Consider the following 575,172-nt stretch of genomic DNA (forward strand, 5'->3'; position numbering starts at 1 on the left):
TACCACTGCCTGACATTATACATTTCCATTTACTCATATGCTTACTGTGTGCCACCCTATCACAACGTAAACTCCATGCAAGCAGGGACTTTGTCATTTCTGTGCTCTGCTGCATCCCCTGAGAACACTGGAACTCAGTGAGTAGACCTTAACAAATAAGCAAATTAAATACTCATTATCACTCTGTAACCTAAGTAGTATTATCCCCTTTTAACAGAGGAACTGGGGCTCTAAGAGTTCAGGGCATCTCAGTAACAGAGATGAAAATGAATCCTTGTTTGTTTAAATAATCAGGCCAGAGTTTTGTTTGCTATGCCATTAAGTTATGCAAAGAAAAAAATGGCATAATGCTAACAAACCCAACTGCTAGTTTTTACTCTCATAGTAGTCCTCTGAGAGCCTAACAGCTCCCATTACATATCAGGAATAACAAGCTCGTGTTATCCAGTGTGGAACTCAGAGTCAGAGGAAGGTTTTCTGGAACCTAGAAATTACACTTTGGGGAGGGGTCCTATTTAAGAAAAATAATACAAGACCACAGATGCGAAAATAAGCTCAGGGCCTTAAGACAGGCCTCACCAGCGAGAGGCCCTGATGTTTGACCCTAGCTTCTGGGTGTGTCCCTCGTGCACAGGTAAAAGCGTTGGGGCTATCCCGGACCCCGAAGCAGGGATCACAGGTGGTTCCAAAGCTGCTGGCACTGTGGAAAGGCAGGCAGCACCACCCTGGGTTGGTTGTCATCTCTTAAGGAAGCCCCTTTACCTTCCTGCCTCAGTTTCTCCCTTAGAAAGTGGTGTCAATACGCCGGGACAACATTAAAGGTGAATAGAGTCCGTGGCCACGTCTGGGTGGGGGGTGTTTTAAAGGATGCCTAGGGGCTTTGCTGACCTCAAACGTCAGGCACAGTCTGGATCTCTCCCAGAGACTCAGAGGGCCAGTCCGCTTTCTGAGAGGACACACACCGCGCCAGCAGCGGACGCAGTGAAGACCTTCGAGTTCCCAGAGCCCGGCTTTGGTTCAGCTCTGCCAGGAACTAGCTGTGACTTGAGCATATCACAATTTCCACATCTGTCCGCCCTGCTCTCCACCCATCCAAACGCACCCGGGGGAGCCGAGGCTCAGCCATCTACACACCGCTCCTAGTCTACGTAAGGCGTTCCGTTATCGTTTACGGGGTGGGGTCGGTCGTCAGCCCGGGAGTCTCGCAAGGAGGGAGAAAGGGAACACGAGGAAGTGGGGCCCGAAGCTCCAGGGCAGTCTGGAAAGCACGCTGCAGGCCTGCCGCGCGTGGCGGCGGAGGCGGGCAAAGCCGCCTCCAGGCCAGAAGCAGGCGTCCGGCGCGCTCACCTCGCGGCCGTTCACGTAGCCGACCAGCTCCGCCGCGGGGTCCATGCTGGCGGGGTTTGGCCTGGCGGGGCCCGCGGAGGGGCCGCCGGCCCGGCTGCTGGAGCCCACGGGGCAGTCGAACCCAAGGGAGAAAGACCCGGGGAAGACCGACAGTTCCGTGCGCCTCGCGAGGAAAACTCGGCCGATTAACAGGACGCCACGCGAGCGCTCCGCCCGCTGCGAAATCGGTGGCGGGCCCGTCCCCTCCACGCCCGGGCGCTGCGCGACCACGCCCGCCCTCCGCCTCTCAGCACGTGCTGCAGCTCCTGCGGCGTCTCTTTGGTAGTCCTTCGCTGTTAACACGTTTTAAGTGGCGTTCCAGCCAGAAGTGAAGTCCGCAACAGTCGGTTTTCTTGTGCCACTGCTCCCGCCACGCTCCCAGCGCGCCTGGTGCAGTTCTAAAGAAACAATCCCAATGCAGCTTTGCAGGAAAGGAACTTAAGGACAAAACGAAGGTTTTGTAACTTTATCTCAGTTTCGGAAATAATTATTCAAGTTTATTTTTAAAATTAAGAGCTCCCTTGATTTGGGGATAGGCTTTTTTTTTTTTTTTAAGCTCTATCACTCTTCACAGTTTATCTAGTAAATAACCACAAAGTGTATCTGGTAAATATGAACATCTTGGAAGCTTTTTTTTAAAATGCAACTTGGAAAATACCTAAAAGCGTCAACATAAAATCACCTGTAAGCCTATAATTTAGAATTTACCAGTATAATCTTTACAGTTTTGAAATCTGCCTATAACTCCTTTTAAAAACTCAGAACCAAACTAGGTATTTTCCAGACTTGTTTTCATCTCATATACCTGGGACACTTTCCCATGTCATTTTATTGATGTGAACGCAAAATTTTCTGAACACTTCCAAAGTTTGTACATAAAAGTGAAGAGTACAACTAGCATCCCCATATAACTCACTGAGCTCTAACAATAGAAGAAGGGTTCAACATTTTGCAATATTCACTTTCTGTGGAGTATTTTAAAGCCATTATTTTATCCCTATGTGCTTTAGTATACATTTTTTAAAAAGACATTTTCTTACTCCAATTGCCATTTTTATACCTAACAAATTATTTCCTTAATATCCTCAAATTTCCCAGTGTCTTCTTACACTTGCTTTCTCTGAATCAAACAAGGGCCATTCAGTGTATTTGTTGTCTCTTCAGTTTGTTTTAATCTAGAACAGACTCCTCCCCCACTCCCCCACTTTTAAAGTGTTAATTTATTTGAGAGAGAGAGAGAGAGAGAGAGAGAACACAGGGGAGGGGCAGAGAGAGGGGGATACAGAGAATCCAAAGTAGGCTCCACACTGTCAATGCAGAGCCTGATGCAGGGCTCAAACTAACTGCAAGATCATGACTTGAGCGGATGTCAGAAACTTAACCTACTGAGCCACCCAGGTGCCCTGCCCCACTCCCCCTTTTTAATGTTATTAACATGTCCATCCAGTCAATTGTCCTATAGAATGAACCACACTTTATAATGGCTGATTGCTTCTTTTGGTGTTATTTGTTCTTCCATCCTACTCATTACCTATACTGTGCCTATGGATCTAGAACCTTGATTAAATTCTAGTTCAGTTATGGGGTGGTGGTGAGGGGGAATAAGAATACTTCATAGGTGGTGCCATCCACTTTACATTGCAACATATCAGGAGGCTTAGGATGTTTGGTTGTCTCATTCTTAATGATGCTAAAATTGATCAGTGGGTTCAGTGTGTTCTCTCTTCGTGAATTTCTCCATCAACATCTCACCTCATGGTTTCACCATCCATTGCTGACCACTGTCTGAAGCAGTTATTTTATTAGGAGGTTGCAAAATAGTAATCATCCTAATTCTAACATTCTTCCACATTCTTCAGCTGCGATTCTTTTGAAGAGAAGAACTATCCCTCTCCACTATGGCTATTGACTATGCACACACAAAATATATCTTTATTACTTTCTCTTACAAATTTTCAGAGCATCCAATGGTTTTTTTTTTTTTTTTGAGTTATCATTATGAATTTGTGACTTTTTGTAGAATGTGTTTTAATCAGTAATAGTCTTTTACTAATGTTCAGTTTGTCCCATCTTAGGGCAATGGAAACACCTTCAAATTCGAACTCGTGTCGTTTTGATATGGTCACATTCATTTTTAATAATGTCCTTGTTTTTTGGAACAAGACATCCCAGGCTCACCTTGTTTATATTCTGTCCCAGACTTGGAATCAGCCATTTCTCCAAAGACCCCTAGTTTCTCTGATGGGAAATAGTATTTAGAAACCACAATCTAGATGCTAGAAGTACTCATTGTTAGTCAGTTATCACTGTTTCTAGATATTTTTAGTGGACAGAGCTAGAAAATATATACTTTTTAAAAGAGTGCAAAAAGCATGAGTTCACACTAATATTTCTAATTAAAATTTAAGATTGCAGAGTTTGATTCTGGAACCAAAGATTCTAAACTTCTGAAAGATTCTGAAATCTAATTGTTTTAATCTGTCCTTAGATGTTTCATAATAGCCACATTGATATTTTAGCAGCAGTGAGACTAGTAAATGAAAGTTTGATTTCATTATAGTTCTTTTTATTCTTAGAGTGTACTCTTAATAAAGATACAAATTCAAAATGCCTTTTGTAAGATTGGGTATCTCTGTCACCAACCTTTTAGTTATTTTCATTCATTTCAGTTGGTTTTTGAGTGATGTTACTTAGGTTGTTTCTTTTTTCCATTTTTGTTATTACAAACCATACCATAGTGAAATTTTAGTATTTTTTCAAGAGAATTTTACTATAGTTTCCTAAAAATGAGACTACTTGGTTGTATAATTGTATATAACTACATAATTTTGCTGGATATTGTCAAAATCTTTTCTATAAAGTTCGTGTCATTTTGCATTCCCTCCCTCAATGTACCACAGGAACTAGCTGAATAATAAAAGGAAGAGGCTGGAATTATTAGAATCTAGAACCTAGGAGACTGAGAGGGTACTGCTCAGCCACTGTTTAATACCTCAGGAGCTAGGAAAGGTCTTCTAGGAGTAGGAACTCAGATCTCAAAGATGGCTCATGGCACAGGTGGCCAGAATACCTCGAGCCTGAGGGAGTCTCCCTGAGAAGCTAGGCCTGAGGCCTGTGAAAAGTCACAGCCCAAGTAGTGTCGGTACCTCCAAGGTGGTATAATGAGGTTGGTATGCTAAACCAACTGGTGTCAAACAAACTGCTGCCCCCGAATGAATCACCATTGCTGAGATAATGCTGAGAGGAAAAACAAGCAAATAAGGAGGAAGAAACAAGTCCTTTTTCCTTCTTTCTGATTTTGTTTCTATCACCCCTTTTTGACAGAAGCTAAAATAAGTCAGCTAGCAAAGAAAAAATGTAATTTGTACAGTTCCAGCATCACTTAGCAAGTTACAAGAGAGGTGGGCTTGGAGGTAAGAGACGACAGCTGGAACATACTAAAAATTGAGTTTTATTCCATGAAAACAAGAATGTTTCAGGATCAACAAATTAGTGAATATAGTTTGTCATATTAATATACCTAAGGAGAATAATCATATACCCATTTTTGTGCTAATTATTAACCTACTATGTTTTAGCTTCAAATCCATGTCTCACTCCAGTTTGTTAAGGCCAGGTCTTTGCAAACCACATTTTTCCTTTGCCAGGCTCCCTTTCAGCCTCTGGCAATAGGAGATAGAAGCAAACTGTTAAGTATGGAGGAGGAAAAAGTTTGCTGGTTCCTGTTTGCTTCTTGTTCCCATCAGTATCATCACAGAAACGGCGCACCCTGGGCAACAACTGACTTCAGAAGCAACAGATGGCCTCAGTCTGCAACTTTTCCACACTATCAGACCAGTTTGTCACAGTCATTCAGAGAAACAGCACCAACTTGTTGCATACCTTCCCTAGAGTCCTGAAACTCTTCCTTCAAGCCTTTAAGTTTCAATAATTCTATCCTTTTCTCTTTGTTCCCCCAACCCCAAAAGGTACCTCCCCCCTAGTTACTTCCTCTGACACTTCAGTGGTCCCTTTTGCCTTTTCAGTTCTTGTTTAGTTCTCTAGTATAGGGCTAACAATTTATAAAATGATTGTGGTTTCTATCTCTTGGCTGGACCCTAACTCACAATTTCTATCAATTCCAAAAGTCACTTGACAAAAGACTCAACACTCATTTGTGATTTTTAAAGAAAGCACTCAATAAAATAATTGATAAATACTTTAATGTGATTATAAATTATATATAACAAGCTCAAAACCCAGCATCTTACTTAATAGGGTAATATCAGAGGCATTCCCATGAAAATCAGGAAGAAGACAAGGATAATTATTCTCACTACCATTAACATTTTACTTAAGGTGGCAGCCATGCAATTAAACCAAGGAAAGGCATAAGATTTGGAAGGAGAAAAAAAAGAGGTAAAGAGCTTAGTTTTCAGTCTGGAAAATACTATAAACAGAGTTTAGTAATTAACATGCAGAAATAAATAATCAAGGTATATGCAAATAATAATTAGAAGAGAATCAAAGGGAAGATCCTATTTATATTACCAAGAGAAAGACAAAATAACTAGGCATAAATTTATTACGAAATATGTAAAAGCTCTAGGAGGGAAATCTCCAAACTCCCCCTAAAGTCTACAGACCACGGTAGCAGGGAATAAAAAGACACAAAAGAACAGACTATAAGAACAGAAAATTGAGAAATAAATTTAAGTGCACATGAAAATACAACATAAAAAAGAATGGCATTTCAAACCAGTAGTGGAAAACATGGACTTTCTAATTTTTTTTTTTTTTTAACATTTATTATTATTGAGAGACAGAGACAGAGCACAAGCGTGGGAGGGGCAGAGAGAGGGGGAGACACAGAATCCCAACCAGGCTTCAGGCTCTGAGCTGTCAGCACAGAACCCGACGTGGGGCTTGAACCCACGAGCAGTGAGATCACGACCTGAGCCGAAGTCGGATGCTGAACCGACTGAGCCACCCAGGTGCCCTGAAAACATGGACCTTCTAATTAATGGGGGAGTCATTTGGAAAAAGGTAGAAACTGCATTCATATCTCATATAACAGGAAAAAATCCCCATGGATCAGAAATTTGAATGTAAAATCAAAATGAAACCGTGGGTACATGTCTTTATAATCTGGAAGTAGGAGAATTGTTTCTTACTGTGACCAAATTCCACCAGCAATAAAAGTCTCATAGAAGGGAGAAAAAATAGAAAGAAACAATAGGAACAAAAATATAAGACTGGAGACTAACTCTAGGAGGTCCAAAGTCTTCAAGTAATAGTACATGAAAGAGAACAAAGACTGCCGGGTGCCAAGCTCTTAAACACTGTGTAAACCGTTCCTTTAATAAGGCCTCCATTCAAACCACATTGTTGGTGTTATGAGTAAGTTCTGTGAGATTTTATACTCCTACAGCAATTCCTCAAAGTTTGATCCTAGGATAGTCTGCTCTAGAATTATCTGAAATGTTTGTTAAAAATGTAGGTTTCTAAGTCCACCCTTTTAGTTGTCAGATATTATGTAAGCAAGCTTTTCTATCTAGGCAGAATAGAATTTGACTAGTCATTTGAATACACTAAGCTATGTTCACTGATCTCGGATATGAATAGGATTTATTACTTTGTACTACTGGTGTAGTAAGCAATCTTTAAAATAAAGTTATAAGGGGCACCTGGGTGGCTCAGTAAGTTGAGCATCTGACTTTTGATTTCAGCTCAGGTCATGATCCCAGCCAGGGTTGTGGGATTGAGCCCCATGTTGGGCTCTATGCTGAGTGTGGAGTCTGCTTAAGATTTTTTTCTCTTTCTCTCTCTCCCCTTCTGTCCCTCTCCCCAGCTCGTGCTGTCTCTCTAAAAAATAAAATAAAATAAAATAAAATAAAATAAAATAAAATAAAATAAAATAAAATAAAATAAAATAAAATAAAAAATAAAATAAATAAAATAAAATAAAATAAAAGTTATAAAAACCAAATTTAAAAGAACCTGAAAGGTTAAGCCCCTCAGCCAAGTCATCAGATTACATATAATGGAAATAATTCAGAAATCAACACCTAACAGGTAATTCTGAAAGTATAAGAATGAAGCGTGACAGAAAACTGGCCAGGGCAGAAGGCAACTTTTAAAATCTTCTGTGTGTTCACATGTATTGGATGGTTTAAAAACAAAACAAGATAGCTTGGTAAGCAACAAGATAACCAATGAAAAAAATTTTCACAACACATTTTATTTGGCTAAAAGGTTAACAGCTTTTGCTTAGTTAATGGCTGTTCGGTTGAAAGAGGCTTACACCAACAGGAAGATAAGTTATAGGCTGACCAAAATGATTATAGAAGTTGAACATTACAAAATAGATACTTTATGCACATACATCTAAACATAAGAATGAATAAATTAACAATCATGAAAAGGTGGGGGTAAAAAAAGCTTTCATCATGCATTTCATCTTCTTGATCCTTGTTTTGACTTGTTATGGTTTGAGAATTCAAAAAAACCCCAGATTCCATAAATTCACGTCATCTTCTCATCTTCCTGCAAAGTAGAAAAAAAGGAAGATAAACAATACTAACAACACAAAGCTAATACTTTTGCTGTGAAGCATGGAGAAAAAAATGGCTACATCATATAATTTGGAATACTCTACGATTGTGGGAATTATAAAATAGGGGTTAAGAAAAATTGACTAGCTTAGATTTTACACATTACATACTTTACTATATATTTCTTTTTTATTATTAACTTTGGCATACATAAAAGAGAATATGAAAATGTATAACTTAAAAACAATCAAATAAATGTTGATGTACCTACCACTCAGGTTAAGAACTGAAATGTTACCACACCTCAGAAGCTTCCAGTGTGCCCCTTTCTGATCACATCCCCGTCGTCCCCCAAGAAGTAACCACTGCCCTGAACTGTGTTTATCTCCTGCTTGTTCTTCTTTAGTTAACTTGTTTTTTTTCAACACCTTTATTCATTTCCAAGTCTCTCCTTCACTGAAACATTAAACAGTCTTATTTTATATTCTGTATCTAATCCTGCTATCAGTTGCTTCTGCTGGCACCTTGTTCCCTTGCATGTGTAGGGTTTACTATGAGGTAACTGCTCATTTCCCTCAGAACTTTATCTGTGGAAAATTTGTTGATGACTGAGATGAAGGAGAGCCCTAGAAAATATTTGTATTTGCTTCTGACAGACAAAGGGGGCACTACAAGTCATTGACTAATACTAAATCCTCAGCTTGAGGTTTTCTGTGACTTCCAGATACTGTGATTTCCAGCTGCAATGCAGGAGAGTTTGATTTTGGTTACAAATTCTCAGAAGATTTTTTTTCTCCTCAGCTCAGTACCAGAGTTATTTCCTGGGGCTTAAAAAAGCTGGTGGTAAGGTTGTTTTTAGTTTGCTCTCCTACTGAGAGTAGCTTAACTTTATTGAAGGTGATCTACTATTAGACTCTTCATTTTAACTAAACCTGAGGATATGCCTTCTGTCCTCAGCCCCATAAGGCTATGTGAATCCAACACTTAGGTTCACTTAATTAGAGAAATGCCTTTGGGCAAAAGCCAGTTTCAGAGTCCACCTACCTCTCTGGGTTCCTGCTCTCATTTAGTTTCTGATATGAACTTTCTTTTCTTCTAGCTAACAGATTTGTTCAAGGGTTTTGTTTGTTTTGTTTTTTTAATATTTTACCTAGTAATTTTATTTTTAGGTTGACCATGCACCTGGTTGGTCACATTATAAGAAGTAGGGTTGTATTTATTCTTTACATTATATATATGTTTTTTAGATAAGATGTACATGCACGGGTCCAAATTACAAAGTATAAATGGTAGATATAAAGTAGGTCTCTTTCTCTCCTTTGTACTCCTCTCCAGAGCCAATGATACCACTGCCTTAGGTAATTAGATAGAATTTAATAATTCTTTCAAAAGAGTTACCTATTCTAAATATAGCAAAATGCTGTAATGAAATAGTATTCTATTTTAATTTAGATGTACTGGGCATACAGATTATTTGGTTAATGGTTTAGCTGGTAAGTGTTTTAAAAGCAAATATCACAATAAACATTTAGTATAAATACTAAGAATGATGACAACCCAGCTGCCTTTTATTTTCTTTTTGGATTGGGCATGGCATCCAGCAGGTATATATCACAGCTTCTGATAGGCTCCCAGTGAGGACAGATCCTGAATGAAACTGCTTCAATGTATTATGGAGTGATCATCATAAGCATTGAGGACAGGCGAGGCAGAAGTTATCAGGAAGGTAATACAAATACATTTTTTAAAGTCTTTATCTTTTAAGTCCCAAAGCATTGAATAAGTGAGGAGATAGAAAATCTAAGCAATGTAGGGGTAAATCTTAACGAATATACATCAAACGAATATACTTCAAACTCTATACTCTGATAATAGAGAATACATATTCTTTTTCAAGTACTCACAGCACAGTTACAAAAGCAAATCCAATACCACATTATGAAAAACATATACCATGACCAAGTGAGATTTATTCCAGGAATGCAAGTTTGGTTCAATATTAGAAAACCTATTATCATACACCATGTTAATAAATCTAAGGAAATAAAGCATACTATTTTTTCATAGATACTGAAAAAGTCCTTGACACAATGCAACACTCACCCATGACTAAAACATTCAGTAGACATTGAGGGACATTTTCTTAATATCATAAATTATATATATATATATATATATATATATATACACCTTCATCCTAAAGCCATTATCTCATTTAATGGAGAGACAACAGAGGTATTTCTTTTTTTTTTTTTTTTTTCAACGTTTATTTATTTTTGGGACAGAGAGAGACAGAGCATGAATGGGGGAGGGGCAGAGAGAGAGAGGGAGACACAGAATTGGAAACAGGCTCCAGGCTCTGAGCCATCAGCCCAGAGCCTGACGCGGGGCTCGAACTCACGGACCGCGAGATTGTGACCTGGCTGAAGTCGGACGCTTAACCGACTGCGCCACCCAGGCGCCCCAACAGAGGTATTTCCACTCAAGTCAGGAACAAGCAAGAATGCCCACTATTCCTGTTACTATGTCAAACTATACTTGAGGTATTAGCCAATGCCATTAAATAAGAGAAATCAATCAGAGGCATATGAATGGGTAAAGAAGTAAAATTAACTCTATTCTCAGATGATTTCATAGTACTCCTCAAGTATTCCTCTTCCACTGAGTTTTACTTGAGAGAATCAATGGGATACAGAATAAAGGAAATTTAGTTAAGTAGCAAGTTATACACTTACACAGAATTCAACACCTTTCATACTCACAAACAATAAATACTGAGCATGATTATATATGTCTAAGTTATATGTCCATTTATAATAGCAACAAAGAAGACTACCTACAAATCAACTTAACAAGAAATGTGTAAAACCTGTATGAGGAACATTTTTAAACACTTCTAAAGGTTATACAAGAAGACTTGAATAAATAGAAAAGACATCTGTTCTTACACAGCACAACTCAATAGAAAGATTGAGTTCTCCCTAAATTAAGGTAAAAATTCAATGCAATCCCAATAAAAATACCAGCAAGCCAGACCAATCGTTTTTAACTCAGGACAATTTTGCTCCCTAGGTGACATTTTGCAACATGTAGAAATATTTTTGATTAATTTAAATGGACGGGTACTACTGACATTTACTGGGTGGAAGGCAGGGATACTGCTAAATATCTTACAGTACACAGAACAGCCTCCCACAACAAAGAAATATCTAGCTCAAAATGTCAATAGTGCTGAGGTTGAGAAACCCTGAGCTTGCCAAGCAAATACTAAAGTCTAAAGTTCTATGTAAAAATAAGCATGTAATAACACCCAAGGAAACAATGAAAAACTATGAGAAGGCAGTAGCCTTACCAGACATTAAAACATCATATAAAGCCTCTATAGTAGACAGGTAGATCACTGCAGTAGAATAAAAAGTCCAGCATTAAGCCCCCATCAAATACATACAGAAATTTAAAATGTGACATGTTTGACATCTCAAATCTTTAGGGATAAGGATGTATTTTTTAATAAATGAATGGTGCCAGTACAGACGGGTAGCCTTCAGAAAAAAGACAAAATTAGATCCATATCTTACATCTCATGCTAGAAAACAAATTCTAAATGGACTAGGGTTTTATGTAAGAAATGAAACAATATAAATACTAGAAGAAAATATGGATGAATTCCCCTTTAATCATGGTAGAGGGAAAGACTTTCTAACTATGACTTAAAATTCAAAAAGAATGAAAGAAAAGATTGACAAAAATGACTACATAAAAATTTAAAATGTTTACATGATTAAAAATATAAAGTAAAAAAATAAATGATAAACTAAAAAAAAAATACTGGCTACACATACCACAAGGGCTAATATCCCTAATACATAAAGAATTCTTAATAACTGAGGGACAAAAGACCAGAAACACAATGAAAAAACAAAAAAGTTACGAACAGACTAAAAGATTATATAATGACCCCCAAGCATGAGAAAAGCATTTAAATTCACTTACAGAGAAAGGCAAATAAAACAACACCAAGATACCATTTCTCGCTTATCAGAGTGGCAAAAATTTTTAAATATGACAATATATTACATATGATTACAATGTGGGGCAACAGTGCCATAGGCTGCAGCTGGTAATGCAAATTGGTACTAGCTTCTGGAAGGAAGTGTGGCAAGACCTAACAAAACTACATGTGTTCATTTTTCACCCCTGCAATCCCACTTTTAGGAATTTACCTTGAAGATATACTTCCAACAATATGAAAAGATATATGCACAGATTATTCAATGTAGTATTACTTATAATGGCAAAATATTGAAAACAACCTAAATGTGCTATAAAGGAATGTTACTGCATGACTATAGTATATCTATACACAATTAAGTATTATACAGTTGTAAAAAAAGGATAAGGAAAATCTCTACAAATTGACAGGGAATGATTTTCAGAATACACTGTTAAATGAAAAACAGCAAAGCCCAACAGAGTAGCTATAGTATGCTACCTTTATGTAAGAAAAAGGGGAATATAAATGGATCTATATTTCTTTAGGAAGGATAAGCCAGAAACTAAAGAAACTGGTTACCCCTAGGAGGAGGTATATAGAAAAAATAGGATAGAAAGAGAGGGTAATGGGAATAGGGTAGATGAGATAAAGTAGTTGACATTCTCTGCGTATACCATTTTTTTCTCTCTTTTTTTATATCCATTCATTTATTCTGGTTTATACTCAACCACCTGAGCCACCAAGGCACACTTCTGCATACACATTTTGAATAGCTTTGATTTGTATAAACCAAATATTTCACATACCTCAAGGTAAACAACAAAACCTACCAAGAAACAGAAGAAAATGGAATACCAACAATAACAAATGTACCTAAATAAATTACAAGTGAATAACATAACTACTTTGGAAAGGTGTTATGGTAAGGAAAAGAACTAAACCATGACAAAAAGAACCAAATCTAAGTGTTATAATCTAGTTAGTAAATATGTTTCTCACAGGGATAGGAGTCAGCAATTCTGAAACTACTTTATGTGTATGCTACAAATGAAAAAATAAGGAAATGTATTATAGATAATGAAAGCCATGCTTCTTGCTGATGAAGAAATCATGAATAAGCAAAGCTAAAATGAACCCTGTGGTGTTGAACTGGAATCAGAGATAACAATATAAACTCATTGTTTTTACTACATATACAAATAGAAAAATATGAAAGTGTGTATACGTAGGGATTAGCATACATACATACATTTCCTAGCTCTGTCTGCTGAGAGGGCCTAACAGCAATGACCCCTGTGGTAACCAGCCTCTAAGAAGATCCCTCCCAACACACTCATAATGATGTTCATGCCCTTGGGTTAACTCCCTCTCTTTAAGGAACTGTGACTCGCATTTAACCAATATGGCAAAGGTGATGGGATGTCTCACTTCTAAGATGACATTTCACCATATAATACTCTGTTTGCTAAAGGATTTGCTCTACAGACTCTAGTTAGTTTTGAAATAAGGAACCATTTTGGGAGGCCATTTGGCAAGGAGCTGAGAGTGGCCTCTAGGAGTTGAGGACAGCCTCCAGCCAGCAGCATGAAGCTGGGGCCCTCTGTCCCATAACTACAAGGAAATAAATTTTGCCAACAATCTGTGTGACCTTGAAAGCAGATTCTCCCACAGTGGAGCTTCCAGATGAGAACCATCTTGGAAAACATCTTAATTACAGCTTTGTGAGACATTAAGTAGAGCACCCAATTAAGCCAGTCCAGCTTCCTGGTCCACAGAAACTGAGAGTAATAAATGTATGTTGTTTTAGGCTACTAGGTTTATGGTAACACTGTTATGCAGTAATATAGCCAACTAATGCAACACAATATAAATATTAAAAGTACCCAGTGCCCAGATCATGGTTTCTAAATAAAATTCTTCAATCAAAGGAAACAGGATCTTTGAAAACGTGTCTGATTTGGGAGTTGGGGTAGGAAAAACACTAAGATGACCCTCGAACATCTTGTGTCAGAAAGGAAGGAAGCGCTCAAAATATAGTATGGTCTTGTTAAAAGAACACAGAAGGAAGCCACCATAAAGGAAATCCTAATAGCCAAGCTGGAATTATCTGAGCAATAAAATAACTATTGATAGTATTAGATTTTAACTTACAGAATAAGCATCCATGAGTCAACAGTGATATAAATAAATGAGAGAGAAAGAACAGCTTTTCCTTACAGAATTCCAATAAATGTAGAAGGAAAGAGGGAGACAGAAAACCACTATTAGGAAGAAATAGAACTGTTGTAGGCAAGATCCATCAATGGATGCTAAAATTAGTGGGTGAAAGTTTGAGGAAAAACAGGATGCACAGATTCAAAGCAACTTCTCCAATGTTCATCACCGACAAAGGAAAAGATAGTAACTTTATAGTGGAAAAAAAAAAAAAAACAACCCAGCAGACACCTCCTCAATCAAGTGATCAAGGTTAACAATACGGAGACAAACTGACACGATGAACCCCCTTCATATGATGCAATGAGGACACACCATCTCTGCAGAATTCTTGCCCAAAATGCAAAACTGCATTGTAATCATGAGAAAACAAAAGACAAACCAAACTAAGGGATATTCTACAAAATAACTGACCACTAGTCTTCAAATTGTCAAAGTCATAAAAGGAAAAGGAAGGAATAAGGAACTGTCATAGGCTGGAGGAGGCTAAGGAAAAACAACAACTATATGCAAGGTAAGATCCTGGATTCTAAAACAGCAAAGGATGATAATGGACAACTATCGTTTACAGTTGACAATAATGTGCCAATGCTAATTTTCTAATTTAGATCATTGTACTGTGTTAAAATTAAGCAAAGCTGGGTGAGGAAGCTCTATGCTATTTTTATAACTCTTTGATAAACCTAAAATTAGTTCAAAATAAAAAAGTGTAACTTGCAACTCAGTAACAAAAAAGATAACCCAATTGAAAAAAAGGGAGAAAGATCTGAATACATTTTTCTTTGAAGAAGATATACAAATGGCCAATAAACACATGAAAAGATGCTCAACATCATTATTCATCAGAGAAATACAAATCAAAACTATTATATGCCACTACTTTACACTCATTATTATGGTTAGAATCATCAAAAAACAAATAACAAGTGTGCAGGCAAGGAAATTGAGAAATCAGAATCCTCATACATCGCTGGTGATAATGTGAATAAAATGGTGCAGCAGCTTTGCAAAACAGTCAGCAGTCTTCAAATGATTAAACAGAGTTATCATATGAGCCAGGAATTCCATAACTAGGCATATACCCAAGAGAAACCAAAACATATGTAGACACAAAAACTTGCAAATGATCTTTATAGCAAGATTATTGATAATAACCAAAAGATGGAAACAAACAAATGTCTATCAAGAGACAAGTGAATAAATAAAATGTGTTATTATCTATATGATAGATTATTATTCAGTCCTAGAAAGAAATGAAATACTGATACATGCTATGACAATGGATAAAACCTGAAAACATTATGCCAAATGTAAGAAGCCAGTCACAAAGACCACATATTATGATTCCACTCATATGAAACATTCATAAGAGGGAAATCTACTGAGATAGGAAGTAGGTGAATGGTCACCTAGGGCTGGGGGGTATGGGAATATTGGGTAATGGCATGGGGTTTCTTTTTGAGATGAAGAAATGTTCTAAAATTGTGGTAATGGTATGCATATCTGTGAATATACTACAAAAACACTTAAGTATATACTTTTTTTAAAGTTTATTTATTTCGAGAAAGAGAGGGAGAGCGCACATGAGCATTGGGGAGGGGCAGAGAGAGAGGGAGAGAGAGAACACCAAGCAGGTTCTGTGCTATCAACACAAAGCCAGACATGGGGCTGGATCCCACAAACCATGAGATCAAGAGGCAGACGCTTAACCAAGTGAGCCACCCAGGTAGCCCTGAAGTATACACTTTAAATGTTGATATGGATGGTGTGTGAAATATAACTCGATAAAGTAGTTTTATTTAAAAAACGCTTTGATCCTTTACTTCACTTTTGTTTCTCTTCTACCATAACTCCTTTGTATTGCTACCATGTGCTGGTTGTCTTAAAATACCTGTCAGAACCATCAACAGTTTTCATTTATAAAAGAAGCAAACACTGAAACAATGCAAAGGACAAGAACATTTAAGACTACTTTTCTCTTTTTGAAAATATGATCCCAAATATGATCAGGTTCTGCAAAACAAGCTACTTCATTTACCCTTCTTTTTTTTTTTTATTTTTTTTAACGTTTATTTATTTTTGAGACAGAGAGAGACAGAGCATGAACGGGGGAGGGTCAGAGAGAGGGAGACACAGAATCGGAAACAGGCTCCAGGCTCCAAGCTGTCAGCATAGAGCCCGACGCGGGGCTCGAACTCACAGACCGCGAGATCGTGACCTGAGCCGAAGTCGGCCGCTCAACCGACTGAGCCACCCAGGGGCCCCTTCATTTACCCTTTTCAAAAAAATGAGGGGCGCCTGGATGGTTCAGTTGGTTAAGTGTCAGACTTGATTTTGGCTCAGGTAATGATCTCACAGTTTGTTGAGTTTGAGCCCCACATCGGGCTCTGTGCTGAGAGCGCAGAGTCTGCTTGGGATTCTCTCTCCCTCTCTCTCTGCCCCTCCCCTGTTCATTCTCTCTCTCTCTCCAAAATAAACAAACATTTAAAAAAAAAATTTTAGGGGCGCCTGGGTGCCGCAGTCGGTTAAGCGTCCGACTTCAGCCAGGTCACGATCTCGCAGTCCGTGAGTTCGAGCCCCGCGTCAGGCTCTGGGCCGATGGCTCGGAGCCTGGAGCCTGCTTCCGATTCTGTGTCTCCCTCTCTCTCTGCCCCTCCCCCGTTCATGCTCTGTCTCTCTCTGTCCCAAAAATAAATAAAAAACGTTGAAAAAAAAATTTAAAAAAAAAATTTAAGTGAGATTTTCAATAAAATACACGTACAAGGCATCTGGACATTTTTTGAGATAATTAAGGGAATTTGAATAGGGATTGGTAATTAGATGACAATAAGAGATTGTTAATAATTCATATTGATAATTGATGTGATCATGGTTTTCTAGTTTTGTTAAGAAGTTTGTTAAGAAGTTCCTTTTTTTAAGAGAGATATATATAGAAGTGCTTTTGGAATAAATGACCCAATATTAGGGATTTGCTTTAAAAATACTATAACAGGGGTGCCTGGGTGTCTCAGTTGGTTAAGCATCCAACTTCAGCTCAGGCTCAGCCATGATCTCATGGCTTGAGCCCTACATTTGGCTCTGTGCTGACAGCTCAGAGCCTGGAGCCTGCTTTGGATTCTGTGTCTTCCTCTCTCTGCCCCAACTTGTGCTCACTCGTTCTCCCTCTCTCTCAAAAACAAATAAAAACATTAAAAAAAAAAATACAACAAAAAAGGACAGACGAAATAAATAAGGCAAAATATTGATAACTATTGAAGCTGAGTAATGTATAAATAGGAGGAGTACTTGTTCTCTTTGTTGGGGAAATTTGATATTTTAAAAATTTTTTTTTAACGTTTATTTATTTTTGAGACAGAGAGAGACAGAGCATGAACGGGGGAGGGTCAGAGAAAGGGAGACACAGAATCTGAACAGGCTCCAGGGTCTGAGCTATCAACACAGAGCCTGACGCGGGGCTCAAACTCACGGACTGTGAGATCATGACCTGAGCTGAAGTCGGATGCTTTACTGACTGAGCCACCCAGGCACCCCGGAAACTTGATATTTTTAAAAAGAAAGAAGACTATTAGTCTTTAAGGCCAAAGAACAAATAAAGCCACTTTCAATTTTTCTAGGGAACAAGGTAGAAAACTAATGAAGATAACAGACATGGAAATAGTGCTATGCAAATCATAGACAGCAGTTTTTTACAAAGCCTGTTCAAAGAATAAAAGAAGATATTTCTTCAAATCTCATCTAGATCATTACTGTGGTTGTTATATATCAAAAATCTACTGATATTCAGAAGTGTTCAAATACAATTCAGGCAGGAATTTCTTTTAAAGCATATATTTTATATTATCATACTGAAATCACTTTAATATCACTGAAATACTTACCTTTTGAGATTTGGCTCTTTTAAATAGAGAGGAGTACACCTTCTTCTTCGGCTTGGTAGCTCTAAAGATGGATTTTCTGACTTATTTTCAGCGTTAGCAGTGTTATTTGAAATAAAACTGGTATTTGTCAAGTCCTGCAGTGTTCTACCACCTGAAAAGAATATTATTTTCACTATAAGCATAGAGAGAGAGATACGGGATATCTCCCATATAGAAATAGATATGGGATATTTGTGGTTTGCAAATAGCTGACAGCAAATTTTTAAACTTAACAATTACTAAGTTGTAATTTTAAATATTATAATAGTAGCACTGAAATTATTTATAAATCAGGTGTTTTTTCCAGCAATGAGAGGAAAAGAGATTTAATATTTTAAACAAAGTATCAAACTATATTTTATCCTGAAGCCACATATAGGCTGATAAAAATTTTTCACAAGTCACAAGTCTTTTTTTTTTTTTTTTTTTAATTTTTTTTTTCAAAGTTTATTTATTTTTTTTGGGACAGAGAGAGAGCATGAACGGGGGAGGGGCAGAGAGAGAGGGAGACACAGAATCGGAAACAGGCTCCAGGCTCCGAGCCATCAGCCCAGAGCCTGACGCGGGGTTCGAACTCATGGACCTCGAGATCGCGACCTGGCTGAAGTCGGACGCTTAACCGACTGCGCCACCCAGGCGCCCCTACAAGTCACAAGTCTTGATTCACAGAATCATACAAATTACTACACATTCATTCAACATTTGTTATCAATTGTTTACTCTGTGAAAGGCACCACGAGGAATATAGAGATGAAAGATGACTCACCAGTCCTCTATAATGGCCTGCAACTCAAACTTTTGCACTTCATCTGCTTCAATATTCCTTCTACCTGGAATAGCTTTATACACCAAAATCCTGGTGTTCTCAAACTTTAGAAGATATCTGCACCCCCATGTTCAGAGAGGCATTATTTACAATAGCCAAGATATGTCCATTGATGGATGAATGGATAAAGAAGTTGGGTGTGTGCATGTATGTGTGTGCATATACACACACACACACACACACACACACACACACACACACAAATATATAGAACATATATATACACGCTATGAATATTTTTCACCCATAAAAAATGAGGAAATCCTACCATTTGAAACAATACCAAAAAAAAAAAAAATACAGAAGGATCTTGAAGGCATTATGCTAAGTGAAATAAGTCACACACACAAAACAAATACTGTATATTGTTTCTATAGATCAGCTACACAGTTAAATATTATTTTAAACTCCATAAAAATATCAGGACATACTTTATTGGTTAAATGAAAAAAGAAAATACACTTTTAAAACTTGATCACTTCAGCTTTTGACCTACCTATTTCTGATTTTTGTGTTCTCTGGTTGACTTTGAATTTCATCCCTTTCATCTTCTCATGTACATCATCTGTTACTTGAAAGATTGGTGAGCTCTCCAGGGCAAAACTTTCTTTTATTATCAGATTTTTACTAGAAGAAATACTTAGAGGTACTGAATCCCCAGGAACACTGTTAAAGGAAGAATCTTGTATGTTAGGTGAATATACCTGAGACAAAGATTCAAATGCCTTTGTGTAAAAGTCTGGCTTCATTTTGACAACTTTCTCATTTTCCAAAATTTTTTCCTCATTAGCCTGTTCAGATTCAACTGATATTCCCCGATCAGTGTCAGATATTACCTGCATTACTTCATGGTTATCTGAAGAAGGATAGATGAAGATCTTCCTTTTCTTTGATTTAGATGCCGTTTTGTTAACTTTTCTAACCTGGCACTCTCCTTCTTTTATCACTTTCACAAAGGGAATGTTTTTCTTTTTTTCATTCAGAGTTGTAGTTCTTTCCTTTGGATTCTGCTGCTTACCAGGATCAGAATCTGCTTCATTAGTAATAGATTTTAAACCTGATTCTGAGACAGATGTCTGTAAAGAATCTGCTAACTGCAAAATAGATTTTTTACCTTTGGCCAAAATCGTTGTCTTTCCTGAAGATTCTTTCCCATGCTTTTTAACTAGTTTGTAAAGATTTGAAATTTGATCACAGTTTTCCTTTTCATGGCTATCAATTTCCATAGAGTACCCACTGATAATACCTTGGCATTCAAGTATTTGTTTAGATTTATTTACTTGAAAATCCAGACCATTTATATAGCTTTCTTGATCATGCACATCTTTATCATTATCCCCATATATGGGGCACCTTTCAGAAATTATTTCTGTCTTCTGATTTACTTTCTGTCTAAGTTTCTTATTTATTTTTGATTCATTCTGTTGAGCAGGTCGCATATCAGTGACATGCTTTTTCAAATCCAACACATTCTGTGTCTCATAATCATACAAATTTCCATTATTTTGTGTGGAAAGATAAGCTGTTTGTAATTCACTTGTGACTTCTAGGTTTTCATAAATAGTTTCTTTATCTGTTTGGGATACGGAAAAGAAGTTACCTTCTTCTGGGTCATGCACGCCTTTTTTTTTAAACTCATTTACTCGGTTCATTTCTAAAATTATTTCTGTCTTCCGATTTACTTTCTGTCTGAGCCTCTTATTTATTTTTGATTCATTTTGCTTTGCAAGTGGCATATCGGTAACATGTTTTTTCACCCCCAAAATGTTTTGAGTCTCATGACATAGGTTCCTATTACCTTCAGTGGAAGGATCAGCTATCTGAAATTCATTTAAGTCTTCTGGGTTTTCAGGGATGGTTTCTTTTTCCTTTTGGGTTAGAGAAAGTAAGTTATCTTTTTCTGGGTCATGTATGTCTTTGTCATTATTCTCATATACTTGGTTGATTTCAGAAATTATTTCTGTCTTCCGACACACCTTTTGCCTAAGTTTCTTATCTATTTTTGATTCATTTTGACAAGTAGGTTGCATATCATGGATATGCTTTTTCACTCCTAGAACATTTTGAGTCTCATAATCGTATAGTTTTCTACTATCTTTGGTAGAAAGGGCAGGTGTTTGGAACTCACTTGGGTCTTTTAGATTTTCAGGGATGATTTCTTTATCTTTCTGGGTTAGGAAGAAAGAATTACCCTTTTCTGGGCAATACACATTTTTGCCATTATCTAAATGATTCATTTCAGAAATTATTTCTGTCTTCCGATTTACTTTCTGCCTGAGATTCTTATTAACTTTTGATTCATTTTGCTGAACAGGGTACACATTAGTGATCTGCTTTTGCATATCCAACACATTTTGGATCTCACAATCATACAGGTTTCCATTATCAATGGTGGTAACAACAGGTTTTTGAAACTCATCTGAAACTTCTAGGTTTCCAGACATGGTTTCTTTATCCTCTTGGGTTTGGAAGGAAAAGTTACCTTTTTCTGGGCCATACACATCTTTACCACTATCCCCATATACTTGGTTTGATTCAGAAATTATTTCTGTCCTCCGATTTACTTTCTGCCTAAGCTTCTCATTTATTTTTGATTGATGTTGCTGAGTAGGTTGCTTATCAGTGACATGCTTTCTCAAATACGACATATTCTGGGTCTTATAATCACATAAACTTCCATTATCTTTGGTGGAAAGATCGGCTGTTTGAAATTCACTTGTGACTTCTAGGTTTTCAGAAGTGGTTTCATTACTTTTTTGGTTTGGGAATAAGTTACCTTTTTCTAACTTATGAATCACAAATGTCTGTCTAGAAGCTTTACTTTTATGATAAGCTACAGAACTCTGACCCATATCAAATTTACTCTCCTGCTGGAATTTATCTGAACTTTGGGAGAAAGAGTTGGTTTCCTCTTGTTCATTTGTTACATGTATTCTCTTCTTTTTTTTATTATGCTGTATACTTTCCCTGTCATCTTGATCAAAGCCATTATGAAGGGTTACTTCCTTCAGTATGTTCAACTGAGTCAGCTGCTCAGCACTGAAAATAAAATTTGGATCTTCTGAATTCCCTTTGCCATCCACGACAACTGATTTTTTTTCTGGTCCATTTTCAATCTTTTCCTCAATATCAATATCTGAACTATTTTTAAATTGTCTCTTAGATCTTTCTCTCTTTTTTTCAGAACTTGAATCTTTCACTTTTCTGAAAGTTTTTATTTCACAATCATTTGATTTTTTATCACTTCTATTTTTAGCGCCTGTTGAAACTGTAACAATTTTGCTTACTTCACCAGCAGTTAAATCCATGTCAGCATCATATACAGTTTTCTGCAACTGATAGTCATCACTACCCTGAAATGGATTCATGTACTCTGCAGCTGGTTCACTTGTAGACTCAGATGAGTCAGGAAGGCACTGTATGTTTCTCTGCATTTTGATATTTGTTTCATTAGTACAATCATTTATCTCATGCCAATTAAATTCTCGACTTGAAATCTGTTGTTGACCTAAATCCATCACATGAAGACTGTCAGTAGAAGGATTATTTGATTCCCAAGATGATACACGTTTTTTCCTTTCAGTTATATTACTAGGAGATGGTTTCTCCTTTCTGTGGCTGATTGACTGGGCATTTCTAATCTCACTCATTAGAGAATTCTTGGAACTTTGGTCTGAGTGGAAATGATTTTCTATAAAATAAGAGGAAAGAAAATTCAGAAATAAGTAATGGCAAGGAATTTGTTATTTTAAACAAATTAGATTAAATATCAAACTGTTTCACAGAGAGGATTTCTGACAATATGTTCTGTTCAGATACTATAAAGAATCTACACTAATGAAAATAAAGTAGAAATGATCAGAGTATTCACAAGTCATTACATTTGTATCTATGGAAAATATATACTTAGAATTCACTCTATCTTGGCCCCAATAGTACTGGGGAATATAGCTGATAACAGAGCCATTAGCATGTATTTCTAAAATGGGAGGAGGCCAGCAAATGAACCCAAATAAAAGTGATAACTCTGATAAGGATTACTATCAAAAGGCTATCAGCAGGCAGCTAATATTTATATAAATATTTATATGAAAATTTATGTGTGTGTATATATATATATACACACACACACACACACACACACACACACACACACACATCAATTTTTATAAAGGAAAAACAATTCTAAGTTCTAAATGAAATATACCTATGGTTCTATAATCCAATCTGTAAATCTATGACAAATACATAAGCCAGACTCCACTGAAGGATTATTATTTTAGAAATAACCACATAAATAAAACATAAGTGTCATCATTTTCTCTGGCTCAACCATTTTCCAGGCCCAAGTTTTTGTTTTGACTATGATCTTGAAAAAGTCACTAAATCTATCTAGACCTACAGTTTTATTGTCTATGAAAAGGAGAGATGAAACTAAATAAATATATGGTATCTTTCAATTCATAAGCTAATAAGATACCAAGAAAAGCTCTTCAGGATGATTCATTTCTAAATATTGCTTGCAGAATAACAGTATTAGGCCACTGTGGATCTGACATTTGTCAGCATGTTTCCTTAAAAATTAAATTTTTCACCAGCAGTTTTAAATGGTAGAAGTTAGCATATCTATAACATAAGAGGGTCCAACTTATTAACTGCATATACACCTTGGGCCTCAAGAAAAAAAATCTGATGAATGTAACTTTTTAATACTGATATTCAAAATTAATACTGATATTCATCTTTGGGAAGCATAGCAATAGAAGAAATATGTCTGAATCATCTAAACCACACATATGATGATTATTTTCTTTAAGAAATAACAATTCCAAGTTATACTGACTTGATAAAGATTGTCTTGTTGATACTGAAAAGGGAATATCAGGTGATGTCTTTGCTATAATATTGTCATCATATTGTATTTTCTCTTTATCATCATCATCATCATCATCATCTTTTGAAGTTAATGGAACCCTAAAGGCAAGTGGAAATGAATGAAGAATTTTGTATTTTATAAACATTATTTAGAAAATTACATGGATAGTTCTTTTTTATATTCTATTTATTTAAGATCCAACCATAAACCCACTCTGGTATCTCTCTGTGTTCAATGAAGACAACTATAGGTAGGAAAGAGATAGTTTCTAATAGTATAGAACAGGAATGTTTCTTACTCCCAGAGCCCCAGCGGCCTCAAAAAGAAATAATTGATATAATCACTGGTTGGCCATTTAGGATAATACTAATTAAATGAATAAAGTTCAGACATACTTACAAATACTCAATCATACGTAATATTTGTTTTCTTACAATTAATTTTATGGAATACCCAACCCAAAACTCTTTCTCTAGTTTCAAAGAAGTACAATTATATGTAAAGTTATGTGTGAACTAAAGTTAGCTATGTTTCCAAAAGGCATCCATGTAAACTAGAGCCATATTCCTAGAGTAGTTAGTTAAATGTAGTTGGGGGTGGAGGGAAGACAGTAACCTACAGAAATAATTTGATAAACTGACCTTGAGTTCAAAGAATGAGGATTAATATCCTCCAACAATAAAGACTTTGCCTTGAATGCCAAACAAATCACAGATATTTAAAAATTATTGACAATAATAAGAATAAATATTGACAAATATTTGTTAAAAATTTAAAAGCAACAAATAGAATAGCCATTGGGAAGTAATTTCTATGCCACTTGAAAAAACAAGTCAACAAAAATAAACAGAGAGGAGAGAGGTTCTGCTTCTGGTAATGGCTGAATAGCTATTTTTAAGTCAACTCTATCAAACATAATGACTATAAATTCTGGATAAAATATTTTTAAAAAATGGGGTGCCTGGGTGGCTCAGTCAGTTAAGTGTCTGACTCTTCATCTTGGCTCAGGTCATGATCTCACAGTTGGTGAGTTTAAGCCGTGATTTGGGCTTGTCAGCTCAGATCCTGCTTGGGATTCTGTCTTCCACTCTTTGCCCCTCCCTCTCTTTCTCTCTCTCAAAAATAAACATTTTAAAAATATGTACATTTTTAAAAACAACCTGAAGTAACTGGAAAGTAAACAAAAAGCACTTAAAAAAAGATGAGCTTACAACCTCAGCCAGTGCCACATTTTTAAAAAGTTAGAAGTCTACATTCTTATTGATTCAAGGTCAAAATTAGGGATAATTGTGACAGCTGCAAAATGTGTGTGATGGGGGAAATAACAGATGAGATAGAGAGGGGAAGGCCAAATTTTGTGTGTAAACTGCCCCCCCTCAATCTCTGGCTGACCCATAAATCACAAATATGTGAAGAAGATTGCAACCAACCCCGCTAAGGATAAACGAACTGAAATGAGATTTCATATGTTGCCCCTCACAGGGAAATAATAAATTTGAGTTCAGACAAGGCAACTGCCTAAAATAAAAACATCAAACTTGTTGGAGGAAAACACCTGAATCCAGACTTTCTACAACACAGGATTTACAATATCCAGGATACAATCCAATATTATTCAAAATATAAAGCAACAGGAAAAAGTATTCAAATTCAAGAGAAAAAGATAACCGACAGAATGATCCTGATATAAAATGATCATGAAAATATGCTCATTATGCAAATATTCTCAGTATCATTAATCATTAGGGAAATCCAAATCAAAACCACAATGAAATACCACTTCATACCCACTACAATGGCTGTAATCAAAAGGACTGGTAATAACAAGTGTTGGTGAGGATGTAAAGAAATTGGGTTCCTAATACTTTGCTGATAGAAATGTAAAACAATGCAGCAGCTTTGGCAAACAGTTTGGTGGTTCCTCCAAAAGTTAAACATACAGTTATTATAGGACTCAGCAATTCTACTTGTAGGCATAAGCTGAAAACTATGTCCACACAAAAACTTTTGTATGAATAGTCATAGTACCATTGCTCATAATAGCCAAAAAGTAACAACAGCACAAATGTTCATTAACTGATGAATGGGTAAACAAAATATGGTAGATGCAAATAACTGAAAATTATTCTGTCATAAAAATGAATGAAGTACTAATACATGCTACAACATGGATGAAACTTGAAAATAGTATGCTAAGTGAAGGAGGCCAGACACAAAAGGCCACATATTGTGTGATTCCATTGATATGAAATGTCCAAAACAGGCAAATCCATAGAGACAGACAAAAAACAGATTAGTGGTTGCCAGGGGCTGGAGAAGAGGAGAATGGGAAGTGACTGTTGATGGATACAGGCTTTCTTTCTGATGTAATGAAAATATTCTGGAATTACACAGTGGTGAGGATTGCAAATTTTGTGAATATATTAAAATCCCCTGTGGGGCGCCTGGGGGCTCAGTTGGTTAAGCATCCAACTCTTGATTTGGCTCAGGTTACGATCTCCCAGTCATAAGATCAAGCCCCACGTTAGGCTTTGTGTGGAGTGTGGAGCTGGCTTAAGATTCTGTCTCTCCCCTGTGCTTGCTCTCTAAATCAATCAATCAACCAATCAATCAATCAATCAGTCAAATCCACTGTACTATACACTTTAAAAGGGTGTATTTCCAGTTATGGAAAACTTTGTTATGTGAATTATATCTCAATTTTAAAAAATAAGTAGAAGAAAGGAAATAATAAAGAGCAGATACTTGGGGCACCAGGGTGGCTCAGTCAGTTAAGCATCCAACTTCAGCTCAGGTCGTGATCTTCTGGTCTGTGAGTTGGAGCCCTGCATTGGGGCTCTGTGCTGACAGCTCAGAGACTGGAGCCTGCTTTGGATTCTGTGTCTCCCTCTCTCTCTCTGCCCCTCCCCCACTCAGATTCTGTCTCTCCAAAAATAAATATACATTTAAATAAATAAATAAATAAATAAATAAATAAATAAATAAATGAAGGGGCAGACACCAGTGAAGTATGAAATGGAAGAAAAACTAAAAAGAAATATTTAAAAAATCAGAAGCTGGGTTTTTTGTTTTTTTTTTTTAATTTTTTTTTTCAACGTTTATTTACTTTTGGGACAGAGAGAGACAGAGCATGAACGGGGGAGGGGCAGAGAGAGAGGGAGACACAGAATCGGAAGCAGGCTCTAGGCTCTGAGCCATCAGCCCAGAGCCCGACGCGGGGCTCGAACTCACGGACCGCGAGATCGTGACCTGGCTGAAGTCGGACGCTTAACCGACTGCGCCACCCAGGCGCCCCAGAAGCTGGGTTTTTAAGGGATCAATAAAACTGACAACACTATGGCTAGCTTGATAAATTAAAAAAAAAAGAGAGAGATATAAATTACCAATAACGGGAATGAGAGAAAGAACCTCACTACAGTCCTCACAGACAATTAAAAGTTTAATAAGGGCGGGGTACCTGGGTGGCTCAGTTGGTTAAGCACCTGACTTCGGCTCAGGTCGCGATGTCCTGGTTTGTGAATTTGAGCCCCGTGTCAGGCTCTGTGCTAACAGTTCAGAGAGTGGAGCCTGCTTCAGATTCTGTGTCTCCCTCTCTCTCTGCCCCTCCCCCACTCACGCTCTGTCTCTCAAAATGAATAAACGTTAAAAACGTTTTAAAAAACGTATAATAAGGGCATTTTATAAACAACTTTATAACAAAAAACTTGACTGCCTAGATAAAATGGATGATTTTCTGGAAAAACAAACATTTTCTAAATTGACTTAAAAAGAACTAGAAAATCTGAAAAGCTCCATATTTATTTAAGAAATCAAATTAATAAATTAAAAACTCGGGGCGCCTGGGTGGCTCAGTCGGTTAAGCGTCCGACTTCAGCTCAGGTCACGATCTCGCGGTCGGTGAGTTCGAGCCCCGCGTCGGGCTCTGGGCTGATGGCTCAGAGCCTGGAGCCTGCTTCCGATTCTGTGTCTCCCTCTCTCTCTGCCCCTCCCCCGTTCATGCTCTGTCTCTCTCTGTCTCAAAAATAAATAAAACGTTAAAAAAAAAATTTTTTTTTTTAAATAAATTAATTAAAAACTCACATCCAAATTACCTATCTTATTAATTCTTTCAAACACTTACTGGAGAGATACCAGTTTTACAAACTCAAAAAATGAAGAGGGAATATTTCTTCATTTTACAAAGCCAGCACAACACTTATCAAAACCCATCAAAATTACAGTAAGAAGTTTATAGACCAATATCCCTTATAAATACAGATAAAAAAATTAACGAAAATGTTAGCAAATCATATCCATCAATATATAGGAAGAATAATACACCATGACCAAGTGGAATTTGTGACATAAAAATTTGGTTTAACGCAAATAAACTGAAGTCACCACATTAACAGAAAGGAAAAATATATCTCAATTTTTAAAAAGTAAAATAAAGGAAATAATAAAGAGCAGACACCAATGAAATATGAAATGGAAGAAAAACTGAGAAAAAACATTGATGAAACCAGATATAAAGGAGAAAAGTCATGATTCTCTCCAGATAGAAAAAAAATTTTTTGACAAAATACAAATTCATTATAAAAACAATGAGCAAACCAGAATAAAAAGGAATGTCTTTCCCTCCAGACGGCTAATAGACACATGAAAAAATGCTCAACATCATTCATCATCAGGGAAATACAAATCAAAACCACAATGAGATACCATCTCATACCTGTCGGAATGGCTAAGATTAACAACTTGGGCAACAACACTGCTGGTGGGAATGCAAACTGGTGCAGCCACTCTGGAAAACAGCATGGAGGTTCCTCAAAAAATTAAAAATAGACCCTATGACCCACCAATTGCACTACTAGGTATTTATCCAAAGGATACAGGAGTGTTGATTCGGAGGGGCACATGCATCCCAATGTTTATAGCAGCACTATTGACAACAACCAAAGTATGGAAAGAGCCCAAATGTCCATTTAATGATCAATGGATAAAGAAGATGTGATATTTATATACAATGGAATATTACTTGGGGTTCAAAAAAATGAAATCTTGCCATTTGCAACAACATAGATGGAACTAGAATGTATTATGCTAAGCAAAATAAGCCAGTCAGAGAGACAAATATCATATGATTTCACTTATATGTGGAATTTTAAATACAAAACAGATGAACATAAGGGAAGGAAAGAAAAATAGTATAAAAAGAGAGGGAGACAAACCATAAGAGACTCTTAAATACAGAGAACAAACTGAGGGTTACTGGCGGGTGTTGGGTTAGGAGACGAGCTAAATGGGTGAGGGGCTTTAAGGAAGACACTTGTTGGGATGAGCAGTGGGTGTTATATGTAAGGGATGAATCACTAAATTCTATTTCTGAAATCATTATTACACTATATATTAACCAACTTGGATTTAAATTAAAAATAAATTTAAAAAATAGCCCTGTTAATTCAGAAAGAAAAAAAAAAGGAATGTCTTTCTTCAACTTGCAAAAAAGGTGCTACCTTTTCAAAAGAAAAGCCAGAAGCCACAGACAATAAAATAACATCTTTAAATCACTAAAAATGATTCCCAACCTAATATTTTTAAATTGCAAACATACTCTTCAAAAATGAAGATGAAATAAAAAGTTTCCAGAAAAACAAAAGCTGAATGAATGCATTGCCAGGAACTGCATTAAAAGAAAGAATAAAGAATTTCTTTCAGCAGAAGGAATATTATCTTAAAAGGAAATATCAAAATGAAAGAAGCTTATTTGTAAATTTTATCTCAGTAAAGCTGGAGGAAAAAGTTGTGAGTGGGCAATTAAAAAAATACAGGAAGCAATATGAAAAAATTGAACAGTTAAATATGTAGATCATTTAAATGAATCTCGACTACACAAAAAAATGAAAGTAGCAATTTGTGGGATTAAAATATATAGAAAATGAAAATACATAAGATTTACATAAAGGTAGGACACAGAAATGTGGAGCTTAAGCATTCTAAGGTGCTAACATTATTGAGAAAGTGGTAAAGTAATAATTTGTATTAGAGAGTTAAAACAATATAAGGATGAATGCTGCTATCACTAGAGTAATCATAAAGGAACAGTAGATGATAACAAATTAATAGTTAACAAATGTAAATAACAAAAAATATTTTATTTCAAAAGAAATCAAGAAAGGAGAGAAAAGGGAACATAAAACAGGTTGCTCAAGTAGAAAATAACTAGGGCTGCCTGGGTGGCTCAGTGGGTTAAGTGTCCAACTCTTGATTTTAGCTCAGATCGTAATCTCATGGTTTGTAGGATCCAGCCCCACATCTGGCTTTGCACTGACAGCACAGAGCCTGCTTGGGATTCTCTCTCTGCTCCTGCCCCACTCACACTCTCTTGGTCTCTCTCAAAATAAATAAACAAACTTAAAAAAAATAAAATAGGGGTGCCTGGGTGGCTCAGTCGGTTAAGCATCTGACTTCGGCTCAGGTCCTGATCTCACTACTCGTGAGTTCAAGCCCCACGTCGGGCTCTGTGCTGACAGCTCAGAGAACTGGAGCCTGCTTCAGGTACTGTGTCTCCCCCTCTCTCTGCTCCTCCCATGCTCATTCTCTGTCTCTCAAAAATAAATGTTTAAAAAATTAAAAAATAAAATAACTAGATGACAGATATAAATCCAATTATATCAGCAATTATATTAAATGTAAACATATTAAACATTCTAATTAAAAGAGATGTTAAACTGAATTTTTTTAAAAAAATGAAATTATATGCATTTTTTTTAAGTTTATTCATTTTTGAGAGAGAGAGACAGAGTATGAGCAGGGGAGGGGTAGAGAGAGAGGGAGACACAGAATCCGAAGTAGGCTCCAGGCTCTGAGCTGTCAACACAGAGCCTGATGCGGGGCTCAAACTCACAAACTGTGAGATCATGACCTGAGCTGAAGTCGGACGCTCAACTGACTGCACCACCCAGGCGCCCTGTAATTATATGCATTTTAAATATAACAGAATTTGAAAGTAAAATTATAGAAAAAGATATACAGTAAAACTTTGGTTTGAGAGCATAATTTGTTCCAGAAACATGCTTGTGTAATCCAAAGCACTTGAATATCAAAGCAAATTTCAAGAGCCATTGGTTCAGTTGTGATTATGTGACATTTGGTGTCACATACTACTCATATTGCAAGACATCGCTCATTTATAAGTTAAAATTTATTGGAAATGCTTGTTCATCTTGCGGAACACTCACAGAACAAGTTACTTGCAATCCAAAGTTCTACTGTACAGAGAAATGTTCTATCGGCTAAGTACACTTAAAAAAAAAAATGTTTATTTATTTATTTTTGAGTGAGAGAGAGAGACAGAGTGTGAGTGGAGAAGGGGCACAAAGAGAGGAAGAATCTGAATCAGGCTCCAGACTCTGAGCTGTCAGCACAGAGCCCAATGTGGGGCTTAAACCCTTGAACCAAGAGATCATGACCTGAGCCGAAGTTGGATGCTTAACCAAGTCACCCAGGTGTCTCTGAGACAAGTAGATTTTAAAGCAAGAGTCATTTCTGGAAATAATTCATATTGACAAAACAAGTCATCAGGTAAACAAATCAATTCTAAACTTACATGCATCTACTAACAGCTTTAAAGTACATAAAGCAAAAATTGACTAAGCTAAAAGGAGAAACAGATGAATTCATAATCATAGATGTAGACTTTAATGCACTTCTCTCAGTAGCTGATAGAATAGGTAACAGAAGCAAGAAAGATGTGGAATTTTTGGACAATATAATCAGTAAACTTGATAAAACTGACATATATAAAATACCGCATCCAACAACCACAAAATACATTCTTTTTATGTGCACCCAAAATATTTACCAAATTAGACCAAGTTGTGTCTTAATTCAAGTCTTAATAAATTTCAAAAGACTAAAATCATTTATCTATGTTCTGTAACTACAATGGAAACTGGCTAGAAATCAACAATAAAAAGTAATTTGAAAAAACATCCAGGTGATTGGAAATTTGGTATGCTTGTTAATGACCCATGGATAAAACTATATATCAGAACAGAAAAAAAAAATATTTTGAATTGAGTGATAATAAGGATATGGCCTATCAAAAACTGTGCAGTGCAGCTAAAGCTATACTTACAGAAAAACAACCTTAAATGCATATTTTTTAAAAGAAAGTCTGAAAATTAATAATCTAAACTAGCTCAAGAAATAAATAAGAATAGTAATAATCACAGTGTTAATTTGAAAAGAAGCAAAACAGAAAGGCAAGACATGATAAGGAGCAGACTAAATTCAACAGGAAACAAATATACTAAAAAGAAACATCAACGTAGCCCAAAAGACAATTCATTTTGTAAAGATGAATAAAACTGATAAATCCCTAAAGCAAAATAAATCAAGAAAAAAATTGAGAAAAGTCAATATTAAAGAAAAGGAGAACATCAGTACATATCCTACAAACATTAAACATGTAACTAGAGCTGTTATCAACAACTATACGCCAATAATTTGATATTTTAGATTAAAGGGACAAACTGGAAAACACAAACCTGACACAAGAAAAAATAGAAAACCTGAATATTCCTTTATCTATGAAAGGCCCAGATAACTTCTCCTAAATATTTAAAGAAAAAAATTTACACAAATACTTTTAGAAAATAAAAAATAGGGGCGCCTGGGTGGCGCAGTCGGTTAAGCGTCCGACTTCAGCCAGGTCACGATCTCGCGGTCCGTGAGTTCGAGCCCCGCGTCGGGCTCTGGGCTGATGGCTCAGAGCCTGGAGCCTGTTTCTGATTCTGTGTCTCCCTCTCTCTCTGCCCCTCCCCCGTTCATGCTCTGTCTCTCTCTGTCCCAAAAAATAAATAAACGTTGAAAAAAAAATTTTTTTTTAAAAAAAGAAAATAAAAAATAAATGTACTTATCAGCTCATTTACTGTGACCAGCATAGTATGAATACTAGGACCTCAAGTTATTACAATAAAGAAATATTATAAATTATCTTTATTATTAACGTATGAGGAAAAATCCTTTAAAAAGTTACCAAGTAAAATTTACTGACATATCAAAAGAATATATCATCAGGAGCAGTTCATTCCACAATTGTAATCATGATTTAACATTCAAATATCAATGCTTAAAATTCATTACATTAATAGAAAAAATATTAAAAATCATTACATTAATAGAAAAAAAAGAAAAAAATAACATATTCTTGACAGTGACATAAAAAGCATTTGATAAAATTAAAAAGCCATTCATGAAAACCAGGAGCACAAAGGAATTATTTATTCTGTTAAGGAGAACCTACAAAAACCCAAAAGCAAACATATTAAATAATGGGAACACAGTAAGAATCTCCATTATTATTACTTTTATTCATTAATGAACAAAAAGTAGTCACTACGATAAGGTAAGAAAAAAATTAAAGGTGTACAAACTAAAGCAGAGAAGGGGAAACTGTCCCTATTACAATATATATAATATATAATAAAGTTATACTCATAGAAAATGGAAAAAAACCCTACAGATAAACTATTAAAATTAATAGCAAGGTCACTGGAAACAAGGTTGATATTCAAAAATTAACTGTGCTTCTATATACTAGCATCAAGAAGAATATTAAAGTTAAAAACAAGAACATTCAGGGGTGCCTGGGTGGCTCAGTTGGTTGACCGCCCAACTTTGGTTCAGATCATGATCTCACAGTTTGTGAGTGTGAGTCCTGCATCAGGCTCACTGCTATCAGGGCAGAGCCCGCTTCGGATCCTCTGTTCCCCCCACCTCTGCCCTTCCCCTGCTCACACTGTCTTTCCTAAAAACAAATAAACATTTATAAATAAATAAATAAAACCAATAACATTCAGAATAGCACTAAAGATCAGATAAGTAGGAAAAAATCTAAGACATGCAATAACTACTCAAAAAAGTATAAAACTATGAGAGAATATACATAATATCTAAATAAACAATGATATACCATGTTCATTGACAGAACATTCAATTTTATAAAATGTCAATTTTCCCCAAACTGAACTATATTCTATATAATCCCAATCAAAATTCCAAAACTGAAAGAGAGAGCATGTGTGTGTATAAACTGATAAGCTGATTCTAAAATTCACTTGGAAATGCAAAGGGGTCAAAAGAGCCAAGATAATGTTCAAGAACAAAAACCTAAATAAAGAAAATGGATACTCACACTATCAAACATCAAGACTTATTACAAAGCTAGTAATTAAGATGATGTGATATTGACAAAACTCATATAATAGAATATTGAGTTCAGAAACAGACCCATACACACCCAGTCATCTGATTTATGATACAGATAATACTGCAGTGAAGTGGGGAAAGGGTGGTCTTTTCATTAAATGATACAAGGTCAACAGGATTTACACATGAAAAAAATGACCCTTCCCTCACATCATACCCAAAATTCTAGGTAGACTGAAGATCTAAACATGAAAGGAAGGGCGCCTGGGTGGCTCAGTTGGTTAAGCATCTAACTTCATTAAGCTCAGGTCATGATCTCACAGTTCGTGAGTTCGAGTCCTGCATTGGGTGAGCTGAAGCCCTGCCTCGGGTGAGTGCGAGGTCTGCTTCTTTCTCTTTTTCTCTCTCTGCTCCTTGAAGGATTCTCTCTCTCTCCTTCTCTCTTTGCCCTTGCTCCCTTGTGTCCACTCTCTCTCAAAAAATTTAAAAAGAAAAATTAAAGGGAAGTTAATAAAGCTTGCTATTTACTTATTTGTTTATTTTCTTCCCATTATAATTAAGCTTTTAAAAGAAAACATAAGGGAATGTCTCATGACCTTCCAATTGGTAACGATTTTCTTGAAAGGCCACAGAAAGTAGTAACCATGAGGGGCAAAACAGAGACATATAAAGCAGATTCTTATAAATAACTTCTGTTCATCTAAAGACACCATTAAGAGAATGACAAGGCAAGCCAGAGTAAAAGATATTTGTAATTTACACACAATGTATAGAAACTGCAAATCTTAAAAAAGAAAGAAAGAAAGAAAGAAAGAAAGAAAGAAAGAAAGAAAAAGACAATCTAATAGAAAATAAACATATAAACAGGTGCTTAACTTCATTGTTTATCAAGGAAATGAATGATTAATTATTATGGCTCAGTATGGCTAAACTGAAAAAGATGATAACAAGTGTTGATGGAGATACAGAACAGGAATTCTTATACATTATTAGGAATGTAAATTGGTATAATCCCTTTAGAAAACTGTTTGGCAGGTTCTCCTAAAGCCAAATATATGTAAAACCCAGTAATTCTACTTCTAGCTATATACCCAACAGAAATCTGTATGTGCATCCATTAAAAGGCTTATATACGACAGCGCTGTTTGTAACAAACAGGCCAAAACAAAAACAAAGTAAATGCTCATCATCATAAGGATGAATAAATGATGGGATAATCATCCAACATTACACAGCAGTGAGAATGCCTGATCTACAAGTACATACAACAATACAGATGAATCTCACAAACATAATGCTCAACAAAAATAAGCCAGAGATAAAAATACATGTTTTATGATTTCACTATAAGAAGTTTCAAATGAGCAAAAATTGTTCAATCTGTGATGTTAGAAGTCAGGATAATGTTCATACTTGGGTGGGTGGTGAGTAGTGACTAGAAAGGATCACAGAGCAGGCGTCTGAAGTACTGGCTATGTTCTGTTTCTTGGTCTGGATACTAATTATACAACAGTGTTTACTTATGAAAATTCACCACGGCTCTAAGATTTTACAACTTTTCTAATATTTCTAATATCTATATTATACTCCAATTTCTACTAAAAAATGAAATTTTTTATAGCGCAAGAGGACACTTAATTGGAAAATGTGTGCATAATGACAGCCAAGATATTCTTAAAAAACAAAAAACTAAAGGAACTACAAGAGAGTAAAATGTATCTATTTTAAAACTACAGCAATTAGGGGTGCCTGAGTGGCTCAGCTGGTTATGGGACCGACTCCTGATTTTAGTCCAGGTCATGATCTTGTGGTTCATGAGTTTGAGCCCCATGTTGGGCTCCTCTGCTATCAGTGTGAAGCCTGCTTGGGATTCATATTCTCTCTCTCTCTCTCTCTCTCTCTCTCTCTCTCTCTCTCTCTTCCCTTCCATTGCTCCTCCCCCACCCTCAAAAAATAAACATAAAGAATAGAGAGTGACACAGTAGATACAGAATTTTTTACTATTTTTTACTATGTTACAGATAGCATTTCAATATGTAAGTGCATTTACTTGTGCATTTAAATAAAAGCATTAAACCTGTAAATGACATAACAAAGAATTCTGTCTCTAACAGACAAGAGAATTTTATTCAATGCCATCAATTCAGAAAAGTCATTTTATCTCTCTGGACTTCAGAAATTGTCTTTAAAATGACAGGTTTGAAATAAGCTGTTTACTATGATTTATAATCAAATTAATCAAGAAGTGGTAATTTTGGTTAGGAAATAGCAATGATGAAAGTTAATTTTAAAGCTTGGAGCAGTATTCAAGATAATAAAGATAGAAATAGTTACCAGATTTACCCAGCATAAAACACGAGGCCAGTGGGGACTTAAGGAAAAAGAAAGAAAAGAACTAACGAGTAGCAGATACTACAGATGCACATAATTACTGAATTTATGGGTAAGCTTCCTTGGAGCCCTGGAGATAAAACCTGTACCAAGAAACTACAGATCATCTCATTCCTACCTTAATAGGCAACTATAGGTTGATGAAACCCAAAATATTGTACAACATACACAAACACAATGTGCTACATAAAAATCTAAACACTCTGGGGGCGCCTGGGTGGCTCTGTTGGTTAAACGTCCAACTTCAGCTCAGGTCATGATCTCCCGGTTTGTGAGTTCAAGCCCCGTGTCAGGCTCTGTGCTAACAGCTCAGAGCCTGGAGCCTGCTTCTGACTTTGTGTCTTCTCCTCTCTCTGCCCCTCCCACGCTCATGCTCTGTCTCTCTCTGTCTCTCAATGATAAATACGTTAAAAAATGATAAACATTAAAAAAAATTAAAAAAAAAAAATCTAAACACTCTGAACCAGTATAATTCAAACCCATGTAACTAAAGGTTCACCTTTGGCTCTTTCTTCTCTACAGTCTATGGGAAAGCTGAATATTATTTCAAAGTTTAAAACTGAACTCTATTCGATTATGCTTTCAATTTCTTTCACTGGTACAATGTTAACAAGTATTTCATTATTTATTTTTAAATGTTTTTCTATGTTTCAAGGAAGAAGACCCAAATAAAAACTGTTCAAAGTTTTATCTAGGTAGAGGTGTGCAAGTATTTAACCAAGTTTGAAGCAATTACCTTGCAAATGGAAGTCGCATCAACTTGTACTGTTTACTAGTCCGTTTCTTCTTGCTACTTGGCAGTAGAAAGGGACTCTGGTGAAACTATTTTTGAAATAAAGAATAAAGAAAAGGAAAAGGAAAAGGAAAAAAATTTCTAATCTCATTAAATGTTTGTTATTGAAGCACCAAATTATACAAGTATACCAATAGCAATAGAACAATTCTTGCATTAGCCTTTGATAGCTGAATGAGAATAATGTGATAAGATTAAACATAGTTCATCCTTTATCATGCCATCCAAAGATAATCATTACTACGATTTTGGTATATAAATTCCCAAATAAATTGTCTTCTGTGCATATGAATAAATATACCTGTGTATAGCTATATAATATCTTGACATAAATATGCAATATACTCATGCCACATATGCATTGTGTAATATATGATTGCACTTTATAATTCATATTTCTTAATGGTCTTTTACATTTAAAGTCTGGGTGATTTTAATATATCTTTAAAAATTTTTTTTTTTTTTTAACATTTATTTATTTTTGGGACAGAGAGAGACAGAGCATGAACGGGCAAGGGGCAGAGAGAGAGGGAGACACAGAATCGGAAACAGGCTCCAGGCTCTGAGCCATCAGCCCAGAGCCCGACGCGGGGCTGGAACTCACGGACCGTGAGATCGTGACCTGGCTGAAGTCGGACGCTTAACCGACTGCGCCACCCAGGCGCCCCTTAATATATCTTTTAAATTTTTGCTTATCTATAGTATTTTCTAAATTTTCTCAGACATTTTTTGAACAGGTTTTATTTATTTAATAAAGATCATAAAATTAAGCAACACACAACTATGTTTTATTATGGTGCTAACCTGTAATAGAAACAAGGGTATAACCAAATCAACAAACTAACTTTGATAATCACATGGAAATGCAAAGAACCCAGAATAGCTGAAACAACTTTGAAAAAGAAGCAGTTGGAGGGCTATAATTGACATAGTATAGTATTAGCATAAAGACAGACAAAAAGATCAGTGAAATATAAGAGTCCAGAAATAGACCCACACATATTTGGTCAATTAATTTTTGAAAAAGGTACAAAAGCCAAATGAGGAGCCTAGACTTCCATACTCATCAGGCTATCACAAGGCAACTGTCCTCCAAACTGTATTGTCAGAAAAGGCCAAGAAGAGAGGTGGGACATCCCAGGGGTAATGAGGATACCCCTTGTACCAGCAATGTCAGTGGAGAACACATTGGGACTCTGGACATCCATTCTTACTTGCTAATAACAAGGAGCCCTTTTCCTCTACTCTAGGGTGGGGATAGAAGAGGTCTAGTAGAAAGTCAACTTTTTCACCACTCTTCAATAATAACAACCTCCCCTTTTATGATTCCCCCAATCCTGCTGTCAGTGGAGGCCATGAAGTCATGAGGCACCCTACTCTGTCCCAGCCAGGGTGGTGTCAGCCTGAAGTCCTAGCTCCATCCATCAGTAAGGAGACACCCTCTTCACCAGGGTGACAACAGAAGCTGAGTGGGGAACCTAAACTTTGACCCCTCCAACTTGGCAGTAGGTGGCACATCCCTTTATCACTGGCATTATGATACTATCAAATGGTGCCTGTCAAAACAGAATGTTTAAATAAGATCTGGAGTTTCTTAATACAATACCCAAATGGCCAAGATTTTTTTTTTTCTTGAGAGAGTATGAGCAGAGGAGGGGCAGAGAGGGAGAGAGAGAGAATCCTAAGCAGGTCCTACACTGTCAGCGTGGAGCATGATGCAGAGCTGGAACCCATGATCCCGTGAGACCATGACCTGAGCCAAAACCAAGAGTCAGATGCTTACCCGACTGAGCCACCTAGGCATCTCCCAAGATATTTTAATATAAAATAACTCATTGCACCAAGAATTAGGAAAAGGGCTAAATTTGAAAATTATAAATTTGAAAATGAAAAGACAATCAACAGACAGCAACAACAAGATAATAATACAGCACCAACATTAAGATGCTGGAATTACCTAACAAGGATTTTAAAGCAACCATCATAAAAATGTTTCAATAAACAATGACAAACATGCTTAAAACAAATGAAAAAAATAGAAAATCTTGCAAAGAAACAGAAAATCTCAGCAAATAAAAAGAAGATATAAATAGAAACAAAAATACAATAACCAAAATAAAATAAGTTAAAAACTCAATAGACTCAAAAACAGAGGGGGAAAAACCTGCGAACTTGAACAGAAAGCAACAGAAAGCATCCAATGTGAGCAAGAGAGAAGCAACTGAAAATAATTAAGAGGTTCAGGGATTTATGGGACTATAACAAAAGATATAACACTCATGTCACTGAAGTCCCAAAAGGAGATAAAGAGGGCAGATCTGAAAAAGTTTGAGAGATAACGGCTGAAAATGTCCCAAACTTGGCAAAAGTAATCAACCCACATATTTAAGCCAAGTGAATCGTCAAAAGGCTGCAACTTTAAGAAATCCATGCAAGGATACATCATAGTCATATTTCTCAAAACTAAAGATAAAAATCTTCAGAGCACTGTGAAAAAATGGCACCTTCCTACAGAGTTATTAAAGAATGAAAAAAAAAAAATAAGCATCTGACTCAGGTAAAGAAGTAACTATAAAATAAACCACAGGAAAAGGGAAGAAAGGACTTACTACTGAAGATAAAAGCAAAAATTAGTAAGTTTGAAACAACAAAATAAAATTAAAAGTTGAAAATTAAACCCCAAAGATTACTATTTTAAAAAAGAAAAAAAAAAATAAATGAAAAAAAACACAAGCACCTAAACTAGTAGGGGAAAAAAAAAAAAGGAAAAGCCCAAATACACAAAATTAGTCAACTGGGAAAATATAACACAGACAAAATTAAAAAATAACAGACTACTTTGGTCAACTCTGTGCAAATCAATTTGAAAACATGTCTGAGATAATAATTCTAAGGAAATATAACTGAATAAAACCAACCACAAAAGAAAGAAATTTTCCTAAGCAAACTAATATCCACAGAAGAAATAAAGTTAACAAAGTGTGACCATTCCTACCAAGAAAGACCCAGGTCCAGATGGTTCCACAGAATTCTATGAAGCATTTAAAGAAAAAATAATTCTAATACTGTATCATCTTTCCAGATCAGAGGAAAAGGAAAACATCCAAATTCCAGTTCATATATATTTTTATCAATGCCTGAAGACTGTATAAAAAGAAAATCTCACTTGTGAATTAACAATAAAAAAATTCCTAAACAAAGCACTGGCAAAAAGAATTTAGCAGCACATTGTAAGAATAATAAATCATTTTTGAAATTTATTCTAGAATTACAAAATTAGGAAAGCTACTAAAATAAATTATCATAATACACCTAAAAAGAGAGACCATATGATTATCACCATAGATGCTAAAAAAAGTATTTTACATTGTTTATCATTTTTTTATTTAAAAAGCTAAGTGGGGGCACCAGGATGGCTCAGTCAATTAAGCAACCGACTCCTGATTTCAGCTCAGGTCATGATCTCAACAGTTTGTGAAATCGAGAGCTGCCTCAGGCTCCACACGGACAGCACAGAGCCTGCTTGGTATTCTCTCTCTCCCTCTGTCCCTCTCCCTCTCCCTCTCCCTCTCTCTCTCTCTCTCTCTCTCCTCTGCTTGCATGCATGCACTCTCTCTCTCTCAAAATAAACAAACTTAAAATAAAAAGCTAAATAACATATAAGACAAATATGTACATTACCCTTAAAAAAAGGATCATTGTTTTTTTTTTAAAAATATTTTACTTTTTAATTTTTTTTAATGTTTATTTATTTTGAGAGAGACAGCATGATTGGGGGAAGGGCAGAGAGAGAGGGAGAGAGAGGATCCATGTGCTGTCAGCACAGAGCCTGTCATGGGCTCAATCCCAAAAACCAAGAGATCATGACCTGAGCTGAAATTAAGAGTCAGCAGCTTAACTGACTGAGCCACCCAGAGCCACAAAAACAGGATCATTCTCAATGAGGAAACACTATCCAACATTTTATTAAAATTTATTGCTTTCTAGTATGTTCTAGACATTGTTGTTATATAGACAGAAATTCTATACTCAAGAATCTTATGTTCTGGTAAGGTGAGTAATAAAATTAATGAGTAAAATTATGTCATATAGTGTTAAGTTCTAAAGAGAAAAATTAAAGCAGAGAAGCAGAGTATAAAATGTAGGGGCAGGGATGGGGAAGGATTCAAATTTATATAAGGTTGCCAGGGAAGGCTTGACTGAAGTCACTCTTGAGTCAAGATTTGCAGGAAGTAGGGAGTAGGCCATATGAAAGAAGAACAAGACCAAGGGCCCAGAGGTGGCAGCTTGCCTGTGTTTGAAGAGTGGGAGGAGGCCTGCAGATTGAAGATGTTAAAGAGCGGAAGGAGGAGAGTAGTCAATGAGGTGAGAGAAAGAACACAAGTTTCAGTATTCAGACAATAATAGGCAAATAGATCACATGGGAAGCCACTGGAGAGTTTTCAGCAGAGACTTCTGTTTTAACAGTATTAATCTGGCTGCTACGCTGGGAAGAGAATATAGAGGCAAGGCAGAAGCAAGAAGCCCACGTTGGGATGCCACTCCAAGAACTTGGGAAGAGAAAACGGGGGCTTGGATGGGTGGTGAAAGTGAGGGTTGTGAGAAGTGGTTAAGACTCTGGACTGAGCTTTAAGCAGCACTAAAACCATTTGCTAAGGGATCAGGTACGGGATGTGAGGAAAAAACAGGAAAACAGAATTGCAGTTACCTGAAATGAAGACCCCCAAAAGGAACTGGTTTGGTGGCAAGTGCAAAATTTAAGATACCTCTTAGACATCCAAATAGAAATGCGAAATAAGTAGTGGACTAGGTATTGTCTGGAGTTCAGAGGAGACGGGGAGGCTGCAGACGCAAATTTGGGAGTCATCAGCATTTAACAATAATCAAATCCGTGAGAATGGATGAATCATTTAGGGAACAAATGTAGATAGAAGAAGCCCAAGAACTGAGTTCTGGGGCACCCAAAATTTAGCAGTCAGGAAAATAAAGAGGAAACAGCAAACAGACTAAAAAAGAATAATCAGAAAGGTAGGAAGAAACATAGGAGAATATAGTGTTGTAAAAGTCACATGAAGGTCAATGTAAGGACCAAGAACTATCAAGAGGTTTTGGTAACATGGAGGTCAATTTCCAGAAAAGCACTTTTAGTGGAGTGGTGATGAAACTCCAATCGGTGTGGGTTCAAGAGAAACTGGAGACAGTGTGAACAATTCTCTCAGAGTTTTGCTATAAAGGAGAAAAATGAGAAAGTAGCTGGGGGTGGGGAGTTATTTGGAGTAAGAGGTTTCATTTTGTTTTGTTTTATTTTTTAAAGACGGGAGATAACATTTTTGCTTCTAATAGGAATAATCCAGAAGAGAGGGAAAAAATTAATAATGCAAGAGGAAAGGGCATTCTACACTAATGTGAAGCCAAGCAAAAGACAACCCAAGTATCCAACATAGTGTTGGATAGTGTTAACAGGAACCTAGTTAAATAGATTAGAGGTCCACTCTGGATCTATCCTAAATAGCACTGGAAAAGAATGAGGAAGCATTTCTTGTAATCATATGGCAAGATCTTCAAGATAGGTCACATTAAAAAAAAGTAAGGCATAGGACAATTAGGGATAGTATATTATCTTTTGTGTAAGAAAGAAAATTAAGAAAATATTTATATGTTTTGTTTTAATATAAAGAAACAAAGCAGTTACATGTAGGTAGTGTGGGGAGATGAAAGGAGGAAGAATAAAGTGGCTGAAAGCAGAACAGAAGCTTATATGAGATTTCATTCTATATACTTCATTATATTGTTCTGATATTAGAACATCTATAGTCCCCATCATTCTCTTCCCCAAATAAAAAGGAACTACAAAACTCAAAACTTGATATGCAAAAGTTAGTCTGTTAAATAGCAAGTCTAAGAAAGTAGATCCCAAAGTTATATGCTGTCCCTTCATCATCAAGCTCCTCCATTTAGTGTTTTTACCTTCTTCTAAATCCAGATGCTGATCTCAGCCTTGAGTTCTCCAAAGAGAGCCACACAAAAAGCATCGGGAATAAAGTTGACTTTACTAAATATTTTTTAAAGAACTAGTGGAAGGAAGGAGCTTTGTATCACATAATTCACAAGTAGTTAAGCAATGCTTTTAGGGCTATCTATTCTCCAAAGTTCCTCCAGATCTTGCTAATTAATTAGCTTCTTTCCCTTACTCTCTAAGTCAATTCCTGTACTAACTTTAGACTCCCCACTGCTATATCTGATTCTGATCTTAGTAATTTATTCAAGGCAACTTGATTCAGCCCTGCAAGCTGATCAGCAAAACAGAGCCCCCTCCCTGAGTTTGCCTACCCACCCACCCACCCAGTGAAAAGCATCTCTTCTCCTTAGAGGATACTAAATGTATAAGGTATACCTCTGCTCACTGGTTGTACTAGGTATCAAATTTATAATGCTAAGAGCTACATCTCCTGTGAACATTATTTCACTGGGACATGTACACAAATCTTTTCTGTATCCAAATGTGGATGAAGTTAGGAGATAAAAGTACACATTCTTTGGCTAGCTTTTATAAAGCTTCTGACAAAGGAGCTAACCACTGATCACAAAGGTTGAAAGAGTTCCTATTTTCTTACCAGAAAGACTATGTATTTAAAAGCCTTATAAATGACTAAAAATAAGTTTTTAAAAGGAGAGATTTGCAGAAAATTAGAAAACACAGGAAGATGCACACACAATAATAAAAAAGTAATGACAGCTAACATTTATTGCATTCTTCCTATTGTGAGGACACATGCTAACCACATTTAACTCTCACACTAATTCTTCATAGATGTACTACCATTAGCCACACTAGGCACAAGAGGACACTAAGATTCAGAATTAAATGCCAAAGTCACAGGACCAGGAAGTTAACAGAGTTGGGAGCTAAATATAGGCAATTCCATTTAAAAGCTGCCCTATACGCCTGGGTGGCTCAGTCAGTTGGGCGTCCGACTTCAGCTCAGGTCACGATCTTGCGGTCGGTGAGTTCGAGCCCCGCGTCGGGCTCTGGGCTGATGGCTCAGAGCCTGGAGCCTGCTTCGATTCTGTGTCTCCCTCTCTCTCTGCCCCTCCCCCGTTCATGCTCTGTCTCTCTCTGTCTCAAAAATAAACGTTAAAAAAAATTAAAAAAATAAATAAAAGGTGCCCTATAAAGCACTAAACTCCATTACTATCAAGAATTTACCTACAATTGGGACTTCACTAACCTTTCTTCAGTTTATTTATTATGTATATTTTGCCTTCTCATTAGATACTACTTTACAACAATTATGTTTCCTATTTAGATAATTGAGTTAACTTCACTAATATTTGGCTTTCCTCCCTTCCTAATTTTACTACTGATTTTATTTTTGTGATAGATTACAAGACATATTTAACTATCAATATTAATGCTTTATCTGCTATATGTTTAATTTTCCCAGTCTGCCATTGGCTTTTTATTTTTATGATTTTTAGCCTTCTAAGAATGTTCTTTGAGAAAATCCACCAATAGTTTCCTTTATGCCTTCTTCTTGCTTTGTTTCTAGGTATAGAAAGGCCTCTCCTATTTAAAATGAATATATTTGTATTTCTTATTTTATATGATTTCTTTTTTTACATTTAAATCCATCTAGAATTTAGAGAATGGTATATAGTAGGATCTGCCTCTATTTTTTTCCCCCAAAATAGTTGTTCAATTGTGCCCATCTTTTTTTTTAAATAATACAAATCCTTTTCTAATTTGAAATACTATTTTTTCTAACAATGTCTTTTTTAGCTGTTTTTTAGTTGTTCAGGGGCCATTATGTTCCACTGAGCTGTCTAATCCTATGTTACTTCTAATCAAAACCTAATTTTTATGTAAAAATTTCAATAAACCAATTATGCCATATGATAATGTGCTGTTAGCCAGTTAAAATTGGTGTTATCATTTCTTTGCACAAAGTTTAAATTAGTTTAATGCTACTTAATCTTAATTATGCTTAGTAATGCTTAAAAAATTACACTACTTACATATAAACTCTACTTACCTCAGAAAGAGTGCTCATTTCAATTGCAGTTATCAAGTTATTGTTCATGAGTGCTTCTATTTCTATAAGTTTCTTATTCTGTGTTAAAATAAAGACACTTTTAATCAATTAAGATTTGGAGCTTATTATACCATACATGTATGGATGTCATCAGTTGAGAAGACTTAGAAAATAACTGAGATCACACTGAAATAAAAAGGTACTACATGCTATAGTTCACACACACACACACCTTGAATGCTTCTGAGTTCTCAATTATAAATTTTCCTACGAACATTTCTCTTTCTTCTCACAGTAATAATACATCCTACAGCAAGTTAACATAGTTTATCAGGGAATTGAACACTCATGAATAGTAGATCAATTTTTCCATTTTAAATTAATTTCTGCTCATTTTGGTGTTAGATCTATAAATTGCAGCCTAGCTAACCATTGGCTCTTACTGACCTGTCCGTGGACAGAGTTGGAAATTGGAAGGGAAAACAATGACTACAATCTTCATTCTATTTGGTGTGTAGCCAGTGAAATGCTGGGATTAAAGAGAATACAAACACTCTGGGAACTCCCCTCCTTTCATTGGAGGAATTATGCCCATCGTTGTAATGCACCAAGTTTTGCTAATGATAAACAACCAAATAATGATCAAGGTATTATACTGGTTTGCAGGGCTGTAAGTGACATTTAGAATGTAGAGTTAAAGACACCTATTTTATTACCCATTAAGTTTGTCCACTAACATGGCATATTCTTTCAAAAATTTTTTACAATAATTAGATATTTGAAAAACACTTTCAGAGCTTCTTTAATAACACAGTTAAGATTTTAGTTATAATTTAGAATTCAAACACAATATAGTATTCATACCAAATTATTTAGTTTTAGGCGAAGAAATGCATTCTCAAAATTCAGTTTCTCCACTTCTTTTTGCAATAGCGTTTTTTCAGTTGTAACCCTTCGAGAATTTTCTTTTTCTCTACTAAGAGCTTGAGCTAATGCCCTGTTGTTGTGCTTTAAAGAAATTTTGAAAATGGAAGAATTATCTGTAAAAAAAATTTTTAAGTTAATATTGAACTTATATCTTAAGTTTTCATATCCTTATAAAACTGTTTTAGGCAACATATATTTCACTTATAAGTCTTAACTAAAGGCTGGAAAACAACAGAATGACAATATTAAAAAAAAATGTATACAGACCAGAAATAAAAGCCAGACAGAAGATGAAGAACAAAAGAACTGTAAGGAATGCAGAATGTTGTAAATAGAGTTAGGGATAAAGGATGTCTAGGATAGATGCAGGATCCTAGATAATTAGACCAGTCATAAAAACTAAATCTTGATACTTGCTGCCCTACCTTCCTTCCTACTTTGACTAGGAGGTAGAATGGAGAAGCTGATTCCAAAGCTCTAACTGGAGATGTCCCATAGATATTAGGGTAGCCATTAAAATCTCAAAGCCAGTTTCTGTGGCTCCAGAATGGAACACATCAGTTAATGCTTCCAAAGCCCATTTTTCAAAATTTTGAGTGAAAGGGACCATAATGAGTGTAAAGTTGGACAGACCATCTAAACCCTGTGGGATTTTCTATTGCTACCCTAAATATCCAATTCTTATTTCTTGGCATTTACTGCAGTCTAAACTCGATGCCTTCTCTTTACAAGCACTATGTAAATATAATTTAAATCAGAAATGCTTCTGTGTTGTTAGCAGAGAAATTTAATCGTGAATTCCTTGGTAAAGCTCACCTTAAATATAGTGTGTTCCCTTAGTACACATAAACCATACTTACATTTTCATAATTTAGATTTAAATGCTACTATTCAACAACATATCCCACTGAATGGAAGTTTAGTATCTATAAAATAAGTTTATAAAAGAAATAACATATTTTAAATATTCAAGCATTGTTTGGGCATCAAAAAAAGGGTCCAAAAAAGTACTTTATCTTTTGCATAAAGAAAGTAGCTTCACACAGCCACCTTTGACACAGAAAACAGACTAGAACGAAAACAGACTAGAACCAGTTTAAGACTTCCAGAGCTAAAGGATAATATTTTCCTGTCGCACTCCTCAAACTCCGGATGTTCCTTCATAATAGTGAGTGTGCAATGGTCCTGCCAAAGAGAATAGCAAACAGCCACTACACAAGGTGGTCTAATATACCACATGATTCTAGAGACCTGGGTAGGAGCAACATTAAGATTTAAAGATACTCAGGAGGTTCAGCTATTTCAGAGGGCACACACAATTACCCTTCAAACATGTTATATCTACAGGAAACCTTCTCTACTCCTGCTGAGATGGATAGGAAACACTGAGATAAGTTTCAGAAGTCATGGAAATTTATATTGGCAGTTTTTCCCACTTTTTTTTTTTCCCTTCTGACCTCTTAGTTCCAGAATCCATGAAACCTATCTCCAAAATGTTCAATACCATCATGAGCTTTGGCTATATAAAATCACCCATGACGACACTCTACCTGGGCCAATCATTCTAGATTACCCATCATCCAATTGCTACAGCATACTAGAACAATCTGTCACTTGTTTTTTAGCTCTTTTCCTGAAATGTCACATTGGTATTTTCTTTGCAGTGTAGGAGGTAGCTGCCTTAGGCTACCCTGGCCTCACTGCTGAAAATTCTGCTGTCACCACTGAGGGTAAATCATCATATCCATTAAACAAATAAGAGTTGAAGGAGACAGAAAGGATTGAATGGACAAAAAGTATCACTTAACAAAAATTGTCATTTTAGTCATTTTCTATACATGATAAAATGAAGTGCCAAATACTGTATCAATTCTCCAAGGGAAAGTAAAAATGTGAGCATACTTTAAAACCAACAGCACTTACTTAGTATTTTTGTTTTGATTTTTGAAGCAAGAGAAACATTCAACTTCCCAGTCTTTGAAATTCTGTCTTTCACATGTCTCTTAATTCCTGAGGTAAAAAGTGAGCTAGTTTCCATCACTGGGTTCTCCATCACTGAAGTAAAAACAAGAAAGAAAGAAATCAGAGCAATGATTAATAAAAGAAAAAAGGGTATCTGATACATTCCAGAAGGTAATAATCATGACTTATATGGTATAATTTGTTTGTATGTAAGTATTTACAGGGGTGCCTGGGTGGCTCAGTCAGTTAAGCATCCAACTTCGTTTCAGGTCTGATCTCACTCTTCGTGAGTTTGAGCCCCGTATTGGGCTCTGTGCTAACAGCTCAGAGCCTGGAGCCTGCTTCGGATTCTGTGTCTCCCTCTCTCTCTGACCTTCTCCCACTCACATTCTGTGTGTCTCTCTCTCAAAAATAAATAAACATTAAAAAAAAAAAGTATTTACAAAACGCTTTGTATGAAATCTGAAAGTATGCAAGTAGCCAGGAGTGGTTTAAAGTGGTATCCAAAAAAGGTAAATGACTATTTTTTCATTCAAATCTATATTATTATGTCTACATACCAGGAGCTAGGTTAGGCACAGCAGACAGAAAACAGGATACGGTTGTATAGGAATGTCAGTCATGGAATGTAGAGTCCACCGTAGGTACAGATCCTATTTTGACAATGTAAGAAGTGTAACCTTAGAGAATGCACAGAACAGATATACCTAATCTTATGGGAGAGGAGGCATGCTAGCTAGTTTGGAGGACTAGGCAGGATATGTTGAGTGTGTCTATTTGTCCATTACAGTTATGGTCTATTAGACCTTAAAGTCTAAAAGTGGAAAGAAGAAGATAATCACATTATACTATGAGAAGAATAACTAATAAAATATACCATGCATAAAAGTAATTAACTCTGCCTGGGCAGAGGAAAATGATCAGAAAAGGTTTTACTGAGAAGGGACAGTTGACGTTGAGCTATGTACTTAGACAAGACTAACCTTTCAAAGTTCCCATTCCCTCCCCAAGCTTCTTTGTCTCTATCTTCAGAGATCAAGAAGAAACGCCATTACCTGCACTTGCCTAACTTCCAATACTCAACCTTTCCACCACTACCTGACTTAAATCCACAGGACTAATCTCACTATGCTCTTTATGTCAATCACAGAATCTCTGGACTCCCAGGTCACTGTCATCTCCCTATCTCCCTCATCCTAATCCTCCTCTAGCTCTGTGGTAGGCTAAAAAATGGTCTCCCAAAGATACCGGGTCTTAATCCTTACATTCTAAGCCTTATGTGGAAAAAGGGTTTTTATAGACGTGATTAAGTTGAGGATCTTGTGATAGGGAGGTTATTCTGGATTATACCTAGTTAGGCCTCCAAATAGCCTCACTGTTGTCCATACAGGAGAGAGGAAGAGATTGAGTGATGCGGCCAGAAGCCAAGGATTGCTGGCAGGCACTAGAAGCTGAAACAGGCAAGGAACAGATTCTCCCCTGGAGCCTCCAGGGGGACTACAGCCCTGCGAACACCAGAATTTCAGCTCAGCGACACTGAGTTTGGACTTTTGGCCTCCAGAACTGTGAGAAAACAAATTTCTGCTGTTTAAAGCCACCTGGTTTGTGGTCATTTGTTACAACAGCCACAGAAAATGAACAGTCTTCATATCTCACCCCTGCCCTACCTTGTGAAGGTCTCTGGAACTCACAATCCGTCACTATCAAAACCTCTAACTTCAGTCCCTCCTCTAAATGGTCCCTTTATCTTCTTGAACCAGCTGCTCCCAGGAAGATGCAGATTCCCCTCCCCGTCAGGAGGTGGCCATTTTCTCCCTTTCACCTCCTAAAGGATGCACTACATTCATGCTTGTAGACCATTTGTTCTCTCTCCTCCCTAAAAATCCCCAGCCTTGAATATAATGTCATCAGACTCTATAACCCTTTACATCCTGATGGTATAGCCAACCTCTGGGTCACTCCTCTTTATTGGCTGCTAATTTCATATCCTGGCTCACTATTACTCTCTCTGAGAACACTGAAGCAACCTGTAGAGAACTCTGTCAAAACTCTCATTACAACTACCTACCCATTATCATCTGTATCTTTGCCCTTGTCTTCTCTCCATTATGATGGATGAACCATCTATCTTCTAAGGTCAGTCCTGCTTTGCTTAGATAAGGATCCATGCACTGGTCTTCATGCTATCCTGCCTCCTCAAAGACATAACTCCATAATTCTCTCCTCTTCATTGTCATTTTTTCCCACTGGATCATTCTCATCAACATACAAACATACTGCTATTTCCTTCATCTTAAAAAACCTTCCCTTGTTCCCACTTCGTCCTCAGACTACTCCTCCATTTCTCTGAAGCTCTTTATAGCAAAACTCCTTGAAAGAACTGTCTGTACTCAGTTTCCAATTCTCTCCTAAACCTATGTCACTCAGACTTTCACTATGACTACACCAAAAGTGCTCATCTTGAAGTACCATCACACTGCTAAATCTAATGGTCAATTTTCAGTCCTCATCTAACTTGATCCTGCAGCAGCATTTGATATGGTTATTTATCTTTCCTCCTCGAAAAGTATCTTTCCTTGGCTGCCAGCATACCAAACTTCTGGGTTTTTTCCTCTACCTAATTAGCTGTTTCTTTTCTCTTTTACAAATGTTCCAAACTTGTAACAGATTTTCTCCTTGGATCTCCTCTGGGTATCTATACTCACTCCTTTGGTGATTTGATAGTCATGGCTAAAATACCACCTAGAAAATGCCAAGAACTCTAAACTTTATGATCTCAGTTTGGATCTCTTTCCTGAACCTCCCTGGATTCACAATTCTGCTTAAACAATTATAACAGGGCATATCAAACTTAACCTGCTCATACCTGCTTCAGTCAGAGCCTTCTCTATTTCAGTTAATGGCAACTCCATCCTTCTAGTTGCTCTGGCCAAAAATCTCTCTCCTATCCCAATCAACCTTCACGGTACATTAGGAACCTGACCACTTCTCAGCACTTCCACTACTATCAGCCCAGATCAAGGCACGGACTCATCTTACTTGAATTATTGCAACAGCCTCTTATCCCCCTATTCCCACTGCTGCCCTCACTACAGCGCATTTTTTAGTCTAGACAATCTAAAAAACTCCCTGATGGTCCCATTTCTCTCAGAATAAAAGCTGAAGGGCTTCAATGGTCAAGAAGTCCCTTCAACATCTGCTCTTCTTTCCATTTCTCCAATTTGAACTTTCTTCTGTTCACTAGTCCATTTCTTCCAGGTCACACTGGCTACCAAGCTCTAATTGCTCCTGGCAGATGGTAGGCATCCTTCAGCCTCAAGTCCACTGTACTGGTCATTCTTTCTACTCAGAAAGCTCTTCCTCCAGATATATAAAAGGCTCATTCACTCTCCTCCAAGTCTTTGCTCAAGTGTCACCTTCTCACTGAGGCCATTCAAAACTGTAGCTCCTTCTCTTGGCATGTCTGATCATTCTTACCCTTTTCTATTTTTTTCCATAGCATTTAAAGCACTATCTAATACTCTACAGAATTTACTTACTTCCTGTTTTCCCCAACTAGAATTTAAGTTCCAGAAGGTCATAGATTTTTCTCTGTTTTATTCACTGATATATTACATGGCCCATCTAACAGGGCCTGGAAAATAACATGAACACAACAAATATTTGTTCAATGAACAAATAAGTCTTAAAAACAAAGAATTTGTCAGGTATCAAGATTAGAAAGGGTATTCCAGAAGAAGGGATGGCAAGTGTAAATGCATAAACATGGAACATTTAAAAAGATACAAGCGATCTCTTGATGCTGGAATGTTATTACCCTAGTTCTGTTTCTCTTTATCGCAAGTTCCCTTAATTTCTTTATGTTTATTTCTGACAGAGTGAGAGAGAGACAGAGCATGAGTGGGGGAGGGGCAGAGAGAGAGGGAGACACAGAATCTGAAACAGGCTCCAGGCTCTGAGCTGTCAGCACAGAGCCCGAAGCAAGGCACGAACTCACAGACCGCAGGATCATGACCTGAGCCGAAGTCGGACGCTCAACTGACTGAACCACCCAGGCGCCCCTATCGCAAGTTCCTTTAAAAGAGTTGTCTATACTTGCAGTCTCCAATTCATCCCTTGCCATTCCCTCTTGATCTACTCCACTCAAGTTGTTGCTCTCATCACTACCGTATGGAAATTGATAATTGAAGTCACTAAATTGCAGCATTGCTAAATCAGATATAGTAGTCAAGATACAGTTCTCAATTGATCTAATTTTAATCACAGTATTTAATATCAGGTCATTCTCTCTGAAATACTTTCTTTAGGAATCTTCTAAAAAACATTCTCCTTGGTTTTTCCCTTCTCACTGACCACTTCTTCTAAGTCTCTTCTGTTGGTTATTCTTCATCTCCCTAACCTCTTACCATTGGAGTGCCCCAAATCTCAATCCTTGGGTCACATCTCTTTTCTATGTACATAAACTACTGTGAGAGTATCATCTAGTGTTCTGGCTTTTAAATCTAAATGCCAATGGCTTACAAATTTATATCCCTGATCAACTCCAGACTTATTTATCCAACTGCCTACTCCTCATCTCCAACTTGGATGTCTAATATGTATCTCAAAAAAAAAAAAAAATCTTAAGTTTATTTATTCTAAGAGAGAGAGAGAGAAAGATGCAGGAAGGACAGAGAGAGAGGGAGAGAGAGACAGAGACAGAGACAGAGAGAGAGAGAGAGAGAGAGAGAGAATCTCAAGCAGGCTCTGCACCATCAGTACAGAGTGATGTGGGGCGGCTTACAAATGTATATCCCTGATCAACTCCAGACTTACTTATCCAACTGCCTACTCCTCATCTCCAACTTGGATGTCTAATACGTATCTCAAAAAAAAAAATCTTAAGTTTATTTATTCTGAGAGAGAGAGAAAGATGCAGGAAGGACAGAGAGAGAGGGAGAGGTGCAAGCAGGCTCTGCACCATCAGTCCAGAGTGATGCAGGGCTTGAACTCACCAACTGTGAGATCATGACCTAAGCAGAAACTAAGAGTCAGAAGCTTAGCTGACTGAGCCACCCAAGCACGTCTGCAGTGCAAATTTAACATGTCCTAAACTCAACACACCCAAACCTGCTCCACTGTGTCTCCTCCATCTCATTTAATGGAAACTCCATCTCCACCTGCTCAGCTCAGAAACATCTTTCTCTCACATCCCACATCCACTCGATCATCAGTCATGCTGGCCTGACCTTCACAACATGTTCACATGGGCCACCTATTGCTATCACTCTGATCCAAGTGGCCATTCTCTCTCATGTACATTATTGCTGTAACTACCTAAATGGTGTTCGTGTTTCCACCTTCCTTCCTACTATCTATTCTCAACCTAGTAACCAAAATCATCCCTTTACACTTAATTCATGTCACTCCTCTGTTAAAAACCCTCCAGTGGTTCCCATATCACTGGAGTAGAGTCATAATCCTTGCAATGGCCTGTAAAGTACTACACAGTTTAACACTTCCCCCCTGCCTCCCCAATTCCCCATCCACTACCTCTCTGACCTCTTCATCACTCTTCCTTCACTCACTAAGCTCCAGCCATTGGCTACCGTGGCATACTCCCAATGCAGAATCTTTATATTCCTGTTTTTTTCTTCTTAGTGTCAACTCTTCCTCCATATAATCATGAGGTTTACTCACTTTCTTCAAGTCTTTACTAATATGTCACTTTCTTAGCCTTCCCAGACCAAATATTTAAAATTACTCACCTGATCCCATTTCACTATCCTATTATATATTTTCTCCATTAACTTATCAGTGTCTAATATAAGACCACATAATTTCCTTATTTAATTTACTGTCTTCTACTAAAATCTGTTCCATGAAGGCACGGATTTTTGTCAAGTTTGTTTGCTGCTGTACCCTTAGAGCCAAAAGAGTGCCTGGCACATAGCAGCTACTGGTTAAACATTTGTTGAAGAAACAACTATGGATAAATGGAAAAAGTGTCAAATACTAAAACTGACCAATGCTGGAATGAGTCTCCTTTGAAAGTGTTGGGCAGATGTTGGGTGATGTCAAGTAAATAATGGGAATATGGTTTTAGAAGAATTTTCTGCAATGGGAAAGAAGTTTAAAGTATTCTAAAAATTTTGTCAAAAAAGAAAAAAGGTAAAATCAAAGATCACTATCTATTACATAGATAGAACACAGGCACATACAGAAATTCCACAGATAAATGGTTGCCTCTTACACCTGTGAAGAGACACTGGCATAGATATCTAGTCCATCTCCAAAAAAATCCAGTCAGGAAGACCAAATCTCATTTTACTAATTAGGAAACCACCGCTGAATTGTCCTCCCCAATAAGTTGGCCCCTGGTTCCCTAACTTAATAAATGGCACTATCAATCACCCACCCACATGCTCATGCCAGAAATCAGAGTCTTCCTTTTAACACTGCCCTGTCACCCTCCACATTAACAACCTCACCAAGTAACACTTTAGGAACCAAGGCCAGGCCACTGGAGTACCATTCAAGGATGACTTACGATACAGAGATTGAGGTATTTTAAATACCAGTTGGGACTGTGTTGGGAGTCTCAGTTCTAACTTTTCATAGCTATGTTATTTTAATGTCTCTAAGTTTCAACTTTCAGGCTTATAAAGTAATAGTAAGTACATCTAATTGTAGGGACTAAATGAGCCGATGTATGTACAGTGCCTAGTACAGGACTTGGCACATAGCACTCACTAATACGACCTATTTATTATTATTCTGTAGCTCCTGTCTGGCCATTATCTCGGCTAACTCTATATCAGAAATATTAAATTCCACATCCAGTTCTGAATCGGATTCTTCATCTAGAAAAATCATAGTCACTATTCCTTACCGAAGTCCTACCTGTAAATCAAGACGCAGTTCAAGTTCTAAGTTTTTCCCAGTCTTCCATCACCCCTTCGCCTTCAGCCAGCCTTCCTTCCAAATGATCACTCCAAAGGAGAGGGATCATTTAAGAACCTGGGTAAGCAGTCTCCAGCAGGTATTTGCTGAAGGTTCACAATGACCTAGATAATGCTCTAAAAAGCAGGAGTAGTGCAGTCACAAAGACTGAAATCTCTTCCTTCAAGGAGCTGACCTTCTAACTGGCCGCTCGTACCTCTCACCCAGCCGGGCACAAAATCAAAGAGACAAGATGTAGCCACTCAGATCCAAACCGGAGAGTTCCCCATAGAGGCCCAGAGAGCGCGGCCTCAGTTCGCGATACCAGAGGGCGGAGGGTGGGCGGGACCACGGGCCGCGCACGGCTCCCTTGACGGTAGGCTCAAGAGAGCAGCGCTGAGAGTTTCGGCTGGGAAAGGCACGGATCTCCCCAAGCAAAGGGGCGGCCGCGCCGAGGTCTCTGACTTACCGCCCTTTCACCATGGGGGCGACGACCACCCAGCCTGAGAAGATCAGCGCCAGCGGCTACGGCTCTGGTTTAAACTCCGCAGCCGTTAGCGGTTGCCACATCAGCCAATCAGATCCCCAGGAGGCCGCGCAAAGGAGCGCGGTTACCAGGAAGTGGGAGGTGAAGGGGCGGTACCTCGAGCTGAGAGCCAGAGGGGGCGTTTCCAGGCAAGGCAGGGGCTATTCAACGAAGGTGAAAGTGGCAGCTTGGACCATGGGCGGGGCTGGGGGTGGTGGTGGCGGGTGGCTGTTGTTCTGTCTTTTGATGCATTGACCGAAAAGGAAACGTTCCTTTAACAAAAATGCCTTTATTAGAGGTCTAAAAGGAGTAACAGTCATCTTTGCATTATGATGCCAGGACCTTTATTTAGTTTTTCACTTAAAAGCACTCCCTATTTTTCTTTCAACTTGCTGAAGGAAAAGTGGCAATGAAATTTCTTTGAACATTTAGGTCTTAAACAAATGGTTTGATTCAACTAAATATACAAGAATGGCATTTTCCGTTAACACCCAACTACATTAAAACATATATTATTCACTTTGTGTTCCAAGTCAGTTTTCCTTTCACGAGTGACTTTATAATATATAGAAAAACCTGGGAAAACTACACTGAGAATAAAATATCCTCTTTGTATGTCGTTAGACAGAAACTGAAAATAGCTTACTAAATATAGATTTTAATAATTGGTTATAGAATGATGCAGTCAACTTCATATTCCTGTCATTTTTTTGTCCATTTGGGGACATTTGAGAATCACAGATTTCCACTTTACCTTAGAAAATCTAGAAGAATTATGTCAAACATGATTCTGAGTTAGATCTTTTAGTTTAATATCTTTAAAGATTGGTGTCCAAAGAGATCTGGCTACATGAATCTTGTATAAGTAGAAGAGTATTTATTGATTGGCCAGCTGCGAAAATTACAGTTTATAGTTCAGTAAAAACTTCAATATAAGTGGTTCAGTATGTAATATACTGGTTTTAGAAATTTCTGGTTTATCTACGGATTAACTAGCACAGTATCTTGTTTACCCAGCCTGACACATTAAATGCTCAATATATGTTACATGATTTTTAAATGAACCATGACATGGCTCTGCCATTTAGTGCCTATTTAATCTTGGCCAAGTCACATAATCTCTTTAAGCTTCTGTTTCTTCATTTGTAATATGGAGGTTAATAACAACATCCAATATATTTTTATGATGGTTCCAATCAGCAGATCATTTTGTTCAAATACATTAATATTTTAAAAAACTAAATACACTTACATTGCTTTTTTCTTGTCTTATTTTGTAGCTACTACTTCAAAACCAAAACAAATAGAAAAGGGAGAGTAGTCAGAGGTAAAAGAGATGTTCCAAACTTTTTCAAGACGTGAATACCAAAACCTATTTTTTAAAAAAAGTGATAATTAACTTATTTTGGGCAGTTGAAAGAATTTAACAAACCAATGCTTTGTAAATTGTAAAAATCTCTTGAAAATGTAAATTCTTTTCATTCACAATCATAAACTTAAAAGGTATAATTAATTGAACTGAATTTACCTTGATTTCAGCCTGCTTTTAGGTCATTTGCCTCTTGGTAGAATGGATAGAGGCAGAAACCCTGAACTAGGAGTATGAAGAGACAGTTAGTTGTACCTTGAACACACATTAGCTATGTGTTCTTTGTTGTAGTCTCCTTATCTGTAAAATAAACCAGTTAAATTAAATGATCTCTTGGTCCTATTATGATACTCTTATCATACCTGCACAAGGTACTGGTTTTGCTCCTCTTCCTCCATTTTCCTTTACTCCTACACCCATTAATTGCCTGATTTTTTTTTACCTAAGGGTAGATTCCAGTCAATTAAAATTTGATTGCCCTGGCCCCCCCCCCCTCGCCAATCATCTAAGAAAAACAGTCCCTGTCTAGGAGCTGAGTAGAAGACACATATTGCAAATCAATAAACCAATAAAACAAAATAGAAATGGTGTACTTACTTTTATTAAACCATCTGAATGCATAATGTATATCAATCTGGCAGGTTGAATTGCACCAAGAAAAACTAACCCAGGCTGACAGAAGCAGAAAAGGGCATTGGGTGGTTTAAAGCACTTCTGGAGAGGATAGAGAAGTGGACTTGAAAACAGGAACAAGAGGGTCTTGGCAACAAAGACCCAGCACAGCTTGTGAGGATACTGTTGAATTTACATAGCCAGCAGTGGCCCTACATGCTACCACTGGGACCTCCACCACTGCCACCTTTAGAGAAACTGGGCATGACCCTAATATAGGTCCCCCATCCCTGCTGCCTGGTGCCACTAGCTCCTGTTGGTAGGCCTGCATTGAGTGTGTCTCACTGGTAAAGCCTGGATCATAAGCTACAAAGTCTAGCTGGAAGGGAGTTCTGAACATTCAGCCGGGGTCTGGCTTTTTTAGCTTCTTAGTAAGAGGCCACCTCTACCTCCCATTTAGTCTCAGGAAGGGCTTTTGAGCTGGGCAGCCAAAAGAATGGTAAAGGTTCTTTCATCATTTTATGCTACTGTATTATAATAATAATTTCTATTTTCTTCAATGAAAAGACTTCCTGCTGTGCCAGGTTAGGAATAGGTACTAATCATAACAGCAGCAGATAACATTTATCTAGCATTTTCCATGTCCTAGGCACTGTGTCAAGCCCTTTATATGCCTTTTCAATTCTCACAGTGATCCTATGTGGTAGGTACTATTATTTCCTTTTTATGGTTGAGAAAACTGAGGCACAAAAAAATTTAAGTAAATTCTGCAAAGTTTAGTATGTGATACAGGCAGTCTGGCCGGGGCCATGTTGAGATAGTGGAAGAAATGGCTGGTCACTGTCATTTCAGTTTCAAGGCATGACATTCATCATGTAAATTTACTTATGTTACCTGCTTGCCAGCTTTCTCTTTTTCTTCAGTTTATTTATTTATTTTTAGTCCTTTTTGCATTTGGCATTATGCTAGAGGTGAAAATAGATGAGGCAAATCCTGTTTCCTTAAGGGATAAGGCAGACAAGCAAACAATCCATTCCCATACATTATAAGTAGAGATTTAAGATGATTCAACATGGTCTCTCTGGTTTCGGCAAGGGCAGGGAATATGTAACAGGGGAACTAAGCAATCTTATCTCTGACCTAAGTTTATGTATGTGTGGCAGGGAGGCTTCTCTGGGGGAGGGATAAAATAATCAGGGGTCTTGGTCTAACTGGCTGTCTGGCTGGATGACCTCCAGCCAGAGGACTCTTTCATCACCTCTACCCTAATCCACACGCTGGGCTGTACTGAGACAGGGGTTGAGTCTACTTCCCAATCTCTAGCCTGTGCCTCCACAGGATTTTCCAAAGAGGTTCAAGCATCTCTTTACTCAAGATTTCCTGTGATAAAATCCAAACCATACACACTGGAGGCTTGGGGAGGGCTTGAAAAGTCAGCTGTCATAATCACTAGCTTCACTAACAGATTTACATTAACATGCACTATCCAACAGTGCAGGGCCCTGAAGCCCAAAACTCCAGAGTTCTCTCCACATGGACATTCCCCTGGCTGCTGGAGTGGGTCCCAAGAGACCTCCATCTGTACCCTTCCTCAACATACCCAGTTTTTGTTCTACTCCTCACTACAAATGCAAAAGAATAGCAGTCATGGACAATAATGAATTCAGCTGTTTGAAGTCCCTTCAGGATATCTAAGGTAGAAATGTCCAGCAGGCACACAGATATAAAATATGGAACTCAAAAGAGATATCTGGATTTGGGAGTCAGCAATGGACAGTAATAGGAATTGCTGGAGGTGATTAAATTATGGGGGGAGGGTATGTAGAAGCACAAGGAGGGTGGAAGGCAGAACCCTGGTGATCATCAACATGGAGGAAAGATGAAAGGGTATCCAGGGAAGCAGTGAGGGGCAGGAGGAGACAAAAGCTTCATGCAGGCCAAGGGAAGAGCTCATTTCAAAGAGGGGACAGGCAACCTTGCCTTATACCACAGGAAGATGTGAGCAAGAATGACCCTGGGGGTTAACAGTCAAGAAGTCATTCATTTCCCAGCAAAGATGAGGGCAGACAATTCTTTGTGGATAAAAAGAGAAGTGACAAAAGCAGAAGGGGAATCCAGGGTGGAAGGAGGATCTGCAGTCTTTTTATAGGCTGGAGGGAGGAGCTGGTAGAGAGGGAAAGTGAATGACATAGGTGGCTAGGGGTGGAGCAGACTTATGTGGATCCAGAGGTTGGAAGAAGAGCTAAGCCATAGGCTGAAGGGTTACCTCTTCCTCTGAGGCAGGAAGAAGAGGTTAAATCCCAGATGTTGTAGACATAGGTGAGTTTGAACACAAAAGTGCTCGGTAAACTTTCAAATTCATACAAATGTAGGACTATGAGCTTTCATTTTATTTAAAACATTTGGTTCCTTGGGGTGCCTGGGTGGCTTAGTCAGTTAAGGATCCGACTCTTGATTTCAGCTTAGGTCATGATCTCATGGTCATGGGATTGAGCCTCACATTGGACTCCATGCTGAGAGGGCAGAACCTGCTTGGGATTCTCTTTTTCCCTCTCTCTGCCCCTCTCCAGCTCTCTCTCTCAAAATAAATAAACATTAAAAAAAAAACAAACATTTGCTTCTTTTGGAAAAAAACCATCTCAACATTTAAAAAATTTTTTCTCCTATAGTTTCTCTAACAGAATGAAAGGAAATAGTTTGTACCTAAAACTCCCCACTGTTATATCAACCCATACACAAAGGTAGGGCCTCTTAAGATACAGTTAGTCTTAAAAAGAAAAATAAAAAGTACTGGTTTCAAACTGACTGAAGCACTACAGAATTTAAGAGGGAAAAGATAAATACAACTGCAGATTCCTCCCAGAGTGAAAATTTAGACAATTAACATAAATAAGCTCCCCCAAAATATGCTCAGCAAATCAAATTTTATTCAGCCAAGGCAGGCATCAGTAAGTAGCTAAATATTTATCATAATAGTTGGTTGTAGAAAACTTTGCTATGTTCACCCTAAATGCAAATATGAAGTACTTTTCTCAGTAAACGGACTAGTAATTTTTTTCACTCACAAAATATCATGTATTTTCTCCATCATCTTAATTTTATTTAGATCACATACATGGTTTTCTTAAGGTCATATTTGCCATTTTTGTAAGTAATGAATTATACAGAAAGTGGTAGAAATTATTTAGAAAAAAGGAAAAACAGCTAATGGGTTCTATGAGGTTACACTGATGGAAGGTTCATGCTGTCAGAGAATTTTAGAGACCAGTACATCTGACTTATCATTGTAGCAATACAAGGTGGTCCATGCTGATTGCCACAACAGTAGCAGAGAGAGTGATTCCTGTTTGGTTGTAGATTTAGGAGGCCAGCATAGAGGACAGTTCATGTGACCTAGGTGTTGTGGTAGGCTGAAAAGGGATATTGACTTCCTAATCCCTGGAACTTGTGAAAATTACTTCATATGGCAAAATCATGGATATTACCTTAATTTGAAAAAAGAGTCTTTGAAGGTTTAATTATGCTAAAGCTTTTGAGATGAGGAAAGTATCCTGGATTATCCAGGTGGGCTCTAAATGTCATCACAAGTGTTCTCATGAGAGAGAGGCTGAGAGAAATTTGACATATAGACTCACAAGAGAAGGTTGGAGGGGTGCCTGGGTGGCTCAGTCAGTTGGGTGTCTGACTTCAGCTCAGGTCATGATCTCACCGTTAGTGGGTTCGTGCCCTGCATCCAGCTCTGTGCTGACAGCTGAGAGCCTGGAGCCTGCTTTGGATTCTGTGTCTCCCTCTCTCTCCGCCCCTCCCCCGCTCATGCCCTGTCTCTCAAAAATAAATAAACATTTAAAAAATTAAAAAAAAAAAAAAAAAGAGAGGGATGCAGTCACACATTGAGGAACATCAACAGTCACCAGCAGCTGGAAAAGGCGAGGATCAAATTCCTCCTAGAGACTTCAGAGGGAGAGCAGCCATGCTAACACTTGGATTGCGGGTTTCTGGCCACCAGAATTGTCAGAGAATAAATTTCTGTTCTAAGCCACCCAGGTCATGGGAAACTATTGCAGTAGCCTCAGGAAACCAATAAAGGGGCTGTGAAGAATGTGTAGGGTTTTACCAGATGAGAATTTCAATGTATGGAAAGGGGCATTTTATGTTGAGAGAAGGGCAAGATAAAGGGAATAAAATGTAAAAGTGAGTAAATTATCTGATAAATAGTTCAGTTCAAATACAATGTAAATATAAAGGACTAGGTAGAAATGGAGGGATGGTGTAATTATTTGGCAATGAGGACACAGGTGAGTTTTTGAGCAGAAAAGGGACATAATCAAGGCTATGCATTATATATATAGCCATATCTATCTATATATCTATATCTATATCTACATCTATACCTATCTATCATCTCTCTCTCTATATATATATATATAGAGAGAGAGAGAGCAGCTTGCAGAAAGACTTCTGGTCTTGCTAGAATAATTTATAGACAGCTCACATAAACTCTACTTAGCTCCCAACATGGAATTGTATTTATATTTTTTTACTTTTTATTTTGAAATAAATTTATTTATATATTAATTATAATACTTTTTATTTTGAAAGACTGTACAGACTCCTTTAATCTGGAAAAGTTACAAAGCTTTTTTTTTTTGGTTTTTCATGATCTTGACATTTTTTAAAGAGTAGAGGCACACTAAATTACAATGTTCCTCTATTTGGATTGTCTGAAATTTCCTCAGGATTAAATTCAGATTTTCATTTTGGGTAGAAGTAATGTTGAAGTCTTCTCAGTATATCCCCCTCAGGAGCACATAATGTTGGTTTGTACTATTAACTGGTGATTTCAACTTTGATCACGTGATTAAGGTGATGTCTGCCAGGTTTCTCCACTGTAAAATCCCTTTATAATTAATAAGAATTATAACTTATGATTATAATTTTTTATAATTAATAAGAATCTTGTGAGGAGATATGTTGTGTGTAATTATTCTTCTAATCAAAATTTCCAGTCATTAGTTTTTAACATCTATTGATGTATCTTTCCTAAATCAATTATTTCTATGATAGTTGTCAAATGGTGATTTTTTTCTAATTTTATCATTTTTTTTTTACATTTATTGGTTGGCAAGAGCTTTCTTCTCCACCCCTATCTATCAGTATGGACTCATCTATCAGTATCTCTCACCATCTGTCAGTATCTATCAGTATCGACTCATGAATTCTTATTTTATTCAATAGATTATAATCTATTATTGTCATAATAAATTTTGATGAGCAAATTGTCCCACATTTGGCAAGTAACAGCCCCTTAAAGATGATTCCTGTGTCCCTTTGATAGTCCCCATCACTCATTGAACAACTTTCTGGAATAGCAGGATATTTCCAGCTCATTTTGTAGTTTCTCAGTCCCAGCCCTGGGAATTACTCAATCAGCAATTTCACCAAGAAGTTTTGGTTCCTTTTACTAAAGAATGGCAGAATGGGTTTAGAAACCAAAACTTGGGCACTTGGTGGGACCATTGCTACTGGGGTGTCATTAGTTCCAGGCTCTCTTAGGGGACAGAGCTTGAAAATCTATGTACCTTTATATATCCATACATACATGTATACAAACATCCATATTTCTATATTTACCATTTGTTTGTATCCATCCTCTTATCTGTCTTAAAAACCATGCATTCACACTGATACTTCCAATTCCAATAAAAATAATGGGGTTCCTTCTACTATTTTCCTTTTCAATGGAAAATCTGAGACAGTAAATACTGAGACAGTGAGAAATCTGGTTCCTATTACCTACAATATATTTACTTTTTTTGTCAGTCTTAGAATACACAGAAAGTAACTTTCTGACCCATAATTCTGTGAAAATTTGACTAACTAGAGTTGACTATTTGTTTACCATTTTTTTTTTAACCTCTTGCTTAAGGTTATGCAGTCAAATACTGTGACCTAAATTTTCTTGGATTCATTAATTTTCTCCCCTCTATTCAAGGTGACTACATTATTCATTTGAATTATGGTTAGGTTTACTTATGTCTATTTGTATATAGTTTTAGTTTTTTCCCCTATCTTTAGATACGTGCATGTTTATACTCATATATGCATTTTAGTAGGTGAACCATTAACTAGTTTTAGAAGTCAGAACTTTATGAACACATGTATTCAAAAGTATCACTCTTCCTTTCTTCTATCCCTTTCTCACTCCTACTTCCTTGCAGCCTGCATTAGTTTCTTATGGCTGCTGTAACAAATCACCAGAAATTTCGTAGTTTAAAACAACAGAAGTTGATTTTCTGATAGTTCCAGAGGCCAGAATTCTGAGTCAAGCCTTATGGGGCTAACCTGAGTATGTCAGCAAGGGTGTGCTCCCTCTGAAGCTCCAGGGAGAATTTTTCCTTGCCTTTTTCATCCTCCAGAGCTGCATTCCTTACATTCCTCCACTCTGGGGACCTTCTTCCTTTGTTCAAAACCCAGTAGCATCACCTCTTGTGACTCTGCTTTCCTCTGTTTCCATCACACAGCCTTCTGTTCTACCTGTAGTCCAATCTCCTTCTGTCTGCCTCTTACAAAGATACTTATGATTACGTGTAGGACCCACCCTGAAAATCCCAGATAATCTCTCCATCTGAAGGTATTTAATTTAATAACATCTACAAAGACAGTTTTTCCACATAAAGTAACATTCACAGTTTCCAGGGATTAGCATCTGGAAAATTTTGGTGGCTATTATAAGCCGATTATAGATAACTAATCTTAATAGTTTTTTGTTTGTTAATGATTCCTATGCTTTTATTTGTACAAATGATTAGATACATGTAGGTTTTCTCATTTCCTATTTTTACACAAAAAGTGACATACTGTAAAAAATCTTACATTTCATCTTCTTTGCTTAACAAAATTTTCTAGAAATCACTCTACATTAGTTCATAGAAAATGACCTCATTCTTTTCTATAACTTCATAGTACTCCATCCTATGGATCCATCCACACACTCTCCTATGTATAGAAATTTAATTTTTTTTCTGATATTTTGCAAGTACAATACTGCAATCACTAGCTTTGTGCTTAGAATATTCACACTGTTGGTGGTATACCATCAGGGTAGATTTAACTTTCATTTCACGTATGAGTGAGTTTAGGTATCTTTTCATATTTTTGAGAAATATGTGAAAAATGGTGTGTGCATGTAAATCATCTCACAGTTAGGAATTTCTCTATTTTTAATTTTTTTTTTCAACGTTTATTTATTTTTGGGACAGAGAGAGACAGAGCATGAACGGGGGAGGGGCAGAGGGAGAGGGAGACACAGAATCGGAAACAGGCTCCAGGCTCTGAGCCATCAGCCCAGAGCCTGACATGGGGCTCCAACTCCCGGACCACGGGATCGTGACCTGGCTGAAGTCGGACGCTCAACCGACTGCGCCACCCAGGCGCCCCAGGAATTTCTCTATTTTTTGTTCAAAAAAATGTTTAAACACAGTCAAATCTATCAATTTTATTTTTTATTGCATCTGAATTTTTAGTTGTAATTAGAAAATCTTTTCCTACATGCAGGTTGTAGAGAAAACCATACATTATTTCTTCTAGTACTTATATGACTTCATCTTTGACATTTATATCCCTGGTGCTTTTGGAGTTTATTCTTATAGTGTGAGACTTGCTTTTTTTTTTTTTTTTAACGTTTCTTTATTATTGAGAGACAGAGAGAGACAGAGCATGAGCACGGGAGGGGCAGAGAGAAGGGAGACACAGAATCGGAAGCAGGCTCCATGCTCTGAGCTGTCTGCACAGAGCTGGATGCAGGGCTCCAGGGCTCAATCATGACCTGAGCTGAAGTCAGATGCTTAACCGACTGAGTCACCCAGGTGCCCCATGAGACTGGCTTTTAATTTTATCTTTCTCCAAATAGCAAACCAATTATCCCACCAGTATTTGTTAAAATGTCCACCTTTTCCCAAGTGATTTGAGATAACACATTTATCACATTAAATTTCCATATGTATTTGGATCTATTTCTGTAATTTCTATTTTATTCTACTGGTCTATTTGTCAATTCATGCACCAGTACCATGAAAAGATAAAAAACCATGCTTATAGTATATTTTGATATACGCCACTCTCCTCTCATAAACTTTTCTTTTTCAGTGTTTTCCAGGCTATTTTTGCATGTCTATTTTTCCAAGCGAATTTTAATATCAACTTAACTGGCTCCATACAAATCCTGTTGGTAATATTGCTGGTATTTGTTAAATTTATAAATGAACTTAGAGAAAACTAGTTATCTTTATGACATTATGGAATGTCTTTCAGTTTTTTCAAGCCCATTTTTGTATCTTTCAGGGGTGTTTTAAAGTTTTTCTTGTATGAAGTTTGCACATTTCTTGATAACTTTATTCTGAAATATTTTATCTTCTTTGTTACTATTGTATTCTCTATTTTCAGGGTATAGAATAAATATATCCATAAGATCTACTTTATTGCTTATGCTATTTACATATCTATTTTCCTTACTTATTTTTTGTTTACTTCATATGTACTAGAAGTGGTGTATTTAAGTTTTCTACAAATAGTGTATTTCTGTCAATGTTTCTTTGCATGCTCCATGATTTTTGCTTTATAAATGTATTGCTGAGTTGTTTGGTGAATAGGATGCATAACTGTTATATATTCATTGTGAATGTGACATTAAAACATGTCCTTCTTTGTCTTATTTAATGTATTTTGACTTAAATTCTACTTTGATAGCAGGATCACAACTTCCACTTTCTTATTGTTTCCACTTACCTAGTAAACCTCTACCTATTCCTTTAGTTTTATACTTTCTGAATCATTTTGATTTAGACATGTTTCTTATTTTCATCTGCTTTCTTTCTTTTTTTTTTTTTTTAGATTTTTTAAACGTTTATTTATTTTTGAGACAGAGAGCGACAGAGCATGAATGGTGGAGGGTCAGAGAGAGAGGGAGACACAGAATCTGAAACAGGCTCCAGGCTCTGAGCTGTCAGCACAGAGCCTGATGCGGGGCTTGAACTCTCAGACCATGGGATCGTGACCTGAGCTGAAGTCGGCCGCCCAACCGACTGAGCCACCCAGGCACCCCACATCTGCTTTCTTTGTGAATCAAATTGAAAATCTTTGTTTTTTATTTTTATTTTTTTTCAATATATGAAATTTATTGTCAAATTGGTTTCCATACAACAACCAGTGCTTATCCCAAAAGGTGCCCTCCTCAATACCCATCACCCACCCTCCGCTCCCTCCCACCCCCCGTCAACCCTCAGTTTGTTCTCAGTTTTTAAGAGTCTCTTATGCTTTGGCTCTCTTCCACTCTAACCTCTTTTTTTTTTTTTTCCTTCCCTTCCCCCATGGGTTTCTGTTAAGTTTCTCAGGATCCACATAAGAGTGAAACCATATGTTATCTGTCTTTCTCTGTATGGCTTATTTCACTTAGCATCACACTCTCCAGTTCCATCCACGTTGCTACAAAAGGCCATATTTCATTCTTTCTCATTGCCACGTAGTATTCCATTGTGTATATAAACCACAATTTCTTTATCCATTCATCAGTTGATGGACATTTAGGCTCTTTCCATAATTTGGCTATTGTTGAGAGTGCTGCTATAAACATTGGGGTACAAGTGCCCCTATGCATCAGTACTCCTGTATCCCTTGGGTAAATTCCTAGCAGTGCTATTGCTGGGTCATAGGGTAGGTCTATTTTTAATTTTCTGAGGAACCTCCACACTGCTTTCCAGAGTGGCTGCACCAATTTGCATTCCCACCAACAGTGCAAGAGGGTTCCCGTTTCTCCACATCATCTCCAGCATCTATAGTCTCCTGATTTGTTCATTTTGGCCACTCTGACTGGCGTGAGGTGATACCTGAGTGTGGTTTTGATTTGTATTTCCCTCATAAGGAGCGACGCTGAACATCTTTTCATGTGCCTGTTGGCCATCCGATGTCTTCTTTAGAGAAGTGTCTATTCATGTTTTCTGCCCATTTCTTCACTGGGTTATTTGTTTTTCGGGTGTGGAGTTTGGTGAGCTCTTGATAGATTTTGGATACTAGCCCTTTGTCCGATATGTCATTTGCGAATATCTTTTCCCATTCCGTTGGTTGCCTTTTAGTTTTGTTGGTTGTTTCCTTTGCTGTGCAGAAGCTTTTTATCTTCATAAGGTCCCAGTAATTCACTTTTGCTTTTAATTCCCTTGCCTTTGGGGATGTGTCGAGTAAGAGATTGCTACGGCTGAGGTCAGAGAGGTCTTTTCCTGCTTTCTCCTCTAAGGTTTTGATGGTTTCCTGTCTCACATTTAGGTCCTTTATCCATTTTGAGTTTATTTTTGTGAATGGTGTGAGAAAGTGGTCTAGTTTCAACCTTCTGCATGTTGCTGTCCAGTTCTCCCAGCACCATTTGTTAACGAGACTGTCTTTTTTCCATTGGATGTTCTTTCCTGCTTTGTCAAAGATGAGTTGGCCATACATTTGTGGGTCTAGTTCTGGGGTTTCTATTCTATTCCATTGGTCTATGTGTCTGTTTTTGTGCCAATACCATGCTGTCTTGATGATGACAGCTTTGTAGTAGAGGCTAAAGTCTGGGACTGTGATGCCTCCTGCTTTGGTCTTCTTCTTCAAAATTCCTTTGGCTATTCGGGGCCTTTTGTGGTTCCATATGAATTTTAGGATTGCTTGTTCTAGTTTCGAGAAGAATGCTGGTGCAATTTTGATTGGGATTGCATTGAATGTGTAGATAGCTTTGGGTAGTATTGACATTTTGACAATATTTATTTTTCCAATCCATGAGCAGGGAATGTCTTTCCATTTCTTTAAATCTTCTTCAATTTCCTTCATAAGCTTTCTATAGTTTTCAGCATACAGATCCTTTACATCTTTGGTTAGATTTATTCCTAGGTATTTTATGCTTCTTGGTGCAATTGTGAATGGGATCAGTTTCTTTATTTGTCTTTCTGTTGCTTCATTGTTAGTGTATAAGAATGCAACTGATTTCTGTACATTGATTTTGTATCCTGCAACTTTGCTGAATTCATGGATCAGTTCTAGCAGACTTTTGGTGGAGTCTATCGGATTTTCCATGTATAGTATCATGTCATCTGCAAAAAGCGAAAGCTTGACTTCATCTTTGCCAATTTTGATGTCTTTGATTTCCTTTTGTTGTCTGATTGCTGATGCTAGAACTTCCAGCACTATGTTAAACAACAGCGGTGAGAGTGGGCATCCCTGTCGTGTTCCTGATCTCAGGGAAAAAGCTCTCAGTTTTTCCCCGTTGAGGATGATGTTAGCCGTGGGCTTTTCATAAATGGCTTTTATGATCTTTAAGTATGTTCCTTCTATCCCGACTTTCTCAAGGGTTTTTATTAAGAAAGGGTGCTGGATTTTGTCAAAGGCCTTTTCTGCATCGATTGACAGGATCATATGGTTCTTCTCTTTTTTTTTGTTAATGTGATGTATCACGTTGATTGATTTGCGAATGTTGAACCAGCCCTGCATCCCAGGAATGAATCCCACTTGATCATGGTGAATAATTCTTTTTATATGCTGTTGAATTCGATTTGCTAGTATCTTATTGAGAATTTTTGCATCCATAGTCATCAGGGATATTGGCCTGTAGTTCTCTTTTTTTACTGGGTCTCTGTCTGGTTTAGGAATCAAAGTAATACTGGCTTCATAGAATGAGTCTGGAAGTTTTCCTTCCCTTTCTATTTCTTGGAATAGCTTGAGAAGGATAGGTATTATCTCTGCTTTAAACGTCTGGTAGAACTCCCCTGGGAAGCCATCTGGTCCTGGACTCTTATTTGTTGGGAGATTTTTGATAACCGATTCAATTTCTTCGCTGGTTATGGGTCTGTTCAAGCTTTCTATTTCCTCCTGATTGAGTTTTGGAAGAGTGTGGGTGTTCAGGAATTTGTCCATTTCTTCCAGGTTGTCCAATTTGTTGGCATATAAGTTTTCATAGTATTCCCTGATAATTGTTTGTATCTCTGAGGGATTGGTTGTAATAATTCCATTTTCATTCATGATTTTATCTATCTGGGTCATCTCCCTTTTCTTTTTGAGAAGCCTGGCTAGAGGTTTGTCAATTTTGTTTATTTTTTCAAAAAACCAACTCTTGGTTTCGTTGATCTGCTCTACAGTTTTTTTAGATTCTGTATTGTTTATTTCTGCTCTGATCTTTATTATTTCTCTTCTTCTGCTGGGCTTAGGCTGCCTTTGCTGTTCTGCCTCTAGTTCCTTTAGGTGTGCTGTTAGATTTTGTATTTGGGATTTTTCTTGTTTCTTGAGATAGGCCTGGATTGCAATGTATTTTCCACTCAGGACTGCCTTCGCTGCGTCCCAAAGCGTTTGGATTGTTGTATTTTCATTTTTGTTTGTTTCCATATATTTTGTAATTTCTTCTCTAATTGCCTGGTTGACCCACTCATTCGTTAGGAGGGTGTTCTTTAACCTCCATGCTTTTGGAGGTTTTCCAGACTTTTTCCTGTGGTTGATTTCAAGCTTCATAGCATTGTGGTCTGAAAGTATGCATGGTATAATTTCAATTCTTGTAAACTTATGAAGGGCTGTTTTGTGACCCAGTATATGATCTATCTTGGAGAATGTTCCATGTGCACTCGAGAAGAAAGTATATTCTGTTGCTTTGGGATGCAGAGTTCTAAATATATCTGTCAAGTCCATCTGATCCAATGTCTCATTCAGGGCCCTTGTTTCTTTATTGACCGTGTGTCTAGATGATCTATCCATTTCTGTAAGTGGGGTGTTAAAGTCCCCTGCAATTACCACATTCTTATCAACAAAGTTGCTTATGTTTATGAGTAATTGTTTTATGTATTTGGGGGCTCTGGTATTTGGCGCATAGACATTTTTAATTGTTAGCTCTTCCTGATGGATAGACCCTGTAATTATTATATAATGCCCTTCTTCATCTCTTGTTACAGCCTTTAATTCAAAGTCTAGTTTGTCTGATATAAGTATGGCTACTCCAGCTTTCTTTTGGCTTCCAGTAGCATGATAAATAGTTCTCCATCCCCTCACTCTCAATCTAAAGGTGTCCTCAGGTCTAAAATGAGTCTCTTGTAGACAGCAAATAGATGGGTCTTGTTTTTTAATCCATTCTGATACCCTATGTCTTTTGGTTGGCGCATTTAATCCATTTACATTCAGTGTTATTATAGAAAGATACGGGTTTAGAGTCATTGTGATGTCTGTATGTTTTATGCTTGTAGTGATGTCTCTGGTACTTTGTCTCACAGGATCCCCCTTAGGATCTCTTGTAGGGCTTGTTTAGTGGTGACAAATTCCTTCAGTTTTTGTTTGTTTGGGAAGACCTTTATCTCTCCTTCTATTCTAAATGACAGACTTGCTGGATAAAGGATTCTCGGCTGCATATTTTTTCTGTTTAGCACACTGAAGATATCGTGCCAATTCTTTCTGGCCTGCCAAGTTTCTTTTTCAACGTTTATTTATTTTTTTGGGACAGAGAGAGACAGAGCATGAACAGGGAGGGGCAGAGAGAGAGGGAGACACAGAATCGGAAACAGGCTCCAGGCTCTGAGCCATCAGCCCAGAGCCCGACGCGGGGCTCGAACTCACAGACCGCGAGATCGTGACCTGGCTGAAGTCGGACGCTTAACCGACTGCGCCACCCAGGCGCCCCATGGCCTGCCAAGTTTCAAAAGAGAGATCAGTCATAAGTCTTATAGGTCTCCCTTTATATGTGAGGGCACGTTTACCCCTTGCTGCTTTCAGAATTTTCTCTTTATCCTTGTATTTTGCCAGTTTCACTATGATATGTCGTGCAGAAGATCGATTCAAGTTACGTCTGAAGGGAGTTCTCTGTGCCTCTTGGATTTCAATGCCTTTTTCCTTCCCCAGTTCAGGGAAGTTCTCAGCTATAATTTCTTCAAGTACCCCTTCAGCACCTTTCCCTCTCTCTTCCTCCTCTGGGATACCAATTATGCGTATATTATTTCTTTTTAGTGTATCACTTAATTCTCTAATTTTCCCCTCATACTCCTGGATTTTTTTATCTCTCTTTTTCTCAGCTTCTTCTTTTTCCATAACTTTATCTTCTAGTTCAGCTATTCTCTCCTCTGCCTCTTCAATCCGAGCTGTCGTCGTTTCCATTTTGTTTTGCATTTCGTTTAAAGCGCTTTTCAGCTCCTCGTGACTGTTCCTTAGTCCCTTGATCTCTGTAGCAAGAGATTCTCTGCTGTCCTCTATACTGTTTTCAAGCCCAGCGATTAATTTTATGACTATTATTCTAAATTCACTTTCTGTTATGTTATTTAAGTCCTTTTTGATCAGCTCATTAGCAGTTGTTATTTCCTGGAGATTCTTCTGAGGGGAATTCTTCCGTTTAGTCATTTTGGATAGTCCCTGGAGTGGTGCGGACCTGCAGGGCACTTCCCCTGTGCTGTGGTGTGTAACTGGAGTTGGTGGGCGGGGCCGCAGTCAGACCTGATGTCTGCCCCCAGCCCACCGCTGGGGCCACAGTCAGACTGGTGTGTGCCTTCTCTTCCCCTCTCCTAGGGGCGGGATTCACTGTGGGGTGGCGTGGCTCGTCTGGGCTACTTGCACCCTGCCAGGCTTGTGGTGCTGGGGATCTGGCCTATTAGCTGGGGTGGGTAGGCAAGGTGCACGGCGTCAGGGGGGGCAGGCTTGGCTCGCTTCTCCTTAGGTGATCCACTTCAGGAGGGGCCCTGTGGCAGTGGGAGGGAGTCAGATCCGCTGCCGAAGCGCAGAGTTGGGTGTTTGCGCGGAGCGAGCAAGTTCCCTGGCAGGAACTGGTTTCCTTTGGGATTTTGGCTGGGGGATGGGCGGGGGAGATGGCTCTGGCAACCGCCTTTGTTCCCCACCAAACGGAGCTCTGTCATCAGGGGGCTCAGCAGCTCTCCCTCCCTTTGTCCTCCAGCCTTCCTGCTTTCTGAGCAGAGCTGTTAACTTATGACCTCCGGGACGCTAAGTCGCGCTTGCTGTCGGAACACAGTCCATCAGGCCCCTCTGCTTTTGCCAGCGAGACTCGGGGGGCTCTGCTTGGCCGGTGAGCCGCCCCTCCGCCCCGGCTCCCTCCCGCCAGCCCGTGGAGTGTGCACCGCCTCGCTGCCCTTCCTACCCTCTTCCGTGGGCCTCTCATCTGCGCTTGGCTCCGGAGACTCCATTCTGCTAATCCTCTGGCGGTTTTTTGGGTTATTTAGGCAGGTGTAGGTGGAATCTAAGTGATCAGCAGGACGCACGGTGAGCCCAGCGTCCTCCTACGCCGCCATCTTCTATACACACCTAGAGTTCCCTTTTTAAATGCTCCCTTCATTTCTCTCATCCTGTTTTCTTTTTCTTTTTCTTTTTTTTTTTTTAACTGAAACTTGTCTGTTCCTAGAGACTGCTTCCTCTACAGCCTCTCAAGTAGTGACTGCTTTTCCTTCCACTCCCTGCATACGTCAAGGCTAGGAGGTGGGGTTGGTGTCTTTTTTTCTCCCATTACTGTTAAAAAACATTTTTTTCCTCCATCCTTTCTCTAAGTTCTAGCTAATCTGAACTCTGTGCCACCTGGATATAGTATCTGTCCTTGTCTCCTCAATGTAGTCTTCTAAAGTTCTTCTAATCATCCATTATTGATGATATTAGCTTGTGTTTAATCTTCTTTCTTTCTACTCTTGTTGATTTTACTACTTATGGGGATAACTCATCTAATAATAATAATATTTTAAACTCCTTACTTCCATTAGCTGTTCTTCTACCTCACTCACCTGAAACCTTGGCATTACAGTCATTGTAATAATAATACCTCTGAAACACTGAAATCAAGTATGATACTTTCTGGCAAAACAGGGGTGTCCACTCTCACTACTTTCATTCAACACAGTACTGGAAGTCCTAGCTACAGCAATCAGACATTCAAAAGACTTCCAAATTGGTGAGGAAGAAGTAAAACTGTCACTATTCACAGCTGACATGACACCATATATATAGAAAACCCTAAAGACCTCACCAAAAAATTATTAGAATTGATAAATGAAGTCAGAAAAGTTGTAAGATACAAAGTTAATATACAGAAATCTATTGTGTTTCTATACACAATAAAGTAGAAGAAAGAGAAATTAAGAAAACAATACCATTTATAATTGTATCAACAAGAACAAAATACTTAGAAATAAATTTAACCAAGGAAGTAAAAGGCCCATGCTCTGAAAACTATAAGACACTTGTGAAAGAAATTGAAGACAAAACAAATAAATGGAAAGATATGCCATGTTCATGGATTCAAAGAGTATCATTACAGTGTCCATACTACCCAAAGCAATCTACAAATTCAATGCAATTCCTATAAAAATACCAATAGCATTTTTCACAGAACTAGAATAACACTAAAATTTGTATGGAACGACAAAAGGCCATGAAAATCCAAAGCTATTTCTCAGGCTTCTTGAGAAAGAACAAAGCTGGAGGTATCGCAATCCCAGATTTCAAGATATACTACAAAGCTTTAGTAACCAAAGCAGTATGGTACTGGCACAAAAATAGACATATAGATCAATAGAAGGAATAGGGAACCTAAAAATAAACCCATGTCTATATGGTCAATTAATCTTCAACAAAGGAGACAAGAATATGTTTTTACATATGTTTACAATGGTAAAAAGACAGTCTCTTCAGTAAATGGGAAAATGGGAAAACTGTACAGCTACATGCAAGGAATGAAAAAGAACCACTTTCTTACACCATACACAAAAATAAACTCAAAATGGATTAAAAACCTAAATGGGAGACCTGAAATCATAAAACTCCTAAAAGAAAACATAGGCAGTAATCTCTTGGACAACCGCCTTAAAAATATATTTATGGATATGTCTCCGCAAGGAAGGGAAACAAAGGTAAAAATAAACTATTGGGACTATACCAAAATCAAAGTTTTGTGCTGCAAAGGAAACCATTAACAAAGTAAAAGGGCAACCTAGTTAATGGGAGAAGGTATTTGCAAATGATATATCTGATATCCAAAATATATAAAGAACTGACACTACTCAAAACCAAAAAACACTACAATTAAAAGACGGTCAAAGGATTAAATAAACATTTTTCCAAAGAAGACATACAGATGGCCAACAGATAAATGAAAATATGCTCAACATCTTTGTATGTATATGTGTGCATATATATATATATATATATGTATATATGTACACACTCATATATATATATATGCACACATATATGTAATTATATATACGTATATATATAAACACACATACATACACACATATAATGGAACATTACTCAGCCATAAAAATGAAATCTTGCCAGTTGTGACAACATGGATGGATCTAGAGGGTATTATTACGCTAGGTGAAATAAGTCAGACAGAGAAGGAAAAATACCATATGATTTCACTTATATGTGGTGGAATCTAAAAGCAAAAACAAAAAAAAATGAACAAAACATACTCAAATTCAGAGAACAAACTGGTGGCTGCCAGAGGGAAGAAGGGTGGAGGGATGGGCAAAGTAGAGGAAGGACACTAAGAAGCACAAACTTCCAGTATAAACCAAATAAGTTGAAGAAATGGAAAGTACAGCATAGGGAATATAGTAAATAATACTGTAGTAACATTGTATGATGACAGATGGTGACTATACTGATCTTGGTGAGCATCAATAATATATAGAATTATCTAATCAATATGCTGTACACCTGAAATGTAACACTGTATGTCAATTATACATATGTCAAATAAAGTTTAGTATGTAAACCTAAGTAAAATAAAATAAGTATAATATGATATTCTCTGACCACTGCCCCCAATTCTTCCAGCTCACTTACTCTAGTACTCCTATTTAAATAATTCCTTAACTTCATGGAGCTCTCCAATCCATTAACCTCACTACTTTTTTCACTATCCGTCACCAACTCTAGATAGTTATTTCTCTCCTTACCCAGTTTAGAGTCCATTGTCCATCAGGGGAATCAATCACTTACAAACATCCTCAACTCTTTTGCCCCTCTCTCCTTGTATTATATTTCAACCCTAGCTGAGTCCCATTAGCATTCTCTAAAATGAAGCTGTTGAATGTTGCTGGATAAAAGTCACATAACTGGAATGATCATCCATGTTAGAATGATTATAATCTTCAAATAGGCTCTCATTCCTTCTTGGCAATCGTTATCATATTTCCATAGAAAGTCTGATTTTTAAATTTCTCAAAATAAATAATTCATACTTTATCCTTTCTCAAACCTCATCCATACCTCATCTTCTTTACTGTCAGCCTCTGACCTTGCTTTAGACTTAACAGAGAAAGTAGAAACCATTCAATCAGAATTTCCTCATTTAACCACTGTGAGATTTACCAGTTCATAGGAACTTTATCTTCTCTGTTTTATCTCCTCTCTGCTCTTATCTAACAGAAAGTCCTCCACCTGTGGAATATTATTCAGCCACGAAAAAGAATGAAATCTTACCATTTGCAATGGCATGGATGGAGCTAGAGAATATTATGCTAAGCTCAGTAAGTCAGTCAGAGAAAGACAAATATAATAGGACTTCACTCATGTGTGGAATTTAAGAAACAAAACAAATGAGCAAAGCGGAAAGACAGAGTGAGCAAGAAATAGACTCTTAACTGTGACGAACTGATGGTTATCAGAGGGGAGGTGGGTGGGTGATGGGTGAAATAGGTGATGGGAATTAAGGAGTGCACCTGTTATGATGAGCACAGGTGTTGTATGGAACTGTTGAATCACTATATCATATACCTGAAACAAATATAACACTGTATGTTAACTAACTGGAATTAAAATAATTTTTTTAAAAAGGAAATTACTCCACTTGTGCCGCTCCAAGTACCCTTTTGTCTTCTAAAGTATCATATTCCTTCAGTGGTCCCCTCTTTCCCCTGCACCACCAATCTCTACCTATCCATTGCATCACTCCCACCAGCATAACTTGCTATAGTAACTCTCATCCTAGCTTCTTTCCCTGACCCCGCATCCCACCTTAACTACAGCCCCACTTCTCTCATTCTCTCCACCATACGTCTTCTCTATAGCCAATTTCCTATCTCACATTCACCCTTCAACCCACTTTTATCTGGGCTTGCATCTTCATCACAGCATTGAAACTGCTTTTGTCAACGTCACCAAGAATGTGTATACTACCAAATCTAATGGACTCTTGACCTCGTAACAGCATTTGACAGAAATGACATTTTCTTCTCTGCCGTTCCATATTCTTCTCCCCTCTGGATTTTCCTTCTAAACCTGAACTCTAAGTATTGGAGACAGTGCTCCATCCTATATCTCATTTACCTGTTCTTTGAATAGGCGATTTTATCCAGTCCCATGGCTTTAAATGCCGATGCCTTCCAAATTCACACCTTTAGCACAGAACTTCACTCCTGAGCTCCAGATTTATTCAGTTGCTATGTAATCTATTTACTTGGATGTCTAGTAAACATCTCAATCATTAAAGTCCTAATTACAGTTTCTGATCGCTCCCATAAATCACCATTTCAGTAAATGGTACCATCATTCAGTTGGTCAAGCCAACAATTTAGAAGTGATCCTATATTTTCCCTTTCCCATATGTGGCAGCCATGAAAACACATCTCTCAGATCTGATTACAGGGAGCATTACTGACTGATGGCCCCAGTTGCCGTGCTCTGAAATCTATCACCATGATCCAGGCTACACATCCCACCGACTGCTCCAGCCAGTGACTGAGTGAGACAGGGTCACTAAGACAGTCCCCTTCCCAGGAGACATAGGACTCCTCTGATGGGGGACATTGGCTTGAGGACTCCCCATTGGCTTTCTTGAAAGATTCTTAGAATTGCATCATATCTACAACTTTTCCTACCCATTTTTCCCTGTCTTCCATGAGAGTTGAATCAGCATCCAGTCTAAAGGTTTTCCCAGTCCCCTTCAGAGCCCTCCCTGTTTTTCCCTCACAGATGTCTTCCCCAGTAAGTCTTCTGCATGTCTAATCTGACCTTACAGTCTGTTCCTCAAAGAACCTGAACACACCATAGTTGAACTATCAGCAATTTTATGTTATTTCTGTTTCCTAAATATATATCTTGCAGCCATCTACTTTTCTCTATTGCCATCATCACTGAGTAGAAGCTATGCCATTTCTCCCCTGGATTATTGCAACGGTCACCTGGTCTCATCTTATGCCTCTCCAATCCATTCTCATCACAGTAACAAGAGTGATTTTTTTTTTTTTAACAGTAAATCAAGCATGCCATTTCCCTGCTTAAAACCTTTCAATGGCTTTCCATTATGCCTAGGGTAAAATTTAAACTCCCACAACCACCATAAGTACTTTAAAACCTGGCTCCTGCCTATCTTTTTAGCTTCATCTCATATCACCTTCCTCCTTGTCCTCATGCTCACCAAGCTCCAGCCACACTAGTGTCCTTTCTCTTCTTACAAATTGTCAAATCCTTTCCTGCCTTTCCTGCCTTTTTTGCTTGCTCTCTCTTTTTTATAAATTACTTTTCCCCCCATCTCTTCAGAGGGCAGGCTCATTCTCATCCTTAGTGCTCAACTTGAATGTCCCCTCATCAGCATCCAGGGCCTTCTCCACCCCAGCCATCATCTCCACCAAACATTATCCTATTTCCTCTTAAGTAGTTACCACTATCTGTAACTATTTAGCTTAGTGTCTGTTTCTCCCGCTTGAACAGGAGTAGGCAAAGTATGGCCCATAGGCAGCCAATTGTTTCTGCATGGCCCATGATCTAAGAATGGTTTTTACATATTTAAGTGTTTGAAAAAACATTTTTTAAGTTTTTAAATTTATTTGGGGGGGGGGGGTGCATGCACACAAGCTGAGGAGGGGCAGAGAGGGAGAGAAAGAGAATTCCAAACAGGTTCTGCACAAACCACGTAGAGCCTGACATGAGGCTCAAACTCTAACTCACAAACGGTGAGATTGTGACCTGAGGTGAAATCAAGAATCAAACGCTAAACCAACTAAGCCACTCAGGCACCCCTGAAAAAAATTTTTTAAAGAATATTTCACAACACATGAAAATTATGTGAAATTCAAACTTCTGTGTCCACAACTAAAGTTGGAATACAGCCACCCTCATTTATATACTATCTATAACTGCTTTAACACTGCAACAGCAAAGTTGAGTAGGTGTTTATGGCTCACAGAGCCTAATTTACAGAAAAAGTTTTCTTTATTTAAGTAATCTCTACCCCTAACATGGGGCTGGAACTCCCAACCCTGAGATCATTAGTCACATGCTTTAGGAGGGAGCTAGCCCGGTGCTCCCAGAAGCAATGTTCTGACCCTGGCACTAAAATGCAAGTGCCATGGGGCATTGGTTGTCTTGTTCAGTCCATCACTCCTAGTGTGTGGTCCAGGCTAATGCTCAATTTATAGGATGAATCAACCTTACCACTCTCCAGGGACTATTACTATCTGAGGGAGTAGGTGGGCTTACTGGCTTATGTCCTTCTAAGACCCAGAGGAACTGGGAACCAATTATTATTGGCTCTAGAAAAGTACCTTGAAAACAGGACTGTGTTTTATTCATCTTGAAATACCTAGTAAAGTCTTTTGCACAAGGTAGGGTGCTGCTGGAATCTGGAAGAACTCTTTTGGGGTTGTTGTTAAGATAAAATTTTGGGGTTGTTGTCAAGTAAAGGGCTCAGCATAATGTCAGGTGTACGTAAGTGTTCACTAAATGTTTGCTCCTGCCTCAATTTTCCTTGCTGTGATGGGAATAAAAGTGTGGGGTAGTACACAGACTCAAACAAGAATGTTCTTATGTGAGACGGCTTTGTTTTTTGTTTGTTTTTTTTTTTTCATTTATTTATTCTCGATGGACAGAGGGAGGCAGAGCGTGAGCATGGAGGGGCAGAGAGAGGCACAGAATCAGAAGCAGGCTCCAGGTTCTGAGTTGTCAGCACAGAGCCCGATCTGGGGCTAGAACCCACGAACCATGAGATCCTGACCTGAGCCTAAGTCAGATGCTTAACCGACTGAGTCACCCAGGCGCCCCCGTGTGAGGCAGCTTTGTAAACTACAAACACAACCCGAATGGACTTACCCAAGTGCAGGCAGAATTTTACTAAATCTTGGCAGTGAGCAGCCCAGTTTGGAGCGAAGGGCCTTCACCTGGGAGTCGGAAGACATAATTCTTCCTAACTCTTACCACTTAACTGACCCTGAACAATCGCAACTTCAGTGTCGTTTCTTTTCTTCATGTGTAAAAGCAGCCTCCAAACGGACACCACGTTCCTCAGGGGTCCAGCCGGCCTCTCTCTTCCAGGTCTTGCCCTTCCCTGCAGGCGCTAAGACCCTTCCAATCGGCTCTGCGCGCCCACAGGCTGAGGAGGCCGGAGGGGCGGGACCAGACTGGGGGCGGGGCCTGGAGTCTCCGGGGCGGGGCCTCCCTCGTTCCGGCTGCAGCCACCGCCCAGCCGGGCCGCACGGGGGCGACGCTGGGGCCGCGCTGCTCCAAGAGTTGCTGAGCAGCAGAAGAGGCCCTCACTTCCGCGTCGGTCCCCGCGGCGTCCGGCGGCCGCGCCGAGGGCCGGGCTGGCCGCAGGTCAGTCGGGGAGGCCGCCAACCCGGCCCCGCCCGTGCAGAGGACCAGGGCGCCGGGTGGGCCGCGGGCCCGGGAGGCGGCGGGGCGCCCCAAGTAAGGGCCGGATCGCGCCAATAACACGGGCGCCCCGGGCTGCAGGCTCAGGCTTCGGGCCGATTCGGGGACCCCGGGCCGCGGGGACACCGGCGGGGCTATCGGGTGTCCCAGCCCCTCCCCTTTCGTCCCGCGTCGTGGGAGGAGAGCGAGTCCTTTGAGCAGAGTTTATTAAAGTGGGGTCCGTGGGCGGATCCCCGACCCCATCTGACTTTCTGAACCAGACTCTGTGTTGTGGCCTGGGAATCTGAATATACATCAAGCGTCTCTGATGGTTTTGATGCAGGTGGTCACAGAACCGCACTTTGGGGGCACTTCCTCAGAGGGCAGGGCATTTCCGACACAGCAGGGAGTCTAAGTGGGTGCATTGAGGATGGGCCATTGACTGGCCTTGAAATGGTGTTGGATGGTCCTCTGCTTTAGGAGAAACTGACTGAGGCAGGGGTATCTCTTAAATCCTTGCACTAGGGTGCTGCTATGTTCCTGTTGCCACCACTGGAGTCTTCAGATGGACAGATGCTTAGTGAGTAAAGTGCCCGGTCAGCAGCCTTAGGGATGAAACAGTGCTGAAATAGACAGTGTAGGGTGCAGCAGAAAACTTGGAGCCAGTCCTGCTGACCTGGGGCCGACTCCGCCACTTACCAGCAGGGCAGTCCTAGTGTGGACCCTGCTCACATCACTATTTCTTTCTCCAGTGTCCTCATCTGTCAATAGAGACAGTAATTCCTATCCAATAGGGCTTTTGTGTGAATTAGGTAGTGTCTACCAAGTGTCTCCTGCAGTAACTGTCACATAATAAGCATTGAGCAAATGGAAATTATTGATAGTGATATAGATTCTGTCTTCCTAGAGCTATAGTCTCCCAAACCAGGGATTAAATAGGTGAGAAAAACGTGGAGAGAGGTACACAGTATATTTGGTGGACTGTGCACAGATTCTCACTGGGGGATGCTTGGGAAGGTCATGCAACCTGTGAGATTTGCCTGTGACTTTGAAGAATAGCTGGATTCCAGGGAGCTGGTAACTGGGGCAGCATGAGCCAGTTCCATCCCGTGCTTCAGAGGTGGTTCTCTCACATGGGTCATTGCAGGGCTGCTCCTGGGACTTCGAGGCAGCAAAAGAAGTCATGTTGCTAAGTGTTTTCTGAAGGCTAAACTGTTGATCCATAAGAGTTTCTGTTTACTGACCATGTTTGACACATATTGTTTTTGTCAGACACCGATGGTCTCCTTTTCCCATCTCATTGGAGACTGGCTAAATTAGAGCATCTACAAAAGGATCCTAGTTGATCGCATAGTAAAAGTGAGTTGCCATGAATACAGTTGAGTCTCTTGGTGGCTATTTTGCATTTGCAGTGAAATGCGCAGTCACATCAGGAGTACCTTTTTATCACAGTATTGTTTTAGGTTCCAGAGAAACACCACAGTCACTTGTGGTTCGTCCATCTCCAGAATAGATTAAGAAATCAAGTCCTTAAAACTTCCCTAAAGCTTCATTCAGCCATTTTGGAATGAAGAAGCCAGATGATTTAGAGCTGTTATTTGTTGCTCTTTTGGACCAGTCTGGCTACTGGTATACAGAATTCTGATCTCAGTTGATAAATTATATATTCCTTAGTTACCTAATCTAGGAACTACAATTAGCATTGTTAATAATTTCTGCTTATATTTCCTTAAATCTACAGAGCCAATATCAATCCTTCAGTATATGCCTTATGGTAAAATTTATATCGTTATAGATAAAATTTATATTGTTATTGAGTACTTACTCTGAGCCAGAGACTGTTCTATGTGCTTTTTATATGTCCTGTTACTCCTCTGATAGTCCTTTGAGGTAGGCCCATCCCTGGCTCCATTTTATAGATGAGGAAATAGGCAGAAGAAGCTAAGTATTTGCCCAAGGTCCCTAGTTAGTGGTAGAGCCTAGTAGCCTAATTCCATGCTACATGCTGACCCCCTCTGCAGTCTAGATAGCTCCCTCAGACTTATTATAGTTTAAAAAGATATGTGAATATCAAAGAACATGAGCAAACCTCACCTTTGCTTTATATGGGACAGACAATGCATTTTCTTGTTAAATTCTTTAAACAGTCATTTCAATAGCTATGATTTGGTTGGTAATAGTTCATCATTTAAAAATACTCTGAACCAAAGTTTTCCAGCTTCTCGGCATATCTCAAACTTCTTTCATGTTATATAAAGTCCTCCAATATTGTTAGTGCTGAGCACCTTATTTTAAATCACATTAAGATGTATTTATTTTATTATCTATTTGGTGTATTATTGGAAATGTGATTGTCCTTTGTTTTTACAGAGGTGGACCAGGACCACCATTATTTTGCAGTTTCTGAAAGCGTTTCAAAGCAAAAATTTAGGTGTTGATGGGAGCAATGGAAGGTCACAAGGCAGAAGAAAAGGTGGTAGATATTCTTCGACTGAATGTGGGTGGCTGTATTTACACAGCCAGACGTGAGTCCTTGTGCCGCTTTAAAGACTCGATGCTGGCATCCATGTTCAGTGGTCGTTTTCCTCTAAAAACAGACGAATCAGGTAAATAACTAAAGTCCATAAAGCATGATCATGAATATTCATTAATAGTCTAGTTTAAATTCCCTTTGGTTTTCCTAATTACAATGGAATGTATTAGACTAGTGTAGTAATTATTGAGATCATTAGAGTTGTATGGAGATTTATTAAACACATGAAGAAGTTAAATACCAGTTTCCAGAATCTGTGATGCTGTCACTAAAAGTTGACAAAAAAATCAATGTGTGTTAAGGCCTACCATCACCTAAATATGGGGATTGATTATACTTTGAAAGTTGTTACGTTCGTGCAACTCCATGGGTAACGATATTGCGGCTTCTGTGTTCTTCAGTTAAAACATTTAGTCTCTGGAGAAAGCAGCTGCCCTCATAGTTCACAGGGCAGTCACTGTAGTGTAGAATTAGTGTTAAACTGGCCACCCAGTCTAGCTGCGTAGCCTTGTGTGGGCTGATGTGGACTCCTGCAAAAACGTCAGTGCAGTGTACCAGCAGTCACCTAGTGGTAGAGGACGGAAAATTGGTCTTCCAGAAGAAACTGTAAAACACAAGGGTAGGGATCTGGGGCTGCTGCTCTTCTTGCTTGGAGTGCTCTGGTATTTGCTTAACCTACTCCCGTTTGTAAAGAAATCTCAACAGTGCAAATAAGTCTTTTTTGCACATCTTTGGTGTTCTGGAGCTCAGAGAACCCACTCTTGCTTCTGTGTCAGAAGAGGGGGTTCAGGGGATCTTGAGCAAGAGTCACTGTTAGTAACCCTGGGTCTTGAGAGATTGCTTTGCCGGCTGGATGGCAGTTGAAAGAATGGAAAACACTGATGGCTGGTGCCCACGTGGGCAGGAAGGTTGTTGGCAAAAAGATAGCAAGCAGGGATTGAGTTTTTCCTCTGCCCCCAAGTTTCACCTCCTTAATCCCTTCTTTTCTAAGCTAACCAAGGGAGAAAAGGAATTATTGAGTAGCCTCACGCAGAAGTGTTTTTAAAAATTCTGCTAAATTGTCTAAGAAAGCCTTCTGTCATAAAGTAGTACCAGCATAACATTTCTTTTTTAAAGTTTAGGTTCTCACAGTACAAAGGGACTAACCTATTAAGGCTAAACATACAGTGTGCCTGGAGCTAGGAACCCCGGGTTTACATGTCATTGACACTACAAGTTGACTAACATACAAATATGACATAAATGAGCATGTCCTCATTAGGGAGGAACTCCATACATCTTTCCTGGCCGGGGAGGACTGAGCTTAGGGGTAAAGTTACATTTCAGCAGCAGTCGGATCTCCATGGCTTTTGAGTGGCCATAGCAGGAATATGGTCATTGCATCTAAAATTCCCCCATGGAGCTCAGAATACATTTTCCTATATGGTAGGTGAGAATACAGAGGATCACCAAATATGGCTAAACCCATTTGAACACTAGTTATTAACTTTCTTGTGAGAAAGAAACATTTCTAATTGTAGAGGTCTGCAGTCTGATTTTAGTTTGACATGTTGAAACTTTATGGTCATATGTATCTATGCAGTGATTTTTGAACTGGATGTTTTCTAGGGGCTTGTGTTATTGACCGTGATGGACATCTATTTAAATATCTCTTGGATTATCTTCATGGAGAAGTTCACATTCCCACAGATGAGCAAACCCGTGTTGCTCTGCAGGAAGAGGCTGATTATTTTGGCATCCCATATCCATACAGCCTGTCTGACCACTTGGCCAATGAAATGGAGACATATTCTTTAAGGTCAAATATAGAACTTAAAAAGGTCTTGGCATTTTCTTAAGTTTTAAAAAAGTACATACGTATACATATATATATGTTTTTATACACAAAGCAATGTGTGTTATTTTGCATAGCCTGTGTTGCCATGAAAACCAAACATGAAAAGTTACTTTTTCTAATTTTGAAGACACATTTCTTAATTACTAATCTTTTGAAGGCCCAAATTCTATGTTCTAGGAAAGTGTATTACATTGCCACTCAAAGGTTTATAGTTTTTTTATTTCTCATTGGAGATTTAATACCTTTTGATGGCTTTTTAAAATTTTTTTTTTTCAACGTTTATTTATTTTTGGGACAGAGAGAGACAGAGCATGAATGGGGGAGGGGCAGAGAGAGAGGGAGACACAGAATCAGAAACAGGCTCCAGGCTCTGAGCCATCAGCCCAGAGCCTGAAGTGGGGCTCGAACTCACGGACCGCGAGATCGTGACCTGGCTGAAGTCGGATGCCCAACCGACTGCGCCACCCAGGTGCCCCATGATGGCTTTTTTAATAGAAATATTCTGCTCTTTAGGTTCTTTGTAAATAAAGAGCAATATTGTAGTATGTAAGAGTATAGTGGTATTTTATTTACTGAAATGACTTTTTAAAGAATGGTCACAAAAATAAAAGATTGTAGAAAATCTACCTGATTTAATAAGTGTAGCAGTTTGTTACTAAATTAAAACATTGGTTTGATTAATTCACTTTGAGATCAGTAAATATTTTTAAAAGATATTTCTCCTTTAAATCACATTTTAAAGATCTTTACATGAAAGATCTTGAAAAACTTCATTACCTATTTTTGTCTTACTGATAAGTATTATATTTGCTTTTAGTACCTTTGGGCATCTAAGAAAATTTTTTTCCCTAGATGATTAATAGTAGTGAAAACTGACCTGAATTGGGTTTGATTTGGGTATCAGTTTAGGAGAGCAAGCTGATTGATTTGGTTCCAGATCGTCTTCAGGAATTTGCATGGTTGTATGGGTTCTGCTACTGAAGTTATATAGAAATTGAGTTGTCAAACAGTTCTAGGGTGCTGTTTGCCACATCTGCAGAATGGGGCTAAGAAATCCTGACTGGAAAGCTGGAGTGGGTTGACATTCATCTTCTGAAGTCTCAACTGTAGTCTTTTGATTTCTGATTTGTACGCAAAGAGGACATAGCATGTGTACATTGACTGTGTCAGCCAACACATATTTATCTCAAATGTTTTTGGTATATAGAGCACTGCTCTTGGACTGTGTGGGACACAAAGAAATATGACATACAGTTAGACAGCAATATTAAATGAAAATGTAAGACATGTTAGAGTCCTATTTTCATTCACTGAGTCAGTAAATATTAGGCATTTCCTTTGTGTCAGGCACTATTCCAGGCACTTGGGATACAACACAAAACAGACAAAAGTGCCTGTCCTCAGGGCCCTCACAGGAATAATGCTGTTTCTCTCAGGGAAGGCCCCTGGGCACTTGGCTGGGTGAAGAGCTCCAGCTCTGTTTCCCTTAGCACCTCCTAGGCTCACATGGTTATAGTTATCCTATGTGCTGATGGCTTATTGACTGTCTTTAAATTTCCTAGAAGTTTATTTATTTATTTTGAGAGAGATAGAGATAGAGAGAGACAGAGTGAGAGAGAGCACACTCTGAGGAGGGGCAGAGAGAGAGAGGGAAAGAGAGAACCCCAAGCAGGCTCTGCACTACCAGCGCAAATCCTGACATGGGGCTCAATCTCACAAACCATGAGTCATGACCCAAGCTAAAATCAAGAGTCGGATGCCCAACTGATTAAGCCACCCAGGTGCCCCAACTGTCTGTCTTTTACATTAGCTATAAAACTCTAGAAGGTCTGGGACCCTGTCTTTTGCTCATCATTATATCTATAGGACCTTAGTGCTCAACCACGTTAGTAACTTCTTAATATTCAAGAGAATGAATGAATAGGTAGATAAACGCCAAAGGAGTTCTTAGAGTTTGCACTGATTTGTATATCTTTCAGTGGAAAAGAACAAGTTAATCTGGTTAATTCATGATTGGATTTGGAGTAAAAAAAAAAATTAACTATGGGGCTTAGTCAGTAGAAGATGAAAGGAATATTGAGTCAAATGGGAAACTGGGGGGAAAATAAAAGGAAAAGAAAAAGGTCTGACTCTTAATCATATGAAGATTTTAAAATTAAAAGTAATGTTGATAGTGAGGCTAAAGGAGGAGGAAAGAAAATACAGCTTCCATGTGGAAGAGGATTCTCTAGATGAAAAGGTGTTGGGTTTTTGGGTGGTGCTTTTTGTGATTTACCCCACCCTCATGCCAAATTCAACAAAAGCATGTTTGGTTTTTCAAGGTGTAAAGACCAGGCTGAAATTTATCATCTTTTTATTTCCCTTATGACCAACTGAAATTGCAGCTTTACATGAAAGTAATAGAACCAAATTCATTTCTACTTTACTCCAGAATTAAATTCAAATTTTGTATATTTTTTTTGCTCCAGGCTTTAACAGACTTCTGTGATTCATATGGTTTAGTTTGCAATAAGCCAACAGTTTGGGTTCTCCACTATCTTAACACATCTGGTGCAAGCTGTGAGAGTAGAATTATTGGTGTATATTCCACAAAAACTGATGGAACAGATGCTATTGATAAGCAGCTGGGAGGAAGAATTCACAGTAAAAGCATTTTTAAAAGGTATGCCCATATTTAAATATGAAAGGGAACAGAATAAAGTTTTGGTCTCTTGTAAGAGGTGTTACTGAATGGAATATGTGGTTGACTAGAAAAGATCTTCATTCAACACTTGGCAACACACAGAGTGAGCTCTTATAGCTGTTGAGACAAGCCTGCTTCAAGGAGATTGTAATTAAGACCACTTCACATATATGTAAACTATGGGACATCCACAGTGGTCTACTACATTGCCTCTCACCTGGGAGTGGGCATCAAAGTCCCCTAACAGGCCATGTCTGGCTGTCCTCCCCTAGACCATAGTCCAGGAACAGAAGCACTGCCTAGAAGTCAGCAGCCCTGCTGAGTGGCACAGGACTGGCATGTGCCTCGGTGTCCTGTTCTGAGAAATGAAGGACTTCCCTGGTCCCTATCAGCCTTAAATCCGATGACTTGAATGTAAAATTCTTAAGGGTTATTCTCTTAATATTTTTTTTGTAAACTGACTTAACACAGCGGTCAATTCACATTACAGTTGTTTTTTTTGTTTGTTTGTTTTTCGAATTCTCTGGGTGGTTGGATTGGGTCAGATATTAGTGACTAATGAATGATCACATGAACTTGCTTTTTTAGGTGACTAAATATGTCATCATTTTCTGAATTCTTTACAGGATGGTTATATAAGATATATGAGTGCCTGGAACAGTGCTATGAAAGTTTTAGTCAAAGTTGAATCTTTTAAAATTTTCCTGGAGTTAGGTAATTTTTCTTAGAAAACCTATTTCTAAAGATTTGTTGATTTGTCTGTACAGTCTATATTGTGGAATTAACAAGTACTTTACCACATTAAAAAGAGATTGAATATAGGTTAGTATATGAGTATAGTATATTATACTCATAGATATAATCTATAGTATATTATTATCTATATATGTCCTTAAGAGTTGCAGAAGAACAACTATTCAATGCCAACATATTTTTTCCCTTAATTAACAAGTATTTGGTAGTATATCGAGTATTAGCTGTATATACATACACACACACATACATTCATACTTCGTATGTTTTCATCATCTTTTGCAATATTTCTAGAGAGGCGGGGAATAATGTTCAGTACATTTGGAGCTATTATTCAGTAGCTGAATTGAAGAAAATGATGGATGCCTTTGATGCCTGGGAAGGAAAAGGTATAGTACAATTCTTTTATTTCATGGCAGAAGGTAGACTTTCCCATAATAAGACAAAGTGAGTTCAATTGCTGCATTTTTCTTTTTTGAGAAAGTATTTCTTTGTAAGGTCAAGACATTTGTCACTTCAAAGTATGTTGATTGAGACAATTTACTTAAAAATCTTTAGACCCCATGAGTTGCTAGATATTACTAATAGTTTATAATCCAGTAACCTAAAAAATAGTTCATAATTTCAGCATCTGTTAGTTATGCTTATTTAGTTCAATTCAACAGGAATTTATTTAGCATCCACTTTGTACCTAGCATTGTCCTTACTTTGAAATTTGACCATTTTTACCAAGCTTCTTATATCATTTGATAATAATAATGCTGTTTAATATTCAATGTGATAAGTAGTTTACATTCAGTAACTCTTAGTCTTAAAACAATTCTGGATGTTGTTTACCATTTTATCGATGAGAAAACTGAGTCTTAGGCCATGCCACTTGCTTATGGATCACAGAACGTTAGCTGTTCTATGCCTAAGTTTTTTTCCTTATTTTACAACTATGTGTATTGAATGTCTATTAGGTGCAAATACTCTAAGTTCTAAAATTGGGTCCGCAAATAAATAAGACACATGTTGGTCCTCAAATAGTCCTAAAAGCTGGTAGAGACAGACATTGCAAGTCACAAAAGATTGCATACAAGGACAGGAGGGGGGTTTAAAAAAACTTCATCACCTGCTTCTCTTCAGGTAGGGTGCTAGTACCAACCTTTCTTTCCTCAACTTTGCACCTCTCATGTTTCCTCTTCCCCCCCCCCTCCCCCGCCCCGATTACACCCCTCAGGCAGATAGAAAAAAGTGCTATTCTCTTTAAGCTTTTTATCTTAGATTTAATTGACTTTGAGACACTTAGGCTTAAGTTGAGGAACAAACCCCCTGGTGTTCTCTGTGTCTCCTATTGTGCCTCTGGACTGGCAGACTGCCCAGAAGGCTTTGGGAGAGCCCTGGCTGGTCTTCTTTCTCCACTGACTCAGGAAGCTGAAGTGAAGAGCTGGGATCACTGACTTACAGAGTGTGAGACTGATTTTAACTTTTTAATAAGCAGGTAATGAAGTATCATGGGTATTTAACACAGTTCTGGAAGGCCTACGGAAAGCCATTAGACAAGAAACAGAAGTGAGAGAAAGAAATATTGGAAGGAAGGAGATAGTTATTTGTGGAGAGTGTGTCTTTTTAGAAAACCCAAAGGAATCAACTAAAGGTATCTTATAAGTGATGAGTTTAGTATACCAAACCAGCTGGATACAATGTAAGTAAACACAAAGATCAGCTTACTTATGATAGATTAGTTAGAAATCATAGGGGAAAATCCCATTTACAATGGCAATAAACAACAAAATAACTAGGATGACCTATCAAGAAATACTTGAGTCTTTTATGAAGAAAACTACTAAAATATATTCATCCATTCATCAATTCATCCATCCATCTATAAAAAAAGAAGACATGAAGAGTATTGTAAGACCTACCATGTTCCCAAACAGGAAATCTATTCAGATAGATTTTATAATATTCATTATAAAGATATCAGTTTTTCTCAGATCAAATTATAGGTTTAACACAATCCCTACCAACACATCAGTGGAACCCTTTGGCCATCTTGAGGAAATGATTCTAATATTCCTTGAAAGAATAAAGCAGTGAAATAGCCAAGAACATTTTGGAGAGCAGAAGTCATCAGAGGAATGAATCTATGTGATAGTAAAAATACTATATATAGATTTGTGATAGTAAGAACCATATGTTTCTGGTACAAGAATAAATGCAACGATCAGGAGTAAACCCCAATGAAATTATAAGAATAAAAATTCTATGTGATAAGGAGTATTAAATATCAATGAAAAAAGATGGATGATTTAATATGAAATTGAGAAATATGCTTAGGAGAAAACAGAATTTTAACCTCATGTCACTTATCAAAATAATCCCAGGTGAATTTATGGATGAAAAATGAAGCTATAATAAACTATAATGAAAGTTAAACAAATAACTGATTTCTTAAAAGGGAAATAAATCATAAAAGACAAAGATGAATAAATCATAAAAGACAAAGATGAATAAAAATGATTACATAATATTTAATATAATTTTAAAACAAAAAAGTGTAAAAAAATTAAAAGGCTAATAAAAACTTGGATAAAAATATTACATTAACTGGACAAAGAATATCCTTAAAATAGAGAGGATTTAAATTGACTAGAAAACCAACTCAATGCCTATTATAAATAAATGTGCAAGGTTCATGACCACAAAATTTTCAGGAAAGGAAATCAGCACGTGGAAGGAGGTTCAAACTCATTATTTATCAGTGAAATATGTATTAAATGAGAACTATTTTTTACATACCAGATTAGTAAAGATCTCATGCATTTTTGGCAGGAGTAACAATTAATACTACTGTGTTGGGAAGTAATTTATCATTACATATTGATAGCATCAGAACTGTTCATATTCTTTGACCTGATAATTCTACTTCTAGATATGACCAAATGCAGATAAAGGTTTATGAACAAAGTGTTCAATTAAGCATTATTTATAATAGAGAAAAAATAAAAACAATATAAATGTCTATGATAGAAGGTTAAATACATATTGGCACATCTATGGGAAACTGATGAGCAATAGCTATTAAAATTATTTTGAATAATTTTTTACATACATGAATGCCCATGATACAATAAGAAATTATCAAAAGCAGGAAAAAAAATTAAATGTAAAGTGTATTCAGTAATGTGCATATCTATGAATGAGAAAAAGACTGGAATCAGATTCACTGAAGTGTCATGAATCATGATTCCTAGTTTTAGGATTAGAAGTGATCTTGATTTTTTTTTAATATATACTTTTCTATATTATCCAAATTTTATACAATGAAAGTGAATTATTTTATAGGAAGGCAAAAATAAAAGTTTTAAAAAGAAACTGTGGCATATCTATATATTGGAATACTACACAGCAATAAAAAGAAATGATCATTAATGCATATATCAACATGGATGAATCTTCAAAATATCAATGCTAGAGAAACCAGACACAGAAGGGTATATACTGTTATGATCCCATTTGTATGACACCCCTGAAATGGTAAAACTATGGAATGGAGGGGAAGGCATCAATAGCAAAAGGGTACATGGGAAATTTGGGGGTGATAGAAATGTTCTATGTCTTGATTGTGGCTATAATTATGACTGTATACATTTATCAAAACTCATTGAAGTGAGTACTTTAAAAGGGTGAATTTTATTTTATGTAAATTATCTCAATAAACCTGAGTTAAAAATAAACAAACAAACCTTAATGGATGGGATTTGGGAATGTTTTTGTAGCAGCAGTATGTTTGGGAGCATGATCAAGCAGTTCCAGAAAATTATTGTCTTAAAATTAGGTCCATAGGCTCTGTGAGTATTGGATATATCTGTTACATATACTAATTTATATGCCCAGCTTGCTAAGTTGGTTAATATTTATTACTAAACCTTTAATGATTAAAAAACAAGACACCAGGGGTGCCTGGATGGCTCAGTCAGCTGAGCATCTGACTTGCTTTCAGCTCAGGTCATGGTCCCAGGATCATGGGATCAAGCCCCAAATCAGATTCTGTCCTGAGCATGAAGCCTGCTTAAGATTCTCTCTCTCTCCCTCTGCCCCTTTCCCCTGCTCGTGCTCTCACTCTCTTTCTCTCGAAACAAAACAAAAACAAAAAACCACATACCTACGACACCATATCCATTCTTGGAATTTCAAAGTTATTTTTAAAAAAATGTGAACCAATTTTTATTCAACATTTTTAAGCCTTTTTTAATGCATCTACATATAATTTTTTATGATTCTTTAAAAATTGGGGTGAAATTCACATAATATAGAATTAAAGTATAGACTTCAGTGGCATTTACTACATTAACAATGTTGTATAACCACCATCTCTGTCTAGTTCCAAAACATTTTCATCATCCCACAAGGAAACCCAGTACCTGTTAAGCAGTTACTCCCCATTCCCTTCTCTCCTCAGCCCCTGGCAACCACCAGTCTGCTTTCTGTTTCATTGCATTAGCCTGTTCTGGATATTTCATGTAACTGGAATCATACAATATATGACGTATTGTGTCTGGCTTTTTAACTCAGGATAACATTTTTGAGGTTCATAAAAATACATTTCAAACTTTCATTGAGAAACTTCTCAGATTTAAAAGTTAAAATGAGTTTGACCACAATCTTGGCCTAACACACTACCCTAACAGTGATAGTTCATATTCATATAGTGGTCAAAGGAAATTTATAGTAGTTCACAAAATTTACCTGATTTGATGAGTGCTGCAATCCAATGATGTTGACATGGCAAGTGTTAAGACCGTCATTGTCCAATCCTTGCACTGCTGTCAACACTAGAATTTATAAAATAAAGGCACCAAACATGTGTTAAGCGCTTAGTCTGTTATAGGCCCTATACTAAGCATTTTGCACTTATTTACTCGTTTAATCATCACAACAAACCTATGAAGTATATACTGTTATTGTAATTTTACAGATGAGAAAACTTAGACACGGAAAGTTAAGTAACTTTCGCAAGGTCGCATGATTAGTGAGTGATAGAAGTGGGATTCAGACCCAGGCAGTCTTGGCTCCAGAGCCTGTGCCTTTAACTCATCTGCCCAGAACCCATATAATGATCTACTAATTATCAGTAGTAGATCTGGGGCTGGTAGCCAGAAATTCCCTAGACCTGGGTTATGAGTTATCCCACTATTGCCTTGTTTCTTCATGGGAACACTTCCTGCATACACCTGCTTTCTTCAAATGGGAGGCATGAATCTCAAACTCTTTCTGCTTAGTCTTACACAAAAGTGTTGCTGAACCTTTTGCAGTGGACAGTGGCTCTCTTAATTATGCCTTTTGATCTTCCAGGTGTTAGCTACTGGCGGGTGCCTCATGAGCTGATAGAATGTTGGACTCTGGAAGAGCGGCCTTTACTTGGAAGCCTGCGTCACATGGCCCCAATTCGAAAGAGGTTATTTGTGTTCTGTTGATATTGTTTTTTGTTTAAATCTGTGACCTGTATTTTTACTGCCTTTACTGGGGAAATGAATAATGGTTCTTGATCTTACTAAGTTTATTAGTCACCTAGGTGAATATTCTGCATTACCATCAAAATATAAATCTTGATAAATTCAAAGTTTCCAAAACTATGTAAAAACTGGAAATAATTCTCTAAAACTGAGTTACAGTATGTTCTTTTTGGGAGAATGTGATTTTAAGAATACTAGTGGACATAGCAAGAATGCTGTGGTAAGTATTTTTCCCTACAGAAGTAAAATCCTAGGCTTTATTGGCAGTAGCCAAAAAAATTATTTGTTAGACTTAATATTTGAAATTTCCTGTGACTTATTCTGAATTCCTTTCTCCTTCCTATTACCACCAATAGTATTTTTATTTAATGGTATTTTCTTGTATTTTCTGAAATTATTATCAAATTCAGTCCACATCTGTGGTTTTGACTGTACTTTAAATACATTTAAAATCATACTTATTTTTCATTATCTGGGTATCATTCATGGTTTTTAGATGTTCTGATTTCTTGATCATCTGTTGTGAATTTGATTCAGTGCCCCTATAGAATCTGTGACTGCTTTTTTTTTTTTTTTTCCTTTTGGATCTTTCATAGAAATGCAGAGAATTTTCTTCAGTTTTTAATAGTTAATTATCTCTGGTTAAAACATCTTTTTTTTTCTTAAAGTCCCTCATTTTATTATCAATATTTATTTTGCTTTTTGAACTTACAGTTAGCAAATACTGTTTGGGTCCAGAGCAGTGGTTCTCAACTGAGGGCAGTTTTGTCCCACAGGGGATATTTGACAATGTTTAGAGACACTGTGGGGTGGGGGATGCTACTAGCATCTAGTAAGTAGAGGCCAGGGATGCTGCTAAACATCCTACAATGCATTGAGCAGCCTCTACAACAAAGATATATCCAACCAAAAATGGCAATAGAGCTAAGTTGGAGAAATCTTGGTCAAGACTCTAGTAGAAGATGTGGGCAGAAAACAAAGCAAGCAGGGATGGTTTTATGGAGATTCTCCTCTGTGTTAATTATTCTTTCCTCTGGGGTTTATTAAGCATTATTTTTGATTCATGGATAGGATAATGATAATGATAACTTAGAAACAATTGTGAGGTCCTGAAGAATCATTTGCTTCACCTGAGAAAATTTAGTTATGTTCAGTAGAGTTTTAGGGTTGAATATATTATATTTGCATTCTTTATTACATGTCAGTTTTCAAATCGCCATGTCATTATGATCCTATTTCCAAGATCAAAATTCATTATGTTATATTTATTTGCCTGTGAAAATATACCCACACTGATAAAAGGGAGAAAAATTGGAGGATTGCCATTATACTTCCTGTTCCTGCAAGGTGAAACTGATGCAAACAGTGGCAGGAGCAGGCAGGATTTCGACAGTGGTTGTTTGACAGTTTTAAGGTAATTTCCTTAAACCTTAATATCATTCTGGCTCTTTACAGATATTGAACCATCCTTGCATCCCTGGAATAAATCCCACTTGATCATGGTATATGATCCTTTTAATGTATTGTTGAATATGGTTTACTAATATTTTGTTGAGTATTATTGCATTTATGTTCACCAGCGATATTGGCCTGTAATTTTCTTTTCTTGTGGCATTCTTGTCTGGTTTTAGTATCAGGGTTATCCTGGTCTCATAAAAATAATTTGGACGCATTCCCTCCTCTTCTGTTGTGTGGAAGAGTTTGAGAAGGATTGGTATCAAATCTTCTTCAAATGTTTGGTAGAATTTACTAGTGAAACCTTCTGGTCCTGGACTTTTGTTTACTGGGAGGTGTTTTGCTTTGTTTTATTGTTTTTTAAGTTTATTTATTTATTTTGAGAGAGAGAGCATGACTGGGGGAGGAAAAGAGTGAGTGGGAGAGAGAGAGAGAGACAGACAGAGAGAGAGAGAGAGAGAGAGAGAGAGAGAGAAAGAGAGATTCCCAAGCAGGCTCCATGCTTGTCAACACAGAGCCCAACATGGGGCTCAAACCCATGAACTGTGAGATCATGACCTGAGCTGAAATCAAGAGTTGGATGCTTAACTGACTGAGTCACCCAGGAGTCCCTGTTTTTTTTTTTTTTTTTTTTTTGTTTTAAGTAAGTTCTAGGCCCTACATGGAGCTTGAACTCACAATCCCAAGATCAGGAGTTGCATGTTCCACTGACTGAGCCAGCCAGCTGCCCCAGGAGCTTTCTCATTACTGATTCAATCTCCTTACTAATAATTGGTCTGTTCAGATTGTCGATTTCATCATGAGTCAGTCTTGGTAGGTTGTATATTTCTAGGAATTAAAAAAAATTTATTTGTCCTTTTTTTTTAATTGAAGTATAGTTGACATACAATGTTATATTAGTTTCACGTGTACAACAGAATGAATTAACGATTTTATATATTATGCAGTGCTCACTATAAGTGTAGTAACATCATACAGTGTTACTATAATGTTATTGATTATATTCCCTATGCTGTGCTTCATCCCCATGACTTATTTTATAACTAGAAGTTCGTAACTCTTGATCCCTTAGGAATTTATCCGTCTGGTCTAGTTTGTTGGTGTGTAATTAGTCACAGTAAGCTCTTACGATCCTTTGTATTTCCGTGGTATTAGTTGTAACACCTCTTCGTTTCTGATTTTATTTGAGTCCTCTCTCCTTTTTCTTAGTGAGTTTTCTTAGTGAGTTTTCTTAAAGGTTTGTCAATTTTGTTTATCTTTTTAGAACTGGCTCTTAGTTTCATTGATCTTTTCTATTGTCTTTATAGTCTCTATTTCATTTACTTCTGTTCTAACTGTTCTAATCTTTTATTTATTTTTTAACATTTATTTATCTTTGAGAGACAGAGAGAGACAGAGCACAAATGGGGGAGAGGCAGAGAGAGAGGGAGACACAGAATCCGAAGCAGGCTCCAGACTCTGAGCTGTTAGCACAAAGCCCGATGTGGGGCTCGAACCCACAAACCGTGAGATCATGACATGAGCTGAAGTTGCACACTTAATTGACTGAGCCACCCAGGTGCCAGCCTGCTCCAATCTTTATTTCTTTCCTTCTACTAATGATGTGTAGTTGTCACTCAGCTATTCTTTAGGTTGTTTGTTTTTTTTTTTTTTTTTATGAGGAAATTGTTCCATATGTAGCTGTAGACTCAGTGTATTTGTGGGAGGAGATAAATTCAAGATTTTCCTACATCACCATCATGAACAGAAACCTATCATATGGTTTTGATATCGTATTGAAAATCATATGATCCTCTCAATAGATGCAGAAAAAGCATTTGACAAAATTCAACAATTTATGACAAAAACTCTCAGCAAAGTGGGTATAGAGGGACTGCACTTCAACATAATAAAGTCCATATATGACAAGCCCACACCTAGCATCATACTGTATGGTGAAAAGCTGATAGCTTTTCCTCTAAGGTCAAGAACAAGACAAGGATACCCACTTTCATCACTTATATTCAACATAGTATTGGAAGCCCTAGCTAGAGCATTTAGGCAAGAAAAAGAAATAAAGGGAATCCAAATTAGAAAGGAAGTAACAGGCGCCTGGGTGGCACAGTTGGTTAAGCATCCAACTCTTGATTTTGGCTCAGGTCATGATCTTATGTTTTGTGAGCTTGAGTCCCGCATTAGGCTCTGATTGGCTCCACTTGAGATTCTCTCTCTGCCCATCCCTTGCTCATGCTCTTTTTCTCAAAAATAAATAAATAAACATTAACAAAAAAAAAAGGAAGTAGAACTGTCACTATTTTCAGGTAGCATGATATATATAGAAAAAATTACATCAAAACTGCTAGAATTAATAAAGAAATTCAGTAAATTTGCAGGATACAAAATTAATATACAAAAATCATTTATATACACTAATGAACTATCAGAAAGAGAAATTCAGAAAACAATCCCATTTACAACTGCACCAAAAAGAATAAAATATCTAGGAATAAATTTAACCAAGGAGGTGAAAAACCTATGTATTGAAAACTATAAGACATTAATGAAAGAAATTGAAGAGAACATAAATAAATGGAAAAATATTTTGTCTTCATGGACTGGAAGAATTAACATTATAAAAATATCCATACTACCCAAAGAATTCTATAGATTCAATGCAATCCCTATCAAAATTCGAATGGCATTTTTTATAGAAATAGAGCAAACAATCCTCAAATTTGTATGGAACCAGAAAAGATCCTGAATAACCAAAGCAATCTTGAAAAAGAAGAACAAAGCTGGAAAACTCATGGTCCATGATTTCAAACTAGCATAGTCCCCCCTTACCCACAGGGGATACATTCCAAGACTTCCAGTGGATGCCTGAAACTGTATAGTACTGAACTTTGTATGTACTATGTTTTTTCCAACACATACATACCTGTGGTAAAATTTATTTTTTTAAATTAGGCACAGTAAGAGAGTAATAACAGTAACTCAATAAAATAGAACAATTGTAACAATATACATAATAAATATACGTGAATGTGGTCTTTCAAAATATTGTACTATACTCACCCTTCTTCTTGAGATGATGTAAGATGATAAAATCCCTGTGATGAGATGAAGTGACGTGAATGATACAGACATTATGACATAGCATTAGGCTACTACTGATCTTCTGATGATAGAAGAAGGATCATCTGCTTCCAGGCGATGGTCATCTGTGGGTAACTTAAACTGCAGAAAGTGAAACTGTGGGGGAGGGGGGGCTACTGTATATTACAAAACTGTAATAATTAAAACAGTATGGTTCTGGCATAAAAACAGACACATAGACCAATGGAACAGAATAGAAAGCCCAGAAATAAACCCACACATATATGGTCAAGTAATGTACACAAAAGCAGCCAAGAATATATAGTGGGGAAGGGACAGTCTCTTTTGGTGTTGGGAAAACTGGATATCCACATGCAAAAGAATGAAACTTTTGCGTGGATCCCTATCTTGCACCATACACAAAAATTAACTCAAAATGGACGAAAACAGAGGCAGTAAGTTCCTTGACATAGGTCTTGGCAATGATTTTTTGTATCTGACACAAAAAGCAAAAGCAACAAAGGCAAAAATAAGTGGGACTACATCAAACTAAGACTTCTGCACAGCAAAGGAAACCATCAAAATCAAAAGACTATCTATTGAGTGGGAGAAAATATTTGCAAATAATATTATCTGATAAGGAACTAATGTCCAAAATATATAAAGAACTCATACAACTCAAAAGCAAAAAATAAAATAAAATACAATTTTAAAAAAGGGCAGAAAATCTGAATAGACATCATTCTGAAGAAGACATACGGATGACCAAGGTACATGAAAAGATGCTCAACGTCAATAATCATCAAGGAAATGTGAATCAAACCCACAATGAGATATCACCTTAGACCACCTTAGATCACCTTAGAATGGCTATTATAAAAAAGACAGGAAATAACAAATGTTGGCAAGGATGTGGAGAAAAGGGAACCCTTCTGCTCTTATGGTGGGAATGTAAACTGGTGCAGCCACTATGGAAAATAGTTGGAGGTTCTTCAAAAACTTAAAGGTAGAACTACCCTATGATCCAGCAATTTCACTTCTGGACATTTATCCAAAGAAAATGCAAAGAGTAACTTGAATACTTCATTGCAGTATTGTTTATAATATGGAAAAACCTAAGTGTCAATTGATGGATGAATGGATAAAGAAGATGTGGTATATATATATAAAGGAGTATTACTCATCTATAAAGCATGAAATCTTGCCATTTGTGACAACATGGATGGACCTCCATGGCATTATGTTAAGTGAAAGAAGTCAAAGGAAGACAAATATCATGTGATCTTTGTTTTTTCATAAATGAAAGTAAAATGAAGTAAATAAATGAGGTAAAAAAAAATTCAAGCTGGTAGATACAGAGAACTGATTGGTGATTGCCAGAGGCAGGCGTGGGGGAGGGGGAGAAATGGGTAAACTAGTTTTTTGGGTTTTTTTTTAAATTTAAATAAGTTGAATTTTTTTTAATTAAAAAAAAACATTGTCTTCCATTTAGACTTTTTATAATGAATAGCAAACTCAATTCAGGAATCTTTTAAGTTTTGTCTAATACTTCTTAAATTGAAAAAGCATCTAACTATACCATGGGTTTGACCATTCTAGCAGTTCCCAAAATGCATTTCACAGAATGCTAATTTTACTGGGTGCCAAAGGCTGCATTACAGATGCATATTGGGAAATACGGATGCAACAAAATTAAATAGGTGTCTTTACTTTAGACCTCAGAACCTTTATTAACTTTCAAGAGGAGAGTAAAATATGCAACAGCATTTCTCAAAGAGTTTATGAAACAGTAAATTTTCTCAGTAAATCAACTGTTGTTCGGGGGGGGAGGGGCGGGAACCCCTAACTTGAGATCATCCTGGTTATCATCTGGATCACTGTGAGGATTCTTAGGAACCAAATGATATACTATATAATTCTAATGTAACATTCCAAATCTTAATTTGTCGTTGGTATTAACATGGTGATTTTATTTTATTTTAGAAAACATTATGGTGATTTTAAGAGTTCATATTCAAGTAGAAACAATCTTTTGTAAACTTGGTAATTTACTTATTGACCTTGGTGGGAGACGAGATGAAGTACCTGATCCCTCTAAACCTCTTGACTCAAATTCTTGATGAAAACGGTTTTCCTCACCCTGAAGATAAACTTGCGGACGTTTTCAGGAGTTACCAAACCTGTAAATGCTGACATTGACATGCTTCTGTATCCACAGGCGATTGATAGCTTTCAATGAAGAAGAAGAAGAAGTGAACTGTAAGACTGGTCCTAAACCAGTCCGATTTCTGGGCCCTTCCACCAGCACCCAAATTAAAGTCAAGAACTCGGCGTCGGTCCGAGTGTCTCCGGCCAGCGCCCTCCACTCTTCAGGCGGAAAGGCAGCGCAGCGTTCTGCGTCGCCAAAGGCCCCGTCGTCGGTGGGCACCGTGCTGCCAGGCCAGCCCCAGGCTTCCCGTGGGGCCAGGAGCGCTGCCGAAAACGGAGCCGCACACCCACCTCCGGCCAAGGTCCTGCTCTCAGACAAGAAAGCCACCCCGCCGCGAGTGATAAAACTGAAGCGAACTCCACTGTGCGCCGCCGGGCCTTCCCCGCCAGCCGGAGGAGCACCGCAACCCGCGGAATCCCCAGCGCCGCCCCCGGAAGACCCTGACGCGCACGCGCGGACTGAAAACGGGCGGGGCCAGGCTGATTGACAGAAAAGTGGGTTCCTGACCTCCAGCTCGCCTCTCCGAGCGCCCGACCCGTGTGGTGCAAATAAGTGGCGCTGTTCTTGGTGCCCTAGAGGTGAAAGCTTATGCTGGTCTTTAGGATCGTTATGGGAAAAATGAAGTGAGTCAAGTAGGAATGGAGGAAGGAAGCTTTAAGTGGTTGAGCCTATCTTTACTTTTCATTTTCCTTACTTTGACATGGTTTGTCTACTGATAGTTTGAATTTCAGGGTGGTTTTGTTGGGTTTTTGGGTTTTTTTTTTTTTTTTTTTGATGGTTAATCCGTATTAAGGCAACAAAACAGCACAGTACAATAAAACAGTACAGCAGAACCATCACTAGAGAAGTCTACTTTGTTGCTGAGTAATTACAGACTTTAGGCTCTTTTGTAATGTTACTCATTGCTGCCCAGGGCCAAGAGTGGGATTAGTATTCCCGTCTGCTGAAACAGAGTAAGAGAGGGTGGCGTTAATGCTTCCATGCGCTGTGTCCCAGCCAAGAGAGATTTGAGAGAAAATGTGCACCAAGGTGACCCCCCCCCACCCCCCACAGGTTACTTTCAGTCTCAAAAGCCGTCATGAAAAGATATGAGGAGGAAAAAAAGAGTAATTGAAGATCACACTTTGACTCAAAGTATTTTCTTTCCTAGATTGGTTTTTTTCTTTGTCTTTTCTGGTAGCAGATTTATTTATACATCACAAGATATCTTGGAATGAGAACCATATAACATGTCTTCAGAATGAATTGTTAAAATGTTTTAATTTGAATAAGTGAAGTTTTGAAAGTACTTTGAAAAAGAAGTTAAACATTAACTTTTAACTAAAGTTACTATTTGTTTCTCAGGAATGACCACTGAAGAGTCATTCTGACCATATAATATGATTTTTATGCATAAAATTCCCATTTAACTTGAACTTAATATTTTTAAACAATCTTTTAATTAATCCTCTATTTTTTCACAACTATTCAGTTGTATATGTTTACTTTTACATGTTACGTTTTATAATTGGATCCCATATTTCTGCCTTCAGTAAGCAGTATGCCTACAGTGTATTAAAAATAAGTCCATAAAGCAGGGTACTTTTTACTCAATGCTTATCATTGTACTTGCATTACTTTGAAAGAGTGAATATACTCAAAACATTACTTTTTACAAAATAAAGTAGAACTTTTCCATAAAAAGTAACATTTTCTGTGACTATACTTTTTTTTAAGTCCTAGAGCCCATTGGTAGCATGAGAGCTTGTTTGTTTATGTAGGTTATCTATTTCTGGTTTCCAAATTTCTTTATTCCCTAGATAATGTATGAAATAATTAAACAAATTTTGTATATCTATTCAAATACCAGCAGCCTTTTAAAATAGGTGTTTTATCTGGCCAGAAAAAAATGAATATATAACTGATGGTTCATGAACTACATTTCCCTGTAGAATATAAAAAATACTTAGTCACCTTGAAAAATACTATTAGAAAGACTCTAAGCATTCTGAAAATCAAAGATCATAGTGAATTTTGAGAACTTCCATTTAGGACATTACTAGTATTGCTTGATCTCGGATATCTTGAATTACTGATTCATATAAGAATATTTTATACCAAGGTACCAATAGATTTGCTTGATGGAGGGTTGCCACAAACCTTCAATCTGTAAAAAAAAAAAATGCAGTATCTATGAAGCACAATAAAGCAAAGTGCAATTAAAAGAGGTTTGCCTGTACTCATGGGTGTTTCTGCGAATAGCCTTCTTTTCTTTGCCTCTAACAGTTTAAAGGAAGTCTATTTAGCACATCTAGTCTTTGTAAGAAGGGGGTTTTTGGAACAGCTACTAGGCCATGGTGCAGCCAAGGTGGAAAGAGACAAATGGTTCCTGATGGACCATGGGTAGCAAGAGTCAAAGTCAAATTCAGAATGCTCAAGTAATTTGAAAATTACTTTAGTTGGGGTGGTTCCCTGGGGACTAGGTACTTTTGCATGAAATCACATTTCTCCAGATTCTGTAGACACAAAGGAGTAACTCATCATAACCCTCTGGTCTTCCAGGAAAATAAAAAATAAGAAAAGAGAAAGTATGCTTTATAAATAATAGTTCAGTGTCATTACTTTGGAAATGTAGGTTTGTGCAGTTGTTGGGTCAGAGGAGACAAGAAATTCTTATGGTGAGTAGGACCTTTAGTACTGCTCGTATCAAAAAGATATATGATTATGCCCTTCTAGGCAATCTGTGTTGAAAACTGGTTTGTCCTGATTAAAACTGGTTAGTTATATCATGGAAAGCCCTAAGTCTGGCATTTTATATTTTATATTTTTAAATAATAATTTTTTGCTTCAATGTTGCCTTATAAGGCAATACATTGTAATATTTTATAAAGTATTTTCATATACTTTGTTTTATTGTGTTCATTTTGCCTTTTAGTTTCAGCACAACAATATAATGAAGGTAGTCTTTCCCAATTCTTTAAAGATCAAGAAAATGAGGTTGAACAAAATAAGAGCTGTACAATAATGACACCCCCCATAACATCCCCCCATATTGGCCCCTGAATGACACAACATCACTGAACAAAGGAAAAGCTAGAGGGAGGAAGTAGACTAAAATTGTGAATTTGTTTAATATTTAAAGTTGTTGAGCAGTTAGGTATTAAACTATTGGATAACATATCTGTTTCCTACTAGAGAGGGGACTCCATTGCCTCTATATGTGTAATGCCTGGTATGTGGTAGTCCTTCAGTAAATTTCTAAACAGTTAAGGCAATTCTCAGCTTCCTCCCCCACGCCCCAATTATTTTTTTTTAAAATGTGCCTGGTGGCAATCTTCAGGGGGTGTGGAAACTGATTTCCAACCTTGCAGAGTTGATACAGTCAGAACAAAAGAGGTGGTAGTGGAGGTTCCCTAGTAGGGTGATTACTGCTAATGACCAAAATTACCATTAGTAATGACCATAACAGTTAGATAACTTGTCAAGTTGTTTAAAGTAATCCAGAGCAATAGATCACGAGATCTCAGAGAGGTTGGTGCCAACACTGCCTGACTTCTGAGAAAGGAAAAAAGCAGTCTGGCCTCTCCCCTCCTGCTTTATTGCTTCTGCTAGAATTGCTGATGCAATTTCTTTTTCATTCACAGACTGAGTCCTATTCCAGTGCTAACGCTGAAAAAATTGTTGACTCACTTCCCAGTCTGTGGTTAAATACAGTATAATTATTATCCAGCTATTCCTTGATTTTTAAAGAAGGAATTAACATGCAAGAATATTTGACTTTATCTGAGAAATTGTGCATAGAAGGTTTTTTTATTTAAATAGCATTTTGAATGTGCACAAAGACTTGTGGTAATAAATTGTACTGTAAAGGGGAGAATGCTAACATTTGTATGAATATAAGTGTACCTTAAAAGAGATTGCCCCTTAAGGGCACACAGGTGGCCCAGTTGGTTAGGCTTTTGACAACTGATCTCAGCTCAGGTCTTGATCTCAGGGTGGTGAGTTCGAGGCCCCACGCTGGGAACCATGTTCAGCCCCCTGTTTGACCTCATTCTCTGTGTGAAGCCTACTTAAGGAAAAAAAAAAAAAAGAATTGCCTTATACCTGCAATCCCTTTGGATAGCTTTAATTTATATTTGGTAGGATGTTGGTTAGATACTAAGTGGAAAGTATGAATTGGATAAAATGAAGGGAAAGAACTTCTATAGCAAATGGAAAGTATTCAAATTATTTACATATGTGTATTCCTAAGTTAACTAGGAACTTTCTAATGATGGAAAATACTGTCATTTTCCCATATGCGGAAACAGCCTTGAAAACTGTCAACAAGTTGCTGATTCCTCAGTGAAGAGTGGCTGAGTGATTCTTTGTTGAGGGCTGCAGTTAGTATGCATGATTTCAAGCCAAAAAAGGAAACATCATGAATAGCTAACAGAAAAAAATTGGTTTCCAGCTGTTTTCAGAATTTCCTATTCATGGAATTTGGTTGGTGGTGCAGCCTCAAAGGGGCCATTTTCACTTACAGTTCTGTCAGCCTCATGAGATACACATGGCTTACACATTCTTACACATTGTTACAGAAAAGCTAATTTTTCTTTGTTCACATGTGTTGTCTTGGACAGCCTGTATACATTTCATATTTGATAGCTAGACGGTTCCTGATGTAGGCTCTGGCTAAGACAAATAGAACTTTATAGTAACTGTCAGTCAGTATTCTTCCCTACTTGTTTATTTAACAACTTTTCATGCTGTATTGTTGCTTCTCATACTTTTCGTTTCCTTCCTTTACCCCGAAGCCCTCATTACCTTAGTAAAAATTTTTCCCAGCTACGGAAATGAACTGGGGGCCTGAAGCCTTGAAGAGAAACTTGTTTTAGACAGAGAGCATGTTACGGAAAGAAAAAGGGAGTATATTTGCTAGGTGGGAAAAGGCAACTATTGCTTCTGTCTGCCAAGATTTCTTAAAACTTTGGACATTCTGCTTCAATAGCAGCTCTTTCAAGAACTCAGCCCTTAACTTCTCGGTTTGGAAGATGTGGGAACTCAACTTCTATGTAGATGACGGGAATAGGCCAAGGGCTTCAGAAGCTATATATTTAGACTTCAGCTGTAGGTTATACAGTCTGGATTTGGTAAGCTAGGCTGAACCAATCAAGAACCCAGCATAGCTAGGGGAACAAGGCAACATGTGCCTGCTCATCAGCTCTGTTTCTCTTTCCTTCCTCCAAACCCCTTGTACCCTCCAGATGAGGGTTTTTCTTTTTCTTTCTTTCTTTTTTTTTTTCAGATGAGGGTTTTTCTACATTGACACTATTTGACATTTTGGATAATTATTTCTTGTGGGTGACTGTACTGTGCACTGTAAGATGTCAAGCAGCATCCCTGGCCAGGGATCCCTGCCCTAGTTGTTATAACCAAAATGTCTCCAGACTTTTCCAAGTGTCTCCTAGGGGTTGGGGATGGGCACAAGATTGACTACCTCTAGTTGAGAACCATTGCTTCAGTTTGGTGGCTTAACCTGAGCAAAATAATCACTTCTCCTAACCGGGGCCCATGGTATATTGAGGAAACATCACAGCTGTCCATCTCAAGCAGGAATGGAGCCGTGAGAATTAAAGGATGTCTCAGGCCCGCCAATTAAAAATGTATCCTATTAGCCCCCAGTTACATTTTTGATTTTGGTATTGTAGGAGCCAAGGGCAGCCTGCCCCAAGATGGACCACTTGGCGTGAAGATTATTTTGAGCTTGAAAGCAATCAAAACCCAGCAGATTCAGGAAAAGCTCCTTTTTTCCCCCATCAAGGACCTAAACAGAATTTAGATAGAGGACTTGTTCCAAGAAGAGAGCACTCACCAGAGATAACTATAGAATAATATGAACTAGATATCCTAGACAGAGAGGAACCTAGCAAGGCCTCTGATCAAAGTTCCCTATGTCCCATTATTTCTGAGTGGCCCAGCAAACATTTATTTACCAAACATTTACTTTTTTTCATCTTTCTGTGAATTGCATTCCTTCCCTTTGAAGTTCCAGACCCCTGCCCACTTCTCCTTAGTTCAGGATACATGTATACCTCATTTTGCCTGACTGGGGAATTTCATGTCTGTGTGGATTCCCCATATGTATGAAAATAAGATTTATTTTCTCCTGTTAATCTGCCTCATGTCAGTTTGATTCTTAGTCTAGCTAGAAGGACTTTGAAGGGCAGGGAAATTCTTTTTCCCTGATGTATAATACTAAAAACACTTGTTTGCTGTTCTGAGCAAGCAACTACCTAAGAAAAACGAAGACGTACTCCCCTAAGCCCTATATACTGACATATTTAGTACACCACTCTAGAATGTAGGTATATTATTATTATCATCCCCAGTTTATAGAGGAGGAAACTGAAGCACCAAGAGGTTTGGTAAGCCACCTAGCGGCTAGTAGGAGGCTAAGGCAGGATTCCCATGAATGCTATCTTCCTGGAGTACAGGCTCTTAAGCACTATGGTGGGCCTCCTATGGAAGCTTGCTGCTCCATTTCTGAAGATGAGTGGGACAGGACTTCTGCATGCTGTTTAGTCTTCTGTATGCTGCATAGCTATTATTTATCAAATCCTCGGCTAGTGCTTTCTAAGATTATGCCAGTTATCAACTCTTTTGCCTCTTGGTTCTGTAGGGGTGGCCTGCCCTTGGGCCCTACAGTTCTAAATCCACTCCTTATTGCCTTGCTTGTGATCCAGGAGCTGGACCCTATAAGCAGTTCTCTTTAGCCATCTCGCTTTGTCACTGGAGGGACACCACAGGAGTGAGGAAGGGGCTTTTTCTTCGCTCATTGAGCATCCCTGTGTTCTTGCTCCTGTGGTGCTTAGTTGGGGTGTGGGACCCCCCAGAAGCCCTCACCCTCAGTTTTGGCAGTAGCTTCCAGTCCAGCCTACCCCCGCTGGCTCCCCAGATAATTCAACAGTATCCCTGCTGGTACCCCAGCCAGATTCTTAGTGAGTTCAGTGGCACCCCTGCAGGGGGACCCCTGGCAGAGTGGCCAGCACCTCCTCTGGAGCTCCTCTCTGGCTCTCCAGTGTCCCATAGGTGGCTTCTTGCTGCCAGCATCTCAGTGAACTTCTTGACCCTCAGTGGACCACAGGTACACCCTCCTCTAGAGGATCAGAATCTCAGCCTATGGGGCCAGGGTGAGTAGGGGTGGGTGGCTCTCCCAAACTTGTTTTTTCCTTGGACAGTCTGCCTCAACTCCAGTGGTAACTGTCCCTGTGTCTGCTATTCCTGTACTCTTTAGTAGCTAATCCCTCGTTACTAATTATTTCTTCTCTCATTCATAAACACCTACACACACACATAAACACACATAAAAAAGAACATATATATAAAGTTTCCCTATATAAATTTATAAAGCTTTCCCATTGTAATTACTTGGTGGTTACCTGACCCATACAAAGTGCCAGGAATTATTCCAGGTGGTTTGCAAAGATTAACTCGTTCAGTCTTTACAAAAAACCTCCAAGGTATGTATGGTTATCAGCCCATGGAGAAACTGAGGCAATGAGATGTTCAGAAACACGCCCAAGTTTACACAGCTGGGAAGTGGTGAGGCCTGGATGTGAGTCAAGCTAGTCTGCCACAAAGGTCAAAACTTTAGTAGCTCTGTTCTCTTCCCATCTTCTTTAGAATTGACTTATTGGATTATTTTGGATTTAGACTCCACAATGTTCTAGGCATATTGGAGTTGACCACTCTTTCCTATCTGTTCTCTTGTATTTATTGAGTTCCTACTGTGTGTTAGGCATTGGCAGAGGGGTAATAACATTATTGGCCAGGTTGTTACACAGTGATACTAATTTATAGAAAGTGTATGTTCTCACAAGAGACTAGGAACTGGTAAATCTAATTCAAACTTAAGCACCTGAAGTTAAAAATAGGTATTTTCTGTTTTTGATGGGAGGCACCTTTTACACTCATTTTCTGTAGAAATTCTTTGGTCATTGTTGCACTTACAGTGCTGAAATAATTATTTTTATGTGTGAGAAATCTACATATTTTCTCAAGCAAAGAAACAAATTTGCTTAGAACCTATTTATTCCCTAAAAACTGTGTATGGCAATGTCACCTGTGAGATTTGAACTTACTGGTAGCACCAAAAGCTGTGAGAAGAAGCAGAGTTCACAAGCAAGGGGTCCTGTGAAAATCAATCACCAAAAATAATTTATAAGAACCTGAATGATGAAAGCAACCTTGTGTGCTTCTTGGACAGCACGACTGGGTCCAGACCAGAGTGCCCTTTGCCTAGGGGGCTGCTGTAATGGGATTAAACACTGGTTTGGGCTGATTTCCTCCAAGGACCAGGGAGTTCTTTGAAACTAAGAACAGACAGAAAACTTCCTTAGGATTTATAAAGCCTTGTTAGAAAAAACAAAAGGATGAAAAAAAGTTCCTTCTAATAGCTTGCAATGAATAGTATTAAAATCGTGCTTCAAATTCTGAGGTAACAAGAATCCCTGGCATTTAGCAACTCTTCATATTTTTTCTCACCAAATTAGAGCAGTTAGGATGGCTCAGTACTTTCAGGGAGCAGCATATTAGCCAGATGAATGATTTGGATGGTGATGATGAGTTTGCTGAAGAAATGTGGGAGCAGGTAACTGGTTATTTCTCTTTTGTTTCACTTTTTTGGTGCCTGGGATAACTCTGGAGTCCTAGCCCACCTGTGCCTGCATTTAGGTATGGCCTCTGGATGCTCTCGTTAGCGTGTCTGTAGAGAAGTGAAAATCTTACCATCTCTAGACACAAGAGGGCACTCTAAACAGGCAGGGTAGGATACAAGGTAGAAAGGGAGAGAGGGAAAACTCTCAGGCAATTGAATTTAGGTTTTGAATTTAGGCACCCCTACCTCTAGTCTTTAATCAGTTCTCCCAACTCCACTGACCCTTCCCCTACCCCAGTTGCCCTAGGAAAAGAACTGATCAGGTCCTAGATTCCCTCTTCTCATGATTAAATTGAAATTGAGGCTCAAATCTAGGCTTTCAGAATCACAAGTTCCAAATCTCTTACTTTGGCAAAAATCTGCAGGTCGCTTTTGGTCTGGCAACTTTTCCCATTAACCTCATTTGATGTTGCTTCCCTAGGAATATTTAATTAGAATCTCTTTTTCTGATGCCAGCAGAATTGAACTACTTGTGAACTGAGCTTTAATTTGGATATGTTGTATTTCTAGTTTCTTCCCTCAAACTGTCATAATGTCTTTTATTGAGGATGAATTTTGTATGACTTCTGTTGAACTTTCTAAGTGTTGCTGCATTCAGCACCCCTAGGATAGGCTCAACAGGACAGAGCTGGAGTCTGCAAAGATTCTCAAATGGAATGGAAATTTGGAATGTAATGGGAACCCAACAGGGAGGTTTGAATTTCACAGATGGGGTCTTGGTACAATGTAGGTGAGTTTTGAAGTTATTCAATCTTCATGGGTATTAAAATGTTTTAACCTCTACTAAAGAAATGTTTAAGAGTGAAGAATCTATTTTTCTGGCTATTGTGCATTAAGCAGAGACAGGAGAGTGCTTCTGCCTGTGGATTTTTTTTTAAAGGAGTTTAAAACATTTTAAAAGAATGGCAGAATGCGACAGGATCACAATGGTTCCACCTGAGCAGACATAATATAGTATTTAAATGGCCTGACAGTGACACTACAATATTGAAATTACCATTTCAAACATACAAATTAGTAAATGCTCACATGCCCAGGGTCTCATAAGAAAGGCAAAATCTAGGAAAAAAACCATAATTAGGTCTGAACACTTTTTAGCATTCTGTTTTATTTCTTTTCTGTGAGCTGGGGGCATTTGCAATGTGCTTACGAATGTGTTTGAGCTGTCTTAACCCTGAGAGCAGTCAGTCAAGGCTGAGAGTGGTAGGGGCCAAGGCTCACAAAGGCAGGTACACTCCTGACCTGGAAAATGTAGTGTTTTCCTGCTGCAAGAATTATTTGACTCATCTTTAAAGCGGTCACATATTAAACTGACATTTTTTCAGTGGCAGGCCAAATCTTGCTACACAAAATTTGTGCAAAGTCCTTCTGTCTTGTAAAATATAAATTCAGGGCCTCAGATGGAGTAAACAGGGATTGCAGTCCTGAACATTTATCTTTCTTATTTGAACGAACACCTCTTCCTTCCTTCCTTCCTGGAATGTGACTTAACATTTAAAATTCCTATTAAATCTCTAGGTACATCCAGAGACTTCAGAAAGCTCTCTGCGGAGAAGGCAAACATCCTCCTGTACTTGGTTGCGTGGCTCAGGGCCGCTGCTCAGGGCCGCTCTGTGGAGGGGAGCCACTGAACCTGGGCCGCCAGAAAAAATGTTAACGCTGAGCTCAAAATAAGCATTTGCACTTGAAAGAACCCAACCAATCTGTAGGACACAAAGAAGTTGGACGGAAGAAGTGCCCTTATTGAAGTGCCCTGCAAAGATAGGGGACGTGGGGTTCTGTGGGGCTTCGGCCCTCCAGTGTCCATTCTCTCTTCCTGAGGAAACAGTAGCCCTTCCCACACAGCCCCTGTGTTTCTGCGGGGCTGGACTCCCATTAGTCTATGCTAATAAGTATATCTTATTTGCTGCCCTCTCCCCCAGTCTGGTGATTGATTGGTGTAGCGACAAGCCTACCTGCAATCTGGGCCAATGATTTTCAAGACCCTTGCAGGGACTTCTGATAAGGATACTTGCTCCCCATGCATGCTATCTGCAGAGCATCTCTTTTCTTCTAGACAGTGTAGGGCATGGACTTGAAACTTAGAAGCAAGGCAGCTATTTGCCACCACTCTGAACACACTGTCAGCCTATGGAGGAAGGAGAGCGGAGGTAATCAAGAGAAATGAGCTGGAGCCCTGATCAAATTGGACCCAAGGCATAGTTTGTTGCTGGACTTTTCAGTCACTGAACCAATAAATTGTCTTTATTGTTTAAGCTAGGCTGAGCTGAGGTTTATGTCACTTGCAACCAAGGTTTCCAAACTACCACATTGTGTGTAAGATGACTGGGGTGCATATCCACTTATATGCGGGCAATGTACTGGCAGGGGCCATTGTGAGGCATTATTTTTTTTTTCTGAAAAAAGACTTGTCCGAAGAGAAAGAGTATTGTGGAGAGATCTGTGCCACAACCTCTAAAGTTTTCCTGAAAGTACTACATTTAATAATAAAGTAGGCATCAATAAAAAAAAAAGCAAGCCAGGTGTCAAATGCAGCATATTTTAATTTGTTTCAAATAAAGCAATATATGTATATATATATTTTTTTCAGAAAAACACCAGATGTTAAATTCTACAAAAGCGCATGTGTCTTCAGCAGATCATGTTTGTCTGATCGGTAAGGATTTTTTTTTTTCCAACATTAACTCTCTAAAGACAATCAATGGACTGACATCACTGCTACAACACAGGTTGCTACTGAGCCTCTGATCTTTAGCCACATCTTGATTTTCCTAACAAATGAGTAAATACTGCCTGGCTAAAATGCTGCAATGTCTTGGTGAGAAAAAGCATCAACAGATCAAGCAAAGCCATGAAATGTTATGAAAGCAAGCTAGAGCTGATTATTAGAATTAGTAAAAATGATTAAGAGAGGATGACACAACCATATAGGGTTTGTATATTCTGATTGACTCTCTTTTGGCAGCGAATTGGGTCAGCACCTCGGGCAGGGAACCAAAACTGAGTGAAAACTGCTTTTTTCTCTCCTAGCTCAGGCCACCAACGTTACAGCTGGGACTGAGAGGACCGCGGCATCTGTGGAAACTTCTATTCTTGTAGGGCAGAGATTGCACTGTGAAACCCTAGTGACATTACCCCGGAAAGGCCTGGCCTCCGAGTTGTCTACAGCGTGCTGCCTTCGCCGGGGCTTTTCTGAATGGGCCGGGGCCTCAGGGGTCTTTGTTCCCAAGGGGGCTTCTTGGTTTTTGGCGCCACCTTTGTTTTTGGGACGGAAGCCATTGTGCGGCTGTCTTCTGTGTTCATGGCGGTTGTTGCCCTTCATCATCAAATCAGCTTCATTACCACTGCCCTGGGGCTTGGCAGACCCATTTAGCCGGTTGTTATGGTACTGTGGATTAAATCTTCGTCTTTGGCTAGAAGATCCATTCTACCAAAAGAAGAAAAGAGATAGGTATTAGGTGCCAACAAACCGCAGATACCATCAGGGAAACCAAATTTCTAAGCCACAGGTAAGCTTTTTTTTACATCCTAGAAGACAATGACAAGATGAAAATGAGGTCAAGCTGATAAAAGCTTAAAAGAACAGTGGACAGTCTTGCAAGTGGAACTCCAATTACTGATGTTGGAAGAGAGGTTTCAGAGTATAAGACAGACAAATCAAGAACCAGGATAAAGAAATCCCATAAAATATGCTTAAAATATAATGTAATGAATGTAACACAGAGGCAGGATAATGATGATTCTCTACCGTGAAAATTTCTTGGACCTTCTAAATAGACTAGAAATATGAATTCTCATTACAATGTATGAGGAAAAATGTAAAATTCTGTTTAAAATTCGGTTTGTAATTTTTCTTGTCTAAAGCAGTTTTTCTATTTTATCATCTTGAAACAAATATCATAGTTTAGAAATATTATCTTGGGTAAGTATAAGGATGAGGTGTATCGGGTAGATCCTGGCAGGATATAGAAGTAACATGTATTTTCATGGAGGTAATTAGTTCTTCTAAACCTTATATAGTTCTTAGCCAAAGAGTTTCGAAACATCATACTGGAAAATTGGCAGCCTTCAACAAATCAGCAACCAAGAATATAAATGGAAGAGTAGAAAGGAAGCAATGGTTAGCTTGTCTGTCTCTGTACAAGGGAAAGATTTCTGAACTCTATGAGGTCAGTTACAGCCAACATTTATTGAGGGCTTAAAGTGTTCCAGGCATCAAGCAAGGTACCATCTCATTTATCATCACACTGACCCTTTAAGACAGTTGCTATTATTTGCTTCATTTTATGGATGAGGATAATGAATTTGAAGGACTTGCCCAAGGTCTACAGTTAGAAAGTGGTGGAGCTATTCCCATTTCACATACTGTTTCCTGACAAGATTCATAAATAGGTTGTTCCATGAATACGGGCCTTGGATGAAAATCAAATCTCTACTATTAAAATGTGTAATTTTATGACTTACAAATTTATACAGTTCTACATTTGTGCTTTGTGATGGGATGGTATAGGTTTATGGCAGATCCACCCCTAATAATTCAAGGCCCAGGCCAAGAGCACAAAGGCAAGCCCATGTACCACGAGTGAATATTGTCTCTTCCTCCCTCTGACTCCTTCCAACATTGTGAGTGGGCCTTGCACACACAAATGTGGACACTTCAGCCTGCACACTTAAGATTTGTCCTCACACCCATGAACAATCATCCTTTGGACCTAGGAGTGTGCATACTGGTAGTATGGTCTGCCCTCAAGGTGATATATCCAGGGAAGTGGTCCAAAAAAAAATCCTGAGAGCAGGCTTGGTGCCATTTGGGAATAGAATTCCAGGATCTTGAGTACTTGGGAGAATACAGATTCTGAGTAGTGACATCTCTTTGGTCTTGCTCCATAGGGATGGCCGTGGCTGGGAGAAAGCACAGGGCCTGGTACAAGGGCCTTTCTTCCCTGGGTCTACAGGGCTCTGGCTTGTGTATATGTTTCCATTTAAATGAGCCTTTGCCTGAAATGCTTTGCTGAAAATGATAACAGTGAGCTGAAAAAGTATCTATGCGGCTAGCATTTAATCTGGCTGCTTTTGTTTTTAAAGAAGTGAAAGGGAAGCCCAGACTAAATTTTAGACTTAATTTTAGTATGGGGTTTAATAATGACCAAAGAACAAAAGCTGTGAACAAAAGCTATGAAGATGTGAAATATGAAATGCTCCTTGTCGAAGTGCTGTTTTAGAGTTGGTGAAGATACCTGGGGCCAGAGAAATGTCTGTCAGTGTAATTAATGAGAATTCTAAAAGACCTAGACCACAAAATCCAACAGGGCACTTGTTAGAAAACCAGCATTTGGGAATGCTTTAAAAAAGTCTCTTTATTTGAGCTCTCTTTCTTAGAATTCATGAAAGGTGTCTTTATAGCATGCCCAACGTCTGTTATCATCAAATTCCATTTCCTGTTCATTCTCCTATGATAAGAGGGAAATCACTTCTCAAGCATATAGTGGAGAAGCAAAGGAATGAAGGAAGACTGACCTTTGGACACTTACATTTTTAGGTGTTACGGCAGATGAGAATTAATAAGGTCATTTTGAAATGTATTCTCTTTACCAAAAGCCCAAGAGAGAGAAATTTGAGTTAACTTTGGCCTCTTACTGATAAACTACACATCAATGGGAATTAAAGAATCTTCAAAACCAAATGTCAGATTCCCTCCCTCCAGTAGCGTCAGTGGCCAGGTACAGAGTCTTGTTCCCACGTCTGTGTGAGTCCCCTTTGCACACGGGCCAGTGACCAGGGCTTGGGGGTGGTGGCCCCAAAAGCACAGGAAGAGCTGGCTCATTCAGGTGGACTCTCCTAATGCCACAGTGTACGAAGGACACTTCCTCCACCTAGGAAAGTGCCTGTGAAATGTGGCTGGATGGACCAGGGGAGTTCTGCGAGGCCAGTGGCTGATGGAGACCTCCGAGGTCAGGCAGGTGGTTTCTGCCCGGCACCTTGCACCAGGGTCTGCCTGCCCAGAGCGGCTTACCTGCTTATTAGTTGGCACGGCCTGGTGAGAGCTGTCGGCAGCACTGGGAAGATTGCTCGCCATTTTTGGGTTTGCTGCTTTACCCTCTGAGGCCTTGTTGTGATTGGATGATTTTCGGGTAAAGTTGCTCTGTTTTCCAGAGGTTGCTGCATGGGCGTTCAGCAGCGGCAGCAGGGAGCTGCAGGGAGTTCTTGAGGAATAGTTGTTCTTTGGGTGTGTAACTGCAACAAGAAAGCGTGTGGTGTTATGGGCTATGCCATGAACACTCCTGCCTTAGTAACCGGTTAAAAGATGGGAAAAAGTGGCAGAAGCTTCATAAAAACATTCCTTTTTTTTTTTTTTTAAAGCTGTTATTTGAAAGGGCACTTTTGTGTTTGTGAGGCCAGTGAAGCTCTTCAGTGAGAATCACTGAACTGTCATTACAGCATAATCATCCAAGTTGGGAAACATTTGTAGGAAATAAGACATATCTGAGCAACGTTAATATTATTCCTTAGGTTAAGCACCACAAAAGGAAGAGAGACAATGAAATCTTGGAAGTATCCTCCCATGCCTGTCCACAAGTGTATTTTGCCTCTTGACTGCCCCATTACCAAACCCATTCTTTTTTTTTTTTTTTTTTCCAACGTTTATTTATTTTTGGGACAGAGAGAGACAGAGCACGAACAGGGGAGGGGCAGAGAGAGAGGGAGACACAGAATCGGAAACAGGCTCCAGGCTCTGAGCCATCAGCCCAGAGCCCGACGCGGGGCTCGAACTCACGGAACGCGAGATCGTGACCTGGCTGAAGTCGGACGCTTAACTGACTGCGCCACCCAGGCGCCCCCATTACCAAACCCATTCTTTGCCCTCCTTGTCAGACCCCTAGACCAGTGGGTGCTGCAGAGATGCAGAAAAACCAGGAGGCACGTGGACACCTGGCTCATCAGAGCCATGATGTCCTGTTGGGTGTCAGGAATTTTGTCAGCCTGGGTCATGCATATTTTGCGACAACAGGGCCAGACCTACCAGCCCCAAACATGCCCTAAAGCATCTTGCATATTCCATGAGAGCCACATTATCTGGCCTTTTCTCAACCCCATTTGCTACAGCTCCACTGCAAATCTGCACCAGTTCCAATGCTAAAGTCAATGCAGACTAATCAGACAGATTCCCAGCAGGCTCAGGCAGGTCTGCTCAATGTTTATTATCACCATTCCCGTTGGTTTTGAAAGAGGTGGTTTTTGATGGGATGATTTCTATGTGATTATGCTGAATCAGGGCTGGAGGGAATCACTCAAGGATAAAGTTATGACCTCCCTCTCACAGTTCACCAGAATTTGACTGCCATGCTGGACAGTAAGACCTTTGAATCTTAAAATTGTCACCAATTTTTAAAAGTAATTTTCTCTGCTACCCTTGTTGGATCAGATTTAATCCTAGGGTTCTTCCAGAGGATTAGCAGTGACTAGTAGGGATCATAGAACATTAGAAATGGAAAGGACAGGGATGCATCATTTATCCCCCAAATAAGGGATAAATAGTCCCCTTATTTATAGGTAAGGTGTGACAGCACGTTGGGGGCTGTCCGAACATGACCAGGGGGTTTCAGTGGCTCTTGTGCTCACTAGACCAGTTTCACGGGGGTCATTCTTTCCTACAGCTCAGGGACAACTATATCTGGTTCATTAGCTGTGGGTTTCCAATATGCTGTCAACAAAGCTGATCTGGAAAGAGCCTTTAGAAGACTATTGTCTGCAACAGGGGAGGCTGACTTTCATGTGGACCCTTGGAATTTGGTAACGGATGGCTCCTCCCACTAGATGGCACTGGACGTGCTCTGGAGGAAAGCAGGCAAGCTGAGCTGCCCACCCCTCTTCAGTCACTTGGCATCAGGGTCTTGCTCATCACCAGGCTGAAATGGAAAGTAGCTTGGGCAGTTAAATTGCCAACTGTGGAGCAGACTGTCTGCGTTTTTAGAGATGGGGCAAAAGCTGGGGGTAGAGAATGATAAATGGGTAGATTTTTATATATGGGAGAGAACATGTATTAAAAAAAGGAAAATAATTTAAAGGAAATGCAATAAGGGGGCACTTGGCTGGCTCAGTTGGTACAGCATATGACTCTTGATCTTGGGGTTGTGAGTTTGAGCCCCATGTTGGGTGTAGAGATTATTTAAAAATAAAATCTTTAAAAAAAAAAAAAGAAATGCAGTCAGAAAATCAAATAACTGCCAAAGATATGTGAACAAGGATGCTTACAGCAGTGTTACTTTAATGGTGAAAATTTGGGAGCAACCTAAATGTCCAAAATCAGGGGACTGTTCACATCAATTATATTTATATAAATTATGAGTTAAATATATTGACATGGAAAAGTCTCAGCCATATGTTATAAAATGGTAAAAGCATCTCATATTACTATATATTATGTAGTATAGTATAAATTGTAACATGTAGTATAATTATAGATGTAATATATAACTTATACAAATTAAACATGTGCATAAAAAGTGCAAAAGCTACATAGAAGTAATGTCAAGTTCTCTTTAACATAGTTCTCTAATTTTAGATCAAGCTTTAGATCAAGAAAAAAAGCACTTTCGACTCTGAAAAAAAAAATGCAGCCAAATCTCAAATTTTCAGCTGACTCTGAGGTTGTGGGTATTCCATGTCCCTCACTAGTCCTTCTTTCCCCCTTGTGCCTGTCCTTAAAGCCATTTCACTATTCATTCCCACCTCCCCTGGTGGGTGGGCTGGAGTAGGAGAAAAAAAAAGATCAGCCAATTTTGTTGCACATTAACTGCTCTAATTAAGGCTTAATAGCGAACAAGACTAAAGCTAATGGCTGAAGCGAAGTCTTTCATTATCTTCAGACTTCACTCAGCACAGAGAGCTGACCAGGGGAGAGGCTCCCAGCACTGCTGAGCAGAGCACATATGACAGCTGGGCCCTTTACGACAAGAGCCGATTGTTCCCAGACTTGTTAGGGAGACTGGCTCTCAATGTAACAGGTCTCCGTGGAACCAGACTATTTGAAATCAGAGAGGCAGTTTATCTGGCAGTGCTTAAGAAAAGTTTGCAAAAGATATAGACTAGTGGACCTGTTCTGTTCTGCTTAATAAATCCTGGGGATTTACTGATGGGCAGTGGCATTTGAAGACTCTACGTTCAAATCTTGACATTTCTAGTGACTTGTGTCATGACCTTAGATCATTAAATCTCTTTAGACCTTGCTTTAACCCCGCTGGGGGACCGCACACCTGACATTTCCAATATCAACTCCAAACAGCACCAAGCTTACTCACACAGAATTATTTAGCAAGTATGCAAAACTCACTTTCTCCGCAGAGCATGATTTGGGCCTTTAGCTGTTCAATGTCACAGGAGAATCGGGCAGCTTTCCCGAGCTCTTCATCATATTTACGCTCACTGACAAAGTGCTGGAGGAAAGAGAAGTAAAACAGGAGCCCCACAGTTACAGAAATGACTGAGGCACACTGCAGATTCATTCACTCTGCTCTTCGGCTACCACTGATGGTGTTAACCAGGAAGGCAGTCATGCCGGTTCTGTCACCGTGTGGCTCCATTAATCAGGCTTGGTTTGACCGGTCTGGAGCATGATCACCTTCTTGTTCTGGGAATAGGTGAGGATCCTGTCTTTCCCCTGCCTAGACTTGGAGAAAACCGTGATCAGGCAAAATGTGTGTCTGGACTCATGTATTTAACCTTTAGCACCCCTTGCGCTCCTTCTGGCATGTTTTGTCCTGTTACTAATTTTGGGGCTACATTCTGTCAGTCTTCCTAAGTTGGCCAATGGCTTGCTCAGGTATTATCCCTGGAGAGAAGACATGTCATCCTTCCCTGTTGTGATAGGGAGCCAGGAACCAGGAAGCGCAAAAAGCCTTTAGTAACTAGAAAACATTATCTTGAATGGTAGAATTTCAAGATTTCAATGTCTTCAATGGTAGAATTTCCCACTTCCTGTTAAAGGAAGTGGGAAAGAGATTATTTTTCAATTCATTTAAAATTTAGATCTGTGTGTAGATGTCAGAGTGAGAAATACAGAAATAACTATGACTCAGTCCCTCCTGAATTTGCCAGGGAGTTTACCACATGGCAAGGGAAACAGATACCACTAAACATAATATAAGGTAGAATGTGGAAGGTGCTTTAAGAATATAAAAGAGGAAGAATTATTTCCTACAGAGGGGAACAGAGAAAGAGTCATGTAAGGGGGAGCATTTGTGCTGGAACATTAAAAAAAATTACCGATCACTTACCAGACATGGGCCAAATTCTTAACAGATAATCTCATTTTCATCTGATCACATTATTACAAAGTCAGTACTATTATTATCTCTATTTTATATAAGGGGAATCAAGGTTCTAGGAATCTAAGAGAAAAGTAGTTTACCCAAGGTCACACGAGCTGGACTGTTTGACTCCAAAGCCTGTGCCATTATCCATTTTATGATGAGTGGGATTTTGGTAGGCAGAAATGAAACTTGGAAAATAAGTAAATTTCAATAGACTAGGAAACTGGCAACTTCATATTCTTCACCTGATGCTCTAACAAGGGATGAGAGCTCGAAGTTGGAATATATATACTGGAGTCCAGTTGTGGATTTTATTCTGATGGGAAGGGTGGACCAAACTGGGGGAGAACAGATCTGCTCTGGGGTGTAACTCTGGTCTTAGGGTGGATGACCAGGCTGGAGGGAGACAGCAGAGGGAGAGAGACTAGTTAGGAAGAAGTTGCAATTGACTGGTTGCAAGCAACAACGACCAGAAGAGCAGATGAGGAAGGAAAGGCCACTAGGACTTCACAGGACCCTCGGAGGAAGTCCTTATCCCCACAGGGCTCCCCTTCATGCTTCACCAGGGCAGAAGGGACTCAATAGTCACTTGCCACTTTCCACCATGCCCGACCAGGTTTTGCCTGGATAAGCAGACAATCTTATGTAAAACCTAGTAGCAGCTGAGTCCTCAAGGTACTCGAGACTCTCGAAGGTGGTTAGAAGCCAAGTGCATGTATACATGTATGTATGTTTAGTATACTGGGGAAAGAGAAGAGGAGAAGGGAAAATGTATAAATTGTAATTTCCTGGTTTGTTATAGATACTTGTTTTCACCTTTCTGGTAACCATTTTTTTCTGGTTACCGTACCCCAGTGCAGTTTCAGAGATCCGCAGTATTGGCAGGTCTGTCAATCAAGGCATCCCTTGGCCAAATGGTGTATGTGATCCAAGTGGAGGCCAATCAGAATCTCTTTCTTTGGGATGCGAATCGGGTGGGGTGGCACAAAGGGTGATGACATCTGAAGGTGACGCACTCTAATGGTGCCCTGAAGAGTGTCTGGTAATTATTGCTGCCTGTATTACCCAGGTGGCTGCCTGGGTTTCTGCCTAAGTGTAGCCTGGAGTCTTCAGATCACACTTTGGTGAGCTGCACTCATATTCTTTCAAATTCCACTTGTTCTTGAGGTTAGCCAGGGTCAGCTTCTATTGCTTGCAACTGTAGAAATCCAATAAATACATATTTGTGGTGGTATTCTCAATAAAAGGGCAAGTGAGCTAGAAAAGGATACAGAAAAGAAGTCTCTGTATATTGTGTGTGATTTAGAATCCTTACTGTTACACTCAGTTCATACTCACTGTGTACTCACACGTGTGTTTATATACATACACCTAAATTACATATGGTGAAAATAATACCCCCCATTCCAGCTATAATTCATGGTTGAATAGATTTTATTTGGGTCAGTCTCCACTGCCTAAGAAAATAGCTCGTACTTCTCTGTAATAATATATCCCTTCAAACCATAGCATACTTAAATACAGTGATTAAGTTGGTTCTTCGCCCTTCTGAATGCTCTAGTTCAACACTGTGAAAGAGAGCTGGGTATATGATGTTAGGTCCTCAGAGAGCAGCACTCTATGGATGCAAAACAAACATAATGGGGATCAGATCTCTGGCTCAGAGTTCAGGCTGGGATATTTTAGAACTGACCTTAATTTCTGCCCTGAGTTCAGCCAGCTGCATCTCTGCCATCTGACTGGCTAGATCTGTCAGTCTCTTTAGTTCCTCTGCTTTCTTCTGACGAGCAGTCAGGATTTCCACTGCCAAATAAGAAAGAATACTATGTTAGGGCCAGAGACCTAAACATATTAAGTGACCTAATTTCTTGGTATCAGTTCTCTCTCAACACACTGATCACTCTGTTGGACCATGGCTATGTTTTCTGAGTTGGTCACCGAGGTGGGTTTGCTCCTGGTGCTCATGACCAATCACCCATTTCTGTACGTCCTTATCTGCCAATCCCCAAATCAAACACGGTCCCTTCTGATTCACTGTACACCCACAGTCTTCTTTGTTTTCTTCACTGGCGTCTGATCTCACTTACTTAATTTGGACTTTCAAATTTGTGCATTACTCAGAACAACTATCACCAAGAAAAAGACACTTAGTAAAATCCTATCTGAATGGTATTGCAAAGAAAAGGAGTCCACTAAACAAAAACCATTCTTTGTGTCCACTATTAAATTCTAACATTATCAGACCTTTAACACTCCTTTAGAGCAACTAGGTTTATTATTGGAATACGACATAGAAGTTTTACTTTACTGGCTTTATGTGAGCTAAAAAATGCTTCTGCTTTTGATACTCTGCAGATCTGTTTTCATTTTTGCAGTCAGAGAGAAGTTCCAGACCAGAGAGTGTCTTGTCTTTGTTTTAAGTGTCCCCCATGGAAAAATTTCAAGGTTAAGTAAAAGCCTGCTTGAACTGGATTTGTGTATACTCTTTAGCATCTGCACATGCAGAGAAGACACCAGGGAGTTTTCTGGTGCCATATTTCACACATCTGTCAGATGACCTAAAGGTTCAAGTAAACGTAGTAGTCCACAGGTGAACGTGTGTTTGTGTGTGTGTGTGTGTGTGTGTGTGTGTGCGTGTATGTGTTTCTCAAAAGATCACAGAGCTCAAAAGCAATGCATACAAACACATAGGGTGAGATTTAAATATGAAATTTCATCTTCCAATAGATAACTTGAAGTTCTTGAATTTAAATCACATATGAATTGCCTTCATTTCTTTTGGACAAGCATTTTGAGTTACAAGAAAAAAGAAGTCCATTCAACTAAGATGATATCCATGTTGGATTCACATTACTTCTTGGTTGAACAAAGGCCAACTGCTTTATTAGACCAGATTTATAGCACACCTGCGGAGCCAAACAATACAATTTCTGATTGTAAGAGTTCTTAATTTATAAATGTCAAAAAGTCACTTTAAAAACTCCCAAAAAAGTTCAGAAGCAATCAAGAGTTAAGATCTCCTGCAAACTATAAACTATTCCACAAACAGAGAAACATTGTCTTTCTATGCTGATACCAATGTTGAGAAGTCAATAAAATAAGTAATCTGTAACTCATAAAGCCTAATTGTTTGCCAAACTACTCTAATCATGCTTTGATTTTTTACCAGGACTCTCCCTGCTTCCCATTTACAATACCATGTAGCTGAGCAGAGGCTGATCTGTGCCTGTAGTCTTTCAAAATACAGAGGAGCTAGTGTAAAATGTGTCCCTACGATGGCTGTGAAAAGAATTTCCATCTGAACACAGATGATGTATTACTGAATGATGTCTCAGTTACCCAGTCAGACCAGAGGTCACAAAAAGGTGGCCTACTAACACTTTGGGCCATAGTGTACCTGTGTATTATTTGGTCCACACATTACTTTTACAAATTAATTGTCCACATTTGAAAATTAGGAGATTCCACTTGGAACCTGGATTTCTGGCTTCCCTTAAAATATTGGCATTTCTGGCCAAAGTTGGCCAGCATTGCCATGTGGCAACCGTTGGCTACCCCTGAGTTGTTGCTGCCCATTATAGATGGAGCATGGCGCCCAGCATGCCATGGTCACCCTCTGCCCTGCTCATTAAGGTTACCAGCCTGGCCCCTGTAGGCGTCTCCAATCATGGCAGAGGCTGCACTTTACGGTTGTGTCCATGCCGACTCGGACCTGGTACAAAGTGGGTGCCCACTATGTATGTTTGCTGAATGGAGGACTGAATGAATGAATCAATCCATTATTCAAAAGGAATATGCAAAGAAGGAGAGAAGTTCCTTTTCTAGAAGGGCCACTTATATTCAGCACTTATACCTTTGGCTGATTATTTACTTGTCTGCCATTATAATTCACCACAGGAATGGGACTAAGGTCTGGAGTATGAAAAGACGATTCTCGAGCGGGAAGATGAAACAAAGTATTTTGCTCTTGCAAAGATAAAAAATTCTGAAGGCCTAGACTTGATGAGCAGATAGTGAAGGGGTCAGCAGACCATGACTACACAATTAAACAGATCTGACTTTTCTTAATGGATCATTTGTGGGACCGGTGACAATTAGGGATAATTGTACTTTTTGAGAAAAACTTGGGCCTTCACACAAAAGATTTTGTAGAAATAGATATAAATGGGCCCTAAAATAGGAATGCAGGTGCAAGATCACCAATAAACTCTGAGTTTACCCTCATGCAAATGTGCATGGAAATGAATATTTTGCATCAGCAAGTGTTGGGATGAGTTTTACATATAGTCTCATTAACATTTCAAAGCATTCCATTATGAAAAAGGCTTAAAACTTGAGATCTAAAGCCAGAATTCTGTGGGGACACCAACATTTTCACCTCAAAAACATCAACCACAGAAACAAAAAGCAAAAACAAAGACAGATCAGATCCTAAGATTCATTGATCCCCAAATTTAAAATAGAATAATAAGTTATATTTTGCAAGCACCATCCTTTTGGAAATCTGTAGAGGGAGACAGTTTCATAAAGCTTTAATTTTCACTGCATTCATGACTTCATTAATATTATTTAGGTGCTTTTATAAACAGTATCTGGTATGCTGAAATCCATTTTCTCAATAGGATTTATAAATTCCTTCAAGTTTTTGCAACACATTGGAAGCTTGCTCTTGTTGCTTGAACCATGGAAAATTTTCGGGCTTCTCAAATAATATTCCTTAGCAGAGGGTGGACTTGAAATAGGCACAAAGCTTTCAAGCACAAAGATTCTTTGGAACCCTTTTTATTATTGGGAATCCTGCATTTTTACCTCATAATATATCTGTGTTTCTGTTAATATAAAGTAATGTTTTCTTCCCAGATCGGCAATCAATTTGATATCCCAAGAACACACCTATTTTGGCCTTCAACAAAATTACCCTCAAACAAATTTCAAAAAAATTTCACTCAAAGTCCGAGACCACAGCACTGCAACATGCTTTGTTTCTTCATCTGTAAATGTCATGATCATATATACCTTGTAAGGCTGTTGTGGAGCTAAATGACATCACTGACGTGACATGTTCAGTATCATACACTAAAAGATGCTAACCTCAAATGTGATTAATAAAGTGAGATATAGTCATCTAGAATATACGTCCTCTTTTTGCAATTACTAATATTGGATCCGACAGCCTACACTAACTAATTACAGTAATTCATTTAACAAATATTATGAAGTACCTACAGTCTTTTCAGCACTGTGTTAGATGCCATGACAGATAGAGGGGCTTATGTCATAATTGAGGAAATAAGGTTTATAACATGTGCAGCAAATAGAAAATATGGAAAGTACTTGAGATCATAGATGAGCAAGCTCAAGATGGTGGTTGTAAAGACAGTTCAGTTCTTAGTGGAGGGAAATTCAGTGGTTCCTTTTGCCTGTGGAGAAGACATATAGTTGACACAGGCATGTCACCTGAGAGATGCTGCATAACCCCTTTGGCTTCCATTTTCTGGCTGTCACATGAGAAGGCTGGACAAACTTCTTTACCAGTAAGTGCTTTTCCCTTTTTGTACTGTGTCAGGCACTGTGCTAAGTGCCTGGCATATATTTCTCATTTTATCTTTATAATAACTATTTGAGATACATACTATTCTTATTCCCCCTTTTCTGATAAGTAACCTTGGACTCTGAGAAGTTAACAAAATGGTACAAGGTCACACAGCCAATAAACAGGTGGAACCTGGATTTGAACTCAGTTCTGCTTGCCTCCAATGCATGCAAAATGGCTTCCCCACATTCTGGGCAGTTCTAAAACCAGAGCTATGGCATCAATTACTGAAGTTAGGCAAACCCTGCCAACCGTCTTGCCATTTCAGCTAGGCTGAAACTCTTTATGTGCAGGTCCCAAAGTTTACTGTTTGCTGCTTAACACAGTTTCTGACAGTACATAACACATACAAAGCACATAGTACATGTTTATTGATTGAATGAACTTGAAAAACAAGGATGCTCTCCTGAGATACTCCAAATCCCATAGGTCTTGGCACCTAATATTATTGTCTCAAGGAGATAGAATGAACATGTGAAATCTGTGGTCTTTCGTTAACCTGTTAGAAAGTGACGTGCTAGTAACTTTGCATTTTGGTACTAGAGAAACATTTGTGTCTGTGCTGGCTGTGAATATTTTTATCAATAGTACATGAAACTTAAAAGAAAAAATAAGCTATACCTGAGAAACAGGGAAAATCCCAAATCATGTAGTAATCAACTTTTACTGAAGAAATCAACAGATTTCATAAGAGTAAAATAATTTCACAATCAAAGGGATTGCATAACTACCTAAATATTCCACAGCTGAACCCTGGATCACATTTAGTTTTATTTAATAAAACTTGTTGCATTTTAGATTCTAACATATTACTTAAGATTATTTTTAAAAGACTGTGTAACAAACACACTGATAGCTATTTTCCATAAAAAGTGACTACTGAATTATGACCAAGGGCCAGGCAAGAAAAATACAAAAAGAATGAAGAATCTGTTCTGATCCTTCATTCTGATAAAAAGAAAGGCATTGCAGTCAAAGGGGAAGGAATTTAGCTGAAACCAGGTTGGGGTACAGACTGCCATTCATTCAATTAACAAGATAAAATTTGGGTAAGGATGAAAAACTTTAAATGCCCAGGAGATAAGAACTATAAAACTAAATCCCAGCTGAAAAATATGGTTTTAGCACTCCCATTAACAACTTCAGGCTGAATTCGATAATTAAAAAGGGCTCGGCAACTCCACTTCCGGCTTGGTGTTGAATCTGACTGAGCCATCTTGTCTCAGTTAAAATTTCCAGCCCATGAACCTCAGCCTATTTGAGATAGTCCTGTCCTACTGGCTGTTGAGTTACCTTACAACAGTGGAAAATTCAGAATTAGAAACAAGTATAAAGATAAAACAAATCAAACTGAAGGTATACTGATATTTTGTGTTAAATTTAGGAGTTTTGCAATGATCAAGATCATCTGTTTATTGTTTAAACAGTTACATTATTACATTAAACCATCCCCATTTGTGATTTTGATTTAAAACACATAACTGATTTTCTTTTGAGGTATTAATCTGGCAGGTGTCAGCCGATTTGACTAAGTTTGTAAACAGAAGCGGGAGGGTTTTAAGAAAACTTCATTTAGTATAATTCTAAGTTTGAATTATTAATCTTATAAGAGCTGCTTAAAAGCTTCGAATATGTTGCTCTTAGGTTTGTGAGTTTGCCTTGTCAGGCATCTGAAGTGCTTGAAAAAAATCAGATGGATTAAATTTATAAATGTACTTCAAAATGTTTGAGGGAATTTAAGTAAACTTCAAATGGACTAAATTTTTTAGGGGAATTTAGTTTGTTAAACTTGTGTTAGTTGAACCTAAGAAAGGACAAGTGAAAAGGACTGTATAAGTAACATAGCAACATGTGTGAATTGCTGGGGTGTCTGGGTGGCCCAGTTGGTTGAGCATCTGACTGGCTCAGGTCATGATCTCATGGTTGGTGGGTTCCAGCCCTGAGTCAGAACCCTGTGACAGCTCAGAGCCTGGACCCCGCTTTGGATTCTGTGTCTCCGTCTCTCTCTCAAAAATAAACACTAAAAAAAAAAAAAAAAGATGTGTGAGTTGTGAAAGCTTAAAAACTTATGTTTTAAAATTTAATTTTAAATTCAATGTCATGTTAAACCTGATTAAAACTATCAGTAGTCCTTTATACGCACAAAATTTTAAATAGCTAACAGCTATTATTTGCCAAGTGCCTTATTCTGCTGTGCGCTCAGTGGTGCTACTCCTCTGACTTTGTTCCACATGAGGTTCCTGAGGTTTCCAGGGGCTAAGTGACTTGCCTAAGGTTACAGAGCTCATTAATCAGTGTGAGTTTTAGGACCCCACTCAGAATCCATATCAGTGTCAGTCGACCTATGGATTGCTTCTGGCTGGGAGGCTCCTGACCAAACAACCACGTATCTACTTACTGGCTTCTTCTTTAACTTTATCCATTTCTGCCATTAATGAAACTTCTTTGTCAATGATGCTGGGGGGGAAGGGGGAGGGAAACAAAAACAAAAGCAAAGAATGCTTAATCAAAGATAAACTTTTAATAAGCGCTGGAAGCAAAAGAAAAATTATTTTCATTAAACAAAAGACAAAATTATCATAAATATTTCTATGTTACAATGCCAGCAGCACACTCTGCCTTTTCCAAAAATGAGGCAACACGGAAGGGATGCTCTCAAGTATTTCATAGTGACATCTGCTGATTAAATCATTGTCAGCAAATCTAAAAAAAAAAAAAAGCCTTTTCAGACTTTCAGAATTGTGCTGCTTTGAATTTAAATTTGGGAGTATTTTTGCCCTATGAATTCCAAAGTTCCACAACAATGTAATGAGTATTTGAAAAGCTGCCATTCAGGTTATCAAGGGCGGTAGTTCTCAAATGTCTCTGTGCGTGGCTCCTCCAGATTCTGGCTGGGAGGCAGGGAGGTGAGCCCATCTCTGATTCAGATGGTCTTGGGACCTACTTTGGGAAATATCATCTGGGTCTACCCATCCACATGTTCAAAGAGTCTATGCCTTATCATTCCCCCAAAGAAGCATTTCAACTTCAAATTACTTCCCCCTCCCCACCCCACTGTATTATTTTTTGGTTAGTTCTTTGAAAAAAGTATTACCTGCATAAAGTAAATAATTATCTGTCTAGAAGTTTGTTTCTCTTCCATCCTGACTCCCAGTTCCCTTCACAACAGCAACACATATGAGACTTCCTTTATATAGTTGATTCTTGAACAACATGGGTTTGAACTATGTAGGTGCACTTATATGTGGATTTTTTTGAGGGGGGGGAATACAGTACATTACCATAAATGTATTTTCCTTATGATTTTCTTAATAACATTTTCTCTTCTCTAGCTTACTTTATTGTAAGAACACAGTATACGATACATACAACATACAAGATGTGTGTTAATTGACCCTTTATGTTATTGGTAAGGCCTCTGGTCAATGGTTGGCTGAAAGTTAAATTTTCAAGGAGTCAAAAGTTACATGCAATATTTTGATTATGCATGGGGGGAGCACCCCAACCCCCCCCCCCCGCATTGTTCAAGAGTCAACAGCATATCCTTCCATAAGGATATATCCTTATGTATATATAAGCATAGATGTGAGATGTTCTTAAATTTTCATTTCCATCATAAATATTTCAATACATATCTCAAAAAGATAAGGACTTTTTGGGACTATAACCATAGTATTACCATAATATCTAAAAATATTAACAATAATTTAATGTTATCAGATATCTACTCAGTGTTCAAATCTCCCTAATTGTCCTATACAGATTTTTTATCAGTTTGACCAGGATCTAAATAAGTTCCGAGCACTGCAATTGGCTGATTGTCTATTAAATCTGTTTTAATCTATAGATTCCCTCCCATCTCTTTTTTTTCTTCTTTGCAACTCATTTGTTGAATACACCAGGTTGTTTGTCCTGCTACACTATCCACAGTCTGAATTTTGCTGACTACATCTCCATGGGTATTTAACCCATTCTTTTAATTTTCCTATGAATTTGTGATGAGATACAGAAATTTGATTAGATTCAGATTTGTTTTTTCTTCTAAGAATACCTTGTTATCTGCTTCTATTGGCAGACACAGAATGACACAACACAGTTATAAATATTCCTCTTGAAAAAAAAACCAAACCTGAATGTATTTGGATTCCTCCATCTCACAACAAGTTGATAGGAAATACAAAGGACATCTCCATTTTTATATTAGCCATTGATGATCGTTGCCTAGATCAATAGGGTTTTAAAAAGGGGATATTCAAATTCTGTCACTCCTTCATTTATTTACTGGAAGGCTTTCACAAAGAGAAACTTTCTCTTATCAGCTATTTGGGTTATCATGCCGTTTAAGTAGGTAAGGCAGGGTAAATGCTGGTGTATCAGTTTTCAAAACGATAGTTGGTTCCTTAGCATCCCCCCAAAGTAACCAATGAGGTTTTTTTTTTTTGCTTGTTTGTATAGTTTGATTATGAACTCATAATTAACATGCTTTAATACACTGCAGTTATCTCCATAATTATTATCTGTTTCAACAGATGTACTTTTTTCCCCATCGGGTGTACTTTTAAAATTTAAAGTGATTTGAAAATTTATTTCCTCTTAAGAGTAATCTTCTGTAATCTCTGTCAAGGTAAGAAGGGATATATCTATAGGAGTTCTGGGGCTCTTCATCCAGATGATGTAACCTGAACACCTGGAGAGCAAGGACAGTATGCCGAGAAGCTCAGCTCTTTCCAACCAGGAAATCCTCATGGAAAGAACTGACGTGTAGAGTGAATGGCACATTCTCCAGAGCTGGGCTCTAAGCCTAATCCATCAAGTATGGATATCAACTATCCCCATGAAGCATATGGCTTAAGGTCACTGGATATGATCACTTTGGTGTAGCCAGCACATCAGGATACTTGTACCTTATTTATTGACATTAAATAGGTATGATGTCAATGCGCTTTAAATACAGGGAATACAAAAGAAGGAAGTCTTTATCCTGTCTCTGTCCCAGCTTATTCAGTTCCCTTCCTTGGAGGTCTCCACCATTACCATCACTAGCTTCTTGAATTTCTTTCCAAAGGCCATCTATTCATAAACCAGCGTTTATTAATCATATGAAATGCTGAGTTAGGCCAAAAGGCTTATGCTCCTGTGATTATAAGGTATATTTAGCTTCTCTGTCAAGTTCACATGTAGCCAATACAGGCCAAGCAATTTGTTGTTTTTGTTTTTAACAACCCTCTCAGAGAGGGCTGTTCTGTATTAGTTTAGGGAAAAGAAGGCTAATGGATGAGCTATTAGGGAGATAAGAGGAGAACCTAGAAATCTGGACTCAGGAGCCCCAATTACAATGCGATTAAGCTACTCTGCCTAAGAAAATGTTTTGAATTTCCAGCCCCTACAGAAAGAGAGGCAGAAGAGAGAGGGAGAAGAGTCATCAAGAAGGCTGGGAATTGTACAGAGTGAAGGCCCTGGGAGAAATCACCAGTAGTGGGATGGGCAAGAGAACTTCCGGGAGCCAGAAGTCTAAGGTGTGCACTGTGAGGACTGTGATATGAGCCTCCCTGGGGACTGCCCGATCTTCACTGTGCTTGGTGCGGCCGGTCTGAATGTGCGCAAGTGAACACACACATGGTCAGCTGAGGAGGTGGCTGGGTTCCACGTTTGGGTCAATTTGATGCTGAACAGACGGGAAGGCAGACTGAGGGTGAGAATGTGGAGCCCACTCTCAACCCTGGAACCGGCACAGATCTTAGAGAGGGCTTTTGACTTCCACTGGACGTGAATAGGAGTCCAGGACCACTTCTTAGGAACTTAGGAGCAGGGACACTCCAGCTGAAGGATGGGCTACAGGTCATGTGAGCCCTGCAGGTAGCTTGTGCTCCATTCTCTTAAGCAATGGAGTGTAGCAGGATTGCACAGGTTTGGGACGGCAGTGCAGGAATGTGCCACAAAGAGCACTAGAAACCACACACACTGCACAAGTATTTGCTGAGTGCCTGCCATGTGCCAGCGAGGGTGTTGAGGCAGGGAATGCTGCTGTGGATGAAGCCCCCTGCCATCCCTGTGGAGCCTACAGTCTTTTGGGGAAAGCTGAGACGAAGGGGAGAGGACCTGCCAAATTTACTGGGGAAAAGCAAAAAGCAGACGGTCAGGGAAGAAAATGACGGCAAGAAGAAATTCCTCCACCCGAAACCAATGTCCTAATTAGAGTCTGTGGGATCTGAGGGCACACAAGGTACACATAACTAAAGGACATACATGCACCCAATACAAGACTGGGTGTCCTTAGCCTTCCCACGGGTGGGGGAGGAGCACAGCACGGGGAGTGCCCTGGCAGGGTCCCACAGTCCTCCCACGCATTCAGTCCCGGAACAAGGCCGAGACCCGGGAACCCTGCAGCCTGTGTGTGCGTGTTGGGAGGAGAGAATGGTGGAGGAACGGGCCTTTGCTAATTTCTTTACTAGCTACAAGATCATGGTAAATTCTTGTTGATTAAATTTGTTAACATAATTATGTGCCCAGAGGGTTTACGAGATGGACATTTTGGGTATAACACATATCCCCAGGTCTAACGCATAACAAAGCTGGATATTCATACAGTGGTTAGTTTGGGCCTTCTGGGGCCCAACAGGAGGAATGAAGGTTTTCACAATAAATTGTTAATCTGCTTAATGCCCACTTGAGGGTGTGATAAAGCTGTGAGGTTGGCATCAAACCATGCTTCCATTCCTCTGGGTATTTCAACAAAAGATTGTCCTCAAGCGTCTTAGTAATTCAAGCATTGCTACGTATGACTGCTTTCAAACCTCATGTGCAGAAAGGCAAGCCAGGAATCTCTGCTGAGTCAGGACCCTGCTCAGAACCCATGAACTGAATGCAAACCAGGATTAGGTGCCAGACTGAAGCAGCTCCCTCCAAACCTCCCTCAAGAATCTCAGTAAGATACACCTGAGGGTTTCTTGGGCTTTCACTTCCAAGGCAGCAGGATTGCGGAAGGGAAGTAGATACAGAGGGTGAAGAGGATTTCATAGTAAAGGCCAGTCTGTTCCCTAGCAGGCTGTCAGACAGTGAGGAGCCAGCATTACATCAAGCTGAGAACCAGATCGAAGGAAGGGTATGAAAGACTGTGTCTAAAAAATTCCAAATGCCCTCAGGACCTGAGGTCACATCCAGCTTCATGAGCACTTTCATCAGTGCCCTGCATGAGTCCTACTGGATCTTCTTAGAGGTCCTAGGACAGATACATACACTGGGTGCACCTGATGAGAAACACTGCAGGCCGGTAAGGACAGAGGGTAGTACCAGATATGCAGGTAATCTGGAGTACCAGACATGGAGGGCAGGAGGGAGGGTCTTGAGAGAAATGACATCAGAGAGTTGAAGAGTCACAGAGAAATCAAAGGCAGTGTCACAGACCACATTCCTACTGAGGAACAGAAAGGGCACATGTTTGCTTTTTAGGTATACCTGTGCAGACAAGACGTCAGCCCTGAGTTGCCTTAAAAGGAGAGCTGATCATAACTGACACATCCTTAGTGCTTACTGTGTGGCAGCACAACAAGTAGAGCACTAACACTTTACTGGAATGACCTTGTTTAAGCTTCATGAAATCCCAGAACGTATGAGCTCTGTTCTCTTCTCACCACAGGGCCTTGGCACATGCCCTTCCGTCTTTTGGAAGACAACCCTCCTCCCCGACCCTGCCTTTCTTCACCTCATTAACTGTGAGTCTTCCTTCAGGTCTCCACTAAAATTATCACTTTTTCAGGGAAGCTCTGAGTTTAAAAAACTTCTACTTTATGGTCTTAGACAACTGTGGGTTGCTTGACAAGAAACTACTCAATAGTAATAATAGCCAAATTATGGAAATAGCCCAGATGTCCATCGACTGATGAATGGATTAAGAGGATGTGGTGCGTGCATGCACACACACACACACACACACACACACACACACACACACTGGCATATTACTCAGCCATTAAAAGAATCTTACCATTTGCAGTGATGTGGAGGGAGACAGGATTATGCTAAGCAAAATAAAAGAAAGCTAAATACCATATGCTTTCACTCATATGTGGAATTTAAGAAACAAAACAGATGAACACGGGGGGAAAGAAAAAAAAAAGAGGGAAGCAAACCATAAGAGACTTTTAACTATAGAGAACAAACCAAGAGTTACTGGAGGAAAGGTGGGTGGGGGGATGGGCATTAAGAAGGGCAGTTGTTGTGCTGGATATTGTATGTAAGCGATGAATCACTAAATTCTACTCCTGAAAGTCGTATTACAGTATATGTTAACTAAATAGAATTTAAATAAAAACTTGAAACATTAAAAAAAGAGAAACTGCTCAATAGTGATAAATGGGAAGGAAGACAACATATTCATTTTTTTCCTGTGGGATAGCAATAATGAAACTTTTTAATTGGTATACTGTAGTGCTTGCATATAAATCATGTTTAAGCAAAAATTTATATAATTTTTGTCACTGATGGAATCTAATCATTTGAGACATAAGCTTATGAATAAAAGTGCAATGATAATCACCAAACCACACAGGGTTTGGCTCAGAATCAAAACAGGTAGTTGATGATTCTGTATGCAAATTAGGGTGGTAATAAATTATTGAAATTTGTGCTTTCCCCCACTAATCATCTGGTTTTGAACATTTTTGCTTTGGAACTGTAATCCTCTGTACTTGACAGAAATACAGAACTCTTGAGCCTTTCACTGACCACTAAACTTCTTTAAACGGTTGGATAAAGTCCTCTGGAGGGCACCAGACTTAAGACACATTGAACATGTTTTACATAAACTGAGCTCACATAAAACCTATGCTGACCTCACATGTTTCAGATGTGCCCTTTATCCTTCCAAAAACACATCTTCTCATTTTATCTAAACTGTCTGGATAGTAAAATTTTATTCTGTTGCCATAAAAAAGCTTTTATTATTAAAGCAATAAGGTGTAAGGAGGAGATTACCATGGCAAAGCCTTTATGGTTTATTATATAGTTAATCACAGAGATAAAGTGTCATTTTATAAAAATGTTTCCACTGTCTTGATTCTTTTCTGTAGAGGACTTATAATAACAATAATAAAAAGAATCAGAGAGGCACTTCAGCAAGAAGAGATTTATTATTTTCTGCTCTGTGAAAGGCTCTTCTCTAAATCCAGAGGCTAAGACACCGACTAACGAAACGGCTTCCTTTGGAAGCTGGGTGCACCACGTTGAGTCCAGTGCTCTTCGTCAATAAAGATGCTGTGATGGGGAGGCAGCCACAGGACTGTCAGTGGCTGATAAGCTGGAGAGCAGAACCTGCTGGTGGGTACGGGGGAACGAAAGCAGGATCTCAAAGGGAATTTCAAGACATCAATCTGCAACAGCAGCCAGACTCCATGTTAAAGAGTTAAAACTAGACCACAGCTCATCGCCATGAGTTTGCCTCAGGGAGGCTGTGGTGAGAGAAACGGCCCAGACCATCTGATCCCTGACTATCTGGCTTCAGGACCTTCTTGTGGATGAAGTGCTTACCTCCTAAGCTGCCAAGCAGAATAAAGCGGGAGGAGCGGAGGGGCAGGATGAGAATCCTGCAGAAGAGCTTCCTGTCCACCCCCCCCCCCCCCCCCCGCCCAGTACAGAGAACGGGAATGTGGGAACTGCTGGGGGGAAAGAAGGTGATGTTTCAACCTTTCTGGCCTGTACCAAAGAGCATAAAGTGGGCAAATGAGTGATAAAGTCAGAAAGCCAGACTTTGTATATAATTTCTCTCTTTCACTGAAGAGAAAGAGTAATGTAAAATCACACCCCCCCCCCCACTGTGGGCTGTGCCCCTTCCTACTGCATCAGGAGTAGGAACTGTGAATGCCCAGAGGAATGCCAGCTGAGCTCCCGGCAGCCTCGTAGTGCCTGGTGGCTGCCACGTGGGCCTTCAGCTGCGGAGCTAGCGCTGATGGAAGAGGCTGCCTGTCCTGCCCGTGACTTCCCCTCTCCTGGGTCAGAGGACTGTGCCCACCAGGTGCCACCTTTATTAAACATTTAAGGTGCGCTACACTGTTACCATGGGTACCATTTCCAGTCCAACTCCCCAAGTACTAGCAGGAATTCTTGGACCCAGGGTTTCAGCTCACCCATTTCTCAACTACTGCTGTTGTCAACAGAGCTCCTGTCCTGGCTTGGTAGCCACAAATGCCGTGAGACTATGTGTGGCTTCCTAGGGTCAGAGGACTGGCACCTCTACCACTTACAACAGGTGCCTGCAAACAGCACCCGTGACCTTGTATGCTGCCAACTCCCTGTTCCTCCTCTGTTCTGCTTCCTGAAGGGTAGCAGAGTATGCCCTCCACCCCCAAATATGGCACTTTGATGTACTGATGATTGTGAGCTGCAGGCACTTGAAAAACAGCCGGTGCAGGGAGATGTTGTCTCTGAACTCCCCTCATCTGCCTGAAGGTGGAGCCTCCAAAGGAACTCAGTTGTCATAAATCCCCTCCTGGGGAGTTTTGCCAACCAGGTAAGATTGCTGACTCCTGTCTCGGGAGAGGAGCCTAGAAGTCAACACCACACTCAGACACACTTTGTCACAAATGATCATACCTTCTGTCTGTTCTTCTAAGGGCCCACTCATCTTTTCTAAGAATCACTTACTCTCCCCTGAAAGGCCTATATCCCCCTCTCCCCTTTCCCTGTTAGCATGGTATTTAGTTCTGAATTCTAAGCCACCGTGGGAGCTCCTTGCTTCCTCCTGGGTATCTCCTCTGTATACATGAGGTGCACATGTTAACAAACTTGTTTGTTTTTCTCTTATTAATCTTTTATTACAGGGGTCTTGGCCGAGAACAAAAAGGGTAGAGGGAAGATTATGTTTCCTGCCCTATATCCCCATCTTGTCCCCTCTCCTGTGCCCTGGAGGCTGGTCACTGGTATCGTCACTCACCCAGTTTCTGTGACTCCTTTTCCTTCTCTTCCCACGTGATCACGTCCTCTAAAGTCTACCCCAGAAATGTCTCCCCCACCCTACTCCTTGCCCACTGTGGCCGCTTACACTCCAGGCTCAGTACTAAGTAGCTGGTTATGTTGCATTCTTCAGTTGTACAGGAATCCTGGGGTCTGTCACATTCTACTCGGTACCTTTTTACGTTTAGATTTTACAACAAGTGGCATTCTTTTTGAAAACTGGGATTCTTCTTTTCTGAATGCAGCCATGGTGACAAACTGATCTTTCTAAAGACTTCCTGAATCCCACACTTTTATTTGGCAAACATAACAAAACCCAACATACATGTCTACAGCATGTAGAGTAAGCTGAGACAGCCCTCTGGAAAGCTGCTTAGTCATTGGGACTATCAGGGAAATAAAGCAGCGCATGGTGCCTCTGAGCATGAATCACACTTAAAATATAAAGCAGTTAAAATCCCTCTGGCTGTCAATGAATGCAGTAACTGCACTCAGTTTGCCAATCAGGCTGAACTTGTTTTAGTTCTGTTTCTTTTATCAGAGGTAATATTATCTGTTAATGTTAATATCTCTTAGCTTTGTATTTTATATTGGGATCCTACAATGACTTAAATCACGGTCAATGAATATTTCATCACACTGTGTGAGGTGCACTTGTGGAATGAGACACGTGCAGATTTTAGCATAAGGAATGACTTCTAATACTTATAAAATCCAGGGTTCCTCAAAAAGCAAATAGCTAATTGAAAAAAAAAACAGGGATTCTTTTTCTTCTCGGGATTTTAAAAATGATATCAGAGTTGCAAAATCCTATAAATTGTACAAATTCTGCAATACCCCACGTTCAGCTGAAAAATCTACACTCCTTATATACCTCCATTTAGAGTTTTACATATGATTTCATTTAATAATATAATTTATCTTTACTAATTATTTCTTAAAAATTTTTAATGTTTATTTATGAGAGAGAGAGAGAGAGAGAGACAGACAGACAGACAGAGGTGAGTGGTGGAGGGGAAGAGAGAGGGAGACAGAGCTGTCAGCACAGAGCCTGACGTGGGGCTTGAACTTACAAACCGCAAAATCATGACTTAAGCTGCAGCTGGATGCTTAACCGACTGAGCCACCCAGGCGCCCCCTTTTTATTTTTACATTTGTTTATTTTTGAGACACAGAGAGAGACAGAGCACAAGTGAGAGAGGGGCAGAGAAAGAAGGAGACACAGAATCCAAAGCAGGCTCCAGGCTCTGAGCTGTCAGCACAGAACCTGATGCGGGGCTCAAACTCACAAACCGTGAGATCACAACCTGAGCCGAAGTCGGATGCTTCACTGACTGAGCCACCCAGGCACCCCCTTAATATAATTTTTTAATGTTTATTTATTTTTGAGAGAGACATAGAGTGCAGGTGGGGGAGGGGCACAGAGAGAGGGAGACACAGAATCCAAAGCAGACCCCAGGCTCTGACCTGTCAGCACAGAGCCCGACGCGGGGCTCGAACTCACGGACCGTGAGATCGTGACCTGGCTGAAGTCGGACGCTTAACCGACTGCGCCACCCAGGCGCCCCACAAAAAGCAAACTTTTATCTGTGGATGTTAACTGTCTTATCGCACAAGGGTGCCATTTAAGGAACAGAGTTAACATTCTTCACATTTTAATTTCATTTTACATGCTCATTTAAAAAGCTGGAAAATATAGAAAGCAGGATAAAATAAAACACATTTCAAAATAAAACAAAATGAGGCAAAATATCTCTTCGTTTCATACCCAAAATAGAGTCAACCACTCAGAACACTGTTGCATTTCTTTCCAATCTGGGGGGTTGGGAGGGGAGGCATCTATGCAGAAGCCATCAGTGTTGTTGAACACAACTAAGAGGAACAGAAACTGGAAGAGACTGATGTGGCACAAGGAGTCACAGCAATGCTGGTCCACATCCAGCCCAAGGCCCCAGCCTGGCGGAGATGGCTCCTGGCCTCCCGATGGGCTCTTGAGTGAGAAGGGGACCTGGGCACCTGATGCTCTTCACCGCCCAGCACCTCCAGCCTCACATGCCAGCACCTGCCCTGGTTTTCTGGCTTCCCAAGTGGGGGTAACAAATGAAATGTTAAACTTCATATACTTTACTCTTCATTTTAGAAAGTAGACTTTCCTCATTTCTAGTATACAGATTAAACAGTGGCATACATATGTGACTTACAAATAAGTTTTCTGGTTCGAGAGGGATATGCTCATAGTTCATTTATTAATGGAATGAGACCCAGAGAATGTGCTCCTCCCAGAGAGTGCACCGGGGTCTCTCATGCTTGTGGTTCCTTGTGTTGTTTCTTCTGCATGGAATCCTCTCTCCCTTCTCAGTCTGGCAAATTCCTAGCCTTACTTCAAGTGCCAGCTCCAGCATTACCTCTGTGGTGGACCCTTTCCCTGCCAGCCAGAAACTCTACCCCATGCGTGCTTCCCAACAGTTTTCGCCACACTGCACCACACAGCTTGCTTCTGTACACTCTCATTAGACTTTGGACCTTTTTTGTAAAGACATCATCTTCTATCCCTCAGTATTACTAGCAGTGTTTCTTCAAGTGTGGTCCTGAGGCCAGGTACACTGGCACCCACTGCACTCATTAGATGCAGATGCCTGAGCTCCACCTGCACCCACAGAAGCAGAGCCGCTAGGAATGGGGCCCAGGTGCCCCCTGTGCGTTCCAAAGTTTGAGAAACACCAGCTCGCGACACATTCATCTCCCTACTGGATGGGTGAATGAAGAAAGGGGAAGAGAAAGCAGAGAGAAGGCAGGGCAAGGTGTGAAAGGGGGAACGAGGGTTGATCTGGTGGCCATTCAGAATCAGGGGTCAAAAGGCTTTTGCCTTACTTCTCTCTTCATCAAGCAATGAACAGTAAAAACTTGTGTTGAGATATCCATATCTCATAGCTGGGATCCACTGCATGCTAAACAGAAAAGTGGAGGACAACTTCTTCCCATTGTCTTGGTACAGAGAGAAATAAATTTACTAAATGCTTATCTGGAAGGGAAGAGAACCAACCTATATGGGTCAGGCTACAGATTTATCAGAATAATCTGAGAAATGCATACATTGTACATGAATCTTGTACACAAATCTTCATAAAACCTCTAGATAGTGACAGTAGTACCCCATTTTGTAGCTGAGTAGAAGTTAAGAAACTCAACCATCTTCAGGGTTAGAATATGTGGAGATGAGATTAAAACGCTATTTTAACTCTATACTCCATGCCTCCTAATTACGTGGTTAATAAGCCTTGGAAAATGTGACTTTTGTTATAATATGGCTTACTAAGAACCAAAAGTTTACAGTCACTGAAAGAACAATGTAACTGACATATAAGCAATTCTGTTACATGACTTCAGGCACAGCCTGTTCTGTGATTTCTTGCTGTCCTAGGTGACAAATTGCCCAGAATGATTCCTTAGTCTCACCCTCAGAGATTACAGTCTTACTCTATATCCGTGTAATAAACAGAAATAAGTTCTAAGATCCATTCTGAAGTTGTGATCTAGGATATCCCACTTTGAAAACTATACTGTATTTTATATCTATACTAATATACATGAACAAATTTGTCTTATTTTCCTAGTGAAAATAGATGATACTATAGAGTGAAACACACACACACACACACACACACACACACACAACACATACTTCCCATATGGGATTGTACAGAGAGAACAATTTGCTTAATTCCTTTTTCAATTTCTATTCTGTGGTGAAAACTAACCCTGTATTCGGGAGCACGTTTCCAGGTGGGTATGATTCGTAGCCTTCCTTTGCTGAAAAGATTCAGAAATCTTTTCAGATTTCAAGCTGAAATCTCAATCAACTTCTTGTCCTCCAGCTCTTATTGTGGGTCTGTTATTTCACAGAGAAGGCTGCGGTGAAAGGGAAGCTGACCTCCACTGCCGAGTGTGTGACGAACATAAGGAATGGAGGTAATCACACACGCAGCTCAGAAAGACTATCAATACAGGGTGCTATTTACGCTGGTTTCCTGGGGACCATCCCCAACTGAAAAGGCCAGTCCTGTACTTTTTTTTAATTTATCAACCTGCTCTTCCTTCATGTCGACTGATTCACTCAGTCCTTGCAGTGGCCCTGGGGAAACATCTAATGCAGAGGAAAACCTCGGGGAGGAGAGAAAATAGGAAAAAAGAAGCGTTCACCTCCAAAGAGTGAGCTACACCTATTTAGAATGACACATATTCACAAACGACGCAAGATTTGAAATACAGTGTACCACAGGGACTTGCCTTAGTCACAAAGTCACAAGAACCTTGAGTTTCTCCGTGGTTTATGGTATTTACCCTTTTCACAATTTCAGAATGGATGCCGGAGCTTATTTCTGTTTATTGGACTGGTGCAGAGTAAGGAAAAGGAGTCATTCTGGGCAATTTGTCAGCTAGGACAGCAACAAAAACCATACATATGGCTCTCCTGAGGCATAAATATATTTATTAGCCTCTTCCATCATTGCCTCTTGATATCCTTTGCAGGTGTATGTTTATCTCCATACTGTGAGTTCTTTTAATATGCTAGCATAACATCGAATATTGGGTGTGGGGAGGAGGAACAGGCTTGTTTAATTTCCGTTGTATAGTTCTTTGTACAAGTCGCAAGCAGGTGGGCACTTAGAAAAATCATCTGATGAGAAGGAAAGAGATTAGTCAGAAAATCTTTGTTGGTATGGGTTTTGATCAATGGGAAGATTATATTTATTTCCAAAGCAGAAAGGACATAGAGACTTTTTTTTATTAAATTTCTTTAAAAAACCATAAAAAATACAACGCAGAGTCCTGACTTTGTCTTCATTACACGTCTAAGGAGTTGGCAAAATCTAGCAATCATTTAACACATTGCTGGTATTTTAACAGGGAAGCAAAGTCTGTAAATCATTACATCACAATGGCTGAAAAGGTTCCCAACGTCAGCTCTCCTACAGGGAATCCTATTACAAACATCCCCTGTTGAATGGCCTGGAGAAAAGGACAACACTCTCTTCCAGAACTCTTGGGCTCCGCGGTGCAAGAGGAATGCGTACCACTTCAGCCATGGTTTTAAAATGGAGTCTCTACCCCTTATCCACGCTTACGTCAATATCTTCCATGTGACTGAACTCAAAAACCAAGTCTGCTTGTTGTCACAGCATCTGTTCTGTGGTACAGTTCTGATTCTAGAACCTGCCTCACCTAATACATATTTTTCCTACCCTCACCCATCGAGGTATACGTAGCGCCGGCCGCAACTTCCATGATTCTCCTAATTAAACAGTCACCAAGTGTTTGCTCAACCACAACTGCACCATAAGGCACAAAGAGACCTGTTTTCATTCAGCTTAAATAGCTCAAGGGCTGGCACACTTGAGGATGTCACTGGCATTACAGTAGCTGGACACAGGCCACGTATGCCCAGGAGCACCAAGTAATACTGTTGGCTGGCTGAAGCCAGAGAAAAATAATAATCCTTTAAACAGACACTTAATGAAACAATTCCCTACTGTATTTATCTTCACGTACCTCAGATCTTCATCCTAATCCTCGGCTCCCCCACCCCCCACCCTGCGGTATTGGTTTTATTGCAAAATGAGAAAAAGACTCAGGTAGAGACAGAATGGCTAATGAAAGGGACTGCCTGTTGTTAGCTGCAACCTTTGGTTCTTAATTTTTCCATTCTCTCCTAAGGACTGAGTTGAATTCTCTAATGCAAAATAGACAAAAAGCAAAGCCCTCAATTTTCTACACTTCAACATAATTGTTTTTTCTGGTCTTAAGGAAACAAAAATGTAATTTAACCTGTAAAATGTATAGTTAGAAAGCTTACATTTAAAATTTCCTTGGAAAGAAGAGGACACTATGGTTATGTTTTTTTGGGTATGGAAATGACTGGAAAGGAAATTTCCTCTCTCAGGTTTCCAGCAGTGGGTTAGGAGGGCAACTGAGAGAGGGGCAGATAGACACTCAGAGGTGCAGCAAAGGGGAGGAACCCCGGTCCCTCCTTCAAGGAGCCACAGCAGGGCCTGTAGAAGGACTGATGGACTCTTCCTCTCACTCTCCTCTTGCCTGGGCTTTCCCAGTGTTATTGATGTCTTGGGACAGATAATTCTTTGTTATGGGTGCTGGGAGGGGAGGGCTGTTCTGTGCATTGTAGGATATTTAGCGGTATCCAGATGCCAGTAGCACTCCCTTCCTGCAGTTGTGACAGCCAAAATGATTTCCAGACGTGCCAACGGTCTCCTGGGGGGCAAACGCATCCAGCTGAGAATAGTGCGCTAGCCCCAGATGTACCACTCCCTCTGTATGACTCTCAACCAGTGGTTTTCAACCACAGAGGCACAGAAGAATCACCCGCAGTTCTTTAAAAAAAAAAAAACAGCAACAGCCTATTCCGGAGTCCCCGTCAGACCAGTGGCATCCACATCTCTGGTGGTGGCACCTAGGCGAAGGGTGACCACAGTGCTCTCAGAGCTTTTAATTATAGTGTAAACACATATACTTCGGTATGGAGAGAAGTAAATATTAATTTACAAGCATGATCTTTCAGTCAATGCTCGGTTATTCACAAAGAGAACGTCCTGGGGAAACCAGGCTCTTAGCATTAAATGGGAAGCCAGGTATTGACCAAAGATCAGCTAAAAGTTTGGGGAATGTGGTGGTGGGGGAGGGGGATGGTGGGGACAACCAGCCCGGGACTGCTGGAGGAAAGAATCCTGCTATGTGTAAACCTTCAAGGGAAGAAAATTGGTCTTATTTGGACTCAAACTGAAGCAGTTCCAAGGTGGTATGTGCCAATATTTTTACATTATTCAGGCACCCAAGGAGCAGCAAACTGGGAGTATATGGCACATTGTTGCATTGCTTGTTCTTAAAGTCTCCACTGGCAATTTCCCCTTCAGGAGCCCTTGGAAAAAGGACATGATGTTTCAAATGTCACAGTGATGCTATCTGGTCCATATGCGGGGCCGCCCAGCTGACCACCCTGTGGTCTATGTGTGGTCTTGCACGGCTACCAGCGAAGCTTCCACAGCAGATGAGAAGCCCCCTTTGTGGAGTGGAATTTGAGGGATGACGGAAGCAGACACACTTAATCTCAGAATGGCTTTTTCTTCCGCCTGAAATTCTCACTTTTATAGGGTTATTCTCTCGGCTGATGGAGAAGTCTCAAGAGACTCTGGTTAACACTTGCGAGCATAAAAATATGTCACTGTGGGAAGGAGGACCCATGGTCATCAAAAGGATGAGCTTATCAGTGACACAACAGTGAGTTTCAACCGTTAATATGGAAAAAAGGAACGCGATACGGGGACCCCATTACAAGTTCATCTGGTAGCCAGTGGTGTGGGGAGGAGCCCCCGGCCTGTGAGGAGCTGCAGGAGGTTCACCTGTCTTTGCTGGGAGGGAGGACACTCACAGTGGAGAGAAAGCAGGCGAAGAAAGAGGAAGGCAAGGGCTGGGGGGCCAGGGCTGGAACTGGCCTACTCCAAATTCTGCTTAAGTATGACTTGGCGCCACTTCAGGAAAAAATAAACATGAGGTGTAAGAACACTGTACAGGAATCATGCTTTGATTTCCCTTTCCTGTATGGAAGCAAAGCAGCCTAAAAATATTGTCCCTTCCAGCCTCCATTCCCTATGGCCCTGTTACCCCATCCCCAGCACACGTTCTACCCTCTGGCTCATCACCATCTTCCATTTCCTTTTAGGAGTGCTTTTAATTAGATGTTAAATTGACAATAGCACCTAGCAATTTTTACAGCTCTATTCTGGAATACTTTCTCCCCCCGCATATGGCACAGCTATCAAGTATTATTCTCCTGCCTTGATGTTTTTTGAAGTTAATGTTTATTGTTCATTTTAAGCCTTCACCATCAACTTGGACACGCACACACACAAATTTGTGATGAGAAACTAGGCTAGTTTGCACACAAACCAATTAAATCTGGCAGCTATGATTCCAAAGGACGAATATTTTCCAGTTGTGGTGGGGGGCCAATCATATAGAAAGGAAACCAGCTGTTTCATGTTAGTTCCTGATGTGACTTTTCATAGACACTCATGTTGCAAAATTTATTTTCTGTTAAGACAGTGTGGGATCACCGTGTCATCTTTGCTGCCCTCTCAAATCCCCGATTCTTTCTGGGAAAAGAGAATGATCCACATAATGGTCATTTAGCCCTATGTAACTGTGTCCTGGCCAAATGCCCACTTTGATATTATAATTTAGCTACTTAATGGTTTTCTTCAATAACTGCACTGAAAAAGTATTCTTCACAGCCAGACTGGGAAGGACAAGCATTTGGTTCATCTCGTTCTGATGTGTGCCCGCTGGGTACTGAGCACGTGCAAGCAGGTACTTTTTCCCAGCCCCCCAAAATCACCATTCCCATGAATCCCGGCAGGCTTTGGGGAATCTGATCAGGCAGGATTCATCTCCTGAATCTGGGCAGCAAAGCGAATGTTCAGAATTTCTTACCTGAGAATTTCTTTTTATTTCTAAACTACACACAATGCCTGCTGAATGCTTCGGTGAGAGCACCGGATGGCCCGGAGTAAGGACAGAAGGACCACAAGTGTGATGTCGCTGCGTACCAGGTGAGTTAACATCTGTCCCTGAACCAGCATTCATTTTGGAACTCTCTGAAAGACTTGTCCCACATTTTCCAAATCTGGATGTGCCTTACAATGTGATCCTGAGGTTTAAATGTGAACAGCACTGCATTCGCAAGTCTCTCTAATGCCTGGGGTCCATGATTTCACCACCAATAGGAAAGCTGCATTTTTTAAAACATGTAAGCTGCCTTCTTCAATTCTGTGATCCGCTATTTTTTTTTTAAGAGTGCCAAAATCCCTAAAATTCATCCCTTTTTCCCCCTCAGAAAACAAAAGGGAGTTATTCAAGTAAATCACCATGTTGGCTGGGCTGCAGGCTAACTTGGAACAGAGGTAAAGTTTTTCCATTTGGTAGAAATGTATGTTAATGGCCTATTAAAAAGAATTACTTTTGTTTTATTTTTAAGTTAATATATATGTAATTATTTGGGGATCATTTTATTAAAGGTTAGATAACAACAAGTGCTGCTGTTTACTAATTTTGTAGCAACAGCATGTAAAAAAATGGTTAATCTATATTTGTTCGTCTTCAGTTTGGAGGAAATGTGCCATTTGTTAAGAGGTGACTTTTAAGCAGCAGTACTGCTTGGTAGAGCTCATTCAGGAGTGATCTTTACCCATCAGTTTAAAACAAAATGTGAATTACAAGCAGAGAAAAGATACACAACTTCTCTGGGTGCTGACTTTCCTGGCCCCACACTTTCAGATCTCGAGGAGTGAAACAGTCAAAGAGTCTGTTATAAATCTCGAGATGTCTCGTGACCCATGTGGTATTCATTTTACTAAGGAAATAAAAAAAAGTACTCAGAGCAGCTGGAGGAGAGAGGTAATTTGAGGTCACTGCTACACTTTGTCAATTAGTGTGAGTCACTCAGATGGAAGGTATACAGAGGCCTCAGAAGAAGAGTTTACTCTAAAATGCCACACAAAAGAGTAAGACAGAGTGGTCTTCTCTGAATAGTTAACTAATGCCTCCAGAGACTAGCAAACTACGACCCCCACAAGCCAAATCTGGCCCACTGCCTTTCGTGCCGTAACAGTAGAGCTGAGTAGTTGCACAGAGACTTTGCAGACTGTAAAGCTTTAGATATTTACTAGCTGGCCCTTTATAGATAAAGTTTGCTGACTCTGGCTCTAGAAAACAGGCCTGGAAGTTGAGTGCACTTATGTATATTAGGGTAATTTAAGGATAGATTAAAAAAAGTCATAGAACTGTAAAATTTAAAAACCAACCATCATAATAACACCTTTCATTTGTATAGCATCTTTATGTTCTCTAAGTACTTTCAAACATAATCTTGGAGTTTACTTTGAACAATTACTTGGTTTATTGTCTGATCAAACAGAGAAGAGTTCCACTAAGGTCGAGATGACGTGACTGGGTGGAGGGTAAGTGATTCCTCACTGAATGATAACCGAAGGAGAAGGTTTTCTTTCAAGTTTCTGGTATCTTATGCACATGGGGATCTTATACATAGCAGATGGTTTAAAATTCAAGAATTTTAGATTGTGTTAAGCGTAATCCTTGGTTTTACACAACTATAATCTGCTAAAAAGCACATCTATGTCAAAGAAAGGACTTGGAAAGGAAAACCATGCAGAAGATGTGACCAAATTCTAGAATCATGGGAGGCCAATGAGATACAGAGAACACATGTGAGCCTGGGCACTGCGGACATGTTTTTCTGTTTTTAGCACCCTGATTTTCCTCTGGGGAACTCTCCAGTGATTTTCAACTCTCAGTTCATGGGGTTCAGGTGGGGCTCACCCCACCACTAACTCTGTGGTAGGCACAGGACCCAGCCTAGCTAGTGGGAAGACCCTGTCCCTCTTGCCACAGTGACTAGTTTAGGGACAGAAGATTGACCCAACCCACCCAGTGCAAATTAGCCCTTGGATTTCTGTTGGAACACTAGAGCAAAAGCTCTCTCTCAGATCACAGGAACTAAGGATTATGTAAGGTTGGAGCTGCTTGGGGGTCATCTTTGCTACCACATGGAGAGATCATACCTAAGAATCAAGCCAAGGATAAGCAGAACCAGGAGACTGTAGGAGACACTGAGAGAGGAAAGGAGGGTGAGAAGGGGAAAGGGAGAAAGGTAGAGAGAAACTGAATTCTCATAACATAATTTGGGCTTAGAACCAAATTCACCTAAAAGAATCTTGTGGATTTCTCATGTACATCATCAGCCAAACAATTCTCCTTTGTCATTAACTAGTGTGACTTGGGTTTCCATCACTGGAAACTGAAAAAGTCTTGACTGATACACTAAGAAGTTTTCCCACTTATAATAACTTAACCTTTACCAGGAGATATTTCATTGCAGCTGTGGACATGAGCAAACATAGATGGCTCAAAGAGATGCCTTCTTTCAGCGTCAGTTGCAGAGCAGGGCAGGGCAGGACCAAAGCCACACCAGAGTACCATTTCTTAATTCCAGCCTTCAAGACACCCCAGAATGGGATTCTATCACTCAGCTTGCCTAAGATGTTTCTGAGTTTTGTTAAGGGAGTCTTTCTTATTTTGTAATGATAAAGCTGGAAAATATTTGTTCTCAGTATCACTCATTGGCCTCCCAGGGATTTGTCAAAAATATCGTTTGTTGAGGTTGTGTTCTACATCATTCATATACTTTGGGGCCAACTTCAGACTCCAATGAATTATGTGTATCAGGTTTCTTTTTATTCAAACACTTTCCCTTCATTTTTATTCCCAAGATATATGCCTCTGCCTATAGGACTTAAAAAAAATTCACTGAGGAGTTGTTCTGTGATGTTTATGCATTAAATAAACAATGTTTTCCATCAGATGCTTTTACCTGTAGGAACAGCTCAAGTGCCACAAGTTTATAGTTTCTAAGTCGAATTACTTACCAGTTGTGTAATTCAGCAAAGGCAGCTTTGATCTTCTTCACTGAACTATCCACTTCTTCCTTGATCATGACACGATATCTAGTTAGAGACACAGTGCAGCGTTGCAAATCCTTCACCGATTTCTCAATGTTTGGGCCTACAAGTAATGTCATGAAAAAAATGTTAAATTGTCTTTTTACTTGTGAGCTAAATAGCAACAGTGACAAAAGCAGCTAACTCACCCCACCCCCTAATAAGAGATTTATCTTTTGTTTCTCAATGAAAAAAAAAAGTTCTGTCAAGAAGATGTTTATATGTTTATAACCCAGAGTTTTAAAAATCCACAGTGGGGATATGTATGGCCCCTGAGACTGCTGTGATTTTACCAGTGGGTTCTGTGGGTGGGCCATTCTGGGCATACGTGTCTCCTCTGTGCTTTGGAAAGAGGCTCTGATCATCATGTTCTATCACGAACTGCAGTTTCTTAGAATCTGATATGTCTAAAGACCATTTGTGCTGCTGGCTCTCACCACTCTGTGTGGTTAGAAGCCAGCAGGGCTTTTGGATGAGGAAAATGACATGGAGATTGGGAGAGGTACAAATGAGCTAGAGAGAGGACGGAGCATTGGTGCCAGGTACGCTGGCTCTGGCCCATCAGTCCTGAGCCAACCCTGTAATTAGAGCAACAGCACTGAAAGCTGCTCTGGAGGCGCCAATCTTGCCTGACTTCCTGAAACCGTCACCAAGGTATACAGATAGTACAGTGCGAATAGGCGGACTGTACTTATCCCAACAAGGCCATGTTTCTTAGAAGAAAGAAATCTCCCTCCAGAAAAGTAAGGAAGTATATCAAACCAAAGCCAAGGAAATCAGATACAACTAAGGCTGAATGAGAAGAATATTATTTAATCTGCTGGGAATCAGAAAGGAAGTGATTTATCCCCTTTCATTTTTAATGCCAGTTATGTATAAAGTATAGCAAAGCTCAAAAAATAATAAAATATAGCGTGTCAGATATAAAACCCTCTTTCGGTGTTACATTGTCTGAAGGTTCTAACACAGAACTGAATTTACATGAAGAAGGTCATCTAAAGAAGACATCATCAGCTTCTGGATTCATCTTCATTCAATGCAAGTTAAGAACGTGTGTGTCTGGGAAACATTCAGCATTCAAGTTACTAAAAGAGCTCCTGCATTAACATTTGCTTCCTAAGACATTGGGGTAGAGAGTATTTGTGGTGCAAATTTATCCATGCCTACAAAGAGAAGAATGACCACAGAGAGGCAGAGAAAGGGGATGTAATTCCTCTTAAACACTCGAGACCTTTGATTTATATGGGAGGAATCACATCTACTTTTCAATCTATGTTGGTCACAGAAAGAAAGGCAATTTCATGTGCATCTCTCTTCACTAAGCAGCATCTTTTGGAAAGTTCTATCATTCTGGCACTTCTCTGTGTGTGTAAAATAGGTTGAATCATTTGTGCAAAAGAAATCACTTTACCTCTTTTCTTTGCCAACTCATCTGGCTTTATTTCAAGATGAGCTGCAGGGGTATTGGACTTAACAGGAGATGTTTTTGCCTTAGGCTTGCTTGGGTTACAAGGCTGCTCAGCTGACCACTGTAGGCCATCTGACCCCTCTGGTGTTCCATGTATAGGTTTGGGGTTCCCATCTAAGGACAGTTTCTGTTGCAGTGGTCTGTTGCCTTCTGTAAGAAAACACCAAATAATGACTGTGAAGTGATAAGCTAAAAACACTGATGAGAAAGTGATGGGGGGGGGGGGTGCCAAGATTTTCATTTTGTTTACATGTTGGCAACAATGTCCTTCATTGCAAGCAGTGAGGAAACTGTTTTAATAGAATCTCTAGAAGATTTGAGGATGTACTAGAAAATAGAGCCTTGCACTTGGGAGTTGGTAGACCTGGGGTGGGTGTTTTGGCTCTGGTAATTACTTGCACAGTGACCCTGGGCCAAGCCACTTAACATCTCTGAGCCTTGGTTTCTTCACTCATAACAAAGGTTATTTATTAGGAGATGAGAAGATTTTTTTTTCCCCATTCAGTAAAGGTATAGGCATCTTTAAGTATGATTTCATATGGAGGCTATAAAAATGCAGCCCTCCTATCTCCAAGCGCTACATTAATGTCTTGTAGTATTTTATTCTGAATTAATGAAGGCAGAAGAGTGATTGGAGATAGGGCAAGAATGAAGTGACAACAGGTACTATAACCATTTCACTTAATTTATGGAGGGATTAAATTGGGAAACATCATAATATCTCAACTATATTTAAAATCTAGGGAGTCAAATTCTCTCTGGAGCTTTAATAGATGTAGCAATAAATTAGCAGCACATTGCTTTCAGCATCTTTTAAAGGTAGGTTTCTATTAGTTATTGCTGGAGTGAATTAAATGGCACCTTAGTGGCCTGAGAAGGAAATGTATCACCCTTAACATCTTACTCACAACCAGAGAAAGCTATGGGTGTAAAAAAAGGGAAGCCAGCATGTTTTGAAGGCTAGGTTCTTAGAGAAAGCTGAGTGTAGTAGAAAGAGTGCAGGTTTAGACCCAGGAGACCAATGTTCTGAGCTTCCCTATGTCCTGCATGAGCCTGTAGGAATGACTTCACTTTTCTGGCTGACTGTGGCTCACTTTCAAACAGCGCACAACGTCATCTCTATGAATCCCAGCCCCTTTCACCCTGCCTCACTTCTCTCTGCTCTCATGTTGCCTCTTAAAAACTTACTGCCTTGTATTTTAACACAAGGCTTATGTGTCTGACCTTCATCCTTGCCTTGAGGAGGCTAGGACTCCCTTGAAGTCAAATACTGAAATCGGATTCATTTCTGAAGCCTAGTACTGTGTCTGGCTCAATAGCTATCTGTAAAATTGTGACTGAATTAAAGTACTCTTAAAATGATTTCATAGGAAAACAAAAACAAAGAACAAAGAACATTTTTCCTAACATTTGTCACAAACATTATAGAGACTGTACTCAGAAAGTGCAAAAGAATATGATCTGGGTCTTAGTCAATTTGATTTTAGACATTAGCCTATTTAAGACAAGTGTAAATTTGACTTTACTTGAATCCATCATTCATAATCTATATATCAAGAAAGCACAGCATACATTTTATGGTCTGAATGATGAATACTCTTTAAAGGTAAATTACATTACACAATGAAATGTTCAGCAAAGGCAGTGAACAAGTTAAATACTGAAAACACCATTTCCTCCAGCAATGATTTAAATGGTAAACAGATTTAAATGGTACTTAATGGTAGTAAACAGATTTAAACAGATTTAAATGGTAGTATACAATTTTATCTTTATGTATACTAAAGGAGAACTTCTGTATAGGGCAGTGGTTGTCAAGATTTAGTGTGTGTGAGTTCTCCCTCAGTGCTTGTTACAAATGCAAATTCCTGGACAACACATCCAGGGATTCTGATTCAGCAGTGGGCCCATGATTCTACTTGCCAGGTGATTCTGTTGGGGTGAAGGTGGATGGCACCACCCACCTGGAGAAACTCTACTGGAAAAGATGGAAAACTAATTTTTTGATGAGTCTGTAAATGTTTTGTTAAAATTGTGATAAAGGACAGGCTGGCTCCAATTCATTCCCTCTCTAAATCATAGAGAAGATTCAGCCTTGGTGAAATAGTATAAATTGAGAATCTAAAATACAGCTTATTGTGCATAGTGTAGTAAATTAGTCTTATTCTTGAAAATAAGGGGATTTGTATTATAGCTTAATGGAAATAATGACCTTAGAATGAAGGGAAAAAAATTATTCTGTTGGATGCTTTAGAATTTTAAATGGAAGGCAAGCATGCAAATGAGCATGAGTTCAGTGACCTAGAGCTGAAAATATTTTGTTTGTGTCTCAGAGAACTGGTATGTGGGCTACTGCTTCGTTTCATCATTCATGCAACAAATACCCATTGAGAAATCTGAGTAGCAGGTTTTTTTTAGGGTCCTGAAAAGCTGTCTCATTATTGGTGGAAATCACTGAACACTGGGAAGATCTGAAATTCTCAAAGATGACTTGGATATATTTGCACGTTGGCTGTACAGATCTGTCTCCAAATATAGTAAAGCTCTGGGGCTCTTTCACATAAAAGCTGGTGGTGAGTTACTCAGCTATAACAGAATTAGGTTCATCTTAACCACGAATCCTGACATTTCTAGCAACAGAATAATGGGGGTTCTTTCCTGGATACAGTGATTTCCCTCTAACATTATGGCCAGAAGTACCATCGGTTCTTTATCTTTCTGGAATCTACTTGTAAACTTCACCAGCCTGTAGCTTACCAAGAGTTGATTCCTATCCCTGTCCAACAAGGTAGTCACTAGCTATATGTGGTTACTGAACACTTGAAATGTGGCTTGCCTAAATTGAGATGTGCTGAATTAAAAATATTTCTTGGATAATTTAAAAAATATTGACCATGTCAAAATAATAACATTTTGTGTATATTAAATTACATAAAATATATTACCCAATCTAATTAACCAGTTTCTTTTTACTTTTTTAATGTGGCTGCTAGAAATTTAAAAATTACATCTGTAGCTCACATTATATTTCTACTGAGGAGCATTAATTTAAATCAGAAGGAGCGTGAGATTATTGGTCTAAAATCTGCAATCACTATTAATTCTACGCTAAGAGAGTATTGATTTTAGTGAAACCTTAAAATATCCTCTGCAATTTCTACATGAGATAAGTGGTGATAGAGTGATATATGTCTAGTTCATCACTACATGCTTGGTGCATAGTAGGTACCATGATGAATACTGAAAAAAATGAATGAATGAATCAGCATTACTTTGGTACTTTCCATGCCTGGGACCCTTCTAGTTAGAGGGAGCCTAGTTTGATATGTGTCCCTGGCTGTGACTTTATCCAATATTCATCAAATACTTGAACCCAAGTAGTTACATCTTAGAAAGAAACGTTATTTCTGGAAACACCCAATCTGCCCAGATTTCAATAAATATTATATACAATTTAATTTTTATATATTTTAGTTTAATCTTAAGAATGGCTCTTAGAAGCTTTAATGTTTTTGAATTTAACTATCACCTGAGCCTTCCCTTTGTTAAAGATATTTATCAAATCCTAACACACATGGTGTATATCTTCCTGAGTATCATTCTGGTTTCTGATTCAATCTAACTCAACAGACATATATGGAGGGCCCACTACGTGCTAGCACTGGCTTATTCATAGGAGATAAACAAGACACAGTCTCTCTGCCTTTAACAACTAATATGTAAAATGTGAAAATGTAGCCTAAGACCATAGCATAGTAAACCTGAGTTCACCTTTCCCCACTGAATTATGTTGGTACCTTCGCTGAAAATCAATTGACTATATATGTGTAGTCTATTTTTGGACCACATTCTATTCCATGGATGTAGTTGTCTATACTTACCCCTAACACCACATTTCCTGTTTACTGTAGCTATATAATGAGTCTTAATATCAGGTCATATATGCCCTCCAACTTTGCTCTTCTTTTTCAAGATTGTTTTGGCTATCTTAGGACCTTTGCTTTTCAATGCAGATTTAAGAATCAGTTTATTTCAGGGCACGTGGGTGGCTCAGTTAAGCTTCTGGCTCTTGATTTCAGGTCATGAACTCATGGTTTGTGGGCTCAAGTCCTGCATTGGTCTCCATGCTGACAGCATGGAACCTGCTTGGGATTCTCTCTCTCTCTTTCTCTCTCTGCCCCTCCCCTGCTTGAGCTCTCTCTCTCTCTCTCTCTCTCAAAATAAATAAACTTAAAAAGAATCAGCTTACTTCTACAAAAACAATCAGTATCTTTCTACAAGAAATCGGATGGGATTTTGATTGGGCTTGAGTTGAATCTACAAATCAATTTGTAGATAATCAGTATCTTAACAATATTGCATCTTTTGATCTTTTAACATGATACATCATACCATTTATTTAGCTTTTCTTTAACTGGTCTCAGCATTGTTTTTCAGTTTTTAGTGTCTTGAGCAACTTTAGTTAAATTTACTCATAGGTATTTTATGTATCTTAGGTTATTGTATAGTATTTTTAAAAATTTCATTTCCCAATTGTTGGCTGCTAGAATGCAAAAATACAACTGAGTTTTTATATATTGAACTTTATACCTCGATACTTTGTTAATTTCCTTATTAGTTTTTTTTGTAGATTTCTTAAAATTTTCTTTATAGGCAATAATAATGACATCCTTAAATGCAGTTTAACTTCTTTCTTTCCAAAGGTTAGGAATCCTAGGTTAGTGCAATGTAGAATTGCAGTCCTTGCATTGCTCTGATCTTAGGGAAACTGCATTCAACATTTTATTATTAAATATGATATTAACTGTAGGGCAGATTTTTCATATGCTTATTGGGAAATTCTCTTATATTCCTAGTTTTCTGGGAGTTTTTATTATTTTGCCAAGTGATTTTGTTTCACTAATTGAGATGACCATATTGCTTTTCTCTTTTGTTTTGTTAACACAGAAAATTACATTAATTGGTTTTTAAATGTTAAGCCAACGTTGCATTCCTGGGAAAAAGCACACTTGGTCATAGTGTACTATCTTTTTTATATATTGCTTACTTTAATGCGCTAATACTTTGTTGAAGATTTTGCTTCTTTATTCATGAGCAATATTGTTCTGCTTCTAATCTTTTTCTTCGTTATAGGTCACATTTGATTGCTTCTTGTGTGGATTTATTTTACACAACAAAACATAAACTGTGGTGGTTGTTTTTTTGCTAACAGTACCAAAGAAAACAAATCTTCCTCTTGGGAGAAATACAGGACTTGGATTCAAAGATTTTTCATAATATATGTATAGACATGTATGTGTTCAGACTTGGAAGTTTCTGAAAACTCTTTTTTCTTGTTAGACTTTACTTTTCAGTGAAAGTTTTATGTACTTATAAGTAGGCTGAAAGAAGTATACATAGAATTCAGATCTAAGTTTAAGAAATGTATAACCATAAGAGTAGGTCTAAAGAAATTATTTTAAGCCACTGAGTTAAGATCTTCCTAATACACAGTAAAACACATTGTCTGATGATGATTAACATTGTAAAGTATTGTGAAGTAGTTCTACTTAGAAAAAATTGATAAAAAGACACAGTACAATTTAGTTGTTATAAAATTATGCCTAAAATTTCTAATGTCTGTGTTGCTTAAAGCATATTACATTCACTTAAAAGTAGTTAAGTGAATATGTTAGTGTTTTATGATAACTGATAATAATAATAATAATAATAAATTAGTTCTTTGATCATAATCTTAGTGTTTTTAAATATTCACAAAGAACAATGCAAATGGAAATTAAATATTTTAAAATGTTCCATTGCCCAATTGTCAGTTTTACAAATGAAAACAATGAGATTAGTCCAATCTTTGTGGACAGCAATATATTAAGAATTACAAAAATATTCATACTCTTTGACCCCAATAATTCCACTTCTAAGAAAATATGCCAATTAAATAATCATGGTTGTTTATAAAGATTTATATAGAAGAAGTATTCACTATAGCATTATTTATAATAGTCATAAACAAATGGAAACAATCCATAGGGACAATAGTTTGGGAATTAAAAAGAAATATGTCAAATTCATAAGAACACAATGTAGCCATTAAAATAATGTCTTTAAAGAATATATAATGGTATGAGGTAATGTCTGTAATGTCATGCTAAGGAAAAAGAATACAAAAGTTCACATACTACATAATGTGATCTTTGGCTTAAAAAATCCTATATATCTGTGCAGTTAAGAAATTATGAAATGAAATTTAACAGTGGTTGTTTCTGGTTTTTTTTTTCTTAAACCTTACTGCATTTTTAAAATTTCTTCATTAGTATAAATTTCTTTTAAAATCAGAAATACACATCCTCAAAGGCAAGGGAATTAAAAGCAAAAATGAACTACTGGGACCTTATGAAGATAGAAAGCTTCTGCACAGCAAAGGAAACAACCAACAAAACTAAAAGGCAACCCACGGAATGGGAAAAGATATTTGTAAATGACATATCGGACTAAGGGCTAGTATCCAAAATCTATAAAGAGCTCACCAAACTCCACACCCAGAAAACAAACAATCCAGTGAAGAAATGGGCAGAAAACATGAATAGACACTTCTCTAAAGAAGACATCCAGATGGCCAACAGGCACATGAAAAGATGCTCAACGTCGCTCCTCATCAGGGAAATACAAATCAAAACCACACTCAGATATCACCTCACGCCAGTCAGAGTGGCCAAAATGAACAAATCAGGAGACTATAGATGCTGGAGAGGATGTGGAGAAACAGGAACCCTCTTGCACTGTTGGTGGGAATGCAAATTGGTGCAGCCGCTCTGGAAAGCAGTGTGGAGGTTCCTCAGAAAATTAAAAATAGACATACCCTATGACCCAGCAATAGCACTGCTAGGAATTTACCCAAGGGATACAGGAGTACTGATGCATAGGGGCACTTGTACCCCAATGTTTATAGCAGCACTCTCAACAATACCCAAATGATGGAAAGAGCCTAAATGTCTATCAACTGATGAATGGATAAAGAAATTGTGGTTTATATATACAATGGAGTACTATGTGGCAAAATGAAATATGGCCCTCTGTAGCAACGTGGATGGAACTGGAGAGTGTGATGCTAAGTGAAATAAGCCATACAGAGAAAGACAGATACCATATGGTTTCACTCTTATGTGGATCCTGAGAAACTTAACAGGAACCCATGGGGGAGGGGAAGGAAAAAAAAAAAGAGGTTAGAGTGGAAGAGAGCCAAAGCATAAGAGACTCTTAAAAACTGAGAACAAACTGAGGGTTGGTGGGGGATGGGAGGGAGGGGAGGGTGGGTGATGGGTATTGAGGAGGGCACCTTTTGGGATGAGCACTGGGTGTTGTATGGAAACCAATTTGACAATAAACTTCATATATTGAAAAAAAAATAAAATCAGAAATACAAAATCCCTAATTATCTTTAGAAAGCAGCATAGCCACTTTACTAAATTTAACCTGTACTTTACATATTCTATCACTAATAATTCAGTGAAGACCATGAGAAAGGCTTGTTTGTCTGAGTGCCTATTGTGTCCGGTGTCTGTTTCAGGCACCAGAACAAGAATGGTGATCAAAGACAGATGTGGCCCCCATCTTTCCAGAACTTGCAGGATATTAGGAAGACATATAAATCACACCAGCACACAGACAAATGTAGAATTACAACGATGGTAAGTGTTATGAAAGAAAAGTACATAGCATTCTGCAATCTGTAATTGGTATATTTGATGTAGGGACAGCAAGGAGTAACTCCCCAAGAGATAGATCCTGTGAGCTCATCAGGTAAGAAGGCAGGAAAGTGCACTCCACGCAGAGACAGCATTTAAGGCAGGAGAAAGCCCTGTGTGCCAGTTATCAAGTTATTTTCTCTTGGCTCAAATCCACCCTTCTTTGCCTTACTTTGGGATACAGGAGCTGGCCCCTGCAAATGATTCTCTTTTGCCAGCTCACAGAATGTTAGCTTTATCAGTGGAGGGCAATAAAGTGACCACGCAGGGCTAAGAGGACAGGAATACACTTCTCTTCTAGTTCCGGTTCTTTGTTGTTATGCTTATTCATCACAGGAGGTGGGGGCCAAGCAGAAGGGCTCCAGCTGCAGTCATGCCATGGTCCCTGGATCCCCTGCACTGGCAGTGGCTTCAAGCAGTTCCAGTCTATCTACACCCTCTGGCAATGGTAAAGTTCTTTTACAGAACAGCTCAGTCCATGCCCTGTGACAGTTTTTGTTTGTCTGTTTGTTTGGTTTTTAGTGTAGTTGTTTTGCTGCCACAAGGTTGCATGTTCCACATGCTTTCAATGAGGTCACAATCTCAATCGTGGATTGGAGGGCTCTCTTTATTGTCCAGCCTTTCTAGAGACAGTAACTACTCTCCTGCCATGTCTAGAACCCTTAGAATCCTCATTTATTCCTTTCAGTAGCTAATCACCTCTTCGTGTTTCTAGTGTTTTAGTTAGTAATTCCCTGTATTACATTCCTCCCATTCAAATAAACTGTGTGGTTTTGGTCTCTGGACTTGAACCTGACTGGACACACACAAGTCTATATGAGGGACTGAGAGGGGACCAGGAGGGTTGGAGTAGAGACAGCAAGAAGGAGCAGGCCATTCAGTGAGGTTGGAGCATCACTTAGGGGCCAGACCACGCTGGGCCTGTAGGCCATGGTAAGACTTTTGGTTCTTAAGAGTTCAGATTTGTGTTTTGAAAAGATTTCAGGATATAGAATGACTTAGAGGGGAACAATCTAAAAGCTAGGACATTAATCGGTGGACTCATACAGCAACATAGGCAAGAGAGGATGATGGCTTTGGTGGGGAGGCACAGGTAGAGACTGTGAGAAATAGATGGGTTCTAGGAACATTTGGAAAAGAAAATCGACAGGACTTGATGGATTGGATGAGGAGACGATGTCAGGACTGATGTCTAGATTCCTGGCTTTCACATTGGATAGATAGTTCACTAAGATCAGGAACACTAAAAGAAAGCTAAGACTGGAAGGGAGATCATGAGTTTGCTTTAAGCATATTGTCGAAGTGCTTTGAACTGTTGAAGTGAAAGTGTCAAGTAAGAGTCTGGAACACAGAGAGGAGCCTGGCCTGGGAAGAGGAATTTGTGAGCCAGCTTACATAATTAAAACCTGGGCATGGTTGAAATGATCTAAGAAGACAGTACTGGGTCTTATAGGAGAAAGGACTTGGAACAAACCAAGTCTTGACAAGCTGTACCAATTAACAGCCTACATAGAGAAGAATGACCCTCAAAGGAAAAAATGGAGCAATGAAGATGGAGGGGAAATCAGGAGGGTGTCATGTCAGAGGAACTGAAAAGAAAAAATAGAGTCCTTAAGGATCGTGTGATCAACAGCACTGAATGTTACAGACAGAAAAAGATAAAGTACAGATTGGAAAATGCGTGCTAAATTTAATCCACTGAGGCCATTGATAATCATCGTGGGAGCAATTTCTTTGGAGTGATGGGGCTGTAAGCCATACTGAATAAGATGATAAGTGAGAGACAGAGGTGAAGAGATGACGGTGAGTAAAGATAATTCTTTTAGATGTTACAGAATAACGGTCTAGTGATAAAGCCCCAAGAAAACTCTCTTCACATTACAGTGACAACGCACCTGGATTTGCATGGTCCGTCATTCTTCTGTCACTGCATGACAGGATAATTAACAGAGAGTCAGAGGAACCAACAACTTTGAAACAGAGACCCAAACAGACAGGCTTATTTCAAAGACATAATGTCTGTTGGTTCTGCCTCTTTGTAAGTTCTTTATCAAAGACAGATAGACTTTATTATTTCAAGTCCTATTAAACTTGATCAGATCGGTGGGCATAAAGCTGGTAACTTTCAGATTGGAAGCAGACCTTTTAGTTTTATTTACATTACCTTTCAAGGTCTCATTTGTTACTAATACCTTTACAGGTTTATTTATATTAAAAGATAATAGATAAGAAAGTCAATGAATTAAGCTGCCCAATGACACAAGGTGGACAATTTGCCTTAATTTGTTTCACTGACTTATTTCACTGCAAAACAGAGTCAATTCTCATTATATTTTGATAGAACCATTTAAATCTTTGTTCAAAAATTTAAAAAACAATTTTTTTTGGAAGGCCTTTTGTTCTTTGCAAGGAGTGCATTCCATTTAATTAAGTCTCTTTGTTACTGAAATCGCCATAACAAGGTATGGGTGGGAAGTTATGAAGATATCAGCTCTTCAGAGAGAGTAGTTTTGTGTTTTTGCTGCAGGGTTGCAGCAAAAGTAGTTTTCAAATGAGAAGGAGAAGGGAGAGGCTGTGGATTTCACTCTACCCAGGTGACAGAAAAATACCCGAGGGGTTGTGTGTTTCCTATGCCCTCCTGTCACTACACCCCATGTCTGTGTCTGTCTCTTTCTGCTTTGTCACACCCAGAGAAAGGAAGCAGAGGTCTTGGTCATGGAAAATGCAGTTGAAGGCCTCCCCTAACGTTCCCCAAACAGTTCTGACATGGTGCTGCTGAGGGTGTGAAACTGAGGGTGTGACTGCACAGCGCACAACCATGAACAGGAGCTAACGCTGAGTATTTAGATGCTAAAATAATCATTAATGAGGAGTGAGAATAGCAATTACTGTGCTTCAAATGTAAACTTTCAAAATGCAAGTTCATTGGACACTACTTAGTATTGGCTACCTAGATTAAGAAAGTATTGTATCTTTAATTTTAAAAAAAAGTAAAAAAGCCCATGGTTATGGCTCTGCAAGGGTTTCAGCTAAAGTCCTTAATTAAGGTTTAAATAAAACATTGGCTGCTCGGACCACTGTAACCTGGTGTGAGAGAACCTGCTCTGAGGCCTCTGGGTCTCAGCTCCCATGTCTCCTCTTCAATCACTCACGGGACATGACAGCCTTATTTCAGGTTGCTACACACGTGATCTTGACCCCTGCCCTGATCTCTCTCCTACTCACTGCCTTCGCAACACTTACTATCATCTAGAATTCTCATGGTAACTTAGCTGTATTCTGATTTATTATGCATCTCTTCACCTCACCTTCCAAAACGTATGCAAACTTCATGAGGGCAGAAGTTTTGCTGTCTTGTTTGCTTCGTCTAGAATTCCTGGCTCATGTCAGGATGCTTAAAAATGTTTACTAGACACATAAATGATCTGAGGGTTGACTCTGTGCTGGATGCTGTGCTAATCACTTTAGACACCTCACTTACTGCATACCACAGTCTTGTTAAGTGGAGTCATATTTTCTATTTTGCAGGTGAGGACACGGAGACACAGAGTGGCTAACTTGTCCCGGGTCACACACCTAGTAAGCGATGAGGCCAAGACTTGAATCCAAACACCTCTAACGCTAAAGCCTGGTTCTTAGCTACAATATTATATTGCTTCCATTGGAGGGCTGGCACTGCCGAATCCTGGAATATACACATTTGGCTTTACTATTAAAGTTCCAGGCAAGCTGCTTTTATCTTGTTGATCTTTTCTAATCCTCTGGTCCAATATAGGGGCTTAGAGAAGCAGGGGAGATAATCTTGAGGCTAGGACTGACAGTAGCATTAAAAAAATCTGCTTGGAAATCCTATAGGAAACCGCATACCATAAAAATACTGTGAAACAGTCTGGAGAGGTGTGTGTGTGTGTGGTGGTGTGGGGTGTTAACAAGACGCACAAATGAGGGACAAGCAGCGAACATTCTAAAATAACGGGATCCTTTCTCTCATGTTTGGTTCCGCTCACTTTGAGAATGAGAAAGCAGTTCTGTGCCAGTGCCATGCCCAAATAGACAATGTGTATTGTCAAGGCAAAATGACTGGGCTGCTCCTGTTCTGTGATACAGAGCAGATTGTGAAGTCCGGTTTGTGCAGGTCAGTGAACACAGCATGGAGCTTTCTGTTTGAGACAGGTAACGAATAACACAAGAGCTGGCTTCCCAGGATGCTTCACAAGACCAGGGGACATAAAGGAAGCCTGCTGGCCGTCAGGGGAGCTGAAGCCAAGAAAAGCCCCGCCTCAAAGTTTCTCTCAATGCAGTCAGTTGGTGGCCTGTAATCCGGCTCCTTTCCTATTCAGTGGGAATTGTGTCCAGTGAGAGAAAGCCACATAGGAATTTGAATTCTTATTCTGACCTATCCGGTGATAACCACCTAAACATTTCAGTAATACACGCCTTAAGAAAAGTAGAGCAGGAAGAATATTTAGGAAAATTGAACCCTAAAGTCATAATGTGCTTTAGACATTTAGATGGACTTTAGGAATAAAAATGATCCTTGGCATTACTTGTGGTAAAAATAAATCTTAATCTATTCCTTGTCTGACTTTGTACTTGGACACAGAATGATCATGATTGGATTATGTAAAAGATCTAATTTGAGCTGTTATTAAAAATTCTGAAATACAGAAAAAAAAAAAAAAAACAACTACTCCAAGGCTTAAAGAAGTAATTTTGTACTAAGTTTAAATCAAACTCCCAAACTTCTAAGCTACATGCTGACAGGCAGCATTGTCCCACTCGACAGTGCTATATTTACAGCCTGCAATGATGATGCGTTTGGTGGTTATTTTTCACGTAGGAAGTCACACTAACACCCCTGAACCACCTGCATATATCTTAAAGCTAACTTCTCCCCTACCAGAAAGTGATTCTGTTTAAAATTTTTGAAAAAGAGAAATCTTGAATGTCAAGGTGTTATAAAAAGATAAAATGTGTGTTCCACATGTTCACAGCCTGCTGCCCAGCTGGGCATTCAGGGCAAGCTTTCTTGAGCCAGTTTCATTATTGGAAAGATTGATAAATGCTCCACTGCAAGCAGACTGGAGATTTCTTTTACACTCATACTTTGAACCCACTCAAGTACAGAATATCATTATATGGCTTTTTTAGGATTACCTTTTCCTAATTTTTCAATTATACATCATTTAGGAGTTATGGAGCCCACGGTTTCAGCAGAGACTCTCTGAATGCATGCATTAAATTACAGGCTTTTGCAAACTAAAAAGAGTTACCCCAGGGGTGCGGGTTATCTTCTCAACCTGAGGGGCTCTAGCTTCCTCGGCAATAAAGTGAGGAGATGGGGTTCAAGGATCACTGCCATCCTTTCCAGTGCCAAGGCTCTACATTCAAAATGGGGTACAGAATGTCCAAGACCTAACACTCATCTGTGAAATACCTGTTAGGGGTCTCGGGGTTTCCAATGGATTGGATGAGCATTTCAAGGCCATTTCACAGTTTTGGCACCACATTCCTGATGAACTTTCATTATCTTTGGGAAGGAAAACCTAACTAGTGACAAACTCATTTTTAAATTTATGAGTGAGCTGCTGCTGATGTTAATGGTCAACCAGGAGGATTACCTTCCTTTTGCAAAATCATCTAATAATCTTCCATGATCATCATTCAGTCCTTAACAGGAAAACTTACGTGAAGTATAGATTTGAAGTGAACCAGTAACATTAACAAATAATACTGACATACTTCAATGCCTTCATGCTAAACTTACAAAACTGAAAGGATATTGGGATGGCTCTTTGTGCAATGAAGGATTCTTCACACAAAGTTTCATGTTAGAGTTTACAAAAACCTCCTTGTACAGAGAACTCCTCCAGTGGGTACTTAACTTTCAAGGCAGCTATCCACTGTGAAGTGAAGCGCTTCAATATTGAATTTGCTATAATGTCATATACTTGATAGAGTTACCGAAATTGTTTTAGAAAGAAGGTATAAATTATAAGTAAATGAACAAATATATGTGCTAGGCTTTTAGTCTGTGATTGATATCAAAACAGCAACTTGAGTAATTAGATTTTGAAAGTAATTCGTGTGAAAGCAATAACAAGCAAAGTTGGGAATCTGCCACTCAATTATTTAATTTCTTTCCCCTGCCCTTACTATAAATCAAAACATTCTCAAAACTGTAGGCGTAGTAAAAACTGAATTAAAAAATTCCTGGAAAATTTAGATTCTAAAGGGAAATAGGCTATTTTTTTTTTAAATTTTTAAGTTTATTTATTTTGAGAGAGAGAGTCAACACAAGTAGGGTAGGGACAGAGAGAGGGAGACAGAGAATCTCAAGCAGGCTCCACACCATCAGCATGGAGCCTGACATGGGGCTCGAACTCATGAAACTGTGAGATCATGACCTGAGCCGAAATCAAGAGTTGGACACTTTATCAACTGAGCCACCCAGGCGCCCCTGTTGGGTTGGTTTTAAGGAAGCATTGCACAGTAAGGATGATCTGAATTATGACACTCACTATTAAGAGAGTTGGTAGGTAATGTGTTTATGGAAGAAAAAAAAATTAGTGCTTCGTGAGCAAGTTGCAAACTCACTAGTGTGCTGTGTAGCATGTCAGTTATTTAATGTATTGCTTCCTCAGTGGAGCCCTGATTTGGGACATGTCACCAGGAGATGTTCTGTTTGCATCATCTTCTATTGGACTGAATTGTTCCTAGGCAGGGCCTGTCTTACTCAGAGACTGCAGACATACAAGAGTATGGAGTCAAGTTTTCTCCACTTCTTTTCAACCTTCCAAATCCCCTCTCCTCATTCAAATTTATGGGTCCTTCAATAACTACTACTCCCACAAAACTTCCCCGGATCACTCAGTTGGATGTAGCACCTGTCTTCCCTAAACTGTAAACCCAGCCTTCTCTTCAAGAATAAATAATAGGATGTGATTCCCTCAGGGCCTCAACCATACCATACCCTTCTCTGAATTTACTGTGGCCTGAGAGCACAGTGCTTTGCGTGTAGGAAGAATTTAAAGAGTCACTGAGTCAATAAAAGCAGGATTTTGTAACTAGAAGGACTTCAGGAATTATCTGGTCCTCACTGGGAGAATCTACCACCGCTTCGAAGGCATTTTGAAAAACTGATGGGGCATTTTTAAAATTTGTGTGTGGGAGAGGGGCCTACACCTATAGCCAGGTGACTTACAATCACAGGCATCCTGCACAACAAAGAATCATCCTGTGTCCTGAACTTTCTCATGTCCTGTTGGACGCTTTACATATAAACACAAGTATTTTTTAATATAATTTTCCTACAGATTTCCAGGATTTACTTGGATTTCTGGGATTTAATACTGGGTAAATTAAGAAAAGATTGTATTTTATGGTGTTCGGAACCAATCAAAAGTTTTGCACCATTTGGGAAAATCACATGGCCAACGACACCTGTAGTCACGGTATCTAACAACTAGCACCCCTGCATCAGCCTGCATTTGTAGTAGCTGTTTTCCTAGCGATGCTGTGTCTATATACAAACATTCTCATTCAGCTCTTACATCACAGGTGAAATACAAAAAAAACCACTGTGTACAATATCTTGTTGGCCACTGTTCTCTTTTAAGTGCAAAGCGATTCATTATAAGTGGGTGTGTATATCAGACCATTTTATCAGGTTTTCTATTTTTTAGTGGTTCCTGATTTCTCACATTTTTTGCTTTATTGAAATCCTGTTTCTAGATAGATTATATAGATTATATTATCTATGAATTTTATTTTAGGATTTGTTATCAAATGGAGCATTCAGTAAGACGGTATTGAGGGCCACTGATCTAGTACATTGTAGTACAGTTTCCTTATTTTACAGAAAGGAAATGGGACACTAGAGATGAAATGATACACCCAACGTCATACACTTGATTAAAAAGTAGCCTTTGGTGGACTGATTAAGATATAGCTATAGCACAAATAATTAATATTCCAGATTCTAACACCCTGGAAGGTTAGGTTCTGTCACATAATATAAAATACCAAAAGTTAAAATAATTTGATCTACCCTTTAATAACATTTGCTCTTGTCATCAATTATTTCTCCCTTATCCCAGGAAAAGGTGTCTTGAAAGAAAATTTCTTTTAACTGGAATTTCTGTTTTCCCGATGATGCTAATACAGATTAGAACTATGTTCCTTGGAAAAAATAATCCTCTGACTTAGTGCGGGGCTAAGCTGAGTTTTATTCTTTGGCCCTGCAACATCCTCCCCACCCCCTTCCTATGGGAAGATGTCGGCATCCCTGCACGATGCAGAACAACCCTTCTCTTTCAACAATATCAACAGTAAAAACAATCAACTCAGTGGGTTCCCTCTGCATCCTTTTCTTCCGTGCCTTCCTAAGCAACTCTGTACGAGAATTACTGACCTGTGACCCCACGAAGGGACTTTGAAGGTTCCTCGAGTATCGAGATCTTTTTCTCACGAGGGATAAGGACTGGTTTTTCACTGGCAGAATCGGTGGATGAGTTGTCCTTCTCACAGCCATTTATGTGGCCATTTTGTATCTGGGGCGGTGGTGGCTGCAGGGGCCCTGCTTCCGGCCTCTCTGCCTTGTCTTTAGCATCTTTGTTGCCTTGATGCTGCTTAGACTTGCTTCTTTTTCTTTTATTGTTCTAGAATGAGAAACAAATGAGAAGATAATATTATTCAGCTCAGACCCTTTAGATACAAAGTGAACCTAGACATCAAAATGAAGTATGTTATCTTGTTTGCTTTCTGGCCCTTTAGAATGGGCGAAAACACCTACATTTTTATTAACCGCCCACATTAATGTAAGTATCTTCTTTCTCACAGTAAGTTGTGTAAACTTTTACCTCATAAACATAGTGAGCAAATAAAAGTTCCCTTAAAAGGAAAAAAATAGCAGGGAATGGCCTAAAAGTTGAAATATTATTGGAGCAAATTGAAGCCATATATATATATGAACGGTAATGTAGTAAAATCTTGTGAGAACTGCTTTCAAACAACTTGAATTCAGATATTGTGCCACTGGAGAAGAGCTCACATTTCTTAAATTGGTGATGTGGTGGTGGGAGACAAGGGTTCTGATCCTCCGGGGAGGATAGGAGGTTGAGGAGGAGAATCAGTAGGAAAAGGGCAGGCAAGTCCTTGCAAGATGAAGAAGTAGAAGGCAGGTCCCCAAAGTCCAGGTTGGGTCTGCCGAGATAGATACCAATCAACCAGGAGATTCCTGGCATGGCTGCCACTGTCCACGGAGTGCAAGGCAGCCACAGGACACATAATCATCCCCATGAGAATTTAAGCTGGCACAGACAACTGCTATAAAGCCATGCCAAACCGATCTGGGTCCACCTGGATTTGGACTGTGCAGCTGGAATCCTGGACGACCTCTCGGCTATGAGGCGAACAGCATTACATGGTTTCACTTTATTTACTTTGAAATAACACCACCCTGCATTTTAGACCATTAAAATGTTTTTGGACCCCAATTATCACAATATGGCAGGGTTTTACAGTACCTCTCCTAAGATGCCCTAATGGATGATACATAATAATATACAGGAAATTAAGAAGATGTTCCCAATTATGTTGCACGCTTTACTTGACTTTGGTTTTGTACCTTCGGGGTACTCAATGTATTTAACATTCAGGACGGCGCAGACCTTGGCCAAGCAGAACAGATGCCTGACCCATTAGAGCAGACCCTGTCCCACCCACTTGCTGCAGCAGTGAGTGCCAGTGGAACATCAGCCTGGCTTTGTTCTTCAACACATTTGAACAGAAAAAATAAAAAGAAACTGTTTCCTTTTAATTCTCCTCCTCATTCCCTTTCTTTCCCATTGAAACCACAATCATTCCCCCAGTAGTGCTCCTCTGGCTGAGAGAAGCCATTCCTTGGGTGAAGGGAAGGGCTGGCGGCACAGGTTCCCATGCAAGCTGCATGTCTGCTGGGCTGGGGAGACCATTTTCCCACTGAACCTCTAAGGTGGAGGCTCAGTGAGCTGGGTCTGCAGTTGTTCCTCTGCTCCTTTTCTCACATCAGAGAAATCTGATACCCAAACTGCACATCTGAGATTTTTCCACGGACATGTCAATATTGCCTTTCAATCACTTGCAAACCATTTTCAGCTCACACAGAAGTCAGAGAAACCATGAGTAGAGATAAGCAGAGATTGTCAAAAAGGGTGACACACAGGGGTTAAAAAAAAATTTCCCAATTCCTCCTATTCCACAAGAAACTAAAGAGAGAACAGAGGGCGAAGGGTAATTTCAGTAATCTCAGTCATCTCAGGATTTTATGGAAGTAATGCTGCCTTTTGTTTTCTCAAAACCTGTTCTGTGGGCCTGTGATCTTCCCTCATGGGGAAGGGCAGACTGGAGTATTATATTGTGGGATACCCAAAACACAAGGCCTGGCTGGGAAATTATGGGTACGGATGGGGCAGTTCCTTTGAAAACAGAATCAGACTAAAACAGGTTGCAGGCCAAGAACAAGACCGGTGCACTTTGTAGGAGCTAGTGAGCTCCATATATGTACACAAGATTAGGCAGGCATGTTCTGGAGACAGAGTGCCATGTGCACACAGGCGCACCTCACGTGTGCCCAGAAGTCAAACCCTTTGTGACTAGCCAAGAAAGGAAAATAATTCGAAGAGGGCAGAGTAAAATCTCCTTCCCTCTGTTCTCAAAGAGTGGTTTGCCAGGGTTATCAAGAAGGAAGAAAATTGGTCCCTTTCTTACTATGGCTTTAAGGTATTTTTTTGTTCCTTTGTTAAAGATCTAGTTTAGAACTCAGCAAAACAAAACAAAACAAAACAAAAAAAAACAACTCAGGGCAGCTTTGGACAGATTCTTTCAGTTGGAAAAACATGTGAAAATATATTTAGAGCTTTTCAAGTATCTTTAAAACACTCCCTAATTTTTTCCTTTGTGCTACGGAATATGTTCAGGCAAGTTAACGTCTTGAATCCTTTGAATTCTCCGGCTGGGTTCCCCTTAATACTTAAAAAGAAAAACTCTGGGACTTCTAAAGCACACCTGGTGGTTAAAAACACTCCAACAGAAAACAAGGGCATTAGTAGTGAGGGTGGCTGGTAATTGAAGAGAGTCTTGAATTTGCAAGTTTTCTCGGTCTACATACCAACATATTTGAAAGAAGCATAAAATTGGTAACCTTGTTTAAATGGTAACAACCATGGATGTTTTGATTGGAGATGTGATTAATTTACAATCAGTATTAATCTTACCTTCTTTTTTCCTGTCATATTCCATTCTTTTAGAACTTGAACTGCACTGCCTAGACAAAGACAAAGAACCTTCAACACGTATTCACATAATAAAACACCACACAAAATTCATCTCTGTCTTTCCATCCTGGTAGCAATTTTTTTTTTGTGGCTTTTTCATTTGTTTTGATACATCCTACCTTAATAAAAATGCCAGTTTCATTTTTTATTTCCAGACTTTCATTTAATTCACTGCATGATCTTGGTTTTATCAAAGTATTAAGCCCCACTACATGAAGCTTACCTTTTTATCATTATGTTGTCTTAGAGAAAATGAAATATATCTTGAGAATGTTCTGTTAGCTTCATTGCCATAGGTGGAATTAAAATTGTTCTGTTTGATATATGAATCAAAATACCTATAATCTTCCAGACCAAACATGGGATTTTGAATATTATTAACCAAGTGCGTCAAAGCTTTTTGCTTGGCCACTCCTGCTCTTTTTCTGCCCCCACTCATTATGTTTGCAACTTGAACTTGAGCAGCGTGATAAGGAGGGCAGATTATCTGAGGTTGGTTTTGCTCTCGTCACTGTGCATAAGGATGGGATGTGCTCTTTGCGAGGCTTCTACTTTGAAACAAAAGAAATTCATCGACTGACATATTAATCTCAGGTTTTCTCCATGCTATTCACATACATATGTGGCCTTGCACAGACTCAGAGGAAAAGTCTAACCTGATTAAGCTGTAAAATATTTTAAAAGACATGCATACTGTTAGTCAGCTATGATAACTGTTTTCCACGTGGTGTAACGAAGTTCTTCCCTCATTCCAACTGGGCTGGGGGTAATTTCAACAATACGTTATTGGTAATGAGTACATCATTTGTTTTCCTATAAATAGGTAATTCTAAAAGAGTAGCTCTTAAATGTATTCTTTTAACAATTTTAAGCCTTTTCATACAATCTCATTATACTAATAGTTCTGTACAATGAGTGTGTTGGCTAAATAGAGATAAACTTCAGGCCGGTCTTTATAACAAATTTCAAATTAGTAGGGTCCCAATTATTGAGTCCACTGTCACTGTTAGATAAGCAGAAGGCCATATTGCTTTGACAAATGTTTAGACAGGCTAATTATTCCTATCTATTCAAAGTTTCCAATTCAATGCCCCTCTTAGGCTTTCTGAGTTACATGTACTTGAAATAATAGCACCGCACTTAAAAGTAAGTTATAATTCAGACTTTTTATTAACTGAGCTGGTCTTTCTCTCATTTTCCCAGAGAATTAATGTTTCACAGTATTCTCCTTTTGAAGAACTTTAGAAAGTCACTTTTATTAGGCTTTTTTCTTAGCCGATCCAGTGGCTAATAATCATTAGGGTAGTTTTTACTTACAGCTAAACTTCAGTTTTCTAAATAAAATAAAATTTAAAAGCACCGTTAAATAATGTTCTTTCTAATCAGAGAAAGGAGGTGAGTTGCTTATGGCTTTACAATTATTCCTCTAATTTTCACATTTTGACATAAATTCTATTTGCAATTTGGACAATGAGCTTTTCGAGAGCAATTCTGAAGAAGAAATACTCATGTTCACAGAGAATTTTGAAAGTGTTATTATTAAATTTTAATTATACTGAAACTGCTTGAAGCTTTTGAAGCCACTCAGAAATAGTGCTTTTAATATGCCTCATAAGTGATTCCTAACAAATATTTTCGAACTTCAGTGGTTTTTAAACAAGTTTTCCAACTGGTCCCCAACCAAAGTGATATGAGATTTCTCAGCAATCAATGGGTTTTTTCAATGAGATCTCAACACTGACAACGAGGTGACAATTTCAAGGACAAGCAAGGTGCTCTATTTAAATACAAACGGATTTGATGACAGTCTATCAGTTACTGAGCATCTGTGCATTTCATCAGGGTCACTTTGTAATGAAAACTTTCATGATGGGGAATGTGGGGGCTTCAATCCAAGTGAGGGTGGGGAAGAATGGGGATAATAACCTTTTTCCTGTCCTAAAGCTTTTTTCCATGTGAATGACGTTGGCAAGTGAATCTTGAGAGTTTATCTGCGCCAGTATGTGCAGATTTCCAAAATTTTTTTCTTGAGACAAATTGCACCAAATGCTGCGAATTAGATCAAGATCAGATTTTCTACTATTTTTTTCTTATGACTAAAAACTCTGTATCTGCCCGTCCATGAGACAGAGAGAAACAGAAAGGTTGCTCATTATGGGTCTGCTTGCAGGTCTATTTTGAATGACAATCATTTTTTAAATCAGTTAGGACCCTAAATCTTGAGATTAGTTGAGAGAATTTAGATTTAGAGTGTGGCCTGGTTTCAAGACCTGGCCTGAAATGCAACCATACTTGTAGAACTTTAGGAAAATTATTCCAATCCTAGGAAAATAAGTAAATCAAACCATCCTTAACAAAGAAAGTATAAATAGGATATAACTGAGAAATGTGCTGACAGGTGTTCCCTGACCCGATTTATCAGATTATATTTAGCCAGTCCATATTTACAACATAGAAACTAATACCAGGACAGAACCCATATGGTAACTGAGGACAAGTACGAGACCTCTGTCCATAAGTGGAAATTGTTCAAATAGGAGGGGAGAATTTCCCCATAATATACAGGAAATATAAGGTAGTAGGTTACAAATTTATAAGATAAACATATTCCTAAGACTTTGGATTCTATGATATCACTCGCAATTGCTTGTCTAAAGAAAATTCTGTTTTAGATAGCAAAAAGGATCTAGAGGTAGATGAGCAGAATTGATATTCTGATTAATTAGGCAATCTCAAAATCATAGACTAAGGCTACTAAGGAATAAACCAGTACTGGGGCACCTATGTGGCTCAGTTGGTTAAGCATCTGACTTCAGCTCAGGTCATGATCTCATGGTTCATGAGTTTGAGCCCTACATCGGGCTCTGCTGTCAGCGCTGAGCTAGTTTCTGATCCTCTGTCTCCACCCCCCCCCCCATCTTTTTCTGCCCCTCCCCGGCACAGGGGTGTGAGCATGCTGTCTCGAAAATAAATAAACATTAAAAAAAAAAAAAGAATAAACCAGTCCTCTCAGACTATGTAAGCATCGAGTTCAAGGACTGCAGCTAAGTACAGCTATGCTGAAGAGTTGAGGAGGCTTTCCAGATCAGGAAGGAAGTGCATTACCCTCCATTCACAAGGACACCATCAAATAAAGGGCATGTTTAATAACAAATTGGAAAGACTGGTGGACAATGGAATTAGCATCATTATAATAGGTGTCTTTCAGAAACTAGGTACAATCTTTTTTTTTACACGAGGGAGAAAGAAATCCCAAATTCTGCTCTTATTGAGTATATGGATGTGTTTTTAAAGCTTAGCATATTTTTATGAGAATTACATTGTTGGTAGCTAACTGACATTCAATGCATTTGAGGAAAAACACAGAACATATAGAATATTTAGTTCTAACAGGTTCAGGGGTCATGTATGCTTACCATCCACGAAGGCTTGAACTGCTTTATCTACATTAAAGTCAAACTGTTGTAGCACCAGCACGATTTCATTATTGCTTTTGTTGGGAACAACTGAGCGAACTGCATAGATCTATGAGGAAAAAGAAAAGAAAAAGAAAGGTAAACACTTTAAATATTGTCCATACTGGATAGACTATAACTGTTAGAAGGCCTTGAAAAGCCAACTAATCTATCTTGCCATCAAGCAGACTCAAGCATTTCAGACCAGCAAAAGTTCATCCTGCTAATCACCTTGATACCCTTTTTATTTATGTATACATGTCCACCAAGAGCTCCTTGTTAGGACTGTGGTAGTAAGTGTGAAAAGCCAATTCTGGTTTTTCACCCTCAACCTATCCCCAAGACTAAGGATGCATACAAGAGGTGTTTGCAGTGAAGACACAGATCGTTTTCTGTCTCAAGCTCTCCTCTACACTGGCTCAGGGGGCATCTTTGGAAAACTTACAGAAATAGCCCCATGCCTCAGCTTCTCTTATCTGCACAGTGCAAGCAGTCATCTCAAAGCTCACACAAGTGTGTTGTAAAACTCCATTAATGCTTACAAAGACATAAAAGTGTGGGGCATTGTACTTTTGAAATGGCAATCTTAGCCATAATACAGAATGTTCCCAAACACATTTCTAAAAATCAAACATTTAAAACATCCTAAAAGTAAATACATATATGAAAGCTAAGGATTTTAATAGGTTAAGCTAAGCTGATAATAAATTTTTAATGACCTATATGTATTTCTTAGTTAAATTTAGCATGTATTCTTTACTAATAGAATTCATTGACCTCTATCTCACAGAACTTGGAATTACTACACTATGCTCTACTTATCTGAGCAAAACCTAACTCACCCAGCTTTCTATCAAGGGGATTACTGTAGCTGCTACTGATAGATTCTAGAGTCCTCATGGTGCAAAGGTAAGTGGTAGCCATAATGATGATCATGAAAGCACAGCACAATCTTTGTGTGTTTTTATCAATGGTTAAATTATGGCTAATTGAGTTTTAGAGTTACATGCAGTTTACTGTAATCAGATTCATGGACTACAGATTATATGGGTACGATATGTGTAATGTGACTCTCCTAACCAGAACATTTAGTTAAGTATAGTTAAATATAGCCTAGTTCCTAATTATGTCAGAAAATAGGCAGCCTATCTCATATAGATCTGTACATGAGAGTACTTAGATTATAATGAGAAAACAGCACAAGCTGGAAGTACATAACTTACAGAGGTTTGACACTATTGATCAGAAAGCTGGTTTTGAATCTTGATGTTCATAAACATGTGGGTTTAACCAAGGACTCTAATGTAATATATGAATTTGTATGTATGTGTCTCAAGATTCCTTTGCTTTTTTTTTCTATTCTCACCTTTTATAGTTCTTACTTTTTTAGATTCTATATTAAAACACTTATTTCTTCAGATATAGGTTCCTTCTCACCTTTTCTCTTTCCCCTCTCTAAAAATCCACTCAGTGAACATTTTTTGAATGCCTATTGTGTGACAAAAGCACCAAACTTCCTGGAACTTACAGACTAGAGGGGGATGTACGTGTTGATCAAATGATCACATAAATAAATATATATGTATACATTGTGATTAATGCCATTCAATCATATGACAAGGAGACTTGACCTTATATAGGTATGTTAACATCTGAAGGACAAGTGAGAAGAGATGGGTAGGAAGTAAGAGGAAAGACATTTTAGGTAGAGGGAACAGTATGAATGTGGAGTAAGGCACAGAGGGAGGCAGAACTGAGGCTTTTAGAATATAAGCCAGGACCAGTGGTGGGCAGGGACTAAATCATGCACGGACTACGAGGCCATGCAAAGGCCATGTGAGGATCTCTCAACTATCCTGTCTTTTGTTAAGTTGTACTTTCTTATTCATTCATCATGTTAGAAAGACAGCTTTCTCTCTATCTCTATCTCTATTATTGTGTAAGTTAAGATGTACAAGGTGTTGATTTGGTACATTTATATACTGAGAAATGATTATCACCATACCATTAGCTAATACCTCCATTCCATTACATAATTACCATTTCTTTTTTGTGGTGAGGACGTTTAGGATCTACCCTCAACAACCTTCAAGTACAGCATATAGCATTATTAGCTATAATCACCATATTGTATGTTAGATCCCCAGAACTTGTTATTCTCATAACTGGAAGTTTGTACTCTTTGACCAATACATCCCCATTTCCCCTTTTTTTTAAAGAGAAGCTGAGAGAAAAACAAGAACAAAAACACCTGCATTTAGCCAGGAAAATCACTAACAATGTGTGTCCAACAACAGATACAATTGGCTTAATAGTTACCAGTGCATTGGAGTTACATATAAACATTACATGTTACCCTTCTAATGTAGTTCTTTTAAATAAAATTCTAACATTTCAAGCTACTATGGTTGGTTAGTGTTATACAAAAATCTTGAGGTGCCTGGGTGGCTCAGTTGGTTAAGAGCCTGACTCTTGATTTCACCTCAGGTCATGATTTCACGGTTTATGGGACCGAGGTCCCCCCTCCCCAGTCAGGCTCTGCACTTACAGCTTGGAACATGCTTGAGATACTCTCTCTCTCTCTCTCTCTCTCTCTCTCTCTCTCTCTCTCTCTCCCCCTCCCTCTCTCTCTCTCTCTGAAAATAAATAAACTTTAAAAAATAAAAATAAAAATAAATAAAATTTCTGAGGTACCTGGGTGGCTCAGTTGGTTAAGCATCCGACATCGGCTCAGATCATGATCTCACAGTTTGTAGGTTTGAGCCCGCAGCAGGCTCTGTGCTGACAACTCAGAGCCTGGAGCCTGCTTCAGATTCTGTGTCTCCCTCTCTCTCTTCCCCCCACTCTTGTGCTGTCGCTGTCTCTCTCTCTCTCTCTCTCTCTCTCTCTCTCTCTCTCTCTCTCCTCTCTCTCTCAAAATTAAACATTAACAAAACCTTAAAAATTACATTATTATTTTATCAGCCATACCCTTCTAAATAATGCAATGATTAGTTATTAATTACATTAACTGCATTATAATTACATTAGACCAAAGATTTCTTTTTTAAAAATATAGTTTATTGTCAAATTGGTTTCCATACAACACCCAGTGCTCATCCCAACAAGTGTCCTCCTCCTTGCCCATCACCCACTTTCCTCTCTTCCCCACTCTCCATGTAGTTTGTTCTCAGTCCTTAGGAGTCTCTTATGGTTTGCCTCCCTCCCTCTCTGTAACTTTTTTTTCCCCCATGTAGACCAAAGTTTTCGATCCACCTGCACAGTTGTGTGATCAGTAAAGACCCAGAATTATGGAACAAACATAAAATAACTGTTCTCCCTGCTTCCAGTCTCTCCTCTGCAAAACATATTTTACTATATTAAAGTAAAACATAATATATAAACCACAGCATATAGGGACAGTTTCTTTTTAGACGTTTATACAACACTTGCCTATTCCTCTTTAAAAGGAAAAAAAAATAAAACCACGGTCAGATACAGAAAACATCTATCCTTGTCATTTTATATATTCTAGCTCCGAACATATCCTAAGAAAATTGTCAATAACTGAGTTCTGATACTAAATCTAACTATGAATATTGCACACAATTCTCAGAGGAAGATACTTAAGATAGGAATGTCAAGTTTTAAAGAAATGGGAAAAAAGAATCTCTGCCTATTCTTAGGTATTCCATAGTAATGTTGAATTCTAGTTGTATTTCTGGGCCAAGCTCTGTGTCTGCTTTAATCCCAGGGCTTGGCTAATGTGAAGGGAGTATTGTTTTTCCACCCTCTTATTTATAAATGCACTACGTCTACTTTCCAATGAAAATGTCTTTGAGAAAGATGGAGAAATTCTGCGTGCTTATACGTGCACATAAAAATACAGGAACCTCACAGGGTCCCTATTCATGACGCAGCAGAGTTATAAAGGGTCTAAGCATTTAAATCTAAAAAAGATCTCATTATGATGTAGCTTTAAAAATAAGGAGTGGATGACAAAGGCAGTGTTATAGTGAGGTTGTACTGAAAGGCTGCCTTTGCATTTGGAAATGAAGCTCCTGGAGGAATGGATCAATCAATGCGTGACTAATGGTAGTTTGCATACGGGGAACTCATAAAATTCACGCCTGCAGTGACTGTTTCGCAGAGGCTGTTTCTGGGGCTGCTTCAGACATACAGCCTTTACTCCACTGCCACAGCCCAAGCTGGTGTGCCTGCTGCTGCAGCTTCACGTCGAAGCCCACTGTTTGAAGCTGCACTTGACTGCATCCCTCCAGGGTTCTCACGCTCCGAGCAGAGCGGTCCAGGAGGGGTGGAGAAGGCGGCAGTGCAGGCTGCTGGGCGACCGTCGGGACCTCTAGGTAGCGGTTCATTTAGCAACAGCTTTACCTTTCTCAAATCGTTCCCTTGTTTGGCTTCTACTAATTTAAATCCGGTTTGGCAAATTCAGTTTGCAATTGAGAAATCCGCCTTTTGCATCTCAGAAGTTGTTTTGATTTTACCTTCAGCGGTTTAATCTCTCCTGCCTTCCTCTCTCTGGGGCTTTCTATCTGGCCGGGCAGGCTTTGCCCCATTCTGCCTCAGGCCCGCCCTGCTGGCGTTTCGCCTGCGCTGAGCAGCCAGGCAGAGTGGCTTTCACAGACGCTGCTCAGTTTCAGTTTCCCACATTAACCTCCCTCCCCTGGACTGGCGCTGTCTGCTTTAAGAGCAGTTAGCAGATTTCCTCATTCACACTGTGCATTTTTTGAACCTGTCTGTGATGACTCCTTAGAAATTCTTCTTGGCTTACTGATGAGTCACTTAGACTGTGACTGAGTTTCAAAAACGGTTCTCTGACCAAAGTTTTCAATCCACCTACACAGCTGTGTGATCAGTAGAGACCCAGTATTATCAAATAAACATAAAATAACTGCTCTCTCTGCTTCCGGCGTCTCCTCTGCAAATTCATTCCGAGGTTCCTGCCAGACTGCACTTCCTAAAGTATAATCATGGCCATTCTACTCCCTTTCTTGAGAAGAAAGCTAAATCTCTACAATTGAGCATTCATGGCCATCAGCAGCTCCAGCCTGCCCTTCCCAACGCCCCTCACACTCTGCCCAGTGTTGGCTCCCCACCCCCACCCCTGTGAGCTTTGTCCTTGACAGGAGAGGTGTCTGCTTGTCCGAATCTTAGAGTCCAGCTGAAGTGCCATGTATTCCGTGGGGTCCTTCTCCACTAGCCCTGCCAGAAGTCACCCTGCCTCCTTACAATTCCCACAGCTCTTATCAGCAGGTGTCTCTTTACACTTAGCGCCTTCTACCCTACATGCTGAGTGTGTACGTGCCGTGCTTACTAGATGGTAAGCGGCATGAGGGCAAGAGTCCTCCGCTCAGACACCTCTGCATAGTCAACATGCCCACCCCGCCTGACTGATCATGTGCATGTGTAGGTATTTAACAACTATTTGCTGAGTGAGACGATGCCAACTTGTAGCTGTATCTAGCTGCTGTTTGGGGTCCAAGGCCTATTCTGCGAGCAGGTTTGGGCCATCCTATCACTCTGCGGTTGCCATCCACAATAATATGGGTGTGGAGGTCAGGTGACTGTGATGTGACCTAAACATTATATGGGTAGGAGAATGTGTATATATCCTCTAAATTTCAATAACAGAGATGGGAGGAATATTTATGAGATCTGATCATGTTAGGTACCGTATTTTGTGAAATTTTAAAAATATAAAATAGCATAGTAAGTGCCTATCATTCCAAAGGTCAGCCCAGCAGACAGATGTTGGTTGAGCCCCCACTAAGTGACAGGCACAGAGAACACAGAGGGGAACAGATACAGTTCCTGCCCTGAAGGGGACAGTGGAGCAGTGGAGCCAGAACTGTTTGCACCTGAAAGTGTATAGTAACCCTGTGCTGTCTTTATGAACAAGGTACTGTGGTACTCCAGAGAAAGAGCCAGTAAAGTTTGCCTGGAGAAGGCAGATTACAGAGGAGACAGCTAAATGTCTTAGGAGCTTTGAATTGAAACCAACCTATATTCTAATCTTGGCCCTGCTCCATCCTAGCTCTAGGACTCTGGATGAACTGTTTAAACTGTCAAAACTTGGTTTTGCAGCAGTAAAATTAGGATATGACCTGCTAGAGTCTCAGTAAAAATGAAAAGAGATGATGCATGTTAAGTGTTGGATATAGAATTTGGCACATATTAGCTGCTCAATAAATTTTAAAAAGAAAAGGGTTGGCACATTTACACTGGGCCATGAAGGAGAAGGGTCCCTCTAGGTGTAAAAGTCGGCACATCTTTGAAATGGACAGAATATGTGGCTAGGGTGCTGGTGAAAATTTATTTGTATACCTCTCTCCTTAAGAACCTTCCTGTACAGCCTCACTGAGCAGTCAGCAGACCCGAGGCTCTCCCTCACCTGCAAGCTGATGTACCATAAGGAAGCCCATCACTGCTTCCCCTCTTCTGGCCTGCTCATTCTTTATTTACTCACCAAATGCTTTCTGTGATCAAGTACCATACTAGTGGCTGGATATAGCACTAACGAAACAGATACTGTCATTACAAACCCATAGAGGAAAAGAGCAGTGAATATATAAATTTAAAATGTGTATTACTGCAACTCACACTAAGTGAGTGATATGTAGGAAGCAATCAGAATGTAGTGACAAAGATCACTGAGGTCAGGAAGTAACCTGGCAGAAAAGCCAAGTGGGCTAATCAGAGTCTCTGCCTTGGGAGTCTGGACTTTTTCATACAAAGGGAGAGAAGAAAATAGGGATGAAGAGGGGCTGTTCTGGAGCTGCCTCACTTCCTGCCTTGCCTGCTTCTTTAGCTCTTCTTGAAGTCCCATAAGACCCTACCCCAGACCTTTATAATAACTTCTTTTACATGCACTAGTTTGAGAGGGTTTCATTTTCTACAATAAGCAGCAAGTGCTAGACACAACACTAGCAGCTAGGGCTGGAAATAAAAATAATAAAGCCAAATAATCAACTCAATTGGCAAAAGGGAGAAACAGACGACTTTACAGGTAAATCCAGTTAGAATGTGAAGGACAGAACGGAGAAGGCCCATGAGCCTTGTTCACATACCTCTTCTAGCAACTTGTGTTGGCATAATTACTTATGTGACTATTTGTCCCACTGGGACATGAGCCCCTGAGTGAGAGAGATCACATTTACATATCTACTGGGTCTAGAACAATGGGTGGCATCAGAAGATGATCGATGAATGTACAACTGAATGAACTAAAGGAAGTAGGAAGCCTAGTAATACGGCCACTGAAATATTACAGTTTTATTTGTCCATTTTCCCCCTAGTGCATTTCTGAAATTCAGTGTAAAGTATTACAGGATTAAAAAGTATTCCAGCCCAAAGTGAACGGCGTGCCTCCTAGGTACCAGGAGGATGGTATATGGCTGTATACCATGTATGTGGTGTACATGGCTGGTCCTAGCCCTGAGGAGCCTGCAGTGTTGTCGCTCCATCCCACCCCCTACCCTAAGGACAGCAGTCAAACAGCCAGCAACCTCCTTTGCACACCAGTGAGAACCAGAGTTATTTATGGGTTTGCCATTCTTGCAACTTTGAAAGGAATTTTATAATCAGCTTTGGTCACATTTCTCAAATGCTGAGCTGTTCAGAGATGCCTTAAACACAGCTCATCTGTGTATGTTTTGCTTCACTTGCTGGACCACTAATATCCACACACTAATGAAGGCAGTTCTCTCAAGAATCTTCTTGAGGAAGAAAATACTCTTTGTAGACCAGTATCCCGGCATCATGGATAATGCTATAATTTAATTGCCTTTTCTAACATCTACTTTCTGCCAGCGGGAAAAAAAATATGCATGAGGTGTTGTCATGTTCTACTTGGCTGACTTTTTGGGAATTAACACCAGGGGTACAAATCAAAATTAACTTTTTTTTTTTCTTTTTGGCAGGAAACCAGGATTAGAAGGAATAATGAAGATTTGAAGGTGGAAAAAAATGAGGTGTGCCTTCTCAAACTTTAAAGTACATTCACATCATCTAGGAATCTGATCAGAATGCAGAATCTGATTCAGATGCTTGGGGTGGAGCCCAAAATTCTGCATTTCTAATAAGCTCCCAGGGGATATACATGCTGCTTGTCCGCAGATGTGGTTGGCATAATAATGGCCCCCAAAGACATACATGCCCCCAGTCCCCTGGAACCTATGAATATGTTAGGTTACACACAAATTAAGATTGCATAGAATTAAGGTTGTTAGCTGACTTTGAAATGGGGAGATTATCCCGGATTATCTCAGTGGGCCCACTATAACCACAGCATCTTTCTAAGTGGAAGGAGGAAGAAAGTCAATGTCGGAGTATGCAATGTGAGAAAGACCTGACCAGCCACTGCTAAGTCCGAAGATGAAAGGGGGCCATGACCAAGGAGTGCAGGCAGCTTCCAGAAGCTGGAAAAGGAAAGAAAACAAATTCTGCACCTACAGCCTCCAGAGAGGAACAAGCCCTTGCCAACATCTTGATTCTAGCCCAATAAGAACCATCTGGATTTCCAATTCAATCAATGTAAGATAATCAATTCATGTTATTTAAAGATACTAAATTTGTGGTGATTTGCTACAACAAAGGGAAACTAGTACAATGGGCCACAATTTGAGGAGTGAAGGTCTACACCGTTCTTCTTCTTAAAATGGAGATGTCTTTCCCTTGCTCACCAACTAATCTCTTTTAAAAAAAATACACCATCCTGTTCCCCCATCACACACACATATTTTGAGGGAATTCTAACTATTCATTCAAGCCAGATTTTGTGAGGTAAAGTGACATGAATCTGACACAATCTTTGCCTCCAGGAACTGACAAAACAGTGGGAAAATAAGGCAAAATCATAAATAACAACTAGTTCAAGGATCATTTTGACAAAGAAATCATCTGATTTCACGTGTTCTCTCTCCTCTCCTTCACTACCCCCAACAGGTTCCCTTTGCTTTTCACCTGGACTCTGGAAAAAGCTTTCTGATTGGATTCTCTGGCTTGCTTTCTCCTCTCTCCAATCCATCTTAAAACAATCACTGTACAATTAATCTCCCCAAAATGGTTGAGTGTGCTAATCTGACCAAGGGAAGGAGCCAGCAATGAGAAAGGATTTGAGCAGAGGAAAGACAGGAGGTGAATTCTGAAACAAAGTCCTGGAGGAAATGAAGGAAAACGGTATCAGAATCCATGTGGAAAAACAAGGTTTGGAAAGGAGTGGAGATTCTTCTCTCTCATTCTCAAATTCTAAGAAAGCGAAGATATAATGGAAATTTGAGATCGTGAAGAGGAAAATGTAAGGAGACTATTTCCTAAGTGAGAGTGTTAGAGCTTGCTTCAGGGCTTAAAAAGTGGGAACAGGCTTAGAGCTGCCTTATGGGAAGGTGATGGGAGTGGCCTCTATACATGGAAGAATGCTGAGCAGGAGTGAGCAACCACGAATGTTGGATAGTGCAGATTTGTCATGATTTTCCCTAGACCGTTCAGTAAGCCCAGAGCAGAGAAAAGGAATGATTCAAGGTTATAAACTCTAAGGAACACACTAGGACATCCTAGAGCTCAGGGATATGGGGCATGAGAATCATAAATGTAGCCGATCAAGGCATCTGTGGTCTATGAAGAGGGATGATGGACTGGGAGTAGGGAGAGGCTGAGGGATGAAAGATCCTGTTGAGAACCCAGAGCAGATGTCAAAGAGAGCAAGAGGCTGAGAAAGGTCATTATAAAAAGGATGTGGCCAGAGAGAGGATGTTAGATACTTCCAGTCCGTGGTCCTCGTCTTCCAGAGTGTAAATATAATCCTTTTCCTAAAGACCAGCCCTTCACTTTTTTCAAGGAACCAAAAGTATGCCCCAGAATTCCATCTGTTATGGAGTAAATGTATGTTCTTCAGCAGTTTTTTTTTTTTTTTAAATCAGCTGTGCTTCCCAAGCTTTTACCACATTGGCCAAGCTCCTCTAAGTGTATCTGACTGAAATGTGCTTCTATAAAAGAAGCTTATTGTTCCTGAAGTGGTTGGATCTGAGCAGAGGACTGTGGGACCTGCACCTGTCCTGGTTGGGCTCCATTTATCCATTAAAGGAATCTAAGATGGCACTAACACTTTTAGGAGCCACACCAATTACTGGCTGAGATGGAGCTTACTTTGCTGCTAACACACCCTAGGTTGTTTCTGTGACCAGTGTCCCCTGTTCCATACTTGTGCACCAACTAGAATGCAAGTGTAGGATTTTGCATTCACCTTTGTTAAATTTCAATCTGTAAATTCTGACCTATCCCTCAAGCCAGCTGTTAGCCTTTAGAACCTTGCTTTCGCCACCAAAATCAGGGAGTGCATTAGCCATTCCTTCTGACCTTGCATCATTTTTTAAATTAGTTGAGATCTTGTATATCTTATCCAAATTGATTTGAATTCAGATGGGCCAGAGCCAAGTACAGAAGCCAGAGTATTACTACAAGAACTTCCTTCGGAGCTAATATTTACCTCCTAATCCATGTTCATTTGTTTATTCATTCAGTAAGTCACAATGTACAGACTATGCTAAAAGCTGGACTGTAGGTGGTGACAGATAACACTCCTTGACCAGCTTTGGAGTTTATAGTGTAGGAAGGCAGATGGTTGATGAATGCTACAGAAGGGGAAATAAAGATGCTTTGGGTGCTGATAACAGGAGAACCTATCCCTAGAGTCAGGGAAACCCCCACCTGAGAACTGAGGATGAAGGGTGATTAAGACCCAGAGGGGTCAGCGGGGAAGAGATAGGAGTGTTCCAAGAAAAGCACACAACATCTGTTAATGGACAGGACAGAGTGACTAGGAGCACGTTCAAAGCAATGATGGTCCAGGATTGTGGGAGCATTAAAGGTTCAAAGGAAGGGGATTTTGGATGAAGCTGGATTGAAAGGCATGGGGCAAAGATGTGCAGGGCCCTGCAGGCCATCTTCTAATTTTGAGCCTTATTCTGAGGGCAAGCCATCGAAGGGTTTTACTCAGAAGAGGAGAGTGGTATTTGCATATTTGAGAAGGTCACTGTGGTCTCTATGTGGATTAGCAGGAGGAGGTCAAGTGGATGGCAGGATTCTAATGCAGTGTCCAGGGAACAGAAAATAGACAAAGATGGGGCAGTTTAAAGAATGACTCACTTACAAATTAGTTGGGAGGAAGTGACTGATTTGTGTGTAAGGAGATGCGAAGAACGAGGAGGACAAAGGAATATGGATGACCCAGGTTTCTGACTTGAACATTTATGTGGATAGCGGTGTCATCTGAGAGATGAGGAGCCATGGTAGAGATGGAGCACTATTCTTGAGGTATCCACATATCCAGATACTTAGAGAGCAGCTGGACCTCTGAATCTGCAGCTCCAAGGAAGAACTGAGCCAAGAAAACAGATTTGGGCACTGTCAGCATCAAATATTGGTTCTCAGCCCTGACTGCAAACTGAAATTACCTGGTGAATTTTAAAAATATTCCTACACCCAGGCCCCATCTCCAACAATTAAATCTGGGCCTGGTCATTGATTATTTTTTTGTTTTCTTAGTGATTTTAATGTCTATCCAGACTCTGAGAACCATGAATGAGAGATATGGGAAGTCATAGATAGGGTGGGGCAGTGTGGAAGAAAAAGAAAGTGGCATGGGACAGACCTCCTTTTAGGTATAACTGCTCACCTACCAACTCATTTACCTGAATGCACTATCTAGCCGCCCACACCTCCATTATTTACGCAACATTATAACTTCAAAAATATCAGTTCTAGTTTAGGACAGTTTTACTTTTAGAGAGGGCATTCCAGTTATCTACTGCTTCATAAAAAGTCACCCCAAAACTTTGTGGTTTAAAAACAGCAACCTGTAATTTTTCAACATTTTTGTGGGTCACGAATCTGGGAGGAGTTCAGCTGAGTGGGTCCGGCTTGGGGTCTCGTGTATGTAGATGGAGGAGCTAGTAGAGTCAGGCAGAGGAATGCAGGTACAGGTGGGGTCTGGCTGGGCATCTCTCTGTATTTATGTATCTCAGCAATTCTCCGTGTGGCCTCTCCTTGTGGGCTAGTCTGGGCTTCCCCACGGCATGGTGGGCTTAGAACAGTTAGATTGTTTCTACGGCAGCCCAGGGGACCAGCACGGGTGTCCCAACTAGTAAAAAAAAAAAAAAAAAGGCTGAACCACCTAGCTTCAGAAGTCACATAGTGTTACCTCCTTTTTACTGTCCTGGTCAGCTAGTTCCAAAAACCTACCTAATTTTAAGGGGAGGGGCACAGACCCCACTTCTCAATGGGAGAAATATTGTTATAGCTATTGGAGAATACAATCTACTCAAAAGGTTGAAAACAACAGCCACCACCCAGATTTCTTTCCATCAATTCTAGATCTATACCTTGCAAAGTCACTGTACATTTGAGGGAAGAAAAAGCAAATTAATTTAACTGTTGTTATAATACTAAATGAAAATTGGTATCTTAAAGTTATACAACTTCTCTAATTTCTAGAAATAACCTGATGACTTGTAGACCAAGAGATACTCACATGGACTTTTCTCCCATCTAAAGAAATAGTCAAATTAAAATCAGATAACCAAATGTCTTAAATCTTTTAATTTAGTCCATGATAAATTTTTCATTGTAGAATTCTGACCTTTAATCTGGCACTTGTAAGTTTAAAAAATATGTATCAAATGGCTGCTATTAGCAGCACTGGCCCCTGTAATCCACATGGAGACAAGGAATGAGCTTCATACACATTTCATTTTATCCATTTAGCTAGCATGGATTCAGTGTCTCCCTGCATGTTTACTGTACTTGTGCTTGATCCCTCATATTTTCCCAGAACTGCCAGTTAGATTTGCACAAAACTTAGGGCAGGGTGAGCCCCTGAGCCCACTGGAAGCCTGTTTTCAGCCAGCCTGTTACACCCACACCGTGTTAGGACTTGGGTAAATATTCTGTCTAGTTATTTTCTCTGATGAATTCCACATTTGGACTTATTAGTGAGGACACAAAAAAAGGGGGGCAATGTTATTTTTACAGGGAATTTTGGTTTTGAGATTTTAATCAGAATAGAAAAGTAAGGTGCTTTTAATTGATCTTCTGCTTCTAATTTAGAATATTCAGTAAAAATCATTCCTCCCTTTCTTTGGAATTTAAGCTCTCCACTTTGGGGGAAAAAGGTAATTAATGAAGTCTACTTTCCCCATGGATTTTTTTCCCTCTGCTCATTCACAGAACTTTTCACATAAAGAGTACCACGGAGATATAAGTCACTATTACCAGTTAATCAATACCAGAATGAAAAAGTTAATGACCCATTAGTCAATACCAGAATAGAGGAGTTAAATGAATCTCTAAATTATATCAACTTTGGATATTTCTTCATTGTGGCATGAAGTAAGGAGACTATCTGAACGCCACAGAAACCAGGAACACTCACTTTGGGGGAAGTGTACTTGTTCACCTACATACTATGTTTTAATTCCAATGGGTTTGACCAAGTCAAAACACACAGGCTGGTTTCAACATCAGTAAAAATTATCATCTGACTGATTAGATTTTGTTTTCCCCATAATTTAATGAGTTTCACTTGCTTTTCCTCTAAAAGCAGTAGAAAGTTAAAACTTGTTTGCACATTCAGCCTTAGTTGAAGAGCTGAAATTACAATCTCAGCCAATAAAAAAGCCAAACGGGAACAAATGTCCACTGATGGATAAGTGGATAAAGAAATGTGGTATGTACTGCAATGGAATAGTAGTAGCCTTAAAAAAGAAGGAAATCCTCTCATATGTGACAACAGGGAAGAATTTTGAGGACACTATGCTGAGGGAAATAAGTCAGACACATGACGAATATGGCATGACTCCACCATATGACGTATCTAAACAGTCAAACTCCTATAGAAGCAGAGAGTAACAACAAGGGTGGCCAGAGTCTGGGGGAAAAGAAAATGAGAAGTTGCTGTCAACAGGTATAAAGTTTCAGTTATGCAAGACGATTAAGTTCGAGGGATGTGCTGTGTGACACTGTGTCTACAGTCAACAATAACACATTGTATGCTTAAAGAGAGTAGATCTCATGTGAAGTGTTCTTACCACAATAAGAGAAACATTGTTAACTTTAAGTTACATAACTGATCCCCATCATCATTTCAATACATTTTTACTGGTAATTATCTTCAAGGATTGAGAAGCAGAGTTCTGAAGGGTCTGTAGACAGTGTGACATTAGAAATGCCCTACTAGTGAACAACAAATGGAGCATAGGGCTGGTTTAATCAAATTCCTTTATTTTACAAGAAAGCAGGTACAGAGAGGTTATGTCCCACTTTTGAATTGAGGCAGCTAATTTGTATCACAGCTAAGACTGCCTCCATGGTCTCTGATCCACGAGACAGTCCCCTTTTCCAGTCTTATAAGACACCTATAAGGTGGGAAGGACCATGAATTCACCCAACGTTAGAGTTGGAGAGGGTTTTGGAAATCCTCTACATGAATTCTCTCATTTGGCAGATAAAGAAACTGAAGTCCAGAGAGGTTACACAGTCTACCAAAGGACACACAGTTTTTTCAGTAGAATGAACATGTTAGAAATAGACTACATTTTTAATAGAAAATGGGACCCACAAATCATCATTGGTCCAAGAAGTTAAGAACCCCTATACTAGTGGCAATATGGCTCAGCTTGCTAAGGGAAGGAGGATTCTGGAGTTTGCATTTTAATTTACTAATTAACAATGGTTCTCAAACTTTCTATTAATTCTTTTCAATGAACATATAAATCTCATGCTTTTCTCTTATACGATTGAATTTCAAAATAGGTATTTCAATTTCAGTTTTTACTATAAATGTTTGCTATATGCTCAAATATTGTGGTACCATGGAAATCTCTCTCTGCGGGAAGCGGAGCTGAACCCAAGCCACGCTCTGCACAGGATGCTCCCAGCCAGTGACTGTGATGGTACATGGTGGTGGAAGATCATTCCCAAAGGATACAGGACCCTTCCAGCCGACAGCTTTGGCCTCAGGACTCCCCTTCCGCGGAAACATCCTTCAAACCACACTCCAAGCTCAGACTCTTCCTACCCGACTTTCCCTTCATCTCTCTCTTCTTTCAAAGACACCAGACCTGCACGCAGTGTGTAGACTCTCTCTGCTTGCTCATGCTTCCTCTCTCTTTTTATAAGCACTCCCTCCCTTCTCCTACCTCTAAGAAATCTCTTGCTCCTCTAATCATCTGGCATCTACCTCTTGGAGGACTCAAACAAACACAAACAGGCTTTTTCTAATTACTCCTGTCTTTCCCCACTGACATTCTAATGCTTGCCCCAAACCAGGGAGACATCGTCCACTCTTTCCTCCCTTCTTCCTCATGGCTGAGGACCTCCATTACAGAATCTTGGCTCAGTTATTTAGCTCTATATTGGTTAACAAATATTTTAGGGGCATAAAGTCTATGATACTGTTATTACAGGAGTCATTGGGTACACAACTAAATTAAAAGTCCATTTGTGTTTATAAGGAGCATGTAATCAAGTTGTAGAGAAATGATGTACAGAGAAAGAGAAGCTTTAATAATAACACAAGCAGCACACTTTTGAGTGCTGAATCTATCTAATCTCATCTAATCTAATCTAACGTATCTGGATAGATTTTTAGTGCTCAAGGTCAGAAGAGAGAAAACCATTGTAGCCTTGTCATTTTTAAAAAAATCTGTACCAACTGGATAATTTAATATGAAGGATCATTGTGAGAAACAGCTAGAGTACTGGTGAAGTGCCCATAAATTCCAAGAGATTGCCAACAGAGGTAACTTCTTCCCTGCTGCCCAAAGTCTTAATTTTTGGTATGTTCTTGTATATTTTAGCATTAACCATCTCTGTTTACATATACCTCTCAGCCATAGTGCAAAAGGGGTTCCTTTTCTAGCAAAAGGCTGGAAGCAGGGGGGCAGGAGAAGCCGAACAGAAACACTGTGAATTCCAATCATGTAACCTAGAAAAAGCAATGTGATGCTAATCCTGCAATAGTAAATTTCTTCTTATCCCCTGAAACTGATGCTGACATTTCCATTTATTCATTCAGTTCCTTTAGACTCCCTGTCAAATCTCTTCTAGTTGCCAAGCAACAATAACAGCAGTTCTGTACATAAGCATTAGGCAATAACTATTGTCAATGTTTCTCCTTCCTTTGAAAGGGAAATTTAATGACCCTTTCCTATGAGAAAATGATGACAAGAACCTGTCTGTGGTGAAACTTGGAAGCTGTTTGTGTGGTTTGTGTTTTTGCTGTTCGAATTCAAGGACTGGGCTCAACTGATTTAAACACTCCTACAAAATTATGAAATTAAGATTTGCCTCAAAGCTTGTGTGATTTGGTCTTTAAAAACAACTGTGTATCATACACCTGAAACTAATATAATACTGTATGTTAACTACACTGGAATTAAAAAAAAACAAACACAACAGTGTATCATTAAAACTATTCCACATCCTATGAAATGAGTTCTCTGTTAAATGAAGTTAATATTTCACAGATGCTCTGATCCTGCTAAAATTTCTTTAATCAAATGCTTGGGTTTTTCTGATCATACTCCACTCCACATAAAGCCTTGAACTATATTTTAGTACTTTGTGAAAACACAGATCAAGATAGTTATAGGGAAAAAAAAGATAAAATGAGACATCTGCCCATCTGTTGAGGACAGACTCTAGGACACACAGTCTACCTCAGTCATCTGTAGAAATGTTGAGATGACACCTCTCTGTCCCCACAGTGGACTAGAGGCTCTTCTATTCTTCCTTCTTCATTTTAATGACTCTCTATGATTACTGTTTACAACCCAATTTACCTCTATAACTTTACCAGCTCTAAAAGCTATTTACAATAAGTGGTATATCCCAACAAGTATATTCTAGACTAAGCTATTCCCCATTTCCATATCATTCTGTTTTCTAGCCTCACTTATTTTTTGTGAAGCTTAGCAATAGCTATAAAAGTTTGAAAAAGTCAAGTCCAGTTTTATGTTCTTTTTCTCATTTGGGATTTTTATTTATTTAATTTTTTCTAATCTCAATTCTATGTGAGTTTATATTTTGAGTTCCAGACAAAAATTCTAATTAGAGCTCCTCTTCCATTTTTTAAGTTGTAAAATAAACAGATGAACTCCCCAAGATCTTTTATAGTTTACATGATTCAGAGCTCATAAAGCTCAATTTGTATTTGCTGACTTTGTTAAGTGGTATTATTACCATGTCCAATCTACAGATTAGGAAACTGAGGCCCAGAAAAGTTAGGTGACTTGCTCCAGACTGCTCAGTTAGTAACTGGGGGGCTAATAATCTCTGCCTCTGTCTCCAAACTCCACAACCTTACCTCACTCGAGATCACTTCCCAAGCATACATGGTTCCCTAAAGTTGCATAGGGATCACTCTTTGTTGGAATTAGATATCAGTTCATAACTGGAAAGTCAGCAAATATTTTGTAACCCCATTTTACAAGCAAGGATCCCCTCTGCTTTCCATCACCAAATTGTACTGCAGAATTGTATTCTATTTAAACTGATTTATAATAATGCATGAAAATATCTGACTAAAAAGTTTGCCTATGTCAGTTCTAATAATTTTTCTTAGTTGACAATTACATATAAAATTTTATATGTCAATTTAGCTTGAAAATCTAGTGTTTTGTATGAGAAATAATATAATAGTAACAACTGAGCCCTATATCCTTAACTCATCCATGAGTTTCTAGTGTTGAACTTCCTAAAAAATATGTCATTTAGAAAAGAGTTGTAAAAAGTGACTATATCCCAAATAATAAGTTCCCTGATTAGTGTAAAGATTTTGTTCTGGGTATCTTTCCTTAACAAAGTGAGATATGGGGATTGTTTTTTTCTTCCTTTGGGTTCTTGGGTTCTTCTTTTTTTGTTATTTCTTTTTTTTTCTTTTTTTGGTACATCAGGATATGACGAGTTTTACTCACCAAAGGACCTCATTTGTTATGAGGACACCTTCCTGAAGCCACCTGTATTTGACAACCATCTTATGAAGATGCTGCTTTTTTGCAGAACTACAGGTAGTCAGTCAACCTAAGCAACCCTACTTTCTGTTTTTAGAAGCAATTTAAAACTTGCTTTATTTAATAGCAAAGAGAGTACTAACATAAGATGACAATTCCATTAGCCTATATTTCAGTTTTCAAGAAGGCCTGAGATTTTGCAAAATATCATGAATGGGAAATGTAGTCTCTAAAGAACTTAACCATTCAAGTAGGCATGTTCATTCATTCATTAGTCATTCATTTGTCTAACTGTATTTGGGGGTCAACTCTGTGTCAAATCCAAGAATATGAAGATAAGAGGGGCCCAATCCCTGCCCCCAAGGAGCACATAGTCTCATGGCGAGAAGACAGAGCTAACCATTGCAATCTGCATAGTGGTTGTGGAGCAGAATGCAGAGAGCCCTGCTGAAGCTAAAAGGAGAAGGGCAAAGAATTCAGGTAGGGCAGGAGGAAAGAGAGAGGAGATATTCCTCTGAAAGGGCTCCTGAAATGGAAGTGAATGAGGGCCAGGTGTCTGAGGAGGAGATGGAAACGACTTTTGCTAAGGCCTACAGGCAAGGAACATTGGAGGTCAGGATGGTGGCAGTGAAGGGGGTCTGTGGGGAAGTGCCAATAAGTAAGGTGCAAAAGAAGACAGGGTCAGATCTCAGAGGATGTACGTCACACTAAGGAGACTGAACTTTGATGGGAACGCAAGCTGGTGCAGCCACTCTGGAAAACAGTATGAGGTTCCTCAAAAAACTAAAAAGAGAACTACCCTATGACCCAACAATTGCACTACTAGGTATTTATCCAAGGGATACAGGCGTGCTGTCTCTAAGGGACATGTGTACCCCAACGTTTATAGCAGCACTATCAACAATAGCCAAAGTATGGAAAGAGCCCAAATGTCCATCAACGGATGAATGGATAAAGAAGATGTGGTATATATATACAATGGAGTATGACTTGGCATTCAAAAAGAATGAAATTTTGCCATTTGCAACTACGTGGATGGAACTAGAAGGTATTATGCTAAGTGAAATTAGCCAGAGGACAAAAATCATATGACTTCACTCATATGAGGACTTTAAGAGACAAAACACATGAACATAAGGGAAGGGAAACAAAAATAATATAAAAACAAGGAGAGGGACAAAACAGAAGAGACTCATAAATATGGAGAACAAACTGAGGCTTGCTGGAGGGGTTGTGGGAGGGGGGATGGGCTAATGGGTAAGGGGCATTAAGGAATCTACTCCTGAAATCATTGTTGCACTTTATGCTAACTAACTTGGATGTAAATTAAAAAATTAAATTAAAAAAAAAGGAGACTGAACTTTAAGCCCAATGGCATTTCCAACTTAAATCGTTACAGTTATAATCCAATAATAGAAAGATATTTTAAAATAAAACAGCCACAGAGAGTGTCAACTATAAATTTCAGTTGTCTTGGATATTACACCTTAAGCTGTTATTTTCTCCTTTGGACTAAAAGCTGCCTGAGGACAGAAATGATTGCCTCAAAAGTACCTTCTCCTTTTCAATTCATCCAACAGTGGATCCACTAGAGGTAACTGATGAACTCATTTCATCACAAGGATTTTATTAAGTATTAATTTCCCACAGTGCTCCACTAGGTATTGTATAAAAATACTCCATACACCTGTTCTCAGGTCTCTGAAAGCTTATAATTTAAGACAAAACAGTTGTTATTATTCTTAATTTTCAGAACTAAAATGTCATTGCCCTGTGTGACAGATTGAGAAACAAACTAATCATAAAAAGGCCATAAAAGCTAATAACTAAAGGAAATAAATGCACTAAAATAAATCAACGTAAAATTATAAATGATCACAGAATTTTCAGTTGTTATTATGATTTATTTTATTGAGTTGAGAGATCTATTAACCTTTTGCTATAGGAAGACGGAAAGTACTAATTGAGTTGGAGGGGCCCTACTCTCATTGTCATGCAGATTAATAACATTTACAACTTAAACATCACCCTCTTTCAAAACAATGCCAACGTTTTGATAAGTTACTGAACTGCAACAGTAACAACACCATCTACTTTTAATCTTCATGTGCGTATGTGACATTGATCATGACAAGTGGATTGGTGTGGCGTCTAAGCCAATGCAGGGAGCATTCACACAGAACCTCTGTGGTTGGGGTGCTGACAGATCGGCCTCCTTCCCTTACTGGCTGGATGTCACCTCTGTTTTGAATAAGACACTTTTTCGGCTGAGCCTACAGTATCGCTCTATCCAACTAGCCATGTTTTGCAAAGAATCAATTACCATGACTCTGATTCTTTAAAGTGCTTTTCCTTTCCATAACCCAACTTTAGAAGCTGTTCAATCGTCCATCAACAGGCATTCAGAAGAGGGCTAACCTTTGGTCGGTACTCTGGTGTCAGACCCAACTTCTCAAACAGGGAAACAAATAGTCTCACCCAAGATTAAGACTATGAGTCAGTAAGAATGTGAAGCCATGATATAAAAGGGGCACGTCGTTCTGCTATTGTTTGTTCAATACTCAATAAGTAAAAACAATTTTGTATTAAAATAATATATGCAATATATTACAGAATACAATGGCTAAAAATTTGCATTGATATCTAAGGTAACCCATGAGACTCCAAACAAATTATGTATTGTGGAAAATGGTTTTGACCATGTCCTTGGAGACCTGGGGTCACAAGTTTGTTCTCCTGCGCTGAGGGTATTTTGGTGGAAAACTGTGGGAAGCAGTAATGTAGTGGAAAGAGGACAGGCTTTAGAACCAGACACAGCACAGTCTGAACCCCTGCTCCTCCACATTTCCTGAGAGTCTGACTTCGACCAAGTCACGTCACCTTAAGCCCCCTTGTCCTCAGAATGTTATTTAATATGAAGATCTGTAAAATAGGTAGCACAGTAGTGGACAGAGCTAGGGTGAGCTCTAAAAAATACCACATAAGTCACACTCCTGCTTAAAAGCTTTCAGCAGTTACTTTTGTCCTTTGAATAAAGCCCTACATGGCTCTCTCTCAGGTTCTAAACCTTTTGGGGCACAGATTCCCTTTGGCAGTCTGGTGAAACCTATGGGGTCTTAGAATGTTTTAAATAAAATACATATAAGTATAAAGGCAACCACCATTCATATTGAAATAAAGTTAAAATTTAAAAAACGTATGCTACAGTAATATATGTGCTACTCTATTAACAACAAATCGCACAATGTGGCGGCCGTTTCAATAGCTATCGTAATTTTGAAGTAGTGAGGAACAAACATCTCAGGGTTGTCTGCAGCAAATGTAATTTGATATGAAGAGATCTGTGGTTTCTAGTTGTGAAAGTCACAGATACTCCTGCTGCAACTGTGGGTTTTCTCCTTTCCCTGCATTCATAATCAAAGGAGATGCTAAATTTCATTTAGATGTGAGTGAAGATGAAAATGTGTTTTTTCTCATGCAAGTTTGTGGAGCCCTGGATTCCACCCGTGGATCTTACGGAGGGCCAGGAACACAGATGAAGAGCCAATATCCCACCAACACTGGTTCCTGCTGTGCTCACTTATCTCATCTCCCCTTCCCATCCCTTTGCCCATTACTTTCTGGCAACAGGGAGCACTTGATCTTCAAACACATTCCATTGAGCCCACCTCAGGGCTTTTGCCTTTCTGGAATCTGCCCTCAGGTCTCTGCATGGTGCTTCTTTCTTGTTGTCTTCATCTCAGCTCAAGAATCACCTCCTCTGAGAGGGCTGCCCTGACCAACCCCATCTAAAGTACCCCCTCCCACAGCCACCCTCATCATTACACTATCTGAAATTATATGTTCTCTATTGACTCTCTGTTTCTCTGTCCTAAAGAGCAAGCTCCATGGGAGCAGGAACCTCCTCTACATGTTCAGCGCCATCATTCCAGCATCCAGAACAGTGGCACAAAGTAGCAGTGCAACACATCTTTGCCAAATGAAAGAAAAAACGTGGAGACTCCATTAGTGCTACTTCTCTCATCCTTCACACTATGTTTTAGGTACTGTGAGGATACAAGGAGATAAAAGACAAACTCTGGCCTTCAAGTAGTTTATGGTCTAGTGGAGGTGGGAGGTAGCCCTGTGGAAGGTGGAGAGGACTTCTCACTCTGCTGTACAACCATGGACATATCTCTTCTAGGGCCTCAGTCTCTACAGTGCCAGATAAATGGCTTGGACAAATTTATCTCCGTGGTCTCATACCATGGTCTCATATGGTTCATGATCATGACGAGCTAACAGTGCAAGGTAGCATATATAGGAAGTGAGGGGTTTTGACCCTAAGGGGAGGAAACTTCACAGAGGTGGACAAGACTTGGAAGGGCTTTGAAGTGTAATCAGCCTCCAACAAATAACGAGAAGGGGGATTTTCAGAGTCATGAACTTCCAGCTGAAAGAAACTTTATAGGTTATCCAGCAGGACCACTAGGTAATGCTATGGACATCTCTGTATGAGGCCATTTCTGGAGATGTAACATAATACCCCAGCCCTCAGATGTAACCCAGAATGTGGCTGAGAGTATGAGCTGTAGAATGGCACTACCCGGGTTCAAATCCCAGCTTTGTAGCTTACTAGCTATGTAAATTGAGGCTAACTGCTTAACTTTTCTGTGTCTCAGTTCTCCCCTCTGTTAATAACAACAGTATTAACTTCACGGGGTTATGGTCAAAATTAAATGAGAAAATGAACATAATATGCGTTAACACATATTTACTAAATGTTCCTTATGATTCTTCCTGTTGAATGTTTTTTTAAAAATATTTTTTAAATTTATTTTTGAGAGACCGAGAGCGAATGGGGGAGGGGCAGGGAGATGGAGACACAGAATCTGAAGCAGGTTCCAGGCTCTGAGCTGTCAGCACGTAGCCCAATGTGGGCCTCGAACTCACGAACTGTGAGATCATGACCTGAGCCGAAGTCAGATGCTCAACCGACTGAGCCATCCAGGTGCCCCTGCTGAATGGTTTGCTAGCATGTCAAACTTACTATGTATCCCCCAAAACCACTTTTCTCTTCTTCCACTGCAATTGAATTTTTACTAGCTGGAGACTACATTATCCAGTTTGTGAAGTTTCTATAAGCCAATACAGAAATATATCGTACCTTTTCCTTGACATTCACATGAGTATTGAGTTCAGCCATCTTGCTTCTAGTGGAATAAGCCCTGTAAAGAAGGAAGAAAAGATTAAGTCTAAAGTTTTAAAATTGATTTCTCAATGTGTTATTTTAATGCTCTCTCCCATGCTGAAATGCTCTCGTTCAGCCATAATCATAAATACCATTTTAGAATGTAAAAATGCTTTCAAGCTAAGCATTTGTCTTAGATATGTTCTAAAAGCATATTATAACTCTAGAAGACAATGTAAAATCTTTTATTCATACTATATTGACACGAAAAATGACAAAGATAGATGGGTGTGTACCCAAACTGTGTTTTTTTATTAAGTAAAAGAAAGGTAGTCAAAAATAGTGAGAGGAGGAAAAGCATACCTATTTTAACTAAGCATTGTCATCCCAGTCCTTGCTGTCCCAAAGCTTTTATTAGCCGCTAGTTAATTTAACAAACATTTATTGAGTCTTTCCTGCATATACATAACTATACCAAAGCACTCGAGGAAGAAACAGGAGAAATGATTCCAGATTTAAACATAAACACTGGACATAACAGTTTTTAAACTGGCTTTTTCACTTATCAATATATGAACAGCCTTCCAGATCAATGCATATATAACCCTTCACCATAATTTTAATGACCATAAATTCATGATCTCTATCAAATGGAGTCTTAAAATTGCCCATAATCTTTGTTTCCCTAAATTCTTTAGGCTTTCTACTGCTGGTGTCTAATCTTTTTTGTGAAGTGACCCACTCAGAGAAGATCTATATTCTTAATAAGAAGCAGTGGTGTTTTCTTTCTTCTCATCTGGTCTAAACCTTTCATGATTATTACGGAAGACAGATCTTAAGTCTTTAATAGTTTCAATCTCTTTTTGAAATAGAACATGAATGACTTAAATGGCCAAACAGATTGGTTCAAAAATTAGCAGCAGGACAGGCCAAGTTATCGATATACTTCCTCTTTGCATGTTTTACACTTTTTGTCAATCAAAAACCCCTGAAACTCTTTCTTATATTCTTTTTGACTTATGCTACAATGAGTGCATCTAGAGTTGATACATTTCAGGGATAACTTCCAAAAATTCTCTGATTTCTCCTCATCATTTTCTTTTAAACCTAGGTCTTAAATAAAACATAAATTCAGATCTATTACATTTTGTTGATTCAGGATGAAAGCTTAGCAATATGTAAACTTTATTACCCTTCAAATAGGAATCCACATATATTATTATGCATTATCAGACATTATAAACAATAGGATTTCATTCTTGTAAGTTTCCAAATGCTAATGCCACTAACACATGCATTTGGGCACACTAACAGGCTAGACCCTACGTACTCAATCCCCAGTAAGACAGCTCCTTCCCAAATGCTCTGCAAAGAGTGTCTGTCCCATTGAATACTCCCAGTTAAATAACTGTCCCAAATGGTAAATTCTTTTTTTAATATTTGTTTATTTATTTTGAGAGAGAGAGAGGCAGAGAGAAAGAGAGAGAGAGAACCCTAAGCAGGCTCTGTGCTGTCAGCACAGAGTCCAATGCAGGGCTCAAACTCAGAAACCATGAGATCATACACGAACTGAGCCAAAATCATGAGGTGGATGCTCAACCGACTGAGACACCCAGGTGTCCTGCCCCCACCCCCCCACCCTGCAAATGGTAAATTCTGTATTCTCTGACTTGGCATATGGGAGAAAGCGAATAGCTGGCAAACAATACCTGAATTTCATTCTCATTTATTCCTGCTCCTAAGAGTTGCTAGGAAAAGAGAACGGGATTATTTTCTGATGATCTATAACAGTGAAGACAGATGGCATATGAGGTACAAGGACAAATAATCAGGAGTTTTTGTTGGTAAGCCATAGATGAAAGTGGAACCTTTGATCAGTCATCACAACACCTGCAAAATGGTCTACAATCATATTTGAAAACATCTGGATGGTTGATTTTCTTATTCAAATGGGAGTTTAGGCATGTAAACACGAACAGTACATATATGGATTTTTCTGCATGGGACATTGTATGCCTGCCTGTATGTGTATGTAAGAGAGAGAGACATTGTAAGAGGGAACAAGGATGGGGGAGGGAGGGGAATATATAGATTATACCTATGGAACTATGAAGGATCAAAGGTGACAGCTGGATTTGGTACTATTTGTTAGGATAGATCTGTGAGCCACAATTCCTTTCATTAGACTAGACTAGCTAAATCTTCTGGACACATCTAATCTTGCCATTATAGATGTGTGAAATCTGATAGAAAAAAGTGTTGTGTTTTTGTTTTGCTTTGATGTCTAGGATTTGGGTGTGAAGCATTTTCTAAAGCTGGAGTGTTATAATCCACAGAGAATCAGGGACGAATTTCATTGAGGACAGAAAATTTCTGAGATCTGAGGAAGTGGCAAGACTGAATGGTGATCTGTATTTGTAGATGAAATACACACACACACACACACACACACACACACATATTTCTTTGGCAATTCCCTTTCTCTTTGACCTCAAAGTCTAACTCAAGAAGACTCTTCTTTGGTAGTGGTGCCAGTAAGATTAATTACAACATTTTTGTGTGCGTGTGTGTGGAAGGAAAAGCTGGCTCCGAGGGTGGAATGGGGCTATTACAGGTTTCTCAGACGGAAAGAGAAGATAATTACAGGGACCGTTCTTTGCTCATTTTACTCCCTTAATTTTTTTCACCTGTGTGGAGCACTGCCTCTAGGCTCTCCCTTCCAGGTGGATTGCAATGCTCTCTCTACATCAAGGCTTTCTGCTGGCTGGTGTATAACAGAGAGATTGGGGAATCAGCTACAGTTCCGGTTATGGAAACTAGATGGAGGATTTTAATCTAAATAAAACTTAAAGAATTAAGAGTTTAAATGGCTAGACAGTCAAACAGTTCTATTGATAAGGAAAAACGTTAGGGCAAGGTTGATTATCAGTGTGCTGAAGGTCCTTGTTAAATGTCCACACCCTCGGTTTGGCACTACCTCTGGATTATTGTGAAGCACACCTCACACTGGCATGGCATCATATGCCCATTACCCTTCCAGAGCCGACTCCCTCTCCGCTCTGAAAATGATACTATGCTGTGCCCCTATTCTGTTGGGATACTGTGTTTTGCTACGAACTCTTTCTGGACAGTCAGATCAATTTCATCCGAATCTTAATTGTTTCATTTAGATAGTTAAGATCTTTTCCTCCACTACACATATTGTCATCTCCTCCAAAGTAACAAAACAAGCCCAGAGACTGACAACTTGAAATCCCAGCCCTTATAGTTGCAGACCCCTGAGTTAATCTGAGAATCCTTTAATGCTGTGAGTGATAGGTGTTTGGGACCAACACACCTCACATCACACATGGTGACAAACTTGGTAGCTTATCACTACTGGACACAACTGATGACCATATCCTAACTTACTTTGATCAAAAGAGCTTTTAAATCCTGGTTTCTAATTCCTACTATCACTTAAAAGTGTTCTCAGAACTGACTAGTGACTAAAGCCTAATCATTCAAATCTGTAAATACATGTTCCATACATATCAATCAATCAATATAAAATTAAAATAACCAGAAATTCTTGATATTGATGTAACATTTCAATAGCTTGATGTTGCTTGAAATTTTTTTCCTTAAAGTTGTACTTTAGCTTTTAGTAATAACATTACAAACATACATAGATGCCATCTAAGTTTTATATACATCCCAGAGAAATATGTAACAAATAGTTATATATTATACATTATATTAGTTATATATTACATATACAAATAGTACTATATATATATATATATATATATATATACTATTTGTACTATATATATATATATATTCCAATATATATATTCCAGTATATATATATATATATATATATATATATTCCAATATATATATTCCAGTATATATTTGTACTATATATATATATATATATTCCAAAGTCAAAACTTATTAGGAAAAGATATCAACCCCAAAGAAAAGAATTTCACAATTTATCACCAATATATCATCTATATACTTCTCCAGTGTAAAATTAATAACCCACAAATATGGTTACCAATCACTTCATGTGCAAAGTTATATCAAACTGTACTACTCATTATGCAAGATCTTACTTAATATACATTAATGACAGTCAGAAAAATCTATTAGTATATAACAAAGATAAATATTCTTTATGAAAAATAAACCTGAATAGCAAATATGTTTCAGCATTTCTAATTAATACAATTCAGTGAAATTTAATATATGTGACAATCTAATCAACTACCAAACTCTGAGTTTAAAAAATGTATGTATTTATAATGTTCACACAATCATATTCAACATAAAAAGTGAAAACAAGTTATTGAAATGCCAAATTGCTTTCTGACTCCGTTTCCCTCATGTTTTACTGGGTAGACAGTAATAAAGTTTCACTTTTGTTTCTCTAAAACCTATTACTGCTCTTAGAGTCACTTTCTTTTTCCCAGGTATGACATCACTTTTCTTGAATTGGATTCAGGGAACCAGAGGTGATATGTAAGAAAAATTTTAAAATAACGATTTTAACAATTTTTTTCAAGATCATTTATGCAAAGTTCTCCCATGATCTATAAAAGTATAAAGGTCACAATGCATAATTAGAGCTGTTCACAGAGTATTTCATAAATCATCATAATACAGCTGAAGGGGATAGGTTAAGTGTCAGACATCCTGACAATAAGGTGCAGAGTAGGTAAATGAGCAAGTTGATAGAAGATGGGGATCGACTGGCTTTCTGGCTGATCATGAGAATCACCTGGAGAGCTTTTAGAAACAGAGACTCTTGGGCCCCAATGCCAAGTGGTATGGGGGGTTTGAGGCCTGAAAAAAGCAACCCCCCCAGGTCATTTTCATGCAAAGCCAGATTTGACTGTGGCTAGACTGCACTGGAATGTGCTGGGGCTATAAAATATATCCCAGATTTCAAAGACTTACTACAAAAAAGTAATGTAAACTGTCTCAATACTTTTTATACCTATTACGTGTTGAAATGATAATATTGGACATACTGGGTTACATCAAATGCAACATAAAAATTAATTTTACCCATTTCTTTTTACCATTTAAAAAAATTTTTAAAAATATTTTTTAAGTTTTATTTATTTATTTTTGAGAGAGAGTGAGTAGGGGAGGGGCAGAGAGAGAGGGAGAGAGAGAGAGAATCCCAAGCAGGCTCTGCGCTGTCAGCACCGAGCCCGATGTAGGGCTCGAACTCACACACTGTGAGATCATGACCTGAGCCGAAACTAAGAGTTGGATTCTTAACCGACTGAGCCACCCAGATGCCCCTCTTTATACCTTTTTAAAGGTGACTACTGGAGAATTGTAAATGGCCTATGCGGCTTACATTATATCCCTACTGGAAAGTGCAGTCCTGGAGCAGCTGTGCTGAAAGTTTGATTCCCAGAAGAGCAGTATCATCGGCATGTAGGAACTTGGTAGAAATGCAAATTCTCTGTCTCTTGCTATAGACAGAATGAATCAGAAGCTCTGGGGCAGGCGCACAGCAATCAGCATTTAGCCCTCCCCATCCCCACCCCTACCCCCCCCCCCCCACTTACCACCCCCCACCCCCCATCCTCACAGCAGGGCATTCAGATGCACACAAACTAAGCTCTGAGAGCCACTACTCCAGAGTCTCCATCCTGGGAATATTAAGAAAGGGCCTCTTCCTTGATCTCAATCACTACACACAACAAACAGATTCTTATAGAAGCCTAGAGAGATAAATGCGGGCCCAGTTTCCCACAAATTACATTAAAGAATGATCTTTCCACCAACATACTATTAATAATAATTAACACACTTACGGGGTAGTTATAATGCGGGGCACACTAAGTACTCAACACATTTTTTTTCAGTTAATGCTCCCCCTATAATGTAAAAACGATGATTATCCCCCATTTCACACATGTGAAAGCTGAGGCATAGGAATTCAGTAATTAAGCCAGAGTGGCAGGGCCAGGATTCAAACCCAGGCACTGACTCTGGAGTCCACTTAGAGCACCTCAAAGTCATCATAAACAAGTTATGGGGCGCAGTGTATATGAATTGCAGCAAGAATTCTGCAAGGAGAATGGAACCCATCCCAGGCTTTGGCTTCTCAGGCCAGGCAGGCATGTGATATATGCCTTGTTATCTATGCAGGGCATACAAACTGCAGAGCAAAACTGCTAAACTCACACAGGAATGGACAGGAATATACTTGTTATAAAGAGATGGCTGTTTTCCTGCGGCTTCCTACCTCAGACAAGAGTGTAGAAAGCTGCATTTAGCGGGCCCTGAGCCAACAAAGTGTTTCCTTGGCTCTCCAGTGCTGCTCAGGGGCTCCATGACATTCCAGGGCCTAATGTTTTAACTGCTTCTTCTTTCTAAATTAAAGTAGTTACAGTGTCTATGTATGTGACTTCGGTACAGCCTAGACAGTGTTGTGATCATGTGGGTAGCTCCTGAGACATTTTCTCATGGCTGCCTCAGAGAGAAGAATCAGGACTGATCTTGTGAGCTGGAAGTCAATCCCTTGATGCGATTGGCGGAAGCAGCAAAAAGCTTCTCAGTCAAAACAGAGTGTCCAACGGTCTCCCAGAGTGCCAGTTCCTAACCTGTATAAACTTAACAGACATCTGCATTTTTACTCGGTTTATTACAGCACGCTATTACCTCTGGAAGAAGGTGCACTGTAACAGATTAACTTATTTTACTGCACTGCCGTCAACTGGCCCTCAGCAGAGAGCAGTGCTCTGAGAGAATGACAAACAGGTCAGGTAAGTTTTCAATAGGTCTGTCTATATGGGGCACCACATCCTTATGGACATCTGAAGAAAGGTTCTAGATCATCACAGTATATAGCATGAGGGCCTCAGGTCTCCAGCTGTAGAACAAGAGGCTGGAGTTATAAGGGAAGTGAAATAATTTTACCTATGCCCTTCTGAGTTCTTACCTGAGACCCTCTATAATAAAAGGCAGATTAACAAGGGAAAAACAAACAGAAGTTTATTAACATGTGCACTCACGTATAGAAGGGAGGTACGCAGGGGAAAGTGAGGCGTTCTCACCGTGGCTTAGAATTCAGAATTAAATACCATGTTAACAGGGAAAGGGCGGGGGGATAGGCCTCTCAGAGGACAGCAAATGATTTTGAGGAAAGACGAGAGATCTGATAGTTTGCAACCAATGTGTTTAGGCATGACAGGAGTCAACAGTCTAACTTGGTTCACAAAACTGCCAGAGGGAAGTTCAGAGATAGCCTCTCCCTGCCTTTGTTGTTTTTCAAATGCCGAGAGCTCACAATAATCAATAGGTCAAGGTGGCATATTTTGGTAGTACGTCCTGAACTCCTACAATCACATTTTGGGGTGGCATATTCTCTACCCTTCCGAGTAGGACCTCCGTGGCCCTTTTCAGCTCTCAGACCTTGCAAGTCTGTAAGGGCCCTGGGAGTGAAGGGAGCACTTAGCAGCTAAGGCAGCAGAAAGCTAAAAATCCACCTGAAAAAAAAAAAAAAGCATGGGGGCTGTCTCCAATGTACTAGGCTGTCTTCCTGTAAAGATCACCTTTAAACTGGTCACGGACTAACTGTCCAGTCCCCCAAGCATGACCAGGGGTACTTGCATGCCAGCTGAAGAGGGAAATAGTGTTCCTTCTATGAAACTGGGGCTTTGCTTAAATTTAACATTACATAGGTTCTCTGTTGCTTGACTTTCCTGTTGCCTGAGCCCTCTCTTCTGTTTTGTGCCCTCTTCCCTTTCCCTCAGTCCTTTGCTGCCCCTTATCTGGTGCTGTAATTACTGAGGTCTCTTATATTCCAAGTGCTTCAGCTCTTTCTTCTGTGGTTTAATTCCCACAGTTTAATAAAAGTTCTTGTGCAGTGCCTTGTTCCTTAGAGGAAAGCTGCCTTAATTATTAGGAATGAGGACACATAAACAATGAAACAGAGAATGGTGATTAAAATATGAATTTCATATAAAGATACTTACCTAGACTTTTTTTGTTTAATTTTGCTAATTCGGAGGGGGAAAAAACCCCTCAAGGTTGCATTTTTATTCAAAGACACTTCAATGTACTAAACTCACTGTTAGAACAACTTTGCTGAAAAGCATTTTAAGGGCAAATGTCAGAAAAAATTTCACATTTAAAAGCCCAGGCTCTGCCTCTTTTGAAAGGCAGGGTTAGCCTTTGGTTTAGAAATGTCGCTGCCTACGAAGTTCTTTGTGGGGGGAAGAAAGAAAATTGAATGTTTTATTTAAACAGGTCATTAACAGTCAATACTTATTTGAAAAGGCCTGCTTCCAGAGGCAGATAAAAGCTTCCAATCACTTAGAATATCACTTGAGCGCATCTAGGGCAAGATGTGCTGATGCAAGTTTCAGACCTCTATGGGAGAACGTCTTCACTCAACAGCCCCACAGCGGGGGTAGGAGGGCAGAGTCATCCCAATTGTGCGCCCTTGTATATGCTGCACACCCAGAGCCAGCAGAGAAGAGCACAAAGCACACTTTATGGCCGGCCCAGCTTTGAATTTTTCCATTTTAGTACTGGCAAAGGCGTATGAATGAAGATTAACCATTTTTGCATAAAGTGCCAAACCACCTCTCCATGCCAGCAGAGTGTAAATGGAAGCAAAAGAGCAAAGGGCAGCTAAACTGAATGCGGCAGATCTCAGGCACTGCAAGCACACGGGGTGGGTGTGTGGCAGGCTTTATTAGCATTCAGCTGTGGCAAGATTTTCCTATTTAATTTGAAATGATTTCATTTCATAGGTCTTTGACAGCTTGAGAATATAAATAAATGCCTTTTTCTAAAAGTGACCCAACGCTGGCTCCTGGAAGGCTCTGCTTCTGATCGAGGGGCTTTCAAGCAAACACGTGTTTCCATAGAGATATGGGTGACCCGGGCCTGGTGCGAGTACCTACTTGTACCAGCAGTTCAATTATGTTTCAAGATGCAGTGATGTCAGCTCAAGTCTTTAAAACATGCCCATTCTCAGAGAAGCCTCAGGAAAGGTGAAGTGACTGGCATTATGAGGTTCAGAAGAAGAAATTCTATCCTCTCCAAGCACGCCATAATAGTTTCTCTTTCTGCAGATTACGCTAGTTTGCCCCCCATACCCCTACTGCCCCTTGAACGAATCTCTAATCCCAGAGGGGTATGGACAAAAAACCAAGCAAGTTCTTCGCACACCTGAGCACCAAGTGCCTTACACAGACTCCCCAAATGCTGAAAAAGAACACGCTTTCCCTCTCTTCCCTTGCTCCCAGTTCTTCAACTAGCCATGGGCAATCCCTACAGAGAGGGCAATGCTTTTTCTTATTATCTGACAAACATACACTAAACACCTTGGATGTACCTGGCTCTATGGGGAATGCTGTCAGTGGTTACAAAGTAACACTTACTGAACTCTTACTGTGTACCCGACACAGCACTAAGCACTTTTCATATATTAACCCATTTAATTCTCATAATAACTCTATGGAGTATACTATCCTCATTTTATTAAAAAAAAGAAATGGAGTGACAGAGAGTAAGCTACTTACTCAAGTCACACTGCTAATAAGTGCCTGAGCTGAGCTCTCAGCTTGGACCTCCTGATTCCTTCTATTACTGGATGGAGACAGATGTATACACAAAAACACAGACAAGAGCCAGATGAGGAGGTGGTGAAGGAAATCAGAGTGTGGACTCAGGAAATCAGAGTTGGAATTGAGCTGGCTTAAGGTTCTGGGCAGGGCTCAGAATCAGGACTGTGGTCTGCTCAGCCTGCAAGTCTCCTGGCAGAGACCAGGCATAGCGGAGGGCTGGAGGCATGCTTGCAGTCAGCAGGGGCTGTATACTTTCTTAAAACTTTTCATAGCAACTTTATAAGGAAAACATAGATATTCATCTCCCAAGAAAACATGCATTATGGTTCTGCAATATAACTCCAGAATGGCAAAGAGAAGTCCTAACTAAACTTGGCAAAGAAAGGCTACACGTTCAAAGCCAACTCGGGAAAGCTGGCTTATTTGTCACGGAATAAACACCGGTAGAGAAACCATCATCTTTTCAGTGCAGAGTCTGGTTTCAGAAACCTCTGTTCCAAGGAGCTCACAATATTCCTAATTCATTAAGTCAGAACTCTTTTAGGAAACATTTAATGATTTTCTCAGAGGGGCAGAGAAAGGTTTTTCCTGTCTTGAAATGGCACTGGCACTGACTGAGTAAAGACAGTAGAAGATGTCTACCTTACATATACTGGCATTTGGTGGGAAAGGAATACTAGGAAACTGAGGCAGTGCCTCAATATCCAGCAGGAGAGACCCCACCAGCAGCCAGCCCCTCTAACACAATGACACCAACCCCACCCCCACCCCCAAACTCCTGGACATAATTACTCCTGAGACTTTCCAACAAAATCAACCTCAACTCACTTTTTAAGGCTTCCTGGTGTGTTCTAAATCAGCTCCCAGCGCAAAGCCCAAGTTTCTGGCTTTGTCAACACGCAGATAAGCCCTGTTCCCCAACTGGCCCACCTTTATCAACACATTTTTGCCATGACCAGTACGTCATCGCAGTAGTGATGCAGGTGGAGTCAGAAACAGGGTAGGTAGCCGGATCCCGGGTGTGGCTGAGTAACTGGCAGTAGGCTGGTGGCCTCAGCCACCTGAGGCTCAGAAGGACTCACCCTCTGAGAAACGGCTTGTTCCCTTTTTGTAAAACCGGCCAGTGCTTTTGCCTTCGGGTCCCTGTTAGTGAATGCCCAGTTCTTCATTCTTCTTATCTTAGGGAAGGCGTAACTATAAGACTAAACTCGCAACCTTTACACTGACTGCCCCAGAGGCTAAGAGACAGTACAGGCTGGGACTCCAGTCATCATTCCAAAGGTCAGTTTCTGGGTATGGTCATCTGCTAAAGGCTTCTAATCTTCCTGTGACACTAGCGCAGCATATGAATCAATTAGCAAACATTCCTGGCACTATACCCGGAGGCTTGCTCTCTCCCCTCCTCCTTCTAAAACCTGTTCCTGGTGTTAGGGGTGCCTGGGTGGCTCAGTCAGTTAAATGTCAGACTCTTGATTTCGGCTCAGGTCATGATCTCCCAGTTTCTGAGATCGAGTCCCACGTCTGGCTCTGGGCTGACAGCGTGGAGCCTGCTTGGGATTCTCTCTCTGTGTCACAATAAATAAACAAACTTAAAAAAATAAATAAATAAAACCTGTTCTTGGTTCTATACCTAACTGGAAGCATCTGTTGGCTAATTCTGCACTAAATGAATAATGTACTACCATGTCCACATGTATATACATTTTACGAGGGGTCATGCTCTTGCTCAGAGGAATGAAGTTCTCATGGTGAACATTCAGCCTTTACCAGTGAAAAGCTAATGTGAGGCGCATGAGGGTGGGAATAACCATGGGTGGGGGGCTGGAGGGCAGAATGGGCAAGGCTTTCTTAACTGTTACACCTGTTTTGCCTGCAGGCAAGTTAGTCCTATATATGTTACCTCTGTTTGCTGGTTTGATTTTTAAAAACCCAGCCTGTAAGTTCAACATGTTGTCAGAAAGGTGCTGTTTCTCTTTAGGGTCAGGCCTGTCTTGGTCCCCGCCATGTCAGTAACCACCCACAGGCAAAGTCACCAGGGAGCCCCACCCCCACCCCCAGCTGGCCCTGTGGCAGAGTGGCAGAGGCATGCACATGAATTATGGTGCTTTTTACAACGTGCATAGCATCTTGGGCCCTTAACTGATTGCAGAGAGGAAACTGCCTATTTTCTGCTATTCAGCTTCTTCCTTATCTTCTTATGCTAGAAAACAAATAATTACAATTTACCAAGTTTGAAACTCAATTCTGCCTCTTACTAGTTTTGGGATTTGGGCAGATTGCTCCATGTCTCTATGCCTCTGTTTCCTCATCGGTAAAATGAGGATAATAATAATAAGTACCTCACTGGGTGGCAATGAGGAGGAAACGAGTTCCTATTTGTAAAAGTGATTAAAACAGTGCTTGGCACACACAGAATAAATAGAAATAGAGAAATAATCTCACTAGATTCCTCCATAGCCTGTGTGGTTGCTTTCCTATAATCCTCATTCTACAGATGAGAAACTAAGCCTTAAGAGGTCACGGTCATGCATCTAGCCAGTGAGGGAGCTGGCCCTTGAAACACAACCTTCCAAAGACAAATTGCCCTTATATGTCTACACTTTCCCTAACCTCCATCTCGGACACTGCCACCTTACAGGATGGGGGAAGCTCTAGAGGGGAGTGGGTGGCAGGCTAAGGCCCGAATGCAGCATTACTAAGAAGGATGCAAACTCTCAGGGCTATGTCCACAGGGTCATTTGTTTTTCATGTTCTTTTTCACGAATACCTCTTCCCCTAGGATGGATTGGAAACTCATGCCAGGTCACAGTTTCTGGCCATGGGGATAGCCAGATGTGATCAGTGCTCTGGTGACCAAATTCATAGCTAAGGTACTTGTCTTCAGAGGACAATAAACAATTACAATATAGAAAGAGCAAAGTTCAAATAAAGCCTTAGAGCTAATTAGAGAACAACTTAAAAATTACTAAATCTCCTTTTATACATTCTGATTTCAGGTTAATTGTATTAAGATGGATAAAAAAGAGAGAATTAATATGATTTTAATGCCCTTGGGTTTATTCTAATGCAATCACAGATAATAAAAACTCATTTTGACCATTTTATGATATGCTAAAAATTCTACAGGTCATATTTACTATCTTAGTAAATTTTCTTTCAATTTCTAACTGTAATAAAAAATAGAAATCTGTCACTTGAAATATGCTGTAATGGGAAAATTAGTAAAGTCCTTTAAAGCATTTCAAATGTACAAGATATTAATAGATTTAATGAATTACAAAAAGAACCCTTCCCTCTAACAAGCCTATCTCTGATAAATTACACTTCTTTCTCTTTTCCAAAATACCTAAGAGAATGCCTTTGATAAGTAAATGTTCAGGAAAGACGTGGAAAAAAGAGGAATAAATGTCCTCTCATTCTGTTTTTCCCTTCTTGGTTGCAGTGAATCTTTACTAATTCATTCCCTAGTTCTCAACACCTAGGACTGGGTTATCACTTTAAACGCCACCATTAAACCCAGCTTTGTCAAATGTTGTTCTAGTCATGTCACTTTACACACACTCCAATTCACTCCTAATCCTCCTCCCCTTGTATTACCAAACCTGCAATGTGTTGGTCATTCTCACAGCCAAGGTCCCATCATGAGCACTTAAGCCCTCCACATCTTCCCATATCGAACCCCATATATCCCAACTCTTTAACCAGGTGACTTCCCCAACGTCTGTTACTTATTTTACCTCTTCTTCATGCAGAGTCTTGTATTTGGGGTAACCAGGGCACCAAACTGGCCCACTAGTTCCCCTCTATCAAAACCTATATACACTCTGTCCAAAAGAGAAGACTGAAATTGAACCCTTTCTATGGAATATGAGAAAACAAAAAATAGTTGCTTTTCTTTTTGCTTTTTTTTTTTTAATTTTTTTTTCAACGTTTATTTATTTTTGGGACAGAGAGAGACAGAGCATGAACGGGGGAGGGGCAGAGAGAAAGGGAGACACAGAATTGGAAACAGGCTCCAGGCTCTGAGCCATCAGCTCAGAGCCCGACACGGGGCTCGAACTCACGGACCGCAAGATCGTGACCTGGCTGAAGTCGGACGCTTAACCGACTGCGCCACCCAGGCGCCCCAAATAGTTGCTTTTCAACCCAATGCTAAATACACTGAACCACTACCCTTACCATTTATATATCCCTGTTAACTCTACCCATAGATACAGATTTTTTTTTTTTTTTGGCTGTGGACAGTAAGGGCTCTTTGTAACCCTTTCCCATGGCCTGCCTGTTTACTCCTTTAGTTTACAGCATGAAGCTGTAAGAGGGGAGCAGACAGACACTGCACCATCTCTCCCTGCACTAAGCTCTAGCCTGCCCTGCAGCTCAACTCACATTGGGGGAAGTTGGGAAAGCACCAAATGCTTACAATGGTCTACAGGCCTCAGCAATATGTAGCTTAATCTCTTCCAAATCATTTTTATAAAGATTGAATCAAAACTGGTTTTTTGTACAGTAGTTCAAATATTGTACAGGCCTCTCAAATAAATATAATACATTATTTCCCTTTGGAAGACTTTCTGTTAGTCATCCAATCTACCTTAAAGCAATTTTCAGGTATAAATGTATTAGGTTTTGATCACTTGTTTGATGAAAAAGATCCCTCTCTCACAGCCTTGATTCCACTTATACCCATTCTTGGCAGTCTGATAGAGACAAGCAATTAGTGTTGTTTGATTTTTTAATAATGCTAAAAATTTCATCATCCAGCCTCAGAACATATCCTTTGAGTGAGTTCCCCATGGGCTGGACACTGCATGTAGAGGGGCATCCACACGTGTGTGTAATATGGGAAATGGTACTCGATGCCTATTCTTGAGGAGTGCATGTTATGGGGCATCGGTTCTCTTGGTCAGAACCAAGAGAACTAAGAATGCCAGTAATGGAATCTTAAATCATTCTGAAATGATTAATCATGTTTATTAAAGGGGCTTCTAGAGGGGAAGACAGCTTTAATTTAGGTCGGTATATTAGAGCTCCTGAGGCGAGGTGCTCTTTGGTACTACTTTAAGGAAGTAGTGGCAATTAATGGGAATAGCCTTTTAGGTAAGAAGAAAAGCAAAACTGAAACCTCTCCGGCAGAAACAAGTAAGTCACATGTGAGGCCAGAAAGAAAGCCTACCTCCATAGTGCAGAGAAGTCAATTGATAAATATTTATTGGGGGCCCACTATGTATCTTGGCTAGATGCAATGTGTTCAGCTTATTGTAATGCAGTATAATTTTAAGATTGGCTCTGAAGAGAGATAAGATTAGCAGGCAGTAAGCGATTAGATGACAACAGAAAGCAGTATGTGAAAGGTGTTATATGGTGTGGTTTCAGCTGTATGCTTGTTGTGTTCATAATGCTGCAAAGAGATAATGTCCTTGTTTTGTTTTCCTTTTAGCAAATGGGAGAGTTCCTTCTCATCCCCATCCCACCCCAATTCTCTGACCCATTCCTCTGTCATTTTGGTTATGGGTTCTGAAACTAGACCCAATTTTCTCTATTATTTTTGAAATGCTGAATTGAAACTTGACTTTAAAAAAAAATTATTTCAACTTGAAGCAAATTAATTCTTTGTCCTTTTAGTTTTGCAAAAATATACTCTTTAATCTGACTAATATTAAATATACACTCCAAAACAAATAAAAGCTATGTAGCTGAGTTTCATTTCGCTCCAGGAAAGCAACTCATAAATTACATTGAAGATTTCATTTGGTTTTATTTTTACCTGGTTTTGCATCCTGGGAGATAACCAACTTAACCAAACTCAGTCTTGAAAAAGAGATAACCAGATGCTGAAAAGACACTCTTGTTTGTTTTACTAAGTGGTTCTTTTAAAAATATGAGTAAGTATTAAAGAGAGAAAATGTCTTTGGAAATTAATCTACTTAAAAAAAATCTATTTCTGAACGGCTGCCAGCCAGACTTCAGTTGGTTTCATTTTTCATTTCAAGCTTTCTAACAATATATGACTAGACAGAATGAGACCACTCTAGATATCTCATGGAAAACATAGGGTAAGGACTGAGGAAAGACTACAAAGACTAAATAATGCTTAGAGTTTTAGTTTAAGTTTTTAAAAATCCTGAAGCTATGCTGCATTATGGGAAGAAAATAAATTTAGCTGTGACAAAGCATTCTCCTTCTTCAAACCTTTGAATAATCAATCAGCTTCTTGCTTTACAAAGGCTTCCCATATCTGATAACGCTGCCATGCCTTTAGCAAGAGCTATCATATGAGGAGCTCATTCATTCATTCAACAAATGCTTAGTGAGCACCTTCTTTTGCCAGGCACTGTCCTAGGTGCTGAGGAATACAACAGCAAACAAAATAGACTCCTCAAGCACCAGGCTGGATTTTATCCCTTTATGTCTATTTCACCAAGTCCTCACAATGCTCCTGCAAAGTAAGTATCATTATCTTCATTTCTTGGATGGGGGAAGTAGGCATACAGAAGTTAAGGCCTAGGTCCCAGAACCAGTCAATAGCAAGGCAGGAACTCAAAACCTCTGAAACTGATTCCCAAGCTTGTGCTTATTCTATTAGACTACTGTCATTATTTTGGTTCAATGCAAATAAAGGAAAACAATTAAAAAACTATATTTAATGGGCTCACTCCACTTGGGAAATCTTTGTATTCACAAGAATTAGAATCAGAAATGTAAAGCTGGCTTGGCAAAAAAGTCAAATGGGACAAAAAAGTTATCAATGGGAAGAACAATGTTTTGTCTGTGTTTTAACTTTTGTTCTCCACTTCTCAGGGAGGACAAATCTTAAGAGTAGTGTGCCTCCTGTCACAGAATTTGTTCAAGCAGAGGCTGGTTGACTACTTAGTGGGATGCCGGAGAGGGGATTCACTTATAATTCAGGAAAATAGGGGACCTCTGAGTCCCTTGATTCTCCCCCTGGAGAATCTCTCCAGGATTCCAAAAGGGGAGACAAACTAGTTTTGTAATCTTTCCTCAGTCTTTCCTCTAAGTTTCCCATGAAGCATCTAGAATGGTTTCATTCTTAGTCACGTATTGTCTGAAAGCTTGAAATGAACACTGAAACCAAGTTAGGTCTAGCTGACACTTGCTAGGCATGCTCCCAGAAGTGATAGCTTCCCTTTGGGTTCTTTGTGCCCAGGAGTTTAAAATGGTCACGGAAAAGGCCTGCTTGCAGACAAGACTGGAAATGCTTCCAAATATATGGCTCTGTTGGAAAATAATATATGACTTACCATTAAGGCAAAATCTAAAGAAAATTGTCACCAGAAAGGCATGAATACCTTCTGCGTAACTTAGTTTTTTTGTTTGATTTGGTTCATAACTCAACCTGACTCCCATGGAACGCATCTCCAGGTCTCAACTTACTCACAGTCCTGCAAGCTGGAACAGCTTCAACACTCACCATCCATCCCTCACTACTTATTTCACAAAGAAAGGTCTAGTAATTGTCCATGTTTCCAGAATCTGCAGTTATAAGGGATTCAGAGTTCTCCTGTCTTCCTAACCTGTAAATGAACCTCCTTTCCAATATCCTCAATAAGTGGCCATCCAACATCTTCTCAAATTCCCTGATGGAGATTCAATGCCTCTTAACATAGCTTCTTCTGCATGAGGCTAGTTGTGAGTAAATCCTTAGGTAAAACTGAGTCAATCGCCTTCCTATAACTTCCCATGCAATGCTTTCCTAGTCATGCTTTCAGTTAACCCATAAATCTAACCACTCTTCCCCAAGTGTCACATTTGTCCTAAGTATGCTTTCTCTATACTAGTACACAATCATTCACAGAATCACAGGATGTTAGACTTGGAAAGGACTTCATAAATCTCTAAACTATTTTATGGACAAAACATTTTGTATTGTCAGACCTTTAGAACTTTGAGAGTACACTCATTCTTCATGTGACATAGTGTTGAGTATTCTCACTCTGATATATATGATATCTATACCATATATATTGTTATGTTATATCTATCATGTACCAAAATATTATATACCAGTATGTATATATATTGATTCTATGGTTTTATTATTATTATTTTTTAAGTTTTTTAATGTTTATTTATTTTTGAGACAGAGAGAGACAGAGCATGAGCAGGGGAGGGGGAGAGAGAGAGAGGGAGGCACAGAATCTGAGGCAGGCTCCAGGCTCTGAGCCATCAGTACAGACCCTGATGTGGGGCTCAAACTCATCAACTGCAAGATCATGACCTGAGCTGAAGTCGGATGCTCAACCGACTGAGTCACCCAGGTGCCCCTATTATTTTTTTAATGCAACCTAAGATTGCATTTTATTGACAATCACATCACACTGTACATTGGTCATAATGAGCCTATATTAATGAAACCCCTAAGACATGCTCATTCAATCAATTAGTAAGTCTCATTTCCTCAGTCTTTACTTTTACAGATGATTTTTTTGGAACTTAAGTGCATGAGGTTATATTTACTTCAAATTAATTTTATCTTATCAATTCAGCCAATTTTACAGTCTACTAGAATTTTTTTGGACACCAAATCTACACCTTGCCACTTCAGCTATACATTTCACTTTGGTCATTAACAAGCTTGAAGGATATCATTGATATAACTATGCCATTAAGTAAACAGTCTGGGCTTGAATCTCAGTGCTGACACCTAAGAAATGTGTGACCTTGAGGAAGTTACTTAAACTCTCTGTGCTGCAGATTACTCATTTATAAAGTGGAGATAAGGGGGAACCTGGGTGGCTCAGTCAGTTAAGCATCTGACTCTTCATTTCAACTCAGGTCATGATCTCGTGGTTCATTGAGTTCAAGCCCCACATTGGGCTCGGTGCTAACAGTGCAGAGCCTGCTTGGGATTCTCTCTCCCTGTCTCTCTGCTCCTCCCCCACCTGGGCTCCCTTTCTCTCAAAATAAATAAATAAACTTTAAAAAATATATAAAGTGGTGATAAAAGTATTGACTGCATTGGATTATTGTAAGGATTAAATAAACTGATGCATGCAGAGTAACTGAACAGTATTTCACACCTAAGAATCTAATAGGTGTCTGTTATTTTTTTTAAATACTTTATTTTTTATTTTTTAATATAATTTGTTAAATTGGCTTCCATACAACACCCAGTGCTCATCCCAACAAGTGCCCTCCTCAATGCCCATCATCCACTTTCCCCCTCCCCCACCCCCCCATCAACCCTCAGTTTGTTTTCTGTTTTTAAGAGGTGTCTTTTATTTCTATTATTTTTATCAAATTCATCATCATTGAAGTCATTGCTAAAGAAAAATCTAGAATAAAACAGACATAAAGGTCTATAGATCCCTCTCTGTGATAACATGGACCTATTCTTTAGCACTCTTTGGATTTGGTTATGCAAGCCTACTTGTGAATTCATTTAAGTACTGTTATTCCATTTATATTTCTCTATTAAATCCACAATGAAATCTTGAGATATTGTGAAAACTGGCTGGATCATATTTCTATATTACCATAACTACCACATTTTCTTCATCTTGCATTCCAATTACTTTATTGACCAGGAGTATCATTTAGTCTCCCTGGACTTCTTGCTGGTGACTAATAATAATCACTTTCTTTTCTGAATATTCTAAAAAATTTCAGAATAAATTCTAAGATTTTGCTGAGATGTTACGTTTTCTCTTTTTGCTAATCTATAGGCATTTGGGGCTTTATCTGTTTGCTGACATTCCCTGAAGATGGCTGGCTGGAGTGGGAGAGTCACAGATGTGATGTTCTCAGTCCCATAGCTGCAATCTGGGCCAGGAGACCCCAATCCGTGAGGAAGGGCTTAGGATCTGGTATAATGCTACGGTGGGCCTCAATTCCCTCATCCACATTTTGTTCTACCCTTATCAGGTGGGAAATCATGATCCTTGATTAAAAGCCAAGAAAAAGAAGAGATGTACAGTCCTTTGTTTTGCCCATCAGAGGTCCTGTACTTTTCTTGTTCTTTTTTCTCCAAAAGTAAAACAAAATTCTATGGTAAAAAGTACAACTAAAAATAATATTCCACTCTTGACAGAAATTGTAACCATGTCATTATCAAAAATGAGAATAACACACTTGACATCATGAGCATTCCAGTGTTCTATGTCTACTTTACTTTATGACTTTAATTTTTTGTAGGATTGTTCCTTGTGAGCTTTTTTAAGTCTCTTTTGTTGTTTTAGTTTTTTTTTTTTTTTTTAACATAATTCAGCTCACTCTGGACTTTAGGCTTCTTGACACCAATCTAATGGGATTATCTCTCTCTTTGGTATTTGTTCTTGGTTATTTGCCTGTCCTTGCATTCTTCTTTAAATAATCTTTTATATTTTGAGTTAATCTGAGCATGCCCTTTGCAGCCATAGCCATCTCTCTTCCTCATTGTTTTTGAACATTCAAACCTCTAGTTGCAATTGTTCAAAACATTGTAGACTATTAGACTTGACAAATGTGTGTGTGTGTGTGTGTGTGTGTGTGTGTGTGTGTGTGTTTGTGCATTAGCTTTGATAATTTGGGAAATACTCATGATTATAAGAATTTCATTACTGTTTATTGCTTAACTCATATATACAATAAAATGTGCATGTGTGTGTGTCAGAGAGAGAGAGAGAGAGAGAGAGAGAGAGAGATTTATTGGGTATCAACTATGTACCATGTTCTGTCCTATTTACTAGGATATAAAGATAAACATTATAGATACACTCCTGCCCTCTTGAAGCCTGAAGTTTTGCAACAAATAGAAGTGACTGGGGGCACCTGGGTGGCTCAGTCAGTTGAGCGTCCGACTTCAGCTCGGGTCATGATCTCACAGTCTGTGAGTTCGAGCCCCGCGTCAGGCCCTGTGCTGACAGCTCAGAGCCCGGAGCCTGTTTCAGATTCTGTGTCTCCCTCTCTCTCTGACCCTCCCCCGTTCATGCTCTGTCCCTCTCTGTCTCAAAAAAAAAAAAAAAGTGACTGAAAAGGCAATCCTGATCTAGCATGACACTGAGAGCACATAGCAAGAGCACCAATTTCATTTGAAGAATTGAGTTTCTCATCCCTTTAGTCTAGAGTTTCAGGCCATTTCTTCGCTGAAATGTGAAATTTCCCTCCTAAAATCTGTGGTATGCATCTGGCTATATCCATCACCTGGTCCTTGGTTATCACAAAAGCTAAAATGACATGGTCACAATTTTCCAAATGTTGAGCACACAGTAGACACTCAAATATTATTGAATAAATGAATAAAGTTTCCTTCTACTTCTATTTTACCAACCAATCTCTTGGTGAAAATCAGATCCAAAATAGCAGTTCTTTTCATTTCCTTTATCCTCTTAGAGAAGAAAATGAGGTAAATTGGTATCTGGAACCCTGTTTTCCTTTAAACACAAATAAGACTTCTATTTTTTTAAGTTTATTTATTTTGAGAGAGGGGTGGGGGGACAGAGAGAGAGAGGGAAAGCACAAGCAGGGGAGGGGCAAGAGAGAGAGAGAGAGAGAGACAGAGAGACAGAGACAGAGAGAGAGAGAGACAGAGAGAGAGAGAGAATCCCAAGCAGGTTCCACACTGTCAGCATGGAGCCCAATGTGGGGCTCAAACTCACGAACCATGAGATCATGACCTGAGCTGAAACCAAGAGTCAGACGTTTAACTGACTGAGCCATCCAGGTACCCCTAAACATGACTAAGACTTCTAGCAGATGCCCAAATAGTTTAAGTTTTTCGTCACTCCTATTTACTATTTTTGTGTTACTTTTGTATGCTGTATCAGAAGTAAATTACACCCATGCTTATAGGGCTGAGTGGTTTCAGTTCATTCATTCAGTGAAAATGATTTATTGAGTGCATACTACATGCAAGAAACTGTTCTGGACACTATTTTTTCCTTCCTCCTTTTAACTTCGCCAAGTGTGTCCTCTCTTGGATTTTTAGATACCCACCTTTCTGTCTATCCTAAAACATCTGGATTCCTGCTCCCTAGGAACAACTCATTTTCCTTGTTTCGTCTCTGTCAAAAACTGTGCGTTTACTAACTTTTTCTTAAGTGCAGATTAATTAAAGCAGGTTTCTCAATCTTTTGATGAGGAAAACATTCTTATTTTGTGATACTATTGAAATATCAAATTAAGTAATTTTTATTTTTAAAAAAATTTTTTTAACGTTTTATTTATTTTTGAGACAGAGAGAGACAGAGCATGAACGGGGGAGGGGCAGAGAGAGAGGGAGACACAGAACTGGAAGCAGGCTGCAGGCTCTGAGCCATCAGCCCAGAGCCCGACGCGGGGCTCAAACTCACGGACCGCGAGATCGTGACCTGAGCTGAAGTCGGTTGCTTAACCGACTGAGCCACCCAGGCGCCCCTCAAATTAATTTTTAAAAATCAGAGCTACAAGAGAAAGCACTACATTGTTTATGAACTGCATCTATAACCACCTGCCATTAAGAATCATTGATCTTAATGATGGGAATAACTAACATGCTAACAGAATATAGTCAAATCTCTAGTATAATTTAGTTGGTCATTAACATGACCAGTAACTTTTAGGGTTTGAACTTTAATTTATATATCTGTATACCCCACATGCAGCCTAAAAATTAGAATTCACTTTCAACACTCAGGCATGTAAATATGAACATTATTTTCTTAATTTCTTTGATCTACTTTTTACAAAGTAATTTAAGCAATTTGTAATCAAAATGCAAAAACTGTGTTCCCAATAAATGCCAATTTATTTTCCATATGAAATAAAGATATATTCTTATCTTCCTGAAAAGTATACATTTTTTCATCAAGGTTTCTATACCAAATATTTGAATCAGGTCATTTTCACTGGCTGTGAATTGAGCTCAGAGTAACTTGTCAGTAAAGGAACAACAAATCCATTTGTCTTTGGTGTTTTCTTGGTGTGTTGCTAATAAACTGCTCTGTCTACATGAGGTCATGGTCACCTGACCTGGAAATGGGCTCTGCTGAGTCAGGAGGTCAGAGATCACCATGGATTGCTAAGTAAGCAATAATGCATAAAAATAATGGAGACAGAGGGGAAAAGACCCTAATGCTAATTAGCCCATAAGCTAGGCCAAATACAGTTTTGTCCAAAGATAAAAGGAATTCGGCATCAGGCAAGAAAACTTTCAATTAAAAGCAGAAAATAAAAATCATTTGTAGTGAGTTTACTTAGAGTACTGATGTTTTATCACAGTAGGTGTATCATTTCAATAATATTGATCAAGACTTTGCAATAGGTTTAGGAACTAACTTTGAAAAATTTTAAGTCTGTTTTCAAGTTTGAGTTATTCACAATTACAGGAAATATAGAGGAAATTTTAGGAAAAAGTAATCATACCAATAGAAATTCTTAGTAAATGACTACTTTAGATTATTACATATACAAATGAAATATCTAAACATGTTTGATTTACTAGCAAGAAGTATCTGAGATATACTAAGATTCTGGTTCCTATGATAATTAGTGCTAGGAATGTAGGAGAAAGCAACCTCCAAAGTATATAAGCACAAATACAATCTGGTAGTTTGACATGGATTCCTTCACCAGGAAGTTAACCTAACAGACACCATGTGTGAATTACTACAATGGTTTACATTTGCCATTAACAATTTTACAACAGGATGTTAGTGGTTCTCTTTTTTCCTTTTATTTCAAATATTTCACACAGTTATATATGGTATTATATCTATTACCAACTCAAGTCCATGAATAATCAGTAAAAATTGCAGATTTTTTTCTTATTTGGAACTACTGTTCTCACCTAGTAGTTTTTTTTTTAATTACCTTCACTTGAAATTCTTAGTACAGCAAAAAGTTTCATTAACTCCCAAAAACAGATGGACATAAGAATAAGAGAGTAGACATACACAGACTTTGTTATTTTCTCAGGCTTATGAGGCTCTTTTCGTTTGTATCAATCAGTGTAAGATGAAGAGAGTATCCTTCAGAAAATAAACCCTTGGGTCAAGAACAAAAATATCAACATAAGAACAGGTATGAATCTATTGACTATTAATGTATATAAGTGAATGGAATGAAATAATCAATCCATGTTCAAGAAATTAAGTCCATGGAAATGCTCCCAACTTGTCATTTGTAAACTTTGATCGTGGATTTATGGTTTCTGGATAGCTAATGAGTTGCATTAGAATCCCAGTATGTTCATGTTTGAAGAGAACTTTGTAACATCTCAGTGAAATTTCTCTTTTTATAAATTTGGAAACTGAGACCCTAAGTGTATAAGGAACTTGTCAGAAGTCACACAACTAGAAAGTGGCAGGGCCAGGACTTGAATATAGGTTTTCTGTTCTTTATATATTCAAGAACATTTTATCAAAAACGTCCTATATACACGGACTTGTACCAAGTACCTAGGGAGAAAAACAGTGAGCGGAATACAAACTCTGGCCTCAGAGAACTTTGATTCTGATGAAGGTTACCAGACAAATAAACAAGACACAAGTCAACACATGCTATTATAGAGGATGTACAAGGTTTTATTAGAGCACTTTGACTTGGGGGGCAAATAAGATCAGGAGGGTCAAGGAAATCTTCAAGATGGATGTTAGATCTAAGTTGGGCCCTGAATTATCCAAATGAATGGGGTGCAGTGAGGAGGGAACAAAAGGGAAGAATGTGATCTCAGCAGAGGGATTAAAATACACCAAAACCCAGATGCAAAAGACATTCAGGCCTGACAGGGTGTTCAGTATCCCTAGAACCAAATGAAGAGAAAAAAGATGAACCTAGAGAGAAAGAGGTCTGTGAATCAGGTTATGGAGCCTCAACTTTATCTTGAGGGTAGCAAGCAGTCCCTGAAGGGTCACAAGCATGGGAGTGAAATGGCCAGGTGTACATTTCAGAAAGAATGCTAGGGTAGTGTGGGGATCAGACTGGTGTGGAGGGCAAGAGAAGTCTATGAGCCCCTGATATTGGAAAGGGGATGTCCTGATCCTTAGATAGAAATAAATGCCCCAATAATAAAGGTTGATATATCATTCTTTTTTTTTTTTAAGTTTATTTATTTTGAGAGAGACAGAGAGAGAGAGCAAGGAAGGGGCAGAGAGACAGAGAGACAGACAGGGAGAGAGAGAGGATCCCAAGCAGGCTCTGCACCAGCAGTACTGAGCCTGACGCAGGGCTCAAACTCATGAACCGTGAGATCATGACCTGAGCTGAAACCAAGAGTCAGATGCTGAACTGACTGAGCCACCCAGGTGTCCCTGATCCATCATTCTTATTAAAACTTTGTTAGTGCACTGTAGAGTCTGAGCATCTCTGAGCTCACAGAAAAAGTCCAATTTATGGACCTTGAAGACTAAAAACCAAGGTTTAAAATATGGCCTCAACCAAAAGGTCCTGCATAGGCAACAGGCTAGCAGCAGTTCCAGTCAAGAGTCACACTGCTATTGCAGCTAAACCAGTACAGATGCCACCGTCCCTGGGCCCCTGAGCACCTAGCTATAAATGGGGCTAATTATATCTACTTATCTACTCCATAATGATATTGTGAGGACACTCCCTCTTCCTCAGCAGGAAATGAGAGTAGTAATATCTATTTCATAGCAATGCTGTGAGTTAAAAGATAACATATATAAACACACAGAGTTTTTACATTGGGTATTAAGAATACAATACTGTTAGTTTCTTTTCTTGTAATAATGCAAAAGCTGTTCTCTGTGAAAATAATTGACTCGACAAAGATAGAGAAAAACCTGTGGACTTCACTTCATTTGCACTAGGCTCTACCCAACTCACTTAATGAAGCAAGTCAGTGAATGTTACATTGTGAAGATTCTCATTTTCAGCAGGGATTTTCTTAGTTGTTAAAAAAGTAAGAATAAACACACACACACACACACACACACACACACACACACACACACACTTTCTTAAAGTTAAAAAAAAAAGAAAACAATACACCCGAGTTCATCCTTCCCAGCCCAGCCAGGCTCTAACTTGGAATGCCTCTTCCTGGAATGGAAGTCCCACATGGCGCTCCCCTCCCTTACTGGGGTGCTTGGTAGCTGGCCCTTCTCTCCTCTCTACCACTGCTGGGAATTTCCTCTTCTACCTCTTCATAGACCCCACCAAAGCTTCAGGTATTACTTCAGACAGGGCAGAAAAGAGGGAAGACACAGGAGGAGAACAGCTTTGAGGGAAGGACCTAAGAGCTGGTTGTACACGGAAGTTAGCAAATGGAATTTCCCACAATTGAAATATACAATCAATATTATCATGGATCTGAGGAGAAATCTACAAAATCCTTTTAAAGTGACAGGGCCAGCATAAAACTTGACTGTTGTCACTGACATAAAGAAAGAAATCTATCAGCAACATCAACATGGGAAAACTACACTCAGAATGCAAACCTTGCTCATCTGAATACTGGCAAGGCCAGGATGTCCCTATGCTCTTGATGCTAAAGTACTTCTCATGGATTATTTTATTTAATGCTTACAAGAAACCTGTGACATAGATCATTCTATCCTTCTCTTGAACAGTGAGGAAACTGGTGTACTAGTTTGTTATTGCTGCTATAATAAACTAGCACAAAGTTAGGGGCTTTAAGGAACACAAATTTATTTATTATCTTTACAGTTCTGTAGGTCAGAAATCCAACATGGATCTCACTGGGCTAAAATCAAGGTGTCACCAAGCTGCATTCCTCTCTGGAAGTTCCAGAGGAGGATCTGCTTCCTTACCTTTTCCAGATTCTATGGCTCATCTCCATGGTTTAGCTCCTGTACCCCTTCATCTTCAAAGCCAGCATTGTGGCATCTCTCTGATCGTTCTTGCACTGTCACAATTCCCCCCCACGCTCTGACTTCAGCCATAATATCTGATTCTTTCACGCCTCAGGAGCCAGTTTTCACCCTCTTGGGGGTAATGTAGCACCTGTTGAGAATGCACAATCTATTCACCTGGGAGTATTAATACTGAGCTAGAACTGCTGTTTATCTTCCACCCAAAGCTCCTTGGCTTTTCTTCCTCTGCTGTGTCAGCAGCCATGTAGTTTGAATGGAATGGATTCAAGGCTTAAGCACCAAGCACAGAAAAATTTGTGCAGGGCAAGTGCATACTGAAAACTCAACACATGAGAGTTTTCATTATTATTATATTATTATTTCTACAAGAGACGATAGAAATGTTAAATGTGTACATCAAATAAATAATCAGCTGAGAAACATATTTTGAATGCAATTTTTAACATCCCCATATACTTAAATTAATCCAATACTTGGGTAAAGCTATATATTTATTTTGTGTTCCTGGTTAAAATAATGGATGTCCCTGATCTAATTCTGGCTTGGTTTTTATTACTTTTCTCAATAACAAAAGCCAGGAACAAAATCAGATTTTGCTTCTAGCAGTTTAAATAGATAAAAATCAGTGTGACTGTCAAAATCCAGGTTGGTCTTATCAGGCTGAGATGAAAACCAGGGTTACATTTGAAAAAGATGAATGTGGACACTAACAGGAAAAAGCGCCTGGCTAATTGAGTAAACAAATATGACTTGCAAGTCCCAGATGGAGTATGTATAGCATTGTAATCAGCAAAATGTCTTTTTATGGTTATTTTCCTAGAACATTCGTAAAGTGATGCAGATCTTACAATGGGGTAGTACAATTTTTTTAAGTTAAAATTTTCATTTACTATCATTTAAAAAGTTTTACTTTTTTTTCATTACAGTCCTCAAATATATGTTACTGACTCTTTCATGGAAATGTAGTAATACCTTAAACTAATAGGATGACCTAGATCAAGGGGCAATAGAGCAGTGTGGTTTCTGTGTCCTGAAAAGAGAGTAACCGAGCAAAGCTGTGATCTTGGTTTTATGCCGAACCTAGTTAGTTTGGAAACTTCACTTAGATAATCTATTTATTAAATTTATTTTTCTGACAGAGAGAAAGAGCGCATGTAGGGCAGGGGTAGAGACAGAGAGGGAGACAGAGGATCCAAAGCAGGCTCTGCGCTGACAGCAGTGAGCCCGATGCAGGTCTTGAACTCATGAACTGTGAGATCATGACCTGAGCCCAAGTCGGATGCTCAACTGACTGAGCCACCCAGTTGCCCCTAGATAAACTATTTTAATTAGGTTGTACAGAAGCCAAAGAATATTCTTGGAGTTAAGTAAGTTTCAACTTCACTCCTAGTAGCAGGAGAGGTGTACCTTTATTACTGAATGCCAAGCCTGAGATCCACTAGGTTACAATGCCGATCTTACCCAGTAGACTGGGCTATTCTATGGCAGAGCAAGATTCTCTCCTTCTTCACATCCTTAGGTATTTTCTACACCACTTAAGAGTCCCCTCACCGAATTCATGGTCAAAGCATGCTTCTCAGTCTGGCTCTATCTACAAAGCCAGGGGCAGGGCTGTTATCCCCATTATCCATTCTCTCCTTCTCTCTTTAGTACTAGAACTGTGAAGTCCTACCTGGGCACATGAGGACCCAGAGTATTTTCCAGCCTCCCTTGCAGCTCAGTCAGTATGCTCATGCAGCTTCGTTCTGGCCAGTTGGATATGAATGGAAGGGAAATGCACAACTTCTTGGTTGTCCCCTTAAAATGAGAGATGCGGTTTCCTCTCCCTCTCGCCCCCTCTTGACAGCTAAAGGGTGACGATATCTTGAAATGGAAGCCATAAAGACAGGATGACAGAGCAACGAGATAAGAAGACTAGTCCCTTCAACGTAGAGCCTCTATGTCAGTCTGCATGCTGAGGAACACTTAAACAGGGGCAAATTGATTTGTACATTTTGAAGCCACTGTTGTTTTGCTTTTACCACAGCAGAAAATCCTAACTAATATTTACTCAAAAATTTCCTTCACTGACCTTCCTAAATTTCCAGGATTCACATTTTTGGATTAAGAAGATTTCTGTATCCTAAAGAACTATGTATTAATGTCTGAATACCCCAAAGAAATAAAAATGCACAGGTAAGAAGCTGTAAATTAGCACTGTATTTGTTTCAAGCTGACTACTTGGTATACATACACAGAAACACACAGAAACCACCATATAATTCTTTTGTTTAGTTTCCACAACTAAATCAGGGTGTGAAAAACTGAAGAGGATACAGAGAGGCACCACACAGAAGATTCAAAGCAAACAAAAAGAAGTATATGATGGCACTGGATTGACTTGCTCAGTTGTAAATCTAGTGGTCAACTTAATATTGCTATATCACACAGAAGATGGTGATGAACTGTCTCTTCCACTATGGAAAGGAAACCATTTTAAACTGAAGCAAGAATGTGTTGACAGTTTGGAGAAAAGTGCTATCCGAGCTTATGTTTAATCATTTGAATTAGTTATTGAGGGGAGGCTGTAAAGTCTTTCTCTGTAAGTATTTAAAAACTGGGTAGATTTTAATTTTCCAGAATGTCATGTTAGAGTTTTGCCCTGTGAGTGCAGGCTGGAGGAGCAAGGATGGACTAGAATGGACCTTAACGAAGTCCCTCACTCCAAGATGGGGTGTGCTTTCAATGCATCTCTCTCCTTCTCCCTTCCTCTCTCTTTCTAGAATAACATTAAATTACCTTCTGCTTACAAACAATGAGAAGCAATAAGCTTTTGTTTCTCTTTGCTTTGTTTCCCAGACCACATGCCTTCACCTTTCATCACCACCACCATCATAGTGGGTCTTTCATCCCACTATGTGCTCCAAACTGCAAAATTTAATGTTAGGGAACCATATGCACATGCGTGTGCATGTGAGTGTGCGTGTGTGCGTGTATGGTGGGGAATAGGGGGGGAGAGCTAGGAAAAGAGTTTTACAATATATCCAGATAAGACTGACAGCCATGCCATTCTTTTCAAACACACACACACACACACACACACACACACACACACACACACGCACGCATTCTGTTCTAATGCAGGGTTGGGAAATCAGATCGAGAACTCTGGGGAAGGGCCATAAAATGGCATCAGGTTCTAGGCCTCAGTCCAGATAGATCTTAGGCCTTCAAACACTCAATTCAAAATCCTGTCAACAGGTTTTATGTGTTTTGCTTGTACTTTCAGTGAAAAGAGTGCTCCTTTTTAGGGAGATACATTTGAAACAAGAGAAAAATCTTATTTATTAAGAGGTGATAAAAGCCAAAAAAACAGTGGTGTATTTATCAGGAGGGACCCCTATATTAGAGAAACACCATGATCTCTCTCCACCTGTTACCTACTTTCCCTCCCTTGTGAAGAAGTGGCTTATCTCGTAAGTGCATTTGAAAGAATAAACTGAGCATATCCCACTCAACTCCCTCCCTCTCTCCCCTCTGTTAGGATCTTTCTGCCTGCATACAAAGAGGATGACTTCTTAGCTGCTCTGGGTCAGGCAGTAAAAGCTTTGGTCAAAGGCCCTGCCCCGGGCTAGGAAGGAGGGAGGTAGAAACTGTGCTGTAATTGCCCACTTTGCCTGTGACTGGGTCTGCTTACTGCAGGGGTAAAGTATTAGCAAACCATCCTGGCCCTGATATAAAGCTACATTTTCCAGTGAGCATCTATCAGAAATAATGCAGACATTTTGATCTCCTCTTACCTGACTTCTCTCTCTCCATACTGCTTGACACACTCTAGGGGATTAGCAAATAGTTTTTGAATGAGGGAATAAATGGACCTGGGTGGGCCAGTTTGCCGACCTCCTAAAACCCCAAAGAAAGTTCTGAATTTGAGGCTCAATTTTTTTTATTTGAGAGAGAGAGAGAGGGAGAGAGAGAGAGAGAGAGAGAGAGAGAGAGAATCTTAAGCAGGCTCCATGCCCAGTATGTAGCTCAATGTGGGGCTCGATCTCATGACAGTGAGATCATGACCTCAGCTGGAATTAAGAGGTTGGATGCTTAACGGAATAAGCCACCCAGGCAACAATCTATATTTTTCGATCATTCACTCCATTAGTAAAAATGCTTACACATGGACATCTAATATGTGTATACTATTTATTTGTAAACGTTAACCATGTACCTTTGTACTAATATATACTTTATAAAAATACTCTAAAATAGAAATTTGAAATGAGGTGAAAAAATGTAAATGTTAAGTTCCAGTACTTTCTTCCTGCACACCAGTGGATTATTTTGAGCAGTCCACTCTGTAGCCCACCGGTCTAGACTTGAAGTACTACACAAGTCTGGAGAAGAAGAATCTGGAGGTCTGGAGCAGTCCAGACAGATTCAGGCAGCACAGCAGGGACCCTGTTTCACACAGCCTTGCACTCCTCACCATGCGTAGTAAGGACAACATTTTCTATTTAATGGTGCATCCTCAGGAAGAACGTGTTGAACTGACTTGGAAGGAGAAAGTGGATGAATGGATGTTTATTGATCTAGAAGGAAAAAGGGAAGGATATTCCAAGTGAGACTTATCTTGGAACACTTTATTCCAAGACCAGACATCACAGAAATGGGATAGAGGTTGGCTTTCATCAGACACTGGCTTCAGAACCACATAATGTGAAGGAGCAGGAAATGAAGTTGGTTATTGGAAGAGAGAGAGAAGTGAGAAGGTGGCTCTGGGCCATGAAATCTAGGCAGATATATCAGCATCTGATTCCCTGTAAGAACAAAATATGGAACTTCTGGATGCTTTAAAGATGTAAACATCATCACATTTTATCTTTTATGAAGATCAGACTGGGGTTAGGAGGCATATCAGATGGAACCATATTTGCATTTGGTTAGAACAGCTCTGAAGAGTCTAGAATGAGACCATGAGAGTCTGGCTAGAGTGATGAAGGAGATAAGGGAAAAGAAAGTATGAAACAAATAGTCAATTAGAAAGAATATGATCAAACCTTCATAACCAATAAGATGTGAAGGAAGAAAGAGAAGAAACCAAATATGTCTAGAGATGATCCCACCATTTGGAAAATGAACAATCTTACTTGATTTCTGGAAATTTTCCTCCATCTTGATTTGCTATGGTAAGTAATCCTAGTGTGAATTAAAATTTTTTTTTAATGTTTATTTATTTTTGACAGAGACAGAATGCGAGTGGGTTAGGGGCAGAGAGAGAGGGAGACACAGAAGCAGAAGCAGGCTCCAGGCTCTGACCTGTCAGCACAGAGCCCGACGCGGGGCTCGAACTCACAAACCGTGAGATCACGACCTGAGCCGAAGTCGGACGCTCAACCGACTGAGCCACCCGGGCGCCCCTCCCAGTGTGAATTGATGTTTCTCTGTTCCTATTTAAATGCTTGAGGCTCACCCTGTAACCTCAAAGTAAAATGCTGAAACATGGAACAGGGACTAAATTTTCATGAGTCCAAGGTACTACTTACTAAGTTTGCTGGAAGATGCAATTGAGAAATGGCACTTGGCCTTGAAGGAAAACGAAACATCATGTTTGTGTGTATGTAGTTGACAACAACTGGCTTCCCACACACAACTGAACAATCCAGTCAACCACAAAGTGAAGACTAGTAATAGGTTCATGACCTTTTCAGCCACGTTTATTCCTATATGTGAACTCCACATTATTCTAAGCTATGGAGTTTACTCCGGGGTAATTCAGACAGCTGAATAATAAAAAAGGATAGAGGATAGAACAGATAACAATGCTGGAAAGAAAAGAAACCAAGCTTTTTTTGTCAAATAGCTATAATCCTGTGGACAGGTTATATGATGTGTCTATGTCCATGCAGTTCATTTTTTGAAACCTGTCTGACTTATTCTGAAAACAGTCTCCTAAGATGGGAAGAAATGACCAAAAATTACATAAAGCTTACTTTCCAAATGGAGTTCTGCAGAAAATACAGCTGCCATCTGGCCTCCTGGCTAACTTCACTTCTTTCTTTTTCGGCAGATATTATTTAATCCAGACCACACAGTTTGTTAGTCTAGTTGGTTCATGAAGATTTCAGAACATGAATCTGTAGCAGGAATGTTTGGCAAGTGACAAGACATTAGCTGCTTGACATGAGGGCAGTTTCCTTGTCTCAGTGGTTAAGTAAGTCTCTCCCTGGCTCTGTGTGCCTGGGTGCCTTCAGCTATGAAGTCAAACTGATTATCCTTGTCATCTCTCAAACATGATGTCTGCCATGCGCTGTGAGACAGGTACTGCTCCTGCATATATACCACTGCTCTAAAATTAACTACGAAGACTTTAAACCCAATGTTAGTTCACAGTTAACATTATGATGGTCTACTTGCATGTAAATGAACTGAAACTCTAGTCACTGTATATAAAATACAACCTGTGCTTTAAAATTTAGCCAAGATGTATTAAAGCACGGAAAAAATAATTTGGTCTGGGTAGGTTTTTAAAATCATGTTTAAACTAAGAAAAGAGGTATTTAATAATAAAAAAAATCACATCAGTTACATAGTAGCTTTCAAAAGGCAGAAGTTGCTGGTCTCTATAGATGCCTACCTGCCTCCAAAGAAAGTGAGAGGGTGAGCTGAGATTTACAGCCTATAAACTTCTGCCAGGTTCAGACAGGAAGAAGTCTTTTCATGACATTGGGTTTGGCTTCATTTCTCAGTGGTCTCACTTGGCCAGCAACGCTAAAGACTGCAGCAGAGTCCAGGCGTAATTCTATAGATACTGCCATTGGGAGGACCAGCAGGAATAGGGGTAACCTATCCTGGTGAGGCAGATGAGAGGGGTAGATATATGTCCTCAAAAACCTGGCCATAAAAGAAAAATCAGTGACACAAAAATTCAACATCTATGAAGAATGCTGGAGGACAATTGCTATAGTTTGAAAAAAACATTTAGGTAGAAGTTTACATAATTTTAATCATAAACAAGATTCTAACAAATAATAATCGCATGATCCTTAAGGCTTTATTAGCTATTTACCACACTCTTCAGATTTTCATTTCCTATTAAATCTGATTGATAACAAGTTTATCATTCATTTGTATAATTCCATTTCCTTCACCATTTCTTATTCAGAGTATGACATCATGGAGTTAGAGAATGGAAACTGTTTCTATACTTTGGGAGGAAAAAAAGCAATGTTTGTGATAACCCAATTTTTTTCCCTCCTTCTAAGCTAAACACTTATAATTCTTAACACATGTTTTTTCTTGGAAACCATTTTTACTTCTGGCTTTATGTAAAATGTGAGAATTTTCTATCTCAGAAAATGGCACTAGTTCATCTCTTATGATGTCCCCATTGTATGTTCATTGCCAGCGAAACAATCTGTTTAGAACTCTAATTATTATGACTATAAATAGACCTGTAAAATGTGCTTTTCTGCATGTTTCATCATTTTCAGTTTCAGAACTCTGTTATTTAAACCCTGATCAGAAGGTTAACACATGAAAATATCTAATGAACCTGGCTTCCTGGTATGGAATTCAAATACACTCTGTAGATACAAGTAATACCCATTAACCAAGAGTGGAATGACTTACTGTATATAAGGAATTCAAAACCACAGATGGAAAAATACTATGAGTGTTGGGATTAGGCCTGTTAATAAAAATATATTTCATGAATGTTACGAATTTTTTAATTAATGGTTACATAGCTATTTCTTAGTCAAGTTGTAAAACCTTAACATTCAGGTTTTTAAGTATGTTTTATAGGCACACACAATACTCTCAAATCTCTAAAGCTCTTGAAATAAAGCCCAGTTATCTAATTTTCACCATCCAGGTATAAGGATCTTATAAAACAGCAGCATATCAAGATGAGAGATGGTTGAGATTCTCTGCATTGTATTGTTTCTTTTTTTTTTTTTTTAATTTTTTTTTTCAACGTTTATTTATTTTTGGGACAGAGAGAGACAGAGCATGAATGGGGGGAGGGGCAGAGAGAGAGGGAGACACAGAATCGGAAACAGCCTCCAGGCTCTGAGCCATCAGCCCAGAGCCTGACGCGGGGCTCAAACTCACAGACCGCAAGATCGTGACCTGGCTGAAGTCGACCGCTTAACCGACTGCGCCACCCAGGCGCCCCTGCATTGTATTGTTTCTTAATCATCTGCCCATGGGTTTGCTTCACTATTTAAAAAGGCAGAGATGTGTGCACATGTGTGCATATACAAAAACACATACATGCATAAAAATATTGACACACACAATGGAATATGGAATGGAAGGAGAACTAAATTCAGAATTTAAATTTGCAGTTTTTAGTTCTGCTTCTAGCAGCTCAAATATTTCAAGTTCTCTGAGTCTGTCTCACCATTTGTAAAGCAGCTGAAGAACAAATGTGTGTGTGGAAACCTTTTGTAAACAGTGAGACAGAAAGCACTAAACATACACAAGGGTTGTGTGTCTGTATGTGTGGTCACTATAGCCTGACCCAATCCACATGAACATATAAATGAACAAAGGTGGTTTTCCTCAACTCTCTCAAAAACATCTAGATCTTAAAAAAAAAAAAAAAGGATACTTTTAAGTCAAGATGAATAGAAGTAAATGAAATTAAAAGGAATCATGCCACATTAAAGAAAATATTGGTGAATCCACCTGGTCCTCCCCAGGAGCTATCTCTGGGGCCAGGCCCAGTTGTGCCTACTGTATATAGCTTCTTCTTCCACTTTTTTTCTATAGAAACCAAGCTTTTTCCAGAAGAGTCAAGTTTTTCCACAGGCGGTCTCCATAGCAGTGTTGAAATGGCCTGGCACTGAGGGGGGACAGGAGGAAGGTGGGTAGTAGGGCAAAGAGGAGAAATGAAAGGGATCCTGAAAGGGGAGAGAGGGAAGAAGGGCAGCCTTTTATGTCTACTGGAAACTTGTTTGTCAAGTTCTTGTAAGTCAGGGATTGTACGTATATCCAACCATATACTTTACTACAATTTTTTAAAAAGTCATTCAGAGTTGACATTTCCTAAATGTCATGTTTAGCTACAAAACACAACCCTGGCAAGACGTGAAAGGTAGTGCCTTTGTTGCTAAAATCTGGTTTGTCTGGTCACAGCAAATGACTAACAAACTCAATTGAAAAGCATTTTCTTGTGTATCCCAGAAAGCACTTTAAAACCTATCTACAGTTAAAGCCACTTATATTTTCTACAAACTACCCCTCAAAATGGGAAGAAGGGATAGTAACAAGAATCCTTGGCATCACTTTGATGGGGCGCCTGGGTGGCGCAGTCGGTTGGGCGTCCGACTTCAGCCAGATCACGATCTCGCGGTCCGTGAGTTCGAGCCCCGCGTCAGGCTCTGGGCTGATGGCTCGGAGCCTGGAGCCTGTTTCCGATTCTGTGTCTCCTTCTCTCTCTGCCCCTCCCCCGTTCATGCTCTGTCTCTCTCCATCCCAAAAATAAATAAAAAACATTAAAAAAAAAAAAAGAATCCTTGGCATCACTTTGGTGAGGACTCCAGAGGCATGTGACCAAAGTGCATAGGCAAGATGGAAACTGCCCAATGTGGCTCTTTACTAGGGCTGGTTACACTGTGTAAGACCTGAGGCTCCATTTCTAGGGTCATGAGGCTAACGCTAAAGTCATCTCATCGTACAAAGGTGAGGAACATCAACATTCTTTTCTACTAAGAACAAAGAGCCTTCACTAAAATTCATGGTCTTGGCCAATGCATTTTTTCTTCTTTGGGATAAAAGAGAGGGTCTGAGCTAATGATTCACACTGTTAAAATTATGGACATAGGCAAAGAATTACTCATGGTTAGCTAAGCTTAGATCTGTTCCAACATGCCTTCCTGAAGTAACTCCTCTCAAAAACAAATTCACTAGGCAAATGTTTAACTTCATTAAGCCTGTACTGACTTCAAGAGGGTAGATTTCCAATGGACTCTGCCATGCAAAATGTGGATTGAGCATCTTTACCCAAGGTCCACTTGGATATTTATGGAATGTTCTCTTCTCACTAAAAAGAGGAGCAGAGTTCAGACAAGAAAATGTAAAAGCTGTAGTTTCCTACAACGGTGTGATGTATTTCTGGTTACAGCACAGTACTTGTAAAAGTCACTGCTTCAATAAGAATTGATTATATGTTTATTTTTCAAGAAATGTGTCTGATTAGGAAACACCTTCAGAATTATTTTTTGGCAGATAAACTAAACTCAGATTTTGTGTGTGTGCAAGAAGGGATATGACAAGACAAGGAGTGTTTAGATTTAAATTTTGAACATTTGGGGGATTGCAGCAACTGGGGTGTGGGGTGGTTAAGGGTTAGAAGTGAGTGAGAAAATCAGGGACTACATCCACATGCTCTCATTTTCTCCTTTGGGGGTAGTGACTTCCTATAAAAAAATGAGAGGTTTATTTTCATAACAGCAGTGAGGAATCGCTAGGCAGATGTGTGTGGGTTGGTTCTGGCCCTTGATTAGCACACAGGAATGATACTGCCTTTACGTTTCACCAAATATATCCATTGAAACACATACAAGGGGCCTCCACTTGAGTTGCACAAGCAAGATCCCACATTTCAATGCAGTGATCATGCTGTTTGAGCAAAGTTTAAATGGGGCCAAATTTCCATTTGCAGAACCATTCTCAGATGTGGTTAACAAATTACACGGACTTTTTCTTCCCCTCTTCTCTGCTCCTCTAGGTTGAAAAATCTGAAATCAAGGTATTTTGAAAATGTTTATGATTAAGAAGGTACTTGATGGTAGCTGGATGTAATTCTTATGGTAAAGCAGAGGATATGACCACAGTCCCCTTCTGCAAACCAAGTATGATCCCAAGCCTTTTTAAAGACCATCTCTGCCATGTACAACCTGTAGATGCTCTCGTCAAAGTAGCTTCGTTTTCTGACAGCTAAAGTTGGAATGTGGCTTTGAGCACACACGAAAGAGCTCACTGTGCCCCTATGTTTGTGTGTCAATGTGGGTGTTCCCCCTCCCCCGCTTTTTCAGTTTTTTTTCCTCCTAGAAGCTGGCTTTTTGTGCTGTTAATCCTCTTGGAATGTAGCTCTTATCACCATCTAGAGGAATTCATTACCCTTTCGCCCTCTCTGCTCCCCAGGCCCATGAGACTAAGGAACAAGAGAGCAATTGTCTGGGGAGCTGCCCCCTGAATTCAGGTGTGCTGGCACTGAGTAACGTTGTACCCGATTTTTCCTATAATCAAAAGGGAAGGGGAGAAATTAATCATGCTTCCCTCTCCAAGGGAGTGGGAGGAAAACAGCCTTCAGGAACAGAGGCTGAGGCCCCCTGCCATTAAATCCAGCTATTCTAAAGCCAAGGGTTTAAAAAAAAAAAAAAAAAAGGCAGCAGGTTCACAAGAGCATTCCATAGCTGCATCTGTACGAGGCCAGAGCAACTGATCAATAGAGTGGGGGAAAACTAGTTAAACCAGTTATTTGGAATGATGTTTAAGAGAAACACTGCTTGTTTGCCTTTACTTATTGTTTTAGCTTCTGCTGGTTATACAGCAGCTTCAAAACCAAAACGTTTTGTATTTTATAGAGAGCTTGCAAAACTCATTTTATGTCTTTAAGTGTATGCCCTTTTCTATTGTCCTTAAATCGGTAGTTTTGCTCACACAAGAAAACAAACTCTGAATACAAATGCAGCATGCTTCTCTTTTGGTTATAAACCATGAGGCGTTGTCTCATCAGCTAGGCACTAACAAAACGCCAAGAGGGGGGACACGGAAACACATTAGTCTCTGGTTCTTTCTTCAAGAACATACACGTAGGGGCGCCTGGGTGGCTCAGTGGGTTAAGCAATTCGACTTGAGTTCAAGTCATTATCTCATGATTCGTGGGTTTGAGCCCCGCGTCAGGCTCTGGGCTAACAACTCAGAATCTGGAGCCTGCTTCAGATTCTGTGTCTCCCTCGCTCTTTGCCCCTCCCCCGCTTGTGCTCTTTCTCTGTCTCTCAAAAATGAATAAACATTCAAAAAATTAAAAAAAAAAAAAAAAGAACATACAGTTAACACTTGAGATGTACACTGAAATGGGAAGCTACCCAAACCAGAAAGGTAGCCAAATACACTGGAGAAGACATAGGACAACATTCTCAGAATCCATTAAAAGGTAATAGAAAGCAACCATTAATTGAACAATACTGAACTAGATTTACCCTCTTAAAGAACAACGTCAAGGGGCAGGGATTTATAACCAAGCTCTTTAGGTATTTCTAGAATCCAGTACATCCTGAATGCAGTCCACAGGGCTACTTCACACTAAAGTCTACATTATTGTTAGCTATGTTTTTACAAGGCTGAACTGGAGTGGTATTAAAGCAAAAGCTCAATTTATAATCTCCCACTGGAGGAATGGGGGAAGGGATAAATGCAAAAATTTTTATGCCTCACCTTTCAGTTTAAGGCTATGTAAATCAGTCATCAATTCCGAATACAGTATTAGTGACTCCCTTTGGTAACAATTATGCATGTCAGAGCACCAGGAATAAAGTAGTATTAACCAAAATACATCAGATGTTGGAGAAAAGTTACTGAAAGGCTAATATATTTATTTTTTAATGGAAAATTTTAGTCCTTGGCAAAATAAAATATGTGCCACTCATTTAATTTTAACTTCTCAGGATTTTGAAAAGTGTCTTGCCTTCAAATGTTTTTACTGCAAACATGTTGCTTCAGTCACAAAAATCCACTACCATACGTTAAGTGTATTCACTTAGCACATATTTGTTCCCCTGCATCCCTGATATGTGCACACTTGTGGGAAGGCTTTCTATTGCTGGTTAGTGCCTCTAAAAACACAAAACACTGAGAGACTTGTTTGGCACTTCCTCCCAGCAAGCACTCAGCTACAGAAGAAATATACAAATCCGCCTCTCTCTCAGAGTTCTCATTGATTTCCATCCATTGATTTCATAGTGGCGCATTTCATTTTCAAAACACTTTCATAAACATGATTGTGAACCATGCTGTGAGGTTAATTTTTAGTGATAACACAAAACCTGAGATTTCTTTTTTGGAAGGTTCTTGGTAGTGACTGAACATATGGTGTGTTTGTTGCTGGGGGCAACGCCTCACACATCAGTATTGAGAGATTTCCTTAACCCACTCTCTGTAGCTGAAGGCCAAGGTCTGGAACACTCATTAAAAAAAAAAAAAAGAATTAAGTGCAGTCATCCCTGGTCAATCCTTATTCACCAGGCTTTAGGTCCATGTTAGACCTAATGGTTCCTGTTAGTCCATCCTTCTATTAAGAGAGATGAAATTTTGGACAATACACCAAAAAGGGAGGCTACAAACATTCTGGGGGGTTGGGAGAAGGTGGTTAATAGATATGGTGATCTCTGCTTCCTTCCAAAACCTACTAGGATGGTGAGAAATAAATAGAAATGGTAAAAGTCCAAAAGGAACAACAAATGGGCAAGGAGACACAAATGGCCGCGAGGGGACACAATTTGGGAAGATGGAAGGCAAACTGAAGAGTGGCAACTGACTCCCCAGAGGAGACTGAGACCTCAGGGCCCACAGACATACATACAAAGGAGAAGCCAGCCAACTGGCTCCCAAAGAACCCCAAGAGGGCTCAGGAGGGTGACATATCCACCCCACTCAGAGCAGCCAAGCAACCATCCTCCCCAGCCCTTGAGACACGGGTTTATTCTCTGAAAAAATTGCATCCAAGAAACAGGAGGCTTCAGGTGTAACGGAGGGTGGTCTGAGGCACCAGGCCGGAAACGAGGGGCTTAGGAGGAAGTCTGGGCACTCAAAGTGAGACCTTTGGCCCTTCTCTGACTCAACAGCTTAGGAGGGGGTTACTCCTAGACCTCTAGGCAAGAGATATGGATTCAATTCATGGGAAATAGAGTGACCACAATAGGAAGACCTATAGATGTTGACATTTGGGGAGGGGGCAGGTAGCTTCTAACAAACTGAATTTGCAGAAGGGAATGAATTCCTGTCTGTCAGCGGTTGGATGAGCCTGGCAAATAACAGGAGACCAGAAGGAGAGGTTTTGAGGATAACCAACAGAGTTAGTGGCTCTAGTGGCTACAGTCATTATTTCCCCTGACCTGGGCATCAGAAACCTTGGCTTTAGGTCCTGTCTATGTCACTGACTCTTCACGTGACCTCTGAGTCACTTTTCCTTTCTAGGCTTCAGTTTCTCATCCTTGGGTCCTGGAATTTTCAGATGTTCACGGTTACCAGCAGGTCTAAGATGACAGACAGACAGAATGTCAGGGGTCTTCAACAGGGCGCCATCTGCAGCCTTAAGTTTCACTGACTTCTTGGAATCCTTGTTGCTCCCACAGCAGATGGCTGCCATTCTTACATGTAATGCAGTGACACCATCCTTCCAGAGAGGCTGTTTTCAACACACTTGCATCCCAAGTAAGTACAGGACAGACTCTAGGGGACCTACAGCATCCCAATATCAGCTCTCCATTTTTCCACATCATCATCATCATCAAAAACAAAACCAAAAAAAAAAAAAAGCAAAAGCATCATCAGGTAGGGCTGCCTGGGTGGCTTAGTCAGTTAAGCATCCGACTTTGGCTCAGGTCATGATCTCACGGTTCGTGAGTTTGAGACCCACATCGAGCTCTCTGCTGTCAGTACAGAGCCCACTTCAGATCCTCTCCCTCTCTCTCTCTGCCCCTCCCCAACTTGTGCTCTCTCTCCCTCTCTCGTAAATAAATAAACATTAAAAAAAATTTTGTAAAAGCATCACTAGGTAGAGTCAACCCAAACTCAACTTCTGTACTCTCACACATTTGTTGTTGTTGTTGTTACTTAATGAAACTCAAGAAAAAAGAGTGAAAAATTCAATACTCCTCCCTCTTTTCAAGGGTCAACTCTGAAAAGAGAACAATAGTTAACACTTACTAAACACTTAGATAGGTCTGAGGCACTTGCTAGAAGCTTTACATGCCTTTTCTCATTAGATTCTGATGTACCTCCATTTTACAAACGAGGAAATCGAGGCTCCGAGAGCTGGCGTGATCTACTGGTACATGTGAAAGGGCTGGAGTCAGACCCAGGTCTCGCTCTAACCGAACCCGTACTCTTGTTCCTACTATCTTCAACCCAGATAGCCAGTCTCCCAGCTGCGGCAAGAAAGCTTCTGCAGTCTACTCTCCAATGACATTTCCTGTGACTTCAAAGGATTGACATGATCAGCCCTTCTGCTGAACAGCTATGAGGCATTCTGAAAAATCAATACTGGCTTCTGCAAGAAGCAGACTTTCCCAAAGCTAATTGAAAGCCATCTGAACATTTTCAGAACTGTGGCCATAATCATCTGTCTTGCTGCATACCATGTCCCAACATGCAACTGCAGTAAATCACTTCAAAATCACTTCTGCATGTTCACTCATACAAAACAGAAGCCCGCAATATTTTTTGTCATTGCCCTGTAGCTCCTCCATCTAAACTCAGAGCACTGGTATTATGGTTACATAATAGGCAGCTTGCTGACATTACTGTTTCAAAGTACCACTTTTTCAGGGTTTATCACAAGTCATTTTAAATTCCATTTGGCTCTAACTTGTTATACAACTTTATGTTCGGAAACAATGTCCTCTGCTGCGTCGACAAGCTATACTAGAAAATACAGTTGTTTGGGGTTTAAAAACAGTTTTTGCTAAACTTTGATTCTACCCTTGTACAGGGCCACATTATAGGGTGGTGATGAGAAAGAGAAGTTAGATGGCTTATTGCAAGACATTGATCTGGAAAGTTAAAGACAGATATATTTTGATATCTAATCTGGATTAATGGTATGACCTTTCGACTTCAATCTCATCTACCATAAATGAATACAATGGCCAAATCGTTGTTTGCTGTAACTCTGCCAACCAAATGATTAGTTTGCCCCATTACTAGAGGCTATAAGAACTCAAGAGAAGAAACTGGCCAACTTGGTAGGGTGGGTACTTGTGCCCTGATCATCCAGTATCTATCCATTCCCACAGCAGTTCTAGTTTGCTTGGAGGACTCAGCGAAGCCTCCTTCCGAACGGGGCTGGAAGCTGGGGGCAGGGGAGAGATGTCTCAGGATGAACCCAGAAGCACATCATTCTGTGTGTCGCAGCCATGGCTTTGCTGCAACCTCCAACAGGCAATCAGGCCAAGGGGAAGCAAATCTGGAGCTTTGTTTGTGCTATTAGGAAACTGGACTTTCTCTCTGCTGGGTCTGAAGGAAGACGATGATGGGACTAAAGCTGCCTTAGCCATCTTGTGAACATGTGGAGCTCAGAGAAGAGCCAACACAGAGGAACGTAGAGGAAGCAGAGTCAAGAAATGCACAGCCCAGGCAACTGTTGCTGAAGAGGTTTCCTCGAAGTCCCGTCTAAAGATTTCTTTATTGGCCACCTCTAAGGGCAGCAGGCTGGGAAATGCAGTCTTTTGGCTGGGCACATTGCCTCCTTGAATCAAATCAGTGTGTAACTAAGGAAGAAAGAAAGAACTGGTATTGAGTGAGCAGTTCCCAGTTTCTTCTGTGGCCTGTTTAGGTTGGGTTTTCTGTGCTTACTGCAGAAAGCAGATCTTTTATATACAAGGGTTAAGGAGCTATTACATTTTTCAGAGTCTACAAATGAGACATCAAGCTAAAACACACAAGTAAAATCTTTGATTTGTAAATCTTTCATTATAGTAACCTGATTTTTCTTTTATAGTAGATTCATTTGAAATTGTTGCTCAATTTTAAAACGTGCTATCTACAATTAAAAATGCAAGATTGGCACATGTGCAGCAGCACAATTTTTCATATTCAATGTAGATACTGAAAAAATGTTGCTAAAAATATCAAATATCCTAATTTTTTTCTTAAATTATAGGGGTAAATCATACTACATATTTATGAGCCCACTGTCTCAAGGCAGGAATTTCTCTGTTTCAAATTATGTCTTAGACTTCTATAGGTTAGGTTAGAAATGATAAAAAATGTACGAATGTTTGAATTGACATTTAGTTCTCAGGGGATAGCTTTTAAAACTGGAGAATAATGAAAGTAGCTGCTTTTAAGAATTTTTTTTCACTAGTCACAAAGACATATCATACATTAGAGGATATGGAGAATGCCAAAATGAGATTCTCCCTGAAATCATGTAGTGTGGCATGAGAAAAGGAAGATAAACAAGAAAACAATGGTTTATTACACCAAGAGAGATAAGAGGCAGGGGAGTCACAGGGCTGGATTGTTAACAGAAGCTTTGCCTTCAGTCTTGAGTTATGTAGACAACAATAAATGGCCTTTGCAGATCATTTTCATACAATCTCAGAGCTGAAAGGAAGCTTGAAAACCACTGAATTCAGCCCACTCACTGTACAGAGAAAACCTTGGACCTAAAGAGACTGGGTCATCTCTCTAATGTTTTACAAGCTCATGCCAGAGCCAGATTCAAAACACAGGTTCCCTACCCCATGGCACAACACTCTTTCTACTAACGCCCATTTCAGAAGATACAGAATGAAGAAGCTTGCCCGCCAGATGCGTACCATAATTTACCTCTATGTTTATTGTGAACTTGTATTGAAATTATACTCTTATTTTAAAGTTTGTTTATTTATTTTGAGAGAGAGGAAGCGCACTTGTGAGCTGGGGAGGGGCAGAGAGAGAGAGAAAGAGAAAGAGAAAGAGAGAGACAGAGAAAGAGAGAGAGAGAATCCCAAGCAGGCTCTGTGCTGTCAGTGAAGAGCCCAACACAGGGGTCGATCCCACAAACCAATGAGATCATGACCTGGGCTGATATCAAGAGTTGGATGCTCAACCGACTGAGCCACCCAGGTGCCCCTGAAAATTGACTGTAATACCATGACATCTGCCAAGAGTGATAAATGAGTGAAAATGTATGATATCACCCATCCCTGAACTAAACTGGGCCCAGGAAGCGTGGACAGACAGAGGTCTCCATGATACCAAAGGAAGAGGCTGAGAGGTCATCAGGGTTTAACAGCTAGTGGAAATTTTATTTTCTAATGGAAGTGAGTTCTTTGCCACTGTCTGCTTCAACTGCTTGCTATTTACTGCCAAAGTTTCCCTGGAACATGGAGAGGTTCTCGGCTGTGTGACCTTCACCATAAGCTTTCGGCAAAAGTTCAAAACTAGGGTAATCAACAGGTGATGGAAAAACTAGATCTTTTGAAGGTCTCCCTTCAAAAGAGCAGAAAATAGACATCAGGGAGAAACTTGTAGAGTGGGTTAATTTGTGTACTACAAATAATAAGATGAATCCTTCCTAATATACTTTCAACACTTGACAACTTATAAATAAGAGAAATGCAGGGAGTTCCCAACACAGCAGTTTCTCTGCGTAAACCTAGAAAGTGTAGACCTGGGGTTTGGATAGGAAGAAACCCCGGAGTTGGTCTAATAAGTTGAGTTCCTTCATTTTGCAGAGATTCAGAAAAAAGCTCATAATCTCTGCTAAATCAGGTGTATGAAACAGCAATTGCTCTTCTCAAATCATGGCATACATATTCAGCTGAAATGTGTTTACAAATAAATTCAGCTGAAACACATCACATGAGGTCTCTAGTTATCCACAATCAGTCATTTTCATATGGTTTGGCTCACATACTTTCCTTTCTTCAATTAAAAATAAACTTTGTTGGTTCTTTCTTGTTATAAAAGCAGTGTATGTTTAGGAAAATTAAAGACCCAGATAAACACAAAAGAAGAACATTTTAAATGCCCATGATCATACCACCCAGAGAACCACTTAACCCTTAAATATATTTCTGGGTCATTTTCTAAGAATACATCCATACATTAACAAAAATGTCATCACCCTGGGCATATTATTTTTTTAGAACATGATTTTATCACTTAACAATATAGAATGAACATCTTCTCATCACCAACATTTATCTACAATATCATCTATAGTAGCTGAATAGTATTTCACTCTGACCATACAGCATAATAGTTTTAACTAATCTGTTTTGTACACATAAGCAATTTCTTATTTACCCTATTATAAACAATGATGTGATTAACATCTTTGTGGCTAAAACCTTTGCACATATCCTTAGTTACCTCCTCAGCATAAATTCCTAGAGATAAAATTTCTGTGATGAAACAGTGAACACATTTTAAAGGACTAAAAGGGGAGTCTGGCTGGCTCAGTCAGGAGAGCCCACGACTCTTGACCTCAGGGTGGTGAGTTTGAGCCCACGTGTGGCATAAAGTTTACTTAAAATAAAAAAAATTAAGTAAAGGATTAAAAAAACACATATTGCCAAACTACCCTCTGCAAAGGGACTCACACAATTTAATTTACTTGAGTTACCTGCACATCAAGTTTTTTGGTCAGTTCAGCACTTCATGAAGAGAAATTGTAGGTACACTTGGGTTGGTCAAATGGGATAGATGTGCTTATATCTATAATTCTGATGAATGTTAACTATAGACACTTTAATCAATTAGATGATTTTATACTAGAAGCTCCCTATATATACACCTCCAGCCATGATGAACTTATACATTTCATTTTGACTCTTTCTTTGGGATTTGATGCCTTTTTCTCTTTCCCTGGTTAAATAGTCTTTTTATAAACTTAACAACATTCGTAAAGAGATTCTAGACAGTCCCTGGCAACATTCTTGTAGTGCTCTGATTACATGCATCAGCTAAAAAATCTATCATCCAAGTTATGCTCCCAATTAGATGCCAGAACCAGTTTGCAGTCTGACATTTTAATGAAATGATAGAAATAACATCTTAAATTCAGGCAAAATCAACAAGTACCTGTAAGACTAAAGAGAGGAAGTGGAATGTGCTGTCAGACCACACATATTCTTTTAAGTTTTTTATTTATTCCTTTTTATTCCACCTGATTCCAAAAAGGACTTAAAGCAGCTTTTCTTTCTAAACGTGTTTTCTAAATTGGACATTTTCACATCACTGAGGCTGCCAACTTCTTTCCTAACAGAAGGATATTCTTCTATCATAACTGCTTGCTATATTTGGAGACTGAATGACAGAGATATTGTTCTTATCCAGAAAAGAGGAAAAAATAACTCATTACGATCATGAATCCTGCCTGGAAGACCCCTTAAAACAAAGTGACCCTCGGTATGCAATACCAGTCCCACCAAAAACAAACCAAAACAGGAATAACTCAATATCTAGGATGCATAAAAGCTTCAAAGAATCACAAAAAGTCAGGCCCTTGGGCTATTCATTCCCCGCAAGGGACAGTAAGAATTCGGATCCCAACATTCTAATTTGTGAGAGAACTGTGAGACCTGAAAATTCAGGAGCCTGACAGCAGGGAAGGCAGGCCCAACATCAGAAGGAAGAGGAAGCTTCCCACTTCCCTAGAACAGTGGCAAGGAAACCCCATCTCCAAGAGGCTTGTCATTCCCAATCTCCTCTTCCTTTTTGTTCCCTGGTCCTCCTCTTCCAGCACCACCCATCACATCTCTCTGGGGTCTAGCTCTGCTTCTCTGTCCTACATTTTGAAGCTTTTTTTGAGGGGAGGTGGGACGGCGGGGAGGGGGGGAGCATAGCTTTTCTAAATCCTCATCCGTTGCACTTGATTTCCACTGACCTAAACCTTGTCCAACACCTCTTCTGTTTCATGGGCCATGCTAGCAGTAAGAGACAAGGTCCCAGACCCTGTATTACACACTCAAGGACACTTAATGATAAGTCACCAGTACATGGTGAGCAGAGACTTGAAAGAAAATTGATTCCCCCCCCCCATTTTAGGGGGAAAAAAAAGGAAGGGGTGTTAGGGGCTACATTAATCAGGGAGAGTTACAGGGAACAAGTGTCACTGAAATTCCCTGGCATATTAAAAGTGCTAGGCTGAGTTGGCCGATGCTCTAAATATTCCCAAATGCCACCATTTTGGAAGAAAAAAAATCATTTTCATTGTGAAATTTGAGGTTTTGCTGAAATTTCCAGGAAACCTCAAGAAAAGCACGCAGTTTTTCATCTGAACCAGCAGTATATCCAAGGAGCAAGGGCCAAAGTCAATAATAAGACCCACACAACTAATAGAAAATATCAACAGTTGGCCCAAACTTAAATGTCATGTTGTAGATCTTCACAATGTACAGAGCCCTTTCAAATAGGTATTTTATTTGATCCTCCCCACAATTGAGTAAGGTAGGTGTTATTATTCCCACTTCAGAGATGAGGAAACTTAATGCTCCCCAAGGTTACATGACACAGTCGGGTCACTCAGGTAGTTTTTTCAGCGACTGAGAACGTGGACGCTGAAGTGAGACCACTTAGGTTCAAGCCCAGGCCCTGCCCACCATTAATTATGGGAACCTGAGCAACCTACCTTCACTGTGCCTCAGTGTCTATGTCATCAAATATAGACAAATGACAATACTATAGGACCATTTTGAGAATTAGCTGAGTTAATACATTAGAGCAGTTATAGAATTAGAAAGTCAGTCTGGCTTACACAGTAAGCACTTAAAAAATGTTCAGAAGACTCAATTCCCAGAGCTAAATATTATAAGGCCAAATGAGGTATCCTTATTTTTAACAATTACATTGCTTCTACGATTCATAATTTTATCAGTAGAGAAATTAGCTATTTCTCACAAAAGGAAAATGCATGCTAAAAGGAAACCTTGAATTGGATATAATGAGTCAAAAAGGAAGAAAAGGGCAAAAGTTCAAGTGTGGTTTCTTGAAAGAACGCCATTAATTTTTGTTTCCAGAAAAATACTGTACACGATTTAAGTATTTTCAGTCATTTTCGAGCACAATGAAAGGTCAGGCTAAATGGAAGTAATATTTGTGTAGCCCATGGTGACTGTCGGGGAGTCTGTTTCCCATGGTCTGGTCCTTGATGTGGACAATGAAGCATTTCTCTGGGTGAGTGCCGAGAGAAAGGGCTGTGGCTCCCCCCAAGCCCTTCCGCCTCCCTCGGCACCCACTCCACATGAGCTTTCTGTGAAGGGAGAAGAACAAAGATGCAGCTGGCAACTCTAGAGTGCTGTGGAAAACAGCAATTTCCCTCAGCGAAGAGGGCAGTGGGGAATCAGCAGAGGGGTACCACCAGGACACATTCTTGTTTGTAGTTTCCTGTGGCTGTGGGGGGCGGGGGGAAGAGGCTGAAGTGCAGAGAACGTGGTGTTGGGAGGCTAGGAAGGAACAGAGAGAACAACCAATACTCAGGGCTGTCAGACGAAAACCGCAGGCAGCTGGAATAACTATGAAAAAAGAACCAGCGTGCAGAACATACCAAAGCAGCAAAGAAAGTATCATGCAAAGAGCAAAGAGAGCGTCATGGCAGAGAGGTTCTGGAAAAGTGGACATGTCAGAGGACCATAAAAGGAGCCACATAAGACCAGCAATGAGTGACTGCTCAGTCTTTTTCTCGTGCACGGGAAGGACTGGGTTCTGAGCCACCATCTAGACTGCAGATGTGATGTAGGCTGAGGTTCCTTCCTAGAAATTGCACCTCCTTCTAAAGCAACGTGCGAAGCATGCTTCTAGTGGCACAAGTATGGACTGGGGGTTCAAAAGTCAAGTGTAGTGTAAAGGAACCAAGTTAAGGAACTCAGGGTGTCTCTAACATAAGAGTTGCATGTGAAGGGGGTGCCTGGGTGGCTCAGTCAGTTAAGCATCTGACTTCGGCTCAGGTCATGATCTCACACTTCATGAGTTCAAGCCCTATATCGGGCTCTGTGCTGACAGCTCAGAGCCTGCTTGGGACTCTCTCTCCCCTGCTCACACTCTTTCTCTCTCAAACAATAAATAAACATTAAAAAAAAAGAGTTATATGAAAAAGGAAATCTCACTTGAAACAGGAACATACTGAGCCTTAAAACACAGAGTTACAGACTGCTGTCCAGCCCAGAAGTCCTGCATGTCACAAGTGTTAAAAAGAACAATAATGAATTACATTTGTATACTACTTTAAAGTTTATAAAGAATTTTAATACAAGTGATCTGTCTCACATGTATATTTTTATGCCCCAAAAAGACACATTCTTCACATTATAAAAGTCCCTAACAATTGACTTTTATGTTACTGCAAACATTTAAGTCTATAAATACTACTCATAGAATTTTATCAATAAATATTATATATAAAGCCAAATGGTGGGTTTTAGGTATTGAATCTACTCTAAAACATCTACTACTCTTCCAGAGTGACTAGTTAAATATAATTTACATTAACTGAACTAGGTGTAAACATTGCTATACTCTGCATAGACCATTAAGCATATCTCATTAAGAAGTTTCTATATTTCCAAACCCTCAGACATTCTAAGGGGGTACTATAGATGAGTAATTATTTTTAAACGAATATATTAAAAGATATCCCTCAAGGGTCTTTAAAAACAGCTCTTAATAGCATCAACAGGAAGCATGCTATAAGGTTATGAAGAATGGTAGAATAAAAATGATTGTGGCCTATTTCCATAAAGAAGCAGGGAGAATAGAAAATAAGCTAAAATTACTTCCAGCTTGCTGAGTTAAAATGAACTGTTATGTCATTAGGCGAGTGTCTTATTTACTCTTTGCCCTATATACAATAATAACATGTGTTGTTGAGAGTCAAGAGTTCACATTAGCATTTTTTAATTTAGGAAAAAGAGGAAATTGTAAACCCTAAGGAACAGTTTTCTGGTTGACATAGTTCAGCATGCCTGGAGGGTGATGTGTACTTTGTACCCAAATCTTACTAAATGTTCTGTCCTTGAGATACAAAGATAACACTTCTGACCCACCGTCAACAGAGCATTCACTTTGAGGTTCTTTCTTTCTTTCAGCTTTGATGATAAATTTGTGCTGATCTACCTTCTTTTGGTCACCTGGTTTCCTATGTGACCGGCATCATACGTTTGGGGAGGCAGCTGCCTGGCTTTGGGACAGAAGTTGCAGCCTGGAGAAGGGAAGTGAAGCAGAGAGCTAACCCTTGGCCTCGGCATTAACTGATGTGTTAAAGCAAAATTTTACAAAGTAGAAACACATATGGTCAGTATGGTAAGAACTCTGCAAACCTATTTACACTAAGAAATGCTGCAATCAGCTGAAGCTTTTCTTTGGATATGTTAACTTCTGGAGTAAATTAAGCCTTCTGTATCAATTCCTTCTGTACCACTGAGTTTTTACATTTTTCTAGGTTTTGGTTTCTCCAATCCCTTAGTTCTGATCATTCACCCTGTTTAGGTCTTTGGTAGCTCTTATCGCTAGTTGTAATTACTGTGTTTATTCACTTGGTTACCTGTGTCTTCATTGTATGGCTCCTCCACTAGAATATTAGCTCTGTGTATTGGAAGATCCCAATCTACTAAAGTTGGGTACTGATTCCTTGATCAGAGTTTATCTGGCCCAATATATAATTCATCAATATATAGATCCCAGAAAGAACTGCCAGAATATATTCCTTCTTTCACCAAATACTAATTGAACATCCCTATGTACTGGCAATGGGCACAGCACTGGGCATACTGGTGAATGGAACTTACATTCAGACAGCCGGTGGTCTATTATGGGCCTGGCTGAATATATCGGGTGCTATCTTGCTAAATCTTTGAGCAGACCACAGAGAAAGAAGAAGGAAAGAAGACATCGGTTCATTAATCAGAGTGCAAGCTCACAGAGGACAAAGCCATATCTCTCCTACTTCTTTGATTTAATCTCCCTTCACTCTTGGTTGCTCTAGGTAAGCAACGCATGCCTTCTTAATTGGCTGCCAGAGCCGTCTTCAAGATCTCCTTTCAGAAAGCTTTGCAAAAGTCCTAGAAACAATTTTGCTATTCTGGAAAATGTTAATGTTCAAGGTACTCCTTTGAAAGAAAAGGAAAATTCCTTTGAGATTTTTTTTTTTCCTCAGTAACAAGGAATGCAATTAGGCCTATACTTGGCACTTTGTCAGTTCCCAGAGCCAAGAGATCTCAGGGTTAGGAGAACAAAGCTACCAAGATGCTTTTGCTATTGACTATGGCTGACTCAAAGTTCAAGGGTTAAAGCCTGAGAATGTTTTACCCCTTGACTTGAGTTTCCCATGTAAGTAACTTCCAAATACCAAAGCTTAGAGGAACCAGAATACAACAATCTTTTCCATTACTTTATTGAAAAATTATGTATGCTGTGATTTATTGCTAATGCTGGACTTTCAAAGCATTAGACAGGACACCTGCAAACTTTTGGACAGCAGCTGCCAATACAAGTTTAACATTTCATGGCTCAGCACTTAAAATATGATGAATAATAAATCATCCCTGTAACCAGCATGAGGCACTTGGTTGGTAACGTATTGAGAGTTGGTAAAAAAAAAAATGAACTATAGATTATGTTGTAACTCAGCATTTTGGAAAATGGAGGCTAAGTAAAATGGTGATTGCTATTAATGTCTCTCTTTCTTAGTGGTACACTTTCTCTTCTTAAGAAATTTTTTTTACAGAAGGACCACGTCACTGTGTACTAACAATAAAAACCCTGGTGATTTCAGATGTATATATGTGCTTGAAAAACAAAGAATCTTGGAACTCTTTATAGGTTTATAGTAAATGATACAAATGGGACAATACTCAATTTAGGACCTATCAGGGCAATGTTTGAAAGTGATGTTTAACTTGTTTTGGAAGATATTCATCAGTTTTTCGGGCATATATTTTTATCACTTCCATTCTTGAAATATTACAAATAGTTGCTTAAGCTCTGGCAGAACAAATGGTACTTATGAAATACTGGTTTGGTGTGAGGAATGGCTATAAACATCCTGTTTAAGAATGGCTGTGATGTATTCAAATATATTTTAATAGGTCCCCAAGAGAAAAAAGTTAAGGTCCTTCAACAGTGTGATGAGTTGCTGACAGCACACAGATCCTGTGCCCCTTTCTTACTATCTTTCCGCTTTGGCATAAAATTTCAGGGCAAGTCAGGCAGTCAGTGAAGAGAATATAGGCATTAGGAATGATAAGGTGGATTTAATACCTTGTTTCTAATAAGAGGTCAAGCAGTAGCTAAAGGCAGACACGGAGTCAAACCCTAGAGAAGCAGCCTAAGCAGAAGGATGGCCCTTGGGACCTACACAGCAATTACCACGTCAATGAAAGTGAGTTCAAGGTCAGTGTCCACCCAAAGAAGAACAAGAGAAGCAGCGCAGGCTCAATCAGGTGTGTTGACATTTGTTGAAGAAATCGCTCATATATAATTTCATACTTATACTTGATTCTTTTTATGTAAATTCCTTAAAGAAAATTGAGTCATCAGCAATTATTGAAACACTACTACCAGGTGTAGGTGGAAGCTCACTGGGATCCCGGATTTTCTTTTTTTTTGAAAAAAATTTTAAGTTTATTTATTTTGAGAGAGAGAGCATGCACTCGCACAAGCAGCGTAGGGACAGAGAATAAGAAACCCAACCAGGCTCTCTACACTATCAGCATGGAGCCTGACATGGGGTTCCATCTCTCAGGACCGTGAGATCATGACCTGAGCTGAAATCAAGAGTTGGATGCTTAACTGACTGAACCACCCAGGGGCTCCAGCGATCCCTGATTTTCTGAGATGGCCCAGGGCATATGAAACTAGACCTCCTGGGAATGCTGTCTATACTAGGTGATGCTGTCCCGTCACCCAAGGATGACTGGTCAAAAGTGGTCAGTCAACCAAAATTGGATGAATTAGATTCTCTCTTCCAAGGGCTTCAAACCTGGAAGCATGAAACAGAGGACAGAGGACATCAGTGCTTGGTCACACTAACAATATCTTAGAGAAGAGGGACACAGAACCCTATGTTGTGATTACCAGAGCTTCCCTGGTCACGGCCCTTCATGCAGTTTCATGGTTCCTCCCTTCCTTCAAGTCTGTGAGACACCCCAGGATACTTCCAATAAACAATATTAAAATAATTGGGAATTTTGTTTAAGCTAGTCAGTCAGTTTCTGTAGCTTCCAATCAAAGAATCTTGTAGGTTAAGGACATCAGCACTTTAATAAAAAGTTACATTTCAGTAAAAGAGAAGTATAAGAGACATGATCATAATTGGTCACATTTGTAGGAAACTCTACATTTTACAGATGCTCTCATACATGATCTCTGTAAGGGTTGGAGAAGGGCTGCTATTATCACCCTCATGATAGAGAAAAGGCAATGCAGCTCAGAGAGGGTAGCACCTACATGCTGTGGGGCCTGGCTGCTGTCAAGAGGCAGAACCAGGCTTAGAACCCATGTCTCCTGACTGCTGGCAGTGCCCTTCCCATTGCAACCCATGACTTATACGCCATCTAGCACTTTCTATCACTTATGCTATGAGAATGCCTACTGGATGGTAATCAACCTTTTTCTTAACATACCAGACCCTAATTAAAAGGATATGTTTAGGGGCTCCTGGGTGGCTCAGCTGGTTAAGTATCTGACTCTTGGTTTCGTCCCAGGTCATGATCTCACCGTTTGTGAGTTTGGGCCCCACATCAGGCTGCACGCTGACAGCATGGAGGCTGTCTGGGATTCTCCCTCTCCGTCTCCTCCAATCTCTCTGTCTCTCAAAATAAATAAACTTAAAATGAAAAAGAAAAAAGGTTAGGTTTATACAAAGAATACAAGCAAAATAGAAAAATGGAACTATTCTGAGCTCTTCTACTCCAACTCCAACTCAGGCTTGAGAAAAGTTTTAATAAAGTAAAATATATAAGGTATTGCCTTGGTGTTGATATTTGCCAACAAGAAAACATTAGGGCTTGGGCGCCTGGATGGCTCAGTCGGTTGAACATCTGACTTTGGCTCAGGTCATGATCTCACAGTTCGCGGGTTTGAGCCCTGCTTCAGGCTTTGTGCTAACAGCATGGAGCTTGCTTTGGATTCTCTGACTCCCTCTCTCTGCCCCACCCCTGCTTACATGCGGTCTCTCTCAAAGATAAGTAAATAAACATCTAAAAAACCATCAGGCCTGAGAGGTGCCTCCTTTTGGGTATCAAGCTTACCATCTTCTACATATTTTAACTATTAGCAGGAAATGTCCTTTGAACTACACGGCAGTGGTGTTCAAGATGTTTTCAACATGTATCTTCAAATATGTGTGGTTGTTTATTTATAATTCATAAACATGTATTATTATATTAACATGTTATATACCTTATAAACATGAACAAAATAGAAAAGGACAGATTTTGCTAATCATGATTATCTCAAGGCAAATATACACAGGACAAGGTTAAGGATCAATTAACCACAGTGAACATAAATCCACATGTGTCCCAAGTAATTTATAATTTTCGTGGCTAGATTCTTAGAAGATCTGATTAGATGGTCACAGTCATCACTTCGTAATGTGGCTGACAGAGTTCATGCTCAACTCAGTCATTTTCTTGTTGCCTGCAATATGAAAACTGTCTTCCATTTATGGAAATTCTTTATAGAATCTTTTAAAGACTGTGTTAGTTTGTGAGGGTTTGTTAAAACTAAAATATAGAATTTGCAACTCCAGTTAAAGCGGCATGATATATTTCACAAAATAACCCAAGTAGAGGAACCAGCAGGGAAGTCGCTGTGAAGGGGGTGGCCTCACCTCCCTCTCTCCAGGTGATAACTGATCACCTGACATGTGGGCCCAGGGACGATGCCAGTGTCAGTACAGTCACCATCAGTTATCATAATGTTTCATGAAAGCAAAATGAATCTAAATGAAAGTTCTAATCAATTTCTTTTCCACCCAAATGATTCTTCTCAAGAGCTCCCCAGGGTGTATATTCCACTTGGAGGCCACTTTGCTATGAAACAAAGCAATAGTTTATTTCTAGAGCACCTTATAATCACAGGAATCTCTAGGCCTAAAACTATGCAGGACAAGGGACAAACCAACTCAGGCCACAAATGAAGTTATTTTGCATTTAAAAATTAAAAAAAAACTTTTAAGATTATGAACTATAACTCACAACCAGAAAAGCACATAAAACATTAATGTTTGATGCAATGTGCTGTGATATTGTAACTACCAGACCAGTAAAAAAACAGGACCTTGTTAGGACCTTGCAAGCCCTCAAGGTCCTTTCTCTTCCCTAGCACACCCTCCTCAAAGAGGTAACAACTATCCTAATTCTTTCAGTAATAAATTCTTTGTTTCTCTTTATAGTTTTAGCCACTTATGTATGTACCCCTTAGCAACAGAGTTTAGTTTCTTCTGTTTTCACACTTCATATAAATAGAATAAGATTGTTATATATTCTTTTGTATATTCTTCCTTTCAACATCCTGTCTGTAAGATATATCTGTGTTAATGTGTATAGCTCTAGTTTATTCTTTTTTAGTGATGTGTAGCTTTCTATCTTACAATCACATCTGCAGTTTACTCAGCCATTCTGCTACTGAGAGGTATTTTGGATGTTTCTAATTTGAGATGAATACAAGCAATGCTACTAGGGACATATTATACCTGCCTCTGGATGCTCATGGGTATACATGTCTCTAGAATACATATATACATGCACATGCATCTGTGCACAAGTGAAACTGCTGAGTCCTAACATAGTTAAAAACCCTAATCACAGTCCCTGATTTCAAACTATACTACAAAAACTACAGTCATCAAAACAGTATGGCATTGGTACAAAAAACAGACAGAAAGATGGGACAGAATTGAGAGACCAGAAATAAACCTGCACATATACAGACAATTCATTTATGACAAAGGAGCCAAGAACATACAATGAATAAAGGACAGTCTCTTCAATAAATGGTTTTGGGAAAACTGGACAGTCACATTCAAAAGAGTGAAACCAGATTACTGTCTTAAACCATACACAAAAATTAATTCAAAATGGATTAAAGACTTGAATGTAGTACCTGAAACCATAAAATCCTAAAAGAAAACACCGGTGGTAAGTTCCATGACACCTTTGTAAACCTGACTCCAAAGGCAATGGAAACAAAAGCAAAAATAAATGGGACTACATCAGAGTAAAAAGCTTCTGCACAGCAAAGGAAACCATTGTCTAAATGAAAAGGCAACATACTGAGTGGGAGAAGGTATTTGCAAACCATATATCCAATAAGGGGTTAATATCCAAAATACACGATGAACTTATATAACTCAACAACAAGAAAAAACCAAACTCTATTATAAAATGGGGATCTGAATAGAGATTTCTCCAAAAAAAGACATCCATATAGCCAAGAGGTACATGAAAAGATGCTCAATATCACTAATTATCAGGGAAATGCATTTCAATACCACAATGAGATATCACCTAATACCTGTTAGAATGGTAATTATCAAAAAGACAAAAAACAACAAGTGTTGGAGAGGATGTAGAGAAAAGGGAACGCTTGCATACTGTTGGTAGGATTGTAAATTGGTAGAGCCACCGTAGAAAATAGCATGGAGGTTCTTCAAAAAATTAAATAGAACTATCATATGACCCAGCTATTCCACTTCTGGGTATTTATCCAAAGAATACATAAATACTAATTCAAAAAGATAATATGCACCCTTATATTCACTGCAGCATTATTTACAATAGTCAAACTATAAAAACAACTTATGTGTCTGCAAATGAATGGATAAAAAAGATGTGGTCAATTTACACAATGGAATGCTATTCAGCCATAAAAAGAATGAAATCTTGCCATCCACAACAACATGGATGGACCTTGAGGTTATGATGCTAAGCAAAACAAGTCAGATGGAGAAAGAGAAATGTCATATGACTTCACTCATATGTGGAAACTAAAAAAACAAAACAAAACAAAACAAAAAACAGAAGAAAAAAACAAAACAGACCAAAAACGCACTCCCAGATACAGATAATAGACAGAGAGGAAGATAATACCAGAGAGGAAGGAAACTGCGGTGGGTGAAATGATGATGAGGGTCAACTGTATGGTGATGACCTGTAAACTAGTCCTGTTGTGTTGGTCACTTTGTGGTGTACACAGATGTCAAATTATAAACTGTACACCTGAAACTTATATTTTATTTTTTTGAAACTTCTACTTAAAAAAAAAGAAAAGAAAATAGAGATTACTACAGCTTATAAACAAAACCCAAAAACAAAATACACCTAAGGGAAGGTAATTCTAGTGCATCTCTTGGCAATCAATTTTAATATCAACTAATTCTTCCGTAGCCATGATGAAAGCTCATTAAATTACTAGATTTATCTTTCCCTGGATTTTCACTCCTGCACATTCGTTAGGTTTGAACCACAATATTAAATACATTTAACTCTGTTAAAAAATAGTTTGAAATTTTCCAATGAATTTATTGAGGCCAATTCCCTCAATACCCACCCCCCTCATATATATATTTTTTTATATATTATAATCACATTTTTCACTTTAATGAGGGCAAACATTATATCTACAAAAAGTTCATTCAAATTTTAAAGCAATTTTGCACCAAAAGGGTTCAAGTTAACACTCATATTGATCAAACATGAAAAGCCAAAAATATTAATTCTATAGTCAAACTGAGGAATACAAATACAAGTAAGAGATGAATTCCAACTTTAGAATCTCCAATGTTTCATAACTATCATGAATGATCTCCAAATTGAGTGTGTAAACGGGGCATGCTTAGATGACAATATTGCGGCACTAGCAAAATCGTCCTGCTCATCAGTCTCCCATTGTCTTATTGATCATAAACACAGTAACTAACATTTGCTGTAGCGCCAGGTACTTTCTGCATATTAGTTCATATACAATGCTATTTTAATCCTCAAAACAACTCTATGAGATAGGTACATAACCCTATGTAATAGGTCCCAATTACAAAAGAAAGCTGAGACACAGAGAGGAAAGTAACCTGACCAATGTCCATGGCTGTAAGTAGTTGAGTTAGTCATCCAAACCAAGCCTCCCGGTGTCTCAGTCCAGACCCTACTACGCTGCTTGGCAACACATTTATTCATTTTGTTGTTGTCACTGTTGGCCTTGTGATTATTTTGATAAAACCAAGAATAGTTCTCTAAGACAAGAGCAAAATGTGTGAACCAATAGGAGGGCGGGGAAATCTATGTACACTTGTTTTGATTTATGAAAATTTTGTGAAAATGACTGTAACCAAGCAACTCTAACTCTGGGAGAAGTAATTAAGAAATGAATTAAGGGATTCAATGGATACCCAAATTAGTCATCAGAGCTCAAAGATCTGGAGTTCTGGTCTATATCCAGCTTTGGCACTTGCATCCAAAATAAACACGACCAGATAAGTACCACAAGCTCACAATTAAAATGGATTTATATGGCTTATGTGTCCACATGGGAGAGCCTCTTCCTAATTGAATTCGGACACCTCTTCAGTTATTGTGGGCTTCATTTGCCATTTTCCTACTCTTTTGTAACTGCTGGCAATAGGATTATACTGAGGGAGAAATCATTTCAATCATTGATGTCTGCAGAGCAAGCATAAAAAGATAAAAGAAAAGCCTGTGAACTGTAATTAGAAAATTCCTTAAGTGTGCTCATGTGACATATGTTTGAGACTATGACCAACTGGCGAGGTGAGTTACAGAATGGATGTCCAATGTCACTGTTCTGGGATAAGCAGCCAGTAAAAGTAGTGTCCCAACATGCGATTAGAGTAATCTTTTGCAGGCCGAAACATTCCTGCTTTCTACCTCTAATATGATTAGTGACAGACAGCTGGAGGCATCTCATTCTCCTGACAAAAATATGATCAGAATTGTTTTCAATTGGTATATCTTTCCATCAAGCTGTTTGTTGCCTTCCAGCAAAATAATCAGAGTTTCTGATTATTTGGTATGTTCCAAGAAAACAGTAATTGATTGTGCCCTTGCTTGTCTGATAGGGAGAAGTCTGCCAGAATTTACATAGTAACTCTTCAGTTGCCTAACCCAAAGAAAAACTAAGCAGTGTGTGTATGTGTGAGCATGTGTGCGTGTGTATGTGTGCGCAACAGAGTGAGAGAGAGAGAGAACCAATAGTTTCCATAATAATTCTCTTTGAACAACTATAAACAAAGTGTTTTCCATGGTGATTCATATTTCAAATATGAGGAAGTAAAAGTATTCTATACCACTCATGGAAAACCACCAACTCCCACCAATGTTAATGGCTCTTTTCAAAAAGTTACAGTCACCTTAATACTGAAATTTCAGGGTTATAGAAAAAGAATCAAGTTCAGATTAACATTCACGGAAATATTCAGGTGCAATAAGACCTCATTCATTTGGACTACCTCAGTTTAGAATCTACAATCATTTGACAGTTGTCTGGACCAGTGATGATCTTTTCACAACAGCTTGCTAAGCAAATTAACTTAAACGAGCAAGACTGCTGGGGGGAAAATAAAAATTCAGGTAAAGTATGATGAATCAAAAATAACAACATGCTTCCTGTACAGCAAACACTTTTCATGAACCCATTAAAATACCAGTGACTGATGACCATAATAATTACCATTTAATTAAGTGTCAATCTTATATAGCTCACATTACATACATGAGCTAGAACTATCCCAACAACTCTGCAAGATGTATATAATTATCCCCATCTCAGAGAGGAGGAAACTGAGACTCAGAGAAGCAGGTAACACACAAAGACATAACCATCACTAGGCAGCCGAAGCAGTATGCAAAGCCACGTGGTCTGGCTCAGAAGCCTGTGTCCTTTCACCCCAACTCAACACTGAGTCAGCACTGAAGATTGCAAGTCAGACTTCTAGAGTCACTGGAGCAAGTTCTTCAATAACAACAACAACAACAACAGCAGCAGCAAAAATAGCGATCACTGCAAGGAGGGCTAGCTAGGCAGTCTGGCTCCAGAGCCTGCCACTCTTAACCATAGTTCCTTTCTACATCACAAGGGCATCTATAAAATATCCTTTGCTGCACTGAAATATTTTACATGCATGAAACTACTCTGAAGAGATCCACAGAAATGCCAATGGAGGTGGTGAAGGGGGATGCAGGTGAGGTAGGAGTGCCTTGGGTCCACTGCCCCTCCCCCGCACCCCATCATGAGTGACTTTAGTCCACACATCTATAAACAAGAACCGGTGTTGAGATCCTGAGAGACTGATAAGGCTGTGAGGAGGCTTCTGGGAGTCTGCAGAAGCCTCTGGTGGTGGGCAGTGGAGGAGCACACGGAGAGGGGAAGGAACATCTCTACTTACCCAACTATCCACAGAGATATTCCTGAAAGCAGCCTGCGTTTCGGAATGCTCTAGGAAAAAAGTAAATTTTGGAGGTCAGATCTCACATTTAGCAGCCACACCACCCATTTCCATCACATCCACATCCAAGCACAGGATGTGGAGTCAAGCAGACATGGAACTGGTCCTTACCTGTGACTTAAGAGCTACTAGGGAGAGCAACCTCTCTGTGTCTCAGTTTACTCAACTGTAAGATGAGATAATAACAGTACCCTCCTCACAGAGTTGCCATAATTCGTACCATGAATTCAAAACACAACAGTGCTATTTTAACAAGTACAAGAGCTAACATTTAAGGCTTGTTTAGACAGTGCCTACCACTTCTCTAGGGCTTCAAATAAGCTAACTCTTCAACATTTATCACTGGCATTCTGCAGATGTAGAAAGTGAGGCACTGAAAGGTCAAATCATGTTTCGTAAAAGTATCCCTGGCAAGTGGTGGGGTGGGGACATAGGACCATCTGGCCTCTGAAGCTGGATAGTGATATCCTGCCTAATTTATTACAAGTAAATGTTATCTATTGTTATTATTGCTGTTATAATATTCTCCTCTCCGACCCCAGGGAGCTCACCATTTAGCTAGTAACCACTTAGGCACAGAGATAGGTGCCAGGGTCATAAGTCAACCAACCAATCACTCACTAAGTCAACAATCTCTTCAAGTGTTCCCTGAAAATCCCTGTGTACCTGATGCTCTGTTAAGTACCATGTGGGACTTCAAGGGCTCTGGTCATTGACCCTGCAGTCAGATAAACTTTCACGAAGCAAATGGGGAATGACAACAAGAAGGAAGCATAGAAAGGACAGGAGAGGGTGGTGTCAGGACACTGGATGCCGTGTCTGGCTCTGGCACTAGCTTTCTTGGTGGCCTTCCCCAAGTCAGCTGACCTCACTGGGTTTCATCTTTAAATGAGTTCTTAGCCCAGAGATTCTTAGCCCAAAGTTCTTAGCCCAGAGGTTCTTAAGCTCAGAGATTCTAATTTACAATTCTATTCTCTCCTTCAATTTGACTTATTTTCTCCCAACAGTCCATTTTTGAGAGAATACATTATAACCCTTCATTCATCCAACAAACATTGACTGAACACAATGCCAGGCACTGTGAACAGTGCTCAGGATATTAACACAAGGCTTGGCTTAACATTTTGTAATTAGCTCTGTGAGCATGATCCAGTCCTATCATGGAAATCTCAGGGAAGATTGCAGCCCTGAGGACAGCAGCACATGCCCATTCTTCCCAATGTGAACCTTGGGAGTGGCTCCAATGAATTTTGCACCAATCCAAAATCCAGGGTCCCACACTGGGCAAGAGGGTGCCATGCTAAGTATGATGGGGAAGATAAGAATCTCTATGAAAAATAAGGCAGAAACTAGACCAGTGAAAAGGGGCTGAGGGTTAGGTTTGTTTTCTAAAAGTAAGTGCTGTATGCAATAAACCAAAGAGATGAAAACTGTTGATACTTTACTTGACTTTCTTGACTTTATTAATGTATACTAATGGCCACTTTGATAGCAATCTTTTTTTTATGTATGTGTGTGCATACCATGTATGTTTGCACATGTGACTGCTTCTTCGAGAAGCATTTATTTTGACACAAGGTGCTACTGACTTTATTTAAAGATAAGTTCATCACACTTAACTATGTTCGCTTTCACAGAAACTCCTCGGAGGGGAATAATTCCATGAATATAAAACTTCCATTGAAAAGAAACTGATTTTAAAATGTGCTTTTTGGGGTGCCTGCGTGGCGCAGTCGGTTAAGCGTCCGACTTCAGCCAGGTCACGATCTCGCGGTCCGTGAGTTTGAGCCCCGTGTCGGGCTCTGGGCTGATGGCTCAGAGCCTGGAGCCTGTTTCTGATTCTGTGTCTCCCTCTCTCTCTGCCCCTCCCCCGTTCATACTCTGTCTCTCTCTGTCCCAAAAATAAATAAACGTTGAAAAAAAAAATTTTAAAAATAAATAAATAAAATGTGCTTTTCAAACTTTTGACAAAAACAATTTCTGACTTTATTTATGAACTAAAAAAGGTAAACACTGCGGTGGAGACAATTTAATGAATAATATGAGTTGTCAAATGAGCTATTAAATATTTACAGATATAATTTTAGCAAAGACTTTTAAACATACTTCAAAATGTCCATCAACCTTTAAGTAGCATTTTGGTAAATTCTACCTCCCACCACAACAGAAGTCAACACAAGATGTTTACGGTTCCGTTATTATTATTATTATTATTATTATTTAGAGACAGAGAGTATGCACATGCATGAGCAGGGGAGAGGGGCAGAGGGAGAGAGCAAAAGAATCTTAAGCAGTTTCCACGCTCAGTGTGGAGCCTGATGCAGGACTTGATCCCATGACCCTGAGATCATGACCTGAGCTGAAATTAAGAGTCGGACACTCAAATGACTGAGCCACCCAGGAGCCCCAAGATGTTTGTGGTTCTTAAAAAAAAAAGCTATGATGGTATGCTTTGCAGGATGGTTAAATATTTTCAGCATATAATTTTAGGTGGCAAAAAAAATGAGATAACATATAAAAAATGTATCATTTTGATAGGTTTTCAGGTAAAGTAACCTGTCCATGGCATTCTACAGAGAATGTGGTTCCTAAATTGGCCCTGAAAGAGATTCCAAATATGTTTTAAGCAATGACAACATTGTTGGAGTACATGCATAAATGTCAAAGATGACAACTCTGAGGAACAATACTCTCTTGGATATATAAATTATAGCTTTCTTAAGCTTGGAAAGAAAAAAAATTAGAAATTTAGTAGTGATTATTCCTGAGTGAAGAATTATGGTGTTTTTTTTTCCTTTTTCTTTATAATCCCTCTACTTTCTAAACTTCCTATAATGAGCGTGTGTTACTTGAACATTTTGAAAAAAATAAGTTTTTTCAAGTTCATGATATGTTATGGAAAATTGCCTGATATGAAAAGTGAAAAGGCTTTGGGATCACACAAACTTGGGTTCAAATCCCTTTTTAGTTTGGTGCCCTCAGATGAGCTACACAGCAGACCAAGTTTGTACATAAAATGGAAATAATAACACATGCCTTGAAGTACCATGTTGCCTTCTAAAGGTGAGATATATTGTAATTGCTTAGCACAGAGTAGGAGCCCAGTGAATGATAATCACTCTTCCATCCACAGCACACAAGGAAGAAAGGCCTTCCTGATAACAGTAAATAAATTGTTGGTGTTTATAAATTGTATTTCAGCCATTTGTTTATAGAAATATTGAGAGTTTTTAACAGGTAATTTTCAGAAATCTTCTGATAGTTAAACGTTCAGAAGAAAAGTAGGAACGGGTTTATATCCTACCCTCCTTTCTATCACAATTATTAGGGTCTTACAATCTAAAACTCTTGGGTTCACTTGCACACGCCACTATGCTATGTTCAGAAATCCTCTGGTTGGGATGGGAGTTGAGAGAAGGGTTAAGGCGGACCCAATGGAGCACAGAGAAACCACAGCTATCACAATCAAGATCTTTTCCATTTTGTCATTCCTTAGGAGTAAAGTGAGCAAAATAAAGTATGGGACTGCTTAAATGAGGGGTGAGGGACAAGATATTTTTTATGGCTTTTTTTTTTAATGCTAGCTATGTTGATATTTTCATCCTATTCAGCTGAAGGTAGTTCAATCAGTTAGGTTTATGACAAAATATATGTACTCAACAAAATATGGCTGTTGGGGATATGTTGCCTTTGGATATATGTTGCTGTACCTTGACTACAGGAAGAAATATTGATTTAACTGGCTTTAATATCAAGTCAGGTATTTGTTGACACGTGGAAATGAAAAATATCAAATCCATGAACAGCTTGATATATAGGTCAAGTCCCATTTCACCTCCCTCCAAGGGACTGTCCAAAGTCTTCCACTGTATTGGAACTGTGTTCTAATGATGCTTGCCCCAGTCACAGATAACATGAATTTTCATTACAATGGGGTTTGCTACATAAATGAATATTGGTATTGATTTTTATGTAGTATAATTTATTGTAGAAAGTACAGCAAAAAAAAAAAAAAAGAAAAGAAAATCATTATGTATTTAACTTCTCCCTTTTCCCAACTCTGGAGGCATATCTTGCTTTCCACCAAAGCTATATAATGTTCTCTCCTTTTCACTATCTGATTACTTCTTACTCCCTCTCACAGTGCCTAGTACTGAGTAGACACTCAAAAAAAAGCTGATGAAGAAATGAGCTGAATAAAATGTGGTACCAAAGCAAATGAGGAAAATTCGAAATAATCCCCAGTGTAAGAGAAATAAATTTAAATTTCTTTAATGTTTATTTTTGAGAGAGAGAGAGAGAAAAAGAGAGCAAGACTGGGGGGGGGGGGCAGAGAGAGAGAGGGACAGAGAGAGAGGGAGAATCCGAAGCAGGCTCCAGGCTCTGAGCTGTCAGCACAGACCCCCATGTGGGGCTAGAACACACGAACTGTGAGATCATGACCTGAGCTGAAGTCGGACACTGAACTGACTGGGCCACCCAGGAGCCCTGAGAAATAGATTTTAGAAATTGCTTCAAAATGAGTATAGCAAGCAGGCTGAGCCATTGCCAGCTAGCATGTTCAAGGTGTCCAGGCATCTGTGGACCTTCGGTTGGCTGCCTATTGCTAAATGGTCATGAGACTTGTCTAAAATGTCCAGCACCCAGCTCACACACTCCCATCGCTGGGGAATGCCACAGAGACATTTCAATCATTAATTACCTGAAACACCTTCATAAAAGTCCTACAGACGTTCAGCTCTAGGGCAGCTACTGATCAAATTCTGTCCTTCTAAAGGACTGAGAAAGGACCACCATGACTGGGAGGCAATAAAGGCAGAGAGGTTGGCCCACAGCAGCCCAGGGAAAGGGAGTTAGCACAGCTCCAGAATTGGGAGTTACTTTCTTACAGCCAGACTCAGAAGCAGTTTCTGTGCCTTTAACGAGGACATAACCAAGGCTGGGGGAAAAACCAAGAGGGACTACTGAAAAGCTTGCATAGACACTATCCAGTGTCTAAATTCTTAATTTCTTGTTCTCTTTTCTTTTTGCCTCCAGCAACAATGATTACTTTAATAATCAAAGAGTTTCTTATAATTTTTTATAAAGCAATCTATTTGGAATATGTTTTACCACCTGATAGTTTTTTCCTTTGAGTCTTTTTTATTAAAAGCTACAATAATGCATCAAATATAAAAGTTTTGTGGGGCACCTGGGTGGCTCAGTTGGCTGTCAGCACAGAGCCTGATGCAGGGCTTGAACCCACGAACCATAGATCATGACCTGAGCCAAAGTCGGACACTTAACCAACTAAGCCACCCAGGTGCCCCGAAGTCTTACTGTTTTATTTTTTATTATTTTTTAAATGTTTACTTATTTTTGAGAGAGAGAGACAGAGGATGAGCAGGGGAGGGGCAGAGAAAGAGGGAGACACAGAATATGAAGCAGGCTCCAGGCTCTGAGCTGTCAGCACAGAGCCTGACAGTGGGGCTCAAACCCACAAACCGTGAGATCATGACCTGAGCCGAAGTCAGATGCTTAACCGACTGAGCCACCCAGGCGCACCCATTTGAAAACATTTTAATTTTTTTTTAAACGTTTATTTATTTTTGAGACAGAGACAGAGCATGAACAGGGGAGGGGCAGAGAGAGAGGGAGACACAGAATCTGAAACGGGCTCCAGGCTCTGAGCTGGCAGCACAGAGCCCGACGCAGGGTTCAAACTCATGGACCGTGAGATCATGATCTGAGCCGAAGTTGGACGCTTAACCGACTGAGCCACCCAGGCACCCCTGGAAAACATTTTAAAAGGTAAATCAGCTTCTCTTTGAGAGGGATGACCTGTGGCCATTAATTAATAACTTGGAAACTCATCATAAAAGCGTTTTTGAGTTAACCAAATGGTTTGCTCAATACATCTAATCCTCTATATGCCCTTTGCCTGTGCAACAGTCATCATCTCTGTTTTAGAGCCCAAGGAGTCAAGCATCAGAGACAGTAAAGCACTTTGCCCAGGATTAGACAGCTACTATGCAATGAAGCCACCTCTTGACTCCAATCTGCAGATTCATATCCAATTCTCTGTTCACAGTTAAAACCTCACTAGCTGTACACAGAGCCCAGATTTAACTTGTTGGGCCTCCCCAGCTAAGATATCACCATGGGGAATATACTCTCATCAGGTCAAATTGGTAGTCATGTTCTGTCAAGATTCAAACTTTTTTTAGTTATTGGGCTATGGGCAACATTGTTTATCCCTTGCAAGAACTAAAATGACTTAAGGGAAACTGGGAAAATTCTAAGGTAAGAATGTGTAAGCTCAAAGGCTATAAAAATTCAAGAGCTCAAAACCAAAGATAGCTTCCTTGACTAGACAATAGTTGGTTATAAACTCTGCAACAAAGTACCTCTTCAATGTGAAATTTTACTACTAGGATTTTTTTTTTGTTCATTTTTACTAAGAACTGAAACCTACAAAATGACAAACCAGGATTACCCTATTAAAAGACAACTTCAATTGTTCCTTTGTTCTAAGAAACTGTGTTAGGTACTGACTGGCAATATCTACACCTTGATCTTCATATTAATTATGCATTTTTCCTACAAAATTGACTGCCACACTACATGCTGTAAGTCAGATTTGAGAGCTGCCAAGATAAATGTTCCGAATGGTTGACTTTTTAAAGACAACTTGTCAGTTCACCAAATAATTCTGTGGGGGTTTATCCCAGTATATTCTATGTCTCCCCTGTACCTATACTTATGCCTTTAGCAAATATTATAGCTCTTTCCTGATGTATCATCTTACAGCTAAAGCTAAAGATTTTTCCTTTCAACCCTTAATATACAAGTAATGAAACTTACAATTCCTTTTGACACCATCAATTTACTTTGGCCATTATTATCAGTTAATTCCTATATGGATTTGTGTGAAATACCCTGCTTCCTGGGGAGAGAAGTAATTCTGGCCTAGTCCATACAACTAAAACACGGACGACTTTTGTATTATTGACCAAATAAATGTCTTCTTCCCTGAGGTTTGCTTTCATCAATCATATCAATGTCTTATTTCCTTTAGTTAACACCTTATTTTAATGAGGTTTGATTCCAAAACATATAAGAACATACGCACACAAGAGGTACTATATTGAGTAAGCCAAGAGTTCCAGCCAAGTGTCCTATCTTTTACGTGGTACAAAGCGACAGTTTGTAAAAAGCACAATGGTAACTATTCATTCCGCCAGCCTTAAAAGGATAGGCATGAACTGCATGCCAGAATGGAAAAGCTTAAGCTTTGAAATCAGACAGCTGGCTTCAAATACCATCTCTACTACCACTATCTTTGTGACCTTGGGCAAACAACTTATCTCCCCTCACAGCTTTCTCATCTGAAAAATGGGGATAACAGATTTGCCTCAAAGGGGCTGTAGAAGAGGCAAACAAGAATTTTGCTATAAAAAACCTAGCATACAACCTGGTATTTTAGCATATACGAAGGAACTGTTCATTTTTTTCCCACCTCCCTGTAAAATGTGATTAGTGATTCATTTTGAATCTGTTGTCTATGCACAAAAAAATAATGTAAAGGATATTAATGCTGGTGCTCCTATGATAGCAAAGAACTGAAACGGTCTAAGCATAGGGAAATGACCACATTAAGGTATATTCATATATTGAAATGTATGCAGTTATTCTAAATATTTTTCCAATAATATTTTATGACAAGGGAAACTGCTCTCCTAGAATTTAAGTGAGGAAAACAGACAAGAAGGTCTGTATAATGATAACAGCTCACATTTACCGAGCATTGACTATGAGCCACGTACCATGCTATGTACTTTACATGTATTACCTTATTAATTCTTACAATAAACCAACTAGATGCATACTATTATTATCCCCATTTTATAGAAAGAGAGACTACAATTTTGATAGTTTGGGCAACTTATAGTCATTATATAAAGTAGCATGGCCAGTACTGGAATCTCAAACTGTCTGATTCCAAAGCATTTTTAACTACTATGTCACACTGATTCTTCAATACAAACTTCCTAGCTCCACCAGGAGACTAGTTTAAACACACACACACACACACACACACACACACACACACACACAAATGTATGCATGCATGCATACTCAGATCCACACACACATGCATATCTGGAAGGAAAACACACCAGATGCTAGCAATGACAATCTCTGAGTGGTGAAATTTTACCTGACTTTTAATTATTTTTATCCATTTTAGTATCTTTTCCAAAATCAAGGAGTATGAATTGTTTTTATAATCAGAAAAAAAATTTCAAAGAAGAAAATGTGTGAGTGTACTTTGTAAAATGTGAAATATTACACAAATACAAGTATTTTTATGAAGCCATAGACTTCTAGATTTGACTTATAGATTCAGTGCTAGTATTCCTTCAACATTTTTTTTCTTTCCACTGAGTGCAAGGTAAAGAGCATGTAAAAAACTATTTTGAGGGGCGCCTGGGTGGCTTAGCTGGTCAAGCATCCGACTCTTGACTTTGGCTCGGGTCATAATCTCACAGTTGCGTGATCGAGTCCCAGGTCCGGCTCTGCATTAGGCGTGGACCCTGCTGAGGGTTCTCTCTCTCCCTCTCTCTTTGCCCCTCCCCCCACTGCATGCATGAGAGCATGCACACACTCCCTCTCTCTTAAAAAGAAAAACTATTTTGAATATGAATACAACCAAATGTAGTATGGGAAACACCGTATGTGTATTTGACAGACATTCGATATTAATACAAAAACTGAAAGAGCTTGTGTGAGGGGGAAAAATCTTTTCAAGTAATACAGAATTTTCCACTTAGTGAAAACACGTCCATTAGTGACATGATGCCGTTAGTGCATTCCCTGTCATGGTCATGTTAAGTGATACTGTCACGGAGCCATTTACGTAGACACCAGCACACTGTTTGGACATGCCTCAGCCTGATTACTGTCTACCCCAGAAGGTGTGAATATAATGATGTGTTGAAGTGACACCTAAGGAGTGATTTCCTGTCACACCACTGGTACATTTTCAGAGCAATGATTCTATAAAGAGAACTGAATGATGTACAAAAAAGCAATTCCTTTGAACCAAACAAGTTCATATGAATTGAATGTACAGATGAGACAAGAATTTATTCTACCAAATTGTTCTTTTTAAATTAAATTTAAAATAAGGTCATTTAGATATGATTTTAGTAAATTTTTCAAAAGAAAAATGCCATCTAAAAGTAACCCCAAACTAATCTTGTTTCACTTCAAAATGGAGGTTCTAAGATTGGCAATAAGAAGATCAACAATGATAGCATTACTTAGGCATTTGACTAAATATTTCCTGACTCTATCCTCTTAGACAGCCTGGGGAGAAGAAAGGAAACACAAGTGAAAGATTATCAAACTAGTAAGAAAAGAAAAAAGAAAAAAAAAAAGACAAGACAAGACTAACAAAATTCACATACTGATGCCAAGTCTCCTGTAGAGAGTCACAGGTCTCTATCTTTGGCCTGTCCTGGTCAACATTTTATCAATGAGAAAGTACAATTCTCAAATGTGTAATTAATAATAAGTGAAAGAAGTATCACTAATAAATTGAATTTAAAAATTAGAAGTCAAAAATGTCTTGCTAGAGAAGAAAAATGATTTGACCAAAAGAGACAATATGTAACAAGGATAAATGTAAAATCATCTACACAGGTTCACACGATTAACTGCATAAGCACAGAGTAAGGGAGACTTGGCTTTGTAGTAGTTGTTTAAGAAAAGACTTGGAAATTTTATTTGACTTTAGTGACAAACCAACAATGTGCTGGCCCAGGTTTAAAACGGAGGCCAATACAATATTTGACTAGATTAATAAAAGAAGGGTGCCCTGAACAAGGGAGTTTCCTACTGCTCAGAGAACTCAGGAGGAGGGAGTGGAGTTGAAGATCCTCGCTTTTAAAACAGCATGGGCAGAGCAGTGGGCGACCAGAGGAGTGTTAACAGGATGGGAGATTTCAGTTCAGAGAGCTAGGACCACGTATGCCTGAAAAGAGAAGACTCTGAGTAGCAGGTCCAATAGCTACGGTCAAATATTTGAAGAGCTACCATACAGAAGGTGTCTATTCTGTGGCACTCCAAAGGGTGACAAAAGACAAACGAGGAAGCTGCAGGGAAGCAGATTTCAACATTTTTGTCTGCCTGTGCTTCATAATGAGTACTGGTCCAACCACACATGAGACTAGGTCCAAATCTAAAGGCGCTTAAGATCTAGAAGCATTGTGATGACTGTCAAAATTCCTCAGCATAGCAAAATCGTGAAGTTCTCGCTCCTGGCAGCGTTCAAATGGCAGCTGGCTGACTGGGATACCACGGAAAGGAATCCTGCATTTGTAGGGGGACATTAAACCATAGCACCCTCTATCCCCTTCCAACGCACATTCTACGCTTCTAATTTCACATTAGTAACTTTCATGAAGATAGTCCTAGGGCTTTATGGATGCAATATCTAAAAATGCCTGCCTTAATAAATGAGAAATAACTATAAATTTAAATGCAATCTGGAAGAGTCCAGAAGGTGAAATTCTACCAAAGTTTGGAAATTATAAATTAATGTTGTCATGGCAACCTTAGTTGATATCATCCATCGCAGCTGAAACAGTTCTTGCTCTGGGACTATCAAAACAATAAGCGAGTTTATATATTCAATGCTACAAACCAGCACTAAATGATATTTTTAATGCTTTTATTTTTAATTTTGGGGGCAATTGATTTGCATTTTCTCCTTGAGAGTTTACAGTTTTCACATGACACTATACTGAGGCTATCATATTACAGTGCGGGGGGGAGGGGGTCAATTGCGTCAAGAGCTGAGGAAGTCACTGGGAGACCCATGCGTGCACTGAATTCAGTCCACTATTCAGACCTCACAGGGGAAGTAAATAGAAGGGACAAAGACCTTCTAGATCAGGATGTTAGCAGCCACAATAGCCAGCATAACATCTACTGTTCCCTTAAAAATTACAGGACTGCCCACATTCCTATAATAACATTCATCGATCAGAAGTGGCAGTATGTCAGATCAGAGTATTTCACAGCTGTTTATGGCTCTTCAATAAATGCGTTTTCTCAGCTATGTATTAGAAATCACTACAACCAGCCCACACTGAGAACAATATTGCCTCCGATCAAAACCACTCTTTCCTTAGTATACTAAAGCTTTTCCTCCCTTCTTGTAAGCAACAAAGACTACAACAAAAGAACTTTCCAAACATCCACAGTTAAGGAAAGAATGGCTCCAACAAAATGAGTGTGAAATCTGTCCCCAGTGTCTAATTTGTATATGAATCTTCCTTTTCAGGGTATTTTAGTGACTTCCTTTATTTGTAATGTATCAGCAAAGAATAGAAATAAAAGTTTATTTTGATGGCAGTGCACCTGGCTATTCAGAGATTCAAAAACTTGCTTTGTTTATTCTTATGCTATCCTGGCAGACGATGTAAACAAGCCTTTTTTCCATGCCTTCATGCTGTACTCATAATCCCAGATGAATATTTTCACAAATGCAAACCATTAGGTAGGACTGGCCCTAAGCAAACCATGAAGGCAACTTCCTTATGGTCCTTTGTCACCCTTGCATGGGTGAAATCTGGGCCCCTTGACCCAGATTGCTTTTTCTCTTCCTTATCAGTTTTGGGTAAGGGTCTATAAAATGATTCAACCTAAAGAACACACATCTAACAAGTTTATGTTACCACTTCCCTAGCGTTTGCATTTTAGGCCCTGCTGCTGGGCACTTTATATCTTGTTTTATTTAGTCATAACAAAACAAGCGGGTATTATTAATTTCACTTCATATATAAGAAAATGGAGATTCAGGAAGATTAAATAATTTAAATAATATAGACAGTCAATTACATAAGTCAAAACCAAGTCTTTCAAGTGACAAATTTGTCCTCTTTTTTCCGATAAACCATATTGATCTTAGGAAAGGGAGTAGAGTTTGTATAATGTAGGCTTTCACATATTAGAGAGCAGGAAAAGAGAAGCTGTTGATATCTGAACTGCCCTTTCCAGTAGTATAGAGTCTGAAATCACACCACGAAGGCTACCTTTCTCGTCTACACACGAGACCATCCTTCCCACAGGAGACAAAGAAGTGGATGTATCATAATTTAGGAAAAACAGCCCTATTTTTGCTTTCCTCTTCTCTTCCCAAGTTGCACATATGGTACAAATGGGACCCAGAGGCCAGTGGGGCAGCTCATTAATAAGCAGTGCTCAGTGTCATGGGTCTGGAACCAGGTAACAGCCAGTATCCAGGCAAGCTATTCAAACATCTATCAAACTGAGTTTCCTGCCCATTGCTGGCAGGTGTCGGTATTGAAGAAGCCTGGAAGTGAGCAGCAGGGGACTTACCTTTAAGGCTTGTAGCTCAGCTGCAAGACTACTGTCCTAAGAAAGCGTGGAAGTACATGATGGGACCCTTACCTAAGGCAACTTGGGATTCTTACATGAAAACGAAAAGCAGAGACTTGGGAATGAAGGAGACAAAGTGAAATCTGGGGCACAAAGTGAAAATGTGATACCCAAGAATGAGGCTGAGCTCTGGCTTCCTAGGCAAACTGCAGGGCCGATCCCATGGAGAGTCCCTAAGGTACATATGCAAGGGAGTGGCAACCCTCCTGCAAAGAACCTACACTGGTCCCACACCCTGCAGATGGGGGAACAATAACCACATCGACTTGGTCGCCATTTTTCTCAGGCCCTTTTCTGTACATATGTGACTTTCAAACTTTTCTTTTTAGCACATGAAACTTTCTCCGTTTGTATACTAATGCCTAATAAGTAGACACAAATAAAAACAACTGCTCAAAGGGATTCTGCCCTGAAATGAAGGGCTTAACAGAACAATCTGCAAAAGACCAGGAGAGAAGGCACTGAGTCACTCTGCCTATCAGACTTCGCTGGAATCCGATCCTGCTGAACCTTTATCATGATAGTTATGGTTTCTTCCCCTCACCTCCAGGTATCTCCCTCTTGCTCCAACTCGATAAGCTCTGGTTTCTATCACTGGTTGGCTTTTCCACTGTGAAAACATAAAGCTTTGTGTATCTCCTAGGACACCATATATTATCTTCTGGGTCTTTCTGACCACTCTCATGCCCTTAGCCTTTTGGGCCAACTGATCCACAGACTGCTGCTCTTAGTATCTTAAGTGCTTTACCAACAGTTGTTTGGCACATCACTTTGTTTGATGCACAATGACTCTATAGCACACATATTGTTAAGGCTCAAGACCTACTGGTTCATTAGTTTGTTCAGAATTCCAGAGCTAGACAGTGGGGAAGCTGGGCCTTGGCCCACCAGAAGGGATCAATGGCAGGATGGGGCATCTCAGAGACCTGGGCAAGGCTCCCGGTGCTCCACCTGGTGCCACACAAGTTGAAGGCTTCTCAGGAATGTGACTCGACCTGCCCTTCCCCAGCTCCTACAGTTTATCTGAAATCTTCCCTCTACTACACAAGTATCCCTGCTTCTCACTCCTGACAGCGACTGGGTAGGCTAGGGAGACAGATGTGCTTTAATCATGATTTCAGCACTGTGCACATTGTATGCATGACTCCTGGCTGTAGCTTTCACAATCTGTTTCTTTGATTCCGAATCTTATCTAAAGCACTTTGTATCTCTGGATTTAAGAAACTGAGCAATTGCTGCTTCTCTATATCTGTAGGGTTGACTTAATCATTCAACAAGCTCATGGGCTTGGCTCATACAGGATGCATCTCCTGGGAATGAGGAGATGTTCTGTAACAATGCTGTCCAACAGAACTATAATAAGAGCCACACAGGCAATTTAAACGTTTCTAGTAGCCATGTTAAAAAAAAGGTAAAGATAAATATGTGAAGTTAATTTTAATAATATATTTTATTTAAACTACTATATCCAAAATATTACTGTTTCATTAAGTAACCAATATTTAAATCTTTTAATGATATACTTTACATCTTTTTCTCATATACAGTCTTTGAACTGTGGTGTATTTTACTCTCACAAAACATCTCACATTATTTCAAGTGCTCCACAGCCACATGCAGCTAGTGGCTACAGTACTGGCTAGCATAGTTCTATAATCTCTTCTCTGTTCCCATCTTTCCTCTCATTTCTTTCCTGTAACAACTCGTTTCCTCTAGTAAGGATGCCATGGGTAGGGGCAGGGACCAGGATCGTTAGAGAAGACTTTGATACACACACGAAGGGAGAGCCCAGATCACAAAGGAGCTTTTGTGCCATGCTAGGAAGCTTAGATTTTATCCTGGAGACTGCTTCTCTGACTCTGCTGAAGGATTTTAAGCAGCAGAGAGTCGTGACCAAATCTGCCTTTTAGAAAGGCAGCAGTGTGGGGAATGGATTGGAGGCAGGCCAAGCAGAAGGCAGAGGCCAGTTATGAGGCCCCTGCAGTAATCCTCAAGGGAAGTGATGAGGGCCTAGACCAAAGCAGTAATGGTGGTGGTCTTGACAGGTCAGGGCAGATTCCAATGAGATTGAGAGATATGGCTTCTATAAGCCTTGGTGATCAATGAAATGTAGGGGTTGAGGAAGAGGGAGGAATCTAGAACGACTCCCAGATTTAAAAACTGGTGAAGTGGGTTTCATTGACTAGAGAGAAAATACATTAGGAATATGCTGTAAATGGAAAGCAGGAGAGAGGAATGCCTCAGAAAACAAGTGGACAAAGTTTCAAAGAGCAGAGAGTAATCACAAAGGCATACAGGTCAAAAATCAGAAGAGAATCCTAGACAAAGGATCTGCCAGTTTGAAGGTCAGAGGTGGTCATCGTGAGAGGACAGGACTGTGGGGGTTTGGAGAGAAAGGGGAAAAAGGGATGTGCAGTTACTGTGTAAGAACAGGTCCTTCTGACAACAGCAATGGGATGGAACACAACCAGACCAAGAGGGAAGGGGCCAAGGGGATTTTGCTCGTCTTGTCTTCTGTTTTTATAAAAGATGAGAAGACTTGCGCGTGTTAATGCGCTGAAAGAAAAGGTTGGTTGAGACCCTGAAGAAAAGAGAGATAATGGAACAAGGTCCCTGAGGAAGCAGGAAGGGATGTTGTCCAGAGAGATTAGTCTCCGACTACAGATAATAAAGGGAAGAAAAGGTGTGACGAGGAAGAACCTGCCATTTATAAGGAAGATATAACATTACCGTTGCAAAACTATTTTTCTTTATTTAGAAATAGAAATGAAATACAATTTTAAAAATATGTATTTATTTTTGAGAGAGACGGGTGTGAGTGGGAGAGGGGCAGAGAGACAGAGGGAGACACAGAATCCGAAGCAGGTTTCAGGATCTGACCTGTCAGCATAGAGCCCAATGCGGGACTCGAAGTCAAGAGCCAAGAGATCATGACCTGAGCCGAAGTCTGACATTTAACCAACTGAGCCACCAATGCACCCCAAGTTACACAGGAAGGCTTTTTAAAAATAGTCCTACATATCATGTAGAAAATCAGATAAATATTGAGCATAGAAGTCACTAGTTTCCTGGAGCCCAATTTGTGGTCTTGGTATACTACCAAGCCTTTTGCATACCTTTGGGCTCTAACTAAATCACCTCAGGTTACTCAGGAGAGCCAGAGCGGTTGTTTATAGTTTGTGGCCTCTCTGGTTGGTCAGTGTCTGTGCTGAACTGATAGGTAAACATTTCAGTATCACCACACATTACTTGGCAGAGCGGTGTAAGAAAAAAAGCAGTGTAAGAAAGTGCGGTATAAGAAAGCCCAGACTTGTGGGGGTGAGACACCAAACAGACTCTCCTGCAACTTATCAACGATGCAGATTCAATCAAATTCTGTAACTTTCCTGACTTTGGTATCTCCCTCTTTTAAAAGGTACATAATCTATACCTTGCAAGATAACCCTGAGGTTTAAATGAGATAATCAATAAGTGATACCTATCATGATGGTGATAATTGTATTCACTTTGTTCTGAATTTCTAGCATTGGGCTCTGCTGCTGCTGAATCTATGCTTTGCAACAATCAACATCTTGATCCCTAAGTAGAATTAAACCACCAATCGTACTGTTAGGAAAGGTCCTTAAAAATCCTAATGGCCGTCTGGGGACGCCGGGGTGGGTCAATCAGTTGAGCGTCCAACTCTTGATTTTGGCTCAGGTCATGATCTCCCGGTTCGTGGGATCGAGCCCTGCATCGGGCTCTATGCTGACAGTATGGAGCCTGCTTGAGATTTTCTCTCCCTCTCTCTCTGTCCCTCCCCAGCTTGCTTGTGCACATGTTCTCTCTCTCTCTCTCTCTCTCTCTCTCTCTCTCTCAAAATAAATAAACTTAAAAAAAATCCTAATGGCCATCTGATGTTTGTGTCCTTTCTTCATCACGATACACATTCAGTCTCAGCCCTCAAACGCAGGGGTGACATCTGCTCTACACCTAACTCACTACTCAACCTTTCTAGGCTTCAATATTGCTCTTCAGTAAGGCAGGGGTAATAAAAGTATGTACTTCAGAGCACTGTTTTGAGGAAAAAAGGAGATAAGGCATGTATTTAAATGAGACACTACGTATTATAGCATGTGCTTGAATACATTTAGTCATGTGGGGCTTAGCCACCTCATGAAATAGCACAATCTCTTAATAGGACCACCTTTCTTACACTGACCCCAAATCTGTCTTCCCTGAAAGTAAACCCATTGGTCCAAGTTTTACAGCTCATGGGAATTCTTCTACAGAATCAGAACTAGGGTTCTGTATAATAGTATGTTTACTCATTCATTGAGCTCTGCTGGATGCACTGGGCAGTGTCTCACAGATGGCTGGCTATTTGAGATCACAATCAGGGCAGACCTCTCCCTATGCAGAGCACTATCAAAGTTTCAACTTTCAGCTGTGTCTCCATAATGCAGGAGACCTTTTTGAGCATTCTGAGCAAGTTGGATGCTACCCAGGAATGCACTGGTTATACTGCTTACAAGATTTATTTTGTGATTTATGTCATGGTCAGTTCAGCACTTGGCACCAAAAGTAATTATTGCTGGGATCTGTAGATGCTTTAAGTTTCATTATTGAACGCTGCAGCCCACCAATGCCCAGGAGAGCTCTGGTGGGATTTCAGCTTAGGAGCAGTGGCAGGGTAAAAGAATACTGATACTGGACTCAGAACTCTAGAATAGGCCTGCCCTTCCCTACCCCCACACCCAGCCACCATTCCCTTACCCCTGTACTCCCAATGATAGCTACTGAGCTCTTGCAATAAACAACTCAAGATCCCCACCATATCCCAGGAAAGGAAATTTTCCCTTCTGAGCTCTCTTAGACCTTTGTTTCTGGGATACATTTGTCATTTCTCCTGTTAGACTATAAACTCCTTCCTGGCAAAAAACAGGGTCTTGTACAAGGTGAGTCTTATTGGAAGTTTGAAGAATTTAATTTTGTCCTGAACACAGTATGATGGGTGCCAACTCTTCCCTACCTTACCTTTCATCCCTGCTTGAATCCCCAGATGATTTTTTTTTAATTTACAAGGAAGTTTTAAAATGAAAAAGGTTGGGCAGTCCTGTGATACAGTCTGGGATTTTATGGCCGATTAGCTGAACTTTTATTTAACTGAGAACTCTAGCCTAATTGTTTTATGTATAAAATACTGGCATAAAGCCTGAATACTTTCATTTTTTGCTCACTACTGGGACCCATCACTCCACCTTAAAATAACGACAGCCTCCTTAATTCCAACTCACAACTGCCAGCCTCCATCATTATCTCAAGACTGGAAAATGCCGAGGCCTCAGAATCTCACAGCTGATGAATGGAGAGGCTGATTAGAACCACAGAAGAAAAATGAGAAAAACTCCTTGACAGATGCCTCCTTCAAATGCCTCTCCCTTTTATCCAATGTCAACATTAATTTCTATGTTAACAAATATTTATTGAGGTCATGACTAGGTGTCAAGCTGCAAGCTAGGCTCTGGGGACACAATGGTGAGCAGTACACAGGCAATATCAAAGCCCATTATTTAGAAAAAATTCACCCTTATGGCTTATTGACTCCACTGGTATACTTATCAAGAGCTTCCTATGCCAAGGGCCATAGACGGTTAAAGGATAGCATGCAAGTTAGAACAGTGCCCTCAAGGAACTTTCAGTCTAGTTGGAAAAGCAAGAATTAAGCATACAAGAGTACCGGAGAGTACCTGATGGTCTAAAGGGATGGTGCGGACAAAAGGGCAGAAGAAGAAGAAACCAGTGAGTAACATGATCAGGCTGACTTTAACTGGGAGATGGTTGTTAGGTTAGAGGAAAAAGGAAAAAAAAAATGTTCTAAAAAGCAGAGCATGAACAAAAGGGTACAAAGTCATCTTAGAAGGGCAGTGAGATCGGATTACCAGGAATAGAAGGCTCATGTTGGAAAGGACTAGAAAATAAACTTGGTAAACCAAATTTGGGCAAGACTGTAAAGTACATTCAAACCAGGTTGAGAGGTGGAACTAAAGGCAAGGGCATGGAAAGTATATGAACTAGTGGAAAGAGTACTGGCTTTAGAATCATATAAACCTGAGGTCAACACAGCCTTCCAGCGAGACAATCCTTGGAGAGGAGTTCTAAGGAGAAGAGTTTAGGAAGGCTGATGTGGTGGGAGCACACAGAGTGGGGAGAACTCAATTAGTGAGAGACCAAGGTACAGCTCACTCTAATCATCCTAGAACAGAGATGGCCATGGACCTGGGCTATCCAGGAGAGTGAGGAATGCAGAGGAGATATGGGGACCGGTTCAGAGACACTATTAAAAAGGAAAAGTTAACAGAACTTGATGCACAGTATGAAAGAAGGAGGAGCCAGAGGATGGTCCCTGGGTCTCAAGTCCAGGTGACAAAGAGAATGCCAAGTATCAAGGAAAATCTTCTCATTGTGAAAGGAATAGGTTTAGCAAAGAATACAAAAACTTTGGGTCAGGCATGCAGCCTTTAGTCTGACAGCAGGACATCCACCATGAAAAGTCTACTAAACAGGTGCATAAATGGGAACAGAGTTTGTCTATACTAGAGACAAAAATTTGCATGCTATACAAATAGGTAACACCATCATATTTAAGAAAAACATTTTGAAGTTTTTATTTATTTAAGTAATCTCTAAACCCAACGTGGGGCTCAAACTCACAACCCTGAGATCAAAAGTCACATGCTCCTCTGACTGAACCAGCCAGGCACCCCATGTTTAAGAATTTTTTATTAGAAAATAAAAATACTAGCTGTTAAACAAAAATAATGGAAATGACATAAATAGTAGAGAGAAACACATCTTCACAGACTATTATTCTTAGCTATGGTACTTAGGGGATCCTATCCATTACAACACTGAATGAATAAACTGGAGAAATACGGCATATGGCCTATTTACATAACAAGCATCACAACTCCAAATTAGCCATTTTGATGTGTCAAGGAAATAACACCTTCATAGCAGACTACTTCAAAAAAGGAAAGAAAAAAGAAAGGTTTGTTTTTCCTCTATAATTATGTGTACTTGGTCTTTAACTGTTTGTGTCATGAAAATCATATTTTAATTGTGTGATTACACTCTAAGGCATAACAGTGATGGAATGAATTGATTAGCTGAATTATGCACAATCATTCAAAAATCAATAAACAGCCTCCATCACTTAAGTCTTTCCATATTATGTATCTTCCCTCATGTCCTGTGCCACGCTTATAAAAGTGGCTATTCTGTGCACAAAAATTGTAACAGACATATGATATAATTATCACAGTCAGGAAAGGGTCTACAGAACAGGACAGGGCAGTGAGCAGGCAATATCTTTCTATTGCATACAAAACCCACTCCACTTTTATCAATGTGGCCAGACAGGTGGTGGCAGCCTGGATCTTACTACCAGCAACCTCAACTTCTTCCATTTTATCAAAACTGTAACCAAAAGTTCGTGTCCTAGCTCACATCATGAGATGCTGATTCAAATTATGTAAAGAAAATATAATGAAGACCACCAAGGCGCCTTTCACACATATGCCATAAGTGAAAATTCATTGTTAATGACAGGACCATTCTATGATCACAGACTGAGAAACTGATAAAACTTAGAACCAAAAATGAGACATCTCTAAAGCTTAACTTCTTACGGTGAGTATTTCTATCTGCACAGCAAAATTGATCTAGGAGATGCTTCCGACTGGCAGCACTTCAAAGACTGCAATGGTGTGGCCTAAGCATTTTCTTTCCCTGATCATCATGAGGTGGTGGAACAGCTTCACAAGCCCATAGATACCCATCCCCACAATGGCCACTTGAAAACCAGTGGGAACACAGAAGCAAATCAATTTAAGACTTTCACTAGGGATCTCCCTAAAACAACGTAAATACAAAAGGAGTCTCCACTGTCTAAATTAGTACGTTAAACTAATTGATCCCTAGGAAATAATTTAATATTTTCAGAGGCAGGGATTAAAGAAAGAAAAAAGGAGTATATTACTCCTTTCCCAGATGTTGAGTTTTTACTATGCTCTTAAATATTCTTTGCATTCAAGTCATTTGTATTTTTATGCAAATTATCTTTGGGGCTAGTCGTGTGTGTGTGTGTGTGTGTGTGTGTGTGTGTGTAAAGCCACACAGATACAGAATTTGATATATTTTACATTCTATTCTCCATAAAATAGGTTTTAACAAAGCTTGAGTTTAATCCAAAACACTAATTAGAGATTGCAGCAATGTTTGCTTTGTTTAAATAGAAAATCATTCCCAAAGTTGATTTTGCCCAAGTTAAAGATCCAATAAATATTAACATACACAGATATTATTTAACAGTACAGTTACTTGTTAAAACTGCCCCCATGCATGCAACACACTGCTTTCTGGTTTAATGATACAGTTTTATAAAGCCAATGAAATACTTTATCCAGAAGGCAACCTTAGTCTTTAATTTTCAGAGAATCTTTCACAATAATTGGATTTGCTGCTTGAATATTTTCTTTTTCAGAATGAAGCAATTTCTGACTTCCTGTCCTCTTTTTTCCCTGCCATATTGCACATCTGCTTAATCTCCAGAAAATAAAATCAATCAGAATGGCAATGAATTGTTCCTCTAAGACCAACTAAAACCATGTCATAAAGGTCACACAACCATACTCTTTCAAATACTGGAATAAGCCTTTTCCTCTGCATAGGTTCTAAAATGTGAGTCTTTTTTTTTTTTTTTTTTTTTTTTTACTTTTGAGAGGACTAGTAAAGTTAACATAACATTTAATTTTTTTTAAATAAGTGAAAAATATTACATACAACATTTCACGTAAAGAAAGAGGCTGTGTTTGAAGTTCAAGGTTTTTCACTAGTTCTCAAGCTACAGATTCTGTAATACACTGAAAAGAAAATGCTGTACCGAAAGAATCTTTACAGCGTCAGGTCTCCAAAACCTTGACATCCGCTGAAACCAGGACTGCTGGGAACTGAAAGCTCACGAAGTTCACAAACACACACACCCCAACCCCCCAAGAACGGGAAGCCTCCACTTGCGAAGATGTGAAGCCTCGGTAGCATCTCGGTCCCGGTGAAGTCTCAGCCCTTCACCTCCTACGTCTGCAGTAAGTATAAACAACCCAACACGGTGCGAGCGAGCAGGGCCGATCTTCTGAGACACGCAAAGTCTAGCGTGCTGAGGGCGCGAAGAACGCTCTCCGCGTTTCTGAAACAACTGACGCCTTGGGCTTCAGTCCGCCGCCGCCGCCGCCGGATCCGAGCCCCGGCCGCCGCCTGCGGACTCCGGGTCCACAAGCCCGGACGCGGCGGCGCGACCGCTCTGTCCCGCGGCCGGGTCGCCCGGCGTCTGCCCGCGTCACCCCGCCTGCCATCGCGGCGACTTCGCGGCCACCGCATCCCGCTCCCGCCGGGCGCCGGGACGCGGTCGAGGGTGGGCCGGTCCCGGCTGAGGCGGGCAGCTCCGCGGCTCCGAGCGAGGGAGGAGGGCGGCGGGTGGCCGTGGGTCTCACTCCGCCCCGTGAGTGGAAGGGGGCGCTCGCGCCGGGGAGGGCCGGCGAGGGACCGCGGCCGATTCAGATCCGGGGCGGGCGGGTCCACGTCGGAGCGCGGCGGCCACACGCTCGCCCTGGGCGCGCAAATGTGCGCCGGACCCGGCACCTCCTCCCGCCCGCCGGCTCGTTCGCTCGCGCCGGCCTGAGAAAGGAAGGACGGCGACCTCCGCGTCCGGTCTGTGCCGCCAGCCCGCGTCGGCGCCGAGCGGGGGCCACACCCAGCGCCCCGAGAGGCGGCGGGGGCTGGGCGGCCCAGGCTGCGGAACGCTCGGCCCGGGCCGAGCCTCCGTCCCGGCCGCCCAGGCCCCGCCGCGTCCGCCTGAGCCCCGCATCCCGGTCCGGGCCCGGCGCGCGGGGAGGGGGAGTCCCGGGCGGCGGCGGCCGCGAGTCCCGGGCTTACCTCTGTGCCGAGCGTTGGTCGCTCTGTCCCGGGCCGGGAGACGGCGGCCGGGGGCGCGGTCGCCGGGGGAGGCGCAGCGGCAGTAGCGGCCCCTGCGGCGCGGAGGGCGGGCCGAGCGGGAGCCGCTGCCTGGGCCGCGCGCCGTCCGGAGCTCGCCCCGCGCTGCCGGCGCTCGCGGCGGAGGGCGCAGCCAGCTCGGCCCCCGGACTGGATTCCTTCACTGACACAACTCAGGATCGGCCCGCTCCACGCAGGGACACTCCCGCCCCTCGCAGGCTGCTCCCGCCCGCCGGCCGACCGGCCAGCCCGCCCCTCAGTGTCACTCACCCAGGCGCACACACCCCGAGCCGGCGCCCCTCGCTCCCGCTCGCACACACAGCGCGCTGCTCACGCCTCTCTCGGGTTTTGTATCCGCTCACACGCACGTTCTGACACAGATGCCTTCCCTCCACACGCCCTCCCTAGCTCCTTTTCCCACCCCACTTTCTAGAAGAATCCCCGTACAGCTTCCGCACTTTGCTTGCTTGCCCCACACCTACCTCGTCGCCTCTCCCCAATCCTCCACCTCACTTAAACTGCCCCTGCTATTCAAAGATTTTGTCACAACCCGCACGTGTTGCAGGAGAGTCGTCCTCCCACACGAGGGAAAATGAACTTTGCTCCCCACAGCACTATCTACAAATGCAGGATGCTTCTCCTTTTAGAAGGTAGTAATGCTTTCTGGTGCTGGGCCAAGCTCAAAATGTAAACAAAGATAGCAGATTTCGAAATGACCTGAAGAACTAACTAGGCGCTCAAAAAGTACCGGGGCTCTGGTCTGTCCTTAGAAACCCTGCTAACCCGGAGTGTTCCCGCCCCTTCCTTTCCTTCTTGTTCACAATGGGCTCCTGGAGGATGGGTTACTCTAACGTGTGTAATAACCAAGTTCCAGATAGACACCTAGGCATCCGTCCACGGATTTGTACCTGGGAGTACAGTAGTCGGGAGAGTAAAGGCAGTTTCTCAATCATTATTCATGATGGAAGCACTTTAGATAACACACCTCTTCCAGAGGCAGTAGAGTGAAATGCAGGCAGCGCTCCAGTTTAGTTTATTTTTTAAAAATGGTGACTTCTTAGCCTCCCGTATTCTCAATACTAGTAACTGTTTCTCAACGGTTATTTGGATGTCAAAGCCCCTTAACAAATTTCAGACCAGAGGTAGTTATGTATCTCACACTCCGAACTCCTAAGGGGTCCCTGAGTGTATAGCAGAATGGTACATCATCCGCTCTTTAGGAATTCATAATTTGATATAAAATCTAACACCTTTCCGGTAAAGTTCAAGTCTGCTAACATTATGTGCCTCTGTTGACAAAGCACAGCCATAATAAATGGAGGAGTTAAAAGTTCAGGAACTCATTTTCTTATGCGACTTGTGGTGGCAATACTTGTTACACTGGATTTATGCATTGATCACATAATTTATTTAAATATTTGCAAATGCTTTATAAGTATTAACTCATTTAATCTTCAAACAATCCTATCAGGTAGGTACTATTTTTGTCCATTTTGTTTTGTTTGTTTGTTTGTTTAGATAAAGAAACAAGCATGGAGAAGTTAAATAACTTGCCTAAGTTATCTGGTAGCAAATGGTGGAGTGAGGATTTGAATTTGTACGGTGTGGCCCCACCTATGCTGCAAATAGGAAAACTTGCTTCTAGAAGCCATATTACATATGGGGGGCCTGCATGGCTCCAGCTGTTAAGCATCCAGCTTTGGCTCAGGTAATGATCTCGTGCTTGTGAGACTGAGCCCCTCATGGGGCTCTGTGCTGACAGTGCAGAGCCTGCTTGGAGTTCTCTCTCTCTGCCTCTCCCCAACTTGCACTTTCTCTCTCTCTCAAAATAAATAAGTAAATGTAAAAAAATAAAAGCCATATCACATATAAATATGAAGGATAAACATCCCATTGCTTATTAAATTTAGGTATAAAGGTAACTTGTAGCAATTAGACTTAAATTTGATGTACCTTTTAGGTTCTGTGGCAAAATAATTTATTTAATGGAGGGGGTTATCTCCATAATTAGAATTCCAAAATGAATAATAAATTAATGTTTTCCTGGGAAGGCTTGGGAAATAACATTGAACTCAGACTTCATTCCTTTCCTCTACTATTTCATACTCTTCCCAGGATGCCAAATCTGACTTGTTTAGTAAAATCTGAAAGAAAAATGCTTTCAAGAACTGAATATGACCAGCGAGAAAAAAGAGTTTTCAGAAGCCCATACTTGGCCTTTTGCATTTGAGGGCTATTTCCCAGCAAGTAGATAGTAGCTACAACAATAACTGGCATGCGTATTGAGAGCAAAATGTTAAAGCACTGAGTTGATGAAAAAAAAACAAATGGAGAATAAGAGTGTAGTAGTGGCCCCTGTACCACAAACTAGACTAAAATTAATCTTCTCGTGGAAATGGCCTAGCCCATGGAAAGACAATTATAAAGTAACTAGAGAAAATAATTATTGACTCTGGAAAAAATGAAAACTTCTGTTTCTGGGAGAGAGGGTTTAAAATGCTTATTGAGAAGTGTGTAAAAACTTTTTGCACATCGAATAACTCACAAAGCAATATTTTGATGAGTTAAGCATAAATGATAAAAAAAAACATACGAATTACATTTCTATAACTGCATAGAGATATAAAAGTTGAAAAATAGAATATGGAAAAATATGAATCAGTGTTTGTACCAGATACTGAAAATTCATTTGAAAAATTATATTATTTGAAATTTTTATCTGGGGCTTATCTAATGCTAGTATGATGCTGTTGTTCAAAATGATTCTCCATAATTATAATCCATGAATCTCATTTTACCATTTTCTAAACTAAATAAAAAGTGAAGGTCTTTTCTTATGCCAACAAACAAGAATCATAAGAGTAAATGTTCTCTGAGAGATGGACAAAGTATGTTATATATTCTAATATTTCTATAAAGGCATTTTCAATATGCTTTCTTCCATATTGTCACCCACACCCTTTGTCCAATGTGCTTAATTGTAATTGTGGAGCAACACTGATCTATCTCTCAACGAGGCTGACTCTCTGCAGTATGGATTTCGGCAAAATCCCATATTCCACCCCTTTAGATTGTGCTGAGCTCCTGATTCTCTGGGCATTCAGAGTAGGGTTCACTCTCACGCAAGCAGCTCAGATCCCAGAAGATTGTTTTAAGCCATAATTAGTTGTTGTCTCTATTAGAATTTTGGCATCTGAATAAGTGGTGGGGACAGAGAGTGATTTTAGTTGCTAGGCTTTAGCGTAAGACTACTAGGCCACCAGGCTCCAGACCACTGTTCAGACCTGCTGCAGAGCCATTATTTAGAAATCCTTGACTTTGACTAGGTGGAGTGACTGGATGGAGTCTGGGTGATTTCCCGCAGGGAGGAGATGAATCTGTTCTTTGTATGTGAGTGTGACATTTATTAGGGCTGTCCACAAATATTCCAGCCCTACTTCCTTTGAAGCTCATGGTAGGATTGCACTTCTCCACCCTACCGAAGGGCAGTGTAGCACTGCAACTTGCTTAGAAGTGATGAGTATCAGTTCTGGGCAGAAGTTAAGAGCTTCATCCATCACCACACTACACTCCCTTTTCCCTTTAGTCCTGCAACCAGCAAGGTGCCTGGTGGTGGCTTCTCCATTGGATTGGAGTGTGCAGTCACAATGAGCAATGCCACCCCTGCTCATCCTTACTGGATATGTAGTTCACGCAAGAAAATAAACCTTGTTAAAGCTACTGAGATTTAGGGGTTGTAATGTTTCTGCAGTATAAACTAGCCTATTCTGATTAAAAATAGAGAGGAAGAAAGAAACAAATCATTGCAACGTACCTGTGGCAGAGATTGGCTAATAATTCCACAAATCTGTTTCTCTTTCACCCTGGGCACACAGCTAATTCACATTTCCTATTCTCCTGTGTGGTTAGGTGAGGCCATGTGACTGAATTCTGACCAACGTTTTATACCCCGCTTCCAGGCCCCACCCATGGAAGACCTACTACATGATCTCTGTTTTTAATCTGCCAAGTGAAAACTAAAGAATCTGGGACTCTAGAGCAAGAGTCAGCAAACATTTCCTGTAAAGGGTCATATAGTAAACGTTTTTAGGTTTTGTGGGTCATAAGGTCTTTATTGCAACTACTCAACTCTGTTGTTTTATGGGAAAGCAGTCACAGACTCTCCGTATACAAATGGAAATGGTTGTGTTCTCATAAAACTCTGTTTTCAAAACTAGGCAGTAGGTCACTGTGCCCTGAGTAGTCATTTACTGACTAGTTACCTAGAGGAGAGTAAGAGTGAAAGGAACTTGAGTCTCTGAGTCACTCTATGGTATCTACTTGCTGACTACCCATGGGGAATTGTTATCTGAGTAAAAAAACCTGTTGAGTTAAGTGTAACTACTATCTTGTTCCACTATCTTATTCCATATTTCAGAAAAAAATTCCAGGTGAATTAATAATCTAAACAAAGAAAAATAAAAATGACTTAAAGAAAGCATGGCAGACTCACAATATTGTTTATAATACTTGTTAGAAAAATCATGATAAAAACTCTAGAAACTATAACAGAAAAGATTAAACAGATTTGGGTACAAAAACCCCCATTTCTGTGCAGTGAAAGATACTATAAACAATGTTACCTAATGGGAGAAAATATATGCAACATATGTACACAACAGGAAGAGGTTGATATGCAAAACAACGAATAGCTTCTTGAAATCAATAAGAAAAAGAAACAGCAAAGTAAGAAAATAGACATGGGATATGAAGTAAGAATTCTCAAAAGAAGGAATATGTGCTAATAAGCATGTGAAAACATACTCAATCTCACCAATAATCAGAGTGTAAGTAAAAACAAGATAGTAAGTTTTACTTATCAGTTTGGCAAAAAAAATTTTCAATATCAAGTGTTTGTGAATTTGTATAAGTAACAACTTGCATACTCAACTGACTGTGAATTGATAAAAATTCTGGAAAGCAAGTTTCAGTATGTATAAATATTAAAAATACATATGTACTTTGATCAAACATTTCCATCACAAGTAATTTATCCTACAGAAACACTAAGTGTGCAAAAATATATTTATGTGTATGTTTATTATAGTACCACTCATAAGGGCCAAAAAAAACTGGACCACACCTCAACATTTATGAGTAGAGGAATGGTTAAATAAATTTAATACATCTACATTGTAGAATAATAACTATTAAAAATGAGAGAGACCTGTATCTGCTGACATATTTTTGAGTGATAAGAGCAAGTCAGAACAATCTGTACAGAATGTCCTGTAAAAAGGGGGCGGGGAGGAAAGGAGGTAGAAATCTATGTATCTTGAGGGATATGCACATTGTTGACACTGATAACCCTTGGAATGAAGGACTTATTCCATTTTTAACTTTATACACTTCTTTTTTCCCTTTGTATATCATTTTTATAATTATAATTTTTTTTTAAGTAAAAGGACGTAAGTCAAGAAAGACTGAAAGAAAAGCCCATTGTGGACACTGGCCAAGGCCAAGGGGCTGAGGGATGGCTGGGCAGAGAACAAAGGCTTGTGGAAGGCTTGCTGAGGCAAATGCACAGGCTTGAGTCACTCCCTCCAAGTTCCAATGGCAGCAGATGGAGCTGTTATGACCTGGAACCAGGGTTCTGCTTGGAAATTTTCCAGAAAAGAGGAAGACTTGGGGTGAGAAAAGAAAGGGTAACCCTGCCGGCCTGAGGGCAAAGCATGCTGGAAACAAACAAAACAAAACAAAACAAAACAAAACAAGTAATGTCCTTTGGCTGAACTTGCTTCGTCTATCCAGGAGCTAACTACTAGGTTATCTTTTCACTGCTTGGTTAAAAACCTCTTCTCAAAATCTGTTGCTTGAAATGAATATACACCTAGTGGAAGGTGGGTATTGGGGGTTTTGGTTTTGGGTTTTAAAGGTTACATGTTACTGTAAATCCTAGGAAGATAATTTCGGGTTCATTCAACCTTGTGCTAACAGGAAGACAAATGGCACCAGTCTGTGTGTGTGTTATAGGTGAATAGGCTGTAGTTCACTCTGGATGCGTGCATTTGTTGGTTCTCTGATGTGTATTAGCATCTTTCATTTACCAAGTGTACTTTTGTCAAAAATCAGATCACATGTGAGATGGAACTTCTTTTTGTATGTTTATTAACCATTTTGTAAGTAGTGCCATATTGATCTGTTACTTACCAGAAAGTTTTATCCATTGGGTATTGCTTGTACTCTAATATTCCCCATATTCTTGTATTATCACTTACCTTATAAACAAAGGCCGATGGGTGGTATCCATACTAGAGAGGGTAAAAGAAACTTGTTGCAGACTCAAAGTCACTATTTAAAGAAACCTCAAGATTCCTCTGAGTCACAGCATACTAATGAGCCAAAGGCAGATTCAGGCAGTTTTCTGATTGGTTGTGTTCTAAGTGCGTTGCCTAGAATGGAGCTTGAGATGTGGGGTATACTTGTCACAGTGCAATGGTCTGTTAGTCAGCTAGGGCCACCATAACAAAATGCCACAGACTGGGTGGGTGGTGTAAGTAAGAGGAATCTATTGCCTCACACCTCTAGAGGCTAGAAGTCCAAGATCAAGGTGTCAGCAGGATTGACTCCTTCTGAGGGCTGTGAGGGAAGATGCGTTCCTTGGCTTATAGATGGCTGACTTCTCCCTATGTCTTTTCACATTGTCTTCCCATCATGTGCTTCTGTCCTTGTGTCCAAATTCCTCTCTTTTGGATTAGAGTCTACACTAATGACCTCATTTTAATAACCCTATCTTCAAGTAAGGTCACATTCTGAGGTAGGATATCTTTTCTTTTCTTTTTATGGGAGGGAATATGATTCAACCGTAACAGATGGCATAATAAATAACAAAATAAATAGTAAGCCTGGGTTTAGAGCCTGGGTCTCTGATTGGTCACCCAGGACTTTTTATCAGACCCTCTCCACATTCCAGGGTACCTTCCCTGCCCCTTTTCCCCACGTTCCTGTTGCTTTCTCTGCATTGCTCTATTGTAATTAGGTAATTGTGCATTTATCTCCCTGATGAGACCTGCACATTCCCTGTGAGAAGGGACTGTGTCTTTTGTTCCCCGTATCTAGCACAGTGCCTGACTCAGACAAGGAGAATGAATGAATGAATGATTAACAATGACATAATATTCATCTTTTCAACATTTATTTTTTTCAACATTTATTTATTTTTTTGGGGACAGAGAGAGACAGAGCATGAACGGGGGAGGGGCAGAGAGAGAGGGAGACACAGAATCGGAAACAGGCTCCAGGCTCTGAGCCATCAGCCCAGAGCCTGACGCGGGGCTCGAACTCATGGACCACGAGATCGTGACCTGGCTGAAGTCGGACGCTTAACCGACTGCGCCACCCAGGCGCCCCAATATTCATCTTTTAAGGAACACCAGTCCACATAACTATTTAAATGTCTTCTTGGTTTCACAACTAAATGTAAATGAATCTGTACTCACCCCCATGAAATAAAATGATGTGCAAACTTGAAAAGCTTTTGAATTCTTATTATGTCGGAACACTTTGTGGACAGCAGCTTCTAGATAAGAAGGTGGGATAAGAAAGTCTAAAACGGGATAAGGACCCTTATATCCAGCTGCTTCATAAACAAAGCAAGTTCAGCCAAAGGATACTGCACCCTACTTACATTAATAATGAATTTCAGATTTAAGTCTAATTTTAAAATTATAGTTAGAGAATGTGGAAATGCTTCTGCAGAGATTATTCTATGGTTAATAAATACAGTTCATGAAGAAGGCCTGTGGGACTTGTGTGTTTTCAAAACCTGGAGAAAACAAGTCATGAAGGGAAACTTAATGTCTTTGAGTGGAAACACAGGATGTTATTGGGTTTTTCTGTCTTTGCTGAAGACAGAACAAGAATAGTTTATGCTATAGCATGCAGGGGTTCGGTTGACTACGAAGGAAGAATTTCCCAATAGAATACTAAATATCAGGATGGAATGGATTGGTTTTACACCTTTCTATCATTTAAGTGGGAACTCCTAGACCACATTGAGCCAGGCTCTTTCACTTACCATCCAGGAGAACTTGGAAAAGTTATATCATTTCATTGAGGGTTTATTTTCTTATAAAATGGGCCTAATTTGTACCTCACACTGTTACAGGAGATTGAATCTAAAGCGTGTAGCACAGTTGCTGACACATTATAAGCATTCCAAAAATAGCATTAATAATAAAAATGATAGCAAATATTTATTAGTTGTTTGGTACATACCAGACATCATTCTAAGCACTTTATGGGGCATTTCATTTTGGTTTCATGGTAATCATGTAAGGTAGGTGCTTTTATTTCTGTTTCATAGGTGAGAAAACTGAAGCACAGAGAGATGAAGTAATTTGACCCAAATCATAGAGCTAGTAAGTGACGAAACTTTAATACGAACCCAGGAAGTCTGTCTCCAGAGCCTGTGCTTCTAGTCACTATATGTGGAAGCTCTAATGTTTATAAACATGTTTATAAACATTAGACTTTTAAAGTAAGAAATTGACACACTGTTAAAAAATTCATAGTCTAGTGGTCCCTAGCTTTCCATCATCCTATTATTTTCCCTTCCATGTTTTGGATGGTTTTATTTACTAAAATACTATAATGATAAGCAATAATTCATTCTTTATTGTTATTCATCAAAGATATATGTCACAAAGCTCCTGATCATGGTGAGGCAACAGAATTATCTGAATTGATAATTCTTGTCAAAGGCAAAGCAACTTGACAATTTTGGTTGGCTTATGAAGCTTTTTCATTGCACAGTTTACACAAGGCTTTCCGAAATACCTATAATAACAAATTGACTCTCTTCCTTCAAATATTAAGTTTAAAGAAGCTAATATTCTGTGATGAGGCATCTCTGATGCTGATACGTGAATTCCCTCTACTGAAACACCATTTTAAGTATCTAGGTTTTCCCCCCCACAAATGATTTCTGCGTATGGTTATATGTGTTCTGCAGACGGACAGATATGCTACATTAGCAGTTTTCAAATGGTGTGGTCAGGAGTTTTGGATAAGTCTATTTAGGGTCCAGAATGTCTTTCTAAAATATATATTCAATTATCAACTGTTACAAGTGTTTGTTTTAAGGTAGGAGCCAAAATATTGAATTGTTGGATGTAGCTAAGTATTAAAAGATTATCTGCCATTGAAAGCTAAGAGATAGACTGAAGAGATGAGGATCTGGAGTTAGACTGTCCGCTCTGTGTGTGTGTGTGTGTGTGTGTGTGTGTGTGTGCATGTACGCACACATGTGTATGCACAAAGGACGATTATGGAGAGAAACAAGCAATGGTGTGCTACTAAACCACTTTTTAGGGGAATAAAAGGCCCTAATTGGTAGCATTTGCTAATTTCCATGTTTTAAATACTCCTATCACAGCCAGTTTCAAGCTATCAACAGTTCAACAACTTTATATATTTATTTGTATTTTAATATATTTTAAATTTAACAATTGGCTCTCTCAAGCCAGTATGAGCCTGTTCTCACAAATTTGTTTATCACCATTCTCAGGGGTAGAGCCTGGAGATGCTATTATTGAGAATGGGCATCTGACAGCTCAGGTGAAGGAGAAAGTAAAGAAAACATAATTTCTAAGATAAAGTCTAAGACTGAAGAATTACAGCCAGAAATGATTCTGAACCAAGGAGGCCACAATGGGGAGAAATTTTGGAAGGTAGCAATCTGGTTAGCAAACAGAAAATGAAGGCCTTGGATGCAGGGGCATATCCCAGACATGACAACTGATTAGACAAGGAGGAGAAAAAGATGCTGTAGTTCAAGCAGGGCAAGGATCTGCTTACTTCAGAACAGATGTGTTTCTGTCCGACATAATGATTGTCATCACCCTTCTCCACATTTGCCTCTTGTGTAGTATGCTCATCTATCTTCCTGTCCCTGAGGGAACTTCAAGCATCTTTGGCAATACTGGAAAGTATTGTTCACCAGGAATTCATAGACAAGAAGTCCAAACCTGGTGTCAACATCATTGAAGCCCAATTAGGACTAATCAAGTAATTTAAACAAGTATATTGACACTTGACAGCAATAGAAACTCTAGAAACAGACAAAATTTGGAGACCCAGATGGGTAAACAGCAGACAGTCAGATTTGTAGAAGTTCATCAGCAGATATTAGGCTCAGAGAGATAGGTTAGGACACTGGTCCAGGGAAAGAGGTGGATATAATATGAATGGCAAAAGTTCCTAAGCTGAGCAATTATGTCAGAGACTTCTGATTATTTATCCAAAAATCCATTCTTTCCTTCTTACTTAGAACCTTTGTTTTATTTGGTTTGCACAATAAGGTACTAGGTAGTACTTTCTAGAAAGTTCTGTAAGAAGAGAACAAAGAGCTATGTGCCTCCTCTATCCTGCCTACTCACCCCCCCACCCCCCATTACCTCCTTCTTGTGCTTTTTCCTTGAAAGACAGCAATGATGGCTAGTGCTTCAACAGACAATTTGGGCCATGAGGTAACCTTGAAAATAGAAACAGTACTAATGATGTTATTCTAGAAGAAAAGACAGAATCTTGGTCCCTGACCACTGAAGCACCATCATAACATTCCTGGACTATCTACTTCTGGGTGTCTTTTATATTAGAGAAAAATAAACTTTTATCTTGTTTAAGCCACTGTTGTTCACTACTTTAGTACCAAATTAAATTCTTATCTGATATAGCCAGCCAATAAGCCAGGTACCAAGGAAAAGGAAGGAAGCAGAGATGGGGATTTTATTTCAAGAATTCTAGTACAAGGTAGAAAAGAAGGAAGAAGCATAGTTGCTAGGACAAGGACATGAGATAAGAGCCAAACTAGCAATACTACTTGAAGCCTACTTCTCTGAAAGAGCTACTTAAACCCAAATTCTAAAAATTTTTTTTCAACGTTTTTTTATTTATTTTTGGGACAGAGAGAGACAGAGCATGAATGGGGGAGGGGCAGAGAGAGAGGGAGACACAGAATCGGAAACAGGCTCCAGGCTCCGAGCCATCAGCCCAGAGCCCGACGCGGGGCTCGAACTCACGGACTGCGAGATCGTGACCTGGCTGAAGTCGGACGCCCAACCGACTGTGCCACCCAGGCGCCCCTAAACCCAAATTCTAAAGTCACCCACCCAGCATTGCCTTTTGCCAATAAGTCAAAAGCAGGGTAGCAGATGGTCTAGAGAGAGCAGTCAAGTGCCTGGTGGCTGTGAACAGAGAGGGGCCACCTCAGGGAAGGGGGCTAGGTAGGTCATTATTCTAAAGAGTGAACTGCATTGGTAGTGAAGATTTCAGAGACATATAGAAGATTTCAAGGCATGCAAAGGTTTCATGAGAAACTGTAGTTCCCATCTAGAAGATCAACTACATTTGGCTTCTCACAGTCTGGTGATCAAACTCTCTAGGCTATCCCTGATCTGACAGTACAATCCCCACCCACCAGCATGTCAGACCCAGATGTCAAGATGCCTGAAGATGGGGAGGAGAGGAGAAAGTGGAAATTCAGTTTGCAGGACAGAGATGGAGCTAGAGACAAATAAGGGATTTAAATGAAGGGCTTGAGTGCAGGAGAAAGAGAATAATGAAGTGGTGCCTGCCATTAATTCTGATGAAAATTAGGAGAGTATGATTGTGTTTATCTGGAGAAATGAAAGAGAAAAGCAGTAAAAACCAGAAGTTTAGACTCACACGTTATCTTTTCAGTGCTCTGGTGTGCTATAGAATCTTATCTGACAAGGGATGATCCAAATGTCTAAAACTGATTCTTTTCTGCCTCCTTTACGATAACCAAAGCGCAATGCAAGAATATTAGTGCACTGGTGTCTGGCTTCCTCTCTACAATGACATCCAAAATGCTGTCACCAAGAGACTTCCTATTTACCGAATTCAATTGACATTGTTCATTCCTTATCTATGGCCTCCTCTGACACCGCCTTCTTTTGGAGAAGGCTCAGCTCCTCTGTGCCATCATTCAGAGTTCTCATCCAAGCTCTCCGATCACCTCCTATCCATCTCACACTGGGCACATCTTCCCTCTCCTGCCTCTGATGGTTGGTGTCCCCAGTGTTCTGGACTCAGTCTTTTCACTTTTCAGTTTATAATCTACTTCTAGACTCCTCTCTCATGCAAGGTTTTTGTTAGCTCTCTGTATCCCAACTCCAGTATCTATATTTTCAGCTCATACCTTGTTCCTTGGCTCTAGACTTCTAGATCCTAAATCTATATTATATGTCCTACAAATAGCTCCAACCCCACGAGTTCAAAATGAGAACTCGCCAACAACTTTGAAAGCCTTTGGAGTACAGGGCTAAGTCTCATGCATTTTCTTATAGCTTCAATACATGGAAGTATTCAGTAAATGTTGTCAAATGACAACATGGCTGGATATTTTCAACAAACACATTTAAATGTCATTAATGTATGTATGTATGTATGTATGTATTTATAAATATGGAATGCTTCACGAATTTGCTTCACATCCTTGTGCAGGGGCCATATTGGTCTTCTTTGTATCTTTCCAACTTTAGTATATATGCTGTGAAGCAAGCAGTAAATATTTATTTATTTAACATTTTACTGAAATGTAATTGACATACAAAAAATTGCACACATTTAAATTGTACAATTTGATGTTTTGCCGTATGTACACTTGTTGAATGTTCACTGCAACCAAGACAGGGATCATAGTCATACCCCCAGAAATTCCCTCTTTGTGCCCCTTTGTGATCCATCCCTCATATCCTCCCTGCCTCCCACCCCCCACTGCCAGGCAACCACTGATCCAATTTCTGTCACTATAGCCTAGTTCCCATTTTCTATAATTTTATATAAATGAACTCATATATTATGCACTCTTCTTTTGGAGACTGGCTCCTTTTATTCATCATAATTATTTTAATTACTCATATTACTTCATGTATCAATAGTACATTCATTTTTATTGCTGAATGGTATTTTATTATATCCGTATACCACAATTTGTTTATTCATTCATCTATTGATGGACCTTTCTTTGTGTTGTTTCCAGTTTTTAGCAATTACAAATAAAGTTGCTATGAACATTTGTGGAAAAGTCTTTGTGTGGACATATGCTTTCCTCTCGAATAAATGAATAAGAACAGAATGACTAGATTATATGGTAGGTATATATTTAACTTTATAAGAAATTGCCAAACTTTCCCCAAAGTTTTGTACTATTTTGCATTCCCATTAGGGGTCTGTTCTAATTCCTCTACATCCTCAACAACATTTGATGTGGTCAATAGTTTTAATTTTAGCCATTCTAATGGATGCAAAGTGGTGTCTCACTGTGGTTTTAATTTGCATTTTCCTATTGACTAATACTGTTGAACATCTTTTCATGTGCTTACCTACCATTCCTATATCTTCTTTGGTGAAGTGTCTATTAATTTTCTTTGCCCATTCTTAAAATGTGTTATTTTGAGAGCTATTTTTATAGTTGACCCTTGAGCAACGTTGGGGTTAAGGGCAATAACTCCCCCACATAGCTGAAAATCTGCTTAGAACTTTTGACTCCCCCAAAACTTAACTACTAATAGCCTACTGTTAACTGGAAGCCTTACCAATAACATAATCAGCCAATTTAACACATATTTTGTATAAGTATAATATAAGCTAGAGAAAAGAAAATATTATTAAGAAAATCTTAAGGAAGGGAAATACATTATAGTATGATATTGTATTTATTAAAAAAAGTCCATATATAAAGTAGGCCACAGTAGTTCAAATTCATGTTGTCCAAGGATCAACTGTATATTCTGAATACATTTTTTTACCAGATATATATGAGTTGCAAATATTATTTCCCAGTCTATGGTTTGTCTGTTCACACTTTTAACTGTCTTTTGAAGAACAGAAGTTTTTAATTTTAGTGAGGTTCAAATTATTCTTTTATAGATTGTGCTTTTGATATAATTTCCAAGAAATCTTTGCCTAACTGAAGGTCACAAATATTTTCTCCTCTATTTTCTTCCAGAAATTGTATAATTTTAGCTTTTAGGTCTATGATCCATTTTGAGCTATTTTTCATATATGATGGAAGGTATGGATTCAAGTTCATTGTGATGCAAGAGGGTATTTAATTTGTTGAAACACATATAAATTTAAACAAATTATAAGAGAACCTTTTCTTGTGAATCAGTGGACATTTTTACTTTAAAATTCTGTAATCAAGGACAATATGCTAACAGCTCAAACTAACTGTATGCCTAATTTTTAAAAACATATTCTTTATTGTCTTTTCAAGGTGTCTTATTAACTTTTTTATTTGTATAGTAAAGGAATAAATCAACATTGTTTGTATCTTGTGTTCCATTGGCTTATTACCAAGTGTGAGTTCTATAAGTCTGCTTTGATTTAGATAGCTCATGGGCCTTGCAGGTAGGAGAGAAATAATAGGAAACAGGGTCGGTATGAAATGGGGATGAATATATCTAATTGGTACCTCATTAAAATGCTAAAAACCCTTAACTTCCATATTAGAGAAACTCCAGAGTTACTGCATGAAGCATCTTTTCTGTGTGGATTTTGACCCATGCAAGAATTGAATACTTTAACAGTGTTTGTATGTCCGTGTGTTTTAGTAGGAGGCAGGAAGAAAATGGCTGATTATAGATGTTACTTCAGTTCAGTAGAGAGACAAGTCCTGGGATAGACCCATCTTTCCCCTTTGGTGTGGCTTACCAGAGCTTAATAAAATATATCTGAAATATTTGAAATGGTCTTTGAAGTCCTAAAGCCAAAGGCCAGGGCTCAATAAGTCACTGGAAGAGGTGTGTTTATCTTTGGGTCGCCATTTAGGCTAGGTGGTGGACATATGTGGATAGGTGTGTTGCTTTCAGCATCCATTCTCCACTTACCTCATTCTTCATAGCCCCCATATCTTTAGTAAGTCAGATCGTTTTATAAAAGCCGATCCCACTTCTAACTTCAGGTGTAAAGCATTGATATGTTAGCTTTATGAATGCCCCTGGCCCTTGAGATTTGTTCATGGATGGGAATGTGACATGAGTTGACTCAATGAGAGTGAATCTCAAGACTTGTACAGAAACTATCAGAAGTTTTTTCTCTACCCCTCTAAGCACTTGATAATAAAATGGTAAGAGCTGAGAGGATAGGTTCTGTTTGAAACCTAGAAATGAAGCCAACATTGTAGATGGCAGAAGGAATAGACAATGAGAAAAGTCCTTGGTGATATAATTGGGTGGCTAGATCAAACTTCACTTGACTACTTCAAGACTGCTCAACTGTGAAGGCAGTAATCTTCCTTTTTCTTTTATGCCTGTCACTGAATGAAAGGTAAGATACAATTGGGTATATTAAGTTTGCAAGGAACTGAGATCTGTTAGGGTTTCTTCAGGTTTATTGGGATATAGCACAAAACCCTAGCAGGCCTCTCAAAAAATTGAAAATTGGTTCAAGAAACAGTTGAGATTTAGCAAACCTGGTTTTTAAAAAAATCTCAGAAGTTAGAATCTAACTCTATTCAAGTGCTCTATTATACTAGTGATTTAGCTGCTTTCTGCTACAAATACTACCAGTTACCTGACTCTGTCTCACATTCAAATTTTAGTTCAGTCAGTCAGTTACAATTTCAAAATCTCTGTCAAACATCACTGGCAAATGTACAGATACCTGGCTTAATCAACCCAAGACAGAGTGTTAAAAAGCATGGCAACGAGGGGTAAGGGAATCTTCCACAGTAAGCTGTGGGTATGGCAGTTATGCTGAGCTTTCTCAGAAAGGAGTCTGTTAGGCACCATGAATGTGCTGTCCAAGACTATGCTTTCTGGAATCCCTAAACTTATGATGGGTAGTGTGAGAGCTGAAGGAGCTGGGAAGCTGAGAGTTGGCAGAGATCTGATCATGTGTCTATGGGGACTTCTGGAATGGTCCTGTTGGCAAGTCCTGTGTAATCATATAATAAAAATGTTAAAATGTGATTTTGACAAAAATCATATGGGAATGTAAACGCCAAGGTGATGAGGGTGGGCCCCCTACAGTGTCTCCTACGACTGTATCAACCAGCTTCCCTGCCCGTGGCTTCTGGCTGGATTCAGTTAAAAGGGAGCCCTAGTGAAAGATATGAGAGATGGAAGAGAGTCATGGTAGGCTGTTTTTTTCCCTGGCTCTTATGCTATGGGATTGCCCCAAGCTGGCTATGTTTCTTGACTGAAGGTCACTGATCTGCATTCTGGAGATCACAACTCCTCAATTCACTCTCATTGAGTCAACTCATGTCACATTCCCATCCGTGAACAAATCTCAAGAGCCAGGGGCATTAATAAAGCTAACATATCAATGCTTTACACCTGAAGTTAGAAGTGGGCTCAGCTTTTATAAAAGGTGACTTTTTCCACGTGATTCTCTCCTTCTATGTTCCAGTAACCTCTTCCTGCCCTCTGCTGTTACCAGCTCTGGTCCGGCACTATCTCTTTTGGTTTCCCTATATCCTGATCACATCCTTATAAATAGTCCCCTTCTAAATAAATCTCAGTTTTTTCCTACTTTGTGGCTTGTCTATTCTTTTTTCCTAACAGTGACTTTTGCTAGCAGAAGTTTTTGTTCTTGGTGAAGTAGAATTTATCATTTTTCATAATCCATGATCGCTTTTGTATCCTGCCTAAAAAATATGTTGCCTATCTCCAAGTCATTAAACTGTTTTCCTAGGTTCCCTTCTAAAAGCACTATGATTTTGATTTTTATTATGGATTTGGCAGATCCATGGCACATTAATAGTTGTGTACAGTGTGAGCTAGGGTTCAATTTTTTTTCCATATGGATAATCCACTTATTTCAATGCCATTTGTTGAAAGACTCCTATCACCATTGAATTATTTCCATTCATAGGGTTGGACTTATGTCTATCATTTTGTTATTCATTTTCTGCTTGTTACTGCTGTTGATTTGTTCCTCTGTTTATCCTTTTATGCCTTCCTCTGGATCAACTGAATATATTTTAGAATTTCTATTTAATCTATCTATTGGCTGTTTAGCTATACCTGTTCCCATTATATGTTTCAACTAATTCCTACAGGAATTATAATATCTATCCTTAATGTTCTATGGCCTTTTAGAATTATTCTTTACTATTTTATATAAAATTACCCAGCTGTTTACCATTTCCAGTGTTCTTTTTTATTTATTTATTTTTTTATTTTATTTTATTTTTTTTTTTTTTGGGACAGAGAGAGACAGAGCATGAACGGGGGAGGGGCAGAGAGAGAGGGAGACACAGAATCGGAAACAGGCTCCAGGCTCTGAGCCATCAGCCCAGAGCCCGATGCGGGGCTCGAACTCACAGACCGCGAGATCGTGACCTGGCTGAAGTCGGACGCTTAACCGACTGCGCCACCCAGGTGCCCCTACCATTTCCAGTGTTCTTTATTCCTTCCTGAAGATTCATATTTCCATCTAGTATCATTTTCTACAGCCTGAAGAATGTTCTTTGTAATTCTTGTAGTACTGGACTTCTGATGATGAATCCTTTTAGTTTCTTTTTTCTTTAAATCTGAAAATGTTTCTATTTCATCTTCATTCTTCAAGGATATTTTCACTGGATGTAATTTTTTTTCTTTTAGCACCACCTTAAATATGTCACTGCACTGTATTCTAGCCTTTGTTGTTTCAGATATGAAGTTAACGATAACCAAGAGGAAATGCATTTTTCTCAGACTGCTTTCAAGACTTGTTCTTTATTTTTGTTTTTTAGCAGTTTGATTATCATGTGCTAGGTAAGGGCTTTTTCATATTGATTTTGCTAGGGGTTTCCTGAGCTGCTTCAATCTTTCAATTTATGAATTTTACCAAATTTGGAAAAATTTTGACCATGATTTCTTTCAGTGTTCTTTTCTGCTTCATTCTCTACCATTTTCCTGGTACTGTAATTATAAATTTTTTAGATGTTTTGATATGTTTGGATATTGTCTTTCAGGTCTCTGAGTTTCTGTCCATTAATTTTTCCTTTCCTTTCCTTTCCTTTCCTTTCCTACCTCTTTCCTTCCTTCCTTCCTTCCTTCCTTCCTTCCTTCCTTCCTTCCTTGTCTATTCTTTAGAGTGAGTAATTCTATTGAGTTCACTGACTCTTTCCTCTGTCATTTCCATTCTGCTCCATCCAGTGAATGCTTTATGTCAAGTATTTTACTTTTCAGTTTTAGAATTTCTATTGTTTGACTTTTTTTATACTTTTTATTTTTCTCCTGAAGTTTTTTTGTCTTGCATGTATTTTGAGCAATTTCTTCTACCTCATTGACCATCCTTTAATAGCTGCTTTAATACTCTTGTCTCAGGGCGCCTGGGTGGCTCAGTGGGTTAAGCATCTGACTCCTGATTTCAGCTCAGGTCATGATCTCAGGGTCATGAGATCAAGTCTGGCATTGGGCTCTGAGCTGGGTGTGGAGACTGCTTAAAATTCTCTCTCTCTCTGTCTCCCTCTGCCCCTCCCCCTGCTCATGTGCACTCTCTCCCTCTCTCTAAAAAATGTTCTTGTCTCCTAATTTTAATATCTGAATAATTTGGGGTTTGATATGCATTGAATGTTGTTTCTCTTGAGTCTGGGTCACAATTTCCTGGTTTTTATTTGTTGGGTATTTCAAACTATATCTCAGGCAATGTGATTATTATTATTGTGTGGAGCCTGGATTGTATTAAATTTCTCTGAAGAAATTTTTTGTTTTATCTCAGTTGATAAATATAGATAGATTCTATTGCCCTGAAAAATCCATTAGACAAAGAGTTGCAAGTGTTTCAGTTAGAAGCCATTGAGTAGCATGCATGGCAGTAGGCAGTGCCAAGATGCCAAGATGATTTGGGTGCGGTTCCCATGGTGTACTGGTATTAGTCAGGATTCTCCAATTTATCTCAATTTTGGTTGCTTTATCAGGCAATTGACTTGCTTAGGTTCACACTTCAAACCCTGTTTCTTAGGTGGGCACTCAAATCTCAGTTCAGTTCTCTTATCATTATCTAGACTTGAGGGGTCCAGCAGAGATTTGTGAAGAGTTATTTGGAGCTCTAAGTACTTTCTGGGAGAATTCTCTCCGTTTCTTACAGCTGTATTTCCTCACACGACGTCTTCCGGTTCTCTAAGATGGAATAACTGGTTTCCTTTCAGAGTTCTAGCTCCTCTGCATGATGCCAACTGCAGCTTATCCCTGAGCTAAAAGTCACAAAAATGGGAAATTCACCTCAGTTCATCCTCTTCTTCCAAACCTCTACTTCTTTCCAAAATCTACCTTCTTTCTTTCACTCTCTTAGACTTGAGATTATTCTCTTATTGTATTATTCCTGGACTTCGTAGTTATCATCTGCAGTCTGAGAGGAGTTTGTTCAGCTATTTCTAGAAGCTGAACCACTTAATTCTGTGAATGCTTGGAGTGTGTTCTTTCCTAGGACTGGCAGTTTCTGGGTTCATGCTACAATAAATGGGCCACTGTGAAATTCACCTACCTAATAATGTTTTGCATATTCTATCTTGATCTTCTTAGTTGTTTTCTCTCAAAAGCTGTTCAAGTTTTCTATTATCATTGAGTAGAGATATTTTCATTCTCCAAGGGGTACTTCCCAGTTTGTATTGTTATGGGCATCCTATTTATGGCTTTAAGAGAATGCTATTCATTACTTCTTACATCTGAATTCTCTCAAAGGATGCTATTCTACTTTGCTCCCTGAAATCTTGGGTCTTTTCTCTTTTACATTTCTTTTGAGCATTATTTGCCTTTCAAGGACTAGCAATGACTAAAGCAAACTACACTGTTTTATCCTCCCATATTTATAAGTGGACATCTTCCCTTCTATACTGTGTAGATGAAATCCGTGTAGATTTTTTTCCCTTTATATCTTTCTGGCCTGATTACTAAGGTCCCATTTCTTCCAAGAAAATCTCTTTCTTCTTCCAGCTTAATCAACCAGTATTTCTTTATTTTTGTTCTCCCCTGCTGCTCCTATTCTGGAAGTAAGTCAAAAGCATATTTAATATCTTTTATTTTCATAAAAGAAATACATGTACATATATCAAATAATCAAATAATATTGCAAAGTTTTAACAAACACCAGCTGTTCCTTGCCTACCTGTTTCCCTAGCTCTCTACAAGATCTCCTTCCCAGAGGCAATACTTTCAGCTGTTTTATCTGTTTCTTCTGGCATTGTTCTCAATGTTTCTAAATAATATGCTTAGACTGTTACAGACTGTTATTTATTGATAACTTTCACACTGTATGTACTACTGTTGTAGCTTGGGTGCACCCAGAGCCAACCCTGAATCAAGGACTTGAATAAAACAGTTTGCTTAGGAGGTAGTCCTTAGAAGTGCAAGTAGGACTACGGGGAAATGAGAGAGGGAAGGGAAGAAAGCCTCATAAAGAGCGTGTTTCAAGCATATTGCCACTGTGGACAGCTGCAGTGTCCTGCGGTCCTATGGATGAAGTCTGAGAGGTAGTGTAGAATGTGCCTTGGATTATCCCTGGGAAGTAAGGGACAACCAACTCCTGTCAGTCAGTGGTTGAGGGTGCTTTCAGGATCCACTCTCTGGCACTTTCAGCTGCTCTGTGTACGGGTCAAGTAGATTCTATTGCCCTGAAAAATCCATTAGACAGAGTTGCAAGTGTTTCAGTTAGAAGCCACTGAGTAGCATGCATGGCAGTAGGCAGTGCCAAGATGCCAAGATGATTTGGGTGGGGTTCCCATGGTATACTGGTATTAGTCACGATTCTCCAGAGAAGCATAATCAATAGGACTGGCATTAGGAGTATCACCTGAGAATTTGTTAAAATGCAGATTCTCAAGTCCCACCCAGATGTACCGAATCAGAATCTTCAGGGTTTGGGTCTGAGATTCTGTGTTTTAACAAGTTCTCTAGGTAATTCTTATGCGGGTTAAAGTTTGGGAAGCACTGGCCTATAATTTATAGAATCTCTTGACTGGCTAAGCTAACAGGAGTTGAACATAGGTGAGAAAGAACAAAGGTAAATAAGTGCATATGTCTGATGCCCCTAATTAAACCTCTTGGAAAATGGAGCCAAACAGGGAGTTCAGAATCAGTTAGGGACCATTCTTATCTTGGCCTGCTTTTAACATCAATATCATCTATAATAAGAGAATGGTAATAATGTTGGAGAACTTCCTGAGCTGTTGTGCAAATCAAACCAGAAGGTACATGTGATGGTTCCTTGCTCCCAAATGTCAATAAGTGTTTCTAATAACATGACTCTTTTAAGTCACTGGAGTCCAATTTATTAAATTTCCACGTTAGTGAACTGCAATAGCATGTGGCCATTCCCCCCAAATGCTAACTTTAAATCAGTAAAAATGCCACTGTCATTGCTACTGTAGATTTTAATATTTGAAAATATTTATTAGTCTCTTAGCCATGTTTTTCTATTTATACATAGTTAAAGAATGTGTTCTTACACTATACTTTCTACAAGTTACTCTTAGAAGGGGCAGACTTTTGTTTTGTTCTTTCTCTACAAGGATGGAATTTTTGTAACCTTTTCTCTTGGTGACTATTCATTGCCAATCAGGATAAAAGAGCTTTGCCCTTCCAATAATTTCTATTTTATGATAACATGCTTGGACAATTTCAGTACACTTTAGAGGTACGAATGGGTCTATTTAAGTGCTATTATTTTTTTTAATTGCTATTTTTTGCTTCAGACTCATTAACAATTCAAAACTTGAATTAGAAGTAACCTAAAAATGTCTTACTTTATGTCAATGAAGTCTATTAGATACAAATGATACCCATTTTTGCAACACTCAATGAAGAACATATCATACCTAATGAAAATCTGTTCTCAGACTTTCTAGAAAATAAACTGAGCCAAGGGGACTAAATAAAAATGTAATTTTAATATTACATGAACATGACAGAATAGGAGAAATAGAAGGGTCAAAATGCTAAACCTGTTTTTAAATAATCAAGGTTATCCTGGAAGATTTTACTTTAATTATACATCAGAGAGGATGTTTTTAGAGAACTCAAATAAATACTCATTATTCAACTTGAACTTAAGTAGGCATTGAAAAAATCTTCATAAATTCAGTAAAGTCATCAGACTTCTGCTAAATCCTAGAAGTTCGTTTATACTTTTTTTTGGTTTTACTATAATATTTTTGTCTATAATTAAATGAGAGCATATACATATGAAAGTACCTGGCATATGAGTTAGCATATATACACATAATCAATGTTAGTGTCCTCTCTTTCCCTGTTATAGCATAAACCTAAAGAGACTTAACTAAATTTCTGGTCAGACATTTATCTAGGCTTTCTCTGGCCATTTTTAACACAGCAAGTAAATATACTTAGAAAATGAAATTAAAACTCTGGGGAAAATTAGAGCTATAGGAAGATTTCTAAGTGTGAGTAAGTGCTTAAAATATTATATAATCACACTCATTAATAGTAAACATTTTAACTTGAGTGTAGTTGTGTGTATGTTGTTTATGCTTGTGTTTTTAACTACTATTTTCAGGCATTACAAATTCACACATGGAATCCAATTCAGAGGGAAGCTAGGAACCTCACATGACAGATGATCAAGTCTAAAGGAATTCATATTTAAAATCAAAGTGAAAGAACTTCTTTAACTATTTTTAGGTCATTGGCAGGAACTCTCAACCAAAAGAATATTATTTAAATGACTAATTATGAATTATGAACACTTTGCTTCTTACAATTAAAATTTTTAGACCCATACAAAAGACTCAATTGTATAAAATCAAGTTAAAAATCAAAGTTATTAATATGCACAACAGATGTTACATATTAATGTCATTGGATTTTTGGGTGTATTTGTGTGTGAACATGTTAATGACACAGATGGACCATAGAATGTTGAACTTATTCTAAGTTTGGAAATGCAGGGCTGATTTTATCCCATTCCAAATTGAAATTAGAGCTCTCAAAGATTCCAGACTTGAATACAGGAAATGAAAGTCCCTGAAATGCCCACAGAATAGGTACCAGATGGAGACCAGGGTTACCCAGTATTTGGGCAAGGCAGTACAGAAGATTATATCCAAGTAAATGACAAAATGAAAGTAACCAAACCATTCAGTACATGCTGTGGCTCATCATGCAGCCAAATGCACCAATAGTGTCTCTTCTGTGTTTGATCAGAGGTTGGTGTCTTCGGTAGGGCCATACGGGACTTTAGATCAATCCAGTTTGATCTTTTTATTGAACAAATGAGGCTCAGAAAGATTAAGTGACTAGGTCAAATCACAAAGGCAGTAAGTGGAAGAACAGAGTCTTGAATTCCATTCTCTCAATTCACAGCCCAGTGTTTTCCCCCTTATTTCCTAAGGCCTATATCTATTATTACCAGCATCACAGACATTCCCTGAATGCTGAAGGCAAAACTTGGCTCTGCCTTTGGGGGTGCAAATAGGGAGGGAATGCAGTCCTGCCCAGATCTGCCTTGAGGGTCAGACTGGTACAAATAGGAAGTTCTAAGGAATCCTTGGAATGAAGGAACATACATCTTCATGGGTAAGTATGGGTTACATAATGATGCACCTGGAAAAGCAGGCTGGAGCTACATTGTGGGGCTCTCAACTGCTAAGATACTTACTGAATTTGGAATTTATTTGACCTGCCAATGGGCGTTCCTCCTGGTGTTTAGCAGTGTAGGTATTAATGTCTATGTGTTATATGAATGAATAAGCTGTTGATAGTTTGTGAGTGGTTTCTGAGACATGTTCTTATCAGAGATGCACTTCAAATTATATTAGACTTTCAGTGAGAATTTGATGCTCAAGGAGGCAGGCAGTTGGGAGAATAGATCTAATCACAAAGATGAGAGACTACAGTGAGTTGTAAAATTTTAACATATGTATCCATAGATTTTTAATAGCCTTATTGATATATAATTAGACTTTTAAAATTTATTTTTTAAATGTTTGTTTATTTTTGAGAGACAGAGAGAGAGAGGGAGCAGGGAGGTAGGGGGCAGAAAAAGAAGGAGACATAGAATCCGAAGCAGTCTCCAGGTTCTGAGCTGGCACAGAGCCTGATGCTGGGCTCAAACCAGGAACCACGAGATCATGACCTGAGCTGAAGTCGGAGGCTTAACCGACTGAGCCACCCAGGTGACCCTATAATTAGACTTTTTAATAAAAGGATTGCTCATGGATCAATCTCACATGTATAATGTTTGTTTGTTTGTTTGGTGGCTTTAAACAACAGAAATTTATTCTCTCACAATTTTCGAGGCCAGAAATCAGAAATCAGTTTCACAGAGTCAAATCAAGTGCACACTCTTGGTTGGCGGGGGAGGGGCAAGGTGGGACTGTGTCTGTTCCTCGAGTCTTCCAGCTTCTGGTGGCTCCCAGCTTTCCCTAGCCTAAAGTTGTACCACCTCATAATCTTCAAGGCCAAAATCAAACTTCTTTCTGCTTTTTTTCACATGGCCTCCTCCTTTGACCATGGAATCTCCTTCTGCCTCCCTGTTATAAAGGCACTTGTGATTAGATTTAGGGCTCACAGAGATTATTCAAGATAATCTTTCTGTCTCAAGATTTTTAACATAGGGGAGCCTGGGTGGCTCAGCTGGTTGAGTGTCTGACTTCAGCTCAGGTCATGATCTCATGGTTTGTGAGTTCTAGCCCCCACATCAGGCTCAGTGCTGACAGCTCAGAGCCTGGAGCCTGCTTCGGATTCTGTGTCTCCCTCTCTCTCTGCCCCTCCCCCACTTGTGCTCTGTCTCTTTCTATCTCTCAAAAATAAATAAATGCAAAAAAATTTTTTTAATAAAAAATAAAAAAGATTTTTAACATAATCACATCTGCAAAGACTCTTTTCCAAATAAGGTTAACAATTACAGGTTTGAAATTAAGGACTGATTATCTTTAGGTGTCATTATTCAGTCTATTTTACCATAGGGTATTCTCTTCTGTAAAACACTATATAACCACTAGAACAGTACTGCCAATAAAGTTTTCTGTAGTAACAGATATGTTCTGTATCTGTTGTCTAGTACAGTAGCTTCTAGCTGCATGTGACTACTGAGCATTTGAAGTCACATATATAATGTTAAGCAAAAGAAACCAGACCCCAAAAAAGTGTATCAGTTCAGGTCCTCTAGGAGCAGATTCCACATGGAATTGAAGTTCCAAGAGATGTAATATGCTAAATAAAGGAGAGAGAGTGGAAATAGATAGGGAGAGCTGTCATACCACAGTGTAGTCTGAGACCTGTGAAAGAAAAAGGGGAAGGAAAGAGGATAGATAAGAAGACTCTCGGAAAATAGGGCAGCTAGGCTGATGGGGATAACCTAGAGCAAAGATTGCCTATTAGTGGGTAGAGCACTGAGCAGAAATAGCTTGATTATTGTACCCCCACTATGCTCAATCATTGGCTGGGTGCAACCTAGGGAGAACATGGTCTTGGTATAAACTCTGCAATGGATCTTGATGGTGCAATAGGTAGAGGCAGTCAGCTCACTGCAGTCCTCATCTCAAATTCTTTCCTCAAGGGAGATCTGAATGGCACATATCTGTGGTTGCTACGATACTATTTGCTCCTATTTACATAAAGTTTAACAACAGACAAGTCAAGATAGTGGTAGTATTTTTCTCTATTAGGTAATGTTAACATCAAAAGATGAAATGAAAGAAAAATAATATTGAAGAGTTTAATGTAATAGCAAATAGCAAAGAGTTTGAGGCAAAAATCAAGTAATTACTTCAAATATAATAAAAAATGAAACAATTGGCCCAGTCTCTTGTCAGGGCTTAGAATTGGGCTGAAATGGACCAGTGTGGACTAGGGCAGTCCATGCAGACTGGCATGAATCTGGTAGAATCTGGCAAATCTGATCAAGCCTTTCAGTTGGTGGTGGGGGGAGGGGTAGGTAGAGTGGGGAGAGGGACCTATGAACGGAGGCCAGTGGTGGTGGGTGGGGAACAAACATTACCATAAAGAATGACTAGTCAAGGTGTGAAGTCCCAGAGGACAGAATGGCATCAGCACCTACAGAACCAAGTTGGGCATGAGAACAAAGATTATTTTGTGGTCTACTCTTGGCATTTAAGTATTTAATACACACCTTGTCAACTACCAAAGAGAAAAATGTCAATATGTACACTTGGGCATCAGCTCAATTATGAGACTGGACATCAGGCCCAGACAGATAGTTTTCTGGTCCAAGGCTGGCTATCAGGTAAATGGATAAACCTCCTGACCCATTGATTCTATTGACCCTCTGCTCATCACTGATTATATCTCTGGTAAAAGGAGCAAACACATAACAAACAATTGTTTCTGTGCATAAGGAAAAAATGACTGCCTTGTAAAAGAGATTAAGCTTGAGTAAAGTTGAAAAGGTGGTTTACGTGTGGTGTGAAAATATTCATAGATTGTATGTGACTCCAAGGAAAAAATATGATTCAGGAGAAAAGCCAGGATGCTATAAAGCATTTCCATATTCTCAATTTTAGGGACTTGAGGGTGTTTCAGGTCATCCCCTTGGCAATTTTAAGAATCTGTAGGGTATATTTTTGGGCAGGGATGGTGTCTTTATCATCTTTGGACCCTTGGCACACCAATGGATTTTTCTATAAAGCCTTGTTGAATGCTTAAAAATATGAATGAACAAAGAGATCTCTGTCATCAGTCTGGTCTTGGTGAACACAATGTATATGAATGTATATGAATATCAGAGGTCATCTGGAAAACCCAGACCTATTAGAGACTGATTAGGACCCCTCTCTTCCCAAGAGCTGGGTAAGCAACTCAGAGAGAGCAACCTTGATTTTCATTTAGAAATAGTGCCACTTCATCTGAGGCCCTTGGGGCCATACTTGGGTCAAACTTGTTAGAGCCCACTGGTGGGGGCCTGACCAAAGAAGAGAAATTCATGCAAGGGCTTCTCTTCAGAAAAAGAAATTTCTTGTGCTCATCTTTAAGTAAATTGCTGATTTTCACTATTAATCTTAAGTTCCTTATATTTGTTCAGCTCTTTATTTCAAATCTCTTTTGCCCATATTATTTCTTTAGCTCATCATACCAGTCATGATGTCTGTAAAATGGATTCAGTTTACTCCATAATTTAAAATGGAAGAAAACGTGTTGTATTATGCAGTGTTCTCCAGAAAAATAGAACCAATTAGACACACACACACACACACACACACACACACACACACTCTCACTGAGAAACAGATTCACTTTAAGGAATTGGCTCACATAATTATGGAGACTGGAAGACTGGCAAGTCTTAGCAGACTGGAGACCCAGGGATGAGTCAATGTTGCAGTTAATCTGAAAGCCAGCTGTCTGCTGCAGAATTCTCTCTTGCTTGGAGGAGGTCAGTAATTTTGTTCTATTCTCGCCTTCAACTGATTAGATGGGGCCCACCTACACTATGAAGGCAATCTGCTTTATACTAAGTTCAGTGATCCAAAACACCCTCACAGAAACATCCAGAATAGCATTTGCCCACATAGCTTGGCACTGTGCCTCAGCCAAGCGGACACATAAGATTAACCATCACCAGGGTCCTAGAGTCTGGGAATTACTCAAGCCTATGGAGTTAGTCACAAGATGTTTTCTAAAATTCTGGTCTCTGACATTTACGCCTCATGAGAGACTTACTGAGCACTAGAATTAGATGATAGTTTTTCATAAATTCTGATGTGGGGAGTAAGAATGGAAAGGAGCTAGCTGGTGGTCAGAAATGTCAGTTATTCAGCAGATGCTGAAAGAAAGAATCAGACCCCAGCTAGTTGGGAACATGAGAAACCAAAATCCTTCTTAAATGTTATGTGTAACTAAGTAAAATCACAAATTCATAAACAAACTCAAAATAAGAGAAAAGAAATGAAACCATCTGCCTAAATTTAGAAAGACACCTGTAGAGATGTTCAAGTTTAGATCTGGGAGATCTGGGCGGAGAATTTCATTACGTCTAGTACAGATGTAAATAACCACAGCCTAGGGTAGGTTGGGGCTGGTGAGGAGCTAAGCTCAACTGGGAGGCTATTCTATTCAGGGAAGTTTGATCTCTGCTGAGGGGCAGACTTAGGCTTTCAGACTTCCAAACAAGCCAAGAAAGCAGGAAATCAAGTAGCATACAGTTCTTTCTTCTTTTTTTTTAACGTTTATTCATTTTTGAGAGAGAGAGAGAGAGAGCACAGCAGGGGAGGGACAGAGAGAGAGGGAGACATAGGATCTGTGCTGAGAGCACAGAGCCTGATACGGGCTCGAACTCATGAACCGCGAGATCAGGACCCGAGCCAAAGTCAGGCTCTTAACCGACTGAGTCACCCAGGCGCTCCTGTAGTTCTTTCCCACTCTCATATGGTTCCCCACCCTTCCTCATCTTGGCAGGGGCTTCTGTGTCCCACACAGCTCAGCCAAAGCAACTCCTCATCATGATAAGTATGTGATCCATGGCAAAAATTCATATTCAAAACCCATAAATCCATGAATTGATGATTCTGGAGGTTTTCCTGTCACAATGCTGGACAGTACATTCTCATGCATTGCAGTCTCTCCTATGACCTGTGATAACGGAGAATACAATTTGTATGAATATTTGAAGACCTCAGATAATCCCCAAACCTAATTTTAAGTTAAAAGCTTTTAAGTTTTTAACTTCTTGCCTCATGAAACAGCTGTTCGTTCTGTCAATTCTTCCTCTAACCTTCTTTTGCAAATCCTGATGGAGGTGAAATGGCACGCACAAACGTTTGCCCTGTTTCTTACATACTAAAAGTGTTGCTGAAAAGTTGTATGTAAATTGTGCATTTTAAATGCACCTCAAGTAAGGAAACTTTCAGTTTAAAATTAACCTGAGGCAAAGGAAAGAGTCCTTTGATTTTGCATATTTGTGTCCTAATTTAGCTGCCTTATGGTTTTGTTTTTTTACAAATTGTATTTGCCTAAAGAAGATGGTATTAGTGGAAAGATGGGCAAGAAATACAAAAGACTGAGCACCTACTCAGTGCCAGGTAATATTCTGGACATGGCACAGAGGACTCAGGGAAGATGCCTCTGCTTTCCTGGAAGTATCTTGTAAGCCCAACACCAATGCTAGGGATAGGCATTCTATTCTAATGAAAGGCAAACTCCAGTATTTAGCATAGTTCTGGAATAGTAAACGTGTGACTGCTTAAAACCGAACAATGAATCACGTTTCATTTCCCTGCCTGAACAAGAGAAGCAACTCTTTGTCCTGCCTTTCCTTCATGCTCAGCAGATGCTGGCTCCCCCAAAGATAAAGCGTTCTTTGTGTGCTGTGCCCTCAGCTTCGCTGGGTATTGGATGGCAGTTTCTGTATGCAGATGCTGAAAAATCTTTCTGAGGGTGTTTACATAGTAGTTGTCTCTTGAGCACATGTTTATTTTTAGTGGAAATTATCAGAGCTTGTGAGGCTGAAACCTCAGCTACTTTTTGCCTGTTTCAGTAGCTGAATTCCAGACCAGTACACCATAGACCACATATCAGCCATGAGGTTAGTTTCTAGACCTCACCTTCCCATCGTGCCAGGTCATTGAAATTGATTAATGACTTAGCAATTTAACAATGGTCAGTGAGGGCCCGCAAAATGCTTATTTTCAGATTATTCATAGTCAGAAGTCTATTTATTCAACACTAAGAAGAATGAGCTAAAATATTTCTCTTTGTGGAGATAGAAACCTTAGATCAGTGATCTCAATTCATTACTCAGCATCTGCAGAGAGTCAGAGCAAAGAAGAAGGGTGAAGTCCCAATACCTGATGGCAAACTGTTCAAATTTCTAATGGGGAGGTGAAGGCTGGCTTTGATACTTAGGATTCCAAGATGCTGCTTTCAGTGACATCCTTGGTACTGACAGACAATAGCAGAAATTGCTCTAAATTCTTCTGGAAGATACCTGGGAAACACAGTGAACTCATACCCAAGACAGCTGTTTTTATGGGCACAGCAAATGAAGAATGGGGCATCTGCACATGGCCCTCTAGTTTGTGTCTCATAACCTCAGAGATTTAAGGATGTGGCTCCATTAACTGCTAGGTTTAAGGGTATTACAGACTTTTTTTTCTTTTTTAAGTCAGGACTCTTGGTTCCAAGCAACAGGTACTCAACCTAACTTCTTGTACTTTCAATCTAACTTCTCATTCGGCTTCTTCAGCTGGATCAACTGACAACAAACAAACTCTGAAAAAAATGGATGCATACAAGATGTTTTGCTTATGGGTGTATGGGTTTGTTTCATAAAACTGAAAGTCTAAGTAATATAACCAAGAGCTCAAATGATGTCATCAGGGTCCTGTGACTCATTCCATGTCTTGGCACTGCTTTGCCTTTGGTTGGCTTTATTTCACCTGCACACTTTATTTTGCTCCACATAGTGGCCAAATTTTACATAGTCCATGGTTAGAAATCACAGTGGAAAAATAGTTTCTTCTACTGGTGTCCATATATCAATTTCAAAAGTGGGTTCTTATTGGCTCTATTTGGAACACGTGTACACCTCTGGACCAATCACCATGCCTTGAGGGACATGACTGTATAATCTGAGAAGTCATGTGCCCACTCCAATGGCCAGTGGAGGCAAGGCTGTGTGATTAATAGCTCCATGGGGATCTCACCATGAATGAAAGGCATAGATTCTCCAAGGAAGGGATGGTGACACATAAAAAGAAAGCCCACTACGACATATGAGTGGTCCATACAACTCTGATAGGCTTAAAAATAAATAAGAGTTTACCAGCTGCTCCTCCTTTCCACTCATGCTCTTCCTCTGCCATTCAGGGTGGTCTTTGATACTATATGGAATGTATGGATTTGGCATAGGTCCAAGAAAGTCCTGTATTATGTACTAATCTACACCTAATAAACCTTAGGTTATTGCTGCCTTCATTAAGGTAATTTCTTCCATTAGGATAGCATGCCATTCAGTGATGTTTGATATCCAAGAATGGAGACAGGGGCACCTGGGTGGCTCAGTCCATTAAGCATCTGACTTGGGTTTGGGTCATGATCTCATGGCTCATGGGTCTGAGCCCCACTTGGGGCTCTGTGCTGACAGCTTGGAGCCTGTAGCCTGCTTCTGATTCTGTGTCTCCCTCTCTTTCTGCCCACCCCATCCCCCACTTGTGCTCTGTCTCTCTCTATCTCTCAAAAATAAAAAACATTTGAAAAAAAAAGGGTGGGAAGAAATATGCGCTTCTTAGAATGTAGAACTTGGTTTCATTTATCTCTATTTCTGCTATAACACTGAGCACAGTGCCTAGCACCTGGAGGCCTTAAATCATTGCTTGCTAAATTTAATCAAGTAGGCCAACCTAACATGTCATTTGGGGGGTTGGTGGGTAGCTAAAGAATCTACATCCTCTGAGAATTTCTAGCTTCCCTCAACTCTTCCATACTGAAAATTTTACCTTTTTTTTCCCCAAAAGGATTCTCTTTAGCTAAAGACCTTAGAGGAGCCCAGGCAGGTAACATATGAGATCAGCATAGTGTAATAATGGCTGAGGTTTTAGAGTTAGGCCTGGTTTAAAAATGTCCAATGTTCTGGAAAACAGTATGGGGTTCCTCAAAAAAATAAAATATAAAACTACCACATGATCCAGAAATTTCACTTGTGGGTATTTATCCGGAAAAAATTTGAAAGGATATATGTACCCCCATGTTCACTGTAGGATTATTTACAATAGCTGAGACATGGAAACAACCTAAATGTCCACTAATGAATCAATGGATAAAGGAAATATGGTATATATACACAATGGGATATTATTTAGCCATAAAAAGAATGAAATCTTGCCATTTATGACAACATGGTTGGACCCCAAGGGCGTTATGCTAAATGAAATAAATCAGACAAAGAATACTGTATGACCTCACATATATGTAGAATCTAAAAAAAAAAAAACCAAAAACCAAAAACCAAAACAAAACAAAACAAAACAAAACAAAAAAAACCCAGAGGCTTCAAAAGCCCAAGCTCATAGAGAACAGACTGATGGTTGCCAGAGGTGAGGAGTGGGGATGGAAGAAAATGGTGAAGAGGTCAAAAAGGCACAAATTTCCAGTTATAAAATAAATAAGTCATGGGAATATAATGTACAATATGGTGACTATAGTTAGTGATTCTGTATTACATATTTGAAAGTTGCTAGGAGAGTAGATCTTAAAAGTTCTCATCACAGGAAAAAAGTTTTTGTATCTGTGTGGTGATGGGTGCTAACTAGACATATTGTGGTGATCATTTTGCAATATATACAAATATTGAATCATTACTTTGTACACATGAAACCAATATGTCATTTATATCTCAATAAAAAAATTCCAATGTTTAATGAAATTACCAATAATTTGGGTTAACTTGGGCAAATTATTCAACCTCTTGGCTTCTCAGTTTCCCTTGGTATTATTCTCCTCAGTGAAAGAGTAATTACAACACCTACCTCACAGATTGATATGAGGAATTACTGAAATAATACTTGAGAAACCTGGCACCTAATAGACAGATATTGTGATTGTTGTTGAAGGAGCAGAGGCAGGTACTGATAGGTGGGCAAGAGAATGGAAGAAGTAACTGCAGTCATAAGGGGTCAGATGGAAAAGTTGAGGGTCCAAGAGACAATTCATTTATTTAAGATTTGCCCACAACAATGTATTTGTGCTGTTGTGATAACAAAAGCTAAAATCATTAGTGGGAAAGATGTGTCCACTAATCAATTAATTGCCTGCCCATCTTGCATCCCTGGAGTACAGCCTCTATAGTTTGATCACAATGTGGTGTGTGTGTGTGTGTGTGTGTGTGTGTGTGTTTATGTTTATTTATTTATTTTGAGACAGAGAGAGAACAAGCAGGGGAGGGGCAGAGAATCCCAATCAGACTCCATGCTGTCAGTGCAGAGCCGATGTGGGGCTTCATCTTACAACCTGTGAGATCATGACCTGAGCCAATATCAAGAATTATACCCTTAACTGACCGAGCCACCCAGGTGCCCCGATCATATTTTTTCTTTATCACCACCTGGTGGCATCACAACAAAATTGCAAGGACAGCTTTCAAAGTGAAACAATCACCCTGAGAGTAGATGCCAAAAAACTAATCCCAGAGGTAAGCACAGCTTTGAGGGGGCACACAATTCCATGGCATTTTTATTAATCCCAAAGACACATTTATAAACTTCACTAGAATGTGAACGTTTCAGGGAAACAGCTTAGTATTAAACCTTTCTTTTATAGTTACTGGAAGATAAAAAGTTTCTCCAGAGACACCCCTTCCCCTGCCATGGCTTGTGTTGAATTAAGTAGTACTATATTTGAGGAAGTTTTACATTTCTCTGAATGCAAATCTATTTAAAGGTCAGCTAAGCTCAACTAAAAATAAAAGCCCAAAGTGGGCCTGCTGCTAATGCTTTATACATCCCATCTATTAAAGGAGTGGTTGACTTATTGCTGTATATTGATATTTGGTGGGCCTGTTGTTATGTATTGATTATTTCTATGTTATCCCAAATGGGAATTATGGATGGTGTGGTCATCAGTGTATAATCATTCATTTTTAGTATAAGCCATATGTTACAAACTTACAAAGAATTGGAGTTTTCATAGTTTTGACAACATTTTGTACTATGATTTTAAAAAGAATAAAATATAAAATAATATGGAGAAAAATTCAGTTCCATATTAGACTTCCATGGACCTGCACATGGCACTAGGCTTGGCCTAGGGCTGTTTCAAGTTCGGGCAGTCTCTATGGCTATTTTGTCTTCCTTCCCACACGTCCTCGAGATCTGTTTGGTTTCCTCTCAGGAAATAGGAAAGGCATGACTGAGGTAATAGCAGAGAAGAAGTTTTTTGTTTTTTTTTTTAATTTAAAAAATCTTAACAAAGTATTTCTTTGGCAAATATCTTGCTTGATAATCCCTAATGGCTCTACCTCTATGCCCTACAGGCTTCTCACAATCAATATGGCTAAAACTTGAGTTAGTTTTTTCCTTACTTAACTTGTCAATTCATCGTTGATTACCAAATTGTGGATGACACCGTTTCCACCCAGTCCACCTGACCAGAAATTTGAGTTACCTTTGAATAGTTTACCTTTATCTCTCTATCGAATTGAGCACCAAGTCCTTCTCCAGGATATTACCCAGGAGGTTTCTTGGTTTGGTTCCTTCTCTCCGTCATCACTGTCACCATCTGACTCCAACACTTACTGTTTTTCACTTGGACTTTGGTAAGAGTTCCTCAGTGCCTTCTTTCTCTTCTTCCCTGCACCCTTGTCTTCCATTCATTATCCACAGAAACAGCAGGATATATTTTTTACAAAACATAAATAGTCATTTACTCTCTTGTTTAAAAAACTGAAGATAGTCATCCAAGATTTTTGTTGATGACTCTGGCCCATGTAAAATCTTATCAATATTTAAGGATTCCATCATGCAAAGAACTGAGAATCAATACATTAATATTGCAACAAAGTTTATGGAAAGACAAAACTCAATGAAGCAAGATCAGCATAAGCAATTTGTTAAAACTTGACCTGGGAAACTATCCTTTATCACATTGAGAATGCTACCTCAAGAGTCCTGTTCAGATCATGACTTCTTACGGAGATATATCAATCTCTATCTGCACCTCAAAATGGAGACTTAAAACATTGATTGGTTAAAAGCTAAAATAGAATATATTATTAAAAGTTAATTAAGCCATTTTTCTATTCAAAATCAATTACCAAGATTACAATAAAAAGTGACAAAGATAATGAACTACCACTATTCTTAGTTAATTCCAACAGACCATATATACTTTTAACAACAACAAAAGAATATGTATACTAGTTTAATATGTTTTTACTATAGTAATGCTTTTTCATAATTTTCTAATTATGGTAGCATAAGATGCTATGCACTATAAACAATTAATAAGCAATTTATTTTTTGACTACTTATCTTTAAAAAATATTGTTAAAAAGACCCAAAAGATTATATGTAAATATATGTAAATTACCAGATAATAAAATAAACAACAGCGAATCTCAACCACTCAACCCAAGAACAAGAACATTAGCTATAATTTCCATAAATCTATTTGCTCTGCCCTATAGCTCCCATTTCTCCTGCAGAAGTAACCTTATCTGAGAAGTTGGGGTACTAGGAGTAGTCAGAGAAACTGGATGATAAGATGAGACTTTGGACCTGGACCACATTGAAAGTAAGGCCCCCATCACTGTGGTAGGATGAGTACCTGTAGCACCTGGCCCAAGATGGCAATCTGCTGGTTAACGCTCTCACCAAAGATGAATTGGCATGGTGTGTGGGAGTGTAATACGCTAGCTGTTATGACATATCAGGCAGTTGAGGAATATGTGGGAAATAGCAACTCTAAGGGCAATGAGATTGGATGACTATTGCTAAGCACCGTTGATGCCTTAGAAACCGATGATGAAACACTATAAATGCTGAACAAGCAATTGAAAAGCAGTCATGAAAAACAGAGGACTTCTCCGATAACTTACAAAGGAGCTCTCATCTCCTGCAACAGAAGGGTGGAGAAAGTTGAATATAAGACCAAGGCCCAGGACTTAATCAAATGACCAAGCCCCAGAGAAGGTTAAGGATCCAACCAAAATGGGTCTGCTATGCCAGGTCAGGCCCAGTTTGGGGAAAAGTGGAGCCCCACTTTTGGGATGTAGACATCTTGGTTAATCACCCCTTGCAATTTGAGTGCACAGATTTCCTGCACCTCTGAGCTTTCTGAAGTGTTCCACTTGTCCCTATTAAGAATGAGCGCAATCCACTTCCTTGAGACAATAGAGCAGTTTCTACCGCCCATGACAACATGTGCCCCCTCAGGATCTGCCCCTAGCCCTCCTCTGGACCTCTTGACTTATAATTAAGTCTAAGTCCCCCAGCTTAGAGGTGTAAGGTGATTGATAAGAGAGGAAAGGGACTATACACTAAAGAAGCTACAGCATCTAATCAGCACATACCAGTACAAGCAAGGAGCATGTGCATGGGATGAGGTCTAAGGGACCTTGATCAAGGGGATAAGAACCTAAGGTTGGATGGGAAGAAATATACTGATTTAAGATAACTGTCCTGAGATCTAGGATTTAATACTATGACAGGGACCTCAGGAGATAATTCAACCTTGCTATTAGAGCTGCTTCTAGAAATGTGGAAAATATGATGGTTCACATGAAGTTGAAATGCCCAAATTGCTATGGGAAACAGCAGAGGAAGCAACTGAAACGTTTAGTGAAGTGAGCATGAAGGCTCATTGGAAAATTATGTTCCATGGGAGTATCCAAAGGATATACTGTTAACAGCCATAGGAATTGCTGGTGAGAGGGGCGTCAATGTCACTGGAAGGTTCAGTGGTGGCTCTCCTCTGTAGTCCAGAGCTGGATTAGGAAAGGTCGACATTTGCAAGCAGGATGACACTGGAGATGATAAGACCTGATACGATAAAGGCCAGATAGACACAATTATTGTAGTAAGTGGCTAAATTGGAGTGGCAGGCAAGGGAGCCTGCCCTCTAGAGACTTACAAAGATGGTTAATAGGATATGGCATTTTTATTTTTACTTATTTATTGTTTTTGAACATGGCATTTTTAGATGCAAAATAGATGGGCAGCTGACAAGGGTACTTAGCTTGTGCAGTCAGAAAAAAATAAAAGGTAAATAACCGGAGACTAAGGACAGTAGCCCCAATAAAGAGTCACAATCCTTTGTTTAATTTCTGAACCTGCAACAGTTTGTAAACCTAGGACCCAGAGACTGAATAGAAGGCCAGGTCCTGGGGAGGAAGAATTTGGTATACAATGACAAGGGCACATGCTAATGATTACTCCGGAGCTTCCCCACAAAGACTTATGACCATTTACTTAGGTAACTATACACTTGGGAAAGGGTAATGCCTGAATATTTCCAGGACTATTGGCTAGAAGGTGACATCATAGCCTACTAACATGGAGCACACAAGGGCCAGGTAACAAATAAAGTCCTGGCCAAAGTCAACTTATAGTGTATTCCCTGGGTTTATTGACTCAGTGGTCCATAGTCAGTTCTTTGATCTCAGAATCTACAGTTAGAATTCCTATACATGGTAATTGGAATAACCCCCATATTAGATCTTTTGTCTGTGGGGGTGGAGGGCAGTGAAGTTGAGGCCTGTGAAACTGCTCCTCTGCCCAGCCATGATAGTAAATCAAGAACAGAATCCATTTGGGAGGAGGGAGGTGATAGTGGAATTGACATCATCCTTAAGGCTGTAAGGTGTAAAGGTCCTTTCTCTGTAAAGGTCCAGATAGTAAATATTTTAGGTTTTGTGGGCTTTACAGTCTCTGTTGCAACTATTCAACTTTGCTCTTGTAGCAAAAAGCAGCTATGGGTAATATGTAAACACATGAGCATGGCTGTGTTTCCCCAGATTTGATTTGCTTCTGTTGGTGGCCAGGGAGCTCTGTATCAGGGATCAGGTCAGCCTCCTAAGTGTCTTGGTTAGCACAGAGAGTCTGAGGTTCCTTTTACACTTACCCCAGTGGGCCAACCGGCCCACTACTGCCCAAGCAGCCTCAGGTAACCCTGTCCCTTCCAGTTGCACCAGACTCTGGTACTTCTGGTTTCCAATGATTTGGGGGGTGTGGAGAGGTAGGGGAGGGAAAGACCTCTGAACACATCCCCCATCTTTTGTGAAATCAGTCAGGTCTCAGAGTTTGTCTTCAATAGATTTCATTGTTTTGCAGAAGGAGAGTCCCTCAGAGCATTTGGTCATCCATAATGATGAAGGTGGTGATCTTTATTTTAAAAATACGAAGGATAAGGATTTATTAGGCCAAATGAGTGAGACTATTTGCATTTCATTTGTGTTCACACATATGTATTGAGCATGATTCTAATGATAGTTTCTGAAGCTAATTGTGTGCTTTATATAGTTTTCCCCCCAAAAAAGATGTGGTCATTTTGTAAAAGAGAATTTCAAATATATACAGAAGGAGAGAGCATAGTAGAATGATCCCCTATGTACCCATCACCCAACATCAACAATTTTCAATTCATGGTCACTCTAATTTCATCTATCCTTTCCTCCCTCCTCTTGATTATTTTGAAGCAAATCCAAGACAGCATACAATTTTATCCATAAATATTTGAATAAGTATCTCTAAACAATAGACTATTTTTCCAAAACATAACCACAAGAGCAGGATCACACCTAAGAATTTGGCAATGATTCTTTCAAGTATACTAGGAACATTAACCCTTTATCAAATATTTTTTCCATATTTGTCATTCATCTTTATACTTTGCTTATAGTATATTTTTACCATTCAAAGATTTTTTTTCTAATTATATATAGTCAAATTCATCCATCTTTCCCCTTATTACTTCTGCATACTTGAATTCTGGATACAAAAGTCTTTCCCATGGGGCACCTGGGTGGCTCAGTTGGTTAAGCATCTGACTTTGGCTTAGGTCATGATCTCATGGTTTGTGAGTTTGAGCCCCGCATTGGGCTCTGTGCTAACAGCTCGGAGCCTGGAGCCTGCTTCGGATTCTGTGTCTCCCTGTCTCTCTGCCCCTCCCCCACTCATGCTCTCTCTCTGTCTCAGAAATAAAAACATTAAAAAAAATTTACAAAAGTCTTTCCCATTCCCAGATTACAAATTCACTCATGTCATTTTCTTCTAGTTATTATATGGTTTTACTTCTTTACATTTAAGTATCCTATCCATTTGAAATTTATCCTGGAGTGTGGTGTGAGGAATGGATCCAATTTTACATTATTCCTTGTAATTCTTCAATTATCACTTACCATTTACTAAAACGTACATTTTCCCCCACTGAGTTGAGATTTCAAGTTCATCACACATTATATTCTCACGTGCACCTGAGTTTGTTTCTGTGTTTTCTATTCCTTTCCATTGGTCTCTCCCTCTCTTTATGTGCCAATACCACACAATTTTAATTATAGAGGCTTGATAATATATTTCAAAATACCTCCTCACAATTGATCCTTTTTTAGTTTTCCTTGCTGTTACTGCTTAGTTGTGTGTGGTTATTTTTTGTACAAATTTTTAAAAAGCGTTTTTCCTGCCACTCTTGCTTATTTTTCTTGCAAATGAACTTTAAAATGAACTTAAAGTCCTCATTCTTAATAGATATGGTTTTTACTAAAACAGAAATATCTTTTTTCTCTTTTTAAAAATCTTAAAACTTTTATTTAAATTCCAGTTAACATACAGTGTAATATTAGTTTCAGGTGTACAATTCAGTGATTCAGTACTTCCATACGACACCCAGTGCTCCTCACAACAAGTGTACTCCTTAATCCCCATCACCTATACCATCCATCTCCCTTCTGGTAACCATCAGTTTGTTCTCTACAGTCTGTTTTTTGGTTTGCTTCTCTCTCTCTCTCTCTCTTTCCATTTGCTCATTAGTTTTGTTTCTTAAATTACGCATGTGAGTGAAATCATATGGCATTTTTCCTTTTCTGACTGACTTAATACACTTAGCCTTATACTCTCTAGCTCCATCCATCTCATTACAAATGGCAAGATTGCATTCTTTTTATGATAAATGGATAAAGAAGATATATATATATATGTATATATATGTATATGTATATATACACAATGGAATATTACTCACCCATAAAACAGAAATATCTTGCCAGTTAAGTTATATTTACTATTTTTCTTGCCTACATATACATTGGTATTTCTCAATACACTGCAGTAATATTTTTGAAAACCATGTAATATATAATACAGTATCACTTATTTGAACAATTTCTTATATTTGTCTTTGCACTAAGCTGAAGTAGATACTAACTGAAGGAGAAGGTAGATCTCTAACAGCCTGTGTATAAAATGTCTGGTGGTTTCTTGGATAAGTAACTCTCCTTTCACTAACATGATTTTAAATATTTGTTGGAGATCATGTCCTTCCATTGGGATAGCATAATGTTGGTTACTTAGTGGCTATTCAGTAAGTATTAACTAGCTTTTGCATGCAAATACACATTCGCATTCTGTTAGCAAAGTACTGTTCTAAGTGCTATCAGACAAAAGTGTGATAGGTGAATCACACAAAGGTAAAGGAGCTTACAGTGTAGTAGAAAGGTAAAATGTATACCTAAGTAATTATACTATAAGACTGATGATCCAGAGGAGATGTTCAGATAAATGAGACAGAGAGAAGACAGAGACAGAGAAACAGAGACAGAGAGACAGAGAGAGAAAAATTAGTTTGAAGACTGGGCAACAAGTTAGTATACTAGAGTCTTGTTTATTATGAGAATTAATCAACTAAGAACAGTTACCTATTGAAGAATCAGGGCAGAACTATCAGTCTGTCAAGTCAATTTTCATGAAAAGAAATTAAGGCATATTTCCATGTAAAGCAGTTAATTCTTTCCTTCTATATTTACTTACTGTCATGTAGATATGCCCTGGAGAAGTGCATATTTTTGGCTGGTGAGAAGGAAATGAGTTACTTGTAAGTCATTATTATAAAGAAGCTATTACTCCAGAGTGATATTCACTAAGGATTTCTCATCTGGATGCAAGGCACACCTTGGGAAGAGTTGGTGCCCCTAATATAGAAGAGTGGGGGTGTGACTTAGATACAGTTTTAAAATGAAATTTATTTCTGGTTGCAAAACAAAATGAACTCTGAGAGACAAAGCAAAGAAGAGAAATTGGCTCTCTGGGGCTGACGTATGAGCTCAACAACTGGTCTGAGCTTCCTTTGTTTCCTCTTTGAGCAACTTCATCATGCCCTTAGCTGTAGATCTCAAAGGTTGTCCAACTCTTAAATCTCTAGTGTGGAGGCACGAGGTCTTGGGGGTTTCGTGTGGGAGGAAGTGGTTTCCATGCATGTGCTCTAGGGACACATCCAGCTATGAGCCTCTGGGCTCCCATGAGCCCTCTCTGGCTCTTACCAGACCTTGCCCATCCTGCTCTCAGCCTGCTGCTGACCCTGCATTTGACCTCCCTTCACTTCAACTCATGAGAGGGCTTGTTCTTCAGGAGCAACGCCAAATAGGAAAACATCTATGAGGGGCCTCCCTCAACGTCGGCATGGCCTTACCCAAAAAGATGAATTCTTGGCTAGTTCTCAGGCAGAAAGGTACATCATATACTACATTCTGTCAGATGAAAACATGGTTTTATTTATAAATTTTTAAATCCAGCTGTGATGGTTAACTTTACATGTCAACTTAACTGGGCCACAGGGTGCCCAGAACGCTGACTAATGCACGAGCCTTGTGATAACATGGCTCATTTTGTTGAAATGTTCAATATGGCACAAATGATACTGATACAAATGATACTCAGATTTATTCTCTTACTACATTCTCGGGAGAGTTATAAAGAGTCAGAAAGGATGACTTAGCCAAAGTGAAAAAATATCTGTGGTTGTAACTGGAAATAGATGATAAGACTCACGACTCACATATTAATTCCTACTAGAGCATATTGCATCCTTAGAAATACTCACTTTCATGTGGAAAACAGAATCTTTTGCTTTCCACATCATTGTGAAGATCTGAAAGATTTTCTAGTTGTTTCAAGAATTTTTGAGGCACATGAGGAGGAAGGTCTCATTACTAAACTCTCACTAGATTTATCAGATGAGTTTTGTCAGTGATATCATTCAGACAATATATATGCCATTAAAAGATACTGTGGCTAGGGTGCCTAGATAAACACCTAAATTAACACCCCAGCTTCATGCAGCCTTGTGTTAGTGTATCATCCAAAAAAACCATAGTCTAGCATCCAAAGGTAATTAAAGAGCCATTCAAGCCTGGGGCACCTGGGTGGCTCATTTGGTTAAGCATCTGACTCTTGATTTAGGATCAGGTCATGATCTCATGCTCCATGGGATTAAGCCCCACATCCAGCTCTGTGCTGACAGCCCAGGGTCTGCTTGGGATTCTCTCCCTCTCTCTCTCTCTCCCTCTCTCTCTTTGCCCCTCCCCTGCTTGTGATATCTCTCAAAAAGTAAATTAATTAATAAAAAAAGAGCCATTCAAGCCTTACTTTAAAAAAATTTTTTAATGTTTATTTATTTATTTATTTTTGAAAGAGAGCACAAGCAGGGGAGGGGCAGAGAGAAAGGGAGACACAGAATCAGAAGCAGGCTCCAGGTTCTTAAGCTGTCAGCACAGAGCCTGACACAGGGCTGGAACCCACAAACCATGAGATCATGACCTGAGCCAAAGTCGGATGCTCTACTGACTGAACCACCTAGGTGCCTCCTTACTTGTGCTTCTGAAGGAACTTTTATCTTCTGGCTAGTGTATGGTTTTACTTTATGGGCCACTCTGCAATCTTTAGAAACCTTTCTGAGGGTCTCTCTTCCTCTCATTTTCTTGGACACAGTGAACAGAAGTTCCTCATTTTTTTTTTTTTTTGAGAGAGAGAGAGAGCAGGAGAGATAGAGAATCTTAAGCAGGCTCTATGATCAGCACAGAGCCCAACACGGGGCTGGATCCCATAACCCTGGGATATAACCTGAGCCAAAATCAAGAGTCAGATGCTCAGTTGACTGAGCCAGCCAGGCACCTTGCTTCTCATCCTTTTAACTCTCACCCCTTACCTTCTGGTCAGGTCTCTTACCAAGGCTTATACTAGAGTCCTGTTTTTCACATGTCCATTTACCTGATTCTGCCTCACAGAACCTGGAAACAGGGCTGGCAAGGAAAGAAGGCTATTTCTAAGCTAGGGGAGAGAGGGAAGTTGAGAGGATACAAATGTAAGTTGTTTCAAGATAAAATCTGAGGCACCTCGGTGGCTCAGTTGGTTGAGCCTCTGATTGATTTATTTCAGTTAAGGTTATGATTTCACCGTTCATGAGGTCAAGCTCCCCATCAGGCTCTGTGCTTTGTGGAACCTGCTTGGGATACTCTTTCTCCCTCTCTCTCTGCCCCTCACCCACTTGTGCAGGCCCTCTCTCTCTCACACACACACACAATAAATAAGCACTTAAAAAAAGGAGAAATCTTAAAATGCTGATTCTTTTCTTTTCTTTTCTTTTCTTTTCTTTTCTTTTCTTTTCTTTTCTTTTCTTTCTTTCATTGTCATACTTAGAGGTAGCCCTGCATGTCAACCAGGGGTAGGAGCCATGTTAGCTGTTCCCTGAAGGCCCTGAGGTATGTTCTGTCATCCACAGTTGCCTGCACAGTGGCCCTGGATTGCCTATTGGGAGGAAAATGGCCCATCTCTGAGACTTTGCCAGGCTCCACCCAAACTCCCTTGATACATGCACATTCTTTTCAATGACCCAAGACATGTGTACCCTGCATCTTATATAGAGATAGTGTTGGGCCTTGATGATCAGAGGGCTGTGACAGAATGGACAGAAAAAACCCTGTGCTGGTACAGAATTGGACCCCTGTTGTGCATACTACTGGCTCATTTTATTTTCCAGAATATCCCTGTGGGATGGGCAGGGACCACTATGAATATTACCATTCTCATGTGATAGCCCATCAGACTTGGCATTTCTGTGAAATGTTGGTGAGTGATTCAGACAGTACGGAGAGTTGTTCACACTAATCGTAATTCTATTAACTCACATTAAGCATCCTGGTATTTTTTCTTTCCTCAAACTGAAAAAAAGTCCACTTTCAGATATGAAATAAGCATTTTTTTCTACTAAAAATCATGCATTGCATCTTTTACAAAGAAAAATATTGAATTTATAAGCATACTTACACTGTAATCATTTCCTGTGATTACTTTTCATTTTTATGCTAATATAAGTAGAATTTACGTAGTGCATTATTTTTCCATAGTGCATCTATTCTGATAAATACAAGAAAAGAAAAGGCACTCGAAAACATTTTCTGAGAAGGGCTTTATTCTCTCTTCTTCCTCTCTTTTTTCTCCCCCCTCTTCGTTAGAAACAATCTGTAATATTTATAGATATTACATGGATTCATAAATCTATTTGTTTATAGAAATAAAGTAGATATGGACCCTAGTTCACTAAAAATAAGTCATTCATTGGTTTCTATGAATCTCTGAAATGTGCACCCTCTTTAGATGGATGCTGACCCTTACTTAGTCTGTGAGGTATTGGAGGACCATTATGCTGACCACCTCTGAGTGAGCCGATTGCTTTGATGGACACAAATTACCTCTTTGGGCAACCAACAAGGGTATGAGGGAGGCCCTCAAAGGCATGATCCTTGACAGCCTAAGGGATATATCTGAAGTAAAGAGACCTGACCACCGAAGCTCAGATGTCCATATGTCATATTATGGACACTGGCCAAATAACGTTTCGGCACAACCCCCACCCACCCCCGGACCATGTCTTACGAGGTAGGGGTGGGGCACAAACTAAATGGCAGGTCTGTGTCCTGTTAAGGAGGTGGGATTAAATCCACAGTTGCTCAGCATTGTGTTTTCCACTTAAAGTTTTTCTTTAATAATCATATTTGAGTTTTTTTCTAACCAGGAAAAATAAATCAAATTGAAATCAGTAGAAGTATCTGTTTTCCTCATGAGGGCGGTCCAGGAACCTCCCTGTTCTAGGAACATGTGTAAAAATCAGCCACCTCTAGGAGCTTGTCTTTTATTGTTTTTTAAGGGATTGAATAGAGATAGATAGAGTAGAGAAAAGCCCAAGACTGATGAAAAATTCTGAAAAGAGAAGTCTGATTGTGCCATGTTTAAGAGGTCAGCAAGGCCACCCCTGCCTGTATCCCAGTCATGGACATCAGCCTTGCCTGGACATTCCTGACCTCACGGGCCTGCATCTACGCTGAAGCCCCACAGAATGGAAGCCCACGCTGCACCAGTGGCGTGGTGTCTTACTTTCTTCCCCAAAGCTCACTTCAGTTTTGCTTCTTTAGGGCTCATGCTGTACATCCCCCCTCCGTCTCCTGCATCACCCCAGTCTTTGCACAGCACTGCTTCATGGCAAAGCACAACAGCTACTTGTTCATTAACCAATCACTCAAACCCCTTTGGTCTCAGGCCTTCATCTTCTGCAATGTGGATTACATTTAGAAAATACTCAGCAATGTGTATGTCGTTCTTCTGCCTCATAAATTGTGTCCTCTGACAGCATTGAAGCTCCAGAGAAGGGGGGTAATGCCCTCAGAAGAGAATGGATATGACCAGAGCTGCCGCTCATCCCTACAATGCTTTCATGCCAACTAGAAAAAGGACCTCCTAGCTCTGAGGAGAAAAAGCCCAATGCCAGAACACCTGGCTGGGTAAGCAGAGAGCAGGATTTCAAGTCCTGCTCGTTGTCTCATTTGGGCATTCTTGTGCAGGCAAATCTGTACAAGTGTACGTGGTGGCCCCTGATGTACCATTGGGCTGAACCTGACTAAATACAGCTCATCCTGCGGGGCCTCAGGGGGTTGTGGGGAGGAGAAAGACAGCGATAAGAGAAAGATCAACTATGAGCCCTGATCTTCCTTCTTCAGAGAGAAATCCCAGAGGGTAAAGCATCTGGGATAAGTATTAGGGGAAAGCTCAAAGAAGAATACATTTACTCCTATTTCTATTTGAGACTCCAGGAAGATACCCTTTTGCTGCATGTAGCTTGTATTTACTATAAAGTGATGACACAGTGTGACTGGGCAGAGAGGAAGATGGGGCTAGGCTTGCTCTGCTTTTCTGTGGCATTACAGAGACCTGAATGTCCTTCATCATCTGTAGGAACATATGCAGACTGAGAGTGTGGCTGGGAACCTGCCAGAGGGGTCACCACAGCAGGGACATAATGACCTGTGACAAGATGTACGGAGTGCCATCCAGGTGGCTATCAAATGGAAGTCACAGCTAAACTTCAGGAGGTCCTAATGTCAGAGAGATTCTTAGGGAAGTCTAGACAACAGAGGAGTGGGTTATGCTCTGATCCAGCCAAGGGAACTGCTGGCTGTTGCCGAGCCGTAGATCCAGTCCCCAATACCAGCAGGGTGCCCGAGAGCTCTGTGGACAAGGTCAAAGAGACCAGGCAGCAGGAAGTCAGGTCTGAGTCCTTGACCCACAGCTCCGAGGTCTTCCTTTCTCCTGCAATTCGGAGGTAACACATCTTCCTTCTGTTCTCCCAGACACCTCAGAGAGGAGTAGGACATCTGAAAGAATAGCATTTGCCTGATAAAGACTGACATATATAGAGTTTATTTAAATTATTGGATGAACTACATTGATTAGGCTGGAACTGCATATTCCAGAGGCTTATAAGAAAAACAAGATCAGCTCTAGGAAGTAGAGAAACTACATTTTTCCCATTACCTTTGTTTGTGAAATTGTCTCCCAACTTCACCCTCATTCGTATCCCCCACACAGCCACCATATTGCATCCATAAGGAACAGAAAAAGACAAAGGTTTGGGACTTGACCAAGATCAGACAGCTGGTTGATGGTGAGGCTTGGACCTGAACCCAAACCCTCTCATTCAAGTCTCTTCTCTGGATGTTCCTTCAAAGGCCATAAACACACTGACACTGATCTGGGAAGAAATGTTTACCCAATTGTCTTTGGTCAGGTTCCCCAGAAGCTACGCTGAGACAAGGATTTATGTGCACGGGAAATATTAGGGAATATCTCCCAGGAGAAAGCAGTAAAGGAGTGGGGGAAGCAGGACAGGATGGGAGGGAAGCCAAATAGGGGTATGACTTCAGGGACAATCCCAGTCTCAGCTTGAACATGAAGAATTTACTCCCCAGTGGTTGTCCACCTCTAAGGAAGGGAGCAAGGTTTGCACACTCAGGCACACCCAACTACTTCTGGGTTTCTTGGACATTAACCCAAGGCAACTCTAGAAGCCTGAGGGCAGTCCTCTAAAGAAAGTTGCTGGTGAAAACAACCAGAAGCACAGCAGAGAAGCTAGGGGGTAAGCACGAAAACCAGTAAGAGAGATCAGAAGAGAGCTAGGATGACCATGGGATCCCCTAAAAGTGCTTTCCTCCACCCCCACTGTTTAAGGTTACCAACCATCCTGTCTTGGGAACAATGGTCCTTTATTCTGAGATTATGTTCTTCCTGCTGTTTCGGTATTAGAGTATTGTTCCTTTTATGAAGGATCTGGTGATCATGACTTGGTATTGTTTTAATGTCTTACTTGGCAAAATACAAGGAGGCAACTGTCTCTTGGTTCTCAAACTTATTTGACATGTTACTGGTCCATGAAACTCAAAAGTCTGGGAACCTCTGCATTAGTCCACATCACTTCTCTTTTTCATTTGGTTTCCAAAATACTTCCTAACCATTCTCTCTGATTTAAAACAGACAGCTAAAACAATAAAGAGTTTGGAATCCAGCTCAGTAATAATTGTGTAAACACTGCTTTTCCTCCCAGGAGGGCCTCTGCAATCATCAGCAATATGCACTTTCCCATGCAACTTGCAGGCGGGGGTGAGGGGAGAGCTGACCCAGGAGTATCACAAGAGCTGCTACCCTTGCCTCACCTCTCCCCCTTGAGTCCTAGGCCGAGTGGGACTGGATGCAACTGTAGGTGGGAGAGAATCTCTCTCCTGTCTGCTACCCTTTCAGTCCCACCAAGAAATTCCTAGAAACCACTCGTAAGTGAGTGAGTGAATAAGTGAGTGAGTGTGTGGCTATATGTTACAGTACAATTAGAGAATGAAGAGTAGGGATAATTGTGATGAGAGTCCAGTTTAGTGTGAAAATTAGGAGTTGCCAGTCTATGTCTGCTGCATTTCAAATAAAGTGCAAATAAGGTGCATCACCTTAATATTCTTCCCAGTGACAAATTTTTAGAACTGACAGTTTTTTTTTCCTTCTCCTTTACCAAGAATGACTGAGTTTTCCATTTGGATAAAGCTTCATGCGTTTCTCATCTGCCAGCTAAAAATTGCAAACAAGAAAATTCTGTTCATTGGAGCAGTTCCTGGAGCAAAGGAATAGTTGCAGTTGATCGAAAGAGTTCATAGTGCCTGATGGTTTTGACTTTAAACTTTAAGAATCAAAGATTTATTTGTAGAAGGGAATATGGGTGACAATTCTGTTCAATTATTTACTACTGACTCTTGAAAAATGCATGACAATCAATAACGATGTTTTATTAGTCTCATTTTAATGAATAATAATCATGATTTCTATTTTGATTCCATAATTATCTTGCAGCAAACTTTATTTTAAAACTATGGTTTATAATATGATGATATGTCTAAGGTTGATCTAATGGATTATTATTATATTCAACTAATACTTCCCGTGTGCCAAGTATGTGCCCAGCACAGTGCTAGGTACTGGGATGCAGCAGTTAACAAAACCATTAAAGCTGTTGTGTAGTAATTGCCAAAGAGGTAAGCTAGCATTTCCTGTGAAATTGCCTTTGAAATAAAGTATTTTATGGGGTCAATCTAATGTGATATGATGCAGAAATTGAAAGTTACCAACAAATATAGAATTGCTATTATTTTTGTCCCTAGAGTGAAAAAGAAGGTTCCCCAAAAGGCAGAAAATATCATGCTTTGATACTGGTGTTTAATAGATGAAATCTTCTCTCAAGGTAAGTAATGCATTTAAATAGAAAATAATTTTTGAAGTTCATAAATTCCTAAGTCTTTAAGATTTAAATGGCGTAAGAGCCAGGAAAAGAACCTGGATTTCATCAGCCAGACAACGACAAGGAAATCACGTTGAGAAAAGCCTCTATTTCCTTCCCTGAGACATAGCGTGACTTGACGATTATCTAGATAATTGTCTCAATTCTCTACCTTTAAAGATGACCTGAGTGATATGCTAGATAACACAAGTCTTAGTATTGTTTAGTTCTCCAGATCTTTTAGTAATGTAAAGAGATTTTCCTTGCACTGCTCAAATCAGCAAACCAGGATTGTATATCTGTTGAGGCATGTGGTGTTGAAACCCAGGAAAGTCCCAGAGTGTTTCTCATCCAGGATTCTGGGCAGGCAAATGATCAGGGGAGTGCAAGAGGGAATTACACTCTGGAATGTGATATGTATGTCACTACATCAGACTGATGATACATCTTTTTCTCCCGAAATATAAATTAATCAGCTGTATTATTTTGCCACATGATGCCAGTAAAGGGCCTTTTTATTAAAATTTAGAGAAGACCAAATTCAGTCTATAGAAGCCCTTGAAAATAAATCTGGAGTTTTATAACAATAATAGTGCCTCTCTAACCCAAAGGGATCTGTTCATGAGTAATTTAAAAAATTAAGCCTCATAGGTCCTTGTGAAGTTCCTTTTTTGGGTCCTAAAATTTAATTTAATAATAGCATTTATTGTTCATTTTCCATATACCAGAGGTTTTCCAAGTACTTTACAAGCATTATCTCATTCAATCCTCATATAGTCCTGTAATGTAGGTAGTCCTGTGTTACAAAATTAATTGAGGAGGATTTGGAGAAGTTGAGAAAATTGCCCAAAGTCACCTAGGTAGTAGGAAGAAGAGTCAGAACTTAGAACCAGGTCTGCTTGAGCCCAAAGCTCATGCTCTCAGCTTCCTTCTACATGTCTACTACCTGATGCCACACTGATGCTGCCAGAAAATGAAGTCCAATTCCAGGATCAGAAGCCAATTCCTGTTAACTTGGAGGAAATGGTGGACATCTCTCCTCCCTAGGATAGTATCCTTGAGCTCCTCTCCCACATCGCACCAGTATCTGATAATGATGCTATTGTGCTTGCAGTGTGCATTTCTCAGTTGAGGAAACAGTCACCTAGCCAGCTGGAACCTGCACCTAGTTAGGCGTTTGCTCATACAAATAAACACTCACTATTTATAACACTAATTACCCTCTGCAGTGCAATTCTTCTAGGAAAATGTATGAGGTGTGCTCAAAAAAACATTTTTTCCCCACACAATCTTGTTAATCAAAAGCGTTGGCAAGAGATCATAAGAACATCATAAGCCTTGCATAGAATGTAAGAAAAATAAAAACGCAACTGAATTTAAAGAGGGCATGTTCGTTTCAGAGATGTTTTTGCTTCTTAATGATTGGTGTTCCTTGAAGACCAAGATGGCGGTGTTTCCACCAAGGTTGGTGCTCTTCCTCCTCCAAAAGCTACCTTTTAGTTCTACTCTCCAAGCGACCCTGTAATTTGAAAATCACATTGTGAAAAAAGAGGGAAGCCCACATATCATTTTAGAATTTTGCATACCTGTGTGCTTAGAATTTTTTTTTAAGAGTGGAGATTTAACAAGTATATTTAGCGTTGTGAGGCAAGACGTTTTTAGAATTTAAATATTTTCTGAGAGAAATTTGAGTTCAGGATTAAAACAGATGTGTAAAAGGGAAAACAAAATCTAATCCTTATTTTTAAACTTACTCGATTCAAAATACTTAAATATTTATAAACTACAGGTAATATTTCTATAAGTGGTCATCTTCTCATTTAAATATATAAATATATACACAACTCTAAATGTCTGTGTGTGTGTGTGTATACACATTTAGCGGTTAATATAAGATTCAAAATAATACAAGGAGCCTGTACTTCAAATGCTGATTGGAGAACAGCCCTTATATTTCAGGGACATCTTGGTTGGTCTTCACATGAGCAAGAAATACACTTCTGTTGTATTTGGACTATTATAAAATGGTGAGGGGCTGTTTGTCCTGAGAGTCAGTGTTACCCTTGCTAATCCAGAGACATCCAGCAGCTGGAGGTACTGAATTACTGTTTTAGGTTCTGTGTTTTTGTCCTGCATGTTTAAGAACTCATAGAACATGTGTTTAGTAGTTTTGCCTTTTGCTCACCTTTTTGACCAAAACTTTCTGAATGCATATTAGTTTCTTCTGCCTGTCTGTCAAAAAGCAAGAGAACAGAAAGAAAAACTCTCTTCTGCTGTGATAGCCTCTTCATAGCAATTAAGAAAGTAAAAGACAGCATATTTCAGCATCTAAAGAAAGCCAGAGTAGGTTTAGTTTTAAAATAACTTCTTTCATTTCTATTTATTTACTTATTTACAAATGTTTATTTATTTTGAGAGAGAGAGAGAGCGCGCCCAACTGGGGGCTTGATCTCACGAATGGTGACTTTGTGACCTGAGCCGAAATCAAGAGGCAGATGCTTAATGCCCCTCTCTTTTTTTAAAGTAACACGTGTGTTTCTCTGATCCCGTGGAGCCTGCAAAGTACTTGTACATATATGATATATCACTTGATTCTGCCGACAGTCTTGCTGGTAGGAAAGCAAGAATGAATTGCCCCATTTTACGGATGAAAAAATAAAGGCTTTGTAAAATGAAGTTAAGTTTGTGCCAAGAGTAGCAAAGCCAGCACTTCAATGCCACAGTTTTAGAGCCCAAGTCCTTTTCTTCTCTGAGATGATAAAAGGCTTGGTCTTGTTTGCTGCTGTATTTCCAGCACCAGCCTGGGACATTATAAAGGTCTGTCATCTTTGCTGCGGGAAGATGCTTTTTCTTTTATATCCAGCAATGGATCAGTGACCACAGACCTGAAGTCTGAATTAATTAAGATAGTGTTAAAAAGTGAAAAACAGAGTGGCACAGACTCTGGCGATTAAAAAGAGTAGTTTTTGGACTTAATGAGATTTAAACATTTTGCAGGGTTTTCCAGGGAATTCAAAACTCCCTTGAAATTATAACATTTATTTTAAGCTGCATAATGACAATATGCATAGCATTTTTAAACATTAAATGAAATAAAAAATATCCACTACCATTTTTTGCAAGTTTAAATATAGGATGGTATGAAACAGAACAAAATGCACCTAGATTTTCTGGGAAAAAAATCCTTATCAAGGAAACATCAAATCATAAGTAGGTGGATGGGCCCTGTTTTACTTGCTTTTTGTAGTCTTGGTTACACTTACAGAGGTGGCTGTTGAGGAAAAACAGAAGAGCTTTGGACTTTGCCAGTTGAAAGAACTTTTCCAGAAGTCATGAAAAGATTAAATACTGGGCCCCACATAACTATTTCAGAAATGATATTTTTTTAGCTGTGTATAAATAAAACCATTTCCAAAGCAGAGGTCTCTGTAGGAAATTTTGGACCAGTGTTTCCATTATTAAATATGTCTATGAGCTAAAAAGTTTCCTAGATCCAAACCCGGCCTGTCTAGTTATTTTTGGACACAGTGAAGTCTCAAACTTGCAGGAAAACGTCTGCAGTGTTCTGCTGTGTCATAGGGCAACCATCGCACAACTAGAGATGGTCTTCTGGGGTGGGGGTGGGAGGGCGGTATGCAGTCGGCACAGCCTGGCTTCATCTTGATGCACATCTTGTGAAGCATGAACCAAAATAGTCACTGTGTCCATTCTCCAGAGCATGGTCTGGAGCTTGTCTGAAAATTTAATTGCTAGAGTTGGAGGTAACGCAGTCCATGACCACAGGGCAAGTCTGAGGGGTCTGGAAAGGGTGGCCGAAAGCCTGGAGCCTCATGCAAATGTTTTCATAACTGGGACATCGCTCTTAAACTCATTCATAAAGCCTTTTGTTGCAGAGGTAATCTAGTTTGGTGATCAGCCCAACACATGTAAAAACCAAATGTTCTGCTCTGTTTTTAGATTAGCTAAGCTGATGAAGTATTCTAAAAACCAATTACTGTGTGTGAGTGTGTGTATGCATGTGTGCTAAAAGTTCCTTCTAAACATTAGCAAGGGAGAGGAGCATTCTTTGATTTAATGACTTGAATGACCACTCCGTTTTGGAGACTCTGAGTCCACATGGACTGGGCATCCTCTAGGAGACTCCTTCTCAAATCTGGAATTAATGAAAAGAAATTACCAATCCAATAAACATATGTTAATTACCTTTGCATTCAATAATTAAGAGGTGGAAAATACTACTACTCTGAAACCATCAGATACATGCCGATAAAAGAGTCAGACATCTTGTCATAGAATATGCATAATACAGCTCCCAGCTCCCAGCATGGTGCACTGTTTAATGAAAACCCTGGCTGGGGAGCTGACTGCATAAGGAAAGGTTCACATCAGACAGCAGTGTTTACCAGAGTACATTACATGTTCATTGCAATGATTAGAGAAAAACGGTTTTCTAGACATGCAATTGCTGCGGGGGAAAAAAAAAGCCAACATTAGCCTTTCCCTCTGTACCAGGCTTTATATTTCCTATAAACGTGAGCAGGAAAAAAAAAAAGTCCTATTAGTGCATAATTCTTTTTTGGGGAGAAAAAACATATTCTACTCCACAAGGATTTGGAACATAAGAGAACCATGATGGATGTAGTATGTAGACTGGTTGATTATTCATTCACTAAACACAATTATGGAATGCATTGTAGGCCAACGGCAACATGTGAGAAGATAAAGGGATCTAAACATACATTTCTAAATGCCTGTTCTTAAAGATTTACAAATTAGAAAGTGAAACAGCAAAGACGACAAAATATCTATAAAATCAGGCACAATGTGAGGAGAGATGCTAGATGTTACAGGAGCAAACAAGGGGGAGGAATAATTCTGGGGATGAGGGAGGTTTTGAGAAGGAGGGAACATCTAAGCTGGGCTTGGAGGGATGAGTAGGATTTCAGCAGGGGAATTGCAGGGAGGGGAGAGAGGCATTCTCTACAGAGGAGGAAAGAACAAAAGCACTGCCGGGAAGGAGATGGGGTGTTTGGGGGGAAAGTAGGTAGCATACACAAATGGAATCTGTGTTTCGGGAGGTGTGGGGAGATAGGCCTGGCAGGGAACAGTAACAATTATAAAATTCCTTTAGAACTATTTTACAGAATCAGGGTGTTCCCGTTTCCTTCAGGGAAATTGCATTCTTCACCTTATACACCAGCTGAATTGAGGACATAATTGGTTGTTTTAAGTCCAATTACATTTAACTCCGTTGAAGGTAAGGATTATGGATTTTGATATTACTTATGATGGGGTATGCATAATAAAGCCTTTGATAGAGGTTAAAACAATGGTATAAAGTACAGTGGTCTGGCCCTGGGCTAGGAAACAAGAAAGAGATGACAAAAAATGAGAAATGAGCCAATTAAATTACGCAAAAACATCATGCTTGCAAAGAAACAGAGAAAAAAAAATCAGTCCTTGGGGTTGTACTTCAAAGTCTAATTTTCTTTCCCCTTTAACCAGTACTCTTGCTTCGTTAGGATTTCTTCTAAACCATTTAGTAATTGGATTACACTCAAGAAAAAAAAAGGGGGGGGAATGAATCCAACGACTAATTTTAGGCAGGAATTAGAACGACAGATTTGACTTAGAATTGGTTATTTCTGATATCTCAGTTTCCTCATGGTGGGAGGGTGATTCATTTTGTGTATCTCCCTCTCAGAAGACAGTTCTATGAATTATATTCTGCTCCTGATAAAGTTAGTAAACATTGGATCCAACCATATACAGCCCGAGTGAAAAAAGAGAGGGATGATTATCTGTTATTCTTAACAGTTGTAACAAAATGTCTTAAATTAAGAGATTTAGTTTCACATGATAATTTAAAAACAAAAATAGGGTATTTTAACAGAAGGAAGTAACCCTAAACCCCTTGGTTCAACGCTTTACACAAGACTTTACAAAAATGACTTTCCCGGTTTTTCTTTTTTTTTTTTTTAAATTTTTTTTTTTCAACGTTTATTTATTTTTGGGACAGAGAGAGACAGAGCACGAACTGGGGAGGGGCAGAGAGAGAGGGAGACACAGAATCGGAAACAGGCTCCAGGCTCTGAGCCATCAGCCCAGAGCCTGACGCGGGGCTCGAACTCACGGACCGCGAGATCGTGACCTGGCTGAAGTCGGACGCTTAACCGACTGCGCCACCCAGGCGCCCCACTTTCCCGGTTTTTCTATCAAACACTCCATTGTTTCCTTCAAAGTGGTTATCACACTGTTACTATCTTGCTTATTTTTATGTATCTTATGTCTTGCCCAATGAGCAAGGAAGGTACTCAAGGTCAGAGACCATATTTTTCTTGTTCACAAAAATACGTCTTGCAGTTAGCACAATGCTTGGTAAATCATCATCATGGTGATGACTATCCTCATCGTGTAACTGACATAATCACACAGTTAAATTCCTATGTCTACTTTGTATGTGTTCCCTCATCGAATATTACACTGAAGGTGATAGATGCATGTTTGTTGAACAAATGAATGGATTTCTTTTAAAGATATAGCATATAATTTGGGCAAGTTTACTAAAGTTAAATTGGTTCTTGTTTATGCTTTAAAAATTGGGGGTCTTGGAGAGATTTTAGAAGGGAAAGAGGTACCAAGTAAAAAGAAAAGGGTAATGAGGTTAGGGCCAGAAGTTTTACCTGTCTTCAAGTCATTCTTCTTCAAAATTGCTTTCTTTTTTCCTCATTATTTAAGTATGCATGCTGAATGCAAACGTTCAGAAAAGTTCATTCCATTCTAGAAGCATTTCACTCATTCCCCATGCGTGAGCATCTTTTTCCCACTTTGCAGAAGGAGGCTGCTTAATGGCATGCCACCACCCATGTAACAGAAATTTAGGTCCTTTGTAGTGACTCAATAAATTCACTGATGATTAATTTAAGGCTGCAGCCCAGAGAGAACTAATTTTTCATTGAATGAAATTTCAAATCAATATATTAAATTTCTTTCTTAAGAACTACACAGCTTAAAAATTAAAGGGCAAATTAAAAGTTAGCAAACTCTTTACTGGCATGTATTGATCTTCAAGATCTGCAAATATTGAGGCATATAATAGAACCAATTGAGTTTGTCCCAGTGGAAAATTAATATGCCCAACTAGCCTCTAAAGCACAAGTATTTAAAATTTTCTGAGTGGTTTAAAAGTACGTGCTTAAAAAGTCTCATTAATAAATATGTAGTGCCAGCAAACAGATGATCAGAGATAGTCAACTAATCTTGTCTCTGCCATTCCTGATCATCAGAGGAAGTGATGTGATTATGTGTTCTGAACATCTGAATGGCGATGGCACAGCCTCAAGAAGCTGTGTGCCTTGTAAAGTTGTCTCTGTCTGAGCTCATCTGCCTAAGTGCTTCCCTACAATGCACAAAATGCATACACGTGTGATGTCTCCATCAGATAATTTTGTATCATGTGGCTTCTATGGGGTCTGGAAATAGTGGGCAATCTGGAAAAGTGTGAGAAATGTTGGAATGCTAGAAGAAAGATGTTAAAGGCAAAGTTACTGTGGAGTCTTGTTGGTTTTAAAAACAAGGGTGATGATTCATACAGAGTGAGGCTCAGGGTGCCTGATTAAAGGCTGGGGGCTCAATGGATCATATTTCTCCTCCCTGTCCTTTTTACCCCTTCTTGATCCTTCGCAGACAGAAGTTTGTGATAGGAACATTTTCCTATGGCCACTGTTTCACCCATATTCTGAGTGCTCTGTGTCCCTCTCTGCTAGGGGACAGTAGAAGCTAATGCACTGTGTCATATCCTTGTAAAACTCTGAAAAGATGTCCATGCCTGATATGCAAAGCACTCTCATGTACAGCCTTTTCTTTTTTTCTTAAAAACTCCTGTGAAACAATTAGGGTTAAGGTTATTCTTCTTTAGTAATTACAAGAAAGTGCAAATAGTAAGTGTTGGAGCTGAGCTCCAGCTCTTCTGATTCCAGCTCTTCTGATTCCATGCTCACTATCATACTAACATTGATCTTGTACCTCTGTTGTCCCCTTCACAGTGCCTAATATGCCTGGCACATCAATAATCTTGTTCATCATTGATTGATTGCAAGTAAATTCTTTAAAGGGAGTTATCTTGTCTCTTCCCCTTGAATAATAGAGATATTGAGGAGAGGTACTATTTTATTTATACTCTCAGAAAGAATCAGATGGTTAAATCAAGAGGTTTAATGGATAGAATTTAAGAAAAGTTCTTTTTATAGAGGTGTGGGTAGGATAAGAAGAACCAGCAGGGGATCGTGAGGCACCCAGGAGTTAGCAGGAAGCCACAACCACCCCTAAGCCTGAAGAGGAAGGGGAGTGATATTACTGGAATCCAGTACAAACTGAGTCCTTAAAAGAGGAAGCTTTAGAGAAAAGCTGAGGACATCAAGAAGCCTAGAAGAATCCAGAGGAATGTGGCCGCTGCCCAAATCCTTGGGCTGGCACAGGGTTGTGATGGGGAGAGGTAGGGTGACAGGAAATAAATACTCCAGCCTACTGATTGATCTACTACTGATGTCTCTACAACCAAAGACAAGGGACTAGGTGAAGCAGTCCATGGAAGTCAGCCTCCTAGGACTCAGGGTGGGAAAGAGATAGTAGACAGCAGATCTGGAGAAGCAAACCAAGAGAGAAATCAAGAAATACTTGGTGACTGAAGTTTTTGCTTTATTCTGTCACTTTTATATCAAGATTTACTATTGCCTTCTTTCCTCCTTCTGTTCTTTATAATCAAGATGCCTATTACTTACTTTTGTGTTTTTCTGCAAGAAACACAATTCCTCACTACATATATACACATATATATGTACACAATAAAAAGGCATAAAGCATATTTTTCTCTTTTGCTGCATAGAACCAGTTTAATAAATGAACTAGAGTCTGTGGAGTGGTATTGTGAGGCAGCCTTATTTTCTCACACCAGAGTGTTTCAGAACTGCTCTATCTGCCCTCCTTTGTCTGCCACTCAAAGACATCTAAGGCAGGCCCCATCATTTTCTCCAGTCACTTCTATATCCTAACAAACAATGCTAGCCTCAGGTATTAAAAAAATCCAGCTTCATTTAGGTCATAATCTCCCATCTCTCATGCATTCTAAAGCTTTGCTCCTTCTCAGTGCTTCCACCTGACCCATGCTTGGACACTTGCAGAGAGGAAAGGAGGAGACAGAGGGCCCTCTTTTCTCTTCTTGTTCCTTGTTACCTGACTCAGAGTAGGAGAGGTGCAAGCAATGGTTTTCTCTAATGCGGGACATTTGGCCATTCTTTAGCGACCTTCTGCTCTTAAGATTCTTTCACTGTACCCTTTCTAGACACATAGGCTTACCCTTCAGTACCACCCTATCTCACATGGAGTTGGGCAGTACAGCGGCTCATTACTACTTCTAATGGTACTCTTCTCACAGAATCGGGGATGAGGTCATCTCAAGACAGATCATACTCGGCTGCCTGTTGTGATGTCCACTTTTCCATGTGAAGCACCAGGAATATTCACTTCGACAGCTGCTGGAAGTGTTGACTATTTCCACTGCAGCTCTCTCTGCCTACAGCCCTCACTTTGGACTTATCTAAGCGAAAGGAGGGTATAGGTCTATGTCCTTCAAACCTCATGGGCCCACATCAAGCCCTCTGAGGGGTATTCTTGAGCCAGTCCCTTCTTTGAAAGTGGCTGAGAAAAGCAGAGCACTCCAGCAAATCTCTTCCCCAGATACCTTCTCTGCTAACCTTCTCTTCATGCTGACCTTTTCTTATAGAGAGACACTGAAGGCAGAAGAGCCTAGAAGTGATGCACACAGGGTTTGGAAATGTTACAAGAATGTGTGAGCACTAACAGGTATTGTTCTGTCTCAATTCATAAACTAGAAAAGTCCCGTTCAGACTCTTGTTACAACCTTGGTACTGTGAAAATAGTAGAAAGTAAATTCCATAATCTCACCCCCGCAGGGAAATTTTCAGCTTCAGCATTCTACTCCAGTCCTTTTTGTAGGCATATTTTATGTAGTCGTAAATTCAATATTAATGACTTTTTTTTCCTTTGGTTGCTCAACTATTTGGTTATGAGCACTTTTCCTATTTCTATATGGCTTATCTAATAATTTAACGTTATTAATGGAATGCAAATTATTATTAATAATAATATAACATTATTAATTGAGACTATGCAGCCACCAAGAATAGAGTAGAGAAGAAAATAGGCATATAGATTAAAGGGCATTCTCAAAGGGCAGTTAGGCATTAAGAGATAATCACAAAAGTATGATGAGTTGTGTGATCATCTAACATCTGTAGCTAATATTTCATCAGGTGGATAGGCCATGTTTTACTTAACTATTTCCCCAATGTTTCCTATTCTGAGCAGTATTCATAATCATGTAAATGGTATTTTCCATATTCTGAATCATTTCATTAGGCTTGAATCCAACACAGAAGATTAGGCACAGTGCATTTTTAGCCTGAATTGAAATTCTTGTGTTTTGAGAATTCTGTTACAATTGTTCAATATCCATATAAAGCACTTAGAACAACATTGGGCATATTATAATCACTCAATACACATTAGATATTATTGCTGTCACTGCTATGCTTTTGAGATAGAGTTGTCCTGAGATGTTGTGGCATCAGACTTAGGAGTTCTACTGTTAAAGTTCTACTGTAAGGAGGTATAATGTTAGAGGAACACCACCCTTTGATGAAGAAAGTATATCCCATGATTCCTGTAAAGGTAAAATAGGATACATAGCATATATCTCATGAAAACAAAGCACAAACCACTGGAAAAAGAAGTAGAATTAGACATTTCATTTCAGTCTCTTTGGCATTCTGAGACTTCTAGACCAGTGCTTTTATTCCCTAATTTCTCTTTGCCATAAAGCTAAGCTTCGGGCATTCTAGACTTAAGGATGGGGATCAGAAAATTAAGTTCCTCAGTTTGTGATCCCATCACCATCTGAATTTCTATCAGTTGCTTCTTGCTTATCTACCTGTTCTTTACGAGGTTTTTGAAGGAATGTTTGTAAAGTACAAAATATAAAAACATGTCTGTCACAGGAAACAATATACATATTTTTGCACATAACTCATTCATGCTTGCATCATTTATTATTGAATGTTTACTCTGCATATGGATGATCTGAAAATGTGAGCTATAAAGTATATCTGTCTCCTATCAAGCTTCTCCACTGAAGCACAGTGCTTTCTTAAAAATACAAATTCAACCATTTCAATCCCATGTTTAAAACTCTTCAGTGACATACTTCAGGGGGAATTCTAAAGCAGTCTGAGATTTAAGGTGCTAAGTTGTCTGATAAAACCTTAGGAACTAGGGGTGGGAAGGCATAAGAGGGAAGTAAACATATTATTCTAAAGGTCATCTTCTACTGAGGCAGAAGACAAACAGAAGGAAAAGGGCCTATCAATGGGAAAACAGTATATTGTGTTGGTGAAAATAGTATTTTGTTTTCAAATAATAAAAGAGAAGTTGATGAATAATGATGAGAAGAGTGTAAAAGAGGTAGCAACTTAATAGATTAGAAAAATACTGTGGGAGTGCCTGGGTGACTCAGTTGATTAAGTGTCTGACTCTTGATTTCAGCTCAGGTCATGATCTCGCAGTTTGTGAGATCAAGCCCCGCATTGGGCCTGTCAGCACAGAGCCTGCATATGGATGCCGCTGTCAGCACAGAGCCTGCTTGGGACTCTCATTCTCTCTCTCTGCCCCTCCCCTGCCTCAAAAATAAATAAATAAACTTAAAAAAGAAAGAAAGACTAGGGAAAAATGGAATGAAAAGCAATTTGATCATATCAGGAAAAATAAGAGAAAAAGGGAGAAATGAAAATGTAAAATAAATATGGACTATTTGAAATATAAATATAAATATATATATTGAAAAAATATATAAAACATAAATATGAAATAAATGAAATAAAATGAATTATATCAGTGATGGTAGTACGCAGGATCCGACATAATTCTTCCATAAAAGGAAGAGACTATTACATTATGATCAAAACAAAACTCAATTACACACTGATTAAAGAAGAATCACTTGAAATGAAGGATAAAAGTAAAGTAAGAGACACCAAAACAAAACAGACAAAAACAGAAAACCATAAAAAGGTAAAAAAGAAATCAAGAAAGCAGGAAAATAATATTAATATTGAACATGTTAGAATTTAAGATTAAAAGTGTTAAATAGCACAAAGAAGCAAATTAGACAATGGTAAAAGGCATAATATATGAAGAAACTATAATACTTACAAATCCATATGTACCAAACAACCTAGAAAATAAAGCAAAATCCATTGGGAAGTCAAGGAGAACTTAATAAAAATGATAATAGGAGATGTCAATATGTCTCTTTCAAAATTGTTTATACCTAAGAAAGCCTTCAGACTACTCATATTTCTTCTTCTGCCAAAATGGCTTTATCCTAATTTGTCACCAGTGGGAATTGTGTTCACCTTTTAAATTTTATTTTGGAATCGTCTTCTCCAGGAAACTTTTTCTTCATGCCTCTTTCCAGATGGAACTTACTATTCTCCTTTGGATTGCAATAAATTCCTTGCATACATGTATCTAACACAGATCTGAGAGTTTTCTTCATATTTACTGGTGAAAAGTCTATCTCGCCTAGGAGGCTGTAAGTTCTTGGAGAGCATCCATTGGGATGTCATGTTGATTTACTAATAAAAGTATTTCCACCCCACCTTGGACTCGGCTGAATTTCTTCTCTTGAAATCTAATCCAACCAAACTGTAAGCTACCAAACATGGGCCTACCACATCCAAAAGGTGGTAAAGAGCAACAATAATCCCATTACAACAGTGTGGTTTCAATAAAGTACAAATGTTCATCATGGCATGTGTTCACTGGGAGGCTTGACACCGTCCCCAACAGCCTAAGAGAGTCTCTGACAATTCTGCTCCAAGAGGGTTATGCAAATGGCTGAGGGTAGACTTGTAATATCTGGATGAGAAAGACACAGAAACAGTGGACTGGAGACATGACTCGATTAATGCCAGATAGAGGTGTGGCTATGCCTGAGAACCCAAATGATTGATTAGTCACCTTGGCATATGCCAGCACAGAACTGACAAGCGGATTCCTCCTCCTCCTCCTCCTGCTACATTAGCCTATGGGAACTCAGAACCCCATGACCTGGAGAGGGCAAGGTTGGAAAGGAAAACTCTGGGAGTAGACTTTGAAACAATGGATTTTTTAAAATGTTTGTTTATTTTTAAGAGAGAGAGAAAGAGCAGGGGAAGGGCAGAGGGTGGGGGGTGGGGTGAACAGAAGACCTGAAGCATGCTCTGCGCTGACAGCAGAGAGCCCGATGTAGAGCTCAAACTCATGAACTGAGTGGTGAGATTGTGACCTTAGCTGAAGTTGGATGCTTAACAGACCGAGCCACCAAGTTGCCCCCAAACAACTGGTTTTATTTGGAAATGACTAAATTAAGGGATATGCCAACAGACAGAAGCTGATTCCAGTTAGCAAAAAATAAATTGCATGTGTGCTTTTCCAAGCTAGTTATTTGGAAATATGAGACCTGTCACAAGTGTGTATATCCCCCCATCCCTGGAACCCTGGCTCAGTGTCTGACAGTTAGTAGATACTTAAGAAATGACTGTTTATTTGAAGGAAGGATCAAATAATACGTGAATAATTAAAATCTAAAATTTCTTATTTGTTATTGGAATTTGGGTAAATTATTTGCCATTTGAGACTTTAAAGATTTGCTTTTATTTGTTTATTTTTTTGCTTTTCATTTTAAAGAGAATGGTTTGAGACGGTTATGGTCATCTAGATATTTGATGTGATTGAGTTGTGATTTTTAAAACTAATACATGTAAAAGGGAGGCCAGACATGAAGGTCTACTTCCTCAGTGAGGGCCAGGTCTGTTAATGAATATCTGAGATCTGTTCTCAAAATTCACTTGTTGTTATTCAGGACAGAGGCTTAGCATCTTGGAACACCCCCCCCCCCCTTTTTCTTTTTCCCTCTATGCAATTCAGGACAAAGTAAACAGAAAGAGTAAAAAGATGTCCTACCACATCTTCAAATACTTGGCTATACATATGAGCAAAGACAGAAACAGCCATTTATCTTTGGGGATGATCAACAAATTTAATCCCTGGTAACTAATGAGGTTGAACACCATTTCATATGTTTATTGGCCAATTGGATATTTTTGTTTGTGGAGTACTGTCAAATCAATAACCAGTTTTTCTACTGAGTTTTCTTTTCCTTTCTTAGTGATTTGCAGGAGGTTTTTTTTTTCTTTTTAAATATTCTAGAATCAAATTCTTTATGTTAATAATATTTTCTTCACTTCTGGGGGTATATTCTCTTTTCATTAATGGCATCTCTTTATAAACAGAAGGTATATATTTTAAGATAATCTAATTTATCCATCTTTCTTTTATGCTCAGCGCTTTATTTGTGTCTTGCCTAAGACATTTTGCCTACTTCAAAAGCATAAAGATGTTCTTCTGTGTCTTTTGTACTCTCCTTTGAAAACTAGTTTTCAAATACTTAATTTTCCCCACTCGTCCTGTTGTCACCTTTTCTCCTTCTTGTACTCTTGTGGAACAAGAAAGATTGCTCTGTAACACTTCCAGTCTTGTATCTCAGAAACTGTGTGTATTAGGGGCGCCTGGGTGGCTCAGTTGGTTGGGCGTCCGACTTTGTCTCAGGTCATGATCTCACAGCTTGTGAGTTTGAGCACCCTGTCAGGCTTTGTGCCGACAGCTCAGACCTAGAGCCTGCTCTGGATTCTGTGTCTCCCTCTCTCTCTGTCCCTCCCTCGCTCACACTCTGTCTCTCTCTTTCAAAAATAAATAAACATTAAAAAAAATTTTTTAAAGGAAGAGAGACTGTGTGTATTCTAAATCATCACCATCACTAAATGTCGAATCTCTGTGTGCAGAGTGTTGCACAAGAGCAACACGTGCATTTATATTTTGGGTGTTTGGAAAAGGACTCTGAGAGAAACCCTTGAATTCTTAGCAATTCTCCTCCCTCCCAGTTTGCTGAGACTTTTATGTGCTTTAATAGTTTATTGTCCCTCCAGAATGCCTATCCAAATCCAAACCCCACAAAACCACACTGAGCTGAAGCCATGCTTTCCTTAAGATAACAGAAGAAGCAAAAGTACAGAAGGATACTGACTTCAGCCCAATAAAACTGGATTCTAGGCCAATTTTAGCTCTGAATGTGCCTTTCCATATAGCCCTCAAAAAAAAAAAAAAAGTAATTCTTTTTGTTACTATTAAGAAAGAATAGCAACACCCAATTTGTTATTCCATAAGATGTCACTTGATGTAAACTCTGTCAAGGGTTTGTTTAATGTGTCATCTCTATTTCATCTTCTTGGTTTTTTTTAAATTTTTTTTAACATTTTATTTATTTTTGAGACAGGGAGAGACAGAGCATGAACAGAGGAGGGTCAGAGAGAGGGAGACACAGAATGTGAAGCAGGCTCCAGGCTCTGAGCTGTCAGCACAGAGCCCGACGCGGGGCTTGAACTCACGGACAGAGAGATCATGGCCTGAGCCGAAGTCGGATGCTTAACCGACTGAGCACCCAGGCGCCCCCATCTTCTTGGTTTTAGATGCAAGATAGAGTTCAGTTCGTTTCTAGTTGAGAGAAGATGCTATGAATGCTAGTATCTGGGATGAATCCTTAGGGGGAAAAATAAAGTGTTTCTCTTGTGAAACTCTTCCAGAGTTTAATTTTGTTTCAACAATTTGACCAATATTTTTTCCAGAAGAATAAAGCCATTATTTAAGCATCATTTTGAAGCTGCTGTCAGATTAATGAACAAATTTTATGCCCTATGCCAGACCTCATTTTCTCTATAAAATGGAAAACCGTAGGAAACTAGAGTATAAAGAGAAATACAACCAGCATTAATCTCTAGAAGCCCTGCAAATCAAGGAGAGTCTACATGGAAGGCTTTTACTCTCCCATTTCAGTCTGTTTTATAGGAGTCAGACAGTAGTTCCACAAATGGTATTACAGTTCCAGTGTACTAAATAGCCATAACTATGAAATATGCTTACTTAAAAAAATGAATGCTTTCTCTCAACCACAACATTCTGCTTTAGAATAAAATTCTGTTCTTCGAGGTCTAGAAGCCAGATTCTTTCTCCAGATTCAACTTGTCACTTCTTTCAATCAGTTATTCACCCATTGCACCCTGAGTGCTCCATTTGTGCCAGGAGCTGTTGTAGATGTTGAGAATATTAAGATGAATACACTACGGTCTCTGTCCTTCAGGATTTTATAGCAGGGAGAAAGATAATTAAATTCACACCTATATTATATGATGCTAAGTGCTATGGAGAGGAGTCACCAAAATCTGATGTGGCATTCAGGGAAGACTCCTCAAAGGAGGTGATATGTGTGCTGACAAGTGGTGGATGAGTTTCATTTGGCTAACTGAAAATGAGAGTAATCTAGGAAAAGTAAATGCATGAGAAGAGCCATACATAAATAGTACTACTCTTCCAATAATGGTAAAGAAGAATCCTTGTGGGGAATGGTGGGGAGGGAAGCTACAAAGGCACATGAGGAAAAGGTCATAAACTGTGTTTGGGCTTAAGGACCTGTACTTCTACGAACAAATTACAAAGGGTGTCAAATGCTGCAGGGACGAAAAGTAGAGGAGGACAGAGAAATGTTATTGAATTTGGTGGCACTGAGATCATTGGAGATTAAATCAAGTCATTTCAGTTGGGTAATAGATAAGGATAATGGATTGCAGTGGGTGAGCGTCAATGAGAGGTGCAGAGATTTCCAGACACCTTCTTCTGGAATCTTGATTACAAGATGAGGAATTAAAAGAAGTATGATTGACTTGTGGTGATGTTTTTTTCTTTTTGACAGAATTTTAGACTTCAGATCATTTCCAATAGTGCAGATAGTTCCTGTATAGCTCTTGTGTTTCCTAAATGTTAATATTTTTATCACATTTTCCTCATTTGCTTTATTTCTCTCTCTGTCCATGTACTATCCTGCCCCCTGACACACACCTCATTATTTATTTTTTTTCTGAACTGGTTGGGAGTAAGTCACAGATATGATGCTGCTTTATACTTCATATTTCAGTGTATTTCCTAAAAAAGAAGGATATTCTTTTACATAACAATAATCCAATAATCAAAATCAGGAAATCGATGTGATATAATATTATTATCTAATTTACATATCTTATTTAGATTTTGCCAATTGTTCCAACAATGTCCTCTAGTGCAAAAGAAAATCCCAGATCAAGTGTTTCATTCATTTGTCATAACTCTGAGTCTCCTTTAACCTGGAATAGTTCATCAGTCTTTCTTCATACTTTATAGTGAACTAGCATTTTTGAAGAAAATAGTCCAGTTATTTTGTAGGATATTGCTTGATTTGGGTTAGTCTGATGTTCTCCTGATTACATTCTGGTAATACATTTACTGCAGGAATACTATAGAAGTGATGTTGTGTCTTTCTCAGTGCATTATATTAGGAGGCACACGGTGCTGATTTGTTCTGTACTGGTCATTGTAATTATTTGATCAAGGTGGTGATATTTGATAGATTTTTTTCACTGTAAACTTTCTGTTCTTCTCTTTATAATTAATAAGAATCTTACGGGAGATATTTTTGGACTAAGTAAATGGCCCATTTCTCTTCAAATTTTCACCCCTAGCTATAGCATCTGTTGATGGTTCTTGTTGAATCAATTACTATTATACTGGTTGCAAATGGCAATTTTCTAAATTCATTATTCCTTCTACATTTAATTCCCTCAGAGTATGAGGAAGAGCTTTCCCTTCTCCTCCATTCATTTAATTATTCATTCATGTCACTGTGGACCCATGGATTCTTACTAATTCAAAGAGTTAAAATCATCTACTATGGGTAGTTATTTTAATTGAAGTATAATTAATACATAGCATTATATTAGTTTCATGTGTATATTCATGTGTAAATAAACAAGTCTATACATTACTTGACGCTCATCAAGATGATTGTGCTCTTAATCCTCTATTTCACCCCTACCCCTACCCCACTTCCCTTCTGGCAACTGCCAGTTTGTTCTGTGCATTTATGTGTTTGTGTTTTGGTCTCTTTTTTGTTTATCTGTTTGTTTTGATTCTTAAATTCCACATAAAAGTGAAATCATATGGTATTTGTCTTTCTCTGATTGACTTACTTCACTTAGCATTATACCCCTCCAGGTCCATCCATGTTGGTGCAAATGCCAAGGTCTCATTCTTACTCTGGGTAGTTTAAAACAAACAAACAAACAAACAAACAAACAAACAAAACCACTTGAGCACATTTAGAGGCATAGAAAAAAAAAGCCAGGGAAAATTCGGGAGGGAGAGTGCATAATTGATGTAGCAAAGCATCTAACTTTTATCCTGCAATTCTGTTAAACTCTGACTAGTCTGGGTACTGAGATGCAAACATGAGTAAAACAGGGCCACATCACAAAGAAATGTTATATATTGGGGGATGGGTCAGGAGGGGCAGCCCCCTGGAAAAGGGGACAGAAACATTTACTAAGGTGATTTGTAAGAGCTGTAGATATGAGAGCAGAACTGTGGGTGGCACTGAGAGGAAAATGATTCATTCTGGTGGGTTGTGAAGGCTTCCTGAAGAAATGACCTTTGTGATACATCTCAGCACATTAGTTGGATGGGGGGAGCAGGGGAGAAATAAAGAGGAGTGGGAAAAACATTCCAGACAGAAATGTGAGCCATGGAAATGTGGAAATAGCTTGTTAATTTCTCCTGGATAGTCAGGAAAATAAAAGGCTCCCGGTGAGTTGACTCGAAAGGCTGCAAGGATATGTGGTCACTTGAGGTTGAGGCTGCCTTTGCTCAATTTGGGGATTCAGAGTCAGAGGGTGTGGACATTTCAGTTCAGAACAGATCTTGATTTTTAAGGGAAATCCCTCCCTGACCAGGCCTCAGAAAAAGATACTTTTCTGCCCACCTCCATGGTTACCATGATCACCAAAACGAACTCTGTGCCCACTTTAAGGAGTTAGCTGCTAGATCTGAGTCAGCCTATTCAGGGAATCCTGTGAAAATGTGGAGTTCCCCTTAAAACATTTGCTTTTGACTTCTGAAGATGTACTCACAGACCATTTGCCTAAAGAGAGAATGAATCTGACTGCAATGTTAATTATTTAGCTTTATTTATTCACCCACACTAACAAAAAAGCAAATGTAAGACAGAATGCAAGAAGTTCCATTTATTTTAGATTTTACCTTAATTCCAAAGATGCAAAAATGTGGTTAAAGTTTCAATAGATTAATATTTCATACCTGAAAAAAGTCCCTCAAAAAGTGAGGTATTTTTTTGTTTTTGTCAATTTTATTTTGTTTTAAGAATGTAGAGATATATTAACGTGGTTTTACATACCTGGAAGAAAACAAAGTAATGAATTTGTTACCCCATCATCCAGTACACATAATACTCCCAAAGAAATTTAAACGAAAAGATTCTAAATCTTAGATTTCATTTTAGCAAATGCTGTCTAGCTGCAAATGTAGGTCACATAGTTTTGGCATCCTGTGTGGGTTTCCAGCTGTCTGCTGAACACAGAAAACAGAAGAATACGTGTTCCATAGCACAGCACACTTGAGAGTGAATTTCACGTTAAAGTCCAAAGTTATTCACTTACTGAAACTTATTTTTCTTCAACGTTCTCACTTCTGGTTTTTCCTTCTCTTTCAGGTCAGGATTTTTAGGTAGTGCAGAAAATATAAATTTTCTTTCTTTCTTTCCACTGTGGACTTAGTTTTCTACCAAATTAAATTAAAAACAAATTCAATCTTGGTATTAATCTAATTCATTTTTTTTTTTTTTTTTTTTTTTTTTTTTAACGTTTATTTATTTTTGGGACAGAGAGAGACAGAGCATGAACGGGGGAGGGGCAGAGAGAGAGGGAGACACAGAATCGGAAACAGGCTCCAGGCTCTGAGCCATCAGCCCAGAGCCCGACGCGGGGCTCGAACTCACGGACTGCGAGATCGTGACCTGGCTGAAGTCGGACGCTTAACCGACTGCGCCACCCAGGCGCCCCGTCATCTAATTCAGATAATAAACACTGGCCTGTGATAGTTCAGTTTATTCCCAATGCAAACACAGAAAAGCTAACACACCAATGGATTCTTTGAGCTTTTAGGAACAGGAGGATAAGTAAGAGAGCCTTGCCCCTCGGTGGTTTATGAGTTAGGTTTGTACATCGAGACTAACCAAATAAGGCAGTAAACAATAAATGTCATGTGAATGCCACAGATAATAAATGCCACAGAAGCCAAAAGAGTGTACAATTTGGGCCAAGGGAGAAAGTAAGAGAAGTTTGTGACATTCTCAGCCCATGTGGTTGTTCCACCAAATTGATATAGCTGAAGGACTCCCTTACTTTGCTACTGATTAATCGATGACCCTCCAGTAGTTCAGTTAAATTAAATTCCAAGAAGGTGGAGAGTCATCAGAACCTTTCTCCATCACTTATCCATCTTTTCTCATATTGCAGACTGACATTTATCACTTCTCCAGCTCTTGTAGTAGAACATGGCTGCCCGTAGTTCTCAAGTTTACATGCTGCCTCAGAATTCTACTTTCATTTCTCAGATGAGAGACTCTGACTGGGCCAGCTAAAAGGGAGGTGTCCATCACTTGTCCAGTCAGCCAGGGTCATGGGCAGTCATATAGTAAAATGTGATGGCAGTGGTCACAGGAGTGGGTGTGGGGCCGTGGCAGTTCCCAAAGAAAGGAGAGTCTCTGTGAGCTGGAGCAACACCCAAAATGTGTTTCAACAAACACCTGCTTCTCGTGGGTGGCTATCTGCCCTCGCATAGGAAAGGAGGGTTATGGGGTAAGATTAGTTTACAGATGACCACTCTGAGGGAAGACATTGCATAAGGGAATTAAAAATTCTGGAGAAATCTAAGGAGTGGGAGAAATTAGTGACTGAAGAATTAGAAAAGGCCTCATGGAGAAGACATTGGAGATAGGCCTTGACAATGGGTAGATTATAAAGATAGAGATATGCATAGCAGAAGAGAATGGGGATATAAAAATGGTGCGTACAATGGCCAGAGGGAACATTGACAACAGAGGGACCTGGAGGCAAGAATGATAAGTTCTGAGAAAATGAGAAGTAACCCCTGATATCCCTCACGATTAGGTTTGCCTGCAAACGATAAAACAAAAGAACAGGCAACAAAATAACCATGGCTTAAGTAAGATAGATGCTTATTTCTCTCTGATTCAAAGGAGTTGAGAGTTCAGGGTTGGTAGGATGACCATGAACATGAAAGACCCAGGCTCTTTCCATCATGTTATGTTGCCATCCTTCATCAGTGGCTTCTAGCTTGCAGCCCAAGATGGTAGTCCAGGTCCAGCTATCACATACACATTCTGCCCAACTAGATAGAAAAAATGGGGGAAAAAAAGGTGCACCCTCTACCATTTAAAGATACTTCTCACAAGATGCACACATTTCTGCTTACAATCTGTTTGCCAGAATTTTGTCTCAACGGACATGCCTAATTGCAAGGCAGGCTGGAAAATGTAGTGGCCCTGTGCCCATATAAAAACCTAGAGTGCTATTTCTAAGGAAACTGGAAAGAATACATACTGAGAGACAGGAAGTCTCTTCCACCCCCACTTTGCCAAAAAAAAGTAGGCTCTATATGATGGATGAGGCTAGAAAGTTTCGTTAGAAGCACTTGAATGTTAGGCCAAGGAGGTTGTTTAATTTGGTTGGCAATGAACAACCATTAAAACTTTTGGAGCAGGCAAGTGACATGATCAAATTTATACTTTAAGAAGATTGCTACTGAAATGATTATGAAGTAAGGCAATAACTATTATCATTTGAGAGTGACTCCTAGTTTAACATCTAGAGATTGTGTTGGAGGTGGAAGAGGCAAAAGGTGTGTGCACGTGAGTGGGAATGTGGTGGATGGGAGGTAGGAGGATTAGGAGATTGCATTAGTCTAGAGTCTAGACAAGAATTAATAGGATCTACACTGGGCCTGTAGCAAGGAGAAGATGGGATAATGGGGGAGAGGGAGAGGAAAAAGGAAATTCCAAAGTTTTGAGCCTCAGGGACTGAGGACCGATTGTGCCTTAATAGAAACAAGGAAGTCAGGAAGAAACAAGGAAGGAGGAGGAGCAGGTTGGAATGCCAAAAGGGAAGACCACTGGTTTGGCATCAGGTCCTGTGGTTAGCGCGTCAATGGCAGGGATGTCCAGCAGGATGGCTGGGAAGTGAGACAACGTGAGCAAGAGTCTCCAGGACGACTTTTGGCAATTCTAGGATTCTCTGGTGTCATATTGCTAGCACTTAACAGCGATGTGTGGCTCAGGAGTTATGATACTACTGATTCATGGCTTGCACTTGCACCTCTCTGAGAAGCTGAGAAGGCAATAAACCTCCATCACTCTTTCGTATTGAAATCTCAGATTATTCAAGGTACTCTGGGCACATTTAGCATGGGTAAGTGAGACTTGGGTGTACTGATCCTGCTATATTTCCAGGAAAATGTCAATAAAGCTGCAAATGTAATTTTTGACCTAGGTTTTAAGTGGAGGAGATTGATGTTGAGGTGAACACTAAAGGCTTTTCAGAGAAATTCTTATTTCAGGACTTTATAATTTGTTTATAAATCAACTATTCATTCAATAAATATTTATTGAGCACTGCTATGATGTACTAAATACAGGGTTTATAAGGGTGGATAAGGCAGACACAGTCCCCGCCTTAGTCTAGACCAGGGGTTGGCAAATTATAGTCCATGGGCCAAATCTGGCCTGCTGCGTGTTTCTGTTCTGCCTGCAAGCTAAGAATGGTTTTTACATTTGCAAATAATTGGAAAAAATAATCAAAAGAAGTACAATATTTTGTGATACCTGAAAACTATAAGAAATTAAATATATATATATATATATATATATATATATATATATTTCCATATATAAAAGGGGCACCTGGGTGGCTTAGTCGGTTAAACGTCCAACTCTTGATTTTGGTTCAGGCCATGATCTCACAGTTGTGGGATCGAGTATCAGGTCCAGCTCTGTGCTGGGCGTGGAAACTGCTTAAGATTCTCTCTCTTCCTCTCCCTCTGCCCCTCCCTTGCTCATGTTCTCTCTTTCTCTCCAAAAAAATGGTAAGAAATTCAAATTTTAGTGTTCATAAATAAAGTTTTATTTTGTATAGCCCCACCCACTCATTTACATCTTGTTTCTGGTTGCTTTCACACTAGCAGGGCAATAGTTGAATAAGTGTGACAGAGATGCATGGCTCACAGAGCCTACTGCGTCCTTTGCCGAAAAAGTTTGCCAACCCCTGGTCTTGACGGAATTAATCAAACACGTGATCACACAAACGAATAGATATTTAAACAAAGTGGGTTGGTTTGACTATTGTCTGATTTTACCCAAGTACCTTTCTCACTACCACTCACCCCCTCTAATATCTAGGCCTGTGGTAGGTAGTCTCTAAAAGATGGCCCCCAGTGAACTGGGCTTCCCAGGATTCAGATTGTTTAGCCATCCCATCTCCTTAAATCTGGCTAGCCTATAACCTGCTTATAAGCAAGAGAATATAGCAAAAGTTACATGCTGTGGCTTTTAGACCAGGTCAGAAGAAGCCTTTCACCTGGCCTCTTGGAAGGCTTGCTGTAAGATAAACCAGCTATTTACCTGAGTTCACCATGCTGCAGGAAAGCCTGAGCTAGTATATAGAGAGGACATATGGGGAGCAAAATGCTTGGACAGCCTCCAGCTTTTCCAGGCATCCCAGGCTAGGGAATAGACATGAAGATGGTGAAGAAGCCATCTTGGATGTCCCACCCAGTCAAGCTTTTGATGACCAACCCCAGCTGATAGTCTACTGCAACCCCATGAGGGACCCCAAGTGAGAACTACTCAGCTGAGACTAGTCAATCCTCAGAACCATTGGAGATTGTCATGAATGTTTGTTCAAATCATAGGTTTTGGGATGTTTTTCACACAGCAGCAGAAAACCGGAACAGGGTCTGGACTTGTATTTTTGAAGGGGCATTGAAATGGGTGGGGTGGGTGAATTCCACATGTTGATGTTTGGAAAGGACTTAACAAAGTCTTAAGAATGGAGAGGTAATCTGCTGGCTTACCTATAGGCCTTTTCAGGCCTGTCCTGGAATGGAGATAAAAGTCTGCAGGCATGACTGATCACTGGCAGGTCCACTAATATGACTGCACTGGCTACTAAAATATGGGAATATTTTCATGCCAGTTGGGAAGAATTATAACAGTAACTACAGTATGCATATCTCAGAACATATGGTTATCACAGAAACCCCATGCACTATAGTACTGAGACTGTTTTTCTGGCTTTGAGTGCTATATATGTACACACATACGCATTGTGAAAGCCTTCCTCCCATCCTGTTGAGATCATATTCATTACTCCAAGTTTCAAAGTCTTCCTAGGGATGGCAGCACTCCACAGCTGAGCTGTGATAGGGCTGCTGCATGAACCATCACTCAGTTCTTCACAGGGTCTCTAGTCACCTAATGATTATCACTGTAAGAGGGAAGTCATTGAAAAATTCTGATACAATACCCAGTATCGAACCATGATTCGTTCCAGGAAATAATTCAGAGAGCATGTTAGTTTGGGTTTCTCTCCAAAGCAGAGCCTGAGACAAGGATACGACAAATGTACAAATGTACAGGGAGTTCATTTGCAAGTTGGTCCCAGAAAGCAGTATGGGAGTAGGAATGAGATGGGGCAGAAAGGGATGTCAACAGATGAGATGTCACTATATTGGTTTTCACTATGGACAAATGGGACCAGATCCTTTTAGGGACACTTTGAAAAACCATGTAGAGCACACCTCAAAGTTGTCTTTCCAAAGGATGGGAGTCTGGGGGGCACTGTTTCCCTGTGATGCCTGGTCACCACTGTCTGAAGTTGGCCTCTAGAGTATCTGCCCTTGGGTACTTCCAAGCTGTGTCTGCACAAGGGTTGGGTGAACTCCTGTGGCTTTGGAGAAAGCACCAAGGCAGGAAAGTGAAGAGATCAGCAGACACTCGTGTTGGGATGCTGATGGTGTCCACGGGAGCCAACTACCTCAGCTGCAACTGAAATCAGAGGGAGGCCCAGGGGAGGAGGCATGGGGTGCCTGGAAAATCTTCCCTAGATAGTGACAGCTGCATCAAACACACGAACACAGCAATTGTTACAACCCAACAAATGCTTTGGCAATTGTTACAATGAGTTATTGACTGACTCATACTATAACTTGTGTTCATGGCAAACAGTTTCATACTCTAATTTAGATAACCTCAACAATAAGGGAATCTTTTTAATTTTTGATTTATATATTGGTTTATATACTAGTAAATATTAACATCAGATTGCCAAATCTTTGAAGTACACTCCTGGCTGTATGCTGCTGCTCTCTCCCGGGCTCCCTGGTGCTGGCCAAGGATAAGCCTTGGAAGTGTCCTGATGTCAACTCTACTTTTCCTCTTTTTTAAAAAAAAAATTTTTTTTCAATGTTTATTTTATTTTTGGGACAGAGAGAGACAGAGCATGAATGGGGGAGGGGCAGAGAGAGAGGGAGACACAGAATCGGAAACAGGCTCCAGGCTCTGAGCCATCAGCCCAGAGCCTGACGCGGGGCTCGAACCCACGGACCGCGAGATCGTGACCTGGCTGAAGTCGGATGCTTAACCGACTGTGCCACCCAGGCGCCCCTCTACTTTTCCTCTTTACCTCGTCCCCAGGTTACAGCATCAGCTCTGCTCTCCCTCCACCTGCATCCTCACAACCTGCCCTTTGAATTCTTATAAGCTTCTATTGGAAGACGAAAAACTGAGCATGAAATGTTTCTTGCTCTTGTCACTCCCTGTATAAAAATCCTACTTGTCCTTGAAAAAAAATGAATGCATCTGATTAGGGAAAAGGTCATGTGTAAGTTGTGGAGGGAAAAAAAATTAATATTTCAAGTTATTATCACACTGCACTAACACTTGTGGTAAGCGCTGTGAAGGCAAAGTACAGGATGTTAAGAAAAAATGTACTGAGGATGACTGGCTGGGAAATCAGGGAATGCTGCTGAAAAGAGACTTTTCAGTTAAGATCTAAGGGATGAGAAGAGATTAGGCAAAGACCAGGGAAGAAATTTGAGGAAGAGAGAACAGCATGTGTGAAGGCCCTGGGGCCTCTAAGTAAGGAACTGAAAGAAAGCCAGAAGTGTGGATAAAGATGGCAAATGGGATACATGCACGCACTTTGCTTTTTTCCTAAAATTACAGAAGCTTTCTCCTGAATGAGAATAAAGGGAAAACCTAGGATTATAGTTGCTCATCAGATGTAGGAGCCCATGCAAGGGAAATGTCTTGTATAGCCATTGTCATGAACTTAGTTGTTTGAGAGTAAGGCGAAGATGTTTACACACTAATGGAGAGTGTAGAGCCGACTTAGTGATAAGAAAATCAAGCCAATGGGAAAAAATGACAATTATATTTTATTATTTTTTAAAATTTTTTAGCATTTTTATTCATTTTTGAGAGACAGAGAGAGACAGGGCGTGAGCAGGGGAGGGGCAGAGAGAGAAGGAGACACAGAATCTGAAGCAGGCTTCAGGCTCTGAGCTGTCAGCACAGAGCCCAACAAGGGGCTCAAACCCATGAGCCCAGAGATCACGACCTGAGCCGAAGTCCTACACTTAACCGACCTCCAGACGCCCCAAAAATGACAACTATTAACTCCAGGCAAAGTAAAATCTATTCAAGAAAGGAAAAGTAATGTTTGATACAAACTGGCTCAGCTATAAAAATGTTTGCATAGCCTCAGAAATGTAAACACAGGGTATTGTCTAACCACAATTATCAGGTAGTCGTGTTGAGAAGACAAGGGAATGGGAAGGACACTGTTGGGGGCAGGACGAGAGAACAGCAACAGAGAATGAATTCTTACCTTGCATAGTAAGAACTCAATAGAATAGTATGCTTACAATAAAATAGGGATCACCTGGCCGGCTTAGTCAGTAGAGCATGCAACTCTTGATCTCAGGGTTGTGGGTTTGAGCCCCACATTGGGTGAAGAGATTACTTTAAAAAAAGTTTTTAAAAATGAATAATAAATAAAAAATAAATAAAGACAAAAAAAGGGTGTCTGGCTGGCTCAGAGAGTAGAGCATGCAACTCTTGGGGTGGTAAGTTCAAGCCCCACATTGGGCTTTGAGGTTACTTAAAAATAAGTAAGTAAATAAGTAAATAAGTAAATAAAGGCTTAGAAGTATGGTATTTAGAATTGTGAGCACAAAATTCCGAAGAATCAGCTGAAAGTTTTAAGGGGTTGCCCTTGGGGAGATGGAAGTTATGGGAGGAGAGGCATGTGATATTTGTTCAGATGGGGCCATTACGAACTTCACAGAAATTTCTTTCTCTCTTCTATAAGTGTATTATAACTTGGATTGAAAATAAAAACCACACACTGGTAGGAGTATCTGGAGGAAGCAGGCAGCAGCCTGAGTAGAGTCATAAGTGGGAGGTGGGATCTTCCAGGCCATATTATGAATCTTAAGGACAATAGGAAGCAAGTGAAGGAAAGATATTTTCAAAGGGGAAACTGCATAACCTGTTTTATATTTTAGAAAGGTTCCTTTTGCTGTTCTCTATTCGAGAACAGATAGAAAGAGGAAGCCAAAGTGGATATGGGGAGACCAGATTGTCATGTGAGAGAGGAGGCTGGCTTGGATGAGAGTTGGGGAGAAGTGGAAAAAATTCAAGTGGGTCTTTGGAAGTCGAAGTCTATAGTAAATAATTCCAGAGGGGTGTAAGAGGAGGGATGAGAGATTTTTCTTGATTAAAAACCACCATAAGCAACTTCAAAAATTATAGTTAATAACTCTAAAATTATTCCATTGATAAACCGTTCAGATTATGTAACATTGCAAATAGGCAGATATATTCATTTTGGGCTGAGTGCTTCTGGAAAATATGCCGGCTAGCCCCTTCATGGCCTTGCATCCAACAATCCTATTTTCTTCAATTAAGCAGCTATTTCAAAGACATGTCATCTGTTTACCATTAATGCATCCTAACACAGCCATCCGTGGATCAACAGCAGAGACCATCTAGAAAGGCTACATTATACTTGTGCAATTTTTATATGCTTTTTCATATGCATGTGCATTTCAATTCCAAGCCAACATCTTTAAAGTGAAATATCACAGGGAAAATAAAATGACAGTAAATTTAACTTTACAGGGGAAAAATGTATTGGACCTTATATTACTTAAACATCAATGTTCTTTTTCTGACTTTTGCTTAACTCAGATGTTCAAAGTGAAGGACTTTGCAGTCCTTCTTTGCAACTCCCACATGGACATTTCTGTATACTTCCAGGCGAACTGGCAGTTTCTCCTTGCCATGACTTAAAATTGTCCTAATATTTGCTAACCAAATTTGGGTGTCATTTTCCTTCCATAACAGTCCTTTTCCTTTCCCCAGGGGTAGAAAGAGATGCTGAGGTGTTCTGAGAAACAATTAATTTAAAAAGAAAAAGAAAAGGTGAGTGAAATAAGTTCCTTTAAGCTCAGTCCTCTCCATAAAGGCACCTTGACTCTGTCCTAGTCACTTGATTTGCTGACTCATGAAGCAGCCAAACATGTCACAAAAACAAGCAGCAGTTTGTGTGTCTGAGATTTAAAACCAAAGCCCACAAGTGATCAGAATGAGGTGAATGGAGTTTGCTCATTCTTACTGATCTTTTTTGGTCCAGTTTGCTTTGCATCCTTATCTGGAACAGTTTCAATTGTTGACAGAGAGTGGAACCGTCAGAAAGATTGGGCAGAATCTCCTTGTGTTTTGTAGGGAACTGTTTCTAGCCCAGGGCCCCAAAACTACTCGTTGGCTCTTTGTAACCCTTTCCTCACCAAGCCTTCAGAAGAATGTAAGAAATATCTGTCATTCAGCATTCAGATTTAGCAGTTGTTAATATTTTCCCATACTTGCTTTGTATCTTTTGTGTCAGGAAATGTAACGTCACAGATACTGACTGCTGAAGCCCACTTTGTCTCTCTCCAGGTTCCCCTTTTATCTCTATTTTTCTCCAGAGGTAATCACTGTCTTGAGGCTTAGGTCAATCTTCTTATCCATGTTTTATCGTTTCACTATATTATGTATATATCTGTAAGAAATATGTATGACAGTCCGAAGCTTTTAAAAACCTGCCATAAATGGTTTTAGGCTCCACATTTCATCCTACAACTTGCTTTTTTCAATCAACAATTTGTTTTTGATGTTTATGCATTTTGATATAGGTAGCCCTAATTTACTTATTTTCATTGCTATACAGTGCTTTGATGGGTAAAAACACCCATCCCCTGTTTCTGATGAAAATTTAGGTTCTTTTCATCCTTTTACAAACAACTTTGCAATGAATGTGGTAGATTACATTAATCTACTCAATTCTTCGTGTGCCTGGGTGGCTCAGTCAGTTAAGCCTATTACTCTTGATTTCAGCTCAGGTCACGATCTCACAGTTTGTGGGTTTGAGCCCCGCGTCCGGTTCTGCACTGACAGTGAGGAGCCTGCTTGGGATTCTTTCTCCCTCTCCTTCTCTCTCTGCCCCTCCCCCACTCACATGCGTTCTCTCTCTCTCTCAAAATAAATAAACATTAAAAAAATAGACTCAATTCTTCACTGATCCCGGAAACCATGTCCTTTGCCAGATGACTTTGGAGTTACTCCTACTAGAATGTATTTTTCTGTTTGGCCCTGTGACTTGCTTTGTCCAGTGGAATGTTAGTAGGCGTAATATGATCGAAGACTTGGAAAGAAACTGTGTTGTTGGGTTGGTGCTCTTACATCTTTGTCATTGCCGTGAGAACATGCCTAAACCACTAACTAGACCTAGGAGGAAGATGGTCGAAGTGGGTCAGAGGAGTGCTGCCTGGTGGAGGCCAGCTTATATCAGCTGACACCCACATGGGTGTGAACCACCCCAGCTGACAGGAACAAAGTCACCTACCTCAGCTAATCTCCACCCAACCTACAGATGCACGAGCCCAATACACAGTTCTTCTTGAATGCCATGGAGATGTTGTAGTCTTTGTTCCACAACAACGTCTAATTAATATGGTAGATACCCTTGTAAATAAAAGGAGAGTTCTAAGATTTTTACCTAGAAGTGGAATTGCTGGATTACCAGGGATATGAATTTTCATCCATTTGTGCTAGATAATTCCTAAATTCCAAGCGATTTGACTAGTTTACATTCACCTCTACCTGTGGTAGATCTCATTTGCCTACATTCTTACTAACACTTGTTATTTTGTCTATCTTTTCTCATTTCTTCCTACATTTCCTTACTTTCCTTACTTTCTGTACTTCAGTCAGCCCAGCTTGGGCTCAAGACATGTGAGTCAAAAAGCCATCTTGAAAATGGGTTCTCCAGCCCCAGCTGTTCCTGCCACGAGCCATTCAGATCACTCCCTCTTGTGTGAGCTGTCCCAGGTGAAGCCTCAGATACCGTGGAGCAGAGAATGTGGTCTCCTTTGCCCTTTCTGAATTCCCAACCCATAGAATCCACAAGCATAATAAAATGGTTGTTGCTTGTAACTATTTTTTTTTTTCCAAACAGAAAGGGAGGGAGGCAAACCATAAAAGACACTTAAATACAGAGAACAAACTGAGGGTTCATAGGGGGTGAGAGAGAGGGGAAAATGGGTGATGGGCATTGAGGAGGGTGCTTATCGGGATGAGCACTGGGTGTTGTATGTAAGCCAATTTGACAAATTATATTAAAAAAAAGATCCTTGTAAGTTTGGGCTGCTCTGAATCCAAATAAAGAGAAGTTTCAAAAAAATAAATTAACAAAATGGTTGTTGCTTTATAGCACTGAGTTTGTGGGTGGCTTGTTAGGCTGTCATACATAAAAGGAACAGTGGATCATCTCAGCCTGGTGTGGGACCCTTTTAGCCCCAACTGCAGTGCAGGGGTTGACCTCTGGCTGCCTCTGTCTGCTTGTGCACCCAGACCTTGGCTCCTGGGTTCCTGCTTTGAGTTACTGTTTCATCTCTTATCCAAGAAAACTTTTGGTTTTGGTTTCGAACTGTCTTTTCTTTTTTTTTTTTTTTTTTTTTTTTTAGATTTTATTTTTAAGTAACCTCTACACCTAATATGGGTCTCAAACTTAACAACCCTGAGATCAAGAGTTACATGTTCCACCTACTGAGCCATCCAAGAGCCCCAGTCTTGATGTACCTTTTATTCTTTTCAAGGGCTCCTGGGTGCTGGGTGGTTCAGTTGGTTAAGTGTTTGACTCTTGACTTCAGCTGAGGTCGTGATCTCATGGTTTGTGAGTTTGAGCCCCACATGGGCTCTGTGCTGACAGTGCAGAGGCTGCCTGGGATTCTTTCTCTCTCCCTCTTTCTCTGCCCCTCCCCCACTCACTCTCGCATGCTCTCTCTCTCTCTCAAAGATGAATAAATAAACTTTTAAAAAATAAATACTCTTTTCATATGTTATCTCTCATTGTTGTGTGCCTGGAGGTTTCAAATCAAACTTACAATGCTGACTTGCCTGCTTGTCAAGTGTTTTTAGTAAAAGATCTCATCGAGCATACAGCCCATTGGGCTCATCATTTCTTCAAAATACTGAATAGTACCCATTGTGTGTAAACATTTTTCTAGACATACTGGAGGATATCAAGAAAAGTCAGAGATGATCCCTGCTCTCAAAGAGCTTATAGTCTGCTAAGGACAAGATATACATAAATAACTACAATATCACACAGATTCATAAACCGTATGAGTAAAATGATGAAGATACAGAAAAAGTACTACCACTCAAAGATGATAAATAAACCAAAATAAACCAAGCCGGTGTAGTATAGGAAACAGACTGGGCCATCTGCTCCCATGTGTCTCTACTCTCTTGGAGAGGCCCATCTACCATGATTTTACCTCCCCTGTGGCTATTACCACTGCACACGTGACTGGTAAACAGGTATCTCTGCTCTGGACTCCACAAAAATCTTCCTCTCACTTTCCTGCCTCTGGTCCAAGCCTCCACATTCTGCCAGGTGCGTGGATGTGAAATCTCAGAATTGACTCTCATTCTTCTTCTTGCTTTCTCCTCCATCTAGGAAGTTCTGACCCCATCGGATGTTCCCTCAGACTATCTTCTGTGTGTATTTATCCACCAGTGTGGGTTGCCATCTGCTCACGTGAGCATTACTGCATGAAAAAAATGTGGCATCTCTAACTCTAAACTTTCATATTTCTCATCCTTCCTGCATGTTTGGGCCAGGTTCTCTTCCTTTAAGGAGATGACACTTTTGTTATGGTACTTTTATTATGTTTCTTCTCTGGCTTCAAAACTTTTAGAATGTCCCTCTTTTCTTTTTTTTTTTTAAGTTTATTTATTTCAGAGAGAGAGAGAGGCAGAAAGAGAGGGAGGGGCATAGAGAGAGAATCCCAAGCAGGCTCTGTGCTGTCAGTGCAGTGCTCCACACAGGGCTGGAACTCACAAAGTGTGAGATCATGACCTGAGCCAAAATCCAGAGTCAGGTGCTTCACCAACTGAGCCACCCAGGTGCCCCGAACATCCTTATTTTCTATTGTATCTCATTTAAACTTTTTAGCTGGATCCCAATTCCTTCCTCAAATCAGCCACACTCTGAGGAGGGCATGCTATTGCCTTAATTATATTGGGACCATCTCCCCATTGTCCTGAGTGCTTATTTTCATAGTCAGAACGTTTTCCACGTTGCCCATTGTCTGGAAGGCTCTTGCTCACTGTTACTTTTTGTTAAGCATTTTTTCTTCATCAGATCCTATTATATAATATTCCTTGTCCTTTGAAATTTTCAAATGAAAAAACTGCTAAAAGAAATGAGGGTGCTGTCATATGGAGAAATGGTGAAGCATGGCCTGTGAGGAGGAGCATGAGAGAAATGTCAAGTGGTATCCATAAGACCCCCCCAGAAGGAGTCTGGGCAGGTGCTATTGTCCCCATTTCCTAGATCAGTTGAGGTCCAGGGGAGTTGATTTATTTATTCAGGGTCACAAAGCTATCTTGTGTCTGAATGAGGCCTAAACCTCACAGCTTCTCATTCTGAACCCAGAAGGGTTTCCATAACACAGCAGAGTTAGACATTGTATGCATAGCCAGTGGGTAGAAGTTTTCTGAAGATAGATTTATGCTCACAATGAGAAATAACTTTTAACAGTTAGAGTTATATAAGAGCTGAATGAGTGACTTTATTTATTTTTTTTAAGTTTATTTATTTTGAGAGAGAGAGAGAGCATGGGCAGAGTGAAAGGGAGAGAAAGAATCCCAAGCAGGCTCCACACGATGGGTGCAGAGTCCAACACGTGACTTGAACTCACAAACTGTGAGATCATGACCTGAGCTGAAGCCAAGAGTTGGAGGCTTAACTGACTGAGCCACCCAGGTGTCCCAAATGACTTTATTTTGAAAATGAGTTCTGCATAGGAGAAACAAAGATAGGATGATGGAGAGGGTCCCTGTTGGGAAGCAAGGGGATGTGACAGCTATGATCATTTTGAAGCGTAAAACTCTGTTATCCCTAGCTTGTTTGCAGGTGCTGCTTTTACCTGGCTCACTGGAGTGGGGAAGGGAGGGAAGAGGAATGGAAGGTATTGTTTGTTTAATAAGTATTATAGGTGACATCCTAAGGGATTTATAATTTCATTTGATCAGCAACATCCACATCAACTTAGTAGAAAAGGTTTTTATCACCATCCCAAATTTGCAAAAAAAAAAAAAAAATTCAAGGTTAAGAGAGCCTAATAAATTTGTCTAAGACCACATGGCTGATAAGTGGAGAAAATGGGATTCAAGCCAAGCAGAGGGAAGTCAGTGAGGTCAGGTATTTGTTTCCCTAGCTCCCTCCACGTGGGAGTCTCCAAGGCTGGCTGCTTCTCTGGACCAGAGGGTTCCTGTCAGGCACCCTCCCTAAGGTTCATTTCTTTTTATCACATCATACTGCACATGGTGGGACCTAAAAATGCCTATTATATGATTACCTGATAAAGGGGTCAGATAAATAGACAAAGAGAATTAAGTCAGTGTACCAGGAGGTCAGAATTGTATTGCTTTTGACCAAAGTTTGCTGCCTGACGTATGGAGCAAGAGTGGATGTCAAGGAATATTTACGATACCATACACAATTCAACAATAAAAAAGTATAATCATGGGAGACATTTAGAATCCTTACCATACCTTAAAGGTATTCTTGACCAAACATGGACATGTCTGAAGTAGCATTGACTCTAAGTACAATGCAACTGGAGCCTGTGGTAAGTAATATAGATAAATAGATAGATAGATAGATAGATAGATGATAGAGATAGATAGATATAGATACATATATACAAGAGCTTGTGTTAAAGGGCTTGTGACTCCTTTTTCCTGGTACTCTTGTGGACTAGATCATTCTTAAATTACTTTCAAGAAACTTTGGTTTGAGTATAGATATGTGGAACAAATTAAGAGATAGTGTCAAATGTCTGCTACTCAAGTGTCTCCATGTATTTATGTTCACTTGTCTTGAGACATTCACTGGCATCTGCCTTCAGTCATGGCTGCTTTGGATGTGGAGTGCTGGAGAGATGTGCCTGGCCAGGTGGTTTTATCTACCATGATTATTTTTAATCTTGGAAAATATGGTATCCAAAATAGCTATCCTGAGGGACATGGAGTTTTGATTGAAGATACACTCATATAAACTGGTGCATGCTGCAAAAACGACCCGTGTGTGACTTGAAGTAATTTTGTGTTTAAAGCCAAAATGATTCTCTGGCTAGATATCATCAGCTGAAGCTCTCCTAGGAAACCTGAACTGGGGGAGTTTTATTATGGTCACACGAGGGTGGGGTGTGGTGGAGCAGAGCAGAATCTCTGCCCATGTTATGGTGTTGGAGCAGGGAAGAGAGGTGCCCAATGTAAAAACTTTGCAGGTAAAACGTTCTTTATGGTTTCCAAGCTTGAATTGCATGTATCATTCCAGATTCAAGCCCCTGTTGCATAAGAAGTATAAACTGCTCTGGGTGAATTTTAGCACAAAGGTGACTATGTGGTTAATGTTATGAGAACTAGCACTTTAGCTGGGCTTCTGACTGAGGGATTGTAGTTTTTACTCTTTTGGTGTAAGCTCCAGGAAAAGTGCGTGTGTGTGTGTGTGTGTGTGTGTGTGTGTGTGTTGAAGTAAACCCAGATATTTAAAGTGCTAACAGTGAGTATTTGAATACCCGTCATTGTCTGTCTGATATTAAATACCAGATTGGTTTTCTAAATGATCACTCTGGTTTGTGACTTTTGAAATAATCATAGAGTTTGGAAAGTAGGCAATCAAAGTCTACAAAATTAAAATAAAATAGGTTATATAGTCAGCAGACAGAAGAATAAAGATGCCTTGAAATCTAATTGAGGGAGGGAACAATTGGGCTTAGAGACAGCTTAATTATGTCATGAAGCTAGAAATTAAATGTGGGAGCCAGGGATTTAGTACAATGCTGAATGTCTTATGTTTACCCTTCCAGATTTACTTTCTACCTCTTTCTGCCCTGCTCTGTGCCTCTGGACTCTGACAAGTATGGAGCATGTTAACAGGTTCCTTGGTCCTCTGGCTTCCAGTTGGGCTAGGTCAACAGGAAGCACAGGAAGGAGACTGTAGGAAGCAGGTATTTATTAGGCTGTTTTCTTCCTGTGGGATACCCAAAAAGTGATGGGAGGTCTAAGCTCCTGTCAGGAGGCCCTGCCTACATAGCCCACCTGTTCTCACCAAGCCCTGCCTACCCTGCTCCTTCAAGTCTAGGGGTGGTGAATCCCACAGATGCTAGCATGGGTGATGAGTGCTACATTATTCCTTATGCTTTTGCTCCTTTTGTTAATAGCCCCTTTATTAAACTCTTCTCAAATCTTTTTTTTTCCCATACGTTCTCTGCTTCCTGTGTAATTTTAGCCCTTGAGCCATCAAAATAAACAGAAAGAAAGGGGGGAGGAAGGGAAAGAAGGAAGAAAGAAAGAAAGAAAGAAAGAAAGAAAGAAAGAAAGAAAGAAACAGGGTGTGTTTATGAAGTTGCTAAAGCAGAGTAAAAGACATCTGTGAATGTTAGCGCCTCTGAAATTTCAGAGGGCTGAGTCAAAGGCAATGGGTGAGCACTGAGGAAACATCAGGAAATCTCAGAGGTGCCTTTGTACTTTACTGCACTAAATAACCAAGAGGTAAGCGCTGGTCACTTGATAATTGTCCTCCCCCGAGACTAGCTTGTTCTCGAGGTGGATGCTATTGGATTTCTCTCAGGCTTTGTGCTTGTTCGATATCTGTTTGTTACACAGCTTGGAGGTTTATTGGGCAATAGGGGCCTGGTTTTTTTTTTCCCTTTTAATTATTGAGGCAATAGTTTTTCTTTTCTGGCTAAATTGGGTGTCCAGGATTTGAACCCAACGGTAGAAATTTACTAAATAATTCTGGAGAAAATGTATCCTTCTGGAAGGCCTTACCTGAGGGAAAAGACCATTTTGTTTCTTTCCTGTTGAAACAGAAGACCTGAGGTAAATTAAGTGTCTATTAAAACATGGACAAATCTGAGGGGAAAAAATCCACCTTAATAAGCTATTTATTTGAAGGCTAAATCTTAGTAATAACATATTTCAATGTGTGTGTGTGTGTGTGTGTGTGTGTTTACCATGGTTTCATGGGTAATTTATAGAATGGTTTAGGCTAGGTAATTTGGTCTTTAAAGAAGTCAACAAATTATTTAGGGTCCAATTAGTGCAAGGCCTTGTCTAAGGCAAAAGAGATCCAGTTGTTGATTAAGATAGGCAAGATTCTTGCCCTCAGAGGGCCTGCATGCTGGCTGACACGTGGATGGCCAAGCAAAACCCACTACCCCTACATGTAATATGAAGTGAACTTTTATTGTAGCTTAGCCTTAAGTTTGACAGGTCATACAGGATTTATCAAATACTGATTTTTTTCATCATTCCTATGAGTGACTTCAACATTTTTTTGTTTTTAATTAGCAGCATTTTTTTTTAGGTTTATTTATTTTGAGAGAGACAGAGACAGTGGGAGCAAGAGAGGGTCTGAGTGAGAAGGAGAACCTCAAGCAGGCTCTGCACTGTCAGTGCAGAGCCGGATGCGGAGCTCGAACCCACAAAACTGTGAGATCATGACCTGAACTGAAATTAAGAGTTGGAAGCTTAACGGACCGAGCCACCTAGGTGCCCTGGCGTCAACCTTTTCCATCTTGCTTTCTGAGCTTTATATTTTTGTCACATCTTTTAGAGGGTTACTGTGTTAATAGCAACTTCACCCAGCTGGATAGTTTGCATTAAATACTTGTTACCCCTCTCTGGACTGCATGCTTAGGGGCAAGATGATATGCGTTCAGTCTTTTGTCTGGTGAATGCTCAGTTTGTGAATACTTCCTGATGACAATACCAGGCAGCTAAGTATCCAGGAAGGACAATAACTTTCCAGTTTTCAATGAACAAGATGAGGCCCCAAGCCATATCTGGTAGGAATCCTCAGGTATACTTTTTTCTGCATCTTTCTTTGACTGGAGAGGCGTTCTGTTTTGCCTTCAAAAGGACTTTTATGAGCCAGATGTTCAATTCATATTGTATTTTGTGACTTTGGAAAGAAAGCTGAGCACCTGGACAAATGCTAGGAGGAGGAAATGTTTAAAAAATGGTAACAAAATGCCCAATTTATACAATCCATTGAAAGCACGCAAGGCACCAGTGTGTGATGAGTCCTCCATTGTTAGATCAAACAAAGCAGAAAAAACTTGCTTTGTCTTTGTCACTAATGAGATATTTCTATACAGCTGGAGTCTTTTTAAAGACCTCAAAGAAACCACACTTTATAAAAAATGCTATTTTACTTAAAAAAAAAAAAAAGACCAAGCAAGATTCCATTGTCTAAAAGCCACTGAAAATACATTCATTCTGGGGCGCCTGGGTGGCGCAGTCGGTTAAGCGTCTGACTTCAGCCAGGTCACGATCTCGCGGTCCGTGAGTTCGAGCGCCGTGTCAGGCTCTGGGCTGATGGCTCAGAGCCTGGAGCCTGCCTCAGATTCTGTGCCTCCCTCTCTCTCTGCCCCTCCCCCGTTCATGCTCTGTCTCTCTCTGTCCCAAAAATAAATAAAAACGTTGAAAAAAATTAAAAAGAAAAAAGAAAATACATTCATTCTAAAAAATTCTTCTAATTTAGGAGTGAATTGCAGTCCAGATTAAGTCCTAGAGTTGGTCTGAATAGTTCAGTCTAACTGTTCTGTAACTGTAAACCCTATGGTCACCATCAGCTGGGAGATAAAATTTAAGTGGGCACAGCGTTTTGTCTGCTCTACACTCCTCTTTTTCTTTCCCTTTCATGACCTTGTTATCTATAACCATCTATTAAACACTGAGTTCAGAAAACACTTTCACAATGAGATGGAAATGACTAGGTAGGTTCAGCAGAGTATGTGGCCTTTAACTGAAGGCAAAGGAGTAAATCTCCACCAGGGAAGTAGAGCACCAGGGGGTAGAGGAGGGAAATGCGGGACAGTGATCCTTTCGCGATGTTCCGATGTTCCGCAGCATCAAGGGGTTGATAGATGCTACACCAACCACCACTGCCCACATTGTGGGCAGGGAGGGCGATGGTGGTCAGGATGGGGTGCAGCTACAATTGTCATACATGCTGGTTTTCAAAGAAGCATGCTTCCCAGTCCTTCTGGGATGGAACACTAAGCCTTGAATCTGATCTAAATATTTTAGAATAAAGAAAAATGGAATTAAGAACCTCCCAACTCTGCTTCCTATTTCCGGGCTATGTCTGCATGTGTTCATATTCTAATGTAGCAAGTCTGGCTCATCCGTTTCTCCTTTGGAGTAGAAAAGAATGCCTGTGTGTGGATGTCAGAGAATGACCTGCTGACAGACAAAGGATGGAGACAGTTACCAACTGTAACGTGTTACCAACTGTTACAGACATGGCCTCTCTAGAGTCAGGCTGCTTGGGTTCAAGTCTTAACTCTTCATTTATTAGCTGTGTAACATTGGGCAAATTAATTAAATTTTCTGTGCTTTAGTTTCTTTGGCTGTAAAATGGGGAACATATTTGTATTGATGCCATGTAGTTGTGAGTTATTTACGTGAAGTATTTAGAACATTTCCCAGGACACAGGAAGCATTGTATAAGTGGTAATAATGGTAACAGTTTAAAAATTATTACTGGGCACCTGGGTGGCTCAGTCAGTTAAGCGTCTGACTTCAGCTCAGGTAATCATCTCTGTTCAAGCCCTGCATCAAGCTCTGCACTGATGGTAAAAGCCTCCTTGGGATTCTCTCTCTCTCCCTCTCTCTCTGCTCCTCCCCCCACTTGTGCTTTCCCTCTCTCTCAAAATAAACTTTAAAAAAATATTATGATTTTATTATTAATGAAGGCCTTGTTGACTACCGTAAAGTCCAACATTTTAATTATTTTCTCTCTGAGATTCTAGAATCCCCATCCTGAGAGGCTCCTTTTGCTGTATTCTCTGGCAACACCCCAACACTGGAGGCGCCCAGCTGCCCACTCCTGATGCTATAGCTGTTACCTGGGCTACTGAACTCTGCCAAAGGACACATCACAGTGCAATAGATCTGTGTCACCACACATTTATGAGCACCAATTTCAAAAGGCCTCTTCAAACCACCCAGAATTGTATTTCTCACCCTCTTTCTTCACAAGATCTGTCAAACCTTACCCCGTCTTTTCCAGCCTCCAGCTCCCCATGTCCTTCACTCATTCTCAGTTGAGAATCTTGCTCCCCATTTCTCAGGGAAAGAGTTGTGAGAATGAAGTGCCTCTGACTCTGTCTCCACATCTACACGTCCACTGGCATCTCTTGTACTGGAAGAGATGCCCTTTCTTCCTCCAGTCTGTACAGGACCCCTCTCTACCACTTCCTCGGGGCTGGCACCATCTATCATTCATTTTTTCCCCATATTTGCAATATGTGTTTCTCTACCTGTTCCTTTTTCTATCCACACCTAGAGAAGCTCAAGTCTGTTACACACACACACACACACACACACACACACACACACCTACCTTTCCTTATTCCCATGCGACCTTTCAGTCAAGGCCCAAGAAACCTCACTCTTCTTGTTCACAACCAAACTTTTTTTTTTAATATTAAATGTACAATTTATTTTTATATTTTTTTAATTTAATTTTTTAAATTTACATCCAAATTAGTTAGCATATGGTGCAACAATTATTTCAGGAGTATATTGCTTAATGCCCCTTACCCATTTAGCCCACCCCCCTCCCACACCCCCTCCAGTAACCCTCTGTTTGTTCTCCATATTTATGAGATTCTTCTGTTTGTCCCCTTCCCTGTTTTTATATGATTTTTGTTTCCCTTCCCTTATGTTCATCTGTTTTGTCTCTTAAAGTCCTCATATGAGTGAAGTCATATATTTGTCTTTCTCTGACTAATTTCACTTAGCATAATACCCTCCAGTTCCATCCATGTAGTTGCAAATGGAAAGATTTCATTCTTTTTGATTGCCATACCACATCTTCTTTATCCATTCATCCATCGATGGGCATTTGGGCTCTTTCCATATGTTGGCTATTGTTGATAGTGCTGCTATAAACATTGGGGTGCATGTGTCCCTTTGAAACAGCACACCTGTATCCCTTGGATAAATATTAATTTCTCAAGACATACCGACTTGATGATTACAGCTTTGTAGTATAGCTTGAAGTCTGGGACTGTAATGCCTCCTCCTGCTTTGGTTTTCTTTTTCAAGATTGCTTTGGCTATTCGGGGTCTTTTCTGGTTCCATACAAATTTTAGGATTATTTGTTCTAGCTCTGTGAAGAATGCTGGTGTTACTTTGATAGGGATTGCATTGAATGTGTAGATTGCTTTGGGTACTGTCAACATTTTAACAATATTTGTTCTTCCTATCCAGGAGCATGGAATATTTTTTTTCCATTTCTTTGTGTCTTCTTCAATTTCTTTCATAAGCTTTCTATAGTTTTCAGTGTATAGATTTTTCACCTCTTTGGTTAGATTTATTCCTAGGTACTTTATAGTTTTTGATGCAATTGTAAATGGGATCGATTCCTTGATTTCTCTTTCTGTTACTTCACTGTTGGTGAATAGGAATGCAACCGATTTCTGTGCATTGATTTTATATCCTGCAACTTTGCTGAATTCATGAATCAGTTCTAGCAGCTTTTTGGTGGAATCTTTTGGGTTTTCCATATAGAGTATCATGTCATCTGCAAAGAGTGAAAGTTTGACCTCCTCCTGGCCGATGTGGATGCCTTTTATTTCTTTGTGTTGTCTGATTGCAGAGTCTAAGACTTCCAATACTGTGTTGAATAACAGTGGTGAGAGTGGACATCCCTGTCTTGTTCCTGACCTTAGGGGGAAAGCTCTCAGTTTTTCCCCATTGAGGATGATATTAGTGTTGGGTTGTTCATATATGGTTTTTATGATTTTGAGGTACGCTCCTTCTATCCTTATTTTCTTGAGGGTTTTTATCAAAAAAGGATGCTGTATTTTGTCAAATGCTTTCTCTGCATCTATTGAGAGGATCAGATAGTTTTTGTCCTTTCTTTTATTGATGTGATGAATCATGTTGTTTTGTGGTTATTGAACCAGTCCTGCATCCCAGGTATAAAATCCCACTTGGTCGTGGTGAATAATTTTTTTAGCGTATTGTTGGATCTGCTTGGCTAATATCTTGTTGAGGATTTTTGCATCCATGTTCATCAGGGAAATTGGTCTATAGTTCTCCTTTTTAGTGGGGTCTCTGGTTTTGGAATCAAGGTAATGCTGGCTTCATAGAAAGAGTTTGGAAGTTTTCTTTCCATTTCTATTTTTTGGAACAGTTTCAAGAGAATAGGTGTTCACTCTTCCTTAAATGTTTGGTAGAATTCCCCTGGAAAGCCATCTGGCCCTGGACTCTAGTTTTTTGGCAGATTTTTGATTACTAATTCTATTTCCTTGCTGGTTATGGGTCTGTTCAAATTTTCCATTTCTTCCTGTTTCAGTTTTGGTAGTGTATATCTTTCTAGGAATTTGTCCATTTCTTCCAGATTGCCCATTTTATTGGCGTGTAATTGCTCATAATATTCTGTTATTATGGTTTTTATTTCTGCTATGTTCGTTGTGATCTCTCCTCTTTAATTCTTGATTTTATTTCTTTGGATCCTTTCCTTTTTCTTCTTGATCAAAAGGCTAGTGGTTTCTCAATTTTGTTAATTCTTTCAAAGAACCAGCTTCTGGTTTCATCAATCTGTTTTATTTTATTTTATTTTTGGTTTCTATAGCATTAATTTCTGCTCTAATCTTTATTATTTCTTGTCTTCTGCTGGTTTTGGGTTTTATTTGCTGTTTTTTTTTCCCCAGCTCTTTAAGGCATAAGGTTAGATTGTATATCTGAGATCTTTCTTCCTACTTTAGGAAGGCCTGGATTGGTATATACTTTCCTCTTATGACCACCTTTGCTGCGTCCCAGAGGTTCTGGGTTGTGGTATTATCATTTTCATTGGCTTCCATATACTTTTTAATTTCCTCTTTAACTTCTTGCACAATCAGACTTTTTAAGGAACTGTCTACATTTGCTGTTTATATTTCTTTACCAAGGATGAAGATAAACCTTGGGCTTCCCAGGCCATTGAAACTACTCTTACCTAAATTTCCAATGTCCTACACTGTCATGAAATCTCAAGGATATTTTAGTTGTTTTGCTGTCTTTAAAAAATAAATCCTCTCCTCTTGCCTTCTGGCTACAAACATCTGATTCTTCTTTTGCCTCTCTGGCCTTCTTATGTGTCTTTATAATCTTTTCCTTTCTACTCATACCTTAAATACCTTCCTCTTAACTTCATAGCCCATACACCCAATTGCCTGTGCGTATATCTACGTGGAGGTTTCTCTGACACCATAAATTTGACATGCTAAAGCTGAACAAATAAACTTTTCCCCTAAACCTGCTTCTTTTTTGTTTGTTCGGACCAGAGTTTACTGTCTCAGGGAATGGCACCATCATTCACACAGTGCCCAAATCAGCAACTTGGGGAAGTTACCTTAAATCCTTTATCTCCTTCATTCTTTAATCATCAATTACCTTTTATCATCCTTCCATCTCCTAAATGGTATGAATCCATTCACTTCTCTCAAATCATTTTTTCCTGCTTTACCTGGCCATTCTTTCTCACCAGAATTATAGTACTGACTCATACTCAGCCTTCTTTCCTACATTCTGTAATCTACCCTTGAGTGAGTGATCTTTGAATATTCACACCTGATCATGGAACTCTTGTTTAAAATCCTTCATTAATTTTGCATTGCCTTTAGGATTAGTACAAATTCCTCTGCAGGGTCTGTATGGGGCACTCCAGGCTCTGGTCCTGCCAGCCTCTCTGGCTACCTCTCACCACTTTCCCCTTGAACTCTGTCATCCAGGCACACAGACTATCCTGGGCTCTGCAGAGACTCCTTGTTTACACTCACCTACAACTTTACCAAATTTTAGCACAGTTCCTAATATAGGGGGGTACTCAGTAAATATTGATTGAATGAGAAATAAGGTTAAGAATTCTGCTGCTTCATTTTTTCAGTTGTTTCTGGTATCTTATATCTTATCAGAAGCCACATCTATTCCCCTATTCCCATTTCAAAAATCTAACTTATCTACCCACTTCCCACAACTTTCTACACTTAAAAAAATGTTTTAGGGGTACCTGGGTGGCTCAGTGGGTTAAGGGTCCAACTCTTGGTTTCAGCTCAGGTCATGATCTTACAGTCATGGGTTGGAGCCCTGATTTTGGCTCTGTGCTCTTAGCGCAGAGCCTGCTTGTGATTCTCTCTCTCTCCCTCTCTCTCTCTCTCTCTCTCTCTCTCTCCCTGTCTCCCTTTCTTGTGCTTTCACTCTCTTTCTCTCTCAAAATAAATGAATAAACTTAAAAAAAATTTTGTTGCCTTCCTCGTAGCCCAGAGGTTGCAAATTACGTATTTCTAGATCAAATATGACAGGTGAAATTTGTTTGGTCTACACAACATTTTAAAATTTGAATTAGTTGCAATACTTAAAATTCAAGATGTTTACATAAAACTTCAGCTTCTCTTGAAAACAAATCAGAAAAATCAAAGATCTTCCACTATACTCCACCAGCATTCCCACATGGTCATAACCGGTTGGATCTGGGTAGCAATCTCTCTCTTTAAAAGGCAGGTAGTTTCTGCTTTATGTTAGTCACATCAGGCCCACTTCATCACAGATTCCTTTGTGGTACTTGTAGTACCTGTGGGCATCTAGTTTGCACCACCTGGTATGGATTTGCTCCCCAACAATACATTCCTCAGCAAGAAATTCAATCACAGTCATGTCTGTGGAGTCCCCAAACATGCACAGGAATGTATACGATTTCTGTGCTGGAGCAGTTCCCAGAGAATGGGACCAACCCTGTCATCGCTGCTCTGCCCAGTGTGGGTCCTCTGCTGTCTCTGTGTCCATGCTGACATGCTATGGGGGAGCAGGGCAAGCTCAGAGATGTGCCTGTCAGGGGTCCTTTCCATGGATTAAAGACTCAGTGACACAGACCCCAGCCACAGCCCTTACATACCCAGTTTCCATAAGGATTCCACAACTATCCCCACCATCCTGACCATCACTCCCTCCTGCATATAACCACCATCCCCATTCAGTTTGGGGGAAGCTGCCTCCTGGGTCTGGGCCAGTCCCCCACTTTAACCTTGAACACCAGCCCAACTCTTCCCTGCTGGCACAATCTGCTCTCACCCCTTACATTCCTGCTAGGAACATGAAAGGTGTTTACTCCCACTACCACAGAAGGTCTAGAAGGGAAATCCAAGCCTCTCAGAGACATAATACTAGGATTGTGCTACTATATATTTTACTCTTCCCTGGTGAACTCATCATAGTACAACACTCACAAAGTAAGGCACCCATCAGCATTTTCCTCAACGTCTCATCCTGTTATATCCATTATTTCAGTTTCTGTGTATTATCTTGCCTGCTGAACTGACTGCAAGTTTCTCAAAGATGAGATTTCTTTTATTTATCATTTTTATCTCTAATACTTAGTATAGGTTCTGCCATATAATATTTGCTCAATAAATATTATTTCAATAGATGAATGAATTATACATAGGTCAGTATTCTGAGTGCCTTAAAAGTAGTCAATATTTAGGGAAACACAAACTAGAGCAGATATCTTCAAAGGCCCCTTTTCAAAAATAGCCCAGCTCTACAGAAATCTGAGGATCTACAGAGACAAGCAGTTAAATTTATCCCATTCAAAGTAAATCCCCCTTCAAACATTTATTGGTGATAACTAGAGATTCCATTTCTGAGTAATTATTTCTCTTTCAGTGAGTCAAGGTCGGGATATTTTCAAAACTGTAATCCTGACTTAGCCACACTGATTTCTGTCACTTAAGATTATCCTTGAAATAGGGAATGCATGTTCTTATCCTGGGGTTAAAATTCATTTGATAGTCTAGACATTCTTTGTTTGCTCTGGATGAAAGTTCACATTTCTCTGTAACACATGAACAGGTAAATTAAAACAAGTTTTGCACTGTGATTTCCCATTAATCATGATTATCAATTCATGAATTCCTGATAAGCCTGTTTGGTTAAATCTGATCTTTCACCTCCATGTTTAGAAGTTGAATTAAGGATAATTGCATGCATTATGCCACTTGTGACAGTATTTGAGCTGATTAGCTTGTAGAGAACTGATTAGGTGAAGGCTATAGTAGTATAAAAGTATGCATTATAATAGACTATGTAGATGAGCTTGTAGTGATATTGTATATGACACGAAACCAAAAGAACAGATTTTTATTCAGATTAGAGACTCTAATTGTACTCTGTAAGCATCAGGGTGCGTGACAGTCACTGAATGACTATGGAAATTCAGCCCCACATTTTTTGTCAACTGCCCATCATGACTCTCCTGTTCTCTATGGAAAAAAAAAGAGAGAGAAAACATAAATAGAAAGTTCTGGCAGGTGGGATAAAAATGCACAACAAAGAACACAGCTCAAACCCCCCACAACAAGGCACGTGCTGCAGCATTTCATTACATCTACTGCCAAGACTTCTGAAATACAGTATATTTTGAGAAAGGTCTTCGAGAGACCCCCCCAGACCGTCCCGCACGTAAAGCCTCTTATCTCATTTTCAGGCAAAACCTCAAAATTCCCACATGCTTTCCTTCTTGTGAGTTTTTGATGTGTGATGATATCTCACTCAGCTTTGGTGTTCCAGTTTGCTTCATGTTTTTCCTTTTGACTTGTGCATCATTGATAATGTAATCATGGTTGCTCCTGGCAGCCTCCGTGTGTGTATCCTGTTTTGTTTCTCTGTGTTGCAATTACCTGATGTCATTTGGGCTTCTAATTTTCCTAGACAGCATAAAGTATCAGCTGTAGCTACTCGGAAAGGTAATAAACACGAATATTCCCTACCCCACCTTCTCTTGACAAGCCTTCCATTTAGCCACATATTTTAAAATGTCTCATCTTCAACATCTTCCGCAAAGCAAAGCAAAATGTGATGTTTTGGTGTGATGGTGACTAGGGACTTTTGAATTATCTCAACCTATCCAACTCAAAACATTCAGAGAGGGTGTTGTAGGAAAATGTTATTTTCTTGGAAGACCATTGTGAGGAGAACTTTCAGCAAAAAATTACCAAATCTTACAGGAAGATGGCCTGACAGAAATACTAACAGGGCTTTCTCTTTGTTGACCACATGTACTTATTTTTTAAGTTTTTTTCCCCTAAGAACATACATCTTGTAACTTGTATCTTTTCTTATACTACAAGTGAAAACTTTCTAAATGCACGCAGCTTAATAAAAACATTTGGAGGACAGGTCAAAAAAATGAAGTTATCATATGACTTTCAAAGGTAATGATTTTATTTTTCTACAAGAATCATATACGACCTAAGGGTATAGCCTAGGCTGAGACGTGTATGATCTAGGTTAGCCCAGCTCTTGGCTATTATCTTGGTATTACAGTGGGATTTCCAGTTCAATGCAATGCTCTCATGATCTCAGTTTTTTCCATCTATAAAATAACAGTGAAACTTATCACATGTATTAGGTAGAATAATGACCCTCCCAAAGATGCCCATACCCTAATCCCAGGAACCTGTGGCTATGTTACCTTACATGACAAAGGGAACATTGCAGATGTGATTAATGGTATGGACCTAGAGAAGGAGAGGGTAGTTTGGGTTACCCAGGTGGGCCCTGTCTCATCATGAGTCCTCAAAAGCAGAGAGCCTTTCCCAGATGTGTTGGATGGATGAGATGCAAGAAGGAGGTTGGAGCATGAGAGAGACTTGACCTACCATTTACTGACTTTAAAGATGGAAAGAAAAGGCCATGAACCAAGAACTGTGGATGGCCTCTAGAAGCAGGGAATGGCCCTTAGTTGACAGCCAGCAACAACACGGGGATCTCAATCCTTGTGTCTGACTCCCAGTTGCTGAGTTCTGCCCACAACACCAATAAGCAAGGAAATAGATTCTCCCCTAGAGCCTCCAGAAAGGAATGCAGCCTGCTGACATCTTGGTTTTAACCCAGTAAAACCCATGTTGGACTTCTGACCTACAGAGCTGTAGGACAGTATGCTACCTTGTTGTTTAAACCACTAAATGTGTCGTATTTGTTATAGCAACAATAAGAAACTAACACATCACATGGTGGGCAAACAACATTCATATGGGGGATTGGGAAGGTCTCAACCTTTTTATTTTTTTCTACCACAGACTGTTTTCCATAGATAGAATATTCCGGGTTGCCCACGTAGTTACACTTCTGAAGAGTATTCTGAGTTACTTTGCTTTCTTGGACCTTTGTGAGGAAGATGTGCGACAGAAGAAAGGGGGAGGGCAAGAAGACATCAGAGCCTCAGGGGAGGATCTTGCCTAAAAGGCTGTTACTATGTAAAGAAAGAGGCACTAAATAAATACTTTATGGGGCTGGGTAGGTTGAGTGTCAGCTAGTGCCTGGGAGCAGTGTGGGGATGTGGAGGAAGGAGAGGTTGTCTAGAGGGTGGCAGGGCCCAGGAGTGATAGGCTGAAAAGGAAAGGGGCAGGAGGGTAGAAGCTAGGGGTGAGGAGAGAGAGAGAGAGAGAGAGAGAGAGAGAGAGAGAGAGAGAGAGAATTTTCTGGGGTTGAAAGCAAGAGACTCCCAAGAGATATAGGATTTTTAAAAACTGTTAGGGATTCTGTACTCCTATCCCACACTGTATTTTTCAGAAATATGGGTAAAGATTGGAATTCTCATTTAGACTATGCTTTTTCAAAAACAACTCCATTCTGTACTGAGCCAAAGGTCCATGATGAGCCTATTATAAGGACACAGGAAATAAATGAAGTGAAAATGAATTAAATGTTGGGACAAAGAAAGAGACACAGAATCCAGATCAAACTGGCATTTTCCAGTAAAATTTTGATGGATTTCAGTAGATAGATAAATAAGATAACTGAGACTATACCTTCTCATAAGGATCTTTTTCTATATGAGTAGCTAAATCTCCATGGATAGAATATTTTTATTTCAACAGCTAAGCCTCCAGCTTAAACTGATGTTTGCTCAACATTAAAAAGGATTATAGTTAGACCAGGGTTCAAATTCCAGTTCCCCCTCTCGTTAGCTGTTTATATTATTGGTGTAGTTACTCAATCTTAGAGTCACAGGTACCTCACTTCTAAAATAATAATACCTGTCTTTCCATGTTATTGTGAGAATTAGATACAATGTTTAAAAAGTGCCTAGCAGAGCTGGTGGTACATGGTAATGAGCACTTAATAAACAGCAGCTACTGTTATGATTAGGGACACTAGAGGATATTGTTGTAATAGTTTAACCCAGGATATGAAAAAGGACAAATGGATGACAGTTGGTAAGACTTAATAGCAATTTTCTTTGGAACTGTTGACATAAATAAATGCATGAGCCCATGATTATACATTTTCCAACAACTTTAGTTAATTGTGGTTTCATTTATGAAACTGTTCTCAACTCTAGGACTTGCAGAAATGAAAAATACTGAGCATAAAACTCAGAGAAAATGAAAGCAATATAGAATCCAAGTGCTTATTCCTCAGCATGTTACAATCATAACTAATAACATGCCCTTGCTTGTAATCCAAACTTTCTTTTCTTGATTTTCCCCCTAGTTATGAAGGCAGGGCTGCAACACAGACCTTGGTCAAGGTTGAGACCATCCCAGGCCTGTCTTCAAGCTATGCCCTGCTGCTTGGGGGGGTGGTCCACTGCCACTGCTGCTCTCCAACCATCTGCCTGTCTTCTTTTAAGAGTTTAGGAAACTTACCAGTTGAAGTCTAATAAGACTCCATTTCCTCTGACTCCAGGTGTGTTCCATATGTGTCTCACCCTCCTTGGACTAGGGATTACCCAGGGAAAGTTCTTCCCATGTGCACAGTTTGGTGTATAAGCCAAACCACACAAGCATATTTAAAGCCTCTGCTCACAAACATTTACCAACCAAAGCAAGTCAAATGGCCAAGCCTAAGCCAAACATCAGTGAGATGGTGGAGGACAGTCCACCCACATTGGGAGAGTGGTGAAAATCTATATGGCAAAAGATATGGGTGTATTAGGTTAAACCACATGAAGATATGAGTGTATTAGGTTAAACCATTGCTGATATCCAACCATTTTTTTTGCTTAACCAAAAATGCCAATTATATATAGTTTGACCTTATCCTCTTATTACCCAAGAGAATAAAGAATTGGAACAAATAATCCAATCTACCACAAATGGTTAATCAATAGACTTTTCAGATTAACATACTGACCTTCACAACTGAAGTTTTTACTCTTACCCATTAAGTATGAGGATAGCTTTGGTTTTTCATAGGTGTCTTTTATCAGTTTGGGGAAATTCCATCTATTTCTAGTTTGCTGAGTGTTTTGATTGTGAAGGGATGTTTTTAGTCTCTCCAAGGTTACTTTACATATTCTGATAAATGAGCAATCAATGTTAGGGTTCAGTTCTTCATGAGAGATAGTATCTCCATTTAATCCCAATATTAGGGGTTTCTTTCTTGCCTAAAAATCTTTTTTTTTAATTTTTAATGTTTATTTTTGAGAGAGACAGACAGAGTGCGAGTGGGGGAGGGGCATAGAGAGAGGGAGGCACAGAATTTGAAGCAGGCTCCAAGCTTTGAGCTGTCAGCACAGAGCCTGATGTGGGGCTCGAACCCACAAACCTCAAGATCATGACCTGAGCCAAAGTTGGATGCTTAACCAACTGAGCCACCCAGGCGCCCCTACCTAAAAATAGTTTATTCTTAGTGTTAAAATACTCCATTATAAAATATACCTATGAATACTGATTTTTTTTAACTTTTAGAAAATATTCAGGTTAAAATGAATGTACATAGATTAAAATTTTCATTGACTATAAGCCAGCCTGCTTGTGGCAAGCTATGTTAATAATCCTTTCCATCCAAAGCCCCTAAACCTGAAACAGTTTGCTACCCTGTAATTTTCCCATTTTAATTAACTTTCTTTAAACCTAATATCAACTGAGGACATTTTAAATGAATTCATTAGTCCAAATACTCAACATCCTTTCCTCTCAGCAACTGAAATAAGCAGAAATAAAAAAAAAATTTTTTTTCTAAAAAAAAAAAAAAGTAAAAAGAAACCGAAATCCATATATGGTACATGTTATATGTTTTGGCTGAGTCTGAGTTGCAACTGTGACACAAAGCAAAAGTCCTTATAAATCTAATATCCCTCACCTCATCCTCTTCCATCATCTAATTCAGCATCTGTTGCCTGGTTTACTTGTGTTTTCTTTGTGGTCTATTGTCAGTCTAAGTATTTTGTGGATAGAATTTGTCTTCCAACTCCTAATCCCCAATGAATTATAGAGGGAAGATGCACCCTCTATAACTGAGAAAATAAACAGAACAGCACATACCTTATTGCAGTGAATTTTAACTTTGTGGGTCATAGACCCTTTAAAGAAACCGAAGATTGCAAAAATCCTCTCAGAAAAATAAACACATGCACAGGTAAATAAAATTTTGTATGCAATTTCAGGAGGTCCTCAAATGTGTACAGAGAATATAAAAATCCAATAAGCCTTTGAGCCTGTATGTGCAGTTTAATAAGCAAGTGTACTAGACAAATTCCGGAGGAGGAAATGTAAGTATTTTCTCACATTGGGCTGTAAGTTTTATGTCCAGTTTAGTCTCTTGTGTTCCAGACTACTCATCACTCTGGATGTCCCTGATGTCTTCAGAGATCACAGTCTTCTGCAGACAAATCCTAGAAATGATTCTGCCTCGTAGCGCAGCAGACAAGTGGTTAATACTCGGGCAGATTGGAGAGAAAGAAAGCAATACAGACAGGGAAACAATATTTCATTTTGCCTAGGATCTCTTTTTTATTGAATTCCTTGCCCCTTTGTTCCCTTCTCTCCTAGCTAAGAGCTTCCCGTATTGTCTTGAGGATGGGAAAACACAAGTTGGGGGAAGGAGGAGGCTAATTTTTCAGCAAGGCTCTTCAATGCCAATGACATGACAGATGGATTTGGAGGTTCACACAATCACTTTTTCCTTAATCATGCTGGCTACCACATGGTGCATAGACACAATTGGAAATGAAGGCTTATCCAGGAAAGATGTTTTTTAAGAATGCTATCTATGCACAAGCTATAGAAAGTACAGAGAGTTCACAAAGCTACGGAGCAGGCTTGCATTCTAGGTAGAGAGCCCTGCCCTAAAATGCTGCAGTGCGTGCACACGTGAACACACACACACACACACACACACACACACCCTCCTTCTAGTCTAGCAATTGTCTTACAAAGATCCTCTCTAAAAGGAAACACATCTTTATCTGAAAGACGCCACAAAGAAAAGAAGACTCATGCCATCCATCAATCTCTGGTAACTGGATTCAGCTCACAGATAGACTCCTCTCTTTTAATTTTTAAATCACCTTATCAATCAAAGCACCGTATTGTTCTCCGTCTCATTGGAGCTGTTCTGAGTTGATCCTATCTACTCTTCTCCTGCTTGCTTCTTGGATTTTCTCCTATTGTCTGTGGCTTATAGAAATCATTCAGAGGCTTCTGAGACACATGCTTAAAAGAAGGTATTCATTTTTCTTTAGTTAATAAATACACAAGTTTCCTTGGGAAACTGTGTTGGCTCAGTGAAGTTCAGGCTATCAATCTCCAAGTGTGGGTCATTGTGGCATAAGAGTGAGGCACTGGCAGTGAACCACAGCAAAAGAAGACAGTTCAAGTTGAAGCTACAACAAGAAAAACCTAGGGGTAATTCTCTTAGCCCCGGTGCCTGGAGTGTTTCAGGGAATGTCCTGGGAAATAAAACTTTATGGTGGCTCTGCCTTCATAAATCCTGGAGGAAATTAAACAGAAGAATACTTAACTTTTAGTAAAACATTGCAGCCCAATTCTGATCCCAGGTGATCCACTTCCCATACTGTTCATTTCAGAGTTTTCCAGAGTTGAGCTGTGTAGCTCTGCTATTAGTCTATCTTGAAGAAAAACAAGGTGGTGGAGTATAATTATTCTCTTTTGTGACATTACACAGTAAACCCCCGCACAACTGGCAGAATGGAACATTTTTTTCTTTTTCCTGTTAGAGTAACTGTCTTTCTTTCTGACACTTTTGGGGGCAGGCGAAGAGGAAAACTTATGGGTGCTTTCTTTTCTCATCTAAAACTGTTTTATTTGAGGTAATATTTTGATCACCTTTTATGAGCTGCATTGTCCTCTCTAATGGAGAAACCCGATACCTACCCAATAGTGAAGCCCTGGCTGTATTCAGGAAAGCAAGAAAAGCCAGGGGAAAGGTGACACTGACACAGGGCAGGGCTGAGATATTGGACACAGTGCTGCGAGATTCTGAGCACTCTTACCACACAAGAAACGATACCCCAGTGGCCTGAGTCAGTTAACTTGCCTTTTTGGTTCTGTCAAGCTCACTCTCGAACAGCAGCCATATAGGAAAAGTAGTATTTATTGTTTAGTCATTACGCTTATTCAAAAAGGAACTAAGGTGTAGCTAATACCCATGTGTGTAATTACATCTCACTTGCTACTATAGGATGCAGAAAAATATGAAAAACAATTGGAATCTGCTATATTGAGAAACCCATTTACATTTATTTATATTAATTTGATATGCATTGAGATTCTACATTGTACAAGAGGTGCTAAGAAGGGTGCAATGATTAAAAAGATATAATTTCTGCTCTCAATGAGCTTAAAATCCTGTATATAGTTTAAAATTTTTTTGTAATGTTTATTTTTATTTTTGAGAAAGAGAGCACAAGCAGGGGATGGGCAGAGAGAGAGGGAGACACAGAATCCAAAGCAGGCTCCAAGTTCTGAGCTGTCAGCACAGAGCCGGATATTGGGCTTGAACCCAATAAATAAATTTTTATTTATTTTTGACATAGAGAAAGACATAGTATGAATGGGGGAGGGGCAGAGAGAGAGGGAGACACAGAATCCAAAGCAGACTCCAGGCTCTGAGCTGTCAGCACAGAGCCCGACGCAGGGCTCGAACTCACGGACCGTGAGATCATGACCTGAGCCGAAGTCAGATGCTTAACCAACTGAGCTACCTAGGTGCCCCTCCTGTATATAGTTCTAATAATATTTGTGATCAAATTAATTCTGCAAGTCCCCTATTTGCATAGTCAAATGAAGAAATGAAAATTTCAAACGTCAAGTTGAAGATAGGTATACATGTACTCCTTTCTTGAACAAAAACCTGGTACGCATCCTGTTCAATTGTGCTTTAATACAAGAAACACAGTAACTTGCTAGGGAAATGTGCTTCCATCATGTTATCTAGTTGTTTTTTCTCTGTTCACTGTCCAAAGTTCCCACAGGAGGATGACTGAATTGTAAACAAATGCTTACAGAAAACTTTCAGATGGGCAATGACCATTCCTTCAGATCTTCTCTTTTTGTCTGGTATTCTTGTCACTTGGTCTGTACAGCACATATCATGAAGCCTGAATTATACTGTTGGCTCTTGGCATACTTGAATATGCATACCTGAATATTTAATGAAAGATGCTGAGTGTTCAGGTTCGAATGAATGACTTCTTACATTATATAGCTACTTGCCAACTGCATATGCTCTACAGGAAGAGGCTTCTCTCCCTCAAGTCCCATCATCTCTCTGTCCCTACATCCTGAGTAGCCCTACAACAATTTCAGTCTCCATTCCCTTAGCACAGGGCTTAGAGAAAGTCCTTCGAACTTTTTTTTCTCTACACTTTCCAAGAGTGGTTTCTCTTAGTGTGTCTCTAATTCCACATTAGCAGATGTACTCTATTCATAGGGTCAAGTCCACATCAGGGTATAAACTTGTGAAATGAGATCCCCCCCCCCAAGTCCTCTGGCCGCTGGAGGCTTGGCAATGCATTATGGGATGACCCACCGACTACTTTTTAAAACATTTATCAAGCACCTAGTTCTATGCCTGGCATTGACCTGCAGATGTCTATGCCCTTCATCTCATTTGATTCTTACTTCAGCCCATGGATGTAGGTATTGTAATATCCCCATTTTACAGATGGGGATCAGGGGACTGACTTGCATGGAAATGGCTGACTTGGCCATGTTAACGCTTAAATCCAGGTCTCCAGTGCCATTTAAAAAATACATAGCTCAACTTTCTCTCTCATTTATTACCTCAGAACAAAATTAAGCCTGAAATGTGAAAAATCAGTCAACTACACGCCACATTTGAATCTATAATAGGAAGTAAGCCAGGGTTGCACTTTTCCCCCAAGTTTTCTAAACAATGTAAAAAAAAAAAAACTCATTTATTTCAGCCTGAACGTTGTAATATAACATTTCAGCATTTCCCATTAAAACCAAGAAATTACCACATATCCAAGTAAACTAAAGAACGCTATAATTGTTCATGTTTCAGAAATGTCATTGGATACGTGAGCAAAGAGGCTTGTTATTCTACATGCCATAAATATTATTGCTTGAGTGGGTAAAATTCATGGTTTTTAAATTCCTAATCAGTGTTTTCAAGCACTCATATAGGCACTTCATGATTGCACTTTCACTGGGTATTTTGGTTTTTCCTTCAACTGTCAAAGACACCAGCACATTTGTGTTTCTCCAGGGACATAGCACCAGCTTTCCAAGGTCTGGTGTTCCTGATTTCCACATGTCCATCACATAATGTGCACACATGCCCTTGGCTTTGTGTTTCCAGGAAGGGACTTCTCCTAGGTAACACTCTTGGTCTCTGCCATAGGCTCCTTCTCACTTTCCCACATGAGAGGAATAGTGACGTGATTGATTGGGCTTGCAAAGAATTAACATCTATTGGTCATGCTCCTTGAATGTGTGGGTAGAAACCATTAAAACATTGCAAACATTGAAGGGTCCTTTCTCTGTCATGAAAGGAGGCAATAATTCTGAATGAATGATTCGCTCTGCAGACCCAAACTCCCCCTTTGAGAGAGAGTATTTGAAAGCCCAGCTTGGCCACCAAATTAAAATCATGTTCTTCAATTGGTTTTAACTGTAATGAAACTGACATTTGAATCTTAATGTTCTTGTTTTATGTCTTGGCTCTCAGTTAACTGGAAGAAGAAGTTATTTATGATCTCCCAACCCTAAAACTAACCAGTATTTCAACTCTCACACATGCCAGTGCCAACTATCAACAACCTAGAGCACCTGGAAAACCGAAAGCAGACTCTGACATTTTCATCGTTTATTTGCTGCTATTAAATGCCACGGGAAAACCACCCTAAGTGAAGATGGTCATGATAACCCTATAGTCATTCACCCATTCATCTAGTTTATGTTATCATTTAAAGACTGAGCCTTGTATAAGATGATGAGGATATAAAGATGGGTAGGACATGCTGCCTGCCTTGAACAATTTGCAGAATCGGTAGACCAGAGGTGATATAGCAATGTGATCATTGATGAAACACAATATGTACAAGCACCACAGAAGCACAAACTCAGGTTCTAGGGTGAGGGGGGTGGGTGAGACTAGGTCAGGCTGGGTCAAGGGGAGATATGAACTGAGCCTTGAGGATGAGAAATAACTGGACAAAAACAGAAGGTGGGGGGAGTGTGTTCCAGGCAAGGATGTGCTCAGGGAAATGCTAAGGATGCAGTAAGACTTGGAGTAAAAAACCTGTGAAGACCTTGATGAAGTCGAAGAGGAGGTGTAGGGCACATTCCTTTGTATCAAGTCTGGTATAGACAGGAGAGAGTTTTTTCCCCACTAAATGTCATTGTCCTTGCCCCAGCCTGAACAGTGTCCTGGGGAATGGGTGTGCTTATGGGCTGAGGCCAAGATCACGAGACAGAGCTCCACCCAGAGCACATACATTGAGAGTAGGGTGGGTGATCCCCCATAGGGAGGTTGAGGGTGCAGTCCTGGGGTGATTGGATGCAAGAGAGCAGAGAGGACTCATGCTCGCCGTAAAGGAGATTACTTTCCACTGGAGCTGAAATAGCAGGGAGGTGGCCAGGGTCAGTCTTGCAAGAAATTTCTAGGTGTGAACCCTAGCTCTATCACATATGAGCTGAAAAACCTTTGAAAAGTTACAGAACCCCTCTTCCCATCAGTTTTCATCTCTTAAAATGGAGGTAATAAAGCCTTCTTCTCAGGGTTGCTCTGAGACAACACATATAAGCTCAATAGCCGATAGATACTAGGGCCGTTGTGGAAATTGTTAACATTCCATCTTTGGTGGCCTCCTAGCTTTTCCTATTCCCATTCTGTGACCCTTAACTCATTTGTCATCAAGGGCTTTAGCAATGTTTTAGTTATCTTCTGCCACTTAACAACCGCCACAAAATTTAGTAACTCAAAGCAACAATGATTTATTATTTCTCACAAGATTGTGAGCTGACCAGGGCTCAGCTGGATGGTTCTTCTAGTGCTCTCACTTAGAGTGTCTCACACCACTGAAGTCAGATGGCAGGAGCTGGAACATTCCAGATGGCTTAAATAACGTGTCAGTTTCCTGGATGGAATGGCCAGAAGGATGGATGCAAATGGAACACTCCTCAAGTAATCTTAGGACATCTCTCTGTCTGCCTAGCTTCTTGATGTGATCTGTTTACCAGGGCAGCCAGACTCCCTGGTATCTCTTAAGGCCTAGACTCAGAACATCACTTATGCCAGATGCTCTGGGTAAAGCACCCAGGTTCAAAGTGAGAGGACCTTGAATCTTCATACAAGGTTGTGAAGACTGGGAGGCAGGGTTCACTGACAGCCTGTTTTAAAGGCCAGCTATTTCATGCTGCTTTTAATTTCTATATAGCTCAGGTCTACAATCTCTTATTCAAAACCCTTGGAGTCACACGTATTTTCCATAATTCGGGTTTCTAAAATATTTTACAGAGAATATAATGCATGTACTGTGTATTATATACCCAGCAGACTTTGGGGCAGCCCCATAACCACACACCTTATAACTCTGTAATAAACTGCAGGACTCAAGTGGAATAACTATAGACTACAATTAGCCTCATAGAAGGTCAGATCAAGGTTTGGTGCTTTCAGAGATTTTTGGATTTAAATTGTGAGTAAAATATTATGAACCTGTATTCTGAGTCAAAATAACCTTTTAAAGGCACAATAAATTTCTCCTATCTTGGGGGCATATACCCATGATCAGTTCAGGTCCTCTGGGAAGCAAACATCAAACCAGAATTAGAAGTGTAAGCAATCTGGGGGAAACCACTGTGGAAAGATAAAGGGAAGGAGCCGCTGCAGCGGGAGCGGGGGCGGGGGGGGGGGGTTGCAGGGGATAGCCTTCCTATTGGGAGGTAGGTCTGCTGTCCCTAAAGGAGAGAGGGAAGGACAGAGGACTGGCTGCAGTGAAACTCTGAGAAATTTTGGCTAGCCCAGTGAGGAGGCCCATCTGGAGCAAAGATTGCCTCTTCCAAGAAGGTCGTGTTAGGTGGTTCCAGCCAGGCCTCGGCTCCCTGCAGGCTCAGTTGCGGCCTGGGAAGGGGGTGGCCTGACCCCAACACCACCAATTGGCCCTCAGCTCACAGATGCCCCATGCAGGTTCTCTCTTCCAGGGCTATCTGAGCCCGGCTGCCGTTCCTGCCACCATCCTTCTCCCTCAGCATCCACACTCTTCATTCCTTCAGTTCTTGGTTTCCAGTGAACACAGTGCTTTTCAGGACTGTGTCCTCCATGGTGAACCCCAAGTAACTGGGGGCTCAACTCCCATTTCGGGACTATCTAATGACTCCATCAGCCACACGGACTTGCTCCCACCCCATCTTTCCAGCCTATCCAAACAAGTGATTTTACAAGTGCTCTTTCCTTAGCTTTCCTGAGATGTCAGAGTGAACAGTCATTTGTAGCACATATCAGGAAGGGATATCTCTGAGAGAGAAAAGGCCCAAATGGCTTAGAAGGGCCGTGGGGACAGGGCAGGTGACATTGTGCTTGTCAAACGTGGGACGACTTTCAGAGCAGTGAATATTCCCTGTGGTCTTTAGGGCTCTGTTACGCATCTCCCTCCCTCCGCAATGCCCTGATCCACATACAGATGTAGGAGGGCTGCAAATGAAAACCGATTCCAGCAACATCTCACCCCGGCCCTCCACAGTGCCTAGCTCACGACATTTACATCCACACCGCTTTAGCCTGCAGTCGGTAGCTTTGGGCCATGGGTGCATCTTACAGAGTGGGAAGCCCAGAGGGAATGCCCCAAGTCACCAGGGAGTGACAGAACTGGAACTGACTCCCCTCAGGGCTCTCTCTCCCTCACCCCACTCTGCCCTGCCCCTCCTCATATTAGGAAATTTGCTTCAGGAGACATTTGCTCCCATCTTAGACCTAAGGCACTCATGGTAGGGTGTCTGAAAGGTCCAAAGGTAACAAAAAAGTAAAATCACATTTCTCTTTAAATAACTATTCAAAAGACCCCTTTAAAAATGTGTGGCTCTTTCTGCCAGATTAGAAGTCCCGGGGAGTCTTCCAAAGACTTCTGGGCCACTAAATGCTCTGAACGCTCCAGGCGTTTTCCACGGCACTCCACATTCTCTCGGATGTAGACGGTTGCTGCAGATGTTGAAGAAATTTCCCAGGGTGGCCCTGTGGCATGCAGGTATTGTCAAGGGTGCAAAGGAAATAACTGTCACCAAATCTCTGACCACTTTTTCTAAAACATGGGCAGATAACTGTCCTCAGCAAATGGTCAGTCATGCAGAGTGGACAAACTTGCTTTAACCAGACAGAGTGTGCTTTGGTAGAGTTTCATATGATAATTCAATAAAACTGATAGCAAAGTTAATCTGACACATATAGTGGGGTACATAATAGTTATCGTACTACATGGTAATTAGGCATAAATGAAAGCAGTTCCCATAAATGCCTATAATTAGATTTGGAATTCCTCCATGGGTGGAGGAAATGGATAGAGAAGCTAGAAAATGCTATTGCATGTTTAATACAGTGCAGAGTTTTTTCTTAAAGAAAAATTAACCTCAGCTAGCTGCCCTGATGCCCATTTTGTGACCAAGTTCTGAAACCCTCAGTGAATGATCATTATTTTTTTTCTCTCAGCTGCTTCTCTAGGATAATAAAGATAAGGAAGGGGGTGAAATGCACCTCGAGGCTCCTTGGAGGCTGAGCATGCGATTCTGCTATCACAATAAAAGGATTTTTTTTAATGGGCAAGGAAAAAATATTTGAATATTTTTGAATATGGAAGAAAGTGGCTAAAATGAATACTATTTTTAAACAGTTGAGTCAAGTTTCTAGTTTTTATTTTTGGTTAATCTTCTAATAGACTGATCAGTGTCAGTGCTGATTAAGTTCCTGGTACTATGAGCCTCTTGGTCTTCTTAGACATAGTCATGGGGGAATCCCATGTTCTCCTTATAAATTCTCTTGCAACCGGGGCTCAATATCCACTTAAAGGGCATTTATTGAGCACCTGCCCTGTGCCAACACAGGCTTAGGGCTGGCGATAAGGGGCGATCAAGCAAGGTCCCTGTTGTCAAGGAGCCTGCATCCTAGAGGAGGAATAAGCCATGTAAGTAGAAAGTAGTGATGCGGTGGTGTGAAAGGTCACAGCCCAGGTGTGCATGCAGTGGAGGCACAGGGAAGAGACTTGAAGGCCTATGCAGAGAAGGTGAGACTGAGATGGGTCTTTGTGACTGTGTTAGAGTTTTCAGTATGGAAAAGGAGGGGCCTTCCAGACTGAGGGGGCAGGGAGGCGTGGAAGCTGAGGAGCTGGTGTGGGGAAAGTTGTGGGGGATGAAGCTGGGTAGCAATTATGCTAGGAAAGGCCCTGGATACCATGAAAGGGTTTTGGACTTCCCTTCGAAGGCAATAGGCAGCAGCGGGAGGGAGTCCCTTGCTAATGACCTGGGACTGAGTTCCCTGAACTGGGTCCAAGTGCTCAGATCTTGGAATAGCCTTTTCTGTGGGATCCTTGCAACAGTCCAGCTGCTCCTGGCTCTTCCTCCTCTTCTTTCCACCTGTTCCTCACCCAGACTCCTGTGGCCAGCTGGAGGGGATAGTCGATTCAGTGCAAACAACCCTCGATGCCAGCACCTCACCCTCCACACCACCAGTTCCCAGGCCAGAATCTCCAGCAGCTGCCACTGCTTCCCAAGGGAGCCCAAACAGTTGTCATTTTGGCATGTGGAGCTGGTAGAGATTTGCCATTCCTTCCGACTCAGACTTACCCAGCTCTCTGTGACTTCCTAGGAAATAACTCAAGTAGACATAGGAACTGATGAGGACATTTGAGCTCAGAATCAGAGCAAAGTCCCAGCTTAGCAAGAGAACCCTACTTCCCACCTGCACCCCAGATGTTTAGGATCATTTTTAGAACCGTCAAAGCCTTACACAGTCAGAGATAAAAGGCTGAACCCCACGGGAGCCTGGGGGAACCATCATCCAATATAAATGAGTTTCAGCTTCACCAAATAGTTTCCTTTCCTTTAATGTGGAGGAAGAATTAGAATTTTAAAAGCACAGAGCAGTGAAACTGAAGGGAAGAGACAATTGCCAGTAGAGGTCAGGCATCATGCTAGCCAATTCATATACATTATGTAAACTCATTCTCACCACAAGCCCAGTGAGATGGGATTATTGTTCCCATTTTCTAAAAGAAGAAATTACTGCTCAGAGAATTTAGATAACCTGTTTGAGTGAGGCATAAGATTCCAGAATTTCTACCTGGATGACGCTGGGGGAGAAAAGGAGAGGCTGGAATCCTTGGGCACCATCACTGCTGCATGTAGGCAATGAAAGACAAGTTGTCCCAGGAGCTTAGGAGCACTGATGCCATAGCCTAAAGGAGCTTACCTTCCAGTTGGGCATGAAACCCTAGGAACTAATGACATCTGGCATTTAGTTAAACACAAAACTGTCAAGGAGTAATCATAGAGTCTTAGAACTAGAGAAGTTGTCTTACAGATTATCTGTGATCCTCATTCCGCTCATAGGGAAACCAAGGCCAAGAGAATGGATATGATTTGCCAGGGTTAGCTCATTTGTGAAAGCTGGGATGAGCGCCTCAGTCCTTACCAGCTGAGTGAAATATTCACTGCTTCCTCAATAGGCAATCTACCTAATTGCACTCTGTGGCTTTTTTGCAGTGTTTCTCCTTCCGCCAGTAAAGCTATTGGCAGGACCAGGCCTGGCTGGGGTGCCTTGTCGGGGGGGATGTGTGGATCTCGGGTGCCTGGCAAGGTCAGAAGAGAGGGAGAAACAGGAGCAAAAAAGCAATGGCTATGTTTTTTCTCAAGCTTTAGTCCCAGCCATGAGATTTACAACAAATAAATGTCCTCTAGAAACAGAGATAACACTCCTTTGAAAAATATTTAACGTTACCCACATAATTTTGATGTCCAATCAAGGTCAGTAAAAGGGTTTTTGCCTTTATGTGTAATATCTGTGAGGCATAGTGACTCAGTTGGGGTGTCGGGAGGCAGTTGTGGGATACACACTGAGACCAAACATTATATGTGTCATTAAATTTGATATTCATACAAGTTATTTATAATTGTGGAGCAGGTGAAGTTGTTTTCCTTGCCGCCAATTGTCTCATGTTGTTTCTTTCTACCCCTGGGGAAGTTTCTCAGAACAAGACATAAAACTCACTCATTCTAAAGTGTAAATAGCAAACGATGCTTAAAGTAATATTTCTCCTAGGAGTATTTTCATCTTAACATTTTAAGTCAGATAAATTAAGCTTTGCTGGAGAAGCATCAGGCTTTATTTCAAGGTGGAAGAGAACCTTCTAAAGGTAAGTAGAACATTCTTAGTACCTCTGAGATCACATTATATGAGTGACTCTTCAGTCTTTCAGCTAGAGGAGTCTTTTCTGCTTGCAAAAACAATACCAATTAATTAATGTAAATCAAATGTCTAGAATTCCTAATGCTATGAGTAGATATTAATAACGGGTTAGAATTTGTTGGATGTTTAACTGAGCATCAGGCATTGAAAGAAACATTTTATGCCTGAAACTAATTTCATCCCACTAACTCCCTGTGTTGCAGGTATTACTATCATCTCAATTTTATATATAAAGAATTCAAGTTTATAGAGATCAAGGAGGTTGCCAACAAGATTTTAGTGTTCCCATTTCACAGCTGTGAAAACAGAGCCTTGAAAAGAAACTTAAGCTCTTTACCCTGTTGCTCTGCTCCTATAGTCTCTAACTTTAGTTAACACAGAAAAGAGTATTGGTTTTTTTTAATTTTATGTTGTTTTGAGGTTCTGCTTTCTGTGTGATGTTTAGTGACAGGCTAAGGCATTACATCTTAAATGAATATAAATAAGTCCAATTTGGCCCTTGTTCCAAAACCAAATTGATAAGGGCAGTATTTTGTGAGGTTCATTTGTGGACATATGTGACTACATTGTTTCTTAAATGAACATGAAAACCATGATGATTATGATCTTTTGAAAAATTCATGGTTGAATCAGATCCAACTTAATTATGAGATTTGCCTTATGAGGTTGTGTGTACAAGTCATCAAGCAAAAGAAAGAACAGAAGGTCACAGAATTCACATCCGTGCAAGCATATGGATTGGTGTCTAAACATACACACACACACACACACACACACACACACACACACTTCCACACATCTGGCTTGATCCAGAGAGAATCAGGAAATTCAAAGTCAAAATAAAAACCATTTTTATTTGTGTACTGTCTAGAGAAATATCATGGAATGTTATGGAAACAAAACTCTAAGCATGGCCGTGGGACAGTTCAATTAAGAGCTAAATGAATAACAGTGCTCAAACCCTGTGTAGGTAATTAAGACCCGAGGTCTGACTCTCCCTCCACCCATATCTTTATAAAGGGCAAGTGACTGGCTGGGGAGATCACAGAGATTCAGGTTGCATGCTTGTGTTAATAGAGAAAATAACTTTTTTGCATAATATTTAAAAAGACATGAAAAATGTCAATTTTATTGTGGTTATGGTCTGGACCCCTTTTTACCTTGATGAACTACACATGAGGCTTTCTTTGTGGACACAATGTATTGAAAAGGGGAACAAGGGAAAAAGTGTTAGCAAAGCTTTGATTCAGGCATGTAATCTGGCCTATAATAGGCAGTCAATAACATTTATGGGACCATTCATTTGACAAGCAAATAACTCACTCAACAAATATATATTGAGTTCCTAACATGTGCCAGGGACTGTTCTAGGCTCATGGGATACAGCAGAAAATAAAATGGAAAAGTCTTTAATGTAATGGAGATTATATTCTAGTAAACAGCACATAAATATTAGAATGTGTCATGTGTTTAAAATGCTGATAGCTGCTCTGGTAGGCTAAATAATCATTTCCAAAGATGTCCACATCCTAGTCCCTGGTATCTACACATATGGCACCTAATATGGCAAAAGAGACTTTGTAGCTATAACTACATTAAGGATCTTGAAGTGAAGAGATTATCCAGGTGGGCACAATGTAATCACAGGGGGCCCTATAAGGAAGAGGCAGAAGGGACAGAGTCAGGGAGAGTTTGCAACCATGGAAGGAGAGGTCAGAGTGATGTGGGGCAGCAAGCCAAAGGATGCAGGCAGCCAATAGAAGCTGGGAAGAGAAGATTAGGGGGCAGATTCTTTTCTAGACCCTCCAGAAGGAATGCAGGCTTGCCTACCTTGATTTTAGCTCTGTGATTTCAGACTTCTGACCCAGAAATGTAAAACAAAACAAAACAAAACAAAACAAACTTGTGTTAAACCACTAAATTTGTGGTAATTTGTTACATGCAATGGGGAAAATAAAGGAATGAGGATAGAGAATTTTGAGGTGGAGGAGGCAGGAGGCAGAGAGTGATTGCAATTTAAAATAAAGTGGGCAGGGAAGGTGTGCCAGATTGTATTCTCTAAAGATGGCTACCACAGTATTTCTCATCCCACATACTTTCCTTAGAATGTAAGTTTGATACCCCTCCTATCAGAAGGTGGGAGTCTATGTTTCTCCCCTTGAGCCAAGGTAGGTTTGTGATTATGTGAAAGGGACGCTATGTACTTCTGAAGCTAGGTCATGAGAGCTGATACAGCATACATGTGGTGCTCTTTAGGATATCCACTTTTGGAACTCAGTCACCATACCATAAGGAAGCCCAAGAAGCCACATGGAGAAGCCACATGTAGCTGTTCTGGCTGATGATAGGCATCATCAATTGGCAGACATGTGAGTGATTTCAGAAAGGTATTGGAGGAATGCAGATTGTGTAGGTACTTGTAGGTCACTGAAAGAATCTGAGTCTTTCCTCTGAAAGGAGCAGTTTTGAGGGGGTGGGAGTATCATCTGACTTACATTTGCAAAAGATCTTTCCAACGGCTATGTTCAGAATTGACTCTTGATTTTGGCTCAGGTCATGATCTCATGGTTAGTGAGTTCAAGTCTGCTTTGGATTCTCTCCCCCTCTGCCCCTCCTCAGCTCGCATGTGCGTGAGCACACACGTGCATGCATGTGCTCTCTCTCTCTCAAAAATAAATAAGCTTTCATTTATAATAACAATTAAAAAAAGAAGCTGATCTCTGAGGCTAAGTTTAGCTGGTTTAGCTGTAATAGGTATTTTCTGTAGTTGTAGGATTTTATAGTTTCTTGTAGCACCAGACATTCTTTGTTACACTAGAATTGAATCAGTAAAGAGGAGGCTGCCGTTTTTAACCTTCTTATTTTACTCTCAGGATCAAAGCACACAGTAAAGAACTTTATAAACAGCAAAGTATTATCCAGATGTGTCAGTGTTGGTTTGCTATCATGACATTGTGACTTTGATGTTGACCCTTTGGAGCTCTACTGTCCCAGGCTTTGACCACCCCTCTCCACCACTAATACAGACACCCACTTAGTATGAACTCTTTGGCTGGTGGAATTTATCAGGAAATTTCCATATTCCAAATGGAGTGACTGAAAAATGCTTGAGAAGGCTAGAAAGGAATACCCAGAACCACAAAGATATTCCTTAAAAAAAAAATCTACAGTCTGTGTTGTTTTCAAATTTTGGATCCCTAACATATCCATGTGGTGTGATCTTGGCCCTTTTGAAAGCATACATTGCCCTAATGAAATAATGAAAAGGGAATGATAAACACAACCAATAGAGAATCCTAAGTCAACTTCCACATATGGAAACAATTGCCTAAATTATGGCAAAACCTGGCAATCCCACGTTGGCCTTATTATTCACTTGAGAAAAGAATCAGAGAGCACAGAAAAGCCATCCTTGCATGTACATTTTGCTTCTTTTACATCTCCAAATTACTATTTGCCTGCTGTTGTTTTTGTTTCAAAGTTGGGCAAAAAAAGAAAAAAAGAAAAGAAAATCATGTTTCTAAACCAAAGTAAAGCATGAGACCGTAATCTCAGACGTTCAATAAAGTTTTTTGAATTCTTGCCTCAGTTTCTTCACTTTTTACAGGAAGGCCTTCTGTAGCTGACCGGAAAAAGTGCAAATAAATAAGGGAAATGAAACTGAAGAGCATCCACCAGCACAGCAGGAGAGCTGTATAAACCCCAGTAACCCAGTCCTTTTTCCACATAGGGGAGGAAAGCTGGGGAACACTGTCCTCCAAGTCCTTGCCACTCACAGTATAGGCAATGGACCAGAAGCATCTACATCACCTGAGGGCCTGTTAGAAATGCAGAATTCCAGGTCCTACCCTGGACCTTAAGGAGCAGACTCTGCATTTTAGCCTTTCCCCAAGTGCTGTACATGCATATTAAAGTTGGAGAAGCAGTGTCTAAGAAACTCTCACCACTTGAGGCCGAGAGGAGCTTTCAAACCGCTTGTTCAGCTTGGTGTGAGCCTGCATTTGCAAAACCAATCTTAGAGTCATGCAGGTGACTGACAGCTTTGAGGACAAGGGTACAATAAGTCCCACATCATTATGCATAAATGTTCCTCCTTACCCATTACAAAGGTTCAAAAGATACTGAGCTACAGATATTCCACATAATGACCTTCCAAATTTCTTGGCACCAATCATTTTCTAAGAGACTCCAGTGCCTGCACATATTAAATTAAACTTCCTCTTTTCACAAACTGTCAGTTCTTTGCTGCTGACTTTTAAGCCATGCCCCATAAATGAGGCTATTGGAAAAAATATAACAGGAATAACATAGACAAACTATAGATAGGTACTTAAGGAAATAAAGAGATTAAAGCACCTTTGAGAAGCAGGTCTAATTATTAACTGCGGTGTAGTTTCTGAGTTCATTGAAATTCTGTTTATCGTAGGTTCTGACAGTGGAGGGAAGAAAGAGAAACAAGAACCTGCTTGGGGACTGTATTCACAAACACACAGCTGTCGCCTTAACTAGGGTCGTGCGTACCATAGCTTTGTTTTTCTTGTCTTCCAGGTGTTTTCTGAGGATGCATCACGTAGAATTTCAATGAGTTGGAGAACTCTACTCAATGTATAAATTAAACTGAAAGCATCTCAAAGCAAGTTCAAGCCAAATTGCTGTCCTCTGCTTATTTGAGGCAGTTACTAAGGAAGCAATGAAAATGACACTTTTTAAGCCAGGCTCTCATAAATCAGGTGTTTCCACACTTCTTGAAGTGACAATAGAAAGCCAATTGAAAAACATAATAGCAAAAGACACTGCTCCCAAACTGTCGTCAGACTTTGGAGTGAGTAAAATGTTTGACAGGAAAGATTGTGTGTGAGCATTATTCATTGCACCAAGAGCCATTGAAAGGCACCTTCAGAGCAAAGATTAATGAAAGAGAATTCTCAGGAAGTAACATAATACAGAATCTCTTCCTCTCCCCTACCTACCTCTCCTTTGGGGAGATCCAGATTTAGCTTGGGACAAGATTTACGATTCTGAAGGTACGATGAAAGGCGAGTCATAGTTTACAATGCTATTACAGCGTCAGAGTCTCACCTCTGGACATACGGTTTGACATTTCTTAACCCAATTTGTATTTCCCCTTGGTGTTTAGGAGGCCAGGAAGAAACCACTGATGAGTGAGAAGCCAGATGTCCAATGTCACAGCTACATAGGAAACCAATATCCCAACTGTAATGATCCCCAGTTTGATCTGAGTTTGATGCCCCGCTGGTGCCACTCCCAATCTGTCAAATTCTCAAATGCCAGACCCACCTTCCTGACACTCTTATTAATACTTCTTGCCCATCAGAATTGCTCATGGACTCTTTGAAGAGTCAGTCCAGAGTTACTGCCTAAGGAAAAAGCATGGAAGGAAGACTGATTTCATGTGTCAGTTCACACTTATAAGCAGCTTAGACTTTCCTCTGAAATGTAAAAAAAAAAGTAAAAAAATCTTTCTAAATTCTGTGGCTGAGGCACCACATCCCTAGGCATTGTAGGGACCTATCTTCTTTAAATAAAGTGGGATGATGGTCGGAGAATGGGAAACTCCAAATTATCATAACTGAATGCCATCTGGCTGTCTGCTGGCTAAATATTGAGGCATTTTCTAATCAACAGTAAAGACTATCAACTCTTCAGTCACTCTTCAGAATTTAACCGTATATTTACTATGATCTAACATACAGAAGGCTGCCATTGGAAATAAGTATGCTAACTACTCATTCTTTGAAGTTTGTTGTTCCCAAACTTTTTGAGCATTAGGAATCTTCTCTCTCTCTCTCTCTTTTTTTTAAAAGGACTTTCCTTAGAGCACTTTTGAGTTCATAGTAATTTTGAGCAGAAGGAACAGAGATTTCTCACATACTCCCTGTTCCTACGCATGCATCACTTCCCCCATTATCTCCATCTCCCACCAGAGCAGTACATTTGTTATAATTGATCAACCTATATTGATAAATCATTACCATCCAAAGTCCTTCATTTACAGTAGGGTTCACTCTTGCACATTTTATGGTTTTGAATAAATTTATGACATGTATTCACACATTTATGATATGTAGACATAGTATCATACAAAAGGACTCCTTTTATAAAAGAATATTTTGTTTAAAAAACCTTTTGATTTGGAAATAATTTTAAACTTACAGGAAATTTGCAAGAATAAGAAGAAAACAAAGAACTGTACTTCTTTACCCAGATTCATTTATTATGAATATTTTACCTCATTTACTTCATCATTGGTTCTCTCTCTTGCTCTTTTCAATATAATGCATTTATGAACCTCAGCCATGGCCCCTGCTCATTCCCCTTAATGTCTGGGACCATTTTCCATCTTGCAAGTCTTTAAGTCTTAGGGCAGATCCTGACCTCAGTCGGCACAGAGCTCTTGCTGGTCCCCCTTCTACCACTAGGTCAGACCTAAGGATTTGGGCCTGATGTTATAATTTTGAAATCATTTATCTTCCAGCAGGTGAACTACTGGTTCTATATCGGGAGCAGGGGGTGGGGGTGGGGTCTCATGTATCTCACTCTTGGTTGACTCTTGTTCCTCTTGTTCTTCTTGTTAATTTACACAAATCCACGCACACATTTTTGGGTTGTGCACAATGCTGTGAACTGATCTTTCCCATACTTTATGATTGTGTTGATTACAAGGGCCAGAATGATGAAGTTTTGGGGTGATGGGGGGCTCACGGGGTCTAGAGCCAATAGCCAAGAAAGAATTCTTGAAGGTATCTTTGGTGCAAAAATGTGATTTTATTAAAGCATGGGGGCAGGACCCCTGCACTGGAGTTGTCACGGGTAACTCATTACATAACCTCAGGTTGGAGGGGGTCAGGGGTAGAGTAAGTCTCTAAGGTATTTTGAAGCCAGGTTTCCAGGACCTTGAGGGGCTAGCTATTGTTCAGGAAACACCACTTATTACCTTTTAATAAAACCTCAGTCATGAGACCCTTCAGATATACGTCGGGGGGCCACAAGCTTGAAGTATGAATGCCAGCCTAGATCTCGGAGCAGTTGAGATAAAGGAAGTAGACTTACAGGATCCTCAAGGTTGGGATAATGTTAAGCTAAGGTTCTCTTTTGCTCCCAATCACCATCAGGGCAGCTGAGGTCCTAGAGGGAGGGCACTCTGCACCTTTTTTCAAGGACTTGTCAATGGGCAGTAGGCAGTAAGAGAATTTAATTTTTCATTTGTCTTAGTTTCCCACGTTACCATGGCAAGCACTTAAACCCCTTTCCTTCATTCTTGGGTAGCCAGGAGTGTCCAAGGAATATCACACATATTCCACAGGGCAGGGGAGAAGGAGGGGAGGGTGCCAGACTGTATTTTGCCCTCAGCTTGCTCCACGCTCTGTCATCAAGAGCAACAGGGGCCTAAGCAAAACTTTCTCCTTGTTGCTTGAGCAGTGTGGGCTAATTTACTGAGGCATTAACTTAGGTTTTGTTTTTGCTTCTAAAAACTTTAGCAAAACTGAGCACCATTAGGGCTTTATTCTCTTTATTTTCCCCTTTCTTTTTCCTGGAAGGGGTCAAAGCCTCAGGGGTATTTAAAGAGCTGAAAGCAGAAAGTGCTTGAAACAACTTCTCTTTCTGGCTTTCCTGAAAGTCTTGAGAATACTAAATGAGAATGTCCCCTGACAGGGGAGAGAATGGAGAGGAGTAGATAAAAAATATTAGAAGATGAACATTCTAGAAAGCCAGGAAGGGTCCACAGTCTCCCTTATGCCTCCTAGGGGAAGTGACGAGTTAAGGGGAATGTTCTCTGTGCCTAGGGAGACTGGATCCCAGGCACTGGAGCACAAGGGTCTGTAGAATACTACAACCAAACATGGCATTAAGGGAATAGTGCCCTTGGATTGATTGTTTTGTTGTTAGTGTTTTTAAATGGTCATAAAGTAGAATTAACATTTTTTTTTTTTTGGTGTACAAATCAAGGAATTTTAAGACATGTATAGATTCGTGTAATCAGGATATAGAATAGTTCTATCACTCCCCCAAGCTCCACTGACTCCCTTATAGTCACCCCACCCCCACTCATAACCCCTGAAAACCACGGACACATTTTCTATCATAGTTTTGTCTTTTTGAGACTGCCAACTAAATGGAATCATACAGTCAGTATCCTTCTGAGGCTGGTTTCTCTCACTCAGCATAGTATTTTTGAGATTCATCCATGTTTTTGTGTGTATCAACAGTTCATTTCATTTATGGCTAAGGAGTATTCCATGGTATGGATTTACCACAATATCCTTATCTTTCACCTGTTGGAGGACATTTGGGTTGTTTTCAGCTTTGGCTGTTACCAAAAAAACTGTCATGAACATTCATGTACAGATTTTTGTATGAACATATTTCTTTTCTCTGGTGTAAATACCCATGAGTGAGATTTCTGGGTCATATAGTAAGAGTATATTTAACTTTATAAGATACTGCCACACTGTTTTCCAGAGAAGCTGTACCACTTAACATTTCTACCAACAATCTATGAGAGTTTTAATTGTTCCACTTCTTCATTAGCACTAGATATTGTTAGCATTTTTTTATTATGGTCATTGTAATAGGTGTATAATGGTATCTCTTCGTGGTTCTAATTTGCATTTTCTAATAAACTCCTGGATTTAAGGGCTCCTGTGACTTCTGACAGTGGATTTATCAGGACTGACTGGTATGGAACAGAGATGAGGACAGCTCCCCCCAATATTTTGTTGTAATGACTGGGGCTGAGGAGTGAATGAAAGGCCTAATAATGACCAAGAATGTTATTCTCTACAACCCAGCAGTGGGGTTTCTGAGTCAGATTTAATATGATTTAAGTAAAATAAAGTTAATAATTCTTGTAAACTCAATTGTGGTGGAAATTCATGCCCAGTTCATGTAGCTTACAGTTATTTCAAATCCATATATTCATAATTTTGCATACCTTATCTTGTGGTATATCATATGCCCAATTGCATTAGTATGACTTGATTATGAAAACTTAGCAAAGTGCTTCCAAAGGATCTCTCACATAATTGCTAATGCGGGTATGCACCACAATTCCGATTGGAGACACAGTATTTCCTTTGCTTTAGAACAATGGAAAACACTGCAAACTAAGTAAATGAAGACAATGAGAATATAGGTCCAGGTATTAATTAGTGTTGAGTGAATTAAAGAAGGCTACTCATCAGTTGCTAACAGATAGTAAGTCCAAAGGTGCTAGAACTACAAGATGTTAGAATCCAAGTATTTTAATAAGTAAGCCAAACGTCTTTTGTCTCCTGGCTCCTAACTGTAAGTATTCCTAAGACTTTAATTTCAAGGATTCACTCTCTCCACTCTCTCCCTGGGGGCTCTGTGAAATCTCCAGAGTGGGGAATATATGTGTCACATTCCCCACTTCCTGATTCAGAAGCCTCTTACTGTATAATAAGGAATTTGTCTGGACTTTGTCCCAGGCTTTTTGTTATTCATGAGCTCCTTGAATCACACCTGATTTTAGGTTAATGAGGTGACTAGTGGTAGGCCCCCACATAGCTTCAGGATGGGGGCTGGTCACCTGAAATACAACCATATGTTTAGAGGGTTGGAACTTGGAGTCAGTCCAACCTCAGGGGAGGGTTATGGGGGAAGCTGGGGACTGGGCTAAATAATATAACCAATGGTTCAAGCAATCATGGCTACAAAATGAAATCCCAATGAAAATCCTGGACAGGAAGCTTAGCAGAACTTCCTGGTTGGTGAACACATCAACATACCAGGAGAATTACATGTCTTAATTCCATGGAGAGAGGGCACAGACCCCTCTGCCTTCCGACCCTCCCAGACCTTGCCGTATGTGTCTCTTCATTTGGCTGGTTTGATTAGTATCCTTTATAATAAAACTATAATAATAAGTATATTATAATAATAATATAATATAATTAATATAATATAATATAAATCTCTAATAATAAGTATATTCCTGAGTTCTAGGAGTCATTTATTCTATGAATTCTGTGAGTCAGTGAATTATTGAACCTGAGGAAGGTCATGGGAACCCCCTGAGTTTGCAGCCAGTTGGTCAGAAGTTCAAGTGCCCTGGGGATTCCACCTGTGGCTGGCATCAAAGGAGGAGGGGCAGTCTCGTGGGACTGAGCACTGAACTCACTCTGTCTGCAGTAACTCTAATTAGTGCAGAACTGAACTGAAGTACAGTAGTGGGGCTGAAACAGAACCCTCCACATCAGTCCTGTGGGCAGGTCCTTGGCTGTTGCCCCAAACCCCATCTCTGTTCTTCCTCCTGTGCCTCAACAGACGCTGCCAAGCTGCACACGGTCTGGCAATGACTGGGCACCTAAGTCAGATCGTATCTTCTCTGACGTCCTGGTAAAAGAAATGCCCCAGCTACTTCATGGCCCCTCAGAAAAAGGCACATATGACACGGCCATCCCTCCAGTTTTCCTTTTCCGTGGCCCCGTATTTAAGACACGGGGGAGGGCTGTCCCCATCAGGCTCATGAGCTGCTCCTTCTCTACTGTCACCTCAGCAGATTTCACTGCCACTCTCCCCTTATTCTTTTGGCCTTTAGAAAAAAAAGAGTGCTGAATGCCAGTGTCTCCAAGTGGCTACTTGCATGCCTCTTCAGAAAGAGCATGAATAGATCCAGTGAGTCGCAGGCTGAGAGTGCTCCTTGGGTCCATCTGTATTCACCAGAGAAGAGCTAGTGGCTTTTTAAAAGGAGTTCACTAACCTCATGTTTTCTCCTCCACTTCTCAACTGGCTCTTCCCCATGCCCTTTGGCAGTTTTTCCAGGCTGTGTGACACAAACACCTCATTCTTTAAGAGAAGGGGGCGGGATGATCAATGAAAACTCCCTAATAAGTTACAAGCACCCTGAGCGGTTCTGTCAGGCTTAAAGGTCACATATTTCTGAGGTATGAAAAACACGGAGCACACTGGAAGCCTCATGCATAAGCAAAGCTTCTCATTGCATTCGAAAGTAATTTAAACGGCTGGGAAACTTATCTCTATGATAAAGGCTGCACCTTTTTATGTATGTTAAACCTAAGGAAAGTGCTTAAAATCCTCCCTGGCATTTGCCTTGCACAGCTCTTGTGGGGTAATGGGCCATGACGTGCTTTGAGCTCCTAGGAAGGAAAAGCGTGATGTAAGTGTAAATGTATTATTATTGCTATTAGGAATGGTGATCTGGAGGGAAGATTAAATGCTAAAGATAAAATCACTGAAATCTATAAGGGAAATGTAAAACTGGGCCCATGAAGTTCCATACTTCAATTAAATTAAATGACCACATAATGCTACATTCTAATCCTGTGTGCATAAATTAACATAAAAACAAAATGACACAAAACTGCCAACATCAGCAGGAAATTGAGGGGCCATTAGTCATTAGCCTCTCCAAGCCCCCTCTCATTATTATTCAGTGCCTAGGAATCTGACAACCGCAAAGTGCTTAGCAGTCATTTGTTGGTAAATGTGCTTCCTCAAAGCTGATTCTTTCCTAGGCTCTCTTTCTAGCCATTGACCCAGATTCCCCCACTTCATGCTCGGCCCGAACTGGGGCACTGGTCTTCCTGGCCTGTTCCTGGAGCAGCTGCACGTCTTCCCCAGGGCTTACAGGTTCTCCACATGCTGAGAGCTCGGAGTAATTAGCTGATACTTGATTGATACAGAGGCAAGTCCTGATTCCGGCCTGTCCTGCCACCTGGCTCCCAGTGCCTCGACAGAGGGTTAACCCTGCGATTCCTTGGGCCACACTTGCTGTTTCTGCTTTAACGACAAACTCCAAAAGGGACTCTGAATCCAGGGCAGTCTGGCAGTCCCTGGAGTCCTGTGGTACATGTGGCAAGATGGATGTCAGACCGACTGTGGTGCCGTGCTGTGCCCTGTCAGCAGCGGGGCTGAGCCTTCTACATCTGGGCTCCTGAAAGGAAACCTCAGCTCTCCCATAAGACTCTTATCAATGTTGTAGAAAACAACAAATCAGCCCTTGGCTGGAGGTATAGATTGTCATTGGCAGATTAAGGTAGCATGTTGATTTTTCCAACCAGCATGCAGCTATGTAGCAGGAGTTACAACTTGAACTGATGTTGTGTCCACCACTACCGGAGCTCAGATGTGTCCTCAGATGTGTCTGGTGAGCCACTGGGACAGACCTGAGCAACACCTATCTTCATGATGGCTGAGCTGCCTCCTGAAGATAATTCTGCCTAAGGAAGAAGGAGCCAGGCTCGAGATCTGGTGCACAGAGCCTCTGCCAGAGGAGAGCTGATTTTGAATATGGCACAGTGCTGTCTCTCCTTTCCATCCTGCGCACGTGCCCAGAACCTGTCAGTAACATTGGTTCCCAAGCAGTATTGTTTTGGAGCCTCTGTAATGGATTTAATACCAAAGGGAGAGAGACACACCCCTTTGTTGTTAACCCCCTTGCAGCTCGGTGCTTTTGGGGCTCTGGAACATTGCCTGCTGGCAATGGAAGAGGAGCTCTCTGGAACCAAACTTCTTTCTCTGCATATGTGAGACAACCCTGGAGATGCACAGAAATGCTGAAGAAGCATATTTTAGGAGACTAGGGAGCTATGTGAACAGGTGTGTGAGTCAGAAATCTGGATTATTTTGGTGTCCATAGGCTAGTGGAGCATGAGGAATCCGGAGTTTCCAGACGTATAATTAACACGCTCAATTTTACCTGTGAATTGTTTCAATAAAGAATTATTGAGCACCTGCTATGCCTGGCACTGTGCTGGCTTCTGAAGTTACAGGTCTCCAAATCAAGTAGTAATAATGAGAAATCAATAACTAACCCTAATGAGGACTATGATGATAATGAAGAAGAAGATTATGTTGAGGACTATCATAATTTGTGTATCACTTGTGCACTATGCACTGTGTTTCACATATATTATTACTAATCTTTGCGACAGTCCTAAAAATAGTGCTGACTAAATCCATTTTAATGATGAGGAAAATTGACCTGTCAGATGGCTAGTAGATGTCAGAGATAGCATTCAAACCTAGATTTGTAGGACCCTACAATCTCAATCCTTCTATCACATGATAGGCTGTTTAGTAGAAAACATCCAGAGTGCAATGGAAGAAGGGGAAAAAGAGAAATTAAGGTGCCTCTTGACTGCTGAGAACCAAACAGCATGTTTCAGAGAGGCGCTTTCAGGGGTCAGTCATTCAACGGATGGTAACAGGGAATAAAAGATTTTGCACATAAGTGTGTACCCTAGAGCAGTCCCTTATCACCCCCCTCTCCCCCCCCCCCAAAAAAAGCAGAATTATACAAATATCAGACCACTGAGCTTTTCTTAGTAGCCCGAAAGAGTGATTCTTCCAGGGTGGTTGAGGTTCAGAAATGCCTGAGACTCCATCTATCTCTCTTGGGATAGTTGTGAAGTTTCCTCCATATTTTTGAGCTTTTAAAATTACCAAGATTAATATGAAAAACTTTTTGGAAAGAGTGCGGGAGTAAAGAGAAACTGAAAGTTAACGTGTTGGAAGTTAATTAAAGTTCAATCTGGAAGGAAAATATAACATCTTTGACAAGATAATATCAGCCAATAGGAAAATGACTCAATTTATACACCACCTTTCAGGAATACATTTATTTTATCATGTGAGGCACAACTGTGCATGCATACTAGCACTGACTCAATCTTGTGGAAAGAAAAATAAAATGTTCTTTTACTAATAGGCACTACTTTATTATTTCCCCAAAGATAAGATAAACTCAGCTGATGACCTGAATGTAAGATGTATAAAATAGTCTACTTAAAATGTGAGATTGTGAAGAAAATATGCTATCTTACTAAATAAGCTATTCAGGGACATGTAATCCTAAAGAAAGACAAGACGTTTTTCTGACACTTGTTTATTGCTACAATGATATATTGGGTATGAACTATGCCTCCAAATTATTTGCTCTCTAAGAAACAAAAATCTATCCCTCTAATGCTTATTACCAGAATGCTCCAGACAAATACATGCAATTTCATGTAATTTCGTCTAGGCAAATCAGCTGAATTTCGTGCCGTCATTTTTCCCAGGCAAAGCTGCTATCGTTACCATATGACTACAGCCAGCAAACAGTCCCACAGTTAGCTCATATCCTCACAGAATCTTTTCCCCCAAATGTCAGTGTCGTTCAAATACATTCCATATGAACAACATTCAAAGGAACAGTTCTGTAATACTGCCACCCACCCACTCCCTCCTCCAAAAAAATTCGGGCTTACAAGAGAAATATGGTTTTTTTCTTTTCTGGCAAGAACTTAAAAGATATCTGATTTAAGTGCTTAATTCTAGGATGTCGAGCAGAGCAGAGCACTTGAGCTGTGAAAGACAGCCATGCGTTTTTATTGTAGACCCCACTCTACCATGCTATTAATTCATGCTTGATTATGCATCATACCTAAAATCCCATTTCCCAGCGCAACCGCAGTCCCCAACAAAAGCTCAGTGAGGGATCCATTCCTTTCCCCTCAATACACATCCTCAGCTCCTATTAATTTTAATGAAACATATGATAGTAACAATATTCACAAATTCAAAAGATAACCACTGCCACTTCCAGAGCTTTTCCACTTCAAAACATTAATTTTATACAGAGTATGATTATTTGGGCAAAAGAAAAGAACATTTCTTTCTAGAACTTTCTTCCTATACAGACAAGTAAAAATGCATTGTATTATAATTATAATTGCTATAATTTTTAAGCCCAGCTTCTCTTATAGATACATTTGCTTTTCCTACCTTTATAAAGTGACACAATCAACTTACTTAAAAGATTCTTGCCTTCGTCAGTTTGGGCTTCTATAATAAAATACCATAGACTGAGGGGCTTGTTGATGATAGAAGTTTATTTCTCACAGTTCTGGAGGCTGGAAGTCAGAGATCAGGGTACCACCATTGTTGGGTCCTGGTGAGAGCTCTCTTCTGGGTTGCAGACCACCAATTTCTTGTTGTAGTGTCACATGGCAGAAAGAGGGTGGCGTGACTCTCTGGCTTCTTCCTATAAAAGCCTGCATCACAGTCATGAGGGCCCCACCCTCATTACCTAATTAACTCCCAAACATGTCACTTCCAATGTCATCACATTGGGGATTAAATTTCAACATATGAATTTAGGGGAACCTAAATAGTCCATAACACTTCTCTACTGAGCATAAGGCCCCATGGCCCCCAATATCTTATAGGGCTGTGAGGCTCTGTACAATCTATTAGACTGTAAGGTCAATGAAGGCAGGGCACATGTCTGTCTCATCCACCACTTGTCATTTAGTAGACCCTCTGGCCCTGTGCCTGCCTGCCCTAGGGCAGCCTGCCAGCCCAGCTGCCTCTGGGCTGTGTGTGTGTGTGTGTGTGTGTGCATGTGTAGGACGGGTGTGTGTAGGAGGTGGCTACAGATAAACCAGGGGGTTCTAGTCCTCCTTTTCTGTCTGTCCAGGGCAACATCTCTTCCACAACTAGTAAATCTCCTCCAGGGCTCCCACTCCACCAGAAAGACCCCATTCTTGTTCTAGCTTCCCCACCACCCTCTGCCCCTTAATTCTAGGGACACTACCTCCACCTGTTGTTCCTGAGGTCAAGGAGCTGGTAGTGACTTCCTTCTCTTGCTCTTCTCTTGGGTGCCTCACCATTCCCTACTGAACTTAAGCATGAACTTAGGAATTCAGATTATACTCCAAGAGAACTACTTGACTTTTCAGATTTGTTGACATAGGAATCCAGGGAACATGCATGGGAATGGATATTAAGGGTATAGGATAATGAAGGAAGGAACATAAAATTGGCTCAGGCCAAATTTACTGATATGGCTCCCTAAGCAGGGATTCTGCATTTGATGCTGCAGCTTGTTACAAAGGACTCTGATTGCCTGGCTGAAACATGAACCAAAAGGTGGCCTACACTGAGAAAATTGGAAATGCCAGATCTGCCTTGGTTTAATGCAGAGGGAGGGATTCAAAGGCTTAAGGAGATAGTGATGTTAGATTTGATCTGTCTTTAAGAGCTACTTACTCGCTCTGGGAGGCTCCAGAAGACACACCTTTCACCATGACCGTGAGAAATAAATTTGTGAGCTCTGTGATTGCTCTTCTCTGTAGACCAGACCTTACAGTGGGAGCTGCAGTTATTGAATGGAGAAACCTAAATGCAGTGGGAATAATTGGATTCCAGGGTGGCAGGGGCCAAGTGGCATCATTCAGCTGCCAAAGGCAAGATGGGTGTGGTTACCATAATGGCCAGCAGAGTTAAAGCAGCAATCAGAATAGACTGACTGACATAGACCCTTGGTGTTGGTGCGTAGATTGTGATGTTCCTAGAAGTGAAATAGATAGGAAGCTTACTAAATTCTTACTTAATCTGTATAAGTGGAAAAGTTCTAGGACAAGTGAATAAAAGTGTAACTTGAATCATAAAAACAGAGTCATAGATCCTTAATCAATTTCCAGATTTGAGCCAGTTTATAGACCCAGAACTCCTTGAATAACGGGGAAAATAGATCCCCTTGAGAAGAGCCCTGGTAAACTACCAAATATTTGTACTTTTCATCTTTCTTCTAGTGTTCCCCAAAGGGACTTATGGCTTTTACCAGAGTAGCTTTGAATTGGAGGAAAGGAAATAATCAGAGCTTTGAGGGGGACCACTGGACACTGACTCTGAACCAACCAACACTAATTTCAGGAGATTTGAAATGTCACTCTGGTCCACTGGTCAGAGTAGAGGCTTATGGACATCAGGAGAGCAACAGAGTTTTATCTCAGGTCCATGGGTCCAGTGGGCCGCTGAACACATCCTGTGGTTATTTCTCTAGCTCTGGAATGCATACTTGGAATAGATTCTTTAGATTTTGGAGGAAATATACTCCTCATCTGTCTCTGTAACTCCAACCCATTTCCTGGGTGACCAGAAAAGCTGCTAATTTTGAGTGGGGCCCCAAAGAAAAGAAGGTCTGCAATAGGTCCATGCTGCTGTGCAATCTGTTCTGCCATTTGGACCATAAGGTCCAGAAGATCTGTCACTAACACTTCAAGCTGCTTGAAGTGTTAGTGACAGATAGCCATGCTGTTGGGAGTCTTTAGCAGCTCCCTACAGGTGAATCACTAACACAGGCTCTTAGGCCTTTGGAGTGAAGTCCTGTCATCCTCTGCAGATAACTACTCTCCATCTGGGAAACATCTCTTGGCCGGCTGCTGGGCCTTAGGAGAGACTGAATATTTGACCATGAGCCACAAAGTTACCATGTGATCCATTATGAACTGGATGTTAATTGACTCACTGGATCATGAAGTTGGGCATGCACAGTAACACTTCCTTATCAAATGGAGGTGGTAATATGTGATTGGTCCTAGGTAGAAACTAAAGGCACAGGTAATTTACATGAAAAATTGGCCCAAATGACCACGGTCCCTACTTCTGCTACACTGCCTTCCCTCTCCTGGCCTGCAATTATGGCCTCATAGGGAGCTCCCTATGGTCAGTTGACAGAGGAAGAGAGAACTCAGGCCTGGTTTACAGATGGCTTTATATGCAATTGCAGGCACTATTTGGAAGTGGACAGCTGTGACACTATAGCCCCTTCCTGAGGCATCCCTGAGGTACAGTAGTAGTAAAGGAAAATCTTCCCAGTAGGCAGAACTATGAACAATGCACCTGGTTGTTCACCTTGTTTCTTTAAAAAAATTTTTTTTTAATGTTTATTTATTTTTGAGAGAGAGAGAGACAGAGTATGAGCAGGGGAGAGGCAGAGACAGAGGGAGACACAGAATCTGAAGCAGGCTCCAGGCTCCGAGCTGTCAGCATAGAGCCTGATGCGGGGCTCAAACTCATGAACCATGAGATCATGACCTGAGCTGAAGTCGGATGCTTAACCAACTGGGCCACGCAGGCGCCCCACTGTTCATCTTGTTTCTAAGGAAAAATGTCCAATGTACAATTAAATACAGATTCATAAACTGTGGTCAATAGTTTGGATTGTCAGGGACTTGGAAGGTACATGATTGGAAAACTGGATACAAGGAAATGTGGGTAAAGATGTGTGGATAGACCAGTCTGAATGGGCAACCACTGTGAAGATATTTGTGTCCCATGTGAAAATTCACAGAAGAGTGACCTCAGCAGAGGAAGATTTTACTGATCGAGTGGATAGAATGATTTGTTCTGTGGATACCAGTGTCTGTGCCCAGCCACCCCTGTTATCACCCAGTGGGCTCATGAACAAAGTGGCCATGTGACAGGGATAGAGGTTATACATGAGCTCAGTAACATGAACTTCTACTCTCACAGCAGCGGACACCAACACTGAATTCCCAATATAGCACCATTTCCTGAAGTGATCAGCTAGCTACCTGTTGGTCAGTTGATTGCATTAGACTGCTTTTGTTATGGACAGATCAGTATTTTCCTGTTACTGGAATAGACATTTCCTTTGGATAGAGATTTGCCTTCCCTGTACACAATGCTTCTGCCAAAACTACTATCTGTGGACTTATAGAATGCCTTATCCATCATTATGCATTATGAATTGCTCCTGATTAAGGAGTTGACTTCATGGTAAAAGAAGTGTGGTGATGGGCTCATGCTCATGGAAATCACTGGTCTTACTATATTCCCCTCACCATCCTAAGGCAGATGGCCTTTTGAAGACAGTTGTAGTGCCAGCTGGGTGGCAATCCTTTGCAGCGCTGGGGCAGGATTTCTTCAGAAGGCTGTATATGCTCTGAGACAGTTGTCCAATATATGGTGCTGTATCTCCTGTAGCCAAGATTGACAGGTCCAGAATTCAAGGGGGAGAAATGGGAGTGTCACCACTCACTACTACACCTGGTGACCCACTAGCAAGATTTTTGCTTCCTGTTTCTGTGACCTTATGCTCTGCTGGCCTAGGGATCTTAGTACCAAAAGGAGGAATGCTTCTTGCAAGAGATACAACAATGATTCTATTGAATTGGGAGTTAAGATTGACACCCAGCCACTTTGGGATCCTCATGCCTCTCAATCAAAAGGCAAAGAAGGGAGTTAAGGTGTTGCCTGGGTGATTGATTCTTACTACAAGAGGAAATTGGACTACTATTCCACAATGGAGGTATGGAAGAGTATATCTGGAAGACAGGAGATCCATTAGGGCATTCATACCCTGTGATTAAGGTCAATTGAAAATTACAACAATCCAATCCAGGCAGGACAGCTAATGGCCTAGGCCCTTTAGGAATGAAGATTGCAGTCATCCCACCAGGTAAAAAACCATGACCAGTTGATGTGCTTGTTGAATACAAAGGGAATACAAAATGAATAGTGGAAGAAGGTAGTTATAAATACCAGCTACAACCACATGACCAGTTACAGAAATGAGTACTATAATTGTCATGAGTATTTTCTCCTTATTTTGTTATGAATATGGTTGTGTGTGTATGTACCTCTGTTTTCTTTTTTCTTATCCCCCTATCATGTAACATAAGATGTATAGATTTTATATCATAGTATTTAAGTATTGTTAATTTTACATTATAGTATTATGTATCAAGGGGAAGAGTGAACATCAAAGTTTTTACCTCCTCTTCTGAGGAAGGAACTAGTGCATTTTCAGTTACAGGCAGGATGGTTCTTTCATGTTAGGTAGAATTATAACATTGTTATTGTCTTTATTTTGTGATTAAATATGGTTTAAAGAGATATTTATGGTTGCCTACTTGACAAGGATGGACTTGTGATGGTTCATTTTATATGTTAAATTCACTGGGCCTTGGAATGCCCAGATAGCTGGCTAAACAGTATTTCTAGGTATGTCTGTGAGAGTGTTTTCAGAAGACATTAGCATTTGAATTGGTAGTCTGAGTAAAGCAGATTGTTCTCCCCAGTGTGGGTGGGCCTCCTCCAATCCCCTGAGAACCCAAGTAGAGCAAAGAGTGGAGGCAGAATTCTCTTTCTCTGCCTGACTGTTGATCTGAAACATTGGTTTCCTCCTTTTGGACTGGGACTTAAGGCATTCATTCTCCTAAAGATCTCAGGTGTTTGGACTTGGATTAGAACTATCTTCCTAGACCTCTAGTTTGCAGATGGCATATCATGGAAATTCTCAACCTCTATAACATATGTGTGCCTATAAATACAACACAGATCTATCACCTATTGGTTCCATTTCTTGGGAGAACCCTGACTTGGATATCTTCCGATTCAGAAATTCTGGAGCAATCTGAGTTTAAAAAGTACCTCCAACTGATTTTTGATGCAAACTAAGTTTGAGAACTGCTGCCCTATATGCCCCAGGACTCTTGCCCCAGTGCTGGAGAACTCTGAGCCCCAGATCTATCTGTGCATTTGCAGGAGGCCTAAATGTTCCCTAAATGAGACCATTCAGCTTCTTATCTACATCAATCAATAAGACAAGTAAAACACTACACCATATTGATGAAACTCATTAAGTAAGAATTCTCCTTTACAAACTCCAATTAATTCTTCCCAATTATCAGCTGAACTTCAATTGAATAGCTTTTCATTTTGACCTGAAATTATCCTTCTCAGACAGGCTAATTTAGCAATGTTGACAATATTCAGGGTTTAAGAACCTTCACCTAGATTAATGTATATTCCCACAACCTAAATTCCATGATAAAAAGCAGAAACCATGAAGTTGCTTTCCATGCATTTAACAGATATTTATTGAGCCCCCTACTCTAGTCTAGGCCTTGTGTCTACAGCGGTGAACAAATAGATGTGATCCCTGCCTTCCTGGCATTTATCAAGCTCCTTGCTTTGTTAAGCTTCATCAGGTTACAAGGAACAGAAATAGGTTCCTTTAGATAAGAATCAGATTTTTAAAGAGATTTTAGAGATTTTTTTAGGGTTTATTGTAAAATGCAGAAGAAGTTTAGGAAATACAGGAAAATAAATAGCCATGGAGACTTATCTTACTGAGAAATTGAACAATAATATTTCATCATTCAGAATCAGCTACCCTAGATGCAAAAGCTGTATGAGAATAATTAAAATAACAGTGTTCAGGTTTTTATTTTATTTTATTTATTTTTTTAACATTTATTCATTTTTGAAAGACGGAGAGAGACAGAGGGGAAGGGGCAGAGAGAGGGAGACACAGAATCCAAGGCAGGCTCCAGGCTCTGAGCCATCAGCACAGAGCCTGATGCGGGGCTTGAACTCACGAACTGCAAGGTCATGACCTGAGCCGAAGTCGGTCACTCAACCGACTGAGCCACCCAGGTACCCCTATTCTGTGTTTTTAAAAAGTGGGGAGTAATCATATACAGTTGCCCATTATTAATAGTTTGATTTTAGCTAAGATGCTGGGGCCTCCAGCCCAACCAGCTCTAGACAAGAAGTCAGGGTCCAGTGACACTCAGCATGGCATTTAGGGAGAAAGACCTGCCTTGGAGCTGAGGACAGGACAGGTATGGAATATTAGCACTATCCCAGTCCAATATCTCCTTTTCATCTGGGTTTATCAATTCTTACCTGATGTAGAGGAACGCACCTCTACACAGTTTAAGATTTAGGCATCAGAGCTCAGGATGGCCCAGCTCAAGGGGTGGATAGGATGGGATTTGGGGAGAGAAAATGTAGGCATGCTGGAGAGTGGCTGGGATGAACAGTCCCATTAGACAGAACTTTTCACATGCTGCAGCCAACAAATAATTTTTTTCTGTACTTGTAGCACTGGCCCAATCTAGCACTACCTTGCAGATCAGCCTAAAGCGCCTATCAACCCAAAAAAACCTATTACAGATCTTATGTCCACTCACATGAAAGGACATGGAAATAAACTCACTGTACAGGAAGAAAGGTAATTCTGAATGTCCTCATTTCAGTTGGATCACAGTGTTTGCTGTAGGGAAGACAGGGAATCTTTTCGAGATCTAATAAGCTAGGGGGGATTTTGGTGAAGAATTTTCTGAGTCACAGCAGGGGCATGCAGAAGGCCCACACTGGCCTATTTGGAGGCATTATTGGACAGCTGCTTTTTATTCCATAGCTCAACACAATGCTCTCTTTGCCATGAATTTCATGGGGCTTTAGGCAAAATCTTCCAGCAATTCATAGCTTGTGCACTGAAGGTTACCATGACATGCTCCCTCTCACACTCAGGCACCATTTCCAGCCCTGAGGTCCTCTGCTTCTGATACACCAAAACTCCATTATTAAGTAAACGAGGAGCAGCTGTGGTATCAGTCCTTAATTAAAACAAAGCCATACAAAGATAGCCAACATGCACTGCCACACTCATTTTAGTTTATTGCATAAAACTGTTTTATCTTGAGATCATTCATTTACCATAATCATTTCCTATTTCTGAGGTGAAAATTTCACTCAGAGTTTATAATGGTGTTCTCTCTGTTATACCTACCAGTCAACATCACAGTCTGATAACATTTCCAGAAACAAGCGTTTATAGGAAGGGAAATATTTTACATATTTTCAAAAATCTCTTAAGGGCTTTTTTCGTGTACTGCCCATTAATATCTCTGAGCCCATTCTATTCAACCCTGAAAACAGAAATCTGCGTATAGAATTACTACAATTGCTACAATTTTTGCCCCAGTGGTTAGAGCTTCCTGGTAAACAGAATGTGTGCCATTGTTTCAGTACCAAGAAAAAAAACAACATTCTAAGTGCTTCAAGATCCAATTTCAACAAATTCCAATTCTCACTCTCCAAAGTGAAAGAAAACATTTCTATTGATTTCTGACAAACAAGTGGATCAAAAGAGCTTGCTGTTTTTGTTCAAGGTCTCTCTCTCTTTCTTTCTTTTGTTATTATGCTCTCCTTTGCTTTACCCCTTTGATTGGCTTGTTAGAGAATGAACTCACCCAGACATCTTTTGTTCTGAGTGGATTTTTCCCCTGTAGATTTTTAGTGCTCTAAGGAGCTGTAATCAGATGATCAGATGATGTGTGGGTGAAGTCTGAATTGGCTGTGACATAGTCCAGATGTTCTCCTGAACCTTTGGCACTGGATGCTGACTTCGTGGCCAGAGCCCTGGTTTAGGCTCACTGCTTCAATTATTGATGGGCCAGATACTGTCTTCAGTGATGGTGCAGCTGGCAGCCTCTTGACCAAGTGCAGGAAAAACTGTGGGAACGAACTGGTGGTATTTTGCCATTTCATGGTGGATGTAGCATTTTGGGAGCTCATATTTGTTACAATTTTACAAAGCCTGAGTTGTCTCCTGGATATTCGTTCGTTTGTTCTTTTAAAAAATTAAGATATAATCTGCATGCTAAAAAATTGCCCTTTGAAAGTAGACGATTCAGTGGTTTTTAGTTTATTCACCAAGTTGTGCAACCACCACCACTATCTAATTTCGGAATATTTTCAGCACCCCAAAAAGAAACCCACACCCCCTGGCAGTCAATCTCTGTTTCCCCACCTCCAAATTCCTAGCAATCATTTGTTTCCTTTCTATCTCTATGGATTTGTATATTTGGGACATTTCTTGTAAAGGGAATCATACAATATTCCTTTTGAATTTGAATTCTTTCCAGGCTCATCTGTGTTATAGCATATATCAGTACTTCAGTTGTTTTTATGGGTGAATAATATTTGATTGTATGTATATGCCACTTTTTCTTTATCCATTCATCAGTTAATGGACATTTAGGTTGTTACCACTTTTTGGCTGTTGTGAACATGAACATTCACATATAAGTTGTAGGCAGACTTACGTTTTCAATTCTCTTGAGTAAACATCTGGAGTGGAATTCTTTGGTCAAATGGTAGCTTTGTATTTAACTTTTTGAGAGACTACCAAACTATTTTCCAGAATGGCTGCACCATTTTACATCCCTACCATCAATGCATGACCATTCCAGTTTCTCCACATCCTTGTCAACACTTGTTATTGTCTGTCTTTTTGATTGTAGCCATTCTAACAAGTGGGAAGTGGTGTTTCATTATGATTTTGATTTACATTTACTTAATGACTAATGGTCTTAAGCATCTTTTCATGTGCTTATTGGCTATTTATATATCTTCTTAAAGGAAATATCTATTCATATTCTTTGTCCATTTTAAATTGGGTTATTTGTCTTTTTATTGTCAAGTTGTAGGAATTCTTTAAATATCCTAGATATATAGATATGTTCTAGATATATTACTGGAGATGTGATTTGCAACTATTTTTTCCTGTTCTGTGGATTTTATTTTCACTTTCTTAATTTTCCTTTTAAATATAAAAGTTCAAAATTTTGAAGTCCACTTTATAGTTTCTTCTGTTGCTTATGTCATTATTTATTTTTTACCAACATTTTTGAGTCCCTATATGGATCCAAAACACAAAGATGAGTTAAGATACCATTTCTGCCCTCAATCAGAATCAGATTCTTGCATGGAGAAAACAGACATGTAAACAGATACATTGGAGAGTCTTATTTTCAGATAGATTCTTCATCTGCTTCATTCAGATCTTTGCTCAAATGTCTTTTCCTCAAAGATACCTTTACTGCCCAGCTGATCTAAAGAGTACTTCCTGTTACTGCCTCCTGACACTATTACTTAATGCTGTCTTTTCATCTCCTGACCTTATTTCTCTCTCACCAAAATGTAGATTCCAAAATTCCAAGCATCTACAACAGCACCTAGTACATAGTAGATGATCAATAAGTACTGGTAAAAAGAATAGATATTATTATCATAGGTAAAAGGGGGATCAGTTCTACTGGGGAAAAGAATAAAGAAAGACCTCTAAAAAATGGGAAACCTTGAACAAAGTCTTGAGAGATAAGTTGGTGATAGGGATGCTGCAGAAAAAAACAAGCTAAGAATGAGAATTCCAGCAGAGGGGATGCATGGACTAAGTTTAAGTTCCGCAGACATTTTATTAGGACATAGGGATTGATTGAAGAGCCCACTTAAGTGCCAGTATCATTCTCAGGGGTGCTTTTGGAAAGCGAAGTGAGGGAGAAGAAGGACCACTGGACAGGGTTATCAGGAATCTTGGAGTCTGATCCTAACTTTGTCACTAATTTGTTATTGGCCTTGGGCAAGACAGCATACCCTCCAGTCATTAGGTCCATCTATAAAACAAGGTGACTGATCTTTAAGGCATCCTCTAACATCAGGAGTCTAGAATTCCATTTCAGAAAGGAGATTAACTTTTAATATCTTTATAGTGAAGGATCATTTATTTCCCTTTTCTTCTTTATTTCTTAGATGAAATATAACTTACAAGAGTCATGATCACAAATCTTAAGTGTACAAGTCAATGCATTTTTACATATGTATGTACCCTTAATAACAAATCAAATCAAAATATAGGACATGTACTCCACCCTAGAAAGTCCCCTCATGACTCTTCCCGATCAACAGCTCCCCAGAAGTAAACCACTATTCTGACTTTTATAAACAGGTTTTGTCTGGTTTTGAATTTCATTTAAATGGACCCACATAGTATGTATGATGTCTAGATTCTACTTTTTTGTTCAACATAATATCTATGAGATTCATCCATGTTGTTGAATAGATCAGTAGTCTTTGTTTTATTGCTGAGTGGTATTCCATTATATGAATTTATCACAATTCGTTTATCCATTCTCACATTGAAGAACATTTGGATCATTCAGAGTTTTTGGCTATTAGGAGTAAAGCTGCCCATTGACATTCTTGTGCATGTCTCTCGGTGGACATATCTGCACAGTTTCCCCCTTGGGCTTGCACCCAGGAGTGGAATTGTTGATTCATAGGGTAAACATATGTTTAGCTTTGGACACATGTACTGCCAAATATTTTCCAAAGTGGCTCTGCCAGTTTACGTTCCTACAAGGAATGTGTGGGAGTTCCAATTGATCCACATACTTTTCAAAAATTGTTATTGTCAGTCTTTTCAGTTTTAGCCATTTTCGACCATGTGTGGTGGTCTCCCATTGTGGTTTTGGTTTGTAGTTCCCTCTTACAAATTATAATGATCTTTTCTCATGATTCAGACATTCTTTTGTGATGGGTGACAAGAAAAATTGGGTGTTTTAGTTTTTGAAATTATGGATCTGTGAAAGATCTTCATATATTCTGGATGTGTCTTTGTCAGTAATATAAATATTCATTTGTATTAATTATATATAATTGTATATATGTATTATGTAATTATATATGTATATAATTATACATGTACATCAGTACAACATAAAATGTTGTATATATCTTTATATTATAAATATAATGAATAGTAGTTATTAATTTTACTAAGTCCAAATCATCACTTCTGATGTAATCACTTCTGTTTTTTTGTGTCCTGTTTGAGAAATCTTTACCTATTTCAAGTTCGTAAAGATATTCTATGTTTTTTCTAAAAACTTGATTAATTTTTTAAAAGTTTGATTATTTTAGATTTCACATTTAGCTTTGTGATCTATCTTGAATTAATTTTAACAATATGGTATGAGAAAGAGGTCCAAGTTCACTTTTTTTAAATATGGATATCCAGTTTCTTTAGCACCACTTGTTCAAAAAATGTTTTTAATATTTATTTATTTTTGAGAGAGAGAGAGTGCAAGCAGGGGAGGGGCAGAGAGAGAGGGGGGACTAATGCAAGCAGGGGAGGGGCAGAGAGAGAGGGGGGACTAATGCAAGCAGGGGAGGGGCAGAGAGAGAGGGGGGACTAATGAAAGCAGGGGAGGGGCAGAGAGAGACGGGGTACTAATGCAAGCAGGGGAGGGGCAGAGAGAGAGGGGACCAATGATCTGAAGTGGGCTGTGCCATCCAGGTGCCCCTCCAGCAACCACTTGTTCAAATGATCATTCTTTCTTCACTGAATTGCAATGTTGCCTTTGTCATTAAATGTACATGTGTGGATTTATTTATGAACTTTCCATTCTGTTCCAGTGGTCCATTTGTCTCTCCTTGTACCAGTATCATCATGTCTTAATTATTTAGCTTTAGAATAAGTCTTGAAATCTGGTAGTGTAAGTCTTCCAAATTTTTCTTACTCAAATTGTCTTGTCTTTTCTAGGCTTTTTGCATTTCCATATACATTTTAGAATCAACTTGTCAATTTGTACACACATGTACGTGGACACACACAAAGAGATAAGGTCTCTCCTGAAACCATAAACATCCTAGAGGAGAACACAGGCAGTAACTTCTTTGACATTTCCCATAGCAAACTCTTTCTAGATATGTCTCCTGAAACAAGGGAGATAAAATTTAAAAAATAAACTACTAGGTCAATATCAAAATAAAAGGCTTCTGCACAGTGAAGGAAATAATCAACAAAGCTAAAAGCAACCTATGGAATGGGAAAAGATATTTGCTAATGACACATCAGATAAAGGGTTAGCATCCAAAACATATAAAGAACTTATAAAGATCAACACCTCAAAAATGAATAATCCAATTTAAAAATGGCCAGAAGAGGGGCGCCTGGGTGGCTCAGTCAGTTAAGCATCTGACTTCAGCTCAGGTCATGATCTCATGGTTTGTGAGTTCAAGCCCCGCGTCGGGCTCTGTGCTGATAGCTCAGAGCCTGGAGCCTGCTTCAGATTCTGTGTCTCCCTCTCTCTCTGCCCCTCCCCCACTCATGCTCTGTCTCTCTGTCTCTCTCTCTCACTCTCTCAAAAATAAATAAACATTAAAAAAATTAAAAATAAATAAAAATAAAAATGGGCAGAAGACACGAACAGATATTTTTCCAAAAGAAGACATACAGACTGCCAAAGACACATGATAAGATGATCACTTATCATCAGGGAAATACAAATCAAAACTATAATGAGGTATCACCTGACACCTGTCAGAATGGCTAAAATCAACAACATAAGAAACAACAAGTGTTGGCAAGGGTATGGAGAAAAGGGAACCCTCTTGCACTATTGGTGGGAATGCAAACTGGTGCAGCCATTCTGGAAAACAGTATGGAGGTTCCTCAAAAAGTTAAAAATAGAACTACCCCATGATCCAGCAATTGTACTACTAGGTATTTACCCAAAGAATACAAAAATACTAAATTCAAAGGGATACATGCACCCTTACCATAGCATTATCTATCACAGCCAAATTATGGAAACAGCCCAAGTACCCATCAATTGATGAGTAGATAAAGAAGATGAATGATGGGATATTACTCAGCCATAGAAAAGGATGAGATCTTGCCATTTGCAATGACGTGAACGGAGCTAGAGAGTATTACTGTTAAGCTAAATAAGCCAGTCAGATAAAGTCAAATACCATATGATTTCACTCATATATGGAATTTAAGACACAAAACAAAAAAGCAAAGGGAAAAAGAGAGAGTAAGAGGCAAACCAAAAAACAGACTCAACTCTCGAGAACAAACTAATGGTTACCAGAAAGGAGGTAAGTGGGAGGATGGGTGAAATAGATGATGGGGATTAAGGAGCCTACTTGTTGTGATGAGCACTGGGTAATGTATGGAAGTGTTGAATCTCTATATTGTACACCTGAAACTAAAATTACACTGCATGTTCCATAACTGGAATTTAAATAAACACTTTAAAAAAGTAATAGGATCTCTTGAATCACAGTTGCATTGATCACTTTGGGGGAGAAGTGACATCTTAATCATGAGTTGTCCAAGCCAGAAACTTGGAATATTTCTCCTTTTATTTGTCTTAATTTACCTGCTAATTTCTCTTTTCAATATTTTCTAGTTTTAAGCACCAATTGGAAAATGAAATTAAAAAATGCAATAGCATCAGAAAATCTAATACCTATCATTTATAATGTAAGCCACCTCAACAGATACTGCTCTCCCAATACACCTCTGTTTGGGGGAGGATTTGTGGATCTCGTCTGTCAATGGATCATGTATAAATATGTTAATTTAAAAAATTTTTTGACTGATAAACATTAAATTTGATTCATATTTACTGACCTTCTTTGGCAGCTTTGACAACACATATAAATCTAGTTGAAAACTGCATGTCTTTTTAGAAAAACCCAAAAGGTTTAGGAAATAATGGGATTGTTATCTTGTTAATAATTTTTTTTCCTGCTAGGACTTTTAAGCTCTCCCTCTTGGATTCTGACCTTCTTTCCTCTCTCACATAGCAACTTTCCTACTGACAAACTTCTGGGTTATTGTTATTTATTGTTATTCATTTGTTACTTCTTATAATGTTTTAAATAACTGTTACTTCTCAAAGCACCATTACAGTTATCCTTCCATTCAATACTTAATCCTGTGAGGGGTGCCTGGGTGGCTCAGTTGGTTGAGCCTCGGTGGGTTGAGCGTCTGACTTCCGCTCAGGTCATGATCTCGCAGTTTGTGAGTTCAAGCCCCGCATGGGGCTCTGTGCTGACAGCTCAGAGCCTGGAGCCTGCTTCGGATTCTGCGTCTCTCTCTCTCTGCCCCTCCCCCACTCACACTCTGTCTCTCTCCTTCAAAAATAAATAAACATTTAAAAAAAAGACAAAAAAAACCAAACAATCCTGTGAATAACTGAGCAAATAGTAGGCCTATTTTGCAACAGATGAAACTGAGGGTAGAGGTTAAGTACTTGACCATGCTCATTGAGCTGATGAGTGAAATATCTAGAATTCATAGCCAGTTTTCCTGATGGCAGTAGTGTTACCACTGCTCCTGGCAACAAATTTTTTCTTGTTTTCCTTCCTAAAATAGAGCAGAGGGTAGAAGGATAATTGCCTCAATACCATACTTCATTTTTAAATCCATAGCCCAATTTAGTACTGACTACACAAGTAGAGAAAATTAGATCTTGAAAGGAGACTTACGCCATTATGAAGGAGTCCAATTTCTTCCTATTGGTATAAATTAATGAGATAAAACTACTTTAAAACTACTTTAAGATGCAGTGAAAGTAGAGTAACTTTGAAATGCCTTTTTATACTTACTTAAAAGTGAAATGAAAATCCAGTGCGGACAACGTCCTGGTGAAGTTGGTGCCCTCACGCCCAGCCACGGGCATGCTACATTGCTCTTGTCTTCATGAAACCTCGTTTAGCAAAAAGAACCCAAAGAGACAGAAAGGCACTCACTCATATCTTTTAGTCCAATTATCTCATCCCAGAGAATTTATCCTGAAGACATGATTCCTTTAATATTGATTTTTAAAAGTCAAAACAGAGTTCTTTATTAAAATATTATAACTAACTGCAATTGCCAGACATCAATAAATGTGTATTCAGAGTCAAAAAAACAATAAATGTGTAGGTTCAAGTGCCTTTCTTCTGTAGACTTCAAAAAGTGATCGATCTTGATATATTGGATACTAGCTTTACTTCCTAAACTCTAAATTGAGTGCAATGGAGGGCCATGTTTAAGCTGAAGCTCTCAGTAAATGTGCATAATGCAGGGGCTTTAGGAAGCCATGCAGTTTCATGTGACCGGGAGCCATGTGGTTGGACAGGTGCTCCTCCCCTTCGTGGCTCGAAATCTTTCATTTTCTGCTTCCTCCACTCTACTGTCCTCAAACTACCGTACCCAAACTACCGGTAGCCCCATATATTGTATATTGTTTACTCTCCCCTCTCATGCAGTGAGAGAGGGAAAACCTTGATGTTGTGGCCGGAGCCTGTTGAGAACCCTGCTAACTAAGTAGCCTGTAGAGCTGACTGGGAACTTTCAGCACCACAGGGAAAAAGGGAGAAAGAATTATTTCAAGGCCTTTCCCTATTACAGACTTGGCTTGACTTGTAGAAATATCTTGCAGAATAGAAAATGACTTAAGGAGTAAGTTAAAAAAAAAAAGAGAGATGATTCAAGTTTTAGATATTCTCCTGTATAGTATTAGGAGAGCCACATTAGTATTCTCCCCCTGGACCAATAAGCCACGTTTACTTATATGTATTTAAACAAATACTTAGATTGCCCTAACTTCCCAGGACTGGGCAAAGGAACACAAATATCTTGGGAGGGGACCATCCGGGGTTTTCTGTTTCTTCATCATGAATACGCATTTTCCGTGATTTTTCAGTCTCAAAGCCTTAATGTAGCTTTTACTTCCACAGCCTGCTTGTATTTCTCTGCTGTCCGCCTCCTTTTTTCAATCCCATTCTTGGAATTTGGTCTTACTGGGAGGATTAAGAAAAGAAAAACATAACTCCGTGTTGAGCTCATTTTACCATATGTTACATTATAGCTAGAAGCCAGAGAGCTTTTCAAAGACTCAACCTGAATTCTGTTGTACTACAGAATAGGTCAGAAAGAGCCAGAGGTGAGAGACCCAAACACCACTGGTTCTAAGCCTTAATCAATCATATTTTGCTCTCTAGAGTAACCAGTTTATTTCATTCCAATCCAAGATGACTCTCAGGGGGTACAACTGTTCCATATACTTTGAGAGAAGCCCATTGTTTCCCAAGGGTTTAATAACCACACTGTGGCAAAAGGCCTTTCAAAGTATTATATGACCCCTCTTAAAGCATTTGCCTCCATCTCTGAGGTAATGAAAGGGATAGGAAAAGGATTTTTCTCAAGGAACAAAGCCTCAAAGAAGTAGGTAGCGCCTTTCATCTTTGTGTCTTACTCCTTTCTGTAGGCATAGGATGTTCTTGGTATATTCTGCACCCAGAATGTTGCTACTATATATTGTTTGTACTCATTCTGTGGATAACCCATGAGGAAAAAAAAAAAAGATAGTTTTAAGTCATTGTTCTGCATCAATTAAGCCTTGAATGGGAAGCAAAAAGAGGGGAAAGAATTCAGCACTTTGGAACATGCCTTATTTGTTATAGACTTATGAAGCATATGATTATGCTGTCTGCTTAGAGAACCAAGAAAAATCTAGGAGCTTGAAATGGGATACCTTTAAATGGAAACGTGTGTGGCACTCTTTTTCATTATGATGGCTTAAATGTCCATGGAGTGTGGAGCCCAAACAAAACGTATAAAACATGTCTTCCTCTTCAAGCACACAGAGAGGTAGTTTAGCAGAGAGTTGTATGTGTACATAGCTCATGTGAACTATACCCTCGAAGTCATAGTTTCAGGAAATGGTATATGTGGGGGGAAGGTTATGAATGGGTTTTTGGAGGTAGAAAATAGGAGAACAGTTGTGGAGGGAATGCAGACACCAGGGTTACTTTCAAAAATCACCAACCTCTTGGGTTGACCCACTAGTTGATTCACTATGTAAATCCACCTGGAGTAGATTTTGGGAAGAGGAAGAACATGGAAAAGAAGAGGAAAAGAATGCAAGAGCTGCAAAGGGTATTACAGAGTGACCCCCAGATGTTGCAAGTTGGTGTATTTAACAAATTCAGAATTTAAATGCCACTAGGCTGGGAAGAACTCCAAAGTTCAGACAGTTTCCAACCCGTTCAATTGTCTTACACCTGGTCTACTGCATGTATATTCATTGCCTGATCTCTGAAGGCATTTGAGTTAGTGATCCCAAAACAGCTCCATGCCACAATGAGGAAATTAAGGCCTGCAAAAGGTGGGGGTCAACCTTACCAAGGCCATGTAGCTAGCTGCAACAAAGCTACTGGTAGAACCCATGTTCCCTAATCCCCAGCTCAAAGAACAACAGCTGTCATTCACTTTGTGCCAGGTGGTATGCTGAAAGCTTTCTGCTTATTATTGTATTTAATCCTCACAACTTTGGGAGCCTGGTTATTGTCTCCATTTTATGGACAGAGAAACTAAAATTTAGAGAGAGAAGGCGATTCATCACTCAGTGGCGAAATCTATTGGCAAAGCTCTTCATTTCTGTCCCTTCTGCTCCATGTTTTCTAAACGAGGTGTTCAGAAGAAGGTGCCCATGGATTTGGTATTGGTGTCTGGAGGATGGTTTTAAAGAGGCCAGATTAGGGGCTCCTGGGTGGCTCAGTTGGTTAGGCAACCGACTTCAGCTCACAGTTCGTGAGTTTGAGCCCCGCATCAGGCTCTGTGCTGACAGCTCAGAGTCTGGAGCCTACTTCAGATTCTGTGTCTCCCCCTCTCTCTACCCCTCCCCTGCTCATACTCTGTGTCTCTCTGTCTCTAAATAATAAATAAATGTTAAAAAAAATTTTTTTAAGAGGCCAGCAAAGTAGCTCATATGGAAAATTTGGTGGAATATTTGCTCAAATTGAAAAATTCAGTAATGTTGCTATCTTTGTTCAAATTGACTATAAGAGTTATAAGAGGGCTACCCCTAATTCTGCCTGATATTTTGAATAAATTATGAACTTAAATGGATGCAGTTATTATAAATTAGAAAAATTATCATTTTAATCAATTATTATAGCCACTGTTCTGATTTTTATTGCAATTAAGAATTCTAGTTTGATTTTTATCTCTTGAAAAGACTTAAGACATTTGCTTGACTATTGGGTTCACCACATTCTTATTTCTTTTTCTTTGGTGACAGCACAAGCTGGTTTTAGACTTCAAGGAGAAGAAAGTGATGGAGTAATTTCTGAAGTATTTTTAAAAAGGACTTTGTTGAATTTGTAATCAAATGAATATATAAATGGTTCTCACTTTATGTAATAGATGGCTCCTAAGAGACTGTAATAACATTTTTTTTAGGATGACACTGAATCCAATTTCAAAATGCAATGTGAGAGCTATGAGAAAGATTGTATGTGATCAATGAATCTTTTTGTAAAGCAAAGAATCATTTTGAAACACAAATGAGCATCTACCAACACATCTATTTCACCAGTTACAATTTTAGTGCAGTATGTTTCTTAAAAGTCAAGCACAGCTACAAAGAAATTTTAAATATTGAAAATTTTCCTAGATGATGTTATAAAACTGAAAAATTTGTCCCCAAACTTGATATTAGTGTACGATATTTACAGGCAACTGAAATAGTGAAAGAAATGCACATTTGGGATTGGTTTCCCTGCATTGATAGATAATAGCAAAGAAGTATTGATTTCTACTTGTCCATTCCTTTTTCATTCTTTACCACATGCTTCAAAGGTGTTGGCTTTGAGCCATTTACTCTTTCACACCAAAATTAGATCTTTGAAACACAGGAGAATCTCTCACTTTCTCCCTCGTTCTCTGAGATAAAACAATGAAGGGGCTAAAACCTTTGGCAAGCCTTAGAATCCTTTGTTTCCTTAGTGCTTTGTGAAATGAAGAAAGCGTGTGAAGTTCACATCAGAGAAAGCAAGCTCTACTGACATATTTAGACTGAACTCAAAAGTTTGGGGGGGATTAGAGTTTTTGTCATTTAGTGCTTTAATATGTGGGTTAATGCAATTTCCCCCCATAACATCTCTGGGCTTTTAGCAGTTTCCACAAATGGGAAGAGCCACTTGACCTTGGGGTGTGGGACTTGGACCCTACATTCTGGTGACATGTGGAGCCAGTAAGATAGCACACTGAAGTGGATTCAGAATGGGGGGCCCAAATCCTAGTCTAAGCTGTGTGACCTTGGATTTTGCTTAGAGGCTGTTCTCCCATGAATATAACAATACCTGCTCTACCCGCATCTGGAGACTGTTTGAAGCATCAAATGAGAAAAATATGAAAGGGCTTTCAACAATACAGCAGAGAAAGTGGGAAAATGTGAGTAAGTGGCCTGGAGCCCCATGGTTGGTTGGCCTCAGATCCCAGAGAACTGAATAGAAAAAGGCCTGAGAACGTTCTCCCGGCAACAGTCTCCCCTGTCTACACTTACAAGGCAGGGTGAAGGGACACAGGAGATCAGCAACAGATTTTCCAGGAGAAGTGGAAGAAACCCACAAAGCACACGTGGTAGGAAAGGGATTGACTCTATTTGTCATTCTTCCTGCTCTGTCCTTGGCTGTGGTCTCCCACTTCACACTCAGGCTGAGGGAGGAGACAATGGGTTGTTCTTAAGATGGAGACAAACATTCCTCCCGAATATCTTTGCACCAAGACCCTCTTGTCATGCCCCAAATATAATCAGGGCTACTAAGTGTATATGTTAACCTTCTTTCCTTTTTTTCCTTTCCCTCCTGCTCTGCCTCTATTTTTTTTGGGGGGGGAGGGGGGGAGGTCATGTTTGATTCTAGTGTTTCCTTTTTTGTTTAAGATTTTCATTGTGCAATGTAATAGGCAATGAGAAGAGTACATAACATATACATCCAGTTTAACACACAATTTTATAGAAAATACTCCATGTCAGGGGCGCCTGGGTGGCGCAGTCGGTTGAGCGTCCGACTTCAGCCAGGTCATGATCTCGCGGTCCGGGAGTTCGAGCCCCGCGTCGGGCTCTGGGCTGATGGCTCAGAGCCTGGAGCCTGTTTCCGATTCTGTGTCTCCCTCTCTCTCTGCCCCTCCCCCGTTCATGCTCTGTCTCTCTCTGTCCCAAAAATAAATAAACATTGAAAAAAATTAAAAAAAAAAAAAAGAAGAAAATACTCCATGTCAGCCCTTCCCAAATCACAGACCCCTTTCTCCCAGAGGTAACATTACCCTGACCTATGATAATTTCTTTTCTTTTTTTAATTATTTTTTTATGTTTATTTATTTATTTTTGAGAGAGACAGAGAGCACGTGAGCAGGTGAGGGACAGAGAGAGAGAGAGAGAGAGAGAGAGAGAAACCCAAGCAGGCTCTACGGTATTGGTGCAGAGCCTGATGTGGGACTCAAACTCACGAAACTGTGAGATCATGACCTGAGCCAAAATCAAGAGTTGGATGCTTAACCGACTGAGCTACCCAGGCACCCCTAATTTTTCCTTTTAAAACTAGATTTATATAAAATAGAAAATAGCTTTATATTATGAGTTCCTAAAGAGGAAAGTTTAGTTTCCCCTGTTTTTCAACTTTATATAAAAAGAATAATACTATATACATTTTTGTGTCTTTTTCCCCCTTCAGCCTTAAGTTTGTGATTTGAAATCATATTTTTATTACTATCATTTAATGTTTATTTATTTTTGAGAGAGAGAGAGACAGAGAGACCCCCGAGTGGGAGAGGGGCAGAGAGAAAGGAGGACAGAAGATCCAAAGCAGGTTCTGCACTGCCAGCCACCAGCCTGATGTTAGGCTTGAACTCACGAACCATAAGATCATGACCTGAGCCGAAGTAGGACACTCAACCAACTGAGCCACTCAGGTGCCCCCTGCAATCATATTATTGCACATCTTTATAAATAGTTTACTTTGTTTTTGTATAGTATTCCATTACATGACCCTACCACAATTAACATATCTATTCCACTCATTAAAGGACATTTGGGTTGCTCTTGTTTCTGGGTATTACAAACAATGCTGTGATGAGTGGATTAGAATTGCTGGTAATAGATGATCTCAAAACTGTTTTACAAAGTGGTTGTACCAGTGTGTATTCTCACCACATAAAACATGTAGGAGATTCAATTGCTCTACTTTACAACACCTGGTATTGTCCACCTTTAAAATTGTTGCCCATGTGTTGAGAGTATAATAGTACATCATCGAGGTTCTGATTGTCTTTTTCTGATTTGTAATTTGCTTTATTACATAGTGATAATTCCAAACCTCCTCGGCCTTATTTATCTCCAGTCCTCAGTCCCTAGGCTCCAGCCCCTACTTACAGTTCCCAAGCTGTCATGATCTCTTTCACCTTTGGGCCTTCGCACAAACTACTCCACATCTCTGTCTCTCTCATGTCCTGCTCATGGTTGTCTCCCTCAGGTGTTCTCTTGGATATCGTGTGCCTGCCTGACTCTTTAAGCCCTTCCTCTGCACCCCCAAAGCACCTACTAATTGGCACACAACACAATGCTGGCTTAATTCTCCTATATTAGGCTGTGAGTTTTCTGAGGGCAGGGGCCATGCCTCACTCCTCATTTATCTCTAACTCATAGCTCAAACAATGACCTAGCTCACAGTAGACACTGAATAAATATTTGTTGAATATCACAAATTGAATAACACATAAAAAATTCAAGTGTTTAAATTCTTAGTGGAACTGAAGTTGAGTTTCAACCGAATTGAAAATGTACTATAAATTAATGGATTGAGGAACTCAAACCCTAAAAAACAAAATATACCTCTTTATCATTCTACGATCCCACTAAAATATTAGTGACTTAAACTCCATTCATACTGAATTTTGAGCTGGAAGGGAACTTAGAGATCATGTGGCATACATGTGTCATTTTGCAAATAGGGAAGTACAGACGCAGAGAAGTCGACATGCATATGGCCACACAGCTAGATAGAGCTGGGATTGCCATTCCTGGATTCTAAGTATGTGCCTTTCATCTCAGAAGTGGTTTGTTATCAAGTGAGGGAGAAAAAAGTGTTTTTCATCTGGAATAACGTAGTGTACATACAAAGGAATTCAGCGAGATAGGCCTAACTTTTTATATCTGGGTGTGACTACTACTGGTAAGCAGTATGAGTAGGAGTCATTTAATTACAAGGTTCTGAACCCCCGACAGTACCTGATTCCATGCTGAACAGGTAGCGGTTGTTCTGAAACGATTTGTCTGTAGAGTTGGGCTGGGAGCTCTGGGCCAGGCTGCAATAACTACTAGAAGTGGCTCCTGGGTCACTTGGTCATCAGTTTCCTATCCATCTCTAGAGTCCACCGCTGCCACTGCTGATGGCCAGAGCAAGGTACAGTGGCACTAGGGAGGGGCCATCGTGAGCTCCTCTGGCTAAAGTGGCCCCTGAGCTGAGTCTTCCTGGTATAACTGTATCTTGTAGGTAACCCCATTGTTCACTACACACACACATACACACACACACACACACACACACACACACACACACATCACCTCAGCTGCATGCTGGGACCAGGGACAGACAACTTAGAATGCTACCTGTCAGTTTCTATGACAAATTCATCCTGTCATACAATTTAAGGAGATGTCAAGCAGAAAGAAGTTTTTCTAAATTATTTAACTAATAAACGCAAGCACAGCTGAGCTCCTCAAACGTGTCCTTTTATGATTTTATTGAAATTCATATTGTTCCCAAAGAGATACTGTCCAGCCATCTTAACCCCAGGGAAAACAACTGAACAGGAATCTTAGGGGGGAAGCAGACCTAGAAAATGCCAGGGGCTCTTTAGTTGTAGTACACTATTATGCTATGAGTGCATTTAAACAGTGTAATAATCAAGATGTGGTTCTGGTACCTGCTGGCACTTCGACATTAGATGGGCTATTCTGCTAATTACTCCAATTGAGGACTGCCTACTTGACTTTTTGAGTTCCTTGATTTAGGATGTTTTCAGATTGAGTGTTTTCTCTTCCAGTGTCTGCCTCTGTTCCGAATCAAGCACAGAAAGAAGCCATAACCCAGAAAGGATGCAATGCGATACACTTTTTGCCCTGAGGATACCAAAAAATTGGTTAGGATAAGTTTTTTTTTTAAACAAACACCATCATCCTATTTCATTCTTTGATTCAAGATATCCTGTTTTAGGAGATGATCAATGAAAACTGGTAAGAACTATACAAATGTAGCAATAATATAATGTTAAATGGTAATTCTTATTATGATACACAATTGAGAATGAATAACAAAATTGCATTACATGAAAAAAATAACAAGATGGTTGTATCTCTAGGTCATGTTTTTGTTCAGGGCTTGGGAGTTTTCATATAAAATCCAAATGATTAAGAGTTCCTTTCTGCCATCTTTAGACATGTCTTCATGTGACTTGATAGGAACACCAGAAAGTCATGGGCATGACACTCCTGGCCAATACTATCCAATGATTTTCTTTCCAAGAAAATAAATATACAGCATAAAAATCAAGATCTTTTTTCATTTCAAGGCACCCTTTGATATTACTGTTACACTGAAATTCTTCCTCCCCTATCGACCTGACCCTCCACATTCTCAGCATTGCTTTTCAGCATGCATATCCCTCTGCAAGCCAGTTGGAATTTGGCCTGGAAAAAAGACATATGGGCCTGCATGAGGTTATAAAATCTGGCTTGGAAATCCACAGCTTCTTATAAAAACACTATTTTTTATAAATGTACCATTTTAAGGAAGATGGTTACTAAGCAACCTGATTTAAATTATTATGAGAAATGGGAGGAAATTCTTCCATTAGGTCTGTTTTTACTTAGGTCAAAAAGTTTTGGGGCTTTTTTACTTTTTTTTGGCCTGTGTTGGTTTTGAATCTATTTTTCCTTCTTTCTTTTTAATGCACATATACTGTGTGCCAGTTAAACAATGGGTATTAGGCTATGTGAGCCCCGTGGGCAAAACAGTGGAGATGAGTTATCCTGAAGACCATGCCCTTAAGGAGCTGGGGAGGAGGGAGGGTGTGTGTCCTACTAGCTCTTTGTGGCACTAACCCCCTCAAATTACTGAATTGTGAAGAGGGAATTTCAGATGCTTGTAGAAGTCCAAGGCTGCAAATCCATGTGAGCCTCTTGAAGGCTGAGGCCAGCTCTGGAAGGACAGGAGCAACTTCTCTTTCCTGTTCTCAGGCTTCACATTTCTCTCTGCTCAGTTGCTTCATCATTCACTCTTTGTGGGTTGGATTTTTCTGATTCTCCATGAATATAATGGACAAAGTCAACCAACCGTTCTAAATGTCTTTTGTTATTGTTATGGTAAAATACACATGGAATATGCATGGAATAGCATTTGTTGATTTGATATGAATACATTTGAGTAAAGATTGGAATAACTTTAGGAATACACACACCGTGAAATTTATCATTTAAATCATGTTAAAGCGTACACTTTGGAGGCATTAATTACATTCACAATGTTATGCAACCATCATCATTGTTAAGATCTAAAACTCTGTTATTCTCCCAAATAGAAACCCCATACCTCTTAAGTAGTCACTCCCTATTCCCCTCATCTCCAAGTCTCCTGCAACCGCAATCTCCTTTCTGTCTCTCTGGATTTATCTCTTCTGCGTATTTTATATAAGTGGAATCATGCAATGTCTCTTGTGTCTGACTTCTTTCACTTAGCATTATGTTGTCAGCATTCATCCATGTCGTAGCATGTGTCAATATTTGATTCTTTTTTATGGCTGAATTACATTTCATTGTATGGATATACCACATTTTGTTTATCCACCCACTGATAGACACTTGGGTTTTTTCCACTTTTCGGTTATTATTAATTATGTTGTTATGAACAGTCATGTACAAGTTTTTGTGTGAATACCCATTGTCAATTCTTTTGAAGATGTACATAGGACTGGGGTTGCTGGTTCATATTATAATTCTATGTTTGGCTTTTTGAGAAACTACCAACATTTTTTCCACAGCAGCTGCACCATTTTACGTTGTCACCAGCAATGTGTGGGGGCTCCAATTTCTCCACATCCTTGCAAGCACTTGTTTTTTTTCCTTTTTTTTTTTTATTATGGCCAACCTAGTGTGTGTGAGTACTATGTCATTATGATTTTGATTTACATTTTCCTCATGACTAATTATGTTAAGCATCTTTTCACATACTGGTTGGCCATTGGTATATCTTTGAAAAAAGTCTATTCAAATCCTTTGCCCAGTTTTCAACTGAATTGTTTGTCTTTCTGTTGTTGAGTGGTAAGAGTTCTTTATATATTATGCATAATAGACCCTTATGCAACTGTCTTCTTCCATTCTGTGCATTGTCTTTACATGCTATTGAAAGTGTTGTTTGATTCCAAATGTATTTTAAATTCAAGAACCAGTAGAAACTCATTTGCTTCTCTAGGTTGCAACTGCTGGGCAAGAAAATTGACTTTGCCCAACCAGAGACAGGTATCCACCTATGGCAGAATCAGTTATGGCCAGGAGGGTAAGATCATATAGTACAAATTAGGCTTCTGGGTCTACTTCTTTTGGTGGTGGAAACATAGATACACATATGCTTAAAGAGGAAATCATGATGGCAAATAACCATAGTTCAGTTTTTTAGCAAACAATAAGGGTAGTTCATGGTAGAGGTAAAAAAAAAAAAGTGCTGTAGGACTTGAAGGGACATATAATTTCCAACTGAGAGGGTCAAGAGAAAGCTTCCTGGAAGTTGCACTTAACTGGACTGGCTCTATAGACAAGATTTGTTCATACTGGAGTGGAAAGAAAGGTATCAGTGCAAGCAGGAAGCATAGTGGGATTCAAAGTCCAAGTGGAGAGACACAGATTTGCTGGAGACTGAGATTTAAGACATAACGTTATTGAATCCATGAGAGTTAGTGATATTGCAAAGAGAAAACAGAAATGAGAAATAAAGCAAGGCCAGATGAGGCGAGTCTTGGTGAGGTGTGGAAAGATGATGACAATGAAAGATGAGTTCATGGAGAAGGCTTACTTGATCAAATTCTACTTTGGCCATGGGGTCTTTTCTCTTATATTTAGTTCCATGTATCTCTTTCCTGCTCTAGGAACCCCAAACCCCATGTGCTTTCTTCCCTCTGAGCCCACAGAATTCCTTTCTCTAAGATTCACCTGGTAATAGTCTTGTATTACTACTGGACCTCTTGCTTTCTATTGCTACTCATTCTTCCATGCTGATTTCTTTCATTCTCGTCTCCCCAGCGAGTCTATGCACTCTTAGAGGGCCCATTGACATTTTTACTCCCTGATACAGTGTTTTGCATAGAATTAGTGCTTAATAATATTTGTCGATTTGGTGTGAATACAAAATTCTAATAAAGATTGGAATAACTTTATAAGCTACTCATGGGATGCTTCTTTAAGCTCTTTTGTTCTGTGCCATTAATTTTTTCTCTATATGTCTTGCATGAAATAGATATCGTGTTAGCATAGATGGGAACATGTTATCTATGGCATAATTTTTTCAATAAGCCCGTTCATTCATTACCATTAATGATTTCTCTCCTAAGATTATGAAGAGGCTGGAAAGATGTGACAATAAGTGTCAATGCTTTTTCAAAAAGAAAACAACATTTTCAATCTAAAAGATCATTAGTGATACAATGATAAAAGTAAAACTGGAAACTTGAGATAATGTATCATTACTGCTCTGAGAGGTCTAAGATAACAAATTGGAAAATTTGTCTAAAATAATTGCAGGAGAAAGATTGCTATTACCTGCTTTTGTGAGCGAAACAAAGGAAATTACCATTCTTCTTGAGGTAGATATAATTTGTGTGCATCTGGAAATTAATGATATTACAAGATATAATTGCAGAATGTCTTAATTTTACCGCATAATTATCTTCTTTCAGCATTATAGTATATTAGCATGGTAAAAATTTAATCTATAGAATTCAAAACAGACAAAAGATTTATTAAGATTTTTTTCCCTTATGAGAAGGTGAACAATCAAAGAGAGCAAAATACGCTCAAAAGATGCTCTTGCTACAAAGCAAAAAAGCTTAAGAAAACAGAAATCGATCCTAAAATGCCCCCAAACATGACTGTTTTGCTTCAGCATTTATCTCTTATAGGCATTTGCCATTTATATGGTCATTTGAGTTCAGCTGCTAGACTCCCCTAGAGAAATGATGAGAGAGGCAAAACATGGGAAATGGAGACAAAAAGAATTATGCCCAAGTTCACATCTAACCTGCCATGGTCACCACTGACTTACATTTCCACTATTTTGAGGTGAAGGCTAGATAGCCGTTCATAAGACACCATGTGAGTAATAAGTGTTGGGAAAGCTCTTAAGTTTCCAAGACAATATTATTGCAAATGGGCATTTCCAGGTTCAGAGATAGTTACTAGAAAGAGCACTGGGAAAGGAGTAAAAAGTTCTATGTGCTACTTTGAATTCTTTTACTAAATAATCAAGGGGAATGGAGAATTCAGTAAACGTCATTAGCTCAGTTTCCTCCCCTTTGAACGAGAGAGACATGATACATAAGGGTGGCAGATAAGTTTTATCCCAACTGCCGACCTTTTGATTTTAATGGCTTCCTGAAGTACTGTGTTGAGAAGGATCCTGAGGCTGTTTATGGGCTCCGTGACAGAGACTTGTTTACAATTAACGTTTGGGGCAAGCGGTGGGTGGGGAATGGTCACGTGGGAGCCTTGAATTTGTCAGTTCTGAATCGCTAGGATTTGGGGGCGTGTCTGAGAAGGCTTAATTCTGACTCACAAGTCCTCAGTCTATAGGACTTCTATGTATCTCTGTTTTGTGACCTCTGGGTCCCCTCAACATCTTCTTTTCTGATTGCCAGGTTGAGATGTTGGCTGCTGCTGTTTCCGTGAAGCCTGCAGTCCCAGCACCTCATGGGAACATATGCTCCAGGGTGTTTTAAATGCAATCCCTCTGCCTGCCTTGTTTCAGTAATTTAGTTCAACAAATTTTCTATGTGCTAGGCAGTCTGCTAAGAGGCTGTAGTTGCCCTGCAGCTGTTTGGGAATCCATTCTCCACAAACCCCACAGCCCCAAAGAGCTGTAATACTGGTTCGAGTGCTGGGAGGTGAAGGGCTCCTTATGTTTGATAGCAAGGAATAGAGAGAGGCTCTCAAAGTCATTCTCGGAAGGGGGCAGGGATTAAAAGACATGCAATAAGCAATCTTGCAGGGCTCAAGGCAGAAACTGAAAGAGAGTAAGGCTTCTGGGATTCTAGATTTGAAGGATAGCAAAGTCCTCAGATCCCCCTTTCTGATTGTTCCCAGCCCTTTTTCCTTGCCCCAAATCTATGTTGGATGAGCATGCCCAGAAGGGCCCAGAAGGGCATCTTTCCTGAGATGGGGTTGGCTTGCACCAATGTCAGAGGCAGAGAGCTACTCAAATCCTCCCAACACGTTTCTTCTCTCCAGGATGGTCAGAACATCATTTCCTCTGTTCTGAGGCAGTTCTGGAAAGTTCCCCTTGTCTTTGTTCAAGGTGAGATAGTTGCTTGCATTGCTGACACCCTGGATTTGGCATCACTTTTGCACTGACCTCTCTGCACAGTCTTGGAGGTTGCTAGGGCTTCAGGTCTCAGGAAACCTATCCCTTACTCTTGACCTGGTTCTTGCTGTCCATTTGATATGCCCTAATCACACTCCCTGGCCAGCTGGAAGGACAGCACAGGACCTGGAAAGCTGCTGCCATGGGGGAGGTGTGAGGGGCAGCAGTGAAGCCTTGGAAGACAGGACAGGTTTTGGAGGTAATTTTTTTTTTTTGAGAGAAAGAGAGAGAGAAAGTAAGAGTGAGAGCGGGGGAGGGGAGAAGGAGAAAGAGAATCTTAATCAGGCTCCACGCCCAGCACGGAGCCCCACTTGGGACTTGATTTCACCACTGTGAGATCATGACCTGAGCCAAAATCTAGAGCCTGATGCTTCACCAACTGAGCCACCCAGGCACCCCTTGGAGGCAATTTTAAAGAAGAACAGCTCAGTTGTGATGCCTGACAGTGTGTGCAGAGTGGGTGGGGATGCAGGGAGGGTGTTTCACCATGGCTATAGGAGTCAAGAGTGGCTGAGTGATGGAGATGAAATGGTTGAGAGCTGAGAAAGTAAGCAGGCAGGAGAGCAGAAATGGTAGCTGTGAGTGTAGCTAAACATAACAAAGCTTGATTTGTTGGTTTTTTACACCCATACCCACAGGTTATATTTTAGTTGGATTGTATTTTTTTTTAAACCTTTCATGTGAAAGTCAATTGTTAGGCCATCTAAACATGCTCACCCATCAAAACACCACCAGAAAGGGTTCCCAGGCTACTGCCCAAAAAGTCTGTTTAGGATCATAAAGATGAAAGAGAGCTTGGAAATCACTGAGTAGCACACACCAAGGCAGAAAGCATGGGCTCTGAAGTCAGACAACATTTACTAAGTAGGTAACCTTATGGGGTATGTAATCCCACTAGGCCTCATTCTCCTTATGTATTACATGGAACAAAACCAGCCTCACAGGCTTGTCATGAGGATGAAATGAGACGATCCTGGGCAATGTGTGAAAGCTAAGTTGCTTGTTTTTCCCATCACCACATCGTGTTATGTGAAAGAAACCTTGGGTCTGTCATTGACAAGTAATTGAGGCTTTGCTGGGTCACCCCAAGGGCTAAGGGATTTGATGCACTTGTGTTTCTATAACACTAGAAGCCCAAGAGTTGAGACTGTGATCACACATATGCCACTATTTTCTCCCCATCATATAAAAGAATAGCATAGGGAAATGATGAATGCCCAACTAGAGGAATTATTACTTAATCTGACCTCTTCTTTTTTACATCTACAGAAACTGGGGCACAGGGAGGTGAAATGACTAGGCTCAAGGGCCCCAGCTAGACTGTGGCAGAACAGGAACTAGGAACCAAGTATTTCATGGTTAAAGCAGCTTCTTATTGGGTCAACTTGCGTGTCACAAAATAAGGCAGGGGCCAGTGGGATCAACTTCCCCACTACTTGTAGACACATGATCTCGAGAACACTCTTGGAGCTCAAACTGGGAATACCAGCTGAATGCCCAGCTGATCCAGGGACAAAGGAACAGGGATTTGGGTTCAGTTTTTAGAGGGTGTGGGGCTGGTACTCTCCTGGGCAGAGGGGGTGTGGGAGTCTGGTGATACTGGCAGGTAGGAGGTGCAGAGAGCAGTGATGGCAGCTGATATCCATGAAGGGGCAGCACGTCTTTGGTGCCCCGAATGGGAGAGCTTGGATTAGGCCAGGGAAGAGAGTCCCACAAAAGTAGTATCGAGGGTTTGGTGGCAGAGATGAAAGAGGATGGCTGATACTGTCATTCTGTGGACAGGTTGCTCCTAAGCAGGGTTTTTATATGTAGGGAACTGCAAATGGGGTATACCATGAAAAAGAACATCACACCTCAGCTTGTCCATATCATCGGGCACTCTGGTTACAGAAGGGAGGAGGGATCACATATTTAGTGAACATTCACTATGCAACAGATGTGCTAAGCCCTGGACACACATACCTATCTGTGGGGGATATGTTCCTGGACCCCCAGTGGATGCTTGAAACCTCTGATAACACCAAACCCTATACGTAGTATGTTTTTTCCTATACGTACATACCTATGATAAATTTTAATTTATAAACTAGGCATAATAAGAGATCAACAACAATAAAACTAGCACACACAATTCATTCTTACTGTAGATCTTAGCTACCTAAGCATACGATTGCTTTTTCTTCCTAAAGTTGAGAAGTGCCGTCTTTTCACTCAAAGAAAGCTGTTCATGGCTTCTCCTTGGCCATGAATTGCCAACATTACTACTCTTGTGCTTTGGGGTTATTATTAAGTAAAATAAGGGGTATTTGAACACAAGTACTGCAATACCCAGATGGGTGGTCTGATAACCAAGATGACCACTAAGCGACTAATGAGCAGGTAGTGTGTATGGTGTGGATACGTGGGACAAAGGTACGACTCACATCCCCGGTGGGATGGTATGAGATTTCATCATGCTACTTAGAATGGCATGAAATTTAAAACATATGAATTGTTTATTTCTGGAGTTTTCCATTTAATATTTGCAGACCACAGTTGACTGAAGGTAACTGAAACCGCAGAGAGTGAAACCGTGGATAAGGGGTACTTCTATACTCCCTCTGTCCTCACAAGCTGATTGGAACAGTTGACATCACTGAGACCCAGAAAGAGTCCAGTGGCCACGTCCACAAAGACAGTAGCAGAACCAAGAAGTGAGCCCAGACATAGCTCTGCCTGAAACCTCAGCTCCTTCTACTGCCCCATGCAGGCTCAGAGATAACCAAGCCCCTTCTAATTTGACCCTCATTTTGAAAATCTGAAATTCTCTAGTTGAATCTCCTGCCTCAGAAAGTCAAATATACTTGCCTTGCTTCTTCATTATATTCTCTGTCACAGAATCACAAGTCCCATAAGGCAGTGAGGCTCAGTGGGGGAGGGGTATAATACAAGCATTTCCACAGCTGCCTAACATTTGAGATTCTCCCCCTTGGAGAAAAGCCAGGTGTCTTTGGGAGATGGGATGGTAGGGTGTGGTTTGAAAAATGTTTGCAATTTCACTCTTCCACTGTCTCTTCAGTACCAGGTGCCCTCATAAGTGAAAGCCAGCTGTCCTGACTCTTCACTTCCTCCCTCCTCACAAAAAGCTACCAGTTTTCATTCATTCAGTTAACAAATATCTATTATGCCCTTATGAGAGATGATGATAAATATCACAAGCATTTAAAATGTGCATTTCTTTTGAGCAATTATTTCATTTCTATGAACTTTTACTAGGAAATATCATGGACTTGGTTATAAGGACGTTCAATTGCAATGTAAAAGATGAAAACTAAGTGGAAAAAACAGTAAAATAGAATCCTACACAACACAAAGCATTATTAAATGAAAATGGCAGATTGCCCATAACAGTATATGAATATTACATAAAACAACATACGTATATTTTTGAAATTTAATATGCTATTTTTTAGAGCAATTTTCACAGCAAAACTGAGCTGACAGTACAGTGTTCACATATACCCCCTGCCCTCACATACACAAAGCCTCCTCCACTCAACATCTTGAACCACAGTGGGATATTTGTTATAATCTATGAGCCTACACTGATACATCATTATCAGCCAAAGTCCATAATGTACATTATGGTTTACTCTTGGTACATTCTACGGTACATTATGGTACATTCTATGGGTCTTGACAAATATATAATGACATGTATCTACCATTGTAAAACTATATTTTGAAAATAGGAACACATACTTTAAAGTATTAATATTTATGTTTGGATAACAGAATTCCAGAAGAATGTCTCTCTGTATTTTTTACTCTAGGTATACATTATTTTATAATAAAACAGTAATTTTCAAGAGCCTCTGTTTAAGTAGGGGAACTAAAAGTTAATGGAAGTGTTGCCTTGATGATTACTGGTAGGTGGCAAAAGAAAGTAAGTCCAACTAAAAAATTAAAAGAAGTTAGGTAGAAGAATGAGACTTGATATTTTGAGGGGAAAAGACAAATTAAAAAATATTAGCAATCTATATCACAAAAAGTTTTTGATATCTAACATCTAAAAACTAAAGGAAAATGCCATTAGCCCTATAGAAAAGTATAGATAATACTTCTATCCATCTTTTTTTTTTTTTTTGAGAGAGAGAGAGAGAGAGAGCATGAACAGGGGAGGAGCAGAGAGACAGGGAGACACAGAATCCAAAGCAGGCTTCAGGCTGTCAGCACAGAGCCTTATGTGGGGCTCAAACTCACAAAACGTGAGATCATGACCTGAGCCGAAGTCAGACACCCAACCAACTGAGCCACCCAGGCACCCCTATACTTTTATCCATCTTAAATAAAACACAAAAAGGAACTGTAAAAAACCTAGGGAAAGATGCTCAACAAGTATACTGCAAAGCCATTTCTTACCTATCATACTGACAATGATCCAAAAAACTTGACAAGATATTCTGTGATGATTCTGTGGATGTACAGGAAAGTACTAACTCTTTGAACCAGTGGTCCCACTTCTAGGAAGCTATACTAAAAATTCACTAGCAGGGGGCCTGGGTGGCTCAGTCAGTCAAGCATCCAACTCTTGATTTTGGCTCAGGTCATAATCTTGCAGTTGGTGAGATCTGACAGCATGGGGCCTACTTCGGATTCTCTCTCTCTCTCTCTCTCTCTCTCAAAATAAATAAACTTCAAAAAAATTAAGAAATAAAAATACACTAGAAAAATATAAAATAACATATGCCTAAAGTTTTTTGTTGAGTAACTATTAGACAAAAACTAAAGTAACTCACCACTTTGAGGACGGACGGGGGCCACAGCTACAACAGAGCTTTGAAGACCTGCTCCTGCTCCTGACTCCCCGATGTTCACTCTCCCCCAGGAACAAGTCAGCCAGGAACTTGCACTGCAGCCATGACTTTTAAAGACCCCGGAAAGACACCCATGGCACCAGAGGTGGCGATTCATTGAATTAGAATTACTCTAACAAGACACAATGTAAAATCTTTAGAGAAGGTATGTGCTGACTTGATCAGAGGTGCAAAGGAAAAGAATCTCAAAGTGAAAGGACCAGTTTGGACGCCTAAAGACTCCAAGAATCAGTACAAGAAAAACTCCTTGTGATAAAGGTTTTAAGACCTGGAATCATTTTTAGACAAGGATTCACAAGTGACTCATTGATCTGCACGGTCTTTCTGATATTGTTAAACAGATTACTTCCATCAGTATTGAGCCAGGAGTTGAGGCTGAAGTCACCATCAAAGCAAAGATGCTTAAATCAAGTTTTTTAATAAACTGATTGTCAGTTGTTAAAAAACAAAACAAAACAAAACAAAACAAAACAAAACTATGATAACTCAAATGTCCAAAGATACGGAATTATTTGAAAAGAACAAAACATGGTACATGCACACAATGAGTCCGATGAGGTTATAAAAAAATCTTAAGGGAGTTCTCTGCCTATAGTGATGAAGTGGTCTCCAAAATATAGTGTTAGTAAGAAAAAAGTAAGAAAAGTAAAATTTAGAGCACTGTGTTTACCATGCAATCTTTTATGTAAAAAAAAATACATATAATCACATATACTTCTATAATTACAAACTAATATACATACATGCATACATATACATAATTGCTAACATTAAAAATAGAACCCTGGAATAATAAACCAAAAAAACTGATGAAAATGATTACTTACATGGTGAAGAAGGAAATAAGGTTAGGGGACCGGTCAGGAAGCTAGACTTATCTGAATAAATCCTGTTTTATAGTGTTGATATTGGAACAATACAAATGTTTACATAATTATAAGGCAAAATTATTTTTTTAACTTTTTAAATGTTTTTATTTTTTATGTTTGAAAGAGAGAGAGACAGAGTGCGAATGGGGGAGGGGCAGAGAGAGAGAAGGAGACACAGAATCCAAAGCAGGCTCCAGGCTCTGAGCTGTCAGCACAGAGCCCAATGCAGGGCTTGAACTCAGGAACCTCGAGGTCATGACCTGAACTGAAGTCAGATGCTTAACCAACTGAGCCACCCAGGTGCCCCTACAAGGCAAAATTAAATCAAAATTATAAGAATTCTGAAATATAAAAAGACAAAAGAACCCAACTATATCTTTAGTTGGTGGTTTAATTACATAGAAAAAAATTATTTAAAGAGATTTTAAAACATTGTATTTTGGTGGAAGATGGTATATATGTATACCATGGAAAGATATGTCCTATGGTTAGAAATACTTAAAAGTAATAATCGTATTCTTAGTAATAATTTTCTTATGGTTATTTTGAAACATACATACACACACACACACACACATACATTTTGGCTATGTTTCTTTTAAAAAGTTATCCATAAACATGTCCCATATAATTTGACAGATAAATTTTATCAAATATTCAAGGAATAGATCATCCAAATTTTCCATAAGATTTTTCAAAGAAAAGAAAACTGGGGAATGTTCTCTTTTTAGTGGTAGAATAATGCCCGCCACCAAAGATATCCATGTCCTAACTACTGGAACCTACGAATATTTGTCTCACATGGCAAAGGAACTTTGCAGGTGTGATTAAATTGAGGATTACGAGAGATTATCCTGGATTATGTAGTTCCAATGTAAATCCAATATAATTTAAAGTACTTATAAGTGAATAAAAGTAGAAAAACCAGAGTGAAAGAAGTGACTGACAACAGAGGTCAGAGTGATGTGATTGCCAGCTGGAAGGAGACCATGAGTCAAGGAATGCAGGTAGCCTCTAGAAGATAGAAAAGGTAATAAAACGGATTCTTTCCTGGAGCCTGTGGAGTGAGCATGGACATACTGACAGCTTACTGTTGGCCCAGTGAAACTCATTTTAGACTTGTGATCTCCAGAACTGTAGGATAAAAAATTTGTGTTGTGTTAAGTCACTGAGTTTCTAATAAATTATTATAACACTAAAAGGAAATGAACACCCCCCCCCCCCGGGAGTCTTTTAAAGAATAGCATAATCTTGATTACCAAAATCCAAGACAGTATGAGGATGAAAGTATAGAGGCTGATCTCATTCTTGGATAAACATCCTAAACAAAACATTGGCAAAACAAATCAAGCAAGTATTAAAAAAATAAAACATCATTATCAAGTTGAGTTTATCCTAGGCATATGAGGACATTTTATCATTAGAAAAGTTATTAAAGTAATTCACCACCATAACAAATTGAAGAAAAGTCACAAGATAACCTTGATAGGTGAAAAAACTGCATTCAATAACATTTAAAACATATTTATGATTAAAAAGTAAAAACTCTTGGGCCATGATGAAGTAATTAGCTCTTTTTATTGCAAACAACTATAAAACTAGGTTAAATATATTAATAACTGTTTTCAGATGTTGAATAAAAATAACATATGGGGGTGCCTGGGTGGCTCGGTCGGTTGAGTGTCCGACTTCGGCTCAGGTCATGATCTCGCGGTCCGTGAGTTCGAGCCCCGCGTCGGGCTCTGTGCTGACAGCTCAGAGCCTGGAGCCTGTTTCAGATTCTGTGGCTCCCTCTCTCTGTGACCCTCCCCCGTTCATGCTCTGTCTCTCTCTGTCTCAAAAATAAATAAAAACGTTTAAAAAAATTTTTTTAAAATAACATATGACCACAGTCCCTGAGAGAAGAGAACGAAATGAGATGATCACCCCATGATCAACTTGGCTATTTACCTGGAGGCACTTTGCAGACTGTGGTATAGAGAGCAAGGTCAAACAGCACAGTAGTCTTGCTGAATACAGGAGATAGACATTGGAACTCAGGGCTTTTGAGGTGAGCTAGAATTTACAGAGCAGTATACAAAGAAGAGGGAGCTAAACAGAAAAAGAAGTCTAAACAGGAGATTCTCTGGGTCTTTGACCAAATACTGAGCTGTTCATAGAGCAAGACTCCACAAGCCAGGCAAAAAAGATGACCCGGGAAGAAAGCAATACGAGTGGACCAACTAATGAGCTGAACTACTAGTGGCGCTCACAAAGATTGGGAGGCATTTGATATCCAAACCAGCCAGAACAGAGAGACCTCACTGAACCCACAGGGCATTTGGTAGAGATCCTGCAAAGGAGCTCAAGTGGCCCTAGCTACACCAGACCCATTCTAACACAGTTTAAAGATAAGCTTTAAAAATATGAAGCAGATTCATAAGTAACTAAATACCTGCCCTCCCCAGTTGAGCACCCTTAAAAACAAGGCAAATTCTTGCATTCAACAGTGTAACATTCACAATGTCTAATATCTAATGTACTGAAGATATGCAAAAGAAAATGGCATCCTTAACCAGAAAGAAAATCAAGCAATAGAAACAGACCCAGAAATTATTGGGATGATGGAAGTCATGGAAAAATACTTTATAAATATGTCCAAGGATTTAAAAGACAACATACACACATTAAAGGAATAAATAGGGAATTTCAATAGAGAAAGAAAATTTATAAAAAAAGGAGTTGATAGGAATTATAGAACTGAAAAATATAATATCCAAAATCATTTATTGATTTAATATTATTATTAATAGATTAGACACTGCTGAAATAGTGAATTTGAAGACAGGCAGTAGAATCTATACAAACTAAAGCCCAGAAAGGAAAAAAAAAAAAAAAAAAGGCTTATAATATCAGACAACATTAGGAGGAGAAAAGAGATAAATTGGGGTAGAAAAAAATGTGAAGAAGAATCAGAAAAATATTTTTAACTGAATGATAATAAAAATTCAGCATACAAAAGTCTGCATTGTAGCAATGCTTAAAGGAAATTTAGTTCATACTTTTATTTGAAAAAGGTAAACTATTAAAAATAATGATCAGGGGTGCCTGGGTGGCGCAGTCGGTTAAGCGTCCGACTTCAGCCAGGTCACGATCTCACGGTCCGTGAGTTCGAGCCCCGCATCAGGCTCTGGGCTGATGGCTCAGAGCCTGGAGCCTGTTTCCGATTCTGTGTCTCCCTCTCTCTCTGCCCCTCCCCTGTTCATGCTCTGTCTCTCTCTGTCCCAAAAATAAATAAAAAACGTTGGAAAAAAAAAAATTAATAAATAAATAAAATAATGATCAAAGTACCAACTTAGGAAGCTAAGCTAAAAAACAAAAGCAAATTAAACTCGAAATAATCAGGAGGAATGAATTACTAAAGATAAAGGCAGAAACAAAATAAAAAGCTGATAATTGAGAAAAATCAATTAAATAGAAAGTTAGTTCCTTGAAAGATTAATAAAATTGATAAGCCCATAAATCGACTGGGGAAAAAAAAAAACCCAAACAACAAATTACCAATATTGAGAATAAAAGAACAACATTATAGATCATATAACATTAAAATGACATCAAGAGGATATTATGAAAAAATTTGTCCAAAACATTTGACAACTTATACAAAATGTAAAAATTCCTTGAAAGAAAAAAAGTCACCAAAATGCATACAAGAAGAAATAGAAAATTTGAGCAGCCCTATACATACCCATTAAACTTAATTTGTAATGAAAAGCATATTAACAACTTCAACTTAAATTAATAAATTGAAAACAAATGAACACTAGATCCAGATTGCTTTACTGTTTGGTTTTTTTAATTTATGTTTTTATGATATAGAGAGGAGAAAACACTTCCCAAAACACTTTATGAGGTCAGCATAACCCTGATAACAAAACCAGTAAAAGACATTAAAAGAAGAAACAATATCTTTCATGAATATTAATGCAAATATCCCTAGCTAAATATTAGCAAATTTAATCCTGCAATGTGTAAAGAGGATGATACTTTATGATGAAATTGGGTTTCTGCCAGGAATGCATGGTTGGTTTAATATTCTAAAATCAATTAATGTAAATCATCAAATTAATATAATATGATCATATTAATAAATGCAGAGAAAACACTGGAAACAATTCATTATCTGCTCTTGATGAAAACCCTTAGAAAACTAGGATCAGAGAGAACTTCCTCAATTGATGGAAGACATCTACAAAGAACCTACAGCCAACATCACACTTAGTTGAATACATTTCTCCTAAAATGGGGAACAAGGCAAGGATAGTCAATATCATCACTTCTATTCAACATTGTACTTCAGTTCCTAGTCAATGCAATAAAACAAAACAGACCAAAAAAAAAAAAAAAAGAATATGGATTGGAAAGTACATAATGAAACTTTTAATTAAACTTAATTTTGTATGTAGAAAATCTTAGAGTCTGCAAAAAATATTATTAGAGCTAATAAGTGAGTTTACCAAGTTTGTGGCATATTCATTATCTATTGTTGCATAACATTACCTCAAAATTAGCAACATAAAACAAAAAACATCTAGTATTTCATGATTTCTTGGGGTCAAAAGTTGAAGCACAAGTTACGTGAAAGAGACACACTTGCAATCTCACTTGTATGGTTGCTGGCAGGATTTAGTTCCTCATGCACTGTGAAGGCTGCCATTTTTCTGCTGGTAATGTTTAGAGACCTCCCTCAGTTCCTTACCATACAATCGTCTCCATTGAACATATCCCAGCAGAGCAGCTGACTTCCATGAGAGCAAGAAAGCAAATTAAAGCAAGCTAGAATTAGCAACACAAAAGTCAGTCTTTTTGTAACCTAAATCCCATCTCTTTTGCTGTGTTCTATGTGTTAGAAATAGATACTAGGTCCAGCCCACACATAGAGTGAGGGGATGATACAACCATATGAATACCGGAAGAGGGGATCATCACTGGGGGTTATAAGAAGCTGTCTACTATATGCAAGTCACTATATAAAATTCAATTGTATTTCTATATTCTAGCAACAAACAACTCGAAAATGACATTTTAAAAACACCATTTACTATATCATTAAAAATACAAAATACCTAGGGACAAATTTTATGAAATATATTTAAGACTTCTGCAATGAAAACTACAAACCATTACTGAGATAAATGAAAGCAGACCTAACTAGATGGAGAAGTATACCATGTTCATGCATCAGAAATCTCAATATTGTTAAATGTTACTTTTTACCAAATTGATCTGTAGATTCCATTCGATACCAGTCAACATTTCAGCAAGATTTTTATAGAAATTAAAAAAACTCTAAAATTTATGTGGAAATGCAAAAGACCTAGAATAGCCCAAACAATCTTAACAAAGAAGAACAAAAGTGGAAGACTTAAGCTATTTGATTACAAGACTTAATATAAGTTGAAGAAATTAAGACAGTGTGGTATTTCTGCAAAGGTAGACAAATAGATTAATGGAGCCAAATAGAGAGACCAGAAATAGACTTATGTTTATATGACTTGTTGACTTTTGACCAAGATGCTAAAGCACCATAACACCTTTAACATAAAAGCTAAAACTTCAAAGTTTCTAGGAGAATATATACACACTTAGAAATAAGGAAAGATTTAGAACTTCTGGAAATACCTGACAATTAAAAAAAAAAAAAAAGACTGATAAAATGGAGTAATGGAAACTTTCAAAAGACGTTGTTAAAAAATAAGTAGGTAAGCTACACATTGGGATAAAATCTTTGCAATACATATATCTTACAAAGAACTTGTATCTAGAATATATAAAGACAACTACAATTCCCACGAGTGAATAATAAAAACACACATAACCTAATATCTGAACAGACATTTCACCAGGTAGATGCACAGTGGCCAGGAAACAAATGAAAAGTGCTCAACACCATAAATGACCAGGACAATTCAAATGAAACTACAATGAGATATCACTGCACACCCACTAGAATGGCTGACATAAAAAAGACTGACCATGATAAGGGGCGCTGGGTGGCTCAGTCGGTTAAGTGTCTGACTTTGGCTCAGGTCATGATCTTGTGGTTCGTGGGTTTGGACCCCATGTTGGGCTCTGTGCTGACAGCTCAGAGCCTGAAGCCTGCTTTGGATTCTGTGTCTCTCTCTCTCTCTTCCTCTCTCTCTCTCTCTTTTTTTAAATATTAAAAAATATATATTAAAAAAGACTGACCATGCTAAATGTTGACAAGAATGTGGAACATCTAGAATGCTTCTACCTTTCTGGCAGGAGTTTAAAATATTACAACCAATTTGGAAACCTGTCTGGAAGTTTCTGATAAAGTTAAACATAAACATACCATATGACCTAGAAATTCTTTTTCTAGGTATTTTAGTCTCTTTGGCACCCATATCCATTATGTCCATTAAAAAACACTTTGAGAAAAAATTTTCTAATGAATATTATAGACATTGGTTATTAGGCAGAATACACAAAGAACTCCTATGAATTAATAAGAATAAAACAGCTGAAGAGGAAAGTGATTAAAAAAAAAACAAAAAACAAAAACCATGAACAGGCAGGAGGGTCTGGCTGGCTCAGTCAGTGAGCATGTGACTCTTGATCTCAGGGTCGTGAGTTTGGGCATAGAGATTACTGGAAAAAATAAATAAATAAGTAAAAGAACAGGCAATGCTCAAAAGAGCCTGCTTACAAGGCCCTACTACCTAAGCGGTAATCAAGGAAATGCAAATTAAAACAAGATGGCAAGAATGTAAGAAGTCTAAAATACCTAATCCCCAAATAGATAGTTTTCAGAAAATACCTGGTTTTGGCAATAATGTGGAAAATGGAAACTCATCTAGTGAAAGGGTGTGAATTAGTGCAACCCCTTTGGAAAATAATCTGGCAGTACATGGTATACCTGAAGTTTAATGTACCCTTTGACCCAGTAGTTTTCCTCTTAGGCACATACCCTGTAGAAGGGGAAAACAAAAAAGCATGTGTGCACAGAAACCATGCCCAGAAATGTTCATAACAGCAGTGTTTGTAATGGAAAAACATTCTGGAAAACTTAAATGTTCATTGATATTAAAATGCATAATTCCCTGTGTTCACACCATAATGCGATAATCAGCAATGAAAATGGGTGAGCTAGAATTACCTGCAGCCAAGTGGATGAATCTTCTAGCAAGAGGAAAAACCTCAAAAGCATACATACTGTATAATAATGGCATCACGATGCTGCTGAAGTAGTAGTATGTTTTGTTTGGGGATAGTAGTAGTATGTTTTGTTTGTTAATAACAGCATAGACTCTAGATCCCATCTCCCAGATTTGTATCCTGGCTCCATAATTTGGTAGCTGTGTGACTTTAGACAAGTTACTTAGCTCCTCTGTATCACAGTTTTGTCATTTGTTAAGAAAGGATGATTGTGGTATCCAACTCATTGGGTTGTTATAAGGATTAAGAATGAGTTAATATTTGTAAAGTACTTATAACAGTGCCTGTCAGAGTATCTGTGTCTGTTAAATAAATGCAAATGATAAATATCAAATTCCAGAGAATTGTCACTGGTGTGAGTCTCGATATCAAAGGGAGCTGCAACTATATTTTGAAAATCTTATTTCTTAAGCTGAATGGTGAATACACAGATGTTTTTATATTATTTCTTGATGGGTCAAAAATATTTCAAAATTTAAAAGGGGGCACCCAAACTATTTAAAATATATTGTTAAACTTCTCGGGAGAAAGACAAGTTATAATTAGAGACTTGATATTGTGGTATATTTCAGATGTCTGAGAGGAGAATCTTCCTTAAAATGTGTAAGTCTAACTATTGAACCTTCCAGTTTGATGACATTTTCTAGAAGCACCCCTAAACCTAGGGGACAAAGTATGGCCTTGGAATCCGAAAACCTAAATTCTCTCCACATTTCTGCCGTTGATTCGAGTCTCTGGGCTAGTCTGTCTCCAGTGACATCCTCAGGCTTCATTTGATTTATCTTTAGAATGGATGTGTTGTCTTCCACCTCTTGGAAACGGCAAGAATGGAACCATGTTTCATTATCTTCAGCACAGGAGGGAGAATCAGAATTTCTGTCCCCCCCTCCCCCACTGCCTTTCACTAACGAGCAAAGAAGTTTATTTTATTTTAATGAAGTCTGTGAAAAATGATTCATGCTTGAAAGCAGCCTTTTCCCTTTCCTTATGACAGCTTCAGCTTCTGAGTGTAAGCTAAAATGTAGAAAAACCCTATGTGGTTTTCCAAATGTACATATGAGCATATGTGCTGTGCTTTCAAAAATTTCTTTGTTAGTGAATCTATTGTGCACACAGGCAAGAGCAGTCTAGACCCTCAGAAGGGGAGATTCTCAAGAAAAGTTGTCCTCTGATTTCCCGATTGTTTGCTTTCAATTGTGCACTTTAAGGGAAACAGTGACAACAACATAATGGTGACAACTCATGCCCTTCGTGTGTATGCACTGTTGCATTTCTGAGAAAGCAGGTGTAGCTGTTTCTTCCCTGCTGTGCCCCATTTTAGACTCCCAGACTATGGTGTATTTAAAAATAAAACAACAACACACAAAATAACCGCTCACCCTTTCCCATGTCAATGGGAATCATATACTGATAACCAGGAGGTCTGGCCTTTTAGGTCTAGTTGTTTGAAAAAGAAAAATGAGTCCTCTGCCCAGCTGGTATGCTAATGGCATCTACTCGAGCTTTTTTCCTTATTATAAAGGAGAAGAAAATATTTGGCTTGCAAGGTCCTGGCGCATCCCTTTCTCTGGTTCCTTGCAGTCAGCATGGCGGGCCCCAGATGTGTCTCTGGTTGACTGACAGTCTTGAGCTTCCATCGAAAAAGAGGTTCAATAAAGCTCAGAGCTTATTTGGTCAAGCATGGTTGCTCTTTCTTTTTAAGCCCTCATACACTTGAAGGGGAATTTAATCCTTGCATTTCTGATTGTTTACACTAAAGAGTTGTGTTGTGAGAGCGATTTGATGTCTGGGAGACTATTTGAACATTTTAATAAAGCTTTGTGAGAAACATTTTCTCTCAAAACAGAAACAGAAAGCTAGATTTTGCCATGTACAAATAAACATGAAATATCAATGGGCTCGGAACTTGTAACCTGGAGATTCTGAATGAAGCCTACACTTAACCAATCAATATATTTTTCATCTTTATTTGTTTCCCGGTGAGTATAATGTCCCTCTACACCAATGCTATTTCTCCTGTGCAGATTAACACATCTCTGCAGCAGGGAAAAGCTGGGACCTTGCAGACACAGCATCACATGGGACAGTTTTCAGGGTTCATTCATTCTTCAAACATTTCTTGAGCGCTCACAAGTGACTACTGGACACAGGGATACCAATGTGAAGAAGACTCAGTTTTATATTCAAGGAGTCCGTGGTCTGGTTCAGAAAGCAGACTTGTAAACCAACTATAGTTGACCCTGGAACAGCACGGGAGTTAGGGGCGCCGACTGCCCCATAGCCTGTCCTGAGCCTTCCTGCTCTTGCACCTTTAACATACAGATCCAAGTGCAAAAGAATCCCTTTTTCTTATTTCCTTCCAGTGTAGCTGAAACAGGCGGTATTATCAGTAGGAACTTCATCTGAGAAAGCACCACCACAGAAAACACAAAAGGAGAATGAACGGGAAAACAACAAAGAAAATACAGAAATCTGTAAAACAATTATGCTTACAAAATATAGATTTTTGTGTCCTATGACAGCCAACATTTCTGCCAGCCCCACTAACCATTTCTTAAGCTCTTTGCTCTCCCATTCTCTTCCCTACCTTGAGCTTCCAGGCTCACAGATGCGGGAAAAACAGTGTATAGTGAATACAGCAGATGGGCCACCCTGTGGTATTGTGCAGGCTTCAGGCGCTCCAGGGAGTCAATGTCTTTGAGGAAACAATCTCCCTCAGAGACACTTTCTGGATCTCCATGGGGATCCTGGCACAATTAAAGACTCGTGGCAGAGTGAATAGGGTTCTGGTGTGAGTCTTTTCCCCATAGGTAAGAATGCAAGATCCAATGTTTCAGACATGTCTTTTGCATGACTCTCCCTTACCTCCTCCCTATTCCCACCCAAGTTCAAGTTCAGACCTTTGCTACCGCTTGTTCAAACTACCGCACTGGTCCGGTCTACAAATGCTGTGGCAACTTCTTTTTTTAAAGTTTAGCTCCAACCTGATTATCTTTCTCCCTCTGTCTGCCAGATTGAGGATTTTCAACCTGGTGGTCATTACCAACCCACCTCCCCAGCCAAATATCCATTACACATAACCTATGCTTCAGTCAAACCATAGTCCCTACACATTCCGTCTCCTAAATATGCCCCTGCCTTTGTTCATATGGATGCTTCCATGAGGAATCCCCTGTTTCTTCAACTTAATGGGTTGAAAATGCAAACTATCCTTATAAATACAATCCAGAACCATGCACTTGGTTAAACTCTTCATCTTTCTTTTGCACTTATTATTTTACTGATTTGTGTTAGAGTTTTAAAAATACCTATCTCTTTCCCACTTACCTCACTCCTGTCTCTAGACTAAATTATAAGTAATTGAAGACAGGAATAAAATACCCTACAGATCAGTGTGGAGATCAAAAAAGAGACTGTGTAACGGGGCACCTGGGTGCCTCAGTCTGATGAGCATCTGACTTTGGCTCAAGTCATGATCTCACGGTTCGTAGGTTTGAGCCCCAAATCAGGCTCTGTGCTGACAGCTCAGAGCCTGGAGCCTGCTTCGAATTCTGTGTCTCCATGTCTCTCTGTCCCTCCCCTGATCACACACACACACTCTCTCTCTCAAAAATAAATAAACATTAAAAAGAGAGAGAGAGACTGTAAATTGCAAACACGGGGATTGGTATATGGTTAGCCCTCCACAAATGCCATCAAGGTCTGGAGCACTATTCTAGAGTCAAATAGAACTAGATATGAACTCTGACTGCACCACTGACTAGCTTGGTGACCTCAGTTTTCTTATCTGTAAAAAGGGGTTACTTACCACTGCTCCTTCTTCATGGTGTTGTGAGAATAAATTAGATGGTCAATTAAATTTAATCATGGATATAAGAATATCTAGTTTAGTACCTGGCACTTGGCAATTTCAAAATAAACTTGTGCTATCTTATGGGTCCAAGAACGGCACTTTGTATACAAAAGCCCTTGGGAAAGATTTGGATTGAAGGTTTGTGCCTCAGATGCAAATACTTCCCACAATATGTAAATCCAGATTCAGGTCAGAGGTCCCAACTCTCTCTCACACCCAGGCTCCCTTGTTGGGGGAGGGCATCTCCTCTTCCCATCCTATTCTCTGTGACTTTGTCCTGGATGGCTCCGTGCCCTGCCTCTCACCACCCGTGCTCTCTCTTGGGTGGCAGCTGGTCTTCTGGAAGACATGCTGCTAAATTACCCTCCTCCGATGTGCTCACTATGGTTTTCTGGGGAGGATGAGGTGGGAGAGCATTCAGCTCTTCTGACCCGAGTTTCTGCCATTTTGAAGACAGTACCAAGGGAGCTACACCTCACACCTGCAAGTGAGGATATTTGTGCATGTACCTATTTTAAGTTGATTGGATTTAAATGGAAGATTAGACAATACTGCTAATACTAATAAAAGAAAGAAAAGGAAGGCTGGTTCCATTGTCAATCTGAGAGGATTCCTGTAACTCATTGCAAACAGGAGCCGTCCAGAAACTGCTCTATCCAGTTGCTTTGCAGGTGGGCCCTGATTTCCAGTCCCGGAACACCAGACACACATTTCCTGTGGATATTAACTAGCCATCCAATTGACAGTCTCAGTTTCCGTGTCTGTTCTGTGGCGAGAGCACGCAATGCATTGCAGGAAGCCGATCGATTATTTGCAAGTGGGATACACGATACCATCTCTAGTCCTCCAACCACAGCTGAAATCCAATTCCATCAGCTGGCTTGGATTTAGAGGGGAAATGAAAGTCACATTTTGGAAAAGTGAGATTGATTCAACATGTTACAACTGATGCTCATGCAACAAAACAAAAAACTAGTGGAGACACCCCCAGATGATCTGTTCCAATTACCAATCCCAAGGAATCACAATGGTGTCCATGAATTTAGTAAATTTTTTGTAAATTTTTAGTAAAGTTTGATGACTCTCATAGACCCTCAGTTTTCTTACCTGTTAAAGGAGATAATTATGTACTTCATGGTGTTGTTTTAAAGATTAATTTGGATAATAGATGCAGAGATGAATTACCATGAAGCTAATGAAGATTAAGCTCTTCATTTGCATGGGCGCTTTTCAAGACCTTGTGCCTAACTTTTTATTTGTAATGATGCATCCTTTTTCTTAAAGAGGGTGCAAAATCCTATAAGCTCTCAAAATCCACAAACCTGGGCCTGCTCCCAGGTGGATGTATAGGGTCGGTACTCAGATGGCAGGAAGTAGGTGACAAGGTCAGCAGGACGGAGGACCTGCAAGAACAGGTTGGGAGTCTCTCTGGAGACTTGTGACTTTTATTGTTTACTAAGCGTCAGTGCCTCAACTATTATAATAGCTAGGGCTTGAAAGGGATCTAGCAAAATATCATCTAAAAACATGAGTTGATCACGGCTTAAATTTTTCCCTCATTTAGTGGGACCTGTGTCATGACCGAAAAATGTTCCTAAGGAGCTTAACCTCTCATGGTGGAAGTCCAGGTACAGCAGCCATTTGGGGAGAGACTCTGGGACAGGTGTCTCTCAGATCACATCAGGCTAGCAGCCTGCAGGGCCAGCTGCATCTCTGGTCCTACAGAGCCTTTGCAAGAGCTGGGACAGTCCCAGCCTGGCACGTAGTAAACGACACAGTACCTTTCAACAGCCAGCCTCCGCTCCAACAGTTTTTTTTCAGGCAGATGCACACAGAATCATTTTCAACCCCCACCGTCTCCCTTCTTCCTCCTTCTTTCCTCCCCCCTCCCCTTATCCTTCTTTCCTTCTGTTTTCCTTCTTCTTCTTTCTGTCTTCCATTGCATGAATCATGATACAAATTTCAATCCAAGATAAAAATGTACTTTATTTCACCCTTTCGGCTGTGATTAAGTTCGGTCCACAGCAAGGACATTGCCGTTTCCATGGGAACCAATACACTCTAAAGCTGAGGAGGATGACAGCATAGAAAAGTAGAAAGAAGGCAAAGAGGTTTGCTACAGCTGCTTTTCACCCGCTATGGAGGAAACAGAACTATGGAATCCAGGGGCTGCAGAGGAATTTACAAGGTCACTAAATCACATGCCCACCTCCAGAAGAGCCAATAAAACAATTCTGGAGATAAGCAAATGTCCTTTATTTAAAGAGGGCCAGAACAGATTCCATAATCTCCTTTGAAAAGACATTCAGCTGCTATTTTTTAAGGGCAATTATTCAGCGTACAATTTGAGCAATGCCTGGGTGCCTGGGATGATTCCAGTCAGAACCCAGGAGACACAGCTGCTGGTGTAAACGAGCTCTTCAGCTTTGCCAGGGAAGAGACCCTGCCTCACTCACCTTCTTTTCCTTCCAAAGCCACGGTACTCCACCTTTGCTATATTTAATCCCACCAAACAGTCTGCCAAAGTACTCAGGACCTACCAAAATGAGAGCAAAAATCTCTTGCCTCCCCTTTTATAGTTTTCTTTTAAGAAGTACTCATTATTCCAGCCTTCCTATAATTATTATCGACAACATTTCTACTGGTTTTAAGCATATCGAAATGTTATAGAGGTAGTGTTGGGAGTGAATGTTAATGCGATGACTTTAACAGAAAAACAAACAAGAACAATTCTCTGGTAGCTGACAATGGATGTGGGAGCCAAGGAAGAGTTGTTCAAGACTTCGTCCCAGGGGCTGGAACGCTCTTAGTGCAAGTCTGGCCAAGGAGCCAATGGTCAGGATGCAGTTCGGGTAATCAGTCACATGATGCAGGTAAAGGAAAAGGGAAAAACATTCTGCCCTTAAACTACACAGAGGGCTTCCTACATACAGATGTTGGGCTGTGAGCTAAAAGGAAAGTTATTCATCAGGAAGGATCTTGGCCTGGTCAGTAGCATTTCCCCCAACTTTGAAGCCACAGTTCATGATAAATTTTGAGCCCTGATCCTCCCCTGGTCAAGGTTGTACCCTTGTTGCCAAGGGGCTGACCACATATGGAAATTCAGGTGGGTTGCCTAGATTTGGGTGTTGCCTTGGGCAAGGGAAGCACCCCGAGCCTCAATTTTTTTTATTAAACATGGGATGGTAATATCTATATCAAATATGAGATTAGCTGAGGAAAAAGATAAGCCACTCAGTGGTGCCTGACATGGCCAATGAAAATTGCTTGATCAATTGTGGATATTATTAATATACTGTCATTTTGGTCTCCTCATGCAGGCCCCACGAGAAAGCCAGCTCAGCCTCCTTGCTTATAGCTTCTGTTGCTTGAACTGGGGATGAGACCTCTCATCACGCCCCTCCATCTTCCTATTTCAGCTTCTATGGGGAGCAAATCAGAGCACGGGGCCAACAGGATATCAGCAAAGCCTGGGGTGAGTTTGACCTGGGCAAGAGGCACGGATGGGGGTGACCTGCTTTACCTCTTCCCCGTGCCACCCCATATTACAGAGGCTGCTTCCTGCTGCCTTGCATCTCTTGGCGAAGGGGGGAAGGCAGCTGGCAGCTGGGATGGGAAGAAACTGGGGCAGTCACTGCCCATGCAACCCCTTCCCCTTTCTTGCTGCTTGAATGCTTACACGATACCCAGGGCAAAAACGCCAGCCCTGAAAGTGCTCAGCCTCTCCACCAATGCCAACTGTCCTCCAGGTCTGCACTTGTTGGGGAGAAAAAGAACCCACTGTCAGTCAGGTTTTCTTGCAGCAGAATCATTTGTAACATATGCTGTCCTAATACTTGCCACCACACAAGTCATCCAAATGGGTGTGGGGTTCCCAGCCACTGGCCTGCCTGCCCTCCCCAGGAGCTGCAGGTTTAGCCTCTCTGTCTCTCCTGAACCGCACACCGTGGCATCCTCCTAATTCTCCCCTGCCCTCAGTTTCTCCCCAAACCATAATCTGTACCTCTTCCAAACAGATTTCTAAAACAAAATACCATCTGTGCCTCTGAAACTCAGTTCAATCAGTCATTCTCCACTGTCCATTGTGTAAAGCCCAGATACCTCTGTGTGGTATATTAAGTGCCCTCAATCTTGGCCTTTTGTGCCTCTCCAGTTTTGTCCTTACTGAGCCCCTCCCTGCACGCCAGCCACACAGAACCTACTTACAGCTTCCCTCCACCCTGTTTGGCTGCTTGCCTACGCCTGATGGCTTAATGGCCCATTTTCTTCCTCTTATCCCATCCTCTGGCCAGGAGGCCCCCCAACCCCCACCCACACATCTTTCAAAGTTTAGTCCAAACAGACTTGTTTAAGAGACTTCTGTGAAGCCTCCTCAGGTGTCACTCTGTGCAGGACCCACAGCCCTCCTCGCTCCATCTGTACTCCCCACACGTCCATTGACAGCTCTTTCTGGTTTGTTGCCCCATCTGCTTATTGATCTGTCTCCCACTATCCTGGGAGCTCCTAGAGGACGTGAAGCAAGCCTTACTCATCTTTGTTAAGTCCTGTGCTGATCGCATTTCCTGGTCCATAGCAAGAACTAAGTGTCTTTGTTGAATGAGTTGTCAAATAATTCAAAGCCCCCCAGCCCAGATCAAGTCCATACAATGAGTTGTGACCATCAGCCAATCCTGTGAGTATGGCGGCAGGCCACTCTCCACCTATACGAGAGAGCACAGGGCAGCATGCTGCTCTGCAGGGCCGGGGCTCAGTTCTCATCTCCAGGGGCCCTGCAGGATGTCCTAAGACTCAGCACACTGAGAGACAAAGGGGATTAGAAGCAAGCTTGTGGCCCTGCCCCCACCACAGGAGGCAGAGGCCTGGCTGCCCTGAGATGATGTGGGGCCCAGGTAAAAATATTTTTTCTGGGAACTTTGTCTATATAAGTAATTTGATTACAAAAATATATCACAAAACCCATGGGCCTGTATGGGGTATAGTAATTTGATGAAGAGGATTTTGAATAATGGATAAAGAAAAGGCACTTACATATTTCTTTACAGTCCAGTCAGTATATCTGAAGAGTCTTCATAATATCCACACGCCATCTTTTCCTGCTCAAGTCCAGGAACCATCTCATTATGTTCTTTACTGTCAAATGTGCAGGTCCTGGTGAGTTTTTGCATCTTTCACCACAGGTAAGAGGTAGAAATACCACTATTACCTACAATGATACAGCTCTTTAGAGCCAGTTTGTATCAAAACGATACAGATCTTTGGCCTCTGCAGTTCCCTACCACCAACTATTTAATGTCAGTCACAGAGTCACTTACGATGTCATGTCATATAGCCTGCCCCCATACTTGCCTCACTGGCTCTCTCAAAGGTCGTTTCTGTGCTTCATTGATGATGACCAAACATGCAAGTCTTACCCAGAGTATGCAGTAAAAATGTGAGCAATGATTTATTTTCTGGTCAGGTAAAATTTTCCTTTTAGAATGTTATAATGGAAGCATAGTATGATATTCCTCTTAGGCTATGATCGCTGAATTTCTAGAATGTATCTCTTTTGATTTTGATGTAGCCCAGGATACCATCACCAAAGAGGAAGAGAGGCAAGAAGCCTGTGGCTGAATGAGAAGAGCAGTCCAAGTCCTTTAAGGAACATTGGTCCCTCACTAAGACTTGCCCTCAAGATCAAGGCATCATCACATACATTGGAGGCAGAAGAGTGTACCACTCAGAAGGGCTTATTGGGCTATGGAACAACAGCTTCAAAAGCTCTTGGACCAAAGAACAGACACACCTGGGGACCTTTCCAACCAGTGGCACAGAGCCCACAGAAGAGATAGGGGGACTGCCCTGGGTACCCACAGCAGAGGGGGTTGCAAAGAATAAAAGACAGTAGAACCACCTGTCCCCTATGCGGGTGCTATATACCAGATGGCACCATGGTCAGCATATATAGGTAAGCGAGAGCCAACTGGGGCCCACAAATGTAGTTCAAGAGAGAATAACAGGTTTAAAGAGTGGGCAGTCTACCATCAAGAGTTCAAAGCCCTAATTTTGTTCTGTGCCCAACATCAGAGACAGTCACCACAAATCAGCAAGCCAGTACCATTCTGGTGGCCCAGTCTTATGTGATCCTGTGAAAAGAATACCTTACAGTTCAGTGGCTATGATCTGCTGGCCAGGTAGCCCTCCCAGAACCTTTTTGACCACAGACTGGGACAATTGCAGAGACAAAAAACACAAAACATTTTAAGGCATCTGGTTGATCCCACACCTTGGATCGGGGTAGAAGTTTGGAGAGCACCCTAGTGTGGAAAAATGGAGATGACCTCATGGTACTCTGCTCAGATGGCACAGACCACTCCAGCTGGTCTCTTCAATTAGAGACTGGCCTTCTCTGAGGAAGGTTTGCTGAAGTGCACAGTCCTCTGAGGCTCGAGTGGTGCGGGCCATTTGCCCAGGTCAAAGGTCATGCTGGTCAGTGGTGGGGCAGCCCTGACGGTCCTAATGGAGAATGAGATAAGCCCCAGCTCCTCTCATGGAAGGGTGGTTATAGCTTCTGTGCATAAATTTCTAGAGTCAGACCTAGAAAAGACAGAGGAGGACAAGATAAGTGCTTTTGTAACTTCCATTAGGGAGAATAATAGGTTTAAAAGAAACTAGACCCTCTATTCAGAGGCAGTAGTATTAAAGTATAACAGGTTGAATGGAAGCTCCCAAAGGATGCCCAATACACCTCAGCACAAAGGCCTTTTATAATTATGAAAGACCATGATTTTCTTCAAGGAGTTTTGAACTCTGGTTTCTCTGCCAAGTCATAGTGAAAGTCAGTGAGCAATGAATTAGGAATTCAAGGGTCTCTTGGGTGGCTCTATTGGTTAAGCATCCAACTCTTGATTTAGGCTCAGGTCATGATCTAATGGTTTGTGGGTTCAAGCCCCACATCTGACAGCGTGGAACCTTCTTGTGATTCTCTCTGTCCCTCTCTCTCTCTGCCCCTCTTGTGCGATCTCTCTGTCTCAAAATAAATTTAAAACAATTTTTTTTAAAGAATTCAACAGAGCTGGGGCAACTGGGTGGGTGAGTCAGTTAAGCATTTGACTTTTGCTCAGGTCATGATCTCATGGTTCATGTGTTCAAGCCCCACATTAGACACTGACAGTGCGGATCCTGTTTGGGATTCTCTCTCTCCCTCTCTCTCTCTCTGCCCCTTCCCCACTTGTACCCTCCCCCTCTCAAAATAAATAAACTTAAAAAAAAAGAAAAGAATTCCACAGAGCTTAGGGAGATGTGAGAGTTTTATACAGAAAAATCAGTGAGGCAACAGGCAGGAGATGTGAGGACTCCATCTGGTGTTTGTCCTCCTGAGAGGGCAGCTTGCCATTTGGTCATGGGGTAAGCAGTAATGGTGGACCAGACCTGTGGGAACCTGTGGGGATTTTCCCAGTCTGCTGGGTTAAGGTTGTTCAAACTGATCCAACCTATTTCAGTGGAGTGATTCAAATGTTTCTTTGCATACTTGCAGACACAGGATTTGCCTCCCAGATAACATTCCAACAATTAATTGAAATCATTTAGATGAAGCGCTAAATGACAGTCAAAACCCAGTATGGTATGGGAGGCCCTCTGAATTTACTATTTGAATACAGTAATCCCTTGCTAACCATAAGGTTCCATTCCTAAAACATACTGTGGTTGGTGAGCTGGAGGTTTTGCAGTATCTCCTAGAAAACATTTGTGGAAAAGCAAACAAAAATTGGTGCTAAGTATCTTTTTTAAACTGAAGGGGAAAAAAAGACAAGCAAAACCCTTGATTTGTTGATACTTAAAACTTTCTCCAGGAAGGTGTCTTTGTCTTAAATTTTCTTCAATGTTTTAGGAAATATTGGTGTAAAAACCTATCTATTGAGAGAGTTTGCCAAGAGTTTTATTCTTGAAAGTCCATATCCTTTTTTTTTAAGTTTATTTATTTATTTTGAGAGAGAGAGAGCACAGGAGAGAGAGGGAGAGAGAGAGAAAGGAGAGAGAGAGAGAGAGAGAGAGAGAGAGAATCCTAATCAGGCTCCACGCTGACAGATGCAGGGATTGAACCCATGAACCGTGAAATCATGGCCTGAGCTGAAACCAAGAGTCAGACACTTAACCTACTGAGCCACCTAGGCACCCCAGAAGTCTATATTCTTTTTAAAGTTTTAAACTTGCCTCTATTGACTTTAAATATAATGTGTTTTAAACCTGCTTTGGCTTTATTTTTTTTGAAACACTCTGCAAACTGCACATGTAATGTTAACAATTGGCTTTTTCTGATCCTTACTGTAGGTGGGGGAGAGAGGTGTTACTCTTGCATCTTCATGCAGTGTGAACAGTGTGAAACAAATATAATTTCCCTTGATGCACTATCTTAATCACCTAACAGAACTGTCTACAAATTCTATAATAGTTGTATTCTCTTGTTTCCGGGATATGGAACTAAACAAGCATAAAATAAAAATGAGAAGGCTAAAAACTCTTTGTGTAGAAATATGAAACAGAATCACCTAAAAACTATGCTTAGTAACAGTTGTATGTATCCTGACTGGTTTGCTGCTAACACATGAAATGCCTTTGTGAGATTTAGGAAAATGCTCCCTCCGTTCAGTTGGAGGTGTTTCAGACTGCTGCAGAGCCCCAAGGAGGTGTTTCAGACTGCTGCAGAGCCCCAATGGCTGCTTTGCCATCAGTGCAAACCCAACACGACAGTGACCCAGTGACAGTACATGGTGACCCTGATCCTGACAACTCTTTATGATTTCTCCTGTGCACCTAGCCTCAGCCCATTCCTCAACAAAATAGTTGAATAGTTGGTTGAATGAGTAAATTAAAAAATGATCAATACAATAAAAAAAAAAGTTGGAAGTGAAGGACTATGGAAGAAACAGAGCTAACTGTCAAAAACATTTTGTGTCAGGGGTGCCTGGGTGGCTCAGTTGGTTAAGCACCCGACTTTGGCTCAGGTCATGTGGGTCTGAGCCCCATGTCAGGCTCTGTGCTGACAGCTGCGAGCCTGGAACCTGCTTTGGATTCTATTTTTCCCTCTCTCTCTGCCCCTTTCCCACTCACACTCTGTCTCTCTCTCTCTCTCAAAAATAAAGAAACATTAAAAACAAACATTTTGTGTCCTATCTAAATATTAGAAAACCTTTCTATTCTTGGTATGAATTACCCCACATGACAAAACACTGCTAAATACTAAATGGTTAAACTAGAAAAGAGTATAAAGTGACCCCGAAAATAGTGGCAGATAGTTAAGTGTTAATTTCTATGGGTTTGGAGCACAGAAGTCCAGAAATCAAGGAGCCCAGGACAAGAAGTCTGCTCTGCTGATTTTCTTTTTTCATCTCATGAGTGGTTACTATTACGCTTTGAAAGAGTGCAATTTCGGCATGGCAGCAATCAGTTGCAGAACACCATTATGCTAACATTTCTAGGGAAAAAAAGTTTTAGGAACTAGCTCTTTAGAATTTCTCAGAAGTCAGTGGAGCCTACACATGGAATTCAAAGCAAGTCTAGTTGGTATGCATCTTTTCCTTCCTTTTCTAATTTTACCACCCCAAATTGAGTATCCTGAGATGTTAACAGCAGAAAGAACTTGAAATAGACACTGACAAATAGGCTGTAAACAGGGGCTGGTAGATAGATAAATCAGATGGCCTCGAGACTTGTGTTTCTTGTTTCTATGACACCATCAAATCTAGTGGCCTGCTCCTTTGTGTAAAATGGGCGTTCCGGTTTTGGTGGAAAAGCAGCAAATGCTGTCCATTGCAGCAAACTGGAGTCCAGCACAGGTCCTCTCTGGCAGTCCTTCGGCCCAGAGGCCAGCCCGGGATGGAGCCACCCTGATGGCTGGCCGCTTATAGCTAACAACCTCACAGAACACTCTCCTGCCCACAGCATGGTGATCCGATTTAAAAGGAGTAAAGTGCTGTTAAACACGTACAACCACTGAAACCAAAACATGCAGTTCCTTTCACAGATTGACCGTAACTTGACTTTCTGAAACTAAAGATTCACGTTCATTCAACTCACGGATCAGCAGTCACTCCACGATGTGTTCAAATAATGGCTTCACAAAAGCAATCCTGAAACATCCAGGTGTGTTTTTTTTTGTTTTTGTTTTTTTAAACCAGTCTCTTTCCCTCCGTGAGGTAGAAGGTGCATGTTTATTCGCTTTAAACTGGATACATGTTAAACCAGACTCCAGAAAGAATGAAATATCATTAACAAGATTTACCCAAGAGCTACCCAAACAGAAAAACGACGTGCGCAACGATCTGTTTCGCAGGAACGAGGCTGAATCAAACATCTGTTGGGCTTTCCTCCCCTCCCTCTTCCCTCCCCAATGCTTAATGACATCTGAAGTGCTTAAGCTTTGCACATTCCTTCACTAATTAAATTCCTGCAAAGCTGTCTCATGAATCAGGTGCTTTGTGGAGCACGAACACAGACCCTGCTTTTGTGTAGCTAGTCCCTGCCCGAGCACAGGTAGGAGCTGAACGCACACTTGGCCTGTTCAGCACTCTTTTCAGAAAGGTTTTAAGAGTTCTATTTTTCCCAAAGATCTTCCTTTGTTTTTTTATTACTGTTCTGTTAAAACTAAATTAACAAAAATAAAGAAATGAGGAGTTAAGTTGCACAGGTAAAGATTCAAGAAAAATGTGTAAGTACTGATTTTTGAGGGGACAGGTATATTTCAGTGACCCAAGTGGAAATAAAGGGAAAAGAAACTCCTGCCAAAGAGAAGTCCTGCTGCCTCAGACCCATTCTTCCTCCCTCCCCACTTCCCTTCCTTCTTTCCCTCCTTCCATTCATTCAACAAATCAATATGCATTAAGTGCCCCCTATAAGTTCCTCACACAAATGAGCCCTGAAGTTAAAGACAGACTCATTCCCTACTCTAATGGAGCTTCCATTCTGCATCTCAGACCTTAGGACTCTTAGCCCAGAACCAGAATGAGCAGCGGGATTCCTTCCATGATCCAGAGGTGATAATGGTCATTGAGAAAGCAAGGGGGTGGGGGGTGCTACAGAAAGAAGTTTCCAGTTGATGGATACCTTGGGTCAGGGATCCTGGGGACTGGATCCACCATAATCAAGAGTGATTACTGGGCGCCTGGGTGGCTCAGTCGGTTAAGCATCCGACTTTCGCTCAGGTCGTGATCTCACAGTTGGTGGATTTGAGCCCCGAGTCATGCTCTGTGCTGACAGCTCAGAGCCTAGAGCCTGTTTCAGATCTTGTGTGTGTGTCTCTCTCTCTGCCCCTCCTCTGCTTGTGCTCTGTCCCTCAAAAATAGATAAATGTTAAAATTTTTTTTAAAAAAGAATGATTATTAGCTGCATACTATGTATTATAGAAATAGTGCTAAAAGCTACCTCATATTAAGTGTCTATTATACACAAGGCACAATGCTAAGCACAACACCAAGCAACGTTGTGTATGATGGCTGCAAGGCAAGAGTTCAGAGAAGGGGAAGCCTGTCCCAGCATTCAGGGAGTCTCTGCAGTGGGGATTGGAGATGAGGGAATCAAACAAGTTCCAGATCAGGTGGAAAGAAACAGGAAATCATTAAAAAAATTTGTTTTAACCATGAAATCATTTTAATTAGGGGAAGTTAGGTAAACAAAGACACAAAGGCATAATGAGCAGCGACTGTTTCAGTTCCTCTACTTTCCTCAGATCCTTTCTCTTCCAGGCTTACCCTCTCCTCCTCGCAGCAGACACAGATACCATCCACCCACCCAGACAGCAGGTCCTGAGCACACACCTTTACTGGCATCTACTCTGTCCCCTTCTTCTCCTCCTATTACTGCACAGGTGTTCTGTCTACCTCATTAAAACCAAGGTCCCCACCTGTGTTCTGGAGCCAGTAAGTAAATGGCAATCCTTTAGTGTGGCTGCACATTTATGACAAAAAGACTATCTCTATTAGTAGAGGCAGCTAACCTGAAAGAGACTAGCTACCCTACTCCCTCACTTCATCTCCTAGAACTTCAGCCAAGCAGAACTATCTACAAGTCCCTTTGTGTTCCATATGCCTTCATGCTCCTCTGGTGCTGCCAAAGTTTTTTCTCTCTCTAGAAAACTCTCTACCTTGCTGACTCCTATGAATCCTTCAAAACTGAGCTCAGTGGGCACAATATAGGTTAGGATTAAGAAAACTCAAAATGATAATAGCTAAGATATATGAGTTTATATTTTTTATATAATCCTGAAGTGGGTAGTCCAGAACTCTATGGTGGGCACCATGATCATTAGGGACTCAAGAGTCTTTATATTGTTCTGCTCTGCCAGCTTTAGTCCTTGGATCCTATTCTTGAGTTCACCTAAAGGCACAATATGGCTGCTAGAGCTCCTGCTAATGCATCTGAATTCCAGATGGGAATAAAAAAAGAGGGAAAGCAAAAAGGGCAAGTTCCAGCTGTCCTCTCTTTTGAGGAGTCTTCCTGATAAACTGATCAAAATGTCCATTTACATCTCACTGGTCAGAATTTAGTCACATGATCATCAGGGAGACTGAGAAATGTCATCTCTCAGCACAGCATATTGCCACACTGAATAAAAACTGGCATCAGTTTAAGAAGGAAGGGAGTGGGTATTGGGTAGGCAACTAGCAATCTTTGCCTAAATATCACCTTCTCCTGGAAGACTTCCTGAGTCACTTTCTTGTCCCTCCAGCTATGAGGTAACCTTCCTCTGTGTCCTGTTGCACCGGGGCAGACCTCTGCAGTCATGTGTATTACATCACATTGCCACCATCTGGTTTGCTTGCTTTTCTCCTCCACTGACTGTGAATTCTCTGATGATGGGCACCATCTTCATTGCATATGAACTTCCTAGCACAGGGCCTGGGAAATTGGTCCCTGGATAATTGATCATATTGTGGTGTATTTCAGAGCATCTCCTGGGTCTGGGTTTTCCACTCTTGTCTCCCTTTTTTGGAACATTGGTATTTTCACAGAGAAAACACTAAAAATATCTGGAAGGTTATTCCAAAGTGCTACAAGCTACCACTGTGACTGATGCCAGTTTCAGAGGAAGGAGCACTTGGTTTTGAAACCACATTTAAAATAGTATTCAAATGCTGATTTCAATTTCCCCTCAACTAGGTCATTTATTCGCTGTCTGTTACTAGGGAACTGCCCAGAGTGCGGTGGGTGGCAAGGACATTCTTACCAGGTTGCTATAATTGTAAAGGCCCAGAACATGAATTTGAACCAATCTGCCTTTAAATTACACTTTCTTTTTTTTTTTTTAACAAATGCAAATTATTTGGGGGTTGGGGGTTCGAACCAGCTGGCTACTGAGAACAAGGTGGAAACATGGCCACATAGCTCAATGGAAGTCACGTTATAATTATACCTTTAAGTCTGGCTCTGTCCTTTTGTGGGAAGAGGAAATAAAGAGAGAACATTTTAAATGAAATATTGAAGGCCAGCATACAAGGAAATCATACTAATGTGACATAAAACCTTTAAGAATTGTGGTATAAGATGCCATCTAACACCACAGCATCATCGGTGACTTCCTACCCTTCCTGTTTTTGATGTTCTTTCTCTTCTATCTCTTTTCTTCTTATCATTTTCACTGTCATCAAGCTCACTCAGGCCCTTAGGACAACAATATGCATGCAACAATAATCTCCTACCTGATCTGCTACCCCTACACTCCTCCCTCCACCTTCTCCCCTGCCCTTCCCAGACACTATACCTCTCACCATCTCCTTTGGATTCTTAGCTTCTTTTCTTCCCCCTCTGTGAGTGACAGTTTTCTCAATCCAGCTACATGGTAAGGTACATCTCATACTTCCTCCTGTCCCCCCAGGGTCCATTCCAGAACTCTGCTCATCAGATGGGCTAACTATCTGTTGACTGATGACTCAGGGCTGATGGACCCCCTGGGCGCAGCAGGCATAGACATATGGCCCCCCAAACTTCTAGAGAGCTGTGAAATGGTTAATTCTCATTTCTTTTAAAATCAGAGAACAGAAAACTGACATAGAATAATAAATACATACTAAAAAATGTGGCCTATATTATATTCATCTCTATACCAACAAAGCCATACAATATAATTTGTGTTAACTTTTAATGTAGGAAGGGGCCCATGAAAGCCAAGATGGCTCGAAGCCCTGACAGTCATGATGAGGCCCCTGGACTAATTTTTTGGAGCCTAGGTAACTAAAAGTATGCCCCCCAAATGACTTTTTGATGCTTATTTTTCATGCATATTTCCCTTGAACTCTCTGTGTTTCTCAGATTTTTATGCTGGTCCAGTGCTGATCACTAGTCCAGAAAGTGTGAAGGTTTCTTCCTGGACTTGATAAATCGATGTATATGGAATGTGACATGTTACTGTGTTATTTTGTTCACACAATCGCCTCTTTGATGACTCAGTAAAAGGTGGAAGAGAGAAACTTCTCATGATATCTGTGAAATATACACCACCTTCAGTCTGTGTGTTTAAAGACATAAAGCTCCCTTTCCAGTTTCTAGAACTCTAATTTCTGTGTGTCAGGGCCAAATGGAATGTGTTTTAGCTGGCTCTTGGGTAAACACAGAAACGTAATCTTTCCTCTCTTAAAGCTGAGCCTGCTTCACACACTGCATCTGTGTGTGTAATGTTTATTTAAGCATGCAGGGATTAGGACTTAAAACTGGTTTGAAAGCACTGGTGGGTGTTTTTCTTAAAGCATCTACGTCTAATGATTTGAGAATTTACAATATTTTTAATCTTCATAGGTAATTTTCTCTTCCAGGTAATTTATATTCAACTTGAGTTTGAAATTAAGGAAATAATAACTGTACTTTCTTTTCTCTTTTGTGGGGAGGCACAAGATGGTCTCTAAAGAACTGACATTAGCTTGCAATTAGGAGTTTCATTTCTTTCTACCTAAACATAATTATCTCTAATCCAAATAAAATCCAGAAGATGAGCTGACCTTTTTCTTTGCACTATAAATTATAATCAAGGCCATCAATTGCTGCTTTATTCCATTCATTAATTTGTTTTTCTGTCAAAATGTCACCTGCCCCTTTCTAACTTTATAGCAAATTTACATAATTTTAGGCTGCTTATACAGTTACCTAAATGGTCAGTTTTGTATCTTCATAAACCCTCCATGATTTACTTTTCTATTCTTTGAGTTTTCCTTCTCATGGTCCTAGAATTACAGTGGGAGAATGATTTTGAAACATCACCCAGCCTTGTCCAGTACTTTTGGGCGGTAAATGTGCCACAAATATTCATCTGGGATGAAGAGATGACCCTTCTCATTCTGAAGGTCAGAGATTCCAACTCACACAGCTCCCCTCTATAGTGCCTTCTTGTTTTAACTGCTCTGATCTTCAGGAAGATCCTCACTTGATCTCAGCCCAGAATCTCTTACCTCCCTCCTCAATGGTTTCCTTGGACTCTGTACTGCACAAACCTGGAGAATACCTTCTTGGCAACTTCCTAAAGAAATTCTTCGTAAACCAAGTCCAAGTTAGACGCTTTAGTTCCCTCTCCTCCAGCCCAGGCTTCTGTTCTACCAGAGCCACTTTTTACCTTTAAAAAAATGCTTAGGGGTGCCTGGGTGGCTCAGTCGGTTAAGGGCTCAGGTCACGATCTCAGAGTTCATGGATTTGAGCCCCATGTTGGGCTCTGCACTGACAGCTCAGAGCCTGGAGCCTGCTTCGGATTCTGTGTCTCCCTCTCTCTCTCTGCCCCTCCCCCTTGCTGTGCTCTCTTTCTCTCTTTCTCTCTCTCAAATAAATAAATCTTAAAAAAGAAATAAAGAGGGGCGCCTGGGTGGCGCAGTCGGTTAAGCGTCCGACTTCAGCCAGGTCACGATCTCGTGGTCCGTGAGTTCGAGCCCCGCGTCGGGCTCTGGGCTGATGGCTCAGAGCCTGGAGCCTGTTTCCGATTCTGTGTCTCCCTCTCTCTCTGCCCCTCCCCCGTTCATGCTTTGTCTTTCTCTGTCCCAAAAATAAATAAATGTTGAAAAAAAAAATTAAAAAAAAAAAAAAAGAAATAAAGAAAGAATAGAGTGACTGGGTCATCGGTTAAGCATCCGACTTCAGCTCGGGTCATGATCTCACGGTTCATGGGGTTCTGTCTCTCTCTCAAAAATAAACATTAAAAAAAAAGGAGTTCTTCAAAAAAGTGCTTAAATGACACAGACATGCAATGGACTATTATTCAGCCATAAAAAGGAATGAAGCACTGATATATGCCATCACATGGACGAAACCTGACAACATTATGGTAAGTGGAAGAAGCCACAAAATGTCACATACTATATGAGTCTATTTATATGAAATACCCAGAACTGGCAACTCCACAGGGACAGGGGCTGGAGGAAAGGGGGAATGGGGAGTGACTGCTTGATGGGGCATGGGTTTTCTTTTTGGGGCGTGGCACTGTCATGGAATTAGATAGTGGTGTTGGTTGCATAACAGTGTGAATGTACTAAATGCCACTGGATTGTTCACTTTACAATGATCAGAATGGTGAATTTTATGTCATGCATATTTTACCCCCTCCACACACACATACATACAACTTAAAACAGTTCTCTGAAGCCCTTTGGTTTTTACTTGCAACCACTTTAAAGGGTGGTGATGACAATGATGGATCCCTAAAGGCCTGACTGCAATAAAAAGACTGCAATAGAAAGATTACACTTCAGTTGACCAGAGACAGAGTTCAATGGGTAGAAGACATATGTAAGAGTGAGGCACTGAATTTCATTCATTCATCAACAAATATCTGTTCAGCACCTACTGTGTGATATGCTCTGTGTGTCATACTCCAGGGGATGGAGATACAGCCATGTGGACATTTCAGACATGCTCCTGGTTCTCAGGGAGCTTCCAGCCCAGTTAGGCCATTCCATGACTGTCTGAGAGTAAAGAGCCAATTTATTCTCTGACCTTTGTTTGATAAACAAAAGTGGGGGTGGGGGGGGAGGTGGAGGAGGGGAGCATATAATTATATTTCATTATATTTACCCTCTACAACCCACAGAGTTATTGCAAGGATTAAATGAGATAATGCATGTGAACATAATTTGTATTTTATAAAGCATTATACAGAACAGCAGGCATTAATATTATATTATTCTAGTTTAATGTTGACTTTTTTCATAACAGCACTGCATTTTCAGTCAGCTGTGAAACTGGTATGGTTGTCTCTTTATAACATTTATTGGTGCTGGGGGAGCAGCCTTCCTATTACAGACGTAATATATGCCCATTGTAGGAAATTTAGCAAATCTGGAAAGGGACCTTTTAATCAACTGTTGTCCTACCCGCAGATATACCCACTGCTAGTATTTTAGTATGTGTCCTTCGGTGGCGATAGATCACCAGGTTAAGAGCAAGGATGCTGCTGGAGATGGGTTCTATCACTAACTATTCAACTTTGGGGGAGGCGTCTCACCTCTCTAAGCCTCAATTCCTTATCTGTAAAATGGAGGAAATAACAGTAGAGACCTCCTAATTGTGAGGATGTATGAGGTACTCGATGTGTATCACTTGGCAAAGCACTTAATACATTACACACACACACATGCGTATACATATATAGCCCATACTTATGTCACACATACACATAAACATACCATTTTCTGTTTGCTACCCATTAGTGAAGCAGCAACAAACACATCTATCTTAATCAGCACCTTAGCTCATTAAGTTACCACTTAAATGAGCCTCCCAAGTGTATTAACAGTGCAACTTCTTTGAAATAAAAACATTCAACCCCTTCAAAGCGTAGGAGATCTTATAATCTGTGTACAGAAGTTTCCAAATCTTGTACTGTTTATCATTCTTCTTTGCCTGTAGTGGAGAGAAACAATTCATATTTTAACAGCTGGCCCTGTGAGCTCCTTTAGACAGAAGCGTTTGCATTTAGCAAAACTCTTTGATATTCAGAGAAGATGACATCTTTAGGGTAGAGTATGAAAGCATAGTGAAACAAACTGTCCAAACAAACCTCATGAAAAATTAATCAAAATTGGAGGAAAGGGCAGAAGGAGGAGTCTGGAGGGGAAAAGATGACATTGCTGGTGCAAAAGAGGAGATGGGGGAACCAGCATCAAGCAGGATTCTGATCTCTGATGAAAGGTTGTGTATATATATATATATATATATAATATATTCTTTCTCTATATATAGAATAATATATATTCTATAATATTCTAATATTCTATGTGTGTGTTTCTGAAATCCGTGCACCATTCATTACACCCAAACTTTAATAAAGTCATAAATACACGGCCTACAACTCCATTTAATTAAAGTCTCCTTTGATTTTCTTAGAAATGTTTTACAGATATTATACATCTTTTTCTAGATTCATCCCAAAGCCATATTTTTGTTAATATAGCTGGTGGTTTTTTAAAATTTCAATATCCAGAGGCGCCTGGGTGGCTCAGTCGGTTAAGTGTCCGACTTCAGCCCAGGTCATGATCTCATATTTCGTGAGTTCAAGCCCCGCATCAGGCTCTGTGCTGACAGCTCAGAGTCTGGAGCCTGCTTTAGATTCTGTGTCTCCCTCTCTCTCTGTCCCTTCCCTGCTCACACTCTGTCTCTCTTTCTGTCAAAAAAATAAAAATAAGAATAAACATTAAAAACAATTTCGATATCCAATCATTCAGAGCTGGTGTAGGAAAATACAGGTGATTTTGTACTTGCCCTTAGATCCTGAAATTTACCAGTTCTAGTACCTTTTGTGTAGATTTCTTCAGATTTTCTCTGAAGATGATCATAGTCTTCTGAGAATTCAGACTATTTTATCTTTTCCTTATCAATATGGATGCCTTCTATTTTTTCTGCTCATCTGCTTGCCCTGGCTAGAACCTCTAGTAGAGAGTTGAACAGAGGCAGTGAGCGGGAACATCCTTACCTTATTCCTAATCTGGGGGGCAAACATTAAATGCTTCATGATTGAGTATGATGTTTGTTGTAATTATTTTTGGTAGATTCCCTCCATTCCTAATATACCCAGGGTTCTTTTTTTTTAACTTTATTTTTTATTTTTTAAAATCTACATCCAAATTAGTTAGTATATAGTGAAGCAATGATTTCAGGAGTATATTCATTAATGTCCCTTACCCACTTAGCCCATTCCCCCTCCCACAACCCCTCCAGAAACCCTCAGTTTGTTCTCCATATTTATGAGTCTCTTTTGTTTTGTCCCCCTCCCTGTTTTTATATTATTTTTGTTTCCCTTCCCTTATGTTCATCCGTTTTGTCTCTTAAAGTCCTCATATGAGTGAAGTCATATGATTTTTGTCTTTCTCTAACTGACTAATTTCACTTAGCATAATACCCTCCAGTTCCATCCATGTAGTTGCAAACGGCAAGATTTCATTCTTTTTGATTGCTGAGTAATACTCCATTGTATATATATGCCACATCTTCTTTATCCATTCATCCATCCATGGACATTTGGGCTCTTTCCATGCTTTGGCTATTGTTTTTTTTTTTGTAAACGTTTATTTATTTTTGAGACAGAGAGAGACAGAGCATGAACAGGGGAGGGGCAGAGAGAGAGGGAGACACAGAATCTGAAACAGGCTCCAGGATCTGAGCCATCAGCCCAGAGCCTGACGCGGGGCTCAAACTCACGGACCGTGAGATCATGACCTGAGCCAAAGTCAGACACTTAACTCACCAAGCTACCCAGGCGCCCCCATACTTTGGCTATTGTTGATAGTGCTGCTATAAACATGGGGTGCACGTGTCCTTAAAAACAGCACACCTGTATCCCTTGGATAAATGCCTAGTAATGCAATTGCTGGGTCGTAGGGTAGTTCTATTTGTAGTTTTTTGAGGAACCTCCATACTGTTTTCTAGAGTGGCTGCACCAGCTTGCATTCCCACCAACAATGAAAAAGAGACCCTCATTCTCCACATCCTCGATAACATCAGTTGTTGCCTGAGTTGTTCATGTTAGCGATTCTGACAGGAGTAAGGTGGTATCTCATTGTGGTTTTGAGTTGTATTTCCCTGATGATGAGTGATGTTGAGCATTTTTTCATGTCTTGGTTGGCCATCTGGATGTCTTCTTTGGAGAAGTGTCTATTCATGTCTTTTGCCCATTTCTTCATGGGATTATTTGCCTTTGGGGTGTTGAGTTTGATACGTTCTTTGTAGATTTTGGATACTAACCCTTCATATGATATGTCGTTTGCAAATATCTTCTCCCATTCTGTCAGTTGCTTTTTAGTTTTGTTGATTGTTTCCTTCACTGCGCAGAAGCTTTTTATTTTGGTGAGGTCCCAGTAGTTCATTTTTACTTTTGTTTCCCTGGCCTCTGGAGACGTGTTGAGGAAGAAGTTGCTGCGGGCAAGATCAAAGAGGTTTTTGCCTGTTTTCTTCTCGAGGATTTTGATGGCTTCCTGTCTTACATTGAGGTCTTTCATCCATTTTGAGTTTACTTTTGTGTATGGTGTAAGAAAGTGGTCCAGGTTACTTCTTCTGCATGTCGCTGTCCAGTTTTCCCAGCACCACTTGCTGAAGAGACTGTCTTTATTCCATTGGATATTCTTTCCTGATTCGTCAAAGATTAGTTGGCCATATGTTTGTGGGCCCATTTCTGGGTTCTCTATTCTGTTCCATTGATCTGAGTGTCTGTTCTTGTGCCAGTACCATACTGTCTTGATGATTACAGCTTTGTAGTATAGCTTGAAGTCTGGGACTGTGATGCCTCCTCCTGCTTGGTTTTCTTTTTCAAGATTGCTTTGGCTATTCGGAGTCTTTTCTGGTTCCATACAAATTTTGGGGTTATTTGTTCTAGCTGTGTGAAGAATGCTCGTGTTACTTTGATAGAGATTGCATTGAATGTGTAGATTGCTTTGGGTAGTACCAACATTTTAACAATATTTGTTCTTCCTATCCAGGAGCATGGAATCTTTTCCCATTTCTTTGTGTCTTCTTCAATTTCTTTCATAAGCTTTCTATAGTTTTCAGTGTATAGATTTTTCACCTCTTTGGTTAGATTTATTCCTAGGTATTTTATGGTTTTTGGTGCAACTGTAAATGGGATCTATTCCTTGATTTCTCTTTCTGTTGCTTCACTGTTGTTGTATAGGAATGCAACAGATTTCTGTGCATTGATTTTATATCCTGCAACTTTGCTGAATTCATGAATCAGTTCTAGCGGTTTTTTGGTGGAACCTTTTGGGTTTTCCATACAGAGTATCATGTCATCTGCAAAGAGTGAAAGTTTGACCTCCTCCTGGCTGATGTGGATGCCTTTTATTTCTTTGTGTTGTCTGACTGCAGAGTCTAAGACTTCCAATACTGTGTTGAATAACAGTGGTGAGAGTGGACATCCCTGTCTTGTTCCTGACCTTAGGGAGAAAGCTGTCAGTTTTTCCCCATTGAGGATGATATTAGCGTTGGGTCCCTCGTATATGGCATTTATCATCTCGAGGTGTGCTCCTTCTATCCCTACTTTCTTGAGGGTTTTTATCAAGAAAGGATGCTGTATTTTGTCAAATGCTTTCTCTGCATCTATTGAGAGGATCAGATGGTTCTTGTCCTTTCTTTTATTGATGTGATGGATCACGTTAATTGTTTTGTGGATATTGAACGAGACCTGCATCCCAGGTATAAATCCCACTTGGTCATGGTGAATAATTTTTTTAATGTATTGTTGGGGCCAGTTGGCTATTATCTTGTTGAGGATTCCTGCATCCATGTTCATCAGGGAAATTGGTCTGTAGTTGTCTTCTTTAGGGGGTCTCTGTCTGGTTTTGGAATCAAGGTAATGCTGGCTTCATAGAAAGAGTTTGGAACTTTTCCTTCCATTTCTATTATTTTCGAACAGCTCCAAGAGAATGGGTGTTAACTCTTCCTTAAATGTTTGGTAGAATTCCCCTGGTAAGCCATCTGGCCCTGGACTCTTGTTTTTGGCAGATTTTTGATTGCTAATTCTATTTCCTACTGGTTATGGGTCTGTTCAAATTTTCCATTTCTTCCTGTTTCAGTTTTGGTAGTGTATATCTTTCTAGGAATTTGTCCATTTCTTCCAGATTGCCCATTTTATTGGCGTGTAATTGCTCATAATATTCTGTTATTATGGTTTTTATTTCTGCTGTGTTGGTTGTGATCTCTCCTCTTTCATTCTTGATTTTATTTATTTGGGTCCTTTCCTTTTTTTTCGTGATCAAACTGGCTAGTGGTTTCTCAATCTTGTTAATTCTTTCAAAGAACCAGCTTCTGGTTTCATTGATCTGTTCTACTGTTTTTTTTGGTTTCAATAGCATTAATTTCTGCTCTAATCTTTGTTATTTCCTGTCTTCTGCTGGTTTTGGGTTTTACTTGCTGTTCTTTTTCCAGCTCCTTAAGGCATAAGGTTATGTTGTGCATCTGAGATCTTTCTTCCTTCTTTAGGAAGGCCTGGATTGCTATATACTTTCCTCTTATGACTGCCTTTGCTGCATCCCAGAGGTTTTGGGTTGTGGTGTTATCATTTTCATTGACTTCCATACGCTTTTTTAATTTCTTCTTGAACTTCTTGGTTAGCCCATTCATTCTTCAGTAGGATGTTGCTCAGTCTCCAAGTATTTGTTACCTTTCCAAATTTTTTCTTGTGGTTGATTTCGAGTTTCATAGTATTGTGGTCTGAAAATATGCACGGTATGATCTCAATCTTTTTGTACTTACTTAGGGCTGATTTGTGTCCCAGTATATGGTCTATTCTGGAGAAGGTTCCATGTGCACTGGAGAAGACTGTATATTCTGCTGCTTTAGGATGAAATGTTCTGAATATATCTGTTAAGTCCATCTGGTCCAGTGTGTCATTCAAAGCCATTGTTTCCTTGTTGATTTTTTGATTAGATGATCTGTCCATTGTTGTGAGTGACGTGTTGAAGTCCCCTACTATTATGGTATTACTATCGATGAGTTTCTTTATGTTTGTGATTAATTGATTTATATATTTGGGTGTTCCACATTTGGTGCATAAGTGTTTACAATTGTTAGGTCTTCTTGGTGGACAGACCCCTTAATTATGATATAATGCCCTTCTGCATCTCTTGATACAATCTTTATTTTAAAGTCTAGATTGTCTGATGTAAGTATGGCTACTCCGGCTTTCTTTTGTTGACCATTGGCATGATAGATGGTTCTCCATACCCTTGTTTTCAATCTGAAGGTGTCTTTAGGTCTAAAGTGGGTCTCTTGTAAACAGCACGTAGATGGACCTTGTTTTCTTATCCATTCTGTTACCCTATGTCTTTTGATTGGAGCATTTAGTCCATTGATGTTTAGAGTGAGTACTGAAAGATATGAATTTATTGCTATGAAGATGCTTGTAGAGCTGGAGCTTCTGGTGGTATTTTCTGGTCATTTCTAGTTTTTGTTGCTTTTGGTTTTTATTTATTTGGTTTTCATTTTCATCTTCTCTCCCCTCTGAGAGTGCCCCTTAAAATTTCTTGCAGGGCTGGTTCAGTGGTCACAAACTCCTTTAATTTTTGTTTGTCTGGGAAACTTTTTATCTCTCCTTCTATTTTGAATGACAGCCTTGCTGGATAAAGAATTCTTGGCTGCATATTTTTCTGATTCAGCACACTGAATATATCCTGCCACTCCTTTCTGGCCTGCCAAGTTTCTGTGGATAGGTCTGCTGCAAACCTGATCTGTCTTTCCTTGTAGGTTAAGGACATTTTTTCCTTGCTACTTTCATGAAATCTCCTTGCCTGAGTATTTTGTGAATTTGACTATGATATGCCTTGTTGAAGGTTGGTTTTTGCTGAATCTGATGGGAGTTCTCTGTGCTTCCTGGACTTTAATGTCTGTGTCTTTCCCCAGGTTAGGAAAGTTTTCCACTATGATCTGCTCACATAACCCTTCTACCCCTATTTCTCTCTCTTCCTCTTCTGGGACCCCTATGGTCCTGATGTTGTTCCTTTTTAATGAGTCACTGATTTCTCTGATTCTTAAATCATGCTTTTTTGCCTTAATCTCCCTCTTTTCTTCTGCTTCATTATTCTCTATAAGTTTGTCCTGTATATCGCTGAGTCTGTTTGCCTCGTCCATCCTTGCTGCCGTTTCATCCATCCGTGATTGCAGCTCAGTTATAGCATTTTTTATTTCATTCTGCCTACTTTTTACTTCTTTTATCTTTGCAGAAAGGGATTCTAATCTATTCTCGACTCCAGGTAGTATTCTTATTATTGTGATTCTAAGTTCTGGTTCAGACATCCTGCTTGTGTCTGTGTCAGTTAAATCCCTGGCTGTCATTTCTTTGTGCTCTTTCTTTTGGGGTGAATTCCTTCGTTTTGTCATTTTGAAGGGAGAAAAGGAATTTATGAGGTAGAAACATTGAAATTAAAAGAATTAAAATTAAAAAAAATATTAAAATTTAAAATTAAAACACACACAAAAATCGAATAGATAATGCTAGATCCTTGTGTTTTGTTCTGGGTGTAGAAAGTGTTTTGACAGATTAGGGAAACAAACAAAAAAAAGGCTGGGAGAGAAAAAAAGGAAATCGTTTGAGAATTCGAAAAAATGAATACACTAGAGTAAAATACACAAAAGTAAATAATATAGTAGAAAAAAATTAAAGAAAAATATTTTAATAACAATTAAAAAGAAAAAAATATGAATTTATGAATATTTTTCTTTTTCTGTATTTAAGAAAAAAGAAAAGAAAAAGAGAAAAAAGAGAAAAAAAGAAAAAAAGACAAAAAAGAAATCGTTCCAAAATTTGAAAAAGTGAATACACTGTAGTAGACTGAAATAAAATGATGGGAGTAAGATAGAATTTTAAAAAATTTACATAAAAGCAAAAAATATATTAACAAAAATTAAATAAAAATATTTTTAAAAGAAATTGAAAGTATAAAGGAAGTTTTTCTCTTTCTGCATTCAAGAAAAAGAAAAGAAATGAAAAAGAGAAAAAAGAAAAAGACAGGAAAAAAAAGGAAATTGTTTAAAAAATTGAAAAGGTGAGTACACTGAAATAGAGTAAAATAAAATGATGGAAGTAAAGTAGAATTTGAAAAAATTTACACAAAATTAAAAAAATATATATAGTAATAAAAATTAAAAACAGGTATTTTTAATAAAAATTGAAAATAAAAATGAGGTTTTTCTCTCTTTGTATTCAAGAAAAAGAAAATAATTGCAAAAGAGAAAAAGGAAAAGAGAGAAAAAAATTGAATACATGAACCTGCTAACAGAATGTAGTAGTACTGAAATTGCTTCGTTTTCCCCTAGAGGTCAGTGCATGTAGCTCTTTTATAGTCCATAAATTAAGCTGTCGGTGAGGTTTGTGTCCTTGAAAAGCCAAGTTGGCCCAGTTGGGCAGGGCTCGGTGTAACAGCTCCACTCTCCCCTAGATGGCACTGCTGGCCTACTGGGGTGGATTGTTGGGGTGCTTGTTGGTGCGCATGCACATGCGCAGGAGCAGTGAAAAATGGCGCTGCCCTCCCACCCAGTCTGTTCTCCCAGATCAGCGATCGCGCACCGGTCCTCCGTCTTCAGCTCTCGTCCACTCCCCGTTTTTCCACTCTCCGTGACCAGGCCCCAGGCAGTACCTCTCTCCTAAGTTTTGTCTCAGATGCAGCTGTTTTCCCCGGCCCCTTACTTCCGAAGGACTGCGGCTTTGACCTGCTCCACCTCTCTGCTGGAGGGTCTCACCGAGCAATGGCCGAATGTCGGCTGCACCCAGGAACACTTGCTGGACCCTGCTGTTGCCAGTGCCCGGAGACTGTGGCCAGGTGCCAGCCTGCCCCCCCCACCCCCAAAATCGCAAGACAGTGTAGCCTCAGAGTTTCAGGGACCATGGAAAATCCCAACACACATCTGGCACCAGGCTTCACCTTCAACAACCTTGCCCCAGCACCAGCAAATGTGGCTGCCTTCCGGGGTCTGCTGGGACCAGGTGGCTTCAACAGTCTCTACCAAATGTCCTTCCAGCAGTGGAACTGCTATTCCCCGTGTAGCCTGAGAACCTCCCGGTTCCCACTCGGTTCCTGAGGATTCACCTTTCCGACCAGAGCACTGCCAGGTATTGAGCTGTGGAGTTGCAGCCTTTGCACTCCCCTTGTTTACAGTCTTAATGGGATTTAAACCCTCTCCTTTCTCCCTTTTCAGTTTAGTCCCTGCGGCTGTTTCCAATTTTCCACTTTCTCTCCAGCTGCTTTTGGGGAGGAGTGCTTTTCCCATTTGTTCCCCGCCTCCCCCTTACCTTTCAGGGCTTCTTGGTCCCCAAGTTCAGCTCTTCGTGTCGTGTACCTGCTGAATTCTGTGGTTCAGGTTGTGCAGATTGTTGTGTTAATCTTCCAATTGGTTTTCTAGGTGTGTAGGATGGTTTAGTGTTGGTCTGGCTGTATTTCATGGATGCGAGACACACAAAAAGCTTCCATTCTGTTCCACCATCTTGGTTCCTCTCCCCAGGGTTTTTTTTTTTTTTTTTTTCAATGTTTATTTATTTTGGGGACAGAGAGAGACAGAGCATGAACGGGCGAGGGGCAGAGAGAGAGGGAGACACAGAATTGGAAACAGGCTCCAGGCTCTGAGCCATCAGCCCAGAGCCCGACGCGGGGCTTGAACTCACGGACTGCGAGATCGTGACCTGGCTGAAGTCGGATGCTTAACCGACTGCGCCACCCCGGCGCCCCCCTTTTTTTTTTTTTTTTTTTTTTAATCAGGATGAATTTTGGATTTCATCAAATGATTTTTCTTCATCGATTAAAATGATCATATAATTTTTCTCTTTAATTAATATGGTGAAATACATTGCATGATTGTCAAAATGTAAATCAACTTTGCATTCTTCAAATAAATCACACTTACCCATGATGTATTATTTTGATTATATATTGTTGAACTCAGATTGCTAAAATTTTGTTAAAATTTTTCGTGTCTATGTTCATAAAGGTCTACAGTTTTCTTTTCTTATAATATCTTTGCCTGATTTTGGTATCAGAATAAATTCTGGCCTCATAGAATGAATTGAAAAGTATTCCTCTCTTTTAAACTTTCTGAAAGATTTTACATGGAATTGATATTATTTCTTCCCTAAATGTTTGGTAGAATTTGCCAAAAAGCCATCTGGGCTTCGTTTTCTTTATGAGCATCAAAATTTCTTTATTAAAAAATTCAATTTCTTTAAACGATATAGGATAATTTTATAATTTGTGTCTTCTGTCTTTTTTTCTATATTAGTTTGGTTGCACAATTATCAATATTATTGATTTTTATCAAAGAATAAATTTTTGGTTCCTTTATTTTCTTTATTTTTTGTTTTTTTATTTCATTTTATTTCTGCTGTAATCTTATTTCTTTTTTCTAGTATTTACTACTTATGACTTCTGCATACTCTCTTATACTACCTACTTCTTTTTCACTTTTGCTCTTCTTTTTCCAATTTCTTAACATGGAAGCTGAGGTCATTGATTTGAAACCTTCCTTCTTTTCTTTAATATACACATTTAGAGCTATAAATTTCCCTCCAAGCACTGCTTTAATTGTACATCAAAAATTTGATATATTGTGCTTTCATTTTCATTCAGTTCAAAATATATTCTTACTTCCCTTTTGATTTCTTTCTTGACCTGTGAGGTTTTGGGGTTTTTTGTTTGTTTTGTTTTTAGTACTGTGTTATTTAGTATCCAATATTTGATGATTTTCTGGGGCACTTTTTGTTATCAACTTAAAATTTAATTCCACTGTATACAAGATACTTGGTATGATTTAAATCTTTTTAAATCTACTGAGACTGATTTTATGGTTCAGAATGTCTATCTTAGTAAATATTCCTGGAGAGGCATGTATATTCAGCTGTTGGTGGCGGAGTTTTCCATAGATATCAATTAGATCAAGTTTGTTAAGAGTATTGTTCAAGTCTTCTCTAACCTTCTTTATTTTCTATTTGTTCAATCAATTATTGATAAAGGTGTATTGAAATCTTAGTATAATTGTCATGCATCTAGTTCTTCTTGTAGTTATATCAATTTTTACTTTGTATATTTGAAGTTAGCTTATTAGGTACATAATCATTGAGGAATATTTTGTCTTCTTGATGAATTAACTCCATCATCATTATGTTATGATTCTCTTTTTCCCTGGTAATATTTTGTTCTAAAATCTATTTTATCTGTTATAGAGCCACCCCACGGGCCCCTGGGTGGCTCAGTCAGTTGAGCATCTGACTCATGATTTCAGCTCAGGCCATGATCTCATGGTTCATGAGATAGAGCTCCGTGTGGAGCTCTGTGATGACAGCGCAGAGCCTGCTTTGGATTCTGTCTCTCTGTCTCTTTCTGCCTCTCCCTGGCTTGTACATGTGCACACTGTCTCTCTCAAAATAAATAAACTTTTAAAGAATTAAAAAAAAATAGAACAACTCCAGCTGTCTTTTGATTACTGATAGCCTGATATATTTTTCCATACTTTTACATTTAATTTCTCTATAAGAGTATGTTTCTTATAGGCAGCATATAGTTGGATCTTGTTTTTTTATTCAGTTTCAATATCTCTGCCTTTTTAAAATTTTATTTTTTAAATTTACATCCAAATTAGTTAGCATATAGTGCAACAATAATTTCAGGAGTAGATTCCTTAGTGCCCCTTACCCATTTAGCCCATCCCCCCTCCCACAACCCCTCCAATAACCCTCTGTTTGTTCTCCATATTGAAGAGTCTCATGTTTTGTCCCCCTCTCTGTTTTTATATTATTTTTGCTTCCCTTCCCTTATGTTCATCTGTTATGTGTCTTAAAGTCCTCATTTGAGTGAACTCATATGATGTTTGTCTTTCTCTGATTAATTTTGCTTAGCAATAATACCCTGTAGTTCCATCCACATAGTTGCAAATGGCAAACTTTTTTGATTGCTGTGTCATACTCCATTGTATATATATACCACATCTTCTTTATACATTCATCCATCCATGGACATTTCGGCTCTTTCCATACTTTGGCTAAGGTTGATAGTGCTGCTATAAAAATTGGGGTGCCTGTGCCCCTTCGAAACAGCATACCTGTATCCCTTGGATAAATACTAATTTCTGGGTTGTAGGGTAGTTCTATTTTTAGTTTTTTGAGGAACCTCCATACTGTTTTCTAGAGTGGCTGCACCAACTTTCATTCCCACCAAAAATACAAAAGAGATCCTCTTTTTCTGCATCCTCACCAACATCTGTTTTTCCCTGAGTTGTTCATGTTAGCCATTCTGACAGGTGTGAGGTGGAATCTGACAGGTGTGAGGTGGAATCTCTGACAGGTGTGAGGTGGAATTTTGAGTTGTATTTCCCTGATGATGAGTGATGCTGAGCATTTTTTCATGTGTTGGTTGGCCATCTGGATGTCTTCTTTGGAGAAGTGTCTATTCATGTCTTTTGCCCATTTCTTCATGGGATTATTTGCTTTTGGGGTGTTGAGTTTGATAAGTTCTTTGTAGATTTTGGATACTAACCCTTCATATGATATGTCGTTTGCAAATATCTTCTCCCATTCTGTCAGTTGCCTTTTAGTTTTGCTGATTGTTTCCTTCATTGTGCAGAAGCTTTTTATTTTGGTGAGGTCCCAGTAGTTCATTTTTGCTTTTGTTTCCCTGGCCTCTGGAGACGTGTTGAGGAAGAAGTTGCTGCGGGCAAGATCAAAGAGGTTTTTGCCTGCTTTCTTCTCAAGGATTTTGATGGCTTCCTGTCTTACATTGAAGTCTTTCATCCACTTTGAGTTTATTTTTGTGTATGGTGTAAGAAAGTGGTCCAGGTTCCTTCTTCTGCATGTCGCTGTCCAGTTTTCCAGCACCACTTGCTGAAGAGACTGTCTTTATTCCATTGGATATTCTTTCCTGATTCGTCAAAGATTAGTTGGCCATATGTTTGTGGGCCCATTTCTGGGTTCTCTATTCTGTTTCACTGATCTGAGTGTCTGTTCTAGTGCCAGTACCATACTGTCTTGATGATTACAGCTTTGTAGTATAGCTTGAAGTCTGGGACTGTGATGCCTCCTGATTTGGTTTTCTTTTTCAAGATTGCTTTGGCTATTCGGAGTCTTTTCTGGTTCCATACAAATTTTGGGGTTATTTGTTCTAGCTGTGTGAAGAATGCTCGTGTTACTTTGATAGAGATTGCATTGAATGTGTAGATTGCTTTGGGTAGTACCAACATTTTAACAATATTTGTTCTTCCTATCCAGGAGCATGGAATCTTTTCCCATTTCTTTGTGTCTTCTTCAATTTCTTTCATAAGCTTTCTATAGTTTTCAGTGTATAGATTTTTCACCTCTTTGGTTAGATTTATTCCTAGGTATTTTATGGTTTTTGGTGCAACTGTAAATGGGATCTATTCCTTGATTTCTCTTTCTGTTGCTTCACTGTTGTTGTATAGGAATGCAACAGATTTCTGTGCATTGATTTTATATCCTGCAACTTTGCTGAATTCATGAATCAGTTCTAGCGGTTTTTTGGTGGAACCTTTTGGGTTTTCCATACAGAGTATCATGTCATCTGCAAAGAGTGAAAGTTTGACCTCCTCCTGGCTGATGTGGATGCCTTTTATTTCTTTGTGTTGTCTGACTGCAGAGTCTAAGACTTCCAATACTGTGTTGAATAACAGTGGTGAGAGTGGACATCCCTGTCTTGTTCCTGACCTTAGGGAGAAAGCTGTCAGTTTTTCCCCATTGAGGATGATATTAGCGTTGGGTCCCTCATATATGGCTTTTATCATCTCGAGGTGTGCTCCTTCTATCCCTACTTTCTTGAGGGTTTTTATCAAGAAAGGATGCTGTATTTTGTCAAATGCTTTCTCTACATCTATTGAGAGGATCAGATGGTTCTTGTCCTTTCTTTTATTGATGTGATGGATCACGTTAATTGTTTTGTGGATATTGAGCCAGACCTGCATCCCAGGTATAAATCCCACTTGGTCGTGGTGAATAATTTTTTTAATGTATTGTTGGGGCCAGTTGGCTATTATCTTGTTGAGGATTCCTGCATCCATGTTCATCAGGGAAATTGGTCTGTAGTTGTCCTCTTTAGTGGGGTCTCTGTCTGGTTTTGGAATCAAGGTAATGCTGGCTTCATAGAAAGAGTTTGGAACTTTTCCTTCCATTTCTATTATTTTCGAACAGCTCCAAGAGAATGGGTGTTAACTCTTCCTTAAATGTTTGGTAGAATTCCCCTGGTAAGCCATCTGGCCCTGGACTCTTGTTTTTGGCAGATTTTTGATTGCTAATTCTATTTCCTACTGGTTATGGGTCTGTTCAAATTTTCCATTTCTTCCTGTTTCAGTTTTGGTAGTGTATATCTTTCTAGGAATTTGTCCATTTCTTCCAGATTGCCCATTTTATTGGCGTGTAATTGCTCATAATATTCTGTTATTATGGTTTTTATTTCTGCTGTGTTGGTTGTGATCTCTCCTCTTTCATTCTTGATTTTATTTATTTGGGTCCTTTCCTTTTTTTTCGTGATCAAACTGGCTAGTGGTTTCTCAATCTTGTTAATTCTTTCAAAGAACCAGCTTCTGGTTTCATTGATCTGTTCTACTGTTTTTTTTGGTTTCAATAGCATTAATTTCTGCTCTAATCTTTGTTATTTCCTGTCTTCTGCTGGTTTTGGGTTTTACTTGCTGTTCTTTTTCCAGCTCCTTAAGGCATAAGGTTATGTTGTGCATCTGAGATCTTTCTTCCTTCTTTAGGAAGGCCTGGATTGCTATATACTTTCCTCTTATGACTGCCTTTGCTGCATCCCAGAGGTTTTGGGTTGTGGTGTTATCATTTTCATTGACTTCCATATGCTTTTTTAATTTCTTCTTGAACTTCTTGGTTAGCCCATTCATTCTTCAGTAGGATGTTGCTCAGTCTCCAAGTATTTGTTACCTTTCCAAATTTTTTCTTGTGGTTGATTTCGAGTTTCATAGTATTGTGGTCTGAAAATATGCACGGTATGATCTCAATCTTTTTGTACTTACTTAGGGCTGATTTGTGTCCCAGTATATGGTCTATTCTGGAGAAGGTTCCATGTGCACTGGAGAAGACTGTATATTCTGCTGCTTTAGGATGAAATGTTCTGAATATATCTGTTAAGTCCATCTGGTCCAGTGTGTCATTCAAAGCCATTGTTTCCTTGTTGATTTTTTGATTAGATGATCTGTCCATTGTTGTGAGTGACGTGTTGAAGTCCCCTACTATTATGGTATTACTATCGATGAGTTTCTTTATGTTTGTGATTAATTGATTTATATATTTGGGTGTTCCACATTTGGTGCATAAGTGTTTACAATTGTTAGGTCTTCTTGGTGGACAGACCCCTTAATTATGATATAATGCCCTTCTCCATCTCTTGATACAATCTTTATTTTAAAGTCTAGATTGTCTGATATAAGTATGGCTACTCTGGCTTTCTTTTGTTGACCATTGGCATGATAGATGGTTCTCCATACCCTTGTTTTCAATCTGAAGGTGTCTTTAGGTCTAAAGTGGGTCTCTTATAAACAGCATGTAGATGGACCTTGTTTTCTTATCCATTCTGTTACCCTATGTCTTTTGATTGGAGCATTTAGTCCATTGATGTTTAGAGTGAGTACTGAAAGATATGAATTTATTGCTATGAAGGTGCTCATAGAGCTGGAGCTTCTGGTGGTATTTTCTGGTCATTTCTAGTTTTTGTTGCTTTTGGTTTTTATTTATTTGGTTTTCATTTTCATCTTCTCTCCCCTCTGAGAGTGCCCCTTAAAATTTCTTGCAGGGCTGGTTCAGTGGTCACAAACTCCTTTAATTTTTGTTTATCTGGGAAACTTTTTATCTCTCCTTCTATTTTGAATGACAGCCTTGCTGGATAAAGAATTCTTGGCTGCATATTTTTCTGATTCAGCACATTGAATATATCCTGCCACTCCTTTCTGGCCTGCCAAGTTTCTGTGGATAGGTCTGCTGCAAACCTGATCTGTCTTTCCTTGTAGGTTAAGGACATTTTTTCCTTGCTACTTTCATGAAATCTCCTTGCCTGAGTATTTTGTGAATTTGACTATGATATGCCTTGTTGAAGGTTGGTTTTTGCTGAATCTGATGGGAGTTCTCTGTGCTTCCTGGACTTTAATGTCTGTGTCTTTCCCCAGGTTAGGAAAGTTTTCCACTATGATCTGCTCACATAACCCTTCTATCCCTATTTCTCTCTCTTCCTCTTCTGGGACCCCTATGGTCCTGATGTTGTTCCTTTTTAACAAGTCACTGATTTCTCTGATTCTTAAGTCATGCTTTTTACCTTAATCTCCCTCTTTTCTTCTGCTTCATTATTCTCTATAAGTTTGTCCTGTATATCGCTTAGTCTCTGTTTGCCTCGTCCATCCATGCCACCATGGCATTTAATCGAGAATACAGCTCAGTTATAGCATTTTTTATTTCATCCTGACTAGCTTCAACTTCTAATTCCGCAGAAAGGGATTCTAATCTATTTTCGACTCCAGCTAGTATTCTTATTGTCATGTTTCTAAATTTTGGTTAAGACCTCTTGCTTATATCTGTGTTGGTTAAGTCCCTGGCTATCGTTTCTTTGTGCTCTTTCTTTTGGGGTGAATTCCTTCGTTTCATCATTTTGAAGGGAGAAAAGGAATTAATGAGGTAAAAAAATTAAAATAAAAAAATTAAAATGAAGGAAATATTAAAATTAAAATAATTAAAAACAAACACAGACAAAAAAGAAATTGAATAAATGATGCATGATGGTAGATCCTAGTTTTGTTTTTGTCTGGGTGTTGAAAGAGGTTATGATAGATTTTTGAAAAAAAGGGGAAAGAAAAAAAAAAGGAAATTGTTTGAAAATTTGAAAAATTGAATACACTGAAGTAGACTAAATTGAAATGATGGAAGTAAAATAGAATTTGAAAAAATTTACACAAAAGTAAGAAATATAGTAGAAAAAAATTAAAAATATTTATTATAAAAATTGAAAATAAAAATATTTTTTCTCTTTGTTTATTCAAGAAAAAGAAAAGAAACAAAAAGAAAAAAGAAAAAAGAATAAAATGAAAATTGAATAGATGGACTAGCGAACAGGCTGAAATAGGACTGAAATTACTTTGTTTTCCCCTAGAAGTCAAACTATGAAGTGCTTTATAGTCCATAAATTAAGCAGGCAGAGAGACTTGTGTTCCTGAAGAGTAAGGTTGGCCCAGTTGGGTGGAAATTAGTGTAACTGCTCAGTTCTCCACTAGATGGCGCTGCTTGGCTTACTGGGGTGGATCGTTGTGGTGTTTGTAGGTGCGTATACCCATGGGGGGGGGGGGACCAGTGAAAATGGCGTCACCCAGCTACCCAGTCTCTAGTATTGGAACTCTGTTGTCCCTGATCAGCAATCGTGTACCCATCCTTTGTCTTTGGCTTCTGTCCACTTCCCGCTTTTACACAGTCTTGACCAAGCCCTAGGCAACACCTCCCTCCTGAGTTTTGTCTCAGATGCGGCTGTTTTTCCTGACCTCTTACTTCTGAGGGACTGTAGCTTTGACCCGTTCTGCCCCTCTGCAAGATGGTCTTACTGAGCAATGGCTGGGTGCCAGCCACACCCAGGAACGTTTGCAGGACCGTGCTCCTGCCGATGCCCAGAGACTGTGGCCAGGTGCCAGCCCACCCCAGAAAATGTTCGCGAGATACTGTAGCAACAGTGTTTCAGGGATTATAGAAAATCACAACACACATCTGGCACCAGGCTTCACCCTTAACGACCTTGTTCCAGCACCAGCGAATGTGGTTGTTCTCCTGGGTCCACTGGGGCCTTGCCTTTGGGGACCCACACAGCTTCTACCAGTGTCCTACCAGCAGGGTAACTGCCTCTCCCCATGTGGTCTGAAAAACCCTGGACTCCACTCTGCTCCTGGGGATTTGCCCTTCCCACCAGAGCACTGCCAGCTATCGAGCTGCAGAGTTTCAGACTCGGCACTCCCCCTGATTATAGTCTTAATGAAATTTAAACCCTCTCCTTTCTTCTTTCTCCCTTTTTAGTTCAGTCCCTGCGGCTGCTTCCACTTTTCACTTTGTCTCCAGCTGCTTTTGTGGGGGGTGCTTTTCCCGTATTCCCCCCCCTCCCTCTACCCTGCCCCCCCCCATCTCCCTCCTCTCTCCATATGCAAAAGTGGCTCCCTGACCTCTGTGGCTTCTCTCTTCCCCAGTTCACCTCTCCTCACTGCATACCTGCTGAATTCTGTGGTTCAGGTGGTGCAGGTTGTTGTGTTAATCCTCAGATCAGTTTTCTAGGTGTGAAGGATGTTTTAGTGTTGGTCTGGCTATATTTCATGGAAGTGAGACACACAAAAGACTTCCATGCTGTTCCACCATCTTGGCTCCTCCCCAGTATCTCTGCCTTTTAACTGGGGTATATATTAGTTACCAAATGATATGTAACAGGTTACTCTAAAACTTAGCTTGTTGGAAGAGCAAACGTTTATCATTTCATAGTTTCTGTGGGTCAAGAATGCAGGTGTAGCTTAGCTGGATGCCGCTGTCCAAGGGCTTCTAATCTGGAAAGAAATTTATGATTCTTGTATTTCTTAATCAACCATTTTGCTCTATATTCTATATATTCCATACAGGTCTAGTTTTGACTGTCAGATTAAGTTCCTTAATTTCAAACGCTACCATCAATTACATTGTTGTAATTTTTCTCGTAATCCTCACTTTTGACCCATTTCTGACCCCACCCAACTAAGTTTCCTGAAAAGTGAAGATGTGAACTGCCCTGCAGCAAAACCCCCACCTCTTTGCCAAACATGCAGAATTCTGTACCATAGAACTCACCTTTCCACTAGAACAGTTCAAGTGGCAGATACTCTCCTCCTGGACAGCTGCGGTGTGAACATGTGACCTCGACTCTGTCAATTAATTATATGCACCCACTGGAGCTTTGACTCTGGTCTGTGAAGGCTTCCTTTGGTGAAGAGGGCAGCCACCACCTCCATTATTCAGAAATGAGCTGTTGCCATGATGGCAGCAGTGGCATCCTGGGGCCAGGACGTCCTTTTCACTCAGTGAAAAGTGGCAGCAGCTGTGGTGCCCTCTCCACACCACAGAGCCTAGACTAAGCCTGTGGCAGGATTTTGGTCACAGTTCTAGCTGGCTATCCTTCCACTGTTCCCTGCTAATACACTGAGCTATTGTCTTCTCTCTCTCTCTCTTTTTAAATTTTTTTTGTAGCATTTCTTATCTTTGTCTTCAATATCACATCTGGTTTCCTGTGCTTTCATAATAAAGATTCTTTGGTTCCAAGCACCAGAAGCCCATTCTGACTTATTAAGCAGAAAAAAATATATATCATAAAGGTATTAGTGATTCACAGAATTGATGGGAAGACTGAAAAATCAGACTGGGAAGGGAACAGCAATCGAGGTAGTTCTGGAAGATAAGGTAGCAGGATTTAATCCATAAGTCCTAATTATAGCTTAATTCATCAGGGTCCCAGCATGGGAATAGGTCAGTGACAACCATTTTGTTTTCTATCATTTAACTCAAAAATGGTCTAACCTAGCTCAAGGAGTTTTCCTTTGGCTAAGGGAGGGTAGCATGCCTTGAGTGAAGGTCCTACCGAGGATGCATAAAGAGAAGAAAGGTAACTCACCGAAAGGACATTAGGGTAGTGTTGTCTAAAAAAGGGGAATTAGATTCCAGGTAGCAAAAATATAAAATATATAAATATGTTATATTTATATATGTTATATTTATATATTAAATTTTATAAAAATATAAATGCAAATAAACAAAAAAATACAATAAATGCTTAAATGACACCAAGTATTATATGTAATCCTGTGTATCTTTTCTTTTATTGCAATGATAAAACTTGGAAACAAGTTGATTTTCATTCTGGTTGAGAAAAAATGTTGAATGAAGTTATTAACAAGATGAATGGGCTTGTAAAGGATGAACCATGACTCTCTCTACATATGAGCTATGAGGGACAAAAGTCAATGTCACAAATGCCAGGAATCACTGCAAGACGCTGGGCATCCCTGAGTGTTTTGCAGGAAATGACACACTCTGGCATGTGGGTCAGAGAGAAAAACAAAAACGCAGCAGACAGGTAAGTACCATGCATTTATTTCGTTGTTTGCAATCTTGGGTAGGTTAGCAGAAATTAAATTTTGCAGTAACTTACCTGAGGCTATAACGGGCCATTAGTTTTTCAAGGATTCAGTAAATTTTCTTAAAGCACTTTGGTGCCATTCAGAAGGAAAAAAATAGCACGAGAATATTTTGATCATAGTCCTGGAGCATGAAACGTGATTTAATATCCAAAGGTCACTGCACTGTTTTATTGTAAGGAACATTTCCCTTCGTGTTAAGAAGTCACGGGGTAAAATGAACTGCACTTGAGGCAGCTCTCTCTTACGGTCTGCTCTTTAGCTTGTCTGTCCTCCATTATATTGTTTGTACTGTACTAAAGAGTTCTGGAATGAAACCGCATGACAGCTGGTTCCCCTGAGACTTCTCTGGAAATAAGATATACATCTCATGTGGCTCTCCCAGCAAAAATCATGTAAAATAAATAAACATCCCATCTGTTGCTATCCATCTGAATTTTTCTAAGCTCCTCTGCTTCCTCTGCGTTCGTCTCGCATGGGGTACTCGCAAGTCAGGTGGTCGAAGGTGTGTTTGGAGCGCCCCGGTGGATCTTCCCTGACACAGTAGACTTCTTAAATTTCTTTTGTGAATGTTACGCACTGCATCTCTTTCGTGTACTGCTTTGAGCAAAGTTGTTGTGAAAGCTGTTGTTTAAGGGAAATTACTAGTCCCGGATTCGGAGAGAAAGCTTCTGGGAGGAAGTAGCATTTAAGGCAGATCATAAGGGACAAGTGGGCTTTGCTGGGAAAAGTAAAGGCAATGGGGATAGAAAAGGGCAGAAACCTCTTGCAAAGAGGGGTTTGGTGTATGCTCGAGACGGGAGGTAAGAGGGAGCATGGCCTCTTCTGCAATCTACAAAGGCTCAGTGTGTGTGAATGTGTGTGTACTATGAATGTGTATGTATGTGAGTAGGTATGTGTGTACGAGACTGTGTGCATTTATGAGAATATATTTGAGGGTGTGTCTAGGGGCCTGGAGGCTAGCAAAGGCCAAGGAAAGAGAGCTAAGAACCTTACCTCATTTCTATATGGTGATGTCTGTGGTTTTAGTTCTTTGTCCGTAGCATAATAGTCTTTCCCACTGAACACCACCACTGCCTAGCGGACAGATGAGGCATCAGAACTGGCTTCAAATATCAAAAGCCTTTTCAGGCATCGCTTTCTGGCCTCTCTTGTCAGCCCTTGTCTTAAAATCAGACTTGCCCTGCCCACTCACTCATTTTGAATCCCAAACCTTAAGCCTCCTGGCTCCTCAGAGCGGTGGCTGTGTCCCTTCTCTCTGCACAATGTGTTCCAGCCTCCTGTAGACGTCACCCTCCTGAATTCTTCCCTCTTTTAACTGACTACACAATGGAACTGAAATAGATTATTTCATACATGGACTAATTTATTGAATATTTTTGTGTGTGAGGTGTCTGCTTTTAAATTAAAAAGAAATATAATGAACGAGTATATCTGTCAGCCCCAACCAATAATAAATAAATAAATAAATAAATAAACAAACAAACAAACAAACAAACAAACAAATAAGTAGTCTTTGACTTATACAAAGACCTTTGTGGCAGGTCCGTGGTTCTTAGAAATGAGAAGATTTTGCATGCTTGTACAGATGCTATCACTGGTTGGTTGGCTTGTAGGGAGAGTTAAGTCCCTTGCCTTCCAAGTGCCTTATCTGGGTGTAAAAGCAATCTGCAACATTTTCCTAAAGCAAGAGGGCAAGACTTTAATGGATACCTGAATGTGGTAGCTATAGACTGGCTCCATTTTATGTCCTTCTCTTTGATTTTCCCTTTTGTTCTTCACATATTTCTAATATATGCCATCTTGCTATTTTTTATGTATCCTTGTAAAGCCCCTTAAATCCATTCTGAGACAAGGTAGAGTATAAATTTTAAAAAATAAGTAGTATGAAAAAACAAATAAAATAAATCATGTACTATATATTTAAGAACAACATAACTGTTTTTTCAGCACTGTGAGGTATTTTAACTCATTTTATAGTTAAGGGGCTCAAGGCAGAGAAAGGAGGCACACCACCAGGTCTCAGGAACATCAGTCCTGGATTTCTTTTGCTATACCACAAATTCTAAAAGATGATTTTCTTTTAGAATGTTGAGAAATATCTGCAAACATCTTAAACTAGGTACATAGAAAGAAAAGTTTTCCCTACACTCCGTTTTAATTCCTCAGGGACCTGTCAATGCTGCAGTCAACTCAACCCCAGACAAGAAAGGGTCCGACATGACACCAGTGGCCTCCAAAGAGAGTAAGACCCCAGATCACCAATACAGAGGGGGCTGCCAGACAGCCATGCCTCCTGCCCCTCCTGTCAGGCAGGTTCAAAAAGAGACAGAGACACAGAGAGAAGAATTTGGCTCCAAGTGTGGGAGATTAAGTAACTCCTTCCATGGCTGCAGGGTGGCCAGGGGACCAGCCATTAGGAGACGGGTGTCCATTTGGATTATGAGGTGGGGCAATGATTAGGGGGATGAGGCTGTAGCACATATAAAAGAACACTGTTGTGAGACAGGCAGGTTGGAGAAACTATGGGACATTTAGGGAAAGAATTCTACTTCTTCCTGTGGATTTACACCAGTGTTTCTAAACTAAATCCCCTTTTGAAAAACATTGATTTAGATTGTACTTTCTCTGAGAATTGATGTTTGTCCTTGGGAGAGAAGGGTGTGTGTTTGTGTGTGTGTGTGCACATGGTGTGTGGGTGTGTGACACGTGTACAAGTATGGTGTGGTTTATGTATGTGTGTGTAAGTATATGCGGTATGTGTGTGAATATGCATATGTGTGGTGTGGTATATGTATGTGTGTGGTGTGAGTGTGTGAAGATGTATATGTATGGTGTGGTGTATGTGTGTGTGTGGGAGTGTGTGTGTGGTGTGAGTGGTGTGTGTGTGTTTGTGCACATTCCACCACAATTGATTTCTTCCTATGCAGTAATTTCCCCAGAGAAGGAGCTGATGCAATTATGTATCATGCACTGCACCAAGGATGCCACAGAGTCCCCACCAGCATGTGGAGACCACTGCTGCCCACATCAGTGGGGTGAGGCAGGGGCAATAGGAGGAACATGCTGAGCAAGCAGATGACCCCAAAACAGACAGCAAATAAGATTTGTCTCTTTCCTAAATATCCTAGAAAGAATTGACTGTGAAGTAGAAAAGAGTACTGACTGGTACAAAACAAGAGAGGCAAAGATAGGGTGACTGGGTGGTTGGGGGAAACAGGTCTGCACCTGTTTCAGGCCAACAGACAGAGTAAGACCCTTCATCCTGCTGATGGCAAAAGGGGTAATGATGCCATGCTGGGTGTTCCCATTTACCCTTTCTGCCGAGTTTCTGTGTTGCCTATTTTGTAAAATGTGCCTGAGACAGTCAAGAGAAACGAACGTTTTTGAAGTCTAACATTAATAGGCAATATAAAATCAGAGGGGTGCGTGGGTGGCTCAGTCGGTTAAGCATCTGACTCTTGATTTGACTCAGGTCATGATCTCACAGTTTCCTGAGTTCAAGCCCCATATTGGGCTTTCTGCACTGACCCTGTAGAGAGTGGTTGGGATTCTCTTTCTCTTTCTCTTTCTCTCTCTCTCTCTCTCTCTCCTCTTTCTCTCTCTGCCCCTTCCCTGCTTGTGCTCTCTCAGTCTCTCTCAAAATAAAGAAATAAACTTTAAAAAATTATTTAAAAAATGAAAATAAAATAAAATTAGGCATATCAACGTACCATTCTGTATTATAAGCTGAAGACAAAGACCTGTTGGAAAACAATGCTTCTAAGTAAGATTTAGAACACTGTGCATTAATATATACAGGAGTCACTTTGATAGCCTGCAGGTATTGATTGGGGAGGTTTGGTAGGGGGTTGGGCCCCGAGATACTACATTTCTAATGAGCTCCCAGGTAAGGCATATGCTGCTGGTACATGAACCATCCATTTTGAATAGCAAGATTTTAATACACTTTCCAGTCTGTTTTTTTTTTTTTAAAAACTTTTTTTCAACGTTTATTTATTTTTGGGACAGAGAGAGACAGAGCATGAACGGGGGAGGGGCAGAGAGAGAGGGAGACACAGAATCAGAAACAGGCTCCAGGCTCTGAGCCATCAGCCCAGAGCCTGACGCGGGGCTCGAACTCACGGACTGCGAGATCGTGACCTGGCTGAAGTCGGACGCTTAACCGACTGCCCTCCAGTCTGTTTTTTTAAGACCCTTTTTAATATTTTTTATTTATTTCATTTTTAAAGAGAAAGAGAGAGAAAGCACACGTGTGTGTGAGTGGGGGAGAGGAGCAGGGGAGAGAGAGAATCCCAAGCAGGCTGCACACTCAGCATGGAGCCCAATGCGGGACTCCATCCCACGACCCTGGGATTTTGACCTTAGCTGAGGTCAAGAGTCTGACACTCACTGACTGAACCACATAGGCACCCCTCTAGTCTCAGTTTTTAAAAACTGTACCTTAATAGATTATCTAGCAGATTCAGAACTCCTACCTTTTTCAGGATTATTTTTTCTGTTGGTATATGTTTGTTTTATATTTATGATTATTAATAACCATATAATATCCAACATATATTAACTGCTCAGCACACCAGGGACTGTTCTGAGTGCATTATTTGTATTAACTCATTTAATCCTCACAGCCACTTCTGGAGTAGCTACTATCATTGTCCCCATTTTACAGGTAAGAAAACTTAGGAAACTGAGATGGAAAGTTTATTCCTGTTAGTTGTTTTTGTCTTTACAAGTGAGCCTTATTTCAGACTAGATTTACAATTCAAACATGCTACATAGGTCTATTGATAAACATTTTGAAAATAAAATCCAAGACTTTTTGGCCTTCTGAAGCAGCCCATTTAGCTCTAATTATCTCCCTTTTGGAGGTTAAATACCAACAACTTTGCCTGATTCATCCAGATAATTGAGGGAAATTAACTAGCCTCCTTGCAGCCCACACTTGTATTGAATAAGCCATGAAGTTTCCAAGTGATCATTTGTTAGCACTCTTTCTTGCTAAGGAAAAAAATTACAGAATCCAGAAGTATTTGTCTGCATTAAGCTCCTGTATCTAGTGTCTTCTATATTGAGTGGAACTAGCTCTTCCATCCTGCTCACAACAGTACAATCACAGATTGGTGCCTGGGCTTTTCCTAGAGAGGGCAGCTGCCTCTGAAACAGCTTGACCTGAAGGTTGGTCCAGAGGGAGTTTCCATACAAGATAGGGGCGGAGCATCTTTTCTTTAGGGGGACCAAGATGCTAATTACATACAAGGTAGATCACATGGCTAGATTGCATTCCAAGTGGAAGTTCTCCTTTTGGGTGGTGTCTTTTTCCATTTTGGAAGGTCTGGAGCAAGAAGTATCTGGCTGGCTAAAAACACAGTTCTTTCCTTGTATCCTTATCATGAATCCTCATTACTGAGAGTAATTGGTGTCTGCATTTTTCTCCCAGTCTTACAGAGTCAAACTAATGTAACATACTAATAGAATTTGTTAGGTTATAGCCAGTGTCTTGGCTACCGCTATCCTTTGGATTGAAGTATCTATTCAATTAATACAGTTCTGTTTGGAGTTACTTCATGAACTTAATTTCCTTCTGCATTTGTTTAAGATAGATAAGAATTTTTTGTCTATTAATTGCTAAATTTGGTGGAAAATGTAAGGCATTCTATAAGGTCACTTAGCCTCTCAGTGACGTAGCCAGCAAAATGTAAAAGACATGAAAAGAACATTCACCCCCTGCATTTAATAAACATTATTTGCATCTAAAAGTTATTGTAAGTTTATTTTATACATAAATGAATGTTTTTAATGCTCAGAAATCCATTTGAGCCCTATAACTGAATTCAGAGAAGTCCTCCAATGAGTATGGAACTATAATAAACATTGCAACACATCTGCTTAATAAAGAAGATAAAAGGAAAAAGGATTCATAGTTCTCAAGTCTTTTCGAATTCAGCATCTACAAGCTTCTCTAGGAGTGTCTCTATAGGACAGGTTATTAATATATTTTTGTTTGTTTGTTTTTGATTCCCTGAGAGAAAATGGCATCATCTCTGTGACAGCATCAAAGATGTAATATTAAATGACAGCATCAAATTTGCAACAAAATGAGTTAATTTTGCTAAATAATTTCAATATAATATTATTAATCTATGTTTTATTTTCTTTAAGTATTCAGTCATGGCCACCTTGTTTTATAAGCCATGCCTTCCTTTTCCTTGCATTCATTCTGTATGGGGTAAAGGTAAATCCAACTAGAAATAATTTGTCATTGCCTGGGTAGTCAGCAAGGTCACCGAGATTCAGGCTTCATAAGTTGCCTAAAAGACCAACTTTCAAGTTGCTTGACTTTGGATAGAGGACCAATGTTAACATTCACTATTTCATGCCAATTAGGTCTGATAGGTGGTTATATATAGTTGATGAATTTTTAAAGAGGCAGAAAGAAGGAATAAATGTTTACTTAAGTGCAACTTAGTAGACAAAAACACCTCGAACATGGAATTTGAGAAGGGAAATAATTTTTAAGGTCTTTGTATGTAGAAAAAGAGAGTAAACACCACTAGCTGAAGAATTATTCACATAAAGCTAATAAAGTTCTTTTTTAGAATTACATTTTTTTAAAAAAGAAGAAACTAAGGAGAAAAAAGGTGAAAATAAGAAAAGCTTAGAAAAGAAATAAAAATGGAAACAAGTAAAAGATGGAGAGGAAAATAATAATGAAGGAAACTTATAATAAGAAATGGAAAGGATCCAGCTTGTCACCCTTCCTTCCAAATTGCCTTTGGAAGAACTCATGGAATAGACATGGGTTCTAGTTTACCATCTTTGTCTGGAGCCTCTTTGGAAGACTTGTTTGGAAGACCTGTGTGAGCCAGCACAGAATCCAATGCTGCTCAATTCTTTCTTATTTGATCCCAAAGCCATAATGAAAAAGGGTCCCAGGAACATGAAGAGATTAATGGGGAGCAGCAGATATGATTATGATCTAGGGAACATCCATAGAGAACAAAGGAATCTTAGTGTCCCCTCTTTTGAGTTAATGAAATGGCAGAGCAGGGTGACAATGCAAAAATCCTTTTGTCAGTCTGGAAGAACCATGAAGATAGATTCGCATGTGTATTATTTGCCTTTATCATGTAGCTTCAGCTTCACCAAATCTGTATACGGTATTCCCACAGAGATGGACCTGTCTGCTTATAATAATGAAATAGCATTCTAGCACTTTGATGGCCTGAGAGACATTGAGGTTAGCCTATCCTGTTCACACTTGATCGTAAATAAAGAAAATAAGTGATCATCTTTGGCATGTTACAGTCAATGTTTCAAATTTAGCCAAACTGTCATTGATTCTTTCATTCGTTCAGCAAATATTTATTAAGTGCCTGCAATGTGCCAGCTGCAATTCTAGGGAGCAGGAATTTGGCCATCAACAAGACATAGTTCCTGGCTCTGAAGTATTTGACATTCAGAAAGCCAGTGAGAAGACTGTCTTTTTAGTCTGATACAGAACTAATGGATTTACTCTCATATTTATTCCCTGAGCTGTTTTACTTTTCACAGACTTTTAAAAATTCTTAAGTAGGGAAGAATAGTGGGTGAAGAGAAATGATCTTGGGTAGGGATCGAAAGAAAGAGAAAAAGAAAAAGAAAAAAAAAAAGAAAAAACCAAAAACCCAAAACCCAACAACAAAAACATGATCCTAGTGGCCAACTGTAGCTAGGAGCATAATTCCTTCTGTACAAGACTGTATGGCTTTCAACATGGGTAGTTCCCTAGCTAATCAAAATTTCAAAGGGTACAGAAGACCATTTAATAGGATTATACCTAAACCTGTTATAGATTAAATTCTCTGGTTGTTTGACACCCTGGTAACTAGCCCAGATTTGTATGTACAAAAAGGAGATGAGAAAAATTCCTTCTTGATAGGAAAAGAGAACAGAATATCCTACCTCTCCCCCTGCCTCCACACAGAAAACTCACCTCCAGTGTACTGTTGGCAAAGTTCAAATGTACCAGGAAAGTACTCAGAACAATGTCCCTTCATGCCCTCTGATGCAAAAACCCACTGGCTGTTGTTTCAAAGGGCCCATGGCCAAGATCTAACATTTCTCCCCTGAACAGCAGGAACAATAAATATCCACCTCTACGTGACACAAATGGTTTAGCATTGACAGAATTTGAAATAGAAAGTACTAAAAACCCTGCCTCAGAGTTGCAACCACTAATCTTACTGTACCTTCAGAGCTTGAGGACGGTTGCTACTGACACTTAGCAACCCACCAGCAGGAAAATTATGTGAAGAGAAAAAATTACAAACTTGTATTTTTAACCTTAAAATGGGTGGTATTGGAGGAGATGCAGACTGGATGAAATGAGAAGTAAGGGATACTTTCTTTAAAAACCATGATGGATAATACTTTTATATAGACTTGTGTTCACCCCCCAGCTAATTAACATTCAGACAAAGCTGTCATTCTAATATCAGTTCAAGAAATGAAGATGTTCATAAATAGAAAACTATATAAGTAAGAGCTGAAGCACACAGCTTTTCCTGACACCTATGAAAAGCCTTAAAAATTATTTCTGTATTGACTTTTACCATCTGGGAAGATATCCTGTAACTAATAAAGCAGTTTTCCAAATGATTTTCTAATAAGGTCAAGTCAGGGTTTAAAACAGACTGTCTGCTAGAAGGTTTGAGAGAAGTGTTAAGAGTTAATTCACTTTTAGCTAAGACTGCTGATTCATTCCAGATGCTTTATATTTATATGGGTTCAATAGCTGATTCTGATTCGCTGCATTTTTTAACTTGACTTTATATTTCTTATTAGGAGGTTCTTCCAAGTTGGCTTATTTACTACCAAATTGATTCCGTGAACTCATACTGTAAGTGTAGGTTTTAAAATACAGTAGAACTGCCATTGAAATGTAAGATGGCAGCTGGTGTCTACAAGCTCTGTGATAGAAAGAGAGGGGTAGGCTATGCTCTGCCACCTTCATAGGGACAAGACTTGACTAATCTGTCACATCAGAGGATGCCTTGTCACAGTTGTGCTAGTTGGTATATATACAGCTCTACAAACACACCTTCCACTGTACAACAAATATTTACATCTGACATGTCATGTTTACAAGAGACATTCATATTTATTATTTATAAACATGAGTCCACACTCATACTTATTTAATTTGCTTTTATCATAATCTTAACAGGATAGGCACTACAACATATTATTGTGTTTCCCCAAATCCAAGGCTCTGCAAAAATTATGTGTCCTAAGAAATCTCTGTTGCTTCTTCCTGCATACAGTAATTAGCAGCATAGTCTCTGATTCATGCAAACATTCTAGTTCTGCTGGTAATTAATCTCTCTAAATCTCAATTTCATTAGCCATAAAATGAGGATAATCATAGTATGCCTTAAGAGTTGTTACAACAGTTAAATGAGATAGTGCACATAAAGTCCCTTGGATAAATGCCTTGGAAACATAGGCCTAAATGTATGTTGGGCATTATTATTAACACATTTCATCAAATCTAATACGTCAGTGACTGCAAATATACCACTGTAGTATATACCACTACAGAAGAAAAAAACAAAACAAAAAAACACTGCCAGTTCAACTACACAACTATGATGCAATGTTTTTGCTTTTTCATTACTTAGAATTTTTATTTTACATTTATTAAGACAGTCTTTTTAGATGGAGACAGGTTTTATCATATAGTACTCGTGCATATATAAAAGATATGAGTGAAAAAATTGGTTAATTCTTTTCTAAATTTTCTACATTTTTCTAAAATTTAGTATTTCTAAACTTTACATTCTGACTCCCTGAATTGCTTTTTGACTTATCATTGCTGACGGCTGTGTTTTTTCCACACCGTATCTTCCAGGCATCAAGTGTGTTAGAGATGCTGGATCACCTTGTAACCACTCACACTCTTCCTACAAGTTTTCATGCTGGTGCTTCCTGGATCTTATAAAATGATAAGGTTTTCATTCAATGCCAGGATGGATAGTTCTTTCTTAAATCACAATTGAATCATTTGTTGATTGAAACATGCAGGAATTGCCTTTATGTTGTCACATCATCAGGAATAAAAATCTACTTGGTGTATGCACAGCAATGACATCCAAACTGGGAAATTAGAATTGATCAAGTGTAGAATCTTCCCTGTTACTTTTCCCCCTTTCTCATATGAGTAAAATAAGATGTGTCAGTATCTATAGTCAAAATGAAACTGAAAAGCACTTTCGTATCCAATGTTGGTATTGGTTCTAACAATGTCCACGAAGACCCAACATTTATTTTCTATGTATTCGTTTGCCAAAATTATATTTATTCATTTACATTTAAGAAGAGTCTGTTCTATGGATACATATTAGGCAAGGTATCAGGAATTCAAAGAGATTAAGGCTTTGTCGCTAAGACAAAGTGACAGATGTGGCCCTTGGTCAGAGAGGGAGAGGAAACACCCAATGCGGTGGCTGAAGGGAGTAAGAGCTGCAGGCACAAGGTATACCGGAGGCACAAAGGAGGCCTCTTCCATGGATTCTGCTTGGGCCTGAAGTGGAAAAATCAAAATGAGTCTCCAGGCCAGCAGCAGAGGGAAGTGCATTGTGAGCAAAGGGGTTTTCCTCAAAGGAAACGCTATGATTTCCGATTTTTCTTCAACTTTCTTTTCTGTGTCCTTTCTGTGTTCCTTGCACTGATAGGTTGAAATCAGTCACTGCTCTTCTTTCTTCTGGGAATTGCCTTTTCATAACTGTTGTCTATTCTCCTCTTGGGTTATATTCACTTATGGACTTCTAGGAACTTTTTATGTACCTTAGACATCAACTCATTACACATTATGCATTTTGCAAACATAGTCTCCATTTTGTCATTTGTCTTTTAATTTTGCTGGTAGCAACTTTTGTATTCCAACAGTTTAAATATTTCCCCAGTCAAATCTGTCAATATTTTCCTTTCTGGTTACAAGGTTTTAGAATTGCTTGTAAAGACCTTCCCTACCCTAAGATATATTCTAACATTTCATATATTCTGTCTTTAGGGGTTTTTTTTTTACATTAAAGTCTAAAACAAAAATTTATTTTTGAATATTGTATGTGACTAGTATAACTACCCCCCGCCAATGCATGTTGAATTTAAACCTACCCTTAGATTTTCTGTTAGTTCTTACCAGACTGTTATTAACTTAGAGAACTACAAGCAGGCAACTTTCAATAACCAATGCCAACAAAGAAAAATTGTGTCACAAAAAAACCTACTCTTTTAGTTTCAAGTGTCAGAAATTTCTGTCAAAATAACTTTGGTAAGACAAGACATTTTTGGGGGGGTTCTCATAAAGCAAGAAAGAGCAGAGATGGATCGGTGCTCGGAAATGGGTGGATCTGGGGATTTGAAAGTCGTAAAAACCAAGCCTGCCACTTGTTTCTGCTTCTCTCTTCATGTTGGTTCTTTTCTCCAACTGCAAACAGATTTTTTCCATATGGGATGAGAAATGGGTGCAGAGCATTCCAGACACATTCTCCCAGTTCAACAACCAGAGAGGGAAATGTGTTCCCCATCAGATCTAATAAAAAACAAATCTCAGAGTAGGAGTCTAATTACACTACCCTTTAGTCACTGGTCATTTCTTTCTCAGGCAATGACCCATTCCAGACCCATCCCTGTGGCTCAGAGGATGGAGTTCTGTACTATGACCTAGCAGGCCTGGGTTGTGCTCCCAGACCAGCTGCCAAAGTGGTAGATCTGACAGCAGAAGAGAAAGGGTGATAGCAGATATAACTACCAAGAGAATCACTAACAGACAGTCTCTCCAATGTGTAATTTGCTGCAATCAATAATTATAAAAGCGATATAAGCGTTTATGGTTTCTTACTGACTACATTGGGGTTTTATACATGCAAGTTGTCTTTCTTGTTTTTTACTATCTCAGGCTCATATTAAAATTAACTTCTGTAACCTCAACACACAATGATTTATTTGAAACCTGGGTTTTCATCATTGTGTCTAAGACAAGTTCTTTAATCTCACCTAGTTCAAGATTTTTCATCTGTAAAATGAGATCTTTGATTTTATGATGTAGAGAAAGAGAAAGAAGATGATCCCAAAAGACAACATTGTCTGGTATTCAATTTTTGCCACAAATGCTTTCAAAATCTAAAAGTGCATATTATTAGGTCCACTTAGGAGGTGAATTAGCACTTTCATTAGGTGAATTCTGCTCATGGCATCATGCACCTGTGTCCTGCCCGTCCTTCTCCATCTTGCATGTGTTACCTAAGGAAATGATAAAGTCCAGAACCAGAATTCTGTCTATCTGAGTCAGGAGCTCTTGCAGGAACAAGTAATAGAAACCCAACTCAAATTAGGCTAATGGGGTAAAAAAGTATTTACCAGTTCCTATATGTGGAATGAGAAGCACACAGCGATGAAGCAAAAGCTACAGGAACCAGGGTCTTAGAAACTGTAGCTGGGGACTCAAAGTTACCAGTGTTCTGTGTCCATTTTGTTCACTGCTTAATTTTCTTCTCTTTGCCTTTTTAAACTCATTATTTTGTAATAGTGGGGCATGGCTGCCAGTAACCCCAGGTTAGCAATCTTAGCCAAAGGGCGTAATCCCACCACAAGAAATGACTCTGTCCCTGGTTGGTTTATGTACACATGACTTGGGCCAACCTCTTTTGGAATGGCAATTGGCACGGATTTACTTCTGTGGCCAGGGAGATGGCATCTATTAACCAAAAAATGGGATGGATGGGGAGTATGGTTTCCAGGCTTAACAAATAAAAGTTCATCCTACATTTAATCTGGCAACCCTAGGTGGGAGGCCTTTCTAAACAGGCTAAATTAATAACCACCACAGCTTACTCTGCTGTTTCCTCAATAACCTGTCTTGTGTCCTTTGCCATCTTGCTCATGCCAGGGGCAGATGCACCAACAAACAGGCAATGACTGTCATCACAGGAACTTGACTTAGCATTAAGGATGGAGGGCGTGTGCTCTATTTTTTAGTCCCCCTTGAGAAATCCTCTCTTAGTTTTTCTCAAAGCTAGCATGCCTTTTCCATAAGCATCTTGGTGGCTGTGAGCTGTGTATTCTATCCATGCCATAGAATCACAGGGCTAGAGAGAGGCCTGGAGGTCTTGGTCAGCCCTTGAGTGTGATTTGTAATTTTGGGGGTACAGAAACTCATCTGTCCAAGAATTCCATGCATGGCCCTCTTTCTTTCTTTCTTTCTTTCTTTCTTTCTTTCTTTCTTTCTTCTTTTGCTTAGCTTTTATTTTCTATTTTATTAATTCTTTTTTTATTTTATTAAAAAAATTGTTTTTAACATTTATTTATTTTTGAGACAGAGAGAGACAGAGCATGAATGGGGAGGGTCAGAGAGAGAGGGAGACACAGAATCCGAAGCAGGCTCCAGGCTCTGAGCCGTCAGCACAGAGCCCGACGCGGGGCTCGAACCCACGAACTGCGAGATCATGACCTGAGCTGAAGTTGGACGCCCAACCGACTGAGCCACCCAGGTGCCCCAATTAATTCTTTTTTTAATGTAATTTATTGTCAAGTTTGCTAGCATACAATGTGTAAAGTGTGCTCTTGGTTTTTGGGGTAGATTCCCGTGGTTCATCGCTTACATACAACACCCAGTGCTCATCCCAACAAAGTGCCCTCCTCAATGCCCATCACCCATTTTCCCCTGTCCCCCACCACCCCCCATCCATCCTCAGTTCTCTGTATTTAAGAGTCTCTTATGGTTTGCCTCCCTCCCTCTCTCTTTGTAACTATTATTTTTCCCCTTGTCTTTCCCCATGATCTTCTGTTAAGTTTCTCAAGATCCACATATGAGTGAAAACATATATCTGTCCTTCTCTGACTGACTTATTTCACTCAGCATAATACCTTCTAGTTCCATCCACGTTGCTGCAAGTGGCATGATTTCATTCTTTCTCATTGTCAAGTAGTGTTCCATTGTATATATAAACCACATCTTCTTTATCCATTCATCAGTTGATGGACATTTAGGCTTTTTCCATAATTTGGCTATTGTTGAAAGTGCTGCTATAAACATAGGGGTACAAGTGCCCCTATGCATCAGCACTCCTGTATCCCTTGGATAAATTCCTAGTAGTGCTATTGCTGGGTCATAGGGTAGTTCTATTTTTAATTTTTTGAGGAAACTCCACATTGTTTTCCAGAGTGCATGCATGGCCATTTTTTGATGAGGAGTCTTTACCAATTATAAGTGCTTCTGGAGCTTAAGGAAACAGCAGAGGAAGGAGACGAGGCTGGGAAGCAATACAAAGGAGCTTTGACCAATGAGCCTGCAAAGACCTTCCACAGGAGAGCAGACACATTCCGTCTAGGTTTAGGCAAACCCACAGTTTAGGGACCATGAGGGACAGAGCCAGAGGGAAGTAACTTGATAGGGAGCACGTGCATTGGTCCCACTGAAGGATGGTGGGGGGGGGGGGGTTCAGTTTGAGCAGTAAAGGTAAGAGGGCGAAGGAGACGCCTTTACATAGTTCAGAGGAATTGGTGGCTGATATTTTTCATATTTAACCTCACTCCCACTGTTAGCTTTAACCAGTGATGTAACATCAGTTTCTTACCCTGTCAAGAACCCATAAGCAGCACACATTGATTTTTTTAAAAGGCCATCTTTAAGTGTTTGCTAAAATACTGCACAATTAATGAGTGCATCACATTCTCACCATTTTAATAATGTTTTTAAGTGAAAGCACCTCTCGTGCATCTGACCTCTCAGCATTTATTTTTACCATGGGAGTTTTTGAATATAACATATGCATATAACTTATAAGGATGATTCTACCACATTATTGATTTAAGTGTTTTTTTTAGAAAATATGTATGATCTAAATTCATTCTTTTCGTTTACATGGTTCCCATTTTGATCTTACTTCCAAAGTGAGGCAGTGGGGAAAATGTCAGATCAGGTGCCAGCTGACCTGTTCCAGACATACATCTTACTTGCACAGATCAGCTGAATGACTGTGGACGTGGGGTAGAACCTTGGATTCTCCACCTGCAAAATGAGGGAGCTTGGGCCAAGTGATCTCTCAGGAGCCTTCCAAATCTAATATATCAGATTTGGTGGCTGGGGAAATGATCACCAAGGCCATGAAAAGATGGTGTCCTTTTGCTGAACACTGCCTCTTGGTAAGTACCCAGCAATCCTGGACATGGGTTTAAAACACAGGCCTTGAAATCCAGCAGACTTGGGCTTGAATCCTCATCGTAACACTTCACGTCTTCCGCCCTCAGCCTCAGTCTGTGCATTTCCGAGATGGAAATGGAAATACCTGCTCCATAGTGCCATCATAAAGAATGCCTGAGAAGAGGTGTGGGGAACACTCAACACAAGGCTAGGCACCTAATAAATCCCCAGTATGGGGGGGCACCTGGGTGGCTCAATCAGTTGCGTGTCTGACTTCGGCTCAGGTCATGATCTCACAGTTTGTGGGTTCGAGTCCTACATTGGGCTTGCTGCTGTCAGCACAGAGTCTGCTTTGGATCCTCTCTACCCTTTCTCTGCCCCTCCCCCGCTTACATGTGTGCTCTTGTGCTCTTTCTCTCTCAAAAATAAATAAACATTAATAATAATAATAATAATAATAAATAAATAAATCCCCAGTATGTGTAGGCTGGCATTACTGGTCATTACATGCTGCATCGTAAGCTAGAGAACTAGAGAAGTTACTTCAATCTTTCGTTTGTACATTTATTTTATTGTTTATTAAAAAAATACTACATACTACAACTGCTCAGTAAATATTTGCTTGGGTGTGCAAATAGGCATGCGCTCTGCCTATAGACTTCCACCAACAGCTTCTATATTCATGCGTTCTGAATTCCTCAGCTTGCTGCAACTGCAAGACTAAGGAACATTTGGAATCATTATCATTATGTTATCTTTAAAAGTAACAGGCTCCTGGTTTTAATTAATCTTGGCCCCTGAGTATTTCATGAAAAGAAAAGTCAGTGAACTCATACCACAGCATCTATTTCCAGAGCTGATGTGTTTAGTCATTTGCGTGTGAAACTGCCAAAGGCAGGCTGGGTTACTGTCCTGTGGAACATCTGCACAGTGTTTGTCATTTTGGCATTTGAGAACTTTGTAAATACGTGCAGACCCGTGACAACCTCAGGATTTTGTTTCCAAATGTGCCATTGATGAATAATAGCTCAAATGAACAAAATCATCTAGGCGACAATTTGGGTGGAGGGTGAGGATGGGAATTACAATGTGTTTCCAAGGGCTCTGAGGGTAAAAATCCGTTCCTATCATTGCAAAACAATGAAGTCTTTGGAAGCACAATAATGTGTAGGACGGCTTTAGAATCAGACAACTTGCTTTTGTTTTGGAAGCACAAATTCAAGTCTGGCCTCAGATAATCACTGGCAGAAGCAGCTTTCTTGATTAAGTCAGTCCCATGAAAGAACATGTGTCTTTATTACAGAGAGTGCCTTCTCCTAATTCCCACCTTAGAAGCAAAGGCCAAGTTCCCCTCAGCTGAGCTCATGACTCTCTCAAGCCAGAGCTCAGTGCCTCAATCTCGATCACTGGTAATTTGAGATAAATTCAGCTTGCGCTGTCTCTGCTAGCGCCCCAGTGGTTCTCTCTCCTTTCAAATGACTCAATCTTTTGTCTTCAAATGGTATCTTGGAGATGTGCAAAGGCGCTAAGGAGATTATTTTTGAACATCTCCTAGAACTCGAGAAACTCCTTCACAGAAGGTTGAAACCATGCCTGGTCATTTAGTCTGACTCGACTTAAAAAGGCATCAAATACAAATAGATTCTGGGAAATAAATCAACTTCAGGCTTTTTACTGCTGAAGGCTTAAAATAATTCCCAAAAAGGCTAATTATGTCTTTCTTCGCTCAGTAGTTGGGCTTAATAATAAACACCAAACATATGGCAGAGATGGGGCTGCATAACCCATCATAGCCTTCTGTTCAGCAGCAGGGGTATTGGTCCTGGAGAAATTATGTACAAAAAGCTTGCACAGATTAATAGCTGTAGTTGTAATATCTATTACCACCGAAAGCTATAACTGCTAACTGCCTTCTAAAAATTCCTTTCAACTTAGTAATCAAAGAAGCAACATGTAAAATAACACTAACAATCTATTTTTCACCTATGAGATGAGTAGAGTTTTTAAATGATGGCGATACTGAAGAGGAGTTGATGAAATAAGCACTGTCATACCTTATGGTGAGAATGTAAATTGGAACGATCTTTCTGGACAGCAATTTGGCAAGAGATATAAGGGCTGTAAAAATATTCATGTATTTTGATCCCATCATTTCATTCCCAGAAATCTATCTTAAGGAAATAGTATAAACCGTGGATAAAGATTTAAATATAAGAATGTTCACTGCAATGCCATTTATAATAGTCAAATGTACAACAAGAGAAGAATGCTCAAGCAAATTATGTATGTCTATCACATTCAATAGAACATTATACAGTCATTCAAAATCATGTTGACAAATATTTTCAAAGTCAGAGGGGGATTGAAAATAGGATATAGAACAATAGATACCCCATGATCTTGACTATTTAAAATAATATAACACATTTTGGACATCAAAAGATGTTATTTTAAAAACTTCAGCAGTTTCTCTCTCTCTGTCTCTCTCTCCATCTCAAAAATAAATAAACATTAAAAAAATTTTTTTAAAGGGGTGCCTGGATTGTTCAGTTGGTTAAGTGTGTGATTTTGGCTCAGGTCATGATCTCTTGGTTCATGAGTTCGAGCCCCACATTGGGCTGTCTGCTGTCAGCACAGAGTCTGCTTCGGATTCTCTGTCTCCTTCTCTCTCTCTCTCTCTCTCTCTCTCTCTCTCTCTCTCTCTCTCAAAAAAAAAAAAAACATTTTAAAAATTTAAAAAAGGGACGCCTGGGTGGCTCAGTCGGTTAAGCGTCCAACTTCGGCTCAGGTCATGATCTTGTGGTTTGTGAGTTCGAGCACCACGTCGGCCTCTGCCCCTCCCCTGTTCACGCTCTGTCTCTTAATAATAAATAAACGTTGAAAAATTTTTAAAAATTAAAAAAAAAACTGTAGCAGTTTGTGAATTCCAGGATAGAAGCTGAAATATGTGTTAGGGATTAGGGGGCAAAGGGGTGTGCCTAGGGCATTGTCCTTGGGGAAGCTCTGAGCCAGCAGAAAAAGCCAAATCCAATTGCAAAAAGTATTCTGTTTAATATTACCAAAGTCTGCCTTCATTATGAGCAATATGAGTCTCTAAAGAGCTCCTCCATGTGTTTAAATAGGAAGTGTTTATGGAGCCCTCATTATGTGCCACAGTACTGTGGCAGATGAAGGGGAGACAGTATTAAGCAACAAAAACATAGCTCCTGATTTCACGGAGTTTACAGTCTGATCAGTCATCATCATTATTCAGTCTACTGATACTTTTTTCTTGGTAGTAGCAGCAAGTCAGGGTATGGCAAAGAGACATCCGGTGGGATATGTATGGCTAATGGACACAGCAATATAGAATACTCTGTTGTAAGTTTCCTTTCCTGCACTGCAATTCCCTTGTGTGATCCTCAAGACATATAAAGTCTGTTAAACATGACTGCCTTGTGCTAGCTGGGCTATGGGGAATAACGGGAGGGGCTGGTCCCCACACAGCAGCCAAACAGGCATAAGCAAGCAGAAGCCTAGTGAAGCACTCACAGGAGATACTGAGAGAGAGGCGTGGAACAGCTGCCAGTCCACAGCAAGAGGTGAGGAGAGCAACCAGGATGGGCTGGTGGAACACACAGTCCTTCCCATGTGGAAATATTTAAGAAGGGGTTGCCCTTCTTTATTTGCCTTGAATGGAGTTCAAGTGATATTCTTTTAATATTAGAGGAAAGGGGAAAACATATGAAGCCTCTCTAGAACAGGCAAGAGAGAAATATACAAAATTCTGGGAGGAAATATATCCAATATGCATAGGGTAAGTGGGGTTATGGGCATATGCATTTTTTCCTTCAGTTCGTATGTATTATGATCACATGCACAAAATGTCACTTTCAAAACCTTTGCTCTTACCACACTCATGTCATATTCATGTACATTCCTTCTACCCTTATCTTCCTTCTTCATCTTTCTTTTTCTTCCTTCTATCCTTTGCCTGCCCACTGATTACAAATCTTGTCAGTCAGCCACATGTATAAGCAGTATTCATTTTTTTTTCTTTTTTGGCATGACCTATATGTGGTGTTAAAATAGCAAAGCTCATCATGCACTGTTTTAAGCATTTCACAGGTATTGATTCTTTTAATCCACACAACAAACCTCTTGGGGAGTAATACCACCACTCCTGTTGAGCAGACGAGGACACTGAAGTTCAGAGATACAAACCAACCTGCCCAGTCACACTAGTGTATAGTAGGACTGAGATCTGAACCTGGGCACTCGGGCTCCAGAGCACATATACCCACTTCACTGGATAGCTTGGGAGAAAACATAAAGGACAAAACAGTTATACTTGTCCCAAGATTGCTTAGCATCTTGGCTTTTATATAAAATTGAGGGCACAATTCCTGGGGTCCAGAGCCCAAGTATCTCCTAAGTGTTGCAACACAAATCCCACTGAGTGCTTTAGAATACTCACTATACCCAGCATGCCACACCCTCACCAAAGAAAGGCAGGCCCTAGGACCCCACTACTTATCCATGTGATTTTAGGTAAGTGATGTAAACTTTCTGGCTTTCGATTTTCAATCTATGAAATGGAGTAATAATACTCCCCTCATCAGACAATATTTATATATCCTTAACACAATGTCTAGCACATAATTAGTTCTCAGTAACAGTAACTATGTTTTCCCATCAATCATTAGCAAACGTTATGTGTTGGAGGACTCACTTGTCCTTATGTAGCTTGCATTCTAGGAATCAGCAAACTACAGCCTATAGGTTAAATCTGGCCCCCTGCCCATTTGTGTAAATAAAGTTTTATTGGAACACAGACATGCTCATTCATTTATATGTTGTGTATGGCTGCATTCATATTACAACAGCAGGACTGAATAGTTGCAACAGAAACTATACAGCCTGAAAAACTTAAAATATTTATTCTTTGGCCTTTTTCTTTAAAAAAAAAGTTTGCTAATCCCTGCTATAGACACACTTACTGTGGTGATAAAACAAATCTACACAATCAGTATACTTTTGTCAGATTTTAGATAGATGTCTCTGCTTATGTTGTTTATTATACAGAAAGCTAAAGTAAGAAGGCTTATTTCTAGGCTGATGATATAGAAAATGTATAAAATAGAAATTAAAAAGTTGTAATCTTAAAAAAATTACAAATATATAAAATCATTTGGCAAGATGTGAAATGGTTTATAAATTCCCACATCATTTGTCCCTTCATGTGTCATTTCAACTTTGATGCTGAAGCCTTCCTTTCTAGGCACTGATATTCTTATCAGAGAGGCAATGATATATGTTTCAGCCCCTTTGTTCATACATTTGGGTATCATCTGCCTTGCCTAGAGATGAATCAAAATGAAACATTACAGGAGTGACAATGGTGGAGGTTATGGCTTCCGGAGTAAAACAGCAGCCTAGTGATCTATAGAATGTCTCCAAAGGATATTAAATTAATCAGCCAAGGATTATTGTGCATTTTCCTGAACATCTGTGGGCTTTCTCTTTAGGGTGACTGGGTGGAGTTTCTATGATGAGTGGGGGAAGCACTGTTATTGTCATACAGATGGTATGTGGGGAGAGACTCCCAGTAGGCAGCAGGGAGTGAGTATTCAGAAGTCCAGTGGCTTCTCTGGGAATATGAATACATGTTGGCTCGAGGAAGGAAGGCTGTTCTCTATGGTTTGTTTAGAAAAAGCTTAGGCTGGTAGGAATGGAGAAGTTGTTTTCCTATTGTGCTTTTGCAGAATCAAACAGCAGCCAAAAATCCAAAAAGAGAGAGAGTGAGAGCTCTCTTTAGAAGGATAATGGGGGAAAGGGGCAGACCAAAAATGTATGGCAATTGTACATTGTTACCAAGAAAGTGAGAGATTCCTTTCCAATTCAAGTTCACATCAAGTGACAAAGATCACAGATCCTAACTAACCAGGGACTTGGAGGAGCCTCGTTCGGAGCCAAAGAGACAGGGTGGAGACGTGGAAACAATGTAGTTTAATGTAAAAAGCTGTTTCGTCTCCAGCATCCACCAAATTAATTGTGACACAAATTATTCACAAGGAAGATACTTACATAGAAAGGTATAATATCAGGTTTTGTTAGACAACACTGGACAGAGAGAAGACCGAATACCATTGCTGGAGTCAGAGAAATCCAGACTTAGGACTGAGACAGACCTGTTTGTAGTGCAGATCAGCCACAAGCCATAGTTAAGCTGGAAGAAATTACTTCACCTCTCAGAGCTGCCCTTCTCCCCACCCACAGTCAGCCATGCTCATACATAGAGAAAATGGCAAACTTCAGTCATGACCTCAGGCTCTCTGCCTCACGCTCAGCTTTAGGCTCATCTATATCTGTACCTTTTTTTTCACCCACTTTCTAACGAAATATGGAGTCCCATTCCTCTTGCTCCCTTTAAGGCCACCCGTGTGCTTGCCTTTCTTCCCTCCTACCCCCTCTGGAATCCCAGTCTCTGTATTTCCCATCTGGTCCTCATATCCCAACCCCAATTAACATGAGCAAATATTCCCCAGCTCTCTCCTGAAATTCCCTGACCCTCCATTTACCTCCTCATTCTGGAGACACTTGGGGGCCATTGACTCTCACTTTTCTCTTTTTTGGATACTGTTGCCTTTTCTGGATAGCCTTTTTTTTCTTTTCAAAATTTTACTTCAATTCTGGTTAGCTAACAGTGCAATATTAGTTTCAAGAATAGAATTTAGTGATTCATCACTCACATACAACACCTAGTGCTCATCATATCAAGTGCCCTCTTTAATATCCATCACCCATCTTGCTCATCTCCCACCCACCTCCCTCCACCAACCCTCAGTTTGTTCTCTATTGTCAAGAGTCTTTTGTGGTTTGTTTCCATCTGTCTCTTTTTCCCCCCTCCCATATGTTTATCTGTTTTGTTTCTTAAATTCCACATATCAGTGAAATCATATGGTATTTGTCTTTGACTGACTTACTTCACTTAGAATAATACACTTTATGGTTTCATCCATGTTGCTGCAAATGGCAAGATTTCATTTTTTGATGGCTGAGTAATATTCCATTGTATATATAATACTACATCTTCTTTATCCATTCATTGGTTGGTGGGCATTTGGGCTCTCTCCATTGTTTGGCTATTGTTGATGGTGCTGCTATAAACATTGGGGTGCATGTACCCTCTTTGAATCGGTATTTTTGTATGTTTTGGGTAAATACCTAGTATTACGATTGCTGGATCATAGGGTAGTTCTATTTTTAACTTTTTGAGGAACCTCCATACTGTTCGCCAGAGTGGCTGCTCCAGTTTGCATTCCCACCAGCAATGCAAAAGTGTTCCCCTTTCTCCACATCCTCACCAACACCTGTTGTTTCTTGTATTGTTACTTTTAGCCATTCTAACGGGTGTGAGGTGGTATCTCATTGTGGTTTTGATTTGTATTTCTCTGATTATGAGTGATGTTGAATATCTTTTCATGTGTCTGTTAGCCATCTGGATGTCTTCTTTGGAAAAGTGTCTATTCATGCCTTTTGCCCATTTCTTCACTGAGTTATTTGGTTTTTGGGTATTGAATTTGATAAGTCTTTTATAGATTTTAGATACTAACCCCTTATCAGATATGTCATTTGCAAATACCTTATGCCATACTGTAGGCTGGCTTTTATTTTTTTTATATAATTTTTTAAACTTTTTTTTTTAAATTTATTTTTGAGACAGAGACAGAGCATGAACGGGGGAGGGGCAGAGAGAGAGGGAGACACAGAATTGGAAGTAGGCTCCAGGCTCTGAGCCATCAGCCCAGAGCCCGACACGGGGCTCAAACTCACGGACCACGAGATTGTGACCTGAGCTGAAGTCGGACGCTTAACCGACTGAGCCACCCAGACGCTCCTCCGTAGACTGGCTTTTAGTTTTGATTGTTTCCTTCATTGTGCAGAAGCTTTGTATCTTCATGAAATCCCAATAGTTCATTTTGCTATTGTTTTCCTTGCCTCTGGAGACATGTCTAGTAAGAAGTTGCTCTGGCTGAGATCAAAGAGATTGCTACCTGTGTTCTCCTCTAGGATTTTGATAGTTTAGGTCTTTCATCCATTTTGAATGTATTTGTGTGTTTGGTGTAATAAAGTGGTCCAGTTTCATTCTTCTGCATATTGCTGCCCAGCTTTTCCAACACCATTGGTTGAAAAGACTGTCTTTTTTTCCATTGGATATTATTTCCTGCTTTGTTGAAGATTAGTTGACTATATAGATGTGGGTCTATTTCTGGGTTTTCAATTCTGTTCCATTGATTTATGTGTCTGTTTTTGTGCCAGTACCGTACTGCCTTGAGGACTACAGATTTATAATTTGGTTTGAAATCGGAATTGTGATGCCTCCAGTTTTGTTTTTCTTTTTCAGGATTGCTTTGGCTGTTCAGGGCTTTTTATGTTTCCATACAAATATTAGGATTGTTTGTTCTATCTCTGTGAAAAATGCTGGTGGTATTTTGATGGGGATTGCATTAGATGTGTAGATTGCTTTGGGTAGTATCAACATTTTAACAGTGTTCTTCCAGTCCATGAGTATGGAATGCCTTTCCATTTCTTTGTGTCCTCCTCACTTTCTTTCATAAGTGTTCTACAGTTTTCAGAGTACAGATCTTTTACCTTTTTGGTTAGGTTTATTCCTAGGTATCTAATTGTTTTTAATGCAATTGGAAGTGGGATAGATTCCTTGATTTCTTTTCCTGCTGCTTCACTATTGGAGTGTAGGGATGCAACAGATTTCTATACATTGGTTTTATCTCCTGTGAGTTGCTGAATTCATGTGTTAGTTCTAGCAACTTTTTGGTGGAGTCTTTCAGATATTCTTTTTAATATTTAGTATTTATTTTGATATTTTAAAAATATTTCCCTGAGTTGCTCATTTCACTTTCATATGTATATTATAGAGTTTTAAAAGTTAGGCAAAGGTATATTCAAAGAACAGTTCCACCACTTTCTGCTTGTGTGAACATGAACACCTTATCCTTCCATATTTATTGGTTTCCTTGTGTGAAAATTTGACATACTATACCCATTTTTATTTTAGACTAATGAAAAAACATAGATAAGTGAATAGATACAACTCATCCAATATGTTGCATCAAAAAAAATAAAAGGAGAGAAAAAGAAAACTGCTTCTGGCCTATGTATTTGTACAGGAAGATACTTTTTGGTGATTATGTCTATAAAATACATATAAACTTTCTCCCTTTGTTGACGTGATTTGACTTTTTCCTTGTGGATCTTTTCTCTCCCTTCTCCTCTTGCAACTCCTTCTCTTGGATACTGGCACATTATAAATAAAGCTGGTCTTCCACCAGAGTAGGGAACGGGGAGTAGACTGAACACATTAGAATTCTCTGGGCTCCCATACTCATTCTCAATCCCAGTACCAGAAATTCTGATTCAGTATTCAGAGTGACACCTGAAGAATTTGTGTTTTGAAAAGATTCTCCAGGTAATTCAAATAATTACCCCTTCCATCCCAACCTGCCTCCCAAATGGAAATTACTGCTTTGAACTTAGGTGGGTACCCCAAGCTAGGCCTGGAGGCCTGGAGTAATTCACAGCTACACACCTTTTCCATTATATTAACTATGTGCCTTCCTGGGAACTAGATGCATCTATGACAACCTGTTTCTATAAAGCAGCTTTTGTTCTTTCTTTATAAGGACTCAAAACAACTGTTTTTTGGCTGGGCCGAGTGTGTCATTGAAAGTCTTTGGGAGATCGTTTTTGGATTTCTATCCAATTAAGTATTTTCATGTCTAACTTCCTACTCTGATGCAATTATATATATGCAATCCATGTTTCCAGATTCTGACATCAAATTCCAATAAAATCTCTATCAAATATTTCTGGGAATTCTCAGAGATTACTCATGAGTGACTTCTGATATTTTTATTCTCTCTTCTTCCTCCCTCTCCTGGGTGTTGCCATATTCATGATCTCTTGAACATGTTGGGCTCACCAAGGCTTCCCCATGACTCTCTTGTTTCCATCCTGTCTTCTGGAAGTCACTGCCTCAGCTGGACATACCACCCATCCACCAAGCCTGCTGCCTCTGCAGGCTTCCAGTGTTGATTCAAGATGAACATGACCCCCCCCCCCCCCCCACCAGGCTGCTATTGGGAAGTAGTGGGAAATGTCTCTTTCTTCATTCAGTGTGAAATTCTCTTAGGGGAACATCAGAGCAATGTGACTTGATTAATTAGCATAAAAGATACTAGAAAGAGGGACACCTAGGTGGCTCAGTCGGTTAAGCATCTGACTCTTGGTTTCAACTCTAGTCATGATCTCAAGGTTTGTGAGTTCTAGCCCAGTGTCAGGTTCTGCAGCTGGCAGCATGGAGCCTGCTTGAGATACTCTCTCTCCCTCTTTGTCTATGCCTCACCCCCACTCACACTGTCTCTATTTCTCTCAAAATAAATAAATAAAAACTAAAAAAAAAGATACTAGAAATAAATTTTCAATGGTGAAATTAACAGTATTCAAGATGGTGCTTGGCTGGATATTGATAAGGATATTTGAAATGCTTTCTTAGCTACTTTTGGAGTTTGAATTAAAGATTAGGGAATTTTTTTTTTTGATGTTTGTTTATTTTTGAGAGAGAGAGAGCATGCGCAAGTGGGGCAGGGCAGAGAGAGAGGGAGACACAGAATCCGAAACAGGCTCCAGTCTCTGAGCTGTCAGCACAGAGCCAGATGCAGGATTCAAGCTCATGAACCCTGAGATCATGACCTGAGCTGAAGTCAGACACTTAACTGAACCACCCAGGCACCCCAAGATTAAGGAATTTCAAATGCTAACTAAAGAATATACTAACCCTTAGATGTAGAATAAAATTAATTTACACACATATATCACATTGTTCATACATAACTGTTTCAAAATAAAATACCACTCAGGCAATAGAGCAGACCCAGACATATTTCTGGTGGAGATCTGGATCAGGAGACAAATCCAAAAAAATGAACACTCTGCTATACTCAGAATCACCTTCCTATTAATATTTAAGAATTAGTAACATTCTAATTCAGAGTATTGAAACTGCTTCCTTTTTCTAGAATGAGTTTGTTTTCTTCCAGGAATTTCCTTGGACTCGTTTAAATAGACTTTGGGTGGCCCATCTGACATTTTCCCAAATTTGCCTAACCATGGCATTCCATGTGCATGTAGCTCTTGAAATTTGCTACCGGATTAGCATGTATATGTTCCCTGTATCCCCCGATCATATTTCTTTCCTTCTGAAAACAGAGCCGGCCCCTTCTTTCTCTTTTAAGAGTTGTTGATCATGTTTAGGTTCAATGACACCCCTGTTTCACTTTGCTGTTAGAAGTGGAGAGGGACCAGTTGTTCACTCCTCATTTATCAGTTGTAACCAATTTATAAATGGACTTAAGGAATCAGATGAGAAACATAGTAGAGAATTAGCAAGCTTGATTTTTACTATTTGAGCCTAACCACCAGTGAAACTAAAAAACTGGAGAGATGCAGACCTTCCCAGCAGGTGAAGGTCTAAAGCAGCTGTAGAAGATCAGGCTGTAGGAAGCAACTCCTTCTGAGGTCAGACAAATCCAAACAGGAAAAAAAGTGAGCCAAGGTTTAGCAAGAGCCATTGGCACATTAGATACATCCAGGAGAGACCCAATGGACTTGAGACTGTCACCATTGTCCTGCTCTAGGTTCTTGAGATACAACAAGGGGACAAGAGGAGAATGGCTCTCTCCCCATATAGTCTTGGTCAAATACATCAACCTCTAGGGCACATTTAAAACTTTCCTTTTCTTTACACTCACTTTTTAAGAGGATATAAGAGGTCTTCTCTGCTAAGGGAATAGAAATTTCAGAAGGAGGAGCAAGATGAATTTAGACTCCCTCTTTTTGGTTCTCTCCAGTTTTCTTTCTTCCTCGGCAACTGGAGGCAAGTTTGGGGTGGGTGAGGGGCTCCTGCTTGGAAAGTGCTTCTCCTTTTTGAGGGCCTTGTGGGCAGTGGGTGGGGTCCAGGAGAAAGGGGGTTCCGGGCTTGCTGTCAGGCTTGTTCATCTCCATCTTAAGTTAACGGAGGTAAACAGAGTCCTATGTGTCTGCCTGCTCAGCCAGCACAGAAGTTAGAGAGGTTCAAACAGCAAGACTTAGATGGCTATTACAGAGTCAGCAACCACCAGGAATAGCCGGTTGGCATTCGTGCCTTCAGAACAAAGTGGAGCATCTCCACAAGCCATTCAGATAACAGGCAGCCTAGTCATCTCTTCACTGTTTTTGGAGACAGGCACTTCACCACAGATATGCCTTTCCCAAAACACCTGCTTGAGTTTCCACATAAGTCTAGCATCAGCATTAACCCCCTTCATTATCATAGGATGATAATTTGTTCTTACGCCAAGACTGTGTGCCATCTCCTTCCCTGGGCATTCATGTAACATGTGCTTGATTGCTTCTGATACAAATACTAGTAACTGTTTTGGAAACCTGACAGTTGCTCATCAAATTCTTTTCTAATGGCCTAATGTTACAGCCTTAGAAAAACTTATTAAAGAATGATTACCTCATTTGAATCTTTAATATTCTTCTACCTCTTTTTAGGGATATCGACATGCAACTCCCTCATAGAACTATTATCATATGATTGTGCTCATTAAGCCCAACAGCTGTCCTTCGCCATTGAGAAAACTGAGGCCCAGGACATTTAAGCAACAACTCTCAGAATATGTCAGTTAAACTACCTGGTTTAGTGTGTATTTCTCCAGAAGATTATGCTCCAAGTTGTGAAGTTTTGTCCTATTGCTGTAAGACACTGCACAAATTTTCCTTTTTTTTTTTTTTTTGATGCAACATATTGGATGAGTTAGATCTATTCACTTGTCTATGTTTTTTCATTAGTCTAAAATCAAAATGGGTATAGTATCTCAGATTTACACACAAGGAAACCAACAAATACAGAAGGATAAGTAAGGTACCATCCATGTTCTAGCTTGATAAACTTCCTGCTAAAAGTCTCAATTAAGAGCAAGTGGCTCTGGAATTTATTCTCAGGTAACAAGTTTACTTTCTAAATCAGATCTGAAATTAGTCGGGTTCTTTGGTTTTTATCTTTTTCTTTCACTTATTTGAACTTCTACCTTTTCTATAGAGGTTACGAATTACTTGTGTAACTTAATAAAACTGTTGTAAAGAAGTTAGTAAATTGTGAACACTTCAAATTAGCATGAAGATGTTAACCTCATGGGAGGACTGTCTGAGTGGAATTGTGGCTCAGCACTGACTGAATATAGCCTGAGGACTGTTTTTAATGGCTCTCTAGTTCATTAAAGCTAAGTCTGCTAGGCGAATATAGCAGTGTGAATTCATTTTTGAAAACTCACTCTGTTCCATACACATGGCAATGATGGATACAGTACAGAAATACAGAAAGTACCAAGAAATTCAACTAACCTAAAAAGGAGAGATTAATATATTACTTGGTCAGTCATGGGATAGAGATTTTTATTTTTTTACTGTCTGTATTTTTAAAATTTTAATTTTTTTAATTTTAAGATCATCATAGATTCACCAGCAGTTGTAAGAAATAATATAGAGAGTTCCTACGTACCCTTTACGTAGTTCCCCCCAATAACACCTTTCATAACCATAGTGTAATATCACAGACAATTGACATTAGTATAATCTGCCAATCTTCTACATACTTCATGAGTTTCACATGTACTTAATCATGTATTTAATTCTATGCAATTTTATATTGCATGTACAGATTCATGAAATCACCTCTACCATCTGGAGACGGAAGAGATCCATCACCATAAGGATCCCTTGTACTGCTCTTTTACGACCACAGCCCCCATCTTTATCCCCTAGCAACCACTAATCTGTTCTCCATCTCTAAGATTTTGTCATTTCAAGGCTGTCATATAAATGGAAGAGTCATATAGTATGTGACATTCTTAGATTAGCTTTTTAAACTCAGCATAACTCACTTGAGCTCCATCCAAGTTGTTACATATAGCAGTTCCTTTCTATTTGCTGAGTAGGAGTACACGGTGTAGATGTACCACAATCTGCTTATCCATCCACCCATTGAAGGATTTCTGGGGTGGTTTTAATGTTTGACTTTTACAAATGAAGCTGCTATGAACATTTGTGCACATGTTTTTGTATGAATATAAAGTTTTCATTTCTCTGGTATAAATGCCCAGAATTTTTTTCTATCTCCAAAAATAAAAACATAATAGGATGAAATCATATACTTCCCACAACTGGTCAGTGAGTCTGGCTTCAATGATTGCATTCATGTTAAAGATGAAGAAATTGGAATTGTCAAAATGCTTCAGTAGAGTTGGTCTCATTTTAAGTTTTTTTTTGTTTTTTGTTTTTTTTTAATTTTTTTTTTTTCAACGTTTATTTTTGGGACAGAGAGAGACAGAGCATGAACTGGGGAGGGGCAGAGAGAGAGGGAGACACAGATCGGAAGCAGGCTCCAGGCTCTGAGCCATCAGCCCAGAGCCTGACGCGGGGCTCGAACTCACGGACCGCGAGATCGTGACCTGGCTGAAGTCGGACGCTTAACCGACTGCGCCACCCAGGCGCCCCTCATTTTAAGTTTTGAAGTTGGAATTCTTTCTCATTTAAGGCCATGTTCATTCTTTAAAGGCAGTTCTTTTAGAGAAGAAGTTTACTCCATAGCTTGAAATATAAACTGCTACCTCTGAGGTTTTTCATCTTAGTTTAGGTACTAATGTCTAAAATAGCCAAATTCTGCATACATTTAGATGTCTGTGATTTTGAAAATTGATCCTCATTCCTATTGTTAATGAGGAGAGCAGGCCAGTGACCGCAGACAATCAGGAATGCATTAGTGCCAACTGGGGAAGAGCAGGAAGTCTGCAAAGCCTGCAGCTGAATCTAGGTAACAGCTAGAAATTCTTCCTCCCCATAAGCTGGAAAACAGCTGTCCCTGGAAGCTGTTGCTCCAAAGGAGGAATTACTTACACTCTTTTCTTTAACTCAAGAGATCAAGGCCTGACCAAATGGAAGGCCAAGTCATTTGTATGTTTATTCACAAAGGGCAAATCTAGCATCCTCAACCTCCAGTTGGCTATAGCTTGAAAAAGTAAAACTGGAAACCAAGAACCACCAGATCCTAAGCTTCATTATATCTTCTTTGACTGTTCCATTTTATTCAGACCAACCACTCAGTGATTTTTGTCAATGTTTATCCATGTAAGAGGAGATAAAAAGACTTAATGACTCAGCAAAACATGCTTAGGAAAAAAAAAAGTATTCTAAATTCATCAATCCCAAAATGTGCATTTCAGAAGATAGGGAGCCAGCCTAATTTAACAATATGCTAAACAGGTAAAATATTTTATCTACGAATTAAAGTCATCAGCAGTGAAACAGGCAGCTTCTATACTCTGCCTGGAAAAGAAAAGAAATGTTCTGGCTCTGTTGTGAGACCATGAATTCAACCGAGGGCAGGCAGGGATTCAAATGACCTGAATATGCCACTTTCCACAACTAATTCAGATTAAATGAATCCCCCACCTTTCCTGGTTACTGGGTTGTCCTTACATATAAATAGAATTGATTATTGCCAATGAGATGGCACTCTACATAAGTAATAAAAACAATAATGACAATAACTAACATTTATTGAGTGCCAGCATGAGGCTAAATGCTTCATAAAGATTATTTCCTTGAATCCTCATGATAATCCTCTGAGGTAAGTATAATTGTCCTTATATTATAGATAATGAAACTGAGGCTTAGAGGAGAGAAGGGGAGAAGTAACTTGCCTAATATGGCTGCGAAGTAATGGGACCAGGATTCGAATATGGCCGGATCTAATTGCAGAGTCCAAGTTCTGAACCATATGCTAAGCTCTTTACTCTTATTAAATTTTGCCATTAGAAAGCCACCTGTTTGGCATGACACAGTCCCTTATTAAATGGCAATCTCCTTTTTGAAGGGGATTACATGTTAAGGAGTTACAGTATTACTAATCACCAACTCCAGTGTCAAATCCTTTATAACTTGATAAAAAGCTGGGAGTGTTTCAAGGAAACAAAGGGAAATGATTGTGGGAAGTATAAGGAGGGCCATAGTTTGTGGAGGGGCTTTGGGACTCTGTAAGAAGTCTATAACCAGAGTCCCTATGACTGTTGACAAGTCTGCCTAAAAGAGATTTAGAGCAAGCCTACCTTTATTCTTCTATCTGTAAAAGGCATTCACATCCACACAGGACTGGCCCTACTCACTGATCATTCTTTTATGCTATAATTAACTTTATTGATACTTCTAAGTAACAGTAGTACACATCCTTCATACACCCCTCCCCCATATACTTTTATTCTACTTCTTTGGGTCTTACACTCCATATAGAGCTAGTCTTCTTGCCTCTGTTTATACTCAATAACCTTTGATGAGTAAGAAATGCATTTACAAATTAAAGGGATGAATAGGAGTGGAAAGTAACAAGAGCTGAGGATCTGTTATATACCAGGCACTGTGCCAGGGACTGACACGTATAACCTCACTAAATGTTAACAGCAACCCCCCATGAAGGTGTAATATCTCCATTTTACATTAGAGGAAACCCACATCCAGAGCCTACCACAATTTCACAACTTAGTAAGAGACCAAGCCAGGATTCAAGCACACTCTTACAGACTCCAATTTCCAACTTTGAGCCACTACAAGATCAAGTAAATGAACTATAAAGTAAATATCCTAGAAGCAAATCCCTGATTAAAATTAAAATAATATTCAGGATGACTGGGTGGCTCACTCAGTGGAGCATCCAACTCTTGATTTCAGCTCAGGTCATGATCTCACTGGTTTGTGAGATTGAGCCCCATGTTGGGCTCCATGCTGAGCCTGCTTGAGATTCTCTGTCTCCCTCTGCTTCTCTCTCTCTGTCAAAATAAATAAATAAACATTTTTAAATTAAATTAAATTAAATTAAATTAAATTAAATTAAATTAATATTCAAAGGAATGGAAGGATGCTGATACCTCATATGCATCTTGGTAGTCAGGACATAAAAGAAGGGTAGATTGGCTTTGATGGGGGAAAGTAGTGAAAGTGATGGGAAAGAAAAACCAGTCAACCAAATGCCTTGACAGTCACTCATTTGGTGTGATTGTAAATGACACATGCCAGTCACGATCAACAGAAAGATGGCCTGGATTTTGAATCCTCCAATCCTTACCTGAGAGGAGGACATGCATAGGTAACATTCCAAATAAAGTTACATTCCTGATTACAGGGCTGGCTTTGGACGTCAAAGCCGAATGTAGATTCTTTGGAAGGTAGGATGGAGCCACTGTGAGATTTGGTTCCCACTTGGTCTTCTAAGAGCAGCCAGGCAGGCGATAGTCCTGGGCCTTCTCTTTGCCCTATTACTAATGAGGTTCTCTGTGAAGAGTGACAGCTTTTAGCTTTTACCTCTCCCATTGGAGTTTTGCTCTAATCCTTAGCATTATTTCCTAAATGAAGAAAAGGATGCACAGGGAGTACCCTTGGCCAAGTTGTTTCTTTGTCTCACCCCCAAGTGCAATTCCCTTGGCTTGAGGGATAAAGCCCTGAGCTCTTCTAGAGTCAAATATTTTCATCATCTCTTATTCACCTCATTGGTGAAGGAGGGATCCCCACCCTAGGGTTATGCGAATGACCAAACACATGAAGCCAACTCTACACAGATGAGGTCAACAGCAATTTATGAGTCATGTACACTAGCAACCCAGGAGAGGAGGATCACATCACACATGGCCACATGAGGGTTGCACTAGGGAACAGAATGAACATCAAGGGGGGCTGTGGGAGGTAGGTGCTGTAGTATGAAGAGGGTGAGATGCCCCTGATTTCCATGGGAGGATGTAATTGGCTTATTTGAATAATTCCACAAGCTGACAGGGAACTGAAGCCTGCTATTCAAAGATAACCAGGCACCGTGCCTGATCCCTGTAGTGAGAAGAATTGCTAGGCTGGAAGACTTTAGCCATAGGAGCAGAGACAGGAGGTGAATTTGTTATTAGGTCCTCTCAGTTTTCCTCAGAAGTCAAGCAAGGAACACATAATATGGGCCTTAGTTTTAGTCTTTGTACTCAGGTAGGACTTGTCATTAATGGAACAAACAAAAATAGAGAAGGCACAATACAAATTTTGATTTTTATACATCTTCCCTCTGTCAACCTACATGCTCTAGAAGTAAAGAAACATACCTGCCCCTCCCATTTTCTGTCATGAAGCCTTGAAAGCCCCTCCATTCTTTCTGATGGAATGCCACAATAACCAGAAACTTCCAGTCATTGATTGAGGAAGCCAATTTTTATTTGAGCAGAGTTGCCATCCAATTTTTTTAAATTTTTAAAAAATTTATTATTTTTGAGAGAGAGAGAGAGAAACCTTTTGAGCCAGGAAGGGGCAGAGAGAGAGAGAGAGAGAGAGAGAGAAGTTCTGAAGCGGGCTCTGTGCTGACAGCAGAGAGAGAGACAGGGGCTCAGACTTATGAACCTTGAGTTATGACCTGGACGCTTGACCAAGTTATGACCTTGAGTTATGAAGCTGGATGCTTAATTGACTAAGCCACCCAGGGGTCCCACCATCCAATGGTAAAAATCAACTTATCAAGTATTGATAGAAACTCTGAATATATACCATCAGTATAAGAGCTATGTCAGAGTTCCTGGTTGCAGGCAACAGAAACTGGCCCTGGTTGACTTTGGCAAAAAAGGAATTTTTGGGACTGGATTTGTTTAGAAAAACAAACAAACAAACAAACAGAAAGCTTAAAGAACTCAGACAGTTAAGTGTCTGACTTCCACTCAGGTTGTGATCTCGCGGTTTGTGGGTTTGAACCCCATGCCGGGTTCTGTGCTGGCAGCCTGGACCCTGCTTCAGATTCTGTCTCCCTCTCTCTCTGCCCCTCCCCTAATTGCGCTGTCTCTCTTTCTCTCTCAAAAATAAATAAACATTAAAAAAAAGTTTTTTTAATTAAAAAAAAAACTCAGAAAAGACAAAAATCAAGACAGCTCAGGGGATGGTAGTAACAGAAATGAATGGATACTCTATTAAGGGCAGCATAGTAGACATGAATCAGCTGTCACAATTCAGTCATTGGCTTAACATTCACATTCCGGGGAAAGTCTTAATGGCACTACTTAAATCTTGACCAAGGAAAGGGGGACACATTGATTAAAAGCCCCACCAAATCTGCAATAGATGAAGGGTGATTTCTTAAAGGAAAATAAAATGGTTGTTTACCCAAAGAAAGGGGAAGAGATTCTAAGCAGGCAAAAACAAAACAAAACACACAGGTATTCACTTCTACAGAGATTTCTTTATTTTATATGAATAAGAAAATCAGTGATTATTAGGCAAAACAGGTATGTCATATTTTAGCTCCCTCACTGGTTATACTTTCTACTGCATGTTTTTCTATTTGTGTACCTATTTTTTCATTTAATTAAAATGAAGCATTTTCAATCCCTCAATACCTGGTTGTATGGTATATTTGTCATGGATTTAACAATTTATTTTATTTTTTAAATTTTTTAATTTTTTTTAAGAGGGCTCCATGCCTAACATGGGGCCTGAACTCAAGAGTCCCATGATCTCCCAACCAAGCCAGCTAGGCGCTCCCTGTTACAGATTTAATTTTCTTTTAATGTTTATTTATTTTTGAGAGAGAGAGAGAGAGAGAGAGAGAGAGAGAGAGAGAGCGCACAGGGTGGGGCAGAGGCAACCAGACGCCCCTGGATTTAATTCTTAAACAAACCAGTTGCCTTTAAGCCTTACCTCTTACCCCAACCACAAGAATAGGTATTTTTATCTTTTTTTTTTCATAAAAAAATAAATAAGAGTGTGAATAGATTAGTGGAAACTCAATTTGTTCAGTGATTTAAATGCTATTTAATGAAAGCATGTTATGTGCACACTGCAGTGCTATCCTCATGGGCAGTAAAAAGACAGACCCAGCAAAAACTACAACTTCCTACACCTAAGGAGTTTGTAATGAATATATGCACATACAATTCACTGAAACCTCAAATAACAAATATATAACCCAGATGTCAGTGGGAACTACACATTGCTTTCCCTCCCAAAGTTTCCTGAAGAACGCAGAGGCTTCCATATTCAAGGTTACTTTTGAATCTTAGTATCTGTTACCCTGGAATTTTATTTTCACTTTTATACTGCCCCACAATTGCTGCCTTTCTCTGCTCTATACCAAACCAGCAATACTCCCATTAAAAAAAAGAAAAGAAAAAGAAAAAAGAAAAGAGAAGAAAAGAAAAAAGGCATATCTGAGAATAGTAGCCCTTACTTATCTCCAGGGATACATTCCAAGACCCACAGTGGATGCCTGAAACCATAGATAGTACTGAACCCTACAGATACTATGTTTTTTCCTATACCTATATACCTATTATAGGTATATAAAGGTATATTATAAAGCTTAATTTATAAATTAGCCATAGTAAGAGATTAACAATAATAACTGAGAATAGAAAGATTACAACAATATACTGTAATAAAAAGTTATATGAATATTGTCTCTTTCTTTCACTCAAAATGCCTTACTGTACTCACTCTTGTGATGATGTGAGATGATGAAATGTCTACAGGATGAGATGAAGTGAGGAGAGTGACATAGGTATTATGATATAGTGTTGGGGTCCTATTGACCATCTGATGATATTTCAGAAGGAGGATCATCTGTTTGGACTACAGTTGACAGTGGATAACTGAAATCATGGAAAATGAAACCACAGATAAGGGGAGCATTACTGTATAGCAAAGTAGTCAAGTGTTGGAGAAATGAGGGGACTCACATCACAGAAGAGAGAACAGGTTAAAAAAAAGTATTTGATTTCTTTCTTTCTTTCTTTCTTTCTTTCTTTCTTTCTTTCTTTCTTTCTTTCTTGTGTTTATTTATTTTTGAGAGAGAGACAGAGTGTGAGCAAGGGAGAGATAGAGAAAGGGAGACACAGAATCTGAAGCAAGGCTCCAGGCTCTGAGCTGTCAGCACAGAGCCCCACACGGGCTCAAACCCATGAACCATGAGATCATGACCTGAGCCAAAGTTGGACATTTAACCGACTGAGCCACCCAGGCACCCCTGATTTCTACATTTTTAAAAAGTCTTTCAGCTATTTCCAACACTTCAGGTCCCAGCATTTTACAGTGCATTTTAGCCTGCTCTTTCTCTAACTCCTTGCCAATAATTTGTTGCAGATTTTTATGAAGTGCAATTCATTTCTCCTTAACTCAGCCCCAGGCCTCTCTTGGCACATCCAGACTCTCTAGCTGTTGGATGGTAGTTCATCTACTTCCTCATTGGTCTCTACAAGAGAACTAGGCCAGTATTAATATGTTTTCCTAGGGATATTAACCTTTACCACCTAACCTTGAGAGTTAGGAATGGGGCAGAAATGGTATGTTTAGCTTAGGTTTTATATAATATTTTTACCTCTGTTACAACTACTCTGTGCAGGCCCATGAGGGAGGGAAGATTGTGGGCCCATGTGGTAAGGAATGGCTTTTTGGGAAGAGCTATGACTTGAATTCATGACTGTGACTCTTAAAACTGTGCAGAAGAAATGTAAACTGAAAGCTTCAGATTAATTTTTCTATCTAAATACATATATTTATCTCTCTTTCTTCTCCAAATCCAATCAAAATGTCATAAGTAATGTCAAAGGAATAACAAAACCATTGTACTACTGAAAAAACTGAGAGGGGTACCTCCAAGCAAGTAAAGAATTTCTGGAAGGTATAAAGCAAATGGAAAATTCCCCTAAAGCTGAAGAACCTGAAACTTCAAGTAGTTGAAAGAGAGGAGCACCGTCCCTTAGAAAAAAGAGAAAGAGAGGTGCCTGGGTGGCTCAGTCAGTTGAGCAACCGACTTCGGCTCAGGTCATGATCTCACAGTTCATGGGTTTGAGCCCTGCATCATGCTCTGTGCTGACAACTCAGAGCCTGGAGCCTGCTTCAGATTCTGTGTCTCACTCTCTCTCTGCCCCTCCCCACACCCCTCAAAAAATAAAAATAAAAATAAAAATAAAAGAAAAATAGAGAAAAGAGAGAGAAAATAGGAAAAAAAAATTAAAGGAAGGAAGGAAAGAAGTTTTCCCGAAAGAATCTTAGAATCTTAAGATCAAAGATAGTAGGAATTTAAAGAAGAACTGGCTATGGGGAGGTAGGTTGGGTAAATAATTAAAAGGGACAGAACAACTGCACCAGTCCCCTGCCCTCAGAGTTGCTTACTCTGTCGTTTGGCCGAGGATATAGTCTTCCATTGCCCAAATAAATGAAAAATCTGATAACAGAGTATCCCCAGGGTGGTTGTTGGGACAAGAAAAACAGGGAGCTCCTTAGATAAAATGTAATCATTGTGATCCCTAGTGAAACAACAAGCACCTTGTACATCTTTCCCTCAACTTCTCTTATCAATTGCCAAAAGAAAGTTTGCTATATTCAGAAACTGCCAATACCAGAGAAGCAAGGATTTTCACTTGAGCTGAGGAATTGAACTTTGGCCACCAATCCAGTCAATATAGAATATTAACAAATATGAATACATAGCCAACAATCATCAATCATTTGAAGAAAATGAAGAGCATGAAAGAGAGGGAGCAAACTCAAATAGTGGAAGAACTACTTCCTGAAGAAACAAAGTTAATAGAAGAAACAAAAGAGAGTCAAGAGCATGTCACATCCATAGAAGAACACATAGTTGTAAAACAGAATTTATCAGAATCCTTGGAAATTAAAAATATAATCACCAAAATAAACACCAGATGGCCCAAATAACAGAATTTGTATAGCAGAAGATAAAATTAGTAAATTAAAATATCTGGCCAAAGAAATCTCTCAGGATGCATTAAAAAATAATGAGATGAAAATAGGTGCAAAATTAAGACACAGGAAAAATAGTTACAGGAGATCCAACAATTATCTAATTGGAATTCTATAAGGGGAGAAAACCAAGAGGAAGTAACCAAATAAATAATTATGTAAGCACATGAAGAAATTATCAATATCTTTAATCATTAGGAAAATGCAAAATCAAAACCACAATACAATATCACTTCACCCCACTAGGATAGATATTATCAAAGAAAAAAATCAGAAAATGACAAATGTTGACAAAGATATGGAGAAATTGGAAACTTTGTGCATGGCTAATGGGAAGGTAAAGGGTGTAGCTGCTGTGGAAAACAGTATGATGTTTCCCTAAAAAAAAATTAAACAAACTTATCATATGACCCAGGAATTCCATTTTTTGTATATATCCAAAAGAATTAAAAGTAAGGACTCCAACAGATATTTGCATATCAATATTCACAATAGCATTATTTACAATAGACAAAAAGTGGAAACAACCCAAATGTCCATCTATGGATAAATGGATAAACAAAGTGTGGTATATCCATGCAAATATCTTCCTCAACCTTAGAAAGGAATGAAATCCTGATACATACTTCAGCATTATGCTGAAACCTTGAAAACATTATGCTTAAATGAAATAAGCCAGGCACAAAGCTAAAATGTTGTATAATTCCACTTACTTGAGATCCTTAGGGTAGTAAAATTTGTACAGACAGAAAGTAAAGTAGTGATTACCAGGGGCTGAAAGAAGGGGAGAATGAGGAGTTACTGATGAGTGATTACAGATTTTGGTTTAGATTGATGAAAAGTTCTGGAGATAGAAGGTGGTGATGATTACACCATAATTTGTATGTTTTTAATGCCACTGGATTGTACACTTAAAAATAGACTGGTAAATTTTATGTTATGTATATTTTTGACACAATGAAAAATCTTGAGACAAAACAAAGTGTATTACATATAGCTTTTTCATTTAAACAGACATTTTTTAAGAAGAAAAAATTATGTAAAATTCCATTGAACTTATAAGTCTTCAGAAAGAATTCATTGAATGCTGAGCAGGAATAATTTTAAAGGAAACAAACCTAGACACCTCATACTGAATTTTCTGAAGTCTAAGATTAAAGAGAGAATCCTAAAACCACAACAGAGAAAACGTAGATTACTTACCAAAGCATAGGAATCATACTGACATCTTACCTACTGCAAGATGCTAAAAAACAATGGGGTGATGCCTTCAAAATTCTGAAGGGAATTCTTTTTAGTCTAGAACTCTTTTTTTTTTTTCAGCAAAACTGGCATTCACATGTGGAGGAACACAAGTTTGGACATGCAAGGTCTCTGTTCACCACTTTTGAACCCTCCTTAGAGCAATTATTGGAAGATGAAATAGGCAAACTGAAAAGTTGATTTTAAAGAAAGAAGTGCAATTCAAGGAAACAATAGATACTAAAAGATATTTTAATTAAAGTGAAATAATTGTTGGGGTGCCTGGGTGGTGCAGTTGGTTGAACATCTGGCTCTTGATCTCAACTCAGGTCATGATCTCATGGTTCATGAGTTTGAGCCCCATATCAGGCTTTGTGCTGATGGTGTGGAGCTTGCCTGGGATTCTGTCTCTCCTTCTCCTCCCCACTTGTGCACCTGTATTGTCCTAGGGACTGTCCTAAGTGCTTTGCAAGTATTGACTGATTTCACTAAGCATACAATTACCTCAATAAATATGAGTGGGTTAAATTCCTCAGTTAAAAGAGATTCTGATGTGGGGCGCCTGGGTGGCTCAGTCGGTTAAGCGTCCGACTTTGGCTCAGGTCACGATCTCACAGTTCGTGAGTTCGAACCCCGCGTCGGGCTCTGTGCTGACAGCTCAGAGCCTGGAGCCTGTTTCAGATTCTGTGTCTCCCTCTCTCTGACCCTCCCCTGTTCATGCTCTGTCTCTCTCTGTCTCAAAAATAAATAAACGTTAAAAAAATAAATAAATAAAAGAGATTCTGGTGTCTTAAATTATGTTAATACAAGGGGAGAAAGGGAATAACAGTGAAAATGAAAGCAGGAGAGGAAAGAACACCTTAAAACAAATTAGTTAAATTTCTTAAAACAAAGAGCTGGGAAAATTACACCAAACCAAACCAGACCAAACAAATAAGCAAAGCAGGGGTGGCCATATGATTATTGAACAAGTTGATTCAAGTTGAAAAGCATTGAGTGAAAGAAAAGGATTATTTAATACTGATGAGAGCCATAGACTATGAAAAGCTTTAAGAGTACTGACTTATGAGCCTCAGAATAATATCAAAACATACGAGTCCAAAACTGTTAGCAATACCAGGATTTGAATTAATTGAGGGGGTTGAAAAAAGAGGGAGTGATTTTTGGCAAAAAGATATTACCAATCAGTGCTCATACTGAAAAAGAGGAAGGCCATCTGGACTAAAACAGAGGGTCAGTGGAGAAGGGGACTGAGGAAGAAATAAGACTAAAAAGATGCAGCAGGTTGAATGTCAGGTGAAGGAGCCTAGATTTTACCTTCCAGGAAAGGTTATGAGGAGCAGAAGAGAGAAGTGATAAAAGATGTTCTTTAGGAAAGTTAATCAGGCAGCAGTTGCAAGACTGGCTGGAGAAGAAATGGACTATTGGCAAAACAGGCCAAAATATATGCTTACTATTGGTAAATCAGTGGTACATTTTCATATTACCCTTATGTTCTTGGACTATCATAAAGAAGTGTTTAGAAATTGAATTCAATAAGGTATATGAAATCACTCTGAAAACTGAGGTGTTATAAATATGTAATATTAATATTAATTATTCTTATTCATTCTATAGTATTACATTTAAATACTTAGAGTCTCTAAATTATGATCAGTGTAAATTGGTATCTGTAATCCTTATCCTGTAGGTAATTGGGAGCTTTGAAGAACTTGATCAAAGTGAATTCTTTCACCAAGAAATCCAAGAAAAGCCACAGTACGAGCAATTATAGAGGCTATCCAAGCATATCTTCTTTCCACTTCTTTTTTTTATTTGCATGGTTATCCCACTTTATATTATGCAGAAAGTTAAGATACAGGAACTTATAAAGGTCCTACTAACTAGAAGGGCATTTTCTCTTGTGGGAGCAGCTTTCTTTGTTAGGATATTAAGTCAGTTTTGTAAATTTAAGAAAATTTTGATATCTGCATTTTTTAGGAAATGTAATTTTTGACTCTATAAGTGCTTAGGACATGCACAGAAACAGGCCTGGTTTTAGGAACTGTTATCAGAGATGCACTCCCCCCAATTTCCTGCATTAGTGGAGAGTAGCAAGATGGAGATAATCCCAGGGCGCCTGGGTAGCTCAGTCAGTTAAGCGTCTGACTTTGGCTCAGATCATGATCTCACAGTTTGTGGGTTTGAGCCCCGTGTTGGTCTTGGTGCTGATAGCTCAGAGCCTGGAGCCTGCTTTGGATTCTGTGTCTCCCTCTCTCTCTGCCCCTCCTGTACTTACTCTGTCTCTGTCTGTCTCTCTCTCTCTCAAAAATAAATAAACATTAAAAAAAAAAGAGAGATGGAGATAATCCCAACAGTAGATCATTCAAAAACACATTGCTCTTTAGTTTGGGAGCATAATCAATTACTTCCTTTTCTTGCAGCTAGGTCTTTCTAATTGCATATTCCCTAGGTTAATGCTCAAATTCATTTGCTATCCCTGACCACACACTAATTTATAATGGGATGAATGGCACAGGTATGCTCATTGGCAGTTGTCCATTAGCCAGGGACTAGCCATTTGCCACAAATAATTACCAAATGGGCAATTCATACCCAATAACTGAGAATCTTTAAATATATATAATTTTGTTAGGACCAATTATTAAGTGTCTATAATATCTGTAATTCTGAGAGAGAGGGAGAGAGAAAAAAGTTAAGAAGGATTTTATGGGGCACCTGGGTGGCTCAGTCATGTGAGCACCCAACTCTTGATTTCAGCTCAGGTCATGACCCCAGGGTTGTGAGATCCAGCCCCACATTGGGCTGCACACTGAGGGTGGAGCCTGCTTAAGAGTCTCTCTCTCTCTCTCTCTCTCTCTCTCTCTCTCTCTCTCCTTCTCCCTCTGCCCCTCTCCTCTGCTCCCACATACTCTCCCTCTCCCCTGCATCTCTCTCTAAAATAAAAAAAAAGAAGGATTTTATGATAATTTTATGGTAATGTTTTAGCTCTTAAAGGTAATTACCAAAGTCTTGCTTTTAGGGATTGAAGTCATTCTCTTTAGCCTCTCTCTAATTTGAATATGTGAGGATTTTTATTTTTAAAGGAAAAAGTTCAATGATAATCTTTAAGTAAATGATTTTAATGTCACATACCAGAAAGAGAACATATATATTAAATATGAGGTATCATTTCTCAACTGGTTTCATTAAGAATGATCATTTTCAGGGGCGCCTGGGTGGCTCAATCAATTAGACATTTGAGTTTGGCTCAGGTCATGATCTCACGGTCCATGGGTTCCAGCCCCACATCGGGCTCTGGGCTGACAGCGCAGGGTCTGGAGCCTGCTTCGAATTCTGTGTCTCCCTCTCTCTCTGCCCCTCTCCTACTGACTTTCTCTTTCTCTCTCAAAAATGAATAAACATTAAAAAAAGGGGGGGGGTGGAAATCATTTTCAGGATTTTTATCAAAGCTTCACACTGGCAACAAAAATAAACATAGTTAATTATCATTCAGGCTTCACAAAGCACCATTGTGAGTCACTGAGAGTACATGTTAAGACAGATGTAAATGCTGGGGCACCTGGGTGGCTCAGTCAGTTAAGCCTCAGTCTTTGGCTCAGGTCATGATCTCGAAGTTTGTGGATTTAAGCCCCTGGTTGGGTTCTGTGCTGACAGCCTAGAGCCTGCTTGGAATTCTGTGTCTCCCTCTCTCTCTGCCACTCCCCCATTCACAATCTGTCTCTCTCTCAAAAATAAATGTTCTAAAAAAATTTTTTAAGATAGATTTCATTATTATTGAAGGATATGAACCATTTATATACTTTTTCATAACATCTATAAAATATAATAATTTGGAAGGAATTATAATCAAAGTGTATATACAATAACATTTTCTTGACAGATGGGAATGGGTGTGTAGTCCATCATTTGGTGAATCTATCCCAAATTACAAGTCTAAAGATAAGATAGTTATTGATAATTGGTAATAGCAATTGAAAAATTAAATGAACACCAGCTTGCAAGACCTTATATTGGAGATGACTACCATTCTACCCACCAGTCATTTTCTTGCTGCCCACTTTCTCCTCTTAGAGAAGATGTCTGACTGTGACCAGAAGGGATCCTAGAAAATGTGTCCTTGCCTAGCAGACAGCCTGAGCTGATTGGACCAAGGTTGAAATCTCCCCAAACCTGAGGCCATTACATTCTCTCTCTTGGTTTTGGATATGCAAACTAAAATTCCATTTGTAATTGGAGATGGAAGCTGCTATTTTTAGGGCCATATGTAATAGAATATTTTTCAACAGACAAAAGCATGAAGCAGGTGCAGCAGGATAGGACCTGGAGCCAAAGAAACAGGGAAAGAAAAAAAAGTGAGCAAAAGAGAGAATTTCACTGATAACTGTTTGGTTCTGTAAAATTTGGCTATACATCCTAAAGTTGGGCACCTTGAAATGCATCTATATCCTTAAAATAAACTTCTCCTTAATTAGCCCAACTTGAGTGAATTTGTTCTTGCAACCACGCATAAGAAACTTTTCAACCACTATAGTAATTTTCAAGACTTCTAAAGATGGTGATAACTTAACATTTTTCTGCCAGAATTTCAGAGAAAGGCAAGCAAAGCAGATATCAGAAATGCATTTGCCTCACTTTTGATTTGGATCTCAAATCAGGTTAGGGAAGCAGTGTGTGAACATTACCTTTACATGACCCACAGTCAACTTACTCTACTCAAAAGTGGGACTGCAACTCTATGGAGACAGAAATAGCCAAGAATTTTTAAATTATTTTCTTTTAAGTGATGGTAATACCAAGTGTGGGGATTATGTGGAACAACTAGATCTTTCATAAATGACTTACAGAATTGTTAAATGTTGCAATGACTTTGGAAAACAGTTTTCTATAAAGTTCACAATATATCTACCTTTTGATCCAGCAATTCCACTCCTAGATATTTACCCCAAAGAAATGAAAACATGTCCAGAAAAATATTTAAATAAGAATTTACTTATTGTAGCATAAAGTATCACATATAGCATATGGTATCACTTATTATAGCATAAAATTAAAAACAATCAAACTGTCCATCAACAAAAAGATGAAGAAACCAGCTATGGCATAATCACACAAGGGAATGCTACTTAGTGATAAAAAGGAAGAAACTACTGATACATACAACAGCATAAATGAATTTCCAAAAGACTACTGAGTGAATGGAGCTAGACCCCTAACCTACATGCTGTGTATTCAATAACAGGCAAATTTAATATATGGAGATATATAGAGGAGAGAGGTTGTAGACTTCAAAGAGAATTTTCTAGGGTGATGGCAATGTTCTATAATTTGATTGGAATATTGGTTTATAAGTGCATACGTTCATCAAAATTCATCAAACTTTACACTTGCAATGTGTGCACTTTACTGTGAGAGGAAAGTAAAGGTATTATTTGACCAAAAGATATATAAGAGGACAAAAACAGTTAGTAAGACAGAGTTGGTAGGGGTGCCTGGGTGGCTCAGCTGGTTAAGCATCCAACTCTTGATTTCAGCTCAGGTCATGATCTTGCGGTTCATGGGCTCAAGCCCTATGTTGGGCTCTGTGCTGGCAGCTCAGAGTCTGCTTGGCATTCTGTCTCCCTCTCTCTCTGCCCCTCCCGTGCTCACTTTCTATCTCTCTCTCTCTCTCCAAATAAACATTAAAAAAAAAAGAGAGTCGGTAAAACAGGAGAACAGAGGTGAGACACATTCAGAGGAAACATGCTCTAGCTTGTTGTTCAACTCCAAGGTTTTTAGCATATCTGCTTCCTCTGGAGACCCAGTAATAGACACTGACCTTGAAATTCTAGCACACATGAGATGTGTGAGACCCTAGACAAGTTAGTTAACCTCTCAGCTGTAATATGGTGATGGTGACAATGATGGCACTCACTTAGTGGGACCACTATAAGGATTAAATGACTTAACACACATAAGGCTCTTAAAAAGTGCTTGGTATATAAGAAGTACTTGATAAATGTTAGAATCTTGTTCTTTTTTAGAAAACCAAAAAAGAACTGTAAAGTGGATCCTCTTGCTTAGATACACTATTGTGCAAGTCTTAATACACCAAGTTAAAAAAAAAAAAAGATATATGGACTTTTGAAAATTTGAACCTGCCTATGTATTTCTCTGAAAATAATGGTTTCTATTCAGGGAAGAGGCAGTTATGAACTTGATAGGGCTTTTTGCAGGGAATCAAGAGGCTGTGAATTGTAGTAACGGTTTCACTATGTTGCGTACCACAGTTGGGCGGGAAAGGCACTACTGGGGTTAAAAGCATTCCTTCCCACCCAATGATTGTAAAGTGAACATCCCATTAACTGAGGCAGTTATTGTGTCTGCTTGTTTTCTCCAAATTACATGAACTATAACTAGTCAGACTACTAGTGGAATACAGAATGGTGCATTTGCTCTTATTGGTTCATCCTTCATTTGATCAAAGGCCATGAACATCTTCATTTCACTTCAGATTTTACCAACAATATCCATGAATTAGACCTCAAAATGACTACATTACTGCAAACTAGATTAACTTAGTAGGCTTATGTTACTGGCAATAGTTTGTCTTTGTTCTGAGATAGATATACTGTCCTAAAAATCTGATATAGCCCTCTTTAAAAAAAATTTGATGAATTCCCCAGTAGTGTACAGGAATCCAGAGACATTACTTACTGAAATGGATGCAACTGTATAATGTATCTTATTGAATCAGGACTATTTCCCAGTTGATTATTGGATGCATAAATCCAATCAGAGTTATCACCTATCGAACTGAAAACATTAAACTTACAAAGAAAAATGGATCACCTGGCAAATCATAAATATTGCCATGCCATTCAACATCATGGTACTCTGTTGTTTTGAGTCAGGACTAGGGAGAAACATTAACTCTTTCAGGGGACCAGGAGTTAAAGTGTATTCTCCTAGAGATGACCCCCTGTAATCAGGTTTAGGAAGCCAAACTATCCTTCACATCTGAAAAGTTACCTTTCTAAGCAACACATGACAGCCTCCTTCCATCTCCCTGTCCTTTCTCCCCCTGGAAGCCAATGACCTCCAGAGCTGTAGACAAATCAGCTTTTCTGCTGCATTTGAAACAAACAAACAGCACAGGAAGGTGACCCCATGTGATCAAGAGAATATTAGGCTGTTCTCACTGATCATAAGAATGTAAAGTTGAACTCTCATTAATATGCTGTTCCTGCCTCCTTCCAGAGAGAACGTTGAATTTGGGGTTAGCAGGAGAAAGCAGGGCCATCCCAGGGTAAAGTAAAGTGGGCTTTTAATTTTAATTTTAGAATGGCTTGTCAAATCCTCTATTATTCCCCTCCTCTGTATGCCCCATTATGTTTTTCTTTGTCTTGTATGTACACTTACACATCAAGTAACCATACATCTTACATATTTCTAGACACTTCTGCTTTCAAATATGTTATGCTATTTTAATTTGGAGACCAAGGTCACTAGTACACCCACGATGAAAAGACTGCCCTGTTTCCATACAGGCTGTCTGTCTTCATTCCTCTATCATTAAAGTGTGGCAGACATTTTGCTACATTGGTATTCTCTGCCATAGTCTGTATGTTAGTTAACATTCTTTTGGTTGCAAGTGAGAGAAACAGTCTCTGGCTTAGTTAAGTAAAACAGTAGTTTATTGAAAGGATGGTGAAGCAGTTCTCAAAATCTAATGATGAAGAAAACAGCCAAGCCTGCTGGCTGAAATCTTGGCAGCAGGAATCCCTGGACCTTCTCTCTGTAGCAATGCCCCTGACATGAATCAGCTCCAAGTGGTCCCATCTCTGTGTGTCTCCATTCAAAATCCCAAATTGGAGAATCCTTCTGGAATCTTATTTTCTTAGATTAGGTCAGATGTCCCTTGCTGTATCATTCAACTTTAGCCAGAAGGGAAAGCACCTTGACATAATATGGCTGCTGAGGACTGCCCCCTCTTCCCATAGGGCATTTCTCTGATAGGCACGGGAAAATAGCTGTGAACTGAGAGGTGACACCAAGAGGCATTTGAAGCTCAGCAACCCCTCTGTCTATTGCTTTGCCTGGCAAGCATTTCTTCAATACTTTGCCAGAGTACTTTCAACAATGGCTGGGAGTATTGCCTTTCCATCCAAAAAGAATGGCACATTCTTCAGCCCAAATGTTTTCATGGCTTTAAAAACATCGTTTGACTCACCTTGACATGGTATATCAAGAGTGCAAGTTAGCAATGGATTACAATATACCTACCAAGCATGATAGACCAAGTTTTGAAATAGAAAACTTCTAAAGCCAAATAAGATACATCTACCTCCCAAAAGACATAATTTAGGATGGAAGAAAGAAGGGCTCTTTTAAAATGCCAGCTGGTTAGTTTATAGCCTCTATCAGAGCTGCAGAGATGGAAAAGGAAGGTGTCAAAAAAGTAAAATAGCTGATTTACTATCTACAAAAGATTAACAGCTTTGCTAGGCCAAGCAAGTCTGGAAGTAGAGCAGAGTGAAATGTTCCTGTTGGACCCACACTAATGAAAAGGGGTTGGGTGAGCAGATTGACCAACTTCTTTCTATTGTGGTGAAAAAAATTGCTATCCATCATGATGGAATCTAGTCAAGGATTTGGAAAACCAGATTGTTTAAGGTTCATTTTCACAAACAGAGACAAACAATGATTCTGGAACTAAATAACAAAATTTCCACTTCTTATCTAAATTAGTCTCCTTTGAGGATTTAGTCAAGTCCAGGTTTTTAAAGTAGGGGATACCAAAAGCCCCAGAAGAAAGTTGCAACTTGGTGAAGGTTAACATCGGTGGAGTTGATATGACCAAAATGCGGGTCAAACCTGGGAAACAAATGTCAGGCAGGATTGGAGGCAAGCCAGTTTCAGAGCCAGAATTGGCTTGTCCAGGCATCACATTGGCTCATCTTCTCTCTGAACACTGTGAGAGGCAAGTGCCTTGCTGGGAACCACAGCTCCTTCTGGCCTTGAAGCAAGAGCAGCACCAACCTCCCAACCAAGCCTGAGTCTGGAGGAAGGGGATGAGGAACTGAGCACAGGACAGTTGCTTCCACACAATGGCCTGGAACCCAAGACCACTGACTGAAATAATCTAAGGAGGTCATAAAGGCATGGCTAAATTCTGGAACATATTGAGATAAAAATTAATAAGAAAATACCTTTCTAAACCTATAAAAAAAATCATGTTTTTTAGCAGTGTGCTAAGAAAACCCATCAGAACCTTATCTAATTTCTAAGTATTTCCAATGTTAAAGATAGTTTTCTATTTACACATGACCCTGAGTATGACTCATGGAATGCACAGCCCCTATCATATTTAAAGTGTGCTACTTAACCCTCAGAGATATTCGGGTATTAGGGTAGTACTTTAAAACCCTGTCAGACCCAATATCTCCTTATAGAGCAAGTATTTTATAGACTCTTCTTTCCTATTTTGAAATGATAATCACAGATAATGTATCTTAACTTCACTCATAACTTGAAAAAATCAATATAATGCCATAGCTTAAATTTTAAGAAATAAAAGGAATGTAATTTATAATAAAGTATTGTATATTTCAATATGTAAAAGCTCAGACATGCCTGCATTACAAGAATGAAAATGTCAGATGTTGGTACCCATATGTACGATTACTATGACCACAACACCTAAAAACGCCAGTGTTACAGGCACTATGTTGGCAACTCCTGTGCCCCAAGCAGTATTGCTGTCAGTGATAACAATTTTCTGAAGTGGCTAACAAGTTTTGTTAAATTCACAACAAAGCAAAGTATAATCTTCCATCAATTTGCATGGTAGTTGCACTCATAGATAATTCAGTATATATTTAAACTATACCCAATATGGTCTGTGTTTATGTGAAAGGAGAGTTAGGCTTTAGGCTTACATAATTATAAACAGGTTATTCACCTACATTGATGTCTTTTGGGATGTTTAAAAGTCGTGTAGATCATGCATCAATTATTCACTATGCACAACCATCTTGTTTATTGCAGAATATATACAATCCCTGACACTTATCTCATGAATGGTCATTGTGCCCCCTAAACATTATGACAATCAAAAATTCTCCTCCGTGTTTCCAAATGGTCTTAGGGGAAGGTATCCCTGACTAAGGCATCTTAGTATGAGATACCATTTAAAAAATAAGGATCAATTAATTGGCCCTTAGGCTGTATCTTAAAGCATACAAGACTTGAATCTAGGGGCAGGTTGAGAGAGGGGACAACTTGAGGGTCCCTCAAATAATTGAAGCCAAGAACAAATAAGAATGTTATAAAAATTAGGCATTTGATCTAGAGAACTAGTAACTATATTGTTGAAAACTAAAATCATGGACTAACTTACAAGGCTGAACCTGCCAGGTTTTAATCAATAGTCCAGAATGGAAAGTGTCCGTCCATTTTAGCTTGCCTCATCCAACCGAGAAATCACTAACATGGTGTTAGATTCTACTCTGTCCTGTGCTTCTGACCTTCTCGAACCCAGGACCACAAAAGCAGGTCCTGTGGCCTGCTTTTATGAATGGGACACTAGCAAGCATACCAAAGGAAGCTTGAAATGTGCTTGCATGTTGGGGTTCAGAACTATTGCTTGGAAACCATGTAAGCAAGCTTGAACTTGCCTCCTAAAGAATAAGAGGGTATGGAAATAGGTTGCAGCCATCCAGTCCATCCACGGGCCGACCAAAGCCACATGAGTAAGCCTGGAAGACCAGCAGAACTGCCTATGTGAGTCCAGCCCAAATGGCCAACTCCTAGAATCATGATCTAATTGGTAATTGTTGTTTTAATCCGCTAAGTTTTGGGGATGGTTTGTTACATAACGCAGTTGAACTGATGTAGTAACTCCACATCTCTCGGCGATAGAGACCTCATCACCACCAACAGCCGCTGTGAAGTTCTCCCGATGGCGCTGCAGAAGGCTTCATTATCTGGCTCACTGGAGACATCAAAGTTCCTAGCTTATCCAAAGGAACACTGGCCACTCTGATTACTGACTTGTTTTATATATCCAACTTTCACACATAAGGATTGCAATCTTGCGAGGTTATCAGATCCTGAAGCTGCCTGAGAAAAAGAAACTTCATGGTCCAGTACACCTACCTGACATTTTTAGGCAGTTTCTCTGACTTTAATTTTACCTTTGGCTTATGAAACCTTATATAATGCATCAGTTTTGCTCCCTAAAAGCTTCAGGGTTTTATCAAATTACATGTTGTTAGTTGACCTCTATGTATTTCTTCTTCGTTATGCTGGCTTACTACAAAGTACATGTGATTAAATAGCATTGACCAAAGGGAACTAAAGAAGTCTCATATACAGACGGGCCAACCATTGAGCAAATACAGTTCACATGCTATTTCAGAAAAGAAATGCTGGAGTTTTCTTTTGGCACGTCTATTTCTGAGTTAAATTGGGGCCATATGAGGTGAAAGGAGTGCTAATGTAAGAGTAGAGAGGCCTGGTTTCCTACCTAGGCCATTCCCTCTATTTGCCATGAGATCTCAGAGTTATGTAACTTCACTTAGCCTCAGTTTTCCCATTCACTAATGGGGATGATGAAACCTGTTTTGCCACTCACAGGGTGCCACTCACCACGTTGGATCAATGGACACTTTCTGTGCCTGCAGGATTTCTACACTCCTTTTATCCATACCCCCTGACTTTCGAGGGGCCTGGGGCAGGAGGAAGAATGGGAATCCACATTCTCTGTGTGTAAATATTTTTAAGGTATCAAGTAAACTGGGGCTCCTCGGTGGCTTCAGCTCAGGCATGATCTCACTGTCCATGAGTTCGAGCCCTGTGTAGGACTCTGTGCTGACAGCTCAGAGCGTGGAGCCTGCTTCAGATTCTGTGTCTCCCTCTCTCTCTGCTCCTTCCCTGCTTGCACTCTGTCTCTCTCTCAAAAATAAATAAACACTAAAAAAAAATAATTTTTAAAGTACCAAGTGAAATAATATAGTGGTTAGGTAAATATATTGTATTCTCATATTTTGACAAACATTGACCTTGAAGGCCAGTTTCAAATTTAGAATTCCTCAGGCTTCTCAGACTCCTTTCCAGGACACTGGCTCCTAGCTCACCCTTTATATTCCATCCTGCACGTGGAGGGGGTCTTATGATCACACACATGTGGACATCTCTGTCCTCAAGCCCAAGCTCCAACCATACTCTCCATAAATGTTAGTGTTTTGGCCACTGGTCAGGCTGAAGAGTGTGCTGGGGGAGTACTGTCCACATTCAGCAAGGCAGGCCCAGGCAGTGGTTTGCACAGGAAGTGGGCCTGTTGGGCAGAGACTTCTAGGGCCCTAGATGCCTGGAGTATGGTTCAGAAAGGGAGTCAGGGTCCCCTTAATGGCTGTGTTCCCTTTGTCCCATAGACTCCTGATACCTTCAGCTCTCAGTTTCACCACTTCCCTTTCTCCATCTTCAAAAGCAAGCCATGACTCAAGAAGAGGTTGGTGATGACATTAAAAGCTGTTGTAAAAAATTTTTTTTAATGTTCATTTATTTTTGAGACAGAGAGAGAGAGAGACAGAACACGAGTGGGAGAGGGCAGAGAGAGAGGGAGACACAGAATCCGAAGCAGGCTCTAGGCTCTGAGCTGTCAGCACAGAGACTGACGTGGGGCTCAAACTCATGACCTGTGAGAACATGACCTGAGCCGAAGTTGGACGCTTAACCAACTGAGCCACCCAGGTGCCCCTAAAAGCTATTTTAAAATGAACATAGCATGAGTACCATCCAATCATCCAACCATTCTACCGGTAAAAATAGACACAGATTATGAGCAGTTGCTATGGCCATACTTCTGCTTGGAGCTGGCATTGCTTTCTATCTGATATTTGTTCCTGGCTCATCCCACTCCCTGCTACACTGGCAAAGTCCATACAACTGAGGTTCTGTCCCAGTCCACTTGCTAGAGCTGGAATGCTTCCCTGACTCCTGTGTCCTTGACCGGAGCCCTGATACCCTTCCAGTTCTTCCCAGCTCCTCTTACAGGGACTGGATGCCCCAGTCAATAAAATGACCTAGATGCCTAGTGCCATTACCTGTCTGGCTGTGGTGAAACCTGCTGCCTGTATCCCCACGCCCCTCCCCACCTGCTGGCATGGGCCCCATTGAGCTTGTCTGGAGATATTCTTCCCTTTCACGTCCTGGGCAGTGGGGAGCCATCAAACTAGTTAAATGGATAGATGAGATGTGAACACAGAGAACCAGAGGCAAGTCTTTGATTCAAGCAGAGTCCCATACATCTGGCCTCTGCTGTCCCTGTTTCCAGCCTTGATGGTCCCCGGTTTCTACCTTTGTGGCTAGGAGTTCCCTTTCATCCCATCCCTCCAGCCCAGAATTTCTCAATTCAGCATCTCCTTGCTCCACTTTCTTTCCACCCCTTGTTGGCTTCCCTCATTGGCTCTTTCTGCTCCCTGCTCCTAGCAGAAGCTGTGTCCTGTGCTCCAACATACCTTCTTGCTCACCCAGGTAGAGCATCTGACTTGTCACCTCCTGCCTGGGAGAGGTGGGATTCCTGGTGCCCTCCCTGGGGCAACAGGCCCTGTGTCCCAGGCAGGGTCATGTGGAGGACCTGGGCCCCAAGTAGAAGTACAAATAGAGGTCTATATATAGCATGTCTAAATATGTTGAAGTTCTACATACATCAGGCCAACCAACCGCTAAATAAAACATGTTCTATTATGTTATCTGGACAAATATACCTTCACACTGTCCTTGAAGTCTAGATTGAAAATTAGTTTATTGAACTCCTCAGAGTTTTATGCCAGAGTGTGGAGGTGCATAAGAACTAGGCCCCAACCTGCCCGACAACCCCCTTTTCTTTCTGACCTGGCTTTGCTCCACATGGGGAGCAATCATGCAAGGACATGTGTGGACGGACATCCCAGTCCTCATGCCCACCTTCCATCCAATTTCCTTGAAAACATGTTTCCTTTTCCCACCCCATCCCTGGGGTGACTAACCCAGGGAAGAAGCCAGCACAGGACCTGGAAGCAGGCCTGAGGCTATCTGGACAGGGAATTCTGGGGTACTGGATACCCACGCAGGTGTGGCCTAAAGAAGGGGATGTGGCTTTAAATGGAGAGTTCCTGTGACCCATGGACTTCTTGCCTTGTGGGGACTGGTGGGGAAGGGAGGGAATGAGGCCCTGTAATGCCTGAGGTCCAATGCAGGGCTCCTCTTCCTGGCCTGGAGGCTGTTAGGAGGGAATGAAGAAGTTTGGCTTTAGATGTGTCCAATTCGAGGATGTGGCCAGAAACCCACGTGGAGATGTCCTGAAAGCCTTTAGAAACATGGATGTAGGGGCCCCTGGGTGGCTCAGTCGGTTAAGACTCTTGATTTCAGTTCAGGTCATGATCTCACAGTTGTGAGATGGAGCCCAAAGTTGGGCTCCTCGCTGGGCATGGAGGCTGCTTAAGATTCTGCATCTGCCTCTTTCTCTGCCCCTCCCCCACTCCTGCGTGCCCTCTCACTCTCTCAAAAAGAAAAGGAAAAGAAAAAGGAAATAAAAGAAGAGACATATGGATGTAAAGTTTGATCAAAGAACCACAAACAGCAGGGGCACCCTGGTGGCTCAGTCGGTTAAGCGTCTGACTTGGGCTTAGGTCATATCTCATAGTTCTTGAGTTCAAGCCCCAGGTTGGGCTGAGCCTGGAGCCTGCTTTGGCTTCTGTGTCTCCCTCTCTCTCAGCCCCAACCCCTGCTTGTGCTTGCTCTCTCTCTCTCTCTCTCTCTCAAAAATAAACATTAAAAAGGAAAAAAAAAAGAAACACAAATAACAGAAACTTGAACATCACTGAGCTAAAGAAAAAAATTAAGTGGGATTTCCCATACTAACTGACAGATGGTAGAAAGTTGTTAGACAGTGGAGCTTTGCTATGCCCTTAAAATCACTGCTCCTAACAGTGCAAATGTTGTTGCCTCTGTTTGCTTGGTAAGGCTGTTTTAGTAGGATACATGGCTTACCAGGGGCCATCAGGGGCATTTGAAGGTATACTAAGACTAGGTGTGACTACAAATGCCAAAAAATATTAATGGCTTATATAGTAGCAGTCCAAGCTGCAGTGTTGGTGCTGCAATCACTAGGAGCCCAGACTCCTTCTATCTATCATTCTGAATAATAGTTTCTACCTCATGGTTCAAGGTAGTTGCTCAGGCTCCAGTCATCACATCCACATCCTAGCAAGCTGGAAAGAAGAAGAAGAAAGTATATACCTATCCTTTTAAGGACATTTCTCAGAAGTCCCGCAAGGCATTTCTGCTTTCATTTCATTGTCCAGAACTTAGATACATGGCCAAATCCAACTGCAAGAGGCTTGGAAATATGGCATTTATTCCAGTCAACTTGGATTATCTTCTCACTTCCCTAAAATGAGGGATTCTATTACTAAAGAATAGAATGGAGACTTAGGGACAATCAGACAATTAGGGACTCTGCCACAGGTTGGAAGAGAAGAGGTAACAAAGTTGCCTTAGCAACAGCCTCCCTTTGCTTCTGATACACTGAAAGGTCCTCGAGGGTATGCTCATGTTTACACCCTGGTCCTTCTGCTGCTGTTTAGGAGGGGGTGACAGAAACCTCCCCTACTCCCCAGCCCCATTCCTTCTCAAGAAAAGCCTGCAGCAGTAGGTATCTAGATACTGGGTGAGAGTCACGTCTTAATTTGTCCTTGCTCTGCTCATCAAAGGCTATTTCTCTCTTTGAATGAGCTGTAGCTGTAGCCGTTATTATGCCCGGAAAGGCTGTGAAGTTTCCACGGATCAGCAGTTTTGGTAGTTGACTCTGCCTGATCAGATGTAGAGCAAATCATAAACTATTCAACATGTAAACACTGAGGATGTGCTCTGCATGGGTAAATCATAGGAGGTTTGGTTTGGCTCAATGGGTCCTGGGAGGGCTTTAATCCAGTCCTTGTGGGGAGGGGCGATTCTAAATCCTATCAGCCCAGTGTGGCAAAGTTAGGGAAGGAGAGGCAGTTGAAATGAGGGAAAGGGAAAAAAATAAGGAGTGGAGTCTTCCCTATAAGAGTCTGTCCTTTTCCTTCCTGATTAGCCCCTCGAAACCAAAGACTTCCTGGGAGCTTATTGACGGAAGTCTTCCACACACCATCACACAGCAGCTTAGGGAAGAAAAGATGGCAGTACAAGTCCCCTGGGGCACCAGCAAAGTGGCCACTCAGGCTCACTCCCAGCACCAACTTGCCTCACCTGCTAAATCCTTCACCAGAACAACGATCTCATTGATCTGATCTTTCCACCTCTTATCACTCACTGGAGGCGCAGGATGGCAGAGCACCATTATGGCAGATGCTTTGGGTTTGGGGCCAAGTAGACCAGGTTAAAATTCCAGATCTGCTATCTACTAGTTACATAGTCTGGTTTTTTTAAAAAAATTATTTATTTATTTTGAGAGAAAGAGAGCGCATGCGAGTGGGGGAGGGGCAGACACAGAGGGAGACAGGGAATCCCCAGCAGGCTCTGCGCTGTCAGTGCAGAGCCCCAAGCGGTGCTTAAACTCACGACCTGTGAGATCACGACCTGAGCCGAAATCAAGAATCAGATGTTTAAGCGACTGAGCCACCCAGGCTCCCCATGTAGTCTTAAACGTAGTAGGTTTCTGAGCCTTAATTTTCCTACCTGTAAAAGGAACGGGAGGGGGAAATACCTCACAGGACTGCTATGAGGCTTGAGTCAAGATAGTACGAATAAAACCCCAAATCCATTCTGGCCCATTCAGGTGTATGAGCTGTACTCTCCTTTCATCTTCCCTTCTTCCCCACTGGAAACACCGAAGCGTATGTAGAACCTGGCCAAGAAGACCTGCTGTATCTAACAATTCTTGCCCACCCCCGCTGCTCCCAGCAACAAACTCCCTCTCGGCTGCTGTTCCTGACTCTCTGATGGAGCCCCACCCTTATCCAATTCTGTTCTCAGCAGTCACAGCATGTCCTTCCTCAACAGCTGCCTGGCCTGCATCAAGTTCTCCCTGCCCCAGAGACTCATGGAGGAAGTCTTTAATTTCTCCTGCTACAGAAAACTGCTTGTTGGCTACGCGATACCTCAGCCCAGATGACCTGCCTCTGGCCAGTCCAGGGTGACGGTAAATCCACAGCTGTGAAAACATGCAGTCCTCATAACTGAACGTCCCCTGATTCTGAAGGCCCTCTACAATACCCTCACAGGGACTAAAATCTTCTCTTGGATCAGAGCAGGATACAGGACTAACTGGAGAAACTGGAACCCTGGAAACTTCCTTCTGGGCTGTTGCACGTATTTGCAGTTCAAATCCCCTCATTCGTTCCTCAATTGCCTCTGACCTGTGACATCAGCTGCGGCCAAAGGAGCCTGGCCACCGGGAATCCAGTTAACCCTAGAGGCTTAGAGTGGCAGACACAGAACTTGCTCCTGATCCTGACTTGCTTTCTCAATAAGACACACTGGGGAGAACTGCATCTGCCTTATTGTCTTCTTCCTGCAGCCACAGGGCCAGGACCCTGGTGGCCAGCCCTCTGCTTGGGCTCACACCCCAGTCCTTGAAATGATGTCTGCCATTATCTCCTTTCTCCTCTTCATTATGAATGCTTCCTTCTGGACTGGATCATTCCAAACACCATACAAACACACTTTATCATCTCCCACTTAATAAACAAAATAAAAGAGACTCTCTCCTCACCCTGCATCACTCTCCAACCATTATTCTACTTCTCAGAACCTCTTAGAAGAATTGTCAGTACTATCTGCCTCCTCTTTCTCATCCCCATTCCCTCCACAACATAGTCATAGTTGTGGCTTCCCTTCCTTTCTCTCTGCTGTCACTGTTGTTATCAAGACCCCCAATGATCTCCATGTTGGAAAATCTAGGAGAATATTTTCTATCTTCCTCTCGCTTGACTTCACATCAGCTTTCAGTGAAGTTGACCACTGTCCTTTCAACCTTTCCTCCGTGGCATCCATAATGCCAACTGTCTCCTGATTTCCATCCTTATTCACTAATCTCCCTCTCTCTCCAGCTCCTTTGCTAGTCTACCCTCTTCTGTCCAACCCCTAAATACTGGGATTTCTCACTGCTCAGTCCGAACCTCATTTCCTTCTTTACACCCTATCAAGGGCCAGATATGTCTCCTCAATTCTCTTGGGTTTAGATCTCTTTAAATACCATTTATATGCTGATTACTCCTCAATTCACAAATATTCCTCAAACTTCACCTCTGAAATTCAGACTCAGCTCACTAGTAGAATTCTCCATTGGGGATCTCATAGGTATTTATTTGCAAGTGGCCAAAATGAAACTTTTGATTCCCTTAAACCTCTTTTTATTCCTCAGCATTCCTCAACCAAGAAAAAGGCATAGCAATTCTACCAAGTTAGTTGCTCTCGCTAGTGATCCTTGTTGAGTGTAAGATCCACAAGGGAAGGGATTTTTGTCTGTTTTCCTCGCTGGCATATCCCAGACAACTACAACAGTGACTGGCACATAGTAAGCACTCAATATGTATTTGTTGAATAAATGATTCCCTTAATTTTTCTCATGCTCCACACCTAATCCACCAGCAAATCTGATTAATTATACTTCTATTTCAAACCATACTCCCACCTGCCCATGTCTCTTTATCTCATGGCTACCATTCAGATGATCTCTTACCCGGATGTCTGAAATAGCCTTTCTTTTTGTCTTGCTGCTTCCACTTTTGCTCCTTGCCTATCTGTTTTCTCTATAACATCAGATGATATCACTCCTTTGCTTAAAATCCTTCAGAGGCTTCCCACTAGGCTGCAAGAAAATATGAACTCCATTCTTTGGTTTACAAAGACTTGAATGGCTCTAACTTTTTGACCTCATTTCATAACCTTTCACACTTTCTCATTAACTTTTAGTCATTGGTCTTCCATGAATTCCTGGAAATCTCCAATTTCCTTCTGCCTCAGGGTCTTTTCCCTCACTTCTCCTTTTGCCTAGGAGTGTTCTTTCTCTTTGCTCTTTGTATGGAGAATTAAGGTCTCAGCTTAAATATTCCTTTCCTAAGAGACCTCATTGACTATCCTACATAAATAGCCTGCCTTGGTATTTTTTATTACAGTCCTCCCATTATTAACATTGGATAGAATCTATCTTTTTTTTTTAATTTTTTTTTAACGTTTACTCATTTTTGAGAGACAGAGTGTGAGCGGGGGAAGGGCAGAGAGAGAGGGAGACACAGAATCCGAAGCAGGCTCCAGGCTCCGAGCTGTCACCACAGAGCCTGACGCAGGGCTCAAACCCACTGACCTGAGCTGAAGTCAGGTGCTTAACCAACTGAGTCACCCAGGCACCCCAGAATCTATCATTATTTTGACCATTTGTGTCAATGTTTATTGTCTCTCCCCCTGAGTCTTTCCCTACTCCTCCCACACAAATGTTAACTTCATAAAAGCAGAGGCTGTGTCTGTCCTGTCCATCATCATATGCTACTGGGTCTGGTATATGTACCAGCATTTGCTCTATACTGTATTTATTGAATAATGAGTGAATGACTCAGATGTGCCTCATCTGTCAATTTACATGTGCATTCTTGAGATATCTGGTCCTCCTTCACAGGTATTTGAATGTTAAGTAACTCAGACATCAGCCTGAGGTACCCATTCTTTCAGATTTACATATAGTTGAGAGGAACTCTCTTTCCTGCAAAAGTTCAATGTCCTCTTCAGGATGTTTATGAATTCCTGGTGTCTTATGTTCTCAAGAGCACTTCTGGTTTTAATTTGCTGCTCCTATAAATTCTCCGTCTCATTCACATCTTTCCTCACGAAGCTGTTCTTAGATTTCTGCTCCAACATGACCCAGATGAGAAATGGCTTTCTCATTGGTTCCAAACACCACCTGACCAGGCATTTGAGGATGAAGCAGACTTTCTTGAAGTCTTGGAGCATTAGTCAGGATGGAGAAGAAGCCAGGGAAGCAACAGTGTTTACACTTCAGCACTAAGCAACAAATAGCTTTAAATTTCAATGTTGAGCAACAAATAGCTTTAAATTTCAATGTTAAGCATTCTTGTTCTTAAAAGTCCTAGAGCCACCACCATCACCACTACCACCTGCCATTGGTGACTTTCCACGGATGACATTTCATGGCTCCTCTTCTCCTTTCCTATTGTTCTTCCCCTGATTTCTTTTCAAAAGTAGCTTAATGCTCTTTTCCTGTTCTTTGAAACCAGAAGGTGGTGGGAGAAAGCAAAATGGGAGGGGAAAAGCAACACTTGCCTTTCAAATAAATACAGACATAGTCCGGTGCCTTAGAAACAGAGTGACTTCAGGTTGTGGCTCAAAAAAGCACTTCTTTTTTACTCTATTTTACCCACTTATTCTGTGTACCAATTAAGAGAAGTATATTTATTGCTATAAGTACCTACATTAATAGTGATATAGAGGGATGATAGAGGGATAGTGAGATAGAGATAAAGATAGAAACAGATAGAGACAGAGATAGAGACAGAGATAAAGATAGAGACAGAGATAGAAATGATTGGGCCACTGTTTTGTTTTTTTCCAAAGAACACCTGTGGAAATGCCAGAGTCCCGTGGGCTCGACTCTCGATGAGTCATGACGTTGGAGTCTGAGCAAAGATTCCTTTTGACTGGGTCTGCAGCCCCCCAACCTCCACTCCTTCACAGTGTACCTGTTGTATACCTTGGCTCAGGTAGACCAAGTAAACAAGTCTGGTAGATTGAGCTGTGAAAAGGATTTAAGACATTCACAAAAATCCCAGTTAATATTGGAGCCAGAGAAAAAATAGGAATCCTTATTTGGATATAAAAGTATGGAACACCAGTGCAATGGTTTGACTTGATTTCCAAAGAACAACTCTGAGCACATAAGAAACCCCACACATCTCAGAAACAATAAGGAAAATAATAAAAGGACAATGTTCCTCTGGTGAAAGAGAGTGAAATCATTTGCTTTAGATGAAAACATTTGGAAAGGTCATGTTTAGATTACCCAAGGAACATAAGAGCTGACTCCCCAGAGCTCAGAGCAAACTGCATTCTCAGACTTTACTCTGCAATTGAAGTAGATTCTCTTTTGCTCTGAGTACAAGTCGATATATTCTAGACCATTCAGGTCAAGAAAACCTGGTCTCTAAATACAGAAGAATTTCTACTTTAGAGAGAGGTCTGAGCCATTGCCAGCTTGCTTAAATTAATGGGGAATGGGATTATACATGGAATGGTAATTATCAATATTTCTGTGGGTTACTGAGAGAGATACATGCTCTAGAAAGAACAGAGAGAGGACCGTCCCACCATCTATGGATCCATGGTGAGGTGGAGAAACGAGTGGCTGTTGTCGTTCCTGTGGCTGTCCTCTTCCCCACAGATGGTAAACAGGGCCAATGCTTGCTCCCAGCTCACTGCCTCTCCCAACATGCTTCCTTTGTAAGCCAAGCCTTTGAAGGAAGCTGGGGCCTGTCCACTGGGCCAGGCGCAGTCCCCCTGATGACCAGAGCTGTACTCTTGTTCTCCACATGGCTTCTACTACCAATGCTTCCATTACACCCTCCTTTGCCTCTTGCCTTCTTGACTGCTACCTCATTAGATTAGGTTCAGTGGAGGTCACTTGGTCAGAATTAATGACTAAATGAATTCCTACTCAGTCTCTTCTCCTCTGCCTTCAGTCATAACTCACTAGGGATACTTACAAGTGAGGATTTAGGGGGCTTCTGGATTGATGTTTGTGGTCAGTAGGAACCCAAAGTACTTTTACTTCCTTCACTGAGTAGTTCTGTAGCACTACAGGCACTGACATGACTCCTCCCCTTCCTCCACTCCCTCCAATTCAGTATATAGGCCACACATTCAGATAGATCTCTCAAAGCCACCTCCTTCTCTCCATCCCCACTGCCACCAGCCCAGCCCAAATCGAGACTGGTGTGATTACAATTCCAGACACTTCCTTTTCTTCTCTCTGTTCCCCATTTTCCATACATTGCAGCCAGAATGATCTTTTAAAATGCAAATCAGATGATATCTCTGTCCTGCTAAAGCCTCCACTGCACTTGCAGCTTCAGAATTTCTATACAGGTTGGAAGAAGGACTGTTGAGTGTCATTTACCTAACATTGTGGAAGCAGCAAGTAAAGAATGAGGGGAGGAAGGACTGATGGGGTTATTGGAGTGGGGGAAACCTCAAAACACTTTGAATAAAGTCTACTGTATCCTATGGCTTGAAAAGCCCTGCGAGGGGCAGCCCTCCTCTTTCTCTCTGACCTGGGATAGGCCTGCTGTTCCTTTGCTCACTGTGGGATGGCCACACTGGTGCCTCCCACAAGCCGAGCTGCTCTGGCCTAAGGTCCTTAGCACATGCTCTTCCCTCCATCTCTGCTTCTGCATGACTGGATCCTCCTTAGCCACAACGTCACCCCCCTACCCCCCCCGGAGAGATCTTCCTTGTCCTCTGTCTCTGTGAACCCCTTTCCCTCCGCCCTTCTCCCTCCCTCCCTCCCATTATTCTGTATCACCAGTCTGGGTTTTCTTCATCATGCTTTTCTCCATTTTGTCAGTCTTCCTGACTAGACTGTAAATTCCAAAAATACAAAAAAGCATTTTGATTTTGCTTCCCAGCACCTAGTACAGTGTTCATCCTAGCACAGTGCTCAGCACTCAAAATATATTTGTGAAATATTCGTGAATGAACGAATGTACACCGGCTGGCTATTATTCCTTTTCTGGTTAAAAGAAAGAATCATGTGTAACTAAATTGAGAAAGTAGCAAGGATTAACAGTGAACTTGGGCTCTGCACACACAGTTTCAACCACTCACATGCATAATCCTAAAACCGGAGTTGGAAGTATAGATATATTATTAAAGGAGAGTCTGATGGCGTCTGTATCCAGAGACCAGGTATCCGGGATCTGGGAAGGCACATGCAGAAATATATCATTACCACGTTCAAGTACATCTAGAACCATATGGTCTAGTGCCGGGTTTCTCAGCCTCCATAATGCTTTATTGAGGGACTGAATAATTCTTTATTGTGAGGAGCTTCCATGTGTGTTGCATGATGTGCAGCAGCATCTCTGGCCTCTGTGCGCTAGATGCCAGTATCATCAATTGTAAACAACCAAGAATGTCTCCAGAAATTGCCAAACATCCTTAGGGAGCAAAATCATCCCAGTGGAGAACCACCGGTCTAGGGAAACACTTACCATCTTCAGGTGGATTACAATGATCTGAAAAGCCTTGGATACCACAAAAGAAAGCAAGGAGAAGATGAAATTGGTGATAGGTTGCTTTTTATTCCTGGCATAGGACGAGCACGAAGTATTCAAAGGCCAGAATGTGTAATCAATCTAGCTTTAGCTTCAGAAATAGACAAAAGATCTACAGGATGAAGCCTGAAGCTCACTAGAGATTTCCAAAAGAAGAGAGAGGTGAATTAAATATGACGAGATAAAATAATTCATGCAACAGCAACAGGACTTAATTATGGGTGACTGCAGACTATGAATGTGAATCAAAAAAGTGCCAAAGGCACATCGAGCAATGATGACTGAAATGATGCTCATCATAAATGACTGGCTTATAAACCAGGGCTTGCTGGATGGAACGCATGGAATAGCTGCATCTGGTAGTGGCCTTAATCAATAGGCGAGTCCAGGTAAGCAGTTCAGAAGCGGCGAAACTGATGGTATCATTGGCCCATGGCACTGGGATGAGAGTGCTTTATAAATCATCTTGACATCAATCCAAGCAGTAGGAAAGCAAAACTGAGGTTTCAGGTCTCAGGTCTGGAAGGATGCGGCATGTGCAGAGATAAACTGAGCCGAGAGAAATGATAGGGAGGAGACAGAAGTGAAATGTGCTCTGCCCATAGGAAATAAATGCCAAAACTGTTATTGCGGAAATGCAAATTTAGACACAGAGAAGGCGTCAAAACAGTTAAGTAAATCAGCCCAGAAGGCACTTGGAATGGAAAAACGATTACAGCACAGAGCCCTCCCATAGAAAACAGGAAACACGCTGCACAGGGAAGCGGGGGGGGGGGGGGGGGGGGGGCACAAAACCTTCCTCAAACAGACGATCTTCCATGCAAGTAGAAACTTGAAATGAGACATGGAGCCACAAACTCTCACACAAACACTCAGTAACCACATAACAGCTGCCTGATGCAGAGCAGAGTCTGTGAATATGTCTTTGAAATTATCAGTGGCAACAGCTGAATAAGACAGAAGCTGTGAAGGCTTCTTCTCTGTTAAGCGAGGCTTTTAGAAAATATCTAGGAGACCACGGGCTTCATGATTTCAGCAGCAGGGAAAGCGTTTTGAAGCTCCAAGCCACAGCTTGAATGTAGGGATTGCTAAGAAAGTTATGTTTAATTACAAAGAAATCAGCACACATTTTCAGCAGGGAAACTGTCTTGCAAACCTGTGAGGTTAAGCTGCAAAGGAACATGTTAATGGCTGAAGCAGCCTATCCAAATAATTCAAACACCTTTCTGGAAAGCATTTGACACCATTCTTTGTAAAAACCCTAATCTGCCAAAATATATTCTGGCATTTACAAGGCAAGCTATTTTAACCACAATGAGAAAAAGAATCCTCCCCACCCCCCCCCTCACCAATTTTGAGATAGGCTATCGGGTTACAGTCAATATTCTGGCATGGCAGGAAGAACACAGGCTCATTTGAAATACGGTGTGCAGCTCTGATAAGGACATAAATATGGAGAAGGTGGAGCAGAGAGCAACCAAGTGATAAAGAGACTCAAAGGAGACATACTTTACATTAGCACGTATCTTGCAAAATCAGCAACTGCACAGCACTTGGTCAGCAAAGAAGGGGATTTATGAGAGAATTTCATTGAGATGTTGAGGGAAAATCTAAAGGGATTACAAATGATAATGCAACAGGGCTGCTTGATTTTGAATGTAAGACCAGGGTCTGCAAATTTAGGTGAATTTTAAAAATGTAAAAAAAAAAAATCCTGTTTGTTCATTGGTGAGGGCTTCGGTTTTCTGAGGTGGGGAGGGGCCTTGAGCAGTGTTGGGAAAGAGGGCACAATGGAGCTGCTGTCAGAACAGTGGGAAGGATAAACAAAGAAGGAAATGAATCTTATAGCATCTTGGACATGGCAGGGTAGACTCATCCCATCCGAGACGAGAGAAATAGATATTTTCCTCTTTGGGTCTATCTCATGGTTTTATGTATGGATATTTTTCTTCTTGGATCAGCCTCATGGTGGGTTTGTGTAATCCTACTCCATGAGGCAGAAAGCAGGTTGTTTCACCGTCATAGAGATTCTAGACCACAAACATCAGGCTTCTTAATGTTCTCTCTGGCTTTTCTCTTCTCTTATTTCAAGCCCAACACATCTTTCAAGATTCAACCCAAATTCTATCCCCTCTGTGAAGTCTTTGCTGGCTTCTTCGGTTGAAAGTGATTTCTTCCTATTCTGAACCCTTCTGGCATTCTCTTCTTTTCGTGACACCATTTATTGTGCGTTTACCTTGTACCTAGCATAAGTTATATCAAAGAAAAAAATGAAAGACTATGGCATTTTGAGTGGGGAAATAAAGTAGAAACAGATGAAAATTAGAGAACTGGGATCTAATTCTAGTTAAGATTTGAAATGGAAGAAATCAACTTTCTTAGAAAAGACAAAAAGGACTTTAAATGCTAATATAGGATTATGTTTAATGCTATATTATTTCATTATGTTTTCATTATGTAAGCATAGTCTATGATATATGAGTGTGTACACACATGTATGTAAAAAAAATTTTTTTTTTAATTCTGGAGGGACAGATACCTGCTAATAACTGTGACTTCCTCTAGGGAATGGAGTAACTGATAGGCACTCAAAAAAGACCTAATTTACTTGACCACATCCAATATGGAGTATGAGAAGGGAGAAAGGATGATTAAGGACTTGCATTTGCCTCTATTAGTGGATTATTTTTATTTTTGTAAATGCATGTTCCCCTGTGTATCTGCCAAGGTCTCAGAAGAAATAAACCACCCTAATTATTTTAACAGTGAGAATTTAACATAAAGAATTTTTAACCAGGTGTAAAAGAATTAAAAAAGCATAACGAGAACACTGAAGTATCACAGAGGTAATAACTGCACAAAGTACCCACCACCTCCATCTAGGGAATAAAGAGAGGCCCGGATTATTAGTAGTAGTATTTTTTGGATTATTACATTTTAGACGTTTGGAAGGGAGCTTGGCTGGTGCTGGTGCCTGAGGATCTTAGAGAATGAATTCAGATCTCCGACAAGGGGTGTCAGCAAAGATTGGGAAAAATGCACAACTGAAATCATTGCCTCTGGGCGAGAGTCAGGGAGAAGGGCCATTGCTGGGTAACCCCCACGGGAACAGAAAGAACAGGAAGCAGCTAGTTCTTCCTCCTCCTTGCACCTTTGTCTCCTCTTTGGCGCCCCCTAATGGAGACAAATGGCAGAGCTTCCCTTTCAGTCCCAGGGAATTGTGTATAGCTTGTCGATGAACCTTATTCACAGTTTATCGAGTAAGTTGTATTGCAAATTCTACGATCCTTGTGGGTGAAATAAACAATTCAGCTCTATCATAATCCTAGGAGTCAGAAATAGCCTCAAAGAGGTTAGAAACATAACTAGTTTTCTTGGGGAGGAACATTGGTTTGGTAGAAAGTATGCATAGGTAGGAGACAACAAGTTTTATTCTTTTTCTGGCTCTGCCACTAAGTAGGCAGTCTCATTCAAACCATGTAATCTCTTTTAAAATAGCAATATTACGAATTAATCCCTGTCTAGTGCTTATTATGTGTTGAGCACTAGGTGTTTTACATATAGTAACTAATTTAATCCTTACAACATTTCTATGAGGAGTAAGGACTTGGGGTGCCTGGGTGGCTCTGTCAGTTAAACATCTGACTTTGGCTCAGGTCATGATCTCACAGTCGGTGAGTTCGAGGTCCGTGACTTCAAGCACCACATTGGGCTCTGTGTTGACAGCTCAGAGCCTAGAGCCTGCTTCAGATTCTGTGCCTCCTTCTCTTTTTGCCCCTTCCCTGCTCATGCTCTGTCTCGCTCTCTCTCTCAAAAATAAATAAAGATTTAAAAAATTTTTTTTCTTTACAGGAATAGGGACTTTAGTTAATTCACCCAAGGCCACAAAATAGTAAGGGGAAGACCAGCATATGAACCCAGCAGTCTGATGTAGAGATTTTTCTCTCCACTAACAAGCTTTGCTGCCTCTCAAACATTTATATGAGGCTTATCACATGCCAGGCACCTTTCTAGGCCCTAAAAATATAGGGCCTCATCTACAGATTAGGAAAATGAAGCCTGAAGAGACTGTGACTCTCTGGCCTCCGTTTCCCTGTCTGTCAAATGAAGAGGTTGGACCAGCTGACACTGAAGGCTTTTTCTACAAGACACTAGGATCCTATTACAAAAAAGCTCAAGGGTCCTGACTAAAACATAACTACAAAGAAAGCCTGTCTCACATATTTAGGGACCCCTGATCTCACAGGACTGATAACAGCACAATCTTGTACTTCAGTACAAAAACTGCCAACTTGACATAGGTTATTATTCTCCATCATCTATTCTCCTGCTAGGAGCTAGGTGGGAAACAAAAGGAAGGGGATCAATAGCTTTTTAGGAAAAAATCATTTAAGATAATCTGTTTCTTGCTTTGGGCATGTGGCACTGTGGTCATTTCACATCTGACTATAGCCCTTAGTATTAAATTGGGGAGAGGATAGCACATATTTTTTTTATTACTTTTTTTCTCCCATTTTTATATCCTGTTTGACTTTTAAATTTTCAGTCTACCACAGGTCTTTGAGATGGGTTAGTGTTTTCAAAACGGGAAGGCCCAGAGACCACGGATGCTTGAGAACTTGCCTGAGGACACCCACCTGGTAAGAACTGAGCTGGGATTTGAACTTGTTATGAGTTTTACCTATAGTGACAGTACTAGGACTGCCAAGGCTAAAACTGATCTTGTCTTAGAAATCCTAGTTTTTAAATAAAAACTCTCCTGTCAGCGTGTAACCTTGTAACTCTTGACAGGCCAGGGATAGGGACATTAATAAATTGCCAGCCCCTCAGTCAAATGACCCGACACTGCTGAGTTCCTGGAAGCATCACCAAAGCAAGTCACAGGCCAGCCGTCCACCATGCTGATGGGGTACACAGGTGTCCAACATCCCCAGGAACTTCACACCCCACTATAAGGCCTGATAGGTAAAATACGACAAAACCCCTAAGAGCCTCAGGAATTAAATGATTTTATAAGGACAGACACCCATTTTCTTAGAAATGTTCCTGTGGAAAAAAAAAAATTGTGCACCTGAGCTAAATCAAGCCTTTTTCACCAACATATGCCACTTTGGGCTTATGAAAAAGTCCCTAATAGCCTTTAGGACCCTACTCTGCTGGGAAATAGAGGGCTCACTGTAATAACAAGAGTCCTGCCTTAGAGGAAGATCTTGATTCTTCATCTGAATATCCATAGAGCCCAGGAAAGAGCCTGGATAAGGAAGCAAGTGAAGGGAGAGAACAAGCCTCCCCAAAGAATGGTCCTGGAGTGCACGTTCCACGGTGGCTCTCCAACAACAACTAAGCAGGAGGCTGGCACGCGGTTCCTGTTTCTCCTCTCCCCTCCCCAGATGGGCTAGAGGTCTTTTAGGAATTCCATACCCTGTTTGCAATGCAGCCACAGCTTGTGCCCAATGTCTCCCTGGAACCTGAAAATGAATTACTTTAATCCACTATCAAAGTTAACAACTAATTGAATCCAATATTGCTGAAGGGAAGTTGGAAGGCACTGGGGGTTTCTTAAATCAGGGCTCAAATTCCAGGTCCTCCACCGGCTGTGCAAATCTATGCAGGTATGTAGCCTCTTGAGCCTGGTGTCTTCATTTGACAAAGGTGAGTAATAATGCCCCTCTCATTGGCTGGCGTGTTAGTTTCCTATGGCTATTGTAACAAAGCACCACAAACTGGGTGGCTTAAAATAACAGGGACTTTTACTTTCATAGTTCTGGAGGCTGGAAGTCCAAAATCAAGGTGTTAGCGGGGAGGGGTATGTTTCTTCTGAAGGCTCTAGGGAAGAATCTTTCCTTGTCCCTTCTGGCTTCTTATGGCTCAGACATATCTTGGTTTATGGCAGCATAACTCCAATCTCTGCCTCATCTTCTCACTGCCTTCTCTCTGCATCTTTATGTCCTCTCCTTTTCTTTGAAGGACATCAGTCATTAGATTTAGGCCAACCCTAATTCAGATGATCTCATCTTGATTCTTAACTAATTACATCTGCAAAGACCTTATTTCCAAATAGGGTCAAATTCTGAGGTTGCAAGTGGACATGAATTTGGGGACAGGGTACATGAAAAGTGCCTCACACAATACTTGCATGTTACAGGTCTTTCAGAAAGGAATGGTTCTTGGTTTTGATATTATTGCTGCCCCTGGAGCCATTTTTTTCCTAGAGAATTTTAAAAAAGGTTTGACCTGGGAATGAAAGGGCAGGCCTGAGGAGTGGTAGGGGAAGGGACAGCATAAAGGCCCGACAGAGAAAGTAGGAGGTTCAGAAAGAGGGAGGAGAAAGTGCTGAGGTGACAATTACTGGGCTTGCTGGGTTTCTGAGTGCCCCCAAGGCTGAGGCCCAGGACAAGCTATCAATGTTGGTCAGGAAAACTGGACCGCAGCTGAGCACAGCCTGGCCATCTCCCAGTGTGGCTGAACTTTTATGAGGGAAAAGGAACAGAAGAATCTGGGGAAAGAAACTCTCCACATCCCCATTTCTAGTGTACGTATTTCAGAACATTTCTTACAGGAGTGGAAGAAGAAGAGATTCTGGAAGCCACACTCCCATGGGCTGAGACCTTCTCACTGAAAAGTAAGTGACTCTCTCTCAGAGCTGAGCATGGACAGAAACTCCTACAATTTCAGATGATTCCTCAGGTGATTTCAACCAAGTGTAGTGAAAATGTGAAATCAAAGGCACTGGAAAAGCTAGGTCCCTTCCTCCCCAAGGTCAGGATGACAGGCCCTAAAATTTACTCAACACAATTCTGAATACACTAAAATTTCATTCTGATATAAATTGTACACTGACAAGCACTGTAACTGATACTTTTGATATGTTTGACATATCTTTATGTCACCAGAGGAGACGGAAGAGCAAGAGGTGAGTCACAACTAAAAATTATTAAGTGTAAAGATTCCCTTGAAGACTAACTTCTTTTTCCCAGAGACCAGCCTAGTGGCTTCTCAGCCAAGTGTTCCTAACCTTCTCTCTATACCATGAATACTTTTGACAGTTTGGTAAAGTCCATGGGCCTCTACTCAGAATGTTTTAAACAAAACAAAGTAAAATAAAATGACATAAAATAAAATAACATAAAATGACATAAAATAAAATAAAAATAAAGCAAAGTAAACTAATTTTCTCAATATTAAAATACCAATAACAAAAAACAACAAATTTGCTCTATGGTCCATATGTGCTTCTTTATTAATGTATTAAATAACAAGATCCAGCAGCAGGTCCTCTTGCTACTGGAATTTTGAAGTAATGAGGGATACAACCAATATTTCAAGATCTCTGCCACAACTATGTTGGGATCCACAGATACCTGTGATTTGTTACCTGCATTCATAATTAAAGAAAATGCTAAATTTCAGTTAGAGATTAGTGAAAATAAACAGTTTTTCCCTCACCCAGGTTCACAGAATTCTATCCATAGAGATGGTGGCCCCCAAATTTAGAACCCCTGTTCTAAGCAAGCTTTTCAGAGGTACCCAATTTCTGGTGGGTAGCCTGAGCTACCCAGCTAGCCTGAGCTAGCCTGAGCACCAACTCAGTTATGTTGGCAAAGGAGGCCCCCTGCTGGCCAGAGGGCTCATGCTAGTCCTCGGAAAATTCATTTAATTGGCCGTGTTGGAAAACAATGGGTCAGGCAATTAATTCACTGACTCATATCAAGAAATGGAGCAGGAAAGCTACTTGTCAGCCAGGCTCTGGGGTATCTAATCAGTGCAGATTTAGAAGTTCCATTTGGCTTAATGGGGAAGTGCTGATGGCTTGTAGCTGTTGGTCATTAGTTGAAGAGGACGAGATGCCAGCCTGGCAGGCTGTTTGTAAGGGGCTGCTTTGACCTGCTCCTGCTCAACAATAACAAAAACCCTGCAGATTGCTTAAAGGTTAGATTTCCCAATGGGCTTGTCTAACCAAGATCTTTAGGACCTGCTTTCAGTACTTGGAGCATGGAGCCAAGTGGAAGGGAAGGAGGGCAGAAATGAATTTAGGACTTACTGTGCCGGAAACAAAGGTGTGTACAAATATGCTATCTCAATCAATTCCTAAAGCAACTCTGCATGGAATTTTTAGATTATTTTGTTTGTGTGTTTGATTTTATATACAGATGTGAATGAAGTTTGGAGAGGAAACTTGTCACTTGCCCATGGTCACTGAAGGAACTGCCGTGTGGGCTGGGGGGATGGGAGCCCATCTGATGCCCAGTCTCCACCACCAGAGGCAGGACAGTGAGATACCCACAGCACTACCCATTCAACTTGGCACAGAGTTCGGGACCCTGTTGTCTGGTTTGAATCCCAAGCTGTACCACCTACTAATGGTGTGAATTTAGACAAGTTAACGAATCATTCTGTGCCTCAGTCTCTTGATCTGTAAACTGAGAATAACAGTACCTGTAGTAAGGGATGTTGCATTGATTACGTGTAAAACCCACAGAACAGTGCCCAATATCTGTAGCAATCGCTAAATGAAAGGTACCGTCACTCTCCGACAATCCTGCCTCCTGAATACCAACACGGCAACACAGCAGCCAATAGCTTAAATCCGTGTTCTTCAACTGACGGCGAGTTTGTTCCCCTGGGGACACTTGGCAATTGCAAAGACGTGTTTGGTGGTCACAACTCGGGGCCAGAGATATTATTAAATACCCTCCAGTGAACAAGACGGCTCCTCCCACAACAAAGAAGTGTGTAGCCCAAGTGTCAGTAGGTCCGAGGTTAAGAAACTCTGCCCTGAACCGAACACAAATGAGGTAAAGAGTATTTTGCCAGATATGAGGAGGCACTAAGTTGAAATCAGAAGCCCCCATCCTAGTGGAGGAAGGCCAGACAATACACAAATAAATAAACAAGAAACTACTGGATGACAGTAAATGCTGTGAGAAAAATAAAGCAGGAACAGAGCATGATCGGGTCGGGCTGCTTCAGACTGGACGAGCAGAAAGTCTTCCTAGAAGAGGTGACATTTAAACTGGAACCTTCTGTCATTGAAGATCTGAGCAAAGAGCACGGAGCTGGCAAAGGGACAGGTTTTGCAGAGATACCACAGTAGGGACAACCTGGATGTGCCTCAGGAGCAGAATAGGAAGCTAGTGCTGAGGAAGGAGGTAGAAAGGCAAGTGAAATTCCAATCAGGCCACACAGAATGGCTTCTTTTGGACAATGCTGCCTCGTGGTGTACTCCCTAGGAAAAAATGTTGCCTCAAAGCACCTGATGGTAACTAAAATACATGATTTGGTATGTGGCATAAATTTTAAGTTGGTCTTTTTCCTCCTTTAGGGAGCAATAAGAGGGAGCCTCTTTCCTAGCAGTAAATTAGTTAACAATAAATTAGCCAATTATTGGAATTGCTGTTTCTGTTTGAGATCAACCGTATTTTGCTCCATCAGAGCTTTTGCCCTGAGTAGGATGCTGTATCGCAATGCATATTCTGAGGAGGGATAAAGCCAGGATAGGGGGCGGGGAGGGGGGCAGACAGGGTGCTCCGCTAAACCCATGCAGCTTTGCCCATATCTCCTCTGCACTCACAGTCAGAGGCTAAGGAAAGTCTCACCAAAGGATCTGATTAGGTACTTTTTCCACCGTTCCTGATGGATTTCTTCACATGAAGGCAAAAAGTATCACAGGATACTTTACTACTCATACAAAATTGAACCAGAGTTGTAATTTATTAAGCAAGTGTATGAGGCAAATTTTGATAGAATGTTCAACAGACTGATTTGGTTTATAAAATGGAGGGGAGGACAGTCAAGAGGAGGTTTCTATTTTTGAATATGGGATAAACTATATCCAGAGTCCTCCAGGCAGGAATGTGTGTGGTGTAAACAACAGGAAGTGAGCCCTCAAAGGTCTGGATATATTATCTGGAGCATCCTTAAGCCACTCTGGAATCAAAATTTTCTCTGGGTGCTCTATTACATCAAGGTTTTAAAAACTAGTTGGGCAATGTTTAGGACTACTACCAGACCCCAGCTAGAAAGCATGTGGGGTCTCTAAAAGCTCGTTCTCAGTCAGCAAATCTGGCAAGGCGAACGTGTCAGCCATCTACCAGAGTCCACACTCACGATTCAAATAACCTAATTACAGCAAATTGCTAGTTGCGTCTTCCTCTTCCTTTAGTCTTAGAACCCCTAGTTTTATTTGGGGCAATTAAATGTACCCAGCTAAAACACTGTATTTCCCAGACCTAACAAAATTGTGTATGGTCGTATGATTAATTCCCAGCTAATGAAATTAAGTGCAAGGGTTTTGTATGATCTCTGGGAAAGCATCTTAAAAGACAACTGATGTATATCTTTGCTTATTCTTTCCTTCCCCCCATTCTGCCACTGGAATGTGGATTTAGTGGCTGGAGCTCCACTAGCCATTTTGTACTATGAGGACAAGGGTCATACTCTCAGGAAGGCAATGCTGACTGGAAGAAGCGTGGACGCCCAAAGAGCGTCTCTGTGGAGACTCCCAACTCTGTGGAGACGCCCAACTCTGGAGTTGGCATACCAGTCCAAAGAATCCTATACCTGGACTTTGTGTGTAAGAAAAATAAACTACTTCTATATTATTTAAGTCATGATCTTAAAAGTTTATTTCACGCAGTCAGAACTAATCCTAAATGATACATCGATATTTGCATAATCTACTCGAGATTGAATGACCAAGATTAAGTACTCTCATAAGGTCTTATTTTATCTAAGTTTCTTAAAATTATTATTTTGAATCAATAAACAACTTATCGGGGTGCCCAGGTGGCTCAGTTGGTTAAGCATCCGACTCTCGATTTCAGCTCAGCTGGTGATCTCAGGATGCGTGAGATGGAGCCCCGCGTTGTATGGCTTTGCAGTCATAGCATGGAGCCTGCTTGGGATTCTCTCTCCACCCCTCCCCTGCTCAAGCTCTCGCTCTTTCAAAATAAATAAATAAGCTTGGGGCTTCTGGGTGGCTTATTTGGTTAAGTGTCTGACTTTGGCTCAAGTCACGATTTCGCTGTTGGTGAGTTCGAGCCCTGTATGGGGTTCTGTGCTGACCACTCAGAGCCTGGATCCTGCTTCCAATTCTGTGTCTTCCTCTCTCTCTGCCCCTTCCCCACTCATGCTGTCCCTCTCTCTCTCAAAAATAAATAAACATTAAAAAAAGATAAACTTTAAAAAATAAACAATATATAATAAAGGTTGACACTACATAAAGTCTTAGCCAATCAATTTTGAGTTTGTTTGATGCCCCCATTAGTCTAAAAGGTTTTGTTCTTTTTAACTCACTTATTTATTTTTGAGGGAGATTGAGAGCACAAGTGGTGGAGGAGCAAAGAGAGAGAGAGGCAGACACAGAATCCAGAGCAGGCTCTAGGCTCTGATCTGTCAGCACAGAGCGCGTCATGGGGCTTGAGCTCCCAAACCATGAGATCATGACCTGAGTCGAAGTCAGATGCTCAACGAACTGAGTCAGACAGATGCCCTGCATCAAAGGGGTGTTTTATTCTTTATTTTTTTTCAGTATATGAAATTTATTGTCAAATTAGTTTCCATACAACACCCAGTGCTCATCCCAAAAGGTGCCCTCCTCAATACCCATCACACACCCTCCCCTCCCTCTCACCCCCCATCAACCCTCAGTTTGTTCTCAGTTTTTAAGAGTCTCTTATGCTTTGGCTCTCTCCCACTCTAACCTCTTTTTTTTTTTTTTCCTTCCCCTCCCCCATGGGTTTCTGTTAAGTTTCTCAGGATCCACATAAGAGTGAAAACATATGGTATCTGTCTTTCTCTTTATGGCTTATTTCACTTAGCATCACACTCTCCAGTTCCATCCACGTTGCTACAAAGGGCCATATTTTGTTCTTTCTCATTGCCACGTAGTACTCCATTGTGTATATAAACCACAATTTCTTTATCCATTCATCAGTTGATGGACATTTAGGCTCTTTCCATCATTTGGCTATTGTTGAGAGTGCTGCTATAAACATTGGGGTACAAGTGCCCCTATGCATCAGTACTCCTGTATCCCTTGGATAAATTCCTAGCAGTGCTATTGCTGGGTCATAGGGTAGGTCTATTTTTAATTTTCTGAGGAACCTCCACACTGTTTTCCAGAGTGGCTGCACCAATTTGCATTCCCACCAACAGTGCAAGAGGGTTCCCGTTTCTCCACATCCTCTCCAGAATCTATAGTCTCCTGATTTGTTCATTTGGGCCACTCTGACTGGCGTGAAGTGATATCTGAGTGTGGTTTTGATTTGTATTTCCCTGATAAGGAGCGACGTTGAGCATCTTTTCATGTGCCTGTTGGCCATCCGGATGTCTTCTTTAGAGAAGTGTCTATTCATGTTTTCTGCCCATTTCTTCACTGGGTTATTTGTTTTTTGGGTGTGGAGTTTGGTGAGCTCTTTATAGATTTTGGATACTAGCCCTCAAAGGGGTGTTTTAATGAACCTTGGTAGATCTCATCAAATGAAGAAAATGGAATTCAGGTGTTCTATGGCCTTTTTCATTTAACACTGGTTTAAGATCTGCAATCATTGGTATATAGAAATAGAGACCTTCACCTTCAGGCTCCTATAGAAGAGTAGTAAATAATTCTCAACTAATAATAAGTCACCAGAAGATCTGGGAAGTTCCTTTTTCTCCTGAGCTTCCTGATCTTTCTGATGCAATAGTATGAGTTAATTGGCTCTACAATAGCCATTCTTAGAATTAAAACAAGAGAGATAGTTACCTGCAACATGTGCTAACTATTGTTACTGCTTACCCAATGCTTCTCAATCTTCCAGCCACATGATAAAATTGTACTTGGGGGACCTCTATAGTTGAGAAGGGTCATGTTCTGGCCAATAAACTGTATCACTTCCAGGTTTAGTATTTAATTGCTCATGTGAGATCCTTCAGAGGTAGTGTCTCATTTACCATCATATCAGGTAGAGGCTGACCATCAGCTGAGTCCAGGAGGGCAGGTGATACCACTGCGGAGCACAGCCCCCAAGTATCTCTTACTGGACACGTAGTGTGAACAAAAAATATACCTTTGTTTGTTTGTTTCTTTGAATCCACTGAGATTTAGAGATTGATTGTTACTGCATAATCTATATTATCCTAACTGATATACTACACCATCCAGAAAAAAACCTTCTGAAGATGGGGGTAATCACAGCAGAACTCAATGATAAAATCTGTGGTTCCAGCAATCAGAGAAGAGATGTAGGTAAGTTCCCTCTGATTTGACTGATGCACTTAACCCTTTTAACATCAACAAATTCTGTCTATTAAACTTTTTACTGAGCAGTTTCCTACAACATATCCATCTACGAAAAATCTGCCAGTAAGCAAAGCCATCTTCCCATTGCTCAGTGACTTCAGACCCTATCAAATTTACTGCCCATCCTGGCATTTAGATTCCATACACAATTAGCGCCACCGTGTGGTATTTAGAATAAATGACATTTATTATAGGACTGTAAAAGCAAGTTCACCTATCAAACTATACCATTTACCCATTGAGAAGGGGATTATACATAATAAAAGAAACTACATACACCTTGCTAGGGCATCAAATCAAAAGCAGGAGGGAAAATGTTCCTGTCATGTGAGCATGGAAACTCAGTAGTAGTGAGGCTTGCTCATTGATTTATTCATTCAACTAATATTTCCTGAGGTCTGCCATGTACTGGATATTGTTTTGGGCCCAGGAAATACAGCAATGAACAAGATAGACAAAGTCCTTGCCTTAGTTGGAAAGACAGACAATGGAATAAATCAACAAAGTAATATATACTACAATGGCAGATATGATAAGTCCTATAAACCAAAATAAATCTGGGCCAGGGTATAGAGAGTGAAAGGGAAGGAATTATTTTAAATGTTGACAGAAATAAAAGAAAACAGTCTACATTTAGCTGCCCCAAAATTACTTTAGATAAATGATCCAAATTTGCAAATATATATAAATATGAGCATTCTCTTGCAGATATTCAATGTTTCAAGATACCCAAAACTTGGTTTCTAAACATTATCCTGTTTTGGTCCATTCAGGTTGCTGTAATAAAAATACCATAGACTGGGTGGCTTAGACAACAAACATTTATTTCTCATAGTTGGAGAGTGGGAGGTCCAAGATCAAAGTGACAGCAGATTCAGTGTCGGTGAGAATCCCCTTCCTGGACTGTAAATGGCCATCTTATCACTGTGTCCTCACATGGCAAAGGAGCTAGGGAGCTTTCTGGGGTCTCTTTTTTGAGTGCATTAATCCACTCATGAGGTCTCTTCCCCCATTACTGAATCCCTCCCAAAGGCTTCATCTCCTAATGACATGATATTGAGGGTTGGGATTTTAACATATGAATTTGAGAGGGACACATTCAATCTATAGCAATCATTCTGAAAAGAAATCATGATTCTTTGAGGTAACATTGATTTTTTTCAAGTCTGAGGCAGGATATGAAGATCCTGGGGTATTTTGTTATGCTAAAAAATGCAGAAGCATTCAAAAATTAAAAAACAGGGTGATGATAGTCTTTAACCTGTCACAGTAAGCAAATTATAGAGGCTCCCATTAGCCAAAATGGGGACTAGTTAAGCATCAAGAGAACATTAACTATAATTGATATTACATTGGATGATTAAAAATCATGAGTTTGCAGTGATTTATTTCTTTGAAGGGAAGGGGCTCTGTTTTATAGAGTGCCAATAGAAGGTATTATGGAATTAGAGAATCATTATTTTGCAAACTGTAATAGAAATTCATGCAAGGATCATCTTGTATATTAATTTCCTCTTGCCGACATAACAAATTACTGCAATCTTAGTGGCTTAAAACAACACAGATTTATTATTTTATAGTTCTGGAGGTCAGAAGTCTAAAATGGGTCAGCATGGCTGTTTTCATTCTGCAGACTCTAGGGCAAATCTGTTTCTTGCCTTTTCTAGTTTCTAGATGCTGTCTACATTCCTTGGCTCTCATGGCCTCGCATCTCTCCCACCTCTGCTTCCATTGTTGCATCTCCTTCTCTCTGACTCTAACCTATCTACTTCCCTTTTATAAGGACCCCTGTGATAACATCAGGCTCACCCAGAGAATCCAGGATACTCTCCCCATCACAAGATCATTAACAGTATCTGCAAACTATCATTTTGCCATGTAAGGTAACATATTCACAGATTCCAGACATTAGGATATAAACATCTCTGGAGACTTATACAGCCTACCACACATATATATGTGTGTATATATGTGTATATATGTGTGTAAATATATGTGTATGTGCATATATATGTGTATATACATATACATACATATATATATACACACAAACACATATATATACATACATATATATATGATATGAAGTACACAGATCACTTGTAGGATATTCTTGCCAAAAATGTTTAACTTGAATCTAATCAAACCTTTAGCCCTAAGTTCCAGCCAGCTTACAGAAATGACACCATAATAAAATAACAACACATATTCCATATATGGGACATGCTATGTGTTTACTACCCTAGACTCCTCAAAATTACAATGTCATAAAAATGAATGAAGGATATTCTAAAAGTTTTTTTAGTTTGAAAAAAAAATGTTTTTTTAATATTTATTTATTTTTGAAAGAGAGACAGAGTGTGAGCAGGGGAGGAGCTGAGGGGAGGGAGACACAGAATCAGAAGTAGGCTCCAGGCCCTGAGCTGTTGGCACAGAACCCGACAGACCCGACGCAGGGCTCGAACTCACAGACCGTGAGATCATGACCTGAGCCAAAGTCGGACGCTTAACTGACTGAGCCACCCAGGTGCTCCTCTCCTTTAAAAGTTTTAAAAGAACTTAAGAAACATGATAAATATATGCAATGTATAAACCTTGATTGGATCTTGGTTTAAAGTTATTTTAAAGACAATTGGTGGAACTTTAAACTTGGCTTAAATATTAGATGATATTGTGGAATTATTGCTAATGTTCTGATATTTATGTAGGATAATGTCCTTTTTTTCTGGAAATGAATGTTGAAATATTTAGGAGTGAAATATACACTGCCTGAAACTTACTTTCAAATGATTTAGATAAAAACTGTATATGTAGAGAGGTGGGAGAAAGAGCAAACATTATGGCAAAATGTTAATGTTTTTTGACTCTAAGTAGAGAGTATGTAGTTGTATCTTGTACCTGTGACAGTTATTTTTATGAGTCAATTTTGCTAGGTCATTACACTCAGATATTTGGCCAAACATTATTCTAGATGTTTCTATAAAGGCATCTTTAGATGAGATTAACATTTAAATCAGGAGATTTGAGTAAAGCAGATTTTCTTGCATACTGTGGGTGGGCCTCATTTAATCAGTCGAAGGCTTTCACGGAAGAAGACGGATACCACTCCTCTGCAAGAATGAATTCTGTCAGCACACCACTTTTGTCTTGAACTGCAGCATCAACTCTTCCCTAGGTCTTCTGTCTGCTTGCTTATCTTGCAGATTTTCAACTTGCCAGCCTCCACAATCACATGAGCCAATTCCTTAAAATCTCTCCCTCCATCTCTCCCTCTCTCTCTAGCACATGTATACCAGGAAATATTTTATTATATATCATATATAGAGCATTATATAATATATATAGCACACACATAATAGGATATATATGTTACATACTAGTGTATATATATATATATATATATACACACACACTGTGTATATATATATAGTATATATATATATATACACTGTATATATATACTGTATATATATTGTGTGTGTGTGTGTGTGTGTGTATACATATATATATACATACAGTAAAACCTTGGTTTGTAAGCATAATTCGTTCCAGAAACATGCTTGAAATCACAAGCACTTATATATCAAAGTGAACTTCTCATAAGAAATGGAAACTCAGATGATTCATTCCACAACCCAAAATATTCACATAGAGATTATTACAATACTGTAATATAATATAAAATAGTAAAGAAAATACAAAATATAAGAAAAACAAACAAATTAACTGCACTTACCTTTGAAAACCTTTGTGGCTGGTGTGAGAGAGAAGAGAGAGGAGGGTTACTGTGCAGGACGACTTCCACTATTGCTAATGGAATCACTGCTATCTATTGGCTCAATGGAATCTTTTTTCTGCATGGGGCCATTATATTCGCTTGCACAGATGTTGACTACAGTACTTACTAATAAACTCTTGTAATATACTGTATTTAATGTAACTGGCAATAAGACAGCAGAGGAAAGGGTCTATATCTCTAGACAGCCTGACCTAGAATGAAGCAAAGCATTCCTAAGCTTACTCTTGCATGGAAAAAGAAAGGACTCTCCATATGTGCTTTGAAGTGACAAAAATTACACTGGTGCCAGTTGTGGGCACCTTCCAACGTTGTGAAAAATCATTAATTTCTGCCAAACACCATACCCTGAGACTGAGCATCCAAGCATAGGAGACGATCACCCACAATCCCGCAGAGAGAGAGAGAGAGAGAGAGAGAACCATTGGCCCAGTTGTGATCATGTGACATTGGACGTCACATACTTGTAATTCAAGTCATTGCTCATTTATCAAGTTAAAATTTACTATAAATGCTTGTTCATCTTTTTTTTTAATGTTTATTTATTTTTGAGAGACAGAGAGAGCATGAGTGGGGGAGGGGCAGAAAGAGAGGGAGACACAGGCTTGGAGAGGTTCAGAGCTGTCAGTACAGATCCCGATGCAGGGCTCAAACTCAAGAATGGTGAGATCATGACCTGAGCCAAAGTCAGATGCTTCACCGACTGAGCCACCTAGGTGCCCCAGAAATGTGTGCTCCTCTTGCGGAACACTCGCAGAACAAGTTACTTGCAATCCAAGGTTTTACTGTATATGTATCTTCCCTGGCTATCTAATTTATACAGTTAGCTTGCTTAATTTCTAGCCTCTCAAAAAGCAAAAAAATGATTAAAAGCAGCAGGATGGGGGACAGCAGGAGGAGATTTAAATAACCCAACTGTGCATAAGAAAATGGCTTCGAAAGGGAAAAAAATATATATATATATATGAATTGCACTACATAGGGACATGTCATTTTTCTGTTATGGATAATTGAAGGCAGATTCAAAATTGTAAAGGAAGTGATGATAAATTAATAACAGACTTTAAAAATAAACTTCAGGAAACTTTTAAACAGTTAGAGTAGACAGAGTACACCCACCACCTGAAAGAAAGGAACATTGTTCTCTTAGCATGACTGGGCTCACACCTAAAATAGGGGATTTAATCAGAAAAAGTACAATGAAATGGAAATTTGCCAATTTGGAGAGTTCTAACATGTAGCTGAACATTTTCAAAGAGCTTTAAATGGTAAACTAGCTAGAAATCAAACCAAACTTATGTCCCTTTAGATAAAATAACTGGCTCCCAATTTAATACCTTGGCAATTGTAAATAATGCTGCAATGAACATGTTTTAACTTTTCTAGAATTTCACAGAAATATAATTATACAGTAAGTCCTCTCTTGTATCTGGCTTCCTTCACTCGATTGTCTATCCATCAATCTACTGAACATTTGGGGGTCTTTCCAGTTTGGAGTCATTAAGAAAAAAGCTGTTATGAACATTCAACACTTTGTGTAGATGTATGTTTTCACATCTCTTGGATAAGTACCTAGGAATAAAACTGCTGGATCCTATGGTAAGCACATGTTTAACTTTATAAGAAACTGCCAAAATACCTTCCAAATGGCCGTACCATTTTGAGTACTGACAATGTTAGAGAGTTCCAGCTGCTTCAGATCTTCATCAATATTTGGTACTGGCAGTTTTTGTTATTCAAGCCATTTGGTGGGTTTGTAGTGGTATCTCCGTGTGGTTTTCTTTTCCTATGGACTAAGGATGTAGTGCATCCTTCTATGTGTTTACTGGCAATTTTAATGTCTTTCATGGAACATCCATTGACATTTTTTTGTTTTTTTAAATTTCCTTAAAGCCTTTATTAGGTGAGATCTCTCTTGCAGTTTAGATACCTGGAGAGAGCCTTCCTGGTGATTCCCCGTGGTCATACAGCATGTTTGCTTTTAGTGGGTTTCTATCAGAGGCCAGGACAGATTTTAACTGGAGGTTGTTGGAAGAAGGCCTCTTTCTTGCTCCATGAGGATGTTCTGACCCCAGGAATAACCTGGCACATCAGCCCTGAAGGTGGGCCCTTTGCCTTTTGTGCAGCCTTGAAGCCAGCAGGGAGTTCCAGTGGATACCTCGAAGCCTCAGGGGCTTGGAATTAGGCTGGAGCTTTTCCCTGCTCAATATTTAGCTCATTATGGACCTATAAGCATTATGTATATATTCCAAGTATAGGTCTTTTGTCGAATATATTTATCCCAAATATAGCATAAGTTTTAATGTTAATATATTCCAATTATTATTTTTTTCTTCATGATTCATGCTTTGTGTGTCTTAAGAAATCTTTGTCTATCAAAAGAAAGCGATTTCAAAATTCAATTTCTCTCTAGAATTTCTAGAGTTTTAGCTTTTATTTAAGTCTATGACCCATTTCACAATCTCAATTTTGTACTAAAATTCCGTATGGTGTGAGGTAAAAGTTGAGCTTTATTTCCCATTTGAATATGTAATTTTTCCATTTGTTAAAAAGACTACCTTTCAGAGTGCCTGGGTGACTTAGTCAGTTAAGCGTCCCACTCTTGATTTCATCTCAGGTCATGATTTTATGGTTTATGGGATCAAGCCCCACATCGGGGTTCTCGTCCCCTCTTTGGCTCTTCCCCACTCGTATGCACACACATGCATGCTCTTTCTCTCTCAAAAATAAATAAACTTAAAAAAAAAAGACTGCCTTTTCCTTACTAAATTACTTTCGCACTTTTGTCAAAAACCAAATGTCCAATAGGCATGGATCTATTTCTGAACTCCATTCTGTGCATTGGTCCTTAACATTTCTTATAAACCAGGTGTGCTGGTCTACTGGCAACAAATTTACTCATCTTTTCCCTGTCTGAAAAAGTCTTTTCTCACCTTTTCTGAAGGATATTTTGGCTGAATATATAATTTAGGTTGCCAGGCTTTTTCTTTAAGCACTTTAAAGATGTTATACCAAGGTCTCTAATTTCCACTTTGAGAAAAGACATATATAGTCATTCTCTGTATGGAATGTATCTTTTTTTTTTTTCTCCAGCTGCTTTACAATTTTCTCTGGTTTGATCATGGTATACCTTAGAGAAGTTTTCTTTATGTGTCACCCTTCCTGTTGAATTTCTTGGATCTGTGAGTTTATAGTTTTCATCAATTAGGGAAATTTTCAGACATTATTTCTTACATTGTTTTTGTCTCCCCTACCCCAGCTTCTAGGATTTGAAATACAAGAATGTTAGAAGACCTGATATTATCCCAGAGGTGGCTGAGGCACTGTTGTAATATTTTACTCTTGGTGCTTGTAGTAAGCTTCAACTTCATTGATCTTTAGTTCTGCAGTGACCGATACAGAATTCCATCTAGTCCTTCTCAACTAGCTAGTGAACAGAGGTAATCAAATAGCAGCAGTGATTTTTAAAAATAAATCTTAGACATACTTGAATTATTGGTATAGATGTATTAACCACAAAATATTTAAGGACTATTAATTTAGAAATGTGTAGTTTTTTCAATACCTTCTTTACTGTCTATAAAATTAGCTTATGTATATACATAATATAGGTAACATTAGAAATGATACTGAAGGGGAACAGCATGGAAGTTTTTTTGTGTGTCTCCCATCCATGAAATACAGCCAGACCAACACTAAACCATCCTGCACACCTAGAAAACTGGAGGATTAACACAACAATCTGCACAACCTGAACCACAGAATTCAGCAGGCACCCGGTGCGGAGAAGTGAACTTGGGGAGCGAGAAGGCACAGGAAGGGAGGTGCTTTTGCAAGCGGAGAGAGGATGGAGACTGGGTGGGGGGGAGAGAATACAAGAAAAGCACCCCTCCCCAAAAGCAGCTGGAGAGAAAGTGGAAAATTGGAAACAGCCACAGGGACCAAACTAAAAAGGGAGAAAGGAGAAAGGAGGGGGTTTAAATTCCATGAAGACTGTAAACAAGGGGATCGCAAAGGCTGCAGCTCTGCAGCTCGATACCTGGTGGTGCTCTGGTGGGAAGGGCGAATCCCCAGGAACAGAGTGGGGTCCGGGAGGTTCTCAGGCCACACAGGAAAAAGCAGTTCCACTGCCGGAAGGACATTTGGTAGAGACTGTTGAAGCCACCTGGTCCAAGCAGACCCCAGAAAACGACCACATTCACTGGTGCTGGAACAAGGTGGTTAAGGGTAAAGCCTGGTGCCAGATGTGTGATGTGATTTCCCGTAAACCCTGAAAAGCTGCTGCTACACTAACTCGTGAACTTTTTCTGGGGCAGGCTGGCACCTGGCTGCAGTCTCGGGGCACTGGCAGCAGCAGGGTCCAGCAAGCGTTCCTGGGTGCGGCCGACATTTGGCCATTGCTCATTCGGTATTGCTTGGTGAGACCCTCCCATAGAGGGGCGGAACGGGTCAAAGCCACAGTCCTTCAGAAGTAAGGGGTCAGGGAAAACAGCTGCATCTGAGACAAAACTCGGGAGAGAGGTACTGTCTGGAGTCTGGTCACGGAGAGTGAAAAAGTGGGGAGTGGACAAAGCTGAAGACAGAGGACAGGTGCATGATTGCTGATCCTGGAGAACAGAGTTCCCAAACTAGAGACTGGGTAGCTGGGTGGCACCATTTTCACCGATCCCGTGCATGTGCACACGCACCTACAAGCGCCACAACACTCCACCCAGTAGGCTAGCAGTGCCATCTAGTAGAGAGCTGAGCTGTTACACTGAGCCCCGCCCAACTGGGCCAACTTCACTCCTCAAGAACACAAATCACACCGGCTGCTTAGTTTATGGACTATAAAGCACTACATAGTCTGACTTCTAGTGGAAAACAAAGTAATTTCAGTCCTACTTCAATCTGTTACCAGCTCCATCTATTCAATTCTTTTTTCTCTTCTATGCTTATTTTCTTTTTCTTGAATACAGAAAGAGAAAAAATTCATTTCTATTTTCAATTTTTATTAAAAATCTTTCTTTAATTTTTATTACTATATTTTTTACTTTTGTGTAAATTTTTTCAAATTCTACTTTACTTCCATCATTTTATTTTAGTCTACTACAGGGTATTCACTTTTTCAAATTTTCTAACTATTTCTTTTTTTAATCTTTTTCCCTTTTTCATTTTTTTCTTGAATACAGAAAAATAATTCATTTTTATTTTTAATTTTTATTAAAAATGTTTTCTTTAATTTTTTCCTACCATATTCTTTACTTTTGTGTATATTTTTTCAAATTCTATTTTACTCCCATCATTTCATTTTAGTCTACTTCAGTGTACTCAATTTTTCAAATTCTCAATTTCCTTTTTTTTTTCTTTTCTTCCCCCCACCCCCAACCCTTTCAACCACTTTCAACCCCCAGACCAAAACACACCTAGGATCTAGCATCATTTATTCAATTTGTGTGTATGTGTGTTTAATTTTTTAATTTTAATATTTTTTTAATTTTAATTTTTCTACATCATTAATTCCTTTATTCCCTTCAAAATGACAAAACAAAGGCATTCACCCCAAAAGGAAGAGCATGAAGAGAGGGCAGCCAAGGATTTAACCAACACAGATACAAGCAAGATGTCTGAACCAGAATTTAGAATCACTATAATAAGAATACTAGTTGGAGTAGAAAATAGATTAGAATCCCTTTCTTCAGAGATAAAAGAAGTAAAAAATAGAATGAAATTAAAAATGCTATAACTGAGCTCTAATCACGGATGGATGCAGCAGCGGCAAGGATGGATGAGGCAGAACAGAAAATCAGCGATATAGAGGACAAACTTATAGAGAATAATGAAGCAGAAAAAAAGAGGGAGATTAAGGCAAAACACAATTTAAGAATTAGAGAAATCAGTGACTTATTACAAAGGAACAACCTCAGAATCATAGGGGTCCTAGAAGAGGAAGAGAGAGAAATAGGGTAAAAGGTATGTGAGCAAATCATAGCAGAAAACTTTCCTAACCTGGGGAAAGACACAGACATCAAAATCCAGGAAGCACAGAGGACTCCCATTAGATTCAACAAAAACTGAGCATCGACAAGGTATATCATAGTCAAATTCACAAAATACTCAGGCAAGGAGAGAATCATGAAAGCAGCAAGGGAAAAAAGTCCTCAACCTACAAGGGAAGACAGACCAGGTTTGCAGCAGACCTATCCACAGAAACTTGGCAGGCCAGAAAGGAGTGGCAGGATATATTCAATGTGCTGAATCAGAAAAATATGCAGCCAAGAATTCTTTACCCAGCAAGGCTGTCATTCAAAATAGAAGGAGAGATAAAAAGTTTCCCAAACAAAAATTAAAGGAGTTTGTGACCACTAAACCAGCCCTGCAAAAATTTTAAGGGGGACTCTCTGAGGGGATAAAAGATGAAAAAACAAACATATATATATATATATATACACACACACACACACACACACACACACATACATACATACCAAAAGCAACAAAGATTAGAAAGGACCAGAGAACACCACCAGAAACTCCAACTCTACAAACATCATAATAGCAATAAATTCATATCTTCCAGGACTCACTCTAAACATCAATGGACTCAATACTTCAATCAAAAGATATAGGGTAACAGAATGGATAAGAAAACAAGATTCATCTATATGCTGTTTACAAGAGACCCACTTTAGACCTAAAGATACCTCCAGATTGAAAATAAGGGTATGGAGAACCATCTTTCATGCTAATGGTCAACAAAAGAAAACCAGAGTAGTCATACTTATATCAGACAATCTAGACTTTAAAATAAAGACTGTATCAAGAGATGCAGAAGGGCATTATATCATAATCAAGGGGCCTATCCACCAAGAAGACCTAACAATTGTAAACATTTATGCGCCAAATGTGGCAGCACCCAAATATATAAATCAATTAATTGCAAACATAAAGAAACCCATCGATAGTAATACCATAATAGTAGGAGACTTCAATACCCCACTCACAGCAATGGACAGATCATCTAATCAAAAAATCAACAAGGAAACAATGGCTTTGAATGACACACTGGACCAGATGGACTTAACAGATATATTCAGAACATTTCATCCTAAAGCAGCAGAATATACAGTCTTCTCCAGTGCACATGGAACCTTCTCCAGAATAGACCATATACTGGGACACAAATCAGCCCTAAGTAAGTACAAAAAGATTGAGATCATACCGTGCATATTTTGAGACCACAATGCTATGAAACTCAAAATCAACCAAAGGAAAAAATTTGGAAAGGTAACAAATACTTGGAGACTGAAGAATATCCTACTAAAGAATGAATGGGCTAACCAAGCAGTTAAAGAGAAAATTAAAAAGTATATGGAAGTCAATGAAAATGATAACACCACAACTCAAAACCTCTGGGATGCAGCAAAGGCAGTCATAAGAGGAAAGTATATAGTAATCCAGGCCTTCCTAAAGAAGGAAGAAAGATCTCAGATACACAACCTAACCTTATACCTTAAGGAGCTGGAAAAAGAACAGCAAATAAAACCCAAAGCCAGCAGAAACCAGGAAATAACAAAGATTAGAGCAGAAATTAATGCTATCAAAACCAAAACAAAAAACAAAAAACAGTAGAACAGATCAACGAAACCAGAAGCTGGTTCTTTGAAAGAATTAACAAAATTGAGAAACCACTAGCCAGTTTGATCAAGAAGAAAAAGGAAAGGACCCAAATAAATAAAATCAAGAATGAAAGAGGAGAGATCACAACCAACACAGCAGAAATAAAAACAATAATAAGAGAATATTATGAGCAATTATATACCAATAAAATGGGCAATCTGGAAGAAATTGACAAATTCCTAGAAACATATACACTACCAAAACTGAAACAGGAAGAAATGGGAAAATTTGAACAGACCCATAACCAGTAAGGAAATCGAATTAGTAATAAAAAATCTGCCAAAAACAAGAGTCCAGGGACAGATGGCTTACCAAAGGAATTCTACCAAACATTTAAGGAAGAGTTAACACCTATTCTCTTGAAGCTGTTCCAAAAAATAGAAATGGAAGGAAAAGTTCCAAACTCTTTCTATGAAGCCAGTATTACCTTGATTCCAAAACCAGACAGAGACCCCACTAAAAAGGAGAACTATAGACCAATTTCCCTGATGAACATGGATGCAAAAATCCTCAACAAGATATTAGCCAACTGGCCCCAACAATACATTAAAAAAATTATTCACCACGACCAAGTGGGATTTATACCTGGGATGCAAGTCTGGTTCAATATCCACAAAACAATTAACATGATCCATCACATCAATAAAAGAAAGGACAAGAACCATCTGATCCTCTCAATAGATGTAGAGAAAGCATTTGACAAAATACAGCATCCTTTCTTGATAAAAACCCTCAAGAAAATAGGGATAGAACGAGCATACCTCAAGATCATAAAAGCCATATAAAAGTGACCCAATGCTAATATCATCCTCAATGGGGAAAAACTGACAGCTTTCCCCCTAAGGTCAGGAACAAGACAGGGATGTCCACTCTCACCACTGTTATTCAACACAGTATTGGAAGTCTTAGACTCTGCAATCAGACAACACAAAGAAATAAAAGGCATCCACATCGGCCAGGAGGAGGTCAAACTTTCACTCTTCGCAGATGACATGATACTCTATATGAAAAACCCAAAAGACTCCACCAAAAGCTGCTAGAACTGATTCACAAATTCAGCAAAGTTGCAGGATATAAAATCAATGCACAGAAATCGGTTGCATTCCTATTCACCAACAATGTAGCAACAGAAAGAGAAATCAAGGAATTGATCCCATTTACAGTTGCACCAAAACCCATAAAATACCTAGGAATAAATCTAACCAAAGAGGTGAAAAATCTATACACTGAAAACTATAGAAAGCTTATGAAAGAAATTGAAGAAGACACAAAAAAATGGAAAAAGATTCCATGCTCCTGGATAGGAAGAATAAATATTGTAAAATGTCAATACTACCCAAAGCAATCTTCATATTCAATGCAATCCTTACCAAAATAACATCAGCATTCTTCACAGAGCTAGAACAAATAATCCTAAAATTTGTATGGAACAAGAAAAGACCCCGACTAGCCAAAGCAGTCTTGAAAAAGAAAATCAAAGCAGGAGGCATCACAACCCCGGACTTCAAGCTATACTCTACAAAGCTATAATCATCAAGACAGTATGGTACTGGCACAAGAACAGACACTCAGATCAATGGAACAGAATAGAGAACCCAGAAATGGGCCCAAAACATATGACCAACTAATCTTTCACAAAGCAGAAAAGAATATCCAATGGAATAAAACATTCCCTTCAGCAAGTGGTGTTGGGAAAACTGGACAGCGAGATGCAGAAGAAGGAACCTGGACCACTTTCTTACACCATACACCAAAAAAACTCAAAGTGGATGAAAGACCTTAATGTAAGACAGGAAGCCATCAAAATCCTCGAGAAGAAAGCAGGCAAAAACCTCTTTGATCTTGCCCGCAGCAACTTCTTACTCAACACGTCTCTG

At 39.7% G+C, this 575,172-nt stretch overlaps 3 protein-coding genes, 2 long non-coding RNA genes and 1 other non-coding gene across 20 annotated transcripts; 2 read left to right on the plus strand and 4 right to left on the minus strand.

Annotated features, from left to right (window-relative positions):
• Positions 1 to 7,586: 7,586 nt before the first annotated feature.
• SGO2 (shugoshin 2) lies at positions 7,587 to 79,981 on the minus strand. 6 transcript variants are annotated; one of them, XM_047869904.1, is made up of 10 exons: positions 55,437 to 55,480; positions 48,607 to 48,699; positions 48,008 to 48,139; positions 46,022 to 46,197; positions 45,158 to 45,235; positions 37,068 to 37,153; positions 23,714 to 23,844; positions 19,367 to 22,561; positions 18,006 to 18,156; positions 7,587 to 7,911 (listed from the first exon to the last, which is right to left on the minus strand). In XM_047869904.1, exons 3-10 carry the CDS (start codon positions 48,135 to 48,137, stop codon positions 7,896 to 7,898), a joined length of 3,963 nt encoding a protein of 1,320 aa, XP_047725860.1. In that variant the 5' UTR covers positions 48,138 to 48,139; positions 48,607 to 48,699; positions 55,437 to 55,480; the 3' UTR covers positions 7,587 to 7,895. The 6 variants fall into 6 exon arrangements, with proteins under 6 accessions (XP_047725860.1, XP_047725859.1, XP_047725856.1 ...); XM_047869903.1 differs by lacking the exon at positions 55,437 to 55,480 and adding an exon at positions 54,929 to 55,422; XM_047869900.1 differs by lacking the exons at positions 48,607 to 48,699; positions 55,437 to 55,480 and adding an exon at positions 79,549 to 79,981.
• On the plus strand, positions 79,917 to 102,335 carry KCTD18 (potassium channel tetramerization domain containing 18). The gene is made up of 7 exons (XM_047869906.1): positions 79,917 to 80,049; positions 82,456 to 82,691; positions 84,227 to 84,438; positions 86,924 to 87,117; positions 88,186 to 88,280; positions 93,232 to 93,334; positions 100,141 to 102,335. Exons 2-7 carry the CDS (start codon positions 82,523 to 82,525, stop codon positions 100,616 to 100,618), a joined length of 1,251 nt encoding a protein of 416 aa, XP_047725862.1. The 5' UTR covers positions 79,917 to 80,049; positions 82,456 to 82,522; the 3' UTR covers positions 100,619 to 102,335.
• Positions 86,792 to 98,369, minus strand: LOC125172206 (uncharacterized). Of its 2 annotated transcripts, none has more exons than XR_007154636.1 (3): positions 97,902 to 98,369; positions 92,626 to 92,711; positions 86,792 to 88,266 (listed from the first exon to the last, which is right to left on the minus strand). It is a non-coding gene; the product is annotated as an uncharacterized LOC125172206 (long non-coding RNA). The 2 variants fall into 2 exon arrangements; XR_007154637.1 differs by lacking the exon at positions 86,792 to 88,266 and adding an exon at positions 89,102 to 89,758.
• Positions 102,336 to 111,333: 8,998 nt separating the features above from the next.
• SPATS2L (spermatogenesis associated serine rich 2 like) lies at positions 111,334 to 281,442 on the minus strand. Of its 9 annotated transcripts, none has more exons than XM_047872556.1 (13): positions 281,201 to 281,442; positions 254,848 to 254,897; positions 194,375 to 194,435; positions 171,185 to 171,293; positions 167,709 to 167,758; positions 164,867 to 165,113; positions 148,655 to 148,861; positions 147,172 to 147,307; positions 127,110 to 127,168; positions 120,812 to 120,921; positions 118,140 to 118,242; positions 114,822 to 115,042; positions 111,334 to 112,235 (listed from the first exon to the last, which is right to left on the minus strand). In XM_047872556.1, the coding sequence occupies exons 3-13, from the start codon at positions 194,411 to 194,413 to the stop codon at positions 111,840 to 111,842; spliced, it is 1,677 nt and encodes a 558-aa protein (XP_047728512.1). In that variant the 5' UTR covers positions 194,414 to 194,435; positions 254,848 to 254,897; positions 281,201 to 281,442; the 3' UTR covers positions 111,334 to 111,839. The 9 variants fall into 9 exon arrangements, with proteins under 9 accessions (XP_047728512.1, XP_047728513.1, XP_047728510.1 ...); XM_047872557.1 differs by lacking the exon at positions 281,201 to 281,442 and adding an exon at positions 277,869 to 277,983; XM_047872554.1 differs by lacking the exon at positions 281,201 to 281,442 and adding an exon at positions 277,657 to 277,753.
• Positions 281,443 to 289,848: 8,406 nt separating this feature from the next.
• Positions 289,849 to 289,954, minus strand: LOC125174179 (U6 spliceosomal RNA). The gene has a single exon (XR_007155308.1). It is a non-coding gene; the product is annotated as a U6 spliceosomal RNA (small nuclear RNA).
• Positions 289,955 to 474,744: 184,790 nt separating this feature from the next.
• On the plus strand, positions 474,745 to 557,965 carry LOC125173434 (uncharacterized). The gene is made up of 4 exons (XR_007155021.1): positions 474,745 to 474,909; positions 553,105 to 553,198; positions 555,118 to 555,180; positions 556,709 to 557,965. It is a non-coding gene; the product is annotated as an uncharacterized LOC125173434 (long non-coding RNA).
• Positions 557,966 to 575,172: the final 17,207 nt, after the last annotated feature.

Source organism: Prionailurus viverrinus, chromosome C1 (genome assembly GCF_022837055.1).
Source record: "Prionailurus viverrinus isolate Anna chromosome C1, UM_Priviv_1.0, whole genome shotgun sequence".
Taxonomy (NCBI): Eukaryota; Metazoa; Chordata; class Mammalia; order Carnivora; family Felidae; genus Prionailurus; species Prionailurus viverrinus.

What these genes read in the sequence shown, in the direction of transcription:
- SPATS2L (XM_047872553.1), bottom strand. Translation starts at nt 220,723, where the DNA reads ATGGAGATGAGCCATAGAATCTGGAAAAG. An exon ending in TGAGTTGGCAAAGAAAAGAG is followed by an intron (nt 147,308 to 148,654) that starts GTAAAGTGATTT and finishes CATTACTTGTAG; the next exon opens with GCCCAAACATTGAGAAATCG. An exon ending in AACTCAGGGCAGAAATTAAG is followed by an intron (nt 118,243 to 120,811) that starts GTCAGTTCTAAA and finishes TCTTTCCTCCAG; the next exon opens with CACTTTGTCAGTGAGCGTAA.
- KCTD18 (XM_047869906.1), top strand. Translation starts at nt 82,523, where the DNA reads ATGGGAGCAATGGAAGGTCACAAGGCAGAAGAAAAGGTGGTAGATATT. An exon ending in AGTAAAAGCATTTTTAAAAG is followed by an intron (nt 87,118 to 88,185) that starts GTATGCCCATAT and finishes CAATATTTCTAG; the next exon opens with AGAGGCGGGGAATAATGTTC. An exon ending in ATGGCCCCAATTCGAAAGAG is followed by an intron (nt 93,335 to 100,140) that starts GTTATTTGTGTT and finishes CTGTATCCACAG; the next exon opens with GCGATTGATAGCTTTCAATG.
- SGO2 (XM_047869900.1), bottom strand. Translation starts at nt 48,137, where the DNA reads ATGGAGAACCCAGTGATGGAAACTAGCTCACTTTTTACCTCAGGAATT. An exon ending in GCCTAAAACTAAATAATTTG is followed by an intron (nt 45,236 to 46,021) that starts GTATGAATACTA and finishes ATTTTAACACAG; the next exon opens with AATAAGAAACTTATAGAAAT. An exon ending in AACAAGACAATCTTTATCAA is followed by an intron (nt 22,562 to 23,713) that starts GTCAGTATAACT and finishes CTTATTTTATAG; the next exon opens with AAAATCATTTCCACTCAGAC.